This window comes from Meleagris gallopavo, chromosome 7, assembly GCF_905368555.1.
Source record: "Meleagris gallopavo chromosome 7, MGAL_WU_HG_1.1, whole genome shotgun sequence".
Lineage (NCBI taxonomy): Eukaryota > Metazoa > Chordata > Aves > Galliformes > Phasianidae > Meleagris > Meleagris gallopavo.
The window spans coordinates 34,128,870-34,705,585 of record NC_139410.1 but is presented as its reverse complement, the minus strand read 5'-3'; the positions used below and the strand labels follow the sequence as shown (position 1 = coordinate 34,705,585).

Sequence of the window (576,716 nt, the reverse complement as noted above, 5' to 3'; positions counted from 1 at the left end):
CAGCTGAAATGTCTGATTTCTTGACCAATGGAACAACAAATTCTCCCCAAAGCAGATCTTGTGCACCTTCCAGAGACTGGGATGTCACCATCTCTGGGGGTGTCCCAGAGCCGTGGATGTGGCACTGAAGGACGTGGGCAGTGGGCATGGTGGGGTGAGTGGGGTTGGGCATGGGGATCTTAGAGGGCTGTTCTAACCTCAGTGATTCCATGATTCTGTTATATCCTGGCCAAACTGCAGCCCATACAAGGTTTGCCAAAATCCCCTGGAACTCACTGGGAACATCACTTGAGGGGTTCAAATTTGGTTGTAAGCATGAGGGAGGGAACAGGGATGCACCAAGGTGACCCCCAGTGCGTGCACCCAAACCTCTCCATCACGCCACGGGACAGACAGTAATGCAGATAGAACAGCAATACACACTGCTTGGACAGGTGCAATAAATTAATCTCACATATGGTGAGGCTCAGGACCGGGCTTTTTCAGGAAAGGCCATCAATCAGCACAGCATCGTTACTGCGGGGTCGGCAGAGCCACGGGGCTGCCTGCACAGGGGTTTGCTGAGCACAGGTTTGCACGTTAACACCAGAGCTGCTTCAGAGGGGAACCATCTGAAAACCACACTGCTTCTGAGTGGGTGCTGCTGTATTTTCTGCTAACAAATAAAAACGCTGCTCCCGAAGATGAGCACAGCTATGCAGAGATACCACCACCACCACTGGGTTTAGTCTTTGGCGCAGCACTCCCTTGTTCCATTTTTTTTGATGTTAACTGCAGGGTGGGACTGCCTGGTTCCTGCTTCTGTGCCACCAGGGGAAAAACAGGAAAAAACACGGCAAGAGGAGGAAGGAGTCCTTGGGGTGCTCCCAGGAGGTTATTTAAAGCCCAGAGGAGTTCCTCCTTCCCCCACACGGCTCATCCGCTTCCTCCCATTTGTTCTCCCCATTCTGCGTGGTCCACTGTACCACATTATATATGTATGTGGTGGTTGGAAATAGATAGTTTCATGATCTTTCAGGTCCCTTCCAACCCAAAGCCATTCTGTGATTCCCCAATTTATGGTCCCGTAGGATAAGCTCCCTCTTATCCTTGTGAGAGAGGCTGCTGCATGAGCACAAGGAGACAGATCGTTTGAAAGGATTTTTTCCTTCCTTAAGTAGCAAATAAATATTCTACAGGCCCAGAGGAGGAAGCTTGATGCCTGAATAGTTCCCATCAAGGGGACCTAGTGTGAAATTTCTCTTCTGAGAGCACTATTTTTACATTTTTGTTTCATACTGCATAAATGGTGATGGATTTCATGGTTCGAGATTAATTTAGACATGGGATAATGGCAAGCCAAGATTGCTCATCAAAGGTTCACAGCAGATGAAAGACGGGTGTTGGCCTCGTTTCCTGGGAGCACCAAGGAAGTCCAGCTGCTCCCTAGGAATAGGAAACCAGAAACATGAGGATTTTAGTACCAACTTTTTTGTTTTTTTAACCAAGATGCAGAGGATATGCAGATAACTCGGGTGCTCTCCAGCACTGTTATGATGTTCCAGAGCTGTGGGAACGTGGCACAGAGGGATATGGTCCCTGAGCATGGTGAGGTGTGTTGGGGTTGGGCTTGGAGATCCTAGAGGGCTTTTCCAGCCTTAATGATTCTATGATTCCACGATTCTACAATACGTAGAATAATTCCCATGATGTTCAGCCTGCTGACTAATGACTGTGCTATTGGCACTGCATGAGCTAACTGCAGTTGTACAGATGACCCCTCCTTAGGATCCGAGCCCTTCTGATAGCAGCACTGCATTCATAAGAGCAGGGCTGGATATTCCTGGTATGAATGTGATGCAAGATTCAGGAATGGGACAGCTGCTTGCTGCCTGCACCCTGTGCCCTTGCATATTTATCCACACACTGCTGTGAAAGGCCAAAAAGAGGCAGCTGCTGTGTTTTTCTGCCTGGATTGCATTCCCATTTTGCCACAGGTTGGCTGCTTCCCTGTTTGCTGCAGAAAAGCAGCACTGATGTTATCACAGGCAGCTGGAGCATGTGAGGGCAACAGATAACTGAAGTGAAGGGTGTGTGGGATCCCTTGGATTTGAACTGGGGCAAAACAGCACTCTGAGTGTCCTACTGCACCTCGGAGCTCTTTTTCAGGAAGTAAAACCTGCTAAAACCCCATTGGGCTTGCTGGTTTTCATGCAGCTGAGCAAGAAGGTTCTGGCTACTTGCTGATGCAAACACTCAGGCTGGGAGGTTATGTAAACGTTATTTTTAGATGTGATAAAAGCAAAACAAAACAAAACAAAACAACCACCAACTGCAGCAGTTCTTTAAAGCTAAGACATTCTCCCCACTAGCTGCCTTGTGCCAAAGGGCCATTATGTTTTGAGGAGGGACTGTGCTCTCTCTCAGTACTGCCAACCTAATTGCGTGCATGCTGATGGGTTGGATTTAGAAGAAGCTTGGCACCATGCAGCCCTCACCTGCAGACCTTGCTCTCCCCAGGCAGAAGTGCATGCTGATGGGAGAAGCAGGGTAATTCCTACAAGGCAGATCCAGCTACTGCAGGTGCTTTTTCCCAGCACCCTGCAGCTGTCTCACCTGCTGCCAGCTTCCTTGCTGCATCTCCGAATCATAGAATCACAGAATGGCCCGGGTTGGAAGGGACCTCAAGGATCACGAAGCTCCAACCCCCCTGTGCCATGCAGGGCCACCAACCTCCACATTTAATATTAGACCAGGCTGCCCAGGGCCCCATCCAACCTGGCCTTGAACACCTCCAGGGATGGACAGAGCATCCACAGCCTCTCTGGCCAGCCTGTGCCACAACTGTGATTTTTGTTTTTATTTTTTTCCTCTTTTATTGCATATGGGACGGAAGCATGCAGCAGCCACACGTGGCGATATCTTGCACAATCTGCACTTTACCTCAAATATGAGGCTGGGATGCCTCTGTCTTCAGTGGAACAGAATTTGTATGGATGCACACGTCTGTAAGATCCTGTTCTGCTGAAGAGTGGTGCCATATTCACTAGAAATTAGAAGCTCAAGAGAATAAGCTGTTGTTGTTGTTGTTTTAATGGAACAAGAAGTATTCAGTGTAGGCTTAGAATCACCAGTCATAGAATCACTGAGTTTGGAAAAGACCTCCAAGATCATCTAGTCCAACCGTAGTATTACAAAGAATATGAAAGAGAGCTAACACTTGTCACCAAATAAAATATTTTGGTAAAGTATATTATACAAAAAAAAAGTGTTTTATTGAAAAAGCAAAGGGTGGAGAAGTCAGACTGCAGCCTCAATGCGTGCAATGCCCATCGTGGGTGGATGGATGTGCAGGGACTGGATGGTGTCGTTTCCAAGGGGGTTTGGTAAAAACCAATGCTCCACGGTGGGGCATTTCCTATTTCGTGTCTCCACGTTGCATGTTTTCTGCCGGTGTTAAATACCTCATGTTGTTTTTCCTCCTTTTGAGTTGATTTGAAGAATTTCTCTGCACACCAGGCAGGCAAATGGATCTGGTGTTGTTAAATGAGCTTAATGAGGTGTCAGGAGCCAAAAAGTATTCTCACGGCAGAGAGGCCTTCTGGTAATGAAATGATTTTTTTCCCCACTGGAGACCGTTTCTCCCACTCTACAATTAGTTAAAGAAAAAGAGTTGATTGCCTTCTGGGAGCATAATCCATCCTCAGCAGCTTAATTTAGTATTTAAAAATCTATATGGGATTAACACATCCACTTGTATGCTATGGAATGGGCTTTGTTGGATGTACCCTAACAGAATGGGAGGACATACAAGGAGTGGCTTAGACCCCTTGGTTTCATGGAATCATAGCCTCATTTAGGTTGGCAAAGACCTCTAAGATTGTCAACTGGTTGTTTGGCCGAGAGAAGGTGAGCTGTGGGGAGGCCTCATGGCAGCCCAACACCTCATGGCGGCCCTACAGCTCCTCATGGCAGCCTGCAGCTCATCATGGAGGTCCAGCACCTCCTCATGGCGGCCCTACAGCTCCTCATGGCAGCCCTACAGCCCGACATGACCGCCTACAGCCAACCCATGAGCTCTGCTCTCTGGTGACAGTGGCAGAGCTTGAAGGAATGGCACGGAGCTGTGTGAGGGGAGGCTCAGGTGGGGGTAGGGACAGGCTGTGCCCCAGAAGGCACAGCTCCCAGGGCAGCCAGAGCTCAGGGAGTGTTGGAACACCAACCTCAGCCATAGGGTTTCGGTGGGGCTGTGTGTGGGGCCAGGGTTGGACTCGATGGTCCTTTGGATGCCCTTCCAACTTTCCATTGATCAAATCACAGAACTGCCTCCCAGACTTCTGACGATGAGGGTCGTCTTGAAGTGAACAAAAGCACGAGTCTGGGGTTCCTTGCATCTCATCTGCTGTGTACAAGGAATGCCTGCAAACAGGAATCCTGCAGCTCCTCCCGTCCGGAGTGCTGGGACTCTGAGATGGAGAACTGCAGAGCAAACCTGTGAGCACCAAAATAGCGGCTTGTTTCGTACAATAACGGGATGCAGTAAGTCATTCCCGAGACACTTGGGCATGCATTTAATTTCATAACGCGGAGATAAGGGGAAATGATTCAATGATCTATTATTTTCTCATCGCAGCGGAGACAAAGAATATGGAATAACCATTTGACCCAATGATATAAAAAGGAGCGGGGGAAATGCACGGTGTGGCCTGAAATTCATCATTTCCTCCAGTGTGAATCATCACTCCTATACGTAGGGATTGGACTGAGAGCAGCTCTGCTGTGCTGATAGAGGCAGAGAGAAATCCCACTTACTCATTCCCCCCATTTAAATACCTCCAAGTGTTTCCTAAAGTGAGACCACAGAGAATCATCCTTACATCAACAACAGCAGTTCCCCCCGCTGACTCTGCATTGCTTGGGAACAGCATCATTAAAGCTTCTGGAGTGATTTGCCTGAGCGTAACAGATAACACCGAGCAAATAAAATAATTGGGATTTAGTTGCTGTGAGAAGGAGCCCTCATTACACCCCGTGCTCCACAGGCAGGCAGGCTTTCCTGCATGTGCATGTAGAGTACCCATAGGCTTAGAGGCTGGGTGTTGGGGAGGTGACACAGAGCAGTTTCTGGGATGCTCTGTCCCCAGCACTGGGACCATCCTTCACCAGGACCGTGGCCACAGTGCAGCAGTGCTTTCAGGACAGATCTCTGGGGATGTTAAAATGAACCAGGATGGAGCAGGTGCCTGTGGGGCTGCTGGAGCGTGTCCCCTCGGTAGAAATGTAGGTCTCATCAGCAGAGAGGACTCTATTCTGACACTCACTGCTGGCCTTTGTAAATATAGCTCGCTTTGCTCTCTTTTCATACTCGATGAAAAGGCTTCAGCAGAGCCAACGTGGGAATGACGCGTGAGCGAGGGCCGCCAGGAGCTCAGCAGAACTAAATGGGGCTTCTCCCGGGAGCGAGCGCTCTGAATCCCAGCCTGCCCTTCAATGTGTGTCCCATATACTGATCTTCTTTGCTTTTCCTATCCAGGTCACCTCCGCTGTCTAAGCACCCTATTAAAAATGACAGACATTGCCTTTAAGTTAATTCTGCCAAGTTTCTCCCTGAGCAGTCATTGCATTGCTGACCCTTGCAGCATCCTTGCATATGAACTTCAGGAAGGATTTTTTGTCTAAGCCAATATATAGCTGCTTCCTTGCACCACATGCAGAGGGCGACCTGTGAAGCAATGCTCCTCAGCTTTGGAGGCAGCCTTGTGCTGCTGGGGATGCACAGGTGGGTGAGGTGGGACCTTGCATTGTGCCATGGGAACATCAAGGGCCCTTCATGAGGGTAGCACACCAGTGACAGTGTCTCTGCAGAGGTGATATCCCCCAGTTTGATATGGCTGCAGGGTGCAAAGAAGCACAGGAAAAGCAGGGTGCTGGGCACCACAGCAAGCAGGAGGCAGGCAGCTGCAACCTGCTATAAATAGTGCAGAGCTGAGTGGTGCTGCATGCAGCCGTGTGAACAACCTACAGAGTGAGCTGGAGGAGCAAAGGAAGAGCTGTGCTATATTTATATCGTGTGTAATAAAACCAACCACGTGAAAACAATGACGGAAGGGATGGAAAATGCTCATAAAGGCAAAACTCAGGCTGTCCTCTGCAGCCAGAGGATGGGGATGGCTTCCTCTTGATGCTGACCCAAAGCAGTGGCTCCTTGCGGCTCTTCCCTAGGGAGCAGGGACTGGGAGCACTCAGGGTGCATCTCATCCTGCCCAGGGGCTCGAGAGCAGGGAGTGCCAGCACCCAGGGAATGGCTGTAAATCAAAAGAGGGGAGATTTAGATTAGGTTTTAGGAGGAAATTCTTTACCCAAAGGCAGTGAGGGCCTGGTTGTGCTGTCTAAAGCTGTGCGTGCCCCATTCCTGGAGGTGTCTGAAGCCTTGGATGGGCCCTGGACAGCCTGAACTGGGGGGCAGACAACCGATGGCAGGGGTGGGACTGGAATATGTGAGATTCCTTCCAATTCAACCATTCCATGGTTCTGTGAGATATAAGTTCCCTTCCAACCCAACCATTCCATGGTTCCATGATCTTTACAGTCTTTTCCAACCCAACCATTGTGTGGTTCTATGACTCTGCAAAATAAAAGGGTGCACCCACATCAGGATGGTCTTTGGTGGGGGGCTGGGCACCAGCAGCACCATCCAGCTTTTGCTCTAGGACCAAAAAGTAATCACAACAGGAAAACACACACACTCACTCATAGGCGATCACCATTTTTTTCCCCTCCTCATTTCTAACTGTGGGTTATGCAAACAGAGCAGACAAAACGGATGGTTGCTTTGTGCTGCTCTGCTATCGGTATAAATAGTTGCTTAATGACTTTCTGAAAGCAGGGGAACATCTGGATCATCTCCACGCTGCCTCTCAGCCAGCGAAAGTACGGACCGTGCGAGCCCGGTGCTGCAGGGAACTTCTCCCCCTCGTTGTGGGATGCCTCTGCCTGCATCGCAGCCCCCGTGTCCTGGATGAGGCCAGCCCAACCCCGTGATTTATCCTCCTCGCCGCCTGCTCTGACACTGCTAATCTCTGAGAAATGTTTGAGCAACCCAAACGTCTGGGGCTCATGTGCTGCTGTCTCAAAACCTTTTTGGTTCCCAGCTGCTGCCAGTGGTCTCCGGGCCAATTGGAGGGAAGGTAAAGGGAAAAAATTCCCAACCCATGTCTGCATGTAAGTCATTCACTGTTTGTTTAGCTTACGGTGGAGCCAGCAGAGCAGGGGTCAGCCTGGAGCTTGCTGTTGGCTCTGCCTCCTGCTGCACCCATGCGGCCGTGGCGCTGCCAGGTGGAGGTGTGGGATCGGGATGCTGGAGGGACAGCACACCTGTGAGCCAGGGGGAAAAGCCCACTATGATGCAGCTTAACAATGGGTTTGCATTCCTTTGAGCTGTGTTCCATCCTCCTGCAAGATTTCTCACCGCTTCCTTATCAGTTTTTCACCACAAGTACCTCCATGTCTATTTCATCCCAGCCAGGTTGTTGCCACCACCTCACCCCCCCGCCTCCAACAGCTGCAGGGGTGCAGAAGGGGCCCCATGCAGCCCCAAGCCCTTCTCCCCCTCCCCAGGCTCCTACCATGGGCTTGCAGTGACACTGACCTATGCAAGGCTCCTGGCATTGCTTGGTCAAAACAAAAACAAAATTCTGGCATAATACCATTTTGGGTATAGTGAAGAGATTTCGGAAGGAGAAACCCAGATTCTCCCACCACAAAACAGTTTCTAGCTGTGCACATCAACCTTTGCAATGCTTGGTGCCCTTGTTGACTTCACGAGTTTGGTGGGAGCAAGAATCAACATTCAGCAATGTGTACAGGAGGTGTTTTGACCAGGACAACTTTTCTTTGCTGCCTCAGATGAAAACAATCGCCATAACAAGCAGAAGAGCATTAGCTTGGGGCATTTTGAGTCAACTAAGGGCTCTTGGTATCTTCTTCCTCTAGTTGTTGGTTTGGGGCTGTCTCCCAGCTCACTGTCCCTGCAGCCTCGTTGCATGTCCCATGGGCTGGGAGCCTCAGCTGGCCGTGTCCCATGGTGCTCCATCACCCAGACCTGGCTGGCCATGTCCCCATGGTGCTCCATCACCCAGACCTGGCTGGCCATGTCTCCATGGTGCTCCATCACCCAGACCTGGCTGGCCATGTCCTCATGGTGCTCCATCACCCAGACCTGGCTGGCCATGTCCTCATGGTGCTCCATCACCCAGACCTGGCTGGCCATGTCCCCATGGTGCTCCATCACCCAGACCTGGCTGGCCATGTCCCCATGGTGCTCCATCACCCAGACCTGGCTGGCCATGTCCCCATGGTGCTCCATCACCCAGACCTGGCTGGCCATGTCCCCATGGTGCTCCATTCCCTGGACCCAGTGCCCCCCTCACCTGATGTTCTCAGCATCACCCTTGGGAAAGGGTTTTTTCTCACTCATCTTTTCCCACATGGTTTTCCAAGAGATATCTTGAAAAAACATTAGAAAGCCTTTGCAAGGTCCTGAGAAGCTTTCTGTGTTATTCATTTCCATGCCTTAGAGCTACCTAGCTCAGGGAGGCTTCACTTACAACAGCTGGCAAAACAAAGCTGAGGGAGCTGATTCCAATAACCCCAGCAAAGCAGAACTTGCTCTAAAACAATTATCAGCATCACTTGCTGCGTTCTCTGCACAAAGTCTTAAAGCGTGAAGACTTCATTATTCCCCCTCCCTCCCTTGGGTAACGAGGTTTTTGCACTCTAAGGAATCCCAGGAGCAGGGAGGAGTCCTGGGGTCTGGGGGGCAGGGGCAGCGTGCCCTGACCCATAGACCTGCCTGGCTGCTGCGTGAGGTCTCTGGGTAATAAGAGCACAGGAAATGGCTGCTTTTGGCATTCTCTTGAAAAATGTAAACTTCTTGTCTGCTGCTGGCTGTTGGGCAATAGGGAAAGCGGCTGGTGGTGCTGCTTGGGGTGGGGGGAATGGAGCACAAGGCAACACCAGTGCTGTTAAAATGGACAAGCTCTGTCCCAGTCAATGGATACTTGTGTTTTACAAGTGACATCAGGTGAACTAGTGAAGGGCTGTCACAGAAACACACAACAGAAGGGAAGATACCCACTGGAGGATATTCATGGGTGCACCCGAATGATTCCTGAACAACAGGATAAGAAGAACTTATCTCCAGAATCACAGAACCATTAAGGCTGGAATCCATCAGTGACATCTGCAATCCATAACCTGTCACACCATGAGCAGGCTCTGTTTCTACTGAGCGATGGGTGGTGACCAGATTGCAACACGGAGGGCTGCTGGTGCAATGTTTTCCTTGCAGACTTTGGAAATGCTGTTATCAACGGTGTGCTCATGAAGATGCTTATTCTGCTCTTCTTAAAGCTTTTATCCCAAGTTTCTTTAAAGCTTTTATTCTTGGATAGTGCTTTACACTGAGATGTGTTGCAAGGTGCCTTCTCCCCACACACCATCCTATAGGATATTTTCGTTTTGGACATAAGCTCCACTTCATGTCTATCCAAAATGTGTATATGAATGAGTGTTAAGAAAAAACAGCTGAGAAAAAGACACATGGTAACACATGGGAGATGCTGCAACGGGCGGAATTCAAAAGCACTCCGCTGTTACACGATGGCAATTAGCACACACGAGTTGGTCGTTAGTTTTTCAGCACCAGTTGTGATGGGAGCAGTTAGGGGGCAGAGCTGAAAGCAAACACAGCCACAAGGAATTCTGGATCCCAAAACAAGAGGGGAAAATGATAGAAATATGGATTTCCTCGAGGTGGACTTGGGGCATCTCCCAGCTCCTTAGTTGAAGGGACGCTGCTGAGCTTTGCTGGCTGTAGAAATAGATTTTGCACTCAGTTTTCATGGGAGCTTTAGTGTAATTTGAATTACTCTAAGTATATATTAATGTGATTAATGCTTTGCCAAGGCACCCAAGTGAAGGTATGGGCCCAGCACAATCAGATGCCCATTCTGCTGCTAAGAGGTCACAGACACCCAGCAGGCACAAGCAAGAGGCCAGGCACCAGCCTCCCCCGATTCACTGAGTCCTGCTTTCATTGGACCTTTATCAGAAAGGCCTGATGCCAGTTAGATATCAATTAGCTATGCAGATTGGGGCAGGTTGGACGGAGATAAAGCATTAGCCTCAGGTTGTTTCCTGCTGTGTTTTGGTAGAAACCCAAGACATTGTGTGCATGTGGTCCTTTGACTTTTGCTTTTGAGCAGCTTTTGCTATGGGGAGAAGAGAACTTTGCTACCTGAGCAGGACCATAAGTCTTGGTGAGCAACTTTTCATTGATATGTGTGGGTGGGAGTGCTGGTACCCAACTGCTGCCCTGAGCTGGAGAGGTTTCCTAAGAGTTCTGGTTTAGAGGGAATTTGGTTGTGGGTTGAGGATGGGACTTGGTGAACTTAGTGGTCTTTTCCAGCCTTAATGATTCTCTATATCCTGAGTTCTCCCACAGTGCTGAGCTATCTCTGCCCCTTTACCAGTACCTATGTTGGCTGGGCAGTTTGCAGATAGAATTCTCCTACTGAGGTTGGGTCCTCTGTGTTTTGGGGAGAAATGTTTATTTAAAAAAAAAAAAAAGTTTCCCTTGGATTGGGTTGTGCAGCATTCTTCTAAGAGCTGGAGGGCATCTTTTACAAAGAAGAAAACACAAGAGGCCATTAAAAAAAAAAAATAAAATAAACCCCTGAAGCCCAAGGCAAAACATGAGTTTCTCATACTGACTGCAGGGAGACATTCAGCTGAGAATAATGTGTGTTTCTGACAGCACTATTCACTTGTCCCTGAGTAAATAACTCCTTAATCCCTACCCTAGCAGAAATTTAAAGGAAAGATTAGTTGAGTAGCTCGCTCTGAAGCATAACAAAGCTTCATCTCCATGTCTAGATGTTCCCCAAACCCTGGTGCTGGCAAAAGTGATACTGGGATTGAATACCTTCCCTATTATTTTCTGTTATTGTATCTTTTTGAGGCCACTCATCACATCATCATTTTTTCAGAGAACTGGCATGGAAACTTGTAGTTTTCAGCTCTGTGAAAAGAGGACATTTTTTAATTAAATGCAGCAAAGAAAGCCTTCTGATTAACCTAAATCCAACTATTTTTCAGCACTTCCCAAGGCTGGGTATTGCCAGGAACAGGAGACAGCTGAAGCCTCCTGGCAGGGGGAGATGAGGCTGAATCACAGAATCATTTTGATGGCCCATCTCCTCCCAGCACTGGTGTGCAGAGCCCAGGCAGTGGGCAGCTGTGTGCAGAAATGCCATGCAACCCTTTCCCGAGGTACAGCTCTGCCCATCTGAGGGCTTAGCCAACCCCCATTTAAATCAATGAAAGCTTTCCTATCTAACCCTGCAGGCTGGCCGCTTGGAAAGTGAGGCTGAGCCATCTGCTTTAAAAGGTTGGTGTCCATATCAGAGTTCTGCTGATGAATAGCAGGAAATAAGGCATCACACAGGGCACGTTGTCTTTTGGATGGGCTTGGGTTTTCCTTCATCTGCTGCACAAAAGAGCAGCTCTGGGGCTGGGGGCCCACATTAATGCTTGTCTCCCAAAGGGAGTGCAAAGAAAAGAAAAGAAGGGAGAAAGAAGGAATGTAAAGGTGTATTGATGGATATTCCTGCTGTTTGAGCTGGTAATTAAGTACAGAGTACAGAATGCAAACGCAAGCATTGGTGTGCTGGGTTGTCTGGCTTGCTGCATTCAGGACCTGTCGCTTCCCCTCCTGCCGCAGCAGTCAGGGATGCCCACCCAGACCTCAGGCTTACAGCAAAACACTTAATTGCTTGGGTCTCTCTGTTCCACCATACCTGAAGCTGTGATGAGAAGCTTGCATTAATTGGCAATTAATTAAATCGGTGCTCACAAAAAGTTGGCTTTTGCCCTGCTCCTGTTCCCTTTTAATGAAAGGCAAATATTTAATGCTGTGGCCAAGGGCAGTGCTTCTGTATCTGTGCTGAAAAAATGTCACAGCCCAGCCAGTTATACTCAACCTTGCCAGTACTTAGAGATAACACAACCAAACACATGAGCTGATTGTTACCTCCTTTTCTTGTTGGTGTTCTTTGTTTTTTTTGGAACTTTTATTGGAACTCTTGGAAAATGTGGGCAAACCCATCTCAAAGCTCATTTCTTAGCTTGGAGGCTGCTGCCTGCTCACTGCCCCAGGCACACCGGGACTGTCCCTGCACTCTGCAGGCAGAGCAGGGTTCTTCTTGGCGCTGTGCTCTAGCTGAAGGACCACAACTGTGATGCTGTTGCCACATTCCCAGTGATGCACATTTCCTCTCTTCTTGTTCTTGTTATTTGGATAAAGGATTTCTGATGGGTAAACCAACACTCATAATCCCCTGCCTTTTTCTCAGAAACAGGGAGCCTGTGTGATGGCAGGTGACCATTTCCTCCTTGCTGGCACCATCCTTTGTTTGCACACAGCACCTCTCTATCCCACCTAGCACCATGTCTGGTTAGGAAGGGAAGGGCAGAGGCCTTCCTTCTGTTTGCCTTTTGTAGTTCATCTTCTCCAGCTCCCTGGGTGGGATGTTCTGAGCAACGCCTGGTCCTAATGAGCATCCTGATGACCCACCTGGAACCCCAGTATGTGTTCAATGGCAGCAAGCAGAAGCACTGCTGGGGGATGCTGAGTTGAGGTGGTTATAGAATGGGAGTTAATGAGGATTTACCCTGCCCGTGGGTAAGGCTTCCCATCTTCTTGACCCCTCGCCCTGCTCCATATGTGGCTTCACTGCAGAGAAGCTCTCCAGGCTGGGCTTTGCTTGATGCTTCCCTATTACCTTACCATATAAGGTTTCTCAATGTTTAATTTGCTCTCCAGGCAAATGCCGAGGGAGAAATCTTTGCTTATTGAAAGTCACTGGGAAGTTCTAGGGAAAATGGCTAGGAAGATTCTTGTTGGTTTCCTGGGCTCTGACCAAGGAAATATTTTCAATGGATTTGAAAGGAGGTTGTGATGAGATGGGGTCGGCGTCTGCTGCCAGGTAAGAGCAATAGGATGAGAGCTATTGGCCTCAAGTTGTTCCTCATATCCAACCTGAACATCCCTTGGCACAATCTCTTCTCTGAAGGAGCAGTCAGGCAGTGGCACAGCTGCCCAGGGAGTGGGGGGTCACCATCCCTGGGGGTGTCCCAGAGCTGTGGGGATGTGGCACTGAGGGACGTGGGCATGGTGGGCTGGGTTGGGGTTAGACTTGGTGACCCTAGAGATCTCCTCCAACCTTAATGATTCTATGATTCATTTTTTTCCCCTCCCCACATTTTCCCCTGGAGGAGTGGCAGGGGGTTCCCATGCTGCAGTGAAGGGCTGTCTCTGTCCTGCTGCAGCTGCCATCAGGCCTGGGCTCTTGATCCATCCCAATCCATTCCGAAATGTGGATGGTTTGGTTTTGTCAAAATATTCTTTCTGGACAGGAAGCATCTGTGATGGAATTGGTAGAGGTTTGTCTTAATGGCTGCAGCTTTGGGCAGAGTCAGGGCTGTCTCCGGCCAGCTTGATGCCTTCATTATAGCTTTCACTTCCTATGCCAATAATGGAATAATATTTCAATAATAATCTAATATAATACCCTCTAATCGAATAGTCTGTCTCTCAAAATCTCATTTAGAGCCATTTGCCTCGATTACATCAGCCAGAGTAGAGGAAAACAAACACCTAATCCATAAATCAGGAATTCTTTGAGTTGCAGATTTAGTTCTCCTTTCAGAAATGGCCAATTTGCAGCGAGGAACACCTTTGTAGTGAATCCAGAAGGATCACTTGGAGCCCCGTGGCAAGAAGTGGTCCGAATGCAAGCAAAAATCAGGCATTTTAGAAAGTGCCTGTGCCTCAGCAGTACAAGCAGCTGAACAAAAACAACCCCAGACAGGAGCCAATGCATAGCTGCTTCTGGGTTATTCATGACTGGGAGGGCAGGAGGCATCTTGGAGGGCCCCCCATCAGCAGGGAAATGCAAAGCACTCTACCTGATCCCTGTAATAGGCAGTGCGTGCCTGCAGGCAGGAGTGTGATTTCCTGGGCATATTCCTCCTAATTACACAAGATCTCTTGGGTTAGAACACAGCTAAATCTGTCAATTGTATCTGATGGCAGACGAGAATGCGAGCATTAATATTAATATCTTTCTGTTTTGTTTTAAGTATTGTCAGGCTGGGTGGGATTCAGCTGGGGGCTGCTCCGCTGCCTTCAGTGCTGTTGTATTTGCCTGTTAAATAGGATTTTTGCAGCAATGACTCGGATACATCTGTAAAACAGGAGATACTGGGGCAAGCATGCTGAAAATGCCTGGAAATCTCCCAAACACTGCAGAACGGCCGAGCTCATCCCCAGCGTGACCCCGGCTGGACCTGGGTGCTGGTATCACTCCTGTGATGTCAGCGTGCAAGTAGCACGTTCAGCAGTGCCCACGTGGCAGGAGATGCACTTGCAGATGCACTGAAGTTTTTCAGTCACTTCCATCTTTTGCATCGCTTGTATCTTTTGCCAGAGGCAGGCACCCAATGAACAGGCTGTGCAATGAAAAGAAAAGCCACAAACCTGGCTGGGTGCTGTTTGTAAATGCAACCCATAGACAATACTCCAGGCAGTTGTTAAGGCAGCCATAATCCTCCAGCTTGCTTAAGCACAAAGGCAATACCTGAATTTCCCCATCACTCTGTGCAGGTAGCAGCTTTGGGACTGCTGTAATGCAGAGCACCTGGCAGCATCCCGCTCCCAGCTCAGCCTTGTGACCCACAGCTAATGCAGAGATGGGAAACACAGCCCCAGCACTGCAGTGTAGATCCCAGAGCATCCTGGCTTTCCCTCCATCTGTGACAATTTCTGGGTGTGAACCAACACATGCACATACAGATGCGATCCCCTCGTGGCACAGGTCTTGGTGCATGAGCTAAATGTGCAGCTCAGCCTCAGGAAATATCTTGCAGTTTGATGGTGATCTTTGTGTTTTTCACCAGGCAGAAAGAGCAGGGATGAGAGCTATTGGCCTCAAGTTGTTCCTCATACCCAACCTGAACATCCTTTGGCACAATCTCTTCTCTGAAGGAGCAGTCAGGCAGTGGCACAGCAAGACACCAGGCAAAAGGGAAGTGCTGATGGAAATGATGGGTGTGAATGGCAGGAGGACGAGGGCTCTGATTTTAATGAGGTTGTGCTCCACTGAGTCATAGAGGTTGGTGAAGTCCTCTAAGACCACCAAGTCCAATCCCACCCCACCATGCCCACTGCCCCATCACCGTGGTCCTTGAACATCCTACAGGGATGGTGACACCCACCTCCCCCCCCAAATCCCTGGGCGGTCTGTGCCATTGCCCAACTCTCTTTTTGAGGAGAAATTATTCCTAATATCCAATCTGGTTCATCACGAGGCCATCACTTCTCCTACTGCTGTTACCTGAGACCAGAAGCTGACCACCCCTTGCCACAGCCCCCTTTCAGGAGCTGGAGAGAGCCGTAAGATCTCCCTTGAGCTTCCTTTGCTCCAAACTCAGCCACCCCAGCTCCCTCAGTTGCTCCCCACAGGATCTCAGCAGCAGGGATGTCCCTGCCAGTGCTGCAGCAGTCAGCTGGGACACTTCCAGAACAACAGCCTCAGCACCTTTGGCTTTCTGTACATTAGACAGAACTGCATTCCCGCAGTAGGAAGTATTTCTGCAGCAAGGTTAGATAATCTTCTTGTTCCAAATTAAGGTGTGCTCTGAGCACTCTGCTAATCAAGTGTGACAGTGCATGTATCAATTGGAAATCATTGTTATGGTGATTATTCCAGGCTGGACCGTATAAAGATGATGAATAAGGCTTTGGGGAACAGCAAGTAGATTTCTGCTGCAGAGAATTGTTGCATCCAGGTGTTTTTCTTCAAAGGCATTCATCTTAGTCTGAGGATACATGCAGGAATCCACTCTTTTGGTGTAATATATATAACTCTGACTGTATGGGATCAGGGAGTTTGGTTCTAACAGTGCTCATGGCATGGGATGGCTGCAGACCTGGGCAGGTCCCCATGATCCTGCTGTGCAGGAGCAGAGGAGGACACCCCGGACTGAGGGACCCCGGGAGAGATTTTCCCCACAGCAAAACCTTGTTTTCCTTTCTGCCTTTGGGAATCTGCTTTCCGCAGGAGGCAAAGGCTCGCCTCATGCTTTGCCCACCATTGTTATGGGCTGAATCAAAGGGTTTTCAGCTTTGGGATTATTGTGGTATGAAAGCCACAGACTTAAAAACTGAAAGATGCAATTCAGCTGCTCGTATATAAATATGCAGAAATTATAGCTCATTCCTAATCTTAATTGAGCACCATATGATCTGCATTCACTGCAGTCAATTTGGAAACATTTAAAAGCTATTTTGATGGCTGTTTTTACAGTTACTGATTTGTTAATGTGTGTTTTGCAAATGCAGTTTTGATTGGCTCATCTTAATTTGCCAAATGGAAGGCACTTCTAATAAAGCTAAAAGGAGCGGAGAATTTCATTTGACTTTGCATTTTAATACGTTGGCTGGTGTTTATTTTTTCCACTCCAGCCTGCGTGGGGAGAGAAGGGGTTTGCGGTGAAGAACACACCCAGCTATTAAGTACTTTGATGTATTTGAGGGAAAATATTGTTTTTCTGGTGTGGCTGTCTGTCGGTGAGCGTGGCACTGGCTGGGTGGGAGCCGGGTTACCATCGAGGGTTGTTCTTCCAAAGGGAAGAGGCCAGTGGTGCTGAGGGGGAATGGCTGGGCAGCACCAGAGCATTGCCACCATGCAACCTTCCTTTGGCACAAGCGTGGGGCTTTGCCCTGGGCTTTCTCCCAGCTTTGATGTGTTTTGTCCACCTGGTAGCATGTAGACATGGTTTGTGAGTGCAATTGGCAGCATCTCCCATGTGCTGGTGGGGAATGGAGGCTCCCAGGGGAGTTCAGGCTCTGCGTCTCCATCCTCCGGCTTGTGTAGCTCCATGTCTGCACTGGGGAGTGGGATCTTGGCATTTATTCCACACTACAGATTCAAGTTACGATGGAGCCTTTGATTCCCAAGGTTCTGCATGCTTCCAAATCCCATTCCTCTGTTCTGATTTACAGCTCTGGAGAAATACGAAAGAGCAAGTGATTACTATTCTCTTTATCACCAGTAAATTTTTCAGCTCCTTCCTAATCTGAAAAACCAGGCAATTATTGAGACCCAAGCATCACACTGCCACGGCAGCAGGGGGAAATTGCCCTGCTGCAGGAGGCTGAGCAACGCAAAGGTCCTCCTGTTCTCCTCTTTGTGGTGACCCCACCTCCACCTAGCTGACTGTGGGAACAAAGAAGTCCTCAACAACATCAAGGCCGTCTCTGCTCCCTCTCCTCCAACACGTCATTTGTTCAGGCAGCGATCAGATCAGCTGTGAGGGTGGGTGGCAGGAGCTCAGGTTTTTCAGGTCTGACTCGAAGGACCCATGGTTTATCAGAGTGCTCCACTCCTGCAGGCACCACATCAAATGGTCTTCTCCTCCACCTAAGATAGGAGTCACCCACTGTCTTAACTTTCACAAGCAGCCAACAAGACAGTGTTTTGGTCTTTCAAGCCTCACTGCTTTCTTCCAGACCTTACAGGGTTCCTCCAGTTCCCATACTGTTCTTGCATTGCCTGTGGATCGCAAAACTTCTTGCCTCAGCCTAATACTCAGCCCTAAAAGGTCTTTCTGGACGGCGGCTGGATTTTCTCATGCTTTGCTTTGCTGAGATTTTAGTAATTTAAATGCACTGAGCTCCTGCGCTCCGCTTTGCTCCTGTAGGGTTCAGTTGTTCTTGGCTGTGGCTGAGCAGAGCTGTGTCCCACGTCACGTGTGAGGTCTGGTGGGGAGGTCTAATCCTGTGGTCAGGCAGAACTCTCCTCCTCATTCATTTCCAACCAATGCCCTCTTATCATGCACGTCGCAGCTTTCTTGTGGGATCCCAAGTGCATTTCACACTATTGAATTTTGTCTCTTCTCTGCAATTCCTGTCCTCGAGGTCCTCTTGTTATTGATGCCTCCCCTTAGTTTTTGTGCCGTCAGCAGATTTCACCACCATGCTCCCGCTTTTATTACTTTTTATGACCATTAGTGGAAATATTAAACAATGCTGCTTGCGATGCGGATCTGTCAAGAAATGACTCCTCCACTCCTCTGCCTTTCACTTGCCTTGCTCAGCTTCCTCCATCCCTTCCAAACCCGCTCCTCGTCCCACCTCTTCCCTGCAGTACCACATGAGATGCTTCACTGAAGCCCAGGTAGATGCAATCTCCTACATTCCCTTTGTCTCAGAAATCCATTATCTTAGCTAAGTCAGGCACAATTAACCTTTGTTTCACCTTTGCTCCAATTTTATATCATTTTCCATTTACCTCTGCTACTGGAATGGCTCCTTCCTTCATACATTTTTTTTAAATAAAGTCAGATTAGTCGGCCTTTAATTATCCAATCACCATTTTTCTTAAGTGTCAGGATTACATATGCTAGGCTCCAATAAAATGCAGGAGCAGTCCCTGGGGCAGCGATCCAACCCTGCTGCTCCTCTCTGTTGAGGGGGGGGGTCCAAATCACTAAGATAAACCACAAAGGAGCATGCACTGGTGTTTCCTTTGCCCTTCACAATAATGTTTCTTGTGCTTTCTTAAAGCTTTATTGCTGTTAATAGGTCATGAATTAGAGGTAATAACTTCAGGAGCTTCATTAATTTCCTTACTGGGTGAGAATGAAAAAGGTGACCTGGATAAGCCCATAACATTCTGGATATGCTCATCAATCTTTTGAGATTGAACCTCTTTGTTCCTTTTTACAATGCTATATTTCTTCCCCGTGGCTTAGGTAAAAATGCTTCATAAACCTCTTCAACAGAGCCTTAAAATACACAGAAGTGAGTATTTTCACCTCCAGAAATCCGAGTTCAAATTTTACCTCTAGCAGTAAGTAAAAATAAGAGGTGTTCTTCGTGACTTTACGTCTTCATAGGAGAAGTACTCCAGCCCTGTGAGCACTCCAGGCCCTCCTCTGGTCCTGCTCCAATAGACATTCTATATCTTTTCTCTACTGGACACCTCAGGCCTAGATGCAGTACTGCAGATGGTGCCTCACGAGGGCAGAGCAGAGGGGACAATCACCTCCCTCATCCTTCCTGTCACCCTCATTCCTCATTTCCAGGAGGAGCTAGCACTACTGAAAGGTGTAACGTGTGATAGTTAAAGCCTGTGTGTTGCCTGAGCATCCCATCTGCATCCAGGGAAGCTCAACCATAAGGGAAACTGCTAAATCTAAAACATAATTTGAATAAAATGCCAAGTTTCGCTTAGCAGTGGGGAGCACAGAGGCGCCTCTCAGTGCAACTGAGCAGCATCCTCTTTTTTTGAGGCTGAGATATGCAATAATAGGGCTGCTTCCACCCCTGCTGACAAAGGGAACCTACAGCCCCAGCTGGCCATTGCCTCAGGCTGATTGCTCCAGGGACACTTGTCCCATTCGTCCTGAGTGCGCTGAAACCATGCAATGTGTTCATGCAATGAGCACAGAATCTGTATGTTCTATGAATCCATCATAAAGCTGACGTGGTGAAGATACCTGATGCATGAGTATTCTGGCGATGAATGCAAAATGCACATTGGGCTGCAAGGAGAGGCACTGGGGAGAATTAGAAATGCGCTTCCTTCTCTCTTCTTTCAGAAGCCAGTTCTTCAAAGAAGGAACATAGGGTGGACCATTTGTTTATGCATTTTATTCACACTGACAGGCGTTTTGCTGCCAAAATGAGCCTGCATTTGAAGTTCACTAGTAGAACCAGCCCTGCAGCATGCTGCCTCGGGGCAGAGAGCACACGGACATACATGCAGGGATTGCTCTGGGCTGGGTGCATGCAAAACAACATGCACGTGGCTGGGTACGTGCACAGCCCTGCCTGGTTTTCTCTTCCTTGGACACACACACACACACCAGACAAGAACTCCTAAAGCTAACAGGATGCATGCTTTTACATGGCAGCATGCCAGAATGACCAGTAAAAAGCACTGACTGCTGCGTTAGTCACTGCTGAACTCAAACATGAAGATATGAGTGCTTTGCACGGAAGGTTGTGTTGTTCCCATCCCACCATCACTCACCTTGGCATTTCCTACAATAAAGTGCAAAGCGCTGCAACTCTGACGCAGGATCGAACTCTGACAGCTAATGCATTTCTTTTCCCCTTTTTTCTCCCTAACGTGCTCAATTTTTTCCTTCTGCCCCCTTTCAGCAGACAGAAGTGCTTCTGGGAAGCATGCTCCATAGGGGATGGCTGGAGCACAACAAGCATCGCCTGCCCCAGAGATGTCTCGGCCCCAGCGCAGCGATCCCAGCAGATATTTAGCTGGAGAGGTCACCTGGAGCCCAGCCATGCTCCTGTGGTTTCTTCGTGCTATTTTTGTTGTGCACAGAGCAGAGGAGAGGCAATATTTGTACAACCGGCAGCTCAAAGGTTATTGGTTTTGCTCAACATTTGTTTTTCAAATGTAATACTGCTGTCCCTGCATTACTGCCAGAGGAGTTTCAAAACCTGGCTCGGAGCCTGTGGATTTCCGTTCTGTGCTAACGGCCCGCTCCAAGGAAAAGTGCACAGGATGAGTTTCCTGGAAAAGCATGGGAAAATTTCACACCAAGCGTGCTGGGAACAGGGGATGAGCACAGGGATGCATCACTCGCGAGGGAACAGCATCCAGTGCATCACTCGGAGCCGCATCTTACTGTCACAGCTGATAGAACCTCAGGTGGAATGGTCCCAAATTCCCCCTTTCCTCGGAGGTGCTGCCTGTGCCCATTGAGAAGGGTTGGGGATTGCACATGGCTCCCACACGCAGCTGTCGCAGCACGAGCTGACTATAAAAGCACCATATGCTGCTCCGCGCCGTGAGAGCTGCACATCACCACAAGAAGCCCTTTAAATATTCTGGAATTTAATTACGAGACTGTCGATGCTTTAAATACAGGAATGCATAATATCTAATGCAAGGGAAGCTCATCTGGAAAGTGCTGGGAGGGAAAAGCCCTGGAGGCTGCCACGTGCCAGTGTCGTGGGATGCACACAGTGTCACACATGGGTAGGAGATGTGCCCTGGTGCTGGGATGCTGAGCCACCCCAGTTATCTTAGGCACATGAGCACCCATGAGGTTGTTTGGGTTGGATCCTTATAAAAACATCTTCTTTCCCAAAATATGATAAGAGTTCTCGTGCACAGCTCACCCCTTCTCCATGTCACCTGCCCTGTGGTGGTAGGAAAATGGTTATTATCTTCCTCCGTGTTAAATGCCGTAGGTGTCGTGTCTACAAAAATGAAGCTGTGTTTAACATAGCAGTGTGATTATTGGCCTAATGGCAGGAAGAGAAGAAGCCTTTGGGATGAGAACCACAGCACAGACCTTGCAGAATGTCCTCAAGGAAGTGTCCCTGTGCCCAGGACAGCCACCCAGCAGGTCTGGATGGCCTGGGGCACCAGCAGCTGAGTGCATAGCAAACCGATTCATAATAGATTGTTCCTATCTTCCTATTTCAGTTAACAAGAGAACTCAAGAAAAGGCAGAATGTGTATTTTCCAAGCAAGTAAAGAAGAAAGTGCTTGGTAAAGACTACAATCAGGCTGAAAGTTAGGAAAAATTTCTTCTCCAAAGTGCAGTCAGGCAGTAGCACAGCTGCTCAAAGAGTCGGGGGGTCGTCATCCCTGGGGCTGTCCCAGAGCCGTGGGGATGTGGCACTGAGGGACGTGGGCGGTGGGCACGGTGGGGTGGGTTGGGGTTGGACTTGGTGATCCTAGAGGCCTTCTCCAGCCTTAATGATTCTGTGAATCTACAATGCACAAAAAGAAATGGACTAGAAACTTGACCCCAGGAGCCCAAGCCCCCTCTTGGCTTGTAAAAGCTGGCAATGAAACAACATTCTTCTCCGTTCAGCATGTAGGGACAGTGCCCATATCTGCACGAGGCACTGCTGGGGCATGGCTCTGCTGCTGAGGATGCTGAATGCTAGATGCCTGCTCAGCACTGTAAAATGGAGCTGCTCAGGGCATGCTAGGGCAAGCTTTGGGGATACTGCGACGATTCTGGCTTCAGCAGCCCTGCTAAAGTGGTGGATGCATGTCCTGAAAAAGGGGATGGGTGGTGAGGTGCCATACAGATGCAGAAAAGAGTCTGTGTTTGTGGGGCACACGGAGCTCAGCGAGGCTGGTGGCTGATTTAATGGAGTGTGGCATGTCCTGTATCATTAACCCGTTGCACCTCATCAAATTAGCGTGGCAAATGAAAACCACATTGGCCTCATTTTTTAAGACAGTTTCAAGAGGGAAAATGGCTTTTGCTGGTGGAGGTGGTATTTGCTTTTCTGAAAAAAAGCAAAACCTCTTCTTATCCCTCTGGAACTTTGGCTCCGTTCAATTCTGTTCCAGAATGATGCTTTGGCCCTTCTGTGTTTTTGGGGATGCACGCAGAGAAGGTGCTGGATGTGACATGCGTTGCTGCAGGGAAACTGTGAGAAAGAGGGAACAGCCACAACGTCACCATGTGCTACCTGCTCCAAAAACGCCCCTGAAACCAAGCCTGGGGCATTTTCTCATTTCAAAAAGTACTTTTGAAAAGAAGGAGGTGCTGCGATCCCTCATGGAATGCAGAACTTGCTTGTATGGTTCAAAATAAACCAGCATCTGTGCTATTTGGACCGCTGCCACTTTCTTCCTTATCGGGCTCGCCTTCTGAAGGGTGACTCAGTGCAAAGCCAGCAGCGCCCCAGGACTGTGCTGATGTCATTGATTGCATCACGGGACTGTGGGGCTGGGAGGGGGATTCCTAGTGCCTGCAGGAATGACAGAGCATGGAGAGCCCTCCGCTGTCCTCACCTCTGCTGAGCTTAGGGACAATGCTCCCTGAAATCAATAGGAGCGCTGCATTTTGCTGCTGGCATTGCACTGCTGTGGGCAGCATTTCTTTCGGAGGCTTCCCCCGCAGAATGGGGGCTGGGCACTGTACTGCTGCTGCCAGTGGGATGTGGAGGTGTGGGGGCAGAGGAGGATCCTGACCTGAGCCCCAGGATAGGATGGAGCAACCTGCACCTTTGCAAATACTTCAAGTGGAGTTTCGCAATAAATGAAGCCGGTTTCTCCACCCTTCTGAGCATGGATGCAGCTGTGGGAAAAATCCCCCCCTGTGTTCCTGTAATGACCACGTTCCTGGGTGTCAAGGGGCTTCCCCACCAGGAGCCACGCAATGGTACTTGAAACCCTTTGCACTTGATGGAGCAGCCCAGTGGTGCCTACTGCTTCCTGCTCCGAGCCGTGCCTCTGTGATCAGGCATCAATCATAGCATCATGGAATCATTACGGTTTGATAAGAAATCTAAGATCCCTGAGTCCAACCCCAACCCACCTCACCACGCCCACTGACCATGCCCTTCAGTGCTACATCTCCATGGTTCTTGGACACCCCCAGGGACAGTGACTTCACCGCTGGCTGGGCAGCTGTGCCACTGCATTGCAACTCCTCCAGAGAAGAAATTGTTCCTAATACCAACCGGCCCTCCCCTGGTGCAACCTGAGGCCATCACCTCTCGTCCTATCACTGTTACCTGGGAGCAGAGGCCAATCCCCACCTCACTACAATATCCTTTTAGGGTGTTGGAGTGACGTCCTTGCTCAGCATCCTTTCCACTCCCCTAACTCAACTCCAGCAGTTAATGCCCATCAGGGAAATGGGGAACTGTCCCGTGCTGGGTGGCACCAGGATGAACTCCAAACCTTTGCAGCACCTGCAGTTAATCCTTGCTCTATTGCTGGGTATTGGGTAGGGGACAGTGGAGATTTCCATGCCAGGTGCCCCCCCGGACCAATATGAACCACGAGTCAGACCAATTGATGTGGTAAATATAGCGGGAGAAAAGCTATGCAAACATCGAGGGAACCAGGCCTGGCTCCTGCAATTATCTTTCCTTACAAGAGGCTATTATATCCTCATAATTAATTATGGGCTCATGCCAGAAAAAGTACAACTTGCATGGGCAAGCCTTGGAGGGAAGAAGACCTGGGCCGGGAAGCAGATCTGTAGGAGGAAGCATTCTTTTCCCACGTTGAGGAGCAGCAAGACAAGTAAATTCAGTGCTGGAATTTTGCTCCATACCTTTTATGGCAAAAAAATGAGGCTTAACTTTGATTTGCAAATACATGTTCCAGCTTAAATCCAACCTGAGCTTTAATGCACAGGGAAGCACGAGAGCACTCGCTTGCTGAGATGTGCTGAGCACAGGCTTGTGGGAAGGGAAAGCACAGCTCAAGGCTCCCACAGCAGCACGCTGATGTTGTGGCTTTATCTGAGGACAGGGTTCAGTTCTCATTGCTCAGTCTTGCTTTCAGTATGAATTAACACAGCTAAGTAATTAATGCTGAATGCATCCAGCATAGGCTGCAAGAGATTTGCAGTGAGCTCCCTTCCACAGCTGGGCAAAGGGGAATCTTGCAGTTCCTTCCTCTGAGACTTGCTGTGTTTGCTTGTGGCTCGGCGTGGCGTGCATGGGTGGGGAGCACACATGGAGGTGAGAAGAAGCAGTTTTACCTTCCTCGGGACAACCAGAGTGAGCTGGTGGTGCTGCAGCCAAAAAGACTTAGCAGAGTAGTTTTACAAAGCGTTCTGCTTCCAGCATATCGATATTTCTGATGGAAAGCCATTCTGTCAGAAAATCTCCCTCCAGCTCCAGGCTAGAGTTTCATACCAAACAGTTTTACTGTCTCCCCAGCAACTGGGACTGCTGATCCACTACAATGAATTTCCATAATTAACCTCCAGGAACCAAAAATGAAAACTATTTGTCTGCAGGGTGTTCTCAAACAACAGCTAGAAACCACTTCATTCTGAGCCAAATTCAATAGGATATTTCAAAGGATCTTCAGATCAGTTTGGTTCAGATTAGAGTTCGGATCCACAGCAGTATAATCCAACTTTGGATGTTGGTTTTGTGGTGGTTTTTTTGTTTTTGTTTTTGTTTTTGTTTGTTTTTTTTTTGTTGTTTTTTTTTTCAGTTTGGATGGGGCTTTGAAAAAAAGAATCTCTCTTTTTGTTGAAATTGAATCCTATATTGTCATCATCGCACTCCGATGGCCGCGGATGCTCGCTGCTTTGTAAGATGCTGCGCTGATCTCGTACGAAGCAGGAATGCAGAACAGCACGAGGGATTTAGGCAAAACACACACGTTAAAGCTGTGGGTTCTGAATCTGGATTTTTGGCTTTCCTCCTCGAGGAGGGCTGTTTCGTGCACCACCCTACCACGGGAAATGTCCTTGAGATGCGTTGTGCTTTCATGGATGGTAGAGCAGCCGGCCGTGCGATTTGTTCCTACAGATCATACATAATGGAACAGCAAAGCGGCCGCCGCTGGATTTACATGAGATTGTGTTTATCCAGGAGTTTTCCTACCTTGGCTGCATTTACCCAGGAGGAATAGGCCCTGATCCGGTGGAGTGTTGATTTGAGGCCAAGGGGCCGTGAGCCACAGCAGGAGGGCACTGAGCCCTGAGCCCCTGCTCTACTGCTTGTCTTGGTCCTGCCACTGCACTGGGCTATCTCAAAACTGTCCAAAACTGGGATAAGACGCATCCTTTTTGGTACAAGCTGCAAAATGTTCAGGCGTCACAAAATGCAGGTGTATCTCTGATGGTGGGATGGCACTTATGGCTCTCTCCAGCTCCCTGAAAGGAGGTTACGGCAAGGTGGGGGTAGGACCCTGCTCCCAGGTAACACTGACAGGGCAAGAGGTGATGGCTTCAGGTTGCACCAGGGGAGGGTCAAGTTGATATTAGGAATAATTTCTTCTCTGGAGGAGTGGCAATGCAGTGGCACAACTGCCCAGGGAGGTGGTGAAGTCACCGTCCCTGAGGTGTTCAAGAACTACGGAGATGTAGCACTGAAGGGCATGGTCAGTGGGCATGGTGGGGTGGGTTGGGGTTGGACCTGGAGGTCCTAGAGGTCTTTTCCAACCCCAATGATTCCATGATTCTACAGGAAGGGAGCAAACGTGGGAGAAGGGCATCAGCCTCCCACATGTAATCTGCAAATGGAGGCGAGAAGCACAGCCAGAATCATGGCAGTGCTCTGCCAACGAGTGCCAGAATACAGCCCCAAGGTGTGCCAGGTCAGCCCAGATCACACAAGACATGGAATTCCCACTCACATCGTAATAACAGCAGTATGATTAGTATTGTGAAATTTCTTGTTGTCTGTCCTAATGCCCTACCTTGAGTCATTAAGGGATTTTGGAATAATGTTAGAGTGCATGTAACATTGTGAAAGCATGGCCCTCAGCTCCTGAAAGCTGGAGTAGCTGAGTTTTGTTTCTTTCCCACTTGGTCCTGAGTGCTCAGTGAGCTGTTGGTCAAGTGAGAGAGAGGTACAGATGTCTCGAGTTAATTTTACCTATTTACATCATTCTTTATCAGTAGCACTTATTTCCACAGTTGCCATCGTTCCCACGTGGCTGTTAAACCAACCTCACGACACAGGACTGTGATGCTCATTCTCCCCATATCACCATCAATTTTAAACCCTCGGAACAGAAGAAAACGAGACCCAGGTTTAGGAGGCCAAAATCTCAGTCCCTCCATGGTGACCTGACTCTTGCACATTCTGCCCCTTTGATAAATGTGGATTCAAGGGATCCCAGCCAGCAAATACTCCCACATGTGCTGTGGGCTCCACTGTGATGTCAGTCAGACTGCTTGGACCACATTTTGCCCAGACAATCACTAAGTGAGATTTTTTTATTTCCTACACATTCAGCGTGGCTCGGGGCTTTCTGATTTTAAGCCCTTACCACTAGACACAGAAACAACAGGAGCTCTGTTCGAAACCTCTGAAGTGCTGCATAATGTTAAGTGTTCCGAATGAATCAAGTCTGGTGTGTTCAACCGAAATTAGCGGGTACTTGTGACCTTATTGCTTCTCATTTGTCAAATAGGCACACTCTGATCACGTTGTCTCACAAGGTACCCGTGAAAAATAATTTATTTTCAGCTGTTAAGAACTCAAACATGACAGAGATAAGTACCAGAGAAGAGGAAAGAGATAATAAATTGGTATGTGTTGAGAAGAAGGTTTTGAATAGCGGCCCTAAATGAAGCATGGATTACACAGGGAGCTGTGAGACGTACAGATGTTTCTGAATAGCTGCTCGTTAAGGTGACAATATCGCTCTGTGGGCTGAATAAGTTCTCTGGAAAACATAATTTGGGATCGTGAAATTAATGACTATCACTGCGTGCTCACACGGGAGCCCACGCTTCCGACACACAGGAAACGCGCATTTCCTAACACACAAGTGTTTGACCTTAAGCCTTAATAACGTTCTTTTAATGTATGTCGCGTTTAGTTACACACACACACAGACAGAAAGGAGGAGGGAATGGGAGCTGGAAGGTTCATGTTTTATGTATGGCGTTCAGTACTTGCCTCGGAAGCTTTGGTAGCTGGCATTACGTGGATAGGTATTCTGATGGCAATTTTAGATTTAAATCGTCAAGCAATCATTGCGGTGCTAAAAGCACTCTTCTTAACTGTTTTATTCTAGCCATAGAAAGTGTTCAAATTGATGACTTGTGAGAGGAGAAAAACGTATCTTGATATTCCCATAAAATCTTACACAAGATCAGTAGTCATTACCAGAGATAATACTGGATTATATAGATGGTATTAATATACATATAATACTTCCCTGGATGGAATGCAGAGAAGCTGTGAAAGTCTAGAAAGGAATCGGAGCTGAAGCTAAATGGGGAATTTGAACCAAGCAGAGCAAGAAACTCTGCTGTATAAATCAAAATCGGACTGCGTGTGAAAAATACCAATGGAAACATTAACCCAGCCGTGTTATCCCCCTAGTTATCAAGATATGTGAAGAGGCATTAAACTTAATAGTATGACATGAATAATAGTTTTACAGGGATTAACATATCTGGGACAGTTTCTCCAAGGAATGACAACAAACAAGCTGTTCCGGAGCAGGCAGGCATATCTCGTAGCTCCCTCTCTTATTGATTGTCACAAGTGCACAGAGCTGCGAGGTCCCACGCTTCCCCTGGTAGGAATCCCGAGTGCACACAGGCGGTCCCTGCACAGCCATACGTTATCCCCTTCCTCTTCTGCAGAGCCTCTGTGCCAGTGAGCACACAGCAACGCACAGTGACCTCTTCTAATATTAGCTCGGGCTGTCGGTTTGAAGCTCCTTGTCTCAGCCCCGGCGGGGATTCCTTCGCTTCCTCGCTTTCAGAGCACTGCAGGACAGCCTGAGAGCCGTGGGTTTGGAGATGGGTGACGCTGGCAGTGGCTGAACTGTGAGAGCAAACAAAGCATGTAAACAGCCATCTCTGCTCATATTAGCACAAGGCGTGCTGTGGGAAGTCATGATGAGTAAGTGCTTGGTGTGCATTAAAGTTTCCACATTCTGAACATAGCTGGATGCAAGCAAATTTTCCGTATGAGCTGTGCAAAGCAGCAGTCCCCCATGGCCCATGAGCATGGCTCCCTCCTCCCTTGGATCCAGAGAGGGAAGCCATGCCACTGCCAAGGAATGGGTGGCATGCAATCAATAGCCATAGAATGGTTTGAGTTGGAAGATACCCTTAAAGGTAATCTAGTTCAACTACTGGACAATGAAAAGGGACATTTACGGTATGTTGGGGTGCTCAGACCCCGTATCCATCACATCTCTGGGCAAGCTACGCCAGGTGTAGGCACTGCCATTGTTGCATCTTGCCTCCATCTGCACAGAGGTGAGTGATGAGTTGACAGTGAGATCCTTCCATCCACCTCCCATGCAAGATCAGCAAAAAGCTCCTTCAACCCCATCTTCTTCTCCCCATATATTCAACAGATAGACTTCAGATGGTGCAATGGACTCAAGGAAAACAAGGGGCTGCTCCGCCTCCACTCCTGAAGCTGCTATGTGTCTCAGGTACAATAAAAGAATGGAGGGGAACAAAGAAGCAGGACTTTATGTACTCTGAAGACATTTATGCAACTGAGTTTCATAGGATCACAGAATGGTTGGGTCAGAAGGGACCTTAAGAATCATTTGGTTCCAACCCTCTGCCGTGAGCTGGCTGATCCCCAGCTCAGGCTGCCCAGCACCCATCCATGGCCTCAGGCACCTCCAGGGATGGGGCACCACAGCTCTGGGCAGCACCACCTCACAGCCTTTGGGTAAAGAATTTCCCCTTAACATCTAGTTTATATCTCCTGTCTTTTAGTTTAAAGCCTTTCCTCCTCATCCTGTCGCTATCTGACTGTGTAAAAGTCTCTCCCTGCTGTTTATAAGCTCCCCTCAAGGGACTGTAAGGCTGCAGTGAAGTCTCCCCAGAGCTGTTCTGTCTCGAGGCTGAACCAGCCCGGCTCGCTCGAGCTATCCTCATAGATAGGGATAGATTGAGATTGCAGATGTGCAGAGGTGAGCTCTTCATCTAAAAAAGCCAGGGCGCAAACCTGCATATCCCTGAGGCCTCCTAATAACACATACCCTACGAACTTCAATGTTTTGCTCCTAATTTCCACCAGAAACCACACCTCAGGCTCTTTGGAAAGCTTATCAGAAGTGAGTAACGTGGCCACTGACAATGTGACACACAGGGACACCGCTGCGGACGCCATGTTCGGGATTCTGCCCCGCCTGTGTCACTGAGGTAAACTCCTGCAGTTAAACACCTGCAAGATATTAGGGCTTTTCTATGTCAGACGTTATGAGTTTCTCGTGTTTCAGCCCAGACGTGGCACGGGGTCGGTTTGTGGCACGGATGATGGATTATTCACCCCACGGTTACGACGACCTCCGGGGCTACGCGAAACCCCCGCTCCCTCACACCGCTCCTCCCGCCCGCTCCCCGACACCGCCGCCTCGCGCACGCTCCCCAAGGGGGCGCTCTGCCCCGGCAGCGCGAGCGCGGTGAGGGGGCGTGGCCACACTGCCGGCGGGCGGTGATTGGCGGGGGCGAGGCTATAAATACGGGCGGGCGGCGGGGGGACAAAGCAGTCTGCGCGGGACCGGCGGGCGGGAGGAGTGGGTTGCGTCCCGTCCCGTGGCTCTGCCACTTCCAGTGGGGTTTCCTCGTTCTATGTATTGATTTTATTTCTTTTCCATCGGGTCTGGTTTTTTTTTTTTTTTTCAATTTTGCTCTGGCCGGTCGAAGGATACTAAGCGGAGATCAATGAAGGAAAGAAGAGCGAGCCAGAAGTTATCAAGCAAGGCGGTGATGGATCCTAACCAGAACGTGAAGTGCAAAATCGTGGTGGTCGGGGACAGCCAGTGCGGCAAAACCGCGCTGCTCCACGTCTTCGCCAAGGACTGCTTCCCCGAGGTGCGCCGGGGCTCGGGCAGGGCTAGGGGGCCGGGCCGGGGGCTGCGGGGCCGGGGCTGACCGCTCTGCGCTCTGTCTCTCTCCCGCAGAGTTACGTCCCTACCGTTTTCGAGAACTACACGGCCAGCTTCGAGATCGACACGCAGCGCATCGAGCTCAGCCTGTGGGACACCTCCGGTGAGCGCTGAGAACGGCGGGGCAGGGATCGGGAAACGGGGCGGTGTGCTGCGGGGCTGAGCACGCGTCGGTACGGCGGGAAGGAACCGGGAGGCCACCCAGGGCGGGCGGGGAGGAGCCGGGCCGAGCCCGCCCCGCAACCCCGCGCTGTGCCGGGGAGCCCCGCGATTGAGCCCGGGGAGCCCCGCCGGGCTGGGCTCCGTTCTGCTGAGTGAGGCACAGATTCCGGAAGGTTCGTTTTTTTATCCGCCCAGGTAGTCTGTGATGGTGTTAATAGACTTCGGAGAGGATGAAGGAAGGGTGTGGACAAATCTCTGTTAGCAGAGATGTGTCAGTGTTCAGTGGAAGGCAGATAGGACTGTGGTTAGCTTGACTCTGCCCTGAGCCCTCGCCACAGCAAAGGAGTGCTTAGCAATGCTCGTACTGAATGAAGTCTGCTGATATTTGAGTTCCTTGGACGCTTCTTAACGTCTATTTTGACAAAACACAGCAAATTTTCCAGCCCTTGCGAAAGGCTTTGGGTAGGGAGGCATCCTTGGCCCTCTGAAGGTGCAGGGAATCATATCATAGAATCACAGAATGGCCTGGGTTGCAAAGGCCCACAATGCTCATCCAGTCCCAACCCCCTGCTGTGTGCAGGTCGCCAACCAGCAGCCCAGGCTGCCCAGAGCCACAGCCAGCCTGGCCTCGAATGCCTGCAGGGATGGGGCATCCACAGCCTCCTTGGGCAACCTGTTCCAGTGCCTCACCACCCTCTGGCTGAAAAACTTCCTCCTAAAATCCAACCTAAACCTCCCCTGTCTCACTTTAAAACCATTCCCCTTGTCCTATCACTATCCACCCTCACAAACAGCCGTTTCCCCTCCCGTTTATACGCTCCGTTCAAGGGGACCCATCTTTACTATCCTTACTTACTTGCTAGCATCAGCACACATTCACTCAGGGGTGAATGACACAAGCCATTAACAGGTATGGAGCTGCATTCCCTCTGCGGAATAGAGTGAAAAGAAAAAGCTGGAAAAAACTTAGGTGTATGCAAAAGCCCTTTCTTCTCCAGGCAGGATTTGTATATGTTGAAATTGGACACTGGTTTCATCTAAATAAGAAATCACTCCTCTTACAGGAAACTGGGATTTTAATCCCGTTGCAGAAAAGGAAAGTAGACTGTGAGTTGCCTTTCCCCTTGCTGTTCAGGAAATGATTTTGAAGGCTTGCAACATGATTACTGGGAAAAGGTACTCTCCGTGCCCACGTTCACTATCAGCATAGTTCCAAACAGATTTTTTTATCTTCTGCCAAGATAGACTTTCATGCTTCTTGAGTGTGTCTGGCTTGAGCTTTCATCCTGATGACTAAGCCGATGGTAGCAAACTCTGGAGTAAGGCCTTATTAATTTTTTAATAGTTGGTGAAGTTTTTCTGGCAATTTCTATCTTTAGCTATTAAAGTACAACGCGTGGGTTGTTTGACTTGCAAAGGTCTGGAATCTGTATGTCAGAGGCTGGTGACACCGGTGTGATGAAGCATCCTGTAGCACTTCAAAGGATGGCAGCGCTGGAGAGAAGCACCTGCAACCCAGTGCATGTGCACGTCATGCTCTCAGGCCCATCCTGGAACAAACAGACAATTTGGCAGTCGGGAGATAGAGGACAAATGGCTATCTCTGCAGTCTGAAACCAAAGAGGAAATGTGAGGGATGTGATGCTCGGGCTAATAGGTGCTCTGGTTGTGGGATTCTGCGGCTGAAGTCTCTAAGCAGCTCTTCCTGTTGACTGTGGGAAGACAGAACCCATCACCCCAACGCGAAATCACATCACCATCATCACCAGATAAGAGACATAAGGAGATAAGATACCGTTTCAGCATTATCTTAAGTTCTTGGTAATTTAATTCTTTACAAGCTTTTGTGCTAGCCTACTGAATTACAATAAACGTCTTAATGACTTTAGAGCAGCCCCAGATGTAGTTAACTTGAAAAAGTGACTTGTAGCTGCCTTACGCTAATGGTGGACAATGTCCATTGCGACATGGGGTGGGGAAGGAGTTAATGGCCCACCTCATGACTTTTGTTCCTTTATTTTGAGGCTGCAAAGGGTGAAAATTGGGTGCAGTTTAGTTGGGCTTGATCACATTATGCTGCAGATATTTCAGGATGACTTTGTCAGTGTTTAAAAGCCTTGTGTTAGAGTAAAAGCAAGCATCACTGCCATGGTTTTGGTTTACCTATTAAAGAAATGCCTTATATAATGTGCTTATTACAGGAGGAACCTTAAGGGCAAAATGTGGAGCAGCACACAGTTGAACTTTCAAAGGTAGCTGTACATTTATTAGGAAGTTTTTGTTGTATCTTGAATATCCACACAGAGATTTGGGACAAAACACTCGTAAATAAGAGTGGAATGGGAAGATTCATTATTCAAATATTTTCTAGTACAGTCCAGTTCTGCAAGTCATAAGGATTTAAATTAGCCGCAGCATTAAGAGAAATACTTGCCAACTTGAATTTCAATTGGTTTTTGGACTACCAACCCCCTTTTTTTTTTCCTTTTTTTTTTTTTTTTCAAAGCAGGAATGTCTGGTTGCAGTAGAACTCCATCATAAATTATTCCATTCGGTGGTAATGCAGTATGGCAGTCTTGAGCTGCTTGGCAGCTCTGCTCCTTTTGCTGTGTGCAGTGCTTGAGAGAAGTTTCTTCAGGCTTATGGGCACCTTGAGGAATCTTTATGCGTCAGATGCATTTTGTCTGACACACTGATGGTTCAGTTTTTCTTGCCTTCTTCCATTAAAAAGGGATATGGCTTTTTGATATGCAGAGCTTTAAATCCAGGTAGCTTCCCTGCAGTTTGGATGAGCACGATGTACTCCGTCTACATAAAAATCTAATGTTCATTTTAAAGGTGTTTTTGTTGAAGCATCTGTCAGAAGGAATCTGAAAAATGTGGATTTACTGTTCCCTGACTCTGGCAGTAAAGCAGCATGTAGGGAAATGCCAAAATAATGTCCTTGCCTCCCAGTTAACCTGCAGGTTGGCTGTGCTGAGCCTTGTGGTTTGCTTCTTTTATGGTAGCATGGGGGTAACTGGCATTGGTAGTTTGCTCTGCTTTGGAGCACGGTAGGATTGCTAACTGGTCTGACAGTGCAGTTTTCTGTTAGAACACAAAAAAAGCTATGAATATTGTGATATTTGTATGCTTGGAGAGCTTCTCTTTTCTCCAGAATGGCCAAGGTGAATTGAGAAGGAGGAAAGACATCAGCAGTGAATCAGCCACTTGGAGCTGCTGCTGCGGTATTTGGTGCTTTCTGTGTAGCTGATAATTAGTAAGCCTGAGGAGCTGGGAGTGGGAGCACGGCTGTTCATCTGTTGTTCTTTCAGTTGACTGGAGTCCAAAAGGCAACAAAGACGAGTGCCCGATGGCTGCTTGGGGTGTGCAGATAGTGGAATATTGCCTGGTCCTGGGTGCTGGTGGTGTGCAGATAGCTGAATGCTGCCTGTTCCCAAGGTTTCCCTCCAGCCTAGGGCAGGCTGAGGTCCGTTTCTGCAGGAGGGGTGTGGGCTGAGCCACCTCCAGACAGAGCTCCAGCTCCCGTCCAGCATCTCCCAGTGGCTCTAAGGTGTCAGAAAACCAAAGCATCCACCCATTTTGAACCACGTGAGTTTGTCGTGCATTAAGATAGCAGTGTTTCAACCTAAACTTTGCTAACTTCTGTAGCCTAAAGCACACCGTACTGCTTGATGGGGGGTTAATTCTCACTAAAAGCTTAACAGTGCTGTGCTTTGCATGCAGCCTGAGATTTGAGAAGTAGAGCCTTCTTACTGTGTTAATTACTTCGGCTTAGATTATTTAAGCTGCCAAAGAGATAAAATCAGGGATTGCAGCTGGAATATACTTCCCCAGAACAAGATGAACTACAGCACTATCAGCAGTTCCTTGATAGAACTGATAAATCATTCATGTTGTCCTTGACAAAAAAGATTTATTTTGTAAGGAGTGAATCACAAACACAAGTATGCTTGGTTTTTTTCACAAATACCATGGCTGTAGCCTTGCATTCTCCTTCTGTTTTCTAGGGTTGGCATGGTTTCAGATCTGCAGACTAACTTGAAAAGGACTGAGCAGCCTCATTGGGCTGCGTTCAAGTTGTCTGTTCAGACTTGAGTCTCATTCCTGAGATTCCTGCGTTCGGAGGGTTTCTGGGTGAAGTGATGAAATGCTGGATTGAATAGCCTTGCACAGTGAGGGCTGGAGCCGCTCTTTCTTTGGGCGATAATAGACGTTCAGTTGTTGCTCTCCAATGAGACTGGGAAACTTCTTTTGTTGGTGCTGCAGTCTGAGTGCTTTAAACGTTCCCAGTTTGTTCTGCAGCACACCACCCCGAGGAAAAGAACGTGTCAAATGCTCCTAGTTTGCATCTGAGCGAGGCTGCTGCCTATCAAAGTACACACGCTCGGTTCAGCATCTTTAATGTGAGAGGCTCAGAAGGAAAACGTGAAAAGAAAAACCCTCAAAACAAAAGCAGCTCCAGCTGACACAGTAAAAGGAATCTCTGGTCTGAAGGTGGTGGCTGTATGTATACATAAATACATGCTGATGGACATATATGGTGCGTTGTGTCCTTGAAGACTGGTGAGTGAGAAGTTAGGTATGTGTGTAAGGAATTAGTTTCTGGGCGAGGCTTTTTTGAGACTCCTTTCTAGCCAGCAACCATTTGGCCAGGCGTTCGTGATCCTGAAGATGGGGAGCAGCTCCTGCCCCTACTTGCCTGCTCTGGGAGAGGAGAGCAGGGCAGGCAGGTGCTGTGCCCAGCCCGCAGGCGAGGGGCTGTAGGGCAGCTGGCATTTGGGCTGGGTTCACACTGTAGGGCTGTCCTGCTGCCTGCTAACAGCTCTGCAGCTTGCCTGGAGCTGGGAACCTGGCCCTGGGGCTCTTGGATAGAGGCACAGTAATGGCAGTGCTGGAGATAGCCATGGGACAGTTTGCAGTGGGAGATGCTTGCTGATAGATGCTGTGAGCACAGCTTAGCTCAGGATGAACACTTCTGTGGTCGGCTCAGCTCGCTCGATCTCATTCTGCCATGCCAGTTGCTGCTGAAGACTGCTAGCTGCCTTTTGAAGAGCAGTTTTTGACAGCTGCCTCTTTGTTAGATTGACATCGTTTATGAAGATGAGCATTTGAATAAAATAAGTCTTGTTCAACAAATTACCTTCTGCTACCTAGTTTGGTAATGCTTCATTCCCCATGTGTTACCATTCATTTCAAAAACAACATTCCTGAGATTCTTGACTCCTTCCTTCTGCGAAAGCTGTCCCGCTGAAGTCATTTGTGATACGTTCACACCATTCCCTGCTCTCAGCAACAGTGGGAGCTGTCTGTCAGTGGCAACGTTGAAGAATTCCTCTAATCCAGCGAATAGTCTCTGTTCAGCCTCTGAGACCTTGCTGACAATTAGTTGTAGCTAGTTTGAGAGCTGCTGATACAATTGGGTGATAACCCCCAAGTTCATGTCTGCTGACTCTTAAAGCTGCATGCTTGTGACCTGCGGCCTGTGCTGTATGTTTGGTATGTGGAAGAAGAAAAATCTGTATAAGAATGTGACCAGAAAGCGCACATGATGTCACAGGCATGTGTTTTACAGTCCAATACACGATCCTGTTTGACCATGCAAATGTTGATGTACCCTTCTGTGTCAGAAACTCGTTCTGCTCCACTGATAAAACTTCAGCAGAGTTGAGGCTGAGCAGGGATGGCTGAGTGAATGGAACTTTCCAGAGAAAGGAAGATTTCCATCCAGATATGATGTGGCAAAGAGCTCTGGCTCTGCAGGTACTGTTATAACTCTGCACACCATGAAAAGAAAACCAGCAAACCCCTTAATGGCACTCAAAGTAAAACATACATGACATGTAACACAGAGATTATTTATGCTCCTCCAGATGACTAGCTTAGCTTTTGTTCTTATTGATCAGAATGCATTTTACAGGCTGTACATAAATGTTTACTGTGAGCATATATTGGTTTACAAATCAGTGTGACATTATGACCGAATGTACTCATGGGTCTGCCTGCAGGGCTTGGGCTCTCTCCTGTTGGAGTTCTGGAGCAAATGCTTTAATTCTAGGCAAGAATTTTTCAAGAAATCGCCAATTTCTCTGACAAGTAAACATGTTTTTTGCACTTGGAACTTTATTATAAATTATTTATTTTGAAATTACTGAGTTCTTAACTGAAAACAGCTGTGAAAAATCTGCTTTGAAGAGTGTGGGTAGTGATAGGACAAGGGGAATGGTTTTAAACTGAGACAGGGGAGGTTTAGGTTGGATATTAGGAGGAAGTTTTTCACTCAGAAGGACTGGAACAGGTTGCCCAAGGAGGCTGTGGATGCCCCCATCCCTGCAGGCATTCAAGGCCAGGCTGGATGTGGCTCTGGGCAGCCTGGGCTGCTGGTTGGCGACCTGCACACAGCAGGAGTTGGAACTGGATGAGCACTGTGGGCCTTTGCAACCCAGGCCATTCTGTGATTCTGTGATTGACTTTTCTCAAGTTGCTGCAGATTAAGACTGGAATTTCAACTTGGGCTGACCTGACTTTCTTTCCCTGGTTATAGGGGGCATCACAAGCCTTGGGCAGGAGGCAGACCAGTAAGGTGCCATCCTTCATAGCTGTGTGCCATGGCTGGATTTTGAAGGTGAAAAGCAAAAGGCAAGAGGGGAATTGAGCAGCTCAGTCTCATGTGTCAGGAATACAGCAATGAGGAGAAGGTGCTGGTGAAGACCTTCACTGGAACTCTTTCCAAACGTTCTGAATGAGTAACTGCAGAAAATGAAACACACAAACTGATCGTGTTTTCTTGTTTCCCTGCAGGGTCTCCTTATTATGACAACGTCCGTCCACTCTCTTACCCAGACTCTGATGCAGTCTTGATCTGCTTTGACATCAGTCGTCCAGAGACTCTTGACAGTGTGCTAAAAAAGGCAAGTGTTAAGAAATGTTTGAGGAGAGAGCTGTTAATAAGTAGCTGGTCTCTGACTCTCTGAAGAGTGGTGATGTTTCCTATGTTAGGAACTTCAGTTTGTTTTTGTTTTATAATGGAATGAAGACCAGACTGTGCTCTGCACTGCTGGAATTTGAAGTCATTGATTTGAAAGGGATAAATGTTAACTGAAAACAAGAACTGTCTAATGGAAGCTGAAGGGTGCAGTAAATTCGCATTCCTCAGCCCTTAGACATCAGTGACTTTTTTAGGGTGGTGTTGGGTGCAGTGAGAAATTACCTAACATCACATTCATTTAACAGGTAGGTCTGAGAAACTGCCATGTTGCAGAGATGGTTTAAAACACATCTGTAGAGAGTTTAGGCTTAGGCCATGGCTTTACATAATTCCTCAGCCTTAAGCTAGAAGGAGCCAGTGACAAATGCTTCTGGAAGATGCCATAAAACCTAGCAATAGCATAGAAATGTAATTCTGCATCAGACTTCAGAATATTTTAGCTCAGTGATCCAAGATACAAAGCTGGCTTCCCTTGTGTCAATGTGCTGCAGTTGGAGAGTCAAGCTCTGTGTTCACGAGGTGGTCCTGTTCCTCCCCTTGGTCACTGGGCATGGCTCAAACTTTGTGCTGTTCTTTTTAAGGCTTAATGATCTGAAGTTCCTTTTATTCTGTAGCTGGGGCTGGTGTTTCTTGTTTCACTGGGAATAAAGCAGTGTGCAGTGCTGTAAATAATCTGCAGAAAACACTTCAGATTACTCTTCTCTTTATGCCAGCAAGCATCAAGAACTTATCTCTCTCACTGTTATTGTTGGTTACTGTATTGTTGCTTAATTCTGGAAAAGATTTTTGTTAATATGCCTTCAAAGCCAAATTCTTAGTCTTCAGGGATTATACAGTCTAGTCAGATTGGGCTGCAGAGTTGTTGGCTTTCCTGCATCTGCATAGTAACCATGCAGGGGGTGGGGATGTGCAAAAAAACCCAAAATGCTTTACAAGCTCTGTCTGAATGACTTCCTTAATTGACTTGTGACAGATTTGTATAGTTCTGGATGTTAGGACTTAGCCATGAGCCAGTGTGTGTAGCAGTGTGTGCTTTGTGGTCATACAAGTGGTGCCTCTAGCTCAGCCTTGGGGGACCACTGAAGGCAGTGACAGCAGCTTTCCACGGCTCCTGTGTCAGTCACTGTGGTTGGTTTGTTACTGCTCTGCAAACCTTTACTCACGTAGGTAAACAATCTCGATTACTAAGTCAGTGGAATGAATGAGTGTGGGAGATTGTAAGATTTTATCCTTGACCAGATAATGCTGGCACTGACGCCTTCAGAAATGTGCTCGAAGGTGGATGTGGTTGTTGTGTAAGAGTATTTCCATGGAGAATGTCATGACTTATTAAACTTGGACTTGGACCCATTGCTTCGTTGGATTTAAACATTCAATTACTCCATTATAACACCCACCTACAATTTCACAGTGGAAAGGAGAAATCCAGGAGTTCTGCCCGAATACCAAAATGCTTTTGGTTGGTTGCAAGTCAGACCTGCGCACGGATGTAAGCACACTTGTAGAACTCTCCAATCACAGGCAGACACCCGTGTCCTATGACCAGGTAGGTGCCATTCGTTGTGCTTAGGGGTGGAGGGTAAGAGCATTCTTAAAGCATTGTAAGACTGTGGCTTTATTGGCTGCCAAGAGCCTTTTAAGTGAATTGAAAATGCAACCTCTTTCCAGTGCTTGCAGAAGCCAGAATGGTAACTGAGAGGTGTGGCATGTGTCCCATTCATTTAATGCTGATAAAGTCATTGTCTTTGCATTTGAGTTGAAGGTTACACACATGACTTGAGTGTTACGAAAAGTATTTCGTGTAATCTGACTCCATTAAAATGGCATTGCTTGAATACTTGTTTGTAAAAACACCTCGTAGCTCTGTGTGGAGGTGGCAGCAAATCCAGAAAGCATCTTAATCCTTGGTGGCAGTTCTCTTCTGCTGGGAAGTGAGAAGGCTGGAGCCAGTCATTGTGGGGCAGAGACACTGAGATGAAAAGGGAAGGAATCAGGCCACAGGAGAGCAGGAGGCAGAATGGGGGGGAGGGGGTGGAACTAGGATCTAAGATAAACTTCCCCTATTACTTACATGTGTATTGTGTCTATTCTACCAGCAGAAACATGGTTATGGATTTCAGATGCACTCAGCGGGATGTAGGTGTGAAAATGTTACCTGCATAGGTAGTTCTAGCTGATGTGTGTATCCTTTATTAGGAGCACTTTCTGATGTCTTCTCCAAAGCCTCAGGTTTTCCAAACCAACAGCTCGTAATATGCAATTACTAATAATGCAGCCTCCTACAGCATGTTAAATTTGAAAGTGTGGAGATGCCATGAGCTGAGTATCTTAATTAAAATATGACATGGGGTGTTGTGTTGTGATAGCTTATGCTGATTTTGGCATTTTTTTCTCTGCCTGACTCAGTAAGCATCCCTCCATTTCAGACAATTTTCCAGGAAACTAAATGCCAGTTTTTATTACCCTAGCATAAAAGGATTCAGGAGTGCCCTTAAATCTTGATTGTCCTTCTCCTGATTGGAGAAAATATGGTTTAAAAACACCACTTCTGTGCATTCATATATATTCATATCGTTCAGCCTTGGAGCTGCAGTTTTCCGTACTGTTTTTCTTCAACTATTGGAAACTGTAAAGGAAATACTGTCTGCCACTTAAGGTATACACAAGTTCATATATGTATTTTTTTGTGGTAGATAAAACCATCAAGCCTGATGTTTTTCAGAAGTAGTGATTGAAAATCTACTGGCAGTTGGATTTGTCACCTGGAGTTGAAGGCTTAACATCTCTTCTGAAGTCACAACTCCTTAGGAAAGGTTAAGCCATAAGCTGTTACTGAACAAAGAGGAAATGGTATGTGATAGTGAAGCCCCTACTTAATAAATGGGCACAACTTCACCTGCACTTTACACAGAGGGGAAGTTAGCCTGAGCCTGGTTGGATGTCTCCTGGTTTCCAGGGCACAGAGGTGACCTGAAGTCATTCAGTGCTCCCCAGTGTTAGTTCTAGGGAAGGATCAAGCCATCCAGGCTAAGGAAGTGCAAGAGGTTTCTAGATTCCCTTGCCTTGCTGAATCAATATGGCATCAGAGTTTAGTAGGGTTCCCCCCCTGCTCCTCTTACCTTCGTAAGAAAGTGTTTGAAGGTTGAATTTGGTTGATGGTGACACCCTGTCTCCAACATGCCAACCAATTTCCAGCCAGCTAAGCCTGGCAGGTGTTTTTTTGAGGAAGTAAGATAGGTTTGGGTGGGTAGGAATTGGTGTTAAACAGTGTGTAGGGCTCGGTCCTACAACTAACAGTCCTTTATCAGCCAATCCCACTTAAAACTGATAAGGAAACAGCTGCATCACTTGAAGGCAAATAATGCATAATGAAGATGTGGGTCCAGTTAGATTAGTGCCATCAGCCTGGTTGGTGCAGCTGGGAGCACAGAGGAGGGACTGGCCTGATGTGTGTCCTGCTGTGCCTGTATCTCAGGTGTGTGAGTACTTGAGGAGTGGCACATCAGGAATGTGGCTGGATGTTGTAACTTAACTGGGAAGATTGGAGTTCCTTGTAGTACTTCCTCAGAAGTGAAATCCTATTAAAACAATTCCATATTTTCCACACAGTGCAAAGTTATCCTCCTGTAACAACGGGGTACATGGGGGTGCTGGTATGTGCTGGAGTTGCTTGTTGTGCTGCTAGAGCAGATACCCTGCTTTGTCTTCTCATACACCTACAATTGCAAAAGAAAGGTTGCAGAGCCACTGAGAGCCTTTTTATTTTTGCCCACTCCCAAGATACAAGTTGATCTAACTCTTCCCCAGCCCAGGAACCCACAGGTTTGGGTTTTTTTTTTTGATTTTTTTGTTTTGTTTTGTTTTTTTTTTACCATAAACTTCATCTCTTTAGCAGAGTTGTGAGCAGGGCTTCCCTTGCGTGCTCTGCTCCAGGGCTGGGGGGTTAAGTGAAGGATTCTGAGCACATCATCTGCCTGGAGGTAGGAGCCTTAACCCCTGAAGCTGCCTGGTCTGCACTTTTCTCAGTGAGCACGTGATCCACACGTGTAGGGATGAAGGTGCTGAATGGGTCCTGCTGATGCTGTTCTGGATTTCTGCAGTTATCATTTCTCTTTCAAATTGTATTTTATCTGTGAGAGAACGCCTGACTGCATCTTGGAAGCCAAGCTGTGTTTATTTTGCAAAATTAGCTGCTGGCTGTCGTATTTGAGCTTTAGCTTTTGGTTTTCACAAAACATTGTGTATGGAAAACAGTGCTGAAAAGTAATTGTATGGTTTGCTTTGGCTCCCTGGAAACTTGATAGTGATTGAGCGTTCTTTCTTCCCTTAGGGTGCAAATATGGCCAAACAGATTGGAGCAGCTACGTACATTGAATGCTCAGCCTTACAGTCAGAAAACAGTGTCAGAGACATTTTCCATGTTGCCACCTTGGCGTGTGTGAATAAAACAAACAAAAACGTGAAACGAAACAAATCACAGAGGGCAACAAAGCGAATTTCACACATGCCTGGCAGGCCAGAACTTTCTACAGTGGCTACAGACTTGCGAAAGGACAAAGCAAAGAGTTGCACGGTGATGTGAAGGACCTGGATTTCCTTGAGCAGGAGGAAGAGAGCATTCGGGAGAGGTGGAGGCTCAATGAAGTGTGCAGCCACGTGGTTTTTAGTGAGTGCTTCTGCCAGTGCTTTAAAGGAGACTCTTCACCTCTTGTGTGAGACTGTACTTAGGAACTGAGCATGTAGACCGAGCAGGGAGAAGAAATGGCTCTGAATGAGGTGGCATCAGGAGATGGTACGTGGAAGAAAATGCCAAAAATGAGAACACTTGAATGTGCTGGGGGAAAAAAACAAAAAAAAAAGAGGGTGAATAGGAAAAAAAAAAACACCACGAAGAAGAGAGACGTCATTGACGGTGCTTGTTTCTTTTCTTGATGCTCTATTCCCGGATGCTACTGCTTTGATTTCTTTAAAATGATAGTTTAATGGTTTTTTGTTTTTTTTTTTTAAAGAAGACATTATTAATACACCCTCGTTAAGGAACTATCCCTGTGACCTTGTAGTTGGTTTTCCAAAGGAGATGATCTAATTTTGTAGTAGCTCCTCGTTGAAATGCAGAGTACACCAAGGCCTATACATCACCTAGAGGAAAACACTGTACGTGAGAAGTTTGGAGCTTTGCCTTTCTGAGATGGCAGCACGAGCTGAATAATAGTGACATGTTGGTCATGGAGAAGGCCGTGTGAGGTTTCCCAGTGTAATAGGTGACCTCACAGCAGGAATTAAATGGATCCAGGTGGGATGTGCGGGCAAACTGCCTGCCTTTTGGAGCCTGACTTTCAATTCCTCTTCGTGATTGTAATTTAAGGTGGAAATGATCTCAAGTTCTGGTGTACTGTATGGGTATTTCACTGTAGGTTCAGCTCTAAAATCAAATGAAAGGTGCTAAGAGCTATGATTACAAATGATTCTTAGTTTAAAAACAAAAAACACAATTCGTTAAGCCTTACTGCCCATCTGGAGAAGCCCTGAGCCTCCTCTGCTCCTGCTCAGAGCTGGGGAGCCCGGTGGTTCCCACCTCCAGCCCTCTGTAAACGCTATGAAGTGCTATTCTGTGATACGGTTCTCTGCAACAGTGTTGGGAAAAACCCAGAAATCTGCAGGTGAGCCAGCAGAGCCAGGTTACCCATGGTTAGCCACTGGTGTGCAGTTGTTTGGGGCAGCCATCTCTCATTTGCTCATGGTGAGCGCTGTGAGGAAATGGAGTCTGAAGAACTGTGACGCCTTAAGGGGACCCCAGTGGAAACTGGATACAGCATTTAGTCTTTAAGACTAATATCTACTTATCCAGACAGCAGTCCTTAACCATTACGTGGGTGAACTGATCAAGTTCTTTTTTTTTTCCTTACTGATTGCTGTTACATTAACTCTGTCAGCTCTTAAATTTGTTCACAACTGTTTACTGACCGACTTCATGGCTCCTCTGGAGGGGGATGCTGTAATCTCTAACCGGTGTGGCTATAGCTTGTTGAGAACAAGCAGTTTGTTTCCAAGGATGATGCTTCATTTTTGAAGTGTTGAAGCTGTGTTCATGTTGACTTCTGCAAAGGTAAAGGATTACCACGATTAAAACTCAGTGTGTTCCCAGCACTTTTTTTTTTTTCTTCATCCAATGATTAAAAAAAGAGAAAGAAATCCATTCCAATTATTTCCCACACAAAAAGACATTTCTTTACCACCATAATAAGCTTATGACTGATGCAGCAGTGCGCTTAGGGCAGTATTACAAAATAGCTGGTAAGTGCTTTCTGTATTTAAATATTGTGGAAGAAAATAAGTTATAACTGTTATAAAACAGGACACTCATTACATTTTTTTTTTTTAAATTGTTGAAGTCACTTTGTATGTTCGGTTAATGTTTCTGCAGTATTTATTAAAATACCATTCTTTTCTTTGAATTAAAAAGAAAGTAATTGACTTGTAGTAGAAATGGCCTTTGTGTGTTAGTTCATTTCTATTGGTGGACTTGGGATGCAAATAGAGATCCATCTCACACTTGAAACTGCCTTTTGGGTTTTCTGGAGTTAAAAGTATGTCATGTGGATTATTTGACTGTATTTCTCAAAAGGTTGGAGGCAGACAGAGGAAACTAGAGCAAGTGAACAAGTGTGGTTTGCTTTGGCCTCCAAAGCATTGCCTGCTTATCTTCATGAGGTCTCACACATCCAGGCTGTTCCAGGAGCTTTTCTTTCCTTCTCCTTGTGAGTTAAGCAGACAGGCTTTGCTGCCTGGTTGCCTTCTCATTAGGACATCACGGTTGCTGTAATTCCTGGAATTGGAGTCCCAGCACTGCAGCTGTTGGGTGTTTCAGGCTTCATTTTGGATACAGAGGATGTGATGCTGAGTGCAGCCTGTGCCTTCTCCGTGCGTTTTCTCCCTGAAACCTGTAAAACCGAGGCAAGGGAGCTCTTACATTTCTTAGTTTTGGTTCTGCTGAAGCAAGTGTTCCTTCTATGATTCTAAAGGCCTGCATCCACACTGGAACAGGTTGCACAAGGAGGTGTGGATGCTCCATCCCTGGAGGCATTCAAGGCCAGGCTGGATGTGGCTCTGGGCAGCCTGGGCTGCTGGTTGGTGACCTGCACACAGCAGGGGGTTGGGACTGGATGAGCACTGTGGGCCTTTGCAACCCAGGCCATTCTGTGATTCTATGATTCTAATCTTTGTAGTTGTCCTGCACTGCCCTTTTCTCACCACTGAGGCTAGGATGCTGCCCTCACCCCAAAAATACCTCTTTCTCACCTGCTGTGTTCATCTTGCTTATCCTCTCACCTTTGTCTGCTGACACATGTCAGATTGATGTAGGGTTCTGAAATTTGGGAAACTTTGTAGGTAATTGCAGTGTGGCATTAAGTCCACCCTTTGTAAAACTAAGTGAATCCACTCCTTCGTCAATGGATTTGATTCTCTTGCTATGAAGGATGTTTTCCAATTAATATGTAATCAACTGCCTGCCTTGGCACTCTTTCCAGCTTTTGATCACTTTTAAGGAGGTATAAACCCAAGCAAAATAGTCAGTCCTTGCTGCTTGTCAATGCTGAAGCACCACTAGGAGAGAAGTTCCACCATGGCCCTGTGGGCCCCCATGGTGGCCAGAGCTTCAGCCCTGCAGCCAGCAAGAACCAGCTCCCCTGCTGCTCATTACTTGCCTTCCAACCCATCTGTGACACGGTGGGTTTTGCATGAGCAGGTTGTGTCCATCCCAGCTGTTGTAGATCCTGCTATTTCTTTTCCAGCTGTTTTCTTTCAGCTCTCTGGAAGGAAGGACCTCTCTGAAGCCTCCCCAGACACGTGCCTTCTTGGTGAGGCTGCCGGTGCCACATTACACTTTGGAGAGCCACCAAAGTTTGCCGTGGCTTCTTCTGATCAGTGTGTGCAGTGTTGGTGTTGCATTGCTCCTGCTGTACGTACCTAGGTGCTGTGTGTTGGGAGGGTGCTATTACTGCTAAGCCACACGTAGACTCGCAGAAAAGAGACAAAATCCATTTTCAATTAAATCACTTTGTTGACAAATTGACCACTGGTTGATAATTGTGCTTTCTAATTCTATGCTGAGTCCTTTATCTTCTCGAGGTGGATGGGAAATGGAGGTGTCATGATTTATCTGCGATTTCCTTTCTATGTTTACAAAAGCAAGCAGCAGTGTTGGCAGCTCTCTCTGCAGCCGCTAACCTTGCTGTGTTCCAGCACATCTGGGAAGTGAGCACTCACGAATCCCAGAGCTCCTCAGCCAGTTCTTGGGCATAAAACTGTGTGTCTTTGGAACAGAAAGTGTTTCATCATCACGTGGTGAGAAATAATCTTTTTTTTTTTTTTCCCCCCCCCAGATGCAGAGCAGTTCTCACCGACGAGTCCAACTTTCTTTTGCTATAGCTGCTGGCTGGCTTCACCATTTCCTTTAAATGATAACTGCTATTCTGTCCCTCATAGGAGATGTTTGTTATGCTTTGGCTGCTGGCACGTGAAGCTTCTGAGCCAGAGGAAAGATGGCAGGTTTGCTTACCTAAATGCAGGGGCTGTGGGTAATACCTGGCCTGGGATGTCATCCTTCCTGGGGTGACATGATGGCTATTTGGTTTCTCTGAGGGCCCATGTCTGCAGGATTGCCTCCCCCTCAGCACTGCGGTTGTGTGGACAAGAAGTGTTCTTTTGTGCAGGCTGTGGTTTGGTCAGATGTTTCCCTTAAGCACTGTTTGATCCCTGGAAACTAAATTTGACAGATTGCCATGACTCAGTCTGTTTCCAAAAAAACATTTGACTTGAGCTTTCCTTTGATTGCACAACTAGGTTGTGCAATCACTTACAGTAAGTGAGGCACCTTACTGGGACATCTGAGACCCCTAAGACCACCAAATTTAATTGCCCACCCCACCCATCCCCACGTGTGGGTGGTCCATCCACCACCCAGGTACCTGCAGGGGCAGTCGCTTTGGTCTCTGGTGATGGGCTCTGTGTGTGTCTGGCTCTGCAGTTTGGGTCCCCCAGCAGGCATGGAGGAGAGCCTGAGGAAGAGGCCAAGCTCCTTTGTCACCCCTCAGCATGTTGCCTGGAGCTGATCTGCAGTGAGGAAGGGGAAAAGCTCGGCTAATTAACAGTTTGATGCTGTCATTTTGTTGTCTAATCCTCACATGCCAGTGCTGGCTCTCCAAAGGGAGAGATTGTTGGCTGAAAAGCAGATAATTACTAATTCTCAGCTCATTGGGCTTCTTCCTACCAAACTCCTTTCTTATAAAAGCAGAAAGAAATCTTTTTTTTTTTTCCCCATAGACTTTCTCATTCAAATCCCTGTGACCTGTGAGTGTTTCTGCAGAAGCCACTGAGATGCTGATGGTGATGAAGAGCTGTGCTGCATCCCCAGAGCCACAGCCTCCGAGTGCCAAGGCACATCTGCAACATGTTAGCAGCTGAAACAACCTCTGCGCCTTCCGGGAGCCCCTTCCATCCCTCAGCCCTGGGGCTGCTGAGCCTGGTGAGGGGCAGCTCCAGACCTGCAGGTTGTCCAAGAGCCAGCGAGGGCTGGGGGGGCTGCGCAGCTCCAGGAGAGAGATGTTCTGCCAACCGTCTCGTTCTTATCCTCCCTAAAGGAGTTTGGAGGATTAGGGATGAGAAGCAGTCGGAGAAGGAAAGATGTCATCCAGTTTTCAAAAGGATCTGCAGGAAGGGAAGCACTCCCACAGCTGTCAAATGGGAAATCAGCTTTTAGCCCACCGATTCACACGCTGCAAAGCGCTCATCCTGGCAGCTCCTGCTCTTCACATCCCACTGCACAAGTTCTGCAAAGCCGTGCTATAGCTGAGAAACCTTTCTTGCAAACTGCTGCTGGAATTGGTGAATTTGCTTCAGAAACCCATAACTTGCATCCAACGTGCTGGGGGTGAGCTGGGATCCTTCCTGGGCCCGGACCACAATGTTCTGTGTGCATTGCCTTGTGCTGGGTGGCTGCTTCATTTCACTTGACCTCTCCCAGAGGTAGGAAAGGACTCAAAACTGTAAGGCACTCTGCTGCTTTCAAGCCATTAACTGTGTCCTGACTGTAATGGCTCTGAATTAGATTCATGGCATTCCCTAAAGACATAAATTCTGTAGTCTGCCTGGTACTGTGGAAACATCCTCCATGGGATGTTTGGGCTGCAGCTGCCAAGGCTCACTCTCCTCTAGAAATGCCCATTTTCTCCACTGGAGCTCATCCTGCAGGCACCCAGGGCTACGTGAGCACTTGGGGATGTGCTTCTCCATTTGGGGGTAACGCATCCATGTCCTCTGCTCACACACAACTGAGACAACCTTTGTCTCTTCTTCAGGCACCTACATCTCTAATGCCAGGGGCTTTGACACGCGGGGAGACAAAAATCTGATCTGCTCTGTTCCCCTGCTGCAGGGAAGGGGATTTGGTGCAGGTTGAGGGGTTGCACGGACAGCATTTGGTGCAGTTTGGGAGCTGCAGGGATAAGGATTTGGTGCGAGTTGAGGCTTTGGTGCTTGCTTAGCACAGGAGGGCTTTGTGCTGGGGGAGGTGGGGAGCAATGCAAGTGTGTGTGTGTGTGTGTGTGTGTGTGTGTGTGTGTGTGTGTGTGCAGGGCTGGGGCCGGGGGAGCCAGGAGGCTCATCTGGTGTCAGCTGCATTCATGTGCAAAGCAGGGACCCAGGGCAGCGCATTATCTCCGGGCTGGAATGGCTCTTTCAGGCGCTCCCCGACTTTTCAGGGATGCTGTACACTCGAAGGCTGGTTATTAGTTCCAAATGCTGTAGGAGCATCTGCTCTCAACTAGCTCGAAACCATGTTTAATAACAAGAAAATCTACTTCAGCCAAATCCCTATAGGGAGGGCTTTAGCCCGAACAAAGGCCCCCCCACCTCTGATTTCCATAACAGATGTACCATGCGATGCATGACAGCCCGGCGCGGGGGAGCTCCTTTATTCCCCACATATCCATCTGCAAGAAAAGGGGCTTTCATTTGATTAATTGCACTGGTGTGCTCTGCGCCGCTTTGTGTGTGCGGGGAGGAAGGGTTTGTGTTTCATGCTACAATGGCCGTGGTAATGGGTTGGGTTGGTTGGTTTCTTTTTGCAGCCGTGGTGCTGTAGGCTTTCCCCTAGGGGAGCATTGAGGTGTCCCCCCTCAGCCCCCAGGGGCCATGAGAATCTGTGTGCAATGCTCTGCCCAACCTTGCTCCCATCTCCCACCTCTCTGTGCCACTCCAGCTTTGCTTATTGCACATTTGCAGGGCTGTACCCATTGGCAGTCACCACTCTGGTTTTATAGCTTGTACATCTTATGGAATCGTAGGATCGTTGAGGTTGGAAAGGACCTCTGGGACCCCCAAGTCCAACCACAACACGTCCCACCGTGCCCACTGCCCATGGTCTGCAGTAACCCTATGCTATGGCAACCAGGGCTGACTCAATGCAGAGCACTGCCCTGTGATGCTGTGCGTTTGAAGAACAGCTTTTCCAATGGAGGAAGCAAGAAAACAGGGATTCTGTGGAGAGAAAGCTGTCCTAGAGCAGGGAGAGAGTTCGCAGCACCCACGCCTCCTCGAGTTTAGGGCAAATTCGTGTTTTATCTCCATCTGTACGAAGCTCTATCCATCATGGTTTCCCTTCATTCACGTTTTTATTTTCCCAGCTCTCCGGGGAGCTGGAATTATTCATGTCCACAAGTTCGGCAGAGACAGAAGGCTGGGGCAGAGCAGGGGTTGGGTAGCAGAGATAAAGCCGTCCCTCACTGCTCCAGCACAGATGGGAGATGTTGTGTGATGGGTTTTATGGTCTTCCCCATTTCATTTTGCATATAATGGCAGTGCATAACCACGGGGAAGGAAACAACACAGGGCTCAGTGTTCTGGAGGTATTTTGGCCACAGAAGTTTCTGGTTCAGAGCAAAAATATATATATATATATATTATTTAAAATTAAAAAGTGAAACCCCCCAGAAAAGAACAGCTTTACAAATTGAAATCAGGATTTTTTTTTATTTTTTTTTTCCCTAATCCTCTTTCCTAGGGACAGAGGCTCAGCATTTCCATGACAATGGTCAGCGGGTGCTGGTGCAGCTGCATCCATCCTCTGTGGTGCCAAGTGGGGAACTCAGCAAATGCAGGGACGGGCAGGGAAAAGGCAAAGCAGCGTCTGGGAAAGGGGGATGCTATCAGCTTTGGGTTGGAAAGATTTCCCCCAAAAAACACCACTTGTTGCCTGAACAAGCAAGAGCATCCAGGTTCCCTCACTGTGATGTGGGCCTGGGGAGAGCGGCACAGAACCATTCTATTTTTCTCATATTGTGAGGGATAAGGAATTGCCCACAAAGCTGAGCTGCTGTGGCTCTGTTCTGGAACTGCCTGTTGTTCCAGGAAGAGTGCCTGCAACAGTGAGAGCCACTGTAGGCTGACGCTGCTTGTGTTATCCAGGCTTGTGTTGAACCATAGGATGCTTTTATTTTGTCTTTGCCTATAAAACACGCTTGCAAAAATCGTGTCTGTTTTCTATTTCATGATAACCTTCTCCGTCGCGTTTCACCATGTTGCCCAAACGCAATGTGCTGTCTGCTGTGAGCAAGTCTTCTGTTGGACTTCCACTCTCTGGTGTTGTTAACCCACCCCAGGTTGGAGCTGGGGTCCAAAACCAGATGGAACCATTTAGCCACAGTCTTCCCTAAGAGGGATATCATCTCCATTTGCCAGCAGTGTCCCCTGGCTGCAGAGCGCCCGTCTTTGGGGATCTACCTTCTAAAATCCTGAAAGCACGTGAGAAAAGGGATTTTGAGGACAAAAATGAAAACCAGAGCAGGTTGCACGCAAGCTCCACACTGCAGCATCCCACCCACGGTGTCTCCCTTTATCAGCTTTCCATGAATAGATAAATCTTTCTGAAAAGACACAGAATTAAGCTGGTTGTGAGTTCAAGGAGCTGCCTGGATGCGCTCAGAGGAGAGGTTTGAAAAGAACATTTCTTGGATGGTTTCCTCGAAGCTCTCTGAATGGCAGCTGTTGTGCTGGGGGAAGAGTGTCCGTGGAGTCACACGAGTGCTGCAGAGCACAGGGAGCCAACACAGCCAGCACAGCACACAGCTCTCCGTTCAGCCCAGCAGAGGCAGGCACCCCCATTGCCCTTCACTTACAACCAGAGATGGATTCCCTCTCAAGGGCTTTGTCTCTGCTGAGAGGTGAGCAGATCAAAATCCATGTGCGTGGGGTTCACCCAAAACGGATGGATGGAGGAAGGAAAGATGGAAAGATAAATGGGGGGATGGGTGGATGGGATGGATGGGCTGATGAGTAGGTGGGTGGATGAGTGGATGGGTGGGTGTGTGGGTGGGTGGACAGATGCATGGATGGATGGATGGACTGCTGGGTGGATGGACTGATGGATGGACGGACGGACGGACAGACACTTGGGTTTGGATCTTGATGATCCTTAAGGTCCCTTTCAACCTCAGCTGTTCCATACTCATATCAAGGAACTATTTGCACCTTTCAAAAAATTCATACTGAGACAATATAACATGAGAACAGCTCAGAGGTCATCTCGCTTTCTGTGAAAGCAGTTGGGCTCCAATCCTCACAGCTAACACTGAGTTTGTTGCACAGACCCTTTCTCATTCATGCTACGATATATCTCAGATGGTTTATCAAAGAAAAAGTACAGAATATTTTGATTTTTTTTTGCTTAGACCAACGACTGCCCTTTCATTCCCATTCACCAGAAGCAAACAACAAGTTCTAACAAGCTAGGGTTCTTTGGGGGTGAACGTGTGTATAGAGAAACAAACCAAAAGGTGCAATGGAAGCTCGGCAGCACAGGAAGGCTTATCAGCCATCCCCAGCTGAGCGTGGTGTAGATTAAAAATGATCCAGGAGAAAAGGGGCAGACCACAGGCCTCCCTCTCTCACTAATTACACAGCACACATTAAGCACAAGGCCAGCTACGGAGCAGCTGCAAAGGTCTTTATCTGTATTAAGAGACTGTCCACCTACATAATAGGAATAATTATTAAGAAAGGAAACCTAGAAAGGAAATTGCACATAATGGCACACTGTACTTCATGCAGCCTCGGTGCACACGTGCTGCTTTGTGCCCTGGCAATGCTGCAAGCACAGGGTTGCACCCCATTTTTCCCTCCTGCACATGCTGAGGTTTTCCAGCTTTGCCTTTTTTTTTTTTTTTTTAAATGAAAATCAGAAATAGGGGCTCAAAGGCTTTCTTGGCTCAGTTTTCTGGTTGTCAGAGAGATCCTCCAGCATGCAGCTCCAAAGGGCAACGCTGCCCGGCTCCTGCTGGTCCCCAGACCCTGCAATTCACAGCTGCAAATCCCTCCAAAGATGCCAAAAACTGAAGGCTCTAATTAATGACAAATTGATATATTACCCTTACAGCCCTAGAAGATTTTTCCAGCCTAGGGGAGAGCAAGAAGGAGAAACACAGCCTGCAAGGGAAGAGGGAGCTGCATCCCTACCTATTCCAGACATTTTGGGAGCTGGCTTAATTGCTGAAGCATTTTGTTTTTTATTTGGCATATGACCTCCGTCCCTTTGTATTTGCCCACAGTGTGTGTGGGGACTTTCATTTCTCTGGGGCAAAGCAGCTCTGGCAGACAGACGGATGGACAGATGGATGGATGGATGGATGGATGGATGGATGGATGGATGGATGGATGGAAGAATTGGGTAGTTGGATGGACATATGGATTGGTGTATAGGTGGATGGATTGAGGGATTGACAGAGAGATGGTTGGATGGATGGACATATGGATTAAAAGATGGGTTGACAGATGGTTGGATGGATGGATGGAAGGATGGACGACGGATGGGTGAATGTATGGACATATGCATGGAAGGATGAGTGGATGCATGGATGGATGAATGGACAGCATCTGCTCTTACCATTTGTCCCATGCACATCGGACTTATTGAAGTAACCACAAAGTCTACAGGCAGTGATCCTTCAGCCCTGAGAATCACTGGCACGAGGACAAAAATACAGCAAACCTGGGCTCCTGATGGGAAGGCACAGTGATGAGAACGTGACATCACCAATTCTGTTCTGTTTAAGAGCAAAACTGCAGAACAACTGAGATGAGAGTGACTTACTCCTGCTCCTGTACATGGCATAGATACACCTTTGTTTGCAGCAGGCGATCTGCCTGTATGTGTATGTATAAATGTCAACCTGTGGAAGTCACCTCCAGCAGCCTAAATTTAGCTTTTATTTACATAATTCTGAGTTATCTCTAGACCACTGTGATCCCCACACTGAGATAAATCCTGCTACTAGGGGGAAAGACAGAATTTTCCCAGCTTCCCCCCAAAAGCAAATCTCTTGCGAGCAGTCATATCTTCATGTAAGATACATAAACAGTCCTAAGCAGAGGGAAAAAAGCCTGTGCAAATGAGAAAAATGCTCTAGAATCCCTTTCATTTCATTGCATCAACAAAAATAACCCACCAGCCTGGCTTGTGTGGCACAGCTCATAGGTTTTGACTCACATCTGGTGTTTGCAGGGCTGTGGTTTTGCTGGAGAAGCTTTACTGTGAGGGGAAGGAGCTTTTGCTGGACCTTTCCTGCAGCATTGGTGTGCTGCTTCTACGGCAGCACAACCTGAGATTTATACATAGCCATGACAAAGCAGCATTAATGTGCTGTGCTGAGGGACTCAGCCACCACTGGTGTGTTTCCAATGGAGATAGGATCTAAAAGGGCTGTGATGGAGCTGCAATGTGTCATCTTCCCCTCTGGTGCCTGAAAAGTGATGGATTACTGAAAAAAAACACCTGAAACCTGGGCAGACAGAGGGCAACCGCTGCTCAAATCTGGTGTAAGTATGGCTGGGAGGAAGTTTGCTTGGGTTTGCAAAAGCTGCAGGAGAAGGAACGGGGCTAATGCTGCAGAATTTATGCAGTCTCTTCCATATATCTTCTGCTGAAACCAGACCAAGCCGACGGGGATTTTCTTGGCAAACCCTGCTCTGCAAATGGCAGATTTATTGGCACGGCGTGAAGCAATCCCGGCTATCAGTGCCTGCACAGCATCTCCAGCATGAACTGAAAACAAAGATTTGATTGTCTCTGTTTATCTAAAAAGATTTGTGAAACAGTTCTTCGCGCGGAGCTGGGGGAAGAAAAACATTTGTGTTCTTATCTGCGATCTTTCCCTCTTTGTTTTGAAGTTTGGGAGCAAAACTTCGTATGGCTGAATCCTGCAATTAACAGGCAGTTTGCTAACGAGCTCGTTGCATGCTTCGAGCAGAACATGCACCAAGCAGGCTGGAAGAAGGGGTTGTGCATGGATGCTTTCTACAAGATGGAAACCTCCTCCTCTTTTGCTAGAATGGGTCATCCTGGAGCAGTTCTGTAATTCCCAGGCCCAGCAGCTGCTCTGCAGTGCCTTTGTGGGGTTTCAGCACACCTGGGGGCTTTGGCAAACAATAGGCTACGGGCAAAACCAGCACAGTGCTAGAGGAAATTACAGCATGTACGTATTCCAGAGAGGGTGAAAATAACCTGTGAGCAGCAAACATCCTGCGGTCCCTGTGAGTGGAAGAAAATGCAATTGTCTTTAGGAGGAATTGTTCTTGGGTTTGTGCAGAATGGAGGTGACATCAGGAAGGGACCTTGGGTTGGAAGGGGCCTGAAAGGTCATAAAACAACAGAATGGCGGAGTTGGAAGTGACTTAAAGATCACAGAGCCATAGAATGTTGGGTTGGAAGGGATCTGAAAGATCACAGAGCCATAGAATGTTGGGCTGGAAGGGGTCTTAAAGATCACAGAACCGTAGAAATGCAATAGCTTCCAGGAGGATCTGTTGTTCCATGATCTTCCCAGGCATCAGAAGAATGATGATTACAAAGAGTCACGAAGAATGCCAGGAATGATTCCAACAGCAGCAGCAGCACTGAGAGCAGGGGGTACTTAGACACTCAGTTCTCTTTTAGCTGTACCACTGCTGAGTGCTCACTGTGACCACGTCTTTCTGGGCTGAATGTCCCCACATCTGCCCAGGATGACCACAGCACTATTCCCTGCCATCCCTGCTGTGCTCCCACCTGTGGTTTCTGCAGTTTGCTTCTTCAAGATGTACTCAGCCACCTGGGGAGCATCCCCTGTGCAAGCCCTGGGACATCTGACCTGCGGAATCACCTGAATGCCCCTGAATGCTGCACCTCCTGGTATTGATGTCCCCACATTTCTTGCTCTGCTTTCCTACTGGCCCAGTGAGGGTCTCGTGGGCTCAGGGTTTCCTTTTCTACTGGTTGCACCTGGGGCAAATAGGTTGGAGGAAATGCTTTGCAAGGATCCCGTATGGGAGGTAAGCTTGTATGGAACGGCTCAGGATCTGTGCAGCTCTGGGCTGGGCCCACTGCCTTAAACCTGAACACACCAGCACATGGAAGCATCCCTACATTGTGGCACAGCATCAGCTCTTGTCCTGTGCCTTTCCCCCACACGCTCATGACGGGATACATCTCAGCACGCGGGATGAATTGCTTAATGCCAGGTGACAGATGCTGCAATAAAACCCCTCCTAATGAGCTGGTATCAGAAAGCTGCTCATTCATAAAATGTTGATATTACCAGCAGGACAAATGGGCTTCCTTTAATCACAACGTGTTACGGTGCTGGCAGGGAGCCAGCCTCTAACAGCCGCAGCCAAGAGCGGTGCACCTCAGCCAGGAGGGATGCTCGGGATGAGGTATGGGATAATGCTGGGGCTGGCGCTTGGGATGATGCTGGAGATGGTGTGGTGGACGATGCTGGAGCTGATCCTCAGGATGATGTTCAGGATGGTACTGGGGCTGATGCTTGGGATGATGTTCATGGTGATACTGGGGCTGATGCATGGGATGGTGCTTGGGATGATGGTCAGTTTGATGCTCAAGATGATGCTCAGGATGGTGCTGGAGATGGCGCTTGGGATGATGCTCTTGGTGCTTGGGATTTCAACTCTTTGAAAGGATAGATAACAGCAGGACAAGGGGAAATGGTTTTAAGTTGAGGGAGGGAAGATTTAGGTTGGATGTCAGGGGGAAGTTCTTTCCTATGAGAGCGGTGAGATGCTGGAACAGCTGCCCAGAGAGGCTGTGGATGCCCCGTCCATCCCTGGAGATGTTCAAGGCCAGGTTGGATGGGGCCCTGGGCAGCCTGGGCTGGTATTAAATGGGAAGGTTGGTGGCCCTGCCTGGGGCAGGAGGGTTGGAGATTCATGATCCTTGATGTCCCTTCCAACCCAGGCCGTTCTGATTCTCTGTGATGCTGATGCTGAGACTGATGCTCAGATGATGCTTGGGATGATGCTCAGGATGGTGCTGGGGCTGATGATCAGGATGATGCTTGGGATGATGTTTACAGTGGTGCTGGGGCTGATGCTTGGGATGATGTTTACAGCGGTGCTGGGGCTGATGCTTGGGATGGTGCTTGGGCTGATGCTGGGACTGACGCTCAGGATGATGCTTGGGATGATGCTCAGGATGCTGGCAGTGGTGGCATTGGCACTGCAGGGATGGCAGCTTGTGCCAACTCTGTGGACAGAGCAGAGTGACAGACCCCAAAATCAGGGATCCCATCTGCCTTGTTCCTCCCAGTTATCTTACCCCTAATGTTACAACCCATTGCAGTCCATCGGGCGTCATTTCCAGCCCCATGCTGGGCGATGGGGATCTGCACAGCATGGAAACACTTTCCAGGTGCTGGCGGAAGGGGGTCTGAAGAGAGGAGGGAGTAGGGTTCTCCATGCCACCGCCCAACACCATCCTGCTCAAATAGAAAAGAACAGCCCTCCTTAAAGCCTCATTCCATTGTCATTTTAATGAGCATTTCAGGTCGGTTCTCTCCCCGCCTTTGAGCCGTGGCTCTCGCTAAGCAGTTGTTAGGTGAGAAATATTCAAGTCAGCTAATTAAGTCTGGATTTCTACATATTTCTATAAAGAAGACTTTCATGATCAGAATCCGGCGGCTGCTTCAAACAGATGTGACTTCTGTCACTTTCGGATGATTTTCTCCTTTGCACAAAACCCCCAGATTTCACCCCGTTATGTTAAAAGCACACAAAGCACGAAAGGCACCCGTTAGGGCTGTAGGAGTACTACATTTCAATGACTTTAACAACATTTAACTCTGAGGTACCCCGTGCTCGAGCGTGTCCACTTGTGGCAATGGGAAAAAATTAAATATATGTACGATCCAAGGCCTATGCATGGGCAGAAGAGGAGGTACAATAGTTTGGAGATGGGTTCTGCCCCGTAATTCCCCGCTAAGCGATGAGCCCAGGCACTGTGCTGGGGATGCCCTGCCTGCATTTTGGGTACCCAGCTTTGTCTGCTCCCAGCCCCAGGAATTAACACTTCCCCATTTGTCCCATTAGCATGCAGACAGAGCAGGGAATGGTCACCGTTTCCCCCGGCCCCAGCAGGCAGCACGGTGAGCAGATGGCCCCGCAGCATCACCACGGCTCTCTGCGCTCATGCATTTGCATGTCAGTGATACGACTTTAAGCATCTTACACCGGGGATAAATCATTTGGCACATTAAAGAGGCACGGTGAGCTACTGGCGTGTTGTACAAGAGAAAAGCTCCAGATCTCTGCGGCCAATTTCACCTGACTTCTTCATCCGGGTTCTTAAGAGCCTGAACATGGATAATACCCACAGAAACACTATTACACCTCTGTATTGGTTTTGTGGTTTAGCAAGACTTCAGGAGAAAAAAAACCCTAATCCATTGGTTGGCTGCAGGCGTTTGCTGCACTCAGTCCCATCCAGCTTCATGCTGGAAAAGCAGTAGTACAAAATCTTTTCTCCCAAACAGGAAAGGATTTGGTGTGATTTTGGGGCCATCATATTATCATGCGGGAATTCCAGTCTGCAGGATGACAGGCATTAATAAAACCCAGATTTGGCAGTGCACAAACACTGTGCATGAGATAGAGATGGGGATGGGGACAGGACTGGGATGGGGATGTGATGGGGATGGAATAGGGGATGGGATCAGGAATGAGATGGGGATTGGGATGGGATGGAGATGGGGATGGAGATGGGATGGGAGTGGGGGTGAGGATAGAATGAGGATGTGGATGGGGATGGGGGTGGGGGTGGGAATAGAGGTGGGATGGGATGGCAATGAGGATGGGATGGATGAGGGATGGGGTGGGAATGGGGATAGGTTTAGGAATGAGATGGAGATTGGAGCAGGATGGGAAATGAATGAGGATGGAGATGGGGATAGGATAGGGATGGGATAAGGTTGGAAATAGGATAGAAATGAGTGTGGGATGGGGATGAGGACAGGTTTAAGAATGGGAATGAGGTTAGGAACAATGGGGATAGGGATGGGGATGGGGATGGGAATGGGGATGAGGATGGGGATGAGGTTAAGAATGAGGATGGGGATAGGAATGGGAATGGGGATGGGGATGGGGATGGGGATGGGGATGGGGTTGGGGATGGGGATGGGGATGGGTTTGGGGATGGGGATAGGGATGGGGTTGGGAATGGGGATGGGGATAGGAATGGAGATGGGGATGGGAATGGGGATGGGGATGGGGATGGGGATGGTTCCTCATCAGCTCCTACTGAGGCCCTCGCTGCAAGGTGGGTTTGTACCGCACGCATCCACAAAGGCAGCTCAGCGGTAAAGCCTGGGGAATGCCGATAAAAAAACAATTATTTTCCTTCTTGACATTTCCTTGATGGCTGCGGAGTGAGACGCGGAGGAGCAGCCGGCAGCGCTTTGCTTTGTCCTCTGCTGCAACAGCATCTGGGTTCCCCTTCACCAGGGACGTCTGCGACTCGCAGAGCATTTAAATCACTCATTTGCCACCCGCAGAGGGATCTCCATTACCATTAACAACAGCCCCACGTCTTCATCAGAGCCCCGAGGCTGTGGACGCCCGGTGCAGGCGCTGGGCAGTGCTCACCTGGCCCCACTGCACAGCCTTGGAACAAATCTGAGAGCTATCTGCTTTCCAAAGAGAAAACCTGCTTCTAATTAGAGGTAAATGTGTATCCTGGTAACACCGCATTTCCAGCGTTGTTTTCAAATGTTTATTGATTAATCATTATTATGGGAAAACACGGGCTTCTAGATATAAATCTTTTGACAGAAGCTGTCCATCAAAAATAATGATCCTTTTAAAGCTCATGAATAAATAATAATGCAAATCTATTTTACATAAAATACATACTGCTTTCCATTCCAGCCACTGAGCCGAAATACGGTTATTTAAAATAATGATTTTACAATGCTTAGATAATGAGCTATTATGCATTTAATACACGACATTTTTCCCTGGCCTCTGGATTATTACTTTTTCAAATTAAATCATTCCATTACTTTGTATTCCTCTTTGCTACGTGCCTCGCACATGGCATTATCCCATATGTCACAGAGGAGACTGTCTTTGCCACAGGGGGCACGGTGATACCAGGCTCCCTCATGACTCTGTTGGTCTTCCCATGTGCTGGGCTGGAGAGGGGGACTCTGGTGGGCATCTCATCTGCAGAAGTAATTATCAGGCCCCAGATGAGCTGGATGCTATTAGTGTGCGAGGAAGCTGTCTACGGATGGCGGATGGCTCTTGGGGGAGTAACTTAGGGGTTTGCGGGGGAATCTGGCCAGCAGCTCAGGAGGGCAATAAATACACTTTAAGGATGCTCTTTCAGCTCTTATTTAATTATACAATAAAAATACCTCTAATGGGAAGCAGTGGCAGTTCTTGCAGCAGTTGGAGCTCTGTTTTGAAGGCCACATTTTGCACTCTCTGCTCTGTGCCACCAAAGCAGCCGGAGAGATAATAGAATCATAGGATCATAGAATCATAGAATCATAGAGCCATAGAATGGCCTGGGTTGCAAAGGCCCACAGTGCTCATCCAGTTCCAACCCCCTGCTGTGTGCAGCTCACCAACCAGCAGCCCAGGCTGCCCAGAGCCACATCCAGCCTGGCCTTGAATGCCTGCAGGGATGGGGCATCCACAGCCTCCTTGGGCAACCTGTTCCAGTGCCTCACCACCCTCTGGCTGAAAAAATTCCTCGTAAAATCCAACCCAAACCTCCCCTGTCTCACTTTAAAACCATTCCCCTTGTCCTGTCACCATCCACCCTCACAAACAGCCGTTCCCCTTCCTGTTTATTTGCTCCCTTCAAGTACTGGAAGGCCACAGTGAGGTTTCCCCAGAGCCTTCTCTTCTCTAAGCTAAATAAGCCCAGTTCCCTCAACTTTTCTTCATAGAGATGAGTGGGGCTGAGAGCTGCCTAGCCCAGGACACCTCCCCATGCCCCCATGGCCCCACTCCCATGGCCATTTGCTGCTTCAGGGATGAAATATGGATCATTTTCCCTCAGTCAGGGAAGGGTTTTAATAAATCTGGGATCAATATATATTCCCCTTATATTTTCAATTGGGGGTAGGAAATGGAAATGAGCCTCTCTGATGCGTCTCTGATATTAGAGGTAATGATCTCAGATTCTCTTCTACCAGAGTAATTTGAAATAATTTGAAATATATTTTCTGAGATGACTATTAACATCTGCAATTTTTCTCCTCATTTTCAAGTGAGCTGTAAGTGTACCTAATGTCAGGAGAAGAAATCACATCTGAAATAGCAGCAGTAAGGCCATTTGGAAAATAGCTCAGAAGAACCATTTGTTTAGATGATTTCTTTCTTCTTCTTCTTCTTTTTTTTTTTCTCTCCCTGAATTTTCATGAAGAGGAGCCCATTGTAAAAATGGTCAGTAAGTGGAATTTAAACAGTGGCTTCAACCATATATTCTCCTAGCAAGTAATATGGGAACAAATCAAGAGATTCCCTGCAGGTTGGGGAGAGGGCTGCTGGCAGTCAGCAGTGGGCATAGGCACCTCGTGCTATGCTGAAGCTCATGGCCCCACTTCTGTCCCCAAACACCTCCAAGACTACCTCAGTTCGAGGGTGTGAGAAAATGATGAGGATGATACAGAACTATTGGGACTGCCTCAATTTGGGGACACAAGAAGATGGAGGAGTTATTGGAAGGCTCGGGACTGAATTGATTTGCAATTAATAAAGCAGGAGGTTAGAGACAAGAAAAAGCCAACAAAGATGTCCTGTGTCCTGACTATGGCTTATTGTTCAGATATCTGCTCATTAAGGAGTGGTTACATACAGGCAGAAGTGGGCCACTGGAGCCACTGGGAACATGGGGAACCTTTTCCTTTTCCCTTTCCCTTCTCCTTTTCCTTCTCCTTTTCCTTTTCCTTTTCCTTTTCCTTTTCCTTTTCCTTTTCCTTTTCCTTTTCCTTTTCCTTTTTCCTTTTCCTTTTCCTTTTCCTTTTCCTTTTCCTTTTCCTTTTCCTTTTCCTTTTCCTTTTCCTTTTCCTTTTCCTTTTCCTTTTCCTTTTCCTTTTCCTTTTCCTTTTCCTTTTCCTTTTTCCTTTTCCTTTTCCCTTCTTCCTCTTTTCCTTCCTTTTCCTCTTCCTCTTTCCTTCTTCCTTTTTCCTTTTTTCCTTTCCCTTATCCCTTATTCCCTTCCCTCTCCCTCTCCCTCTCCCTCTCCCTCTCCCTCTCCATCTTCATCTCCTATCCCTATCCCTTCCCCTATCCCTATCCCTATATCCATTCTCTTCTATTTCCATTTCCTTTTCCTTATTTCTCTTTCCATTTTTCTCTTTCTCCTTCCCTTTTCCTCATACTTCCTTCCTCCTCTCCTTCCACCTCGTCCTTTTTTTTTCTTCTTCTTCTTGTCCTTCTTCTGCTTTGCAGTCCTTTTCAACTCCGGCCATTCTATGATTCTACGATTCTTCCTCTTTCTTGTCCTTCTTTCTTCTTCTTCTTTTCTACTTCCTCTCCTCCCTCATCTCCCTCCCCATTTGCCCCCTCTCCCTGACAGCTGTTATCACAGCCCGCGCTGGGTTTTCATCTCTCTTCCAAGTCAGCACTGCTCACAAATATATGCTGAGCTCCAGGCCCCTGCATTTGGACTCCCAATACATTTATGCACTGAGACATCTTTGCAGGGCTGTGCTATAATCATTCCAGAAAAAGCAAATGGGATCAGACACTGCAGCTCCTCGTCTGCTGGGCAGGAATGTTTCCCCAAGCACGTTGCACATGGGCAGACTCACACTCACCAGTATGGGCTGGTGCTCACAGTACTGCCAGCTCTAAGTGCAGCCCAATTATTTCCTTAATACTTGGACCTGGGGTATTTGGACCCATCTGTTTGAGTATATCCAGCAGCTCTTAGCCTCCTTATTACACTTGGAGGGGATTTTGGTGATGCTCTGCTGGCAGATCTCACAGTATTCTGCTCAGTAGGTTAGGGTAGGGTAGAGTGGAGTAGAGTAGAGTAGAGTTGCTCCTCTTTCAGGAAGGAGGCACACATTCACCTCCCTTTTCAGATGTCCCTGTACATTGAGATGGTCATGGTTTTTTTGCACTGAAAAAGGCAAGAATGTTCAAAATTGAACCTTTTCTTTTATGTTTAAAGAAATGTCCATTGAGAAGGTAAACGTTAACGAAAGGGAAGGGAAGTGAAGGGAGGAAAGGACCAGGGAAGTAATTGGAAAATGGATCACTATTGGTAAAGTAAGGTTTTGCTTTTGAAAATGCCCTCTAATAAATTCAAGCAAACAGATGAAATTTTTACTTGAAGTATGAATGGGAATTCCTTCAAGATCCATAAAATTGTATCGTTACCTTCCAATTTTTGTGATCTATGCTCATAAATCTGAATATTTACTGTCGGCTCGGGTTTCTCTGCAAATCCCCCAGCAGAGGAGGAGGAGGAGGAGGGGGGATGTACTATGGCACACTTGTAACAAAAAATGGGGATCTTTAAGGCATGTGTTTTCTGGTTCAGACACCATATTCCATTGCTTGATGATGTCTCAGGGGATTCAAAATGGGGATGGAGATGTTACATTCTCTCTAGACAGGGGCTCCTCACACCCCTTATCAGTTTATTTCCGACGCATTGGAAGGAGAGGAGGCAGAGGTTAAGGTGCACAGTGTGGCGATCAGATGCAGATTTTCTTTATTTGTCTGCAAATCCAGGGCTGCTATATCACTTATCACTCTTGTGTCAGCTTCACATGTGCCCTTGTAATAAGCTTGAGCTACAGCTGACTGAAAATCTGCTTTCTGCAGGACAGACATGCCTAGCAGGACCTGGCCACCAGGAGCAGGGATGCAGCAGAGCAGTGCAGTAAATCCCCACCCACCAGCATCCTGTTGATACACATCCTCATTCATTCATGTTCCCGGCCAGAAGCTCTTCTTATGTCATTTCTCAAGGCTATCTTTCCACTTTTAGTCCCTGAAATGGCTCGTACAGACAACCCATTTATAAGGCAGGGTGGCATTCACGTCACAACGTCTAAAAGGAACCTGTCAATGGATTGGCTTTTTCCCCCTTTTCCTGGCTGGGCGCTTTGTTCTGCTCCTTTGCTGTTAGACATCAGTCAGGGGTTAATTGCTCTTCCTCACGCTCCTGCCATTAGTGAACACTCACTGGCACCTGCTCCTGACAGAGAAAGAAAGATTTTGCATCTGATTGCAGTGAGAGCATTGGATAAGTTCTCCAAACAGCTCCTGAGAAAGGCTCTGCTGGCTGGTGGCTTTTTCCTAACAGGTCTGGTGCTTGATGTCTGTGACTAAAATAATGGCTTTGATGCAATGTTACACTGTGGGCAATGATGATGGTCCTGGAGACAGTGAACAGTGCAGGAACTTTGCACCACAGCAATGCTGAACTTCACCTTTGGAAGAGCCACCCAAGATGTCCCTTCTACAAAATCATGGCCTGTCAAAGCTCAGCTCCTCCAGCAAGTCAGCCAAGTGTCAGTCACTCTTAGTAAAGACATTCTGTAAACAGAAAGAAATAGAATCGTGGAACCAGTAAGGCTGGAAAAGACCTCTGAGATTCCCACGCCCAACCTCAACCCACCCCTCATGCCCACTGCCCACATCCCTCAGTGCCACAACCCCACAGTTCTGGAACACCCCCAGCAGCAGTGATCCCCTACTCCTTGGGCTGCTGTGCCAGTGCCCAACTTCTCTTTCTGAGAATAAATGTTTCCTAATACCCAACCTGGGCCTCCTCTGGTGCAACTTGAGGCCATCACCTCTCTGGGCTCCCCAGATTGGTGGCCTTGGCTTTGGTTTCCCAGCCCAGTAGGAGAGCTGAAGTCCCAGCACCACCTGGAGACTTCCCTTGCTTTCCAGTCAACCAAAAGTGATGCCAAAGCAAATACTTCCAGCTGCAGTGTTCCAAAAGCATTCCTCTCCTTATTGGTTACATATTGATGCCATTGGAGTGTTTCCTCCCATGCTTGACGATTACTCTTGGGAAAGAGTCTGTTACAGCAAATACCGAAACTTATGTGCTTGAACCACAATATAAAGTCCTCTGTCAACATTAGGAATCATTTAATGAGTCTGGCAGGGATCACCCACTTCAACTGCTCTGCACCCAGCCAACGAAAATAAATCAGTTATTATGACAAAGGAATTTCTCTAAAAGCAGTATGTCAGGCTGGGACAATGCTGTATTTTTGCAATAGTAAACTTTTAATTCCCCCCCAGAAGAATGAAGCATTGCAAAGGGCTGGCCAAGCTCCTCTGATCCAAACCAACACATAAATACGACCTGATGTTAATCTCCTCCTGCCCTGCAGCACCACAGTGGGACACTTCACAAGCAGTGAAAAATTTGGGCTAGGAAGAATTTTCTGGAGAGAAAAAGGAGGGGAAAATCTCAAATCGCACAAATCCAGTTACAGAGGGGAGTGTTTGCATCAAAGGAAACTCATGAAACAAGACTGCCAAGATTTCTGTCCCCTTGCTTGGCAGCCAAGGGCCATCTATGGCTGTGGTGCAATGATGGAGCACTCGAGGAGTTCCTCCTTCAGAGCAGGCAGCTCCTGGCATGCTCAGTGGGAAATTGGGGCAGTGATACAGCTGTTGGCATTTATCAGTTTGCCTAGATCAGAGTAACCATTGTGCTGGCTCTGCTCAAGGGCTGTGTGGGGGTGATGCTCACGGAGCCATGTCTAGAACAAAGTCCACCAGGAGTGATAATACGGCTAAAAGCACGGTGATGGTTTACAGATGGAGGAATGGGAGTGGGATTTAAAGCTCAGATCCTTCTCTCGGATAATCCCCACCAGTTCTGGTGTTTGTTGTAGGCTGCCTCTGGTGGACATTTATTGGCGTGCAGGGACAGCTCTTCTGCTGAGGTCATGGGCACCGATGGGACCACCTCAGCATCTCTTCATCTGCCAGGGGATGTGACTGATGGATGCCACGTAGCATCTGAGTCTGATCTCAGCAAACATGCCTGCTATCCACACAGTGTTAATCACAGTGACTCACTGACTCCTTTGGTGACCTGCTCTCTTGGTCACCTCGACCAACGCACCTGGAAAAAAATTAGAGAATGATTTGGCTACATTGGAGGAAGCTTTCTCCTCTTCCGTGAGACTTTTATGGCTTTTTTTGACTTCTCTTTTGCTCAGCCTTTTCTTACCAGGCAAGCACAGATTTGCTGCACTGGCAGTCATATGCTTGGTGTACACATTAAGACTGTTCTGACATGCTGGGACATCTTTGGTTATACCAGAGGAGGGTCAGGGTGGGTGTGAGGAACAATTCCTTCTCCAAAGAGCAGTCAGGCAGTGGCACAGCTGCCAGGGAGTGGGGGGCCACCATCCCTGGGGGTGTCCCAGAGCTGTGGGGACGTGGCACTGAGGGATACAGTCTAGAGTGATGACAGGCAAGGACTGATGGCTGGACTATACGACCTTAATGGTCTTTTCAACCTTAATGATTCTATGATTCTATGACATCTGTGGCCACTCTTCCAGTAGTTCATTCTGCACTCCCAGACAGTCAGCCCTGCAGCACCATTCACCAAAATCACCCAGCTCCTTCAATTCCATCGTGATGAATATACAAGGGAAATAAACAGGGGAAAAAACAAAACAAAACCAAACCAAACCATAATCATTTCAGGCTCCATTAGGAATAACTAATAAAACTCAGTGCTTGCCAAGTGGAAAATAACTATCTTGAAAAGAAAAAAAAAAAAAAAATAGAAGAGTTTTCAACATCAGAAAGAGAATTTGGCAGAAAAGAAAAGCCGTGTGGAGTTTAAAGGAATACCAGAGGAAGGACCTCCGTTCATAAACAACTTGGTATGGATTTGTCTGGCTGATTTTCACCCAGGCTGTGTGTTGCTACATCTAACACCACGCGTTGGAGGATCTCCTCACAGGGCGCAGGGATGGAGCCCACGGGGCTCCCCAACCCAACCCATTTCTCCTCCCTTCTCTGCTCAGGGCTGCCATGGTCAGGGGTCCTCTGTTATAATTAGACTCCGCTTGCAGCACTGGGCTCCAGTGCTCGGGCAGAATGTTCCTAATAAGGCAGGAACAAATGTGCCCAGTGTGTGGTAACGCAGCACATCTGCTCCGAGGGCTGCTCGGCTGGAGTCTGTGGATGTGCGGGCAGTTGTCGTTTAATTCCACATCTCAGCTATTTTTCAATTACCTTTGACTAACCTCTAATAGAGATCTGAAATTAAAATCAAACAGTATGGAGAAGCCTTATTTCTCAAGGCTCAGTCGTGCTGTTTACCTCTTTGTTTAATCCAAAACCCTTTTCAGGTCCTTATGCTGCATTTTCCCTTATTTGCTCCTCCAAAGTGAGTTATCTATTAGCAAAAAGTATTTTCTGTGCTTTAATCCCACATTTAGGACCACGCTTTCCATTTGTCTGAGGAATAAATATAAATTGATCTGGCTTCCACTCGGGAGAAAAGATGCCTTCAGCACATTTATATGCTGCACGGCAGATTTGTTTCTGGAAATTGCTCTTCTTTTGGTCCTCACCATTGCTGCATAATGAGACATTTTGCATTTCCACTGGGAAATCTGTACGGGTTACAAATCAGCCCAGGCTGGGCAACTTTGTGGTGCTAATGAAAAGCATTTGACACAGTCTCTTCTTTCAATTTCATTTTCAATTTTTCTTTTGTGATTTAAAAAAAAAATAATGTTTATTTCATCGAGTTCACAACTGGTCATACACTGAGATGTCAAGGACTGGCCCTGCCTCCGCTGACCCCAGGAACCCTCTGGCTGTGTGAATGCATCAGGCTATGCTATGTGGGAAGAACCGTGGCCAGAGCCTGGCAGCCCACTGAGTGCCACCTTCTGCTGGTAGCTCCAGGTGACGTGGGGCATCGAGAGGGAAAACTGAGTTTCTCAAGCCTAGAATGCATATAGTCCTTGGAAAAAAAGATACAGAAGAACTAAACTGTTTTCCATCCCTGGTAGTGGATTTGATATTGCCAGCTTTAGGTCAACATTTGGTGGTGTTGCATCACAGGAGACCAGGGATTGGGGCTCTGAGCCACGTCCAGCCTGACCTTGAGTGTCTGCAGGGCACCCACTAGGCAACCCAACCTTCCCAAGGGAAGGTTTTCCTGAAGAACATCCCTAGATACAGGGTAGATGTGACCATGGCATTGTCAAAGCTCTGTGGAGGGGCTCCCAGCTCTCAGTACCCCTTGTGCTGGAGCACAGGGATCTGTTATTTGGAAGGAGACCTGAAGAGGGGTCACTGAAACTGTTGGAAAAGCAATCCGGAGAGCATTAGAAAAGCTTTACCTCACAGAGTCCCGTTCCACACATATCCTTCAGCTACAAGAAGCATCATTCACTCATTATCAATAACATCTCTACTTGGGTGTTGAAAAACAAGAGAGCACTTTCACAACATGTCCTGTCCACCAGCAATGAGAGCTCTGCTGGGATGCTCCTTCCTCTGCAGGCTGGCATGCAAACCATGCACTTTCAAACCCTTTTGCTTGGTGTCTAATTCATTATTTCTGTTAATTATTTTTGTTTGAAGGCCCAGGGGGAAGTCTCACCTATTGAAACCTTTGGCTTTCACCTGTGAAGGTGCACAATGTACCCCCATGCCTGCTTCACAGGAGGGCTCATGGCTGTTGACTTTCCTGCCTGAGTTCCTATTTAATCAGCATCTACCTAAGACATCTAATAGCTCTGAGCACCTCTGTGACACATCAGAAATGCCATTCCACAAGTCTCCATTTGGATGTGATTCCTGGGCAGCTCCTCCAGCTCCAGACAAATTGCACAATGCTTTGAAGACCAAGACCAGCTCCATGCCAAGCGAGTGCTGCTGGAGCTCATTAGCCCAAGCATGGCTTGGCATGGCATGGCCGTGCTGCATGCACCAGCCATGAATAAATTCAGGCACTTTTGGGTGGCAGATAGCCCACATTAACAAACCCCACTGGATGAGCACAGGTGGCTGCAATGCCAGCACTGTTTGCCCACATTCCCAGTGTAACAGAGACTAAAACTTCAGCCTGCATAGGTCATTTGTGCATTTGCAGAAGTGCTACAGGATTTGGTTAAGAGGAAGGGGACTGGTGTACAGAGAGGATGAATGCTAACTACAGAGCCCTGGGATGGTTGGACTAGTATCACAGAATCACAGAACGGCCCGGATTGGAAAGGATCTCAAGGATCATGAATCTCCAGCCCCCGGCCACAGGCAGGGCCACTAACCTCCACATTTAATACCAGCCCAGGCTGCCCAGGGCCCTATCCAACCTGGCCTTGAACACCTCCAGGGATGGGGCATCCACAGCCTCTCTCAGTCTTCTTCAACCTTAGTGATTCCATGATTCTATGCTTCTATGACCCCAAGTGATGCCCCGCAAGGCTCAGCCAGTGACATCCAAAGATGGTCCCCACACTGTCACCATCCCCCAGGCAGAGGGCATGACTTCACTGGGATCCTGAAATCAAAAGAAATAAATGAGATGTTAAGATAATAATTGCATCATAAAAATCCCACATCTCTTGATTTTATAATAGCAGCTGCCCTGCTAAAAATAATCTGTAGCACCACACAGTGCCTTGTCAGTGTTTATGTCACAGCAGCAGGAACGAGATCTGAAGGCAAATGCTCATGCTGGTGTAAAAGGGAGACGTGCGTGTGGCAGTTACGATGTTAGTTTTTTATTTTCCTTCTCTTAGATGACCCTGTGGACCAAAGATCTCTGGCCATGGGTTTCGGCTCCCAGCAGAGCAGCTGTGGGCCTGGCAGCTCCCTGATGCTGCGGGTGGGATCACAAAGCAGTGGTACCATGGGCGCAAGGGAGCATCGCTGCCTGCCCACAAAGCCTGCCTGGCCCTGCCGCAGGATGCTGGCCCATTCCATGGGGACATGCCCAGGGAGCGAAATGGCTCATCTCCTTACCCAGGGAACCAGAAGCTCATTACGAGGAGCTGTTTTGCTATTCCTGCTGGAAATCCTCGCCCAGCGGCACGTCTGATGATGGTACACGGTCTCATCGCTAGCTCTGCTCCTGCCCATCTGCTGGGATGGCAGCCTGCCCGCTCACAGATGGCACGCCTGATTCACGGGGGCAGAGGTGCCAAAAAAAAAGATGGATTTAGATGACACCGTTAGTGCCACCTCTTCTGCACCCCTCCGCAGTGACAGCTCAGGCAAATTAGTGCCACGGCAACAAAGAATTCCTCTTAATAAAACGCAGGAATTAGTGATGGAAATGACCTATTAGGTCATCTCCTCCATCTCCTTGCCAGTGCCTGATCGTCACATTAATCTTCCCGAATGCAGATATCGCCACGGAAGAAAAAAAAAAGAAGACAGACTGCTTCCAGATACCAGCAGTTGCCAAAAACACAAGCAGGATTGCAGCTCGTGCCTGAGAGAACCGTGGGGACCATATGGGGTGTCAAAATGGATTACACAAAAGTTCAGCCTGAAGGCAATCTACGTGAGGGGAGGCCTGTGACAGACATGGAAAACGTTTGTGTTTATGGGAGGATCTACTCGGCACGATGTGGCGTGCAGGATGTCAGCCCAGGGACTCGGGCTGAGACCAAGCAGTGAACACCCCGTGTGCTTCAGGATGTGAGGAACAAAGCTGACCCAGAGGAGCAGTCCCACGTAACAGCTCTGAAAGCACAGCCCATCTCCACTGTTCAATACTCCTCTACCATCAGCCCAATGCTCAATCGCTACGCTATAAAAAACTACATGCCAGTGCTTCAAAGTGGGATGTACCAAGCCACGTTACACCATGCTTTACGAACCACATGTGCTTGCTTTCCATCTGGGTTGGAATAGCTGTAAGAGCCATGGAGATAGTGCAACACCCCTGCTGAAAACACTGATTTTTCAAAGCCTTGCAAACCCAATCCAAACTCAAGTCTCGTGGCCTATACTGGGGGCAAAATCAGGGTTAATAATCAAAGTGCTGCCAAACATTTAGCTAAAAAAGGAAGAAAATACAGTATAAAATGAGCTCTTAACATTAGCCCTGAACGTGAGATACAGTTAAGTTCTCTTTGTATGACCAAACACGAAGGTGGGTCCTCTGTCAGCTCTCTTCTTCACTTTGCCATGCATTGGCTGCTTTGTCAATTTTGTTCTGACTTCTCTCTCTCTCTTTGAGTCCACTGTTAACTCCTGAGGTCATGTAAATATCCAGAAGAAAAGAAAGCCATTCGGTCACTCTATTCTGGTGAGTGCCTCATCCCTGCAGACACCCAAAGTCAGGCTGGATGGTGCTCTGAGCACCTGGTGGAGCTGAGAGTGTCCCTGTTCACTGCAGGGGAATGGGACCAGATGGCCTGCAAGGGTCCCTTCCAACTCAAATGATTCCCTGATTCTCTGATTCCTGTGGTTTTCAGGTCCTATCTTTCCTTCACTGTTTGCAGAAACCATAATTGCCTGATTAACCTAATGAGGTGAATCTTACAAATTTCCAAGTGCTCAGCAGCTCAGCTCTTGAAATCCCTCAAATACCTCCATCATTTATTTCCATATTGTGCCTATGATGGGTGCAATGCTAAGCAAGCAAATACATGGGACGGAAGAGGAGGGAGCATCCTGGATTGCAAGGGGAAGGCAGAGCTGGTTCCCATGTGCTGCATAAAGCAATGACATTGTGTCACCCCTCTGCAAGGACCAGCAGGGCCATCGACACCCAGGCCAATGATCGAGGGTCAGTGATTTAGGAGCTGAAAATAAACAGGAATGCAGAGCTATTTTCCTTGCTCGAAAAATGTGATATTTTGCTGTGGTGACCCCGCTCGCAAGGCTTCCTGCTGACCCCATTTCTCCCTCTCTTGCATTAACCAGCCCAAAGCAAGTGAGAGGACTTTGCTCCCCATAAAAGAAGCCTAAATGTCTGCAAACAGCTGCCTCGTATCACATCCTCTGTGTTGGTGGACAGTTATAAACAAATCTTGTTGAATCTCATTATTTTCCATGTGGCTTTGCAGTAACATTACCCAGTGATAATGAAAAGACGAGGTGCTCCTTTTCTTCTACAGTACGTGCAGAATTTATTCCAGGCGTGGGGGTAGAAGCTTTGATTTTTTTTAGAGAACATCTTCGGGAAAGGCTTCAGGAAGGCTGCAGAGAGGAGCAGTCGGTCACTCGTAACATAATTAACCAACAGTACTGACAGCTGCAGGAAACATTCGTGGAGGACAAGGCCGGTTAAGAAGCAGCGCTCTTTAGCTGGTGTGTGAGTGGGGTGATGTTGTTTTCTCTTTGCTTAAGGGAAGAGGAGAAATCCCTTGGCTTGCTCAGCTTACAAATGGATCCCCATTGAAAGGAAAGCTTAGCAGGACCCCGCTATGCCCTACGCATCCCAACATCACCAGTCCCCTCCTGCATCGCGTGGCTGTGGGCTGGGTACCATTTAGTGGGGTGGAAGGGCAGCATCTGGCCTGTAAGGAATTGGCTATTCCTGGCCAAGCTGAGAGGGTCTCAGCAGTGACCCCCCAGTGAGAAACACACCCCCCAGCCCAGCAAGAGATTAGGACACTCTGTTGCCTACGAGCAAAACTCAAATCCATTAAGGACAGAGAGATATTGCCCTGCAGTTGTGTTTCTTGGCCCGTATCTGGTACAACCACCATCACTGGGACTGCAGGGAATACACTCAATTATTGTTCTGCAACTGCTGAAATGAGCAGCAGATTGAACGTGGTGAGCTCCTTTCTCTCTCTTTGTTCTTGGTGTGCTTTCCCCCGTGAGGAACGCTGCCTCTCAGGCGGCGACGCGTGGGTGCTGAGTGCTGCAGCCCTGCTGAATGGGATGCTCTTCTCGTGGTCCTTTCTGATTTTTTACGCTATGTCACTCCTGGAAGCACATTGATAGGAACTGTCAGTCAGTGATCATTTACAAAAGCGGGGAAGAAGGATGCTCATTTTATGTCTTGGGAAGAGAATAAGGAAGAGGAGCAGTCTCCTTTTTTGCTTTCATGAGCAATAAGCTGGAATATCAAAACTGAAGCCACTGGAAAGAATGGTAGGTTTCCAAAATAATAGCGAAGAAAGAGACTTAAATCACAGTAAAACACTGCAGCCATCGAGTTTGAAAGTGGAAAGAGTCCATCAGTGTAGCAGCATGCCCTGTGGCAATCAGGGTTTACAGGAACAATTAGCGTCTTGCCAAGATAAATAAGGATGAGAAAAGGGAAAATGCATCTACATTCCAGTGTGCAAAGTGAGGTTTACCCGGAAAACAAGAGCCAGACTCTGATCTATTTTCAAGCAAAACCAGAAGCTTTTTATCAAAAGAACTGAGATGCTTACTCAGGCAGTGAGCTGCGCTCAACCCTGAGCCCAGACACTACACCCAGCCCCGGACATGGGGTTTCATTCCCAGCCCAGAGAGGTTGCCTAAAGGACACCAGAGCAGCAGGGTCACCTCCGCGTAATTATTTCTATGTGCTGTGGTTTTTCTGCACAAATGTTGCCCCTCATCCCTAGCATGGATTGCCTTTCCAGTCGCTGGATCCCATGCCTTTTTCCTCTGGATTAAAAAGCTTCCAGAAATCTCTTCCATGTGTTACCATGCTGAACCCAGCTCATCTCCAAGTACGTGCTTTGCTGAAGCAGATAGATCAATCTTATCAATCAGATATGACAAGATATGCTTTTGAAGCTTATTTTTATAATTCTTCCTCAGATCTTTCCTCTCTCCAGAATCAGACTTATCAGTGGTGAATAAACTCCAAGATATTTGCTGTAGAAAGCAGCCTGTAACACTTGATGCAGGTAGGCACAGGGAGTTTTCATTGGCCAGTGAAACAGTAACCCTGAATGCTGTCCCTTGGTCCCCCCGTGTCTTCTAGGCTCTTTCAGGAGCTACCCACTGCTGCTGCCACCCCCAAAGCCCCAAAGCAGAATGAGCCTCCAGCTGTGCTCCAGCACATGTGGCCACATATGGGTTGGAAGATGCTCCTCATGTGCACTGGAAGATGCTCTTCACATGGATTGGAAGATGCTCTCCATATGGGTTGGAAGATGTTCCACATATGGTTGGAAGATGCTCTCATATGGGTCAGAAGATGCTCTCTGTGTAGGTTGAAAGATACTCTCCACATGGGATGGAAGATACTCTCCATGCAGGTTGAAAGACGCTTCCCACTTAGACTGGAAGATACTCTCCATGAGGGTTGGAAGATACTCTCTGTGTTGGTTGGAAGATGGTGTCCATGAGTTAGAAGATGTTCTGCAGCCTCTGCTGAGATCCACCTACAGGTTCTCCAGCCTCTTGGTGAGAAATTCAAATCCCTGAGTTCCAACCAGCCCCTAGAGTTACCAAAATATGTGACTGGGACTGAGTGGGGAGTTTCCAGACAATGACAAAAACCTTGGGTGACTTCATCTTCTGCAGGTGTCTCTGCTGTCCCCGTGGGACACCTGCAGTGGCATTCCAGTGGGTGCCTGCACTGGGCAGTATCAGTCCCCTGCACAGGGTGCTCTCCATTTCTTCTCTGTCTTGCCCAGTTCTCACAAACAAGGCAGGACAAAGCAAGGCATTCGCTTCAGACCTTGAATTTCTGCAGTGTTTTTCTGCAAAAGCTATTTTTGCAAAACAGGCTTCATTTTATTTCTGTGCTTTGCTCTCGCTGCTGAACACAGGGTACTGAAATCAAGGAGAAGAGCGTGAAATGAGCTTGCATCGCTTAAAAGAGCTTGATTGATATGAAGCAAAGCATTTCCCCTTGAATTCACAAAGTGGAGCTAGCATTTTTAAATCAACACTCGTCTTTATGAAAACAAGTAATTATTCTTTCATCGAAGCCGGAGCCAAAGTCTGGCAAATTACTAAAGTTAGAAAAATGCAAATGTTGCATGAGTCCAGAAGACCGCAGCTATGTTTCCTTAACTCAGACTCTTCCCGTAGATGCATAATGCCTTTTCGCTGTTTATTTTTGTGGTTAGATGGAAGCCAAGGCCCCCTCCAGCCCGTTGGTTCGACAGAAGGACGATCTGCAGTGAGCAGCTGAGCCTGGGACTGCAGCCAGCATCAGAGCCTGCACAAGGCTTGACCTTGTGCTCCCATTTCCACGTGAGAGCGTGCAGACTGGGTGCTCAGGAGCTGGCCCCAAGCCCTCAGCTCCCCAGAGCCAGCAGCTCTCATCTCACAGGTATTAAAGGATGCTTGTGTGCGTCGTGGTCCTTATACAGGCAAGCAGCCCACCATCACTGCAGCAAGGCGACAATTGCAGTTGGACTTGATGATCTTAGAGGTCTTTTCCAAACATAAGGACTCTGTGAATTTTCTATGCCAATGTATGTGTCAACGCAAAGCTTTATAGGTGAGGACATGTTGAGTTGCATGGGGATGTGCAGCTGTAGCCCTGAGCTACTGCAGCCATGTGGAAGCAGTCTTTGAAGTCTTCATTTAATCTGTAAGTTGCTCATCATTTTGGATTTATCCGGCACATTCTACAGATAATTAATAAAGCCTGTGCAAAGAACATTGCATCACCTTCTGTGGATGCTGGCACTATGTAAAATATAGCTCTGTGCTGACATTCAGTGTATTAGAAATCATGACCCCCAGAATGAACATCGACAGACTATTAAATCAGCTAAGCCTGGTCCTGACCACTTCGCCCATAACAGAGAGAAGCCTGATGGGGAAGGAGGATGTGGCACCTGAAATTGTCCACAGAAGACAATATATTATATCCTATACTCACAAATCTCCATGCTAGGGATGTGAAAGCTGCATTTCTGTGTCTCTAAGGAATCCACAGCAAGAGGAAGAGGCAGAGGTGCTGGAAAGGCTGGAAAATCAAAGGTTCCTTGCTGTTATTTTATTTGAAAAAGCCTTTTCAAATGAAATCCCCAAACTGCAGAAGGATTCCCACAAGGACCCCCATGCTGTTTGCATGCCATCTGCATGGATCTTTGCTGTTTTGGGTGGCACACCCGGTACTGCAAGCTGAAAATGAGCCTTTCCTCTGGAGCCACGCTTCTGCTTTTAATGGCAGTGGTAATGGGCAAACAGAAGCACAGAATCACAGAATCATTAAGGTTGGGAAAGACCTCTAAGGTCATCTACTTCAACAGTCAACCCATTGCCACCATGCCTACGAACCATAAGGATAAGAAGCTTGGCTGCTCCCAGGACATGCTCCACCGCACACATTTTGCCCGTTATCAGATGAGTGATAGGACACTGTTCTCCTTTCAGGAAGGTTCAGGGGAAACAACGCATTATGCACATTTTGGAGGCTCCAAGTGTTCGTTTGGTTTCTCCACGCAGCTCAAGATGCGCCACAAAACTCACCATGGTTTTCCATGAGCAAGACCCTTTCAGCATGGAGGGAAGGCAGGGTTTTGCAGAAATAACTTGGGGGATACAAAGAGCTAAGAACAGGAAAAAAGATCTCAGATAAAATTTTAATCATGTTTGAGATAAATTAAGAGCAGGTGAGGGTTGCGATGAACTTTGTCCGTCTGACGTTGATCCAGAATGAAGCCATCGCATGGGAATCCCTTTAATGACTGCGTGTTTTGCTGATTTTATGTGAAGAGTACAAAATCAGGAAAAGTGGAAATGAATTGCTTACAAAATGAAATGCATATGGGAAACATAAAAGAACGAGCCGGAATAACAAACTGTGTACTTTAGGATTAGCCCTAATTGCAAAGACACCAGCCATATGTGGCCAGAAATGAAGACCATATTTGATCAGAGCTCTTTGCTCTGTTCTGACTTTATGGGCTATGCCAATCGTCACGAGCCACATAATTAACTGAGAAAGCACAGCCTACATTTTCAAGCGTCTTGTTTCATTGTCAGTTCATTTATGGGGTGAAATGGTGACTTTGCTAGAATTCACAAAAGGCACTACCAATATTTACAAAGAGAAGACTAAGCACAGAAGCCAACATTTTTTCAAGATGACCTAATGGCAAACACTTTCCTTCTGGGGTCCACTTCAGGAGACACCTTAAAGGGGATTTGTTTCCTGAATGCGTTGAGTGTTTAATTTCTAGAATAATGTTTCTCACCCTTGGCACTCTCAATGATGAGTTACTTGTCAGACCCTGGCCCGCACTGCAGGACGCCGCAGGACAAATAACCTTGTGAGAGCTTTTGTGATAGAAAAAAAAAAGGGGGGAAATAAGCCGAGGAAGCCAAGATTTAAAAGAAGACCCTCCCTCCTTTCTTGTGCAGTGCAAGACATGGAGCCCCAACTCCCAGAGCGCATTTCTGACAGCAAACAACCAAAACTTAACCCTTAAGCTTCAGTAACATGTAATGCTGTGAGCACTCCAGCAGCACTGCAGCAGGCACAGTGAGAGTGCACGGGGAGACCTAAAAAATGAGCAAGTGAACATGCATCACATTGAGGATTCCAATTAAAGACAAGTGTCCATTGGCCGGCACTCTTCCTGTAGCATCACTGCTTCTAACTCAGGTACTGGTCACCCTACCCATGCCACTACCACCCAATGCTGCCATTGTTGAAGCTGCAGTTACAGACGTGTCAGAAGATGTCCTCATGAGGATCCTCCCACCAAAAGAAGTGTAAGGAATCCTTTTGACCACATCAGGAGAACTTCTCCTTAATTTGCTGCGATGGTTTTAATGAATAACACATGAGCCTACCTTCAAAAGTCTTGAAGCACTCACTGTAGCTGATCGGTGCATTTTGAGTCTTTTCATGCTTTTTTCTTCATCATACCTTATCCAAAATTGAAAATGGGCATAACTAAATAAGTGGGTTTTCTTTAAAATATATAAGATTGCTCAAGGAATTTGGAGGCTCTGTGAAGTTGAGTCATTGCTGCAAACGCCACAATGGGTGGTGTATTATATTACAATTAAATAATAGCCTTGTGTATATAGAGTGCAAAGCATAAAGGAGAACATATTTTGGGCTGGAGAATCAGCAGGATGGAGGTCAGCCCCAAAGTGACCAGCAAGCCAAGCACTAGATGCACAAACTGCTCTTCTGGAAGCAGGGTGAGCTCACTGTTCTGCTTCCATCACCACTGCCTAGTGTTATGTCCACATGGAAGGAGAAAAATATCACAGAGAAGGCCAAGACTGGTTGGGGTGTCCAGGAGACCGAGTCGATGAGAGCCTGAATCCAGCAGAGGGCTGCACAGGTGGCCATTGGGTCTGGGGGCTCCAACTTTGCAATATGAGCCACTGGAGGAGAACTCAGGCTGGCACCAAACCTGCTAATGTCTGTTCACAAAAAAATGCTATTTATGGTAAAGTATTTATCCTTTTTTCTTTTCTTCTAATGTCAGTGGTGATTTTAAAGATACGATCGCTGTATCGTGTGGGAAATTTTGAAAGCAATGTTTGCCTCGATTTAAAACAGTCTCCCAACCTTCCATTCGAGCAACTTCAAGTGGAAGTATCAGTCAGAAAGATGACTTCCTGACATATTTCAGGCTTATTTTTAAACTAAAAGAAATATTAAGTCAAAGCAAACTGGCAGTTCCAAAACCATTTTGAAACATTGCTTCAAAACACAGTGAAGCGGTGCCGTAAAAACTCACGATGCTATTTTTAATACATTTTAATGCATTTTTTAAATGTTTGAAACTTATCACATAAAACTGGGATTTTGCTAAGAAGAGAAAATGAAATGAATGGAGTTTTGTTTCTCTCCATTTTTTTGAGGTTCTTGGCTGGGTTTTGCTCAGGAAGAGTGGGCTTATATCCAGGTGCCAACAGCACGTCCTGGGCTGACCACCTGTCCAAAGAGATGTCATGAAACTCATTTAGAGACTGATGTATGAGAAAGAAGAAAGGAGAAAAAGGGTAGTCAGTCTTCTGATTCCCACTGAGCACCTGATTCCCATTGCCTGTTGGTGCCCAGAAGAGGCAATAGCTCTGCAAGGTTCGGGTTTGTGCCCACAAAGCCCTCTCAAAAGCCAGTGCTGGTCCTGGGATACCAACCAGGGCAGCGCTGCTCCAGGAGAGCTTTTGTTGTCCTTCTGTATGTATATCAGGTAATTCTGAATAAGAAGAACTTCACAACTGGCCAACGTTTCCTGGGGGACATTTTATAAAAAGTGCTTTCCAAAAGCATCTTGTGGTGAGAGTGGATTTTTGCTCCACATCTCGGACTTCATGAGTTCTGCTTACAGCAAAAAAAGGTGCTGAAAATGGTTGTTCATGCAGAAATCCAAGCAGATAATCCCCATCAGGAGTCAATCATTAAACCCTGTTTAGCATCATTGGTTCTATGGAGAATTAATAATGCAGTCAGCTAAAAGAACCTATACAAGGTATGGATGGCATCATATAAAAACACTTCCACATGACCGGTTGAGTTAGATATTCACTGAAAGCCATAAATGCCATAAATTCCTCTTGTTTATGCAGAAACCAGAGAGGTTGACAGCAATAAATGAAAAACCCAAGTGGCTCAGCAGGGGCAGCCAGGAGAAGCCCTCCAAAAGGCACCGATGTCTTTGGCACCGTGGCACATCTCCCATGCCGTGCGTGCACATGGCCACACATGGCCACACATGGAGGTGGCTGTATCCAGCAACCAGTCACTCATTACCTCAGACCCAGGAAGGATAATTAAACGAGCTGAGATATGGGACTAAAGGCCAAGGTTCAGTTTCTGTGGAAACCAAAGCATTGTGTTTGCTAACTTTTGATGGTTGAGAGCGTTGCCCATCGTGTTGCAGCAATGCTGGTCTGCCAAGGGACATTAGGTGGCCCAGGAGCTGACCAGTGTCAACATCTTCAGGTCAGAATTGCCACACCTTCACCCCTCTTGCAATTTCTGGCTAAAAACATAATGAAGAGGGTTCTGTTTTGTTTTTTTTTCTCCCAGAGTTTTCCTTTTATCTCAATGAAGACTCAATTATAAATCTTCATAAAGACCTTAGCCTGCACAGTATCTCCTTGGCTCTTCTTGAACACCGGAAGAAAATAAGTGAGCTCATGGGGCTGTGCTGCTAACATTGATATTTGTCAGGAAGAACTCCTCTGAGCCTTATTTTCATTTTTGCTGGGCCCAGCTGGGGCATCAATCAGTGGATGTCACCCTCTGTGATGGGTGGCTGTGCTAATAGGAGGAGGGGACAGCAGCGCAGGCAGTTTTGTGTCCATCTTGTGTTGCATCACCCCAGTGGAAATGATAGTGCTCAGCAGGGAGATCTGGAAAAAAGTTTGTGCTGGAGGTAATGAATGGCTTGGCCAGACCATTCATAGTGTCTAGTCGTAATTTTCAGTCTTTTATCTCCGTGTCTGAAATGGCTGGGGATTTTCAGGGCTTTTTACAGCTATTCTTTAAACAAGACAAACTATTTTTAGCTTTATGAGAGGGAGCAGGGTGGAAACGAGCCAGGCTTCCCAGTGCTGTAATGGGCTCCTGCACTCCCTGCACAGCCGGGGATGCCATCCAACCCCCACACTGCTGCTCATCTCTCCCAGGCAGGAAATAAAGGTGATTGTCACTGTATTGTGCGGAGAAAGAACCGCCCAGGGCCTGGAGCTGCTCATGGATGTGAATGGGACACACGTGCCTTCAGCCCGACAACGAGCAATGAAGACAAAATTACGTGACAGATTAAAATATTGCCACGTATTTAATCAGCGTTTTAAGAGAACACAGGTAAATATCTCCCAGAGCTGCTCCCGAGCTGTTTGATTTTGTGTTTCGTGCTTTGTCCGATCACAAAGGCAGGCAGCTGGCCCCAGCTGTAGCACAGCCACAAGCACATGCTGCAAGGGCCAGCATTGCTATGTAGGGGATATTTAGCATTCAGCAGCATTCTGCTCGCTCTTGGTGTGAATTCCTTGCTCCCTCCTACGCTGCGTGCTGCAGTAAGGGCATCACTCCAGTATAAAATCCCTTTGACAGCCCACTGCAGTATGCAAAAGTTTAGGAAATTAAAGAAAATATACCCAAATGGTACAATTTGCACTGAAATGGGCCTACATATCTGTAATTGCTACCAATATTAATGGCACGGAGCTACGAATGAACCCCGTGGTTGCTCTCAGCATCCTCAGGCACCAAAGAGGAGGGGGCCCTGTATCTGTTGCTAATTGGCTTGTTCCCTTTCTGGTCCCTGCCTATTGTTGCTTTCATGCTTCCCACGCCTCTCATTGTGCCATCCACCTTTCTCCCGTGTCCCTCACATCTCCCCAGGCTCCAATCCCCTCTTCCTTTCATTGCCATTTCAAATGCCCCAAATTGTTCTATTTCCCAGAGCCTCTTGCTTCCCTGAACGTCCTCCCCTAGGAACAATGCTGGGGTCTCCTCTTTCATTCCCATTGTCTATGTGCTTAATTAAAAGCAATCGGATGTCCGATGTACACAAAGCCATCAATGCGTGCATCTCATTTTGATCCCGATGTTCGCAGAACCAGAATCAAAACAGTCAAGAAATTTGGCACAGCGAGGGCTTGGAAGGAGCAGTTCAAAGGGAGATTTGCAAGATTTTTTATTTTTTCAATCCAGGTTTAGAGAACTGGTGTACAAATCCCTTCCACCCTGCCAAATGATTTCTATTTTCTCATAACAAGAAAGCATTGCACAGTGAAAAAAAGCCAAAGGAAATGCAGAGATTTTAAAGGAACCACCCAGCCCATTTCTCTCCTTGACTTTGTTCAGAGGGGTGGAATGAAGCATGGAGGAAGATCGTTGTCCTGTCACCATCCTGTCACTCTCAGTGGCTGAGAGCCTTCCAGAAGCTGGGAATTCCACTCTAGCATTAATTTTGTCACAGAGTTAATTTCATCTCCATGTTAATTTCATCACGGTCTTAATTTCACCCTGGTGTTAATTTCATCTTGGTGCTGATACATTTAATAAGGTCACTCTGGATAACTTGTCCCCTATAAATATGCACTGTCCCCAGTCAACCTGATCTAGTACCTGATTTAGTGTTTGGCAACCCTGCTCATGGCAAGGGGGTTGGAACTTTGAGGTCCCTTCCAACCTGAACATTCTATGATTCTGTGGTTCTATCATTTTTGAGGTCCCTTCCAACCCAACCATTCCACTGTTCTATGATCTTTAATGCCTCTTTCAGCCCAACCATTCTACAGATTCTATGATCTTTCAGGTCCCTTCCAACCCAACCATTCTACCACAGAGCAATTTCCTGATGCCCCTGGCAGCTCCCCAGATGTTGCTCTCAGTCCTGCACATCTGTCAAGAGAGCAGAGGAACTGGGGAGTGGCGTTTGCCCTGAAGCACCAGGCCCTTCACTGCTATCAGATGCCCTTCCAGCTCTGCTTTTCCACTTATCTGCAGCACAAATCCTTTGAAGAAAAGGCTGCCCTCGCATCCTTCTGAATAATGTGCTGCTTTGGCTTAAAACAGTAATTACTGGGTGTTTCCTCAGTGCAATGAAGTATTTATTGGCAGTTGGTACTGAAAATTAGATATTAAAGGGCATTCGGTTACACAAATCAGCACACATTAAATAACTTTTACTCCGAGACTGAAAATATGCAGCAACCCTTCCTCCAGGGCATGTATATTTAAGTGTGCGCACACCGCTTTAATTAGATCACTGTGCTATCAGTGGAGGGAACAAGGCGATGTGGTCGGGTCCTGGCAACCATTAACTTTTCATTTGCATTTACAGCTCGGTAATGAGGAGATCAGATAATGACCGAGAGCTCTTTCCTGTGCAGAGCTCAGAAAGAGGCGGTGTCCCCACACCTTCTGCCCCTTGCTCCTCTCGCTCTGTGATTTAATCCAGGCATGCAGCAGGAAGGGGAAAATTCCCAGAATTAAACATGCTGGGATCTACTGAAGATTTTATTTGTGTTGCCCCTGGGCTGGTGTTGGGCTGGGCACTGCACTCCCACAAAGCATGGCTTAGAGGAGCCAACACGTTGGGGGCTGGCCAAGGGATTTGGGGGAAGGACATGCTGCACAGCGACAGCTGCAGATGCTCCTTGCAGTGTACACTGCCTGGTGGATGGCTGCCTCTGAGGACCAATAAATTGCCTCCTCGTTTCAAGTACATTTTTTATTTGCTCCCACACCTTGCTGGGGTGCAGGTAAGTGGCAGCTGAGGGGAACAGGGCAAATCACAGCCAAGACCAAAACAGTGACTGCAGGGAAAGTCTCTGTGCTGGGAGCACCATGGGCAGTAAACATCTGTATTTGTACTTTTATATAGAAACAGATGCTTCAGCTGCATCTGTTGGACACGCATCAGACTGCAGCACTAATTTGTGTACAAGCAGCTCCATCACTCCTCTCCTACCCTTTGCCCCTGTGCTAACACTTATTTGGGTGTGAGCAGCAGCATGCTCCCACTGCCATTTACAGATGAGTGACTTCTTGCTCTCCATTCAGAGAGGAGCAGTGCAATGCACAGCCTGCATGCCTCCATCCATGAGCCCTGCATCAGTGCTGCAGGCAGAGCCGCCCACACTAATTGCCTTTTCCTTGCTTGAAAATCTCTCTGCTTTCATCAGCTTCAAGCCTGTTCCCTATTCACCTCTTTTAGCTAAGTTGCAAATCTGCTTTTCATTGCTCAAGATGTCTTTAATGCAGGAATGGGATGGGAAAGGCACTGGGAAAGGTGATGGGAGGAGTTTCATCTCATACTCCCTGCACTGCCAGGAGGGGATCTGGCACAGCTTTGGTGCTTGTGGACACCCACAGTAGGGATTAAAGGTGGGAGAATAGCGATCCCACTGCTGCCCTGACCATTCATTTCTATGTGAGCAATAAACAAAGCACTGACCCACTGCCCGATGGCACCACCTCTTCCTGAGCATTCATTTCAATATGAGTATTAAATACAGGATAGACCCATTCATTCTAGAAGAGTAATAATGGCTTAATTTCAACCTCGTGCTACAGCAGTGAGGGAGGATCACCTTCTTCCTTTCTTGCAGCCCTAGTTGTGTCCCCCTAGTGATGTATGGCTGGCAGAGCAGAGCCATGGTCCTAGGGAAGCTGCAGCCCAATGTCCCCACCTGGGACCCCTGTCCCCAGCAGCCAGGACAAGGTTCAGCAGCCAATGGCAGTGCAAAACATCAGCCATCAACTCACCCATCTGAACGCCCAACACTTCATAGGAAAGCAATAGCCTCGACCTTAGACACCGTCTAGCACCCTATTTGCCGTGTTTGCATTGACAAAAGACTAAAGTGGGCAAAAATCAACAGCCCCACGCATAACCCAGGGAGCGGTGATTAACTTCTGGCTGCGTCGCTCTGCTCCCCCGCCGTGGCGATGCTGGCTGATTGCAAATGGCCTCTGCCAGGACCCGCTCTGCCAATTCTTGTTATTGATCACGTGTCGCGTGCCGGTTTATCTTTCAAAGTGTCTCTTTGTGTTTTCCCCCTCGCTTGGCTGGCAGGCACACATGGAATTAACTACGTGTCCGATCACATTACGCTCTCGTTAGTGTAGCTGTGCTCACAAATCCTATCTGCAGTGCATGGGCTTGGAAGCTCCATCTCACAAAATGTGAGTTTACGAGCCCAGACCTCATCCCAATTTATTCCCCCCACCACTGCTAGACACTGCTTCAGGAGTTAGGTAATTCATAAGGGCTGTTCCACTCCAAGCTTCCTCAGAGCATCTTTTTGGTTTTCTCAACATCCCATTGAGGGTTTCCTGGGCTCCATAGCTTCCTCCCACTGTGAAGTCTAACCATAGGGGGCATAACCAGATGGGCTCTCCATGGTGCAGTAAATATGGGAACTTGCCCCGGGAGCTGATCTCTAAGCTCTGTTAGGAAAGCTCTCCTGGAATCATCCATACATTGGTCCGTTGGGTAGAAAGAGAAACCATTGCCATTGGGAATCGAGGTCTGTTGGGTAGCAAGAGAAAGGGTTGCCACTGGGAATCAAGGCTGTCATGAATTAGACATAAGTGGTGATGATTATTTGTGCTGCTGATAGTTACATAAGACAAAACCTTAACAAAAACAAAACCAGAAGAGACAATAAGCAATAGCAGTGTCTTATGGCATGAAATTTTGTTAGAGGTCTCATGATCAAGTTTGGTAGCAAAACAACTGAGTGGTGGTGGGACCACATCCACGAGATTCTGCACATTTTATGAACACTGGCATGCAATCATAAGCCCAGTGCTCCTGCAGTCCCCCTCACCTACCAGCTACAGACCTGTCCAAGCACAACTAGTTCACAGCTTGTCAAAGATACGATCTTTACTAGGCACCAGAGGAAATATGGAGCATTTCTAGAATCCTGGCTCAGATCCCCTGTGCTTTTACAAAAACCACACGTCAGTTTTGCAGTGAAAGGATGCGGTCATTGTACGTGGGAAGGCGGTGGGGCCCCTTGCTCTCGATTAGACCCAGATGGCCTGCAGAGATGGGGAATAGCCTTTGCCTTCTTCATGATGAATGCACAAATGCGTTCTGCAGCTATCTGAACTGTCGTGTCGGGAAATGTATGGTGATTGATTAGGAGAGTATTAACCTTGTCATTTGTAATAGGTCATCTGGTGATTTTATCACGTTTTAATCCATATTTTTTTTCATACCAAGCTACTTTCTAAGGAAAACGCGTAGATGGGAGAGCTGGGGACAGATGGGGGTCATTGTTCAGAGATTCTGATAATAATTTTTTTAATGCTTGCCTTTTCTGAGTCAATCTTTTTGTGTCTCTCTTACAAGGGGGAGAGAGGACCATTTTCCAAGATTCGTGTGATCAAATCAGTAACGTTTATTTATTGGTGACCGTCTCTTCTCTATGTCCTTGAGCTGCTGTTAGACAGACTGGATGGGTTTAAGAGAACAGACCACAAGCAATAAGTTTTTAGGACCTTGCTCTGCCCAAGACACAAATGCCTCCCTGAAGTCACGGGGAGGTTGCTGTGCCTATCAAAGGGTAAAACCTGGTGTAAATCGATTTTTTGTTTTCTGAGTATTCCTGTTTTATTCACTTTCTTATTTTAAGTGAGCTCAGGTGGAAGGATGGATGTTCTTTCAGTTATTTATATGCTTTTTTCTTGCCTAATGGAGAAACAGAAACAACAACAACCGAAAACTCACCATAGGGGAAAGTGTGCAAACGTATTCCTGAGACGTGCCTGGACCTGCTGCGTGTCTTAATATGATTCAGAGATCAATACACTGAGGCAATATGCTCTGGCCTTGCACGGAACCAATATTCAGAGAGGAATGCAGGAATGGGGTGGCTGTGGTCTCTTCCTGCCTCCGCATCACCACTACCCTTTGTCAAGCACTCACACATGGAAAATGCTTTTTTTTTTCTTTTAGATGCATTTCATTTAAATCAGTTTAGATACAACAAAGCAGGTAACATATGAAACTAGAGTAAGAAACCACCACTTTTAGAGTATGGCAGTGGACAGGACTGTAGGAAGGGTTTTTTGCTGTTGCATATAATTGTTGCTACTTATGGGACAGACTGCAAAAATCAGCTTTTTAGCCCCCCAAAAATAGAGCTCACCCAGTGCAGCCCCAGCACTGCAGTGCCTCTTCTTCTCACAGATGCTCTGCTCCCAGGCCCCTCGTTCAGGGCTTTGGACACAGCCAAAATAATTGCACTTGCAAGAGAATACAGCTGCTCACAAAGCGTGCTGGAAAGTTCAGGGCAGTTTAGGCTGGGGAAAAATAGCCACATCATTTACTCTAATGCTGCTGGCTTTATTGCAGCGATGCGATAATTTGACCAATCACAGTCATTCTGACAATGAATGCGTTTTGTCAAGCTAAAAGAAACAGTCATAAAAATACACCTGTCATTCTGCCGTCAGCCAAATATAGCCTGAATGGCAGAGGCTGAAACAACAGAACGCAGCAGAGCGAGGTCCGGGCAGCACCAATTCCCTGCCAGCAGCAGGAGCGAGGCCGTGGATGCCTCGTTCAGTGAAAGGATGCAGTAATTGTACAACTGCTTGGAAGATGAGCAGCATGTGGGCGATGGGAGCTGCCCATTCTGCTGCTGGCATCCTGGGCCAAGTGGAGCCCTCTTGTTTTAACAAAAGTGTCATGCTTGTGGGATTTTCCTGTCAAAGCCTGGAAGAAAATAGAATGAAAAGCCACCAATCTGTTATGATAAACTATTTAAATGGGGCTTTAGATATCATATTTTTGCAGTTCGGGACACCATCTGTGTGCGGATCAGCTGTAAGAATGGGCCATTTGTCTTACAGAAACCCTCTTTTCCTACAGCATATTCCCGTGCATTCCCAACACATTTCTCCTCCCTGGCAACACTCAGGATTGATCTCTCAGAAGCTCCACTCCCAATGGGGACATTTTTTAAGGGACTGCCCAGAGAGACATGCATGAAGTGACCAGGGCAGCACTGAGGCTCCCTGAAGGCCAAGAATAGGCAAGGCAGCCTTGCAAAGTCCTTCCTGGACTCGAGCTTCTAGTTTGTGGAGGAATAGATGAATGGAGTTGGTTGGAACACACACTGCACTTGTGTAGCAGAAATGCCGAGTCACTGATTGAAGCAGTGATGGAGCACCTGGTGGGAAGGCAGGGCCAACCCAGGGGGCACAGCTGCATGCAATGTACCTGAGTGACTGGAAGGGCTGGGGCCAGATCCACCCCTTCTTAGTTCTCATTTAAGGGTTGCTAGCAGAGGTAAGGGGTTCTTGCTGGGGGTCCCTGTCTACCTGAGGCCTTCTAAAGGTAAGTAGATTTTTTTTTTCTTTTGTTTCTGTACTCACAGCTGCTGCATTTGGGCTTATCCTTGCTTAATGCAGTCTAGGTCTTTGTTACTCCACTATTATTGCTGTGATTTCCATTGCATTATAACTTGTTATGGTGCTATTGATGTAAAACTGTGTCTGTGTCCCATCCACCCCTCTGGCAGAAAAGCAGTGAGCCGCCCCTCCCTTTTTTTTTTTCTTTTCTTTAAGCCAGAGCCTTCACCTGGAGGTGATTGAAAGAGAAAATCCAACCCAGGCATCTTGCCTAAAACAAAGATCTGAATCTCAATGTAACTGAAGGCTGTGGCTTCAGCCCTTCCTCATTTGCTATAACAAGTAACCTTCTGAAAAAAGAACAAATAAACTTGTTAAGAGAGATATTTGGGGTCATTGCACAAGGCTGTCCCACTGAGTTAGCTCAGGCATGTTCTGCAAGGATCAGTTGAGAGGCTGGGACTTTACACAGAGTGATGGATCATTCTTGTACGAAAATTCAGACCAAGTTCAACTAAATTATATATATAAAAAATGACAAATAACAAAGGAAGTAAATGGTACAGAGAACATAAACAGTTGTACATGGTTCTTTCTTATTAAGATGAATAGGTATGTTGCCCACCCAGTATTTGTCCCAGCTGGCAACCTATGACCACACAATGGCATCTGCTTACAGAGGTACTAAGGCTTTTATTCCACCAGCCCCTTTCCTGTTCATCCTTCCTTGCTCATATCCTGCCTTTTTCAGAGTAAGATAAGGAAAAATAGTCCCATGGCTCCCTATGGGACTCACCAGTGCTGGGGACAGCAGGAGCAGAAGGCAGCCTCATGGCACAATTCTACCTAATCTTACCAAGAACAACCTCCAGGGAGTTGGTGCAAGAAATCAGAGCAGAAACACATGGTTTCTCTCTAACTTTCACATCAATTACCTTTTACTCAACTTTATGACGCTATTACATTTTTTCCTTTATTTTCTCATCCTGATGGATCTACGTCCCACCACTGCTCCCGTCTCCAGTTGCCATCTGTGAGCAATCTACATTCTCAGCCTCATCATTAATTTGTGTCATTTCTTGAAAACAGCACTACCATATACCCAGGGTAAGCTCTTCATTCTGGTTCAGGACTGTCTAAAATGCCTCTGTATGTGTGTCTGAGCTCATCTGAGTGTCACCAAAGCACAGCCCTGCCTTATAGAAGAGCCTTTGCCACGCTCCCGTTGTCACCACGTTGTGGTAGCTTCACCCCATGAGTCACGGGTCCTTGTGTCCAAATTTTTGCTGCTCTTTTCCCTGACCTTCACATATGGTAATTGTTTTTTTATGGGGGGGAAAAAAAGTCAATGGCTTTTTTTATACAGGAAAAAAAAAATATATTTTCTTTGGGACATTCCCTTTCTGGAAACAAAACAATGATTTTGAAACTTTTTAACTTTCATTTCTCGTGTAAGTTTAAAAATATTTGGCTTCATTTCAAATGCAATGAAAACAGCTTTCGAAACATCCAGATTTGTTGTAAGACAGACATCCAGCTTTTCAAAGAGCTCTGTTTCCAGAAGGCGCCAAGAAATGCACAGACAACCCATCCCACTGTTTTGTTGTTTGGGTGGCAAAATGAAGGCATTTATTGGATGTTGAGTTTGCTGTGCTTGTGCAAACAACAAATTGATGGGACACAAAGCCCTCTTCGCGATGGGTTCTTGGAAAGAGGGAACACAACCAGATCCACATGGGATCATGGGAAAGCCCTCCTGAGCAAATCCTCCTGTTCATCCATCTGACATGGGTACTGCTGGCTTCGGAGCCTCCTGCTAAAGAAAATCATGTAAGGCAGAGACAAAGGGGTGTGTGCCTCTGCTGTTGACATGCATCCATATGTGCCACATGCCGCTTGTGCTGGCATAATTAAGTTAATTTGACAAACTGCATCGAGCAACAGGCGCAGTTGTCTGGGAGCCCGTTTGCTCTGCAGAGTGAATGCTCCCCAAACCATCAACATGACAGAAGCACTGTGTCTAATTAACACTTTCTAATACCTCAACAAATAACAAACCTGCTGTTGGGAAAAATAGTTTCACACTTCCTTATCAAATTAGGGCAAAATCACTCCTAATGAGCTAAAATCAATTAGAGCGACACCGAAATGAATGTATTTATGCTGTCAGTGAGAGCTATTTGCATAACAGTTTGCAAGGGCAGGGAAGGTGTGATAGCTTTTTAGTGCTGCTAATGAGGAGCTGCTGTGGAAAGGTGCTACTAGAGAGAAAATTGTGTCTGCTGGGGTTGTACGCTGGTGGCAGCTCATGCAGCATCGAGAGCTGGAGCTGCCTCCTGGGTTATGTGGGATTCTCCCATAAGAGAAAGCAAGTTGGAGACCCTGCACATAGCAGGGGGGTTGAAACTAGATGATCATTGTGTCCCTTTTCAACCCAGGCCATTCTATGATTCAATGAAAGGCTCAGACAGGCAGGATGAGAAGAGCACGCAGAAAGGAAAAAAAAAAAAAGCTTTGATGAAAATAAGCTGTAGTATTCTGTTGCTGTTAAAGCCTTTAATTGAATTATAGGACTGGTTGATGAGCAAAGAGATTGCAGATAGTCCTCTATTGATTTTAATCATATTTACATTTTGTAGTGCCTTTCAACATCTTGTTGCAATTCAGGCATATATAGATGTGTTCTTGACCTTGGAGCTCATCTCTTCAAAGCCATGCTAGCAACCCAAAGTGCCTGTGCCCATGTGGCTGAGCCTCTCTGCATCCCTGTGCCATTATTTCCATGCACGTAGAAATGAGAATGTAAGAGGAAGAATGACACAACACGGATGGAAACAACAGGCTGGTGCAGCTGGGATATTTACAGATAAAGGAAGGACCACAAGGCACTTGTAGCAAATCTTGTCATCTCATTCTTCATTCAGCATACCGTAATGCAGTTGTAGAATGAATCAAAAAGCTTAGATTTTTTTTTTCTTTTCCCAAACAAAGCAGAAAAAGGGACAAAAAATGAATGTGAAGAGAGGCAAATAAAGAGCTGAATCCCTGCAAGTCCTTCTGGCCTCCTGCTTCAGGGCTGTGGGGAATGGCACAATGTGAGGGAGATGTAGGTATTTTCAACATATTTTCTTCATTATATAAACATAGAAAAGGTCAGCTCTATAGCTTGGGAAAATTTAATCCATGGAGACATTTTCCTTGTAAAACAAAAGCAGATTTTCAAGCACGTTGTGATGCTTTGTGTCGATCCTGAGCTTTTCATATTAGCTGTATGTTATTCCAGGACAAAATTATCATTATTTGTACAAACCATTTGGTACTGCACTTCCTACACTTCTCTGGAATCGCTCTGCATTGTTGGTTTCATTTCATTAATCCATTAGAAAGGTGCGTATGCCAGGGTATATTTTAACCTCAAAAACCACCAGTGGTGTCAAGAGGTTTCCCACAGGCCTGAATCCAAGTTCCCCTTGAACTGGAAGGCTGATGGGATGTTAGACCCGTGGGAAATGGTATTTCCAGGTTGAGCTGCCCCTGAGGGGTTTGGTGGGGATAGATTGGCGGTTGAGTGGATGTTCTTAATGGTCTTTTCCAACTTGAATGATTCTGTGAGTGTATGCAGTCATTCCTGACCTTACAGCATTGTGCAAAGCCATGCCCACAGCACAACTGCATCATTCAACTGATGGACTGCTGGATAATTGACATGGGGCTGTGTAGTATTAGTAGCATCTGCAGCATCCCTAAGAACAAATTGAGGGTCATAACTAAGAAATTTCTCCAAGAACTACTTCTGGAATCACAGAATTGCAGGGGTAGAAGGGACCATTGAATCCAACCCCATTGATAAAGCAGTTCCCTACAACAGGCAGCATAGTTAAGCATCCAGATGGATCTTGAACATCTCCATAGTGGAATACATTTTCTACTTGTTTTTTCTGCAGTTTTCCCAACAAGCACAGCAAAGATGCTACATCACCCTCTGCAAAGTGTCTGTGGGTGTATTAGGGTCTACATAGGGCCACATAAGCCCCATGTGTTGGAACCACAGAGCGTCTCCTTGCCATATCTTCATGCATTGATATGCATCAGACATCCCCGCTGCCAGCACCACCAGCAGCTCCAGCTGCTTTCTGGGGCTACACCACCAGAGATGGCACAGAATCCATCAGAAGTGCTTGTTGGAACTGGGGAATGCAGGGTGGGTCTGGGGCTCTCATCCAACAAACTACAAAATAAGAGCTGTCCTATTTCAACTTTCCACTCCAGGTACCTTGTGTGGGTTTCTTAGGCACTAAGCACTGGATCTGTTTCTTATCTTCGCTTTTTATCTGGAAATCATGAGGGAAGTATTTTCTAATGTAACTAATGCACTCAGAAGAAAATTTAAACAGACTTTCTGTCTTTATGGAAAAAAATGCAGCCGTCATGTGTTTCATCATAGTCTGCAAATAGGCACAGGGTTATGGATGAGTGGTGGGTGGGTAGATCAGGAAACTATGGACTCAGGTAGAATCACAGAATCACCAAGGTTGGAAAAGGCCTCTAAAATAATCCAATCCAACCACCCACTTATCACCTGTATTTCCCCACTAAACTATGTCTCTTAGAACAGCATCTAAACGTTTCTTGAATGCTTCCAGGACGGTGACTCCACCACCTCCCTGGGCAACTCATTCCAGCATCTGACCACTCTTTTGGAAAAAAAAATTCCTAATACCCAACCTGAATCTTTAAAAAAAAAAAATAGGTTGGTATCATTAGAAATTTGAAGACACAGAGAACTGTACCCTTGGCTGGGATTTCTTGGTCAGCCATATGCAAAGGTACCAGATAGCCCAGGCAGGGGAAGGCAGGCACGTGGCACAACTGTAGGAAATCCCTCAAATCTTTCCAGGCATTTCCATATGGAAAAGAAAACATTATTTCCCTAAGGAAGGAAAAATCTCTGATAGCTTATCTTTAAAAAAAATTGAGAGAATTTGATGGAAAAAATCTTTTCTCTTGTGATTTGTTGAAAGCTAGTTTCTATCAGAAGAAAAAAAAAAAAAACATCACATTCTTGTGTTGTATCTGGCTCTAATGTATAATTTTTACATTATGTCTGTGATCTTTGAGAGATCTTCTGAAAAAAGGTTGCAATGTAATCTCCTGGAAACGATGGGGGCCTGCAAGGTCGGTAAGTAAATGAGATGAGAGCACATGAGCAGCTAATGAAGCAATCAGAGAGTAGTGAGAAATGGAAGAAAATAAATAGGCAAATTCTGGAGTGAATGAAACCAGAGTAACAGTGTGTGCAAGAGGGGTCCCTGCACCCTTGGGATGTGCCCATCTCTTGGGGCACCCCAGCAAATCCCATCAGCTGCACCTCAGCTGGGTTTTAGAAGTGATTTCACTTTATAGACTGAAAAAAATCAGCAGGAGGCAGCTCTTTAGATCACACAGATTGGGGTGGACCTACACAGGGCAGCAGGCAGTGGCAGAATTAATAGCTGAGAAACAGTGTGGTCCGAGCTGATGCAGCACTGGTGGCACCGAGCAGCTTCTGTTACAGAGGCATTGCAGGGATTAACACAGGGCAGGCACGTTGTGTGCCAGAGATTTATAGGGGTAAGATGAAGTACATTGCATGTAATTTCTCACCTATAACCACCTGAATGGAGCACGTGAGTCAGCTTGGCAAAGAAGTGCTATGTGTATTCTACATGGTCAGCTGTTGTTAATTTCATTTTTCTTTGAATTTCAGTATTTAAACAGTACTACAAGACAGTGAAAATACCCTGCAGAACACTTCCATGGGTAGCAGCCTCACAGTACAACTTCCACATCCAAAAGTGGGAGGACGTGGGGGGCCCAAGTCAGAAATCAAGTCATACTAGCATGTATGTGTGCTTAGTACCATCTGGTAATATTTATTTGCTGTCTCTGTATCCTCAGAGAGGTGTTTCCTCCTTTATATTCAGCCTGAGCACAACAGAACAAAGAAAAACATTTATTTTGATTTGTTTTCTGCTTTCCTGAGCTCTCGGGAAACACAGCAACCAAGCTCCTTTAAGAAGCTGCAATCTTGCACCACGTCGAAACGTCGTGGACTACCGCAAGACAAATATATCTTTTGTGCAATTTAAATGGCAATCAGGGAGCTATTTTTTCTGATTAATATACAGAAAGTTGGCGGTCACAGCAGGGGACTGATGAGGCTAATCCGTCAATGTCCCTGATAGTGGCACGACAATCAGTGGCAGTGCATAATCACCAGAGGCAGTGAGCAGAGAGGCAGGGCACGCAGCCCCTTCCCCAAGTCGTCTGGGTGTTTGCACTTCATCCACCACCACATGAGATGTTTGGATGGGCTCTCAGGAGGGCACTGCTAATGAAATGAGAGGTAGCAAAGAATATCTATGTTTGTGGAAGATCAGATGCTGTCCACAAACACGACAGATCATAGAATCACAGAATGGTTGGGTTGGAAGGGACCCAAAGGATCATGAATCTCCAACCCTCTGCCACATGCAGGGCCATCAACCTCCCCATTTCATACCAGCCCAGGGCCCCATCCAACCTGGCCTTGAACTCCTCCAGGGATGGACGGGGCATCCACAGCCTCTCTGGGCAGCTGTTCCAGCACCTCACCACTCTCATAGGAAAGAATTTCCCCCTGACATCCAGCCTAAATCTCCCCTCCCTCAATTTAAAACCACTTCCCCTTGTCCTGCTGTTATCTATCCTTTCAAAGAATTCATTCCCCTCCTGTTTGTAGGCTCCCTTTAGGTACTGAAGGGCTGCAATGAGGTCACCCAGCAACCTTCTCTTCTCCAGGCTGAACAAGTCCAGATCCCTCAGCCTGTCCTCGTAGAGGAGGTGCTCCAGCCTCCTGATCACCTTTGTGGTCTTCCTCTGGACCCTCTCTAACAGCTCCTATTGGGAAAATGGATTACATTTAGAAAATAGTATGTAGCAACTGATAACAATAGCACAGCTAACAGATGTGGTTCAATCTCCTTTTTTTACCAGAAAACACAACGCTCTGGTGAGTGAACGGAGAGGTGTGAAGGTGTACCAATGACCCTGATGCATGTCATAAGCCTGGATCTCATTTTGGGCTCAATTTCCAGTATGGCAGTGAAATTTCCCAATTTGATTCAAACTTTTTAGCTACTCCACTGCAAGAACATCATCGTGCCATGGCTGAGCAGCACACCAAGCTAACCCAGGCTGCACAAGACCACACGCCACCTATTCACTTGCTGCCTAAGAGTTATTCAAAGGGAGCCACCAATTTGTAATGCTCTGAATATTTCAGCACCAGCACATATCTAGTTAGCATGGATAATTTGCTCTCAGATATTTTTTCTGTCCTGTACATTCCTCCTGCTTTGCAAGACAAATGATTTTTTTTTTTTCTGAAATATATTTCTTCCCTTTGGATTGCGAGTCAACCAGCCTGCAACTCTGCCACCTTAAGATAGCTTCAGAAAACTGCAGGCTTCTGCTGGCCAGATTAGCCCTGAAGCCTCTCCCATCCTCTATCCTCTATCTCCAACTTCCATCCCCATCTTTCAGCCTACATCCTCTGTCCTCCATCCTCCTGACTGTCCCAGAACACAGAGCAGGAGCAACCCTGCAGATGGCAACCAATTTTCCTGCAGAACTCTCAGTGGTGGTTTGGCTGATGAGTTTCCTCCTGAAAGGACTTGGTCCTTTTGGTGCCAGGACCAGGTGGACCGATGGATCTGCAGGTAAATGCATGCCTCTTCCCATCCCTTCAAGATCTAAATCCTTCCCAAACCACTCAGCCTCCTTTTTTTCAGATTTCTCCACCATTTTCCTCCCTGTAGATCCCAGCTGGCTCTATGGAGGAGGTATGCATCAGCCAGAGAGCACAAACTGCCATGAAGCTGAGCCTCTATGGACGGCAGTGTCCTCAGAGCTTAAAACTGTAATTTAAGAACCAGTTGCAAGAGCTCTGTAGACCTTAAATATGATCCTACAGAGCCATAATTAAGCATCTGACTGATCAGAAAATATTTAATGCTTGCAACAGGTTTTCCTTCTCAGCCCCATTAGATAAAGTAATACTGGTGGGAAAGTCCAGGGAGGCCGTTACCAGAGTTCAGCAGAAGGGCTAACGAGTCAGCAAACAATGTTCCTTTTAGGCCCCGGGCTTCGAGAGTCCCAAATTCCCAACATTAGAGCTAACACATTTTAAATTACTTCCCAAGTCCCAGCACTGGACTATGGTTACATTTTGGAGAGCAGCCAAGAGAGCTGGTAACGAATGCGGGCTGTGCCGCTGTGCTGTCCCCGCAGTGCTGCCCTATGGGCCAGCCATGGCCTAGGGTGCTCCAGGGCCAGCAGTGCCAGTGCGAGAGGGAAGGGATTGTTGGGATTGTCCCAGTCTGCTCTGCCTGGTGCAGCCTCATCTTGAGCACTGGATGAAGGACGTAAAGCTATTAGAGAGGGCAAGAGATGTGAGGAGCAGCTGAGACCCCTTCATTTGTTTGGCCCAGAGAAGAGGAGGCTGAGAGGTGGCCTTGTGGTGCCCTCCTTCATGGCAGCCCAACAGCTCCTTCAAGGCAGCCCAACAGTTCCTTCATGGCAGCCCTACAGCTCCTTCATGGCAGCCCAACAGCTTCTTCAAAGCAGCCCAACAGCTCCTCATGGCAGCCCTACAGCTCCTTCATGGCAGCCCAACAGCTCCTTCATGGCAGCCCAACAGCTCCTTCAAGGCAGCCCAACAGCTCCTTCAAGGCACCCCTCCAGCTCCTTGTGGAGGAAAGCAAGAGCTGTGTGGCCACAGCCCTACCACGAATAGCTCTGCCAGCCTTCCCATGAAGTGCTTTTCTTACCCCCCTAGCCTGCCTAATGAAGGGGAAGTCCCATCCTGCCTCATTAGAGGACTGGGAGCAGCAGCATTGTTTCCTTCAGAATGGCTCCAGTGCTCCCCTGGCTTGTGCTGGGGATGCTGGAGCAGCGTGTGCTAAATCAGGTATTTATTTGCTTTTGTCAGATGCTCTTGCCTGGCTCGTTTTTCATCCATGTACATCAGCAGTAAATCCACTGAGCTGAGGCTTCTCTGAGTGTTTTAAGCTGTTTATAAATGAGAGCACTAAAAGGCTTATACATTTGTTGCTCAAGGTGTTCATCGGAGATGTCAATATACCTTCTCAGATGTATTTAGCATAGACTCTGGATATAGGAAGCACATAGGTACATTTCCGAAGTCTGACAATGGTCTTGGGTGGAAAAATCTACATGCTGGCAGCCAAATTGTGTACTGGTGCTGGGCAGCTTTGGGAGTAATGGGTTGGGTGAGGTGGTACAAAATAACTGCACTAGGGCACAGGGCTGATGCAGCAGGCTGATATCTTGTACTTTGCTTTAGAGAATCAGGTTTTCCAATTCACCCACGCTATAAGTGCAGAACGGATCCTTGTATCTTGGAGTGTGTCCTCCTGTGCGCCTTCAAATCATTCAATTAATTGGGGCTCTAGATAGAGATATCACAAAGCCTGTTAGAGGACATTGAGAAGCAAGAGTAATTTCTAATTTCCCTCAGTTTTGCTGATAGGAAACAAATTTCTGACCAGCAGAACAAGAGGTGCCCCTGTCCAACCTGATCACCACCCCAATGGTCATGGACACCTTCCAGTTTACAGTTTGCAAATGAATTTGTTCCCCAGCTCCCTTCACATTAAGGCTTCTTTGGGGACCAGATCCTGCAGGCAAGAGAAAGATCCCTGTTGTGAGCCTTTCTGCCTGCATCACTTTGTACCCATCTTCCATGTCTGAGGTGACCTTCAGTCTCTCTGAACTTTTCCCTGGGGAGCAAGATGAAAAGGCATTTGCATGCCCGTCCCTTTTGTCCTGACATTTGCTGGCATGTATGTAGAGCTTCGTTAGTTTGACTGCGTTCATTTGATCTTGTGATTTTTATCCTTGGCTTTGATTACCCAATAACACAGGAAATTATTTTGAAGGATACAAGGGGGCTGTTCATAAGTGAAAAGTCTGCTGCCCGACTCTCATTATCCACCAGCTCTGTCTGCAGCACTTCACTTTACATATGCAGAACATGATCAAGAATACAAAGGGGAAAAAAAACATGAGAAACGGCATCGTGCAGACAGACACACACACCTGCTTGGGCTTTCATGTACGGCAGCTCCTGTAGCCCTCAGATGTGTGCAGCAGCTCTGCATGCAGAGATGGAACTATGCGCTGGTAGAGCTGATAGCTGTGAACTTCCACCAGTCAGTCCCATACCCATTTGACATTAAAAATGTGAAGCATGCAGAAAAACATCCACACGCAGCCAAAAAGATTTGGGAATGGCATTAATGCATCAAGGGTGGCCACCATTGGGTGCTCTGGGTGTTACGGTGTCATTCTGAGCACCACAAGCTGAGGGGAGGTGTGCTAACAAGAGATGATTTCCTTTAATAAACCTGAGCTCCAGTGAAAAGGTGGGTCCTGGGGAAGGAAAAAAGGAAAAGGCACAGTCATGAGGCTGAAGGAGAAAAGCCTGCAAGGAGATGAAGTGGGGATCTTCTAGGAGCAGCAAAGCAGAGTGAATTCGGGATATTTCAATGGTTTCTGACAGTGCTGAGAGCTGAAAAAAATGGGAACTTTATCCAAACAAAATAAAGTTCTTGCCCAGTTCTTATGTGAGTACAAAGATGATGTCTGACAGCTTCCAAATCAAAAAGGAATTAGAAAATAAAACAATCCTTCACATCCTCAGGCTGAGAGGGTCCTGCGTTGCAGTCTGCAGTGCTGGGTGAGCAGGAGGCACCGGCCAACATGGGGCAAGATGACAGATTGGCTTCAAAACAATGAAATGATCTTTGGCTTAAAACCAGATTGAAAACACTCCTCTGGAACACAGGAAGCTCCTCCTTCCACAACACCATCACCTGAGGACCCACCCACAGCCTCCTTGTTTACTGCAATGTCTGTGAATGGCAAAAGCTGCAGTGAAGCATGTGCCATAGCTATAGCAACATTTTTGCGGAACGTGATACTGAAGGATTAGTCATTAGGATTTCTGGGAAATATTTATTGATTAATTTTTAACAGGGCATACACACACAAAAAAATGTGAACACAAGATGATGCTATGAACCATAATGGGCTGTGGGTGCCGTAGCACCAATTGGAACTAACAGAGCCAGGCTGATTGCAGGCAGCAGGGCTGGCTTACAAACATACTAAAGCCAAGATGGATTTGCACCAGGTGGTGGCTTTGCTGGTGCACTGAGTTTGGGAAAAGGCTTGCAGCATCCAGTGGCACATTTCCAGCTCTGGGCTTCTGCTCAACCTCTTGGATAGGCATTCCCAGAGTGTTCCCTGGGCTCTAGTGGAGAAGAGGAGGCTCAGGGGAGACCTTATCACTCTCTACAATGCCCTGAAAGGAAGTTGGACTGAGGTGGAGGTCAATCTCTGCTCCCGGGTGACAGGACCAGGATGAGAGGTGACGGCCTCATGTTGCACCAGGGGAGGGTCAGGTTGGTATTAGGAATGATTCTTTCTCTCACAGACTGCCCAGAGAGTGGGGGATCATCATCCCCGGGGGTGTTCAGAGCATCACTGAGAGATGTGGTCACTGGGCATGGTTGGGTGGGTTGGGCTTGGGGACGCTAGAGGTCTTCTCCAGCCTTAACAATTCTATGATTTCTTAATGATCCTATGATTCTATGATATATTTAGTTATGAAAAGAGTGCAATGGCTGTAATCCATCATCGTGGCGCTCTCCCAGACCTCCAGCAGCTCTTGCTGCAGAAATAAAGCAGAGCAGCAGTTTTGTGGGGTGCCACGGGGGACCTTCGCTGCAGCCCGTGCTCTGAGCACAGAGTGCAGCAGGGTGAAAGGGCAGCTCGTCCTGCGAATGTCAGTAGGGAAATCAAAGCAGGACATGCGCTATCAGCATGGGCACAAAGAAGAGATTATCGCAATCCTGCGGCAGTAACCTGAAGATAAAGGGAGAAATTCAAAGGCAGCTCGTATTTTATGTTGCTGAAGGAGAAGCAATGCTGAATGAATTCATTTCCTGCAATGACATGCGGAGCGAGGCGCGACCTCCAGCCATCCGAGTGCTTACAACAACGCAAGGACACTGATGAATTTGAAGCAGACGTCACTTTGACATATGAGAAAATCCAACGGATTCTGATTACAATATCCACAAAGCCATAATTAAGGCCTTTATGGCAACAAAGAAAATTGGATTACATTATTTCCCTGCTAAACAGCCAGAAGATTGCAGGAAAGCCAGGAGTACAGAGCATAACAAGCCATAGATATCTCAGGCAGCAAACAAAGATGTTGGCAGTTGTGGGATAGTTTTAAGTGATATATTTTGAAATAATGCAGGATTTTGCAGCAGGGGAAAGCGTGCTTAATTTTCACACGGTCTTTTGCAAGCAGTGTGCATTGTGTAAACCAGGTGAATTCCAAAGGCAAGCTATGTGGTGTTCTAATTACCTTCAATGACTTCACACAGGCAGCAAAGTTTTCTACTGCTCCTTCATTCAAAGATATCACCTGATTTCCTGTGCAGATGGGGAATGCTGAAAATCCCCCATATGCACTGCAACGGTATGAACTCTCTGTCCTTTCAATCACCAAAATTGCCTGAATTGAAGCAGAGGGAGGCTGTCAGAGCTGCCCACCTCTCTCCTTTACCACCTTCTCCAGGACAAGGAGGAATGGTTTTAAACCGAGACAGAGGAGGTTTAGGTTGATATTAGGAGGAAGTTTTTCACCCAGAGGGTGGTGAGGCACTGGAACAGGTTGCCCAAGGAGGCTGTGGATGCCCCATCCCTGCAGGCATTCAAGGCCAGGCTGGATGTGGCTCTGGGCAGCCTGGGCTGCTGGTTGGTGACCTGCACACAGCAGGGGGTTGGGACTGGATGAGCACTGTGGGTCTTTGCAACCCAGAATCCAAATCCAAAGCTCAGAGCAAGGCTCCGCCAAAACCTCTGCTTTTGGGGTTATTTCTGTCACAGCCTTGTCAAACCTTACCAATATTTTGTCAAAAATCCTCCCAACCTTGTCAAAATATTGGCTGATTTTAGCACGAAACACTAAATTACAAAACGACCTCAAAGTATGCAAAGCGTGTAAAGCTGTTCCGAGTCGCACATTTTTACAGCAAGCCCACAGAGAAAGAGCTTACACAGAACAGCCTTTGCAGAGTGTATTTTTAAGCCTTGCCAAATTTGGGTCTTTACGAACAGAGAAATGAATGTTTTCCAACTTGAAGCTGTTTGACACAACCTCTGGGAACAGGAGGAGCCCCCCTGGCACTGCAGTCAATGCAGCCACCTCTGCACCCAACCTGGGCTCCCCACAGCAAATACAGCCACGTGTTCCTGAGACAGGGAATGAAACTCATCCAACTGCATGGCAATATGATAGATTCGCCGTGCACTTCATCAAACATGAATGCCATTTGTTTTAATAAAAGACAAGCCTCCAGAGAGCCAGCCTGCGTCATGGCTCTCCATTCATTGTTGCGGTCCACATTTTTCTGTGTTTCTCTGATGGTGCATCACTCACATCCCATCAGATCACCTACAAATGTGATCGTGTTCTCCGAAATAATTCTTCCAGTGTTTGCCATCTCTTGCTCTCCCTCAGAAGAAATATGAAGGTGTCAAAGGCTTCCCAGATTTATATCGATTGGTGACGGATCATAAGCATTGCCCATTCTTCACTTTACCAAGCAGGAAAAGCTGTGCAAAATTTCATTCCCACTGTGTTTTCCTTCAGCAGTACGAGTGAACATTTGGGAAACCAGGAAACAAGGTGGGAAATGGCGATTGAAACACCTTATCAAAACCACTGGAATTCCATCATAGAATCATCGAATGGGGTCATGGAATCCTAGAATGGCCTGGGTTACAAGGGAGCACAATGCTCATCCAGCTCCAACCCCCTGCTGTGTGCAGGTCACCAACCAGCAGCCCAGGCTGCCCAGAGCCACATCCAGCCTGGCCTTGAATGCCTGCAGGGATGGGGCATCCACAGCCTCCTTGGGCAACCTGTTCCAGGTTTTTCTGAGTGAAAAAATTTCTCCTATATCTAACCTAAATCAGATTGTTTCATCATGCAGCTTGGTAGCGCTTCATGCAAAGCCTGGGATGTGCTCATTGCCTTCTGCGGAACGTAAATGCAGAGATTAATTAAACTAGCAGAGGAAGACTGTTTTGGGAGGAGTGAGATGATGCATGAATTCCAGCTGAATTTAGCAAGCATCAAAATCTTTCAGAAATGCCAGAATATTTCCTTCTGAGTCTTTATTTTAAATTAGCAGAATTCCCTCACTTTAGAAAGAAAAGAGATTAAGCAGCAAGATCAATCAATCCCAATGTTCTGCCACGTGTCCATTTCATCTGAGATACAATGAGATGGTTTGGGTTGATCGTAATGAAAAATATACATATATTTGAGTCTACTTACTTCCAGTTTGGCTATTAAAATAAAATCCATTATCTATTCAGTTTTAATTACACCCTCTGCATCCTGAGTTACCTGGAAATCCAATCTCTTTAAGCATTCACAAGTCATGAATTTTCATGGGGTAGCAAAATTTTGGGGGCATAAACTTCCCCCAAAACCACCAACGATAGAGAAACAAAGCATAGCCAGAGGTGCTGATTTGGAAGTCAAATAGCTTTTAGAAAATTGCATAGGAAATTAAATCTGAAGTAATGTTGGGATATCAAATGTGTACCCCAAGCTATATTTGAGTCAATTAAAAAAGATCTGCTCTGGGTTTATTGGATTCTTGAAAATTGTCACAGCTGAAGTTGCTGGGGATCCGTGCGTGGTGCATGATAGAGCACATTGAACAAAATAGCCTTGTGTGCCAACAGGCTGTAAAAGTATCTTCCTTGATACCTAATAAAACAAAGCGTTTTTTCCCTTACTCTCTCTGCATGGAGCCAGTGAAGCCCTTCTGCTGCAGAATGCAGCCCGACACCGTGTGCACCTCCATCACCTTGGGATGCTCTATTGAAGTGGCGCTGCACACCAGGACCAACCTGGGATGCTCCATTGCATGATGCTGCACACCAGGACCACTCCAGGCTCTTGGTTCCCTACACTTCAGCCAGCCCAGGTGTTTGCCATCCTAGATAAGCTGTTCCCAAAGAGCAGCAAGGTAATTGCTGTCGCTTTATGAGTCATTTAATTACCGTGTGTTATGAGGATGATTATATTTGATTTATACAAAAGTGACTCAGATTACACACAAAATTATTAAGTGATAAAATTTGCTGTAATTAAATTTGTACAGCAAGATTTTTAATTTATATTTTTGATGCTTGACTGATATTCTGCTCTCAAGAAGAATCGAAACAAGCTGAATTGTAACAATATCCATTCTTTGGCAGCTAAGCCCGTCTCAGAAGCACTGAAGGAGCCAGGGAGGAAGGAGCCATTGGTTTAGGGGAGGATGGAGCAGTGTGGGAGTAGCAGGAGGTGACATTTCCTACTCCTGCCCATGGGATATTGCCTTCATTCCTGCAGGGTTAGGGCTGCAGGGTGCGTTACGTGGGGTGGCTGCTGGAGCAGTGAGTGCTGGCTGTGTGCGGGCAGCAGCTGCTGCTGGGTTTCCTGGTGTGTGTGCATTTATCAGAGGCGTTTGCACACGTTTCAAGAAGTAAAAATGATCAAGTGCTGCTCTGCCGGAGATGATAAATGCCTGATGATAAATGTGCGCCGAGGCCTGCAGCATTTGAATCACCCTGAATAATGAGGAAATACAACTTCATTGCATTCCCTTCCAAAATTGAGAATAACCCATTCCCTTACATGTCAACCTGAAACAAAGACATCCAAGATCTTGTTTTATTAAGTACAAAGGAAGGTGGAAACAACAACAACAAGCAATTTTTCATGTAGCAATGTAAGCCAGGCCTTTACCCCAGAATACACCATTGTCAATACAGCAGAACTGGGTGCACCAAAGCTATGTGAAATTGGGAGGAAGGTTTTCTTTCCTGTGGGCTGTGAGTGATGCTCCTTGTGGGATGGCAGGGAACTGAGCTTATGTATGAGCACAAAGAAACAACGCTGCCGGGTTTGGCAGCAGCTGTGCAAGGCGCCGGGTTTAATTTCATCAGGGCTGAACAATAGGCGGGATTTTCTCATCTGCAGTTGAGCTCAGATTACTGCTATCTACCCTAGGAGTTATTTCACATGGCTGCTCCATGCAGCATTCAGGCAGCACCAGGCAGGAGCTGGGGTTTTATGTGTTGCAGTGAGCAGCTCGGCCAGCTCTGCAGTAACATTCTCAGCCCTGCTCCTCGTGATGCATGATACACAAGGGAATAAAAAGGAGGATAAATTATATGCCAAGAAGACAGACGATGATGTAAGCCAAGACTTTTAAGCCTTTTCATAGTACAGGGCACATCTTAGGGGAGACTGTTTTACATTCCATCCATCCCCAGTCCCCATGGCAGCAGGAGCAATTCTATGAATGAGCAATATTAAGAAACCACCGATGTACTCCAGCAAATGGCACAAGTTTGGTCATGGTGAGAGACACTGACAAGAGGAGATCAGGCACAATGCACTGGCACTGCTGCATGGCCCAGGCCCCAGAAATCCCATCCCCATTAGAGCTGAAGATGTAAAACCCTTACACCCTATGTCAGCACCAGCACATGCACAGTGATGGGCCCAGCACTTGCGCTGCGCATTGCAAGGCAATACATGAACACAGGGAATCCTTTGGTGGGATTTAAAATAAGATTGTATATCTGCAGAAATGGAGGAAAACGAAGCAAGGATTTATCCTGTAGATTTATTAGACTTCCCAGTGACTTTGAACCAAAGGAGGGTTTGCATTGAACTGAAGGAGGAAGCGCTCATCAGCCAAATGCCAAAGGGATGCTCTGCATGGGCACTCAGAAACGGGCAGATTGCAGCTGCATAGGTTGGATCCCACCTACCATTGGTGTGCTGACAAAAACACCACTGATGCTGGTGTCCGGAATCTCCAGGCAGGACATCAGATCAGAGGGCTGTGATGTTTTCTCCAGCATGTGTCTACCAAGCAAAGCGTGCTGTCTGCAGGGCTTAAGGTGAGGTACAAATTGAAGATCACTAATGGAATACTGCGCCGTTTGTTCATATTAGAAGCAGTCAAAAATCATACATAATGTAACAATGTACATGCAACAGCAGGCTCAAACGAGATAATTTAACCATGAGGAAATGGTCTTTGAAGTGGTCCCTGATGAGACTGTGCTTGTTCCTAAGAGAATCCAGATGTATTCCAGAACAGCATTTTAAAACCACTTTCTAAAATTACACCCCCTCCCCGTCATTACGGTGCATTATAGTGACACTCTGCAGTTGGAATTTTACAGGAAAATTACTTCCGAGTCGTGTTTCTGTGCTACATCTCCCCCACCACCCCAGCTCTGCTCCATCCCCTGCCCCACGCCGTGCCTGGCCACGTGCTGCCTCCTGTGAAACCCAATAGAGATTGTTAATCCTGGCTTCATCGGGGTTATGCTATGGTAACTGAGGGCAGAAGTTGGCCCAACCAGTTGTAATTCCAGCCTGAAATGTTCACTTGTGGTTTTCACAGCCGCAGAGTGCAGCGAAGGGGAACGGGGCATCCTTCTCTTGGCTGCTGGAAGAGAAAGGAAATGAAGGGATCATTAAAGGGCTCCTTGGTTTTGCACATTGCTGGGTATTTCCCTGCGAAGCCGCAGAGCAGACAGATCGGGAGGCTTACAAGTAAGGAATATATAATTTGAATATCTGCTCTGTGCATTGCTTTGTCTCAGCAGCAATAGAAACCGCGTGCTGGATGGGATGGCTATGTCAGGAATATCAGAGCAGAAACAGGGATGCAGCCAACAGCCACTGTCTGAACATTGCCCAGTGCTCTCCAGCCTGGGCTGTAGTTAGAGTCCATTATTTTTCTGTTTTTGAAGGACAACATAACGGGCTCCTCCCATTTAATGAAGAGCTGCAATTCCTCCAGCACCTGCGGGGTACCCCCACAGTGCACCCTACACCCTGCCAGGAAGGGGCTGCAGCCCTGAGTGTTTGGAGTCCTTATGAGACTTGACCTGCAGGAGGAAATTCATGGGCAATGCTACCAATAACTTGCACATCTCTAAGTGCTGCGGGAAGCTATTGAACTGAGAACATTGATTTCCCCTCAGAAGCTCAAACAGACCCGGAGAGGGATTTTATTTCCTTGTAAGATTCTTATATTCAATGTCAACATTATTTAAATCCCTTTGAAGAGAGCTGCACTCTGCAACGTCTCATTACAAAGCAAAATCACCTGCCTGGCCAAGCTCTGCCCAATCCCATTGCTTTGCAGCGTGCTCTCCTTGCAGTCCAGGGTTGGCTGGGAGGATTGCACATCTACCACAGCAGCTCTGCAAGCAGGGGGAAGAACATCATGGTGCAACGAATGTGAGTGCTTCTGCCTGCAAAATCCCCAAAGCTGTAAGGGTTCAGCTCAAACACATGGGATTTTGTATTTTCATGCACTGCTTTAGGAGCCTTCAGAGAGTTTCATACATTAAACATGGATTCCATGCTTAATCTATTTGCATTGGCTGTTTCCTATCCTTCTGGTACCTGTCAGGATTTTAGAATCATCTGAAACGTGGTCATTTATTTCCACAGCACATTACTCAGCACGTGAACAGCACTTATCACCTGCTAACACACCTGCAGGACTGGCACCGCTGCATTTGTGGAACTAAGCACATTTTGCACAAGTGAGTAAGTAAGACAGACTCCTGCAGCTTTTCTCATGCCTAGCCAAGAAAGCAGCTCCACTGTTGTGTATCTTTTTACTTTTTTTCCCCTGCAAAGTCTTCTGCTTCATGGCAGAATATTCTGTTGAGCCCCCCCTTCTCACTGAGCACAGTGCTTGGTGGGCTGGAGGAAAGATTTGTGCCTCCCCTGGTGTGACCCATGGATGAGCACTGAGGATTTTATGGCTCCAAGCCGTGCTGCCTCCTTCACATCTCTGTTTGCAGTCCTCCAGCTCAGATGGCAGCAATTAGACGAGTTTTATTTCGTTTTGAGTGTGGGGATCAGGGAAGAAAATATATGATTCTATGTTACAAAGATCATCATGCCAATGGGAAACAAAGCTTTCACAGGATAACCAAGAAAACATGTTCTTCAGGAGTTACCGCAGCCATGTAATTTGTTCCTTGTCAGGCTTGCAGACAACAAGAGGAATGGGAAGACTGATAAATAACGGGGCAAACTGCCCAGCTGGGAGCACCTCTATCACTCAGCACACCCACACATTAAGAGCACAGACAGCACAGACACCAGGAGCCAGGGCACATGAGACCGGATCAAGTGCTACAGAGCCCAGTGCACTGAGGCCAACAGTTCTTAGATGCACAAGGGAGGTTAACAGGAGAGTGGTGAACTTTGTAAAACTGTTACAGGAAAATCTCCATCCCCTTCTGCAGGCAGGAACACAAGATGCTGGTACGGTGTTCCCTTCAAAATACACTTTTATAGCAAAAGACTGAAGCTCAGTAAATAAGTCTTCTCATCACAGAAAATGTTAGCGAGTGCCTTGGATATAATCTCCAAGTACTTACCTGCTGCTCTGAAATCTTATAGGAGACCACTCTTCAATCGAGCAGGCAAACTTATCAAGACTTCCCAGAGCTGGAAGTCAAAATTTAGCCTGGTGTGACTTAAACTGATTCATTTCCCATCTCAAGAGCTCTTAATAAAGGCAGCAATTTACCCGAGATGGCGGTGCCTTCTCCATCACTGAAAAAATAAACTTCAGGATTTTCTCACCCAACTGTGAACATCTCCCAGACCTGCAGCTCTCCCCAGCTCATGGCACCCATGCTCTGCCTCAAGTCCTGGCTGTAGACGGGGAAAAGAAAGCAGCTCCACTTCTGACACTGCCCTGTGGGCAGATAGAGATTTCCAAACTCCTTTTTGCCCCGTCAGCTATTTGTGTGATTAATGGCAGGAGGGAGAAGCTGCATGGGGAGAGCAGAGGAGTCCTGCTTCCTGAAATGCAGCTGCCCTGCTGGCAGATGGATGAGGTTGCAGCATGCCTGCACACGGAGCCAACAGGCCATGCTGAAATCCCATCCCAAACCAACGTTTAATATTTATAGCTGGGCTACAGCACCAGGAAGCAAAATCATGCACAGGTTTTGTATTATTCGTGTGTTTTCCCCACTCTGTCCTCTTCCCCTCGATCAGCAGCAGCAGTGCCTCTATATGGAAACATCCCAGCTCGTCATCCAGCCAGAGCTGCAGACAGAAAGCAATTTGCCAGTCAACATATGCATTAACGAGAAAATCCCTCCGGGCAAAATTCCTACATAAGACTCAATGAGCTGCAGATACCGTAACGGAGTCCCCCAGCTCTCCAACGACTACATTTTAATAACTTTAATAACCCCAATGCTGCAAGCTAAGGTTAAAGATTACTTCTGCAGTTTTTATTGTACTTATTTGGGTGCAGGAGTGTTATGAATATCCTGCAAATGGCTTTAGTGATTTTCCTTGTCGGGATGCTCGCCTTGGGCTCACAGGTCAACGCTTGTTGCAGTCACTTCACCTTAACCATTTTTTCATTTTCCTAACTGCTTTAGTTTTCAAAATAGCCCTAAATTGCAAACTGGAAAATAGAGAAATATCTTTCTTAACAGGCATTTAAAGTTCACCAGGAGGGAACACTCCCAGCCAACGCCAGCCCCTTAGGAGAAAGAAGAGGCAAAGCAGAAGTGAAATGGTAAATTATCTCTATTCGAACATGAACGTGTTGAGTCACACGTTAATTAACAGTATACTGCATGAGAAAACTCCATAATGAGACTTCAGACTCTCTGAGTCAGTCGCCCACAGGCTGGAGGAGGGATGCGCAAGGGGGGAAAGCAGCTTGCAGAGGGGTGTTGTGAGCAGCAGGTCCTGGAGGAAGCAGCTATCCACTCACCATACAGCTCCCAAGATGAGCATGATCAGAGATGTCAGTGATCATAAATAAATACATAAGAAAATAATTAAAAATAAACAAAACAAACAACATAACTTCACAAACAACAATTTGCCAGACTGGGTGAAACAGCCGAGAGGGAGTAGTCTGATTCACATTTTTTCTCACTTTCTTCATTAATTTTAAATGCCAAAACTTACATGGAGAAAAGACATTAGAAGGAAAAAAAAAAAAAAAGATTAACTCTTTATTTTCCATAGGAATGAAGACACAGATTTTTCTAATGCTGTCTCCATCTCATTTAAGAGGACCTGGCTGGAGGCAGCAGCCTGCTGGAGGAGCAGACACCAATGACATAGATGGCTGCAGCTGAGAGCTGGTCCAGCCTAGGTCAGACAAGGTGCCCAACACAAGCAATGCCACTGAGTAGGGAGATTTGAGGGAACCTTCAGAATCATCAGATAGCACTGCTTTCCTTCACAGGGTGGCTCAGAGGCCAGTGATAAGCTTTTCTTCCTATCACAGTTAACGGTACCATGTGGTCCTCCTGAGAGCACAGCTGTGCCCCCGAATGCCATTGAAATGAGTAATCTTTGGTTTATTCACAAGTGAATCTAAGACACACTCTGAGGTGTGATCTGCCTCTAGTTTGGTTTTGGGAATAATTGCAGAGCCAGCTCTTCATTCACTCACCACACTCCTTTCCTTCCTCCTGTCTCTCCTGTATGTGAAGCCCATGGCAGCTGTTTGATTAATGACGTTGTACATAACTGTGGTTTATTCCATTCTGCATTTCCCACAGATGCTGGAAGAGTCGGTCCTGAAGGATTTGCCACCTTCTGCAGGAATATAGCTCGTGTCACCCATCAGTGGAAACACCAGCAACAGCTACAAGGATGCTCAGACCAGTGTCATCCTGCTGCAACACCGAGTGACAGCAGTCAAGGGTATGAGAAATGCCTTAAGCAGAGCCAAGCTGATAGAGATCACCGATGTGAAAATTGCATTCCCTTCACTCAGTCTGTGCTGCGAGATGCACTGGCACCTTATAAGGGCATTTCTCTTTCCACTCTGACCCCAGCACACTCTGCCTTGTCCCATGCCACTCGTAAAGGAGGATTATCATGAAGACAAGACCCAAACACCTCCGGCCCATAGAAAGCAGCTGGCTTTCATCTCCCCAACAAGCACTGATCCGTAAGTCCCCAAGTTGTTTTCACGCAAAATTCTCTTTGAGCAACTATAAAGGTACAGTGCTCAGAGCCTATCCAAAGTCCAGCTGAAATCCATACCAGAGGTGCTTCAGGTCATTTTGTTATGAGACATTTAGGCCAGCTGGAGCCTTCATCCTGCAGCATCCTTCAGTTCAGCCGGTGGCAATGCTCTGATGGAGGCCACGGTCACAGAAGACACTTTTTGCTTCAAAGCCAGAAATAATTTCCCAAGGATGAACTGAAGGTTTTTGAGTCCCTATTTATACATCCCTACATTTGAAAATGAAGCTGGGAGTGAGCAGTGAGGACACACACTCCTGGCTGCTCTGGCTTTCGTCTGGACTTTCACATTTTTTTCCACCAATGAAAGCATGATGAGAAAGAGAAAAAGGCAGGAAAGAACAATTCCTGTTCAGTATCTGTTTCCATAGAAACACCGAAATTAAGAGAAAGAAAAGGCTCCTAACATCATCCTGTCCATACACCTGCCAGCACAGCAGTGAGCAACAGCCCTGGAGTTTCCTTCAGCACCTCTTTTCCATTAAGGTTTATATTTAGTCGGCTCTCCAAAGCCCACAAGGCCACTGCTCTGCTTTCTCTCATATGCAAAGAAGTTATTTATTTCTGCCTGTTAAATCACTGTGGAGTTTGGGTCTGTGTGTAAGGAGTGCCAAATCAAAAGCTTCCCATGGCTTATATACCTCCTTTCCTTGCACTTTGCTTATTTCTTGGCATTTTATCAGCAGGACTTCTTGTATAGAAGACTTTAAACTTATGAAAAGAAGGCCCTTCTGGAAATTAAGCAGATTTATGCACATCTCATATTGTTTTTTCCTTCCTGATCCCATTGTGTGGGGCAACCAAGGAGAGCACAGATTGCTCCTCTGGCCTTAGCAGAGCCATGCACAGCTCCAGATGTGCCATAAAAGGGCTGGGCGATGATTTAGGGGGATGCTCTGCCTGACCCCAGCATCTGAGGTCCAGTCACACCACAGCTGGCAGCTCCAAGGCCTGCTCAACATTGCCCAAAGCCCCAAAGCATGCTCACTATGGCGGACAGCCCCAGAACCTGCTCACTATGATGGACAGCCCCAAAGGCTGCTCACCATGACGGACAACCCAAAGATTTGCTCACACCACAGCTGGCAGGCCGCACTTTGGGGTCATGCCACCCACTGTGCACACTATTGCCCCCAGGGTGGACCTTCTGTGGGATCTTATCTCAGTCATTGGCTTCCATCCTTTCTGAGTGAGAGATGAGGATTTAAAAAGATTAAGGAGTACGCGCACAAATTGCTGCGGATTAATCCCATGGTAATTTTACAGATGTAATCACGAGGCTGACTTGAGACCTATCTGGAAGACCGCTGTGATTTAATCGGGGAGGACATGCTTCATGTGACCATTCCTCAAGGACACTTCTTGGGCTCCCAGAGAGCAGTGACAGCACCAGACACCCTCACACGCAGCCCTTGCCTCGGGAGCCCACATATATACTTAACTGACAAGACACATAAAAATCACTCACTGAGCAACGTGAGCATGGGAGTTGTTTGGACAGGGTTAGCAGGTTTTGCAGTCCCCAGATGGAGCACAAAGCTCCTCCAAGAATGTGAATATCATCGGGTTTTTTGAGCAAATTAATACAGGCCACGAGCCAAACCGTGTCAACAAGAACACTCACATACGGGAAGCAATCATGTTGCTGCCCTTTGTCCTAATGCACCATCAGAACATTTCCCTTTGCTGCTGATTTCAGAGCCTTAAAACCTTAAAAGGCAGATTACCAGCCTCCTCCTGACACCGAGGCCCAGGGATCTCTGTGGCCATAATACACGTACCCCACGGGTGGCTAGGAAGGAGGAATTTCATATTCTCCTTTGCCTCTCATGTGAACGCTTGGAAATGAAAACACATGCACCAAGAAATCCCCAAAGCATTAATGAAAACTGGATGCTACTTCTTGTTACTTTCTAAATTTGATATATAACAGGAACACTGAAAAATGTGCAAAGGAATGTTCTTCCCCCTCCGCTCAAAGCCAACAAGTTTTCTTCTAGTAGTTTGCAATTCTGTCTCTGTTCCATAAAAACACAATAAAAATCACAGTGAGAAATACTAGAAGAGATTGACAGAATAAAACAGGAACAAAGTACAAAACTGAAAGCATCAAGGGTAAGCTCTTAAGTCTCTTCTTCCTAATCTGCCCAATGATCTTCTCCACTGCTCCGTTTTATTGCCTCTCAGAAGGGTTTTAGCTTTAATATATATTGGAATTGCTAGGGAAAGGAAACATTTTAAATATACAAGCACCCTAACTCTTTCAAGAGAGGTTTCTTAACCTTTAATCCCCATTCCTCCACCCGCAGGCCATGCAGCATACACAGCAGAAGGTCAGCAATGTGGACAAAGCAGAGCAGTCTGAGTTCTACCCACATTAATTTTATCCACGCAATCTATGCATAAAACACATCCCTGACTTTTATTGCTGGTAGGGGCTGGTGTGCTCAAATTCAAACCCTTGTAATTATTTAAATGACCTAAGACCTGCATGCAGACAGGCTGAGGAGCATGCAGGCAGCCCTGGCTCAGCTGTAGGGAGAGTAGCACTGCCGGCAGACTGTGGGGCTGGATCTCCTCCCCAGCACCTCACAGCTCACAAATCTCAGGTCTTCAGCTGATGAGACTTTCTGGGGTCTTTGTCTGAGTGTTTGGTTGTCCATCATCACTCTGCCCTGAGGTCGCCAGCCCCGGAGCTGCTGGCCAGGCTCATTAGGGGCAAGAGCTGTCATGAATGTGATGATAGCTATGGGGTCTGTGTAAGGATGCATGCCGTGGCACCCTGTCACCGCTGTGCACTGAAACATTTCATCTGTGTTTTTGGATGTTTCCTGTCATGCATTTCAAAAGTAAACATCAGCAGAAAAATCAGTTCCAGACCCTTAAGGCTGGGCAGCTCGATAGCAATGCTTAGCACTTCCACAATAAATATTCAAGAAGTGCTCCAGGGTACAGAGCTTTCATTTCCTTTGCCCTCTCACTCAAGGGATGACAGCCATGGCCACGCAGCACTGCCCTGCACAAACTATGGACACCTTCTGCACATCATCAAGAAGACCAGAGGGACAGCCAAGCTTAAAGCGAGACTGTCAGGCCATAATGTGGCACAACGAGACAAGCATACACTACAGCCTCCCCGTCTCAGTGACCTTTCAAACTAAATTTGTGTTTTCTGTTCCATAACGTCATCCACTTGTGCCCACCCTTACAAGAAATGTTGCTTTCTCCACAAGTCACTTCACTCCTGACAGATCGCCCAGGGAACGGCATGGATGAGTGAACCAGGTGCACCTGGTGGCAGACAAGAGATGGAGTGGCAGAGCCAATTGGCTCCATGCAGCCTGCCACAAAGCTTCTTCCTGATGAAAAACTGAACGTAACCGAAAGGAATAAAGCTTAAAAGCCCTTCCCAAAAGAGAGATTCAGCCCATCTCTTGGTTATCCAGTATGCCATCAGCAAGCTCATTTACTCAGCTGAATATTTTGCCCCAAAGAATTCTTCCGCCGAGTCTCTCTGCTTTCCCTCAGCTATACGTTGTTGTACAGATTGATCAGAACAGGCTGTGAGTAGCTGCACTGTGTCTGTTCCCAGAGGACACTGGAGATTACTCTCAGCATAATGGAGTGATGATCTTACTGTGACCTAATGGGAGTTCTTTGTCTGTCTTTGGAGAAGCCTTTAATGAGCTCACAGCTCATTGAGTAAATCACCATAGTTGGTGATGAGCAACTTTTGCCCACTGTAGGGACACGAAAAAAGGTACAAGCTTGAACGTTCAAATACTCGAAGATATGCTTGATGATGCCTCTTGTTAGAGACCCAGTCACTGATTTGTACTCAGTGTCAGAAGGAGGCTAGAGTTCAGAAGACAGAATAAAACGTTGAGTCTGCAGAGTGGATCTTAAACAAAACTACAAGAAAATCACCTGTGCTGCTGTTTCTCTGGGTCTTGCTCAGTTCATCTCCAGATCTTGAACAAATCATCATTCAGCACCAGCTGATAGTTCAGCTGCTGTTGCTACATCTACTCCAGCTAAAGAGGTGAATGTCAATGCTCTACATCAGCTGTGGCCTTGGCCTCCTTGTGAAGTCATGGCAGCTGCAACTGAAGATTCAGCAGGGAATCAGTAAATATGCATCATGAAGGATGACTTCCAAAGTGACACAGCAGCTTTGTCCTCACTAGCCACATTTCTTCTGACCAATATTTATCCAACAGGAAAACAGAATCAACTGACAACCTACACCGAGTTGTTGGTTTTTTTTCATATACTGATGAATAAAACTGCAAAGGGATCCATGCTGAGTAAGAGTTAAGCTCTTCTTTGCAAGTTTAACTTTGAAATGCAGCGTGTGAACCCGTAGCATTTCATCACATGAGCATTTTCAGCTAACTTTCATTTTCCTTTGATCATCTTACGTGTCTCGTCTGTTCATATCTTAACTTTTGAAGAAGACGTCTGATGTTTTCTTCTGAAGTTCATGTAGGAGAGTGAAGAGTCTTTATTTTAGGTTACCTTTAAAAAGGAAGAGAGTTGACACATGCAAAATGTAGCTTTCAGGCATTTGTTTTAGTCATTTCAACAAGAGAAAAGGAATCTGTCAGTGGCAAATTGGTAAGTTATTTGTTATTCCTAAGATGGTAAAAGGGAATATTAAATCTACCAGCAACGTGATATGAAAATTAAACAATTTCTTATTTTTTCTAAAGCATAAATAGATGTTGTGTCATGGAGCTAGGCCAAAAATACATTAGCAAAATAGCAAAGTAGGAACAAGGGTTTGGTGACAGAAATATGTAATAGTACCAAAGCAGATTTGTCAGCAGAAGCATTTTGCTCTAAACAATAAATATGCTCTCAAAGTTAATAGATTTAGCTCTGGATACATTACAAGGCAAAATGTAATAGCTTGAACGATTATTCATACCACTGTCTCTACCTAAGGCTACTGCACAGAAACAATTTTACCCCCTCAGTACCAGACAGCTTTTGGGGGAGCCCAGACAGGGACATCACATGTGGATTCTGTCTCACTTGATGACTCACGTTAAGAAATATCTGTGGAAATGTTGATATATGACACATCTTAACGTCTATTTTTTATTCTCATTGTCACTGAAGTCATTGGAAGGTCTTCCGTCGACTTTAATAGGCCTTGAATGTGGGTTAAAAAAAAAACAACTTTAGAAGACTTTAGAAGAAGTTTTCATGGACTGATCCCTGAAGTTCTGGGCACTACCCTTTTCCGTCTATGCAGAACCAAGTTGTGGTTTGCTCATAAAGCACAGGACAAAAGAGGCCATGCTTTTAAGCATTCTTGCTATTGTGTGGCAGCAGCATGCTCCATCGTGACTGATTTCCTCGAGCTTCCAGCCAGGAGATTTTGGTTAAGCTCAGTACATTTTTAATAGAAAGGGCCTCCAACCGTCTTGACTTACTTGTCAAAAGAGATACTTTATCACAACATCCATCACACACCCCATCTCCTCAAAGTGGGAAGTTTTGCGATATCTGGTTTTACATACCAGATGTTGGGCTCTTTCATTCACTGCCAGACAGGAACAGGGTCTAATAATTCATAGGCAACACACGATGCCATAAACCTTTTTGCGAGAGATTCTTCATAACCATGGGGGTTAAAAAGCATGACCCCATGTATTTAAAAAACAATAAATGAGGAATCTCATGGAGTAAGTAGTCCATTAGGGATGGCACTATGTTTAAGCATTAATTTTAACTTCTCAGATTTTCTGAGAGAATACTTTCCAGATGGAAAAATATTTACCAAAATAGAAATGCCCTATAAAATCATGGAATTTGATACACTTCTGATGGCAACCTGTCTCCTTCCCTGCCACTTAGCACATCTGGCATGCAGGCCCCAAGGCAAGCGCCCAGAGGACCACATGTCGGAGCAGATGAGGGCTGAGGACCATTGTGGCCAAGAGCCAGGGCTTGGAGCCCACTGAGCCCTCTGTATTCCCACCAGGAGACCTGTAGGGAGAGCCCTACCTCTTCCTCATAGATCTCTCCATCCAAGACCTGGAATCTGGACTTCGGTTAAGCAGAACAGCAGCACTCCATGTAGTCCTGATGCAAAACTGTCCTTTTCCACATTCAAGCCCAGCATGGAACAAATCCAGGTTACACAAAGGGTGCTCCAGGCAAATTAATGGTTTTTCAAAGCTCAGTGTGCCCCTCCTCAATAGAATATTAAAAGCAACATTAAGAACTGAGATGCATTAACACCCACCTGGCAGCCTCAGGTGGGTTTGGATAACCACACATCCCAGCTTAATAGCATCGATAAATTTCTCTCTTTGAAGAGAATATAAGCTGGTAGTTTGCAGAGAGGGGGGAAAGAATGCTGGGCCATATAGATTTGCAGCAAAGCTCCCTAAGCTGCAGCTGAGTTGGACCCAAGTTGGTTATCGGGGAAATGCTCACTTCCTCCATCTGTTCCCTTCAGAGATGCATTCGGAGCAGGAGAACTGCAGGAGCCACAGAGCAATGCCCAGAGATAAAGGAGGAAATCCCTTTCAGGTTCATGGAAACAAATCCTGGGGGTGTCTTTCCAAAAAGAAAACAATCCATGCGAAGATTAATCTCGTGCATTTGCACCACTTACTAAAAAGTCATTTTCCCAGAGGGAGTGAACAAATCTCCCAGCCTAGTATCTGGAAATGCCAGAAGAAAAGAGATTGTTCATATAAACACACACATTTCCAGGGGAAGTTTACTCTTCCTATAGCCAGAGGATGTTTACTTTTCTAGAAAAAAAGTATGTTAAAACCTTTCTTCCCTTCTACTTCATCACTATTTCATTAGCACTCAGGAACAGACACTCCTCATTTCAAACACAGGGCTTAGAAGGGCAAGTGAAGGGTGAGCCACGCTTGTATATTCAAGAAAAAATAAAGGCAGGGAATTAAGCGAATAAATGAAGAGGCTGAATTAGAGCTTAAAGATTAGAAGTTTTCTGCAGTGCAGTGACACACACAGGTGATGCAGAGGGATGCTGAAGTGCATGAATGCAAAAAGCAGAAGTGCAGGGCTGAGCCTTGCAAGCAAACCCACAGCTCTCCTAACGTCAGAGGCTGCAATTGGGGACCATCCACCTCCCCTGCCCTCATTTATGAAGCACATTTGAGGCATGGGGAATGGGACTGAGACCTAGAGCAAGCTGGCTCTTGGTATGCTCAGTTACAGATTTGCTGCCATTGAATTTTAGAGATCAAAAATCAATGTCAATGATCTGAACTGCAGTTTAACAAAGTCCTAATGAAGTTTAATGGATGCCATTAGGTAAATTGCAAGCACCAGCCCCGTTCATCACTGCACAGAAGTGGAGATACTTTACAGTACTTTTTAAAGTTTCTTATATAAGTACAATAGGAATAAAGAATATCTCATTATTTTTATGACCACTTAGCAAGCTTCTGCAGTATTAAGATAAGCACCTACAACAAAAACATCACTGCTCTCACAGTCAGGTACATTCTGCTGCCTCCAGATGAATTACACCCCGTTAAGCACAAGGTGCACTGGGCCATATAAGCAGCAAGGACCCACATAAATGATGAAGCCCTGGCTGTGGGAAAGCAGGCAAAAGAATCATAGAATCACAGAATGGCCTGGGTTGAAAAGCCCCACAGTGCTCATCCAGTTCCAACCCCCTGCTATCTGCAGGGTCACCAACCAGCAGCCCAGGCTGCCCAGAGCCACATCCAGCCTGGCCTTGAATGCCTGCAGGGATGGGGCATCCACAGCCTCCTTGGGCAACCTGTTCCAGTGCCTCACCATTCTCTGCAAAAAACAAAAGCTGCAACTCTAATGCTCATGGAAAAATTCCAGCAGGCTCTGTTTGAACAGGATTAAAAATATTTAACCTTCCAGCTAATGAATAAAGATGAGCATGGAGACGTATTGATTGCAGTCCTGTTGCTCCAAAAAGTGAGAACAGAAGGTCTCACAGCTGGGCTTTATGTATCAACATACTCACTTCAGATACAGGACAGAAATGGAAGTCCATCACTTGTAACTCAAGGCAGCACGCAGTGGCAGCAGTATCATGGAGCCAAGCAGACTCTGAAGCCACCACATCCAGCCATAGCCATGCAGGTGTTGGCTGGCTCATAGATGCTAAAGTGGCTGGGAACATTTGATATTTGTGTGAGAAGTCTGTTGATTTTCACGGGAACAGATGCACCTGATGACAGGAAATGCAGTATTTCCATTCTGGATGTCTGGAAGACTCCAGCCCAACCCAGCAATGCAGACCTTCAAAGATGGTGTTTCCTCATGTGCCCTGGACCCAGGAAAGGGTAAGAAGAGCTGAAGATTCATCCTTGGCTTGCCTTAGCTGCCAAAACTTCTTTTTGGAGGCATTTCTGACTCCTCTGCTTGCAGATCAGGAAATCCAGCAGGTTTGGAGATGGTGAACATCAGCCAGGGCTCAGAGTTTGAGTTTTGGGCAGAGCAGAGCACTGACTGGGAAGTTTCCCCCAGTATGCCTCCTGCTACAACTCCTTCCCAGGCCACATCCTGTCCAAACCACCAAGAAGCCACTGTCACCAACCAGGAGGCTGAGAAGGAACAAGACCATCTCAGGAGCACAGCATGGAAAGCCAGGCTGTGCATTGCACGTTTCACCATTAAACCTGCTCCAGGTTCCTGGGTAGGCTGAGATTTTCCTGTCTTCATAGAAAGAATAAGTGATCAGTTAATCGAATGTATATGTATTTTTTCACAAAAAATAAAAATAAAATAAATAAATAAAATAAAATAATTAAAAAAATTAAAATGAGGATTTAGGTATCATCATGTATGCATTCCTTTCTCTCTCTCAAACTGAGAAAAGTAATCTCCGAGGGAAGAATTTAATCAAAGCCAGCTGCTAATTACTTTCCTGACACCAGGGAAGAAGAATGTTGGCCTCCAAAAGATCTGGGAGATTTTCATGATTAATATTTGATAAATCTGTAATTGGATCGTTTGATTTTGTAGTCTCCTTTGAATAGAGGTAGCAACTTTATTGAAATTAATGTTTATGAATTCAGGCCACAAACTTCAGGAGATGATAACTCATTGATTGACTGGAGTACCTTGAAGCGCCAACCCTGGAGAGAGGAAAAATGGGGATTGCTTGAGGACAAGTCAATACAGACTGAACGTAATCCAGAATGCTCTCCTATTAGACAAAATAAATGGCATTCTGCAAATAGTTAAAATTATGTTTCTCTAGGATTTCTTTCCCTGAAGTTCAGATTCAGCATGAATATTTAATTCAGACACAAATGAGAACTAAGTGTGCTAGCTTTGAATTCATAGCTGGGAAGCATGCGAGAGCGAGCAAATGTTCCCATGAAAAAAATCCAAAACATGAAAACTGCAACGCTGTACATCTCTAGTGCAAAATATAGTCTATAATTGAATTCTGTCATGCTCTTAAAAAAGAAAGCAGAAATTTATTAAAGTAAGGACAATGTACGGTTGAATATTATTTATTATCACTATTAACAAGGAAAATACTTTCTTGCTCTTATTTTTATCTATTATGTATTCAAACCTTTAGAACTGGTTTATGCTAACTACCCAGCGGCAAAGCAAAAACAAATATTGTCCAGAAAGATGTTTTATAACATATGAAATTACAACAGAGCAAATTAAGCTGCGATTTGAACGCTCAATCTTCTATTTTGAAGGCGAGAGATTAAATTTCCCTTTCCTTAACCAACATCGCTGCTTTGAACAGACAGCAAAGAAATAGCAAAAAATAAGAAAGAAGGGTCTTAATCTTCATATTCCAGTGTGGCTTGCGTGTTTTCCCACTCCTGCAGAAGCAAACAGCGATACAGCTCTTTTATATCAGCTTTAAAGGAGGTCGGGTTTGGGGCACCTCTCCCCTGACATTTTTAATTCAGCATTTAAATTGTTCCATTAGCATGCACAGCAGTTTCCACGTATGCAAGTAGGGAGGCTTGTGCCTCAAAGAACTCATGATCTAAATTAAATCGCAGTACTGGAAAAAGGATGAAAAAGGCACCTGAAAACAAAATACCGAGTCTTCAGCTGGCTACAAAGCTCTCCTCCTTTCCAGGGGAGATTTATGGGAAGGTGAGATACTGGGTGAAGCAAAAAGGCTGAACTTGGAGATAAAGGCAGGGGGGCTGCACATAGACTCATAGAATGGCCTGGGTTGCAAAGGAGCACAATGCTCATCCAGTTCCAACCTCCTGCTGTGTGCAGGTCACCAACCAGCAGCCCAGGCTGCCCAGAGCCACATCCAGCCTGGCCTTGAATGCCTGCAGGGATGGGGCATCCACAGCCTCCTTGGGCAACCTGTTCCACTGCCTCACCACCCTCTGGGTGAAAACACGAAGCGAGGAGGGAAAAACAAACAACAGAACACCCCTGGCTCGCTTCAGAAGGGCTTTATTCCTATTTCATACAACAGATCTTTGCAGAGGCCATCCCTCTGCCCCCAGTTTTTCCAGCAAACTGCCCATTTTTGCTCAGCATCAGCCCCTCATCTCCCCGCGCCGCACTGCTGCCCCCTACCGCACCGACGTGGCATTGCGTACCCCCGTATAACCCTACCTACCCCATTCGGGCCAGGCCCTCTCTTAGGGGAGCCCAGCACCGACCAATAGATTGCCGGCTCGCTCGCCCCGCCGCCCTATCCCCGCTTCAAACACCCCCCCACCGCTGATCGATGGCTCAGCGAGCGGCCGCTCAGGTCTGGCGGCCGAGGGGGTGCGGGCGGGGCGGGAGCGGCCGCCGCCATTTTGTAGGAAGCGCGGTGCGGGACTCCTGTCAGCTCCCGCTGCGCCGAGCCGTGTGAGGAGGGGGGGAGACGGGGGGCGGACCAGGGGGAGGGAGCGGCCCGGTGCCGGTCGGTGCGGGGCCTCAGAGGACGCTGCGTTCGCTTCTCTTGCAGGGAGAGCCGGAGCAGTGGGCGAGGGGCTGCCGAGCATCTGCCATGGCCAACGTGAGTAAGCCAGGCCCGGTGCGGGGCTGCGGCTCGGGTTGTGAGCCTCAGTCGTACCCCGCTGCGTCTTATGCAGGGCGATCGGGATCGTCCTCCTCTTTCCAGCTGAGTTTCCGATCTGCTGCGGTTCAGTTGGAGTGAGGGTGGAGGCGCACTCGATTCTGGTTTTAAAGCCGTGAGTTAAAGCGAAGAGCTCGAGTTCAGCGGGGCGTTCAGGCTGAGGGACAGCAGCCGAAGTTGGCCTCGTTCTGTCACGCAGGCCGCTATAAAACCTTGATCTCGGGGTGTTTTTTCAGTGGTGTAATGTCAGGCGTGTAAATATTTGCAGAGGTGGGCAGAATCCACACGGCTGTGTCCATTTGGGTCCCTTCCAGCTTGGGATGTCCCATCACGCTCCATGTGTGCGATGCCAGCATCTCCCTGTGGAGTGAATCAGTGTTAACAAAAGCGTTGCTTTTGTTGCAGATGTGCATCAGTCACATATGGAAAGTCATCCATATTTTTTTGAAGTATAAAAAAAATGGGTTAGATTTGACAGTTTTATCATGGCACTTGCATATTTCTTATTTAAAAAACAAACACAAGTAACAGTTGCTGCTTGCACTGCTTAAGATACTATCATAGAGTGAATCATAGAATTCTAGAATAGCCTGGGTTGCAAAGGAGCACAGTGCTCATCCAGTTCCAACCCCCTGCTGTGTGCAGGTCACCAACCAGCATCCCAGGCTGCCCAGAGCCACATCCAGCCTGGCCTTGAATGCCTGCAGGGATGGGGCATCCACAGCCTCCTTGGGCAACCTGTTCCTGTCATTGAGTTCCAGAGCTGCTCCTCACCTCGAATCACTGATGGCCCTTCAGAGCTCCTTTGTTGAGGCTATTTGCATGTAGAGGGAGATAGCGTTGCATGGTTTTCTGTTTGCCACCTGACTGAATCAGCTTCTGATAGCAATTAATAGTTATGTTGATGGCATAAGGCCGTGGCGTGAAGCAGATTTGCTGGTGCATCCCAAGACAGCAGAATTCATAAAGGTTTTATGGCTCATTGGCAGCTTGCCCAGGGTGCTGAACTCATCTGTTTGCAGTAATGCTTGTTTATAAATATGTGAATGTGCTGAGTTTGCAAATCGAACATGGATTGCACCAGCTTAAGTTTTGCACATGTTAAATATTTATGGATTTCAAGTGCAAAATACAGAAGTAGAAATTACCATACCCACCTGTTTTGGTATGCATGTCTCCTTGCATCCTTTAGAGCTGTTGATATGTGTGCTTTGCTGCCAAAGAAGCGTGTGTATGCACATATGTGTGCTTCTAGAGGAAAGATACAAGATGTATCTGTAGCGTTGTTATCTGGTGTCCCCTCAAGTCTTTTAAGAAGTGTGAGTATGGGCCAGCTAATGTTTGTGCTAGTTTTCAGGGCAGAGGTCTTCTTGGATATCGGCACTCACTTAATTAACAGTATTTCTGATCATGATTGAATTGTGGTGATCTTGGAAACAGGGCTGGATGCATTCTTTTTCTACATCTATAACTTAATTTAAGCTTTAGCATTTGAGTGGTGCTACTTAAACTTTTTTTCCCCCTCAAGTAAGAAGGTCTTTCACTAAGTGCTTTCAAGGCTTTTCCTTTGCGTAGAAAACTAGAAAAAGATAAAAGAAACAATAATAATAATGTATTTTTAAATTTCTATGTTACAAAAATAATTGCTGATAGTTAGCTTACAGTTTTAATTATGGAGTGAGGTTTTATGATATACAGAATTGTACGTGAACTAGTAATTTTGTTAGCAGTATATAATACTTGCTTTTGTTTTTGTCTTCTCAGGTGCTCTGTAACAGAGCAAGATTGGTCACCTACCTACCAGGGTTTTATTCCTTAGTCAAAAGAGTTGTAAATCCCAAGGCTTTTTCTACAGCAGGTTCCTCTGGCTCAGACGAGCCTCATGTTGCTGCTACACCTCCTGATTTATGTAAGAACAAGCAAATTCATTTTCTTTGAATTGATGTGCTATCAGAACTGTACACTCCATATAAAACTAGGAATTCTGAAGTGTGTTTTTATTATGGCAGGACACTTACCTGTGTTCTGGTTGCCTTGGTTTTGTGATTGTGATCGAGTAAAGATATTTGAGCTTTTCTTTTTAATTCCTTTTTAAATAAAACAACGACTAAAGCAAAGCCTTGACTTTTACAGGTCCAAGAACTGTATGGCCTGATGAAGTAATGGGTCCATTTGGTCCCCAGGACCAGAGATTCCAGTTGCCTGGTAATATTGGTTTTGACTGCCACCTAAATGGTACTGCTGCTCAGAGGAAAAGCCAAGCCTCAAAAAGTCTGCCTGATATATTAGCAGAGCCTTCACCAAATGAAAGGCATGAATTTGTAATGGCACAATACATAAATGAATTTCAGGTAAGAACAGATTCTGTGATTCTGTGATACAAGCTTCTGTGCAAAGCTGATATTTCTTGTCCAAGAGAAACATAATCATTGTGTCTTCCTTCTGTAAAAAGATACGCCTGATGTTCCAGGTGGCTTTAAAAGATGTGCTTCAAGTGAGGTAAGGAAGCCTGTGTAGAATCTAGTGACTTCTGTGGTTGTGTGAAAACTTCAGTATCAAAATGTACTGCTTGCAAAGTCTCACCACCTTTTATCAAATAAGAATGGTAGTTTCTTACTTAAGTATTTCATCTAATGTATTTGGCCTTGCGTAGTTTAGACAGTGTACTCAAACCTGCCTGTTTAGTTCTGACTCCTGTGGAATTCAGACATGAGAAGCAGACCAGTGTAGCTCAACCTCAGGTCTCAATGTGAGAGTACATTTTGGCAGTGGCAAGACTTGCAGCCAGTCAGATGCCATTTTAATGACAGGAAGGCTGTTAATTGCTAGTTTGACTTGCATGGTCAGACAGTTTCAACAGATGTTTATTGCTACTAGCTGCTGACTCAGCTTTCCAATCTGAGTTCTTGACATGTTCAGACTTCAGAAGTCAGGTAGTAAATCTGTGTTGTAAAAATGCTGTGTAGTGTTTTCTTTTTAAACGTAACGTATTCCAAAGTGTTGAGAAAACGTAAGCTTCTGGTGAGTTCCCAAAAGTCTGTTTTCAGTGTGTATGAATCATAACTTCAGTTGAAAGACCAACAACAACAAAAAAAAACTAGCCTTTGGTTTACTTAAACCAGGTGCACTGATGGCACGTCTGCATTCTAGAAAGATTACTTGTAAATAAAGTCATCAGTGCACCTGCTGCTGACCAGATGGAATGGAGAAACTGGAAAGGTTTCACAACTGTTATTCAGAAGGCAGTTAACAAGAATCAGCATGTTTAATACCAGTGTTGCTCAGGAATCCATGAGCAGTGCTTAGCTAGTGGAAATGCTGAACTGCTTCTAGAGGAAACCCAGATCTGGACTGAATACAGAATCCTCCCATGGCTTGCTGCAGCAGGCAGGAGAAAAGCTTGGTGCTGCTGAAGCTCAAGTTCCTCTGCTTGAACAGTCAGAGGAGTTTTGTTTGCATAAAACTAATGTAAATGAACCTAGCAGCCCATTAATATGAAAATATAGTATAGTTCTCTGGAAAATGGCTGTAGCCCCTTAATTGTAGTGTAGGTGGTATGTGTGTGTACTATGAGTTGTCTTTAGCTGGATAGAATGGGAGCAGAAGACAAGAAATCAAAATCATTCTCAGTAAGAGAAGCAGCCAGTGATTAGGAAGAAAAGAAATGGCTTAGCAGCACAAATGCATGACTTATCAGGCATGAAGTACCAGCTGATCTGTCCCAGTGACTTTACAATCATAATGCAAAATACATGTGGAAATATATGTACTGAAGTGCATCTAAGATCTGTTGTTGGTCTACATGTTTGTTTTCTATTTCTTTTGCCTCCCACTGTTGATTTATAGAATAAATCAACAGTGAAGTCATTTCCTCTAGGGTGAACCTGCAGTTACAAACTGGTGTTAGGTGGGACTTGATATACTACTCAACATTCAAGACTCAAGTTGTTGAAATTTCTTGGATATTAAGGCAAAGTTACAGCTACTAAATCTGTGTATAAGGATTCTGCACCTGTGCTACATAGCTGCCAGCTTTGAGATAGTAACTGTTTTAAGTACTTTCTTAAGGACATTAGAAGCTTAGATTCTGTGTATCTGACTTACAGTGCTGCATGTTTAATGTACCCACAAGAATAAGGTTTTTTCAGAAACTACAGAAAACAAAATTGGTATTATTGGAAAACAGCTTGGTATTTCAAGATACCACAGTTCTGTTTTGCAGGCTGCAGTTTTAGCTACAACTGAAGTAACTGGAAGTTCAGAGCTGTTGAGCTGTTGTGTAGCTTCCAGGTTTTACTCTGGCATATGTCTGAAATCTGTCAGTTGCTTTTGTATCAAATGCTTGCAGGCCATTGCTTCAAATGGATATTTTTCAGAAGTTTCCCTCTTGGTTAAGGTTTTGGATAGTGCTGTTAGAATAAAATGCAGAATTTCTGTTCAGATAATAGGCTATGGTATACTTGTTTTTACATATTAAAGTTAGAACAAATTGTAACTGATAGCAAATCATCATCTTTCTGTGAGACTTCTTGGGTTTATCAGTAGGCATACAGTCACAAAAATATAGTCTGCTATGCTACTATGTGATGTTATTCCTGTTGTATATTAAAGAGTAGAAAAGTTAATCTTTTTTTTTTCCACTCAGGGTTCTGATGTTCCACAGAAACAGCAAATAAATAATGCTGAAATGTATTTTGAAAATGCAAAAGTGGAATGTGCAGTACAAGCTTGTCCTGAACTGCTACGGAAAGGTATAAAAAAGGTTAACTTTTTTTTTTGGGGGGGAGGTGATTTCAAAACAAACCACAAACTTCTTTAAAAGTAGGAATATGTAAGTAAGGGCTTTGGTGAAATTGACCTTGCAGAATGTGTCACGGAATAAGGAAGTCCAAAGTTTGTATTTCACAAAAGAAAAGGGCATGTAAAATGAATGCTGAAATTTTGCTGTTGATGTTGCTTTGAGTTTCATACAGAACCTAGTGCTCTGCTCTGATAAATGGTGTAGAAGGAGAATCTTCGTGGTTTGGGCCCTTTCTGTGAGTGCTGCTGTGTCCTAGGAGCAATCAGAAGCAGATCTGGGACGTTTCTACTAAAAGGTTTAAAGTAAAAAAAATGAATGTGTGTGAAATCTTCTGGCTTAACCAGAAAATACAGATCTATGCACCTCATGCAGAGAACTGGAGTTCATTCATTTCAAAGTTTTGATAATTACTGATTTGCTAATAATTTGAATTAGGCTTGGTAACTTAATCTAAAGCTGAAAAATGTTTAAGAGCAAGCCATAAAATACTGGTTTCACTTTTAGACTTCGAATCAATGTTTCCGGAAGTGAATGCAAACCACTTAACAGTACTGACTGTTACCCAGAAGACTAAAAATGATATGACTGTATGGAGTCAAGAAGTGGAAGATGAGAGAGAAATGCTGTTAGAAAATGTAAGTAGTTGACACAGGTATTATTTTACCTTTGTAGATTAATCTTCTGTGTAATATATGTATATTCTGCTTTATTTCTAGCTCTGGTAGGAATGTACCATATTGCACGTTTGAGCTAATCCTGTCTTCTGTCTGATAAAAGTAGGTGGAGTCAACTGTGTATGTTGTAAAATGGTAAAGCAATACATTAAACATCTTTTGTCTTCTTGTAGCTAAAGGGCAGCAAGTATTTTCTCACTTTACTCCCACTTCAGTACGCTGTGTTTTGTAGGATTTTTGTGTTTTTTTTCTTCTTTTTTTGGTGGTGTAATTAAAATTCAAGCATGGACTTCGTGCATCCTCACTTACAGAGGTGTTTGCTCAATTTCCTCCTTCTAGTAACAGATGCATCTTTTAGTCTGGATATCAGTTAACAGTGAATAAATGCTAACCAGCCTCCTGTATGCTGTCCTGATGCCCTCTTGCCACTAGATGCCTCTCTGAAAATAGCTTTGTTTCTCATTCAAAAGATTGTTTTGTACCTGCTCCAGCAGGCGTCACTGTTTGCCACTGCTGGCATTTCTTTTTCTTGGTACCTTAAAATACATTTTCATGTATTACTTGTAGTTAAAAAAAAAAAAAAACTATTTAAAAAAAAAAAAACAATGTGATTTTCATCTATGTGCTGAGGGTCAGATTCAGGTTTTAATGCCCTTTGCAGCTTCATAAATTGCAGGTGTGTTCTGTAGAAAGCAGTGTTTGGGTCACCACTAAAAGAAACAAGCAGTCTGCAGTATCAACATAAAAATTACACACAAAATTAAAATTCCCTTCATTTCAGTATGGTGTTCTCTTTGAATTATGTATGGTCTGTTGATCTTTGGCATTGCAATCTGGTCTAATTATGTGTTAATTGGCATCTTTCTTCCTTGTGCACCTCCCTGTCAAGTCTAATATAGTCAGTGCAGGAGTGCTGGGATGTTAACTGTAACCTCCTGGCCTAAAGGTTACTAACAGCAAGGTCACAGACAAATGGTCTGTTTGTTTGCTTCATAGATGGTTAGAAGTTACATTAAAGATACTAATTTAATGTGAGAGACTTGTGCTGAAGTAATGAGGATTATTTACAGCCAGGACTTAAGTGTTTACAGTGGTGAATCTCAAGTGGTTACTAACACTGCTCTAAGAGTTTGCAGTGGGTTTGTTACACTACATCTTTTGATCTAGCGTTGTGTCAGGAATGTAATGCTTTAAATGCTGTCTTCAGATGGTTTGCTTATGTTTATGGCTAATCTTCAGAGCTATCAGACCTCAAGGTGTAAATCTGGTTACTCTAAAGGATAAACTTCCTTATTTTGGACCTCTAAGAGGATGAGGCTGACTAAAAATAATCTTTGTACCTCAAGCTTGTCAGGCAACGAAATGAGAGTAAATAAAGTGTTAATTTATTCTGAAGTTAGAGGTATGTCTTTTTATGAGATTAGGGAAATTCCTTTGTGTTTCAATGGAGCTACCTGAATTCTATGTCTGCTTTTCTCCTGATCAGTGCACTTAGCTATTCAGATTCTTGTACCTGGACATGCTTTCCTCAGTGCATGGACAGTTCTAGAGTCATCATGTATCTTGAGGCTTTGGGGGGAGGGTTCTCATTTGCCTTTGCAGACTTCTTGAGAAGTTATTCTGTGAATTCCTGTTGACTGTCCTCAACTGGATTGGAAACTGCTGATCTAGGTGATCAAAAGCACATAGCTGAGGTCTTGTTCTTGTTCATTTATCTGTGCAAAAATGTGCTATGTAATCTGTAGCTGATGTAACTTTCTTGTGCCTTGTGTTGTAATGTCAGCTTTAAATTTAGGTGCTTGTTTGCTATAAAAATGTAGTGATTTCCCTAAGATATTTCTCCAAAGGGAGGTTTGTGGTGAGGCATTAGAGAATAGGGAACTTCTTGATAGGTAAAAATGGTATTTTCATAAACATCAGCTGGTATCCTCTGTTGTAAATAAACCAACTTTGATTGTCTAATAGTGAAAGTGTTGTTTATCCTGACCAAGAATCAAGTATGACAAGAGAATTGGTGTAGGCTGGTGTAAAAAGAAAAAATCAAGTACTTAAACTGTTTGCTGTCATGATGCTGAACTAAAACATTCTGCAAAGATAATTTGCAGTTGTATGTTTGTGCTGCCAGCACTGTGTTGGTATTTTCCTGCTAGCTAAGAGCAGATCTAATAGCAAAACTGTATTGTTATATAAATATATAGTGCCATGTTTGGACTATGTGGAGTCCAGGTGAGATTTGTTATTCTGTTGAAGTAATACTTGACTTCTTTGAGAGGGTAACAGGTATGACTGCAATCTGCATGAGTAATCAGAGTAATTACACAAGCTGTTAGTACATTCCTGACTGGCCCAAGGAACACTTAAAACCTTGTATGATTGGACTAGTTTAATATATGCCATTAATTTTAATTGCCTTAATAATCTTAATATTTTTGTTGAAAATGTACCAAATTTCTCATTTACAGAGAACAAGATTCATTTTCAGTGTATTTTGTGTGTTCTGATCCATGTATATCTATCTACATATCTGCCTGGATATAAAACATTTCTGATCTTCTTCCTTCCTTGCTTATTTTTTCTTTTAAGTTCATTAATGGTGCCAAGGAAATCTGCTATGCAATCTGTTCTGAAGGCTATTGGGCTGACTTCATTGATCCTTCCTCAGGACTGGCAGTAAGTTATGTGCTGTGTGGAACCCTACTGTCTGAACTAACAGTGGTACTGTTCTGTACCACTGGAATTCTTCTGTATGGGTTAAATCCACCTTTTTCATATTGCCACAAAGCTGTTACCATAGGATAATTCTTTTTATAAATTAGGCAGATAGATTATGACCCTTCATATACTGTGTCACTTATTGCAGTTGGCACTTCAGAGAACGTTGTTCAGCAATGAAGTTTTTAGATAATTGTAGGAATTTGATGCCTAAAAATCTGTCACTGTGCAGTAAGCTGCTTCTGCCTTCCAGAAGGTCTTTTGGTTATCCATAAATAAGCCTGTTTATGCAGATTGGTACTTTAAAAAAAAAAAAAAAACACCAATAGTTTGCATAAGTTAATGATGTGTGTTATATAGGAAAAATGAATAGCATGAATAGCTTGTTCCAATTAAATGGCACAGAATTCATTATCAGATTACAGATGTCAGCCAGAGGGTGGTGATGCACTGGAACAGGTTGCCCAAGGAGGCTGTGGATGCCCCATCCCTGCAGGCAGTCTGGGCTGCTGGTTGGCGACCTGCACACAGCAGGGGGTTGGAACTGGATGAGCACTGTGGGCCTTTGCAACCCAGGTCATTCTATGATTACATGAGGAGCTGGCAGTTTCTTAGCAAGACATCAGTGAAATGTGACAGCATCTTAAAAGTTACAAGAGAATTGAGTTTCTGTCAAAGCACGTGTGTACATGCATTTTTGTTAGAGAACTTATTCTTGAAACAGTCAAATACCTGAACATAACCATAGATGAGCTCATCTAAGTGAATTTATATCTAAAAACACTGTGAAAGGCAGTGACATGCTGTGTCAGCAGAGCCAAATAGGTTTAATAGGAATTGTTTGTAAGCTAAGAAGGCAGCTGAGAGTGTTTATGGTACTTAGAAGCGTCAGTGAGAATTCAACACATTTGAAGGATAGTCATAGATTAATAAAACAAGGATATTGTGTTTGGTTCCAGTTCAGTAGTACCAGCCTTACCCACCATCTGCCCATCAGCAGTGGGCTTCGGTCAGAAACTTCCTCTTCTGAGATAAAGCAACTGTAGTGCCCTTTTCAAATTGACACGGATTTTACTGCTAAGAGTCTTTATAGTGGCTCACTCAAAAGGTGCATGTCGTGATTTTGCTGTTTTAGGGGAGATTTCTTAATGTCTGAAAAGCAGAATTTTTTGAAAACACTTAAGGTGTTTTGTGTGTCTGACTTATTAGACAGTCAGCCCTCTGTCTGTCTCCAAGGTATAATAAAGCCTTAAGTATGGGTTACAAGTACAGTCAGGGGTGCTCTGTCTGTAGATGTCTCAAACAAAACTGCACATACAATTTCTTCCAACAGATGTAGATGGCATTTCTGTCTTTAGTTTTGTTGCTGTCTTTGCCTTTTGTTTTTTAGAAAGGGGTAATTTTGACACTTAATAAAACTCGACTGTGTTGTTACTGATCTGTTAACCCTCACGGTACAAAAAGTTCAAAATGGTGATATGAAAAACTCTCTTCTTTTCCACCTAGTTTTTTGGACCTTACACAAACAACACTCTGTTTGAAACAGACGAACGTTACCGCCACTTTGGATTCTCTGTTGATGATCTTGGCTGCTGCAAAGTTATTCGGCACAACATCTGGGGTACTCACGTCGTCGTAGGAAGTATTTTCACTAACGCTGAACCTGACAGCCCTATCATGAGAAAACTAAGTGGGAACTAACAGTTGACAGGGTTTCACAGATCCACGTGACTTTGGCGTCCTTTGACTCGGTGATTCTTTGTAAGCATTGTCAGAAAGTAGCACACTTGAAGTAATTTTAGATAATAAAGTATCTGCTATTTATTTTAGTCTCGTGACTATGCTCATCCTATAATTTGGAATGTTATTTGACACTATTTTAACAGGTACTTGTGTGTGCCACAGGAATTTTAAGCTGTGAGTTTCCCTCATCTTTGAGTTCAAACTCAGTTGACTGAGTGCACAGCTCTGCATAGCCTCTTACTGTTATCAGCTGTCCTGTCTTTTGGTGTCTGACAAATCTGGGTTCCTTGTGTTTAAAAATCTTGATGCAACTGAATTTTCTAGGAATTTTGACCACTTACTGCAGTAAGTTAGTGGGGGGGAGGAGCAATAGTGCTATTCTCCCATAAAACTTAATGAAGACTGCAGCAGTGAATACTGGGCTAATTAATTGCTCATGCAGTGCTCTAAAAAGAGTAAGTTAAGCCTTCAGGAATCTTTAACTGTAAGTTGTACTACTTTAGACAGGTGCTGATGTCACTGCTTCATCCAGAGACTGAGTAAAAAGTCTTAACTCTAGAATCAGTCATCTCCATGTTTTTTGTCTTCATGTTGCTTTTGATTTTATTTTCTCAGTGTTAGCTAAGTATATTTAACTGTTTTATATATGTACATGTAATTTAAACTTGCTTTTGGAATTTTTTAAGGTCATTAAATACATTGATGTGGGCTAAGGAAAAAGATAACAGGGCAATGCTTGGATACCCTCACTGCTTTTTCTTTTACTTTAATGCAACTGAGATTTATCTCTGGAATTTCAAAATGCCTCAGCAAAGGGCAATTATGATCAATTGCTGTAATTACAATCAATTATAGCAAACATTTCAGCAGGAAGGTTTCAGTAAATAAGTCGGTCTCTTCAGGCAACATAAAAACCTTCAAATCAATTGAAGATACTGGAGAGAACAGTGAGGAAAATTCAAGACATCTGAAATTTCAAAGCTGTCAGCTGCCTCTCTACAGAAGCTAGGTAATTAATGTTGCTATGTTCACTTTTTAGGACTGTTTGGTAATATACCACAGCTGTAGCTGTTTATGCAACAATAGAAATCTTTCAGTCTTGACTCAGTGAAAATTAAATGGATCTTTTGTCTGGATAATGGCTGCCAAGATGATGTGTTCAGAGGTTTAGCTTCCTTTCAAATAGCTAGGGATTTTAATAATTATTTTTTTCCCAGTATTAATAATTAGACTTAGCACATGTTCTAGGTTTGTGTACTGTTTCTGTTCCTTATTCAGGTTCTAAGCCAGTTTGCCACCCAAGTCTTTCTGCTGGCTTTATTGAGTAGGCTTAGAAGCAGAGCCTTACCAAGTGCCTGTGTCTGTCCTTGTTAATGACTGCCTGATCATAGAGGTGCAGTTGAGGAAGGCTCTCTCTGCTGAAGTAGTGACTGCTGCCTTCTCTATTCTCACCCTGGCAAGCCAGCCATTCAGAGTTTGTGTTGCCATCATCATCTCTGTTGGCTCCAGCCTATATGCATTCCAAGTACTGCTGTTGAGGCAGGATTTGCCTACTGCTGTGTCGTGGAATCTGCCATATTTCTAGAACATGAGCTCTTCACCTCCTGTCTGCTGGCTAAGAAAGCTGTAATATCCAGAGGCTGGTTTATTTTTTTGGCCTTGTTGTTTAAAGGATTTAAAAAATACTGAAGGAGTTGCAGAGTGTCTTTGTACAAAACCAACTGAAGCATAATTCTTCTGCAGAGTACATGTTACCTCGTTTGGTGACGGAGGGTGGTGGTTGTCCTGGTGCACAGAATGGCACCATTGTAGAGACCTTAGCTGGATAAATACTAGAAAACTTCTGTGAAATGCTTCACATAGTTTAACTATGTTGAAGGTTCTTGGTGCTGTCTTTTTGTTTTCTTCCAGTGACTTTGTTGTACTTGCCTTTTTATTTTTTTTAATTGAGGTGTATTTTCAGGCAGCTGTCCAAATTAAACTTGAGACAGTTTCTGAGCTCATACCCTGTAAAGTTTCATGCTGGAAAATGTGGGGTTTTTTGGTTGCTTTTTTTTTTAAACAGTAACTTTTCAAATGGCTTTGACTCAAGGCAAAAAAACTCACTGAAAATAGTGGGAATTCTGCCTTGACATCACTAATAGATAGTATTTCATGCTAGAAGTTGAGGGGAGATATTTTGTGGTATTTTTCTAACTAACATTTCCTTGTACATAACAACTTACTAAAACTCTCAAAAGAGGCTAGAACTATTCAGTTCTGTTTCCCTTTCATCAGAAGGGATTTATTGTACATTAATTTGCTACTGTGAAATAAAGGTTTTGGAATACAGTGTGATGAGCTGTACTTCTGATAATAAAAAAAGCAACAAATGAAACACTTCTCAGTGTCACAAATTGAGATCCTTTCTATGGTCAACAAACGAAAAGAGATTTCATGCAATGTTCAATGTTATGTCTGTTCTTAGCAAGGGTTGATCTTCTATAGGAAGTTCTTAGCAGCTTGGAGAGAGTTTCTTAAAGTTTGGTCCTGTTAGTGAAGAGTGAATGAGTTTTCCTGTCAGTGAACTCCAGCTATTTGAAGTGATGCTGAGCATCACAAAAGCAGTGCTGTGACTGTTAATTAATTATTAATTACTTAATTTGCAGATTAATATACACAGTGAATGTGTCTAAAATACACAAGGCTAAAAATTGTACTGGTCAGAAAGCTAAAACAAAATGTTATAGGTGAAGTACTTGCCACTTAGTTGCCTTAGGATATGAAAACAGTGCTAAACCTCTCTCCAAAGAATTCATACTGAAGTTGAGAAATCACATGGAGTATTTTGTCTTAAATAGCAGAATCTTATGTGAGCAGTTATCCTGGTGAAGTTCTACACTGCTGTGAGTTAAAGAACCCTATTCTCCTTCCACCAGCAGCCACCTGGCTGGAATTGAAGTACTCAAAGTAATCCACAAGGTCAAAGGTATCTTGGGGGAGAAGGCCCCTTTTCTTTGACTTGCCATCTTGACTGCAGGCTTGTTGCCCTTTCTTGCTAATTGCAGTGTCACTCAACAAGAGATTCTCTGGTTCATAAACATGCAGGGAAGCATGCCTGTAACATTAGACAGCTCCAGGTAGCTGATCCAGAAAGGTAAGGCTGCAAGACGTAAGCTGCTTTGTCACAGTAACAGATGTAAAACTTGGTCTGTGAGCTTGTTTGGCTCTTAAAGTTTCTGCCCAGTCAGGCTAAACTAATTACAGAAATCTTGTAGATGCATAAACATGGAAGATCTCTGTGGTGTGTGTTGACACTTGTTCAAACAACCTGAATGAAGTATGATACAATTTTTATACTTGAGAGATTTATATAATCCAAGCCTTCAGAGAACACTCACCGTGCTCTTTTAGTCAGCTCTCCCCTCAGGCAGCAGTAGGGCAGCTCTCTGTGAGACCTGCCTGCTGGACTGAAGGCAACATGAAGGCTGCTGGTTGATTAAAAAGCATGGAATTGGTTTTCAAGGTATCACATCCCAGCTGAAGCTTCTGAAATATCTGATGGATTCAGGTAAGGAGGAAATTTTCTAATACAGTGTAACTCAGATATTCATCCTATTTATTTTTGAACTGTTTGAGGAATTAGGTAGTTGATTAAACCATAGTGTTCACACTTAAAAGGTGATCATGTGTATTAAATGAATTCCTGCTTTGCTCCCAAGCTCACACTTGGTGGGCACTGATAACAGCTCTTGCATTTGGAGATGGCTTGTTAGCATTGCAGCAGGGATGTTAAAAGCTGACTCATGGAGGAGATATGTGAATTAACTGGTGAGAGGAAACTGAGGACTGAAGTACCTCACTTGATCCAAAAGGAAATATCTCATGTATGCTTATTTTTAGATGTCCTGTTTGGATGTTTCCACACAGTTCTCATGTGTTTTTGGAATTTTTCCCAGATTTTCTTATGGAAAGTCAAAAAGCATAACTTCTTATGTTCTGTACGAACAGCTGTTTTTACTACATATGCCTTAACTTATTTTTTGTCACTGCAGTGTTTCTAGCACAGCATTTAACATTACGTCATGGGCTGCGTCCTGCACATGGATGGGCTGCTGGGAGTGCACATGAGCTTGTCTGAGAAAATGTATTACTACGTAACTGATGTGTCAGGAAGGAGTGTTAAGATTGTTCAGTATTTTCCAGTGATTAATTATATATTAATTCCAGGAAATGAATTAAAGGTTTAAAAAAAAAAAAAAACACTGATATAGAGTGACATTCCAGCAGTTTATTTTAATTGATCACCTTTCCTCTCAAAGTGTAACTTTAGCTGGGCCAACTACATTTTGCAGTTAGTGGTGAACTACTGAAGTTCTGACCCTGTTACTGAAACTGCTGCCCAAAGACCTTCCCCCATCAATCAGAGACATCTGCAGCACCTGAGCTTAATTGCTGCACTGATAGCACCTGGGTGTTGTTGCTAACCACAGGGGACAGGAGGCTGGCTGTTCTGCATCATTTTGTTGAAGCTTCCAGAGTTAATTTCCACCAAGTAAAGGTATGGCTCCTCGCACTGGAATGCACCAGGGAAGGTTGCACGTTGCCATGCACATGTGCTTTGTGTCTCAGTTTTTGTGCAGGCTGTCACTTGCACAGAGGAGCCTTTCTGTGCAGCTGGAAGGTGCCTAGGAGCTACATGCACATATGCACATACATCCCTGTGCCTGAGGGTTGCAGCAGCTGCTCAGTGACAACAGCAACAAGTTGTATCAGCTGCAGGAATGGCAGTGTGTTGGCTTTTTCATAGGATCCTGCCCTATTATAGTCCTCTTTGTTTCTAAGAGAACAACAGCATCTGGCAGTGCTTTGTCAGGAGCAAATCCTTGCTGTGGGATGCGTGCAGCACTGCTTACATCTCCCACTAAGATATCTTTCAGAGACACAGTTTGCTTTTGGCACGTGTGGGTTCTCTCACACAGGGTCTAACCTTGGAGTATGTATGCTCTGTACGTGCCTTCACCAGGTAGCTGCCATGTAGAATAGTTTGTTCTTGATCACATCCCAAAACATCTCAAAAGTTTTTATGTTGCAGTAATGAGTAGAAAAAAAGTCTCCTTTACCCACTGGTTATCAGGGAACACAGGTGGGTAATAGGCTCAATGTGCTGCAGCTGTGCTCGCTGTGCCCAGCCCAGTGCAGTCTGTCTCAGAGCACAGAGCTCCTCTGAGCTGCTGCTCTCCTCCTGGCTCTGCTGAGATGGTTGGTTGGTGCACCTCTAAACTTGGTAAGTTGTTCTCTCTAAGATATGCTTAGCTCTGAAAATAAATTAAAATTGCTGTAGAAGTTCATTGCAGGGGAGGCCAGGACCACTAGAGTGGTGTCTGCTTAGGAGACCTGAAGCTAGAATGCCTTAAACCAAATTATTTTCTAATTTCAGTAGAATCTAAACCTTGGAGTGGGACTGCTAAGTTGGACTTGATTTTCAAGGCTGCTGTGTTTACCTCTAGGAGTTACATATCCTTGGTGTGTGAGGGCAGAGTGTGGTGATGGGGTGGGCAGCTGGTGCAGCCTGTGTGCCAGGAGCAGCAGGGAACAGCAGTTCTGTGTGTGCTGCAGATACCATCATTCACATCGTGGTCTAATGAGATTTCATGCATTTTTTTGGATGATTCATCTCATTAAATTCTTTCTGTCTGTTCAGCTTACTGCTTAATGCTAAAGAAGTTATTAAAAAAAATCCCTAGCTATGTAGCTAGCTGTTCTGCTTACATATTTAAGTGCTGTTTGAGCCATAACTTTTCACTACTGCCTGTACTTATTCAGTAGTAATGTGGTCACCTCTGTGCACCCCACGTGCATGCTCTGCTCTTTGAAAAGCTCTGTGTTTACATGCATAGCAGGTGCTGTAAGGGGCATTTGCAGATGGAGGGGTGGGAGTGTGCACACCCCACCTTTGCACAGCATGAGGTTCTGCAAGCACCAAGTCAGATGCTGGAAAATAGGTGCTTGCATGTAGTAATTGTTGAGAAAGAAGGATTTTCAGAAGTATTTCCCCGACGAAGCTGATGGAGCTAGCATGCTGTGTTGGCAGCATGTCTCCCTTCACCCTGTGGTGTTGATGCTCACCCATCCACAGTGGGGCCTGTTGGCCTGTGGGGAGCCCCCTGCCCCTGTGCACGCCTGACACCCATACAAAGCCCCCAGTAATTAGAGTTGCAAACTGCTGTTGTCTGCCACAGGCTGCTGCAGGGCCTCTGAAATAGCAGCATTTCCCCTTAGCAATGCCATTTTGCTCTGAGTGTGTTCCAGCAAGTTTCAGGCTGCTATTTCAGGAGCTGCACAAACACAAAGCTCTGATCAGTGCAGGCTCTGGTGAGGGAGAGCTAAAAGGATTATGAGACTGAAATTTCATGCAGCTGGGTGTTATGCTTCAGCTGGAAAGTAATCGCCTCCAAGAGAAGTGCTGTGCCTGCCAGGCTGGGGAGCTTTTGGAAACACAAACTTCTTCTGGGGCTGGGGATTTTGGGGAGCTGTGCCTTCTAATCAATGTGGGATTGTTTCAGTAAAGCTCTTCAGGCTGTGATCAATGCTGCATTGCTCTATAATGAGGATATCCATGTTAAGCTGCATGGGGAGGATTTGTTATTTTAAGATCAGGTGCAACGTGACCATTTAAAGAGCAGACCTGGCCTGGGGGGGCTGCAGGGGTCAGTCAGGCCCCAGCTGCATGCAGAGGGTGTCCTCAGCTGCAAGCATGCTGCTGGGACCCAGATATTGATAAAATTCAGGTTTGAACCAGAGTGGTAGAGCCAGAAGTTGGACTCTGTGATCTTTATGGATCTCTTACAACTAAGGATGTACAGTGGTTGGGGCTGAGTGGCTGGAAAGCTGCACAAACTGAAAAAGGGATCTGAGAGTGTAGGTCCACAGCTGCTGTGAGCCATCAGTGTGGCCAGGACAACAGCATCCTGGCTTTTGTCAGCAATGGTGCACAGGCTGCCTGGGAAGTGGTGAGGTCATCATCCCTGGGGGTGTTCCAGAATCACAGGAAGGTGGAACTGAGGGATGTGGGCACTGGGCATGGAGGGGATGGGGCTGGGGTTGGGCTCGAGGATCCTGGAGGTCTTCTCCAGCCTTAATTGCTCTGTGGTCGTGTGGCAGAGACCCAGAGATCAGCCTTTAGAAGAACAGGAAACAGCACCACTGGGAAGTGTTTATCTGAAGGAGTAATGGCAGCCCTCATAGTCAGCTTGTCAGTGCCACTGCTTTGTCAGGCAGGGAGATTGTTAAGGAGGGCCTTCAGCAATTGAGGTTTACAACCCATCGAAGCCATGGAAACCCTTCTGAGTGCAGTCAGGCCTTGGGTTCAGGTCTGAAAGTGACATGCAGGCATCCCACAGAGGCGAAGCAGAGGCTGGTAAAAAGTGTTTGGAAACAAAATTGTTGAAAAGTCAATGCCTAAATGAGTGAAGTTTTTGGATCAGTCTGGGAAATCAGTGTCTGATTGTGGTTGACTAAGGAGGAGTTGTGTGGACTGACTGACTTAGGGATTAATGTCAAGGGGAATCACACCCTGAAATGGCAATAAGTGGTACAAGAGCCTGTCGAGTGACCTAATGATGTTCGTATTAGTAAGAAGAAATGATAATTGCTTGGAAGCCCATTTTGATGTGCAGCTGGAAATAAGTGTAACCCTGTGAGGTGTGCTTGGAGTTGATTCAGAGTTGGTTCTTAAAAAATAAAAAGGGGAAGAAAAAAAAAAAAACACACTGATTCTGAACCGATGTTGCTTTCAGCATTGCTGTTCCCATGATTTTCTATTTCAGGTCATATGAGTTACCAGCTTTTTAAACTGCCACTAATATCTCCAACTGGTTTGCGTGTGCCTGTGCTGGTTGTGAGTGGAGGTGGAGAAGGGGCCTGGGATGGGAAGGGCAGCAGGGGAGCATGTGTTGGCAGCACTGGGCTGTCTTCCATGGCACTGGGCATGTTGTAGCCCACCAGGGCTGTATTTGGGCAAGGAAGCACAAGCCTGTAGCCAGTGCCAGCAGGATGCTTGTATGGATGAGCACATCCTGCCTGAATGGGTTCCAAGTTCCATCCAACGTGGGCCAGAGAGCTGCTGTGTCAAACCGAACCCAGCGTGAGGAAAACATGTTTTTGTTCGTGGGTAGAGAGGTGAGAACAACAAGTAGTGTTTGCTGTCATAGGAGGAGAGCTAAACCCCAGGGCCATTGAAAACCAAACTGTAAAAAGCATATTCAGAAGGGCTGGGGAGGGCCTAGAAGGAGGGGGGATGCAGGAAGGATGAGCCCATGTGCTGCCATTAAAAGCACTACTTTAAATTGTGTTTATTCAGCTGAGTAAGAGCTACTGGGCTATCTTTTTAATAACTTGAAGCTTTGAGCTCCACAATACCACATTCAGTCTTTGTGTCTGAAGCTGTTTGCATCCCACTAAGCGTTGACTGCAGGAGCGCAAATAACTGCATGAGAACCAGCAGAACGCACTGGGGCTACATGAGCTGAGAGCAGAGTCCCAGAACACTCAGCTCTTAGAGAGAAAAAGAGGAGCCAGGGTCACAAATAGGGGCCCAGCAGTGGCAGGGCAGCTGCTCCAACCCCACTGTGGGAAGGAAGCAGGGACACAGGGCAGCAGGCAGCAGTTCTCTGATAGTAAACTTATCTGACACATCACCTGTATGATTAAAACATTTATTTGTGTAACTGTACATCATTTACAACAGTTAAAAAATTAGGCATTTAAAAGGCATCTCCCAGCCTCAAAATAAATACGGTGCAGCTCAGCATTATATGCCCAAAGAGACCCATGAGGAGAGAGCAGAGGCTGATTCACGTGCAGCGTCTCAGCTTCTTCTCCATGGCCCATAGCCTGTCCCCACTCTGTCACGGGTCTGAGCTGATGCAGTTCACCTTGTCTCAGCAAAGGAGCAAGGCCACTTTTTCCTCCTCTGACTGCAGGAGGAATTAGTGTAGCACACAGGGCTAGGTGAGTGAATTGGGTTAAAGTGTTTTTCTGTTAAAAGCAGGATCACACAGAATCACAGAAGGGACCTTAAGGGGTAGTGAATTTCCAGCCCCCTGCCACAGGCAGGGCCACCAACCTCCGCACTTAATCTCAGACCAGGCTGCCTAGGGTCCCATCCAACCTGCCATTGAACACCTCCAGGGATGGGGGGACAACAGCAAGCTGCATAGAATGACAGAATCACAAATTCATTAAGGTAGGAAAAGTCCTCTAAGATCACCAAACCCAACCACTCCTACCCTGCCCACTGCCTGTGTCCCTCAGTGCCACATCGCTGTGGTTCTGGAACACTCCCAGGCACAACGGTATCCCCCTCCCCTCCTCTTTCTTCCTCTTTGCAGCTGGCTCTGTGGGAGGAATGGCATTGAGAACACAGCTGGTTGGGTCCTGGGGTGGCCAGGTAGGTTGAGCTTGCATAAAGCAGCAGATTGCATCTACCCCTTAATTGTAGAAACTGTGAGCAAGTCACAGGAGAACCAAAAGGGCCTCCAAATGCGAGGCTTTGAGTGTCAGCTGCTAACCTGTCCTCAATAGTGCTGTATGAAAAGGTAGAAAGGGAAAGACAAGGTGCTCAATGCACAATTTTGACCAGGAAACACATAGGTAAATTAATTAAAAATAAAAACACCACCAAAACCCTCACATCAAGAGGTACCAAGGCATCCAGTGTGCTTTCAGACCCAAAGTGTGAGTGCTGCTCTCCATTCTCCTCCAGGAACAGCACTTCAGCAGGTAGCACAGCTCCAAAGGGCTGCACACAGCACTGGAGTGCAGCATTTTCTCCCTCTGTCCACGCTGTATGCTGTACCTCACCCCAAAAAAACATGACAGATAGTAAGCTGTAAGTTGGTAAAGCGCCTTGGAGTATGGCTGGCCACCATTAGTTCAGAAAAGAACAATTCAGGATGTTTGTAAAAACTTTTCAAAATTAAAAAACAAAATAAATAGAAAAAAGTTCTGCTAAGCTTTAAAACAAGACCACGGACTCCCTGTTTATATAGCTGAGCTTAAAAAAAAAAAAAAGAATTAGATTGGCTTTCAACAGTGACACAAAATATTATTTTATATATATATATATAAAGTGTGTGTGTGTATATATATATACGTGTATGTATATATATATATACATATATATACACACACACACATATATATATATACACACAAAAATATACATACTCTTATAATTTATATACTACAGGCTTACCCACTTGCAAAACCACTTTTTTCTTTTTTCCCCAGCAATATTAGCATTAAGAACCTTTTAAATGCTTTAGAGCCTACTCAATATACAAAAATAAATATTGCATACATGGTGCCCAACCAAACCACAGAAAGCTCTTGAGGATCCCAACCCCCCCATGCCCACTGCCCACATCCCTCAGTGCCACATCCCACAGCTCTAGGACACCCCCAAGAATGGTGACCCCTCACTCCCTGGGCAGCTGTGCCACTGCCTCGCTGCTCTTTGGGAAAGAAATGTTTCCTAATATCCAACTTATCTTTGTTGCTTATCCTGTGTGTTATTCAATGTGTTTTCCCAGACCAGGCAAGCAGGACACTGGGGTGACTGCTGTGACAAATGATCTTAACAACAAACGATGCCAACGAGGACATTCAGAATGAGTGAGTGATGGTAAAAGGAGGTGGCAGTGATTTGGTACTTCTAAATAAGAAAAATCATGGAGACAAGATAGACATTAAGAAAAGTCTAAGCCCAAAATCTGGGTACATCTTGCATGAATTTCTTCCAAAACCAGCAAAAAAAAAAAAAAAAAAAAAATGGGTTTTAGTCCTCTTTGAATCCATCTCCAGTATCACCAGTTAACAAGAAGAGTCAGTTTTCAGATACAGTTCTGAAGTGTGGGTCCTGCCTGAGCACACGTGTGGGGCCAGATCGTGGTCTATGCCATGAGCCCCAGCAGGAGACACACTGCTGTCAGCACGGCGCGACCTGACAGCCCCGGGGTGCTGCTGAGAGGGGACAGGGTGGTGAACACAGCATCACTTGCATTCCTGGGCAGCGGCAGGTTGCAGATGGTGCCTTCGCAGCAGGATGTGCAGATCTGAAAGACAGCAGGACTGAACTCGGTTACCTGGCAAATATCACTGCCACCGAGCAAAGATGGAGGGCAAATAGTACAGCATTTGGAAATCAGCATCATGGCTAGTGGTTTTTTTTTTTTTTTAGTAGGGTTTGGACTCTATGATCTCTAGAGGTCCCTTCCAACCCCTACAGTTTTGTGATCTCAACCCCTTCCAGTTGTGCAGTAATAATGCATCGCCTAGTGCAAGGAGAACATCCATTCTGAAGGGCTGCTTTTCTCCTTCCCAAAAGAGTCAGTTTATGGATCAAGTAATGATGTTTGGCTGACGGAGGACCAAAACTCAAAGAAATCAGCATCTATTCCTATGGAATTGTTGCTGGACGGACTGCAAGTTGCATGTTGGTTTTGACCCATTGCAGCAAGGCTGACCACCAGCCTTCAGGAAACATATTTATGCATAGACCCATCCCATTTTTCAGACCCAAACACTCTGCTGCCGTGGCTCTGGGGCTCTCTGCACATCTCAGGAAGGAACCACGAAATGTTCGGTGTGTACCAGCTGCCATGCTGCGGGCACAGCCCTGCCTGGCTCCATACAAAGAAGCAACCGTGGTCCTCACCTTGTACTCCTCGTGCTTCACATATGTGCATCCAGTTGACAGACAGTCCTCCAGGGGCACGCAGCGCTTGGTGACGGACACACTCTCTCCGGTAACTCTCATCATGTGTTGGCTGAAGCAGTACCTCGTGCCTAGAAGGAAAGGAAAATGTGTTCACTCGACAAAGCCAAGGCTTGTGCTGGTGTACAAGCAAGAAGAAACAAGGGAGAAACCTTGCACTTCAAAAAAAGAGAATACATCAGAATCCATTACAGTACAATGGGATGAGCTGCCATGTCCAAGCATTAAGACCTCTCTCCAGGTCGGCAGTTATCAGCCAGGTTGGCTCTGATGGTTATTACTAATTGCAAACACCGGGGCCACAACTATCTCCTTCCACAGCCAGCTGCAGGCTCCACACGCTGGTAATGCTGTCATTAACTGCATAAAATACCACCTACTGCTGTCTAAACAGGGAGTGTCCAGGAACATTGGTCTCATCCCATGCCAACCAGCCTGATCTTTTTTATTATTGTTGATGTTGAACAGATTTGAGCTCTCAAAGCAAATAAATTCTCAAGCAGATAGTGCTCCCTGACAGGCTGCAAGCACAGCTGGTTAGTCTGGAATTCACATTAATGTCTTTTTCCTTCCAAGATAAATATTTTTGTGAGGACACTCGTAATATCCTACAGGAGACCAGGACAGTGCCAGATAGCTGCAGAGCAGCAGTGCTGAGCTTATGGAAAGCACTGGAACAAGCCAGCAGCATCCCCACATGGCTCCCACCTGTGACACTACTCACGTGCTCTGCTCATGAACAGGCTCCATCAGTGGATGGGACAACCTCAATGTCTCTTAACTGAGACAGGGGAGGTTTAGGTTGGATATTAGGAGGAAGTTTTTTACCCAGAGGGTGGTGAGACACTGGAACAGGTTGCCCAAGGAGGCTGTGGATGCCCCATCCCTGCAGGCATTCAAGGCCAGGCTGGATGTGGCTCTGGGCAGCCTGGGCTGCTGGTTGGTGACCTGCACACAGCAGGGAGTTGGGACTGGATGAGCACTGTGGGCCTTTGCAACCCAGGCCATTCTGTGATTGCTGATGGCTGGTACCCAACACCCTGAGTTGTCACCATCTACAGGCTGGTGAGCATTATGAACCCAAAATAATGCAAAGATTTTGATGCCATCCGAAAAACAGCAGTTTGGGCTCCCCTGAGGAGTGTCACCAAAGCCAGAAGGGAGGGGAAGTGAACAGAGCAAGGCCCAGGTACCATATAATAGAACTATAGATTCATTAAGGTTGGAAAAGACCTCTAGGATCTCCGAGCCCCACTCCAATCCATTCCACCATGCCCACTGCCCACATCCCTCAGTGCCACATCCCCACAGCTCCAGGACACAGCTAGGGACCAAGTGAGCTGGAGGATTATGGGGAATAGATGGAAGTCCTAAACTGCAAAGGGACAGAAAAGCTTAAGGGATTATTTGTATCACTTACACATCCTTCGTGTGGCAGAGGCTCACAACCGCTGGCATTTTGGGGCGCTGGAAGCAGAGCAGCTCAGTGCTGTCCCTGCAGTTTGACCACTGAGCAGGTGTAGCAAGGAAGGGTGAAGTGGGACACTGCTGTGTGGCTGCTTACCTCTAGGACAATAGACATCCGGAGCCCAGCGGTTGCATTCGTAATTATCTGCTGCCCTTTCGCAGGTGAAACATTTAAATCCGTGAGGAAATGGCGTGGCTGGAAGGAACAAACTGTATTCAGTTAAAATGACCCGATGGATCCTCTTCTGCTGTACTTTTCAAAGGCACATGGCAACGTATTCTTTTTTTTTTTTCTTTTTTTGACATATCTTATTACAACCATAGCTGCCAGCTCCATCAGGATTAGTCCTGCTTTGTAAGAACCCTGCTACCAGCACCAAGAGGGCTCATTCATCTGCAATAAGGGCTCTGTTCAGCTGTGTTTTCCCAGGAAAATTGCCTACTACCCACTTCAGAGGGCACTAATGCAAGCAAGGAGTGCTTGTTCTCTTGGAATCAGAGCTCACATCCACTACTGTTACTTTACCAGGGTTGATAACGAAATATCAGATGGATTAAGTACTTCTGGACGCTGTCCCACCAAAAAAATAAATGGCCACTGTTGAAGGCAGGCTGATGTCCCCAAAGGAAAGAAAAATCAATCTGCTGAACCTCCAGTCATTAACAGCAGCCTCCATCCTCGTTTATCTCGCCAAACGAAGAGCACAGCTTCCTAAGTGGTCTCCTGGCAGGACTTCTGTAGCACATTCAATACGTCTTCAAGGTGCTGCCATCGTCTCAGAAGCCAAATGGTGACCGGGTCACCTTTATCTCCATGGGGCCAAGCAAGCTGAATCTCTGCAGCTTCGTGAGATACATCTTGCTCCTCACCCAGCCCTGGAAGGTGAGAGCCAGGCCCCATTTGGGTACAGGAGGTGGCCTTTGCCATGCAGGAGGGACCTGCTGCTTGTCAGCTGTCCTCCATTGCCCAGCCACTCAGGGTAAGCACCATCAAGGCACTGCGAGCATCTCCGGTGGGGCTGACACAGCACTAAAGGAACAGCCTGGGGTGGGACAACAGCACACTACTGATGATACTCATGTCTTGCCCTGGGCAGCTAGCAGGTCCTGCTTACAGGTGTAATTGTATTGGAATTTCATCTTGCCTGCACAGAATTCAGCTGAATTCTGAAAAGACAAGTTTTCTTTGGGAGCAGATGGCAGGCACAGCTCTACAAGCAATCCTGTACAATTAAATTAAAACTTGTACATGATAAAACCAACCAGCTATTAAAAGCACAGTCCATGGAAGCTCTGAAGACACATAACCCCACTACATCATTATTTCAGGCACTTCCTGTAATAATCATGGAGTGGTTTGGGTTGGAAAGGAACTTACAGCCCATCCAGCTCCAACCCCCTGCCATGGGCAGGGATATGTCCCAGCAGATGAGGCAGCCTGGGGCCCCATCCCATGAGGTTCACATGGGGCATCCTCTTAAGCCTGTCCACGTCCCTCCAAATGGCATCCCTTCCTTAATAAGTAAGTCGGGAATGATTTATACCAGAGATACACGTGGTCCTATTTCACCCACACTCACAACTATTGACATGCTTGAGCAAACTGCTTGGTCACAGAGGCCAGAAGCCCTTGAAGGAAAAAGTAGAGCAACCCCCATGCCCCTGCCCATCAATCCCCCCTGGAAGCCACGGTCTGGTTTCACCCTGCAGGCAGTGCTTACTGGAGGGGTGGAGGTAGACGATGTCCTTCACCGTGAAGTCGCGGGGCTGTGCAGCCCTCAGCCAGCCTGCCACGAGGCCCAGCAGCAGGACGTGGGCCAGCCTGGGCTGCGAGGCCATCACCCACCACGGCCGTGCTCATGCGGTGGCCCTGGGAGCACAGCAGCAGATGGAAAGCTCACCTAAGGATGGCAAAAACAAAGAAGTGAGCAGAGTACACGTTGTGGATGCAGCTCACCTCGCCAAACCCCCTGGTCCCAACTAGGCAGCGGGGACATCTTCCATGGAGACACTCGGGAGCCTTACAGACATGGGCAGCCTGCAGTAGGTGGCCCTGCTTGAGCAGGGCTTGGACCAGATGGACCCCGAGGTGCCTCCAACTCCAGCCATTCAGGGGTCACTTTAGCTCTGCTTCCCAGTCTGGATAAAAGGAGCTGCCCAAACACCCCAGCCAATAAATAGTAGGTCTGGGGAGAGCCCAAGGGATGTTTTTTGTTCTATAATGATGTAATGTTATTTAATAAATCAGTTATTCTGGAGAGGTTGTCCAATGGATATGATGCAACCTTCTGCTGCTATCCCCAAACCTTTGTTTGGCAGGGGAACTTTTGCATTTTGTTCAGCACCCACCTGCGACCAGCACTGCAATGGCAACTCGGGGCCTTTCATGCTTTGCTCTTATCTGGAAACAGCTCTTCTATTAAAACACTGTGAAATCCATAAAAATACAGAGGGAAACAGATAACGCACAGCGTGGTGCCTGAACCACTGTTATTTTAACATCACAGAGGAGGAAATGCCAGTTTCCACTGGGTTCAGTCCACAGGTGTGCATCAGCCAGGGGAAAATGAAATAATCATTAGAAACAACAGAAATAAAACAAGCCTCTCCCAGCCACATGAAAGCAAAAAGGATGAGGATGAGTTTATACTCACAGACAAATAACAAGTAATTGCTTTTTTTTCTTTTTTTCTTTTAAGGGAGACATATATGGGTCACCGTGGACGTGACTTAAAACCTGCAGCACCAATTCACCGTTACCCTCTTCCTCCCCTCCAAATTACACTATCCTGAATTGCAGTTTGGGGGATTAGTCGCATGGTATTTAGATCATACAGTCTGTTTACCAAAGGTCCGAGGCACTGACACAGAAGCCCCAGTTAACTCAATCTTTCCAGCTTCACCGGCACCTTTCCGATTACTTCTTCCTGCCCTCTGCCCTGACACGTCGCAGTGGAAATTAACCACTGAGTTCCTCAAGCAGCAGCCCAAAGGCTCCTTGTCAGGTCCCATTAGGGCAGTGACATATCGGCCTCGCCAACACCACTGCTGCAGACAACGGGAGGCTCCCACCCCACTGCCTCCCCCGGCTATGGGAGAGAGATGCTGGGGAAGGAGGCAGCTGGTGTGAGGATGGGTTTGTCTGCTTGGAATTATAGAATGTAGAAAGATATTGAGGCTATGAAGTATGTCCTGAGATAGGCAACGACGCTGTGTGGGTTCTGGAGCACCAGTCTTATGGGAAGAGGCTGAAGGAATGGGGTGGTTCAGTATGGAATGGAGGAGGCTCAGGAGAGACCTCATCCCTCCCTACAACTCCTAAAGGGGGTTGGGGGGGCAGCCTCTGCTCCCAGGTGACAATGATAGGACAAGAGGTGACGGCCTCACGTTGTGCCAGGGGAGGGTCAGGGTGGGAATGAGGAAGCATTCCTTCTCCAAAGAGCAGTCAGGCAGTGGCACAGCTGCCCAGGGAGTGGGGACTCACCATTCCTGGGGGTGTCCCAGAGCTGTGGGGATGTGGCACTGAGGGATGTGGGCAGTGGGCATGGGGGGGGAAGTGGGAGTCCTATAGATTTTCTCCAGCCTTAATGGTTCTGTGATCATCTAGTCCAACCACAGCCCATCACCACAATACCCACTAAACCACGTCTTCCTGCAACCATCCCCTCCTTGCTCTCCAGGCCCCATCTTCAAATTTCTCTTATCTTACATTTCTCTTATGTTACAGCTGTCTTATCTTTCACTTGTAAGATCCTGCTTCGCAGTGCCCTAAGGCAATATTTCTGCTGCCAGAAAAATAAAAAAGCAGAACAAGTGAAAGCTCCCTCTCCTCAGCAGGATGCATCAGCTCTGGAGTACAAAGCACAGCGTGTCAAGGCAGCAACATCTGTGAGAGACTGCAGAAAGCACACTGCATGTGGTACATGTGCATGGCCAGTGGTACCAACGTGCGCCATGCTGAGGTGATGGGCACCAGGGGTAAGCAAAGTCAAAGGAACTACAAGCAGTGCAGTGCAGCAAGATCTGATCCTGGATGCAACACAAGCAATTGCTCCTTGTGCACATTAACAATGGAAGAGTTTCCACTACCGAAACTACAACACAATGCATTAATTTGTATCTCTCTACAGCTTCACAAACTGACCCCCAATCTTCTTATCTGTGCAATGTTATCACTGTCTGAAGACAAACGTGGATGAAAATTACTGCTGCTGTCTGCCCACCAGCACAAGTCAGCGCCAGCACCTTAGGCTAAGACTGAGGGAATGGCCAAATGTGCCATGCTCCATTCGGGATGCGCACAGCTTCCATCTACAGAACCCGCAGGAGCTCTTGTCAAGGGTTCACTGGCTCTCCCCAATCCCAGCAAGCAAGAGTAATTAAACAATCAAACACAATTAGTGCTCAAATTACTCCCAGAAACGTGGTCATTCTAATCTCCTTGCTGCTAATTACAAAGCCTGGAGTTCATTGAGCTAAAAGCCCGCATCCTGGGGCAGTGCAGAGGGTACAATATGTTCCCTCCTACCCTCTTCCCTCCCATCCAACCCAATCTTTAACTAAAGATGCAAAACCGAGATATTTTCATCAGGTGACCCTCATTGCCTGTACCTTAATTGTGACCAACGGGAGGCTGAAGTTTCTGGACCTCTACAAACAGTTGTTTTAATGAGACGTTATGAAACTTCACTTATATTTGTGCATCCCCTGATGCTAGTTCAGATTCAAGGAAGAAAGCTGACTTAGCTGTGTTTTAAATGTATGTTTCAGATAATCAGTATTTGACTGAAAAAAAGCTTAAAATTCAGGCAGGTCATAATATTCATCAGAGAAATTACAATATATGGAAATTAAAATCTGTCAGACTGAGCTGAGAAGTTCCTGGTGAGACGCAATTCATTCCCATTTCCCTCCACCACTCACAACTAATTTATATTTTATCCAACGCAACATCCAAGCCTGCGACTTCGGACAATTGTGAACTGGCAGAAAGATGGACAGGAATGGTAAATCAATGTGAGATTTAACCTGCAGGTTTTTGCATGGCAGAGGGGCACCCCAAACCCAACGGATCTGTCCTAATTTGGGAATTCCGGTGGGCGACCTCACTGCTCCTGGGGCCGGTGCATGGGGCTGACCTCAATGCGTGGCACCCAGACAGCCCGGCTCCACGCGGACGGAGGGAAGGAAACCATGCATGAGCACAGAGATCCTGGGATTTTCCAGCTAATAAAGAAGCAAAAAGGAAAAAAAAAAAAACCAACCAGCGAGACCCAGCAGCCGGGCCCCTCTGGAAAGTGGGGGGCAGGGTTAGACTGGTAAATTCTCTCCTAAATAAATGCTATATTCGTTGGGGTGGCTGCGAGGGCTCCTGTCTGGGCTGCTGCCTGGCTGGACCATGCACTGGGTTCAGAAAGGCCCCAGCCCCCTAATCTGCTCCAGACGGGCAAACGGGGCGAATTTCTGTATGGCAGCGGCCATTGGGATCACACCAGCCATGTCCTTCCTGTTTACATTTCAGGTAAAAACAAAAAAAAAAAAAAGAGCGAGTGGGAGCACTGGGATAGGGGAATGGAAATTTCAGCATCTTGGCAACAAAAAAACACCCAAATAAATGAAGAGAGAAGTGAAATAGCAGCAACCAGGAGAATTTAAAATATTAAGGCATTTTCTGAAGGTTACGCCTAATGAAGCACAATAGAAACAAGAGAAGCCCAAAGACTCTTATACACCTGCAAAATGCAAGTCATGAAATTGTAAGGGGGAAACCCAAAGCCCCATGAGATAACTGTAAGGACTGATCTGCAGCCTGGACACAGAACTCCTCCCAACTCAGGTTCCCAGTTCAGGCACTGGGTGAACACATCTACAGAAGAGTATTTGGAGGAGCAGCTCACCCCTCTGGGCTCTTAGCTTACGTTTGTATTAAACGTGGAGAAGTGGGACAGTGCAGGGACCGAGCAGGATGTCGGCACAAAATCTGTGTTTTTACCAGATCAAAGGAACCATTGCTTTGCCCAAGGCCAGTCCCGGATCGACTCACAGAGCAGTTTGTTTGTGCTCCAGCAATGGAAAATTCAGGTTGCAGAAACCTGCGTGAGAGCAGCTGGGAGGGTTTGGTGGAAAACAGGTCTGAGACAAACCCATCCGTTTGGGATGGGCGGATTTCAGGTCTGGCGGCGAGAGGAGACGGTTACACGGAGTAATTGGGGAGAGAGCAAAGCAGCAAGCACCAGGACCTGCTGATCAACGGAGTGAGTTCTGCCCAATTAACAGAGCGTGCTCGGGCAGAATTAAAAAAACAGCTTAGTGACATCCCGAAATCTAATCGGGAAAAAAGAGCATCTTCAAAGGAAAGATGCTTATTTTTAACTCTCTCCTGCAGGGTTGGGTGCACCGGTCTTGCACCAACAATAAGAAACCTCTCTTGCTCTCCGAGGACACACAGATTGGCGCAGTATTAACAGCACAGGAGACGTTACCGTTAAAGAGCGAGCCGCAATGTCTGCCTTCGTGCAGCAAACTGTGCCTTAATAAAACCATACATCAATCTGCACCATTGTGTCCTCTCTCTGCTCCTGCCTCCGCCCTCAGATCTTCAGAGCCAGTTGTGACAGTTCTTCTCGTACATCACCTCGCACATTTGACATGCTAGATTAGGCACCAAACCGCGGGCTGCCCAGCATCCACCCAGCGCCGGGATGGAGGGCTGAGAGATCCACCCTGAAAACCCGCTGTTGGGGGATGAAGGCATTTTTTCTTTTCGTTACGAACTCACTCAGAGCTCAAGCTTTCCCCCCACGGAAAGGCTTTTTCACCAAAACCAGCGCAAGAAACGCCAGCCCGTTTCTACTTTTCACAATGGGCGAGGTATGAATGAAGGCGCTGGCTTTGCCCATCCGTGCGGCTGTGCCGTATCCTTCTGCAAAACAACCCAGCGTAGTTCTGCAGCAGCTAACGACCAGCACGCAGCAGAGCTCTGGGCCACACAGTTCACCCAGAGTTCACGCCACTCTTTGGCTCCTGACCCACAAGTGGGTTTTGGCACAGCACAAACACAGACCGGGCACCCAACGCTTTTGCTCGTTCCCAAAGCGTGTCCAAAACTGGGCTGCAGAGGAGGAGGTGCTGACAAGTGCAGTCAGCCCTCAAGGCAACTGGAAATAATTGGAAGCGGGCTATTTCCAGCCCTATGCTGCAAGCATCCACATAAAGTTTAGTACACAACAAGCTGGGCCTCATTCAATTGTCCTTTAGAATAAACTTCCCATGCTCATTTTTCTCTCGAGAGAAAAAGCTCATCCCCACTGAGCCAAGCTAGAGGTGGCATCCAAAGCCCAATTGGTGCACCCAAATAAATACAACCTTCCTCTCACCCTGTTTTGTTATTAGCACTGTTACCCCATTGCTCTACAGAGACCATAACAGACGTTGTAGGAAATCTTCCCTTGCACAAATTTCCTTAATTAGTCGCATTAAAAAAAAAAAAAAATCAAATTTAAACAAATTTCCTAATTCCTATCAACATGGAACTGGAATTGAAATGCTTTTCTTATAAAGGTTTTCAAAAAGTTATTCCATTGTAATCCCTAGATATTCATGCATGGTTTTTTTGCATAAATACTAGAAACATTAGTTATCATTAAAATCATGATAAAGAAACTCAAATTAGAGGTGACCAATTAGCGTTCTTTAAACTGTCTGTCCCGTGCACGGAGTAAACAAACTCTACCATTTAGCATCATTAATTCATTATGGTTTTCAATAGCTTACTCAGCAGAACCCAAAACAAACAACCTTCCTTTGCTCCGTAAAAGTTTGCAATTATTTGAATTCAATTAATTATTTAGTGCCTGTCCCTCTGGAAAAAAAAAATAATAATTTAATTCCTTTACTTTTCTGACTTGTGGGCCAAAAACCCATCAACCTGAAAGTCGTGGGTTATGTATTACATCAAATCTTGGTTAGCTTCAAGTCCAAACAGTGGATAGGAAAGGTGAATGCTCTGAAACTACAATGCCTTGCTGGCTGATGCTTTACCAAAATAACAAAGTTACATTCATGTTGGTCTTTGTGCCTCATGACAAAAGTAATGCATACATAATAAAGCAACCTTAAAGCAAAAGAAGGGCAGGATGACCACTGGAGGTCGTAGATGAAGGCTGTGCCAGTGCCCATGTCATTTAGTTGACATACTTCAGTGTCATCGGACCACCAGATGCCAATTATTACCTAGGATGCTAAATAACATGCCTGGTATCAATAACTGGTAGCTAAGATAGACCTCCTCCATTAATCCTCCCACAGAGCCCACTGCTCTGAAGGCTCCCCTGCTCCTTTGTCTGTCTCTTCATCAGCTTTGCCTTTCGCCAGATCCAAATGCCTCATCATCCTGGCATTAGAAAGCTGGGTTTCCCAAGGTACTCATGGCGTACCATCGGTAATTCCAGTGTCTGCCAACACAGAGATGTTATCTGCAGCAGAGCTGAAGAACGCCTCAAAATCGTGCTCCAACTCATCTGCCTTCAACGCTCACCTACAGGAGGCACGAAAGCAGAGGTGTTCTCAAAGCGTGCCTCCCTGATTCAACCAGCCGCTCAGTTTTCACACATGAATCATCTGGGCCACGATATACAGCTTTCATTATGTCACAGCTGACATTTTCACTGCTGGAACACCGTGATTTACTGGTTCTCATTAGTCCCAATCCTCACTCTCAGTCTTATCCTCAACTTGCTGGGGGAATACTTGTCTGATCAGTGAAATGTTGGTCTGACGTGAAGATGCACTGCTCTTCATCTCCAATTTTAGAGAAATTAGACTTTTCCTGACAACCACTACCAACGCTGACAGTAAGCACGTACCTCCCTAAATACCAAGCCTGCAAGGACATCTCCTCCAGCCTTGAGAAGAAACAGGCTTCTCACAAACCCAATCCCACCACTATTGCCACAACACAGCTGCATTTTTACCAAACAAATACAGAGGAATATCTAACACCAAAAAAAAAAAAACCCATTAATATATATATGCGTATATATATATTATATATATATATATATATATATATATATATATATATGTATATGTATATATATCTGAACTAAGACTTCATACAAGACCCAGAACAAAGCCAATATCAGCATTAGGCAATGGGACCGATACTACCAGAGGGACTGATTTTTCCAAAAAGGCACTATTTGTTGAAATGGGCTTTTAAAAGTCATCTAAAAGGCTCCCAAGTCCAGAGCACATGACCTCACATTTTAACCTCTCTCCACTTTCTACATTAAACACATTTACAGTTGCAGGGCTCCACGACGTTTCCCAACAGCCTGCCAAAAAGCAGCTGACCATACCCACAGGGCTGCTGCCTGGCTCCAGCTATTGCACCTTCTCTCATCATTCTGTTGGCATCCAGGCAACTCCTCCAAATTCCTTATCTGCAGATCATACTGAGATAAAACTCAGAACAGAAAACAAACGTCTCGGAGCAGCGAGGAAAGCTCAGTGGCTAACAGAGGTCTTGTGCTGCTCCTTCTTGGAGATACCATGGCCTAAACCAGCCATCAGGCATCACTCAATGGATAAAAGTTTACTCCCTAAAATCAGTGGAGAAGCTAACAAGATGGACTGAAAATTCAGAAATCTTACAGGAGCTAAGGATGCATTGGAACGTTGCATTTGATAAGGGGAATTCCACATTGCGTTCTGTAGCACTGATTAATTTCTCTTTTACATGGTATTGGAACAGCTTGAAAAAAAATCAAATCAGGTCAAAGTGCTTGTAGAGAATTAAGGCCTCTCCAAGAATATTATATATCAAATGCAAATTGCAACATCTAAGACCATCACCACCATGCTCACCAACAGCCATACATTCCAGCACTGAAACACTGACTTAATTTCTGTGATGTCTGGGTTTGTCAGGAGTCACTGGCTGTAAAACCACCTACAAGTCTGTGGTGGGTTCTAATGGGAAACAGAGCAGAAGGAACTTCTGTTTTCCTTTAGGTAAAACATACATTTGCTGTTAACATCTCAAACTACCAATGCAAGAAAGACGACCAGAATAATTGAGAATGTGTTACAAAACAAGTCAATATTATAAATAGATAATAAGTTTATCTGATGAGACACAGAAGCCTGATGGCATCTTCTGTTTTCTCATCCAGTTTTCAAAGAGTCATCCCTCCACCCCTGTCCCCATTCCTGTTTTTTCCTTCCTTCTCTCCCATTAAAACCAATTTGTTACCCATGACTCGCTCACAGATAGTTCCCCTTTGCAATAATTATTCTCCCTACAGTACCAGCAGTAGACTCACAGCCCTCTATGTGCTTACCTACCTTCATACAGCCATAGAATATTTTAAGTTGGAAAGGACCCATAAAGATCATTCTGCTAAGTAAGGCTGAGAGTCATGGGCTACATTATAGTAAATAATAATAATAATAGTAAATAATGCTTATCCTGAGATAGAAATACAGCAAACAGCATCCCCCACATATTTCTGTACTTTCAATAAATGTTCAGCACTATTCAGTGGAAGTCTGGCAGGTTTGATTCTATATTTGTTTGAGTTGGAAGGGACCCTTAAAGGCCATCTGGTCCCACTGCCTGCAGTGCACAGGGACACCCACAGCTCCACCATGTGCTCAGAGCCCATCCAACCTGGGTGAGATGGGTGTCTGCAGGGATGGGGCATCTTCACCCTTCCAGGCACCCTTTGCCTCACTGCCCTTGTGATAAAAACCTTCTTCCTTATATCCAGTCTGAATCTCCCCCTCTTTTAGTTTGTAACCATTTTCCCTTGCACTCTCATAATGGATCCTGATGAAGATTCTGTCCCCTTCCTTCTCACAGTCCCCTTTGTAGGTACTTGAAGGATAAAGCCTCCGTAACTCCAAAAACACGTGGAGCTTGAAGTTTCCACAAGCAGACTCTTCCCTGGCCCCATTCTCTGTTGTTCTTGGGTTCACTGGATGGCATTCAGTTCAGCCCCACGACCAGCCCTGCTCTGCAAAACGCCCCACTCAGGGCTGCCTCCCTCCAGCAACCCCCACCACAACACAGTGCTGCTGAAAATGTACCTTTCTGCAGAAGGGCAGGTAATTGAAGAGATCTGGGTCTGCTGAGATGCACAGGATAAGGCGTGCAGTAACCAAGGCTCCCAGAGCAGGGCAACAGGATCCCTCCCAGAGCCTCATAAAGTTATACAGCAGAGTGAGAGGCACAGGAATTAATTAGAAAGCGGGTTTCCGTGTCTGATCGTGTGTCTGCTCTTTGTTTACAAGGAGGACGGGCACTGGACTGACTCCTCTGAAACAGGATGGCCCCCCCACTGCCCCGCTTACACTCTGATGGAAAAAGAATTGCACTGATGAAGATAAGGATGTCATAGAAATGACAGAAAAAAAATTGCTAGATAGCAGGTTGTGGAGCCTGCTCTGCAATTTGTGCCCTGTGGGTCTCTGAAGCCTTCCATACTTTTCTCCCTGGGCAATATAACCAAGAGAAAAGCAAAAAATGTGTTACTCTTCCACAGAGGATCTGTTTCTCCCAGACTCACCCACTACGTGAATTCTAAAAAACCCTAAGAATTAAATAATAATTTAAAAAATCAGCTTCGTACCAGAAACTAAGCAGCTACAGCTCTAAGCTCAGTTTCCATAGGGTTGGGGTTAGGCCTGGTGATCCTCCAGGTCTTCTCCAGCCCTAACGGTTCTATGAAACTCTACTGTAAGTGGGTTCCTCCTTGGGGCTGAGGCTGTGAGCCCTCCTTCAGGCAGAGCGTGGGACCCAGCTCGTCCCCAAGTGTCAGGAAATTGCCTTTTTTTTCTTCAAACAGAAGAGATTAAAAACATGACAAGCAGCCACCCTCTGTTATGATGGAACTGCGTGGATATTCCAGCATTTGATTTATTATCAGAGGTTTTGGCCGCTGCGAAGCTCCGAGCCATGCTGCTGTGCCAGATATATGATGTCACATCACTCCATTCCTGACTCCCTGCCAGTTTGAGCAGTGATGTTAAATGAAGCCAAAATGAGCTTCCTGTGCTGCACTCGAAACAAAAGAGCATTTTTACAACATCGCCCTCAGGGCTGATAGAAATATATACATCCAGCTCAAGACAGAGTCACCATCTTATCGTATTATCGGCTTCAGAACAGAAATACAATGTGGGATATGACATAATGTGACTATATTTAAGCCAGCACAGACAGACAAAGAGAGGTTTTCCAAACAGGGCAGGCAACAACCACGTTTCCACGCTGGGAGCACATGACGTGGGCAAGGAGATGTAACCTCAGCCCCATTTGGAGACTGAAGAGCTATTATGGGCCTTGAATTACAAGAAGTCATCCAGACCTCGATGTAACACCACTGCCATCCAGACTTCAGCACTATGGGCACCCAGGGAGTTTAACCACATTAAAGAGTACAATTGTTAGCCAGATCTGGAGGCAATCTGCAAAGTAGGTGTTGCAGTTCTGCCCAACCCAGGCCATGGCTTCTTAACTCTAAAAGTATTTGCTGTGCCCAAATGCACTCTGTTGGCACCTCTCTGAGCAGCAGCCATGGAGGATGTGAACCCTGAAGGAACAGGCTTGGTAGGTTTATTTTTTGCAGTCTGGGCTGGGCTCAGCAGCAGAGCATTTTTGCTTCAAAACGTGGCCAAAGATAGAGTGATGGTGATGCTTTCTTTAAGGAATCCCACTATTTAATTTGAAGTGTCAGAGGATAAAGAAACATCAGTGCTGTACCATATATCCAAGTCTCACATCTTGCATGGCTTGCTTATGGGACATGATTTTTCTGGTATTGCAGAAGCAGCACAAGGCAGTGCTGCATGCACAACCACGCACGATGTCAACACACTCAGTAAGGCAGACTCAAACCCCAGGGGATGGAGCAACCAAGGACTGACTGAAAAGACACCTGGACCTCACTGAAGGCCCATGGAGGTACCACAGCCTACTGGAGACTGTGGCTACATCAGTCCTGAATGATGAGCACATTTTAATTGACACATTGTGAGATACTGTGCCTCAAAAAAAAAAAAAACAAAAAAACAGAGTGAACAGACACAAACCATGCTTCGGATCTGAAAAGAGCAAGCAGATACTAAACATCTTGAAATGCTGGAGAATAATGGAAGAAATCCAACACATGGATGGTGATCAGACAGATCTGGTGGCTCAGACCTCTAACTGGTGGCCCTGCCCCGCCAGATGCTGCTGACAGCTGCTGAAAGCACATGCAATCATTTCAAGACAAATCACCTTGAAAGTAATCCTCCCTCAAGAGAGCTTATGATATCCAACAAATGTAAACCGTTTTCAGACATCCATGGAAAGAAGAGGATTGTAAAGGTCTCAGGAAAGCAATTACGTGGTGAGAACACTGATCAGAGAGAAAAGCTCTGTCTTTAGACAAAGGCTGGCACCAACGAATGCAATTATCAAGCACTGTATACCAAACAGGACAAGAAGTGGCTTCCATTCTGATGGAATTCTCTGTTCCTGAAGATTCTGTGTGCCACCTGGCTGGCAGGTATGGCCCAAGTGTCAGAAATGTGAGCTTCTGTAGCCAAACCCATCAAAATAACATCAAACCAGAAACACCAGACTGTATCTAGAGACATAATGTACATCCTTTTCCTAGCAACTGAAGCTGTCTGAGAATTTGTGAAATGCATTTCCTGCTTTCAAACAAACTACACTGAGCTGAAATGGAAAAACATGCTACAGACACCAACTCTGCTGAACAAATCTGAATTTGTTGGGTAACAGCAAGAGCTCAGCTCCTCACTTGGCTCCCTGACTAGGTCAGTGTGTTGTGTTGGTGTCCCCAGACCTGGGCAGCTTCCCACAGCTCTGTACAAGAGATGGAGAAATGTTTTTGCATAAAGACATTTATCCATTCGCAATAGCAATGCAGAAAGGTTGCTGCAAGACTTCAGAACTTCTTCTCATAACACATTCTCTTGGTGGACATCTGAGATGAGCCCACTAAACACACAACAGTCCCAAGTCAGAAGTGCTAGTTATTACCTTGGTCCTAGTTTCTGGAACCTCAATATAATTTTCATTCGCTGGCATCACCAGCAGAGCTTTTCATAGCCATTCTGACCACCAAGCCAAGCAAGCATCCTCACAGCACAAGAATTGAAAGAAAAAACCTGACAGAGCACACACCTTGCATGGCAAGCAATTTGGTGCATGGTCCAAAGCACCAAGACCTGTCCTAATCACCTCGAGCTCATTAATTTACAAAGCTTTGGCCCAACTCTAGCAGCTGGCAGATGATCAAGCTTTTAGTTGATGCGATCCAAAGTAATCCACTAAAAGGCATTTAAAAGCTAGCTAGAAAATAAGTATTTTTGTATATCATTAGAAGTACTAAAAACTTTTAATGGCACCAGACTGTCAAGGTGAGGGAAACAAGTTTGTTACTTGATTTTTTTGTTCATGTGAAATCTTCATCCGTGTGGATTTCCACCCCAAGCACCACCAGCAGTCAATGCACTGAGTCTTCCAAGGCTCACCCAGCATCTCTGAGCCCTTGTGCTGGAGAAAGGCAAACACAACCTGATGCCAATTGCCTTGCTGCTTCTCTTCCTTCTTTTCGTCATGTCCTCAAGCAAAGCTTCCTGAGGAAAGGAGGCTTTTGCCCTTTCACCAGGGTTTCCTCTCCCTTTCCCACCAAAAGCAGCCCTCTTCAGCTCCAAAGAGCCACAGGTTGGCTGTCCTTGCTGCCTAACACCAAGCGAAGCACAGCATTGCTCCCAGCTGAAGTGTTTCAGAGTGTATGAACTTCCCTCTTTTTAAAATGGGTAAAGATCTGTTGGTTCAATGACCTGAAGGTCAGCCAATTAAGTAGTACCACCAAAAATCAATTAGGGGTGTACACAGAGATAGCTTTATAAAACCTCATTCGACCTGGGGAAAAGTAAGATTAATAAAATGACAGCAAGAATTTTTAGAACATTTTAAAGACACACACCTCTGTACCACATCAGCTGGCTAAGAGCTACGTTGTTTGGAACAAACAAGCTATAACTGTTGTTGAAAACTTCTAGGTTTGCATAGCAAGCTTGCCCAAGGCTATTAAACAACTTCCAAGGCTTTTCAGTCCTTGAAAGCCAAATGAAAAGCCGGGACCAGGCTCTGAGCAACCTGATCTAGCTGTGCATGTCCCTGTTCATTGCAGGGCAGTCAGACTAGATGACCTGTAAAAGTCCCTTCCAACTCCAAGGATTCTATGTAACTCACATATGTGCGCTCGCCATCCAGCTGAGGAAGTAAGAGGAGGAGGACGAGGGCACTCGGTCATCTCCCAGGTATGGGGATCAGAGGGGTTCTCACCTCCCAGAAAATGCTTCCTGCAGGTGACTCCCTCGGATGCTCCTTCTCTGAAATTCCTGCTCCCACTCGGACCAGCAGCCCTGCAGGGTGAGCCCGGATCCCCGTGTTCTGGCACCACGCTCACCTCACTGCAGGAACGGCCCAGCGACCTGGGAGCACGAGGGCACCTGGAGAGATTCTCTGCTTCTATCTGCAGGCTGCCAGCTGCCTCCTCCACGGCTGAGCCCCAGATGTTTGTCTGGGAAGAGCACTCTAAGACCAGTGGGGATTTCCACCAAATCCAGCCCCCTGCGCCGTGGGCTTTAGGCTCTATTAACATAAGAATCTATTAACACAGGAATCCCAGGGAAAGAACATTCTTTGGGTGAATATTAAGGCCAGAGAAGTTCGAGAATGCTTCTCACATTTTTTTCTCATCAGTCTCCACAAAAACAAAGCACTGGATAGGTGTGGTATAAATAAAGTATGTAAAATAACTTAAATTCCTTTAAATATGCTCTAGCATTAGATAGAATGTTGGAGGCCCCGCCTGCAGCAGAGAGGTTGGAGCTTGATATTCCTGAGGTCCCTTCCAACCCAAGCCGTTCTATGATTCTATGAAATATTTCGGTGCATAAAACACCACAATAACAGTATTGCTCGAACTGGACATGAAAACCCAGCAGTGCTCACACCGCAACCGTGCACAGCTCCAGCCTAAATCAAAGCTGCCCAGCCAATATCCTGCCTAAAGGCAGCAAAGCAGATCAGTTCAGAGCGAGCACTGCTGCGACGCAGGGAAGTCTTCCAGCACAAACCCAAAGATGGTGTGTTTCACCCTGAGCACTCACCAGCACAGCTCAGCCATCGCAGGAGCAGGCAGTTTCCACTTGTTGCATCCAGAACAAAGCCCACGCAATGCCGGTCAGAAAGGCTCCAGATAGTCAGGGTCACCCAAACTGAGCTGCTGCTCCTTGCAACCCAACTGTTGGGAGCCAAGGAAGCTGTGCGACTGCAGCAGCAGATGTGCACACCCACATCTTAAGATGCTGAATTTCTACAAAGAACTTCCATTATTTTAGAGACAATGGATATTGTTTCCAGTCGCATCGGGGCTATTTACAGGCTCTCCACACAGTTGCCCAAATTAGCTCAAAAAGAACACAAATGCCATTGTTCAAAAGCAGTATCTGATGAGTAACCCAGCTGAATCTACATTGTTTGCTTCAAAAATCACGATGCTGATATGAAGCCATAAGGAGATGAAGACATGCACGGGAAAGCTTGGATCTGGCAAGCACTAAGATATGCAGCAATTCTCATTTTGGGTTGATTTCCCTCCTCCTTCCACCAAGTGTATTTCCAGACGGCCGCACGGAACACCCTCACAGCTCCCGGAGCATCGCTGCACACACGTTTTGCACACAGAACACACACCCTGCAGCCCTACAGCCCACGTAGCTCTGAGATGAGCTCTGCAGGCATCTTCCTGCAGCAGCCCAACAGAAAGGCATTGGCTCCAGCAGCCACGCAAGCACCGTTTCCTACTGACTAATGAGGAGGAAAGAAAATCAAACACTGGCACAGCGGCACTTAGGGTAAGTTCCTTCAGTAAATCAGAGGCTAATGATCAAACTCAGGCATGCAAGTTTAGTTTATAGGAATTTTTATAATGTCCTTGGGCACTCGGTGGCCATACCTAATAAGCTCCCACTTAGGCAAGCTCACATGCGTGCAGCCTTCAGCATTCCTAGATGTAAAACACCAGCAAAACAGCAGGGTCAGATCCCCTCCAGTCTTCCAAAATCAAGTTCCTCGCTGCACTATAAACCCATTTCTAAGTCCCAATAATTTGGTTCATTAAACTGTTGCACAGCAAATCCCTTACAACGGAAACGTCTGTCAATGCAAACCCAAGTAATTCTGTAAACTGCTTGACTCCAAAACATTTACTCTCTGGTTTTGCCAGCCAAATACCTTCGCTGTATGCAGAGCCAGCCGACAGGCAGGCAGCCACCCATGTGCCATCGTTTGTCTGCGCAACAGCTAACGAGTTGGAAGTTGGGACACACAGAGGCGGTGGGTTGGCTGATATAAAGGAACCGCTGACAGAGTTTGATGACAGAAATTTATGTAGTTCTGCTAAAGAAGGGCTGTTGTACAGGAAAGAAACAACGGGCCAAATAAACTCCCCAGAATCTAAATACAATCGATTATATTCAGGTACACATTGGCACATAAAGAAGGAAGAGAAGACAGTGACATTTTTACTTATCTTTAAATCTATTCCTCCCATCTCTTCCTTTTACATCCAGCACAAACCCTCTGCAGGATATAAAGAGCAGACACTGAGGTGAGCCCCCACCCCAAAATGCACAACACGTACTGCCTGCATCCCAGGTACACCCTAGTATTTAACTTCCAGGAGGAGCTCTCCATGGAAAACACAGCTTACTGCTGGAGCATATGGCGGCCGAGGGATCAGAGCCACACTGTCCCGTGAGTAGGTCACCCCACACAACAAAGAGCATGGAGAATTCAATGGAAGAGAAATAGGCATATACAGAAAAATGGGTTCAATGTGGCTCTTCTAACATTCAGCAAAAAGGTGAAGAATATTCAGCTTTTTTTTTTTTAAGGCTTTTCAACAAGTGGGCACTCTTGTTGTTCAAACTAACTTGTCCTCCCAAAGAAACCGTGGTATCCAGAATAAAGAAAATCATGAAATAAACATGGAATAGATCTGTGCTCACGCATTCTTCTCTAATTATATCCCAAGAAGGGATTGTCTAATGAAGAAATCTATCTGTAGTGCCAAGAGAAGTAGCAGCAATTCTACCATACCACCTACTTTGCACTCTTCTCACTCAGTAAATGACTTCTTACAAAAGGAAGATGCCTATCAGCAATCAAGATACGCAGCATTTTACCCAGCCACCCTAGAATTAAAATAAGCATTTGGTTTCAAGGAAAATGAGCTCATTTTAACTAACGAGGTCTCGCTGAGTTTTAGCGGGCTCGGCATCGCCGCACCACGAGCTGTCTGCCTCCTCCAACACATCGACCCATCCTCTGCCGTGGGGCCAGGAAAGGGCTGGGGGTGGCATTACAGCTTACTGCCATCGGGTCTGCACAACAAACATCTTCAGGAAAATACAGCAACTGAATCAGTGCTGTAAGCACTGACCAACCTGGGGTCAAACAGTGGGAATCCTGGGCCAACTTGGGTTTGCACTGGATAACCCCAATCCTACTCATGTAAAACAGAAAACAAACAAAAGAATCTATTTCTGAACTACGCTGTAACTTCTGCTTTTTACACCAGAGAGTCCAGGGAAATTGGGCTCCAGATCAAACACCTGAATGCCAGATAATTAAACGAGCGGATCACTGACGCATAAATAAAGTTTTAGATTCGCAGCAAACAAGTATCCTTCTGTAATCCAACCAGGTCAACTTTTCAGACTTTTTATTATGTCAGCACTGGCCTAAAAACCCAATGGAAACTGGAGGGGTTGGGTTCCCTGCCTGCCAGTGGGGTCAGACCTGGGGAGCATCGCAGTGCGATCTGCATGGCTATGTTTGTGCTAAGGGGGATTTCTGCAGCAGTAACGCAGAAACCCCACGAGTCCCACTCACACCAAGACCTCCATTGTTTGGACCTCTGTTCCAGCCATGGAAATTCAGTCTGTGACAGCCATCCAACCCATGGACAGAAATGAGTAACCACAGCCCCCAGCACTGCCAGGGCAGCAAGTGCTGCCCTGTCAGCAGACATGCACCCAATCACGCCTCGCATTAAACACAGCAGATACCTGTTTAGGTAGTGCCATGATTTGTGCCAGTTTTCATGCCTACCCACATCCATCAAGATATAAAAGAAGTCAGGTGGCTGTAAGACAGAGCTACATAGTGAGCCTCTTATGTTGGTAAGCGATGTGGTTTAGTGCTTCCCACTCCACTCGCCACAAAACATAACCATCACTAATAAACAGTCAACACAGCCTCCAACTGAAGCATTTTTTGGCAGAAAAGAGGGCATAGGCTGGCTACAACTGTAAACTTCTTTTTCATAAGAAATGTATTTTTTTCCATAGTGATAGGTGTCTGTTTGTAGGTTTTTTCGATAATACTGCTGAGCGGAAGCTCTTTTACAACGCATTTCTCCTTTGCAGAGTTCTGTACAATTACTGCATTTGCTTTTACTTTGAAATCAGTTTGTGAAGAACCACATTTTCATGGACACTCGGGAATCACACTCACCCTTTGTCACCCAGCCAAATCCAAATGAGCCGTGCAGAGCAGCACGAGCCGGGCACGGAATGCACACTACTGTAACTACCTGCTCATCCAACCGGCACAAAACATTCACTGTTCCACTATAATGCAAAATAAGGAAAAGCAGATATCACACACAACACAGGAGCAGTACCTCTGCGCCATGCCTTGTGCTTCAGGGGGCTCCTGTTGTGCTCTCAGCATAGTGGGGACCTGGCAGCATCCTCATCCTCCTCCTGCTTGCTCTGCTGCTGATCCTGGGTTTGGAGTTCAGCCTCCTCCGTCCCGTGCTGCCGCCGGCTCTGCCCTGGCTGGGGAGGGAAGCAGGGATCTCAGTAGGGCTCAGCCCGTGCTGAGCTCGGGGTTTCTTTTATGCTTTGTTATGAATGAGATGCTAAGTTAGTTCGGGCGCATTTATATACATATGCATGGTATGTATATATATGCACATCTATTGCCTGATTTAGTGGGTGGCAACCCTGCCCGTGGCAGGGGGCTGGAAACGGGTGATCTTTAAGGTCCCTTCCAACTCAAAAATTCTATGCCTCCATGATCTTTAAAGTCCCTTCCAGTCCAACCATTCTATGACTCTGTGACATATAACCCGACTGATTATTATTTTAACATTCTACTCTCTCACACAAGTCTTCCCCGTCCTAGGAAGGAAACCTACGTATGGCAAAGTGTAAATTCAAAGCAAGTTCCACTGGAAGCAGAAACCCAGCGTAGACAGGCGATACCCTGAGCACGCACAGGTTGCTATATGGGGTGAGGGGGGGTCCCAGTAGGCAAAGGGGAGCAGGGCCCATCGTACTCACCTCAGCAGCTCCAGTGCTGGTGCCGCCGCTCCGGAGGGACGACAGCAAATGCTTTGCTCTGGAGGGAGTGTCCTCCCCAGGGTGAATCAGGCTGCCTTATCCCGGCATAATGTTACAGAACGCTCTGCTCCTGCAGAATTCCGAACGCCAGGCTGCGGGGTTTCATCTCTTGCCAGTTTCAAGTGGGTTTTGTTATCATGCAAAGAATGTAATTACGTACGGCTTGCTGTATTCAGGACTGTTTCCCAACAGACTGGGCATAAATATCGACACACATGTAGAGGAGCATGACATCACGCTGTAGTGCAGCTAAGTGGCTTTTAGATGACAAGCAGTGCCCCGTCCTCAACAAAGCAAAGATTAGATAAAGTATTGGACAGGAGCCACGGCTGCCGACTGCCTGTACCAGCATAGAGTTTAACAGCACCATTTATTTCAGAACGTTAATTAGTCATGCAGAAAGCATTCAAAACAGACAGCAGACTCTTCCCCCCCGAAGCGCCGGCGCTAAGTTAGGCACGGAGGAGCAGCACAGCCCGTCCCCATCCCCAGCCCTGCACACACCGGTATTTCCTGCTCCCATTTCCTCCCTGCATGTCATGGGAACACAACCTGCTGAGTGCACGCTCCCGAGCAGCCCATGGACCAGGCCAAGGGTGTTTCTGTCCTCTGTGTTTCCAGCACCACCACGCGTACGCTCCTTTCTGGGATTCCATTTCCCCACGCGTTGCTTTGTTGGCACGATTTTTGTTCGCTCACCAGTGAGGCTGCCAAGTCAGACCCACGGATTTAGAGGAGATTGCTTACCTACGCGGCACCTTGGAAATGGAGGACAAGTCTTTTAGGGTTACTGCGGTACAAACATCGGTTTTATAAATTCCGTGGTTTTGCAGGAAGAAAAGTGTACATAGGGCAGTGCAGTGCCTGGGGAGGAGCACCTGGGGGTTACCCACATTTTCATTAAGTGGCTGTAGAACCGGCTGGGGCACCTCGGGCATTGGGTGCTAACCACGGCCCTATCTGTGATGGCAGCCTCTCCCCAGCACACAGAGATAAACCTCTCAGCTAATGAGAACAGAAGGTTGGGAAAGCGGAAGATGCTGGATCAGAGAGCCAACCACCCTAGGACCAAATTCTTGATTCAGGTCTTTTAGAATGAAAAAGCCTAATCTGATCAGTAGGATTTAATAATTATTTTTGTATCTGTTTTCACAAATGTTGTTAATAAGAACAGACTCACCTGGCCAGAGCATCCAGTGTTAGTGACCACCTCAATGGGGTCAGTGCACAGAGGACAGAAGGAGCAGCAATGCTATGGCACAGCAGTGAAAGGGAAAAGCTGGAAAGAGTCACAGCAGAGCGGGGCTACAAAGCTGTAATTGGCACAGAGGGGAATCAGAGCTTCATGCTTCTCCAGGGAGAGGGCAAAGTACCTGAGTTTTAAATCTATTTACTGCAATTCACTCCTCCATCAGCAGAAGGTGCCCCTACTCAACAGGGCATCCAGGTATAAAACGGGAATTTCAAGCAGCCCAGAAATTTTGTTTATAAAGTCACATCTAAAATAAAATCATGCAAGTTACAAAATAAATTCTAAAGCATTTTAAGAGTCCCAGATAGCTTTGAGGATTAAAGAAGTGATCGGTGTTGACCCGAAAAGGCTGGGAATTCATTTTGAGGGTCATGGATTCCTCCATGGAGGCAAAGCACCCAATGCATCCCGCAGCACTGATGTGGGCATGGAAGGGCTACCAGCAGCCACTAACCACAGCCTCCAAGCGGATGCTGCACTTTGTCACACCGAGTTCTGGTTAATCCAGAAGAATCAAAGGCCACCTATTAATAGTTCTTATTAATTCCTTAATTTGGAAGCCTGTATGAATGAGTTAACAATCACAGACAGAAGTGGTCAGTAACGTTGGTTCTGTTGGTCACAGATCCTGTGTTTGTCTGTAGGGTGTATGAATCGTGAACATCTGTTCCTTCAGAAATGGTTTGGGTGGTTTTTTTTTCAGGGCCGTAGATGCTGTGACTCCGTCTTTGTGCACTGTGTAAAAATAGATCTCCATTTTCACAGATCTTCAGACACTTTCTCATTTCCAGGCATGAGAACACAGTGCTGCTTAACAGGGCCATCAGTACAGCCTTTCAATGCAGTTTATTCATCGCTTGCTTGTGATGGTTTCTGAGTGTCCCGCTCACAGCTGGTGAACACGAAAGCTGTTTTTCAGGCTGCAAAGAACTCACACGTACAGCAGCACGCGCATCAGATCCCTCACTTTCCTTTAAATGCTGGAAAGGAGCTAAGCCAGGACTATTCTCCTACTCCATGGGAGGGTCAGGTTGGTTTTAGGAAGCGTTCCTTCTCCAAAGAGCAGTCAGGCAGTGGCACAGCTGCCCATGGAATGGGGGGGGTCACCATCCCTGGGGGTGTCCCAGAGCCGTGGGGATGTGGCACTGAGGGATGTGGGCAGTGGACATGGCTTGTGTTGGCATTCTAAGAGGTCTGCCCCAACCCTATGGACTCTGTGATTCTACTGCCTTCATATTTCACGTCCATCATCATCTATTCTAGAAGCAAGGCTAAACTATTTTGCATCTGTGTCTCAGAGCAGTAAATCCCCTAAAACATGCACCTAGTTATTACCGTTCATGGCAGACACTCATGAGTTTGTCTTTCCCCCCAAGGAAAAGGATGTTCTGAAAAAGGGGAGGCCACAGCGAGAAAAAATTCAAGATCAGCAATGAGGACACTAAGCTTTGCACCACAGGAACAAGACTGACAGTGCTCTATTTCCAAACACTATGCAAGTTTAATTGTGCTCATCTTGTTTAGTAAAAGATTCCAGGACAACAGCTTGGAGACATATTCTGAGCTATTGGTATTTTGTAGCTGTATTAAAACCTAAGGCTTAGGTTCCTGCATGCCCGAACAGTCTTTGATTTCACATGCAATTAGTGACATAATTAACAACATTTAATAATGTTAACCAGCTATTCAGAGCCAGAAGACTGAATGAGCAACCTAAATGGTTGGGGTGCTCTGTGATATCAGAAAGATCTTATTTTCCAGACCTACAGAAGAAGTTAAGGTGCACTGGTCTCTACCGCTTAGAAACGACTTTCCCAGCAGTGAAAGCAGGAACACACCACTAGATCACAGCATTTCATAAAGAACAGGGCATACTGGGCATACTGGGCAGCCCCGTGTCCTCTATCTGAGTTGGTTTACATATGGCTTGAGGAGAGAGAAAAATCTGGTCAGTTATTTGATCCAAGTGCACTCAGTCTGACACCCCAAACCACAAAGGAATCTCAAAAAGAGGAGGATTTCACACCAACTCAGCATCCATTCATTTTTAATGGCAGCTCTCAAATAGGATTCCTATCGGACATTTCTTGGAGAAATCATGACTTAATAGAACCAAATATGACACCTCTCTGGTATGAGAAAAAAAACAATACTTCAAACAAACATGAGAACGTTGTGGGAAAGGAGGAGGTCAGGTCTGAAAAGAAAGGTGGGCACGATGGTGGGTTGGATGGAAGAAGCAGTACTGCTTCAAAGACAAGGACCATGAGGAGAAATAAGGGTTGAAAGGGGAAACAGGAGATTAAGGAAAAAACAGGGGGAAGTAACAGAGGAAATCCCAATATCTGCAAGAATCCGCTAATAGGAGACTAGAGTATTCAGCCAACGTAGGCTTCTGTGCCACAGCAAAACAGAGGCATACCCAGAAAGCTTGTTTCCAGGCGTTAGGTCACAAAAAACATGAATTAGATATAAAATAAAGAGGAAACAAATGTTCAATTTGCTCAAAAAACACAGCAGAGAAGCTCTGACCAAAGAGCAACAACCAAAGCTCTCACACATGGCAACACAACCTCATACTTCCCGCAGGGGACACGGGTGTGTTTTCCCAATGTGCTCCTCCTTTCCCCAGCCTCCAGCCCACCACAGACCTTCCAGCATAGCGTGCTGTGGTTCCTCGCTGTCAGGGTTGGCACCAGGAGGAGATTCCTGGTGGCACCCATTGGAGCCCTACCAACAGAGCACGCCTCTGGGCCTGTCAGCCATAAAAACTCAGCACCACAAAATAAAGGACTAAAGAAAAAGAGTTAGTGGGGTAAAAAGGGGGTAGTTTTTTTTTTTTTTTTCCCCTCCATGCACTGTCTTTTTTTGCAAAGAGAAAAGTGACAGCCATGAAAGAGACCCTCATTGCCCATTGTTGACTGCCAGTAGCACCAGCCATTTATTTACTGGAGTGAAAACTAATAGGGAGACTAATGAGAAGTTTGCTTGGATGCATTGTGGCATTTCATTACAGTCTGGTGGAAAACTGGAAACGAACCCAATCGCTCTGTGCTGTCAGCTCTCTCTCTTGGATCTGTGTGAAAATGCAAACACACACGTCTGCGTTCAGCCCCACGTACCAGGAGAGCTCCTAATGACTTCTGACAAATTTAATCCCCCCAGCAGAAGCTTTGTTATTTTTTCCCCCCCCCTCGATGTTTCACTTTGCAGTATTACAACATCACAATTTGTTTAATGTCAAAGATAAACTCGGTCTTGTTGAACTTTGTCCCATTGGCCTCAGCCCAGCGATCAGCCTATCCAGACCCCTCTGTTTGCCTTCCTATTGGACTGGGGGGCGGATTGACACTGCCCCCCAACTCGGTGCCATCTGCACACTTACAGAGGGTGCACTCAATCCCCTCATCCAGATACAACACAGATATTAAACAGGATGAGCCCCAGTGTTGACCCCTGGGGAACAGCACTCATGCCTGGCTGCTGGCTGGATGTAACTCCACTCACAGCCACGATACAAGATATCTGAGCTCTCTGGAGATGATCGTTTTGGTTTTTTTTTTTTAGGAGGAGAAAAAATACTTTGGAAGGTGATTCCCAACAATTTCTGATATTTGTAGCTCCTTAAAAATGGCAGTTGCATCCTCAGCTATCTGCAGGGGGAACACTTATATGCAAGTCCTCAACTCTCCACCATAACTACATGGAGAACACAACCAAGGCAGAATAAAAAAAAAAAAGATGGATTACAAAAGAAAATAATAACTGCCAAAGGAGGAGCTAACACGACAAGTTTCATATTCTTACAGATCTTGCAGGGTCCTCGGAATGGAAGAATTATCCTGAAAGCTGCATGCACATCACATCCAGTGGTTTGGAGGCAGCCCCAGCCTTCATTAGGACAATTTGGTCTGCTCGGTGCCCCAGAGCAAGGAGCCCATGTTTGGCTTGAAGCTCGACACCAGAGGGCATGGGGCACCTGATCCAAAGCCCACTGATGCTGAACTAATGCAAGGTTGCCAACTCCTTCACTCTTTATTGGGTTGTTAAACAAATACCAATTTATTCTGTAGCTAAATTTCATCAGTGGATATTATTAATTATTATTTTTTGACAGGAGGAAATAATGAAGAACATGCTGGCTTTTGCCTTTCTCTCTTTGGTCATACTTACTGTGATGGGTTGGTTATCTCATGCCAGCAACCCGACCTGCCACCCTTGTTTGGCAGATGGAGCTCCTCTTCAGCTAGATATCTTTCTTCCATTTATACATTAAGGAGATAAAACATGAGATAACAAGCTGATTCATAAATAAAATGATTCTGCAGAGGGAAACAACAATTGTTTGTGCTAACACACAGGCAGTTGGGCAGAACTGTGGTGTTTTGGGGCTGTATATCTAATACACAAGGTAAAAAAGCTTTCATCTTAATAAAATAATAAACAAAAGGAGGGAAAAGCCATTGGGAAATACTTTGCGTGTCTTTATAGCTGAGATGCTAATGGTCCAAAGCAACATCTGTGCTCTTCCTACATTCTCAAGAAAAGAAAAAAAGAGAAGCTCGCTGATTATGAGCTTGCTTTGAAAGCCCATAGCAGATTTATTATTTCCTTTGGAAAAACTGTACTTTGTTCTTCCTTCAATATCATTCCCATCAACTGCAGCACGCCAAAAGCTGCTTTGGGAACAAGCCAAAAAGATGGAGACAATGTGGTATGTTCTAAGCACAGACTATTTATGGGCTGCGAGAGAAGATCCTTTTGTAATTCTGAAGTCTGCATTCGGTGCAAGTTAATGGGAAAGTTTGGAGAGACTGAAAGGTCTCATTATGATATGTCACTCCACGATTGCATCTTTGTTGTCTTAATTTTCTTTTAAGCTGCTCCCAAGCTGGCCAAAGGAATCTTTATGAGGGAGGATGAGATAAACTTAAGAGGATGTGAATGCGGAGATGGCCAGTCCAGATCCCATCCAGTTATTTTCCTCTTGTGGTGAGCCACGAGAGTGAAATAACTGAGCTGAACTACAAAATAAGGAGCTGAAGGGAAGGATACATGGCACAAGGGACATGAAGCCTCACGTCCTTTGGTGTGATCTTCTGTTTTGCGACCATAGCTGGCCCCACTGGAGTCCTAAATTTTGGTTCCATGTGACATTTGCACAATTCAGATGGAGAACCCAATGACAGTGGGTGGCCTCCACGTGCTCACACCTTCTGGTGAGCACGGGTGCATGAAGGATGGGTAGAAGAGATCCAGGTGATTTGTTTTTCTGTTCAACTGGAGAAAGTCATTACATGCACGATGAATATATGTGCGGCTTCCCAGAATATTGAAAAGCTGCTTTTTCTTTCAAATTTTTTTTTTAAATTATAAAATATTGAATAAAATATATTGCTTCAGTTGGAGAGAAATTGGTGGGAGCTATGCCCTTTTCATTAATTATTTCCAGCATATGATTCAATAACAACCACCTGAATGATTCTGTTCTTAAGACAGCACAACAACAAATGATCCTCTTCAGCCTACTTTCACCACAGACATTTCCATCACGCTTAAATATACACAAACACTTTAAATAGCATTTGATTGGGATCCAGTCCAGCTGGCAACGGGAGCAGACTCATTAGTGGGTCATCCGGACTTGCTGCTATGAGGGGAAAAGGGCTCTTATTGTGGTCTCAGGAGACGGAGGAGCCTGGAAGTTCAGGAGGTGAAGTGGCCATGGATCTGAGCACTTTAAATAGTGACTGGTTGGGTTCTAAGGTCTCTTCCAACCCAATCATTCTATGGCCCTATGACCTAGGAGGTCCCTTCCAATGCAACCATTCTATGGTTCAATGAGAAGACGGACCTGGTCTGAACATGGCTTTTGCCCCTTGCTCCCACCCCAGAGACACGTGTCCTCCCACATCACTGCTTTGGGACCAGCAGCACAGGAAAGGGAGCGAAAGAGGAGATTTGAGAATCAGAGAAGTGTCAAAGGGAACAACAAGAAGGGGCAGAGGTCTAACAGCTGTGACCTGCAGAGGAAGATGAAAGGAATGGGAGCAATTCAACCCAAGGACATTTTCTGACAGAAAGAAGGGGCAAGTCCATCAGAATCACCCAGGGATGATCTGCTCAGCTGCTGACAGCTGGGGAGAAATACAGCACTTCCATGGCAGCAAAAGCTGCTCAAGTTGAAGAGGAGCAAAAACCTGAGTGAGGGCAGCAAGGCAGCCCTCTGCAAAGGGCACATCTTCTGTGCTCATACTCAGGTAGCACCAAACTGCCCCAGTCAGCCTCTCCCAGCCCCTCCCATAAGTGCGGGCTGCTCCAAAAGCACATGGGAGCTCCAGCTTGCTTTTCCAATTCATGAAGGAATACTTTATCTTGTTAACCTGGAGAAAAAGATAATTGCCTTTAAGGCTTATAGCAGAAATTTGGGGGAGAGAGAAATGCAAGACGGAATTCCTCCAAGCCAAAAGCTCCTTTTGCTAATGCAACCTAATTAACAAGGGTGCAATCATATTAATGGAGAAATTTATGAAAAGGATACGTGGATAATTTTGCAATATATTCCCTTCTCATGCACTACAAGTTAATGGATGTTATCCCAGAGTTCAATGAGAGCAAAGCACAAATCCTTGAGACAAGGACGGGCTGCCCCACCATGTGCACTGATGGCTATGGGCTGCCCTTCTGCATGTGGTTGTGTCTTCAAAGTGCCTTTCATGCACAGCATCCTTCACCCAGCTGGGTAAGGGGGTATTTATAAACCCCAGATTCTCAGGAGGAGATCAGAAGGGGAATCTTCTCTCCCATACAAACGAGGGAAACAGAGATGGGTCATTTCCTAAATTCAGGAGTTGATCTGAATTTCAAAGCCATGCTTGAGGAAAGTCAACAACGATATCCCTGCAGGAAAGTTTGGAAGAACAAAAGATTGATGCCAATAGGCATCTTAGATGAGTTCAGCAGAAACAGCACTTCGGTTCAGCTCATCACAGATACACTGCTTACAGTTTCTGTGTCTGATTTTCAGCATTCATTGATCAGCTTATCAGCCAGTGATGGACCCAGCTTCTTCGTCTGAGGGTGGGGGAAAAATAAAAAAAAATAAAAAGAAATAAAAATCACAGCCTTATTTTTGTTCCCCCCATTATTTTTCCCTATTTCATTGAGGAAAGGAGCACAGCACTGAATTTCTCAGCCCAGGAAGGCAGGGTAGCGGAACTGCTCGTTCCCAACCTCTGCAGAGCAGCATGAATGCCGTCATTGTCATGCATAGGTCCGTTCCAATGCTAAAATTGCAGCCTTGGATTGCCCCTCCTGGCATGTATCAGGTTTATTTTTTAAAAGCATAACCACATCCCAAAACCACAACAGAAAACTAATGGAGTGTTATCTGGAATAAATATGAATTTTGACTTGATAGCAATGAAGGTAAAAGGCCGCCTTTCCCCCAGAGAAAGGAAACATCCCGGCCTTCCTTGTGCCTTATCTCCTCATATTTATCAGCTTTAACCTCACGATGGGAATGCTGAGGGAACACAGAGCCATTGAGGGCCGCAGCCTATCGGGGCTCCATCGATCCGCGCATCCAATGCCGCATTCTCCATCTCTTAGATGTCAGCGGATACAAGAAAGAGTTGAGCAAATTTTGTGTAATTGCTGTGCACTTAAGAGCTCCAGAGGAGACTGCGTTTCACATGGAGTTGCTTTACGAGGCACGAAACAAAAGCACACTGTGCTGACAGCCACCTTATCTGGCCATCGGGACATCTCAGCGCTCCGTATCAGCCACACAGCACCATCCCACCTTCAGTTATAATAGCCAGAAAAAGACAGACAGCCTCAGAGATGCTCACCAGCACATGGTGGAGATGGGCTGGGGATCCTAGAGGTCTTCTCCAGCCTTAATGGTTCCAAGGTTCAATGACAGAGGGAGGAGCACAAGCGCTGGCCGAGCTGCATTTCACATGAGACAAATGACTCAGTCTGTATTTGCACCAAGAAATGCATGTTCATGCTGGTTCAGCCAGGATTAGTCATATGATTCGAACACTCAAAAATCCGTTCCTTAATGCATTTCTGGCAGCCAGAGCAATGAAACCACAGGGGTTTATTAGCCATAGAAATGATTGTTCGTGGATAATATTTTAAAAGCGCACTTACTGACTTAACAACATATTGCCCAGCCTGAAAATTTGGCTTTGATATTTTTGGCAAGGTTTGTAGGTACGTTTTAGAACTCCTAAGGAATAGAGATGTTTTCAAAAGCTCTGCTAAGTTCTCTGCTTCAATAACCTGGCTCCCGGGAGCTTGTTTTTAGCACAAGAGCTGCAGCACCAGCTTGGAAAGCAAGCAGTGGGATGCAGAGTCCCATCTTGGAAGGTCTTCCAGCAGTGCACATGGGTGTGCAAGGAATGGAGCATCCTGCTGCAGCCACGGCCACATGCACAGCTCCACCTCGCAGCACGGACACGAGATTACTGCTGCTTTCACGAGACCACACACACAGGGGAGCTTCCTGGCTAACACAAGAGAGAGCCACGAGCATAAGCTGAATATAGGATTTTTTTTTTTTTTTCTGCAGAGGGTTTTTCCTGCGTGACAGTTTGTTTTCTGGAGGAAGTTTGGTTGTATCAGATCTCTTTGCTTTGCTCTGTGAGTGGCAGAGAAATCTGAGCACCTCTCGCCTGAGGCCCCAGGTAAATTCTTCCCTCTGTGACAGATGGCCTTCCAGCTTTTGGACAGCACAAAAAGCACAGAATAAAATCCATGTGTCCATCACAGCTCACTACCTTCACTACCCGTGGTGTAGATGCCATGGAAATAGCGCCTGCAGAGCCCGATGGTGACACCCCATAGAGATTTATAGAATCAGTGAGGTTGGAAAGGACCTCCAAGAGCACCAACTATAACCACCACTTGTTGGATCGTTCCAGTTAAAATTTCAGCACAGAGGCCACCAGATCCCTGAGCATTTACAGCAAGGGAAAGATGACACATCCTCCATTAAAGCCGAGCAGGTTCTGAGCCCAGGCCCAGGCAACGTGAAGCAGGGCAGTGATGAGGAGCTCCTATCCCCACTTTGCAGGACAGAAACTGGCACAGTTTGCTGAAGTTGCATAAGGAATGAATGCATCAGCCTCTGCATTGGCACTGGATGACCCTTAAGGCCCCTTCCAACTCAAATCATTCTGTGACTCAGATGAATCTACAGGGAGCACGTAAACATTCCGCACCTTTATTTGCTGGGTCTGATCAGTGACAGATTTAGGAAAAGATTCTGATCTTTAGCTTAGCTCTCAACTATAGTAATGCCCCCAAATAATTATTTTCTCCACCATTTTGTTTAGTATGTCAGCTTCTGAATCCATCAAGCACATCAACCCATCAAGCACATTAATCCATCGCATTATTCTTTCAGCCATATCACTAATGATTATCTTTTTCCAAAGGTACAAATCCTCTTTTTTCCACCCCCCTTCAAAAAAACAAAGTGGAATTCAGGCAACTCTGCTTATCCCAGCCATCTCCCCATGCTGGATTCCTACCAGGCAGATTTACAGGACTTAATGGCGCAGGGGCTGGAGGTCAGCTAGGTTTGCTCTGAAATTACTTGCCTTAGGACAGCAAATTCCAAAGCAGCTGCAGCAGAGCATGGCCATAATGATTGCTGACAGATGGGAGATGTTCTGCAAGAGCACGGTGCCAACATCCTAAAGCGTGGTGTCATTTCCCTCTTGACAACCACCCTTCTCAAGTGAACCCATCCCAAGGAGCCTCTCTGCCCCCACTGTGTCAGCACCTTAACCAAGTGTTATCACAGCCAAAATGGGTTTAGGTTTCAGACCAAATTGACATACTTGCAACTTGCTGTAGGGAACCTGATGTAGCAGGGGGGTGGACTGGGGGATCTCAAGGGATCTCTTCCAACCCCTACAGTTCTGCAAATCTCAACAAGAAGGGCAAAACAATAAATAGGACATGAGGTGATGGCCTCACGTTGTGCCAGGGGGTGGGTCAGGGTAGATATGAGGAACAATTCCTTCTCCAAAGAGCAGTCAGGCAGTGGCACAGCTGCCCAGGGAGTGGGGGTCACCATCCCTGGGGGTGTCCAGAGCTGTGGATGTGGCACTGATGGATGTGAGCAGTGGACATGGGGGGGAGGGATTGGGTTTGAGGATCCTAGAAGTCTTCTCCAACCTTAATGATTCTATTTACAAACTGTTGCATTCTCTCTAATTTGTCTTCTATGAGCAGAAAGCTCAATCCTTACACCAGCACGGTGTGTTCAGCAGCTCTATTTGCCCACAGCCACCCATAAATCCCCAACGGCTTCAAATGCTATGGGAGAAACGAAAAGGGCATGTCGTGCTCTTAAGGAAGTGCAGGGGAAAGGAGAAAGGGAGATTTCCCCTCTGCTGGAATTAATCAGGAGCTCCCTAGTATGGGGCCAGCCTCCCTCCTCTTCAGTCCTCCCCACTAAATAGGGTTTATTTCTATGGAGTCTTTAGAGAACACATGGACCTCCAACGGTCCAGTCTGCAGACAAGTGGGAAACAACTGAGCAACCACTGTTCCAGTGATGCCAATCAGCATCTTCCTGGAGATCCATGGCCTATTCCCCAGGACTAAGAACAGCATGAGGTCTTGGCCAGCCCTCAGCTGCCTTAATGCTTGTTTAAACATAATTTCTACAGTTTAACTTCTTAGAGGGGCAACACTTCAGCTGCTGAACACCCTGAGAATCAGAGCTGTCCCAATGTGATTTAGAGCCTTTACTCATTAATAGGCCATTAATAGTGTATGTGAAGAAAAATGGAAGGGCTGCATGCCAGGACAAAGCCTGAGCTTCCTTGACATGTCTTACATGTGTCAGTGGAATCTTTATTTATAGCTGCAACAACAGAAAGGAATAAATTGTGAGCTGAACGTCACTCAGCTAAAGCCCCCAGCACTGCTGGCATCTGACAGCTTCCACAGGAGCTGCATTAGATTTATACTACTCTGGAAGAGGAGCCTGCACACTTGTACTTGTCAACACAGACGCTCCAAAGGCTGAAAACCCACCACATCCAGGCTACCAGTGCATGAAAACCACAGCTCCAAAGTGATGTAACACCCACAAAGAGCTTACCCTGCCATTAGTAAGCCGGGGCTGGAATGATTTAAAGCAATAGGCTCACATGTCAGCCACAGAATCATAGAATCATCAAGGTTAGAAAAGACCTACAAGATCATCCAGTCCAAACATCCACCTATCACCAATAGTTCTCACTAAAACTACATCGATTACGAACCACATCAATAAGGAACTTCTCAACCCTTTGCAATCACCCTAAGAAGGTCAGCATTTACCCACCCTACAAGTGGAAGATGACCAGAGGTTTGCCAAGACAACAACTCATGGTTGGCTGAGATGCCCATGGGTGGAAGGGAGCTCTGGAGTACACAGAAGGCTCCACTCCCCAGAAATAAATAACTTTTTGCAAAGACAAGTTTGTTAATTGGCTCAAACTCAGTGTCAGAGCAGTGGATTCCATGAGTCCTTGTGCCAAGTGGAACTGAGCATCTCCAGCATCACAACCTGCAGCCCTACCACACCTCACAGACCAGACCTGTTCAATGGGTGGATGCTGATTCACCAAAAGCAAAGATAAATATATCACACAACATCTGAATCAAGAGAAGAAGGGAAAAAGGGAGTGGCATTTCATTTACACAAGCTGCAGTGAGGTTTTGCAGTGTGAACACATTCCCCATGAACAGCTTCAGAGGAGGAAGGCTGAAGAAAACAAGTACTCAGCAGAAGGAAAGTAAAAATCTGAGGTAAACCCTCTAAAACTGCCTTGAAATGGACAAATCCGTTTAGCTATAGGATTATAATTAAATATAATTTAAAAAGAAGAAGAAAAGCAGCTTTCTTTTGAACAACTATTACTTACAGTTCTATACAACTATTCTATGCAATTCAGCAGACAATTCTTGTAAGGAGCTGTAGTATGGTGAGTAAGGAAGGATACCTCACTTTTAAACAAGCAACAGTCACTGTCAGCTCGATATCCTGATAGTACATTCCCTCACAGGCAACAAGAGATACTGTCTGAAGACCACAGAAAATCTCATAAACAGCGATGAATAATGGCACGATAGAAAAGCTCAGTAATAAAACATGTTTTCCATAAGAAGGGCTGCTTTATTTTATTTCTAAAAGACAAATTTGTGTTCTTGAGTGCCAACAGGCACACACCAGCTTGCACAGCAACCATCCCTTGGACCAAACGACAATCCTCAAATGACTGAGCGTTCTGTATTTGCACATGTATACTACCTGACTTGCTGGGATAGTAAGTCCTAAGGCACCAATTAAGCCACCCCCAGATCCTTACCTGACAACTTCAAAAGAGATAAAGTGATTCACCAGTCTAGAGCTGGCTTGCTTTATGGAAAGAGTGACATTCCTTGTGGCGGAGACGGCAAAACTCTCAATTTCTACCTTAGCACTTTATCTAGAAATACCTTAGAAAGTTTTGCACACCTGTGTTTCTTTTGGACAAGAAAGCAGATTTATTCTCTCCACCATTTCTAGTCTCGGTCAAATCCCAACTCCATTCAACAGCACACAATGAACCACCAACAGAACCACATTTACAAGGATTTCTCTAATTCCTCCCCCGGCCCAAATCAGATCCCACATTTTTCATTAAGGTAAAATAGTTTTCTTTCTAACATTAAAAAAAAAAAATAAATCCCTTTTGTAATGGATCTACTCTGCTTTGAGCCGAGAACAAAGAGAAAACCATTAATTCCAGGAATTCCTTCTTACTGACAACTTTCATGGGCGCCTTTCCAGACTGGAGGAACCATGTCCCACTTTGGGGCTTCTGCAGGGAAAACTCATTAATGAGATGTTCACTGTGAGGCATTCCTACATTTTGATTCGCTGCCAACACGAGCCAACAAGTTGCTCAAAAGCTGGCCTCTCAAACACAGCCCTTAACCGGCCAGAGGAACAAGTTTTCTGCTCTCAGACATTCAAGATTGGACTCCAGTGCAGCTCAGTGGACATCTTTGTTGCTCCTGTTTACTTTAATGGTGTTTGGGAAGGGAAAATAAATGAAAAGCATAGTTGCAGAGCATGGTACGTTGTGATCTTGCTTGGTTTACAAGTGACGTAACAGCAGTAGTTTAGAAGTGCCAGGCTAGCCTGTAAAGATGTTATGTGTGTATCTTCATGGAATCAGAGTTATTTCTCAGCCTCTCTACATGGCTTTCCCACCATATCTTGCATCTCACTACAAGAGAGGTCCCTGAATTCCCAACTCAGGAGCTCGTGGGTTTCCAGCAGAAACATTTACCCACTCCACAAAGCAACCTGGCCGTGCCATGATGCCACTCCAGCTATCAACTCACAGGCCAACATTCATACAAAGCTTTTTGGCTGCGAAGAACAATCGATGGAGCACATATCTTGTCTACAGCCAACCTTTTTGAAAGACCCAGTGACTTGAGATGAGCCCTGATTTCCCACTGATCACACCACCGGTGATCTCCAACAGAGCTTACTGCAAACCAGTGTACGTATTTCTATTATTTACTCAAAATTATAACATGATACCTAATTGCACAGCAGCTCTCCACGTGAGCAATGAGTGGGTGAACACTGCTTAAACTCCCAGTGCTACTGGGCACTGTGGTACAACTCCCATCAACTTCAATGGGCATTTGTTCAATGGACAGCTCATCCATTCACACTAAATACACATGCAGGAGTATTTAAATTCCTCATAGGCCATGAAAAAAAAAAAATCAAGTATTTACCAATTACATCTCCTGAATTTATCTATGATACGACTCTTTGGCAATATTTTCTTTTTATCCACAGTCAAACAGAAAGGAAAAAGCTGCATATCGAACTGGAAATATCAGTCCCTCAAAGAAGAATGTATTTGGTGATTGATTTCCTCGTGGTTCCATCTGCACTCAAAGGAGAAAAGAAAGTAAAATATAAAGTATCTCTAAACATAAGCATCTGTTTTGCCCCTTAAGGAAAGAAGATAGCTGTCAGTGTGAGATAACTGCTCAGATGTATGCAATGACATTACGTGCATCAGACTTAGCCAGGCAGAAGGAAGAGCTGAGTGCTTGGAAAAACATCCCAACTGCACTGCAAGGTGGTTTGTGGCACAATTTACACAAGAAACATCCAGGGCTGTCCCTGCTCTTGCTGAAGATCACTTTCCCAATGCCTGCCCATAGTTCACTCACTCCAGCAAATCCATGCACAGTGTCCTCCCCACACAGCACAGGTGTCAGTCCCCAGTCCTGATTGCTCCCACAAAAGCAAAATAAATCCACCTGAAGAACTGCATATGTTTGAAAAAGATACCAAGAAGTATTTTGCTGTAAAGAATGTACTGAAACATGTTCACCAGCTGTCTGCAGGCAAGTCAGACCAACAAATCTGATTCATCTGAAAACACCTGGCTGTGCCCACGAGTTGGACTTCGCTCTTATCCTCCTCCAGTGCTGCAGCTTTTGCAGACTTCTCACCAACTGCACCAAAGCACTTCAGGGTCAGTGGTTTTCATCCTTAATGTGCAATGTGGGGACCACATTTTTAAGGAATCCCTTATATTGCAACCAAAACCCAACAAGCAGCTGCTTAACAGAGGAGCTACAGCTTGCAGCAAGTCTGGGGCTACACCCCACATGAGATTAGTCACCTTCCAGAGCAGCACCCTGGAAACAGCACGGATAAAATAACCTCAAAAGTGCTACAACTTGGCCAAATTAACATAGACAAGCTGTGATCTTTCAAGCCCTCACCTTTTTGCACAAACCCATTCCATCATTCAAACACCGCCTCCAGTTTTCCTGCTTTTAATAACCACAGCTTCTTACTATAGTGCCGTCAACAGCATTAGAAGCAACCTTGCCGAATCAAGACAAAATTTAAGCAAAAATAATGAATCATGATACCCACACCAAGCAGCACCTTCCTACCTTCTGCTCCGAGCAGCACAGCAGGCTGACGTCTCTCACTTCACTGAAAATGGAGGAGACACAAAGACCTCAAGCACACTGCTGTGCCCCAACACAGGAGAGGGTCACCAGGTGCACAGAAATGGAAACAGGCTCATTTCCTTAATTGGAGGCACCTGCAAGCAGCACAGCCTGCAACGCCTTGCACTGCAAAGGTCTGCAGAACCTCTTTCTGTGTCCTGAGCCTGCAACAGGGCTCCTTCCAGGCTCAGGACACAGAAAGAGGTTCTGCAGACCTTTGCCTTCTGAAATAAGTAGAGTTTTTTTTGTTGTTTTCTTGCTCTACACACCTGAAATCAGCAATTGGTCCTGTTTAAGTTACTGGACTGTATGCTTACAACTTGCAGCAAGACTTCAGTTTTTCTGTTAAAGCCACTCGAGAAGGATGTTTCACCTTTGGTACTTTTCTGATTAAGTCGTGGCAAAATATTATTCAGTACTTTTCAGAAGTAGGAATGAAATGCTGCTTCCTCCCTGCTACGTGCCTGGGGGGGTCTTCCATAGATCATCCCATGCAACGTAAAACAAATAAAATGATACACACACGTCACCAAAGCACCTCATCTTTCCTCCTTAACTGCATCAGATGGTTTCTATGACATATTCATGGACAGAAATGGGATTCTTACTACATTCTGTGGGTGAGAATGCAGCAGGCTGGATGTACACACCTGGATGAGCACACAGAAGCATCAGCAAACATCTCTGTTCTGCATGTAGTTACAGATAAGCACTTACCCAAATGGCACTTCCAAGGCTGCATGGCTGAGGCATTGCCACATCACGTGCATATGAACCAAAACTGAGAATTAATTCTGATACTGGAACTCTGCTACATTAAAAAATACACCTTCAGCAACACAAAATCCCTTCATTAGCCCAGGCTGCTGTCTCTGTAGAGTTAAAAAGAAGGCAGTTAAAATCAAGCATAGTACTTTGGCACTTCAGTGGAACTTTTTATTTTACAGACAATTCTTCAGCAAATGTATACATTATGTGCAGAATTCTTATCTTTTCAGTGTGACAAAGAAAATAAAAAAATCAGTTCAACCAAAAAAAAGATGAGCAGAGATGCACACACATCCCCTTTTGGCAGCTGCAGAGAACCTGAAAGTCATTTCTCTGTGCCAGAGCCCCCCTCTGGGCTGCTTTCCAGGGGCTTCCTGGCACTCCTGAATGCTCCAAATGGCATTTGCAGAGCAAGTATTTACAGTAAACTCATATAAGGCTACCGAACACTTTAATGCCTCATTATGATTGCCATCGTTGTTCACAGAAACAACGTTATGGAAGTACCTGGTGCTCAAAGAAAACACCAGGGAAAGATCCGTGGTCCCAAATATCATGATCGACTGAGGAACTCCCTGAGGAGCACAGAGCAAATCCGGGATGATTTTTCCATGGGAGAAAAGTTCATGAACCCTGTGGGTCACAAAAAGCATGTTGGTTTTCATCACTAAACATCAGTTCTAACTATGACTGTAGTTATGACTGAGCCCAAGGCTAGTGCTGTAGGTGTGTTATTACCCAGGGATGAGCTTTGAACAAAGGAAACGTGTCCAAAATCATCCTTGGCAGCTTGGCGTGTTGGATGGCCCAGTGACTTGAGACAACGTCAGTGTTTAAAATCCCCAATTTCTGGGGTTACTTTAACATTTTAGAGATCACTTCTGAATCTCTTGGCAAAGCAAAACTTTTCAGAAACCTCATCTCCAAAAGACACTGCAACAATTTATTGTAATTTTCAACCCCTCTCATTTTGGCCGAGCCACTAGAAAAGATCAGAACAATCACAGAGACACACTCATAAATGAATCACTATTTTATTTACAAAAAGAAAAGGAACGAAATGCAATTCTCCAACCTTGTTGGGTCAAATTATGAATCACAGAATGGCCTGGGTTGAAGAGGGCTATAATGATTGTCTAGTTCCAGCCCCCTGCTATGTGCAGGTCGCCAACCAGCGGACCAGGCTGCCCAGAGCCACATCCAGCCTGGCCTTGAATGCCTGCAGGGATGGGGCATCCACAGCCTCCTTGGGCAACCTGTTCCAGTGAAATCCTTAGCTGTGCTGAAATATTGGGCAGCTGGAGAAGGGAGAGTCCGAAGAAATAGAATTTGGCAAAGAGGAGCAGCTGAAATGTTAGATTCATGATCATATAAAACCATCCTGATAACAATCTGAAATCAGTACCTGCTGGCCTGTACCATCAGTGAGTTCGCAGTGCAAAGAACATAAATAAGCTAGAGCATTAATGAAGTAACTGTACATCTGACATTGTGGACCGTACTCAGGACAATCTGTGCAGCTCCAGCTGCAGAGCTGGAAGGGGTGGGAGCTCACTGGAGCAGCCTGAGAGTGCTGGTCTGCATCACAGGCTTCACAGAAGGAAACAAAGGTTCCAGTACATCTCACTGCTGTATTTGCAGCTGTTCGTCTAATTGATGAACTGTCATCTGTACGACAAGGATTCAAATAGTCAAAGCTGGGCAAATAAACGACATTAATCATTGCAATACTGTAAAAAAAGGAACAGAATATGGCTCAAACTTTTCAAGTCCTAGATAAAGCTATGTCCAGAGGCCTGACTTCTGATCCATCAAGGAGAATAACATTTCTGGGACAATCTTCTGCAGATCAAGAGAGAACACACAGTAGAGTTCTCTCCTTATTTATACAAGGGCTCACCTGCCATTTTTATGGTAAAGTAACAGCTCAACTGTAGCTCAATTTGAAATCTGTGGCATTACTGCCATGTCAGTATAACAAAGAGAAGGACTCAGAAGCTGAGGTGTGCACTTGAGGTGGGACCTTACTGCAAGAAAATATTGCCACTGAGGACAGTAATGAACTCTGAGTTGGGTGCTCAACCAGCTCACCCTTTTCAGATAGAAACTCTACCTAATTTCATATTGTTTTATAATTCCAGTGCAAGATGTTTTATAGGAAAGAGAGGCATAAAGTATTATTTTATTTCTCATAGAAATGATAGCTCTGAGCAGAACAGAAAAACTTCTTTCATATGCGTTCTCTATGAAAACCATAACTAAGATACGCTTACATACAGCTTACAGCCCGTGTTATTCATGCATAGTGATAAACAGCTTAGAAGCAGTTTCCATTAAAATACAAATTGGCACGTGGTCCACTGAGAGCTCCCCTTTATCTCACCTGATTGTCTAGAGAATCCTCTTTTCTGTGTTCAACAACACACAAACCACACGTGCATTTTCATTTAAGAGAGGGAATCATAACAACTTGATTCTGCCTCACTGCCCAGTCACCACTGGGTTTCCTGTTGTGCTTTTTCTGTGTGTATGTTTTGTTTTTCTTCTTTAAATACTGCGGACCATTTGAAATATCTTCATTAGAACACCCCGGGACTGCATGATGTATACACATCTTCCCACTGTCCTCTCACATTTTACGTAATCAAGAAGTCTTGGTGGTTTCCCCTTGAGCGTGCTGAGCTCCTTACAATTTCCAAGGGCCCAATGGTGCCCTTGGAAGGGCAAGTGGTGCAATGGGAGGATGCTGCATCACGACAGTGCAATTGCCACGACTGACACAAGCACTGCAATGCTGACTGTCTGCCGGCTGCCATCCGAGGTTCTCCGCGCGTGCAGCACAGCAAACACTGCGTTCGTGTGATTGGTTGGGATCTCCACGTTGCAAATCATGCCTTCGCAACAAGAAACACATTCCTGGGGAGAAAAAGGAGATCACTGGACACAGGGTAATTCAGCAGCGGCTTCTAGAGATGCACGATCTGCAAGGTGACTGCAAAGGACAGTAAACTAAACGCTTTACCCAGCAGGCAGACCCAAGGCAGCAGATGCAGCACTCATGTTACAGCTTCTCCTCCAAACCATGCACCACAGCTTCCCCAGAGTAACTCACCACCCAATCCAATAACTGTGCTACGATAAACAGTTCTTTTGCAAAAACATGGGAGGTTAGGCTGACTTCAATCCCCAAAATAGTTTAGCAGCTCATATTAATTAAAAAAATAGTCTTAAATGACAGAGAGTAGAATAATGAGCTTACATCTATTCCCAGAGTTGTGAAGAATTTTAAGAGGAAGATCATCAAAATATATCAAGTTATCAAGCAGAATGTTTTGCAGAACATGCCAGTGTCACTGAAAGTCTCTCAAGGCAAGAAGGGAACCAGACAAACTGCAGGAGTTTAACAAAGTGAAATATGGAATGCAATAGTAACTGCAAGAGTAGAGACTGGAACTGCCCTTGTATAACATAAGGCTCCCAGGTTACAGCTCTTAATCAGTGACAGTACTGGGATGGTGGCAGCTAGGAGCAGTGCCCTGCTTTTCAAGGTTGGCTTCACGAGTCTGTAAATAGGAACTTTCGAACTTTCAGCAGGTTTTATGCTAATCACTTTTTACCCCTTCTAGATTCCTGCCGTCAATCTAACATAACAAATCAGTTTTCTTTACAGAACTTCACAAGCTGCCATTTGGGAATTATTCCTTTCTGATAAATGGTGTGTGGCTTCTGTCTTTCACAGTTTATTTGGCACAGCTCTTTGCACCTTTTATTCTCCTTTTAGTGCACGAGTTCTTTTTTTGGCACACAAGGTGTGTTACTCAGACACATGTCTGGAGCACCTGAGTCCCACAGTGGTTTGCCCAAGTGCTGGTGGCATCACAGCTGCAGCACCACAAGCACTGATGAGGCTGCCTTACTCAGAACTCAGAAACCAAGCTCCATGTATAGGATGCATGCCAGCAATGCCCCAGAAATGCTTATTACACCCCCGTGTCACACAGATAGGCAAGCAGGAGGAAAGGGGCAGTCATGCTTCTATTGGTGAAACTGGATTTCTACTGTGAAGTACTGGAGAATATATGCTGGCATGCGCTTTGCAGGAAAAACAGCTGCTGAAATGGAACCCTGAAAGCCAAGGTGCTGCTCCTATCCAAGCAGTGCTTACTGTGTGACCGCTTTCCCTGTGATGATGGCAGCCTACAAAACGGCATTCATCCCCAGTAGCACACTTTTTGGTGACCGATGTACTCTTCCCATGGTCTGTGAAGAGATGAACTGTCAGACAGTACTGTGTACCTACAAAACAGATTTTTAAATGTTGATTTTGAGATGGAATGCACTCCTCTACAGGGTTCAAAAACTTCACACAATTTAGCAAAATGCATAAAGCCTTTTTTCAACTCACTCAAAATACCACTTAACAAGAAATTCATTAGCAATGAAATCTAAAGCTTCACTGATCCTTCAAACCTCCAGAAAAGCTGCTATCATTTAAACTACATATTTGTACTACAGACTACACATTTATCTTCCATTTTCTACTCTTTTTTTTTTTCTTTCTTTTTTTTTCAGCACATTGTTTTCTTTTTGTTTCAGACATTTCCCTCATTCCTCCGGTTCATTTCTTTCCCTTTCCCACCGTGACCACCACTGTGAAGAAAAATGAGGAAACATAATTCCATTCTTTTCTACCTATCTATCACCCTCATACAAGTATGTTGCCCAGTCATTCAGGTCTTGATTGTCACAAGTGAGCCCATCATGACCACCATACCTTGGGATTTATCCAAAGGGAAGGAGATAAGGCCAAGAAAACATTTCTTAATTTTTTTTATAACATCCTTAAAATAATTCCTAGGTATACACACACATATCTATTCCTATATATACATATTAATCTTTGCATTGTTGCTTTGCACTCTGAAATGGTCAGAATATTAAACTCAGCAAAAATCACATGACTCAGACTCACTAATAACATAATTGAGGGCATCACTGTGTTGGTATGTTAATCCTATTCAGTTAGACTTCAACAAGATGGCTGAGTCAGGGAGAAACAAGTTGAACTGTGTAGGAAAAAAGCCCTTAGTGCAGAAACACTTACTTTCAGGACACCACCGATCTTCAGCCCATCTGTTACAGTTGTAATTGTCCACTGCATTATCACAGGTAAAGCACTTAAAACTGTTTGGAAATGGAGTGGCTTTGAAAGCATTAAAATACGGTAAGTTTACAAAAAAAAAAACAACAAAAGAAAACCATAAATCAAATGCTCAAAGTCATATTGTAAGTGCTTGCACACACACATACACAAACATGTTACATACATGTGCATCTTCTCAGTGATACCTCACTGTTAGATAAATGCATCTTGTGACACAAGTTTCATTGAAAGCTTTTAACTGCTTTTGCTATGCCTGATCTTTAAAACACTTCCTCCTCTTTTCACTCTCTCACAAGCCAGAATACCTTTTAAGCATCAGTGGGAAAAGCAGTAAAGAGAGAACATCTTATATATATTTACATGTATATAGGTATACATTATAATACACCCAACTGTACGTTGGTGCAGATACACAAGCAATCTACATTCCTTTGATGCAAAAAACTGCACCTTCAAAACCTGCTTCTGGTCTTGATCTCCAACTTTGGAGAATCTGTTCCCTTCAACAAAGGGATCAGGAGAATTATTTGAAAAGCTTATTTACATTACATACATATATATATAAACGAAATTAAGAAGCACAGTTCCCTAGATGCACCTATAATGTATCAGGTTTTAATATCAGGAAAATCTGCTCTTAAGTGAAGGGACAGAATACTTCTGATGTTAGATAAGAGGCGAAAGTATGATGCTATTAGTAACAACTGGATTCACAGGTCTCACAACGTTTTTAATTACCTTCAGCTTGAATTAATTGCATGCTGCACACCTATTCTTCCGCTCCAACAAGATTAAAGACAAAAGACACCTGTTCTGTGTTTACAAGAAATCTACTGCATAATGTTGTCAGAAGGGAGATGCTTCAGAGGCAGAAAAATACCATAAAAACACTTAAAATGTGAAAACTGTTGCTGTGGTGAGCCTTTAGTTAGTGCTGCATTCAACAGTTTGTTTACTTTCAGGCAAGATAAACCTTAGAAATAAACTGCTCTGCGTTGAAAAGCAAAAGTTTTACTTTAAAAACCTAATTCTTCATGTTTAAAGAGGAATAAACCGTGAAATCCAAAATAAAGAGCTAAGAAACAAATTACTGAAAGCATACTGGAAATTAACTAAAACGTTGTTACTGCTGCATGTGCAAGAAAAGCATAACTGTCTACTTACGGTCTAGTGGAGGTCTCACATTGTAAAAGTTGATGTTCTTTGCTGAAACCCAATTCCCCGAAAGAAGGAAGAGCGGAAGAAAGGCTCCAACCACCGTGTGGTAGAACAGCAGCATGCTGAACATGGTACGTGAGAAGTAGAAGTCTGAGGCCTAGGAAAGAATGGGAAAACATTGTTTATGGGGAATCATAAACAACAGCATGTTAACGATACGTTAATTCTGAAACCTTGGAAGTTCAGGCCCTAGATCTATACTGTGAAGATGGCTAATGCAAGCAAGTATATTTCATTAACAATGAGCAACTCAAAGCTGAGCAGTTACTGCCTTCTGCTGGCCAAGATCCTGCACAAAGTACTTAATTTTCCACAAATTCAAGAACACTGCTTGTTTAATCTATTTGTCCTGAATCATTCCTGAAAATCAACACCAAAACAGAGATCCTGTACATTCTACTTGAATGAGAGAGGATTACAGTGCCATTAAAGACAGCACGATGCAGACAAATGTTGGCTTTAACACCAACAGCCTAGAATCCAAGATTTAACCCATCCAGTTCTTCAGTGACACAGATCAGCATATCTCTATTGACTTCAGGTAAGGGACACCACCGGAATCATAAATGCATTTATCGGTTGCTTGGCATTATCCATCATGAGTGTAAGTTATATTTATTTTAAGTGCACTCCAAGGAAACGTCGAGGAAGATGTTTGGAGGTGATACATGTTTTGGAGAACTGCAAAGTAGAACGTTCAGAGAGATGAGACAGACGTTTTGGGTGTGGACTGTGCATTTCTGTGGGACTCTCTCTGTCTTTTGGCAAAGTAGAGAAGAACTAATCCATTAATTTTTGGGTCAGTTTGATTTAGATGTACACATGCACACGTGTGGCAAAAAGTAGTGACACAGGACCTAGTTTCAGTAGTAAGAAGTAGAAGCATATGAAATGGCACTCAGCCCATGCAAACTCCCAACAGGAGAAACAAGATTGAGTGGAGGCTCCTGCTAAGCCAGATACATTGCTCTGAGATGCCAGCTGAATTCATTCAGAAATTCCTGCAGCCCTGACCTAAAGATTGCCACCCATTTGTACTGCATCCGAATCAGAACAGTCGAAAGAGTGCCTCTCTAAAAAGGGTGAGAAAGGTGGCTTATTGTGGAGATAGCAATCATGTGCAATTTTTATCTTCCCAAATCAAACACCACCACAAAGGAAAATCACTGAACTGAGAGCAATGTGGGCCCAGGCTGGTGCCCAAATTGGGCTTGGACTTGGTGATCCTAGAGGTCTTCTTAATGATTCTATGCACTACATCGCATTGCTCTGCCCTTTAAGTGCTGTCCTAACACAGATGTACAGACTGCTTCCCTCTCGTGTTAGTACAATGTTATAAAAGAGAAATAAGAGACTAACTGGAGAAGCAGTAGGACTACATGGCTCTTCCATGAGGACTAGTGTACTTTTTTTGTAAGGGAACAATACTTTGCAGGTAATTACCTGGGTGGGCCCAGCCTATTCCAGCTGAACATACATTTCACACTCCGGAGATACCTATCAAATCTGTTAACACATGCTATGACCAAAATAGAAGCATTAAGTAACAACAAGGCAATCTAAAATAGCAAAGGCAGTGATCAGAGTCTAGATTAGAGACTATTAGCAAACTATGAAGTAAGCAGGTCCCCCACAGCTCATTTCTTTCTGAATCAGGAACGTGAAAATGTTGGTCCAGTCCCTAAACACACTGTAAAATCCAAAATAAACCTAAAACATAGCTACAGTTCTCTCCAGTTTGCACAGTGATAATACGTAGCACTGAAGACAGTTCGTTATACTCTTATCTCACTATCATATATTTTAGATGTACACCTGGCCTTTACTGCCCTTTTGTATTTGCTGAGACACAAACCTGTGCATCCTGACTTGATGCTTTTCTCCCATGAAACAACTTTTTGCCCCAGAGAATTCCAAGCTCCCCAAACAACTTCTCTTCTTGATGACACTACTTGTCCACGTTACCCAATCCTACACTTGTGCTTTGAGATGTTTTTTATCAAGTTCCAGCACTCTAACCAAGAGAGTCACCGTAATGCACCAAACCCTTCCATTAATACCACGACTATTATTTTAGATGAGTTGAAGCATTCAAAGTCACAATATGTCACAGGTGACAAAAGCAAGCTACGTCACATACAGCAGCTGTGTTCAAGAAACGTTTGGATGCTGTACTGAGGGATGTGGTGTAGAGGAGAAATACTGGTGGTAGGTGGAATGTTGGGCTGGAGGAGGATTTTTCCAACCTTGGTGATTCTGTGATAAGCATATTTTCTATACAGTCATTCTTCCCATGATAACAGCCACCCTTAGAAACCTTGTCTCCATGTTCTTACCCCACAGGGATGGTACTCAGTTACTCATAGGGCAGCTTAAGGCCTTTAATGCCTAGAGGCTGCCATGAGCATGAGATAAATTTCTTCTGGCTCTCTAACACCATCGCCCAAACTTCCCTTGCAATACAAGCTGTGCTGGTGTTTTTTGAATGTTTCAAGCAAGTCACTCAGAAATCAGGAAGCCACTTTCAATCGAGTTGGACATTTCAGCGTATTCCACGCAGTTCCATAGCATTTAATTCTCTCAGACTCACTCTGCAGAAAGACAGGGTGCTGAATCATTTCAGCACATAACAGTTGTAACATTTCTCTCTTCTACTGTATTTTCTGCAGTTTCTACTGGAGTGGGGAGGAAGTGCCTTTATGGGCAGCCTGGTCTGCAATCTGATCTGATGCACCTGGGGAGCAAATCAAAGGCACGATTCCACTTGTGCCAGCTTTCCACAAACTCAAGCTCGCTCCTGCTCCCCTCCCCAAGTTCCTACTGCTTTCCCCAGAGCTGCTCGTGCCAAATGGAAAATTTTAGAGAAGACGACCAGCAAAAAAAGCTCGTCTTCAGCTGGTGTGAAGCGCTGCAAATTGACCTCACATACTCAAAGGTGTCCTTGTTTGCTAACCAGGCCAATAAATAATGGATGTTGTTTGAAATAGTCCTGGTTACACAGCTGCACCAGAAGCCATTTTCAAATGAAATAGGAAAATATTGGTAAAAAAAAAAAAAAAAAAAAACAGCTTTATTATCTCATCCAGAATCTTTAAAATGCTTATTTTCTTCAGAGTCTCTTATCTCGACTGTGCTCTCATATAATATTATTCTAGCAGTATGAGCAAACACTTCATTAGGCACAATTAGGAATTCTCCATTAATGGAAGGAAAAAAAAAAACAACAACCTGTCACTCTGTGGAAGATTAACTTATATAAACAGGAGAAAAGCTGGAGAATAGCATTCACAGGGCAAGGGAAGGTGACCCAAGAGGGAAGGGCTGTGAATGTGTGCTCTGTAAGGGACTGATAACTAAGGCACGTTTCAAGAAAATCATGAGGATTATGGCTGAATCGACAGATATATTTCAGGAGATTTATTTTACAGTGTGTAAAGGGAGAGTAGGAAGAACTGCGCTCAATTTCTGATTTTAATAAAACTCAGGTCTGTCTACATTGTTTTTCCTGGCAGAGTCTATGGAGGATTAGCAGATTTAACATCAGATATGGAATGCAAATGAAACTTCCTCCTGTCATTTAGTAAGCAATTTTCAGGTGCTATTAGATAATTGCAAATGCTTACATAAAGCTTATTACATACCACTTCAGGACATGAGAGCTGGAAATACATAGGCAGAAAAGTATGTATGGTAAGGGCTGAAAGAGTTATAGCCAACATTTGACATCGTCAGGTGTTCCCTGCATCGAGTCAGGAAGGGTAAAACTGACGTTTTCACTTATGTAAAGGGAGGAAAATAGCTCCTCAGCTTCCTTGCTTCCTACAGGAGTGCTGCCATTCTCATGTTCTTTCCTCTAGAGATCGCTTAATTTGATTTGTAAAGCAGTACTTACTGCGCTTCAAAACTCAGAGTGAATAAATAAATGGGGAGAATAAGAGAAAAGCTTCATTTTCTGTGGGAAATAAGCAGGTATACTTAAAATACATTTTAAAAGGGGGGGAAAAGGAAGTATTTTGAAAGAAGCCCCAAAATACTACTACAGATGTGCAAAATAAAGCTATTCATTATACAAGTTCTATCCTTATTTAATACACGGATGTTTCTATTTCCTTGCAGCATGTTACAATTAGTACAGAGTAACAAAGGAAAAGTGTTTGTATTGCACTGACACATCACTGCAGCTAATAACACTGAGAGAACAGGATTTATGCCATCATTTTTAAACTCATTTATTTATCTTCACCCACAGTACATTTAACCGTGCCTGGAATTAAAATTGGTCTTAATTACAAAAAATTATAGAGTTCTTTATCTAAGGTCTTACAAAAGCAAAACAGAGACCTGCTAATGACAACACCATTTTGCTGGGGGTATAATGCTGGCATGGTGGGTAGTGATGCAAACAGACCTTGAGACATGTAGGTGTCTGAGAACTGACACAGTATGGGCAACAACAGTGGCTTTGGAAATGATGAATGCGATAAACCTCAGCCACACCACAGAAGTGAAGCATTCCCAAGGATAACACATGTATTTGTTCCAAGCTCCCACAAAAGAGAAGAACCATGGGATGAAAACTGCTTTGTAATTCGTCTGACACCCCGTTCCTTTTATAGCCAAAACTGCTCAGCAAAGAGTAGTTCTGAGCACTGACGTTCATTTGAAAGTTCAGAATCCCTGATCATCTTTGGGAAGCAATTTGGTCTACCTAAAAAGCCATTAAGGAGACACACATTTCCTATTCCCTTCTGTGAGTATAGAATTTCTTCCAACAACTGCACTTTGTCAAAGCTGTGGGTAACTGTAAGTTTTACACTTAAGCTTGTAACAACTTCTTTATATCACACATGAAATGGTTTTAAATCTCTCTCCCACCTGTGCAAGACTGGAAATGGTAACTTAATCCTACTCTGGAGAGAAGGGGAATAGGCAGTGCTTTTACTTGCCTTGCAGAAAAATCAGATGAAAGGATTAATCTGCATTGGTTTTAAAACTACTTCCATCTTATGTACACACAAACTTCCTACACGTGACAATATAATTCTGCATTTTTCCTACTCGTAATTCTATCACAAACTATGTGCCATGTACACAGTAACACACACCCAAAAGTTACACCTGCCATCCTAGGCAATAAAGCAGAAGCCATTCTATGCAACAGAAATGAGAACCCGCTTGACTTCTATTTGGGAAACAAATACCACGCTCCCTTTCAAACTAAAATTTCAGATTGAGATTTGCAAAGAAAGAATTTGCTTGGAGAAAAGATGGTTTGGATGTAGTCCTATTTCAAATCCGAGATTCATCATCATCTGCCTGACCCTAAAAAGGCACTGTGGGAGCAGGGAAATTAGAAGGCATGGCAGCTTCTGCATCACAAAGACGTTTTTCACAAGCTCCATGCTCAGCGTATTTTAGAGCTAAGATCTAAGCTACGCACCAGCTGAGCTCATAAACCTGGAAAGAATGCTTAAACCTCTTTTAACCAACCTAACATACGGTAAGTTCACTGCTGCCACCCTTGACTTCCTTCTTTTAGGGCACAAGGCTAGTTTAAAAGTCAGTTGTGAAGAACAAGCAGTCTGTCTTTGCATTGAACTCACTGCAAAGAAACTTCTGTTTATACAGCAGCTGAGAAAACCAACTGGCACCATTTCTCCCCAGGTGACATTTGTGCTCCCCTTGCAGCACGCTGCTGTCAGCCAGCACTGCATCCCATTTAAGCAACGTGTCAAAAGCACCTGGATTCAGTTCAAGAGCTAAGATGTTCCATTTTTGAGAAACTCTTTATTGAAAAAACGTAACTTGAAAAGCAGAAATCTTTTGCAAGTTGTATTGTCATGGCCTATATCATCTTCTGATATGGCCTATATGATCTTCTATGATCTTTCCGTCTCCTAAAAGGACCAATTTTCATTGCAAACGTGCTGGAGGCAGGGAAAGAGGGAAATTCCAATTCCAACACAGAATACAATAGGAGCAGTTATCCAATTAAGGCCTGAAATTGTATTGCCCACAAACCTGCACTGCAGCTCAGTGTCATACATCACGCATAACATCGCTGGCATTGTAACATAACTAGTTTTGAACAGAAAATTTATCACAGTGTCACTGATCACACTTCAGAAAAATGCTTTGTGCACAGAATCCCCTCTCTTCCACGTCACTGAGGCTGATCCTTGCAGGCGCCGAAAACCAGTGAAGTGGTTGAGACATTGCCATTATTCTGCCTTGCCCTACGCAAGCCAACGTGACAGCTCGAGCAGTCTTGCAGATGTCATTTTCAGAGACAAGCTCAAACTGTGCATATTCTCCCAGCTTTTTCTCTTAAGTCTCATACTACTTCACTCTGAAGCAGTGGAAATAAGGCTTGATAGGAAGTAAGGATTTTCCTTTAGGATAGGTTTATTTCTTTCTACTAGAGATACAGCCACTGATGGATCAGAGGAGAATCCCATTTCTGAGACAAGGTTTTCTGTGCAGAGCTCCTACAGTTTGCCACCAAAGAGTGAGCTGAGAGGTTGGCACAGGTACCTTTTGGGAAAACATTAATACACATGACAGAATATATCTACACACGTTTTACAGCACTGTCCTAAAGGATAACTTGGATGACGTGCCCAGGGTATGTGAACTCTGCAAAAGCAAGAGATGAAGCAGGGTGAAGAGAACAAGGCTGCATTTTTCTAAGGCTACTAATAAAGCATGTTTAAATTCCTTACGCAGGTTCAATCATAAAAAGAATTAAAAGTCATTTGTTTGTTTTGAAAGGCTTTCAACGAACTGCGCTTAATAAACTGCTGACCCCTCCTGTCTGACCTAGCATAAAAATGGCATTTGCTTCCAATCATCACCTCTAATCCAGCTGAAAGCAGCAAGAAGCAGATTCCAGTTTTTACTAGATGAGAACTATTACCCACGAGCAGCATTTGGTACAATTTGTTACCTGAACAGCCCCAGCCAGCTTTCTGCTGCAGTGAGAGAGGAGTGATTTGCTCTCATTTCAAAGGGAGGGACAACACAAACAGAAAGAGCTCCTTTTCACAGCTTCACAAAAGCCATGTTGACATATATGCCATACCTTCAACTGCAAAATCCAAATGCTATGCTGTTCTCTTCCTCTAAGGCTCAGATTTCTCGAGTAAGAGCACAGAGCTACCACGTCTCCCAGCACAACTGGTACTAAGCATTAATAATTAAATACTTTGGGGTTTGACTGCATGATCTCCAGAGCTCCCTTCCAACCCCTACCATTCTGCGATTCTGTGAAATGTGGTCATATATAATTAATTGAAAGTCGTTAATTTTTGTCCAGTTTTGCTGTAAACATCCATGCTCTAGAACTGGAAGCCCATTGCTCTGTAAACAGCTGAAAGGACACCTCACTTCCACCACCTCACATTAGCTGTTCATTTGAGATGGCCTCAGAGTGTCATCTAGATAAGAAAACATTCCCAGGATCCAGAAGGAATCGAACATCCCTCACCTCAGGTCCTCATCGTTGCCAAGGATGCCGTATAGCATTTCACAGCCTTTTTCATAACATACTTCCCTAAAGGGTCACTTGTTTTTTCCATTGCACACTGTGCAGGGAGCCATCCATTTCCAGTACCAGCCCTTTGTGTCAGGACAGCACCAAGCTGCCTCTGCTCCTCTTGCAGCTTATTTCCCATCAGATATCCTTCCCACCTGTGCAGTCCTGCTCTCTGAGAGGAAATCAGCTTTAGCTTCTGGGTGCAGAGCTTGCATTCCTCAAAGCCCCCCGCCACTCCTCTCCATCAACTCAGGAATCAAACAGAACACGGAGAGTGATTTCCAATCTGACCTAATGGATAGCTTTCATCCGATTAGAAGAACAATGTGCACTCTCTGCCTCTGCATTTATCTGCCCCAAAAGACATTCTTAAATACACTGAAAGTGCAGTCACAAGTAGCAGTATGAATGCCTGTGGGTGGGGAGATTTATTTACTCTATGTATCGCCTGCAGTGTAGTGCACAAGATTTAATTTGACAAATTAAAGTTGACAATTCTTCTGTTTCCTTCTTCTCCTGCTCACAAATCAACAGCAGTGCTAAACAGAAAAGCACTACAAGAAGAAAAAATTCTCGCTTTCCTGACAGCAATAAATCCCTGGCAGCCGAGGCAGCCCTGGGTAAAAACCATACAAGAAAGTATTGTTTTCTAGGAGCAAGTGCCAGTTTCTGTATCTGAAATCTCAGTGGTTTCTTCAGAGATTTACGAGCTGGTATGGGTGGGCTAAACACCAGCTGAAGAGCCAAGCTAGCTGCTTTGTTTTTTTGGCTGGTAACTCTCCCTTTCAAAACAGAGCAGACAGACAGCCCTACATCCATCGCAGCAAACTCATCTATGTGCTTACTGATAAAGCCTACAGCTAGAAAATATCAAATACTACAAGCAAACCATGCGGTGTTTGCACACTGTCCTTCAAAACAGATTAACAATTCAACATAAGGGCTAAATAAGTAGTTTACTGCAGCTGTTTCTCCTTATTGTGCTTCTCCTACTGTACAGGGCAGTTCCAAGAACTCCTGGATGCCATTTCAGTAAGTTATCCATATAAATGAATGCAGATGAAAACTTGCCTTGCTACTATTTCCCTCTAAACAGAAAGCAATTCACCAGGGAAAGCAGAAATCGTATTCCTTTTGTGTGCGGGAGCTCACATGCTAGCTCCTCACCATCAAAGGCCCCATGTGCTTTTTCATAAGGTTACTCAGAAAATCCTTTGTGTAACCTTAAGCGTATTTTAGGCAGGCAGGTCATTACTGAAACAGCGCTCGGTAAGTTGGAAACGAGGGCACAAGAAGTAAGGAAAAAAAACACTACTAAGGAAAACTAAACCACTAGCGAACACTAGTAAGAAAATAAACAACAATCTGAAAAACACTCTCATAGCAAAAACTATCCCATACATTTCAGTAGTAGTAGCAGTAGATGGCTCTTCCATTTACATCTAGGCTCTACAGATTTCCCTCAGCACTTGCAAACAATCTATGAAAAGTACAGAGAGAAATACAAGGAAACACAGATGTTAGCCCACTGCAATGCACAGGGTTAGTAGGATTTTAGTTGCGTTATTTATTGTCCCTTTGGACTGACAGAAGTACCCGAACGTATAGACGTTGTGTTGAGGGACACAGAATCACAGAATCACATTGGCCTGGGTTGCAAAGGACCTCAATGCTCATCCAGTTCCAACCCCCTGCTGTGTGCAGGTCGCCAACCAGCAGCCCAGGCTGCCCAGAGCCACATCCAGCCTGGCCTTGAATGCCTGCAGGGATGGGGCATCCACAGCCTCCTTGGGCAACCTGTTCCAGTGCCTCACCACCCTCTGGCTGAAAAACTTCCTCCTAATATCCAACCTAAACCTCCCCTTGTCTCAGTTTAAACCATTCCACGTGGTTTTGTGAGAACTGCTGGTCCAACAGATGGTTGGACTGGATGACCTTGTAGGTCTTTTCCAACCTCGGCGATTCTATGATCCTGTATGAACATGTCTTTCAATACTCTCCCTTATTCCATGTTTTTTGTCCTGTCATGCTTCTCTCTCAGCAACAAAACATCCTTTGGCCGGGAGATGGTTCTGAGCTGGCTTATGAAGCAGGAGTTAGGAAGCTCTCTTTTCTCCGAAAGAGCCCAGAAATGAGGTGTTTTGAGAATACAAGAACACCCAAGCTCACAGGGTTAGCTCTCCCAATATTTATTTATTTCCCCCTCCTGCACTTCAGTGACTTTCTGTCAGTGGCAGTGTGTGGCTCTTGGTGTTTCACAGCCTGACCATGGGTTGGCTAACTGAACCACCCACGGGCTGTCACTTTTTGAACTGGAGTTCTGGCAATCACAGCATCCCATGGCAATAAATTCCAAAGTAAAACTCCATGTCTTTTGGAAGTACTTCCCTCCCTTTGTTTTAAACAAGCTGCCTGTTTCATTATGTCCCTGTGCTATGACAAGCCAGGAATAACTATTCTCTACTGACCTTCCCCATATTTTCCACAATTTAAAGACTGTCTGCCACATCCTTGATTCGGCTGTCACTTTTCCTAAGCTGAAAAACACAGATCTTTCATAGATGCTGAAGATCTCAGTTTATTATCCTCTGCACGTATAAATTCTGCAACCTAAGGAAAAGCCCCACTGATCAAAGCCTGGCTGCACTGCAAATGGAGGCAGACAGACTTAAGTCCCACCCTGCAGCTGAGTCAGACTTCACACCTAAACTGAAAAAAAAAAATTAAATGTTAATTATTGCTCACAGTATGCTAAATTCCCTTTTGTTAACTATATTCCTTTTCACATTGTGGGTCATGAAATACATCAATTATCCACAGATTAGAAATATCTCTTTTTAGAGGTTAGATGTCTGCCAGAAATTGTGGATTGAGTCCTACTTGCACATCCTCAGCATGTTCTGTGAACATCAGTGGGAACCTGGTAACTTATTACTTCCACTCCATCACTTCTAACACCATCCATGCATGGATTATTTGACACAAGAAATTGACACAAACAGAAATTAAATCCCCACTTTGAGGATTTACAGCCGCGTGTAAACAGAAGAACAGAAATGAAACATTGTCAAACTCAGATCTTCTGTTCCAAGTGTCAGCCTGGAGCAACGTTGTGTGCCTGTGCTACACATGAACAGTATTAAACCCTTCAAACATAGAAAGGCTCAAAAAGAACATCCTTTCAGACTCTTAATTATCACTGCACTGATAAATATGGGTTAGGTGTGGAGAATGAAGGAAAGCATAGAAAAGAAAAGCATCAATAAACCCAGTGGGGACAGAAGGGCCAGGACAGGTCCACTGGCCGAGAAGGTAGAAAGTGAAATGAAATCAGCAATTTTAGAGCCTAAAGGATAAACTGAAGAATTTTACAGAATTAAGTTACGCACCAGGTGGCAAGCAACCCTTCCATAATAGCAGGCAAACAGACAGGAAGCAATAAACTTTACCACAGGAAAAAAGAAATTCAACAGTCTTTTGAAGTAAGAGAGCTCTCTTGCTGCAGTTCTGAATGGGCTTCAGGCATTCCAAGGCAGCAGTGGGAAAAACAGACAGAACTCCTGAATCCCTCTGAGCCAACACTTTAACCATTTGTATCATCAGCATTAATGGATGCCGCACCATCGAGAGTCTCAAACTTGGTGTTTCCAAGCAATATCTGTATACTTTGCCAGAGATACATAACAGTGTCCATGAAGAAGCAGATGCAGAAGGCAACACAGCTTAGAACAAGAGGGAAATGTCTCAAACTCCCAGCATTGTCCAGTAAACAGAAGCTTCATAATGTGCAGCTGCTGCATCTGATGGAATAGTAAGAACAGCTGTAATTATACATGTATAATTACAATTGTATGTGATACTTAAGGATCCAAAAGTAACTGAATATTCAGTAGTGCTGATAATAAGTACTGCCTGTATTACTGGTATAAATCCTGACCTTAGGAAATGTGGTCTTAATCAAAATTAAATAGGCCATTTGACCACACCAACTCATTAGTCTATAAAAGCTGGTTGTGTTTGTTAAACACAATAAATCAAAAGTGTTGAGTGGATAGGGGTGCTGGGAAACAAAAAAAAAAGTCTAGAAAAGACAACAGAGGTTACCAAAAGAGTGAAAGACAGAAAAATAAATTCTTTGAATGCAGACCAAGACAGAGCAGACTCGAAACAGACGCTACTTTCCTCCACTCTGCCTTCATTTTCTCTTCAAATCCCTTCGTTACTTCAGTACTCATCACCTAATTAAAGAAACAAGCACAGTCTTCATTTGGATAATTATTGCTATCTACTGATAATACTCCCAACACTCCTCCAGTCAATAAATGTATATTGCAAGCATGCTTCAGACTTCTGTTGATGTTCTGTGGGCTTAACTCCTCAAGAATTTGTAGGGTGACACATCAGCACCAACAAGCAGTAACAAAGTACCATTACCAGCTTGCTGGTAATCCAGCAGAAATCAAATAATTCTTAATCCTGCAGCAGAAAAATACAGAACAGAAAAAGAGAGAGCGCTTCTTTCCTTCCAAGACACGCATAAGAGATTTTGCAATAAGCTCTGCTGATACCTGTTGCCAGATTTCTCCAGTGCCCCCTGATTTTGCTTGTTTGGTTTGTTTGTTTTCCAAAACCTCCTTCCATCAAACACATCAGGAAGATATAGCATGAGAGGCTTTTAATAGAAAACAAGATTACAGGTTAAATACAACAACAAGCATTCAGAAGATGCTGAACTGATGAATGACTCTCAAATCCTCCTGGTCCTAGGGAGAAACTGATCTGGTCAGGTCTGGTGATGTACAACTGAGTGCAAGAGGTTCCAACTCAAATGCCCAAAAGCATGATGCTGATTTGCAATTATCATCTATATGTCACTTCCTCACTTGCCACACCGGCGTGAATTACCTCTTTGATGTTCTGCAGTTGTAAGTCTAGCAGTGCATCACCCCACTCACTTCATCCTGTAATTCCACTGTAAGAAATGTTTGTGTCTGTGCCTGACCTTTAATTTGTACCGTTTCCTTGAAGAGTGGATTGCAGGTTAGAAATACAGTCGGATGCCTTCAAGGATGTGGTTGGGAAAACACTGACAACAGACCTAACGAGGCACACACGTGTGGATGGCAGCCCTGGCCTGGGGACAGACCTCAGTGAGTGTCCTTCTACCAGGCAGGTCCCTGTCTGCTTCTAAAAAAGACCTGCCAGCTGCTGGGCTCACCTCGTGCACAGCAAGTAGCAATACCTTCACACTGCCCATGCAAATCGTGTGCCAGTGCCACGTCTTACACAGAAACACAGCAGCAATTCACAACATTCAAAAACGAGGTTACAGCAACAACTTCCCCCTAAACTTCAATATTCATCCTCCATGAATGCGTCAGTGCTGGAGATGAAGCCTCTTCACGGTGAAGTCTGTTCAGCTGCAGATCTAGAGCAAAGTCCTTAACAAATAAAATCCCCAGTTTAACACTCATTGGCCCATTCCAAAGAACCAAAAAAAAAAGCACAGTCAGCCAGCTGCATCGCAACAACAAATCACCAAAAGGACAGTGAGAGTATTTTAGGCAAAAAAAGAAAAAAAAGAAAAAAAAAAGAAAAAAAAAAAGAAACCCTTTAGGTCAAGAAGAGACTATAAAAGATTCTATGCTTTCTATTCAGGATACAGAATGAACTTCAGAGCAAAGCTACCGCTCTGTAACCTTTGCCATGAGCGGTAATCTGGGTGGTTTTTTTATCCCTGCAAAACAATTTCACACTGAAAACAGTGAAACGATGCTGCAGCAGGGGCCAAATTCCTCCAGCTCTTATCAGGCAGTACGTAGGCACTATGAAGTGTTGTGGAAAGATAAAGTTCTCCAGCTGCTGATGGTTGCTACTGTCAGCCAGAATGAGGTCAAAAGTTAACATGCCCGGCTTATGCACAAAGTTTTAGGGGTTGGTTAAGCTGAACCAGGAACAGCTCACTGAAAGCAACCTGAGGAAGTGATAACCAAAAGCAAGAAAGCTGATTGTTGCACTAATTGTTGCGCTATCCAACAAAAGATTGGGGGAACTGTCTTTTTTAAGTTATTCATTAAGTTATTCATAAGACCTAAGGACACACAAGAACTAGGATTAGGTACTATATCAAAGCAAAAAGTACATAATGCCAGCTTAAGAGTTGGAAAAGAGAGACCCAATTTTGCAGGAGGAATTTGTTGACAGCCATCAATACTGTATTCTTACAGATAAGAATTTTACACTTAGCCACAAAGGAAACAAGTTTGTTGAAACACAAACCTTAAACATCAGCACATCTGAAAAATCTAACATATCACTCAGAACAGGAGAAGAGGGACCCCTATCCACCAATACTTGTACATGTTTCCAGTTAGGGCTGAGTGTTTTGCCTTTGTAGCTGCCCACAGCTTAGCACTGGTGTAAAACTGCGCCAAAGCCAGTATCAGTTTCTTCCTCTATTCACATGGCTGCTCTTTACAAACAACTTATTTTTAAAAGTGGGATCTTTCTTGGCTTGTCTCAGCTATAACACACTGAGAGCGTCTGACAGCTTCAGTACAGCATCAAGAGAAAGCTGAAACACCTCCTGCACGCTTCCATGCACATTCCAACAGGATATTCACACATACTTGGCTGAGGGACACAGTTCATCCCAGCAATTTTGGTTCCATCTTTCAGCTCGGACACTGGGTGAGTCTCTGCTTTATTCTGGTGACACGGAGAAGAGCAGATTCTGCCAACAGGATCACCTCATGGGCCACATCTGATACAATCCTATAACTTGTCAGGAATCTCCAACACTGGAAGCGCTCCAGAAACAGGAGAACTATGACAGACACGCCATAAGGCTGGCCTCTCTTCAAAGGCTCAGAAGAGTGGGGGAAAAGAGGGGTGGAGTGATGAAAAAAATAATCCCATCTTAATTATACGCACAGCTTAAGTATCCCATCTATGTGAAAGCTCTCCTTGTATCACGAATACCTCCAGGGCTCAGAAAGCTGCCTGGAACAGAAAACGCTTGGAATGATTCTCTCCTGCGTGGCTCCTAAGTGGCTGCACAAGTGAAAAGGACAAGGGAACAGAGGGCACAACTGCAAAGGAGCAGCTGAGGTGAGTCGGTTGGTGGAGCTTTGAGGGGAGGCCACTCGGCAGCCTGCAGCCTTCCAAGAGAGGAGTGGAGCTGCAGGCGCTGATCACTGCCTTTGTCTGAGCTGCAAAGAAATCTACTTTTGTTGATTCCCCGTTTCATCTGCTTTAAAACACAGCCCTCTGGTTTTATGTTTTTTGGTATCCGCTGATATCTCACCAGAAAAAAAAAAAGTCCTAACAAATCTGAAGTTTAACGTATAGCAAGCAAAGATCACTGCAGCACTCTGTACCAAGCAAGAAGAGAACTCAAGGTGCTCTACAAAGCTTTTACTTAGAATCATAGAATGGCCTGGGCTGAAAAGGACCATGATGATCATCCAGTTATAATCCTCTGCTGTGTGCAGGGTCGCCAACCAGCAGCCCAGGCTGCCCAGAGCCACATCCAGCCTGGCCTTGAATGCCTGCAGGGATGGGGCATCCACAGCCTCCTTGGGCAACCTGTTCCACTGCCTCACCACCCTCTGGCTGAAAAACTTCCTCCTAATATCCAACCTAAACCTCCCCTGTCTCAGTTTGAAACCATTTCCCCTTGTCCTATCACTACCCAATGCACATTTTCCTCCATGTGCATTTGGATTTGCTTTTGTGTTTCATTACTGTGACGGCACTGCAAGCTAAGCAAGGCTAAAACTAGTTAGAGTTTGATCTGAGAAAAGCCAAGGCTTTGTGACACAAAATTATACAGGTGATAAATTAAGCAGAAGTTTTGATTTACCATCCATCTAATAAATATCAGAGATTAGTTAAAGCTGCTTATTCTTCAGGTAAACACTGGTTCCAGCCACTAGACACATTCATTATGCAGGAATAACTACGCAGGCCAGACTTTATGCTTTGAGTCATCTGCATAAATTTCACACTGATACTGGATGTACATGATTATTCTTTTTCTTGAAGAATCACTAAGGCTGATATTGAGACACTGCTATACCAGCATAATAAAGAGAATAAAAAATAATTGTCTTTAGCATTCCACCGTTGACAACTGTTATAAATAAGAAGGAGGATGGTTTTGGCAGTACCAAGCTGGACTACTGCGATGGAAGTGTGGATGAACACAAAGGAAAGCTTCATTAGGCATTTTTTCTTGACTAGAAAGCAACTGCTACTTGAGCCAAGAGGTTACCTGCACCCACACCCTTGTGAGTCACAAATACAAGGTGCGACAACGGGAGATCTGCATAACCTGCAAATTGGATAAGAAGAAGATCACAAGCTTTGGAAACCATTTATTCTGCTTCTTCATCTTCCTTTCAGCACTTGTCACTATAGAGGCATGCTACCAACATCAACCAACACATCTACGGGGGTGATAAGGACACTAAGAACGCCTGACATAGCTCTGTGCCAGCCTTAAGGGTGGGGGAAGCTCTCAAGGTTCCTAACAGCTCACTGCTGGCAGAGCATTCGCGTGTACAAACCAAGAAACTGCATTCATTTTCACATCACCTTTTAGTGTCATCTCTTTAATTTCTGTAGAGACAGCAAGCAGGACACGTAGCACTGTGAATCAGAACAGGTTCTCTGGGTAATGGTGGGTGGCAGCATTCGCATTTTTCCCATTGCCCCATCCCAACTTCCAGGGATGAGGTGGGAACCCCGCTGGTTTGGGCTGGCAGAACACGTAAAAGACATCTCTTAAGGTCAAAGGCTTTTTTTTCTTTTTTCATTATACCATCAAAATAGTATTCAAGACACAGAAATAGTAATTTACTGCCTCGCTACATTGAGACAGTGCAGATCTAATTCCTCCCACAACTCACCAGTTTCAAAAGCCAGAAACTTCTACTTAGCAGCTACTGTTGAAAACCAGATGCTCTGTCTTGTTACAAATTTCTCTTTAGAAACATACCCTGCAAAAGTATTGACCTTTTTCTGCATTTTTTTTTATCCCCTTTCCCTCCTCTCCTTTATTTTCTTTACCCTTTGTGTCCTAACACCAAGTGCATCTTGCTTTGTGCCGCCCAACAAAGCAAAATCAAACAAAGCACACCTCAGCACAAGCAACGCAGGCAGACTGAGCCTTAAGGAGCCCCTGCAGCATCCCCAGTCACAGCACACCCAGGAAAGGTGTGTGCCTTACGTTTTGGGACTGTTTGCTTTGCAGCTGTGTAAATGCCTGTGCAAACAAAGCGCAGGAGCAGACAACGTGGTTAGTCTTCTATGTGGTCAGAATGCTACCTCTGAACCTCACCCCCCAAGCAGTCTGTCTGAAAATAAACTCAGTGCTCTGCCTGCTGTTTGGAGCTGGTTCCTGGCTAGCTGGTTCGCATTCCTCACGTGCTTTGGTAATAGATCAATAAATACTCAGCAGGTCTGCCTGCCTTGAGACACCTCGGTGATCTAAATGCTAGACACAGATGGATGCAAACTGTGCTGTACTAAAGCCTGCGGGGTTATGGCTGCAGATTTATGGCAGGTTGTGTCACTGGGCTCAAACAAACAGCTCTGTGAGGCCCAGACTGCTGATTCTCACCTGATTATACTGGAGACGTAGTTGCTGAGCATGGTTATTGTCATTAGTCCATGCGTAAGAAGGTGCACAACCTATTCAGGCAGGTAAGACAAGAAAGCAGGAGCAAGGAAAGGACAAGGGGAGATGTAGGTTGTGGAAGTACTGCCCACAGCTGTGGGTGCCTCATCCCTGGAGGTGCCCAAGGCCACAGATGGGCGCTGGGCAGTCTGAGCAGGTGAGGGCTGTGAGGTGCCTTTTGGCACCGTGCTCCTTTAGCCCACTTCTTGATGAAAGGAGTCAAAAACAAAGCAGCTGTATGCTCAGAAGCTGTGTGCGTGGCCATGCCTTCTAGTCTTCACCCATAATAAAACATAACCAAACAAAAAGCAACCCAGAGACTCCATTCCCCTTCCTTAGCCACCATTTTCAGCAGAAGAGCAGACCTAAAGCAAAAGAAGATGGAAGGAAAAAGCATAAAGTGGAGGGAAAGGGAACAGCACCACAAATGCCATTAGTTAGATTGGGCTCTGGCTGCCATGGAATTGCAGCAGATCAGATGAACGAGGTGCTGGATTTGTGATATATCTGTATAAAGAAGCAAAATGCATTTCTTGGTCTGAATGTCCAACTCAAGGACTACATGAGGATCTCCAGTGAGGTCTGCATCTGTTGTTCTGCTGTATTAATACCTGTTAAAGTCTAAACATCCCACCCTGCTGCTCCTGCTGTGCAACCAGCTGCTGACCCCAGGCACAGCCTTCTCACTCATTTCATACCCAAGACATCTACAGTAATTAAAGCAGGACTTGCCTACAAAGTCCATTCAAAAAAAGAAACGAGGCACTGGCAGGAAGGTACAATGACTCCAAAGCAATAGGTAACATTTGATTTTAGCTCTGTGGGATGCATGCATCAAAGACAGCATGGACAAAAGCAGGTATGCATGTGCAATGAGTCTGCTTCTCTCCCTAAGGGGAAATAATACTCAGAATGTGTCCTCTTGCACATGGTCTTAATTTAACAAGAGGCACTTGCCAGCTCGTCCTCCAGTGCACGTTACTGACTGCTTCACTTCTTTCCTTCTGTATCTAGCTTGGTGGGAAAAGAAGATGTAGAACACAAAAATGTAGCATTAGAGGGTCTTCACCTCATTGAATTCCTCATCTCTGAAACCAGCAGCAAGATTCCCCATCAACCTCTACAGGGCCACAATTTCACTTCCAAAAAAGAAATTCTATGGAATTAAATGTTTACCCGTTTGCATATACAGAAGATAAACCTGAGTAAATCATTGCAACCACTCCTTTTCCTATTTTTACATTAAAAATGGCATTTAAACTTCATGTGATCATATGCTTATCAAGAGGGAAAGAGGTATTCTACAACAGAGGATGGAAGGCTGTGAAGTCACCATCTAAAAGTGATTTAAAGTACAAATGTGCTTAAAATAAGCAGAGAGAAAGCTCTGAATACGACCTTTCCAATGAATGAAATTAATATGCAAGAACTCAAGATTGTAGCAATTCTAATAATTGTAATAATAATAATAATAATAACGATGAAGTGGGATACAAGCAAACAACAAAATTGAAACCATTTCCCATGGAGCAGATTGGCAGAGAACAACAGCTGAGATTCCTTTCTGAGGATGTCAGTTCTTTTCCATAAATCTGGAGTGCAAAGAAAGTGGAAGAAACAATAGGGATATTCTTAGCCATTTAAACCAAATGAAGATGAATCTCCCTTGATATAAGGGAGATGATATAAGGGAGATGATATAAATCATCAACAACTTGTAAGAATCAGAAGGAGACAAGTGATGAGGAAACCAAGGCAGTGGGTGACTGTGAACCCACAGCTGGAGAGAACAAGTCAGAACAAAAGCAAAAGACAAGACAGCCTGCACAGAAACATGATGCATTTACATGGGGGTGAACCATACCACAATCTCTTACATGTGATTATCTACCAGAGCCTGGCTCTGTCCCACGAACCTTCCCTCCCAGCTGCTGTCCAATGGCAGTACTGTCATTAGTGACAGTACTCATCGTTAAGGATGAACCACTGGGCAATGACTGCCTTGGTTTTAGAATGTCTGGGAAAAGCCTTCTTCCCAAAGCAGCACTGCTGTCAGTCACCAGCAATAGGAATAAATGTTTGCTTGGGTTTTCTTTACAGTGATAAAAGCACCAACTGTGTAAAACACAGCCTGACTAACAGAACATCACCAACTGCAAGAAGGATGCAATGACCCACGTAACTTGAAAACACCTACATCTGCAACATCCATTTCTAAAGACAAATATCTTTTCATTTTCTCACATCTGCACATTTAAGCCAAAATACACACTTCATAAAGTGAAAAACATTATTTGCAACACAAGGAGTGTGACCACGAATGCAGAGTGCCCTGCAGCATTGGTGGATCAGGAATAGCTACGTTATTTGTCATTTCCCACAAGACAGAAGAAGCTGCTTACGCCCCAAACACACCCACTGTGAGGAGCTATGGGTGCCCAGCAGCTCAGCCCTGCAGGGTATATTTGATCAATTGCTTCCTTACTTTTTTTTAATGAGAAAACATAAAAAGTACACAATTTACCCTTCCTAAACTGTTTCTTCTATTACCTCTCCTCTGTCTCTGTTGTACTGAGGTCTATCATTGCTGTCCTTCAATCAGAACACTCTCTTGTACATCAAGCAGTTTGATCCTCAAGAACGCATTTCAATTCCATTACTCCATACATTCCAGTCCTGTGCACTTTCTGACAAGAAGCTGTGAGTCACGACAGAATTGTTGCTACAGCCTAGAAGAATAGAAACTGATTTTCAAAAATGCGACAAGGATATAAAGTGATTTTCAAAAATTAAGATGAAAACATTATCTATTTTATAAATCTTCTGCAGCTATACTGAGTGTTGCACCCCAAAGGGAGGAGAAATGCAGAAGAAAAGCAATGCTTTCCAACGCTAGTTTTTGCTGTAAAAAAAATCAACTTCAGTAAATGCTATACAACTGCACCTGATGACGTACCCAAATCTACACCTGATTTCATAGCTACCAGCCTTTTCAAGCCTGTTTCAATGTCAGGAACCTAACGAGCAGAAAAACAAACAAGAACTCCAAAGAAGACCAATGTCATTCAACAAAACCCTCTTCCTTATCCTTTTCTCTCCTTTTTTATATTTAAAACATTGCACGCATTCTTGAGAAGACAAACGATGACAGATTGATTCTCAAAACCATCTTAAATTTTTTTTTCTAACCTGTTAATTTAAAAGAAAAGAAAACCTCTTAAACATGCTCATTGGTGCTTTTAGCTTGAGCGATGCGAAAGCTGACACTGTGCAACAGGAGGAGCAGTTTGCCTTTGTCTGAAGTTAATTTAGAGACTGTTATTTCCTCTGCAGGTCTAGTCATATTTTATTGTAAGAAATGCATTCCTTTATTATGTTAAGATAAACGTTAAGGTGTTTTATTGTGGTAATTTCTTTAAGACAGAGAATACAGTGCTGGAATGATCCAAGTCAGGTGCAGGAAGCCAGAAGCTCAGAGTTCCCTTTGCAGCATCCCTCCTGGCTGTTAGCTGCTGCTGGAAAGCCACTGCAGAACCTGAGGCTCAGGCTCCACACATCCATGCAGTGTCTCCTTACCCTCAGGCCTGGTGGCCGTCTATGGCACACAAGCAAATGTCAATTAATAAAAATCATAATTTCATCTGAAGTGTAAAACCCACATACTTTCTTTAATCACCCTCGCTCCAATCCCAGATCAGCAGAGCTCTCTGCCACAGGCTTTCCCACTGGCATTAACAGGTTCATACATACAAGTAGATGCTTGGTTTAATCAGTCCAGTACGAAGATAAGCCAGATGAGCCTAGAGGTCTCTTCTGACCCTAATGATTGCACAAGTCTGTGATTCTATGATTAAAGAAAAGAAGAAAGCTCCATGGTCAACAACTACCACTTACCACTATGGAGAAACAGCTGAGAAACCATACACCATCCATTTGAACACAGAGGCTGTAACGTTCATTAGATTATTAATGCTCTTGTTGCATGAGAGGGACTGCAACATTCATTATGTTTTATTAATGTGTTTGCCAAACAAGAGGCAGAGTTTGTGACCAGCAGCCTTATGGAGTTGCCTACCCCAAGGGTGCTCACTCCTTGCCACCCAGGAACCTGAGCAAACACAGGTGATGCTTGTATGCTATTGAAAATCTAATATAAACCAAACAATAATTGGCTGCTTTTAAATAAAACAATTTTCTCAAGACTCGAGTCACAGTAGGATACAGGATTTTAAGTTTTGAGTTGTTACAAGGCTGATTAATTAAAGACATTAATACACGGGGCACAAGATTTGGAGGTGAGGAAAGATCACTAACCCAGGTTTTTAACATACTGTTATAGCTACAGGCACAATGATCTTCACCCATGTATTGGGTACTGCATCACAGGACGCACATTTACAGCCTCAGGCCTTCCTATCAAAATAGGACATAAACATTTCAGCTTCCTGAACCACTGGGCACTCCAGTGACAGGTCAACCCATTCAAGCACAGTCTGCCAGTCCTTCCACGTGAAGTCTTTCTTCATCACCAAAAGAAGTTGGGAAAAAGACAAATCAAACTCTGGCAGGACCATTCCCTTGATAGAACTGGTATCAGATACAAATGGTGTGGCTTCCATACCTGTACATTCACCAGTAGTTCTGTCTGAGAGAGAGCTGAGCTTATTTTGATGAGATGGGCTGACGCAGAGCTCGAGGAGCAGCTTTTTCAAGCCCCAAGTTTAAGCTGCAAAAAGCCACCAATGCTTCTAAAAACCACGACGACGACCTCATGACACACGCAGCTGAAACACGTAACCCCCACTTCCTCACATTCGGCCTCCCTGCTGCTCCCAGGATCCCACAGGCACCTCTGTTTCCCATTCCTGGACCACGTGAGGCTTGGCTTGCAGGCACAGCCCGTTCTGGCAGGCTGAGCACCTCTCCACCCATCTCTCAGCTCAGGCTCACATGGATGCACACGTATTCATCTGAGGGTTTCGGTCCAGGCGATGCTCAGACCAGGTCCCTTCTTTCTGCAGGGATGTTGATGGGGGGTGAGGTGTTTGAAGCTGGTACTTTGTCTCACCTGGAGAGCTGGGGCAATGCCCTGCATGGTTTCCAGCACTCAGCCCAGCACTTCTCCCAGTGTGTGCTCAGACCAACAGCCAGCTGACTCTCCCCATCTCTCCTGATCTCTCCTGCTGAAACTGATACAGCTTGTAGGGAACTTCAAAGTTCTGTCCTGCAGACAGAAAGTCTGCACACACACACACACACGTGCACACCAAGCAGACACTCATTCGAGAGGAGGAAGATCTGCATTCCACTCTCTGTCTCGGTTATCAGCTCTTTTATCCAATAGCTTTGGCATATAAAACGTCTGAATTTTTAGTGAAGGTAAATACCACCAGTAAACCAGAATAAAGTGCCATATTTCCAAGAGAGCCACGGTTGGAAAACCTGTATTTCCCCAGCCTGCCTCTCCTGCATGCCTCCAGGCATCTTCCCACAGGTGGAGCACAGTCCTCAGCAGCTGCTGTGAATTCCCAGCTATGAGGACACTCGCTAGGCATGCAGCACATCACTGCTCCAACACCGGTGTCACGGTTCCAAGCAGCATCTTCATGATTTAAAACATCACAGGGGCTATTTTTAAAAACCACTTCTGAGTTTTCGTGGATTTAGCCACAGGTCAAAGCTTTACAGTCAATATCTGTTATAGCAGGCTGTTAAAAACACGCAGTGCTTGCTGCTGCTGGAAAAATGCATTGCACCTAATCAGTTCATGCACTCCTGGGTATTGTTGGAAGTGATTAACAATTAAACCCTCTTCCAAGCAGACTCAGAAGTTAATTAACTGCTGCATCCTTCACACGGAAAGGAAACAACTCAGTTAAAGCACCCTGAATAAGCAGGGTCATAGCATTCTCCCAGCAGAAAACAGCCAGTGTAGGGGAGCACAGTTATTGTAAGAGCACAGAAGGGACTTCCCCATGTCTACTCCTTCAAAGAATATGTGCCACATTCAGCATATCAGCCAACGTGTTTTATGTGCATATACATCACCAGCATTTTCCTGTGGTAGTAAAATGAGTAAATCTGAAGCTTTCAAAGTAATTTCACTGCTCATTTTATGGATGTTCCTGGCCCTTTGATGAGCTGCCACCAACAGAAGGCAGCCTCAGCTCCGTGCCTTTGTTGCTACTGCTCGTGGCAACCACACCTCTTTCCAGGTTGGCTGTGGGAACACGGCACTGGGAATCACACAGTTATCTCCCATCCGCAGCCCTCCCAGCACAAATAGATATACAGTATGTATAAGGTGGAAATTCTTTATCTAGAGGCAGCGAGGCCGTGGCACTGCCCAGAGCTGTGGTGCCACATCCTTGGAGGAAGCCAAGGCCATGGATGGGCCCTGGGCAGCCTGAGCTGGGGGGGCAGCCAGCCAACAGGAGGGCTGGGGGTCCCTTCCAACCCAACCATCCCATGGTTCTATGGTCTTTGAGGTCCCTTCCAACCCAATCATTTTGTGGTTCTGTGAAGAAGTGCTCAAACAAGCTATAGCCAAACAAACAGATGGAAATGAAAGATGTTCGTCACCGTTCACGCAACTCCTGTTCCGGCTGTGGTTTTAGGGGAATAATTTAATGTTCAGTGTGCTCCTAACAACATCCTAAAATTGGACCTAAATGTCCAATTTCAAATGGATATACACAAAAACTGTGCTCCACAGAAGACTGGAAACTCACCTGCAAAGAGCATTCTTAAAACTTGGTTCTGCAGAGCCATCCCGCAGCGAGCTCCTGTCTGGGGGAGGACAACCTACTCATCTGCATGCCCAATTGGACTCAATACCATCGATGCACTTCTTAACAATTCTTTATGGATATAAACATGCATCTACATACATACAAACACTGGTTTCTCTGGTAGCATAATCAGTATGAAAGCACAACAATCTAGATGACATACCCCAAATGCTGAAGCGTTTAGCTGATAAACATGAGTGAAAATTGAAGACGTATGCTGACAGCTGGGACTAAGGCTCAGATTAAGGCAGAACTTTGCACTTCTGTAATAACTAAGAAACAGGAACAACGATTACATTGATGCACCGTGCCTGCTTTTAAGCTGTGTTGACTTAGAAGCGTACATACTGCCAAGTTTCAAGTCCCATCTTGCATATGTCCAGGCACGTGATTTAGCACACTATCAGAATTAGTCTGAACCACGAAGGCCTCTTACATGGAAGCACTGCAGGAAAACAGCACCGTGTAAAATTACTGAGTGCCAATCATTGCCCTCCCAGCTACAATAGATTATTGTAAGAAGCAGCCACTTAATAAACTGATAACATTCCTCACTGCACAGACGGCTCCTCTCCAAAGCCAAAGACAATAGAAAAAAATAAAGCACAAGGAAAAGAAATTTCAATGTGAATTGTATCATCGCTCCATTACATGTTAGCACTCACGTGAGGCAGCCCACGATCTTATCTAGTGACGGTTAACCACAGGCAGGATTGTAAACATGGATTTAACTAGTTGAGAGATCTCAGTTCCCTTCACTTTGGTATCTGATGGTACAAGCAAACATTCCTCCTGCACTGACATACGCTTCTTAAAGCCACACTGTTAATTCACCATGGTCAAACTGCACTGACTGCCCAAAAAGTCAACCAGGCAAGCATGGCTTTAATAAATGTATCCCTTCCACCTGGCCATGTGGTTCATATCCATAGAGAATAAGCAAAACCCACTGCAAGAAGCCTGATGCAACTGGGACTCTTTATCTTGCTTGCAGCGTGGTATTTTTAGCAATATTAAAGAAGATGGAAATACATTTCAAAGAGAAAACAACCGTACCAATAAGTAGAGGGTTAGCTGCTCGTGCTTTACAAGATCAGAGGTCTTTGGGCATACCCAGAATTCCACTGTGAAACACATTCAGGCAGGATATTAACACAGTGGATAACACAAAAATAAACAAATAAATTAGGAAATACTACCGTGCCAGTATAAGAAGTCTATCAGCACTATAATCCTGAGCAAGGTCTTTGCAATGTCCAAACGTCACCTGGTTTGGAACTCCCAACTGATGGCCAACAACAGGAGCACTAGGTGCCCACCTCCATGGGTTCTAACAGCTGCCTTTCTATTTCCCTGGTAAGCAGCTGAAATGGACCCAGAGGACATTCCTCCTTCAGTCACAGCTGTCCTCAGAAATAACGCAGTGCAGCCAGAGCAAAGAAAGGAAAGGAAATACTTCTTTCTCCTCTTGCGCTGCCTAAAATTAATGCATCTCTGCAACTACCAAAACTGCACACGGTGTGAGCACTCAGCCTTGCAAGTCCCAGAACCAACCTGTAATTGCACTTACTCTGGCATGACAGTTGGATACAAAGAAGGTTCATAAACATATCCATGTGCCTAATGATATTTTCAGGTGTTTGGACACCACGAGGCATTTTTTCAAGACCAAATAACCCTTAAAAACAATTAGAAGTGATCCAGCTACCTGTTGACTCTCTGTATCTGCTGCTGTTTTATTTCCGTAATGATTTCTCAGAAGATCTGACATCAACATCTGATCTCTGTTGAAAACACATCGCTCTTCAAGTGTTTGCTACAGCATGAAGGCTGGATGTGGCTCTGGGCAGCCTGGTCTGCTGGTTGGAGACCCTGCACATAGCAGTGGGCTGAAACTGGATGAGCATTGTGGTCCTTTGCAACCCAGGCCATTCTATGATTCTATGATTCGATGAAGGCCCCAGGAGGGCTGCTGCTTGCCCTGTGCATTATTTAAAAGTGAAAATAAGGTGAGGGTTGGGTCCTGTCGTCTCTCTTCATTCCATCCTCCCTCAGCTCTGCGGCCAACTGAGCCCAGCCTGCAACACAAAGCTCATCAGAACAGGGGAAAAACTGGAAGAGCATAAGGCAGACAAATCTCACACTGAAGGCAACTTATGGGCACGACCCACGCAGCAAGGAGCAGCCTGTGAGCAGCTCAGGGCTGGGCCATGGTGGCAAGCCAGAAGGCCTCGATGCTGCACAAGCAAAGACTGCTCTTCCCCTCCATTAATTCTTACTGAAATATCCTTCTGCACCCCTGTGTTGCAAACACAGCTCTTCAGAAAAGGCAAGTACCAGTTCTGCACACCGAATATCTCATTTCCTACAACTAATGAGGCAGAAATCCTACCTCACTTGACACATCTTTCTTCTTGCCCAATTACACTGTAATTATTAACTTCATGCTGCTACTTCACAGACAAAGAGAAATTTTCAAGTCCATGCAGATTAGCTGTAAATCCGCAGCTAACATCTCAGTAGTGTTTTAAACACCTATTTTAAGTTTTTCCACACGAGACAATTTGTGTAAGTTCTTTTTAGCTGCAGTCTTGTAAATCTGCTCACCTCTACAAACATTCACTCATTTACAGCAAGGGTTGGGAAAGAATGCACTTTGGTTTCTGAATTGGATTGTTTTGAATTCAGATCGTGTCAACAATCCATCTCGCAAAAGAATGATACTGAATCAACAGAGGCAGGTGGGAATCACACAACAGGAACACAGAACCATTCCAGCTGGAGAAGTCCTAAGATCCCTAAGTCCAACCCCACCTACCCCCCCATGCCCACTGCCCACGTCGCTCAGTGCCACATCCCCACGGCTCTGGGGCACCCCCAGGGTTGCTGCCCCCCAACTCCCTGGGCAGCTGTGCCATGGGCAATCCATGGGGTGCAATTCTGCTTGCACTCCACAAGCACAACGCTAAATGGACACGTACTGAAAAGAACTGCAGGAAGGGGTCACGTTTCCAGGTACCTGGAGTAAAATAAAACTCCTCGTGTATTCTGTAATCCCAGCACACCAGCGTCTGGGAAGAACTGAGGCGACCTGCATTTTGTTTAATGTTTGACTTAATTTTACAGCTTTAAAGGCCTGGACATAGGACCCACCTCTGAGCAGACAGATCTTGGAGCAGAGCTGCAGAGCTAAGATCAAGCATTTGATAATGTCCTCCATCCTGCCATTCTCAGATGGAACGTCCATCAGAGGATAACCCCAAGCAGTCCTGCAGCCTCCAGGAGCCAGACGCTACAGAAAGCACTGAAATGATGAGTCTGGGGAAGGTGTTGTGTTACTTGAGCCAGACACAACAGATGGAGACAGCGGACTTTTGGGCAAAAAGATGGCCCCAGCGAGAGAACAGCAGTGAGACGGAGCACCCACCAAAGCTATAGGCTAAGGGAAACCCACCCACAGAAAATTGCAGCCCAAACACACTTTCTTAGCTTTTTACCACATGAGAAAAGGAATTCTGACACTGCAGCTCACATTTAACATCTCACATCTATGCGGACAACAAAACTTCTTGTACCTGGTCTCAAGTAAATTGAGGCGTAAGGCAAAAACAAGACCAGCAAACAAGATTTTAAGCAGCGAGGGGATACGCAGAATGCTGCCAGGTGAGCGAGTCCAGCCATACAACAGCCACGTCTGCACATCCCCATCTATTTCATAAGCTTTTAGCTCAATTTCTGCAAATTAAGTTGAGCTCTGAATGAGGACAATTTGCCGCAACAGGTTTATTCGCATCGAGACAAAGCCGGGGCAGCACTTTTCCCAAAAAGGATTAGATGACTGTAACTTCCACCACCTGCACTTATGCATGTTTAGACTGCGGGAAGGGTAATCACTACACTGCAGGGCATGATCTGCAGGGGTCAGGAGATAATCTGCCTCCCATCTCTCCGTTTCTGACATCGCCCAATTGGCGAGGTGCATAATAGGGGATATTAGTCCTCCCCGAAGCGCTGTTATTCGTCACTGCCAGAGGCAGCTCTACAGATCTGAGATTAGGAACCACGTAGAACGGCAGCCCGTTCCTCCCAGCTCCAAAATACTCAAAGCTGGAAGGCCACACTGTTTTTCAGATACAAATTCTGTCCTCCTCCTTTAAAGCCTTTGCAGATGAGAGCCTGAAGGTGCACCCTTCTGCTGCATTTCACGGGGCAATACTGACAGAGATTCCTGTCACACCAACGGCCTGCAGACCACTGAGGACAGCGTGTTTTTAAGTTCGTTTTGCTTTCGCTGCTCAATTTCCTTTTAAACGCAGAAATATCCGTGCGGGGAACACTTAGAGCGAATACAGAGAGAGAAATCAAGCACCGCTCCTACCTCCAGCGTCAGTTCTCAGCGTAGGTTCGGGGATTTCAGGCTTAACTCCTCCATCACCGCGGTGCCCGCGTGATGCGGCTCCCCTCCGCAGAGCTCCCAGAAGGCTGCGGAAGGCTCGCGCCCGCACCCAGCCCCGCGTACACCTCCAGCGAACGGACGGCAGCAAACGGAGCACCCGGCGGTTGCCGCCCGAGCGCACGCGAGGCACGGGGAGAGCAAGGCGCCGCCGTCCTTACGACACCGAGCGCAGCGGCGCAGCTTGGCAGCGCCCTTCCCGCATCGGGGCGGCCACCGTCGCCTCAGCGGCCGCCGCTCCCGCCCTTCGCTCCCGCCCCGCTCCCGCTCACCCGCCGCGGCCCCGGCTCGGCGCTGCCCCGCGGGGTGGGGCCGGGGAGGGACGCCCATCGCACAGCCCCACACGGTGCTCCCACACGGTACCCGGCGGTGCTCCCGAGTATGGATTTGAGGGAACGGCCATCGCCGTGAGCCGCAAACGGTGTCACACAACGCTGCAAAGTTTAGCTCGGTTTTATTTTCCACTGTAACGGTTTTCAAATGATACATCATGCAGTCTGCCAGCGTACCCACCCGAATCCAAGAGAACTGTGGAACGAAGATAAAATACTTATCTCCACGGGATGGGGAAGAAGGGTTCAGATCTGCTATCAAGAGATTAATACAATTTAGCATTGCTTGATGCAATGGCAAAAAAAAAAAATTTCCCCTTGTTACCAGCAAAAGGTGTCCACACTTTATTATTATTTTTTTTTTTCCTAAAATGAACACTACTGTAAAGATACATAGAGCCCAGAGAATACACGTCTGCAGTACACGGCACACACTTTACAAACTAGACATGGATAATTCTACAGAACCCCTGCGGTTCTCCCACCACAAAACCTGTTCCAATGGACGAGATGGTGAGCAGAGCCCTGCAGCCGTGTCCCATCCCGTGCAGCAGATGTCGGCCGGTGCGCTTCGGTTCACGCAGGCACAGCAAAGAGGAAAGTCAAAGCAAGAGGAGGTTCAAATCATCCTGCCAACTCACTGACTGCAGTTGGGGCACACCTTCATGCTGACCCAAGGTCTTTCTCCTCTGATACTGGAAATTGGATCAGGCCTTTTTTTGTTCTTTTGGGCCTCCGTGAGCAATTGGTTCGAATGCCGTTTATTGCAATTCAGCTGAAATTCTTTATTACAACTCCAAGCCTTATTTATTGAAACGTCGGGCAAACGTGTGCCTTACTGCATAAGGCATTGTGAAATGCAGTTTAAAAGCTACTCCTTAGGTTCTCTTGGCAGAAACCATCATTGTAAAGGTGTTTTGGGTGGTTTTTTTTTGTTCGTTTGTTTTTACTTTTTTGATTTTCAATATTTTCAGGATAATCCGATCTCACCCTTGTTGAGTAAAACACAACCTTCAGATGTGTCAGCCGAGATCTTCCCAGGTTTAACTTTCCTTGCTTTTGAGAAAACAAGTCAATGAAACATGAATTCAAGGAGAAACTCAAGAGGATGGTGACGCAGTAGAACAGGTTGCCCAAGGAGGTTGTGGATGCCCCATCCCTGCAGGCATTCTAGGCCAGGCTGGATGTGGCTCTGGGCAGCCTGGGCTGCTGGTTGGCGACCTGCACACAGCAGGGGGTTGGAACTGGATGAGCACTGTGGTCCTTTGCAACCCAGGTCATTCTATGGTTCTGTGATATCATTGAGAGAAGCTCAGCTGAGCAGGAAACAGTATTTTATTCCTTGAAAAAGAACAGTACGCACTTTAGTTCCATCTGAAGTATGGTTTCCATTTGTGAAAAGTGTTTCCACCAAAACCATGCAAGACATCTTAGATGTGAAGTTTCATTTGCGCTATACAAATCACAACTTGAAAATCAGCCTAGAATAAATATGACACAACATTCAAAGAGCAAAGTAAGACAGCGTCAGATACTGGAAATGACAAAAGACAGGGTTTGATCCCTGCAGAGCAGATGTGTCTTTCATTTTCTATCTATAAAATACATAAGACTTGAAAATGGTACAAAAGCTGGATATACAATAAGCAATACAAACTTAAATTGCCTCATTAAAATAGGCTACAAAACAAGAATCTATAAGCAGAATAAGTTCAACTGACAGACTGGATAGTTTCCAGTTAAGAATCCATTTATTTCTTTTGGAGAAGCTCAGCCTGGTGTATCTTGTCAGTGTTTCAGTTATAGAAAGTCCTCTTACAGTCTTGAAGCAGAAGTTAACTTGGAGAAACTCACGCTACTTTAGCTAGGTGAACTGACTGGCTGATCAGCACTAGCACAATTAAGAGATGTCAAAGCTAACTTAGTACTCAAGCTGAAGAAAGCTGTCTAAACTGTCATACATAACTGATGATAACAGCACGAGCAACCTGGGAAATTGCATTTAAAATGCAGTTCCCTACCAAATTTTGAATTCAAAATACAGAACAGCAGCTGTACTACAATACAAAAATCGGGCAGCAACTAAGAGTTTGGTATTCTTTTTTTTTAAGACAACTGCATTAGAACAAAAACAAGAGAATAGTTAGTTCACAGCAGAGAGTTCAGCTCTGAGCAGCACAGAGTAGTTCTGAGTTAGTAATTCTATTAAAGGTTGCATATGGCAAGTTCACAGTTCATTTTCCTGGCAGTGCACATGCACATAAAGAAAAATATAAAACTCTGAAAAATACAAAATAAATTAAATACATGCAGATTTTGCAACTTCATTAAATATTTTTGCAAAATGCTCCCAAATATAGTGCAACATCCAAAAAAAAAAAAAAAAAAAATCAAGTCCAACTCACTTTGGAAGAAACTGAGTAATTTCAGTAGGAAAAAAAAAAAAAAACTAAAGTAAATTTGCAGTATTTGCAAAGGCTCTCCATTACCTAACTAGTTTAATGTCAATGTGAACACATTCAGAAACCAAAAGAAAAAAATCTCTATCTCAACCTAAGAGCAAACACCTGCAGAAGAAGATGGAAAGGCCACGCTCAGCTGTACCCTCCCTGGGAGCCACACTGCTTGGTGACACAGATATGTGACACAGAAGCAGGAGCAGCTTCTACCTGCAGCTGTGCTCTCCCAGAAGGATTCCAGTGCCCCCTTGCTGAGAAGCTGGACACGTTCTGCCTGGCACCAGGGAGGTGAGAAAGGCTCTGAGCACAGCAGGATGGCTTGCATATCGTTACACAAGCAGTAAGCACGTTCTTTTCCCCTTGCAGCATGCTCTTCATCTCCTAACAGGTGTATTTCCCAGTTTGGTCTGCAAGGGACAGCTTGTGACCTGCACCTCCTCTTGGACCCTCTATACCTTACTGGGGGCTATAGCTGGGGCTTTTTGTTTTTGGAATGGAGTGCCTGTTCCTGCTGGGGACTGTTCCCTCTCGTGTGTGAATTCTGGTGAGCAGATCAGGGCTTGCCAGAGGCTTTCCCAAGACAGGACTTCTTTCAAAGTGTCATGGAGAACAATGCTTAGCAACACACGGCCAGCCAACACACTCCAGGAAAACCCACCACCGTAGGGAGAACTACAAGCAGACCAGATCGTAACTTGAAGATAAGTCACACATACAGTCATGTAACTACCAAATTCCAAAAACCTAGATTTATACTAACAGATTTCTCTGTTCATCCCATTTGATCTTTACCAGGTACTGCAAGAAAGGTCATTTTATACAGTCCAAAGATTTTATCAGGATTTTACAAATGGTTCTTTGGGGAAAATTTCCTTCCAAAAATGTAAGCAGTAAAATTAAACCATGTAGCAGCACATTTTCATCCCTTAAAAATATAAAATAATATGTATATTATACAGTAAATCAGTCATGACAGAGCACAATCACCTGCCTTTGATGGCACTTGGTCACCGAATAATTAATTCTTGGATGCCGGAAGGTGGGATTTACTGATGTGACAGAGGTCTTCCAACAGCATCAGGCTGAGCAGAGAAGCCCCAGCCTAAGCAGTGCCAGGGGGTCACACGCCGCCGGTGCCATTCTGGGTGGCAGACTTCCTGTGGGTACTGAGATGGTTACGTTAAATACATTGTACAAGTATCTGAAGAGGAGTTGAGCTGAAGACTTCTGTACACGTGGAGATCCTACGAAGCTCAAAATACCTATGGCCAGTGCGTCGCAGATGGCGTAGGAAGCGCAGGATGAATAGAATGTGGACCAGGTTGAAGAGGGGGATAAAAGAAAGTAGTGACTTAATGATGGTCTGTAACATGCTAAGTGGGACTGACCTGTCAAAAGAGAGTGAGAAAGGTAACGATAATCAGTGGGTGTTTTAGATCAGAAAGCAGATATGCAACATGGCAAATAACAGATACCGACACTTGGCAGAAAGTCGATATGCAGCAACCACATTGCCACGAGAACATCCATGTAAAGCACCATTTCAGGAATTCGTGGAACAAGTCTCAGTTACTAAGTCTCGGAGAGGAATTCTGACAGTCTCCAGCCCACAGATTGGCACAGTCATAACAAAACAATGGTCTTGATGAAATTCATTCTTTGCCACCTCTAACACGGCATTACGTCTTGTCTAAAGACATCCTTAAGCACAACAGAAAGGTCTTTTTTCCCCCCTTTTTATCTTTCTTTTCCCTTCATGGGATTTTTCTCTCTACTGATAGGAGCTGAAGAACAGGTGCACACGTGTATCTTAATTAACAAGTGTGGAACACAACCAAGTTTGCAAAGATATTATAAAATGAAAGGAACAAAAGACTACAAATCCAGGCAAGTCATTCTTTTGCAAATGTCTCCTGGAAAAAAAGTTCCTTCCTGATGTGTATACACATACAAACACACACATACAAAAATAATATAAACAACGTGAATATAATATAAATATAAACTTATAAAACATTTTATATAATATCCTGATGAGGTATTATGAAAATTGACAGTATCGTTTTACACAAAAATACTGATATTTTACAGGCTTCTTTCTCACTAATTTCATGATGGTTCCTTTCAAAAGTTCAAAGTAGGTTGTTATGTACAAAGCTGATCTGCAGTTCGTTATAAATAATTGGAAGTACTGATCTTTGATTGGGTTTGAAATTGTTACGTTTTTCTCATTAGCCATATGGAAGGCAACATATAAGCAACTGAATGTGCCTGGCACTTTTTAGGTAACTAGTACAGGACTTGTAAAGAGCAACATTTTGCTTAATTACATGTTTTCCTGTTTGATTGTTTAACACAAAACTTTTCAGTATTAAAGATCAAGTTATTAGAAAGAATCAACCCATCTGTGTTTTTTGAATTTACCCTGGTTTAGCAGTGGGTACTGTAGCTCCCTCCTAGTTAACATCCTCATTAACATCTTCAAGGCAAGTGGGACAGTTGGTTATTAATTCATGCATTTTATTGCCTAAGTTAATCTAAACGGCCTGCCTAGATTAACTATAGTTATTCATCTTGCTTAAGGATGGGGAGGTGCTGGGAACATACCAGAGACTTTAGGATAAGGGAAGTCACATTGTCAAGAGCTTGTTTGCACAGTGTGTTTCACAAATACAGATCCCATACAAGCTGGTTTAATAATTTCAGTAAGCCACTATGGAGCATTACTGCAATTGTTAGCATATCTTCATTTCACTTCTTCTCTTTTCAAATGAGGTACCAGACAAGTTTAAACAAACATGAGGAGGGCAGGTTAGTCAGATAACCAGCTTACTCAAGATTTGAAATACGAAGGCACATGCTTTGTCAACATATTTAGCTCCGTGCATCTGCTATTGGTATGCCTGCCTGTGCAAGGTTCCCATGCACACCCAGTTGTGCCACTTTGCTCACAGGTGTATCAACTTTAGGAGAGAGTCCTTTGGGCTGCCACCCAGCCCTTGAGAAAAGTGCTACAAATACAGTGATAGCCAACCCAGAAGTTTATATACAGCATCTGAACTGCTCTCCAACACAGCAACTTGAGTATTTATTTCATGTCATCAACCAAACTTGTCCTGTACCTCAGCCCTACCTGTCCCAGAGCTCTGTTAGTGCCCCCCTGTCCTTTTGGTTAGGTGTGTGATGTAACTAAAGCAGATGTAAAGATGATCTCTGGTCCATCTGAAGACACTTATTAAATGATGAGCTGCAGAAGTGCAGCACCACCACGGCTCAGCTCTCCCCCAGTAAGGTGAAGAACAGGAGCATGGCCTCCAGATGGGGCCTCCAGATTCTGAGCAGGTCCACGTTAGGCATTTAAAGACAGAATTTCAAAATGAACTGATCTGTACTAACACAAATCTGCATTCATATTTCAAGTATGAAAAACAATTCAGCATTGATTTCTACCCAATCAAGACTCACACTGCTACAGTTATCCTTTTAGCCACACCAACATGAACTCCCTTTCTCTTAACTTCATCAGATCCGTGTTTGAGATATGCCCCAGGTAACAAACTCACTGCAGTTAGATTTCTGAAGATTCCTGAAACTGACACAGATAGAGGAATTCTCTCTTAGAGATTCATTCCTTGCTCTATCGAGTCTTCTGTTTAAGTTGGCTACTGGCAATTTGCAATTTATAACAATGTTTTATTAACACTCACTGGCTGTTATTGATAGGATGTTCTGCTCAGGTTAATGACTTGCAATTCCTGACCACTCTAGCAGCAAAAAATGGCTACTGTCTTCACTGTGAATGATGAGTGAAATAAGACAAATTTCCCCTCATTCTGGTATAAAATTGTCATTCTAAATAACTTAACAGCAAACATTTATCTAGAAAAAACATTCTTACTTCACTGCTGTTAAATGACTGTCTGGTCTATTCTGGATGTGTAGAGCGTCGTCACTTAATTACACAGAGAGTAGGGTCAGACTGCTCAGCAATGTTATGAAAATAATCCATACAAAGTGTCACCTGCAGAAGCAGTACCTTTCTTAATACTCTTAACTAATGCCTTCACCCACTAAGCTCAGAATTCAGATTACTAGGATAGTCCCCAAACCATTTGGCAGCCACATACCTGCAATTTGCCAACAACACTTTAACCAAAGGACCAAAGCTGATGAGGACTGACCTTCCTTAAGCATCGCCCAGTCAGCAGAAAGCAACATTGCTATCACATGAGAAACACACAGAGACACACTTTTTTAATGGCTTCATTCTAACCTGTAGGGCTTCCATTTGGTTTTCAGATGTTTTCTGCCCCTAATTTTTTCAGAAACGCTAAACCTCTAAGTTAAACCAGCTGTAAGATCTTCCCAATTCCTTTTTTTCTCTCCCATTCCCTATGACCTTCTCAGCAACGCGCTCCAGAGGTGTGGCCTCAATCAGCTCATCCCCTCAGATGGAAAACTCAGCATCTAAAGCATGAGATTGTTCTTTATTGACTTCCAAAGTCCTGTCTTGTTACATGCTCAACTCATGTTATGCCTATTTATTTTACTGATGACTTCTGTTAAGCTACAGTCGTTTGCTTGACGTGTGCTTATAGCTGGTGTGTGGCCTGCTCACGTTTGACAGTTTTAATTTCACAGCAGATGGTCTATTAAAGGCCTGCCCAGTTTAGGCAGGTAGCAGTTTTTTTTCCCCACAGAGCAGCTTTCATTATATATGTTTAGAAATAATTTATAGGCTTCTTTATCACACTCTTTTTCCCTTTGCTCTTTCATGGGAATGCAATGAAGTAGATAGAGGCTATATTTCCCATGAGATGGAAAAGCAAATTTCAGTTCAGAATCAACTAACTCAGAAAAACACTCAGCAAAGACTTGCCCTAATTCATCCACAGCAAAAATATGCTGCTTGCAGCTACAGGGCTCACAGAAAACACAATGAACAGAAACAATCCCTACTACACAATAAAAGGTTGAATGATGTGATGGATGGTTTGCATGCATGCATGACATGAAGCATTCTCAAAAAAAAAAAAAAAAAAAAAAAGAGAAGAAAAAGAAAAACACACCCAAGAATGCCAAATGCCTAAAGGAAACCAGATACTATCAGAAAAGAGTCATAAAACAGAATTAGTCCTCCAGAGGAGAAAGAAGCCAGGCTTGGGAAGGCAATCCAGCAGTCCACCAGCTGCTTTTCACTATCACTCACTTCCATCCAACTCCTAATATGCTCTTAACAAAATTATCATCTAAGCTACCCCAGAAATAATGGGCATTTAAGGAAATAAATAGAGAGATGCATGAAGCAGTCTCATGGGACTGTGTTGCTCTTCTTTCCAAGACAAGATTTTTACTTATGAGTAGACACAGAAACCTTAAGCGCTCGCAATAAAGGAAAATATTTTCATTTTCAACTGAAGAGAGCCGACTAAGAATGCAAAGCAAAAGAAGCAAAAGCAAAGTTTGCCAAATGCTGACACTCAAATTCAGAGAGCTCTGTGCTGCTGCCAACTTAAAGCTGCTTTAGCCCTGCCCTGGGCTGCAGGTCTCCAGGTACAGCTGCTCAGGAGCAGGTCCCGCATGTGAGGGGCAGAGGGAAAAGTTAAATGCTTGTGAAGAAGCATGTTTAACATATGGCTCCATCTCTCAAGTATTATCTCACCCTAAAGCATAAAGTTTTCAGCTTCTAACATTTTCCATTTTGAACTTTGCCCAGGTGTGGTGTGTCCACAGGCAGCTCCTGCATGGACACAGGAGTGCTTAGTTGCTTTTCAATCACACTGAGCTAGTTCCTAGTACAGGGTTATTTACTAGAAGTCTTTATCCTTAACGAATATCACAAGGAAACATATTCGTGTTAGGGAAAGTGGAAAATGGAGCAGTCTCTGGAACTCTATTTTTAATACACAAGTTTCACACTTCTATGTGCTAATTTCAGTACAGACTTGCGGCAGCATTTCAGTTTATTAAAAAGAGTTTCAAGTGATAAGTCATTAAAATAAAAACTCCGAGCAGGAGCTTGCAAAGTACAAGGCAACCCTCGCTTAAATTACTAACTTTCTCAGTTAAAACATAGGCAAAAGACTCCCACTGAACCTAGGAAAAAAAAAATACCGCTGGTCTGCTAAAAGCAAAATAGAAGAGAAGTGGTGATCAGTGCAAGAACAGTTGGGTCTTTGGTCTTACTTCTCATCTATTTGGTGCTGTGATAGTAGCTGGAGTTGGACATCCCTCCCCCTCGGATGGCATGGACAGCTGTTGGAGACGACGCTGGGTAATGACCTGGGCGGATGGGCTTGGCTGCAGAGAAAGCAGGAAACCAAACAACACAATTAGCTTTTTCCAACAGGATTTTACCTCACCTTATCCTTTAGTACAGAACCCATTGACTGCTTGTCAGTTTAATCTGTAATCAGGAACACAGTGTTCCCTTACCTTGGCCAACAACAAATGCATTGCTTTTCTGTTTGTGATAGAGTCCTCTGACCATCTCATGCATGCCTGTCATCTCTACAAAGATTGCGGGCTGTCTGTACAGCACAGAGAAGTCAAGACTCATTTGGTGGTCACTGATGTACTTTCTGTGTCCAATTACCTACCATAGCTACTAGAGTAATTCCAGAAGGAGAGAACTGATAATGGCTTTTTAGGAGAGGCAGCATAAGGCAGGAAACACTGCGTGCTAATTTTTTCCTCTGCTTTTAAGGCACCAATGTTCCCACCACCATGCAATAAATTATCCTTCTATCTTATCAATTCCAAGAAATCATTTCAAAAATTGCCACCTGAAAAGTCCTATATTGAACACTACTTGATTGCATGCATGGATTCAGACTGTACCACAGAATATACCAAGCATTATACAGGAAGATTTGACTCTACACAGCCCAAATGAAAGCACAAGGAGTAGTAATCGGAAAAGGAGAGGAAGGAGCTGAAAGGCAGAACAGAAGCACGTGGGGGAGCAGGAAGAAAGTGAGAGACTAATTTAAAGAGACACTTTTTCAGGTCATTAGAATGGCACACAAGACCCATTATGCCATTTATTTACTGAGCTAAATAGCAAAGGCACTTTAAACTTGAGGTGGGGCATATTCTATTAAAAAGTGAAGTCTTTGAAGCTGCCTGTGCAACAGAGGAGAAGCAGACCCAGAGGTCTGTCCCAGACTCCTGCTTTCAGAGCTCTTTTCTTTCAAACATGAGCAAACAAATCAACCACGAAGTATGTGAGCAGTCGCTCACCCCTGAGCAATACCTCCTTACCGATTTGAGCAGAGTGTGCTCTCCGTGCCATGTTTTTGGCTCTTACAGCCTCCTTAATACGATCCACCTCCTGCTGGTACCTCTTGCGGTCTCGCATGGCGTTCTCCTTGGCCTCCTTCAGTGCACTCTCCAGGGCCTTAACTCTCTCTGCCGTAGCTCTAAGTCGTTTTTCCAGCTTAGGAAGCTCACAACGAAGATCTGCATTATCACGTACCAACTGCAAGAAGAGAAGGTTCAAAAATACCCTGTGAGAAACCATAGCAAAGGTCATCTTACAAGGAGACAGAAATCACCACTATTCCTCTTCACAACTTGTACGCCGTGAAGGAAAGAAACAGGTTTCCTCCAGAAACACCTGTGAAAAGCTTATGCCAAAGAAATATTTTCTCTTCCTATTAATCACGCTGGTTATTTGTCCAGCTGAGCTATCAATCATTCAACAGGGAGATCAAAGAACACGATTTCACAGATGACTCTGAAGGTAGAAGGCTCTGGACGAACCCTGCAGGGCACTACAGCAACAACCAAATTTCCAGACCCTCAGAGCAACTCAGCCAGAAACTCTGCATTTCTCAGCATGCAGACATGTCTGGCATTTCACAGGTACTTGATCACTGCATTGCTTAAAAACCACAGTGCTTAAACACAGCTTACAGACAATACTTGGTATGGCCAAGAATTCACCAGCGCCAGTGGTCAGGGCCTGTTTACCTTCTTGTTCACTATACAAGGGAGAAGTAGAAACTTTCAGTTCTTCACCATTGCTAAGAATTCACCTTAAGGTCTATAATCATAAACATGGTGATGACAATACTTTAAATTCATGGACTTCCTTGATTGTGAATCTGAACAAGCTCTACTGCTCATCAGAATAATATCTAACCTTATATTCAACTGTAGTCAAGGAGGCAGATTGATTTTTAGAGAAATAAAAACTGATACAAACAGATTCTTGGTTAAAAAAAAAAACACAATACATTTCTACAGAAGAATTATACCGTTACTAAAAGTCAACAGATAACTGTTCCAAAAAATGATATTCCCCTTTCTGAAGGAAAGGGAAGAAAATGGTTTCGCTACCATATAAATAATACAGTAAAGCAAGAGCATGCAGTAACATTCACACATTGTTTCACAATCAAAACGTTTTACACCTGCTAGTTGAGGTTGAGTGCCAAAAGAAAAACACAAGCAAAGCTAAAAAAAATAAAAATAAAAATTGCCACAATGTGCTTTTGCTGAAAGTGTTGAGCACACGTTCTACCAAACAGCTCTAATTTGGAATAAGTGCAGGATGATCTCCTATTCAGGTCAAGCCCAACGTCATTTTTTATTTAATTTTCTTATGAGACATGAACTCCTCAGTTGTTTTTGAGTAAATATACATTAATGAGAGCTATAAAAATCTGAAAAACTAGCAGAAATATGAACAGAATGCAAAAAAAGGCAATAGAGTGAAACAAAAGAACATTATTACAACATGTCCTGATTTCCACATTTAGAAACTAGGTCTTTAAACCATCTGTTAAGCAGGAATCTTAAAATACTGAACCTTAATGGACACTTGTCACGTTCCAGCACTGCTTGCATTTTGGGCATTTCTACAGGAATAAATACAGCAAATCTTGGAGAGCACTGTGTCTCTCTAACAGTTTCAGAAAACTGCAATTGAGAATGCTATGTTAGTATTCATAAATGAAACCAGAAGCCTCTTCTACTACTTTGTACTCTGCATCTGAGATGTGGGAGACAGTTCAATAAAACTGACATCTTAGAAGAGGGTGGAACCTTACTGGCAGAAATGATCCAGTTTTACCTGCTGAAATAGATATACCCATATACACTCTATTAGTATTTAGACTTCCAAGTAAGCAGAGGGTTCTTTCCTTGATCCATACCCAAACGCTTGCCTACAGCACACCCCTACACCTCCCACTTGTTGGGCTAGCACCCACAGTGAAGGGCTCTCGTTGCTCTGAAAAGCAGACATCCAAAGGAAACAGAAGCTCTTAAAAAATAGGAAAGAGATGGAAATCGTCATGCCCAGAAACGGCCAGCCTCAGCATCCCTGGGGAGGCACCAGCCCTTAAGCTGCACAGAAAACCTCTATTTCCAGCAATAAAATCTGGGGTGAAGAAGGAGGAAGGGGGAATAGATGTTCAGTGTGATGCCTACGTCTTCCCAAGGTACATGTGATAAGCCCCGCTGTCCTGGAAGTGGCTGAACATCTGCCTGCTGATGGCAAGAGCTGAATGCACTCCTTGCTTAGATTTGCTTGCGCAAGCAACTTATGCTTTACCTATGAAACTGTCCTTATCTCAACCCACAATTCTCACACTTTTACCTTTCTGCTTCTCTCCTCCATTCCACTGATTGAGCGAGCGGCTGTGAGGTTCTGAGCTGCCTGCCAGGGCTAGACCACAACAACATTCCAGTAAGTAGGTGTAGTCCTAATGCCAACAACTTCAGTTGAGAACTGTAGGTACCATTTCCTTAAACAGTACCTACATATTAGCTTCAAAAATTATTCTCTTAAATACATAAAAATATAATTTTGAGGGAAAAAAATGTCATTTGTAATACTAGAGAACAGAGTTACATGTGCAGTTTTTCCTATGGGTGAAATTATTGTAAGTCAATGAAAAAGGCACAGTGGCTTTTGATTTAATAGCAAAACAGGCACTGGAAGGAAGTGAAGCTCCTACCTGTTTGTGAACCTTAGTAAGCTGTTCCAGGTTGTTCTCAAGAAAGGAAATTTTCTGCTTCTGCGCAGCACTTCCGCCTCCATCGTCACTGTCAAGCTCAACGCTCTGCACAGAGAGTTCCAGAGTTCAGCAAAACCAGGCAGAAACTCAAGAGGAAGCTCAGGTATTTTGGAATGTAAGTTTGCCAAAGAAAGAAAAGCCTTCCAGAGCCCCAAATTAAAGAGAAGTTATTTCACCTGTTCATTTGATATTCAGGGGCCGAATTGCCCTCTGCACAGAAAATGAAATATTCTTACTGAACAATCTATGGATCCTGAACAGAATCACAGACTTTAGGGGTTGAGGAAAGAATATCCCTTTCTCCAGATTTAGGTAACATTTTTACCATACATGGCTTTTCAATTTTAACAAATAAACAGTAGTAATACCACTTCCCCAAAGCCACTCTAAAGAGCTAAGAATTACTGTGAAGCCTTCGAATATTTATGCAACTTTTTACTCTGATTTAACAGTTAAAAACACCTGAATTTCTGCTAAGAAACTCGTCTCTGGCCACACGATAATTTTGCTAGGAAAAGGCCAAGTAGCCCCAGGATGATAAAGTCACAGTGCTCAGCGAGCACACATTAGTGCAACTTACATCGAGCAGTTTCTGCTATCCATTGTACCATCTTTCAGAATGCAGTAACTTCCCTTAACTGCCAAGACCTGTCCTTCAGACCCAACAAGAGCCAAAGCCTGGACAACCATCAGGACAGTCTTAATGCTATTGCTTATTGATATTGAAAAAAATATCCCATTCTGTAATAACATGCACATGTGGGATGCAGTCTATTGGATGACAGGAGTGCATTCTTACTTTTTTAACACGAGTGGTGAGATCTTGAACAAACAGTTTGCGTAGATTATGAAGAGTCTGAAGTTCTCTTGCCTGGAATCAATTTACATGAAAAAAAAAACAAACCACAAATCACTAAGATAGACAATAGACATTCTGGGGTTTTAAATAAAACAAAGACACCTCTGCAAATTTATGTAGACAATATGACTTTAATGTGATGTCCTTATAGGGATGTTCCTGCCTGGCACACGCATTGGCTGTTCAAGCAGCCTACAAACAAGCTGCTCACAGAATAACAGGGCATGCACTTTTCCTCTTGCCAGTGCATTGCCATATGCTGTCTGCAACATCAAAGCCACAAGTCTCACAAACTGGCCATGGTTACACATATCTAGCTATGTGACTTTGGATTCACTGCGTTACAAATTCACTGACTGGGTCTGAGTGCTTAATCACAGGTACTTAAGATCTCAAAGTGCCTTTTAAGCTCTGGCAAAAATCCAGGTCTTCCCAGCTTCTTCTATATATCTTGGGCTCAGCAAAATAATGACCTTACTCCAGACCGAATACAAGACATGAGATGGGGCAACCCTGCACCCATTCCAAAAAGAACAAAAATGCTACATCATTTTCAGGAAAGGAAGCTTTCTAGAAAATCAAGTTCACCTCGATGCCATTTTCACCAAAACCATGTTGAAGGGAACTATCTCTCCAAAGTTGTTAAGTGCAACCTCAACTTTTCCATTTCACGCCTATCTGCTCATATCCTGGAATTTAAATTAATCACACTGCGAGCACCACCATGACTACAAGCTGTTAAAAACTCAAATTTCTTGTCTTCATTCTCTGAAAAGAGAAAGTTACAACTGATTACACGTCAAAAATGAGATGCTTCTTCTATGGACTACAGAATGAGTAGAAACTGTACAGCATACGCACGGCTCATTTAGGAATTATTCTGTAATCAGAAGATGCACAGCGTGCCATTCTAAACCTCCCAGAAGCCTCCCAGAGAGCTGGCATTCAGGTTTGCTGCACAAACAGACCTCCAACCCATAACTCTTTCCAACGAGCCCTCTCATCTTGCTTCTGTCTCAGCCCAGCAGTGGGAAGGAGCACGAGTCACAGCCAGGGCAGCAGATGTGACCTCACAGAAACTGTTCTCCTTCCCTTCCCCAAAAAATCACCACCCAAATGCCAGCCAGTGCCTACAGAGCCTGATGCCTGGGTCACCATACTGCCTGACTTCCAGCTGCCTTGACCATTTGGTGTACAGGGTTAATTAAGTCTTCCCAATGTGCAAGCAGCGTAGGAGTCTGATGAACACAAGTCATGTAAGAAAGGCTGATTAACTCTCTTCCTTACAGGATTTTAAATAAATAAGGCTTATGGCTTGGGGAGCCAACAGGAGCCCAAGTTGTACGAACCCAAATAGTTCGGCTTCCGATTTTTACATGTAATGAACTCCAGCTGATCCTGAGGTCACCACAAGCTTAATTTTGAAGCATTACACAGAGCAGAAAAGGCACTGCATTTGGGTTTACAACCAAACTACCACTAGCAAAAATAAATGCGATGCTACTAAAACTGCTACTACTGAGATATTTGAGAAAGCTGGCATATTTTACAGACAGGTAAAAAGGTAGCTTCCAACCAAACTGCGCAGCAGCAGCTTCAGGACTGAAATTGTCCATCTTAGATTGCAATTTTAACATTGCATGCACAATATCAGATTCCTTTACAAGCCATTGCACGGGCCAAGTGAGAGGCAGGTATGCATCATTTGGGTGTAGTTACCCTGCATTCAGCATACTGGTCACTTCAGGTGCTTTCAAGGAAGAAGGGCAGCAAAACTCAGTATTAGTAGCTTCAGTAGTGATAGCTTACTCACAGGAGACTACAACAGTAGCATTTTACCTAGAATTTGAAATTCAGTTTCATGATTTGGGAAGTGCACAGACTTAGCTTCATAGAATCATCACAAAATGACAGACCTGGGTTGGAAGGGACCTCAAGGATCACGAAGCTCCAACCCTCCTGACACAGGCAGAGCCACCAACCTCCTCATTTCAGAGCAGCCCAGGCTGCCCAGGGCCCCATCCAACCTGGCTTTGAACACCTCCAGGGATGGATGGGGCATCCACAGCCTCTCTGGGCAGTCTGTGCCATCACCTCACCACTCTCATGGTAAAGAACTTAGAGAACTTATCTGATACGAATTCATCATTTTCGTGAGCACCAATGCAAGTGTTTTGGTTACACATCAGTGATGAAAACACAGGGAAAAAAACCCAATAACTTGTAAACAGGACATACCACTGTTTCCTCCAGTCCCTTAAGATCTTCTCTTGCTTGTTCCCTTTTGTCATTAAGCAGTCTAAAAAGATCACAACATTAAACATTAAATCAAGAATGTTTTAAAAATATTCTTTTTCCTATGTGTTAAGAAATGGAGGATTTAAGATTTGCCATGGCATTTCATAAAACTGGAGCTCTAAAACACCTTTTCAGCTAGCATCAAATCTACTCTTAAAAAGCCTACAACTTAAAAAAAGGAGTAATTAGTAATCATTCTACTGCATGTTGGCTTTGCTACTGAAATACTATTTTCAGCATGAGTGTTTCAACACAAATGCTTCCCACCAGGATGTTTCCTGCGCACACATTAAAAGACACCAGATTCAAGGACACCAGGTGAGAAACCGTGTTGACTTACATGAGCTTTTCCAGTTTCATTTCTCTCTCCTGGTCCTCAATTTTTAATTTATCATAATCAGCACTCAGCTTCTCTTGTTCCAGTTGGAGCTTCTGATTCATACTAGAACAAAAAGAAAAAACAACAAAAGGTCTGAACAGCTCAGTCCTGAAAGCCATAAATATGCAGTTCAGTTTCCATAAACAAAACTAAGTAATTCTACTGTAAAATTCTGGAAGAAATTAAGGCTAACGAATCTGAAAACCAATAGCTTTTATTTTAAAATATTGGAATATTAAAGTCAGCCATATACTCTCCTGCCTTGTTTGTCTTATCTGAAAGGACACATTGTTCTTGCATCCTTTTTGTTCTGCTTTCTCATTTCCCTACTGTTATTTACCCACACTATAAATATGGACAGGAGTGCTAAATCAGGATTGCTCAGATTTTGTGAACACTTCAAAAATAAGAGCACAACAGTAAAAAGAAACCTTAAAACCTTTCCAAGCAGGAGGGTATCTAACAGTTATATTCCTGTGTCACAAAGAAATACCACAAAGTGAAAACGAAATATAGTGAGTGGAGACTGTGACACAGCTGTTGCATGTAAGGATACTACTTTCCCTAAGGCTCTGAAGTACAGAGATATCAATTAAAACAAATAGAACCAACCAAAAAAACAGATCTGTAGTGTCACAGAGCAGTACAGGAGCACAAAAAGTGACAGTGAGTAAACATACTCTCTAATTTCATCGATTGTTTTCTGCTTCTCTTCAATTTCATCTCTCAGCCTGGACAGCTGCTTCTGATGGGCTTCCCTGTGACTCTCCATCTGCTGCTCCAGTGCCTTCTGCAGAGCACAAAATGCAAAGCCATACATGAAACAGAAATCAAATAACACACCCAAGATTGCTTCTTATCTATCATTTAAATTAACCCATCTTTCTGGATTGTTTAGCCACAGCCCTGTTATTTAAATTGTATGGTAGATATATTTCAAGTTGTAAGAAAAAAACTGAATGCATCTCACTTTAAATTGCTGATGAGTGACTAATGTTCTTCTTACAAATGTAAGGAAAACTTCACAGCTGTTTTAACCACCTTAACTTTTTATAATGGAGGTAAAAATTCTCCAGCTGACAAACCTCTACCCCCATCTTTGTAAAACTGTATTTTTCTTCTGCACAACTTGTAATCTCATCAAAAGCACTACAAGCTCATCAATTCCTAATATTTCTTCTTTGCATTCTACATAAAGGAGAAAGTATCAGAAAACAGGTTTGTAATTTGTTATTATTTCTATGAGATAGTCTTGCCAAACAATTTGGAAAAATGGTCTGGCTTCATTTTCATTAAATTTTAGTTCCTAAATGATATTAAACCCAGTAACCTGGTGCACTGCTTAGCAAATTGGCTTCAGCTGAGTTCCTGGAAATGGCAAATATCTGAGTGACACAGAGGTGAATCCTTTTTCAGGCATATCTAACAAAATCAATCTCAACCATGGATGTTTTTTTCACTTTCAGTTCTCTGTTCATGTGATTTGAGGAACCAAAGCAGCTCCACTCAAGCAAACACAGTGCACCAAACCCCTGTACTCTCTGAAGCTGGTTCAGCAGACAAACTGGTCTCAGAAGACACTCACCTCAAATACTCAGGCTGTAACTTTTTCTTCCATCTTGCCACCAGCCTCAGTACCAGCAAGTTCTCTAATTTCAAACTGCAAAGGTCACTCAATTCTAAGAGATAAGGCTTTCTAACAGAAGCCAGCAATTCTGATAGAGGCAGAAGGGTTCTTTTAAAAGCACACAACACGTACAGGGAGACAAAATTACACTCTAATTATCAGCTAATGAATGATCTCACCAAGAAATCAACTTTAATATTGCAGCACACGACATTACCTTCATTTCTTCTGCATCCTGAAGCCGGGTCAGGTGCTCCTTCTCCTTATCTTTGAAACTGACTTCATGCATTTTTTCTGTTTGAAGTTGGAGACAGTTGAGAGTTAACCAACCAATCGTACAACATCTCTATGTCAAGCCATTTAAAAAGAGCAAGCATTGCTTGCAAGGCAGGCAGCAAGATCATGGTGAGACTGCTCTGGAAGGGCAGACACAGCCATTGTTTTCCAGTACCCTACGTGTGACCACTGTCCAAACCCTGCTGCTGTTACTAACAGCCCACACAGCACTTTCCCAACCTCCCCTCATCTCCTATGACTCTGCCTGTAGGGATCCTCCCTCTCCCCTTTCTGCTGGGCAGTGCTGGCCTCCAGAGACAGATCATTTCTTGTGAGTGGGGTGAGAAGATGAGATGTGTGAATAAAAAACCACGCAGATGTTAAAAATCCTGTCACCATCTGCTGCTCCCAGAGTCAGAGAATAGCCCCTGTACAGAAATCCAGAGTAATTCTAAAGCTACATTGTAATTACACATAAAACAGGAGCTTGGCAAAGCAAGAAAAGCTCCTTTTGATAGAAATTTTCCCCATTGAATTAGAATGGAAAAAAAAACAACTCTTAAAAATGAAGTCAGTTGGATCCTATAGAGCAGCCAGGAGAGAAACTTCTACTCAATCCTAATGGAAGCATCTTCCTAATGAATGGGGCAGGGCACTTTCCAGAGAGACAACTGAAATTAGATGGACAGCCGAGAATTTTCAAAACAAACATTCAAAATTGCTTTTGATGTATTTTTTTTTTCCTCACATCATGAAAGTAAAAGGTGGAGCTTCCTACCAAGCTTTTAATTCTTTTGAAAAATTAACTTTCTCTGCATTCTGTGAATGGGTTAGGCTAAAGGGTTACCTCGAGGGTAATGTACAGGTGCAACACATGAAATGATCTGAATCCCAATTTTATGCCTTCACTGCAAAATACAAGCAGACAAAAAGTGCTGTGGGACTACCAAGGCAACAGCTCAACATCAGAGCTTGACCCTGTGACATCAGGTCTTCTGTCACTGCACACTGCAGAGCTTAGGGCTAGGTAAATGAGCTAAAATCCCATCTGTTTAGTTGTATTTCTGTGACAGTGGGAATACAAGTATGACAAAAGTAGAGTAGGATTGAAAAATCAAATGCTGCAGCAATGCCAGGTGAGCTGTATGTACAATACTTGGTTCAAAACTGCATTTTCTAAGATACAGCTGTTAAAAGAAATGATGACCACAGGAACCAACATTGTACCTTGAGCACGTAACTTGGCAAGCTCTTCGTTGAGGGAATCCTGGGACTCTTCCAGCTGCCTTCTCTTCTGCTCCATGTTTTGCATGTAGTCTGTCAGGGACTTGATCTTTGCTTCATGCTTTAAAGGCAGAGGGAACAGCAAGGAGATGTGAGCACAGACGTGAGATGTGCACACACAAGTCATCCACCACCTCAAGGATCAAATTAACCCAGCAATTATGTAGCCAGACATCTTTTCTTTTTACGTGGAACCTCTCTGGTTGTGTGACTACCATAATAAAGAAGCATACTGAGACACCTAACAATGTAAAAGGCCCCATACACAGTAAGTTCAGTTGTAATGTGGAGCTGCAGATCAGTCAAGGAATAGCAAGGTGTAAAAGAATGCTAGCAAACATACAAAATTACTCCAGCTGAATCCTAGAAGGAAGCAAGGAAGAAGAATCAGCAACATAAACATCTCTCTCTCAGCAAAGTGCTGCAGATACTGGCAGTGCTTGCTGTCACATCCACACCAGCAAAGTCAGTATGAAACCACCACACTTAAGAGCAGCAGAAGGTTGGGTATAATAAGGAAAAAGGGTAGAAACTGAAGAAATGTGTGTGACAACTTTAATGGCATCACTGTTGTCACTGAAAGTCTTTCTGCATCAAATTATTTCTTTTCTCTCTGCAATAATTAGGCCTAGAGTAATAAATGGGCTGTTAAGATTTAAATTAAGCCAACAGTAAATTTTCACTTTATAGATAAGGTGTATGCCCTCTAACAACACTTTGAGCATAACACCTAGCTTCTTCCTGGGCTTAAAAACAGATGGGCCTCGACACCTGCTTAGTGGCAATGCTTCCAATATGGCAAGGCAAGATAATCACCTGCTTGAGAGTATCTCTGCTTGGCTTCATCACCATGCTAAAATGCAATACAAATATAGGGAGGGGAAAAAAGAAAGGATGTAGCCTTGCAGTCTCACTTCCTTCACTGCATCTTTTCACAGCCTTGGACAAGTCACTCAAATACTAAGCCTCCTAAGAAGGAGGTCTAAGAAAAAGAACGCCAACCCCACATAGACAGACAAGCTGGCTTCCACTTAACGCACTCCTTCACTGGGTCAGCATAAGCCAACACCACAGCTGAAGGAAAATGTCCCAGCAGCCCACTGCTGATACTCATTCCCAGCTCTGTGCTGCCAATCCTCTTTCAGCCAGCAGAAGTATGCGTATAGCAGCTTTCGAGGCAAACCTTCATCTGCTTTACTAATGCAAGTTCCCAAGGAAAGGGAGCAACGCAGATTGGCAGGGTGACTTCTGGTGGCTGTATCCACTTTAAGACAGCATGAAAAGTGTAATTTTACTTAACGTTTTTGGACAGCCAGTACTTTCAGGATTCAAGCCTTACTTGAATACTAAGAAGCATGCTTACAGCTACAGCTATTACTGCAGATCTGAATAGAGAAATTCTGCTGCAGGACAAGAGGCTATCCTTGCTCCAGGTTTTCTCTGAGTAGCTGCTAGCAAGAGAAATGGAGTAAACTCCAACTGTCTCCACCACTTCATGTGTGCAGTAATCAAAGAAGCACGGTGAAGCAGTTAGCCCCCTCTCTGCAGAATGCAGCAGCATGCATCACTGCCTGTAACATGCCATCCACTGAAAAGCCCTCCTACCATCTGGATCTCTATCTCACATGGTCATGTTTTCTATAATGTATTATCACATGCGTATTGCTGCCCAGCTACCTGTTAGCATGCTGACAGTCCAGATGTTGGGGCTCTCCAAATGCTTTGTTAGAGACTCATACAATCACTGCTTCCTTTGTCAGTTTGCTTTCTAAGCGGAGGCACAAGATGCAAAAGCATGCTGAGGAAATCTCTCTGAGAGATTTTCACTATTATGCCGTTGAAAACATTTTGGAATCTACAAGAGGAGGACAGAATCTTACCACAGAATGTGCTGTAAAACGCTGAGGGGAGGAATGCAAAACGAGAGGAACAAACAAGAGAACAGACAAGAGAAACATCTCTCTTCTCCCTGAATTTCTCACTCCTAGCACACACATCTCATGAGGAAGGAGGCTGAGAAAATCATCAAACCTTGCTTTGAGGGAACAAGGAAGGAGCAAACATACCTGTGAAATGAGGAGCTGGCAAGCTGCAAGCTCCCTCTCGCTGGCATTCATTTTCCTGTTGGAATCTATCTGGGCACTCTCCAGCTGCTTGCTGCGGTTCACCAGAGATTTCACCTCAGACTTCATCTTGCTGATGTAAAGCCGTGCCATGGTGAACTCCTCTTCAATCACCCCGTTCACATCTGCTAACTAAACACACGGAAGATTGCAATCTAAAAGGTGTGATCCTTATGGAAATCAATGTAAGGCAGTTTTCCTGATGAGCAACAGTTGTCTGGAGCTAGATAACCTTTGTGAGAGCACAGCCACATTCAAGGAACACCCACAGACCTTCCTGTTACCTTTAAGCATGCTTCATCACTCTGTTTGACTGAATTTTCATCAATAAGCCTCAAAAGTAAGAAATTAAGACTTGGTGTGCTTCATCACCATCTGAAGTAACCAACTCCACCAGAATGCCAAAAGCATATTTTGGGGAAACTTTCTCATGTCACCAGAAGAGGACATTTTCCTTCTTTCAAGCAACTGGAAGCTGGAGAGCATTTTCAAAATGCTTCTTAAAGAAGTCTGCTCTTGAATAGCTGTGCTGCTTCAGTAGCAGTCTACAACACAGGCATTGGTCTGAAAATGTTACCTGGGCAAGAGCAAATTAATCCCCTTCATCTCTAATCATTAATATCATCCTATTTAACATCACTTCCTTCCTTGGTTAATAGAGTGCCTTTGATTTTTATGTCTTTCTCTTCATGATTTTCCTTCAGCTTCTTAATTCACGTAACACACTGATGAGCTGTAAAGATTCTTCTCGCGTGTATGGACAGTAATTTCATCTGGTTTTGCCTTTTTTCTAGCAGCAAAGAGAAGACAACGTGTGCTCTGTCTTCTTCGAATAGCCCAAAAAATGTTACTGCTTTCAAAACCCTCAGTGTGGTCTGAAATTAGACATACTTCGAGAAGCTGCTAACTGCCAACAAATTTCAAATTATTCATCTAAAACCTTTTCAATCTTGCCTTATTTACAGACAGCTGCCCTGTAAAATGCTGACATCTTAGTTGCTATAAAAATGTGTATCAAACAGCCTCCATTTGCAGAGATTTCCTCTTACAGTTCTTATTAAAACGGCCACCAGAGGTTGCTGTAACATCTAGCAAAATTTGGTCCCGTGGTCCAGGATCTGCATGAACACAGGGCAGCAGCATTTAGCAATGACCATGTAATAAACTCTGAGGTTTGGAATTTTGTTCATCTATGATATTGTAAGCACATCAATGTGAACATCTACTTTCTCTATCAGATTTGGAAAGCCAAGAGCCTGACGGAAGACAAATTTCAAAGCAAAGCTGGCCAAAATTTGCACCATCTCCAGATATGCTCAGATACCAAGGATTCTACGATCTACACCTCTCATCCTTACCTTCCCATTTCAGAGGAAAAGAGTCCTCTAGGAAGGCTATTTGCCAATACACAAAAGTTAATCTTGTCCTAGTGTCATGTAGTATTTAAATGGTACATAGCACAAATTTACTAATGCTGAAATCGATGCTTTTAAAGTATCTTGTGTTCAGAAGCATACACAAAAGCGTGGGCTCTTTGGTGAAGGCAGCCACTGTTCATAGGTAAGAAACAAAGAGCAAAAAGTTTCCATGCAGATCTCTTCCTTCACTCAGGTATCCTGGACAGCTGTCACTACAGAAGTATGGATTTAAGAGCTGCTCAAGTTCACCTACACACAGTTTAAGGATAAATTTCAAACAAAAAGGAAGCTACCCAGAAGCCAAATCTCTCCCGTAATGATTATTTAGATTCTGTGAATACTTGCTCCTGCCAGCTAATATGGAGTAGGTCTATGTGTGCATTGTTTGGACACAGAACCCAGCCCAGGCCTCAGACAGCAGTTTAACAGATGCATCAGCACACAGATGGGCTGCATTAGTTTGGCCCCAAACACTGAGCTGGGAGTCAGTGTGGTAATTATGTGCACAGACACTGACCATCTCTGACCCAGACAAAGATCTCTTCACTGTTTTACACTGTGCTCTAACCAGGATTTAAACAGCAGTGTCCTGGGAGAAGGGCTGCTGTGTCACACACACTCTGTGCTCCTTATTTTCATATGGCAGGAGGTGCAGGTTGGGGGGAAGCAATGAAGACAGCCAACTTACTGTTTTAACATCATTAGTGCCAATGATCCCTCCGATCTCTCCCAGGTCTTTAAGCAGCAAGTTTAAGATTTCTGTGGCTCTCTTCTTCTGATGGTTACTGAGCTCCTGCAGCTGGCCCAGCTCCCTCTGGGTTGCTGACAGAACCGTCTGGAAAGATTGAAAAGCAAAAGTTACCCTTCTTTCCTCAGATTCTCTCTATCCATACAGAAACGGAACAAAATAAAACAGAATTTCTCCTTTGCACATGATAAATCCACCAAACAATGCACCATCCCAAATCTCTTTGCTTGAATAAAGCAGCAGAGATGAAGCTGGGAGTTAACTGTGCTTCTATAGATTTCTCCCTGCTTCAGTGCATTTCAATAGTGCCACTTTAGGGCATTGGTTCTTCTGTGATATCTAGGTTACACAGTACTGCCTTACATTTTCCTGGGACGTGTCTGCTGGCTCCACACACTGACACCTACTCCAGCAGACACAATTCCACCTTGCCATAATCCACTTTCACAACTCACTTGCTAACAAGGCTACTTTAGATCTATTAAACGTAGCAAATCCCGTAAGAATCTTATTTGCATAGGACATGTCAAAGAAGGTTAATCACGGAGAAACAGGTATAGAAGATATAAAATTCAATTTTTTTCAAATGGATTTCATAGTAATCTGTTTTATTAAAGTGGATAACGAAGTCTTATAATGCTAGCTATGCATGAAATCAGACATCTTAACAACATCCTCCTTGGTACGTGTGAGGGATGGACTAACCTAGTTAAGCCAATTTGGATTTTTCTCAGATTGGATTTTTTGCCTTAAAATCAATAAACCATCTGAAGAAAGCTATTTTTTTTTTCTGAGATTCCCTTACTCTGTATGAGATCTCTGTTCCACAGCACACATCCCAGAGAATCACAAACTGATGCAATTTGCACACAGCAGGTTTTCACATCTTTCTTGGTACAATATCGCTTTCAAATGATCAAAACACAAAACGGCCAGTTCTCACATTCAGCTCAGGAGCTGACATGGTGTGCAAAATACAGAGCTTGCAACAGAGCCACAATCTGCAATCAGCTTTCATATAGCAGCTTCTGAGTTAGCTTTATCATATCCTTTAATTAATACACAAGATAGAAGGTAGCACCAGCAAGCACAGATCTTTTAACTCCGTTGCTCCAATCTTTATACTAGTTATTAAACATACTTGCCAGCAGCATTTGAAAGCTCCCCAAAATGGCACAAGCTAGTAATTATCAGGGAAATCTATGGAAATCTTTAGGAGAGATGCAGAGTCAGGAGGGAGGAGGGAAGCAGCACTATAAACTGCCTGCTCTTACACTCTTCTGTGCCAGTTCATCAGCCAGCTGCTCGTTGGCTCTTGTTTTGTCCTCCACTTCTTGGGATTTCTGGTCATAATTGACAGCTAGTTCTTCCAGGGCTTGAAGGACCTCTTTCACTTCGTCCTTTGCAGCTTCATTCTCGATCTGAAGACGGGTGAGTTCCTCCTGAATCTTCTCATAATCTCTCCTAGTGGAGGCCAAAAGCTGCAAAGCAGATAGGACAGGAGCGTAAATCACCCGAGAAGTCATTTAAAAGATAACACTGAAAAGGGCAAAAACAGACAAAGAGAAAAGCAAAACGTGAGCAGGCAGCGTGTGTGCAAAAGACAGAATGCAAGAGAAGAAATCCTGCTCCTCTACCAGGAACATCAGTTTCCACATAACTGTACACGAAGGAAGCTCCAAACTTCAATGAAAAGAAAAATCTCAATCAAATCCTATTACAACACAAGACTGAGGCAGAGAAGCTTATTTTAAGCCGTATGAGAGTTCCTAAACAACTTTTCTGCCCTCAATCCAATCCTGCAGCAGGGACAAAAAAAACCCAACCCAGTAAAATACATAAAGACAGAATCACAGCTTTGAAAGGCGGCACGAAAAGCGCTCTCTGAGGCGGCCTCAGGGATCTTATGGCGTTAGAGGAATATTTTGATAAGCAAACTTCTGATGGTTATTTTTAGCAAACATTTGAAGCACGATGCTGATGACAGATTAGTCACTCGTATTTGCTGAAGCAGAGTATTAACTGAAGAAAATGCAGACTTCAGAAACGCTAGTGGACGTTTCCAACCTGTATTCAATTGAAATGCACTCCTTCCACACTCATAAGAGATTCAGTTGCAGGAGGTGAGCTGCAACATCTCTCTCTCAAACTGACCACCCAAAAGGAGAATGGCAGAGAAGACACTGCTCTTTTTGGCTCGGAGTGCTAATGGAAAATAGGAAACCAACAAGCTGGCTTCAGACTCTGGCAGAGGCCCAAAGTGGCGAAGAGAGGATTCAGATGTAAGGGAAATTTATCTCTTGGTAATGCTGCAGCCTCAGAAGTGCACTCAAGTTATGAAAAAACCCAGTGAATTGCCAAAGCCAGATGGCATGTAAATATTTAAACAACAAAATAGCTTAAAATAATCTTTCTACTAAACACAGATGGAACTATTATTTACATTTACTTAAGAAAATTTCTGTGTGAATATTGCTGCGACTTCAAGCAAAGGGAAGTGTTATATATCACCTAGAGCATAAACATCTCCCCAGGAGATTCCTGGTGATACAACATGGCAAAATACACCAAGATTTAGAAAGGGTCCTCATAACACTGAAGCAATCAGCCCTAGCAAAGGAATCCTGCCTAATGCAGAGGCTGCACCGGAGTGAGGAGCATCCCATCCTGAGTGCTGCAGATCTACTTCTGAGCTTCATTTCTCACATCACAGACTCCCTGCTCCTGGAGATGTGTTATCAACATGTCCTTGTGAGAACAGAACAGAACCTGACTTACTTGAAACCAACACTTTGCAGTCCCAGCCCCAAAGCAGAGGCACTGGCAGCCAAATGCTTGGAGCAGTGATGCATGAGCCAGTAGCAAAAAGGTATCAACAGACACCAATATCAGCACAATGCCAGCTGGGCAGGCCTTGTATTTATAATTGACCTGCTAGCTTAATCAAGCATAAAAAAGTACTCCAGTTCATTAGGGAGAAGCAGAGCGAGGCAGCTGCTCTGCAGCACATATTTCAAGGAGCCGACCATGAGATGTAAGAGAACAGGTACATCCCTCCTGCAGCACAGGTGAACCTTATACATGGAAGACAGGACCTTGAAAAATGTTATTCAATTCCTGGGAAGGGGAAAACAAAAATGACTGCCTTATTAGCTTTCAAAGGTACGAGACAAACAAGCTAATCAGAGAGCCAATTTAGCCTTCCAAATAAGTGGCACAACCTCACCTGCAGAGATTTCAGTAGGACAGAAAAGCCAGACAGGAACACGTGCAAAAATGGGGGTAAAGTGGTAAGAAAAGGATTGGGCCATTGAAAACATGTGTGCGTACTCATAAGTAACATTAAGTATGGAATGGGCTGAGGAATGAGCCAGCTTACAGTATGCTCCCAGATATTGGAACAGGTTGCCCAAGGAGGCTGTGGATGCCCCATCCCTGCAGGCATTCAAGGCCAGGCTGGATGTGGCTCTGGGCAGCCTGGGCTGCTGGTTGGCCACCCTGCACATAGCAGAGGGTTGGAACTGGATGAGCACTGTGCTCCTTTGCAACCCAGGCCATTCTATGGTTTTATGATATGTGAAACAAAGGAATGCAGATCACCCAGAAAATAATACGCAAAAAAAGCCATGAGGGGAAAAATAAGGTTTAGATGAAAGCAGTAATGTAAAAAAGATGGGAGAAGAGAGATGGTCTAAATAACACACATCAGAAAAAATTGTTGCTGAGAACACATTGAATTGTGTTACATCTGAATAGCCACAGGTATGCTAGCATGCAACACAGAATAATCAAAAGAAGGTTGTGGGAAGTGAACAGAGCTTCATTACGGAGTAAAATGAAACTGGTAAATCCTTCAGTGGGGATAAAAGCCCAAAGGTAGCACATCGGTCACGAACAACAAGTAACCAGCATTTTCATATGTTCTCTCTCTGTTAAGATACCTAACCTTGCAAGTCCTTTCTGCTAGCCTGGAGAAAGACTAAGACAGGGAGAGAATCATTTTTCACTTATAGGAGTGGTCTTAACATCTGAAAAAACAGTTGAAATGGCTCAGACATTTGGGACTGGTATTATTCCAAAGAATCACACCAGCACTGATGAGTATTTTGGAATACAAGCGACAAGTGAACTCCCACACCAGGGTTAATACTCTTGGTCTGAATCTTCTTCCTCCAGTTTCTCCCAATTTGATAAACAGCATACAATTGTTTCTGGCTGAATATCACAGCACATTTGGAGAACTCAGTAATTTGGCGTCAGTACCACTTTATGTCTTCAAATCTCCATAAACAAATGACAGATAAGAAAATGACTTTGAATGTAAGTTGTGATCATTTCCCTCATCTAGAAAAGCATTAACATTCCTTTACAGATAGAAACAATGAACAAAATAATGTCTGAAGCAAGCAACGCAAGATTTCAGACCAAATCTGTGCCAGTAGATGATTTTTCAGTCTCACAGATTTCTCTTGGTCCTTTCTCTAATTGCTCATGCCAAAATAATGAACATCAGTCATTTATTATCAGCAGCAATTTGTATCCTGTCAAACTAGGAAATCTGTTCGCTACTTACTGCCCTGAAAGGATACAGGAGTACTGAAAAAACATTTCTGAAATGAAATATATTGGCCACACTTCTCTCTTGGTATCTCCAGTGACACTTCCCACAAAGATGGTAGGCTTTCCAAGGAGTAAGGCTTGAAGAGCTTGAAAAGCTCTTGTGAGGATATTGGGAAATTTTGAAGTTTAAACCTTGCTTTAACATGGGTTTCTTCTACCTTACTAGCACACCTATCCAACAACTGTGACAGAATCACTACACAAGGGTCACATAAGCAAAAGGTATTTTGCTTTTGGTTGGTTGGTTGGTTTTGTTGTTTTCCTCCTTACCTCCTCTTGATCCAACATTTGCTGTTTTAGCTTTTCAGCCAACTGGCTCTGCTGATTGATTTCATCATCCTGCAATGAAATAGGGTTGGAGACTTTTAGTTTCTTTTCACAGGTCTCATTTGATTGCTCTTATTTCCCCCTTTCTAGTAAGAGTAATGCCACAGCAAACCTTGAACAGGTTTAAAACAAAGAAGATTCTCTCAGGTAATGCAAATCAGGCATCCACTCTGACACAGTCCTGATCTGCTTCCTTCAAGAATAATTCAGGCCTTGCTACATTTGACCAACATTTTTTTTCTAATCAGTAAGTGAAACCTCTAAGAGCTTAGGGTAGGTCTTCTAAGAGGTTAGACAGGGTAGGTCTTCTCCATCCCAGAAAAGCTGTAGTTTCTTAAAGACCTTAACTGTTATTTGAATGCCAGCAGCATCCTGCCTTGCCATTTGCACACAGACTGTGCTGAGACCTCATGCTACGGCACAGCAGAACTAATGCTCAAAATTTCTCCTTGGTATTCAAAAAAAAGAAACAGTGGGCTTCTTTTTTGTAGTTTTCTGCTAATTACACTTGAAAATTAAAATATGTTTTGATTCAACATTAAAGCTGTCCTGAAAACTTTTTCTAGTTTGCCTTTTAGGCGGCTCTCATTCATCATGGTCGATGTTTATAGGATGCCTTTTTCTCCACTTCTTATCTTCACACAAGCCAAAGCCATTAATGGCAAGTGCTCAGTAAATGTATTGCTGATAGCTTTAAGTGCCAATAATGTGCTTCAAGCTGTGCAAATCAAAAAAAGCCACCTGCACTCCAGAGAGTGCTCACAGCTAGAACAAGATGAACAAAAAAGGCCCAAGGGATGCTTTTGTTTTTCTTTTTCTTCAAAATTCTAATATATAGTAAACATGAAGATATAGTTTCCCTTTATATTATATATATATATATAAATTTTCTTTCTCCCACGACTGAAACAATGTTAGTTTGCTGAACATGCATTCTGCCAGGAGGAGAAAGAGCAGTTCAAACTACACACCTAGGACACAAAATTAGCACCAAAAATAAAGCCCACCCATCTTGGCTTTGGCTTCCATTTACACACAGAGAATGGAGCCAAAACTAATGTTCACACCTTATCATCCAGCTGCCTGTAGAGACTGGCAATCTCCTCATCATACTTCTGCTTTTCCTCTGTTGAGATGCTGGCAACCACAGGTGTGATGTTGTCAATGATTGGTGTGTTATCACACGGCTCCAGGTTCTTCTGGTCTTTGGCACTGATCTGTTCGTCTTCAGGCACAGCTTCTCCTGCAGGTACACAAACCATGGTCACTACAACCCAGGGCACAGGAGAGGCCAAAAACACAGGCATCTCAGGACAGTCCTGGCTGAGGAACAGCCAGAAGGGTGATCTGGGCATAGGCCTGCCACTAGGATTGCCATAAGTAAAGCTAATGGGCAAAGGTAGGTGCAGAGAGATGGCCATGCAACCTCCAGGGTTAGAAAAACAATCAAACCAAACGTTGCAGCAGTTTGAATGGCTGCCTCTGAAAGCACTGAACTCCTGACTTCCCTTTCACTTGGGCCCTTTGCACATGGGATTAGCTCTGTGGATTAGCAGAAGGGGAAATAAGGAGGAAAAAATCAGACTTTCAGCCTAAAGCTAAAGACAATCAAGTGTCCCTTCCTCTCCAGATTTCCAACTGCCTTATTAGCTTTCCCTCCCCCATAATGAACTGCCTGAGCACCAGGACAACAAGCAAGACAGCTGCATTTAAACCAATCTTTACGTTCTGCCTTGTCACATCTAAAATGAAATACCACAGACCAATTTTCAGATGTTGCCTATGCATACCAGATAGGATGTTATCCCTATGCATTTTCTTTCAAAATTATTTTCTCTGAGGAGTATTCTCTTCGATAACCTAAGAGCGTTCCAATTACAAGGCTGCTGCAGTTCAGTGAAGAGGGACAGGCAAGCTGCTCATGCCAGAAATTGAATCTACATTCATTAATCTGGTGAGAGACTTAACTGCTGAATGCTGTGTGCATTGTTCAAGATGTGGGAAGGCTACATTCAAACCCTTCTGCAGAGATTTCTTTCATTTCTATGAAAAGCTAAGATATTTTAGTCCATATGGCTTTATGGGGCATTCTTCCTGCCCTCTGGGCACTGGCAGAAGCAAAAAGATGCAACCAGGACAAATGTATCAAGAACCAAAAAGGCAGGCTGCTTCAGACCAGAAAGCAAATCGAAACAGGGGAGGAAAAACGATGACCAACAAACAGTGAAGATTGTTTTTACAAGTTTAAAGCCAGGAAGAAGAAACTCAGAATCAAGCCTGAATGAACTTGCTAAATGCACTGCTGTAGAAGTACTTTTTGCCCTGCTGCTAATGACTCAGTGATAACATAGAGCAAAATATACAATGATTTTTTTCTCTGTAGCATTTCAGTAGAACAGAGCAAGAAAGGAGGGCTCATCCAGAGCAGAGGAGCTGGCACGCTGGGCAGCAACGTGGTTGGACTGCAGAGCATCAGTCGGGTGCCTCCCAGCAGGACCTTGAGATTTTCCTTTTGTTGAACACAGTAGCTTTATATTTCAGACCACAAGTGAAAGGAGGAGGGGAGCATAAATTTGATACAAATGCTGAGAGGACATCATCCTTCTAACTGTAAGGCACAAACCTAATTGTGCACAGAAGTCATCCTTCAGGGAGAACAGGGCACAGCCACCTTCTGCTGTAATGTTATTTTTATTTTCTGAATGTACAGAACAAGCTATAGCAGTGGAGTATTTATGCATTCATCTTGTATTTTATACTCAAGATACAGCTTTGGCTACAATTCCATTTGGAAAGAGCCTCCTTTGACACAGTACCCTTCCAAATGATGCTATTCCAGAAGGTCAGACAAAAAATCAATAATATTTTGAATGCATTTGATGTATGGCTTGGTAACACCAATGAGAAAAGATGCAGGGAAGAGGCAGTGTGTGTATTTAGACAAAACAACAAAGGCAGCATTTTGTGTTTAAACAGCATGGATGTGCACAGGTTTTTCTTAAAGATTCTTCCTAGGATGGGAAGGAAATTCTTATTATCACACTGAGCAAACACAGAATGAAATGCAGAACATGAAAGTGCCAACAATTCCCAGTGCTCCACAACACACACAACAGACCGACCGTCTCCATAGCGATTTTACCATGTGGAAAAGAGAAATATCCCCTGTGCTAAAGGGGCCCAACCCCCCAGGGAAAGATGCAGAAAGCAACCATTAGGTCACCACCTGATGTGAAAGGCAAGGAAACAGCACAGTGAGGTGGAAGAAAGTAACACTGCTTTGCACCCATAAGGGACAGGCGTTATCTTTTAAGTATGGACAGTAGAGATTTTATCTATGATTTGACAAGTGCAAGGCAATTTGTGACTAATAATTAAATCACGTATTTGTTCTCGATGCTGGCAAGCAAGAGGCATGCAACTGAAAGCATCAGCACATAGAACTGAGATGACAAGCAGTATGGAAAGTAAAAATTACTCCAGGGAAGCAGCCGTTTATTGCTGTGGGGTTGTTGGGATTTCAGGGTGTGAGAGAAATGCAGGTCTGGTATGTCTTGGTTTTAGAGACACACATTTCTTTGTTGTTTATTAGGGGATTGGGTTTTGTTTTGTTTTCTTTGTAAAAGTGGAAGAGGAAGAAAAATTAAAAGTATGGTTTACTAAAATGATCTGTCAAAGCTTTTGTATTTTATATAAATATATGCAATTAGTGTGTATGCATTAAAAAATCCTTCCACCTTATCAAATGGAACTTAATCTTGTATCTTAACCTGAACAGCAATTTCATGTTTCTATGAAGAACACTGGCTGTTCTTACATAGATTTCACTTAGAAGTCAGAGAAGCAGACAAGAGGTGATTCTCCTCATCAATAACATTCCTAGTCACTGTACTAGAGCACTACTTGTTCCAATGCTAAATTAAATTATTTAAAATAAAAATCTTACCTTGAAGCAAAATGGAACTGATTCTCATGCCTGAGAAGCACAGTTCTTTGTAGAAAATGAAATTGTATCTTTTCTTATTAATTTAATATTACTAACAGTATTGAGAATTATTGATGCACCTCCAGTGCAGGGCACTGGATGCTCAGCAGAAAGGATTCCCAAGTCTGTGGCCAGCAACAGGCAGCAGCGTGGCCAAAAGTGCTAAGCAAGCTGTGTGCTTTGGAGTTTAACACATAACTTAAACCTGCAGAAACACACCCAATCCCATTCTCCCACACATACCATTTCTCCACCTGTTCAGTTCCAGTTCCAGATGCTGGATAACATTCTTTAGACTCTTGTTTTTGTCTTTTTCCTTCTCGTACTTTTTCTTCCACTCCTCTGCAGTCAGCTCCAGATTCACAGAGACTGTGTTCTTAATGGTCTTAGCTCTGCGTAACAAACATAGGTGTCAGCTCCTCTGCAACTTCTATCTCAATGCAACAATAGGGATTTGGAAATTTTTCTATTACATCAAGGGAAACTACGAAACATTTGCAGTTTATTTCCTGAAAAGCAATGTCACAGTTCCATTTTCTCTCAGAACCTCAGTAGTGTTACCACCTAGAATCACAGAATGGTGCTGGAAGGGACCTCAAGGATCACGAAGCTCCAACCCCCTGCCACATGCAGGGCCACCAACCTGCACATTTCACACCAGCCCAGGCTGCCCAGGGCCCCATCCAACCTGGCCTTGAACACCTCCAGGGATGGACGGGGCATCCACAGCCTCTCTGGGCAGCTGTTCCAGCACCTCACCGCTTTCATATTATTTCTACTGAAGCCTCAATAGAATTTTTCTGCCTTCAGTCATGTGTGGATCTGTCTCTGCAGATTTCTTCTGAAAGGAAAAGCTCCAGAAACTGTCTTTAGATAATTGACAAAAACAAGCCCAGTTAGTACTTCTCTGCTAAGGAAGCCACCAACTCATTATTTACAGTTTTTTCTGGCCTAGGGTGAAAAGCTCAGTGGGAGAAGGGAAGCAGAGGAGAGGCACAGGTCACTGATTGCTACCAGGGCTGCTGCTTGGCTGAGGAAGCACCTCTGCTCTGAAAGCAGCAAAACTAGCTGCTGCACCATTAGGCAAAAATCACCAAACTCAAATCTGTTTAACAATCACCACCACTTCATTGCTGTGAAACTGCTCAGTTCCAGACGAACCTAAACAATTGCAAGAGAAAATGCAAAATGAGCAGAAAAAAACCACTCAGCATCTCTCCTAGCAAAACCACTTTTAAAAGGGAAAAGTAAACAAGTCAGAAAGAATAAAGAAAGCTGCAGGTCTTTGTTCCTCACTGCTTAGACCTGAGCCTCTCCAGACAAACCCAGTGTTAGCAAACACAGCAGAAATTTGCTCTCTGTTAAATGTAATGGAAGAACAGAGCACTGGTTTGTGGTGGGCTGAAATGCCAATGCAAGGAACTGCCCTCAGCTATCGGCTATAGATAAACTGGCTAACTCTCCCCTGGGGAGGGCACGTGATCTTTTATCATCTTCTTCATGGCTTCACTTAATGATTCTGAATCACCTTCTCAATATCATAGGATCATAGAATGGCCTGGGTTGAAAAGGACCATAATGATCATCTAGTTTCAACCCCCCTGCCACGAGCAGGGTTGCCAAAAAGTGTGACTAGCACTAGTGTGACTTGCACTATGTGGCATGCAGAAGTTTCATTACCTTAGAAGAATTTAAAAATAACCTTGTACTTCTGAAAGATGCAGACACCTAATGGTTGGCTTTTACATATTGTCTTATATTCTGCTAAAAGCCCACATTTCTACTCACTGAAAAAATGCCACACCATAAAACATACTGACTGCATTGCACTGCTGACAGATGAAGCACACAGCAGTAACTACGATTAAAAAACAACATAAAAACACCAAAAAAAAAAAAAGAAGAAGAAAGAAGAAAGAAGAAACTGACTCACTGCTAACAGAGAAGCCCATGAATTTGCAGCTGGGTCTGTGAAGGTGAATTTTACCCCTAACACTTACTTTAATGGTGATATTTCTTTATTGCTTGGCAAAATGGAGGATCTGGTAATCAACCATGAGTCACACACCTTTCCTTTAACGTTACTCAGCCCTTAATGCTGTCACATGAGAAAAATGGAATATCACAGCCAAAGGGCCTGGAAATGAAACCATTCCCCACAGACAGCAGTATTGCTGTTGGAAGTGCTGACAAACCACACTCTGCTTGTACAGCAAGTGTGCTCCTCTGCAGGGCTGGCACATCAGCAGCCCTCCTCTTTGCGTGTCCTTCCTCACCATTAAATGCTCCCCAGGACCTCCTGTTTCAGCACAGCTCTACAGCTTCTAAGCAGAAAACTAAAAACAACCAACACATTACTAATCAAACTGCCTTGCAAAGAATGCAGCTCTCTTCCCACTTCCTTCAGCTGACATCCTAGTCCTCAACAAAGAGCACTTTTATGGATTAGAAAGAGAAAACCTTCCTCCTCCTAGCAGTGTTAAGCATTTCTAGCACACGTTTTGCATTCGAGGTTTATGGTTGGTTGTGGTGGGATGGCCAGCACGTGTAGCAGGTTAACTCCCTCTGCTGCTCTCAGCTGTCCTGTCACTGCAGTCCAAGCTCTGCTAGCCAGCATGTGCAAAGGAAGTCTGAAAATTGTTTTGCTTTCCAAACAGAAGGGCAGGTTTTACTGATTGCTGGAAAGAGAAATGGAACCAAGAGAAATGTGAGTTGGAATAATACAGAAACTGGGCTTCCTCTACATACACTTCCCATGCAAACAAGTACCCAGATCCTGCTGGAGCACTGCAGACCAAAATTAAGTCCCTTCATGAATCTAGAGGTTTAAAAAGCAGTCACACACACAAATCCATGCTCCATGGCCCTGTAATTCCTTTACTCTGAACTGTTAGATCTTACTGTTCACCTTTCTTTTTACTTCAGACTCTGCCTGCAGATACAGAGCCCACAGAATGAAACCCATCACAGTGCCTACCTGCAATTTAAAACGAAATGCAGTTTTACTTCTTAACCACAGCAAACACCATGACACCAGAGCCTTACACAGGAGGAGCCAGCAGCAATTCTGGGACTGCTCTTTAGTTTTACAGAGATACAAGATCCACACTTGTCTGAAACCATCTGAAGTCAGAAAACTCTGCATGGGGAGGTTTTAACTACGATCCATCCAAACATTTAAACTTCTGCCACCTACAAAATCAGCAAAGCTCTGTATTTGAGAGTCGTTAACAATTTATATTGACTTCCATGCCATAGGAAGCAGAGCTCAGAGGAATCCAGGCTATGTACAGCTACCTGACTGCACACAGATCCTTCCTCACCTGCACAAATCCCAGCAGCAGACAATTTAATCCTGTTTCTGGCATCGCCAGATGGTGAAAGCGTTGTGGAACTGTCTGCCAGCCTTAACCTACAGCATCACCCTTAATCCCCACAGCTGTCCATTAAGAGGGGCTACACCAACTGCATCTCTATGCCCTTCAGGGCCCAGCCTGTATTTTTATATGCTCTTATGTGAATGCACTACAGAGCTCATCCTCCTTCAACAAAATCTAAGGAAGAGCTCAGCTTAAACACTAACAGCGGGGAGATGAACCAATATAAGATTTCCAGATTTATTTTTTATACAAGATTTTAATTTCCTATATAAAATGCTCCATAACAGTGTCAATTTTAATGCGAAACTTATGCCAAGTGGAAAACATGACCTATTTCCTGACCAAGATAAATTAAATCATAGTACAAAGTGTTAAATAATCTCTCAAACAATCTTAAGCTGCTAGAATTTTCTTCATTTTGCTATCATGCAAATAAATATATACGACACAAAGCAACACACAGCATATCAGAGATCTCTTTAGTTATAATAAAAGTAATCATGTAATGAGCCTGACCTGTTTTGGCAACCTTTCCAAATTTCATTGGAAATTCGTATTTCATATGACTACAGCCAATGATATACACACAAGTAAAATCTTCCTTCCAACCACGTCCACATTTTGTTAATCCTTGCTTGCTCCTAAATTATTAACGATGCTCTCAACATGCAAAGCCATCATGGTAATCTGTCAAAACTGTCAGCATTACACTGCATCCACATTCTTCAGTTTTCTAAATTAACAATTTAAAAAAATATTTTTTTGCAACCATAACAATAATCATTGAGATGCCATTCAAGGAGAAGATACATCTTAAAAGCGACAACAGCAGTAGGAGGCAGAGCAATACCCAATGTTTTCCACTGAATTAGCCAGCAGAAAACTGCCCAACACCATTATCTTCTCCACAAAACTTCAAAGAACTATGAGAACACTTCATACTTTCCAAAGTAGAGCAGCTGTTGGCCAACACTAACATTTCTTTTACTGGTACCATGCAGAATAAAGAAACAGTTTGCTCAACTTCTTCAGTTCTATTTTTTGAACAGCTTCAGAAATCGTGACCTCCACATTTAAAAACGCCTCTTCGTGTCACTGCCACCAGCACAGCTGGCTCAGAACACATGGAAGAGCTCCAATGAGAGTTATTTATCTTCGTGCCAAGTAGGACTCACCGCTGTCCAAACATCAGGGTCGACTTTGTTTCTGCTTCATTGAAAATAGAAGGAGAACAGCATATAACAATGGTGGTTCTGCAGTTTCCACCGAGGGAATCCTGAAGTATCCGGGTCATTTTGCTGTCACGGTATGGAACATGAGTTTTCTAATCAAAATACAAATAAGATGCATGAACAATTTTTTTAAATAGCAGTAGAGAATATGAGTCAACAATGACAGGATTAATGAACTTTGAAGCATACAGTCCTCGAGTGCTGTGGTTTTGATTGTGCTATGATGAATTGCACTGGATAACCACTCAAGTGAAATCACTAACAATTTGCTTTTTTATCTTTAGTAGAATACTAAAACCATTATTGGATTGTGGTTGAAAAGCCAATATTTCCTTCTTTCTGAACTGAAACCGTAGCTTATTTCTTATATGCATGATTTCTTTTATGCACGATAAAGAAAGATAAATAAAGTTATTCTAAACCAGCACAAAACAAGATTACTTACAGTTCCTTCTGCCAAGGCAGATATCACGTTGCCTAAAGCAGACAAAGACTTATTGATATTTTTAGCTTCATCAAGAACAGCACCCTCCGCTCCAGTTTTGCTGACCTACCAAGAGAGCAGGCAACAGTCAGGCTCAGCTACTGGCAAGTCAGTGCAGATGGGGCAGTGCAACAATTAAAGATGCTCTTGGAAGAACAACAAAGCAAGCTTATTCTCAGCCAAGGGAAATTTTTACATGCACATGGTTAGTTGAGTAATCTCACCAGTATCTCCAAACATTTTATGAAGAAAGGTTACCTTCTCACTTCCAGCCAAGTCTACCAGGTACAGTTTTCCACTAAGTTTCTTCTCAGTTTCCACATTTTCTTGTTTAATATTAATAAGGAAGATACTGTGACTTCTAGAGCTGTGTTCATTCATATCTGCAGAGGAATCACATTTTAAAAGTGTTGTGTAAGTGACAAGAAGTTACATTTCAGTGCTATCCAATGGCTAACAAATTCAAGAGTCCATTCATTGGAGTCCTGGACAGCAACATCTCACATCCACAAACCATGGAACAAGCTCTTAGTTCCTCCCCCCAAGACCTAAGTTAACCAGAATCATAATACATGACAGGCTTGGAAAAAGTTTTTTTTACCCCCCCTCCCTTTTTTTCTAAAAGAAAAGTTTATTTTTTCCCCAAACCAATGAAATTGAACCAGAAATAGTATGAAAAGGATTAACATTGACATATAATAAGATAGCACTTCAGGGATACAGAAAGGAAGGAAGGTTCTCTCCATTTGTGCTTCTTCATGAGTATACAGCACACACACAAAAATCTCATGTGATACAGTAACATTATTTAGACGTGTTGATGTATTGATGGTGTTGATGTAGAACTGCAATAAGAATGTGTGTTCAACATCATGGATAGAGAGAGAATTCTAAGCCCACAGAACACCTACTTGTAACAGCCACGTGGCGGTTAGCTTTCCCTTCATCAATGACATCCAACACCTCCTCAGGACTAGATACAAATCTTTCTGTACAACCCTGGAAATGAAACACAAGAAAAGTTTAGAAGAACACGAGTCCTCCAAATGCCATCAAGAATCTATAGCAAGGATGATCAAATAAGGAAAAGAATCATCAACATCAGACCCAACCACCAGCAAGGCAGTGACCCACAGCTGCCTTGGTACAACTTTCAGCAGCTGCTGATGGGAAAGGTTGAGATAATTTTTTTTCCAGAATTAAATACTCAGGCAAATCCTAATGTACAGGAGAGAGTTTCTACACTCAGCACATAAAGAATGCCACAGCATATATGCCTACTGCTAATTTGGGTGAGATTATGCATCCAAATTAGTTTTTCTCTCTCGATCCATGCAAGACAGAACACTCTTCCTCTACAATATTAGTAAGGGAACTATCTTATTTTATTATTCTTACCCTCTCCAGGGTCAGAATAAACAAAATGATATTTATGTACATTATTAGGGTTCACATATGTTCACAAGAAATATATGGTATCTAATTAAGGGCACAGGAAGTCATAAAGCAATTTACATGAAATCCCAGCCCAACAAATCTGCTCTAAAATACTGCAAGACTACAATGACAAAGTATTAAAAAATTCTTCAAGATGTTCTCTTTCATATTCAACACGAAACAGACACAGAAATACTGAGAATTTAACATCACTAGTACACATTGTAAATGTTTGAAGTCAGTAAAGCAAAGCAAACAAATGATTCAAGCCCATTAATATTTCAAGAAACTGTTTGGATTCAGGAACTAATACTGCTTGAGCATTCAAGACAGAATATCAGTTGAATCATCTCAGTAAACACACAGGTATACAAGCATAAATGAATGTTTATGTCTATTATCTAAGAAAAATGAAAGGCTCAGCTTCATCTTTGCCACGTACCTTCACGTATGGAACTCTGTTCTTATCTTCATGTACAGCGAGGTTTGTCTTTGACACTAGAAAGAAAGATGGAAACTATGAGGAACATTCCATCCATAAGACTGTGTCAAATATAGACATGACACAAAAATGCAAATATTCTGAATATATTACATATATTCTGAATATATTACATCTGTCAACACAGAGCGTAGTAATTGCCTACTCCTTATTAACTAATGCTATTTCTGTACATATATTTTGTTCCTTTTTCTGTAGATCTTGTACCTGTTTCTTTATAGTTACCTTTATGGAAAAGACCTTTTCTTTACTGCTTGTCTTGGTATGACCAAGGCTAAACGATCTGAATTTGTTCAAAGCAGCAAAAATTCAAAAAGAATCAGAAGATCTCATGGGAATTCCAAAAAAAGCTTGAATAGATGTTCCTGAGTGTTACCATGATTTACATTTCTCTGTCTTCAGGCTGATTCCAAAAAACATAAGTTACTTTTCTTAACATACAGACACACAAATGGTTATCTCCCATAAAATTCCACCTAAGAGAAGCAAAGCAAAGGAAAAAACAATAATAACAAAAAAAAATAACCCCATCTCCAAAATAAGCCTTTGTATTCTTTTTTACAGTAAATCCAGTGGTAGTTTGCAAGACTCAGAAACAGCCTCTGTACCCACTGGTAGATGACCAAGCTGGGTAGCACTGCCAAAGCACTGCACCACTACTGATGATTTAAACTACAGAATTCTCTTTCAGAAACCCAGTCAGTCACACAACTTCAACTTAAATCACTCAAAGACAGAACTGAACCAACACTGAAGGGAGAAGAAAGCCCCAAACAAAACCAACCACCACGTAGTTCACAAAATGTGAAACTTACCATCAAGGAGGTCCCTTATTTTGTCCAAATAGATCTCAAAGTAGGAAACCTAATTAAAGAATTATAAGCAGTATGGATTTAAACTCCAGCAGTTTAAAAATGCTTCTATATTTATCTGTCCAAATGAAAAGTACCAAACTAAAAGTAAAACCCATCTCCTGCATGCTTTGAATTACATCTTTCTCTTTGGAACGATTTCCATGCCAACAAGCTCTCTCTATTTATCGCTGGTCCATCAGTAATGTGTGTCAAAAAGCTTCAGACAAACCTCAGCTTCCTCGTACTTTTGGACACAGAAATATTGAAAAGAATCAGTGTAACCCAGTTAGTATCATTTCACCACTGCACCACTGTGACACCACTTGCAGGGCTTCTCTGACAAGAGGCAGAGCAATATTCACCAGCACAAAGGCAGGCAGCACAGCCCGTGGTTTAACACACCACTGACACAAGCCTGACTTACACACATTAAATGAAACTCTACAATGAAGCATATTGTAAAAGCTCTTTCCTGAATCAAGTCTCAAATAGCAAATGGAAAACGAGCTTCTCTGTCACAAAAAGAGACAACTGTGCTCGGGATAAAAAACAGAAAATAAGTTTAAGAAGTCGAATGAATGAGTGACTATCTGAATAAAAGGGCATTCAACTCCAACAGGGGCAAACAGAAACATGTTGTCAGAGTGGTGCCTAACTGCACCAGAACTAAGATTTACCTAGGGATTATTTAGCAAATCCAATACCAGATGGCTAAATCCATAAATTCTAACCACCTAGTAAAGTATCATTTTATCTCAAGTGAGAAAGAATTTTATATATTTGTTTGTTTGTTTCTTTTTGACAACTGCTATTAAATACAGAAGTGTTTCAATTTGGGGCATTTTCTTCATCTGTGCCACATTTAAAGCCGTCTTTTGGGCCACACATTTCAATAGTCTGGCTCACCCAGACTCAGCTCACGTGCTCTGGACCCACACATGCAGGAGACATCAAGTTCCCCACCCAGTTCTAAATGGGTTTCAATTAGAGAGGGAGAAAAAATTGATATTAGTTTTCTCAGCTGGCTTAGTTATTAAAAGAGTGTGACAGTTTGGTTATAATCCTGCTCCAAATGACAGAACGTGCATTTCTCTAAATGACAGCTCCTTGATAATCACTCACTCATTCACTGCTACTTAGGCAGCTTTTCTGTTACAATATTCATAGATGTCAGCTAGGGTAGGAAACCACAAAAACTGCTCAGTGCTGGCAGAATGTGATTTATAGAGTGATAAAATTCTGCTGGGACAGGAATTTAATATGTCTGGTGTCTTGTACAAGGGGGTCCCCATCTGTTAGCATCAAAACGTTATCATGTAGAATAGCAGTAGACAGGAGAGTTTTACAGCTGATGAAAAGAAATCAGTGTCACTGCTACAAAAACCATTTCTATGAAAATTCAAAGGTGTCTCTTCTGAAGAGCTCAACATTTTACATTCTACAGTCTATTCAAATATTTAGATGGTTTATTGTGAGGTTGCTTCTGTCTGCACTTCATGTAGCAGTGACTTCATGTGTAAGCTCAAATGCTCCCCGTTCAAAATGACCTACTCCTTCCAGCATATCAGTAACTGGTTCAGAGGTATTCAGATGCATTATTGAAATGCACGTGCCCAGAGCACCATCTTCTAATACATGTCCTCAGTAAAGCAGTTTGAATCACAGGTAGGAGAAAGGAAAAATTCAGCAGCCACGTGCTCTAACCAGAATCCAGTTTCAGCTCCAGCTCTGCCTTCTTTCAGCTGACCCATTACATAACATGCCACTCTGCATTTACCTTTATATGAAACTCCAGGTTCTCATCCATGGAATAGATGTGATCAAAGATGTCGTGTGCAATTCTCGGAATGATTCCCATTAGCTGAGGGTCATGCAGCTTCCCCTATGGACACAAAAGCAAACCATAGCTTGGAAATTGTTGCTTAAGCAAGGGAGAAGGGAAAGCCTTGTTCAAACACACCTTCGTCCAGTGGGGCTCTGCACACAAGCCTGCTGCTCCGTGGGGATTTGCTTGATGCAAACACACATAAAAGATGGCAGGGTGACTCAACATGTTAGCACTCTTCACCCCACGGAGCACCTATCTGTTTTGTCAGCTCCTACCACTTGTGATGCATGCTGTCCTGCTGCTATGCACGCTGCCACTCTCTGATTTAAGACAGATAAACAAACACAAACAAAACAAACTTTCCAATTACCGCCTGCTATTCCCAGTTAAAAATCAGCTATTTGGAAACACGTCAGAAACAAGAAGCCTTAAAGCATCCCAATTCTCTTTTTGCCAATAGCAGCTAAAAGGAAGGCTGTGTTGTGGGGACTTGGGGATTAGAGTAATATATTCTGATTTGAGCTTGCTCGGCCTGCTGCCAGAGAGCAGTGCTTTACAAACACCACTGTTCTCTGTGTTAATTTGCACAGCTACCTTCCTCTATTCTAGGAAGAACTGAATGTGAGATCAAACCAACTGCCCTGGCTGCTTGGCTTTTAATTGCTTTGCTCATTTTGAAAAAATCAGACACAGATTGGAAAGATGGCACTGATTGAAACCTGAATAAAAACGTAAACTGGAAATAAAAACCTTTTCTGACTGCAGCACGCTCAATTGTTATTTCCACGTTTCAGTGAACCTGCATAAATATGCAATAACAAGCACTCAAGTCAACAGGCATAAGACACCGTCGGAGCCCTGAGATTGGACTGTACCTCTTGATCTTCAGAACGTCAATATCTGCACAACAAAGTATTGTACTCCAAATTTTGGTTGGGATTTTTTAAAAAACAAAATGGGTAGCCATGCAGTTCTCAATGATGGGAGCTCAGATTTGAGCTGGAGCTGCTACCAGTCATCAAGCAACAAGAAATTTTTAGTAACACAGGCAGAAAGTCACGAACACACACATTTCTCAGTTATGTATGCTTGTGACCGACTGGCGAGTCCCAAGTTACTTAACCTTTATTAGTGCACTTAAATAGAGTCTTCCTTGACATCATTTCATGCTAAAGCTGGTGAAATGGCTGTCGAGTCATTAACCTAGGATAAAAGGAAATCTGACATGAAGAACCAATGCTGTCTCTCTCTTTCTCTCTCTTACATCTAAAGCAGCTACCAGGTTTCTCCCTTTCAACTATGTATATCGGGGGAAAAACAGAAGAAAGAGGCTGAAAGAGAGAAATCAGTTGCTTTCCTGACTGCCTTCCCTGTAAAGCAGCACTCAGCTGTATCTGAACAGCATTTTATTCATGTTCTATAAGCAATATTAACTTCTGCAATGGAAGAAGTTAAATGCTATACCATACACAGCACCCTATGAAGCTCTGCAAAAGCTAAGAAGTCCTGGTTGTACAATATGCTGTTTTAATTCAGAGAAAGAGGGGAAAGAAATCTGTATGCATGCACACTCGAAACAAAACCCAGCACTGTGTTTTGCCTTGCCAGCAAAGGCTTCACTGCACAATGCTTAGCTCCATTACACAGCACTGGTTTGGGGCAGACGCTGCAATGCAATTTTCACACTATTCATTCATTCCTTCTCAGTGAAGAAGTCCTTAGGTTCCACCGAAGCCAACTGACTACCCGTCCTGCATTACTGCACACAGACAGTCTTCCCAAAGAGGATAAAGGAGCTTTTAATAAACCAGGATAAACAGAAATTTGTTGGTATTTCTTCACCTCTCCCATATGCAACCAAAGGTGCATCCAAACTGTAAAACAATGTAAGATGCATGATCCAGCTAGCTGTGGCAGCTACAGATCCAGAAACAAAGGAGCTAAGCAGTGCCTCCTTTTCCATAGGAGTGCCTTAGATTGTTGCATGGATTGCTAGCTCAGCCAAAGAACACTGTGAATTCAGAGTTCTGTCCCAGGGACTTCTGCCTGCACAGAGATGTGTCAGCTCTGGCATCTCTGCACTGTGCTGCACTGCACAAGGTAAGTGGTGCTTGGTCTCTGCATAAATGACAACTCAGGGAAGTATTTGTTTACATGTTCTCCTAACCTCTAGGAGCTGTGTAGGTCTGCTTTCCTTTCCATAGCTTTCACTATAGTGAGAAAGTAAGTTAATTTGTAAAACAAAATGATTAAGGGTACGTGTAATTCAATCACTGCACCTACAACTTTGTGAGCTTTGGCCTTCTCATTATTTAAGTCAGTGCTGTCAGAATAGTAATGAAGCAATGAAGCAAGATGACATTCACTGCTTTAAAAACGGTAATACCAGCACTCCATTGAAAAATAATTGGTTTAACTTCATTTGAATGGATTTTTATTAAAACAGGAATTCCACAGAGAGCATACATTGGAAGGGAAAACAAAGGAAACGATGGCTATTCACAGAAATCTGCAGGGAAAACACTGCCATGGGTTTGTCTGTGATCTCAGAATGAGTTTGGAGAGAAGTGCTGCTGCTGCTGTCACTTTGACACTGCAGTTAGTGAGCTCCCCCAGAGCACCAGGACAGAGTTCTCTGCTCATTAAGGCCTCATTTTAATAACAACATTGATTTTTAGGGGTTGGACTAGATGATCCCCAGAGGGATCCCTTCTGAGCCCTACAATTCTGTGATCCTACACAGCAAGCAGACAGGGGATAGTGAAGAGCAACATTTGAGACACTGCTGCTTGACTTTAAGATGTTGACATGGAGGGACTTGCTATTGAAAACTGTAATGTAACAGCAGAGCTCATCAGTTTCTCCTGTTGAAAAAAAAACTACGTGTTTTTAAAGAAGATATCCATCCTGCTATGTTTTGTTAAATGTTTTATTCACCCAGGAGAAAGGTGGATGTCAGAAAGCCCTTCTTGGCTGTATTACACTGCCGTTACGTTAGGTTAAGCCTAACACTGATAGCAGGCAGCATTCTGCATTTCACAGAAAATCCTTTCCCTGCAGGATTTCACATTTCTTCAACTTCAGACTATTTTTTCCTCCACAACATGCTATGGCAACATTACAAGTGGATGTTAGAGTCAAAGAGGGATTAAACTGCATTTAGACTTGATTCCACTTTAGAAATGACAGCTTCTTTTTTTATTAAAAAAGCAAAATGGACGTTTTTTACAGTCGTTTTCTTCATCACAGCTTGTAATTCCGAATATAAATTGGCTTTAAGAGATCTTTCCCCATGCCATGTGGAAGGACCCCGCTCAAGCCCTGCAGACATTTTGATGTAATTACATTCAGAGCGGGTGGATTACTCAGTCACTGTGCCATCTGTGAGGCCCAAGCTAGTGATTTTCCCCATCCCTAGTCTCCAAAGGAGGCAAGGACAGACTTAATAAGACATGAGGCATCAGTTATTGCATCCTCCAGGAAAGAAGCAACTGTGGCAATTAAACAGCAATTTCATCAGGGCCTGATGAGGCTCTGGGAATATTGCTTTCCTTCTCCTTTACCCTTCAGGTCAGGTAGGTCAGCTGTGTTAATCACGTAGCAAAACCATCTGACGCTGTTAAACAAAGGACAGCTTTTTGTTTCCCTTCATTTCATTTAGCAATGCTTTGCTCTGGATCTCCTGTTGAAAGTTCATAGTTGAACCCAAATGCTTTAAGACAAATACATGTGGCTTGTGCAGTGCTGTGACAGAACAATCCTATGCTAGCATTAAATGTTTGAATAATCCTTCTACTATAGGAAGAGACTAGAATATGTGCATGTCCCTGTCAGAGCAGCAGGGGAAAAGCAAACCAAAGCAAAACAAAAACTCATACAGAAGAAGAAAAAAGACACTGTGGCAATTCCTGTAGCAGAAATAGGAGCAGACTTAGGACCTCAGCCACAGGAGCTGATATTCTCCTCCTCTAAAGCAACAATTTCCAAACGCATCAATTCATCCATCTGTGCCACAGCATGTGAGGGTGGTATTCCCAGAAGATGAGTACAAATGAGAAGACCAATAACCAAGGCATGAATTTGAACAATCCTGCATGTAAGAGAACTGTATCCATATTACTGTATTCTCTGTGGATTAAGGAATCTCACTCAGCTTCTTCACAACTGATACAGACGGCTAAGCTGTCATGACAAACATGGAAAGGCTATAGTGGTCTGTATTTATAAGCCCCTCACAGCTCAGTGTTCCAACTAGTAGCTTTGTTCAAGCATGCAGTACATAAAATTCTACTGTTGCTGCCCAACTGCTTTAACTTTGCCACTGTACCTCCATAGTGTGTGTCTTTCCTGACGACGTCTGCCCATAAGCGAAGATTGTGCCATTGTAGCCTTCAAGAACATCTGCAAAGGAGGAGGAAAACAATTAAACCTCATAATGGCATCTTAAAGCTGCACTACCAGTGTTTCATTCATCTAGAATGTGGAAGGTCGGTCAGAAACATACAATGCAAGTCGCTATCTTCAAGCCTCCAAAGAGGAAGTTAAACAAGCTCACACTTTTTCTACTACTGTATCACTCAACAGTTCAGAGCCTTATTAATTTTCAAGCTTGTGAGCAAAGCAGGAGAGCAAAGGAAGAAGAGAGACAAACAGGAACTAGCTCTGTTGAAAACAGACTTCCATCAATGCAGAACAGTTCTTTATATTGTATACTTGCTTCCAAAATGACTCTGCACATAGCAGGGGGGTTGAAGCTACACGATCATTGTGGTCCTTTTCAACCCAGGCCATTCTATGACTCTATTCTATGATTCTACTTACTGTAGGAGCTAATGAAGGAGAAGAAACCTTTAGTCTAAAAATCAGTAGTAGTCACACATGCTGCTCCCATCAGACCACCCCACTGCCTGTATATATATGCACATGTCCAGATTAAGTATTATTACACAGACAAATGTAATCTCGTTTGCATCTCCCCATGCACGTATACAGATGGTCCAGGCTTGCAATGGGACAGACTGTGATCTCCCAGCATACAAACCAGAGAGCCACCAACCCATTTAGAGTCATTTAAAACAATATGTGCAATTTTTTTTTACATTGGGCATGCCATGAAAGTTAAAGGAACGTTGAAAACAGCTATTAATCCTGTGAGAACTTGGAAATCCTGAATGGAAACACTGCATGCATCCCAAGGCCCAAGCAGTAACGTGTGTAGGTTCAGCACAGGCCCTTCTTGAGGGACTATGCTGCCTGCATGCAGACACGTGATAGTTGGCCTGCCAAAAGGATGTTTGGTGAAAGGCTTTCCTCTGAAGATGGTTAATTCACCATCTGTCAGCTGACTAAAAAGAGAAGACGGGCCCTGAGACAAACAGCCTGCCCAAAACTTCAAGTGGAAAAAAACAACAGATGAACAGGAGTGATCCCACGAAGATCAGCTGTGGGTTTTATGTAAGTCATAACAAACACGAGAGCCCGAGCACTTCTCCATTCCTTGCTGAGCCCTCCCTGCAGTGATTTTCAGCTTCACTCATTGCCCCGGATGGCCGCCCGGCTCAGTCCCAGCACTGCTGCCAGATGGTGCATTGCTGCAAATGTGGCAACACAGACACACTGGCACTGGGCATCCACAAAATCTGACAGCACCAGCAGCACTATGCTGCCCGGTAAAGCTCCACAACACACTGCCCAGCACACACAGCAGCTTGGAGCTCTGGAGACCTGGAAATGGAGCGATGGTGAGAACTGGAGGCATTCAAGGCCAGGCTGGATGTGGCTCTGGGCAGCCTGGGCTGCTGGTTGGTGACCTGCACACAGCAGGGGGTTGGGACTGGATGAGCACTGTGCTCCTTTGCAACCCAGGCCGTTCTGTGATTCTATGAACCGGAATCATAAAGGCCAAATGCAGCCTTTGGGAGCACACCCAGCGCCTGCCCAGCAGCACACTTAGTGGGTTGCTTCTCAAAATCTCCTTCCTTACGTTTCTCATGTACAGAATGTGACATACTTTGGCTGAATTACCGAGCTACTTACTTAAACCTGATCCCATTTCTTTTTCAGCTAAAAAAAAACCTCATTTGGATCACTCTTATTGTCAACATCGTTATGACAGCCATTGTTTTAGAGCCTGTCAGTCCAGCTGGTGGTTTTGGTGATAACATTAATCACAAGGAAACCATCAGCCACTTCACGGGAGTGCAATGAAGTCTGATAACAAATGGTAACCTTGAAAAGCGATCTGTAAAGCCTCCAGGGTTTAAATATTGCTTCACATTGTGACACCTTCAGCTGATATTTCCATGAAGTAAATCACATTGTACCCAACTATCAGAAACAGAACAGCCTGCATCACATTCTTCACTTTATTAGGCTACAAAGTGAACATCCAGTGTTTTATTTCTCTCGCTATATCTAACTTTCACAGAAACAGAAACTCAGGACTGCTGCCTCTAAGAGCCACGTGAGACACCATACACAAAAAAAAGGCAAACCAATTATTGGACATCAACTATCCAACATTAGCACACACTGGAATACTGGAACTCTTTGGAACACATCTAGAAGTGGAGCTGTGTGTCAGCAATCTGAATGATCTCTAAGCTCTACAAACTCCAATCCCACCAGTTTTTATTAAAGGCTTACCCACGTGAAGAAGTCAGAATTGCTGTAATTATCCTCCCCTCAGAGAGCAGGCAACTTGAGCCTTTATGACTCATTTCCTCTCTACAACATCAAATAATTAGCTTCTGGTCCTGATCCCCAATCACCCAGACTATACGTGTGCTGGCAGCACACTTCCTCCTGAAGAAAACCCAGGGGTGGCATCAACAGAGCTCAGCCCAGGGCCCTCTCCCTGCAGGCAGCATCCAGCTCACCAAGCTGCTTACTCCTCTAAAGGCTGCAGAGCTCTCCAGTACCGCTCCTGCACCTCTGAGCAACCCCAGATCTCCCATACCCACAGCGTTCACCATACAGCTTTGTGCTGTAGCCAGCTGCGACAACATCCCCACTATCTGAACACTGTGATTTAAAAACAAAAAACTGAGGACTGAACCCTGGGAACAAGCAGGCCAGCCACTGCATGGAACCACTGAGGTACAGACAAAAAAAAACATCAAAAACCCATGCCTGCAATAATTACTAAGTTCTGGTATAGACAGCTTTAGTATCCTGTCTTTAAATAGCTTGAGTGGACAGGGAGACATCATTTTCCTTCCCCTGAAATGGCACTAAGGAAGAACAACACCTACCTTTAACAATCTGCTTGGCACAGGCATTATAAACTTGCTCCTGGGTTGTGTTGGGAGGTAACACTCTGTCAAAGACATAGGGCTTCCCTTGCTGCAAAGCAAACAGAGACTTTTGTAAGAGAAGGGACATCACACACAGTTATACAGACCCCCTTAAGCAGGCAACCTGAAACACAGCAACTACTTTGGCACAAAGAAAGCATTTGGTGCAATGGGAGCTACAGTATTTTGTTGACTACAGAGATGTGACATCTCGTGTTCTCTGCAAACATCTCTTGAATAGCTGGCAAACAAAAAGCAGCATAGGCTTTCTGGGTGCTCCCATTTGGGCCAGCAGCTACTGTTGCAGGAAACAACAAGCTGAAGTACCATCAATCGAGAGCTGATTCTTTTCCCCCTCTACTTAAAAGGGAAAATATTTATATTAATATTTACCAAAGATTTGCTGTTCATCACTGTAAAATGGTGAAAGCTGTGTTGTGAAAAACACAGACCAGAGCAACTTGCAGGTCCTGAGAGCTCCTTTCCAGTGACACTGAGGTGGCACAGCACAGACCCAGTACCCAGAACTTGGGCAGAAACTGCCCAACCTCATTTGTATGCTTAACCTGCAGATAAGTATTGGTAAAACCATAGGACTGACATGACAGAAGCAGCCCAGTCAGGCTGTGTGCTCAGAAATTATCATGGTTTCTATCCTTATTACCACCAGGTGACAAAATGCCTTGTGCAAAGAGCCAGCCTTTTAGATTCTATCAGGGCCATCTCCAAGCTGTGATCCACCAGAGCCCCAGCACAGACACACAGCCACCCTGACTCCTTGCTGTACTTATTCTGCATATATACCTGGTAAAACAACTGGCACAATCAGTCTGAGAAGATGTTGATGCTCTTTGTAGCAAGTGCAGATGGTTACAGGAGAACACATACTAGCAACCCTGTGAACAGGTCTGTTTGATGCTTAAAAGACAAATCATTTTTAAGACAGCAGTTCAGCTCTTACAACTCAGTAAAAGCAAGCAAGGCATTTGCATTTAAAATAAGATTCCTTTATTACACTAAGCGGATCTGTTGTATCTTCATCTCCCATCAAAGCCTGTAATGTTTCCCGTCGAAGATGTGACATTTTGCTCTGAGATGAGTGCAGCGAGGGCTGCAAAGCTGCTGACAGGTGGGTGTGTGCCTGTCGTACTACCTTGCTCTGTGCCTCCGGTGTGCTGCTCCTGCAGCCAGCACTGTGCTCTGTTAGCCAGCTCCGCCATGCTCCGGTTTGACTTCAGGCAGATCACAGGCGTGTGTGCTCCTTAAATTTGGGAATGGTGGATTAGAAGAGACCTTCAGTTCCTGCCCTCTGTTGTGGGCTGGCTGGCCCCCAGCTCAGGCTGCCCAGGGCCCAACCATGGCACCTCCAGGAATGGGGTGAAGCAGTGCCAGGGCCTCTCCACCTCTGGGTAAAGAATTTCTCCCTAATACCTGACGTAAATCTTCCCTCTTTTAGTTTAAATCCATTCTCCTTTGTCTTATCGTTATCTGACCGTGTCCACAGTTGCTTTTCCCCCTGTTTCCTTTAAGTACTGAAAGGCTGCAATGAGGTCACCCCGCAGCCCTCTCTTCTCCAGGCTGAACCAGCCCAGCTCCCTCAGCCTGTCTTTGTATGAGAGGTGCTCCAGCCCTCTGAGCATCTTCATGGCCTCCTCTGGACCCCATCCTATCTCAAGGTTAGGAAAGTAATTTATAAATGATTTTAAAGAAAAAATCAGGGCAACAGCTATTCAATCTTGTGCTGCAACGGGCAATCCAGACATTCCACTTGATCAAACAAAATCCAAAAGAGGAGACCATGAATCTCAGCACAGCCCTGGGAGCAGCAGGACCACAGGACAGTGCCCAACCAGCCCCAGTCCCAGCACTCCATCTCATCACGGCTTTCTGTAATGTGCCATTTTCCCCTTGCAGTGCCCAGGGCTGTGGGGCTGCCCAGCCTATTGTGGGATCATTTCTCATCTGGACTTTTTACCTATTTATCCCCTGGAGAGAGACTGTCCCAGTCTGCTCACCACAAGCACTGGGTGCAGACTGGGTGCCAAAATATCAGAAGGACATAAAAGTACGAGGGTGGAGGGTAATAGGACAAGGGGGAATGGTTTTAAGCTGAGCCAGGGGAGGTTTAGGTTGGATATTAGGAGGAAGTTTTTCACTCAGAAGGACTGGAACAGGTTGCCCAAGGAGGCTGTGGATGCCCCATCCCTGCAGGCATTCAAGGCCAGGCTGGATGTGGCTCTGGGCAGCCTGGGCTGCTGGTTGGTGACCTGCACACAGCAGGGGTTGGGACTGGCTGAGCACTGTGGGCCTTTTCAACCCAGGCTATTCTGTGATTCTATGATTCTATTAGAGAGCTCCCAAAGGAGGAGTACAGAGATGGGGAAGGGTCTGAGGGCAAGGGGTGTGAGGAGCTGCAGCCATAAACAATAGGCACTAATCAAAGAGGCCAAAGCACAAGTGCACACATAAGTGCAGCTATCCACTTACCAATTTATTCCCTTCACGCCTGAGCTGAGGCACATTAGCTACGCAATGTGAGAGAGCAGCAGGGAGATGCCAGTACATCACTGCACCACAGCAAACATCGCACTTCAGGCAAACGCTGCTCCCGTGCCATCAATCCACTGAGCTCTCAGCAGCCCCAGTGCCAGAGCCCTCCGGAACAGCCCCGCTGTAATTGTGCTGCATGCAGCTGGAAGAGGCACCGCCTGTCATTTATCTGTCAGGCTGAAAAGCTTCAAATGTAAAGCAGCAATTCACAAATGTGCTACGCAGGTCAAATTCCTTCCTCAGAATTTTTGTTCTGGAAAGCTGAAAGGCTGGCACACCCAGGGCTGGTGTCTGAAGGAAATAAATGCACGTTAAAGGGGTTGTGGATGCCCCATCCCTGCAGGCATTCAAGGCCAGGCTGGATGTGGCTCTGGGCAGCCTGGGCTGCTGGTTGGTGACCTGCACACAGCAGGGGGTTGAAATGAGATGAGCACTGTGCTCCTTTGCAACCCAGGCCTTTCTATGAGTCTGTGATTCTAAAGATCCCAAAGTAGTTGTCATCAGGAAGACAAAATGAGAGTTCCACTATCCAAGCAGCACTTACATTTTTGGGAAGGGTTTTTATGGCTCATCTCCCTGTTGATTTTGGACAAAGACAACTCAGGGCTCAGGCTCAGCAACTTTCTGAACTACTGAGGGTACACACTAAGATCTGGAGCTTTTTCATTGTAATTTATTGTATTTTTGGGGTGCTATGCTTCTAAGCTCTGAGTTTATGGCAGACTTTTCCTCGAAGGTAACAAAAGCCACATCCATCCTACAAGGGCAACGTGATGGCAGAGCCAAAGCTTTTGCTCCAGAGCATAGACAAGGTGAGCAAGCACAAACATCACTGCATTCCTAGCATCTCCTTAAGCAGGACTTTTTTTCCTATTGCCACCTTCAGAAAGAACACTTTTTTCCTACCATAATTCAACCTGAACTAAGTACCGAAGTCAGGAGGATTTCAACCTTATTACAGCTTATTCAAGAGAATAATAAGCAGCCAAAACCAACACGTTACTTCACGAAGCGACGCTACCAATTTTATCTCCATCCGTTATTTTTCCAGCTTTCTCATTACAGGCCAGGTATTACCTCTCACACATAAATCACATCTTCCTTCCCATGCCATTCTAACTTCTGCACCACGGCTGGGCTGAGTGCTCAGCAACACCCACAGCTCTGCAGCTGGAGCTGTGCTGACAGCCCTCTGACTGCAGGCAGAATGCCACCCAGACGTGCTGCCAACTCCTTCACCAGCTTCATGCTCTTACTGAATTTGCAGACTTGCTGTTTAAAAAAAAAAAACAACCTGAAGATGTCACAGGCACAAACAGAATTCTAATGATGCACCACCAGAACTGTGGTTTCATAGGCAACGTCACAGGGCAGTGATGTCACTAGAAGATAATGCACTCTCAATACAACATAACTGAATGCATGTCCCGGTTTAAAAGAAAAGAAAAAAAGCTCAGCTCTTCTAAATTCCAGGTAGAGATGAAATGGGAAATGGTTCAGAGCTTAGAGCAGCATGCTAACAATTAGAGCCTGAATGCAGCTCATGGTTAATTCCCTGTGATCTTCAGGCTGGCTTGGATCCAGGTGTACCTGCAGGAGGCACTGAGCTGTGTGGCAGGATCCACAGCCCCACATGGAGCCCCAGAGGCCTTATGAGATGCGTGAGCAGGGTGAGGTGGCTTAGAACTGAGCACCCAACAGCCAGCACATAGCTCAGGTATGGAATCAATAAAGTAAAAGGGAAGAAAGGAATACAAAACCCTGAATTTATTTGCTTTTTTGGGCTGTTTGCAGCTATCTGAATCAGATGAGCAGCTACAGCCTGAAAACATGCCCAAGAATCAGAGATACCATCTCACATTTATTCATTTATTAAGACAGACACAGGTTTGCTCTGCCTGCACAAGAAACCTGAAGACAAGCATGAGGTCATTAAGGACATTCCTTTAGAAAACTGCATTGGCCATGGGCTGCATTCCACTGGCCTGACCTCAAGGCTCCTTGTATCACATCAGCACACACACACTTCATAGTTGGTTGCATGCCGTGCAGCCCATCTGCACGCACCCCAGGGAGCACAGAGGGGCCCTGCAGAGCTGGGAGGCCAGGGGCAGCTGTGTGCAGCACACACACACACACACACACACACACACACACACACACACAAACTTACCAGCTGAACTGCTTGGCATACAACAGCCATGCTGCAGCACTGCGCACAGCTCAACCCAATTCCAACTGATGCAGTGGAAATGAATGATCTGTAAGTGGGTTTAATATACCATACAAAACTCCACTGTGGATGGGTATACAGGTAACAGCATCGTGTGATATGCAGGAGCTTAATTAAAGGGAAATTATTTCCCAGTTCTCACCAGCGCCATCCGTGCTTGTGTAGGAGAGGTTTTATAAATAAAAGATTCTTAATTGCAGGCCCGGAAGACAGAATTTTTCAAAGATCAGAAAGCAAACTCTTACCAGAAGCAATTCACATTTTCCATCAAGGCCCGGAGTAACCTCAGTGCACTACGGAGCTAACAAAATTCTCCTAGAGAAACTCTTACATTTTGGTAATACTCCTAAAAATCTGTTGGAAAACAACTGAACACAAATGCTCTGGTCTGAGCAGGCGCTGCAGAGCCATCTGAGTTGAGCAACATTACTTTTGCATAGCAGCTTTAATTATTGATCTGCCTTCTGAGCATCCCCGTGGTTCTGATAGGATCAGGCATGTGGCCAAAGACCCATTTTTAGCTCTCACTTGCAGCACAGAGAACCTTTAACTCTTTGTAACAACAGCACTGCTCTAGTTTGGTATGGATCTGTGATTTAGGAAAAGAGGCTTCAGAAATTATTTAACAGCTTCTCTTTCCCCTTAGATGCACGACCTGGAAAATGCATTCTGTAAAGAAAAAAAAAAAACAACAAACAAATGCATTCTAAACATGAGGATATCCCAGCACAAAGCCAACTGTTCAAGAACACCCTTCAGCAACACTTTGGGCAAAGAGGTACACACAGGCAGAGCTCTCCACCACTCCTGCTAGGATGGGATGCTACCAGCTAACACAGAGAAGCAGCGTGAGCACCTCCCAGGCCCATCAGCACCCCAGATTCTCCTGGTTGTTAGTGGACCAGGGCTAAGCTGAGCAGCAGCTCTGCTCTGGGTTGTTTCCAGAGCACTGCAGGCATGCAGGGCCGTGCAGGATGCATCAGGAGCACCTACCCCATTCCCATGCAACACAGAAAGAGGGATCTCTTACTTGAGGGCCACCAGTTTGCTTGCAGCATCATCAGCATAGCAGCATGGCCTGGGATGAAGGAAGGCCCCAGGAGCCAGCATCCAGCCGTTCCACCTGCCCCAGTGGCTCCAGCAATGCAGCACACAGATGTTGAGCTCTGCATGGCCTGGCTGTGTTGCACAGTGGAGCCAAACGCTCTCGGAATCTCAGTGCACTGCTCAGCAGCCCACGTGGCAGCTGGTGGATTTGGGCTGCATTTACTGAACTGCTTACGTAATGGCACACAAATGATTTGGGAATAGAGGTGTTACGCTCTGCAGCTTGGTTAGAAGCACCTTTGTCTTTACAGATGTGAATTTTCGTGGGAAAAGGAGCTCACTGGCTGCATAGCACCGGCTCAAGATGAGCATCATGCCCAAAAAATCAAGATAACACTTCCACTTCTCCATTTCTGAAAGCTAAGCTTTAAGTAGAATAATTCCCTGCTCTTCAGGCAAGGCATTTTAGCTACTGCCTCAGCAGGCCTCTGAGCTCTACCATACAATGTGAGATGTATGCTCCTGTATCATGCTGGGAAGAGCAGGACTCCCTCTCCAGTATGATCCCTCTCAATCTCCAGGTAGCCTGCATTGCTGCACCGTAACAGAAAGCTACTACTTCAAATTAACGTGCTCTAACTAATTTAATAGACCTCTACATGCCTATTCAAAGCTACCGTCACAACCTACTCATTTCACTTCTGCAAAGCACAGACAAGCTTAATTAAATTAACGTTGAAATGCTGTCATTTGCATTTTAGCTGCAGCTCCTCTCTGCGTCAGAGGTTCTTAACTAAATAGGAATCTCACAAGGGCAATTGGCACACACTATTCCAAGTCCTGTGAGGTTCTGACCTTCCAAAACTTTCCAGAAAAAAAGCACCCCAGTTTGAAGCTCGTAACTTAAAAATAAGGTGATCAAAGATACCCTGAGGCAGCTCCCTACAGCAGCAATGGGAGAGCATCCAGGCAGTGACATCCCATGGGTGAGGAGCTACAGGAATAAATCAGGAGAGCACAGCATCTCTGCATCCCAGGAGCATTTGTACCATGCCACCAAAGCCCCCAAAAGGCAGGCAGACAATTCAGAACATGAAACAAAGCAAAGGGAAGATGCTGCTCCACAGCTCCAGGACCAGACATGGCTGCATCTTCACTCCGCTGTGCCAGCGTTGTGTTAATCTTCACTCTGTTAAACATATCACTTACAGATTTATGGGGAGCTGGATGGCTCAGGAGATTAGTAATGGGATACTGAGCGCTGTCAGTTGTAGATTCAAATCCAACTCAGGTCAGGAGAGGTCAAAATTAAATGAGAGGGCATCACTGATCCGTATAACAGCTTTGTTTTCAGCATGCTCTGCAAAAGCAAGGATTGAAGGGAATCAGCGAACAAACCACACCATTGGTGCTGGAGTGTCCCACCAGGCTGGATATATATAGTGGCAAAGAGAAACAAACAAGATGCTTGCACTCCCTGCATTGTACAGGGTTTGTTCTGCAGAGAAAGCATTTCACAAGAGTAGAAGTGTCACAGTTACAGCTGGGCTGTGCATCCACAGAGCTTCTCTGCAACTTCCAGAGTCGCACCAAGGCACAGCACTGAAGGTGGGGGCTCAGCACGTTCCATTAAGAGGATGAGAACAGTTCTGCCCTGTTGTGTGAACCACAAACTGCAGAAAAAGCAACAGAAATTGTTCTTGTAGATTATTTTCCTCTGTTCTTACAAACTGAAAAAAATCTCAGCTTGTCCAAAAGCCACAATGAGCTGTGCCCAGGACAGAGAACAGACACCAATGTCCATCCCCAAATGCGCTCACTGAGATCAGGAAACAAACCTTATCCCTCGGTACCTTGCTGGCTGTGCTCCTGATTCACACAGAAACTACTACAACAACTTAGACATTGCTTCCTTATCTCAGAGAAACCAAATTTGGGTCCCCAGCACCCAGTAGTGCTGGGAGCTTGGAAGTTTACTAGAAAGGTGCAACAGAAACATCATCCCTGCTCTGCGTCAGCTTCCTTTCCTGTAATGCAATTAAAAAGGAAGTTTTTCACTCAGAAGGTGGTGAGGCACTGGAACAGGTTGCCCAAGAAGGTCATGGATGCCCCATCCCTGGAGGCATTCAAGGCCAGGCTGGATGTGGCTCTGGGCAGCCTGGGCTGCTGGTTGGTGACCTGCACATAGCAGGGGGTTGGAACTGGATGAGCACTGTGGGCCTTTGCAACCCAGGCCATTCTGTGATTCTATGAATTAACATAGGAGAAGTACAGCAACCATTCTGCACGTTCTTCTGCCTTCTCCATTGAAAAGTGACACTAGCAGAAGAACTGCAAGGGCAGCAAACAGCACAGTGCTTTATGGAGTCACAGCTGTAGAGGTATGTGATGCACAGCTGTGCTAGCACCACCTCCTATCCTGCAGCTTGCCTGGCTGTAGCCCAGATTTGTATCGTGTGCACCTTGACATCCCCTTATAAGCTACAGTGTGAGCATGGAAGAGCTCCACAGAAGCTCCAATTGCAGGCAGAGCAATTTCCCTGTCACCAAGTAATGCAGACAAGTTGCTCCTGGCAACAAACCTCTTATAACGTGGACGGAGAGCAGCCCTCACCAAGGCGATGCCATGCACTCGTGCAGCCATTTTGAGGAGCTGTTGCCCAGCACCATTTCTCTCCGTGCTGGTGTTACCGACTGCAGCACCTGGGCAGATAATTGCTTCCTCTTGCAAGCTCCTCGCTCCACAAGCAAAATGCACATCTAAAAGCTGATTACACAGGAACATGGAGTGAGATTAGCATCTGCCAGGAAGGAACGCGCAGGAGCTGCAGCGATTCATCAGGTGCTTTGATTCCCATTGCTGTATCTCCGACCTCTCTTTGCTCTGCTAACACTTCTATTGATTTCTTTCATCCTTTCCTATCTGGAACTTCCTCTCCTCTGCCATTTCACCCAGTTCAAGGTGGGCCTTCTCACAAAGCTGAGGTGGAGGATGGAGGAGGCAGCGGTCCCCAGGGAGGCACAAAGCCCACCCAACAAAGCCAGCTCACCCAGGGCTTCCATTCCTGCTCCCTTTGTATAAAGAGGAACCAGCTCAATCCCACCCGTGGGCTTAAAACCAACAAGCTTCTGCTTTTTGGCTTATCACACTGATTTCCTTATACGACTCATCTCAGTATTTGGAGGAAAAACTAGAACCCACAGTGTTAAGTGGTGTGTCCAAATCTCATAATTTGGATCGCTGATCATCTGAGTCTGTGGTGAAGAAGTTCAGTGTTGTTCAAATTTTGTTCAAAATTCAAATGGAACTGATTATAAACAGCTTTGCGTTTGGTAATGAGAATGTCTACGCCTATGTCCCACAGTAAACAAGCTGCAGGGATGAGTTGTTGGGTTCTGTTTGTGTTACTGCTCACAATATAGCTCAGTTACACAGAAAGCATGAATAAAAATCATGTAATTTTTGCTTTTTTAAGTGCAGTAGCACATATTTTGGCTCATAACCCCATCCTGTGACTTTAATGTAGCTAAAAATGTATTACGCTATTCATATACAGCACATCCCTCGTAAAGCACACCAAGGAGATCAGCAGAGCAGCCCCACTTTCTGCAAATTATCCAAGAAACAGGCAATGCTGGCTTCCGTTATCTGACAGTAATTCTATTACCAGATTTAGTAACACTGAAATGTTCCCTCTGCAATTCCCAAATCTTCAAAGCAGGGGACAATCTGGTCTGTCACACAGCATTCCCTCACAACGTTCACGAGGCACAAAAGGGACCACAGCAATGCCCACACATGTGAGCAAAAGCACGTGTGCTCCTTCTTGACCCAGTGCAGCAAGCGAGACAAAAAATGGGCCACGGCCTGTGGGTCAACTCATACAAACCCAGCACCTATGCTTCTCACGGAAATAAAGATTTCTATTTCTCTCTATCAGAAATGAACAAAACCCACCAGACACAGGATTGTCAGCCGGCAGAAAAGGGGTGGGAAAATAATCACGAAGGCCTTTGTTGGCATCCAGCTCCTGTGCAGTAGACACAAGCCATTCCGCCAGCAGACCTCAACCTCCAGCAGCTCTGCTTACCCTTAAGCTCATCACTTGGCACCATTTCCAATCAAAACTCACATCCTTAGTACTGAAGCCAAAAAGGTCTCTACTTCCCCAACATTACTGTTTATCCAACTTACAGTTCCTAGCTCCCCAAATCTCTTAAACCCTCACAACTCCAAATGACACCACGTTGCTGGAGTAGCTTGGGCTCAAGGAACTTCATTGACCTCACTGCAGCATTTCAATACCTAAAGGGAGCCTACGAACAGGAGGGGAATCAACTCTTTGAAAGGGTGGATAACAGCAGGACAAGGGGAAATGGTTTGAAGTTGAGGGAGGGAAGATTTAGGCTGGATGTGAAGGGGAAGTTCTTTCCTATGAGAGTGGTGAAGTGATGGCACAGCTGCCCAGAGAGGCTGTGGATGCCCCATCCATCCCTGGAGGTGTTCAAGGCCAGGTTGGATGGGGCCCTGGGCAGCCTGGGCTGGTGTGAAACGTGGAGGTTGGTGGCTCTGCCTGTGGCAGGGGCTTGGAGCTTCGTGATCCTTGAGGTCCCTTCCAACCCTGGCCATTCTGTGATTCTGTAACTTCATGGGAAAGGAGAGCAGGCAAAACCAGAGTATACGTGGCCTGGGAATAAGACTCAGAGCCATGAGCTGAGTTTTGCTCATCAGCTGAGAATCTGTCCCTGCCCATCAGGTGACCCTAGCCATGCTGATCCACCCTTCAGCACCGGGCAACCATGAAATATAAACCTCCAAACCCAACTAAGAGGAGAGATGGAAGGAGTATTCCAGTTTTTTAATGGGTGACTATTTGATAATACTTAGAAAATCTGGGCTGCACACAAAGGCAGGAATGAACAGAATAAATCCCTTATCACCAACAGAAACAAACATTTTCTTCAAGTATATACACATGCGCTCCAGAATAGCAAGATGAACCTTGCTTTAAGGCTTGTTTGCATCACTGAACTACTTTCCTTTGAAGTTAAATCGTAAACGATACCATAAAGTGAAAAGTAATCAAGCAAATATGTTTTCTACTAGGTATTTGTGGTTGACCTGGAAAGCAGTGAGAAAATACGAACGCATACAGAGAAGTTCTGCCCCAGCTGAATGACACAGGCTGCTCTGGTGGGAACAGGACTGTGTGCTATGAGCTGCTCCAATAGAGAGACAAAGAGGCAGAGAAATACATCTCCCAGCTGCATCCCGCGCCTCCCTCAGCATGCTCTTGTGCCAGCAAGCACAGCTGGCTCAGCTATTTGTACCACAGAGCAACGTGTTCAAAAACAGCCCCAAACCTTCCTGAGTGCTGATGATCTGTTCCAAAAAATCCGAGTGGACAACAGAAAATGGCAGCGCTCTGTGAGAAGTCGCAGTGCTGCCCACATCCCACTGCTGGCCTCTAAACAGACGCTCAAGCAATTCAGAGCTGCACAGCTGAGAAAAGAGATTCCAACTACTGAGTTCTGCTGACAGCTTTGCTAAAAATGGTCTCTAACCCAATTACCCCAATGCAGGTAATGGTCTCCTACACGTTCTGCACTCGGAGAAAGGCTCTGGCAGTCAGCATGTGATGCCTGTGTATCAGAAGTCTGACCTCTGCATAGATTCCCAACCCAAAAGTTGGCTTTCCATCTCCAAAACGAGAGGTCTTCGCTACTTTATAGGCTGCTACAAGGACAATTAAATGGGAAAGACTGTGTCGTAACGACAGCTGTGAGTGCAAGTATAAGACGGATTTAAAAACACTGTATCCTGGAGTTCAGCAAAAGTCATCACATGTCTTTGGGCCAATTAATATACATAATATGTTTTTCAGTACGGCATCCTTCTCATGCAGCAGAAATGTCACAGCCCAGCACCACGATGAGGCAGCAGGTGAAGTTCCTCAGCAGACAGTGAGGCACTGAAAGGATGATTCACTTCTTGCAAACGCATCTAAGAGGACTACTATTAAATATTTAAGTTCTTATCTCGGAGTACTCATTTCTCAGGGGGGAAAGAAAATCCAACGCTCCTGTTTTCAATTAGGGTCTGTCTCATAATTTGATAATATACGTGTTCTGAAGCTGCCATGGGACCAATTATCAATATCACAATGTGAATTCGATAGCAATCACACGCATTTCCAGAACCTCCCATAAAAAGCCAGGATCCAAAGAGGCCATGAATGCCTAGAAATGGCTTGGCTCTTTCCCACAGATGACTAAGGATAGGAATCCATCAGCAATACCATGCTCCACACCTTCAAGATTCTGAAGCACCCCATTTAGGATGATATTGGGTTTTTTAAATGTGGTTTTAAGTATGCAGCATTTTCATTCTCCAAATCAACAACTAAAGCTACCTGACCAAGGTGCTTTGTTCACAAAGCCACCACCTGGGCAAGCAATGCTAAGCAGCTGGAACTTTCCCGTGGAGATAGAAATGCAAACTTCAGCAGTGCTGCAGTGAAGCCAAAAGCATCAAGCAGACATTGAGCAGCTCTGGATCCCTTTGCTGCTCCTATATACACAAGGTGAGCCCAAGCAGTCACCCCTCCTTGCAAGTGATTCCCAGTAACACAACTTTTTAAGTGCTATTTAATCTCATCCTCAGCAGAAAGAAGAGCCCACCCCGAGGAAAGCACAGCTGTGGGAGCTGCAGGTGTGGAATTTTGGACACACTTGCTGCTCTGGCAGCCCACACACCTCTGGCAGAGCTAGGAATGTGTCAGTGATGGGAGATGAATGAGGTATTTCAGAACCAGATTGGAATTAAACACAGCCCAATGGAGGCTGCTTCAGTGATGATGGAAAGGACACCAAAGGTAACACTGAGGGTGTCAGCAGTCCTGTTAACAACTGTCAAGAAAAACTAAACTGAATTATTCTCTCTTCCAAAAACTCGTCTCTGCTTTTATGGAAGCATCCCTTCCTCCTAAAAATTCCTCAACACTGACACAAGAAAAGCATATTAGTAGCAGAGACATTAAGTTGGCCTTTCACCCCCTGCTCTACCTTCTGCAATGGATTGCATTCTCCTGGCACAGCCTGAAGAGCTGGAGCAATAGGTGGAGATGGAAGCGCACATCACTCCTTCACTGCACCCTCAGCCCTCCTCTGGGTAGGAAGCCTCACAGAAATCACCTCCAGCGATGCAGAAAAAGAAGCACTCCCAGTCTTCCCAACCGCCAGGCAATCCGATGGTATCAGATGGAACAGGCACTTCCAGGACTGAGCCCAAACAGCAGTGACTAAGCACTGCATCTCGGGAGGAAAACAAAGCCTGCAACCCAGCTGGAGCAAGAGATGCACGTTGCTGAATGCACCAAAGTGGCCTTGGTCTAACATGAGCAGGTCTGCAGGAGCTACCGGAGCAAACAAGATGGCATCAATACAGTGATACAAGTCCATGTTTGAAAACCTACCTTCATGAATATTCCCCAGTACAGGAAGGATGTGGAGCTCTTGGAGCAGGACCAGAGCAGGGCCACTAAGATGATCAGAGGGCTGGTGCACCTCTCTTATGGGGAAAGGTTGAGGGAACTGAGCTTGTTAAGCTTGGAAAAAAGAAGGCTGCAGAGAGACCTCATTGTGGCCTTCCAGTACTTGAAGGGAGCAGATAAACAGGAGGGGGAATGGCTTTTTGTGAGGGTGGATGGTGATAGGACAAGGGGGAATGGTTTTAAACTGAGACAGGGGAGGTTTAGGTTGGATATTAGGAGGAAGTTTTTCAGCCAGAGGGTGGTGAGGCACTGGAACAGGTTGCCCAAGGAGGCTGTGGATGCCCCATCCCTGCAGGCATTCAAGGCCAGGCTGGATGTGGCTCTGGGCAGCCTGGGCTGCTGGTTGGCGACCTGCACACAGCAGGGGGTTGGATGAGCATTGTGCTCCTTTGCAACCCAGGCCATTCTATGATTCTATGAATATAGCATCTATATTTTTAAGTTCCAAAGCTGTCATTTGCAATCTGTGTTTCTGACAGAACAGGTAGGCAGAAGGAAGACAGATATTTTGAGAGAAGGATATCCAGATAGGATAAGAAGAACACATTAAAAAGCCTTCAGTGCTCTGAGAAAACACCAGTGGGAAACTGCTCTGGTGAAAACAATAAACTTTGTATGTTGATTAAACGACCTTCTTCCTAGCACCATCACCTATACGTAGATGCTACTTTTCACACCATGTTTCTCTTGCTGTCAAACACATACAAATGGAACCCCCCAAACCCAGTCCATCAACACAGAAGTAAGCAGCTGTGCTATAAGCCAGCAAAAAACGAGGCGTGCATACTCTCTCAGTGCCCCATGACCACCACCTTCTGCACAAGCTTTTGGAAGGAGATATGAAGCACAGCTGTATGCCTTAGGAAAACAATTCCTCTTTTTAAAGCAACCTCAGCATACAAGCTCTGGCTGGCTGCTAGGGCAGTTCTGCAGCAAATAAAACCCTTTATTGTGCAAGGTACAGAAGGGACATCCTAGCCCCGTGGAAGGAGCTGGGTTGCATTGATGCTTCCGAAGCAAACTAAACATACTATCATCTATCTTCTTCCTGAGATAATGAGCAGCTTAAGCTACCAAGAAAAATCACCCCCCAAAACACACACGCACGCACAAAGTTCTAGATCTGTCAGTCTTGTGCTGCTGCTTCTACAGCCTGACCTGAAAGCAGCACAGTCTGTGGTCACGGGGACCGAGCGCAGCACACCATGGTGCATCTGTCCGTATAACAGCAAAAGGCAGCAGGCTAGAGATTGCTGCAACTCATGTCTGGGTGTGGGAAAAGCTTGTGGTGCGGAGGGAAAGGAAAGATTCCTGGAAAAGAATCCATCAGCTCTCGGTGCCTTTGGATCCCATCAGTTCCGTACAACACCACACTTAGCTATGCCAGCTACCAGCATCCCATAGCTGCGCCCTGCAGTAGCTTTCCTACAAAATGTGCTCAGCCCTCAGTGCAGCAGCAGTGCTCAGCAGAGCTGGAAAGCTGACCGAAGACAGTGGGGGACAGGGCCAGCATCAAGCACCCAGATAGATAAAGGTTCTCCTAGGGGAATGATGTGCTACATATCCCCTGCAACATCCTGCAGCGAGGCAGAAGCCCCATCTCAGTCTGCATTCGACATCAGACTGGCAGGAGTGCTTTGTAGGAGGTATTTATAGACATGCCACGAACAAACCCCTGCAAACAGACTGCCTGTGCACCACGAGGCAGGGATGGATGCTTGCCTTTGTCAGGAGCACCACGTACCACAGCCCATGGAACAGGCACGCAGCACAGGGTAGGTTCTCACCATATTCTCTGGGTTTTGATAAAGCTGTAATTCGTTTGCTACCATGGCTTTGGGTCATGGTTTGTTTGAAGGTCTCTTAACTACAGCTGCTCTCAGCCTACAGGGATCTCCATACAGGAGGGGCTTAAAAATGTGACTTTTTTACATTACTATCAACTCTGATGCACAAGAAATAAAAGGTAAACATCTCCAAATATCCCATAACCTGTCTGCAAAACAACACCGTAAACAGCAACGCCATTTACATCCAAAATACCGCTCAGATTCCATCCCAAGTCAGCCAGTTTTGGTTTGTTTTACCTCACAGAACACAGCACTCCTAAACCACAAGGACCACGGAGCTGCGGGTCAGGTGATGATTTATTTCCTTAAGCACAATGGTGAGCCATGTGAAACACTTCATGGGTGAGCAGCAGCATTATCCACTCTGCAGCAGGCAGCCCTGCCTTGCCCCACACCGTGCTACCCCAGGGGCATCAGTCCAGCCTGGTCAGCTCAGCACTGGGGCAGAGGGGGCTCCCCATGAATCCGAAAATGAGATGCACCCGCTGGGCACAGAGCCCTCCAGCTCCCCTGTGTGTGGGTGCTCATGAAGGACAGCAGCCAGGGATGGGGAGGCGTTGAAGGAGACACCATTAGAAGCCTGCTGAAGCTGCTTGCTGGGACAAATGGCTGCACGCGCTCCAGTAAGATTTGGAGAAGGTAAGCCAGCAAGGAAAGCACATTTCTAGGAACGTCAGCCAACACAATCAATCAGAAAGTCACCTTGAGGTTGCAGAGGAGCAGAAACATAAAATGAAGCTGCAGTCTGTTGGGACTATGGTGGAGCTAACCGCAAAAGAGAGCCATGCATTTACCACCATCACCTTTTGCTGCCACGGTTAAAGATGAGATGCGTATTAAAGGCTTTTATTCTACTTCAAAATTTTAAGTAGAAAAATACACTTATTTTGTGTTTTTCTCCTGCCTGTTTCCTTTATCACAGAAAATACTCAGCGAGGCACTTTAGCCCTCCTACCCTGCCCACACCTCCCTGCAACCCACGATCAAAGCACCTATGGAAGAGGCAAGGATGTACAACCATGGATCACAGCCCAGCTGCAAGGCCTTCCTGATGAGGAACTCCTAAATAAATGAACTCAGGCATTGCAGAAAGCTTCGCTCCTGATGTGGAAGAGAAACTCAAACCCGCTGTTACACTTCCTCCATTGCAGCTTGTTGTCAATAAACGCTGAGTTCTGATCTTCTGTTGTTGTTGGAAAACTTGCTTGAGGCATCAAGAAAATGGGAGATGGTGGTGAGAGGTTCATAAGCAAAGCATCTCCCACGGTCATGCTTTAGGGAAGGAGAAGTAACTTCATTTGCACTTTCGTGCAAGAAAAAAGATAGATATTTCCTTTAAGCGTTCAGATTTTAGTTTTTCTGATAGGATGAGAGAATTCCTACGAGCTTCCTTCGTTCTTTATTATAACAGAATCCTTCTTTTCAACATTTTCTGCAACAAAAAGTAAAATCTGCAATGCAGTGTTTTCCAAATGCTATGGGAAAACAGCTCTGGGTTTTGGTTTGTTCCCATCCTGTGCAATGGTTCTGAGGGCTTTCAGACCGCAACGCTGCCGTTCAGACGGAAGCCCGCAGACTGAGGCCTCCTCCCTTGCCCTGCCCTGAGCAGGACTCCTGAGCAGGAGAAAAGCAATCACCTCCCACCTCCACGACAAATACTTTTTTCAAAGCAGTGCAGTCGCTGTCACCCACACAACAAACTCCTGACTCACAGACGTGCATTACGTACCTGCACGCAAAGGAAGCAACCCAAATTCCACCACCAGCGACACCGTTAAGGGGATGTTAAATTTCAGTATTTTTATCGGCTTTTAATACGCGCGAGGGTTTATTTAAGGCGGAAAGAGGGAAGATGTGAAGCAAATGGCAGCTGAAGGCCCTGGCGGTGCCGCAGCCGCTCCTCCCAGGGATTGATACCCGATGAGATCAGCCCATTGTGAGCGCTGCCTTGCCTAGCTGGAAAGGGCTGAGGTAAAAGGGAAGGGAGAGGAGGTGGTTAGCTGTTCCTGCCCACAAACGACTTGCTTACGGCAGAACAACGACGAAAAAACAATTATTTTAGGGCTTTTTCTGTGTGAAAGTTGCAATAGATGTGAAGTTTTAATAAGAATCCTCACAAACCATATGACCGACGCATCGCTTTCTGCACCGTTACCTCGCTTCGAGCGCCCTGTGCCAGCAGCCCTGTGTCGGTCCGCCACTGCTTTACCTCAGCAGAGAAACCCCTCAAATAGCCCCACAAAGGCACGGGCCGAGAAACCAACGCATCGCCCACAGCGCAGGCACACAGGGAGCACCCGGACAGCGTTCAGAGGATGTTGGGAACAACGGAGCGGTCCAGCTAGGAACCGTTCGTTCTCCAAAGAGCGGTACGGCCCGATGGGGGAGAGGGGGGACACCGCCCCTGGGGGCGTCCCAGAGCCGCGGGGCTGCGGCACTGAGGGCGACGTCGGTGGGCTACGGAAGCCAAGGCTGGAAGCGCGGCGGGATGCGATGCCGACGACGCCCCGTCCCCGATCGCCCCCCGCCGCCTTTGTCCGCCCCCCCGCCGCCCGCGCAAACTTTCCCCGCGGCGCCGCCGCAGCACAGCGCGGTGCGAGCACGCCCAGAGCCCGCAACATCGCTGACATCACCCCCCCAACCTCCGCCGCCAGGACCCCCCGGCCACAACGCGCGCCCGCGAAGGGACGACTCACCCCGATGACCACCGTCTCCTCGCCTTTGAATTTGGGGATGAATTTATCGCCGCGGAGGATCTCCGCCTCGTTGAGGGGCCGGAAGCGGCACATCACTTTGATGCTGCACTCGGCGGGATCCGCCATCTCGGCGGCTCCGCGCTGCGCGGCGCTCCTCCGCCGGGCAGGTGCCGGTGCCGCAGACGCCCCGCTGCCGGCGGGAGAGGAGGGGCGGGGCGGGGCCGGGCGAGGCGGGGAGCCGCTCGGTGCCGCTCAGAGCCGGCAGCGGCCGCACATCCCCGCTCGCCTCCCGCCCCGGCGCGGCTGCCGGGCTGCAGGAGCGGCGCCTCGCCCCGCCGCGCCCCCGGGGCTTTGTGGCCGCTCCGCAGTACGCCGGCCCCGCCCGCCGCGCGGCATGCCGGGCAATGGAGTCCGCGCCCCCCGCCCTCATCGCGACTCTCGGCCCGCAGCGCCGCGCCCGGCCTTCGTGACCGATGGACGCGGCTGCTTTCTGCCCCAGACGGAACAAAGAGGGATGGCTGTGAAGCTGTTCTTCTTCAATCTGTTAATTGAGCTGGCAAAGGGCAGTTTATTCCCCGCCGTTCTAGTACCCTGATACTGTGTGAGGAAAAGCAGAGCAGCGCAGAGCGAAGCTCTGACAGGGATGCAGTGCTGAGGAGGCCGTCAGGGTGCAACCCGTGAATCGGCATCTGGAAAAAACAAAGCTTGGGGCCATATTTCCTCATTTGCCAGAGATACCTGCCTCATGTGCTACCCTAAAGCTTCAGCCAGCTCCCTACATTAAAGGCACCTGGAACAGTCTGATCTGCCATACTGGGGTCTCCTCCCTCATTACCTCCCCCCTAGGAGAGCAATAGGAGGAGAGGTGATGGCCTCAAGTTGGACAAGAGGAAGCACTCCTTCTCCAAAGAGCAGTGAGGCAGTGGCACAGCTGCCCAGGGAAGTGTCCCAGAGCCAGGGATGTGGCACTGATGGATGTGGGCCATGGGCATGGCAAATTGACGGTGGTCACATCTGTGATATTTCTGCAGAGATTTCTCTTTCTTGAAGCCACAGTGGCTGTTCTCATTACCTGATGCAGTTACGAGAAGAGCAAGCGAGTTGTTACAAAGGCTCTCGTGCGCTTCTTAAAAGTAATTACATCAAGGAGAGTTAGCAATGTGCAGCATGTGATAAGGCATTATTATATAATGTGATTTATTTCTATGGATTACCAATTATTTAGCCCTTTCATTTCTCTTATGTTTCAAGCTCTTGCCGTGAATAGCAAACTCGTAAGTCATGACAAGTAGAGGCTTAACCATAAAAGAATTAATCTGTATTTTTCTCCATTATTGAGAGTTCATTGTGGAGCAAGATAGGCAAATCCGTATCTCCCTGTTAGAGTAGGTATAATCTGCCATCAGTGAGAATGCTCTGAAGAGCCATCTTTTCTCAGCAGTGTTGTCAGAAACAATATTGCATTGTCTGTACTGCAGACAATACTGCATGGTCACTAACCTGCTATTTTTACTACTTAATTCCAGATTACTATGAGTTCAGCAGCCAAGTCAGAACGTTAGTTTTCAGTCAGATCCAGGAGCAATCAGAACTTCCTTAAGCTTGAGAGCTTCTTCCAGTTTGCTCAGGATATTCTGGCACCTCACTTACAGAGCCTCAAGTGATGAAAGGTGTGACCCAGTCTGATTTTTGGGTGGTCCTCTGTGCAGCTGGGAGGTGGACTCTGTGATCCTTATAACTCGAGATGCTCTGATTCCATTCTATCTACAGTTCACCAGCAAATAACATGACAAGAAACACGCTGCAACAGTACAGAAAAACATTCATACTCCAACTCCTGTAAAGCATTATCACTGGTACCTTCCTTCATTGCTGAAGGCATGACTCTTTTCACATTGCCTACTTACAAGACATCACTGCAGCAGTGCTCTGTTTGGCCTCACTGAGCTACAGTCCACTAGGACACAAATTTTCTTGCTATACGCATCACACACATGAAATTTTCCTTTCCTACAACTGTTGGGCACATTCTTCAGCTAGATACCAAGTCCATGGTTAAAACCACCTTGCCTGAATTAGATATGGTTTGACAGCAAGTTCTGGCTGTACCTGAAGAAATTCTCAGGCTGACCCAACCTCAGCTGGGTGGGTTCACTGAACAGGCTGGGATGACACATCTCCAAAGGGAGCAAACAAATCCCTCCTCTAAGATGGGGGCAAAGGGGAACAACCACAGTAAGATTCCTTTTCTCTGCAGAAGAGCCACCAGTGTGACCAAACTGCAGCAAAACAAAAAAGAAGGGAGCTGTGAGCAGAGGTACTGAACAACAGTAAATGTGGATTCTGATAGAGATGGCCCTGCAGGAATAAAGGGCATTTCAGGAGTGAAAAAGTTATTTTCTATCCCCACAGCCAAAAGAACATTGCTTCCTTTCACTGCTGCTGGGCTCCAGGAACGAGCAGTGGAGTTAGGAGATGAAAGAGCTTCAGGAGAAAATGAATAACAAGGTTGAATTTCTGCTGTCTTTAACAATTCAGTACAAAGAACTGACATCAGTACTGGCCAGGGGAGCAACTTATCAGCAAGGAGAGCAGCTTTAATGTAGATTCCATTGATCCTGGTGCATCAGCAACAGCCATCAAGATGAAATTTGATGTTTTACCTGTGTCATCAGTGCTGAGACGCATCTATAAGCAAAGAGGTGGTAGAGGATTTATTGTGGGAGGTACCAAAAGGGCTGGGATCCAAAAGACAAAAGGAAGTTTAATTAGCAAGGATGGTTACTATCCCACAGGCATCAGAAGAGACTGTAAGGAAGGCATCAGAGAAGATGTTACAAACCCAAAGCATGCTTAAAAAGGAATGAGTAAGTAAAGAAGCCAGGAAGCAAAGAGCAAGCAACAAAATGAAGAGTGATGAGAAAGCAATTAGGAGGAACAGAAACAATCTCATGCCCAAGCATCACAAAGGCAAAGGAGGCAATGAATAGTTCTGGAGGGACTTCCAGACCGTTTGTGCAGGCAGAGTACCAGGCTAAAACCAAGATCTGCATAACTAACACTAAGTCACTCAAGATGATCTTCCCCTTAAGCCATGTTTCCTTTGATCTGACATGTAATAATTTCTTTGTTGATCAGAGGCCAAAGAGATTTCTTTTAGTTCTCCTACAAGCTGCCATTCTTTCACATAAATAAAATTTATGCTTCCATATCTCACATTCCAACACCACCAGGAGCAGTCAGACAGAACCCTTACAGCAGGATGGTTCTGTTATTAAGAATAAAACAAGTAAACAGTTGAAGCCATCACACTTCCAGAGAAAGGAACCGTTTTGAAACAGAGTGCTGTCAGTCAAAAAGATACCCCACGTGAAAACTAAGAGCAGCCATGGCCTCCCAACTGCCAAACACTTCAAGGTACACGTACTTTAAAGCATTTATGCGTCTCCTTAACACACAGAGATAAATCTCAGTCTTCAAATAAATTATTCACATTATGCATTTGTATCTTTTGTGCTTACCCACCTGTAAAAATGGTTCTGCTTCAGAAAAGAATTGATTTTTATCACTTCGCATAAAACAGCAAAGCATTTTGTTACTCAAGTATCTTCCCAAGTTATCATCTTTCTGTGTCACTGAAATACCCAAAATAAAAGGATTGTAACTTGGAGAAACAAAATTTATCTTCCTTTATCAAACCAATGCTTTGATCCTTGAAAGTCTAGAAAGAGTTAAACAGCACTACAGGCAGATGATGCCATCTTCTGGTGTCATTTACAAAGCTGTTGATTTAAAACCACAGTGACTAGTCTAGTCAGATCATCATCAGGAGGATGGGGGTAAGGGGGAAGGGTGCTGTTAGCTTTAGCATCACTTTATCCCCAGGGCAAGGTTCAATGAAATAACATTAATTCAGGAACAGTCAGTGAAGCATTCACAGCCATGGTGGGAAAGCCAGCACTAGGCTACCATCAGCTCACAGCTCACTGCCACCAGCCTGTCCTCAGGGGAAAGGCAGAGCATATGGGGCTGCTGAAGCAGGGCCTTGTTGCCAGACTTACCATCAGCATCTCCATCAAAAGTCTGAATTGCTACTGAGGTTTTGAATGTGTGACTATTAGCCTTGCCCAGCCTTGGTCAGTTGACTGTTGCCCCACTGACTTTTTTTTTTTTTTGCTATTGTTACTAGACTTCCACTAGCTGGAACAGTATTAGTTTATTACTTTTTCCACATGCATTCCTGAATAGATAAGACCTTGTCAAAACAAGAGTTACAATGCTGCAATCAATCTTTTATTTGTCAGAACTGTAAGGGAGTGGCAGCAGGTGGCTGTGTACTCCAGTCAGACAAAGTATTTAGGCTGATCTATCTGTTCTGCTCCCATTTTCCTCTTATCTGCTGTAGTCTTAATTGCCTCCTCCCTTCATTTACTCCTTGCTCTCTAATTGATCTTTCTACTTTATCCTCCCTGTGTAATTACATTTGTATTAGAGTTAAATCAGTGTGTAATGGATTGAAACAAGATTGGACTAAACAGATTTTCCTGTTCTTAGTCACAGAAACAATCCTATCTTCAGAAACCAAGCAGCCTACCGGGTGCAGGGGAAAAGCTATTCTGCCACAGATAAGGCTCAAGACAGCTCTCTGTTTTCTGACAGGATATTTTGGGCAGTTATGTCTCTTCATCCATGTTTCACATCCATTCCTCTAAGAAGGCTCTGTATTCCCTGGCAGGAGGATAAGGCAGAAGCTAAGTAATTCAAGCCACATGCTTAGAACGACAGAGTAACTTCAGTACTGCACCCTTTCTTGGACTTATCCCATTCTCAGCCAAAGGACTTTACCAAATAGAATACAACATTGATTTCATTTCTCTCAGAATTATATCTTTACATTCACCTTCTGGCCATTTAAGTAAAGCCTTGCAGAATATTTACCCAAATACATTCCCATTTCATACATACGCTATTCTCACGTTACACTGACTTTCGAGAGAAATGCTGCCATTAAGTGCGCTTACAGCGTTTCACAAATAGCTGTTAGGTTGGCAAAGTTCACTGGCAGCAGTATAACTGGGTGTCTGTAACATAAGCTCTGTTAAGAAGCAACAGAGTTGAAAGCCCTGGTAGTGCAGTAACACCATGATGCGGTGGGATGCACAGCAGCCACCAGGGATGTGCTCCCCACACTGCAGCCTACCTGTCCTTTGCCCCTACATCTCCTACAGCCCTGTGGGCTGTGGCTTCAGGTAATGCTGCCCTACCCCGAAGCACCCTGTCCTTTGCCCAAGAACCCCTTCAATCAGCTGTCTGCTTTAGCGAGCTTCCCAGGTACAAGTGGTTCCATGGTGGAGCTCCACTGCTAGGCTGATGCAGGGTTGCTCTGGCTCACAGACTGAAAATGTCCAGACTGAATGTTTCTAATGGTTGCACCAGAAGAAAAACAATTCCCCTCTATGTGCCTTTGTTCAAGTGTAAACATTTGGATCTTAAGAGCTAACCCAACTCTTACTACCTGGTCTGCTGCTACACAGGAAACTTTTCCTCTAACTGGTCAGAGATCTCTTTCAGTTTCTCCCCACCTTCTCTTCTGAGTAACAGTTTACTATGAAGACAAAGATGTCGTTTAATTCATGAAGGTAATTCTCCATCTCTTTAAGTCTGAATATAGTGAAACCTAAAAACAGAAAAAAAAGAAAAAATAGAGAACTGAGATTTGAGACTCTTCATCTGAAGTCAAATGGAGGAAGTCTGTTGACATGAGTAGCCTGTACAAAGTTTGTTTGCTGCAGCCTTGAGAGCCTTCTTGTTTGAAGGTGTGAATTTCTACCAGGACACTTTATCCCAAGTATATCCTGAGCAGTTCTTCCTGAAAGGTACTGGAAACAGAGTCTGAGAGGCTGTGAACACAGTACTGAGTCCACTGCAGGATGGATCAATCAACCCCACAAGGCTGCACCATCTGAGGACTCTGATTTTAAAATAATAATAATAATAATCATCATCATCATCATAAAAAAGAAATAGGAAACCTTCCTATTATTCCCTACAATGGAGTCAGAAGTACAGGAAAATGGACTAGCAGGGAAAGAGATCTCAAAACCAAAGCCTCAGCACAACAGCAAAGCATTGCAATAAGCATCTTGTTTATTAGGGGGGAAAAAAACCCAACCTGCACATATAATCTTGTCCAGGATTAAAGGAATGAGATAGTTCTGTAAATAGAACAGCATATTGGTTCGGTGATGTTTGGAGAGAGGAGGCAAAGTACTACAGCAAAATTAGAAACAAAGTTGGGGAATAATTTCGCAGATTTCTAACACTCTCACACTGTGAGATCTTCTATGGTACAGCAGGAAGGAATGGAAAAAACAGCAGAAAACCCCTAGATTGCCCTGGAGTTGGCTTGGAAGTTTTCTTGCTTCATGAGGTTTGCCAGCAACTGCAAGGCTCTCACAAACACAGCCCAGGAGACAAAACAGGACCTCTGGAGGCTCTCAGCTTTAAACATTCAGCACTGAAGCCAAATACTAACAGACTGAAATCTAGTTTGACTCCACATGAGCACATTTCCCTGCCCCCCTATTAGAGCAATCATTGTTTGGTTTCAAATGGTGAATATTCAAAATCACGATGATCACAGTTAGGCACATATCAGAATTCAATAGTTCATCTACAGATTAAAAGCATTAAACAAATCTAAATAAAGAATCACTGTTTTCTATAATATCTGACTTCCATAGAAAGATTTAGCATGTCACACTTGAAGCCCAATCAAATTGTTATTGATAAAAAAATAATCTTACCTCAACAACATTTCTACAGAATATAGCACTGCCCATCATTCTTCTTTTTTGGACTTCAGGCCCACAGTTAAGGACTAGAAATTCTTACAAGGACTGTTAGAGTTCTATTTTCTTGTAAAGCCACATCAATGCTAATACTTTAAATGGAAGTCATTCAACACATGGCACACTCACCTTTAGAGCTTATGAAATCCTTTTCTCCATCTCATATTCTTCCAGTATCTATTAAAAGTTACAAGTGCCAGCAAAAGGCTTTTTGCAGTAATTAGATGAGGGTTAGGCTACGTGAAGTCACAGATACATGGCAACTATAAGGATATTTTTAGTCTAATGTACCATGACAATGATCCACATTTGCAGTGGGATGAGTATATACTACAGAGCTCAGGAGTGCTCACTTGCTAAGAATGCAGCTTTCAATCTGCAGAAGACATTACTTCCCATTTTTATTTAACCACAAAAAAGCTTTGGGGCTAAATTAGAGAATGCAGTTCTTTTTAGGCATCACTCCCATTTGCAACACTTCTGCCTTCCAAAAAACTTCCTACTTCAGACTATATAACCAGGCAGCCATTCCCAGAAGTGAATGGAGTTCCACAGAAAGCCTTCGGCAGAGATGAAAGGCTCACATACACGTAATGAACTGTGTATCAGAAAGTGGGAGTTCCAATAAAGGCACAATGCAGGAAGAGCAATGAATAAGCATGTGCCTCCCCAAACCTGCCACCATACTTTGCCTGATCAAGGCAGGAACACTGAAGCATCAGGAGATCCTCCATGGATCCATTCTGATGTTCTCTCTCTCTGTGGACTTGATAGTAAAAAGAAAATAAAGCATCAGTTAAGCAAAAGAGTAATAATAGACATCCAAATTTCTGACAAACTCCCCATATTTACAGCTCTGCAAGTGTTTAGCTGACAACTGTTAACTGTCAGAAGCTAAGATAAAACACGTTTAAGCACAACATAGATTAAAAGCAGCTCTTCATACAAACATTTAACAGGAAGAATATACTGACTGTATGACAGCAAAAATCATATTTCTACTTATATTTTTTTTAAAATAGAGATGCACAATTTTTTTTCTTTTAGATGTTCTCAAGAAAGCAAAATACTAAACTGCAGTCCAACCAACAACAGCCCTTGGGAAAGAGCACATGTCTAAGCCTATGTCAGCCTTGAGAAGGGTGACAGTTCACAGAATCACGAAAAGGCCTGGGTTGAAAAGGCCCACAGTGCTCATCCAGTCCCAACCCCCTGCTGTGTGCAGGTCGCCAACCAGCAGCCCAGGCTGCCCAGAGCCACATCCAGCCTGGCCTTGAATGCCTGCAGGGATGGGGCATCCACAGCCTCCTTGGGCAACCTGTTCCAGTGCCTCACCACCCTGAGGTTACTCTGGCAGAACAAGCAGCTGTTCCTTACCCTGATTATTTCCAACTCTCAGGTTCCAACTGCAGGATGATCCTTCCCTACCACACACTTTAAGAAACAAGAAATAATCTCATACACCAAAACCTTCCGCAGAATTAAATACAAGCACTGCAAACAAAGTCATCATCAAAAGACCATTCTGTCTGAAATTTACACCTGCATTGCTTGCACGATGTGAAATAAACACATATGCAACGTGTCCATGTTTTGATATGTATTTTTATTTCCCTGCAGTTTTCACTTATCAAGAACAAGTAACAGGGAAAGTTGTCTGAACTAGTGCATAAACAAACATTCTGAAACACCACTACACGTATCTAATTTACAAGAACCGTATAAAAAAAGTCACTAAAACACTACACTACGAAGGTGTCCAACGCTTACAGTCAGACTTTTTCCAACCCGTTACTTGCCTTGTAGCCACAGGAAAACTCTCCAAAATTGAAAAGACGATCTTGCCACAACCCTCCCTCCCCCCCACCACCTGGGATGGCTCGATATCTAGACATCCAATAATTATTGCAATGATATATAATGCAATACATACCTGGTAAAATATCCTTTACGTGGTGTGTTACAGTTTTAAAGCCGGTTAAAATATGCAGTCTTCGGATAAAATGTAATCGGTTGAAAATTTTCTCTTATCTGCACAATTTTATATGTGCTAGATGCATAATTTTCCTAGTCAGTTTTTTTTTCCTGTGTAATTATTTTTTATAAACTGGTATTATAAATAGAAATATACATTCAAAATATATGGAAAAGTGAGTTACTACATTAAATTTGCATGTATCGATCCATCCCTTTCCCCTGCACAGTAATAGAAAATACTATTTTGCCTTGAACTTCATATTTGACAGTGAAATGCCACTAAAGTATTTACCAAAAAGTCCATCTAGTCAAATTGTGAAACAAAATGAACCAAGTGAAAACTTTACATTTCCTTTAGAAAAAAATTACAAGAATTTTGTCTCCTAGCTATGAATCTTTAACTTTTTTTTTTTTAGACACAAAGTTGGATTTATTTGTACAAGATACAAAATGTAAACATGGCAAAATAAATAGTTAAAACAAGTGATGCAGGATCCCATTTCATGCTCATGATCCCATTAAAGAATTATTTTTTAATCCATTCAGTTGCAAATTCAAGTGCAAAAGCATGATGATGAATATCTACTATTCAAGTAACAGAAATAATATTGATGATACAAATAAACTATTTTACAAGGTAGTGATTTTCCCAATTTTACAAAATTTACATTATATATCGACTTAATACACGATATAAGGACAGTCCATTTAGGTCCATTTTAGTTCTCTGTGATCCACAGAGTGCTGTATTTTGCATTCAGTTGGAATATAAATGACTACACCGTTAGCACAGGTTGAGACACTGATTTGAGGTTATGTCACTTCCATTGCTACTGTTGTCTCTGCTATGCCATTTAAACCCAGCCGTTCTGGTTCATGGTTCTCTCTGCAACAAAAGAAGCATTCCATCATTACAGATAGAACACAAATATTTCCTTATGCAATTTCAGTGATCTCTTATAGGCTCTGTGCTATTACACAGCTATGACTTGGATCAAGGACAAACCTTAACACATGCACCAGATAGAAACAGACCATTTAAAACTAAATACTGGCATTTAAGAATTGCTTTGACTCCATTAACACTGCAGTTCCTTCTACAAGATTATTAACAGAGATGATCCAACTTCAATGCATTTAACTATAAATTACCAGCCTAAATAATGGATAATAATAAGAAGTCTCCCGAAGGAGCAGAGTCAAGGTATGCCATTAGGATTTGCATCAACTACCAATTATTCCATTAGTGAATTATTTTTTTTCCCCCCGTTCAGTTTCAGCACCAGCACAAGAAATTCTAATTTCTTTCTGAATTTATTACCATTCCCTGCAGAGGAGCCTTAGGTCTATTCAGCTAAGATGATTCTTTTTCAGGCATATGCTGACTTGACTTGAAACACCTCTCTGACTCGACGGAAACAAGAGCTAAAGGCACTAATGATACAGGAGTACACTTTAAAGCACTTGCTAATTTAAAAACAGCTTTTTCACTCTCTGCACAGTGACTACATTATACATGTGGTTCTCCACCTCAAAAGCTCTTTTTAACGTCTCTAGAAATATCATGAAATAATCCATACTGGATCAAGCTAATGCTCTTTTTCTGCTTTTTAACCTTTGGACAAGTATTTCTTTTTCACTTTTAAAGCATCTTACAATCTAGCAGAGAGCTTTAAAACAGAGCCCGAATATTGTCATTTTCAAAAATATAAGCAACTACAGGCCACTGTCAGTCCTGTGGTATACTTAAGTATTGACTAAGTACTGGTAAATGAAAATAATTATATTATAAATGCATATATAGTAAGATACAGGCTAGCTTATATCTGTTTTCTGTTTTGAATTCAAGATGTGTGTACACGCATGTATGGATAAAATAGATGTGCCAGCCTGCATCTTACATTACAGGTACACAGATCTGCAGAGAGAACATGTGGAGAGTTTGGAACAATCTACTGGCAAATACTGCATAAGAAGGGACAAATAAAAATGGTTAGAATGAAGCCAATTAAACACAATGGAAGATCACCGAAAGTGGTGTGCTCCAAACTGGCAGAAGTTATCTGGGTGTTCATCTGCAGAGAGATAGTATTGCATCAGCTCCTCTCATTTGTCACAGTCGTGCTGGCGATGCCAGCAGCTGGATGTTTTTGTGAGGCTGACACCACACCAACGAATCTCTTAGAGGGGGGGAAATGATTCTATTTTGTGCTCTTACGCAGAGTTGGGCACATCTACAGAGACATTCAGGCAGCCCAAATTTAACTGGAATCTGTGCTCTAACTTGCTCTGCACTTACCTTGCTATACTGCTGATGGCACTGCTAGGAGTTACCTTTGGCACTCTGTCCATACTGGCAGCAACTGTGGCAAGTTTTAAGGCTGTTGGCGATGGTGCTGAAGTCCTTGTGTTAATATGCACATTGACTGGAGAAACAACGCTGACATTATTGAGGTGCACTGCATTAGTCAGGCAAGAATTGTTCATGGGAAGTGTTTGAGGGCTGCTCGTGCACAACGCTGGAATTAAGTGGTTTGTAGTGGTGTGGCCAACTGTCCTTACAAGCTGTACAGCTGAAATCCCTGGGCTGGATGATAAAGCCATGTTGGTGGAGTACAACGTTCTAGAGGTTCCTGTTGCAAAGCAAGTGTTATTAATTAAAAACATGTCCTTTAGATTTAAAGACAAAAGATTAAATCAATAGTAATGCTTTAAGTGTATGAGTCACTGGAATCATCCCTGCGTTACCTGCTTTGAAGATTCAAACAAGTGAAAAGTTTTAGAATTGTTTCCAGTCAAACTTAGGAATATTTTAAGTGGTTTTCTTTGTTTGCTTCATTCACAAAGACATCAGAAGGTGGAACAGATTGTAGTAGCAAAGAGTTTTTATATTTCCCAACTTCATGCATCTCAATTTAGGTGTCTTAAATTAAAGTGCAACATTTCTTATAAAAGTACATCAAATGGGGCACAGCTTAGGCAGGCAACTGCAGAGACTGAGCGAGAATGTTCTGAATTGCCTCCTCCCTTATCTGACTGGCAACACCACGAGGTGCTGGGGACCAGTCTCCCTCAAGGCAAGAGAATGAGGGGTACAGGACCCCTTTCCAGCTTTACAGAGCAGTGCTGTCTGTACTGAAATGGTGGGAAAACTTTAGGTTCAAGTCCTAGCTAAAATCAAGCACAGCGACTCTCAAACCAGTGGTTCTCAGGATTCCTCTTCCTATTCACTGATCTAGTTTTAGGAAAACTGGAACTAAGAACGTTTTTCCCTATTCCTGCAAAAAGCTGTTTTTACTTAATATGTTCTAATTTAAATCTTCCTATCTGAAGCTGGAATGGCTATTTTACATCACTGACATTTTCAGCTTTGGAACAGTAACACAAATCTAATTTTATATGCATATTTGCAATATTTTTCATCAACTGTAAAGCTACTGCTGATACATGGTACATACATACACCTGATCCTGTATCCCTCAAAACATTACACTCTCAGATCTGATATTTCAGCAAGTTACACACAGCTGCCTTTTTCTTTACTGGATCAGTTCCAGTATATTGATTTTATTCAGCTGTGTTGCACTGTTTCTTTTCGTCCCCCCCCTTGCACTTATTTCATCATTAACCCAGCCTAGCAAAAGGTCTATAAAACTAATCACATCATTAGCTGTTAAAACAACAAATTACTATAAAAGCCTTCTACTAGTTATGACAGCCAAATTTCAAAGACCACTTCTCTCAGTAACATAGCAACTGCACCAACATGACTGGCATTGCTGCCTCCTGCCAGGGAGGTTCAGAAACAGAGGTTGGGAGCAAGGCAGTGAATGCCAACTTATGTTGTGCTTGAAAACTGGGAGGAATCTTAAGAGCTATGAAATCTGGAACTTATAGTAACGTCAAAGGAGTTTCTAGAAGTAGTTGATAAGCAGAGTTTTGTTTGAATAAGCAAGTGAGATAACGATTGAAAAACATTGCAAATTTTCTACATTCTTCTTCAAGTACTTGATTTTTTAAGCAACTGGTGCCCTTCTTAAATCTCACATTCACTATCTTTGTAAAATGCTATCAATTATCCCTTTGATTATAAAAGATTAATAGAGGATAAAGCCTACAAAAGAAAATGAAGAATGTTCTTCCAAGGGTGAAAGAGCACTGACAGTTTTTATTACCAAACTGATGCGCATGACATGGCACAAAAATATCTAACAGTAAGACTTAAAACCTTCAGTAGTAGTAAAATATATGATTTTGGAGAAATGAAATAGGATTATTTGGCACTCTCTCTGCACAAGACCATGAGTTTTAAGAAATCATCACCTGAAGGCTGGACAACACCATTAATGTTGTTGTGGCTGGGGGTTTGTTCCTTCGTTGCCTCACTGCGACCAGGAGCAGGTGCACTGACCACTGCGGATGCAGCAAAGTGGGCACTGGCTGAATCAAGTGTTTTTGACATGCAGTCAGAGGTGCTGGAGCCCTGGGGGAATAAAAAAAGTATTTATTTCTTTACAATTATCCAAGTACAAAGTGAAGAACTACATTTGTTAATGCGTTTAAGAAGTTTCCTCCAGGATGATTACTATGGTTGTAAGCTGTCTCCTCTGTCTCTGCACAGAAAATACACACTAACCTCAATCTACAGAACTCTCAGCATTCACAGCACATTCATTCTCATGGAGTAAATTCATACCACAGCATAATCACCTACTGAATTCTGGATGTACAAATGCTCTCATACTTCAGCCTGGAGAAAAGAAGGCTGCAGGGTGACCTCAGCCTTTCAGTACCTAAAGGGAGCCTACAAACAGGAGGGGAATCAACTCTTTGAAAGGGTAGATGATAGAAGGAGAAGTGGTTTGAAGTTGAAGGAGGGAAGATTGAGGTTGGACATGAGGGGAAGTTCTTTCCTATGAGAGCGGTGAGGTGCTGGAACAGCTGCCCAGAGAGGCTGTGGATGCCCCGTCCATCCCTGGAGGTGTTCAAGAATTGGATGGGGCCCTGGGCAGCCTGGGCTGGTATGAAATGGGGAGGTTGGTGGCCCTGCATGTGGCAGGGGGTTGAAGATTCGTGATCCTTGAGGTCCCTTCCAACCCTGGCCATTCTGTGATTCTGTATCACTCTATCATTCTGTGTTTTTTTTTATTAAGGCTTTTCCAAAGATGTTCAGAGCCTCCTAAAAATCCCAAGTTCAGCCATTTTAAGTATGCTAACTTAGAGCTTTACAAAAAAGCACCATCAATAGCCACTACTACAGAATCCCTGATAAGTCAAATTAGAAAACACCTATGGGGAGAGGTAAACAGCACTGGAAACTAGATATAAAATGCTTTAAAAATACCTAGACATCAGCTTTCAGATTTTCTTTATCAGACAACTAAGCTCAACAGAAAACAAATGTTCATCCCTTGCAAGGAATTACAGATGAAAAATGTTTAGAATTCAGAAGTGTGGAGAACTTGGGGAAAGTGGAGGGGCTGGAAAAATCAAGTTAGATACATGAAACTAACATTTTCCTCTTAGAAGTGATGAGTTTTTAGTACTCTCTTGACTTCTGCTCATAACAATGCATTATTACATGAAGTGGTTCTACTAAGAAGTCTCTCTGGAGCACTTCTACACACACACAGCAAGATAAATCCCATGACAATTTGTGTCACTTGACAGAGAACTGGCTGTTTTTACATGGACACAATTAACACATTAACACACGAAGTCTCTTGCTCAACTTCTAAAACAAAGCCATGATATGCTACTAAAACAAGAAAATAAAACCACACACCAAACAAACACACTAGAGGTTTGGGTGTTGAAACTTAAAACATTAGCTGATTCAAAGACAGAAGAAATATGAGAGGTATTTGCACTAGCTACAGCATAAATTATCTTCTAAAGCAAACTGGAAAAGCATTTTGACCAAAACCCATTTTACATTCATTCTAAAACTTTATGTATTTATCAGAGTGTGCAGGCATTCAAGGCCAGGCTGGATGTGGCTCTGGGCAGCCTGGGCTGCTGGTTGGTAACCCTGCACACCGCAAGGGGGTTGGAACTAGATGGTCACTGTGGTCCTTTTCAACCCAGGCCATTCTAGGACTCTGTGATATTTAGCTTATAACAGAGATAAAAGTCACAGTAAGCAAAAAGGAAGACAGGAACACGTGACATTGTCAGGTACAGTACCTGTGCTTTTGGATGTGTCTGTTGCGAGGAATGCTGAGATTGCTGTTTCTGTTGAAGCTGGGCAAGTTGTTGCCTCTGCATTTGAACTAACTGCTGTTGATGTGTCTGAAATTGTTCTTCTGTGATACCCCCTGTTACTACAGAAGAAAAAAGGGAAGCCAGCGTTAAATAGGCCTGCACAGAGCAACCACACCTCAGATGCAAGAATGGGCCAGTGCTGGATAACAAGTGGGTGAAAACACACACTGTGCCAGATGCTTGCAAACATCTTCATACACTGCTACACAACAGAGAGGCCAAGCTAAATTTGTTCATTGTGTTCTTTTAACATTGATTCATAGCTTCCAGTTTTTAAGCAACTTCTATCCTTGGGAGTTTTCTCTCCAATACCTTTAAGCAAAAGCTTATAGAGTTTTTTTTTTTTTTTCTTTTTTTTTTTTTTCTCCTGGAAATCAGGAAAAGTACACCCTAAAAATCACAGCTGAGGAAGAAGTGCACTGGGCTTGACTGGATGTCTGCTCTCACAGTGAACACCTCCAAGTCATTACTTTAAAACTTCCCCTCCTTCAGGACATAAATGCTGCCTTCTTTTCTGACACCAGAACATACTGTGTAAAGGAAGCTTATGTCTAACACTTGAGCACACTTATGTCAGCAGTGAAAAAGAGGTGTTCTGCAGGTGCCGGTGTAAGTGGGTCATATGTATACGTAGTTGGAATACACCAACCTTTACTTGAAAGATTAACAAACTAACACACAATAACAAAGCTGATCTCCATGTCACAAATGTTATGATGTATCACAAATCACTGTTTATATTCATTTAGTGAATGACCTTCTAATTTCACACTTTTCTCCTCCTAAAGGAAATGCTTAAGACTGACCTGAACAGACTTTCTCTATCAATCTGTCTTTCCTTTTAAAACAGATACTGAGTAACATAATGGCTTTGATCACTCGTGAGAACTTGCTTAACACAAGTAGTTACTCCAGCAGTATCACACTTCCAACAAGTATGGAAATGGCAGAGTCAAGAAAAGCAGTTTTCAGTATTCCTTCCCCAACTCAAGTACTGCAAATATGATCAAGTCAAAATACCAGCAGGTGCTCAGTGCTAAACCCGAGCTTTGTGGAGTCAAAGCAACTCTGGAACTAAGTTCTCCCAGGAGCAAGTAAAAAGAGAATTCTCTTTTCAAAGATTCCCATTCACTACATTTCAGCATTCTGAACCACATACTTCGAAGACCAAAGTTGTCATCCATCTCCAACACCTGGAGGAATATCATTCATCTCACTGAGAGACAGTGAGACAACAACATAGAATTGAGCTGTCTTTCAGAGCCTGACTCTTCTATTTCCTAGCTGTAGTACTCACCCTCGTGCTGAAATTCTGAATAAGAGACAAAATGCAGACTGACTTGAGGAATTACATGGGAAATTACTTCTCTACTGCTTCACCATTAACACAAGAGTCAGACTGGCTGAAAGATCACTTAAAAGGTCCAGTGACTTACGTTATTCACCCTATTAGATTCTTGGGATTTTATCATTATTTTCAACATATTCTAAAATAAAAATAAAATAATCAAGCTTTCCTCCCCAGTTAGCCGTACTTAGATCTCCTCAAAGACTCTTCCCTCTTACTACAAGCTCTGAACTCAAAGTTCAGTCAGCTAAACCTGTTAAGCTTCCTCAAAACAGCCTCCCAAAATGTGTTTCGTTACTAAAGGCAACAGAGCCAAGAACAGCATTATGGAACATTACGTATGTATGTAATTCTATTTTTAAGTTCTGAGGCACCAAATTCCATAATGCCTTCTGTTCTGTGCAAGAACGAGTCAATTTCATGCAGATAAGCACCTCAAATGCATTTACCCCCAATTAGCTATTATCTGTCTGTAGTACAGGGGCATTTGTCTCGACTCCAAGTTGCTGACTCAAACTGACCACCACCCAGTTTAGGGCTGGCCTACACGTTACATGCTCTGTCTCTCCTCTCCCAGTTTGACACAGACCAGGAAGCCACAGAACACAGCTGCGGGGTACAGGGCTGATGAGTGCAGCAGCATCTTAATTGCTTCTGCATTCGTACATCTCAGCTCCAGCCAGGCCAGTCAGTACCTATCAGCAGGGATTTACTCAGCCACAATGAACTCTGCTGTTAACCTTATGAAGAAAGCAGATGCTCATTAGCACATCTACCATCATTTCATTTTGCCAAATTAAACAACTGAAGGCTCATAAAGACAAATCCAACTTCTACACAACTCCAAGGCAGCCTTTAAGGTCATGGCCAAGTGCAAGTGTTCTATACTTTTCATTAAAGCTTCTATTGACCAGTATTTCAGTTTGCATTGCTAAATATTAGGATTTCTATTTAAGCATAGTCTGCCTACATCGAAACACTACAAAATACTACAAAAAGTCTACACGAGAGCCTTTTGGTTTCCTCCCCTAGACACCTTTGGCCTAGATTATGATGTCACTGCTCTTAAGAGCTTTAATCAAAGATCATCATTCAGGCTGCCCCACCAGAACAGTACCTCATTAATCTAATTACTTCTCCGTGATATTTAATTCTCAACAGAATACCTCTAAAAAGTAAACGCCTGCTCCACATGGAGAATTCTGTACCTCAGAATGCCATCATCTCCAGTTGTCTTCTGTATCTATGGACACAGTAACTTAGCAGCCAGCTGTCTGAGTGGCTCCCAGGCACTGGCAGCTGACGCAGAGCGTTCTGGCAAATTGCTGAAGATTTTGCCTACAGCCTAATTCTCACTTCAGTTCCACAAGCAAGACAAGTTGCAGTCTAGGAATCCAGCCAGCCAAGCACTACTTTGCCAAAGTAAGTTGTATCATCGACAAGTTCCTCGCAACCTCCTTCATACACTGCTTATCCTCATTTATCATCAGCTTATCTCATTTATTAAACAGAATCCTTCCAGAGCTGGCTTTGGCAAAGAGACCACATGCTTCCCAGGTGCAGCATGTAAGCCTGCTGAAAGTTTACACAACTGATCAAAGTGATACGATTGTTTTAGGGACCTTGTCTCCCTTGTTACAGCACAAGCAAGAGAAAAATTTAGCTTGGAACAGAGGTTCTTTATTCACACACTGATTAGGCACCTTTATGACAAAACCAGTCATGCACTTAAGTCTTTTTTCTGTTTGCACAATGCTTAGCATTGGGGAAATAGTGTAATAATAGTAATAATTGTTTCAGCAAGACAGAAGTGAAAATATAATGTGGAGGTAACTTTAAATACAAATAAGCAAAGTGAGCATCTCCAACTCTTCTCTAAACTAAACAGAAGAACCCAAACAACAAGACTGATCATTCAGTTTAACTACTGTCATTTTTTCCTCCAGAGATTCTTTTATGCTCAAAGGTAAATCTAATAAAATTAATTTCTACAGCCACCTCCCGAAAAGATCTGCCTTAATGAATATGGCACCTATGTCCAGTTAATACACAACCACTTTTTGACCCATCCTTCAAAATTTCTCTCATTACTTACTATGTAGCAAATGTAAAACAGCAGTGCCTCTTTGGCTCAGTTACACAGTAAACAATTTTGTTGCTTTATTGCACCTGACCCTTTAATAGAACTAGTTTTGTAGTCTGAATATGGAAACAAAAAGGTCTTCCTACCCCAAACATTTCCCTGTACAGTGTACTCCAACTGCTGAGTAATCTCTGCTCACATCTAAACAGTCTTCTCACAGATCATCAGGATTACACAAAATAAATTACTGTTCCTCCACAAAGTAGCCTACAGCCACCACATTTTATATATGTATTTCTCTACAGTCTCTACCATCACTAAAATGTCTTTTTTTTTAAACTCCAGAAGCTCAAATCCTAAAGCACGTGGATGCCAGTCTGCAAGCACAAGCTCTCATTGGTTCACCATGTAACATCAACATCTTAGTGCTTTAGTCTTACTGAATTGGCTAACATTCAACAAGAGCCAACCCTTTTTCCCCCACCATACACAGCTTCCTATCGAAACAGAAAGATCCTCCCTACCAAGCCCTTCACTGCTCCATTTTTTATTCATATCTACAGTATGGATATTTCACAAATCTCTCCAACCTTTCTTTCACTCAGACATATCAGCTTCTACCTCAAAATACTCTCCTAGTGTAAGTGGATTCCATCCTCAGGAAAAAAAGTCTCCCCAGAGCAGCATTTAAAGCCCCAAAGTTTTGCACCTAATCCTCAGATAATCTATTGATACTTACATTATCATGAGAAATTCTACAGAAATATCATCTCTGCATGTATCTTTTTAAGCAACTTGCCTTACCTTGCTGTCACCATACCTTTTCATTCAAATAGAAATCCTGCAGTACTATTCGATCATTATACAAAGAGCTATCAGCAAATTCTTTGCTGGTCCATCCTGGCTTACTGTCCACGTTTCACATGCTTAACTCTGACAAACAGCATTCATGTCTGTTGTCTGTATTTGCTCTCACACTGCCTTTCTCAATTCTTATCAATAATCCCACCACACAGAACTGCCCCCTTTCTGTTACAGGTGCAACTCTCCAGTCTTTCAAGCTCTTTACAAAAAAATTATACAAGACATGATCGTGACACGCTGTCTATTCTCTTCACACAGCAGAAAAAAAATATCCTTGTGCAAATCTCTTCATAGGAGAGCACAACAGAAAGGTTGCAATGACTACGCAGCAGCTGACTTTAAAAGAGATGGGCCCCTTCCATATCCACGTGATGTTAATTATGAGATTTAGAATCAGCCTGTAGTGTCACCCAATTACCTTCTTTTACAATACCAAGTTCTATATGCACACAATAGAGTGGGAAAACACTCAAATGCTTGTTGTGCTTGGTAAGAGATCTCCTCTGGCACATCTCCAACCATCCTGCATTTTAAAGAATCATATTCTATATTCTTTCAGTAGTATCAATTTTAACATTGTCACTTGTTTTAAATAAATCACTTGCTTCATATATTAGTCGTATTTGAGACAGCTAATATAAATTTAAAACAATTTTTTGCTGCTGGTTGTTTTTATTCCAAGTTAAGTGATTCTGTATCCAGATCAGCGACAAAGGGTGGACAAAGATCAGAACAGTGTTGCATATATTTGATAGTCTTGTGAAGATTCTACTGTTTTTTTGTTTGTTTGTTTGTTTTGCACTTAAAGCATACATGAATTGCCATCTTGCTCATCTGGAGGTCACAAAACTGAATGGTAAGAGACAGCTGCATTAAGTGTGAGAGTTAGGCATCAATCTTAAAAGAGAAGGAAATCCCCCCCCATCACTCTTCATCTATGCCTGCTGGTTTTCTGATAATCAGCAGAGCAAAGTGTATCACTGTTACAGTAAAAATTTCAACACTGGAAGCCTCCAGATGTCAACTCAAAACAGTTTTGTGCCTCCTTCGTTTCTGCTCAGTGGCCTTACTAATTCACTACTGGTTTCTGGAGATGGTTTAGCAAGATTTAAAGAACTCCAAAAACATCTCTCTGTCTCCACTGTGTTCCACCCACTCGACACCCTCAATAAAACAATGGCTTCTCTTTTACATTCACAAAGAGCATTATTCACTCCTTAAACAAGGTGTGATAAATTACACGTAAGTAATGCTGACATACAAACAGAAGCCCTCCTTCACATCTGGCATGTTTAAGTCCAACACTTTATCATAATTCTATCTAAACTGCAATTAAAGCAGGAGGAAGAGAACTTAAGAAAATCCCTAAGAAATATAGAACAGTTACCCTGTATCATTATAGGGTTTAGTTACACATCATTAGTTAAGGTGGTATCAGTCCAGTTCCAAGAAAAAAATAAAGCACCAGAACTTTGTATTTTAAGTTCTGTAAGAATTCAAATCCTTCTGCCTACCTGATATGCCGTTCTTGCTGGTGTTCAATAAAGCTACAGATGCTGCAGAAACTCTTTTATTATTCACAGTCTGCCCTGGTTTCCTTGAGGTACATTCTTCACTATCGCTGTCCTGTAGATTTAGTAGCCTTGGCTGAAAACACTGCAGTCGACATGATCTGATATTGCTTAGTATTTCAGAAAGGGACAGTCTGTTTTCACAACGTTTATTGGAAGCATTGGTCCGTGAGAAATTAGAAGAAAAGTCTAAAGTCTGGGAAGAGCTTGAAAAACTGTTCAGCATTTCTGGGTCAATCTGTCTCAAGACAGGATCATGTTCTGTGGATATTCGGTCCATTATAACCCTGATGTAAAAAGATGGAAAAAAAATGTTAATTATGTTTCTTATATACATGCTTTTATAATTTGAAAGGAAACAAAAAGTAAAAATAATGCAGTCTTACCTTCCACCCCTGCCAACTCGTCTTCTTGCAAATCCTATACACCTTCTTGGAATTGTAAGGGTTGTAAGGCAATGCCTGAACCTCAGTTTATCCAATTCTGAATTTTCATATGAAGAATTAGTTTGGTCCAAACGAGGCTGCAAAGAATAAAGGAAAGCCCATTTTGCACATTCCTGAAAATATGAAGTAGTCTGTGGTGTTCTCTAAGTGATCACAGTAGCATGGCAGGAACAGAAGCAGATGCCAGAACGCATCTGAGCTGTGCAAAAAACTTACAGCACAGCTTGTGGGAGATGCCTGTGCTCTAAGCTGAGTACTCAGGGAGACTGTTTGGGCTTCTGGAGAAGACAACCTAGCAACTAAGTTCCTTCTCCAGTGAGTTACAGGCAGCCTTAAAGACTACACAGTTAGAAAACTTATTTTATCATGTAACTTCACTTCTCTGGTGGGAAGTGAGCTAAGTAAAACCAGATCAAGCACATTATATTGTTTCTGTTGGTCCTCCATAGACAACAGCTTCCCATCCACAAACCCCTACTCATAAGAAGTTTCACTATCAGTGGTTCTGAAAAGACGATGGAATGTTTAATCAGACTTTCTTCTCTGCTCACTGCTACAATTGCAGTGTAACATTCTTCCAACATATTCACAGCTTACAATAATTCAAAAGAAAGATTTAACTACACAGAAAAATCCTTAACAGGTTAAATCTCTTTGCTTTTACAACCAGCTCCAAACAATGCCCACGTCTGAGAACTAGAACAAGTAGCAACCCAGGAGCTTTATAAGCTGGGAACAAAGGATGCGTTAGGAAAACCAAGGAGAATGCATGGAGCGGGTGGGAGTCCTCCCATTCAAACAGTGGCTGAATTAGGCTGCTGTGCTTTGTGTTACCTTCAGGAAGTCAGAGGAACAGGACAAGGAGAAATATTCTTGTGGAAAAACTCAAAGATTTTCTTTGTAGTCACCAAATCATCAAGGTTTTCATAAAGTGGGACTAAAAGAACTATTCCATTAACAACATGCCAATGAAACCAAGAACAGAACCAAAAGCACCCGACACACTAAATGCAACAGCAGATAGCCTTACAGCATAATACTGGCATCCTGCTCTTCTCCTGAAAGCACAAGGTCCATCAGGATCATTTTCCTCTTCTGCTTCTGATACCGGTGAGGGTACCTAAGCGAAAAAGCAAAGTTATTCTTTCAACTGCCATAGGTATATAATACAGATATTAAAACATACGATTAATTATAGTAATCAATTGACTAATAGGGTAAAAATGTATTTTTATACTAGTTTGCATTTCATATATTTTATAAATATTGGTTTATATAATACAAAGTTCTCCAAAACATGGTTTGGAAGATGAAACAAACTGAAATAGCTTCTGAAAATGTCTTGCACACAGACCAACTGTCCAACACAGTAATTCTCCATTTCAAGCTATACTGTCCACATTCCAGACAGCTGAGTTCTCCATTTTCAGTAGGCTAAAAGAAATCATAACAGACTGTTACCTGTGGGAACTCATCTTCATCTGAGCTGTGGAAGTCATACTGCTTGATATCACTCTTGTTGATAACAGGCAAGGGCTCAGCAGAGGGCTGTTGAGCAGTTACCACACACTCCATTTTCGGTTTCTTCAGATATTTCTTCTTCTGACGTACAACATCTGATATCTCTTCCTTTAGAGATGAATGATGAGGATGCTGGTTGTGAAAAACAGAAAGAGTTCCAATAAATAAAAGCACGTAATTAATGTTGTTTCTTCACTTCATGCCTTAGAAAAACATGACTGCTCATCTTCCAGGGCCTCTGTCCACTGGTGCAGCATGTTGAGAATTTCAGATACAATGTAAAATTTACTCAAAACATCTGAAAACCTCAAAACTTTACTTCCAATTATCTTTATGGAAGTTTATTAGCATGAAAGCTTTCAGTTTACTATGTGACTACATTAAGGGGTTCCTTTCTTTTCATCACCCTCAGGATACTGTCATTGGAAAGTCTACTCAATTACTTTCTGAGGTCTCAGTTTTCTATGCCAAGAAACTACAGCTTAATTGCTCAAATCTGTTCACAAGAAACATTCTATGTTTTTCAGTTCTCACATGGCTTATGTTTCTTGTAAGATTTCATGCTACTAGCTTTTGCAATGTTTTTATTTAATTTCTAAGATTTTGCTAACAAATCCTCTCCAGCAAGCAAGCAAGCAACTGCAGCAATATTAAACTGTTATTTGAACACAAATGTTTTACAACTTCAAAGCTCTCCAGTTAAAGATTGCTTCCCCTTCCAAAATTTTCAATTAATGAGTAAAAGTCAGAAGTTCTTTGAAAAGCTCTTTAATTTTTCCCCAAATTACCACTTGTCATTAGCTGTCTGACTGAAACTAACTCCAGTTCAGCTTCATAAAGCAGAGATGAGAAACAGCAGGCGCAATTCCCAGCAGAGAAGTGAGGGCAGGGATCTGTACCACAGTCAGTGACCACTGGGTGTCGCAGCTGCTAAATACAAGCTTCAAAAGGGCTTCAACTCCCCAGCTTTACAGATGAGCATTTTTTAGCACTTAAACAATTAGCTCCTAGAATCCTCTAGCATTCTTGCTGTAAATCAGCAATCAGACTGTCTTTGCACAGAGGGCTAACCAATACTCATGGACAACACTACAGGAAAAATGCAGCGTTCTAATCTCTTGTCAATGGGGAAAAAAAAAAGTAATTCACTGTTTGCCATCTCAGTGTTGTCCTTTTACACACTTACAGCATTGGCGTTCGCATCACCTTAGCAATGGAAGGGACAAAACTGTGAGAAGAAAAATGAAAGCTACCACAAAGCTTAAAACTTAGCTGAGAAAAAAGCTAAATGTTAAACACAGCAAGCATATCAATCTGCTAAGCAGTTTTCTAATGCAAACACCTGCAGGGTACAGGTAACAGGAGACTTGAAGCAGAAGGAAGATTACCTTAATTTTACATTCTTGAACTTTGTGATGATTTCCATTATGAAGAGTGGATGCAGTTGTGCTCATTTCCTTTTCAGGTCTGTTAAGCTTCACTTCATTGAGAATTTCACCTCCATAATCACCCAAATGGTATCTTTAAAAAAAAATAATTAAAATATAATAGTGCATTTCCACTGGCAAACATCAGAGCAACAAAGAAAAGGCAAAGAGGCTGCATAAAAGCCCTTCTGTTTTAGCTTCTCAAGTCTACATATGCAGTATATGCCTTCAGCCATGCATGTGTGCAGAGACAAGCACCTATACAGGAATAAGTCACAGGAGCTGTTTTCAAATCTATTTAATGAAAAGTAAAACCTTAGAGTTCTAAGTGACATCATTTGCAAGCTTACCTTTTCTCTACAACTTCCAATGTTAAATGCAATAACTCGCGTTTTGTCTTCTCTCTCCTCTTAATCATCTCCAAAATTGTTATGGCTCTGCTGAACTCTCTTCTTAATTTCAACATCTTCTCATAAGATGCCTCATCATTCTTTCGATTCTGTTGAAAGATTAGGCAAATTTTATGCCAAAAGCAAAACCCAATGGGCATAACTAGCACCAGTCCAGCAAAAAAAAAAAAAAGTTACATAATGCTGCTCAGAGTGAGAGTCAATGAGATCAGGATGAACTTGTCATAATGCCCAATCTAGTTGGGTTAGACAGCACAAAAAGCAAAAGAAAATCTTTTAAGTTGAAAAGGAACTCTTCAGTCATTGTCCCCATGTTCTCTCATACTCAGATTGCATCCCAGCCCAGGGGCAGCTCGTCAGAAGGAGGAATTCAGGACTTTGTGTCTAAAGGTTTTCTTTAACCTTGTTTCTGCACACGATAAGGTTGTGTGCATCTACATACACGTCTGTAATTATTCAGCATTCTATATCAGGCCTCCTAGATAATGCTACAGAACCTGAATTATTTACTAGATGGTAAATGCATGAGAGATTTCCCCTCTTCCACCGAAGCAACATGCAAGCCTATAAATTACCCTTGGACTTCCAGCCTCCCAGGAAATTGTCACATTGTAGATAGACACAGAAAATGGACACATTACAAACTGACTACATCATTTAACAGATTTGAAACTGAGGTGGGTCCTCCAATATTGCAACTATTGATACAGACAAACAATTGTATCAATAACTGCAGATAGCATCGCACTGATTCTGCTGGAAAGAAATCAAAATGGCTCCTAGCCATGTAGGATTGAAAATGGCAAGTTACCTTTCTTGTCTGCATCTTCTCAGTCCTCCTCCGAAAGGCAACATAAGGGTCGTTGTTGGTGGAGCCATCCCTCTTTTCCTGTTTGATCTGGGGGATGAGGGACGGCCCTCTGCAATTCTTACGCTTTCTTACCCAGTAGTCATATACAGCCTTAATAAGGTAGTCATCCTCATTTAGCAGCAATTTAGCTTCCTGAAGTGTAACGAGCTGAAAGAGAAAACGTGAAGGGCTCAGTTGAGATGGGGTAAAGCAAGGAGAAAGTCTCTGCATGTTCAAATGCCTTGCACACTTTCTAAATAAACTTGATCCTTTTCTAGCACAAGGCAGAAAAGAGTACTCATCTAAATCCAAATATTTAAGCCACCAATTGACTGTCCTAACTTAAACAAACAGTCCCTGATTTTTCTGGATCAGCACGATCAGCTCTCAGAACCCTTTCACAAATCTACAACTTCATCTACTCTTCATGAAAATACTCAATCACTTCTGATATCATTACAAGCACAGGGCTTAAATTACTTACTATCAAATCATAATCTGAAGACTAATCACTGACTTTTCTTTCTTTTTCCTAAATAAAGGGGAAAATTCTTACTGGTGAGACATTATTAACATCTGATTGCTTGCAGTTTGATACTGTATACAATAAAGACCCCTTCAGTGAAATCAAAATATGTTCTAAAGCAAATTGCTACCATATCTTTCCCCAAAATAATGTTTACTCTGTGACAGAAAAGGACAATGACCTTCCATATTTATCACAACCCAGGGATACACAGACATTCATTTCTTACACAAGTTATTTCAGTGGGAGGCAGTTAAAACACAGGTTAATTAAATAATTACATTCTTGTCATGTTATATTTCTATATTGAAATCATATCTAGTAAATGTAAAAGTAACCACTGAGTAACCAACACACGAGTTTAACACATTCAGATCTTAAACTAATTAATTAAATAATAGAAAATAATAGAGATTACTTAAAAGAAGCCTGACAGAACTTCACCTTCACCATAGTATGAAGAATACAAAAAATAAATTTGAATTTCAACTTGCAGTTTTGCAAACAGTATTTCAAACTATGTTAAACCCTATCTCTATATTAAGATCATCAGAAAAAGAAACAATACATTTAAGAAAAATAAGGACATCCTAAGTCTAACCACTGCTTCTATGGAAGTAGTAGTTGTAGCCAGATTAAAACAAAACCCAATCTATAGCAGAAATAGAACTAAAAAAAAAGGACCTGCTTATGGAGGTGGGTGAGAGAAAAGGAGGCACCTAATCCCCTGTACTTATGACAACATGCAGTGTTACAGCAATCCTGCATCTGTCCTAATGAGAACAGACATCAGTCTGGTTAATCAAACCAGTCTTCCGGTTCTTGAATTTAACTTCATTACTCAAGCAGTCAATAACGAAAGCAACATAAGGAGAAAACATGAAAAGTGTAAGCAGTTGCTTTAACTGAAAGCCAGGACAGAGGTATCAACAGCAAACTCTAAACGATCCAAGTGCCACATACTCAACATGCATCATTCAGTGTATTTGACAATTTTTTCTTCACATCCCATCTTCTTCACACAGTAACATCTCTTTACCCAGCCCTCACTGAGCTCTCCAAAAGAGGCAGAGAACACCAGATCTTGCCTCTTACAATGTAACTCCAAACTACATCAGGTTAAGCAACTGTGGCAGAGCTACAAATCCTGCAGTAGATGTTTCACTCCTTCATAATGCCCATCTTGCTGAGAAATAACTTACTATTTCAAGCTTACCTGTCAGAACCTGGTCCTTCTCATGTAGTTTTTGAGCCATGTTTTGGCTTTAAAGACCCTTCTCCACACAGTGGTCTCCTGGAACACCTCAAGAACTTAACTACTAAAATATTAGCCTCCTTGTGATAAAATAATTGGCAATTCATGCTTGCTCCTAGAGCATAGCTTCCTTTCTTACATCACTGCATTTTATACCACAAGGGTCCAGTCTCAACAAAGGTTTTGCTTCACTGTCTGTGCTTCTAACCTTCAAACTGAAGACAATGCCCACTGTGCCAAGCAAAAAAAAAAAAAAAAAAAAAGGATTTGGATTCTGATATGCTCATATGTGTACACCTACCAACCACTGTCAGCTTCTTTCATGCCAATATAGGTGAAAGCAGATACTTTCAGTTGTCCCCTTCTAATATATCATGGATGGGAATTAGAATTTAAAACCATCTCCTCCTATTGCCACCACACACACACACACACCCCCCCACAACTCCTTCCCTCCCCCTATTTTCCTGCTACCAACAGTGACAATAAGTGACAGCAGTGCAGTTTCTGTATGCTTGCAGTCACACAAGCATACTTCTCCAGTTAGCAGCAAATAAATAAAATTGAAAAATGAATGAGAACCACTCAGCCAGAAAACTCACAGGTGAGAATACTTTAGCCATTTCTTAACATAGCAAAATACCTGACTAGAACTGGCTTTTTCAAGTCTGTCAATCATTATTTCAAACTGCAGTGGCTTGATTTCCATCTTCCGATTTAGTCTGTTCAATAAGGTTTCATCCTCAGAGTCCATATCATAATCTGGCTGTTCATTGTCCAGATTAAAGGCTGAAACAAAAACACACAGGCACAAAACAAGTGAATACAGAAGCATGCATCCAATAGTCAGAAATAAAAAACATCATCAATCAAATTAGCAGATCTCCACCATGACACTTCTCTCTTTTTGCTAGAAGTGCGCCCCCATAAAAGCATTAGAATAGTATTTAGAAGTTTCTTGTCTTTGTCTTCCTATGTAAGGGCAAGTCTTGTTCTCTTTTTATGTGGTTTGAAAGGCAGAAAGAAAATAAAGGTTGTTTTCTTACAAAAACTATCATAGGAGCATACAAATTTTAATATCTCTTTGCAAAATAAAAGCAAAAATGCTTTTTAGTGATATTATAATGCAACTCCTCTACAGTAAGCTCCTTAACAATTAAGATCATTTTTAGTCAAATCTCATACTTACAGAAAAGTATTTAAGTTCCAATACAATTCATTGCCCACTTTAAAGCAACTCAACTAAATAACGTTACTAAAATATTTAATAAAGTAAACTTGTTTCAAATACAACACTGTGTAAAATCATAGAATGGCTGGGGTTTAAAAGGAATCTCAGATATCATCTAGTTCCAAGTCCCTGCTGTGTCAGGACTGCCAACCACTAAATTAGACTGCCCAGGAGCCCATCCAGCCTGGCCCTGAGTGCCTCCATGGATGGGGCACCCACAGCCTCTCTGGGCAGCCTGTGCCAGCACCCCACCACCCTCTGAGTGAAGAATTTTTCCCTAACATCTAACCTAAACCTCCCCTCTTTCAGTTTCAATCCATTCCCCCTCATTCTATTGCTATCTACCTGTATAGAAAGTCGGTGCTCCTCCTGCCTGTAAGCTCCTTTCTGGTACTGGAAGGTCACAATGAGGTCTTCCCACAGCCTTCTGTTCTGCAACTTAAACAAGCCCAGCTCCCTCAACTTTGCATCACTGGAGAGGTGCTCCAGCTCTCTGATCATCTTCATGGCCCTCCTCTGGACCTACTGCAAGAGCTCTGCATCCTTCTTGTGCTAGGGACCCCACACTCTAGATAGGGCCTCATAAGGGCAGAGTAGAGGGGGACAATCTCCTCCCTCACCCCACTGCAACCCCTCTGTTGACGCAGCCCAGGTTACTGTTGGCCTTCCAGGCTGCAAGTGCACACCGCTGGCTCGTGCCACTTTTCATCCATCAGGACCCCTAAGTCTTTCTCTGTAGAGCTGTTCTCTAGGAGCTCATCTCCCAGTCTGTATTCATACGTAGAATTGCCCCAACCCAAGTGCAACACCCCACACTTGGCCTTATTGAACCCCATTAGGTTCTCATGGGCCCACATTTCAAGCCTGTCCAGGTCTCTCTGAATGGCATCCCTTCTTTCTATTGTATTGACTGCGCCACTCAACTTGGTGTCATCAGCAAACTGCTGAGGGTACACTCAAATCTTATAGTCCAAGTCACTTACAGACATTGAAGAGCACAGGGCCCAAGATGGACCCCTGGGGGACATCACTTGTTACCAGCCTGCACCTGGACATAGAGCCACTGACAACAACCCTCCAGCTACAGCCATCCAGCTCATTCTTTATCCACTGAACAATCCACCCTTCAAATTCATCTCTCTTCAATTTAGGGATAAGAGTATGGTACAGGATCATATCCACAATGTTGCACAAGTCCAGTTAGATGATATTATTTGCCCTTCCTTGGTCCACTGATGCCATCACTGCAGCACAGAAGGCCACCAGATTGGTTGGGCACGAGCTGCCCTTGTGAATGCTAGACAAATACTGATGGGAAGTCAGGTATTGCTTTTTCTCCAAAACCAACTCAATTCTAGATACACAGAATCATAGAATTGCTCAGGTTGGAAGAGACCCTGAAGATTATCAAGTCCAACCTAACCATACTCCCTAACTCTAACAACCCTCTGCTAAATAAGAACACGAATCTTTCTGTATTCTACAAACAGTGTGCTCCTGACCTTACAGCAAGACTCCTCTTTTTATTACAGATCACCCTATTCATTCTCCACAGTTAGGCAACGTTTCTGGTCCTAAGAAAAGCAGAAGTATCATTCAGCTATCATAGCAGACATTTCACAAAGAACATGAGAAAATCCTGAACAACAATAGATCTTATTAGGTGCAATTAAAGTTTCATATCCAAATTCTGACAGGTGAAATACTAACTACAACACTCCAAATAATTCAACCAACAAATTACTGTATTAACAGCATTGAAGCTTTATGGACATATATTCTGTGTGTATTAGACAACAAACCAAAGCCCCATCTTATCTCCTTCTTCTTAAGTCACGGCTGTATCTCAGCAACAGCTTTGAGGAACTCTGCACCCAAGCTTCCGGGTGCAATTTGAGGCGATGCAGGTAACAGCAGAACCATGAGAATAATGCTAAAAAATAGCTTCAAAGCAAGTCAGAGCATTCATGGTTCCATGTTCATATGGTACAGACAGTAACTACTACACAGTAACATATTCCTTCTACACAGACCAGCCCAAGAGTGCTCCTTCTCTACTTCCATGCAATGACTTAGCTTTAACCACTGCCAGCATGTAAAACAATTTATTAGTCTTGCACAAAAGCTGAAGATGGACTCACGCTCAGATACAACATGTCAGAAGTGCCAGGCAGCAATCCCTTACTGCTTTCAGCTGTCAACTGCTACCTCCCTTCACTGTACTAATTCTGAGTAGCACTTCATCAGAAGACTTCTCTGGCTCAACACATACTGTAAACACACTCTAAAAATATATTCCAAGAAAATAATATTACTACTACTGCAGTACAACTATGTTTTAATTGGACTATTAATAGCGTTAATTCAGTGAAGTGGCCATCACATGGTACAAAGGCACATTCCACTGTCACTGTGTCACTATTCTGTCCTGGTCTAGTATTAAATAAGGAGGTTGGTGGCCCTGCCTGTGGCAGAGGGTTGGAGATTCATGATCCTTGATGTCCCTTCCAACTCAGGCCATTCTGTGATTCTATAGGGCATACGACCCACCCCCCCCTGCTCTTCACTGAGTTCCAGGAGTCCTGCCCTGGCAGCTGATGCTCCCCCTGCCATCGATGCCCCATACCGCACTCCCCCTGCACTCCACTCTGGACTTTGATGGCCTCAACTTGCTGCTTTCTCCAAAAAGAAAACTGCAAAAGTTCCCCTGAGCCTACAAAACAAACTCAATCCTAATGTGCAGCATAAAAACCACACTCAAGCAATCCCACTTAAGAGAGATGGCCCAAGTTTTCCAGAGAGGATATCTGTGCTTTGTGAGGGCTCTCCAAGCACTACAGCAGGTCTATGCTTTACAAGCTGTGTTGACCCATGTTTCCACAGATTATCTCAGAAGGCCCAGAAACCCATGAGAGCCCAGAAGAGGCACTGCTTGTTTACCCTAAGGCACAAAAACGCCCAGCCCATTACCTGTCAGTAGACAAGCCAGTAATTCCTTGTAAACAAAATGGTAAGTCAACTTTTTTCTTAAACCAGAGCATCAGTGAGCATGGGGAGAATTGTGACAGAGAGATGCTGTTCACCTGTAAGTTGGGAACACTGCTTGTAAACCTGCCCTCATTTCCTCACTGAGGAAAGAAAGAGTTGCTGGAAATTCCTGAGCCATGCATGTCCCAATCACTTGGCAGACGTGTTCAGCTCTGGGAGATGTGAATGGCTTTCTGCTAAGGGAGTGAGCTGAACCCATTTGTAGATGTATCCAGCAATAAGCAGGACCAGCTGGAGGCACGTGAAGCAACCAGAAGTGCAGAAGGAGGAAAATCAGACCCTCCTCCTTTGGCTGTTACACTGGCTCATCAGCTGTGCAACCACTGGTGAAATAACATGTCAAATCCACCTAACTTCACAAATAATTTGCTGATAAAATCTCAGCACTCATTTCTGAGACCTGATGGATTAAAAAAAAAAAAAAAAACTAAGTGCTGGAAAACAAGAAATAATCATTAAAAATCCCACAAAAGCAAAGCTCTACACCATAATCTCCACAAAAATATTCTGACATAATCAAAATGACAAGATACAGAAGATAAAAGGTATCCAATATGCACTTGTCAGGAGCAGTGAATAAATCTAGTCTCATTTTGCTCCACAAAAGCATATGGGTAATGTCAGAGCAGCAGTAGCCCGTGCCACACACACTGCCTTTCATACGTTCTACCAATACTCTTCTTCATCAGGCACTGCTTCTCACACTGTTTATCATGACCTGTGCTTACCAACACAGCTTAGTTGAAACGAAAGGGAGGTTACATGGAGGCCACAGGTTAATGATGCTGAGGCAATGGAAATAACAACTGCATTCCAACAGAATGTATGATTATCACTCTTCAGCTGCTGCATGCAATCACAAGGAGTTAATTAACCCCCAGCTAGCTTGCCACAGCTCTGGGATGCTCACAGAAGCACCCTCTCTCCCTCAAGTCTGCCCACTGCTGCTCTTTCAAACACACTTAGTGACATCCTTACTCCTTATTTTTGCTTTTTCCAAGCACAGAGCACACTGCATTGGTTCCAGGAAAAGCCTGTTTCAACCTGGAGCTACCCTCAATACACAGGTGTTGAGTTGCCCAATGTGGTCACTCATCACTCTGCATTTCTGCACCTGCCATAGCAACAGATGCAGCTGCTCATTAATGCCTACAGAAGTTTGTGGAGAACTAGCCTCAGTCCCAGCAAGCACAGTATTTCAGACACCCTGCTAGTGGCTGGCATTTTAGAACCAACCAATGTGACAGTTCACAGTTACGAGCCAACTTTCTACAACCCTTTTTTCCTGGTAGTTCTTGAGAGATTCTTGTGGCTGAGAAATGAATGTTATTTTCCTACTCCAAAGCATCTGTCCCTCCCCGCACTGCATGTTTATACACTGCACTGAAGGGCCTTCATGATCCTATCACTAAGCCTTACCTCAAATAAACATTCAGAACTTGTTGGCTTGCTAATTGCTGTTGCAAAACTACCATCCTAGTTTACACCCTTTGCCACTGCAACCACTCCTGATGACAGTAACTTTCACAGAGGGATTGGCTTTTATTTACTTGAGCTCCTCTACATACTAAGCTCATTTTAAACTATGGAAATGCAATTTGTTTAGAAGTTAAATTACATAAAATAGGGGTTAGTGTAGCTAAATTATCTAATTCAGTTTACTTAAGAAAATTAAGGCTGTGGTTCAGCAGTCATTAAGCTGACCTAGGTGTGAGTTGCAACTAAACCAAGCGCTTCCACCAGCTTTCCTCCCCAGCAGCCATGAGTTCCTTCACATTCCTTGCACCAACCTCACCAACCACATGCTGAGCCAAGCCAGAGACATGAGAAACCCACAAGTCCACCTAACCAAAGCAAACCAAAGATAAGCCTACTGCCAGATCTGCTCCTGGGTTAGCTCCCCCAGAGCACAGCTGCTACAAGGAGGGTGCTGGCATTAAGAACAGAAGAGCAGCACTGATCCTGTTGGCAGCAAACACATCTGTGCTGACCAAATGCAAATAAAGAACCACATCATGGTAATTATATCCAAAGTAGTTAACAAAGCAGCAAACCACCACCTCAACAGCAGGCCTGTCTGTAACACTGGAATGAACTAGAGCTTCCAGTGCTCCCCACCTGCAACACACAGCTCTGCAGGCAGGTACCACGCAAATACCCACTTTACATGTTGGGCTGCAGTCCCTAAAATGTGGAATGTGTAATTAATTTTTTTTTTTAAAAAGCAACTCTAAACTATGAGAAATACACACTTTTTTTTTTTAATTTTTATTTTTTATTTTAACAGAGTAACTAGGCTGCACCTCATACAACGTAACAAAGAGTATTCGAAATTGCATTTGAAAATATCTGGCTACATTACCTACAGTAAAGCATTAGATGGTTTTTATTACTCTATTTACAAAAAGATTTTAAAACATAACTTACATGCGATAGTATCAGCTGTAGGACCCCCTCTGGGTTGTTTTTTTATTGTTGGTAGTGGATATTTTTTGTGTATGTCTGTGTGTCTCGGTAAGAAAGAAACTTTCCTCTAGTTTGAACTAGGGGTACACATAAAAAAATTATTCTAGTGAAGATTAACGTCCTCATCTATAAGATGAGCTGCAAAATTATTTAAGGTTATTCATAATTTTTTAGTAATAACTACAAATATGGGATGAAGTACATAGCCTCTTGTCATCTGATGATTTGTGTAGCTTCCATGGCCAAAGGATGTACCATTCCTCTTCCTGCTTTCAGCATTAGAACAACTGCTAAACAGTGACCACAAGCCAAGCATAAAGCAGCTTTGTATCACACCTACTGCAACCAGGCTACATTGGAAAACTATCCTAAAGCATTATCTGATGTTTATTTTCAGCTTTAATACCTTCTACTACGTCCCCAGAAAGATTAAGTCTTAACAAGACAAAGCACACTCTGACATGATATATATTTAACACTTCTAATCCTGTTTGTTAGCAGTATTATCAGCATTTCTGGCAATGTCCAAAGAAACGCAGCTTTGTTTCAGTTTAGACAACCTGCCTTGCTTGCAGGTTTGTTTCTTCAACTAAAAAAAGAGAAACACTCCATCTCCTTTAACTCACGTCTTACATTACCACCATTATATCATAGGGGATCTTGAGCATATTGTTTCCAAAAATCTTCTACTTTGTAAACACTTGGGAAAAACAGGGGACTTCACCATGCTAGTGAGAAATTATCTAAGGATCTTCAGTAGATATCAATGTTTGGGCTTAAGTATCTTTGCCTGACTTCAAGCTCCGTTGCATCTGTAAGAACAGCAGAAGGCAGACAAGCATAAAATGCTTTCTCTGCTCCAATCTCCTTACAGATAACAGCCTCTTCTTGGAGACAGCTAAAAAACATGATGAACAGCTCATGAACACTTCCAGCACTGTGTCTGCACAAAACCCAGAACAACAAGATGAGTGTACTTCCTTTTCTAGATACTCCAGCACACCTCTGTCAATAGTCTCTCCAATGTAACAATGAAACAAAAACATGAACTGGTGATAAGAGAAGTTCTCTCTGCAGAAACTCAGCGCTGAACTTGTGCTCCACCATACAGAGCGATAAATCACTGCAATAACTGCATCTGAGGGTGTGCTACAGAGATTAACTCCGAGGGAAGTCCAAGCCACAAAACTACCCCCTGGAATGACTAGCTGCAAAGGACAAACATGACTGCCTGCCAAGGAACAACTAAGCTACTGAAACATAAATGCTTGTCAACTGAACATCCAGAGACAACTATGATTAATTAATTAGGTCTTTAGATCTTTTGAGACCCAATTCCCTACAGAAAGGAAAAAGCTTTAGCAAAAAAAGAGGAAAACACAAAAACTCCTGCTACACCCAGCAGTGGAAAAGTCACATCTACTACAGCAAACAGCCTGAACATCACCGCTAGCCTAACCGAAAACAAACCTTCCAGAACTTTGTTGCAACCAGTAGAATCAAGGCTGACTTCCTTACAAAACCTCCTCTATTTATTTCATCTCCATTTATACTGAGCTTCTGAATTCAAGAGTTTTGAATCAATTTTTGGATTGACAGAAAACAAGGCTTGCCAGTTACCATACATCAACATACAGATCAGTACAGAGCCCATAAAGAAATACAGTAGGAAAAACCTCACCTTTATCCTCAAATTCTCCCAGAAATTTACAAGATAAACTGGAATTTACATACACAGATCCCCCCTGGATTTCTGAGTTCTCTCAGTTACTGAATATTGCGGTAACACTGTCCCTGAGCTTGTATGAAGATTACTTAATTTGAATTAAAGGAAAAAACCACAAAACCAACATTCAAAAACTTACGTTGAATGTGAATGAACTGCTTTGGTTGCTTAAATTCTCCTTTATACAAACGATTGTAATAGTTCACATTACTCTCTGCTTCAGGAACTGGGATAACCATGCTCTCTTTCTTTTCTCTGAAAACTTGTTGTGCAGAGATAGCCCGTTGCAAGTGATGTTCCTGCAAGACAGAAAGTGAAGAGTTTATTCACAGAAGTATTCACAAAGACAGTCATCCTACTCTCCTACTGTTTTCCCAGATTTGTACGCAAATCCCAGATAAGAGAGTCAGGCTTCCCTGTATTTTAGAGGACAGCAGGACGTTTGCTTTCAGGTTAGTGACAAGAGATGGGTTCTCCATCACTTGGGAGCCATGAGGTTCCTAACAGATCTTAGAGCTCTGAACAGATAACTGCTCAGACAAAGCACAGACCTCCTAGCAGACTGTGAAAAAGTCACTCCAACGACACAAAGCACCTGTTTGGTTTATACCAATTCCGATTCCCTAACTCATTAAAAGTTACCACGTAGAAAATGTATGTAAGACCAGTTAGCATATACATTAAGTCCTTTAAAGCATTATTACAAACAGTTTCACATCAAAAGAACAGCTAATTTCCTCATTCCAATTTCCCCAGCAGTTCCTAGCAGCTTGTTTCTTTAGAAGTTCAGACAGTTAAGTGACAAAGCATCCTCAAAGTGTACCACTTAAAAGCATGGACTCCCTTAACATGAATCACTTCATTCTCACAGGACAGAAGACAGAACTGCCATGGAATCATTTCAGGTGAAAACCTTGCAGCTTAGTGACTGTTCTCTCAAGGAGCCAGGAGCCTGCAAGTTTCCTTCTCCACTTCCTCAGTCTTCCTGGACAGCAGTGCTCTCACTTTCAGCTCCAAAATTTGAGAGAAAAGATGGCATAGCAGAAAATCAACTCAGAAAACCACTCTAAAGCTCAGCTCTCCCCTACCTACACAACCTTGCTGTGTCTGCTGCAGGAGCTTCAGGTTATCTTCTAGTCATTCCCATGCAGCTTGTTGCTAGGAGCAGAATAAGCACAGAGTCACAGAATGGCCTGGATTGCAAAGGCACACAGTGCTCATCCAGTTCCAACCCCCTGCTGTGTGCAGGTCGCCAACCAGCAGCCCAGGCTGCCCAGAGCCACATCCAGCCTGGCCTTGGATGCCTGCAGGGATGGGGCATCCACAGCCTCCTTGGGCAACCTGTTCCAGTGCCTCACCACCCTCTGGGTGAAAAACTTCCCCCTAATATCCAACCTAAACCTCCCCTGTCTCAGTTTAAAACCATTCCTCCTTGTCCTATTACTATCCACCCTCATAAACAGCAATAAAGCCTTTGGTGCTCTCTTTTTGGTTCCCTGAGGGTACCCTCCTCACCCGCAGCTGCAGGGACCACCCTGCCTCACAGATGGGGCACATCCCCAGCTGAGCAGCCCAAGCTTCAGCACCTCAAGTGCAGATTCTGCACCACGTCTGGGAAACCCTCTTGAGAACAGGATTTCTTCCTCTTTAATTCAGCAGAGCATTATTTACAAGAAGAGCACTGAACAAAAACCGATCCTTAAAAATATGCTGATGACTTTTTAAATGAATTACACCTTCTTCAATATTAAGACGTTGCAGAAATGAAAATAATGCAATTTCTGCAAAGTTAAAGTATAACAAATCAGTGACTGGAAGAGCAACTTTGGGAATCTCCCGTAGCAGACGAAGTAACATTAAACCAAACCATCGGGCTCCCAAGTGAACGCTATCAGAATTAAGACCGGAGTGTGATCACATATCTGGCGTGATGTGCTGGAGTTAAAACACGCTGAATAAATCTGTCATTCCACCACGAAGCTGTCTGGGAAGGCTTCACAGTGCTGAGCAGGTAATTCAGCTGAAATAAAATTTGTTTCATTACTGAGCTGTTTTCTGTGGGCATCCCTGGAGTCGCCTGCTAACCGCACAGCTCAGTGCTGGCAGGAAGGGCACATGGAGGCTGTCTGTGCAACTGCTGCCTCCGGTAATGAACGAGCAGATGAGTAAATAAGGATTCACTTCCATGGAAAGCAGGGCACACAGCAACCAAAACTCAAAGCGTGCTGAGGCTCCGCGAGCTGCTCCATGGCCCACTGAACAGCACAGATGAGTAATTCCAGTCTCAGTTTCCATAACACTGCTGGTAGGTGTGCAGGGAGTTCCCAAGGAAAGGCTGAAAATAGGTGTCAGCGTTCACTTCACTATACAGTGCCTTCAAGCATGACACAGCCTTCAAACAAAGAGCTCTGGAAGCACTACTGTCACTCAATCAGTAGAGCTTCCAAAAAAACAGGTAGAGTGTATCATTTTTGCAATTAGAAATGAAATAACTTACTACTGAACGTGAAGTTAAGGAAAATACAAATTCCAGCCCCAGAAACTGTTCTGTTCGATATATAAATAAATTAGTCTAATTAAATGGCTTGACTCAACCCAAAGACAGTCTTCAAGGACTAACAATGCATTTAGCAACCAGCACACGGTGCACTCTTTTGCCTACTTTTCTTTTTCTCTTGAAAGAAAATCACCACCTGTACCTGGCTCTGCAGCAGGGGAGATGCAAGGCTCTCGCACACAGAGTGAGCATGAGAGGAAATGCAGAACCTGCTGCCGTGGGGATTAAAAGGAACATCTGTCAAAAAGTCCTTTACCCTTTAAGTTCACATGACTGTTTCCCACAGCACTCCCCCTGAAATAGCTTCATCATACTTTAAATAAATGCTCTAATTTTCTGGGTAAGCGTGTATGAATATCCCTGTGGTTAAACACCATCCTCACATTGAAAAGCTGATCTTTGCCTTCATTATGAAACTGCAAAAAGCAGCTCCTTATTGGACACAGTTCCCTGGGAGAAACAATACACCTCGTCCCTTCTTCATCCCTTCAACTACACCTCACAGGCAACAACCAAGCACTTCCAAGCAAAAGCTATGTCATCACCTTTAAACTACTTGTCCCATTTTTTACTGTTCTTTTTGAGCTTGTATATACATATTTAATCCGACAATCACACCTGCTTACATCTGTACCTACCCCACAAGGCAGAAAGGCAAACCTGGCATAGCATGCTGCAGTACTACAGAGCTTCAGGTCACACCACTCACATGAGGTATTTTGAAGACAGTTGATTTTAAGGAAAGAAATGTTACCAAGACATAAGAGGAATAAAACACACCCCAGCCTAGCTGTTAGCATCAATTCTTTTAAAGCAAATGGCTCTGACTCTATTGCAGCCCATTGTAACTGTAAGCACAATGGCAAAGGAAAGTGAATGTGGTAACAGGTTCAGCTCTGAATGGGTTCCTCCTCTGCTAACCTAGAGCCACCTTCCCTTCTACCTCCAACCAAAAAAGGAATTAAAACAAACAAAAGCAGCATGAGTAAACCTTACCAAAGTCTAGCTAGTTGATTTGCCCAACACCAGATGCAAATAAGGAATTGCTATCAGTTAGCATTTTTATATTTAACGTATGCATTCAGAAACAGAAGTTTTGGTATGAGATGAGCAGGCTCACCTTGCAAAGTCTCAACCACAGTTCCAACAAAAAGTTTCAGAAACATCTGTAAGCAGCACCTAAAGAGCAGTGATCTGAAGCTCAAAGGCTATGCTAACCAAAGTGCAGCCCTGCTGTAAGTGACAGCCCTACCTCAGCAACCACAGGCACTGACTCCTTTACTCCTCAGCACTGAGGAGCAGGTGGACACCCAAAAAAGCCAGGGTGCCTACAGACCTTTTTTTCCTTCCCCTTCTTCTGCCCTGGGAAGGAAAGCAGTTACCTGAAACAGTCACATACCCAGCATGAAAACACCACAGCAATTTTCACCCTTGAGACAGCAATGAGTATCTTAGAGAAACTCATAGCTTCATTTCTAATTTATTTTGAAAAGCAAATACTTCAGTGAATTAGCATATAAAGTTGTTGCTTGGGTTTTTTTTGGTCCTGATCCAACAGAATCTGTTCAGTCATCTGTGCTGTTTCCTCGGGTCATGGTTCCCTCAAAAGGTTCTCTCTGTTACAAAGCAATGCGGAGAGCCAGGCAGACAGAGCTTACATGGTGCATCCAAACCCTGTACACAAAGCAGGATGCTTCATAGGATCAAAACTCCTTCCCCAGTTTCCATGCAGGGTTTCTGGCTGTCTGTGGAAAGCAGCTCCAAAAAGCCAGCAGAAGACAGCGTGGTGCTCCCTGCTTGCAGGTGGAAAGGGCTCACAAAACCATTTAAGTTCTCTGCTGGCCAGGTCGTGTTTTCCCAATGCAAACTGCCCCCCTTTTTCTTTCACAACAATCATTCTCCACTCCCCATGCCATTTTGCCTTCCTCACTGCCAAATTATGTCTACAGGAAAAAACAACAACAACAACAAAAACATACTACTAGCAGGCTGCTGCTACACACAGCCCAGTGAAGGAGGGCAGTAATGTGAACCACACTGCATGGCTTCACCCCACAGATCCACAGAAATCCTCACAATGGGTAAGATCTGGTAAGATTTTTATTATTTACCTACTTAGAAGGCATTCTATTTTTTGTCCCATGTTAATAAAGGACCAATAAAAAGAAAAAAAGAATTAACAACACTTGTCTGTCATTTTCTTCCCTTCTCCAGCTCAAAAGCTCCTTCTCCAGCTTCATGACCCACAGTGTCATGAAGCAACAGCAGTGACATCTGGAAGCCAAAGATGAGCTGCTCTCTTTCCATGTGCACCTTAGGGACAAAGCACCTGAAAACCACCTCAAAAATGCTGATGGAGGCTGAAATGATACAACACAAGGGCCATGAAAAATACCTGAGTGAGCTCAACTTCCTTGGACAATGCTTGGAATCTAGATATATGGGTCTACAAAGGCGCTGGAAGGAAGGGGAAAAAAAAAGAACAGGAAGGGGAAAAAAAAAGAACAGGAAGGGGAAAAAAAAAGAACAGGAAGGGGAAAAAAAAAGAACAGGAAAGAAGGAAGGAAAAAGGAGCAATTTGTTTCCAGGTGCCATTGCATCCCTTTTAGAGAGAACTGTTATAAACAGCTTAACATTCAGTAAGTGTATTCACTTAGCAGCTCGTGACACGTTTGTATCGCTCAGCACATAGCAGGTATAACATGAACAGAAAAAAAATTGCAAACAAATTGCATCCAAGGAATTACTGTTATTTTCTTGAAAGAGTGCTTCCACAGTGTAACTTAATTGCCCAAGTCAGACAATCAGAGATGCAGAGGTGAACACCTACGTGTTATCCTTAATTTTTTAATGAGATTGTCCTGCAATAGTATTTTATAAGATTGAGATTTCACAATGAACTCTCCTTGTTCTCAAGCAGGAGATCAAGAGGTAGGAATGCTTACTGCTGCTTACATGACAGACATGCATTAAAAAAATAAAACCGTTCTTCATGTCAAGAGAGCTCACTGTCCTAGCAAATGAGCTACCAGGAGCTTGGGTACAAAAGCAATTTTATCTTCTTCAGAGATGCAATTACCTGGAATGTTTCAGATCCCATTTCCGCATTCAAGAAGTAGATGCTTACTTGCTCTCTCTCTCTCTCTCTCACCAAGCTCCGTGTTTAGTTCTCTAACTTGCATCGTTTTTTCCCAGAAATAAATTCCTTCTATATACGAACCATCAACAGGAGCCTTTCAGGCATAAATTGCCTCTGTTATGCAATTCAAGGTGGTTTGGCAGACAAGAAGTGTGAGCCTCAACAACAGAAATGGTAGAATGTTGAGATAACCAAATGACAAATTAAAATGTAACAGCAGAAACCAACCAGGGAAAAGGGGCAGAAGACACTTATAAATACGCCGACTTTGTGTCACAGGGGGATGTGATGAGATAAAAGGAAGGGAACAATCCTTCAGAGATAAGAAGTGTCAGGGAACTGACATGTAACAAAGGGGAGGACGGCCTCCCAAGGCAACCATGCAAGCCCTGACTCCTTGGGATTTCAGATGACACAGATGTGAGAACACACAAAGAAAACCACTGCTGAAGTAGGTGGATTGGGGAGGTGTGGAGCACACCAGAGAAGGAAGAAATGAGGTCTTTCCCCCCCCTTTTCTCACTTCCTTTAAGAGCAATAATTGAGTTTTGATTTCCTCCACTTGTTACACAAATATCACTTCTGCAATTGGTCTTCATTAACAATAGCTTTCATCTCACCTAAACAAAATTACAGTTAAGTAACACAGTGCTTTCGTGAGGCTTATCTCTAGAAATGGTGAAGTCAGAATCTGATCAATACACCAAGGCACAGAACTGCTCAAAGTAAAACTGAGGCATGGTGTATTAGCTTTGCTGGCAAAATAAATTCCAAATAACCTCCTGAATGTTCAGCAGCAATCAAAATGATCTCTTGTGAAAAAAAAAAAAAATTAAAAACAAGATTAATACAAGCAGATTTAATGCTTGTTGATTTGAATTATTCAAACAGGACATCTCAACTAATGTCAATTGACACGGAAATTGCACGGACCTGACTACTGCTGAATTTTGCCAAACAGGAGCAACACAAAATCACACCTCCTCTGCAGCTGCCCCAATTATTTCTTTCCCTTAAGCTAAAAAAAAAAAAAAGGGGAAAAAATACCCCACCTACATTAAAGATATTACAGAGCACAGCCTCAACTGCAAAGCCTCCTCATGAGCCCTCCCATGCAGTGCCCTACCTGCAAGGCAGAGCCCTGTGCAAAGCTGCAGTGTGAACAGCCAGCTCCCCAGATCCCACCGGCTCCTAGCCTGACACCCAAATGAGTTCAGGCACATTTTGTGGACTGGCATTAAGGTCTGCACCCTGCAGCCAAAACACAACTTAATCTAAATTAGGAGTGCGGTGTTAAGATAGAGCTGAACCCATTTAACCTCAGGAAAACAGCCTCATGCTCCTCTGCTCCCAAGCCTGCTATCCCACCTGCTCCCACCACTTCCCCTAAGAGCACACAGCACTTGGTTTTGGCAGCTAGGCAGCAGGATGGGGCTCAGCTCTCAGAGAAGCCCGAGGAAGCAGGAAAACAAGCATCAGGCAGCAGGGAGATGCAGGATACCTACTGTCTGCAGGCTGCAGTTAGACAGGCTCAGCTGTATCTTGAAAGCACACGGAAAGATAAATCACTTGACATTTGTCACAGACTAAGCTTATACTTGAAGCAGTTGTCACAGGCTAGCTGATAGGTGTTAATGTGATAAGCCCTAATAAACTGATGATGAGTTTTAAGGGCAAATCTTTGCATTGTTTACTTTCAGCCACATAATTACACCCAGAGCAAACGAAAAGCTGAGTTCAACAGGTCACAGGGAACTGACTGCTCAGACGGGCTCCGAGCCCATCAGCAGGGATTTTCCTTCCCAACCACAGTTAACAAAAGCCAGCCTAGAGAGCACTAAGGCTGAAATGACCAAACAGGTCATTAAAAAGTAGAAGTCGCAGACTGAAAGGAAGATACTGTTGGCCACAGAAGTATTTTGCAGGTAAAAGCACTGGAGGCAGGGGCAGAAAGTGACAGCTGAAAACTGAAATAATGGCTGGGAAACTGAGCTGGAAAGTGCACCTGCAAGGAATGGCACTGTTTGACTCAATGGGCTTTAATGGGGGGAGAAACATGCAAGACCTGAAGACAGGAAAGCTTTACAAAGAGAACAGAACTTAAAACAAAACCTGCAAGGATTAGAACACGGTGTTATGCTACCTACCACCAAACACTCTGGTAATCCCATCAGCCCCCTAATAAACACAAAGACAAGTAAATAAGTAAACACATAAAGGTGCTGAACTCAAACTGAGAAGTTAACTTACACTGGGAATAATGCTGTCCCACCTGCACATCAGCCTTTGGTGTGAACCACACAAAGCCCATTTCTTCCTTCCCCAAGGAAGTCTGCTGTCTTTGCTTTGTGGGGAAACGCAATCTCCTGGGTTTGCTGTGCTTAGACTTTTGGAAAAACCTTCTCAGGATTTTCTGTTTGTTTTCCAGAATACCTGTGTGGTTTGGACTTCAGCTCTCCTTTGTTTACCCCCCACGTTAGCCAGAGGTTCCTGGTATCTTCCTTATTTTACACAGCCCTCACAAGCAATGTGAAGGGTTCGACTGCAGGTTATGAGCACACACCCCACACACAGACCTCAAGTTTGGAATAAGTTCTGTCCACACATGGAGTCACTTATGCACAGGTCCCACCTGTCCTAGCATACACAATGGGGGCATGGAATGATGGTATCTGCAAAGATCTCGTTATCTCATAACATTTGCTGTTTTAAATTCAGCATTAGGAAAGTGAAATTCATCTTCTAACCTACCTTAACTAATAAACTAGACAAAAGAGGTGCTGACTGCTCTTTATGAACAGTTAGAACTACCAAAAAGTTCACCAATTTCTCTGTTTAAAAATATAAATAAAATTATATATATGTGTGTGTGTGTATAAGATTTGTCATTAACTTTATTATTATTATTTTAAACTAAGAATGTTCTCATCCCTGAAACTGCATACCTGCTTGGGAAGGCCAAAGGTCCCTTTTTTTCCCTCATCCAGATCCTTCAGTGGGAGATGCACACTTCCTACCAGACCACTCTGATCATTAAGCAGCACAGTGCACGTCACAGGATATCTGCTCCACAACATACTGGCTAAGGAATGAATAAAAAAAAAACCTGCCTGTCACTTTATCTGGGAAAAGGTACAGCTGCAGCAGCTTGAAAACAGAACTGCTGGCATCTCCACTCAAATCTGAGTAAGAAGATTTATGATGAAAGACTGAGCACTTTGATGGAAGAGCAAACAGACTGCAAAGCTCTCCTCTAGATGCAACGGGAAGGCAGAGATGATATGCAGTTAGGATATCAGAGTTTCACAAGTTTAATTGTGAAATAACTAAGCATTCTTTTTCTCCAATCTAAGTTAACTACTTTTCTCATGTAATGTTCATTAATGTACTTATCCACCTAGTTTTCTAGTGCTCCTCAAGCCTGCATGTCTCAGATATCACCAGGTAACAATTTCTGATCAACACTTCATTACTTGACTGCTCTTCTTGAAGCATTTTCCTAGAAGCCAAACAGGTTGGTAGCACAGCAAACAACAGAAGCTGGCCTCCCTCTGACAAACTGAAGCTAACTGTTTAAGGTACTCACAGGTTAACACACATTGTTCAGTATAAATTTGCTAAGTGATAGCTAAAGCTATCTATTTACACTCTGAAAGCAATCACCTGCAGCACTTCCATACACAAACTCAGCTGTAAAAGCAGCATGCTTCCCAGTAACCGTGTCAAAGCACACCTGGAGCACCACCAGAAAACACAAGCAGTAGCAGAGGAACTGTTGCACACACCTCCAAACTCTCCGATTTCATTGCAGAAGGCAAGTGGAAGCACAACTTCAAGGAACAGGTACCAAACGAGGCCACTTACTTTTATGCTGATGGTTATTTGTAATAAATAACCTCATTCATCTCCTTATAAACGCGATGAACAAAAAAGGGCACGATCTGTAAAGCACGTAAGATTTCAACAATAGATAGGAAGGCCAAAAGCAGAGCATTCCTGAAGCCTGCAACTAACATCCCTGTGTTTATGTTCACATACACAGCACGAAGCCCCTCTACAGAAATATTACAAAGCAACTATAAATTCATCTACTAAACAGAAATCAGGAGAACTCCATGGGCACAAGGATGCACAAACTGAAATGCAAATGCAGGATGGGTGCACAGCTTCCTTTTTTCTTGCTTTAAAAAGCAAGCACAGCCATAAAATTAATGATCCCTTCTGGTCTATATGCACGTATTTTCAAGTGCTTCTGATTGAACTCTATTCATTGTATCAGCAAAAATGTTCACTGTGTTACTCTATATCAGCAGAAGTATCCATACAAGAAAGTGTGACTTGAGTAAAATGAATGCTTCTGTCTTCAGAGGAGGAGTGAGCTGCTTCAGCAGCACTGCAAGCCAGGTGACGAACCCAAGTTTCCAGTGCTACAATAGGAACTGAGTTACCAAAGGGATGGAGAGAATACGAACGAAGGGAAAGGAAGAAAAAAGAAATGTATTCAAATTTACTTTAAAAATACACAAAATTGAGCATTAAGTGTATGATCAGTAAAAGAGCATCCTGAGGCGATCACACAGAAACTGAGTGTGAAATTCACTTCTCATCCACACTGTCAGCGTTATAATAACCTGAAGCCATGTCCTTACTTTGCCTTTCAGCACTTCCTCCCCCCAGACACCCTCAGCTCTGCCGTGCAGTATCAAACTCAGCTGTAGTGAGCAATGCTCAAACCAGAATTTTGAGGTGAGTGCTAAGTACCAGGCAATCTAGTTACTATAAATTACCTCCATTACTACTCCTATCAACTGCCACCACTTCCAAACAACTCCAGCAAAGTTAAATTCACTTCTGAAAGACTTCAGGCTGAATGTGTGTCTCATTAAGAAGAATTCTTCTGCAAGAAGATGTCAGAATGCTCTTTGTTACCATGCATTCAATCACAAAACAGATAGCTAGGCAGTAAGAAATAACACAAGGACTTCTCTACTCTGCAACTTTCCCCCCTTCTAGTTGGAAGGATTCGTGAGATTCATTTCTTACTCATCAGCAGAAAAGCAATACAAAATGCTCACACAGTATCTGAAACTCACAAAAGGACAGCTTCCTACTTTTGCTTAATTACGAGCTCCCTCTTGCATGAGCTTAGAGAACCCCCACGCTTTCCTACTCAGGTTTAATTCAGGATAAATGATAAACACTCACTAACACAAACATACTACATACCAGAAGCCTAATGCCTTCACAGCTGGAACCTCCATGTGAGCAAGAAGAGCTGCTGATTTGTAAAACGCTTCGAGCGCACATAAATCTTTAAGATACTTACATGGAAATCATTCTGGGATTTTCATCAAGATCAGATCAAAACAAAAGTCCAATAACGATGCTCACACCCACACTCCAGATGTGAGAACCAGCAGTGTGATCCAACACCTTGCCTGCAACCACAGCGACTCTGCACCGCTTTAATTCGTTATCCAAATAACTTCAGAAAGAGTTTTAGAAATGAGTGATAACAATGAATCACCGCCAGCTTTAAGCTGGCACACCAAATAATAGTACAACTTTAAAGATACTAAGAATGAAATCACACACAAAAAAAATTAAAAGATGTGAACCAGAGTGCTTCTTTTGATGCAAAAATCTCAATCATGAACAGAGCAAATCATACACCTCTACTAGAGAGACAAGGCTGTAAGAGACAAGGCAGATACATCAAGCAGCTTTAGGTCTAGAAAATCTGTAAATACAGTTATAGTCAGTTGAAGCAGCCCTCAGCTCTGAGATCACTGAGCTGTGTGTGTGATTGAACACCAGCTGCCCCAACAGCTCTCACAGAAGCAGCCCCAGCAGAGGGCTGAGCATACAAAAAGAATCACAGAATGGCCTGGGTTGAAAAGGACCACAATGCTCATCCAGTTCCAACCCCCTGCTAAGTGCAGGGTCACCAAACAGCAGACCAGGCTGCCCAGAGCCACATCCACCCTGGCCTCCAGGGACGGGGCATCCATGACCTCCTTGGGCAACCTGTTCCAGTGCTTCAGTACCCCTGGGTGAAAAACTTCCCCTTAATATCTAACCTAACCCTCCCCTGTTTCAGTTTAAAACCATTCCCTGAGACCCTGAGCAATAGAAATGTCAGAAGAGAATAAGTGAGCAGCTCTCTTCCCCAAAACTCCCTATGAATAACAGCAATATTTACTATTAAAAAAAAACAACAAACAAACAACTGTCTGGAGTGAACTTCTCATACATTTAACTATAGCCACCTATACCTGGAAAAGCCTTACATTCCACTAACACAGAACTCTACACGGAGAACTGTTTGTGTAGCACTGGGCTGAGACCCACCCCACAAACAGAGCAGTCAGCACACAGCACTACCCCAAACTCTCCATGAATGGCACAGCTGAACGCCGTGCCCAGAGAACGCATCTCACACTGCACCTCTCTGCTGCTTCTCTGACTGCTTCACATCGAGTCCTGCAGAACAGAACGCCACACAGCCACACTTCAGGGCAGAAACAGAACCACAGAACGGCCCGGGTTGGAAGGGACCTCAAGGATTATGAAGCTCCAACCCCTGACCACAGACAGGACCACCAACCTCCCCATTTCACACCAGCCCAGGCTGCCCAGGGCCCCATCCAACCTGGCCTTGAACACCTCCAGGGATGGATGGGGCATCCACAGCCTCTCTGGGCAGCTGTTCCAGCACCTCACCACTCTCATAGGAAAGAACTTCTCCCTGACATCCAACCTCAATCTTCCACAACCCCCATTCCTACAGCCTGGCGGAATTTAGCACACCTCTCCTTACAGAAGAGAGGATGCTTTAGGATCAACCTAAACTAAAATCCATACAGCAGCAACCAACCCAAACCTCACCATCACTTCGGCAGCCCACGGGCAGCCTGGCAGCCGAAGGGCGAACAAGCTTACTCCAAACACCGTTTAATCAAAAACAACGCGGTCATTTCAAACGAGCCACGTCTGACACCGGAGGCACCAGCCGGGCTGCGAGGAGCTCCGCGCCGCCAGCACCGCTCCTCTGCTCCCCGTCCCGCGCCTCCACACAGCGCCGCACAGATGCCGGCGGCGAGGCGCGGAGCACAGCTGCGGGACAGACAGCTGCCGCTCGTCACCGAAAACCCCCAGCAGAGTGAACTGAAGCTTCTCTTTACCCGACTTAACGGGACGCTCGGCTTGAAAAGCCCCGGCGCTGACGAGCCCGAAGCCGACCGCGCGGCAGCGGCACGCCGCCGCCTGTCACACGCGCCGCCTGACCCGCAACCCGCGCCCAAGGGAAGCGGCTGAAGCGCGCTACGCCGGCTGCGCCCGCTCGCTCATTCAGAGACGCGCCTTGCGCCTTCCTCCTTCTTACGCTAGCGTAAAGGCCTCCCCCCGCTAATCAAAACACTCGCGAGTCGGGACGCAAAGAAGATGGCGGAGCAGGGCCCGCTTACGGCGTCGGACAGCAGTTTACGCTGCGCTCTTTGCGCAGCGCCCCGTCAAACCCGTGCAGCGCCGCGGTGGGGAGCGTGCGTAGTGCGCTTGGTGAATGCCGATGGCCTATTTCCCGTGAGGGGAGGGGGGTGTCTGATAAACAATGGTGCCCCCCCTGCGCGGCTCCCTTACCGATTCCTCCTCTTTCTCCATCCCCGTGGGCATCTGCGGCACAGCCCGGTTGATGGAGACGCAGTCGTTGAGGTCGGGCATGTCCTTGCCGCGGTAGATGGGCAGCGGTTTGGCGGCGTCTAGCGCCCGGGCTCGGAAGGAGAGTTTGCTCATTGTCTCCCCCTCACAATAACACCCCGGGGCCGGGCGGGCGGGGGGGCCCTCAGTGCGGCCGCGCCGCCGCCTCCCAGCCGCTCCCGCACCCGGCCCGCACCACCATGGAGGGTCCCGCCGCCCCGGAACAGCTCTCCGCGGGGCCGCCCGTAGCTCACAGCGCACGCCCCGCAGCCCTAGATCCGCGCCGGGCTCGCTCGATCCGCTCCCTGCGCCATGGCAAACATGGCGGACATTAACCAAAGCGGCCAGCGATCCCGGCAGCCACCGCGAGAGTCCGGGGGGGGGGGGGAGGACGGGACGGAGGGAGGGAGGAGGGAGGAGGCGGTGGCCGCGCTGCGCGCGCAGCCAGAGGCGGTGCTGAGGGGAGCCGAAGAGGAATAGAGGGCGGGTGGGTTCTTCGTTTCTCTGTGCTTCAGCCTGTCCGGGGGCTCCGCTCTTATGCAGGTGGGCTCTCGGCTCGCTGCTCGGCCCGCAGGAGCGGGTAGCGCTGAGGCGGCGGGAAGGCGGCCCGCCCAGTCAGTCAGTGTCAGTCAGTCACCCACCGTGCCGGTCAGCTGCTCTGCTTCACAGTGAAGGACTGCAGGGAGTTTTGCAGGTGCCGGATCTTTACTTTTAAAGGTGTTTTGTTTCGGTTTTAACTTAACAAATGGGAAAACTGTGACGATCAGATGCTGCCCAGGCTGTGGTTTCTCGGGGTTAGCCCAGTGAGTGACACTCGTCAGGATTTGCCTTAGCAAAAGCTGCTGGCAGTGAGCCTGAGCGTGCTCCTTCCTTGTACTTTGGGATTAATACACATGTCTAAACAATACAGTGAGGTTAATGAAAGTTAGCAGTGGAGGTTCAGGATGGATATCAGGGACAGGCTGTGGGCATGGCACAGCTCCCTAGGGCAGCCAGAGTTCAGGGAGTGCTGGGACACCAACCTCAGCCATAGGGTTTGACTGATGCTCTGTGGAGCCGGGATTGGACTCGCTGGTCCTCAGGGGTCCCCTCCAACTCGGGATGTTCTATGATTAAATTAACCTGCCTGCAGATCCCTGCCCTCAGAGCTCCCACATGCTGTGCGGAAGGAGAAGGGGTAAAAGCCATACACTCCAATTAATATTACAAACAAACACTTCAGAAACAAACTCATACCCATTCAAAAATATTCCTTCATGTGGTACTCTCTACGTGGATTTAATCTTGAAGACGTGCAGAAGTTTCACGTGCTACAAAGTACTGAGTTTCTTGTTTTGTGTTGTCTGTAGGTCTGGAGTAGTGTGTTTGCTCGTGCTCTTCTGCTGTAAAAATGCCTTGCTCTTGTTTGTTTTCTCCCTCTTTCAAAGTACACAAAGCTAAACAAGAGCAAGGCATCCAAATTTTAGAAGAGTGTCCTCAGCATGGAGCGAATAAGCCCAAGTCCCCGTACAGACAAAGCCACAGTCCTCCAGTGTCCCAGACCTTCTCACACCTAGCCAATATATGGCTTTATCATAGAGTCATACAATCATAGAATGGCCTGGGTTGCAAAGGCCCACAGTGCTCATCCAGTTCCAACCCCCTGCTGTGTGCAGGTCGCCAACCAGCAGCCCAGGCTGCCCAGAGCCACATTTAGCCTGGCCTTTAATGCCTGCTGGGATGGGGCATCCACAGCCTCCTTGGGCAACCTGTTCTACTGTGTCACCACCCTCTGTGTGAAAAAATCTGCAAAGCCCATCACATTTCCAGTACATCATACTTCCATATTATACTGACATCATAAATATTGACATCTTGAGATCAGGTAGGCTGCTTTTTCTTGTTTCCACCTTAGAATTCTTACAGGGGTTGTCACTGCAATATGCTGCCCCCGGAATGACCTGGAACTGTTAGGCTGATAAGCTTTGACCATGTCACACTTTGGAGTACAATGTTGACTGTATCTAACATTCTATTCCATTTTTCTTTTTTAGAAAAAAAATCACCAACAACAACAACACAAAAGATTGTCCAAACAAGTTTAGTCTCTGAATTGCAGTTGATTTTTGGTTACCTTATGCATTTGTTGTCTATGTAGTTTTATATAGTAAATGTACACTGTTCTTGATAAACACATGATTTACAAAATGAAGAATAATGAATTCTGTCAGCTAGAGAGAGATAAGGAAGATGAAACAAATGCACTAACTCACAAGAAGAGGGAAAAAAAAAGCAGTAATAACTTTTGGCTCATGTCACATAGATCAGAATTATCTTGGGAAAGAAATCTGAAAATTATGTTAGATACTCCTATGAAAGCATCAGGTTAATGTTCAATTATGTAGTATAAATATGAACAAATGAAATTTTAAATTGATGAGGAAAAGAACGGAGAAGAGAACTGTGATAGTGCATCCCAGTCTACTAAGTCTTACTTATAATTCCCTTAAATATTTTTGTGTTCATAGACAATTCTTGACTTGCACTGGAATTAACACCCTTTTACACAGAAGCACATCATAAAGCAGTTCAGAACTCAACACCAGTCTTGCTTGTAGTAGCCCAGACTGTGTGTGAGACACATTCAGCAATGTTCCCTTTTACAGGAATGTTTAACATTTGTATAGTTTTTAGCTCAGTAGTTATAGGAAGCAGCCAGACTTCCAACACTCAAAGTTGGTTTGCTATCACCAAAGTGATTCACAAGTGGTTGGTAGAAGCAGATGGTTGCCATTTTCCAAAGAGTAATTGCAATGCACTTGTGCAACAGCTTTAGTTTCTCAGTCTTACTGTGCAGCAACAATCAGGAGATTGTAAGTGAAATTAATCCTGAGCTGGAAACAGCACTTTTGTGCATCTTCCTTAGGACAATCAGAGCCCAACAGCTGCGTCTGAGAAACTGAAAGCTGTCGTAAGGATGGTGATATTAACTGTTTCATCTAAATGAAGGTGGTAGCAAAGAAAGCTCTGTAGCTCTCGGAAGCTCAGAAGCTAGGTTAGCATTTTGATGATGATCTAATTAAAGGATGAAAATACTGTGACTTTTCCCACACCAGGCAACTGTCTGATGTTGTCTTAATTATCAGCTGCTAAACTGGGTGTTTAAAGCAAAGGATGAACTGAATTCGACCTCACCTGCCAGGACCCAGCTTCACAAGTTAAAACAGGTAGTTAAAATTGCACTCAAATGTGAACTTCCCCTACATAGCTGACAAACTGTAAAAGGGGGATGAATTCTGCTTTAAGAAAATGAAGTGCATTTTCAGCTCATGGTTCATGAGTTTTCTGTATTATGTGGGTCCTCTTACAGCCCCGCTGTAGAGATAAGATGTTTTATAAGGCTAGGTTAGCTTTGTGGAACAGGCAGTTCCTCCTGAAATACTTCTTCAAGAAGTTAAAAGACAAGGACTTCACTTTTTCTGCGCATTTTGTTCTTTTCCACTGCTTAAACAACAACAACAACAAAAGAACAGAAATGCAATGCATTTACCCTTAAGGTGGCTCTTAGTTCTGAACTCATCCCAATATTTTATTTCCACAAACAATGCAATTCTTTTAGAATTTTGCCCTGCAGTGTGCTGGAGTTTTTTCATGTAGCTCAAAAAGCCATTGCATAAAGTTTCAACTTACATTAATACTTTATGTAGCTTAGCTTTAAGCCAGAACCATACATCTTTTCTGTGCGTCCTTAGATCTCCTCATCCTGTAAAATATTACAGGTTTTCTGAATAATTTAAGCAATAAAAAGTATTGTGAGCAGTACCTGACCTCTAGATAACTTGCTTTTGATGGCGAAAAAGAACCCCAAAGAACAACTTTTCAAAATTCAGTAGTTGAATTGTGACAATTAATTATAGACACCTGCATAACGTTTAGCACCAGGAATGCTTGCTCACAGCATAGCTGCCTGAAGAATCATAATATCTGGCAGTTTATTTGCAAGTGTTTTCTGCTGCTTTTCATTGCTGGAATGTACATATCGGATCATTAGTCTCACATCAAGCAAAAGCCTAAATTTTGATGTCAAAATTATGGTGACATGAAGAATTGCCTGCCAGTGTATGTTATTGAAATGTGATGTCATGAGTGTGTAATGGTTATTTGTTTTATACGTTGTTTCTTTATGAGTACCAGACTAATAAAGAAATGTGTGGACTGTATGGAAACACAGATAACCAGCAGTTGTTAATGGCCTCTGCAAAGGCATGGAGTAGTTCCTGTAGAAATGTCTGAAGTCTTGAAAGATAATGAGAGTATTAGGATGCTCAAGGCTTGACTGTAAATGCACAAAAATAATCCCCAAGATTCGAAGTGTACAGAAAATTATCTTTGTGTTCTGCAGCATTCCAGATATTCACTGCGTGAGGATGTGAAGGAATGACTGTGAAAGTGATGCCGACGATCCCGTTAACAAATATTTCCAAAGTCACTCATACAGCTATTGTACATTCGGGATTCCTGTCTTGGTAGCAGCAGCAGCAGCCTCATTAAGGAGTATTTGGATCTCATGTTTAAGTAAAGCTTCACTGGAAGGGAACCTAAAAGCAGCCAGGAGGCTGGCTTAGTAACTTCAGCACAAGGAAAAGTGCTGAGCTTTCCAGGAGATATATGAATGGACTAGGGGAGTCTTTTTAAAGGTTATGAAGTCCTTCTTTCTCCCTAGGTCTGAGAACTCCTATTGAAGTGAAAGAAACCTCTGTCCTATTCATTTCAAAGGGAGTTTTGTCAGGAAAAAGAGCTTGATCAAAGTAGCTACTAAGCATTCTTAGTGGCTAATGTTTGGAGTTCAATGTATCAGCTGTTCCAAACCATTTCTATTTCAAATTATTCAAAGGCTTTAAGGAACTGGCTCCCTGCACGTTTTCCTCTTTAGGATCACCAAAACCTATCAGCCAAAATATGAAATCTGGTATGGAATAGCTTTTTGGGACATTGAAAAAGCTGAACAAAAATTAGAAAATTAAGTTAAAATCTTGATCCCAACAGCAGGCACCATAAAAAACTGAGTAAAAGGGAAGCTACGGAAACAGCTGATTTCCAAAATTACAGCAGGAAGGTAAAATGATGAAAGATTCTCGAGCTAGAAAGCAGCAGGAAGCTCCTCATTTGCTTTTATACAAAAATATCTTTGTCGAGAAATAGATGTAAAAGAAAAGTATACTTTCTGTCTGAAGATTAGCAAAGGTATTCAGAGAGGTCACTGATTCACTAAAGAATCCTGGGGAGTTGTTTCTTATTGTAATCCTATTGTGAATTCTTAGTCAAAAGAGAAGTATACTCTACTGAGACTGTTGTCCTTTATGACCCAATTCAGCAAGCATGTTAACAGCAGTACAATTATGAAATCAAATGTATTTGTCTTAGAATTATCCTCCATAGAAGTATACAACCAAATGACACGCTGCTTTCTTAGATGACATTCATAGAAAAACAAGTTTGCCCAACAGCTATCAACCTCTAGGGTTGCGGAAACTTTCATTTTAAGAGAGGTCATTCTTAGGTGCTTGTAAAGACATTCACGTTTACTGCATCAGCTGAAATTTGTTCTTCATGCTTACATGCCTGTATCCATCTCTGTCACACAGCAATTGCACAGAGGATATGCAGAGCATCAAGTCAGATCATGAGCCAAAATCATTTAACGCAGCTCAGAAACACAGGAGTCTAAGAGCGAATATACAGCAAAGTTACTGCATTGAAATATAAAGAACTATTCTAAAATATTATCACCAAAGTGTATGGGATAAGGATCTTCATAGCTCAAATTGGATACATGTACTGAAAGTACAGAAATCACCACTGATTTGAACATATTTGAATCATAGAATGGCCTGGTTGAAAAGGACCACAGTGCTCATCCAGTTCCAACCCCCTGCTATGTGCAGGGTCACCAACCAGCAGCCCAGGCTGCCCAGAGCCACATCCAGCCTGGATTTGACATTGTTGAACATTGAAAAATGAGTGAAGCGGTGTCTGCTTTGGTGTTGGACACACCAGAGTGGAGAGGAGATTCCAGAGCAGCAGCACCGACACGGCACGGTGGATATTGCAGTGAAGATGTGACGTGTGTTCCCTTCAGTCTCCTGCCTTAGATGCTCACACCCAGATGAGCAGGCTGCCTCGTGGCTTGAAGAGAACAGCTTTGTGTCATTAAGCACAAAATATGAAAGTGAGCAGGAGGAGATGTATAGCATAACATACCAACCCTCTGCTGGTATATGAGGAAATCTCAGCATAGATGCTTATTTCTCTTAGGACACACAACTGCTCTCTCCTGTTGTTCCTCCCTTCCCCTCAACACAACAAAAGCAAACAAAACAAAAAGCCTTCGGCACTAAGCAGAACCAGATGAGGTGCGGGAGCTGCTCTCTTCCTGGTCACTGAGCAGCGCAGCTTTCACTGCTGCAAGGCACGTGCTGTGTGACTCAGTGCAACTTGTTTTACCACCAGGAACACGGCAGCCTTGCAGTGCAGCGACTGGTAAAGAGGAAACCAGTGGTTATGCCTGGAACGAGGAAATCACTGTTGTAATTGGTACATAATGAGTATTGTATTCCTGCTGCTAAGGTTGTGAAAGTAACAGTAGGCCTTACAAAGAGACATTTATTGTGTCACCCAGAAAAATCTAGCAGAGAAAAACTTGAAAAATCGAGTTTACAGATGTTCACAAACTTATCCCACCGTCTCACAGCTTGCTAAGCAAATGCAACATCTTATTGGTATCTTTTCAAAATCATTGTGTTTCGAGGAGCTCCTCAGCATGTGTTAATAAAGTCATAAAATCCCACGTGTTCTGCCACGTCCCAGGTACATCCGTGGCATTGTTAGGCTCGCCAAAAAAACCAAGACTCACAGAACATTAAAACTGTGGGATTTTAATTCAGAACCCAGAACAGTGAAGGAATTTTCCTAAAGTGGAATCTGTGAAAAACTGCCCCAGCAGCGTGGGGTGCTGCCTTTCCTTTTAAAACCTTCGTCGTTCTGCTGAATTTTACCTTGAGGGTAGAAGCGGATCTGCTTTCTAAAAACGCATTTGCATGCACCAGTAAAAGTAAGAAACCAGGAAATACGTGGAACAGAAATGCTCTAAAATCTGCATGCTCCCCTAAAACATCACAGTAAGCACTGTTTTCTGGAACAGTGGTCCAGATAAAGTCATTTGTCACGCTGATAAAAACAGCAGCATTTTTCCTGCCCACCCAGTTCTGGGGCTGATAGGATTTGGTTCAGCCTGATCTGAGGCAGCAGTGTGAGAAAGGCATCTTTCATGTGTAGTGCTCATTAGAGGCAAGTTGCATGTCACTTTTCTGGAAGATGGGACCGAAAACAAGCAGAGAAAAACAAGTGTCTCTCAACACCATTGCTGTGATACTAGAGACAGAAATATTAGCTTGGTTCCAAGAAAAGTAAAAAGGAAAATGAAAGTGTCACATTGACAATGGATAGTGCAGAGGCAGTGCTGTTTGTACTGTATTCTCTGTGCTTAACAACAGAAGTTTTTAGTCTTCTCTTGTCATTTATGCAGTGAACATACAGATGTAGAAGTGTATCCAAGCTTCAAGTTTCTGTAGTTCCTTGCAAGGGGCTGTTTTAAACATGCAGAAGGCTTTTACTATGCAAACATGGATCTGATACAGTATTTCCTTCTCCTGCTCACTGTTCCCTGCTGGATGAGTGATTCAGAAACACCCCAATACATGTACAGCATGCATATGATAAACACACAACTGCATGCAAAGCCTCACTTCCAGGAAAGCCACACATCTATACCAGCTATCACTTCCTCGGGAGCAATGCTGTGAGCTGCACTCAGCTCAGGGATTTGCTTGGAATTAAGTGCCATTATTTCCTGGAAAGATGGGAGAAGTTTGCTTTCTTACACATTCAGCTTCTTTACACTTGTTTTTGTTTTTGTTTTTTTTTTTTTTGGATTACAGTCAAACCCTTTCTGAAAGAGTGAGGAGCATGTTTCCCATCGAGGTGGGTGGTGTGGTGCACTGCAAGGCCTGCCTTGGGAGAGAGACACCATTGTCAGGATGTGAACTCAAATGATGGAGAGCCAGGAGCAGTTAAAGAGAGGAATTAGTTCCAATATAAAAGGTATTTCTGGATGTTCAGGACCTATGTCTCACTGTGTGAGTAATGCCAGTCACACCCCTGGAAGCTTTTGTTTCACGTTGACTTGAGCTTTAAAGGCATTTTCATACAGCTGAGTCTGATTACATATTCCTGATGTGGATGTGGAGAGTCTTCTTGTGTCGTGGGTTTTGTGTATGGACATAACAGCACTGTCTGCAAAACTAAGCTTCATTAAGATAAAAAGGTTTTAAAGGGTTAAAAGAGGAACTGAATTGTTGGCATGGCATAAACATAGGGTAGGAGGACATGAAAATCAGTAGGGTAAGGTGATGCCTTTGTGTTTGAGTTTCATATGAAAGCTGTGGAAAATTGCAAATGCAATTTATAGATAACTCAAGGCAATGTATGTGCAACTACCATAAAAATATGTAGTCAAATAGGAATGGAAAACCCTGAAGAAAAATTGTTTAGTCATAAATATTTTCAATAAAATATTGATATATTTATCTCTCTGCTGGAGTGGTGCAGAAAAGCCGTCTCACTCAGGGTGAATGGAATCATTGGAGGGGTTCAGGGTTCAGGCAGTCCTTGGGGTCTGCTAAGGCAGCTCATGGGCAGAGCACTTCTCCGTGCCTGCATTCGCTCTGATGAGTCTCAGCAGTGGTTACACAGCAGCCACAGCAAGCGTGGACATGTGAAAGGATGTGTGTGCTGTTGTACCTTCATTCCTGTTAGATAACTGCAAGCTGAGATGGTGAAACTTTTGATAGCTCAGTGCTACCTGATTTCAGGTGGGTGAGGAAAGTGCTTGCACCTAAGGGTTGAGGGCACTGCAAGGATCTTGGTTCCACCGCAGGTCATTGGTGAAGAGGGAGGATTGCTGACTATTCTACTTAGGCTTTTAAGTAAGCTTTCCCATTGTCAGTTCTTCAATGTACATAGAAAAATGATTGGTAGGAAGAGGTGGTGTTTATTTTCATAAGTAATTTCGTTTGTTTTAAAGGAAATGCTAGTGATGTGTACATGGCAACCAGCAGGTCAGGAGAGCTGCTATACAGAGGAATGGGAGCAGCTGAAAATAGCTGAAAACAAGAAAAGCACAGAAAAGGTAAGTCATGTCACGTGGAACAATATCTGAAGAGACAGGCATTGTTCAACAGTACTAGAAAACGAGTTGCAGGCCTTTCACTTTCTGTATTACCCAACCATGAGGCATGGTGATGTAATGCAGGAAAGCTTTTGGCAAGGTTTGCTCTGTGCTACTGAGCCTTACTATGAAGGCTCTAGTAATAGTGCAATATGCAACACTTGATTACAGGGATTATAGGGAATTTCTAACCTTGCATCCTGAATAACGTCTATGAGATTAAATATCAGGACACCAAGAGTTTCTGGTTACACCAAGTGTAGGAAAAATCTTGTAAGACAAAACAGTGTCTGGTTCAGTACTTATGTGAATGTGTCACTAACCATTCATAGAAACAAAGGAGAAATTCAGAAATGGAAATTACTGCCATTGTATGAAATAAGCAATACTGGAGTTTTAGTATAGATCTTTAAGAAGCCCGAAGTAACCTTTCCAGTTTCCCCAAGCATTCAGCATTTGCTCATGAATTGTGAGCTTTTCTTGAAGTCACAGGTTTAGATTTGGTATCAAACTTTCTGATACTCCTGGTGCACAAAATCTTAGTTTTCCTCCCCAAAGTGCTGTTTTCCTCCCCAAAGTGCTGATAATATAAAACTTACCTAAGCCTGAAAAGAATCTTATAAGCTGGAAAAGAATCTTATAATCTATTTTTAACAAAATGCTCCCCTAGGCCTCATTAGATTTTTAACAGACAGTAGTTTTAGAAAGGATATGCATGAGAGCAATTTGTGAGACAGAAAATACACACAAGAAACCAGCAAGTAATGTTAAAAAATAGTAATTTTTCTTATATGACAAATCTGAAGCAAAAAGACAGAAAGATTAATTATTGTTTTGGTTCTGAAGGATTCCAAGCCTTCCTCTAATTTTTATCTAATTCCCTTTCTTACGAACATTCAGCAATTTCACATTGTCAGGTGTGGCTCAAATATTTGTGGTTACTAAGGTAGGTGACATTGCCACTCAGTATCCAAGACGCAGATGGACTTGCTGAGCCATTAGAAAATGTTATATTTAACTCAAAATTATCTGTTGCCTATTAATGGAATCCTACCTATGCGTTGAATCTGAACGTAGAGCTCAGATCTGCCCATCAGTGAGCAATGTGTACAGTGATGAGGAAACCCTCCACAGTCTGTGAATGCAGGGCTGCTTTGCCTATCCAAAAAGCTCTTCTTATAGATTAGTTGCATTATTATATTATTATTATACTTATAACTTACTGTGATAAGAGCTGGAACAAAAATAACAACATACCTTCTCCTCAAAGAGTGAGCCATGAAGGGAGCTCTTACCACTGTTTTAAGATTTTCCTATTTATTTTCTGGCTTACTTTGCTTCAGTGATATCTGTGGTTAACGTGTTGTACAAACTCAAGCTGAAGCAGTGCTGAAATAACCAGCATTACATGCTCAGCTCTCCCAGCTCCCGACCACCAGGATTTTCTATGAGCACAATTTTCCCTGCAGAGAATGGGGCTTTCGGTGTCCTGCAGCAATATTTGTATTCCTTAACTTGTTTAACCTTGATTTGTTTGTGTGGTGATGAGTTTCAGATTCATGAGTTTCACTCTAACTGCAGGTATCAAGATGACCAACTCAAAGGATTATTAATAAAGCAGTGCCCTTGTGTCACCCAGTGCATATTAAAATATTCTGAATTGGCAAGTTATGGTTCTATGCAGGCAGCTTTCTTTTCCTACTGGCACCTGTTTAATAAAATGGTTTGTTCTTCTCTGATTGCCAGTTTGAAAGGGAACAGATCCAATGTATGACAAGACAACCACAAAAAAGAAACCGTAGGTCTTTGCTCATTTTTAGGATTATTAATTTTCTGATGAACAACACAGGTATTCTTTCCACTGCAGGGAAAGTCTGCTCCATGGCTGCTCTGTGTTCCTCCACTCAAGTAAGAGCTGTTGCCTTCTTCAGCATCAGATGCGATGCCACTTTTCCCTAAGGGTCATGCTGTGTTTTGAGGCATTGTAGTCCATTTGGATTATAAGACACCACTCTAAACATCATCTGCCCATCACAGAATCTATTCTTTGTAGCTTCATAATGCTCAGTGAAAACATCAGACCCATGGTTGTTGTAGCACCTAGCAGTTCCTGAACCATGGTTCCTGCACTTCCTTTCAATGAAATTTCACAAGCATTCTCTTTCAAGATACATGAGGTTGTTGTTGGTTTTTTTTTTACATATATATTTTTGTTTACATTTCCTAGTTTATGTGCCCATTTTTTAAAATTGCAATTTCAGATAAATCCCTGTTATCCTGCCCTCTTGGTTAAAGAGCCATTTGGTGACAGGTTAAAAGATTCAGTGCAAGTTTGCAATTTTCATAGGAAAAGCAGCAAGCAAAATACTGAAATCTTCGAGAAAGGTCAATTTGATGTCAGTAGCACCAGGGCACAGGATGTGGGGATACTGAGCGCCCTGCTCCTGTAGGTGTGGTTAGTGGCAGGCAGCCAGGCTGGCATCACCACACCCAGTGCAGCTGTTTGTTACCAGACACTTCCAAAAAACAATACTTAAGATTAATTTAGGAACAGACTTGATGAAACATGTTTAATTTCAGGTATGTCCAGAAGTCTGCTTAGGTATGTTGTTAAAATCTGTTCATAGTTTAATCCACTAAATTACCTCTCTGTTTTGGTCCTGAAGTTTGCTTTTGTTGGGGATGCAAGAAGCTGCCTGAGATTCTCAGCCTCCTCTGCAGTCTCGTGGTTACTCTGACGACTTCACTCTTCTGCTGTGGCTCAGCATGACAACCTGTACCTGGTAAATAAAGTGTCTGTGTGTAGAATAACAGAAGCAGCACAGATGGTAAGGAGAAGGTTTTGAGAATGCTTTAACAATACAGAACAGGTCATTTCACTAGCAACTCAGTTTTACAGCAGTTAATTGTATTCTAGAAGGATAGATTAATATTCATATGCTCAATAGTTGTAACTCCTTTGATTCCTCTCTGATTAACACAAGTTAAAGTGTATTTTGGGGATAACAACTGAGCCTGTATTTTGGGTAGAATTTTCAGTTCTCAAGTTTTGCTTTGAGAAGTATCCAGTATAATCTTAAATACATAAACTGGCTTAAATCTTCCTACATGCAAATTTTCTAAAATATATTTCAGAAGTAATGATTTTAAGCAAGTGCTTCATTGAAGCATGACACGTGATTTGCCAAACAGACTTATGACTAAGCCAACACAGAGTTTTGTTCAGTGGGACCAAAATTTGTTCCAGTGTGATTCATCAATGAGTAAGAACGATGCTATCTGGCATTTTAATCTAAGCACAGATTTGAATAATGACCTGAATTTTTTGAGGAGCTAAGCAAGAAAAGGAAAAGAAAAAAAAAAACAACTATAAAGAATTCTGTAGTTGATATCATTACCTATTTTCAGCTATGTGAGTCAGTGAGCTATCACATGGATTTGCACAGAAATATCAAAGCAAATCCCACTTCAAACCCACACCACTTCCCAATATATACCCTCACTCGTCAATTCCAACAAACTGAGTTAACATATGTTTGTCTGAAACACAGATCAGAACTATAGCAACAATTAACTGTCTTAAAACAAAGACTGATAGCTGAACTGAGAAGAAATATGCAATCAACAAATGACATTTGCTGACATCAGTAGGTAGGGTCTGTAACATATGCAGAGATTGAAGGTGGCAAATTTTTTTGCAAAATTGGAATGAAGATTCTAAAAAGACAGAGATGGTAACTTGTGTGGATATTCTTCAGTAACAACGATTGAATCAGCTGCAGCTGTCATGTAAAGACTGAAATCCAACATATTTCTTCAATATTATAAACTTCCTTTGGTATAAATACAAGGTACCTCTGGATTCGTGAGAGAATCATGATTCGTAGTGGCTTATATTTTGAAACACAAAGCCAATTACTGTAGCAGGGGAAAACACAACTCAAGCTGTTAAAGGATTTTTCCACTAAATTGTGTCCTAGCAGAAGATGAAACTTTGACAAAATTTCATTTTTTTTTTCTCCAGAATGTTGTATTATTGCATAGTGATGCAGAAAAGCAACTACTTGTCCAATACTGGACAGCAGAGCAAGAAGAGTTTGTAATGTGGTAAAGCAAACACTCCCAGCAACGTAAGCAATACTGAAAATCAGATCTTCTCGTTCCTTGTCTGTGCTCTTATTTGAGCAAGATCACACAACAAAACAAATGAGCTAGAAAATAAGTGATGTTTACTGTGGCTTTTGTTGGGAAATACCCTTACCAACTGCCTTTGGTCTGTAGCTGATCGAGCTGTGGATCAGGACTGCTCAAAAGAGAGGATAGCTGAAGACCTCCAAAGATGTAAATCCCAATGAAGGAGGCACACATACCACGTTATTCAGGGACAAGATGGGCTGCACAATGGGGCTTGTTAAGAACCAGCTGGAGCTGTTCTGAAAGTCCATGCTACAAGTAAACTTATCTCAATACTGCAGGCAATAGGTGCTTTAGAAATAGTACTGCCAGGCATGTTCCTCAGCTAAGAGATCAGGTTTCTGCTTCTGTCCTGGGACTGCAAATACAGAAGTCAGTCACCAGTCCAGTGATCACCTCAATCACCTGCATGCTTTATAACACTATATTTTGTATCAGTTTTTATGTATTCAGACTTCACAGCCTGGAACCTAGTGTTAGATACGAATTCTAGCTCCTAAGAAGTATGTATATATGAGTGTATAGGAAGGACGAGCAGTTGATGCAAGGGGCTTGGCTAGGTTGGTTGGGAGCAGGGAGCAGCTCAGCTCAGTTTGCTATGCAGAGCAGACTGTACCTCTTTAGAAGATGCTCTGAGAGAATATACTAAGAAAAGCTTCCCTAAAGTCACTGAAATACTGAACAGATGCAATTGTCTACAGGGTTTAAATAAGAGCTGATTCAAATTTCAAACAAAAAAGATAATGTGGAACTTCAGTTAAAAGGAGCTATTTCCCAGAATAGCAGAGAACAACTCAGGCTGTTATTTATTTACTTGAAAATAATGGGCTCTGATGCCTTTTTGTAGCAGTAATATCAGAGCTTTAAAAGAAACTTTGTTCTCTAACTTGCGTTTTTCTGAGAAATACAAACTTCTAGAGATTTAACCTATTTGCATGATCCAGAAACAAGCAGAAGAGAATGCTAACTTTGGTCAGGAGGTGCGCTTTGCACGGTTTTTGCTTTGCTGAAGAACAAAGCTGACGTAAACCCTTTTGACTTAGAAAACCAATAGCTCATGGAAATTCTGAAGGAGAAATCTCTTTCTGGTAAGAGATCATAAAAAAAAAAAAAAATCAACAAGCAACTATGTCAGCATCACAGCAAAAGGCCACAGAATCCTAGAATCATTATGGTTGGAAACAGGAGCTCTGTAACACATTTATTGGTCATGTTTCAGGAAGAACCTGGGTATTGTCTGTTCAGATTACTGAAATGATGACCTAAAAGTTGCACTCATACTGATGGCTAAAGTGTAATGAAAAAATCTTATTTAGCTGTAATTGGGACAGTGCAGGGCTGAAGGAAGGGAGCATGCAAAGCATCTTCCATTTTTCAGCAAGTGAGAATGGTGAAGTAGTCAGACTGCTGGACCAGTGCCACAGAGAGAATGAGAGTGGCTTGGAGGTATTGCCTGGATGATGCCATGTACTGTATGATGTGCTGCCCACACTGCCTGCTCCCCTGCAGTCTGCTTGTTAGGGAGCTAATGGGAACGAATGCCATCGTTTTCTGTTCTACTGTTCCAGGCCCAGGAGAGCTTCACTCCAAACCCACAAAACCAGAGGCTCACATTTACATGGCTACAACATTATTGTTTATGTTTGCCTGTGACTGCTCCCACCAAACAAGTCTCACTAATGTCAGCGTTTTAATCATGTGGTTCTCTTTACAGCTCTTTTAATTAATATTCACCAACTCTTTTCAAAAAATCAGATCTAAGTACAGGCACAGAAGGCACCTGCTGGCTCCACTCCTCCCTGTCCCCTTGTCTTGGGATGGGGACAGCCTGGCATGTTGCTGATCCAGAGGAAGGGGTGCATTTGCTCTTCTAAAAATATTTCTTATATTGAAGATGTTCATCTCCTAAAACTTTTAGGGTCAAAAACCAGTAGGCTGATTACACTTCCAATTTGGTAAATAAAATTCATTTTGCTGCAGGCTCAATTATCTTTGTGATGCACTTCATTCGCTCTTGCTGCTTAATCCATTATTTTATTAGATACTTAAGACACCCATATAAAACAGCGAGGAAGAAGATCACTGTAAATAATTGGTGGCAACATCTTCATATTAAAGCTAATTAATAGAAATATGACATTCACGTCCTTTGGAATTTGGCTTGCTTTCAACTTCTCGCTTACACAGTACGAGCAATCACTAAAATATACACAGAGATGCTGTGAGGTTTGTTAGAAACTCACTTTGCCTATTTTATATTTATGTGTTGCTTAGCAGGAAATGATCTCCTCTGAAGTAGAAGCACAGAGAACTCTGCTCCTGAGGACTGGTGCATATCCCAGCCCCACACAGCTGAGAGCTCAGACCGGGGACCGGCGCGATAGCATCTTGCTGTACAGATTCCGTAATTAATTTTAATTTCTTTAATTAAGTATTTAGTCTTTGGGGAAGCAGTATGAAAAAGTTGCTTCATAAACTGACAATGGGCAATTGTTCTAAGTTTCTTATCCTGCAGGCACACAGGATAATGAGAGCTATAGAAATACTTGGGCAGATTGATTGCACGGAGCAGATAGGAATCCCTTGGCACAATCCTCTCATCTGTTTTCAAAGTAACAGGCACCTCCCAGCTCTTCCAGTGAACATCACTGTTCCCCCGTGTTGCAAGAAGTTAAACCAGCTTTGTCTGAGCGCAGCTATTGGGGGACGTCCCAAATATGACAACACTGAAATGAAAGAAATACAGAAGAAAATGGACAGATGGGACTGAATTACCACTCTCTTGTGAGCAGGACCAAAAAGCAGTTCACAATAAAAATCTGGAGACGTTGGTGATTTCAGATTCAAGGGGAGAACTTAAGAGATTTGTATCCAAATGTATTTTCCCTGCACATGTGAAAGAAATCTTTACAGACTGACTCAAAAACTGTCCTGCATGATATCACATGCATATGTTGCATCAGGAGGTGACACTGGGAAAATGGCCACTAGTCAATTTTATTGGACTCCTTGCATTCAGTGCATGGAATGCAGGGGCTTCACTTCAACACTACAATTTCTCCACCAAAACAAATTCTCATTTGAAGCCTTACAGCTTGGGTAGTTAAAGTGGCTGCTGACTTCACCTCATCCCTTCATCAAACATCAACAGACAGCAGAAGTTGGGGAAATAATGTTATCAAGAGTCTAATATCAAAACTCCAATACTTTTCCCAAACACACATAAAATGATATAAAAGAAAGCCAACAGATGCAGTGTCATATGGATTTGCTTAATGGCAATGCTTAGCCTTTCCAAGAAAGGTTTACATCTACATTTACTACTAAAACCTGACATTTGTATTGAATAATTCATAATTTGTTGTTTTCTGTGCTTTGCTGCTTTCCTTATATGCATGAACCGAAGTGATGTTATCTCTGCTCTAAGGGAAGGAGATCAATCTGTACATATGCAGATACTTTTGTTGTCGTTCTGTGGGGTATAAATACATATTTAACTAAACCAATGCTAAAATTCCCTCTTTGCTTATGACAGAAATGCTCTGTACAGATTTAATTTGCAACATGACTGTGCTTCCAACTAATTCTCCCAGGACTCTCCCAGGTATTTTGGCAACAATCACATGTAGTTTGGACACGTGTTTCCATGCCTACCTGTGCCTCACTGTAAGACAAACTCATCCCTCTTCACTCTCAGCACAGCTGCAAATGAGATCGCTGCCAGGGCTCTTCTACTCTTCCACCTTTTACAGCTTCTCACCTCCCACTCTGCTCTGACCTCAGCACAGGAAGGATTTGAAGCATTTGAAGATACCCTTTGGATCTATACAGAACCTCAGCAAAGTGTGTAAGTAGGAGCCAAGGTGCTGTTTTTGTTACTTTACTATCCTGTTGTTTCTAGCATCAGCTTTACAGATATTACAGTTGGAAATACCATACTTGTACTTTTATCTCCTGAAGTTTGTACTTTTTAAAAACTAATTTTAAGACACTATTGTCTATTTCAACTATTCTATCATAGACGACTTATCAACCGTAAAGGTTGAGGGAACACTGCCTTTTTTCCTTGATGCTTCATCTGCAACTGAGAGAAGCAAAAGAGGAGCTTTGGCTGATCCGCTGCTGCTCTCCCAGGCCAGTTGTCTTCTTTCCTATTTCTCAAGGAAAAATTTCTTATTTAACTCACACCAACGGATAAAGTGGTGCAGCATCATTTTTTCTGCTACTGTAGCACATGCTGTAGCATATAAAACTTTCCTGCTTCTCTCTAGATGGGAGTCCCTAGGAGTAAGTTCCTTCCTAAAGCTTGCAGAGCAGCCTGGGGCAGTTCCTGACTAATTTGGACACCTGGACACGGATCCCTGTTCTGCATCCTGCCCTGAAGGCTTCACCTGATGAACCAATAGCCACAAACTCAAGGCACAGGTATCTAATAGCAAATCTTTCACCATGGTCTCTTTTATATTTATTTATTTTTTAATTTAAGTATTTTTTCTATTCTAGTTTATACTGCTTTTAGCTCAATTTCTACTTAAAATATCGCATACATGATCAGACTTTAATTATGCAAAAGGAGTCCTTGCAGTACGTGCCAGCACAGCTTCAGCCCTTTGGAGCAGCACAGAGCAATCCCTCTGTTTCTGGAGTTCAGGGGGGATGTCTGTTAATCTCCCCACTGGTTTATGGGGTTCCTGGTAACCCATATGGGTGCGTGAGCCCACACCTGGTTCTTAAGAGCCAATAACATTCCTAACTTAAAAAGCAAATTAACAGAAGGATCTCATGATGTTAGCTGAAATCCCAAGTGCTCCATTTGCTTAATTTCACAGAACCATGGAATCACTAAGCCTGGAAAAGCCCTCTGAGATCCCCAAGCCCAACTCCCCTATGCCCACTGCCCACATCCCTCAGTACCACATCACCATGGCTCTGGGACACCCCTAAGTACAGTGATTTTCCCCCCTCACCCTCTGGGCAGATGTGCCAGTATCTGATCTGAATTTGTATTAATGTCATTCATTATAGCATAAACTACTGAATATCTGTAAAAGGAACAGCAAGTGTGAGACAAGGGGGTGTTGTCAGCAACTGAAACTAAGAACAGCTGTCCCAGGGTGGGATCGACACTAACAGTGTAAGTAAGATACTGAAAAAGATTTGTTTCTAGATATTTTTAACTATAGTTCATTATGTTGTTTTCTTTTCACACCAGGTTTCCTGCTTGAATCTCCCTCACACACCTAATGCTTGTCACCTGTACTGTAGTTCTGCTCTGTTCTGCAGTAACTGCCTTCCTCTGGGCTGGAACACAAAAGAAGACCTTGTGAAAACAGTCATCATTTCTGGGTACTTGCAGTGCCTTTTTTTTTTTTTTTTTCCACGTGGGTTAATATAGCTTCATGGTTATTTCTGGGAAGCAGCTACTGACAGCCGGATGGTCTTTGTCATATGCTGAGAATTATCTGCCTGCTTGGGCAGGATTTGTTCTGTCACTTTGGAGCCATCGTGCCTCCCTCTGATGAGGGTTTCATTCCAGCCTCTCTTAGGCCTTCCCTGTTTCTCCCCACGTTCCTTCCCTCCCAGCCCCAAGACAACAACCACATATCAATAATTAAGTGGGCAGCTGAGTGCTGGGGTACTTATTTCTGAACACAGTGAGGACACTCCTTTACCCAAGTGATTAATTTCACATTATGAGGATTTTTTTTTTCAGATGTCTTTTTGTAGCAACAAAAATTGCACTGGCCCAAAGAACTACAACTTCTGTTTGCCTGAAACTTCATGGATGTGATAAGCATGGAAACACAAATTCTCCTTTTAGCCACAATTAAACAAAGTAATAATAGGAAAATGTTTTTATTTATTTTTCAGGGGTAAATGTTCACTTCTTTTCCCTCAGAATCAGAGAGGAACTCCCAGAACTGATCACAGGTAATGGCAGACTCCAATACTTCTTGTTATTTTTATGATGTTTTCTCATGCCAGGAAAAAGTCAGAGAGAAGCAACAAATTCTTTTCCTGGAATTGAAATATATGTATATATATATATATATAAAATATATTCATATTTATATGTATATTTTTTAAAACCAGAAAATTGCCTTTCTTTCCAAACAAACAAACAAACAAAAAAAGTCTTAAAGATCTGTCATTGGAGGAGCTGAGAACTCCTGAAGTAAGATTACAGGAGATGCCCCTCCTCTAGACCTCTTCCCTGGGCTGCAACATCTGAGAAGGTTTCAGTTGCTCGGGTGGCTCTCAGTTGTGCCAGGTTCTGCTGTTTCTTTCTGTACCTGATTACACACCTGCATGAGAGTTCACTTACTGTTAAGTAAACGTGAAGTGGAATCACATGTGTACAAGTTATGTTTTTAGTTTTCTTTTTAATGAGGAGCATTTATTCTTCCATGTTCCTAGGATGCATGGCTGCTTGCTTTGGCTCCTGCCAACCTGCACTACTGCTTCCCTAGGGTTTGTCTGCAGGAAGGAGATTCATAGAATGGTTGGGTTGGAAGGGACCTCAGGGATCACGAAGCTCCAACCCCCCACCACATGCAGGGCCGCCAACCTCCACATTGCATAGCAGCCCAGGCTGCCCAGGGCCCCATCCAGCCTGGCCTTGAACACCTCCAGGGATGGACGGGGCATCCACAGCCTCTCTGGGCAGCTGTTCCAGCACCTCACCACTCTCATAAGAAAGAACTTCCCCCTGACATCCAACCTAAATCTCCCCTCCCTCAATTTAAAACCATTTCCCCTTGTCCTGCTGTTATCTACCCTTGTAAAGAGCTGACTCCCCTCCTGTTTATAGGCTCCCTTTAGCTATTTAAAGGAGTGGGGGGTCCCACTCTGCAGTGTCACTGTGCTGGCTGTGTCCACAGTATGGAAAGGGAAACCCTTCCTGTTCTCCATGGGGATAGAACTGGATGATCTTTAAGGTCTCTTCCAACCAATGCCATTCTCTGATTCTCTATCTTTTCTAGAATAGAAATTTCCAGAAAGATCTGTTCTATTTTTTTTTTTTTTAAGTTTTGTATTTTATTTTTTCTCTTCTAAATCCTTGGCCCTTATCTCCTGTTGCAATAGCATTCAATTACAGCCAAATTCTTATCTCACAGCAGGTAAAAATGTGAGAGAAGAAATCTCTCCAGCCTGTGTTTTGTGGGGGCTGCTTGCAGTCAAATGGAATCTCTGATTTTTTTAAAGCAACAACAAAAACTTCTTTCATAAAGAAATAAATATTAATAATAAATAATTAAAGAGCAAAACCCAGGAAGGAGAGAAGGGAACTGAAGGCCTGACTTACCCCTGCTCAGCTCTCAATTGCACATTGAATAGCAAGTGCTGCCATTTCAGTTCACTGTGGTTTATTCATTTGCAGATCACCTTCAAGCCTACAGCAGAGGTTGGTGGGACTTTCCAGGTACCAGCACATGGGCAGCACGTGGCAGCAGCACTGACAGCACTGCACCGTGTGGCAGCAAACAGCTCCAAGTTTGATCTCTGCTTCTGAGCCTACAGCAGGTACACAATGGCTCTGCTTTCCCCACCAGCCCCAGCCCCCAGAGCACACTGCTGCCAGCTGCCACACCGCAGCTGCTGCTCCATTGGCTTTTTGGAAGCCTTGAGTGTCCTTCCAGAGCTTTCTGGACATCGGTTTAAACTGAGCTTGCAGTGAATTTGGAGCTAAGTTACCTGTTTACGTGTTTTGGGGTTTTGTAAATCAGCACTGAATTGAAGGCACTCCATTACTGGGTTCTCAGGGCAGCCTGTGACGTGAGGGCTTGCTGCTGCTGCTGCTGCTGCTGTTGGTGCTGCCACAAACCACAGTGAGGGGCCTGGACGCCGTATCCTGGTGTGGCTCCGTGCCTGGGTTTCACCAGCTAAAGCCTCAGCAGCTGGCAGCTCCCAACTTACCTGCAGATGCTACCCGCGTTCATGGGGACCAACTAAGGGCAGGACCCAGGCTTGTGGGCTGAGCTGCAAACTCACTTGGCTTTGGTGCCTTTAATTCAACGTTATCACTGTTGGTTGCTATTAAATTTGAGAGCGGTGCCCACGGCCCGATTTAAGCCTGGGCATCCCAGCATGCTTGGCGTTTTGCAATGAGAGGAGACAGTCCCTGCCCCGAAGAGAACATCACAGGAACTTTTTTTTCTGGTGATTTAATCATAATATTGACAGCTTTATCAAAAATTACAAAACTGATATTAAAAAAATTTCTAATTCTTAGTAAGACTAGAATGGGTTTCTTTTTTAAAAATAGAAAAGCACTTTTATGCTACTGCTCTTCTGGAATTCTCACATTACAACCCTACATAGCAAAATACAAATGTAGCTAAGAAAGGTAGCAGGCCTAAGGTACTTCAGTCCACCACGAGCCCTCTAACAACTTCTATACCATCAAACTCAGGGACTCCAAAAGGGTATCACAGTACTTAGAAACCTTCTGCAAAACTCAGTTAGGAAATACCTGGTAATGTTACGTTCCTTCTAACCTCGAAATCCTTAGACTGTGAGTATGAGACCTGGGACAGCAGAGGTGGGAATTGGTATTATTTTTTTCCCCTCAGTGAATATTACTTTTGCAGCTGATTCCAGCAAAACATTCTCTGCAAGAAGTGAAAATACGAAGAAAATCCATCAAAACAAATGAATTTTTTTTTTTTTTTTTTTTTTATGGTGTTCACAAAATGCACCATAACAGAAAGAGGAATATTTCCTTTCATCGGAACGCCCCAACCGCGCCGGCACCGCGGAGCGGAGGAGCAATAAATAAATAAATAGTGGGAGCCACGGCTCCGCGGGGCGGTTCTGTGTCACTGTGCCACGGACGGACAAAAGCCTCCTTCCACTTTCCACAATGGAGGTTAGGTTGTTTTTTTTTCTTTTTTTTTTTCTTTTTTTTTCTTTTTTTCTTTTTCACCTTTTAAATATAGGAATTCTCTCTTAAATTAGAAAGTAGGCAAAAAGTATTATTCTTAATTTTTTTAAAGTTTCATTTTAAGTCTTCTGTTAGAAAAAATAGAGATTTATTAAACAAAAAATAATAAGGTAGAAAGAAGGGTTGGGCCTCCATCAAAAAAGTATATTATGCTTTAATGCAAAGAGAAAGAAATGGCTCTATGGGCAAAATTCAAGTATGAGTGACCAGTTTTTTAATCGCAAAGTAGGTGCAACATTTTTTAAAATGTTACAACACCGCATGACCTGTAATGCTCACAATATTTACATTAACTGCTTACATGAAACCATAAAAACTCTAAAAGAGAAAAAAAAAAATGGTATGGACTGAAACAAACTACTCCTAGCACCCACATCAATGCCATTATTAACCAATGAAATCAAGTGCACAAAAATACTTTACATAGTCTACTGATGTAAAGTATACACTGGTGAGGAAGTACAAACCTAAGGAGTTAGATGCCAAAAGAAGGTTGCTCGATACAAACTCCGCTCTAGGACAGAAAGCAAAGGCAGAACCCAACCGAAGGGAACCAGGCACGCACGCAGGCACGCGCACACCGCGGCGTGGCCGTCCGACACAGGCGGGACACACGGCAGCAAAGCGGGCTGCGATGGGAATGGACAACGTCAACTCTTGGAACATGACGAACACATCAACTCGGAACATAAAAATGCCAACTAAGCTACACCAAAAAAAAAAATAAAAAATAAAAATAAAAAAAAAATTTTAAAAAAAAAATAATAAAATCACTCCACATGAGTTTGCATGTAGGACCGTGGCGTTACACACATGACAAATGAACCTACCCCGCGGAAGGAAGGGCTCCTGCTCCAGGCCCCTGTAGCCAGTGTAGCTATTGCGATCCCTTGGGCTGGGGAAGGAGGAGAAAGAGCTGTTTGGTGAGACACGAGGAAGCGGTGAGCCCGGAGGGACTGCTCTGTGCTGGAGCCCTGGGGGCCGGGTCCTCAGGGTCAGCTGGCCTCTGCCACGGGCTGCGTGCAGGGCTGCTGCTCCCAGAGCCAACGGGATGCTGACTGCTGCCAGTGCTGGGCCAAGGGAAGACAGAGGGGAGCTCTGGCTGTGCCCGGGGGCCAGCGGTGACCTGGGAGCTATTTCAGGAAGCCCTGAGGATAGAGGGTGTCACTGCTTCCATCGCCATCACCACCATCCACGTGAAAAATGTATGAGCTAGAATGGAAATAACGTTGTGCTACACTTCTGTTCGTTAATTTATAATGGCTCATAGCTTTAGACTTTTAAATCTGTAGTGTATTAATTTTTTCTACATTTGTTTCACATTTCTCACTTAATATAACATAAATAATTTGGTTAATAGATTTAACCTGCACATTTCAGCCACATTAATATATATAAGAAATCTGTTAATGGTATAAATAATTCTTTTTAAATAAAATAAATCTGATATGTTACATAATACTGATAAAAATTACTGCTGCTAATAGTTCTGTAAGCCACCCCTGATTTTCTGTTTCAGGACTGTGAGATGGGTCTGGGATTACCTCTCTGAGCGCTGGGAGCACGCCGTGCGTTCTGCAAAACCAATCTGCAGCCAGCACCAATCACGGGTTGGAGCCCCATTAACAGCCAACGCGATGCTTCACAATGTCAGGTAATTTCAGCTAATCAACCTAGGTGCTTGGGGGTCGGGGTTACTGGGGATAGAAACTCTTTACTTTAGCAGGTGGCTATGAAACCTTAACTACAGAAATAGCTGACTAAAATAGCCCATCTACTTTTTTTTTCTTTTTTCCTTTAATAAAATCTACACCATTCTACTTTAAAAGTAAATAAAAATGCAACCAACAGTTGCAGCCTTTGAATCATTACTTAGAGCTGTGATCCCACGTCCCGTTAGGAATCTGCAAGGTTGCACTCTCCTACAGAGACCTGAAATGGAGTACAGTACTTCCAGGCAAGGTTCATTCCAAACAGACAGGATAAATGGACACTCAGTGGCGTGAAGTGTATGTCATAATTAAGGTATTACATAATCATGCCTTCTCTCTGCTGTTAAATACAAAAACAGCATCTTTTACATTATCATATAAAAGCATTTAGGCTGTATTTTTATTTATCACTTTACACTGGTAGTCTCTTGTATGTGTACTCAATAGAAACCAAAGAATTTTGTACACTATTTTTTTGTACAATAAAAGATAAAGTGTGCATTAGGTACGCTTGTACATGACAATATTGTACAATATTTACATTTCAGATATCACCATGAAATTCTGTATTATCTATATACACAATGAAAATTTCTCAGAAACATTTGGACTATTCCTTATAATCACAATTTTAGTATTATAGAAAAAAAAAAACAAAACAAAACAAAAAAACCCCTCAGTAATCATCTGACATGGTTACTGTAACCTTCCCAGATTTCTGATTGGCTTTTCCAGCAACCTCTCTCCCTCCTGCTCATCCACACACTGTACCACACTCCACGTAGCACCCCGCGGCGGCGGCCGTCTTCATATAAATATTGATATAACCACGTCTATATCAATACCTACATACAGACTTATGTGCACGTTCGTTTTGATAAGAACTGGACCAGTAACAAAGACATTCAATGTTATCTAGAGATCTTCCTCCTCTTGGGTTTTGGAGGCTTCACTTGTCTGTCTCCCTGCGGGATTTGGTGGACCTAGAAATAAGTACAGTCACAGGTTAGTGAAGAAGATTGGTCAGAGTAACCAGCCAAAAGCAACGAGACATGGACTGCTGAGATGTTGCTCAGCTGCCCTCATGGAATCATTAAGGCTGGAAAAACCCTCTCAGATCCCCATGTCCACCCCCACCCACCCCTCTGTGCCCACTGCCCACATCCATCAGTGCCACATCCCCACAGCTCTGGGACACCCCCAGGGATGATGACCACCACTCCCTGGGCAGCTGTGCCACTGCCTGACTGCTCTTTGGAGAAGGAATTGTTCCTCACACCCAACCTGACTCTCCTTGGTACAACTTGAGGCCATCACAGTGGTTCCACACCCTCACAGCCCTGGGGAGAAGAAGGCAGCTCCTGGCTGCCACAGTCTGTGTGCCCCAAAGCTCTGGGACCTCAGGGAAAGTGCCAACTGAACTGAGATTGCAGTTACACCACATTCTGTGACACAAATCTTTATCAGTCATTCTGACAGTAGCAATTAATTAAAAATCATATGTTGAGAAAATACTGCCAACGTGAAAAAAATCTACCAAACTCAGGATGGCAGTAGCAATACTAAGGAAGGAGCTCTGATCAGCAAGCTGTTTCCTACTCATCACTACGTGCAATACTCCAATTTGGTGCTGGATGAAGCACTGCTGAGTGCTCAGCACAAGCGCAGCGCTGCCAGAAGGGCCATGGAGTGCCACCACCATCTGCTGGCGGCTGCAGCTCCTGGCCACAGCTGGGCAGAGGCTGCACAGCCCCAAGCAGTGCTGTCAGTCGTCTCCTGGCTCCTTCCTGAACGCCTTCAGACCATGACCGTTTGCTGCTCGTTTACTGGCTCTTCCCAGCAGAAATGATGATTTAAGCTCATTATCTTGTTTGCACACTTAAAGTGTAACTGATGACTGAACTGCAGGAGCTGACAAAAAATGCAAGTCACCAGAAAGGGAATCATTGATTCCCTATGATTGTTTCTAAGGATCGTCATTTTCGTGGAAATAAACCCTAATTACAAATTTTGGGACCAGATAATTAAAATATAAATCAAGCAGTGACACGCAGGCTGGTGGAGCAGCTTGTCGGCATGACAGAAGCATCCATCAGCATGTCCTGCTGCAGTGCCTCCACCTGAGCCAGTCTGTATCACAAATGTGTATTACTTGTAATTTTATAGCACTGCTGCATTTAGATATGAAGGAAAGGTAACTGTCACCAGCAGGATGGTGCTGCCATAACTGACAGTAGGGATGCACGTGCTGTATGCAGCCCCATCTATTTGCACCAGACCTGCAGGAAGATCCAGCTTTCACATCAAAACTCAAGCTCGCTTCATAAAATCCCCAAGTTTCACCAAAAGCTTTGGATTTGTTATTACTTATGGCAACCACTAAGAGCCGCTGAATAATTTATTTAATATTTCGTGGTGGTTCTGAAGTCAGCTCCACGTCTGCAGTTCAGAACAGATTTCCTTTTATGTCCTCCAGCAGCTCCCGTGAAGCCTTACTCATTCTCCCAAGTATGCATGTGTACACGCATCCCAGCAGTGAGCGCCGGCAATCAGGAGAAAGAAATTATTCTGCATTCAAACAATGTATAAATTAATAATTATAAGAATTGCTGATGCTAAGATCGGGGAGGCTGTACTGTGATACACTTCTTTGCATTTCTGTGTGTGTCTTAAAGACACTGCAGGTATGTTTCAAACACGAAGATGAGCACAGTGTGCTGGATGTGGCTCTGGGCAGCCTGGTCTGGTGGCTGGCGACCCTGCACATAGCAGGGGCTTGAAACTAGATGAGCATTGTGGTAATTACGACCCAGGCCATTCTGTGATTCTATGATTGTGATTAGATACACAATTCTATGATTACGTGAGCCAAATTTTATCCTATTTATTGATCTTACACAATGACAGCGTGAAAGTTTTTATAAGAGTTCTGCTGGTCGTGATGTCAGAAGACTCTACCTTACCTTTTAGGACAGCTTCCATGTCAACATAAGGAAAATGTTATTCAAAGAGTTTGATATGCAAAAGAACAATGCTTTTAAGTGTGGTTTCAATGAATGAGGCTTATTTGTCAGCAACCAGAGACAGCCCCACAGCATGCGTGGCACCCAGAAGCTGTCAGCTGGAGGTGGAACTACATGCAGGCATCCAGCTCTTAAAAAGCAATGCAACTGCAACACCACTGAAATGATGCACCTTTTCCTCATTTTTCAGAAGGGCCAGACATTTGCAAACAGTTTGAAAGGCAAGAAAAATATTGACAACTCCACATTGTTTTACGAAATGAAAAGAACATTTCTCTTAGAAAGGAACCCCAACCAGCAATCCCAGCCCTCAGCAGACACACACACACACACGCACAAACAGAGAAAAGGGACAAGATTATTGCCAATGTGAAAAGAAACTTACATTCCCAGACATTTTATCTAGTTCACTCATGGCCTCATGTATAGCAGCTTCTAAATGGTTATTTAGCTTTCCACTTCTAGGAAGAAAAGATTAATGGCATCAGTAATTCTTAGTAGCAGAAAAACACTTAAAATTAATAATAAAGACATTAACTCATCAGACACAGTCTGGCATCCGCAGAGCCTCCCAGGTTGGTGCAGCACAAACAGCACAATCGGATCTATAAATAACATGATGCTGGCTAAAGGCTTGTGTTAGAATTACAGAGGAAAAAGAAAAGACAGCACTTCGGCGACATGTACTGTTAGTTACAGCATCCACAAGACAAATGGCATCGTGGAGAACAAGAGCACTTGGCAGTAACCCAGCATTCTGTGCGATCTGGTGTTGGGTGCTTCTTATAGAACATCAACATCCCTCAGACCACAGAAATTGTAAGGTGAACTGAAATGGACTCATACAAAGCCAGACGTATCCACGTGGGTTCCTGACTCCCTGCAGCTGGACTGCATAAACAAGTGTAGGTTTGGCAGTGTGGACAAGTGATGAAACCTTAGGATGAGATAAATGACAGCACAATATTGTTTGGTAACTTCCTGGACAATTCCATCTATAATACAGCCTCATTAATAACTGACAGCAATGCTGAGTTTAATGTCATTTAGCAGCAGCTTTCAGATCTGATTCCTTATGTAACGGGAAGTTATTTAATCACCACTAAGCTCTGTCAGCAACCCTATATACATCTTTTGCACATTTTTTCCCTTACTGTTTCAGAATCTCCTTTTTTTTTTTTTTTTTTTTTGTGTGTGTGTGTGTGTGTCAGATAACTAAAAACCAAACATACTTTTCCATAGTATTTCCCCAAAATTGAGTTAATAGAAGTCAATTCCAAATAGCACTGATGAGCTCCGTTCTACAAAATGTCCCCAGTGAATGGCATTAGGTAAGGACAGATGTGCCTGCACAAACAACCTGCATCGCTCAGAGCTTCCAGTGAAAACTAGAAGGAACTGCAACACTTCATTCCACAGGTATGCATACTGCTACAGCTTTCGCAGCAGCAAAAATCCTGTACTGACATTGTGCAGGTTTGAATTTGTGCTTCAACACAACTGCACTGGAGGTGATTCTGCAAGAAACCGCTGGGATATTCAGTGTCCAGCAGCATTTCGGTAGTAACCAGTTCTAACAAGATGCTGGCAGACATTGAAATGGCACAGAACAGTGCCACTGTTTCCCTATTAAAAGGATCAGCGTGTAGTTTTTCACTAGGGATATGGCTTTTTCTTTTTTTTTCCCCCATAAACACAATAGGAAGTATGGCAAAGCCAAAAATGACTGATGTGACTTCATCTAGCTGGTGTTCACTGTCACTAGCACTAGCAATTAAAATAACCAAAGCAATATTACACAGGAGGTCGATTTCTTCTTGTTGCCTTTGGGCAGAAGCTTGGCTAGACGACCGCTTGAGGTCTTTTCCACGCCCACTAGAAGCTCACGTAATTACTGCCAGTAGTGCAAACAGCCGTTTGAAAGTATTTGATATACAAACGATGATATGCAGTCTTAAGAGACTGCTGCTATGTGTTTTTAATAGCAACACTTCGCTATGAAGATGATGAACTGCCCTCAAACAAACCAATGTTTCAGAAGGGCCCATCACTGAGATATCATTTACAGCAGGCAACACCCTGACAACCAGAGAACGTGACATCAGTTGAGCACATGCAACAGGTTGTTGGTGATCTGAAACAACCTGCAAGCACCACAGCGTTTGAGGCGAAGAGCTTAAAGTCTTCACAGAATCCTTAAGGATGGAAATGACCTCTAGGATCCCCAAGCCCAGCCCAGCGCCCTCTTCTCACGTCCCTCAGTGCTGCATCCCCACAGCTCTGGGACAGCCCCAGGGATGATGATCCCCCACTCCCTGGGCAGCTGTGCCACTGCCTGAATGCTCTTTCATAGAAGAAAGTGTTCCTACTAGGTAGGATTTTTTCCTAATGGTAGGAACACAAAGAATGAAACATCATTTTGAGGATCTGGATGTTAACCTTGCTCTGCTAAAGACACTGAACTGATGTGCTGCTAGTCCATATTCTCTTCGACTTCTTTGCCTGTCTTTATTACAGAAGTGTCCAACTTGATGTCAGTACCTGGTATATGCAAGCGCTGGGTACTTATCCATGCAGCAACAAAAAGTGTGACACATCTAACAATTAAATCTAATGGTTGATGTTCCAAAATTGTGATCTTGTGTGGAACAAGAGGCACACGCACCACAGCAGACCATAAAGATGTCAAAAGCTGTTTCAGATACATTCAGCACAGAGCACAGGTCAAAGAGAAGGAGCTACCCTCTGGTCCACAAAGAGCGAGCAAAACATTTGAAACACAAAATATGCAGAAGTAGAAATATGGAGAAAAACCTGTCTGGGCTGTGAAGTGAAAAGGTGCCCCTATGAAAAGGGGCACCTGGGCCCCAAGCTGCTGGGGTACCTGTCAGCTGCTGTTTCCTAAAGTGCAAGCAATGATGCAGAACCAGTAATGCCACAAAAAGGCGACTGGGTTCAGTGCAATTCTGGACAACCCTTGCAATCTGCTAAATAAGCAACTGCAAACCAGAAGACGGGAGCTCTTCTTAAATTGCACTGCTTGTTCCAGCTTCAGCTCCTCTTTCCATGTGCTGCTGCTGCCACCTTCCTCAAGCTGTGTATTTTGCTTCAGGGAGCAGCAATAGCTGGGGGTGCCAGCAGCCCTCCTGGCTGCTCAGTGCTCGCCCTCAGACTGCACTCAGATGTTCTGAGGATGGTGTCGAAAGAAACCCAACGTTGTCTCGCTGGCATTAAAAATATTTCTCCTAAGCACCGCATGACATATAAATAGAGGAAAAGCTTACACCTTAAAAGGAGCTGAGGGAAAATAATTATTTAATTTCTGAAAGTCTGTGTTTATGGTTCTGAAGGCAGCACTGCAAACTGACTGAATTCTCACAAAGTGATGCGTTTTCACCACAACAGTAAATAAACACCACCATCCCAGAATAACCCCCATCTCTACCCTTGTCCTTTGACAGCTGTCAAGATTTTTTTCTCCGAAAGCCCATTTCATTGTCCTCTTTCTGCGTACACTTATGCTTCACCTCTTCATGTTTCCCAGTCTTTCTGTCCTTGCACGTTTGTAAACGAAGGCCAAAAGATGAGAGAAACCAACCAGCTCACAGGTGTGTGACTGCATGGGAGCTGCTGCCCGGCTAACTGCAGCCAGCCCTCACCCACTGCCAGAAGCTCCTCTGCAATGGGAAACAACAGAACTCATGCAAATACAGGCGGGCTCTGCCTGCTGCAGCAGCCAACAGAGGGAGAGGGAAGAGATAAGAAGGGCAGATCTTGTGAAAAATTGGATTCGGTCAGAGCAGTTTGGATGTAATAACTTTTTTTTTTTTTTTTGCTGTAAATTAAAATCCCACACATGAAAGCTCAAACAAGCAGGCTGACATTTTACAAAGGCTACAGTAAATATCAGAAGATGCAATAAAAATGCAGATATCAAAGATCTCGGGTGATTATCGCAACCAGCACAAGGAATTCAGAAAATTAACTTTTCATTTTGGCAGATCTGCAAGGGTCCCCAAAAGGAGTCCCTGGAAGCAAAAGAATGTGATTATTCATCCCACTGGTAAACAAATGAGCACACACTTACTTTCTGTTCCTTTTCCTGGCTCGGTTGTAAGCTTCTAGACCTTCTGTTAGTGTCTTCAACTTCTCTGGCTCCACCTGAGTGAAGGTATGAACACCAAACCACATTACCCAGACCTGCAATTATCAAACACTGCTTTTACTTTACTGCTAGACATGCAATACTGCGGAGCCTAAAGTTCATCGCATCCGTAAGACACAACGTCCCAGCAAAGAAGAAATCAATGTATACAACTATGTGTACCCCCTCAGACATGTACGTATGCATCAGAATTTCTCTCCGTATCCACGCTACCAATACAAAGAACTAAAAACACAGCATGTAGGAAAACAAAACTAAGAGGGAAAGTAATACTTCAGAACGTAATTTGTCTTTACAGCATTAATACAAACATTGCTGTTGAAGCCTCACGTTCTGTACTCACTCCACAGACACATCTGGTATCTCTGGAGCTCCTCGGATGCGTTACAATAGCACTGTGCCTAATGCACATGGCACAGATCTTACAGACACCACGACACAAAGGTTTGACATGCCCTCACATTTCAGGTCCCAGCCCAGCAGCGCTGCTGGCACAGCCGTGCTCCAGCTAAAGGCTTCTGGCCTTGAGGAGTCTGGTGTGGGATGAGGAGGGGCAGCGAGAGCTGGTTGTGCATGCTGAGTGATGACTTCCAACTAATTCAACCAGCTTGGGGAAGATCTTTCCAATTTTTTGGCCTTAAGCACATGCCTTAGTGCTCTGCTGAGTCAGTGACAAAGCTGGCTGTGATGCACAGGGCTGCTGAGCTGGTGTCGAAGGCACTGTAACTGCAAACTTCATTTCTCCCCAGATCAACCAGAATTGTTATCTTTTGAGCAATAAACCACAGCATCTGACCAATGGTACCAAGCAGTGCTGCTGGAAACAACACAGACATGAAAGAAAACCAATGGCATCGTCTGCAGGACCTTATCATCAAAACATTATTCCACTCAACTCCTGGTATTGCTTAAATTTGCTTCACAGCCACTTCTGCTTTTAAGAACAACAAAACAAAAGATGTTTAAAACACATCACTTAAAAGAAAATGAACTGATAAATTCCTTCTTTGTCACAGCATTATATTTTGCTGACTTATTTGCATAACATCACAAGAACCTTACGGAGCATTTGTTTCATTAAAAAGCACACCCTGTCTTTTGACACAAAGCAAATTAAATCCGTAAATACAAATTTATTAAGCATGTCTATATACAACCCTGAACAGTAATCTAAACACAACTTGATTTGAAACTCAACCTTTCCATTTCTAAATAATTTATCTATTCACAATGGCACTTGTTTTAGATGTGACAATCTGATGTTAATGAGTGAGCAAGTTGTCAAAACGTCTGGAAATAATGGCAAGTGAAATACACATTTAGAGCAGATCTCACGTTTGGAACTCACACATCTGATAACCAAGTTGGGAAACAGAGCAGCCTTAAAGACAGCAACCTTAAAGACCAGCAGTTCCTGGTGAGGTTGGCACACAGGAAGGCAAGGCTTCTGCTCCCATGAGACAGGGCTCACTAAGCACAGACTGTGGCACTTCTCCCTTAGAACTATGGTTACTTTTAATGTGAGGCTGAGAATACTTGATGTCATTCCTTTCCTAACGTGACTTTGTAAAAGCACAAATGCATACACAGTCTGCTGCAAAGCTGTTGAGTTCTTATGGATAAACAGGAGAGCAGAAAGCACACGTGATGAGAGCAGGCTGGGTGCAGCTGTGATCTGCTTTGGGCCCAGCACTGCCATGCAGCTGGCAGAGGCAGTGCTTCTATCTGAGATCAGGTTCAGTCCTTCATCTCACAGCACATTAGCAAAAAAAAGCTATAGAAAAACACATTTTTCAAACTGAGCAGAATTAAATGGTGGTAATGTGATCATCCTGATGCTTTACACCTGGAACTGTACCATGAGACAGTGCTGTCATGGTTACTCAAGCTGTACAGCATTCTCAGCCCCAAAATGTAGATATCTATATGGGTATGTAGAGACAGGTATATGAGGGACAAACTTTGCAGAGTGCTGGACATGTCTGCCATTAGGTACAGAAGAAAGTTCAAAGGTAGACATTTGCATGAAGAATTAGCACTGTGTTTGATTAAAAAAGGACTCGTGTTACATTACAAAAAAAAGAATATTTTCCTCATTGGAATTTCATGATAGCACAACAGTAAAACAGAAACAAACCCACCCCCACCTGCCAGCACTTTTCCGTAGCAGTAGCACATGGCTAATGGAACACAGTATTACCAGCAACTGTAACAGATACATAGGGATTAATCACATCACATGCCTTCATTTACAATAACCCATTACAACAGTAAATAACACATACAGATTGGATTTCCAGGACACTGATAAATCACACCTATCTCTAGCACTAGAAAAGCTCAGCTTCCTTGGGGAAATACCTATATGGGCTGATAAAAGCCCAACGTTGTATGCCAGTCCATAAAGAACGTTCAGAAGCCAAGCTCTCACGAAGCACCAAAACTTGCTTTTCCTATTGTGGACTCTTTAGCATCAGGTACTAATTAGCTGTAAAATCTGAGAGAAATTAAGTTGTGCTTTCATAGAGAGGAGGCTGACTGTCAGCGTAGCTCCTGGGCACAAAATAGTGGATCAATACTGCAACTATAAACCCCTCTGTTGAAATGCTGCTTTTAGGCCATTTTACATACATCCACTGCAGCAAAAAGCAAAAAAATCCCCAGAAGGAAAGCAGCAGCACCTTCCCAAACAGCTCTGCTCAGGAACACAGAGCAGAACTGATGGGAGGCCCCAGGGGGGTCACACCTGTGACATGCATTAATGCACCACTCCAGCTGCTCTGCACATAGAAGTACCATTACATTTACTGCCCACATTTTTCTAAATGAAAATAAAAATCAAATTAAAGTATGATTTCAAGAACAGAGAATGTAACAACTTACAGTGATACCCTGCAACACAGCTATAGCAATGGTACAGTAGAATAGGTTCCCAGGTTGGAAGGGACCATCGAGTCCAACTCCTGCTTCCACGCAGGACAGTAAGAGAAGTTAACATTTGATTACACAAATATTTAAAAGATTATTTAACACAGCTCCTCTGAAAATATAGTTTCCAGAACTGTTGCTACCAGCAATTCCCACCATGAATGACAATGTTTCAGGATTTTCTGGAGTGCAGACTTTTGGAGGACTATTTTTTTCAGAGCAGGCTGCCCAAACACTCAGAGGATGGGTCTGAACACATTGCTACAGGAGCGTGTGGACACTTGCATAGATAGCCACTGTGCATGAGAGTTCAGCTGGAAACACAACTATTGCACAGCAATGCATGTTTTCATACTTTTCTCTTTCATAGCTCCCTGTATCCCACAATTCAACTGAAATCCTGACCTCTGAGTGGTCATTCACTCTGTACTTCTTGTTGGAGAGAAGGAGACATAGACACGTTTAGTTATTACTAAATGAAAGGCCTTCTGATGTGAGAGGTGATCTGTGGGCTTTCCTGGTGAAGAACTGAGTCAGTCCCTCTGCTGCATCCCCACGTGTTTGATGGCAAAGTGCATTTCCATGGCATAGAAGGGATCCATAAGTTGCTTTCCTGTTGTTTGTGCTTCCGTATACAATTACATCTATGCCACTAAATGTTGTGTTACACAGTATGTTCACATAATGCAAGTAAGAGACAAAATTAAAGGAAGAGTGTTTGCACAAAGAGCAATCATACATTCTGGTAACCACAAACTGAGAGAAAAGTTAAAAAAGGCTAAGGAATGCAAATGAAAAAAAAAGAAAAACAGTTCTTTATAAAAGTTATAAAAAATAAGCTTTTAAAATGTATCAAAACAATCTTATATATACGGATATGTGAAACTAACAGAAATGCATACTTTGAACACACATGCAATGTAAGGATCATAGAATCAAAGAATGGCCTTGCAAAGGCCCACAGTGCTCATCCAGTTCCAACCCCCTGCTGTGTGCAGGTCACCAACCAGCAGCCCAGGCTGCCCAGAGCCACATCCAGCCTGGCCTTGAATGCCTGCAGGGATGGGGCATCCACAGCCTCCTTGGGCAACCTGTTCCAGTGCCTCACCACCCTCTGGGTGAAAAACTTCCTCCTAATATCCAACTAAACCTCCCCTGTATCAGTTTAAAACCACTCCCCCTTGTCCTATCACTATCCACCCTTGTAAACAGCCATTTCCCTTCCTTTTTATTTGCTCCCTTCAAGTACTGGAAGGCTGTATTCATCATTCCCATGGGACAGTGACACTGCTCACCTCCTCCTTTTTCCAGTTTCAGTCTTTCACACTTTGTGACCTATCTCATTTGCCAATACTTTTAATAAGAGTGCTCTATAACTTGGTGATCCAACCTTTATAAGGAACGAGCTGTTCAGCATGCCAGTCCTGTTAATAAGCATGCTGACTGCTCTGAAGTGAATATTTTTGTTCCATGTACTCAAACGGGAGCTCTGAAACCGCTTTGCCTAAGGAGAACAAGGAAGAAGCCAAGTTCTGTTGAACTAAGCTTGAAGCCATCCTGGCCAGGCAACGCTCCAGTTACTTATACTACCAATTCCTCTAGAACACGTGGGATTGTTGGAGTAAATTATGTTTGTGCATCAGCCTCAGATAACTCTATGGGCCGTGCAGGGAGAACAGCTATGGTTACAATAGAGAGAGAGCAGATCGGGCGCAGAAGTTCCTGAGCTGCACTCTGGTGGGATGCAGAGGCTGATGGCGGAGAGCTCCTCACCCTGTCCAGTTCTCTCTGCTGGACAGCTCCTGCTGGACACTTTCAGGGTAAGGGAGGACTTTGGTCCAACCTACTACAGCCTTTCTTACGTTTTTATGACTGTTGTCATGCAATCCACCAGGCACGAGTATGTGAAAATATTAAATTTTCAACTGGTTTGCTTTCTTTGCGCCAGAGGCAAAATGTTTTGTATGGTCTTTCTTTTCAACTTACTTATTTCTGAAATTTGCATTTTTTTTTTCAAATTGGCACTTAGAAAACATTTACATATGGAAGATATGAAACAGATTAGGAAAACCACAAAAACATAATTTTATACAGCTAGCATAGACTAGAATTTGAAATATTATCATACCTTCTCTGACAAGCACACAATTAGTGTTCAAAACTCTGGATTTTATGACAAAAGAGCAAATTAAAATGCTTTCCCTCCTGTAATATATTGCAGACCTCCTTTCAGGACGAAGGTACCCATGCATTTCATCACAGAGTGTGTGTGTCACTCAGCAAGGCTTTCCTTATAACAGACTCCTCACTCCCATCAGATCACACTTTTCCTTTTTGCAGTTTCAACCACTTTTAGATGTCATATTCCTTACACATTCATTCTGTTCTTTTGGACACAGCTATAGTTCAGCTATAGATACACGTGTTAGGCTAACAATTTTTTCTTGAATATATCTTTTGTGTAGCAAGCCTTTGGTGTATAAACCAGTTAGGGAAGCATCATCAGGCTAGAATACAGCCTGTTTCACAGCACTGCCAGAAATTTCTCAATACATAACTAGGTACAAATTCAGTTCTGCAAGATATAGCATGAAGAAAAAATTTATACTATTAAAATAAGACAAAGAAAAAAATAAAGAACTGAGATAAAGGTTGGATACACATTTGTATAAGCATTAGGACACACGTGCATGTAAACAGATAGATAGATAGATATGTGCATATATATATAAATATACCTTCCCCTCCTCAGCGTTTTGTTGACATGAATTGTGAACGTCTTCTTCTCTTACTAGTTTTCCAGGCCATGAAGTCAGTCCTTTGATTTGGCCCCAGACCAAGTCGCCAACATTAAACGTCCTCGGCCTGTAATGTATCAGCTCATTGGAAGAAGGGGAATCTGGATTCCTTAGGTCATCTTCACTACTGATGCTTTTAGCATCTGAAGGGCTAGGCACACACCCATTAATGCTTTTGGCATTAAAATCTCCATTGTAATGGATGTAGTCTTTAACTAACGAACTTTCCAAACTATTTGAGGAACTTGGAGATTGCTCTTCCAGAATCAGGTCTTGTTTAGAAGTGTTCAGCAACTCCCCGTATCCTCTGTTCTGCTGAGGCCTATTTCCATTTATGTGTGCACATCGTTCCACAGTGTTCTCCAGTCTTTCCTTAAAACTCATCATAGTTCTTTTGTAATTGTTATACCTGAAATTCTCCTCCAACATTTTATCACTTTGACAGTTTCGCTGTGATAACAGTATCTGATGCTGCTCGCCTTGCAATAATGGCAGTGTGGAGATGTTATTGGGCCTTTCATGACAAGGACTACTATGGATATGGGTGGAGTGGTCTAGAAACTCCTCACATTTCCACCTATTTATCTCACCGACAGGACTTTGCTCCCCTTCCCACTGTTTTTTGGGTGTGTTACAACTTGTTGATTTGTAATATTCATACCCATCCCCTTCACTTGAATTTTTACCATGCTCTGAATTCTTCAGCACTCGCGTTCCTCTAGTGTTTCTTATCCTACCTTCATGATCAGAAACAGCAATGTTTCTTCCATGGATTACTGCACTGACAGCACTAGAGAGATTTAGCGGGTCACCAATTGAGGCTGTGAAGGCACTCATGGCACTCAAAGCTGGAATGGGACTCATTTGTGTGGTACTGCTAACAGCAGTGGTGATCACTACTTGCATTCCCTTGCTTGCAGCATCTACGACTGCTTTGTAGATCGCATCCACTGATGTATCACCCTGAGCAGCGACATTGAGGTTATCCTTTGCCTGTTGACCAAGAGATGGTTCAGTTCTTTGCTGCAAATCACAAGATGTTTCTTGGAAAGGAGGAAGCATAGCGTTGGAGCTCTCAGGAACTGGTGCCATTCCCATCTGAGTAATCATTCTTTTGTTTAGGGCAGCAGCATCTTCCTGCATTCTCACCTGAAAAAAGTAGAGAGAAAGATGGAAATCGCTACTGTGCTTAAAATTCCACTTCAATAGAAAACTGTCTCATTTTAATTAGAAAAAAACGGAAATGACACAACCTACCAGTGAGCCTACATTTTCAACTCCTTTTTCAGAGTCTCTTCAGAGGCTCTCACCTTTTCTCTCCCAAATCTTTAACAACACCACAAAGCACTTCAATATTTCTGTTCTCAACTGTTCTCTTTTGCTCCTTTTCAGACCCCCGAATTTTCTTTGGCCCTCCCTACCAGCTGTTCCTCTGGGCTCCCTCTATATCCCTCTTTCAGTTTCTGGAATGTAGGCCATCACTGTTCTTTTTTGACTGGCTAGCATTTCTGTTCTCTGCCTTTCAGTCATGTGCTTCTCTCATGGGATGTCTTTACTTCAGACCTGTGTAAACCATGCCCGTACCCCTCAGTACTGCATCTGTAATGTCAGGCATGGCCACAGCAAACTGTAGCCTTCAGATGAAAGTAACTGTGCGTTTTATATTTCTTATCACATGTAGTGAAGACGGTGTCACTAATACTTCTGCAACAAAAAAAACTGCTTCAAACACGGGCAAAATATTTCCAAAAGCTCCCTTAAGTACTTACCACTACTATTTATACAACTGAGAATCTGAAGCAACAAAAATTCTGAGATGAAGCTATGAGAATTCATTCACAAAGGGAGGTAACAGGCGGTTAGAGGACTGATTTTGCACTAGCAGTGAACTGTCTACACTGAGAGAATGGCACGTCTTGTTTTTCCCTCTTAAGGGAAAAAAACACTTTTTGGCAGTATGTATGCATCCATCTTCATGTCTCGAGTTCTGCAGCGACCACAGCCATACTGAGTACTAACAAACACATACCATAACTCTGTTTTTATTAACTATTTCGGCTTCTGTGCTTCCTGTTAGTTTGTTAGTTTAACAGTTCACGTTGGATGATGAAGAACTATTCAGTCGGACGGCAGGGAGGTATCATTGTTTTTGCACAATTTGCCATTGCATGTTCATTCTCATCCCTGGTTTTGTCAGTCTATAAAACCTACATCCAAGCCAGCTCTTCCATTCAATTTTAGTGGGAATGTATGAGAGGGCTGGTACATAGTCACCTATAATCATTTAAGTTTCTAATTACTGTAGAGTGCTATCAACATTTCCTTCTCATCCTTGAATTGCAGAGTGGTCTAAAAGGGAATTTATGATCCTTTTTTTTCAGAATGGAAAACAATTTTGCTGAAAATGCACAGTAATTGTCAGAACATGCACAGCCTATTATTTTTCCAATACATTGAGCACAACCATTTCCAAAGATACTATATCCAGTTTCTAAGACAGAAAATATGAAGTTTCAGAACAAATGTTACTGACTTGCAAAACTCAAAAATTACTGAAAGAGGCAAGCAGCTGTATTCGTCACGTTGTCTTAAACATTCAGCAAAAAAAAAGAAACAAAAGAAAAAAATCCAACTACAGAGGATACGATTTTACCTACTGAGACTTGCACGTAAGTTCGAATATCGATTTCATTTTGCTTTCTACCTGGAAATTTTGGAACAGACATGCCATGGGGTTGGGGTTGTTAGCTGGGCCAGGAATTGGAGGCTGGCCTTGAAAGCCCTGCATGTTCTGATACCCCTGGAGAAGGTGCTGTTGCTGCTGATTTGAAGGAAACATCTGATTGTTGTTTAATAGTGACTGGAGATGACTCAGTTGATGGTTATTCAAAGTAGTGTTTATAGATGACATGTCACCTGTAATTCAAACACAGGGAAACATAGGTCAGTACACTTTTCAACAATCAGGAGGAATTTCCTCAACTCAAATTTCAACTGAGTGCTAAGCAAATGCCTCTGCAAAACCACACTTTTCCCCTTCAATCTTCTATGGAACGGTCCTCAAGGCATGCGTCTCCTACTCTTTATTCCTTTATTTCTTCAGTTTTGCTTCTTTTGCATGTCACATCTATCTGGACTCTCTCTAACCATTTCTGACATGACTATCTTTGCCTTTGGAACGGTACAGAGCCAAGTATGGCGCAATGAGCTTCTATGATATTCGGTGTCTTGGGATCTTACTCCTAGTTTCCAAAGAGTGACTGCTTCAAACAGTACTGAGGTGGTGAGGGGGGGAGAGGAGGAGGAGAGAGAGAGAAAAAAAGAGAAAATAATTTAAAAGACCCAACAAAACTATTTGTTTCATTAACTACGACAAAATAACGCAATCTAACTGCAAATGAGCAAAGGCTTTTTGGATCACAGACATGTCAGACCATACTCTAAGCAATTTTTTTAAACATTCTAGAGAAATCACTGCATTAACATTTCGTGTAACATGAAAATCTCACTGTACACAACAATTCTGGTTTTACTAAAGTATACATGGCTATGAACTAATAAAGCTTTAGAATGTATCAATTTACAAGGTTTTTTTTCATATAAATTTAATGCTTTTCTTAAGATTTGCATTTGCAAAATCTCTGGTTAGCTGTATTTTACATGACATAGGTCAAGGAGGGTTTGACTTCCTGGTAGCCGTTTAGCAAGTAGGCATGAGGGTTCCACACTTATCAGCTCTGCCAGTATTTTTCCTCCTCCTACTGTAGTCCAAACAACAGAGGAGTACTGTCTACACTACACATTCTAGGAAAAATTCATCAAAAGTCATGGGTGAAAACCTTATATTTAAGGACTTTAGCACTTGGTTTGGGCTGTTGGTTCTTGTCAGTGAAATACCCTGGCTACCTAAGCTCCAAGATAAAGTTAAAAAAAAAAAAGACACCAGAGAAATGAGAAAACATAAATGCACAACAAAGGGCTCAAAAAAGGGCAACCTTTCTCTTTGAACTTGCAAAGCGTTCGCTTTGAGTGCTTGATGTATTTGCTTTACAGGCAGTGTGCTTTCGGATGGTTTTGGCACTTCTGATTCGTTTGGAAAGCGGCGCTGGGCCATTTCTCACCTACTGCACAGCTACTCGTACTAACCCTGTGATGCCACACGCACTTGAAATGAAGCACTGCATCCCAGAGATGCACCTATGCTTGAAGACTTGAAAAATGAACCAAGTCCAATTGATTAGAGAACTGTAAGGTGTATACAGTCGGTCTAGGTGGCATCGGAATTAAGAATAGAATATAAAATAATTTCCAAAACCAGTGTTAAATATTATTGAATAAAATTAGAATATAGTTCAAATGCCGTACAGGAGCAGTTATAAACAAGCTGTAACATACAAAAGCCTTATAAAAAAGTATGATAAAGTGTCATCTTTAGAAACTAGAATCAGAAATTCCCCCACCCCACCCCTCCTTACTTTTCCTTTTATATCTGTGAAGAAATTGAACTTACCAAGCAGACCTGTCCCCAGTAGAGGGTTAAGTAGCTGTGGCACCACAGAGTTACTGTTGAGTTTAGCTGGACCAGATGTATTCCCAGCATTATTAGATATGTTCAGCAATGTTTCTGCCATTGACACCACTGCTGTCCCACCACCCAGGGTAGAGACAGACAGTGCTGCCACTGCTGATGATGTAGTGGTTGTGGTAGTGGTTGCTTGGGAGGAGGTGGCTATGGAAACCTCTGGATGATTAGCAGTGTTGCCCGATGCAGAGTTCAGGACACCTCCCACCAGCTGGGGATTCAAGGCCATTAATGCTGAGGCCCCAGAGACAGCTGGGAGGAGCAGGGGGTTAGAAGTAGTGTCAGTGCCTGAAAAGCTTGGTAAAGGGTTCCCCAAGGGGTTGCTTAAAAGGGTCTCAACCCTGTTGCTTTCTGACTGATTGCTTGGCAAATGGTCAGGTGGGGCTGTCATCTGTGTTACTGAGGGCAAAGGGTTATTTTGCTGTTGCAACAAATCTGAGATGGTCAGATTGAAAGATGGTAGGGGAAGCATGGCAGCTGCTTGGGCTTGGTTCTGGAGGAGGGTTGCTAGAAGCTGAAAATGAACAGGCTGTAATACCTGCCCATCCACGTCACTGGAGAGAAAAGCTAAAGCAGCATTTACATTCGGGTTGAGAAAACCTAAAGGGTTGAGGTTGACCTCAGACTTGCCTTCTCCTGCTGAAGGCTGCAGTATATTTAATAGATTCTGGCTTAGGAGATGTTGCTGATTCACTGGCAAAGAGATAGGTAGAGAACTGAGGAGGTTTTGATTCAAAGAAGGTGGAAGATTGTTGTTTGAAGAGCTGTTCTGCGGGAAATGAAGCGAGTGTTCATGGCCAGCGAAAGGGAAATCACCCCCAATGGGCAGCTGGCTCTGAAGTGGGTTTCCAGCTGCAGTAGTGACTATAACACCATCTTGAAGAACAGATGTTGTCTTTGTGATGGCAGGTTGGCTGGTGCCAGCTATGGCTATTGATGATGATGGTCCCGAACCCCCTGCAATGCAGAAGAACAAAAATATTAAGAGTATGCTGCCTGCTGGGAGACAGTCATCCAACTCATAAAGTAACTGGGCCAATCCAAAACAGCAATGTTTGATACCCATGCACAGGAATGAAAACGTTTTGAGCATCAAAACTTAAAATACAAAGGAATCTGCATCAACTACTTCAATTACTACTGGCTGTGCACATCTCATCAGCAATTCTTTGACTTTAACATGCTTGTACTTCTCTTACATGTCTCTGAATGAGGATTTAAGAGGATTTCAGTCATACAAATGTTGACCAGCGTAAAACTAAAAGCAATCATAACTCCATTTACATCATAATGGACCAATAATAAATTAACTACTGGGATGAAATATCAAGGTGAGACATGAATGATGTTCGGTGAAAAATAAATGACCCAAGTGCAGCTATGAAACTTATGCTCTTTTCAGAGAATTAAAGCAAGTGAAATTACTTTGAACCACACCCTTCTTCTTTATTCACATTGCAGTTCATTGGAGAACAAGCATTAAGAACACGTATGGAAAGTACATTAGAAAAATGTAAAACTAAAGAAGTATTAAACTGGAGTTTTGACGCAATAAAACTATTTTCCATTCTTAGTTGCCCTGAAAACATAGCTGATGCAAAAACACACTGATTATCTGAAAGTATCATTTATCATTTTTCTAAACAAATACTATTTGAAAAGGGACATGCAACCATGCCTTCATTTGGCGTGAACAGAATCCAATCTTTATGTCACTCCTAGCTAAAAATACCATTTTTTTCAAGTACTGTAACATACTGACTACTCAAAAAAGTGCAAAATTAACATAGTTCATGAGGCATTGCACTGAACGCATGAGAAGAAAGTCCATATCAGGTATCACTATGACACTTCTATAAAGAAATTAGATAATAAATTAACAAAAGACGAAGTAAGCATGGATTGTAATCATAAAGCACAAGGTATCCTATTCTGCTGTGAGGAGAAACATGTTAACAAAGCAATGAAACCAGTTTTGTGACAAGCAATTTTGGGCAGCTGCTTGGAACTCGGAAAGGAGAAGCACCTGAGGATAACAAAACAAACCATGCACTGAAAACATACATCCCATTGGAATCCCACTTATGGCTTTGCATTTAAAACTGCAGATGATGCAGGAATGGAGATGCTGCATTGAGCCAGATTTGGTAAAGGACAGATCTCAGCATGCACTTGCATTTATTCCTAACGCAGCCACAAACTCTGGTTACTCCAATTCAATGAGGCAAATCCAAAAGAATCCAAACTGTCTGTTTTCTTTTGCACTGATCTCCAAAACTCTGTAAAATACTCTCGTGAGTATCAAACCTAATTTTGGTATTTTCAAATGGACCTAATCCTTATTTCTAATTATTTTTGCTTTATTTTTCATACCACTGAGGTAAATGATTGCACAATCACCTACAAGAAAGCAAAGCCCAGACTCAGAAAAATGTTGCTTTAGGATTATGTCGTGCACTGGTCTACTTTCTATCCCACATAAAGCTTCTGGAGACCTAATCTGAGAGATGCAGAGCAACACTTATCCTCTCTCCAGATTAATTAGGCAATTGATTGCTACTGAAAAAAAGTCTTGATGGATTCTGAGCAGAAGAGAGGGATGTGCACGTACTGCAGCCAGGACCTGAGAAGTTGGGGAGCCACAGAGGGGACGAGCAGAAGAAAACAGGAGAGCATCACTGCCTGCTGCAGTTGCTGTGAACCTGCCCTGGGCGCACAGATACCCCAACAGGCAGGAAGGCTTCCAGTTGGTACTGAGGAGTTCTGCACTGGGCAGCAGCTAAAGCAATATTTAGAACTGCTTTCTGGGGCAGGTCTATCCACATGCATGGACTGAAGCACCAGAAAAGAGTTTCTGGATCTCTTCCAAAACACCGTCTCCTCCGAGCCAACACTTCCAATGAAGGATACGTGCATACCCATCCTCACTGAAGCCCAGCGTGGCTGGAAAGCTCCTCCATGTTTGGCCCCAAACCAACAGAGAACATCTGAGTTATTTTTTTCCCTTCCAAAAGACGGATAGCTTCCATAATTGCCATTCACAACACTGCAGCAAGAAGGAGCACCTTCCTTGGAAGGACTAAGGTCAGGGATAGTCCAGGCCTGTCCCTCCCCAGTCACACACCAGACTCTCCAAGGCCCAGGACGAACACGAGCAGCCCTCTTTGGCTCACAAAGAGAAAAAAGCGATGGCCCACACCGCAAGTGAAGGTGTGAACGGGTCAGCAAAGCAGCAAGGAAAAAAGCCACGTACCTCATCAAAGTGCCTGCGGAAAGTACTGCCAGCACGACAGAAGCAAAGTCCTAATAAGTCTGCCCTTTCGACTGGGCAGCAGCAACTGCAATACAGAACTGACTCAGCTGTCCTTTGAGGTCTGACTCTCATCCACAGTGATACGTAGGCTATACAGATGCAGTATTTGCTGGGAGTTTCAAAGAGGGAAAGCTGACAGTGAAGACCAGACATAGATGTCAGCTAAAAAAAGCCCCTTTGCATACGAGCTGCCTCGCTCAGCAATGCTGCTGGGAAACCAAGGCTGTAATAATCCTGACTGCTTCCATTCACAGAGGGAACAGAACCCAGAGCTCCAACATGAAATGCTGCCTTAGTGCTGTCCTCACATTCCAGTGACAGTTAAGATGCTCTGATGAGATATGAGAGTCCAGAGCTAAAGGGAAGTCACAGGTTTCCTAAAAACATGGTATTCTGAATCCTGGATGTCCAGGGCATCATAAATGTTAGCTCAGAAACAGGAGTCCTTGCTATTCAGAAGCTCTTAAGAGTAAATATAGAGTGAAACAAAGAATGAAGAGTTGCACTAAAAGTTGTAAAAGCCCAGGATGACTGCAGGCTTTCAACTCTTGCAGATACAGATGTCTGCAGCACTTCTGCCTGTGGTTGAGAGGAAGGGACTGTCTTTGTAATGCACCGAGAAGAAATATCCAGAGAGCGAGAACAGATATATATCCATTCTTCTAGAAGTTCAAATAAATGCTTTGGGAATAAATTAATTTTAAATTGAATAAGGCATACATTTTTAAAATTATTCCTTTGTGGCTACACTGGTTTATTCACGTACATTTTTGTTTTGTTTGCTTTTGAAAGCAAGTTGATTTTCCTATGTGGATTTCATCTTTGCTCCTTAATTTTTTTTTTCCCAAGTATTGTTTGAGAGGTATTCTCAAGCAGATGCAGCACGTGATGAAATCAATTAGCACTGAGAAGACTCACTCCCCGCCCAGTTAAAAACATTAGAAGATATTTATCATTTACTTGCTTCGCCATGAAAACACGGGCACACACCTGTGCATGTGCTGCTGTAGGGATGGAACAATGTAGTCAGAGGTCTTGTTGTGAATCCTGTTTTTTAAACAGTGCTAAGATCTAAGATTTGAATAATACTAAGCATGGCAAGTTTCAAGGGCGTCCTTAGGGCCACCCAGCCACGTGCCAGGCCTCCAGAAACTACATCAATAGAGAGTGAGGACTACTGTCAGTCTAGAGACACAAGCACACAGTTGGCATAAGTGGCAATATTTTTAAATAGGCAGTTTTAGGAGGTTTAACTTTCACAGAACGATCATCGCTAATGGAAGCAATGTGATCTCATACCCCTTTAAAACTGGAGACATCTTCCTGCTTTAGCTCCATATTCCATCACTTACCTATACACTCAGAACCAACAGCTATACATTCTTGTGATTATATTCTCTGTATTCCTTTAGAATGGAAAACATTTAAGATATTTATCTGCTATCACATCCATCCTCGTGCTTTCAATTCCAAAGAAGCCACAGTTCAGCAGTTAACCACAAACCACTGATGGCTGGGTTCCTTATCAAGATCCTCTGCTCCCTTGAGACAACAGAAACAACGAACCTCGGGCCAATAAATGGAGTGCTCCTCCCAGGCCAGCAGGATCAGGCAGAGCCCGGCCTCCTCTCGTGTACAAGGACAAGACTGTGCTCTTCTGTTCATTTAAGGATGAAAATCACTTAGGACTACAGAATGAGGTCTCTGTATCCTCTGAACACAGACTAAACCGAGACCAAGACCATGAAAATTTTGTACAAGGGCAGAACGCCCAAAGCGGTTTCTAGGACAACATAAATGCTTGAAAATTAGGTACCTTAAGTGCCTGAATCAATTTCAATCTTGGTTCTTTTTACTGCCCTTGTGTGTTCTGACTTCTCCTCCTCTGCATTTTATCATCAGTGCTGCTTTTAAAATAACAGAATCATAGAATCACTCAGGTTTGAAAAGACCTTAAAGATCATCGAGTCCAACCACTATCCTACCCTAACTAACGCTAAATTGTGTCTCTGAGCACCACATCCAAATGGTTTTTAAACACATCCAGGGATGGTGACTCAACCACCTCCCTGGGGAGCCCATTCCAGTGCTTAACAACCCTTTCTGTAAAGAAGCTTTTCCTGATATCCAAGCTAAACCTACCCTGGTGCAACTTAAGGCCATTTCCTCTCATCCTGTCACCTGTCACCAGTGAGAAGAGATCAACCTGACTTGGGGAAAACTGTTCTTGTGCAAAGAGGAAGATGAGGGAGGTAGTGGTAATGTGAAGGTGCTCATCTTAGGTATAGGAAGAGGCTAAGTGATTCTTCTGAAAGCCTGGAGAAGCCAGCACTTCTGGTCTTCAAAACAACACCAGCCCAACACAACTGGTACACATACAAACATAACACTGAATTTCCTTTTTCCATGACTACTAGAATTGGAGGTTTACTCAATTGCAGCTCCCTTTACTAAACAAATGAGTTAATTAAACAGAGCTTGAACTGAGTTTTTCCTAAGTTTTTTCCCATTTGCTCGTAGCTGCTAATGATAAACATCCAAAAATTTGAAAGGCAATATCTATTCCACTTCCACATTCTTTCTCCACTGTGAATCTCCTGGTAAAATGTATGCTCATGTCAATGCTATAAAAATCCCTTGTTAACAATTACAGTTTACCTAATACAATCACAATGCCTACTAAGCCAGCAACTCTCCTAGGTTCAGAGAATGAGAGTGGTTTTGAGTGTGAGACCTCTCCCCAGAGTTAAAAAAGCAAATAAATTTCAATGGCAGGGTAGGAAGCAGACTTGATGTACCGTACATTTTCATACATGGAAACCTTATTCCTCATATAGCAGATTTTCTTTACAGTTCTTATTTGAAGGGGAAAATAATCACTTTTTTTGCCCCCAAGATAACAACGCGAGAACATTGGGCAGAATGTTGAAAAGTCATGCCAGATTTCAAACAACAGCAATTCCTTGTAATGATGCTTTCCTGCCTCACCCCTGCCCCCAAGGAAAGTCTCTCTACATGCTTATATAAACACCGAAACCCAAAATCAATAGAACAATTCAATTGGCTTTATAATTAGAAGAGTAGCTGTCTGGCATCCTGTCTAGGGGTTATTTCAGCTTAAAAAGAAACTTTTCTCAGACATAACAAGTCCCATAAAGGATGCCAGCCAGCCACTCTTCTAAATCTTAAGTTGAAAAGTTCTGTTTTTATATTTCAGCGATCCATAAAAGTAAGGGGAGCAAATCCAGAGGCTCTCATATTCGGTTACTTTAGAATGTAACACCTTAAAGATATACAAAATAGCATATTCTATGTGTATACCCTATAGTGTTTTACAACAACTGGTATTTTTCACGTAGATTATGGACAAATCCTGTAGTTAGATTAATGCAATTCATTCCTCAGGAGGTTTAGCTTTGCAGTACAGGCAAAAAGCAAATGGGCACAATACAAATGGTACAGAAGTGGGATGTGTCCTGAAGATCATAACCCATTGCCAATGAAGAAGAAAAAAATGAACACTGGTTTGATTTGAAGGCAGTTTTTCTTTGAATGGTGATCTGATGATCAACAAGATAATTTCTGATTCTGCCAAGGGAATCTGATCTGTGATGGCTTCACTCTAATCAGCTCTGCCAACTGTTAGCATGGCTGAAAAGAGTCCTTCACAAGTTCTGCTTCTGTCAGGATGAAATCCCAACGGATGAGGGTAGATGAGAACTACTCTAACAGTTAACACAGGCAAATATTCTGGGCAAACAGTATGAAAGCAGTGCGCTTCTCTGAGATTTCCTACGTTCAGAAGGGAGGGCAGTAAGAGGGGAGATCTGGGCTGAACAAAAGTCTGACATAACTGCCATTACTGTTGAGAAAGAACCTGGATTGTGAAATTTCACTTAGGTCAAGTTGAACTCTGCAAGCTCGTTTCAGTGTTTAGTAGCCTCAAAAAATGAAGCCATTTATTTCTTCCATGCTGAATTTACCAGCATTCTGCCAGTGGATGTTGGCATTGAAAATCTGTCAACAAAGTAAAAACCAGAGAGCCACAGAATCATCCAGCCTGGAAAAGCCCATCAACATCATTGAGTCCAACCATCAACCTGACCCAAACAACTCAGCTCTCCACCTTTTCAGGTGCTACTGAAGCATGAATACCTACAGCAAGTGATACAATTCCTTGGCTATGCCCATATTTTTTGAAAGAGCAGATGGCAGGGCATTCCCAACAGCTGGAAAACCACCCAGCTTGATTCCCTGACCTGCTGACCAGCTCAGCCTGGCTCCATGACCTTCTGTCAGGTACAGCAGAAATGGCACCACCAGGCTCACAGCCAGAGGTCTGACCCACCACCACCACCACAGTTTTGTGGTTCTTTGAAATCCAGTACTTCTGAGCCTTTCATGAGAAGTGACAGCTAACCAGAATGCCACAGCCAAGCTCTGGTTTTCTCAAGCCATGCACATACCCAGGAGCACCCCACGTTCCATGGGCATTTCTCTTTTATGCATCCACGGACCTACCCAGCTTCTCTTTTCTTCTTTCTGTTTTGCAACATCACTGATCTGACAGTTTGCATTAAGTCTATTAAAGCTTTGAGTCATTGTTTTCCAAGGCAATGTTCCATTCCCAATTATATTACACCAGACTTGACTGCATTAAAATAAGTTCTGTTTGAGTGGGATAGAAGCTCCTAACTGATTGGCATCGGTCTTGTGTGCTCCTTTTCAATTAATTATATCTGCCTATTCTCTGTTCTGCAAATTTCACCAATAAAATTTTACTATTCTGCATCTAAGGAAGGGATATAGTCTCAGTATTTTTTTTGCCAAACCTGTCCTTTAATTGCCATGGGTAAACTTTTAGAAGTTTCTCATGTTTCTGATATTTCAGATACTTTATTATCTTTCTTCCCATTAGCTACGGTTCGCTCCCTTTTCAGCCATATGTAGCTTTTACTCCCAAATATTTTTTCACTTAGTTTCCTGCATCCCTTTATACAAGTGGCATTCTTAGCAGGATTTGCATTGCTAAACATTCAACACTTTGCACAGAGATTTCCTACCCACTGAACTCCTGGACTAACAGCAAGAAAATAATAAATGAAGCAGACTCTACAATAACATCTATGACACAGTGATGCAGCATTTTTTACCAAAAAAAAAAAAAAACCCAAGAACAGACAAATAGACAAATACAAAGACTGCTTCTGGGAGGCAAAGTGGCTTAACGAATAAATCCGTAAAGCTGCAGAATTAGCAAATTGGATACTACCTTCAATTTGCATCTGAAGACTGAGGGCTTGATTCATAATGAGAAATTCAGTGTCAAAGGTTAACAGAAGTACTAACAGCACTCATCAGAGAAAGTGAGTCCAGAACCACGGCTCTTGGCAAAAAAAGGAGACTTCTTCCAGAATGAATAGCTGTAAACAGTCCATATGGATTTGATGCTAGCTCCTCACGTAAGACCACTGTTTTCAAATAAAATGTTTGCAACCTAAGTACTATAGAAACAATCCTGAAGTTGTCAATAAAAACAAGTATAGTAGGTTTCTAAGGGTTCAAAATCAGAAAAGTAAAAAAAATCTTTCCACTTTGTAAATAAAAACGTTAATTTTTATACCTGTTCATTTTTAATTCAATCACACTCATACTGAAGCCTGGAAACTACGGGTATTACCTCTGGAAGAAGCTGACAAAAGGCAGAATAATAAAATTTGGTCCATGTGATTAAAGCATAACTAAAAGCTTGGGCAATAATCAGCGATTTAATTGTGGTGATTCTCGGTATTTTCTCTCAGGAACCATTAACTGATTAGTAGCTACTCCGAATACTGGCACAGAAACAGAAAACAGACTCAGCAATTAAAATATGTAGAAACAAGGGAACAAAAAAGCCACAAACTCAAAAGATGAATGTATGAATTTCCTGAAGACATCGTACACAGCTAAACTCAGCTTGTACACACGGCTCCTTCTGCATGCTTGACACTGTTCAACTCCATACACCACAATTATCAGCTTGCTATAGCTTCATACAGAATAATTCATAGTATACCTCTTGCCATTTTAGTCACATTCTATGTAACTGAATGCAGCCTGGAAATAAACTTTTATTCTTAAAGGTTACCATTAACGCAAAATTCTCAACGTTTCATGCTCATTTCGAGGCAAGAGCACTTCCATTCTACTGCAAATACAGCAAAATGCCCTTCTCTGGATTTTCACTGGCTATGGATTGGATTCAGATCTAACGTCTGAGCCACGTGCTTCTGTGATGACTCAGGCAGGAGGCTGGATGAAGGACTGTGCAGTTTTCAGGGCGCTGCCTCTGGGAATAATGCAAAGGCACCAGATTCTGAAATTTCATCTTTAAAAAGGCTCTCAAGGTTTCTAGCCACCACAGATACCAATAACAATACATAAACAGTTGCAGGTTGCATGTATTTCCCCAGCATCAAAAATAAGGAAACAAAACCAGTCAGCAGTGAGGAGCAGAAGTGCAGTCTTTGCCTAAGCAGGGTTGCCATTTACCATTTGGATAAGAAAAAAAACATCAATTCAAGCCCTTATAACTAGAAATCTAACAGTTATCCCTACAGTATCAGAAATATCATCCTTTTCCGATTGAAGTTTGGTTGTTTGAAAGGTTTCAGGTAAATCTGAAGTTCACACATGGAGTTATCTATTTATTACTGATCATCATCCCTGGAGGTGCTCAAGAAACGTGTAGACGTTACTAAGGAACGTGGGTTAGTAGGCAATATAGGTGGTAGGTAGACAGTTGGACTAGATAATCCTAGAGGTCTTCTCCAACCTTAATGATTCTACAATTCTATATATTATAGATGAGAACTGTATTAGCTGCTTAAGTTGAAGCCTTTTTTCTCCATGGGGGTTTGCCCCCAGCTCTCTAAAAGCAGTGTGCAGCTCAGTGCACTTATACAGATTTGTTCTGTTGCTGCTGTCCCACAGAAGTTTGAGAGCAAACATTACTGCTGTTTTTGCCTGATACAATAGCATGAGTCTTCTTGGGAGGAATTCAGCTTGCCTGAGGACCAAGACTGGCAAGACAAAGAAAGGCTCTGGTTAGCTGCTGCTGCTGTGTCACCAGCCCACAGACAACTATCATGAGTGGTGCCTGCACTACCATACCTAGTGGGGCAAGGCTGTGGCACAGGGCTGGGGTCACAGCGATGGAGCAGGAACAAGATCCTACATAGGGATGAATTTAGATGCTTGGAAGCCCACCTTAATAGCTTTGTGCAATGTTTTATTGGTAACTTTTATACAGTGCAAAACTTCTCTTGATCAGTTCCAGTCTAAGTTTCCTTCAGGAACCCTGAATTATTTCAATCCTTTCCCAGAAGACAAATTACTACTGCTCAGTTTCTTGATGGTAAGTGCTGGCACACAGGCTCTTATCTCACATAACAGTGTCTTCAGCTCTTTGTAAGGCAATGCAGTCCAATGTTGCAACAACTTCATAGCTTTCTCAGCTGCATGGATGGTAACAACGCAGGAAAACCCATACTGCTGATTCCCACTGACCCTCAAAGAGATGGAAACCCAAAGGGTTCTTGGAAAAGGGAGTTTCTGGTATGCTGAGTGGGACACAGAACAAAACTCCTAGGGCAAAATGAGACCTCTGTTCTGTTGGCAAGAGTACAAGGACTTGGAACAGAAAACATACAAGGAAAGATTCTTTGTCAGCGTGACAAGGCAAAACAGCCATGCAAGGATTAATGGCTACTTGCTTGCAACACAAACCATTGATACAGCTATGGAAAAAAATGCCTTATTTCCCCAGCAATGGAAAGGAACCCTCCAAAGTCATTAGAAACTGTAATTAGCATAGCTTTTAAAGGTAACGTTTATACATTTAATTCCATTCTGTGCTTTAAAGAATAAGTGGCTCTCTTAGAGGAAGACCAGGAATACGCATCAGGCTTGCACGCTTACCATCACTTTCATTTGACCTGATGTAGTTTAGCTGTGATTACATCAAACCCACGCTCTGACAGATAACCACGATGAAATACTGAAGGATCAAATAGTTTGTCTTTCCTGCCTAAGAAATTAACATACAACCATCCTTCAAAAATTCATGCTTTGCTCAGTCAATAATAGTTAAACAAAAATCAACATTTCTGAGCTGTCTCCCTTTCACCATTAAAGAGGATGAAGTTAGTAACAGTGGCAGACTTGCTTCCTCTCAAAGTCTTCACTGATGAATAAATCAGGAAATCTCGCTACGCTCTTCCAACTGCACGTACAATTTATTCAACCATTTAATTACCAGCACAGCAAAATTACCATGACAAAGGCAAACACAGACTTGGCAGCCTCCTTTCTGCCCCCAAAAAAGGTTATTTTGAAAACTCTTATATTTCTAGTATCTGCTCCAATCTCTGACAACACTGAACTATTTAATTCAAGCAGTGAGGAACACATGTACAGCCTAGACATCAACTACCAGGTTAGCTATAGCCTTCTAGGGTTGAAGTAGCTCAGCATGATGCAGAAAAATTTATTTGGGCAAGAGATGAAAACTGAGGTCTAGGTGTGTACAAATGTGCATGGATTTTATCTGTGAAGTGTGTGGAATTTGGGAAGAGTTGTAACAGGAAGGAGGTCAAGATGATTTTGTTTAGAAAAAGGGAGATACTTTTCTTATTTATTTTTGAGTATCTGGATATTAGCATGAAATAGGCATACTGTTCAGACTGGTAAACTCAAATTTAGAAAGTAGATAAGTAAAAGGAACCCATTTAAAAACAGTCACCATATATTTCCAAACAGTCAAACAAAGGGGTATCCTTTTAGAAGGAAACATACCTGCTTCAGGACTTGTCTGATTACAGCTGCTAGCAATGCTGTTTGGTATCACTGGAGTGGAGGATGCCTGGATTCTTGGCTGAGGTGGGTTCGGATGTAATGAATTTCCTAAAGCCATTCCTGACTGACTGAGCATCCCACAGTTCCCGCTAGCCTGCATCTGATTTATTAAACCTGCGAGATGGTTGGTGCTGGCAGGGCTAGTACCATGGACAAAGTTAGTGTTTGTGTTCTGGCAGTGCATACCTTCCCCTCGTAATGGTAAACTCTGTGCCAGTGAGTTCTGAAGAGTGCCAGAGTTCATACTGGTGTCTGCAAAATGCATCTGGTTACCAGAGCAAGGTAAAACAGTATTTGAGCTCCCACAACTGGTAGTACTATTGCTGCTCATGTGAGAGCTTTGACAACTCATGGACTGAAGTAACTGGGACATAGAGCTGATGGGAAAAGAGCTTTGACTTTGCTTTCTTACTAAATCAGATCCAGCTTTGGATACTCCAGAACTCTCCAACTGAGACTGTCTCAGCAAACTCAACACCGTGGTGGTTGGCTGCTTTCTTTTTCTCAGAGGATCTTTTTGCTGAGACATCAATTTATCTCTCAGTGCTGCTCGACCACTTTGCCCTTCAGTCGTTGGTAGAAGCACATTGGCAGCAGGAGGGAACATGGTATTTAAAGTGCTATGTCCTTCGTTGTTGCCACCGCTGGCAACAGGTCCAGAATTGCTACTGCTGTTATTGTTGTTACCAGCAAGTTTATTTTGATTTGCTAGCTGTGCTTTGGCTGCTGCTGAGAGTAAACTACTTGCTGGAAAAGAGGCAGCATTGTGCTGGTTCAAGATCTGATTTAAAGGCATTCCCAGCAAACCAGGCTGACTCTTCAAAGAACCACTTCCAGCCGATGCAGTAGAAAAAACTGCATTGTTTGGAGGATTTAATACATTACTCATTCCAGCAATTAATGGGTTAGGGATGTCCTTGTATTGATTAAGTCCATCATGCTTGGTGGAGGGGCTAGATGGCATAGATGGTCTTGGCGACCCTATTGTTGACCGTGGGGACCTGGGAGGAACTTTAATACCAGTACAAGATGGCTGCGGTCCTACTGGAGGCAGCAGGAAATTTCCATGATCTGATGATGTGGAAGAAGAACGTGATCTTTGGGGAGAAGCCTCTATCCTTCCAATCCCGGATCCCATCATATGAACTGGGGATGTCACTGGTGAAGGAGATAGGGAAGTAGAAGCTGAATGCTGAACTCTTTGAACATGACTTCCATGGTTCATGTGACCAGGTTTTACAGTTGGCAAAGGAAGATTACTTGGCAAAGGGACGACAGCAGGAGGCATGCTTACATTCATCACGGGTACCTGAGAGTGGACATTTGAATGGAAAGTAGTTGGGTTAATGATAACAGGATTCTGATTGACTGGTTTGCTAGGAATAGGGTCAAGTATGCCAAGTGGATCCTTTTCTGATGTTAATGGCTTTTTCTGAAGAGCACAAGAAGGCGGTGGAGGAGGTGGAGGTGGACCTTGGGGTGGTTTATGGTGAAACATTGCTCGTGGTATTTCCATACCAGTTGAAAAATTACACATGGGTTTTTTCATTACAGGGCTTTTTGTGGTCAAGGTTGGGGAAAGAGGTATATTAGTCCTTCCAGCCATTGCACAGGATGACTGTATGGGAGAACCATGTAGCATTACTGATGGCGGAGACAGAGGTGTCCTGTTCATATGAATAGGACTTGAGTTGGGTGCTCCATGAAAACTGGGATTGTTCCTTGTGAAAACATCAGGGCTTCCAAGTGGGTCAGTCCTAGGAGAGATTGAGCCGTCTCCATATATCTGTGATCCTGATGAAGCTGGACTGGGCATCCCACCATGACTGCCACGATATGGAGACTTCTGTCCAAGTTCATTACTACCCAATCTCTGCCTAGGATAGACAGAATGAAGTTCTTGTTGCTGGCTTCCAGCCATTTCTTGCACATAAAGCCTACCCATGGCATTAGATGCCCCTATCATCAACTTGAAAGGAGTCTTACATTCTGGCATCACAGAATTTGTAATTCCTTCATGTGATTTATTCCTCATTGATCTTGGAGTTGCTGCTCGAGTAGGAACTACCGGAGTTGCACCTGATATTAAAAACACAACAGTTACTATTTTGAAATCTGGAATCACACATTACAGTACACAAATAATGTGTGTGAAATCATTCATTACAGCCTTTTGGCTAAACTTTTGCTTAAACAGCAGTAATACCTAAATCACCAAACTGTTGCTGGAATGGTGCAGACTACCCTACTACAGAGCACAGTTGAACAGATCACAACTCCATTTCCCATATAAAACTTGCATATATGTAGACAACTTTAGATCTTGTGTTTCTCAGGTTTTAAGCACATTTGCTACCCACTTAAAATGTATTTCAGCGCTGTTCTTTCAAAACTTCAATATGTATACTTTTATTTTTTCCCCCTTCTCTAAAAATCATCTCCAGTTTTCTACTCCAGATCATCACTTCAGCTACAGCACGAGCTGGAAGAGCTGGCAGGAGGAGCAGTCTATCACTATCACAGGGAAAAGGAACCTCTGGCACCATCTATTGAGTACAGGAGGAACAAGGCCCTAGAAGGGTTTAGGTTAATCTCTCCTTGCTCTACAGGGAAAAAAAAAACCCTGCCCCACAAGTTGTGCCTGATAAAGATGATTGGGGAAATGCACTGTACTACTTTGACATTGACTTCTATTCAGCAAAAACTTAATTGCATAGATCTGAGAGGATGTGGCTGACCAAGGCAGGGTGCAGCACACTTGCTGCTCTGTGTCACTCCCTGGCACTGGAGGCACCAAATTTCAGTCCTCTGAGTAAATCTGTTCTTTGCTAAAAAGGTTATATCATACAGTGTCTTGCAGTATTTTACTGAATTAAGGCTTTTCTAGTAGCTTTTGCAAAAAGATTACCGTGGTATCAAGATACTAAACTTAACAATGGGCTCTACCTCTTATATTTGTTTTCAGGATAAAGAGTTAGGGGATATGCACACATTTGAACTCCTACAATAAGGAAAAAATTACTGTAAACTTCAGTGTTGAGACTTGATCTTTCAACACACAAAAGACCACTTCCCTTTTCTCCCCATCAACATCACTTTTGTTTAATAAATAAATACTTCTTCAGCGTCTTACTTTAAGAATACCCTCACAGGCAGCTCCAAGCCTGGTGGACTCTCTGCCAGTTTTACTGCTCTGGGGATTTGTAATTCAGTTTGCAGCGGGAACTCAGTGAAGGAAAATGATTGCATTCTTGGCATGCAGCCCCTAAATATGCAAACTTAAGCTTGAGCAGTGAGCTAAAGATTTCATGTTCAAACAAATTCAGAGGTACCTTTAAATTCTCCTACACACAAGAACTCAATTCCCTTCTTTCCTTCTCTCTGGCCATAGGAGACAGATGGCACTGAAAATCCTGCCTTCATCCTATTTGCTGAACCAGCCACATCACGACAGAAACAAACACGTTACCTTTCTCAAAATACAAACAAAGTCCCATTCTGGGGACAAATCTCAAGACTGAACTGCAACATGAAATACGTACAAGAACCCTCGTGTGTAGTGCTGAACCCAAACAAATGGGCAAACGCACGTGTAAATGAAACAGTATTTTGTTTACCAAGGCAAGTTAGTGGGAAATTTTCTTCTTCCTTTAGAGACAAAATTCTGATCAACAGAGAAAGTAAAAATAAGATTCATGTCTTAAATATTTATCTGTTTTCCTCTCCTTCATTTTGCTTTTTTTACTTTTTAGCTGTAAATGTATTTTAAGTAACACTAATAGACAGTAATAATAAATAGTAAGGAAAATGCATAGCAACTTGGGAAATTGTACTGTTAGGTCTAAAAACAAGCATCTGCTACAAAAAACATAATTTAAACAAAGATTTAAAACCATAAATAATCTGAAAGTGCAACAGCACTTGAGTATTATGAATCTCACTGATGTCTTCATATTGTCTACATGCTTGCAATTTATTATTATATATCCATGACATTTCTCACTTTTATTCAGGCTGCAAAGGGTAATTACCAAGGGTTGTTTCCCTAAAGTTGCAAGCATCACAGCATGTAAGCATAATCTTTCAGAGCTCTGTATTAAAAGTAAGTTTAGTCCTTTGTTCTAACTACTTGGATTTGTAAGACTGCTTCAGACCTTTTCTTGTACTTGCAATCCCTAGAAAATACCAAATTTTCAATTTAAGTTTCCACGCACTCTGTTTTTGTAGTTATTTCTATCAGTTCTAACTTTGTATCTTAGCTGAAGTAGCTTTGTTTTCTGGTAGTCATCCTCCTGATGCCTTTATTGACAGCAATTCTATCCCCTTTCAGTCACAATTCTGGGAGGCTAAGCAAGCTAAACACTTCCAGATGACTTTTGTAGAACAGATTCTGCACTTCCCTAACAGAAGAGCCTCTGCTCTATTTAAACTTGAGTGCCTCTAGCAAGAACAGTAGCACAGGAAGGCAGCAAGCACAAAAAGACATTTAGAACCTCTCTGTCTTAGAATCACATTCATCTGCACCATACTGCCATCTGGTACTGCTCACAGGCATCTTTGATCAGCTAGTATATCTAGGTATTCTTTCTCAATAATTTAGGGCTAATAGCTTTTTTCCTCTAGTCCCCAGGTGAATAACCTTACAATTAACAGGATTTGTTACTGTAACTTTTCTTTCACTCCAGGTGTCAACGATCCTCCAATTTTCCAAAATGTTTTGATCTTCTTTTGTTTCAAACAATACTCATCAGCTTCATCCATCAACAAAATGACTTGACTTTTGTTGATCTGGATAATTAAAATGCTAATCCAAGTTGGTTTCCCAAAATAATCCTTGAGAAATTACAGTAGAGATTTTTAGTTGTATATTCTGCCTTGCAATACAATTTCCCATTTAGCCAAGTCCTTAGCCACATTCTAATCCCTTTATAATCACTTTATTCAGCTTCCCTAATTTCCCATGTGACAGAATATCAGACATATTACTATGGTTCCAAGAGATGAGAGCTAATGTATTTTCTTTGTGTAGAACAATCTGATATCTTTTCCAAGAAAATCATGCTCTTAGTCTGGGATGACCTGCTTTTTAGATTCATTTTCTATCTACCTACATCTCTCTAATTACTACTTCCATTTTTAACTTGGATCTGTTTACTACTGCAATCACAGATATATAAGGCTTTTGGGGTTGTACATTAATTATATATAAGAAATTAGTTAGCTAAATGATTTTGCATGCTATTACTCACTTGTTCCACCACCAGGACTAGTTAGAACTAGTGAAGGATGTGGTGCTTCCATGCTTTTATGAAGTGTAGCCACAGCAATAATTTTTCTTTTATGTATGCATAGTTTGGTGACATCCTCATCTGCTTTAACATCTTCAGCAGTTCTCTGCTTCACAGCAGCTCCAGGATCAAAATTAAAGACCTGAGTGTAGAAATTCCAACATTTAAAATCATTACTGTATTACTATTACAATATTAAGGGCTTTTCATTTTCTGGAATTACCAAGGAAAGTACATTTCATAATACCCATCATACCTACACATGTTTGCTCTAAAATACACCCTACGAACCAAACCCCAGCAATGGTTGGGGAAACCAACTCCTGCTGAAGCTACCATGTATGAATATCACACATTCACAACAGCACGTTGCTGTTGATGGTAAGCTGCCAGTTTAATAGGAAAACATTCAATCACCATGAGAATCGAGCCTCTGTGCAGGGAGAGTGCAGAGAGGAGATCCACTTAATGGTGTGCATTCTATATACGATCAGAACAGAATTTAAGTCATGGCATAGCACATCAGCTGACATAGTTAGCTGATAAGGATTACAATGCAGAAATCAAAAATTATTATTTCTTTACCTTGGGAAGAACAAGAGGACATTCTAGGCCACATTTGCAGGTTCCATCAGTCAGCAAGTAAGTCTTCACCTGCTCCAAGCAGGATAATAAAGACCCACTGGGACTGTAAAGAAACAGAAATGATAAATTCAAGCTATTTGACAGGTCATGACTTCTATCCACCATTCTAACAGCTCACATAGGCAGAATTCGATACAAAGCTAAGATTTCATATTTAGTTTCATAGGACTCCTTGCTTTTAGTCAAGAACTGAGAAGAAACCAAAAACAGTGAAAAAAAGCAGCAACATTTTAAAGAAAGGTTTTACCACAGAAAAACGAACACGTGCAAAGAAAGCAACTGAGATGATTGATATTTACTATTCCAAATACAATTGTACTTGAAAGCTTTAACTATTGCCTAACAACACTAAGATGAATTTCTCAATCTTCTCTCCTATAAAGTGCAACACACAAGCAGAGGGCAATCCCCACAAACCTCCCTCCCCACTCCCATCCCTGCAGTTCCAGTGAGGCATGACAGTCACTTCTACTTTCTAGGACTGGAATCTAATTTATAGAGAAAACATCACAAATGTCTTTCAAGTATGAGAAAACTCAGAAAGAAAAGGGACAACAGTAGCACAAGTATTGGGGCTGGGTCTGTTAGCTGCACACAGTGTAGTTTATTCAGCTGTAATTTCAACCTTCCCACTGAAAGTGTGAAATATTGCACCATGAAGCCAGCCCAGGAAGTTTCTGATAAACTGCACTTGGATTTCTCTTGCTCCCACCAGAAAATCATTATCTCCACCTCCAAAAATAGGACACTGGAAATTCTGTTGTGGTAAAATCACTAATTCATAAGACGAAAAAGGTTCTCATGTCAGAAACCTCTAACTTTCACACTGCTTTCTATTACTTAGCCATCTAACTGTTCATTGGGAAAAGAATACAACAGTTTGAGAAGACTGGCTGAAAAACTGGTCCTTAAAAGTCCTTATTTTAACAAAAACAATCTAAGTGGAAGAGTCTGGATGATGAAAACAGCCAAGAGTCAAAATTCCAAACTATGATGAACTTTCATACTTAAAACCTGATATATAAACAACTAATGCACAACAAGAACTTGCTCATCTATAAAGCAACATCTGCAAATGTCATTTAAAGTTACATTAACAGTTTCAGTAATTTATTTGCCAGATCTGCCCTAAAATGGTTATTTTAGAGAGAATCACTTAGGTCGGATATGTGTAACACTGACATTTGAGGATAAACAAAGTAAAAGCAATCTAAAAATAATGGTAGAAGCATGAAGAAAAATGACTTGCAGGCCAGAGAGCCAAATCTTCACCAGCCTAATCTGAGCAAGCACACCGGAGCAGCCCATCTACACACCAGTAGTTTTTAGTAAGCTTTACTAGTGCACAGCTTGCCTGCAAAATGCAGCTACAGGTGCAAGGAGACAGTGGAGACTGGAAACAACTGACCCACAGGGTATATGCACAGATCACAGGAGGGTGTAAAGCAAGCTCTGGGTAAGCCACGCTTACCAGGAGCAGACAGAGCAGCCCACTGAACCTGTGGCATTACAGGATTCACCATACCTGCTGCATGTATATGCAGAGTTATCTGTCCACTGGAATACCAAAATTAAGAAAAGGCCCATTTTTTTTCTGTTTCTGCTGGGTTCTTGGGCAGAACAAACGGGCATGTGCAATGAAACCTGGACACAGAGAACAGCCCAACTGATTCATGCCAGAAGTCATGTCTGCTGCACACCAGTTATGGAGTGCATGGACCTACTTGGCAAGGCATCTTCTGTGTGAACAAATTTCCTCATGCTTTTGTACTGCACAGGACAATGTACAGCTTCCTTTATAAGAAACTATGAAGGTTTTTTGTCACTGTGGACATCCAGGGGTTTTAAGACTCCCAAGAAATACGAGAGAACAAATTACATATTTGCATCAGTTACTGACAGTTATGGAATGTCAAATTGCTATTAAAGACCTTTTCTCAGTTTATTCCACTATGACCATTAGCTTGCAGTAACCTGAAAAAGAGATTATCTCCAAGCAGCACTGTTAGTTACTAAGAAAGCAGTGCTTCAACCTGATAATAAAAACTAATTAATAGATTTAACTCAAAGCAACTGTTGACAGCTGATAAAAAAGCATGTAAGCTTTATAAAGAAGTACAAATACACCGAGTCCTTATTCAGCTGAGATCATCTACTCTTAATACATACACTTATTTTCCTCTGGATAGTTTTTGAGTCAGTACTATTTGGGCTTCCTTTCCTTCGATAAATGCAGTGAATATTTTCAGGGTGGCTGTTCCTTTAGAAGGGTTCAAGAGCAGTTTCTCTAGAGAGTTCATCCTTGAAGATGCAGTAACAACACCAGCAAGTGACCTGATGGAGCGCTGCTCACATGCCACGTTGGATTAGATGACATTCACCCCTTCCAACCATTCCTTTCTACCCCATGCCTTTCACCAAATAAGAATGTGGATGAGCATCTAGGCAACATCTAGACTTCCCTGAAGCAGAATGGCTTACAGAGGAACACCAGCAAACTAACTATTGGATTAAAGAAAGTACACGGACAAAACTTGGAAAGAGGGCAGAAATAATACCAGCTTCCCTAAAATGAAAAAGACAACTGGTAAATTTGATTAACAGGGTCAACTGGAATAAAAACAGTATTTCTCATAAGGCAATTGAGAATAGAAATATTAAGAAACAACAACAACAAAAAAACATATTAAAAGAAGAAGACAGAAGAGCAAATAACTGTCAGAATGATAAACAAATTGACTTGTTTCTAACCACGTAAGACTTCTTTAAGAGCTTTATGATCTGTTTCTTACAGCTGTAGAAAATAAAATTTAAGAACAGGTGGACTCATTAGGCATATAAAAATAGCAAAGAATTTTAAGTCCTGATGTCTGGATACAACGATGAAAGGAAAAAAAAAAAACCCAACAAAAAGCACCACAAACCAAACAACTCTTTCTTTTTCATTGATTTTTAACTGAGGCTGAGGCCCAGTAAATTATAGCAATAATGAGAACTACGAGGGGAAGGCTATTTATCTTTGACATGCATATCACTGACATGGATTTTGTTTGATTCTGCCAACTGAGAATATAAACAAGAAATCCTGGAATGTATTTGATCTTTTATGGTGATTTAGTGTAAAATTGGAGTATGCTGAGACTCATTAAAGAATTTGATACTGTTAATATATAAAATGTTGTGTACAAGAGGTTATTTTAATCAGAAAAGAGTGGAATAAGATACTAATAAATTGATAATCATTTAGATTAATGTGATGTAAACCTGATGTACCTACATTTTGTTGAAGCTAACTTTGATCTTTCTCCGATAAGATTTAGTTTGCAGTACGTTTGTCTGAACACACTCATTTAATAGTAATTTCAATACATTTCTTTGAGACTGCTCCAAGACGAAGGAAAAAAAATTCTATAAGCTAGGAAAATAAATAAATAAAATAAATAAAATATCTAAAACTTTGGTTTTAGGCTTGCATTCCTGTATTTTTTTTTTTCTACATTAGAAATGGGAGCAATCTGTAGAAGTCAGTCCCGCTGAGGCATGACAGTGATTTTGTACAAAGAACCTTCATGGGTTTTAAAATGGACTGATGTTTTCTATGGCTACTGAGTATAGTTACACCATCTAATTTCCTTTCAAAAGAGAATAAGTAAACCACAAAAGTACAGTGGAGATCTGGAACATAAACCCAGAAGAGACAGCAAAGAAGAGTTACTGAATGTCAGGATAAAGTTGCATGGCACCACACAAACTGAGTTGAAGTCAGAAAAAAGTCCCATTCTACCTTATCTGTCACGAATTGTTTGAATGCCTGATTGTTCCTTTGAACATGACCAGCAAATGGTCTTATAAAAAGCTGGTGCTGAGCAAGGAAAAGAGAGAAATTTCTCATCAATCTTAGATGTGACCTAAGAAATCCTCTGGCTAGTTTCATTGTAAAAGGCTTCAATAATGGAGGCATTAAGTCAGGTTAAATCTGCTACTGCTCAGCTTTGAAATCCACATGACGATAATAAGTAATAAAGAACTATTCGTGCCTAAAGCAAAATGTATAGTAAGGATATCAAATTTTCAAGACCAAGTAATATTAGATTTGTAATGACAGAGTATGTGCTACAGGCATGCAAATGGCATAACTCAAGTGGACTCCATTAATATCAGCAGGATGAATGATCTAGCACTTCCAAAAGAATACGCCCTCAAACTCTTTGAGTGTAAGAAATAGCCAGGTCACTAATCTACCACATGTTCTGGCAAAACTACAATGCAAACAAAAACAGTAACCACTTTAGATAACCATACCTGATATAGAGCACTCCACTTTGGTCCACCCGCCGCTGCCAACCAACGGGAACTTGCACTGCTGGTGGCCCTCCATCCGTGTCCCCTCCGTCACACTCCTTTCCACCATTCATTTTTCTGTTTCTGTTTATGAGTCTTCAAAGATATCAACAGTAAGATGATATCCTTTTACTACATGTCATCATGGCCTCCCAAAGAAGGCCATTCAGTACATCTTTCCCCAAATTGTACAAAGTGCATTGGGAGGCTCCAGCTCAGTTTGAAACCAAGTCCTTAAAAGTGGCCATTTTTGTTAATGAGTCAGTTTCCCATTATAATCCACATTAAATATGCAATGTTTAACTCCTTATATATTCATAAGGACGAACTATATAGATAAAAATTAGTGCTTCCAACTTGGGAAAATCATAATTCACCAATCCTTTGTTACCTGTCAGAAAGGAGAATGGGGAAAAGGAGAATTTCTAGTTCAACAGCATGGTTCCAAGCTTGATGACTAAGATAACTTGTATTTTGTGAAAGCTCGTCTCATTTTTATAAATATGAGTCAGATCTAATACCTCCAGGTATTATACCCTTTATATGCCACATTCTTTTTGTTTTCTTTTTATCTTCTGTTCATTATCCAAGTTCTCTTCTTGAGTTTCTTTCATGACTTCCTGGCTCCAACAAAACAGCCTGAAAAATACAGACACAGAAAATACATCAGTCCTTTTCTGAAGTCTATCAGTCCAGTCCAGTAATTCATGAAGATGAATACAGCTGCATCCATTTAAAGAGCTTAGAATCAAAATTTCAAACATCAATGAAACCATCATAATATGGGTTATGATAAAAATACAATCTGGCTAATATATTTTATGATTATATGTGGATGCAACTGAACTACATCTTAAAAGCCAAGATAATGCAACTTCTATTAAATAGTTAAAGCATAGTTTGGGTGAACTAAGAGATGTATCATTTAACCGAGGAGTTTCACATATGCTGCTATTCAAAATTATCAACAGATGACTAGCTCTATTAATGCCCTTTAAAAATTGTTTATAAAATGGAACAAATTTAATGTGCAGGAATCTGCTTCTGGGGTTGATAATATCAATAAAATGTTACATTTAGATTAGATTGAAATAATAACTTCATGAAAAAAACAACAAACACTCATACAACAAACAGGAAAAAGTCAGCAATTATGATTTTCCTAATCAAATCTATTTTTGGAATCTTCATGGTTTTCTGGACTGATCTCAGTATTCCCATGAAAACATCTGATATCACAAATAGTAACTTCCCCCCATGCTATTATACTATATGAATAGATTTTTTTACTGTATTTCAGGATTAAACAAAGTGTGCTGATCTTCAAAGAAGTTTTCCAAGTAGACGTGGCTTCACTTTTAAGACCAGAAGTTTTATTAAGGTGAGACAAACACAGAACATTTCATGTAAGCAGTACATATCAGAAATCTACAGAACATAAAAGAAAATGGCACTGATGACTATTGTAGTAATGACATTAATGGGCTTTATTTGGAATTGTATGTCAGTTCTGCCCTGCGCCTAACACAAGTTCTATGCTAACATTAAAAAACATCGTATACGTTACTATAGATCTGAAAGATTTTAGTAAGGAGAGGTTTTCTGAGATAGAAGTGGAACATTAAGTCCAAGGATCCTACGTTTCTCCAACAGCGGTATAAACAACACATCACATCTACATTTACCAGCAAGAGCAGCCTTCCCTCCAGACCACTAGAAGGCTACAGAGACAGACAGTCCTCAAAAATATTCTAAGTACACTTACTCAGTACATTCTCTTCCCATGTGCTACTTACAAATGTAAATTTCAAAATGCTAAATAAAAAAGAATGTTTTCAAAACCAATATGGACTGGGAAGGAGCCAGCTGCACAAACCCCTTTGGCTAAGGGCTGAAACCTAAAGATTAAAGATTAAGAAGGTAACAGATGACATTTCAGCAAAAGCAAGGCAGAATTTATCTTTAACTTTCAGCATTACTGTTGAATGGTGTATTGGCGGATCTATTACAGGTCTCATGTAAGGCTAAAATAGGTAAATAATGTTTTTTACTGAGAATTAACTTTCTATAATACAGTAAACTCTGACTCAGAAAATACATATATAAAATACTGGAAGCACATGTCGCAGAGAGCGTTGCTAATCTCTTTGCACAGTCTTACTGTGGCTCATGTTGCTATTTAGGGCAATTACAGTGGATCCATTACAAGAAAAAAGCCATCACTTTCTTTTTTGCTCAAGCAGCAAGAGACAGTTTGAAGTAACACTATATTTCTACTAGTTCTGCAGTACCCCGCGTTAGCTAACATCCCATTCCGTCACCACTGCAATACTTATCAGATAAACCACTTTTCTGTACTGCACATAGCTTGAAACAGTACCAAAAGAAGCAAAAGAATTCATGTAGCTGTCTCTTCTGTGAAGAATATTCAAACATTTTTACTCAGTCCAGTAGGCTGGAATAGAATGGCTGCTTCTATCATATACCTTCCATCCAAATTCATTATTTGCATGACTTTTTCCTGAGAAATACTAGAGGCTAAAAAATGTAAACTAACACAAACGCTCGAGTGATGTGGAATATAAAACTGAATCAGAACATATGTGCATCATCCATTCTTCCCTAGGTACAAAAATACTTCAAACAACACACTTAAGAGAAAACAGAACACTGCTATTCACACTACAGGGTTTGACCTAACTTGCAATTCACCACGTGCATACGGAAGTGGGGCTCTGTGAGGATCCACTGATGTTTCTGTGTGCAATGAATTGTACAACAGAAGTCTAAGGCTCTCTGGAAGCTCTGTGCAAGTACACAGCTAATCAGTGACTGACTAGAATGGTTTTATGCTTTTATATGAAAATATAAATATATTTATAAATAAATATGTATAAAGTGAGATTGCTTCCAGTTCTGAATGAATTGCCACGAACTGCAGGCAATAAAGTAGTAAACATGCTTTGAAAGTAATGCCTCCTAATTATTTCCACGGAAATGACGATGGATAAAAGGAGCACAATAACACCATTTGATAGAGAAAATTCTCAGCTGCAAAACGCTATTCCTCAACATAGCCACCACCATTAGCTCTGCGTTTTTACCAGCAATGAACAGGAGCGTGCAAGTTGTGCTTGTAAAAATCTGCAGCAGTAGAGGTGACCCATAGCTTCACAGCTGCTAGGATGGCATTACTGCTAGGACAATGTTGCTCATGCTGTCCATCTTTCATTGTCCCAAACAGGTGGAAGTCAGAAGGTGCCAAATTTGGACTACGCAATGGGTGATGTAGGGCAGTTCAGCCAAGACTGGCAATGTCCTCCATGGTCCTCAAACTGGTGTAGGGCCTGGTGTTCCTGTGTTGCAAGAGAAAGATTCTTTTCTATTCTGGTTTGACTTCTGGAGGTTTGAGCCTTCAACTTAGTGTCATGATGCAGTGAACAGAATTGATGGTTTGTCCAGGTTCCAGGAAATCCAGAAGGATCACCCATTTCCTATCACAAAAGGCAGTGCGTATCAATTTACCCATTGAATTTACCCATCTTCAACTTTTTCTCTGATAGGGAATTCACATGTTGCCACTCCAAGGACTGCCATTTTGGACTCCGGCTCCTAGTGGTGACACCACATCTTGTCACTGGTAATGATGCAATCCAGGAAACTTCAGCCCTGTTTAATAGGTCCTGACAAACTTGCATACAGTATTCTTTCTGTGCCTGCATGAGCATGTGTGGGACTCACCTGGCAAAAACTCTGCAATATTCCAACACTGCCACCATCATTTCCAATACATTGAGGCCAACATTCACCTCCATATACAGTCCCCTGCTTGTAATCCACTGACCCACACTGATCAATCGTCCCTGGAGATGTTCAAGAAACATTTAGATGTTGTACTGAGGTTTAGTGAGAAATACTGGTGACAGATGGATGGTCGGACTGCATGATCTTAGAGCTCATTTCCAACTTTGGTGATTCTTTGATTCCATGATTCATTCTGTGGAGTGACAACTATACACAGACATCTGAAACACAGTTTGTCTTTCATCTTGCTGTTGCCATTGTTGAAATGCACCAACCACTGCCTCACTGCACCAACATCCACTCTTTGGTCTCCATATGCATTCAGCAAGCATCAATGAATGTCTATGGGAACGACTTTTTCTGCATGTAAGAATTCAGTGACACACCTTTGCTTCATATGCACTTCCATGGCAGGTGCCATTTTGTCTGACTGCCCTGCCCCTCTGCTGCCATTTGTCACACAGCAATAAAATCTAACAAAATACTGGAGGGAAGGTTTAACCTCTACTGCCATACCACCAACACCTTATTCTGATGTGGGCCAACATAATAACACAGGAGGCATTACTTCCGGAGCAGTCTCATATATAACGTAAGCATTGCCTATTTCTATTACGCATGAATTGCAAAAATAATAGATTGCCATCAATGTTCTGGTAGAGAAATTCTTCACTAACCCTCATAGGCTGAGTTGCTTTATTTAACAGCATAACACCATTGAATAGTTAAGCACACTGCAGACTTCTCCCAAATGAGTTCATCCTCTCCACATCTGATTTAACAAAAGGCACCCTCTGCATTTTCCCCATACCTGGTTATCAGTCAAACAAAGAAAACGGAGATAAGGAAGACAGCAGTGAAAAAGAGGTTAAGACTCACTTAATACAGTCTGAGTCTGGCTCTTTTTCCCCCTAACACTGACACGGGCTGGATTTATAAAACATTTTATATGCTAAGACAGCCTAGACAGGAAGCTGAAGCATAAGAGGACAACCAGAGGGAAGTGGAACTGCTCTATGGGATTTGCAAAGTCCTGTCATTGAAAACAGACATGATAATCCCAGCAGGGATCAGCGTGGCCAGCAATGCTCTGCCAAACAGAGCATCCCTTTGACAATTCAACCCTTTACGCTTCTGACCAGACCAGAGTCTTCCAACTGCTGAAAAACAGTCTCCTTTGATGCACCATTTTGCTTTTCAGTATCTGAGTATTCTAACCAAAGTACTTCAGATCGGTTTAGAAAGCATTTGGATTCTGGAGCAGATTCAAAACGCTTTGGACACTGGATTCTACCCAAAGGGCTGATTTTCATCAACCCATGTAATAAATACCTCTTCTCTGTAATCTCATAATAACTCCAGACAACTCATGTTATCTTACCACGAGGAACACAACTTTCCACATCTAAATCAATTAATCCTTTTTTCTCTGCGCCAAGACATGCCTTTCAGATTTGTTTTGCAGTCCACTTTCATTATAGTATGCTTAAAAAATATTCCACTGAAGAACTATGTAAAATGACACCAAATTGTTTCCTCAATCCAATCCCTCAAATATCTCCCCCCCATGAAAAATTTCCCCTTAACTTTCACATACTGAAATTATGTTTTCCATTTTTAATGCATCTGTCTCACTTTTTTGAATGCTGCATTTTGGAAGCCTCATTGCACACTCAGCTGAAAATGTTTAACAGTTTTTGAGGCAATACAGAAAACTTGGTACAAGGTTAAAGAAAATTAAATTAGATACTAATAGTCTGGATTCAGATCCATCACATATGATATGAATACCAATACAGCCTTTCCTTTATTAATAAGTGGATATAAAACCAGTAAATCAAATTTTGACAGTCTAATACTGCAAAGATGCTCTGTAAGTTTTTTCTTAAATGACCCTTTAAATATGCTAAACAATTCCAGGTATTACAGGGAAAGGCTACTTACAGATCCCTGAGAAATGACTGCCTCTGGATGCTTGCTTATGGGGTGGAGACAGATTTTGGGCATAACGTTTTGCAAACCCTTAAATATCCACAAAATAAAATCAGTATAAATACAAATACCGACCTCACTTCCCAGGCTTCCCTTCTATCAGAGAAAAACCTACAGGACATTTGGAAATGGAAATGCACTCAGATCCCTGGACTGATTTTAAAAACTAAAAGGAATGTTTAGCTTCTTTCAAAGCATTGTTTTCAAACTATAGAGAGTTAAAATAAGGTTTTATTTAGTTATTATTTGCTAATTATTAGTTTGTCTATCAAAAGAGTTGGCTAGGATTCTCTCGTGTCACCTAATTAAAAATGTTTCATTGCTTTTTGGGAATGTTTTTACATTTTGAAAAGAAGCTTTCTCTTACTAATTAGAATTGAATGCTTTATGAAGTTTGACTTTTTATGCGAGTGACTCAACAATCTACTACAACCTACCTAATGTACAAAGGAAATCTTTTTTCCTTCAAACTTATCTTTCTGTATTGGTATCTTGCAGTACAACACTACTGTATATATGATATATTCTGTCTTCTGGCTTGAGAAAGATATCTTCATCCTTGTAAATAAAGAGTTCCATTTCAACAACCTGAAAAAATGTTCTGAACAGAATGATCTTACTAAAATTACATACTTTAAATTGTCCTAGTACAGAATCAGTTTATACCATGCAACTACCTTTGGTGCGACAGTATTTTGAACTTTATGAAAGATAGTTTTATTATATACAAGGTTTATGTAATCCTAATTTATACTGGCTTTGATGCAGCAATTCTTCTAAGATTGGAAGACCCCAACAATTTAACCACCCTAGAAGAGGACAGCTATTTGGGAGAATTTGCTATTAATTAGCAAATAACTTCCAGAGCCCAGGCCATGCACTCGTCTCTGCATCCTCAGCTAATGATCTGGCCATGCCCCAGCTAGGGCACTTGCATTCTGCATGCAGGACACAACCCTATTGCATGTGGCTGCTTTTACTGCCAGGCTGGATGATCAAAGCAGTCCTTTCAGGCCTGCTATCTAGGAATCTACAGTAATAAAACAATCTTTAGCTGTATCATGGCTAGATAGGGAAAAGAGCCTGACTTACATTCATGGATTCTAGTTATCACCAAGAGCATATGATACAAACCTCTTACTTTTGCACTAGCATGCTGTTAACTAATCACAGGCTGTAATCCCTGCATCAGATACTCTTCCTGCCTGTGCTTATAGGACAGGTAAAATGCAGCTGATTGAGCTGTGACACATCCTCCATTGCTGAGGTTTAACTGTGTTATCATAGCAATTGAGGTTTTCACTTCCAGTGAAAGCAGTTAGAAAGCACATCCTTTTCAAGAGCAGATGACTACTTTGAAAGCACACATGTGCATGGACACAACATACACACAGCATCTCTGAAAGCATTTTGGTAAAAACCAAAACTGAGCTACATGACAATCAAAAAAGATGCTGGGAATAATTATTTTTCTTTTTAAATCTCAACTCTGTCTGCTCAGTAACAGCGATCGCTTGGTAGAGACCAAAGATACAGCACTCAGCATGCTTTCAGCCCTTCCACCACATTAATTTCTTTCTTTGCAAGCAAAATAGGTCAAAACTGTGTGCATGTGATAGGCCTTCTTATAAGCTGAAATAGTGTAAATATTCAAATTTTTCTATTTTTAAATTTGAAACTAATATTGGGTATGAACGTAGGCTACAGAAGAACCAAGTTATTCTGTAGAGAAGAATATTATGCCACCACTGTCAACAAAATCTTTCTTAGGGTATATAATGAAGCAGAATATTATATCTTATATGCTAATAATGGAAAGTAAAGAAATATTATTCCAGCAATCCATTTTGTCATCTAAAGAGCAACTAATGATAAGCATGTCCATCTTCAGCAAGTACAAATCCAGACTCAATGTTTGTTTGTTTTTTTAATTATGTTTTGGTTTTTAATGACCAAAAGTCATCGATGCATTCATTTCTCACTGGTGGTGTTTCAACACGCAAAGTTCTATCAACCCTACACAAACTGGTTACTTTTTATATTCCGAAACAAGGCAGCAAATAAAGTATAGCAAAAAAGAGGAGGGATGTTCCTAATGAGAATTTTAAAGGACTCAGCCTTCCTGAATGTAAAGAGAAATTATACCATCCCACACACACTCAATGTTTTGCAGCTGTGATGGTCATTTTGGCCTTTAGGCCTTGCTGGATCAGAAAATCTGCCTCCAAAATCTATTTTGCTGCAGAAAAGTCACAATTTTGATTTTGTCAGTGAAATTCTTTACCACTTTTCTGTATCATTTTGGAACAAAGATGCATCGTTAGCTCTAAGATAAGGTATTAATTCTCTGTGGCTTCAGGTATTGTTCATGGTTGTAACTCATTTTTCTACAGTGGCTGACGTCCTGCTGGCTCCCTATGAAACCATCAAGCTCTAGAAGAATCTAAAATGGACATTTAACATAATAGACCCAAAGTAAATTAAAAAAGATGATCGCAAAATGTGCCTACAAGAGAGAAGTCAGACCTCCCAAGACCTATAGAGCTACAGGTATTGTTGAGTTGGCCAGAAGGCCAAAGTTAACATCACTTTAAAAGGAGATCGGAGAACATCAAGAAAGAAAAATTTGGTTCTTTTAATACCCATGTTTTGGGATTAAATACAATCTGGAGCTATTAAATGTAATTCTGTCATCACAGTTTTCATAATGGAGATTATACGAACTTCAGGACCATTTGATGCAGAACATTCTTAGGTTATCTGATAAAGAAATTAAGAAAATGAATAGGTAGTAACTACTGTAAATGTTCAGTGCTTGTTAGCAGCCTTGCTATATGTTATTGACTGGTTGCTAGAGAAACAGTTATCTATGGAAAAAAAAAAGTTAATTTTCTAAAGAGAGAATATTTAAAAGTAACCATTTGAAAACCTGAACATGAGAATTCAATTTGATTTATATACGTGGTCAAAAAAATGGAAAAATCAGTTTGCTGGAAATACAGTGAAAGGCTTTGATCTCCTGTCATAACAATTACTCAGATTAGCTCTAATCTCCATTAGCTGTGCATTGTGATGTGGGAAAAGAAAGAAAGAAAGAAATGGCAAAAATGAAAATCTCACTCCCATATTGTAAATGCAGACGGCGAATAAACCAGATAAACTTCCTTTGTGTTAGGCACCTGAAGTTCAGGACACAGCAATATTTAAATCATCTGAATAATTCAGACTGAATTTCTGTGCAAGAGAATGTCAGAAACGTAGCAGGATTGCAAATTAAACCTGTAAATTATGCCTTCTGTGCCAAAGTCATAGGACTGCACTATTTTTAGACACATGGAACTTTTTATCCAAATACCATTTTCTGAATTGTTTACTGAATTCTGCATTTCTACTCAGTGATTTCCCACATGAAAAAAACTCTGAATTAAAAAACAACAACAACAACAACAAAAAACACATAAAAATTAGCTATTCCTGCATCTTAATGCAAACTCCAGAAGTATCGAGCATAAATGCAATTGTTTGAAAGCTTAGGATGCCTCTCTGAAATTTGCTGTGCTACAAACCCGTGCCACATGATGCATGAATCTCCTTCTAGCATTAATGTATTATTACTCATTGCCTTTCAATGACACACTAACTGAAAGGGTATTTTGAGAATTTGCCCCCACTGTTTTATTTATGAGACACACAGTGTTAAAAGACTTCCTCTGATTTCTGAAAGAGCACTCAGAAGTTTAAGAATATTTACCAAAAAACAAGTGGGTGATTCTACTCCTTTCCAGTGCTTTTACTCCACAAAAATTGTGACAAATATTTCTTTATTGATATACAAGAGGTCCGTTAATTGTAGTTTTAATCATTCTAAAGTTAAATCTCTATGAAGATTTGTATACATGATCTTTCCTTACACAGCTCCCTTCTCTCACAGACACTGATCTGAGTCAACTGTTTCGTGCATATACCACTGAACTGAAAAATACTCTTCCTTATCCTCAGATTAAAACTTTCTATCTGGCTTGTTCTATAAAAAAAATTCAGTAAGTAACACAATTTGTAAGTATGTTTTTAGTATATTAATAAGCTGTAGGACACCAAATAAAAAAAAAAGAAAAAAAGAAAAAAAAGAGCCTGACCTTTTTCCTCGTTAAGCATTAGATTTAAGGTGGATATTATCATCACGTTCATTCCAAGCTGAAAAACAAAGATCCAGTTGAAAGAGAATATAAGCAACAGTAAGCAAAATGGTCCTCCTGAATGCTACAATTTCAACATTAAGTGATTCTTAATTATTCCTTCATATTTATGAACATCTAAATGGAGATGTTGCTTTGAATGCTGTTTTTCCACTGAAACAAATACCTGCTTCCACTTCATGTTTTGCACACACAGTTCCAAAAAACATAGCATAGAAAAGATAATCTAGTATTTAAAAAAATGTTAACGCACAACTTTTAAAAAATATATTCTATTAAAGTTTATTCTGTAAACAATGCAATACAGTTCTCAGCTGTACAAGTGCTGTTAGTTTTGGGTAAGACTTTGTGTTTCTTAAGCCAAAAACTTCTTCCCCTTCTCCCTGCCCCAGAGAGACGTGAGAACAACATCAATCCTCCCTGCCCTCGCCAAGCTGCTTCATTAGGGATTCTGACTCACCAACTCACCATCCCTGTGCTTGGAGATTTGCAGTTAAGAATGGCAAGGTATATTTAGCCCAATAAGATGAGCAAAGTACATAAGTGTTAATGTCTGTATATTTTTTGGTTGAAATTTTACCTAGCAATTTTCAGACGTATTCACATTGACACCTTAGTAAGCATAAATTACACTCTCCCATTAACTGTGAAGATTACAGTCTGGCTCTTAGAAAATGAAACGTTTGCTTCCTGTGATAATAAAAAGCATTCTGTTCTCCACCACAGTACACAGGTTGTGAAACTCTCTCCTTGGAAGTATTTTTGTCATTCACACCATCCAAAATTTAAAATTTTGAAACTTCATATTTAGGATTAAAGATTTTAAATACTTATAAATAGATTCTCTGCGTATGTTTGCAGAAGTACAATTTTAGGAAAAGAAGCATGAGTAACTTCAGACTCAGAGATGGGGAATGTGGAGTTTTGATGTTAGCAACCCGCAATCTAAGCCAAAAGTCTGGGCACTGTCACTAAGTGCCTAAAGCACTGCTCTGCACAACAGACTTCAAGACTTCCAGAACCCAATTCTTTTGCCACTGCTTCTTTCCTTTCAACTCTTCCCTCCGTGGAAACCTGACAAGGGTAAAATGTTGCTGACATGGACTTCTACCAACAAAAGCCAATATAGTGTGCCTATAGAAAAGGATAGTTAGGCTATCAAATGAACTTCACCTAAAAGGATTTTTGTATCTTTAAGCGCCTTCTTCCTCCCTCCTCAAAAACGTAGGGTATGTTTTAGGACCTGAAAAGGACCTCAAAGACTTCCTGGGGAGCATGATTACTCACACCAGGTCCCAACTACTCTGAAAGCCTGCTATTGCATACTGTCACGACAGCACTGGGTTTTACACAGAGCTCTGCCAGCAATCCATAGCTTTGCTTGCTTGGTGCACTACAAAACATGACTTTACTACACATGCAATAAACTGCACAAACCCTAAGCCAGACATAAAAAGGTTTGGGTCTCCTCAGAAAGAACTGAACAAAAGGGTGAATCACATTCAAGCCCTACAAGAGTATTGCACCAGCTCATCAAAGCAGAGCAAACAAAAACGAGGGTAAAGGACCACAGGCAGCCAGAATTTAAAACCGTGTGTCCCTATAAGGAGGCATTACACCCAAGAGTTTAAGAGCTAACCATAAAAGAGAAGAATCTAGAAAATGCACAATTTCATCCCAAACAGAGGAGAATATACTGTGCTAGATCCTAACTCAAAACTCAGACAGACCTTTATTCTTGTTACGAGTCCCAGGAAATGCAGAAGGTAAGCACCTAACAGGTATCAAACATACTCTGGTACCATTCTCCAAAAAGTGAGCTACTGCAAAGCATACCAGCAAAGAATCATTCAGTCAGCTCTAATTTAAAACTTCATTAAAAGAAATTCCTTCAGCAACACAAACATATTCCGTCAAAAAACCCTACAAACAAAGCCATCAGTGTCATCAACTCTGGATTCTTGGCAGAAAAATCTAAAAAATGTGATTTTCAACCAACAGGTATCTCCCTGCATTTAAAAAAAGAAGTGTTTAGTTCTTACGTTACACTTTGGCATGCTATCTCAATGGAAGTGTGAATTTAAGGCAATGAAAGGCAAACTTCCCAATGTTGCTGAACCTGAATTTCTCACTTCATTTTAAATGTGGACTTTCCAAAGCACTCAAAGCATTTTATTTACAAAAAAAGGTTATTTATTCTTCTTAAAAGTGCTGTAAGGAAATTGTGTAAATACCATATACCTTAAACTACCTTGAAGAAGATTATTAGTAACAAAAAAAAGTTCTCAAGTTGGACTGTTTTCTCTTAATCCTTGGTGCAATTTAAATTTGCCTTTTTTCCTCGCTCTCTTCTCTTTCAAATCTGTAGAGCAACCACTACCATTGCTTTTGATAAAATTCTTATCTTTTTAAAGTTTTATGCCCATCCTACAGCGTTCTCTTTTTTCCCCCACCACAAACAAACCTCATTCTTCCTGCTGCTCTTTAAAAGTACTGCTTTTTCAATCTGCCACTAGTTCGTTGCTCTGCTTTCTCATCTTCCTACTAATAAGCACTTTCCATAAAAGACCACGTTCAGTACAGCAAAATATATTCTAAGGTCTCACTGACAGTGAATACTTTTACAGACAAAAGACACTGATGTTTGTAAAAACTCTCAGCACCTGAGAAATGAGTATTTCTGATCTTTGTTATTTTTCAAGCACTTCAATCATCTTCCTCTTATACAGGGGACGTGCAACAAACTCAGATGTAGCACGGAAAATTCTGAATAAACGTATGGAAAAAAAAAAACTTTCATATTGAGGACGGCTCAATAAACTGCTGGCAATGGTCCAGAGAAGCTGTGGGTTTCAAACCTTGGAGATGCATAAATCTGAAGTTAACAAAGCTCTGGACAATCTTTTCAGAGCTGCATCAGATGACCTCAGTGGCAGAAAGTCGAAGTGGGGCTCAGTACCTAGTGATGTATCCTAGGAAATATCCCCGGAAATCTGAACATCTGCTTTCAGGAATTTACAGTATTAAGCACATAAGCCAGAAAAATAAGTATTTCTGAATATAGCTTGAATGTTATATTCCATAGGTACAATTAACAAATACATGGGAAAAAGACACGAAGAGGTCCTCCAGATTTTCACAAAATCTGATCAAAGAAGATTGGTCTTCTGTTACATCTCTCAACTGAAAGGGATAGCTCTCTAAAAAACAGAGATTCAAAATGAGTTCTGGTCATCAAGTATTCTGTGGGAATGCAGCATGTATCGGTTCAGAGGTGATCAGACAGAATTCTATATTTTCTCTGAAGAAGAAATCACTGATAAGAATGAAAATGTACTGGTGTGTTTAAGAATCTTACTTTGAAGCAATGGATATAGTACAGATACTGCACTGACTCATTAGGATGACCAAACAATCTGTTGTAGATTAACATAATTTTATTTAAAAAGAAAAATGTACATATTTCTTCAAGTGGGGCACTTCAGATTAGGGATCTCTTCAGTCTTTTCTGGAGGGATTTAAAAAAGCTTTGGAGAAATCTTAAAGCTATGGAATTAGCCTGGTATTTATAGCTCAGTTTCCTACTGTGTTCTTTGAGCTTCTAGGACATTTTTTTTCTCCATCTGCTGGTTGTTGACATGGTATAACCTTATATTTTGATTATGAAAATGTATAAGAGCAAATGCTTTGCACTTTACTGTAAAGTTCTGCCTTTATTTCAGGGCAAGGCAGCTATGCTCTGCCACTACTGTATCATGTAGGTCAAGAACTGCTGTATATTTTCTGATACAGACAAATGGAGTTCTATTGTTTAATTACATCAAAATATATTACTACCAATCATGACTAATACTCCATATGAATCATGCTGCCACAAAATGATACTTTTCATACCATTAGAACACTGTACATTGTACGCTGTTTCAAGAAAATCTGTTAAATCTAGGTCAAGAATGCTTTCTTCTTTGTTCTGTTATCAAGGAGGTCCACGTATCACTGCATGTTTATCTCATATAAAGATATGAATTGCCAAATTGCTTACTTTTCTACTTTACCACCATTAAACGTCGGAGACATCCATTGTTCTGGTTGCTTTTTTTTTTTTAACATTGGCTGAAATCTTTTGTATTATATTACTTGAAATACATTTTATAACAATCCTCACTATCACAGAATGAAACTATCAAAATAAAATAAAAGTTTTCCAGCTTAAGAAATGCACTGATTTACTTTTGAATACTCACCTACATTACTCCTCATGGTCTTGCTTCTAGTTTCCTTGGGGATATTTAGTCTTCTTAGAATTCTTGATGCACTTGGAGATTTGCTTTAGATATTCTCCTGTTGTGATCTCGATAATGGGCTATGTCCATTGAGGCTGGCTCCTTGTCTTACTGCACCCCTCATGTGAGGAACTCTTGCACGCCAGGTTACATCTATTGAGACAGTAGAATTATTTAAACTAAAACACGAATGTTTTTATTTCATTTCTCTTGATTGCCTCCTAAGCCTTACCCAATGACTTTGTAGCAAAAATTGAGATAATATTTGCTGTTAAGGAAAGCAAGGATGGCTCTGACTGGAGCTGATAAGAAATAGATAGCTTTTAACAAATTATGATGGTTCACTGTCCACAGGAATGGACAGATTTCTAGAAAAATCAGCTTAAGATTTTTATAACGCTAGAACTAGTACGAAACTGTATGATACAAAGTTCATGGCTTCAGACAACCATAGCTGTCCTGACACATGCTAATAGCCTTTAACTAGTAAGGCTAGAAGTTAGGCTTTAGAGAGCTAAATACCACAGCTACGTGATAAAAACACACACAAACACAGCAGCAGTCTCTCTCTTCTAAAACCTTAGTTATGTCAAAGGCCCTGTCAGTACTGTATATGAGCTACTGCAGAGGTACACAGACACAGGTGAAGCTCCAGCTGTAAGAGCTCGTGTTATCACAGCAAAACTTGCCTATCGAAAACAAAAGCACTGGGCTTCTCTTGAGTCATTTCCTTTGGAAACAACAGCACCACGTATCTGTAACCCTCCACTTGAGCACGACAGTTTCAATTTCTCTGACGCTGAAAGGAGTTAAAAACCTTTGCAAGACTTTAAGTCAATTAATTAGTTCTTTTAGAAGTGAAATGGATTGGAGCTCATTAGGTTAAAGACATAGCTAAAAGACTTGATGTTGGCCTTTAAAGCATTGTACCTGAAAGCCTGAGGTCTCAGTAAGAGAGCACAGCTAGAAACCAGAAATACGCTTTTAACAAATTCAGATTTATAGGCAATTTCCCATGTTATGAACAAATCTTTCATTGAAATGGATGCAACACAACCAATCAACAATTTCTGCATCCTACAGAAAGCCTGAAGAATTTGCTCTGATTTACAGATCACTTATTTGGGACTCCTCTTAAAGACATCTGTCATTGCAGTAAAGGTCTTTGTTGTTGTTACAAACCTTTTCCTCTTACGTTACAACATTATACACATTATACAAACATAAAACAAAAATTTCAGATAAGTGATGTGAACTGAGTATAAGGAGTTAAGTGACAGGAAGTACATTGATAGCACATATCACAGTATTTACTATGATTCTTAAAATATTTAAGTTAGTAAGGAAATCCTTTTTGCTTTCTTGGTGATGAGCTGGTCTTTAGCTTCTGTTGACTTTATTAGTAGTTGTAATTTAACTATCAGTTGATTGGCACCTAATTTCAGGGCAAAGTTGGGGCATGACATCCCCTAACAATCAATCTGCCTTTTTGCACTGAATTCAGCAGCCCAGTAGAGCCTTCCAGGCTCTGTTTAGAAAGAAAACTATCTAGAGAGAAAGTGATTGACAGCAGTTATTTGTTCCCAGATTATCCAATCCATATATATTATTAAAATGATTAAAATGAAAATTAAATAATAATAAAAAAATAATACTATTATTGGTAAAAAAAAATCTCTTTCATTGAAATGGCTTACAACAATCCAAACAGAACCATGTGACTTTATAAAGGCAGGAGGTCTAAATACTGATTACATACCACTGAAATACGCTGCATTTGATTAAGTGAAAAATTGGAACATAATGCTAAGGAGAAGGATGTCGAGGTACAGACATCCAGGTACATCCAGTGGAGATGGGAAGGCACGGAACTTTCTCCCCAGACTTGTTTTATCAGGCTCCAAGCAATGGGCCTGAGCTGCTGGTTTTAGCTTATCGAGAACCCGAATGTCAGTGTTTTATAAATCACTCAGAAATTCTGAATCCTAAAATCTGACATGTAAATGGCACACTTTAAACATAAGAATTTCTTCTCCTATTGCCGAAATGACAAACGTTTAATGTTCCCTCTGTATGTAATCTACTCTTTATATCAGCTGCGTGATTATTTTTTAAAGGAACGTTTTTACTTGTTATTCATAAAACTACAGATTAATGCTTTAAGAATCTGTGACTTCAGAGCAGCTAATTTTTACAGTGACAAAGAAAATAGAAATACGACATCACTTTTTATTATGTTTGCAGACAAATATATTTTAGACTACGTTTTTACTGTGCATTTAATATTCTTCAGATAAAATTACTTATTAACGTTTAATCACATTGAAAGGTATTGATAAGAGAGATTTTTGTAAAGGCTTTCCTAAAGCAAAAGCACAGCAAACAATATGAAACTGATTTACTGGAAACAATTTCAATAGATGGATGAAACAGCCCAACAATGAAAGCTATGTCATACCAGGGCTTAAAATAACTGGGTCACGTGGACAATACTGAAGATTTAAGTAGCATCAGTAAAAGAAGCCTCCACTAAAGGCCTCAAGAATTTGACAAAAAAGCATTACTAAAATGAATTCAAATAAAGAACCTAGTTTTTAACTTATAGCATCTAAATAAAATAGTAACAATACATTAATTATAACAATTGTCTGTGTTGAACATACAGAAATGGAAACGTGTAAGCAAAGATGTAATTAAACTTTCTGCTGGGAAAAAAATTACCTTTACTGTATGTATTCCATTTACAAGCCTACAAGCATCAAAGTAATAGCATCACACTCAGCACATGCTGCCAGTGTCTTACACAACCCTCAAAAGAGTTTTACATGGTGACTCAAGAGAATTTCTGTGGCAAATTCAATAGGCTCCATATTGCTCTTCCCCTCCTGAAAGTCTTGTTCTCTCTCTCCTTTTATCCTGCCTCTCAATCCTTCTTTGCCTACTAGGAACTACCAGGTCTCAAGACTGACTGGACCTGATGATTCCAAGATCTTTTCCCACCTTGGTGATTCTATGATGAAGTATTAAAATAATTATTTGAAAAAAGTTGTGAAGGTTTTTGTTTGTTTCTTTGTTTTTAATTAAAAAAATGGTTACTTGACATAAAAATCACACTTCTGAAAATCTGCTTTTTAATCTAAGAGTGATTGCACAGACTATCCTAGTCCTTATTAAATAATCAGCACTGAACCACGCACAAAAAGACCAGTTTATTTTTATCATTCAGAGATAAGTATAGGGCATTCATAGTGATTTCACTATGTTTATTTTCCTGTTGCATGCATATCCATAACAATAAATTTTCCAGCAAGTTCTCACCAAGTTGCTGGAATCTGACGGTGGATGTATTTCTGGGGAAAAGCCATCTGGTTTTTTTCAGTGAATGTGCTTTCTCATTTGCTTGTGAGCTTTCTATTTACATAACAAGTCTGTGATAACAGAGTAAAAGAAATCCTGTCCCCATCTAATCTCCCAAGATACATACAGTATTCTTACAACTATGGCATTTGATGCATCTAAAATTAGAGACTCTACTTTTTATAAAACTAAATAAAAATGCCAAAAAGTGATCTTCCAGTAAAAGAAACAAATTCAGGAACTTTTCAGCTGTGTGCTGTCACAAATACGTACAGAAAAAAGAGGCACTCTGCCAGTTCTCTTTCATTTTTTAAGGTCTGTTTTATCTACGTATCTTTTACAGCAATCTGCTTGTTCATTGGCTGTTTCTCATACTCTCATACATTCTCTCCATTTACCCTGTGGCAGAACTGAAAAATGCTCCTCCAAAAGTGTGTCTTTGAAATCACAGTCATGGGCTGCACGCTGGAAAAATTTGGCAGAAATTCAGAGGCTTGATTACAAGCATCCAGCCTGATATCGTTTTATTTTCAAAAATTTTTCCATAGATATGTGGCATGAAGAGAAATGGTGGGAATGAGGGAATCTACTCACCTCAAATCCAGAAGATCGGTGGAGGTAATCCACCAGATTTTGGTGGTTCTCTGAATTTTGGAAAGAAAAAGTGAAGTGCTGTTTCTTCTAGTCTTTATATTTTTCTGTCTGTTATGTTTTGATTTGCCTCTTCTTCCTAGAATAAAAAAACATGTTTTAATAAAACACGATTTGCAGAAAGACAAAGTATCAATACCTGTACTTAAAGCAGACTGCATGGCTTCTCCGAAAGACTGCTTCACTACACAAAAACCATGGGAACAGTCTCAAAAGCAAACACTGAAAAGAACTGGTTGGTTTATCAAGGCTGTCTTAGTAGTCAGTGAGGAGAGATAGAGTTCAAAGTGTGATGTAAAATAAATGAGTGTAATCTGGTCCCAAATACACCTGCATTCTTAACTGCCCTCTAGAAGGGCCTCTATCTTTGATGACCATAAACAGAAAAGCCTGTGTCCAAGGGTAGAATGGACTCTGGCTATATCCTCTTGCTACACATTTGCACAGAATTTAAAGTGATAGAAACACAGCCTCCAGAATGGATAAGTGGACTTTTATATTAAGTGTTCTGGAGAAGACCTCCATAACCCTCGTGGGCCTCCAAACTTGGGATATTCTGTAAATACCATAAACCTTCAAAGGACTGAAAATGTAAAAAAAGACGAGCAGTTGTTATTTACAACGTGCTTATATACATACATAATCACATTGAAAGTATTGCTTCCTATTTATTTCCATGGAAATGACAATCGATGCAAAGAGCACAATAATGGTATTAGATAGAGCAAATTCTCAGAGTCACCACCTTCAGCTATGCATTCTTGCCAGCAATGAACAAAAGCCTGCGTGTGGTTCTTGCAAAAATCTGCACCAGTGGAGGTGACCCACTGCTGCTGTCACCACTGCTGAAATGCAGCAGCCCCCCTCACAGTGCTCACACCCACAGCTTGGTCTCCATAAATGTTCACAAGCATCAGTGAATGTCAACGGGTGCCATGTTTCCACACAGAGGAATTCAATGGCACTCCTTTGCTCCATGCATACTTCCATGTCAGACGCCAATTGGTCCAAGTGCCCTTCTGTGCCATCACATAATGGGATATTGGTGGGAAGATTCAACCACAAGCTGAGTCATACCAGGGCCTTGTACTTCATTATGCAACATCAACAGCCAAGAAAATCTCCCTGCATGTGATTACATCTGGACAAACACCAAGGGCCACAGGACCTTCAGATTTCCCCAGGGTAGACCTGGAACCTGCAGAAAGCCTGCGAGCCGGGAGGAGGCAGTGTGCTTCCTCACCTCCGTTTTATGGAAGGCTGTGGAGCACACACTGCAGCCCCAAGCTGCTTCCTCTCCTCCACTAACGTGGCTCCAGAGAATCAGATAAGGGAGCCGATTTGTGTATTTCTGTCGGATTAGTCTTAACCTACATTGGTGCCCTAATCTCTGTGGCTGGAGGCACGCGGGTGCTGGAGCGGTGCAGCAGGGAAGGGCAGGGCCTGCTTCTGCTTGGAGCTCTTCAGGATTCCTTCCCCACCTACTTACTTCATAATGCCACGCTATTGGACATGTCTTCTTCCCTGGTTTTCAAAGGAGGACTTTAGTATTTTATTTAATTGTTTAAATAAAAGCAATATTTAGCTGTCTACGCATTCAAAACATTTTAGAATTAAATTTAGAATATAACTGCTGTGATACTGATGAGTAGGTATGCCTAAAAACCCGTTCTGAGTACCTGATAAAAGTCATCATAAAAGTATTGGAAATGTGGAACCCTGTTTTTCTTTTACCGACTAGAACTCCTATATTTTACCTAATATTTCCCAGGTATTTGGTTAAAGCCAAGTTAAAACATAACAGATGTCCTAACAAAACGAGAAATAAATATCTGAACTTCTGAGAGAACCTCTGCTCGAACACTGGCCTTTTACCAGTCTGCTACTTTTCTGTACTGGCTGAAGCTGCCTATCCTAATGTAACATCAGAAATGCATGTTAAGTGCCCCCCACCACGCTGTGAATTACGTTAGAGCTCAAAGGAACACAGCAAAAAAAGGTAGATCCCTTAGAGAAGCTCATTTAAAAATTAGCCACAGCACTAAGGCTAACATACTAACACATTTGTTTTACTTCTGTGATGCATAGCTATAAGGCTAACATACTAACATATTTGTTTTACGTACGTGATACATAGCTGCAAGGCTAACATACTAACATTTTTCACAGGTTTGGCAATGGTGTCACTGGAGTGGATGTAGCTTTGAACAGAAAAGATGTAAGAAGGGATACTGTCTTTTTTTTTTTTTTTGTCACCAATTACAGGAAAAAAAGAAGGAATGGATTTTTAATTTGAAAGCAGAGAAAATCAGAGACATCAATCTATCAAATCTCCATCCTATAAATCCTACAACTCTCATACGTTCATAAAGAAAGTGACAACTACTAATAATATATCTTACAAAAACGAAAATGCTTTTATTTATAAACAGCCTTGGTTTTGACAGGAAAGGTGCATGCTACTATTCAGAAACAGCATACATACAGCCTTCACCCAGCAATTTCAAAACAGAACGAAAACAATCAAATTGACAAATAGATCAGTTTCCCACCATAAAGAAAATCACTCCTATGTACAACCTTGGGTAATAAAGAGGTAAGCAGAGCGCAGGCCCATGTGCCACAGCACTCATCTCACCTAACTGCTGGTTGCTATGGCAAGCATTTGCCCGTGTTTTGTACATTAAACTGTAATATGTTTTCTGCTTCCTTCCTCTTGGTATTTTGATGAAGTTAACACTCGAGCTTTGGGCTTGAAAGATACGAAAACTGTAAGTTCTCTCAAATAATCATGCATTCCAATTTATTTTGGTTTTCCGAAAAACATCTGAGAATCAAGTGATATATTTAAAAAATATTTTCATTCATCTGCTAGTGATTTATTTCCATTAGCTACTTTACGTACCTTTTGTAATCACATTTCTACTTCCTAACTCACAATGGAAATGTAATCTACTTTTCTCCTTCACTGATCTTTAATTTAATACAGAGATAGCCGTGAAACTGATGAGAACTGAGATGAGATCCAAATTCTAGTTCTGTGTAGTACCAATTTGCCTTTCCTCCACTTTTTGTCTTTCAGTGGATGTTAAGGATAAAAAAGAAAGAAAATACGAAGAACTTTACACAGCCATTACTATGGCAAACTAACAAATAATGGGGTGCTTTTCTGAGATGGTCTCTCCTGAAATACTACAGTGACATTTCAAAAGATGTGTAGCAGCCAGCTCTTGCCACAATGACAGTCATCCTAATGAGGAATGTTCATCCATTTTTTTCTTGATCTGCATGACTAACGTGAAGCCTTACTATAAAAGTAGAACTATCTCAAAGGGAAGGCTTAATTAATTATCCACAATAGGAGAAACACAACCCTCTTCTCACCACAGATCTCCACACCAGACCAACTGCAAACTCAAATGTCATCTGCTGACAGAAAGATTCATGAGAGTACTTGCAAAGTTATACACATATTTTTTTAAGGGAAGTTAAAAAAAGTAATAAAATGTTGCTTTTGATGGTAATGGTATTTTCCACTGTCAGTGTGTATGTGCTTTCCTTCTTTCCCCACACGTGAGAAGAAGGAAGTTGTACATGTCTCGATTTGTCTATTGCATCATTTTTTGACATTAGAAACTAATAAAGAGAATTTCATAGCACGGTCACTAGAACTGGATTATGACTTTTTAACCTCTTTTGTGCTTCGTAAGGTGTAAGAACTACAGAGAGAGTCTTAAAGCATATTTGCAAACTGCAAAAGGGCAATTACAAATGCATTAAATGCCTCATATTTACCTTAATATCCCTCGTAATGCTTAACATAGATGAGGCACAGGACACAGAACTTACCCTGAAGACAGCTAGAGTAGCCCTTCCTCCTGCCTAGCTTTCCTGCTGACCTTTTCAGTGAACAAACAGGTGAATAAGCATGCCAACAGAGTAAGCAACAGATGAGAAGTATATCTGGACTTTAAGATGCACCTCATACCCAAAGCCTTGAACTTATTAGGAAAAAAGAAATTTATCATCACATAACAAACTGCCTTCTTTTAGGTATGATATGCTATCATCCAAAATGAAATACTCTTTCCTAAACTGCGTTAGCTCTTATTTAAAAAGTCGTGGCACAGTTTCCTGCAGCTGACAATCTCTGATGGCTGTCAGCTCTCGCTCTGCAATGAGCAGCTCTCTGCACCACTGCAGCCTGCAGTGGGGGAACCAGTGCCTGCTTTCCAGTACTGAGCCTTCTCAGTGTTGCTTCACTGTTCTTTTTCATGAAGCCTTTTACAGAAGAAGTACTTGAAGGAAGTTTAGGGACTCTGAGTTCATTTGATGGGTGGACCATTCAGTGGATAAGAAATTGGTTGAAAGGCTGCAGACAGAGGGTGGTCATCAATGGCTCTGTGTCCAGGTGGAGGCCAGTAATGAGCAGCGTCCCTCAGGGCTCTGTCTTGGAACGGTACTCTTTAACATCTTTATCAATGACATCCATGATGGAATTGAGTGCACCCTCATCAAGTTTGCTGACGACACCAAGCTGAGTGGTGCGGTTGACACGGTGGAAGGAAGGTAGGGCCATTCAGAGGGACCTCGACAGGCTGCAAAGGTGGGCCAGGGTGAATCTAATGAGGTTCAACACAGCAAAGTGCAGAGTTTGGCACTTGGGCCAGAGGAATCCCAGGCATCCATACAGACTGGAAGGAGCGGTCCTTGAGAGCAGCCCTGTGGAGAAGGACCTGGGAGTCTTGATAGATGAAAAACTTAACATGAGCCAGCAGAGTGCCCTTGCAGCAAGGAAAGCAAATGGTATCCTGGGCTCCATCAGAAGAAGGGTGGCCAGCAGGGACAGGGAGGTGTTGTCCCCCTCTACTCTGCTCTTGTGAGGCTCCATCTGCAGTACTGTGTCCAGATCTGGAATCTGGAGCAGTACAAGAAATACAGAGAGCTGTTGGAGAGGGTCCAGAAGAGAGCCACAAAAATGATCAGGGGACTGAAGCACCTCCCCTACGAAGACAGGCTGAGGGAGCTGGGCTTGTTCAGCCTGGAGAAAAGAAGGCTGCGGGGTGAACTCATTGCAGCCTTCAGTACCTAAAGGGAGCCTGCAAACAGGAGGGGAGTCAGCTCTTTACAAGGGTAGATAACAGCAGGACAAGGGGAAATAGTTTTAAATTGAGGGAGGGGAGATTTAGGTTGGATGTCAGGGGGAAGTTCTTTATTACAAGAGTGGTGAGGTGCTGGAACAGCTGCCCAGAGAGGCTGTGGATGCCCTGTCCATCCCTGGAGGTGTTCAAGGCCAGGCTGGATGGTGCCCTGGGCAGCCTGGGCTGCTATGCAATGTGGAGGTTGGTGGCCCTGCATGTGGTAAGGGTGTTGGAATTTCATGATCCTTGAGGTCCCTTCCAACCCTGGCCATGGATGCTCTGAAAGAATTTACACAGGGAAGCCACTGCACCACCTGGCATGTAACATGCTGCCTCCTGAAGGCCTCCTCCTTCGCCATCAAGCAACAGTCATCCTTTTGCTTCCTCCATGGAACTCTTTCAAACTGACATTGCTACTAATTAGTGCTACTAATTGTCCAATTCATTCATAAAGTGCCAGGATGGTATTTTAATAATCCCCTGGCACTAGACTCCTAAATCAGAACTCAGTTTCTGTTTCTGGAATTTTAATACTATTTCTGTTAAGGTTAATAGACAATTTCCCACTGAGTTTAATATAACTCACATTGGATCACTACTGAGTCTGTATTTATAATAAAACGCCATACTATTTGAATCTGTTTGAACACTTAAAAGATATCCACTTTATTTATTCACAGATGTCAAAATTCTCTAAAAAGTTAGCCTAGAATGATTTCACAGAAAGCTCTGACATGATTCACAGAGTTTGTTTTTCAGCTATGTCCAAAATCCATGGTACTAAGTCATCAAATAGCCCTCTGGCTACGAGAATCATCACTTGCTGCAAGGAACATTAGGACCAAACATATGTACATACTATGAAGCTTTTTAAATGACAAATGTACCAAATGGCATTGGGGAAAAAAACAGCCATCCTGTGAAAAGGTTAATTAACTACTTCTTTATTGCAAGAGTTTTCTGAAGCCCTTTAACTACTTCTTTATTGCAAGAGTTTTCTGAAGCCATAGCCAAAGGGCCAGAGATGAGAAAATGGCCCCAGGAATCTAGCTAACATGGACTTCCTTAATTTTATATAAACAACTTGTATGTGTAAATATATATATTTCACTGATAGGATGTTTTAATGAATTTGCTGATCTGCAAGCTTTATGGTGACCTTTGGCTACTGCTGTATATATGGTGGATATTGCTATATATCAAGTACTGTTCTGTCCACTGCTGCGATCTTAAAACTAATTACCTCTGCTACAGGATTTGACTACATTGAATTTTTCTGAAACTACGTTTTCAACAGCAACTGAAATACAAAAGCATTAATACGGCTGTATATCTATTTATATAAAATTCAAATCCAAGAAAAACTACAAGATGAAACCTTAATTCCAATTGGAGAGCCACAGCAACAATTTAAAATGTATTATCCACAGTAATGTGATTTCATGATAACCTACAAGTACAGTGCACAGAACCAGCCTGAGGTCAGCGAGAAAGCCATTCCTGGAAGAGTTGATCATAAACATCAGATCATGGCTCTGAGTTAATGAGTTTTTCATACTTAGTTTGATATCCCAAAAAAGATACCCAGGGCACATACTTAACATCCACAATCCTTAACAAAACTTGGTATAAAGTTACTGGGGACTCAGTAAGAACCTTTGCAATACAGTGCTAATCACAAAAAAAAACAAACAAACAAACAGTAATTGCAAGATCACCGATCACTTTGCACTCAAAGCTTTGACAACAGAAAGGTTTTACTTCTTTTCAATTTGCAGATAACTACAAATAAAAAGCTTTGCATTGTCCAATTCCTATTTAATGCAAAGCTTTGTATTACAGATTTATGTAGGCTCAAGAAAAATGAGTAGCAAAGGCACGTAAGCTGCTTTATTGGTTCATTTTTCAATTTTTATTACGTAAAACAGTAGCAATCATCTTTATTTCATAAAATCTGGTGTTGTTTTTGCTCTGAGCAATTCACCAACGAGAAAGAACGAGGTGGGATCCCAAGCTAGAAGTTAAAGGCACTAGTATATAGTGTGTAGTATATAGCAAAGTGCCAGCTATTCATGCAGTAAATTAAAAAAGAGGGGAAAAAACATTTTAATAAAAAAATAAAATTTCAGAAAACTGTATCACAGGGAATAACAACTTTGCTATCCCCTTGGTTGGCTGAGACAACTGAGTAGCTTCTGGGGGTAAGGAGATGAAAAGAACAGTAGAAATGATCGCCTTAGCAATGCCTCCATGAAAACAACCCCTCCAACACTTCTGCAAACCTAGATGCACTTTTTTTTTTTTTTAATCCCAAGTCTGCTCCATAAGTATTATCAGACAAGAAAAAGAGGGGACAGTAAAAGTAAGCACTTAAAATTGTCAAGACTGGTAAATCAGCAATAGGAGCAGGTAAAAACCCACACTTCTAAAATGAAACACACAAACACACTGAAGGATTGAAGAATAGAAAACTACTGCAATGAGAAATAAAATCCATAAAAAGAAAATCAGAGATATAACTGTACAATATAAATTCAAAACATACGGTGCATTAGGTTTCTTGCCTCAAAGAAGTTTTTCATCCAGCAGTCAATCAATGACTGGCTATATTAATGCTGTCATACGCAGACCAAAAGAAGTGTTCCATGCATTACAGCAGCTAACAAATGAATTGTACTGGCTTCAACGTTAGCCAACTTTTCACATCAACAGAGCACACAGAAAGAAAGGAATCAAGAATACAAATTATAGCAGCAGTCAATAGAAAAATTTGCTTTGTTATTACAAGATTATATGTAAAATTTTCTCTAACTTTGAAACCCCAAACTCTTTCAATGTAAAGAAACTTCTAACCTATGATGGGAAAGACTTGAATTGTTTAAGGCCTCCGGTCATTAGCAAGAAGTTAAACACTCCTAATTGCTTTCTAAGTTATCTTAATTTAGTAATTAAATAATCTAAGTGTAATAGCAGTATAGCATTACAATTTTGCATGGATCTAAGAACAGCGAATTACACAATGTCAAATGGTTTCATTTAATGAAAAATTTTTTTTCTTTCTTCACAGAAACCACCACATACACCTCCCAGGTTCCTTTTTCATAGCATATTTTGACACTATCTGGATTTAGGCTTAATGCAAGCTAGTTTCTAACCCCTGAAGCTTTGTTTGCTCTTCTGAACTTGCAGAATTCCCTAATTCAGAAGTATGGCCACTGGTAGGAAGGAGCTAAAGGGAGCTTGCACATGACAGACATCATTCCCAAAGAGAGCCCTGAGACAGCCTTTCAAGTAGAACAACTTTTAATTCCTACTGAATTAGGCTATGTTGAAATCGATGGGACAATCAGATCTCTTAGCAGATAAAAAGATTTCTGCTCAAACCAAGCGCTGAGATACTAACAGTGAGCCCAAGCCTAACGACCAAAGCCCATCTTCACCTTCACATAAACTTGTTTTAAAGTTGTCAACTGTAAGAGCATATTTTCCAGATTTTGGGAAATGGTTCTCAGTGTCCTGACACCAGACAGTGGTAGAACAGCACGGTCCTGCAAGCAGTCCAAGGCACCTGGTGGCAACACACCCTGGGACTGCGTGGATCATGGTGGCATCAGGTTATGGAAGTGGGTTACAGAATTAATCTGAGTGATAAGCAGTTCAGGGAAAAAGCAAGGAAACACACACAACCTTCCCCCTGTAACAGCCATGTCTTCAAACCGGATTCCATTGGTGCAGCTTTTCTCTTGTGGCTGTGTGCTGTCAGCCCACCACTGCTGTACAAACGGCAGCGGGACGGAAGGAAGCAGTGCAAATGTGGGAACAGTGGGCAGGAACGAAAGCAGCTTTATCCAGAAGAACTGCTGGCTTGAATACCAACAAAATTACAACCCAACTTCCCGTATAACTGAAAAGTTTCCTGCTGCACAGCATCCAAACTTCCTAGTAGCCTCATAACAACTTGCATGAAGAATATGTCAATGTGTTCTTCGACACCCTGAATTAGCAGGTATAAGTAACAGCATACAGCTCTCTCCTTGATTCCAGTAGCTACATCTCTTTGAGAATTCTGTTCTTGTATATTTGTGGTGATGTGCCTTAACAAGAAGTTTCAATGCTAGGAAAATGATGGACCTCACACGTGAGTTTAAGCAGAGATGCAGAAAGCAAGCCTGACGTGCTTTCAGAGTACCAACACAAGCACTATCAGCATCCAGAAGTGTCATCATTACATGACCTGCATAACCAAGCCACAGTACCAAGTACAAACATTACCAAAAAGGTCAGAATGCTGTGATTAGGTAATAGTTAGCAGCTCCTGAGTGAAACAACCAAATTGGTCTCTTTTAAGAAGGGATCCAAATAGCATAAACCAGAGTTTTCTGAATGATTTGGCTACAAACATGTCCTCGTGTCCCTACCAAAACCAAAAACCTACTCATGCAGCTAGATCCCCACTGAGTGTAGGAGAGCATAGCTACAAAGCAATATCAGTGCCCTCAGGGTGAGAATTTATTGTAACCATACACAAACCTGTAGGAAATGGGAACATTTAAATGAGGTGTCTGCGACTGCTGCAGCTCAGACCAACTAAGTGTGCTACGGTAAATACAGCCTGTACTTTGGCACGTCCAAGTATTTCAGGCAGCAGATCAAAACAAGCACTTTTAAACAAGCTTTTTCTTTAAATAGACTTCTGGTTTATTCCTTCAGCCTTGCATGAAGAAAACATGAATTCACTGCATAACAGCCATAAAGTATCCTAATACCCAGGAACTATTATTGTTCTACCCACGTACCACAACATTTTCATCAGCATTTTTTCCTCCATGACATAAGTAAGCCGTTTTGTGGCTGAGCTCACCTGACACTACAGAGCAAACTACCATTTCTGCTCTGTCATTTTTATTTGTTGGCTTAGCCCGAATACAAAATCCCACAGTAAACTCTAAATTTGCTGCAAATGAATGGCAGCCTGGGCAGCTGAAACAGGTCTCAAAGGTGGAAACACGGTTTTTATGTGCAAGCATTAAAGAGCAAGTCCTCAAAGCTGTCAGGTTTCACACCGGTTTTCCAAACAATGCTCTACTGAACCTCTGAGTCTTCAAATTTCCTATCTACAGGGCATAAAGCATCTCTGCACAAATTCTGTCAGTGCCTTTGGTATAGAAAGTTTCTGTAGTGTGCTTTCCAGATGTCATTTATGAGTAGAAAACACATAAAGCCAATGAAAAGGATCCCATGCTTATTTTACTGTCTTCTTTCAAATTTTTGTGCCATCAGCAATAGACAGACCACATGGAGTCTGCCACGTATGCAACTGGGTGTGAAGAATCACAGTGACAAGTAGTCTCAGCACACCTTCATAGCAAAGATTTTTTCTGCTCCAAATGCCTATAGACACAGGCAGGGAGTGTCACACTGGAAGGACAGTTCAAGACACATGAGGTTTGGTATGCGAAGGTGCAATGAACAACATTCTCATTGTCAGTCAAGGCTATAGAGTAGCCTCCTTTCAAAACTCAGTTTTTGGAACTATAGGAAAATAGTTCACATTATTCTACGATGGAGTTGAGGTCACACACACTGACATCAAGTTTTGCATGAATTTTGAATATCTTTTAGCATTAACTTCTTTGACATTCATGGAATCATCTCAGGTTAAGCTGAATGGCAGCACGTTACATCAGATTGTATTTCAGTAATGGCAACCCTACAAGCTTTGCAAGCAATTCAGGATTTCAGATGTTTTGTGTTATTGCAAAGGCACGATATGTACTTTTATATACAGTAGCAACTGTATCAAAGACAAAGTTATTCAGTGATTTACAGGCATAGTACTTCAGCACAACTGTCAACTTTGAAACCTATCAATTTGATGTTTTCTTTCTTTTCAGCTGGCATTAGCACAAGAAATTCTGGAAGAGATAGTTTCCAATTTGTACACATTTAAAACCAGTACTGATTGCCTAGGACAGCTGATTTAAAATTGGTATGTTCTCTGTAACTGAGCAAGATCTACAAGAGGACCATAAAGATTCCCTGTACTATTAATTGTTTGATTTGCAGCAGAAAAGGCTCGTCTTCTTTCCAACATAAACAATTTTTTCTTTCTGACTCTCAAATCACCAAAAATACGTAACTGGACTTTGTAGAGAAGCATCTCCTCTCTTTTACAGCTCCTGTATGGCCATAAGCACAGATACGTAAGGGCTGCAACATGGCAAAGCGTAACAATCCTTTGTGGGGGGAGACAGGGACAGCAGGGTCTGCTGTCTGCTGCTTCTGAGGGACATGAGCATGATGGTGATGAGTTGGTGGTTGGACTTGATGGTGTTAGAAGTTTATTTCAACCTCAATGCTTATACTTAATTCTTTTCGGAGGTACAAAAGACTTCCAAATCTTTCACTTCTCTCTGCTCTCCCATGCTCTCAGACCACTGCTCAGGCCTGAACCTTTACATGCAGCTCAATCTTTGGAAAGCAGAAGCTGCTTCCAACCACCAGAAGCTTTGGAGTGAAGTTGAAGCACCAGGACAGAACAAAATGAGGCGCTGCTCAAAATTACAGCTGAAATCAAATGCTCCAGAGTCCCCCACATCACCCCCAAACAAAATCCTAACCACAGAATGCTGGTTTGAAATACTGACCACAGAAAATTATGACAAAAAGACAGAAAAGGACGTGAGCAAATGACAGAAAGCGGTGACAGTGCTGTACAGAGACATGGACAGACTTCAGATGTGGCAGGGAACAACTTTTTGTCAAAGCATAAAGAAAGCTGTGGGACTGCATCGAGGGCAGAGCAGCTACTTTTCACACATGTGCAACCTCATATGCTCTGTGCAGTTTGGCAGAGGATTGTGTTTTCTAATGTTCTACTCATACATTATCTGAAACTCCTTTTTGTTTCATTTTGTAGTTATTGTATTTTTCGAGTTCATAAGAAAGTGCCAGGGATACTACAGAACTCTGAGCGTAGTTTCTGTTGTTCGGGAGATAGAAAAAAAAAAAAAAAAAGGAATAGGCATCTGATTTACTATTGCTGTCTTTTGGTTTAAACAGCGATGCTAAGTGTTCTACTGTTTTGCACAAGAAGTGATAGAGCTATAAAGGTGTATCCTAACAGTTACCAGATAGCTTTCGAGAATATTGATTTTATTTCAAAAGAAACACGTTAAGCTTAAGTAGTTGGCAAAATGAAAAAGCATAGCTGAAGTTACGCTAGGAACAAGAACTCACAGCACATAATGTTAAGGTAAGAGATTTCAGAAGTGCCTATGTAATAGTCAGGTTTCTTAGTTAGGGCTCCTTCTTTTTCCTCAATCTGTTCTGCCAGCCACACCTCCCCTGGCACAGGAACAATTCCTCAGACTGCACAGACTGTCAGCTCAAGTCCATTGCTTCTAACTTAGTAAGTCCATTACTTCTAACACTAGTAATTACCTTGCTTTAGTACTACCTATATTGTGGAAAACTTACAAAGTGCAGCTCGCTCTGGGGATGGATTGCTCAGAGGCCTGCAGCCCAGGTGTGACCTTCCTTCCGCCTCCCTGTCCAGAGCAAATGGAAACACTAATAAGCATGCAGCTTGTCAGCAGCCCTGGCACAAGCTGGGATGTTGTGCATTTAGAACCCATGCCATGCAAGTGTCTATCTATGAAGCAATAGCTGTCGGTGTCCCACCATCACATGCTAAACCCATCATCACGCTAGGGAAACATCCGAATGGGACAGCATTAAGAATGGATCTCCTGGGGAGTCAGAGGGTTTTTGGCACCAGTATGGACTGGTGTACATTAACAGAGTAAATTAACAGACATGCAGGAGGTTTGCTTTCAAAACCTCTAACGCCATTTTTGGAGCTGTATTCACAAACTGCTGAAACGCAGATGAAGAAGCAGTTTGATTCCTGAAAAGGACTGGCCAAAGGGCTCAGATTTCCTATTCTCATCAAAACGTATCCAATGACATAATAACTGAAACCGATCAAAAGATGCGTGTTAAAAAAAATTAAACCTATCTGATCAGGTAGACAGCTAACCACAACATTCTTTAATAAAGAGTGATGAAATGTCAAAGGTAAAAAGCATAGGGCTTTAGAGTTCAACATCTCTATCTGAAACTACTGCAGTCTTGTGTTTGAGGTGGGTCAAGGTTAGATAAAATGCTGGCTCTTCTAATGTTCAAGGATTGCCTACGTATTTCTCTAAAAAAGCTTCTCAAAAAGAATCCTATTACAAACATCTTTAATATTCCACTAAGATATTCTTTTTTTTTTTTTTTCCCCTCTTTTTAAAATCCTTTTATTACAGAAAAATAATAATGGAAATGAACAGACATGGCTTCAACATTCAGACGCTGTTCTTTCAGGTTGCCATTGGTACATCATAGTAGATGAATTCAGGGACAGATAAGAAAAAATTAGCTGATATGGAATCTGTAGCCTACAGCTGGTATTACAAAACATGCTGCAAACATATCTAAAGATGTGTCAAATCTAAAAGCAGGTGCAGATATCTCAAATGACATACAGATCCAGAACGTGGCAATGAAGCACACCGTAATCAACACAGCACTGCACTTTATGAAAGTAACAAGAAAGCTTTTCCAGTTGTGCCACCAATTTCCACAAAGCCAGGACCTAACTCAGACTTAATTGCTTATGATCCCTGACTGTACCCTCAAATGCCTCCTTTAAAATTGCCTTTTCATCATTTCTAAATGATCATTTAGTTCAATGCTAAAACATATAGTTCAACTCAAGATTCATCTTTTATGAATTTTTATTTCTACATGAATTGATGATTATATCAGTCCACGGAGTATACTACACTTTTCTCTTTTTCTTTTGGTGACTATATACCGTTATCCTAAATATTCCATGACCCTCAATCTAAGCTAAGGCTTACTGTAAGGAATACAGTCCTCTAGCACAACCCTACTCCAAGAACTGCTCCCTGCGTGTAAGGCAGAGCCTGCAGCCTCCAGTCACCTCTCCTTGTCTTCCTTCATTCAGTCCAGTGCCACCGAGTTCAGATCCTAGGCTGAGCAGTTGAACTGGTTTTAGCTTCTTACACACTTAGTTCAGGATTTAGGAGTGGATCATGGAGGAAGAAGTCAGGCCCTTCTTTTCCTTAAGTCCAAAGTGTAATCCTCCTGACTCACCCCTGACCAGAACCAAACATCACTTACGGCTTCAGCTGCTCCTCCAGGATTGCTCTCAGGGCCCCAGCCAGTCACACCACCTCCCAGAGAAGCTGTGCAAGACCCTGCCTGGAGCACAGTCCCTAAATATGCAGCAGTGCAACCATTTCCCAATGCAGAAGTTTAACTATATATTTGGGGCATCCTTAATAAATGTTTTAGCCTTCAAAAAACTCACAGAATCACAGAATGGCCCGAATTGGAAGGGACCTCAAGGATCATGAATCTCCAACCCCTCTGCCACATGCAGGGCCACCAACCTCCACATTTAATACCAGCCCAGGCTGCCCAGGGTCCCATCCAATCTGGCCTTGAACTCCTCCAGGGATGGATGGGGCATCCACAGCCTCTCTGGGCAGCTGTTCCAGCACCTCACCACTCTCTCTGACTCCCTAAATTCTATTTAATATCTAGCATATTGTTTCCATCAGCAAAACTGGGGATAAAGTAATAAGGCATGTCAGTAGCACAGCTGGAAACTTGGTACACTACACATCAATTTTATACTAGACAGCCATAGCGAAGGTATGCCACACTGTGCTTCTTAGCACTCCATTTAGTGGATCATTTAAAAATAAATGGTTTTCATAAAATTTTTCCAAATTGGCACTACTTCTTGCCAAATACTGAAGGAAGATGCTAAAACGTGCAGTGGAAGGAGATGGAAAAGGCATACCTTGATGTAACAACGGGCAGCAATACAACATTCAATAAAGACATTCAGTAACTACTAATACAGAGAAGCCCATCTCAGTGAAGGGTAGAACTCTATTTATGTTAGATTAAAAGCAATTTCTTACTATAACAGATAATTAAATGTGGAAATGGTTTCCTACGTAAAGCTGTGCGCATGCTAGCATTTCCAGGCAATAAAATGAGATCAGGTAAGTTCTGAGTAGGCAACCTTTAATCTAGGGTCTGCAAGAAGTGCCAAAGGAAGTCAGAAACCTGCCCCCTTCTGGCCTTTGAAATTTTAGATTTCCCTTATTCTCTCTCAGGTAACCAGAGGATCACATACCTGTCTTGGGTAGGAAAGTAAAATAAGCCACGTGGATATACAGATAGAAGAGAAACTACATCCCACTGGAAGGCACTACTCTCATCTTCACACAAAAAGATGCTTTTACAACAAGTAATTCCAGTCTGAAAGCATCTTATCGATTAGCAGCACTTTACTCTTTTGCAGAACTACTTGAATCTGACTTTGTACATTAAGGATGTGCTGGTAGAGCCTGCTTCACTAGGGAAAAGAGAAGCAAAGGGAAAGGCAGCTTTCCCTTCTTCTCCCTGCTTCCCAATGGTGCACTACCCAACGTGATGCACATTTTACATCTCTGGACCTTGCTGCTGGAGCTCCATCAGCTCAGTCACAACACCCATGTTGGCTCACGTGTAATTGTCAGGCAGCTTTTATGCTTTCAAGTGGAATTTTAGCCTGGCATTCCTGCAGTCCAGATCAGAGCTACTCATAGAATGCACAACTTTGTATGTGTAGAAGGGACAATTGTAAAAATCTAATCTGATCTCTGACATAATACAGAGCATCGAACCTCACTGGGAAAAAACAGCTGTGTCAGGACCAGTTATTCTCTCACATGAGAGGATTTCAGGACATTGCATGCTATATGCAAACAGCAGTCTCACACAGGAGTTACAGTGGATGTTTAACTTTGTTATTTCCAGTTGAGCCAAAAAACATCATTTTTTTGTAAAACTTATCAGCGTATCAATGTAAAGGAGTGATCCATTTTGATAGTAGGAGTCTAGAAAGATCCTTCTTATGTCCTAGGCGTGGCAAAATAAACCCAAGCATGTTACTAGGCCTTATGTGTTGCCAAGATGAAATATCAATATCCTGCTCACATTGTGAATACAAAGTTATTTGTTATTTTTAACATCAAACCGACTAAATAAAAACACGTGTGTTTAGTGTTGTATCCCCATCACTCTAAACGCACAGGCAGAGATTGAATTAGTTTTGTCATGTGAAACAGCACACATTTGTAGAGATTTGGAAAGATTATTTTAAATCTTTGACCATCGTGGAATCTTAAGGAAAAAAAAGACAAGAAAATGGTCATTTTCATGCATGCACCAGTATTTTATAATAATTACCACTCAAAAGATATTGGAAAGAAGTATGAAGTAAGCAACTCAAACAGAGAAAGACATTTTAGTAACCACTGAATTCTGTATCATCATCTTAAGTAAGGAAGTAAGGTGCCTGGCTCTGTTTTCTCTCAAATCTTTCTAAAAGAAAAAAAAAAAAACAAAAACCACAGAGGATTTCAAGTATGAGGGCTATCCACAGTCTCACTATCACTCATCACAGACCACCAAATCAGCTAAATACTGGCAATGTTGCATTTTTAAAGTAACATCTCCTATATTACACTCCTTACACTACTAATTTTTGCTTATAAGTTCTACACATTTACTTAGAGTACTAACTTGCTACCGTGGAAGATGCACAGTTTGCAATTGCACAATACAAATGAATTAGTAACATGGTTTGAAGTGCCTCTCCGCAGAAAAACAGAGCTTCTCCCTGGCATCACTTGTTCTCAATGATTGCTCTTCAAGGATCACAACCATTTTAATAAATACTAACTTTACCAAGGCATGTGCATAAATTTCTGCTGATGTAATGGCTAAAGTCAGTTTATTAAGACTTCTATGCTGTCGGTGGTGTTATAACTATTAGAATGTTATCTGAGCAGAATGATCTCCTGATTAATCTTTCACACTGGTAAATTAATATGTCAGTATCACCTCAGGTAATGCTGAATTCATCACGTTTCCCAGCTAGCAGCAGATAGCTAAACTCCTGCAAGTTAACAGAAATACTGGCATTACGTTTTCATCAGGCAAAGTTTTCTTCCTTTCTCCAGCAGTGAAATTTCATACCACATACAAGGAACTCAAAAACTTCAGCACGATCTCCTGAATACCTGGGCTTTAAAAGTCCATAAAGAGGCCAAACATTGACATGCAATTAATGACCAAGTGCTTTCTCTCCATCCTAAAAAATTATGACTGTCATTTGGAGTTGTTTCTACATTACAGTGCTTTCATTTGGGCAGTACATACCAGAAGGTGTTCTGTTCTGGAAGACACAAACTTTCACATCTATAGAATGAAGAAACCAACTTTGACTAATGCCAGCATCTCCTTGCTGGATTTCCTTTCAGACTATGAAACATTTCTTCTTCAAGAGATACATATACAACAACATCTGAAGCATATGTGTCTTGGGTATTTATTTAATTCCCTACTGTCAGAATACAATATAAACTGAAAGTTACTACATGAGACTTTCATTCAGCACAATGAGCATCTTCCAGCCAGAACACCTACAACTCAGATTATTCCAGGCTGCCATTATGCTTGCTGTCAGCTGTTCATCTGCTACACAATCTATGCTATAAAAAGTCACTTTCTGCCACTCAAACTGGTTGAAATAAAATTAAAGCATAAAGAAAAAAAAAGATACATACCTGAATCAGTGTCTACATTATGAACTGTATAAAACTTCTAAGCAAGAATTTGTAGTGTAAGCAAAAAAACAAATTAACTGAGGACAAATTCCATACATTATAATATACAGTATTAGTTTTTTCTCTTTGCCTTTTATTGAAGGCACACCTGTAGTCAGGTTTCCTTCTCAATTTCCTGTTCCTTTTTTCAAAACAGCAATTAAATGAGAACCATTATGTGTCTGCCTTCTCATAAACTATTTTCAAATCATACTTAAGATTCAACAATGAATATTTATGTGTCAATTGTATAAAAATAATAGCATTTGGTTCCCTAAACAACGTGCATCTGAAACACATTACAGCTGCTTTGGTAAATTCATGCTGGGATTCATGTCCTGGATAGTTTTATTTCTTGCATAAAGAACCAACATGGAGAAGTTGGTCAAAAAGTTTGTTTTTTTTTAAATGCTACCCTTCAAATTGAAAGTTTAGTTTACCTGTTCTTTCCAGCTCAAGCATGGTTTTTTCCTCTGAATGGCACCTGCTGACTTTCAAACGCTGATGATAAAAATCCAGTGAAAAATTAATGAATCCTCTGAAGTGATGCAATCTTAGTTTGGGAGACTAAAAAGTTAAAATGAACTGTGACCACTACTGAACCAGCTTGGTGAAAATCTTATCTCATTGATAACTCTTTAACTCTATCCTGAAAACTAAGTTAAAAAATCCTGTTTTAAATGACAATTTTGAACCACAGGTTTTCAGAAGAGTATCTCTCTTCTTTAGAGATCCTGCATAAGTTTAAATTTAAAAGCATCGCTAGTTTGAATTTAAAAGCCCTTCACTGAACTGGATTGTTAAGGAGAAGGGACAGAAGATGCTTGTGAGATTCACTCAAATCAGGAGAAATCAATCTATGTAGATGCCCCCCTTTAGCAGAAATATGCTGAAAGAAGTCAGCTCCGAGTCTGAAAAATGAAAACACCTTGTTTCAAGACAAACTAGCAAAAAGCAAGAATTAATTTCAAAGCTCTTATTTCTCACAGGAAATAACCAGCTGAAACTCCAGCTATACTACCTAAATTGCAGAAGCTGGTGGTACGAAGCCAGGTGAGACCTAGGAAAACATTAGTGACACAAAAATTTGAAGTGCAAACCCCAAAACAAGGCTGTACACAAAATGCACTTGGGAGTGCCAGGAGTTCATCACTTTCCAGGCAAGCTGCTGAGTGTTCTCCTGCACTGAAAGGGGCGCAGGAGGTAGGAACCATTCTGCCAGGCCTCTGCTGCAGGGACACTTGTGCCTGGAACATGCAGCCACTGATCAAGATCCAGCTGGCTGATGAAGAACCAGAGCAGAGAAATGCCTCTTTGCTTTTACACTTTTCTTAATCGTTTCTATAGATTTGCACTATGAAAGCAAGCCCTCAAGCCTAAAAGGGATGTGAGTTTATAGTATGGGAAAAATGAAACAAAACAGAATAGCAAAATGGAGATGGAAAAAAAAAACGAAAAACAGAACCAAGACTAAAATCAAACCTCCACAACCTTTCAGGCCAAATTCCTATCAAGAAAAACAGTGGTTTCCTAGGTTTCCACTAACAGCTGAATTTAAGATTTGTTACCCTTGAGTTTCTTTTTCAGCACATCGTTGTTTCAGACTGAATCATGAAAGCAAAATCAAAATTCTGAATATGGTTTGTTGTTACAGTGGAAATGAATAATTCTGTTTATCTTAGATACTATGCTCCAAATGCATTGCTCCTTTAAAGATTTTGTAAAATTCACCAAAAAAATGGCAGCATATCTATCAGCTGTTATTTTAAACACACAGCTCTCGCAGGACAAAGGAAGATGAAGTGACTTAAATTTTCCAAACACTACAGGAAAATAGAAGGATTATCATTTTTAAAACTATCTAATATCATGGACAGAAAAAATAAAAGAAACCAAAACCTTCTGATGATGTGCAGGTCAGTGGGACTGAATGAAGCTAGCTCTCAGGCAACTAATTCAAAATCCATGGGAATGTACATCTAGTGTTGATAAGAAAAGGTATATAACAAGATGAGTAATAGAACAGCTGTTCTATTAAACTACTGAGAGAGAATAACCTCAGTATCATAAATTTTTGCATTACCTACAGATTTTACATTGAGATTACAATTAAACCATTGAGTTTGGTTCATTTACTAACAAAAACAATGTCTGAAGATATTTACACGTGTTGGGGTGTTCTCTAGTGCAGTGTTACAAAATGGAAAGCCTTTGCAGTGGGGAGTGTTTGTTTACAGTGCGTTCCAATGAAACACCAGCCTGTATTTGATCTGGAGAGAAGAAAAGGGGATCACTGAAAGCAAACTCACTGCTCTGGTGAAATGTGAAACACTTGGCAAAAATATTCTGCTAAAGCAGAGAATGCCTTATTAAATCAATTATATTTAAAACATACACTACAGTTTGGCTCTAAAATGTACCTAAAAGTAGTGATATTATAGAGTAATAACACATAAATATATTTTTTCAAAAATTTTGTAGAATTAACTTTCAAATTTAGTATGTTTTTTTTTTTCTCCTTCCTTAAATTGATGATAGCTTAATTGCTTTGCATCTTGCATTACAGAAAATAACTTCTACTTTCACAAAAAAACACCATTTCATAATAAAAGATGGAGAGACATGGAGAACCGAATGCTCCCAGAGAAACATCAGGGCTGTGAGAATGACAAATGGGTTCAGTTTTAAGGAAAACTCTGGAAAAGCTGTCCCTCAAATCTGGACCACAGGCTGCTCCAGAGAGAAAAATGATGCAGCATAACACCGCTCCTTTTCTGTCTTAGAATAATCGCAGACAAAACATTAGTAATGACACAGTTCTAAGAAAAACTATTTAGGGAAGGACTGTGTATGCAACGCATATGTCATATGTTACATGTCATATGTAACGCATATGTCATATGTCATATATTACATACTTCAGCATAATAAAACAGTCTCATAAATTCTGAAGGTTGGATGGTGAGGCCTGGTCTCAGAGTTAAGCAGCTCAGAAAGTTCTCAAAGCCTACATTACATGGCATGCAGCTGGAGATGGCACATGGGACTAAACACACCTATCATTTTATTGCCCAATATGAAATTCTATCAGGCTACGAGAATTTTCCACGTACTGTTTAAAAAGATAAAACCAAGCAACAGATGTAAGCCTCACTCATACTTCTGAAGCTTGCATAACCAGTCTATTTTATTAATGCTGTATTTCTCTGATAAATTTTTGCTCTCTTCTATGTGATTAAAAAGAAAAAAAAATGAGGACTTGTAACATGTAATTCTGTTTTCTTTCACATGTTGAAATAAATAGCACAAATCAATAAGTGCCATCTCAGTTTATGGATGAGAAAATCCAGTGTTCATGCTAACACCACTATATGTGCACTAAAAACGCTCATAAATTCCAGACTGTCTTCTACTACACAATCTAAGCTGTTTGAAACATACGGTTCTTGAAATGTACAATTTCAATGCATAATTGCACTCCAGAAAGGACATAATTTGGCAGAAAGTTGCCTGCTGTTCCAGGGTTGTATGAAACTTTCCAGAACAGCACCAGGGGCAGAAGATACACAGAATCACAGAATGGCCCGAATTGGAAGGGACCTCAATGACCATGAATCTCCAACCCCCTGCCACATGCAGGGCCACCAACCTCCACATTTAATGCTAGACCAGGCTGCCCAGGGCCCCATCCAACCTGGCCTTGAACACCTCCAGGGATGGACGGGGCATCCACAGCCTCTCTGGGCAGCTGTTCCAGCACTGCCAGTGCCCACCTGCATGAACGTGCCATGGGGAAACAGGTGCAAATCTGGAGCCAGAATGGTATTGTAATCTGGGAAAGTATGTGAAATTAGGGAAGAATGGTACTGTGCAAGAATGGATAATGAACTTGGAAAAGAAACTAGCTGACATCAGAAATTACTTGAATGAGAAGAAAATAGAGACAAGGCAGACCTACATGACAGAGAGATGGGACGAGAGGTGTGCGGGAAGCTGGGGTATGATAAAAATGGCTCAGTGGGAAGCTAGATACCAAGAAAAATGGAAAAGGAAAGAGGAAAAGAAAAAGCAAGATGCCTAGACCCACAAACCTTCCACTTCCTACACTTCTCATGAAGAGCCATTGCTCTCGCTCTCTTCTTGATGAAAGAATCTTCTTGCAGCAAGTACCCTGGGGATCTGCAGCTCCTGAAACAAACTCAGCAAAGGGCTGGCAAGGAGCTCTTAGAAAATATTTCTGCAGAAGGTTTGGGAGTCACAGACAGGGTCCCTTTTGTCAGAAAACCTGATGCTAAAAAATACATTAAGGAACAAAAGCAAATTCCTAATTCTATCTTCATAGCAAGGTTTGAAAATTATACAGTACAGAAGTTCTGGAACCACACACAGAACAATTAAAAATAACAGATAGCTCCATACTGATTAAATGACACCTATGTAATGCAAGGATTTCCTTCTAAGGGGAAAAATAGCATGTTATCATATAATTAAAGACTGCATGATAATGTGCAAGGTACAGGAGGGTGAACCAAGGTCACTAAGGTTTTGAAGCATTAAGACTGCAAGCACAGTAATGCGTATTAAATACAGAGAGCCCCTACATTTAAAAATAGATCAAATGAAATAGAAACAATGCGTGCATGCACCTACACAGCTGTGATCAGTCTAGTAATGGTAGGCAAAACAAGAACAAAATAAAATCTAAGGTATTTAAAGAAAGGGCTAAATGTTTTTCTTTTCTAGTTTTCTGAGCACTATCCACAGGTACGCATTAAAGCTTCAGGGAAATAAGCAGTAAAACATTAACCTTGCAGACACAGTTTCCCCATCCCAGTTTTTCACACACAAAAAACATTTCTTCTTAACCCAAATGCTAACTTTGCCATTTACTCCCCAGTCTTCCTTTACCAAGTGTGATAGTTCCCCAGTTTAGAACAACTGAAACATATTCAGAGGCTACCCTTAAAGGAAACAGCAGCAACACCACTACAAAATTTAACCTCAGCATCACATAGGTATAAGTAATCTCCCTCAGCTCAGTACTTTCATATGAAAAGGGTCTTCCATTCTGGGGGAAAAAAAAAAAAAAAAAGAAAAAAAAAAGGAAAGAAAAAAGAACTGCCTTCATTTCTTTCTTAATTTGAGCCTTCCTCGAACAAACAGCTACTGTTTGTATCGTTTGTTTCCTTGTTTTAGGTCATGTAATTCAGTTATGCATGCCACTCTTTTTAACTCTTTCCCATCTGCTGTTCTCTTACTGCTTCATCTAGAAGCTGGGAAACCTAAAATGATTCCAAATCCAATGGAACCAGGGCTGCCTGAGCCCAGACACATCTGCCAGCGTCCACTGCATATGGAGCTGAGTCACATGCTGTTTCAGTGCCCTTGCAGTTAAATGCGGGCTGAAAATCCCACAGTAGATAAAGGAAAAAAGAAGGGGGAGGTTACATACAAATCCTCTGACTTATGTAAAATGATACTCATCAGGAAGTTAAACAGCAATACATTACAAACGCTACAGAAATGAGGTACTTAATATGGAAGCAACATGTACCCTGACCCTGCGTGTCCCAGCCCTGATCCTCTGTCAGGCCAAACTGACACTAACAACACAGTTCCAAGAATTTTCTATTCATGCTGCTTGAAAAATCAGTAATAGAGATCTGCAGAACAAGCTCTTTCCCAGCTGATCCCAGCTGCTCAGACATGCATAAAGGGAGAAAATTAGTTCTGAATGCTGAGCAAACTTTGTAGCAAGTGGCTCAGTTTTCACTCTACTGCATCAGGTGGTGGTGTGCTGCAGGTGAAAAGAGTATCAGTAACATCATGGCATCCTAACAACACAAGATTTATTCTTCAAATAAATAGCCAGTGAGAGCTATTCAAAGTTCAGATTTTGTGAACTAAGTAGCTTATTAATCTCCATCCTCCTATTCAAGAGCATTTCACACATTTCATTTTGAAAAGCCTAAGATGAAGTTGCTCTATTCGTAAGTTCAAAAATGAAGCTGTACCCTCATTTTGGACTTGCCTATTAAAACAAAAAAAAGGCGAATATGTAAATTTCAAGTGAATTAAAGTGCCCCATTAGGAGTTCAATTATATTCTGAAATTACATCTTAATTGGTTTGCTCATAGATGAGCTGTACAGCTAACCAAAAATCTACTACCATATAATCATCCCTAAATTTCAGATATTGCCACACATTAAATTAACAGCAGATAATGACTGGGAAAATTAGCTCTATTGCCACATCAGAAATATTCTCTCTGTGTTACCTCAAGTGTTTATATAGTTAGTTTCATAACAAATAGAATAAAAATCATACAGATAGAACTCTTGCGCGTCTGACATTATATTGGTCACCAGAAGTCCACACACTCAAAATGAATAGTTCAATTAGAGCTCATCTCTCTAACTAATTAAAAAGATGTTACATCTCTAATATCCTACAGAAAACTTTCACAGACTGGCCACTGTTTTATTGTGTGCATTGCCTTTTTTTTTTTTTTAAAGTTCTGCTTAACTTTCATTTTTTGAGAAATAGTCTCCATGCTGAAATACTCTTCAGATTTCAATACATAAGGTCACTGGCTGTGACCAGTATCACACACAGATACTGCCAATGATCTATGGTGCAAAAAAAGCTTCTTGATGAAGAAAGAACAATGAATAACATTACATTGATAACGTATTAAAGGGAGAAATAAATGAGCTAAGGATTCATATTCTTGTAAGTGAACAGTGGAAAAAAACCACACCTTTCATATAGCTTATTTTTAATATGTGAATAAATAAGCTAAAAAGAAAAAAACTTAAAACTTTCGGAAGCAGAGCCAGAATCCTGTACTCCTGCTGCTGTTTAATTATGGTTAATATGTTATTTTTGAGGACTAAAGCACTACTTATGTACAAATTCACAATACAGACGTTTTACTTACCACTGCTGCCTGAAGGAAATAAACTTCAAAGATCTTGTCTGTAAATGACGTATCCTTCAGTATTTATACCTCCAATGATCACCATCGTCAGTAAGGATCTGAAGAAAAACACCACAAAAAAGTACACCCAGGTTAGCTGCAGCAAGGCTTGGGGTTTTTATATCTTGTGTTTACTTTTTGAGAAGACACAAGGTAAAATTGTGAACTGCATGCAATGCATGAGTTTATTAGGTGCTGTTAAAACCACATAGCCCCACAGCCAGTACATGGGAAGGCATTTATCTAGCTGGGGAGTACAGCAATTCATCCACATCAATATAGTTAAGATGCAATACATCAAATTTAGGAAATCCATTGTTATCATATGAAAACAACAACAGTAATCATCCCATGGGTTAAAGATTACAAAAAAATACCAGAATAAATTGCAAATTAACATTGAAGCATGCTATTTTACATGCAACAACAAAGCAAGCAGGCAAAGTTAAGCCACCTCCCTAAACTCTGGTAAGCCAAAACACAAATAGCTTAAAGAAACCCCCCTAAAGATGCAGGACCTGCTCACTGCTACATGCAGCATTAGGCCCCACCGGTATCCCCACAGCCTAACATATGCTGCATTACTTCTTTCAGTCCACATTTAGCAACAGATGTCATTAACTAGGAGGCTAATCAAGTCAGAAAGCTTTCATCTTGTAAATAATGTTACCCTCCCCTCAGCTGGTTCCATTTGGGTTAGCCTTTCTCAGGTTACGGAGGAATCCAACTTGGAGCAGAGGCAAAATTGCTCCAGCTCCAGCCAGGGCTGACCAGAGCAGCAGTGAAACTCAGGCCAGCACATGCCACTCATTCATACTGATGTTTTCAGCATTATTTATCTATTTAGTCTTTCATCTGTTAGCAAGCTGGGAAGATTTATGTGTCAGCAGCCAGGACACGTGGAAGGTTGATAAGAGCACCAGGTCCCTCAGCACACCAGAAGTCTTCCATAGCTGCTTAAAGCCACCTCCGAGAGCAAAAACATGAAGTTACTGCAGTTCATCTCTATGAATGGATATATGCTTTATAGTGCTTTCTCTGAATTCTTCATGTTTGTTTTTTTTGTGAAATAAATCCTACCCCTCAGCTTCCATTGGCTCAGAACACAAAACTCTCAAATCGACCTCTTCCTCCAAACAAGTTATTGAATACTTACACTTCCTTTCTAATGCCTCCAAAATTCTAACATCTTCATAGAAAAATAAGTTTCAGAGCAGTCTCTGAAATAAAATTGCGCAAGTTACCGGGGTTCCACTAGCTCTTTTTTTCTAATGAAAAATTTGAAGAAGAAATTGGATGTACGCTGCGCCCTGACACTTGCCAAGTTTGGAGTTGATGGGTTGATATGGAGGAAAAATTCCAGCTAGAAAATGACCCTCAGAGTATTAAAAGACTGCTGTGCAGGAACTGAAAGTGCACTGCCACAGCTTTCCTACTGTGGCTCAGGAAAGGGCTGAGGGGCAGGAGAGGGACAGAACAGTGTTTCCAACAGCCCAAGGCTGCTGGGGCACCCTAAGGCCAGCAGCAGCTGATGAAGGAGGTAGGCAGGCACCACAGCCAGGTCATTGACTGCTCTGCCCTGATACAACACCTTTCTACCTTACTGTAGGCAAAGAGAACACTAAACCTCACTGAATTCCACGGACTACTTCTACCTCAATTGGCCCACGAGTCATGCAGACATGATGCACGCTTTCTCTGTTAGTTCTGCCTGTCCTTTACTCCTTGGATATGCCAAAGCAATCCAGCTAGAGGACTACAGGGGTATGGAAGCCAAAACAGCATCCATCAACAGATTTGTTTAATAAGTTCTGCATGGCTGATGCTTATCGATGGTTGCAAAGCAAAAAGCAAACCTTCCAACAGGCAGGTCTTGAAATGCAAGCTGCACTCAGACCTGAAGCAAAACACTGTTTCTTACAGGGAGAAAATGAAACATGGAGCTACTGCAGGGAAATAAAAGCAACATTTCTTTGCGCCATTTTAAGCTGTTATTTTCAAAGTGGTTCCCTAAATAAAAGGGACTTTGCACGTGTAATATGGTGTGAGGCTTACTATCAATTGCCCACTAAACTCAGCCTTCCATTTTCTTACACTGAATCACACCCAAATCCCCCCAAATTTTTTAATGCCACTTTCTTTTGCCTGTTGAGTAACTCATTCTCATTTGGTCTTTGTATTAGTAGGTTATACTTTTTTTTCCTAAATGTTGGCACAACCAAAATCCATATATTTCCACTTCACTCCCATTACAGATGTTATTTCTGAACCAATTTCATCATATTTCTCCCACACACAACTGTGATTGTAAGGATATCGTTAGTTTTGTTCTCAGAACCCCACAGACTTCTGGAAGGAGCTGGAGAATCGCATTAAAGGGAAAAAGTTTCTTCTGTGTTGAATGGCATTTCAGAGGAATCTCGTACATTTCTTGGAACCTGTTGGTTTAACTGCACAGTACCCAAGCATGTGGTTTTTTCCTTCACATGACTTTATCATCATCTTAGCAGCCAGGATTCAATGTAACCCTGCCTTCCACGATGTGAATTTACCAGTGAAATTAAAACATTGTTTCTCTTTAGAAGACATTATTTGTAGTAACTGATTCACGTACGTTGTCTGACACTGACACAAAGGACTCAATGCTACATGGCATTAGAAATAAATGGACAGCCACCAAGAAATCTTCATGCAGACATTTTCCATCTGAAGGAACCCTATATTATCTTCTCCTTAAATCCTCTAGCACCGTGCTTTGAATGTTGTTCCTCTAAATATCTTAGAGTATGAAGAGTTGGTTCTACAAGATTCTGCACACTAGTCTGGTGCCAACCCACAAAGCATATGTCTCTGCTCAAATGTAAGAATCTGTTTTGATTTTCTTTTTTTCTTTTTTCTTTTTTTTTTTTAATTTCTTCCTGGGCTGAAGACAAAGCATCTTACATAGATCCAATTCAACATTTAGTTATTCTTCTGAGAAACAAAACTTTCCAAACCTCCAAATACACTTTGCTAATTTATTCCCAAGCAACAACTTCAAAGAAGCTAAACCATCTGAACACATCACAATAAAAAAAAGTCAATGCCCATAAATCATTGGGGAAAAATAATACACTGGTTTTAGACATTATTTTTTATGTTTGTGGGTGCTATTAAGTCAGCTTTATTTTTAACCTAAGCATTTTATTGCACAGCTATGTAAAAACATCAATATGTTTTCCTAATGTTGTTAGCTTTCCGTTTGTTCCAACTGGAAATAGTTCCTGCGCTCTATTTCTGTATTATTTGGGGTATTTTCCGCTATAAATGCTATTGACACAGCATTAAGTATTGTCCAGACATTTAACAAAGTAACAAACTGAAAATTACGGAGTAGACCCCCCCAACCCCTCTATGGGATTTCATAGGAAAGTCTCTGGTCCCAACCAGGTGAAATCGCACTCATCTTTCAGTCCCAGTAGCTGCCTGCATCCATTGCACATCAGGAGTTTGCTTTTAATTACAGTGTCACAAATGCAAACAAAAGACACAAAAACGTCAGGAATTAAATATTTGCATTTGCTTCAGCAATCGAGCTCCTTGAAAGAGCCAAATTTTGCACAGGCATAAATCAAAAGTAACTTTGATGGAGTTACATGTCTTGCTTTGAGTTACAAGGGTGAAAACCATGCTCAAGCTTCATACAGATGCTTGGGTATTAAAAGAAACCCATTAGTTAGAACAGGTGCAAAATTTCAGCCCATTTGCTTTTAGATAAGGAAACACACATAAGAGGCACTGCCACAGAAACACTACAAAGGCTTGCAGTCTCCATCAGTCATCTGCCTCTGGGAGGTATGTTTTTGCAGTCTTACAAAGATTATTCTACCGTAAGCTAAATGTACACAGAAAACATTAGAAAACAGTACTCACAGTAACATTCCTGTGTACAGCTACACAAAGGTAAAGCCTTTTCTAAATGTCTTTTTTTAAGTGCCAAATTTAAAGAACTGGTAGATTTGAAAGGCGCTGAGCAGATCTTTGTTTTCCAGCTTCTTGCCCACAAACAGCCACCCCACACACCCCGCATCAATGGGATGAGAGGAAAGCAACAGCAACAAGCACTGCACAGAACGAGCACAGATCCCTCCTCTTCCTCCTGGTTTGGGATCTACGAGATGACTGACTTCAGTTGCAAAGGCACACAGCTGGAAATGAATTCAGAGGAAAACCATCAGATTTCCTTTTTGCTTTATGATGCAGAGGAAGGCAGCTTCAAAATTTAGCAGTTTGAAGGAAAAAAATAAATAAACCAGCAATCAAACCAGAGACCAGCAAGCAAGAACTAATGTGATAATTTAATGGACAACTCCGCTCTAGTACCACTCTAAGAACAAATTCTATCCTGTTTTTAACTGTTATTTACCGTTTTATAGACACCAATATAACAGATCCTTCTCATTAGCATTAGAGAAAAAAGATGTTATTGTAAGTGTAAGTTTAAAAGCTTCCTTAATTCTCTCATCAGCATGTGGCAGAAGGTCAGCCCTTGAGAAGCCTCCAGCAATACCTAGAGCTTTGTATCTTCTGTACTGAGTTACACTGGGACTTCACTCTCAATACAGTAAAAATTCCAGTGCTATTCAGAGTTCTGAGAAGCAAAACAGTATTTCTAGAAGACTCGTCTAACTACATTATAAATAAGTCCCATTTCTCTTCCAAACACAGCATCTGTAGTTCTTTCCTTTAGAGGTTCCTTACAAATATTTCTATAGCAGCTGATCTCTCCTTGAATCTCAACAGTAAACCTCTACAATTAGTAAAATTCTCCATGGAGAGTAACTGTCTAAAGTGCAGCCATCCCTGGAGAATCATAAGGCTTTCAGCTGCACATCGCAGAAAACTATAACCATACTTGAGCCTACACGTGGCATAGGACAAACTAAAGAAAAAAAGCCAAAAAACACCCAAACCCAAAAGATCTTATTAACCCAAACCCAAGGAAGAGTGCTTCCCTCACCTCTGTCCTGACAAGCATTATATTCTGCTGCAACACCACTCAGTAACATGAGAGCATATCTAGACTTCCCTTGCTTAGTCACCTACAGCCAGAGAACTTTATGTTCTGATCTTATACCTCATTCAAGAGAGCAGGAGAAAGCTCCAGGATCAATTTATACCTCCAGATCCCCAAATTAGGCTGCCCACCAATGTCTGTACCAGCCCTGTGAGAGGCAGACCAAGTAGAGAAGGCATAAGGGAAGTGGAGAGGTTGAAAGACCAAAGCATAGAAAACCAGGCAAAAAGGCCTTGATAAATTATGGACATTAACTCTTACTCAATTCAAAAATCTATGGACTCATGTCCATATAGTGTTGCACTTCATTACTTTACAGTATTTGAACATATTGCAACATGCATCCTAATAATCAGGGCTACGTTCTTTCAGGTAACCTCTGAAGGAGTCAGCAGTTTTCGCAATGCTTGTGCAATTGTATCAAATATTTCCTTCAAGAAACTTTGCAGCAAAAATTAAAAATAAATAAATAAATAAATAAATAAATAAAAACAGTGAGGCTTCAGTGTAATATTATGTATTTAAAAGGGATTCTGAAGGGATGACAAATGCTGAGTAACATGACTTAGTGAAGACAGCACTGAGAGATTAAAGAGTCTGAGACCATTTGGTGATGGTGTGAAGGAAGGCTGGACCTGCAGGACTTTTAAAGAAAACACAAAGCTTAAGAAAGCTTAAATCTGCTGCAATATGCGGAAAGTGTATCAGAGCTTAAGTATACGTATTTGAAAATGAAAATATTTTAAAAAGCAGAAATTGAATGCATTGACATAAATCCAGCATTTACGTGTTTTCAAAGCAAAGCTTCAAGTCAAAGTAATGAGATCTATCCACAGCTCACCCAGGTACATTTCTGCAGACCAACATATTAAATTAAGAACCAAGTGATCGGCCATACGACCTCACCGAAGGTGAAGCATCAGCAAATTTGAATGATCTCTCAAAACACCATTTTTGATCATTTTAAGATTTCCGTACATCCAAACGAAAATAGTTCGCATCTCTACCACCACTCATCCAAACATCCAGCATACCTCAAAGTGGGATTTATTTCCCAGGTCACGTGAGGATGGCAATGCTGTTAACTTACTAACAAAAAACTGCAGCAGAGTGATTTAGTGCCCTCCTCAAATGCTTGGTACAGGTGGAAACAAAATATAGGATTGTAGATTTTGTCAACTGTAATCTTGTTGGTCTCACACTGGAAAGATGGTTCAAGTTCTGTTGACAATGTGAAAAGACATAAATCAAGAAAAACGAATGAAGGGATTATGAATATTTCCTAGTTGTTATTTCTGGATTGAAGATAGAAAAATACTTTTTGTAACTGTGCAAATATTACTGGGCTTTACAGTGCAACAATTCTCTTCTGTTTATATGGATCCACAAATATTCACCTCCAATTTGTGGCAGCTGATATCTCCCTAACAGCATTTTATAGCCCCAGGGCAGTCTCTGTCTATAGGAAATCTGTAGAGAACTGATGTTACAGTAATAACTCTTCTAAACATAGAAGTCAAGTCTGAAGGAACTGCATTATAGTAGATAGAAAAGCTTTAGGTTTTGCGTGAATATTTCCTATCAGTATTCATAACTTACAAAGGTGTTATAGGTTGGACTGAAGTTCTACTTGTGGTCTGTGTTGAGAAAACCATGTACTGACACACACAATTATAAAATAATTAGTGTTCTTGAGCTTTCAGACACGGAATGCCACTAATCATGCCACGGAATTCAAAGTGCAAAGAGGACTCTACACAGCACGTAGAACACTGACATCTTTGCAGACTTTCTTTGAAAACAGAAAACATGGCACAGTGCTGAGCCTCAACTGTTTGAGGAAAAACCCACCTCCAAAATTTAATTGCAAACATTTAGGGGAGGCAGAAAATGCTAGAAAAGTAAGAATGTATGAATCTCTGATGATTACACAGCAAAAGAAAAATAAATCCATCTCTCTTCAGATATGCCACTTGTTTATTTTGTCTTTAAAGAACTGAAAAGGCAATCAAGTGCAACAGAAAAATTGTATTAATTGGCTGATATTACAAGGGTTGAACAGAAGTTCAACAGTATCTTTCCATTCATTTAGCTGTGGCAAAATTAGTGCAAACTGCAAAGTTTTGTACCACGTTTTGGATACCAACAGGCAAAGTCACAGAATCACAGAATCACAGAATGGCCTGGGTTGCAAAGACCCACGATGCTCATCCAGTTCCAACCCCCTGCTGTGTGCAGGTCGCCAACCAGCAGCCCAGGCTGCCCAGAGCCACATCCAGCCTGGCCTTGAATGCCTGCAGGGATGGGGCATCCACAGCCTCCTTGGGCAACCTGTTCCAGTGCCTCACCACCCTCTGGCTGAAAAACTTCCCCCTAATATCCAACCTAAACCTCCCCTGTCTCAGTTTAAGACCATTCCTCCTTGTCCTATCACTCTCCACCCTTGCAAACAGCCATTCCCCCTTGTGTTACCAGTGCTACTCTTCTGTGCTCCTCCTGGTCACTGTAACTGACTTAACATACATTATACGTAAGTATAAAACACTAAGTTTATATACACTGCAGTAAGCCTTGGTGAAATTGAAAAACTCCTGTCTCAGGAACTTACGTACTAAGAAAACTAAACTAGTTGGACTGACACTACATGGGAGCTTCAATGGATCTGTAAATGTCTTATTTATTCAAAGGAACCAGAAGGAAGGGCCAGGAAATCTGTTTCTGTGAAATCTTAGAATTATAGTTAGCAGGTTATTAAGATTTTTTTTTCTCCCTGCATTTCAACTTCAATATTCAACTGCTGTAAGTGCATATAATTTCTCAGAACAGAAAGTATTTTTGTCTAATTTTAACACCTGCAGCTTTACAAAGGATTTCCCAGAAACAAATTAAACCACAACTGCCCCCAAATCCCATCAGATTTAACAGACGTGTATCTCTATCTATTAGCAATGTATGTTCACCAAACTGAATGCCAGTAAGACTACCTATAAGAATTAAAATGTTTTTTAATGCATGTATACAAATATATAAGCTTGATCCTACTTTGCCAGGCCTATACCTCCCCAGTGTCTGGAAAGCAAGATGGACAGAAGGGCCGCCCACCTCCGAAGTGAATGCACTCCCAGCTGCTGCCAGGGATACCGGAGCACTGCAGGTTCTGACAATGGGAAAAAACAAACATGAAAGGTAAGGAAGAGCAGATGAAAGCTGGGGACATGCCCTAAATACCAAAATGTCTCAATTGTCTGTGTGCTGCTTTGAAGGAGAACCCTAGAACACAGGAAAGATTTCTATGAAGACAAAGAATAGCCATCAAAAGCATGAATTAAACAGGAAATGACAGAAGAAAGCAGTTCAGTAATTGGTCAGGTAAGCCACTGTATGCTTTGCTTTTGCTTCTAGTGATGATAGAGAAAACTGGAGACAGCAATCTTTTTATCCTGCTGTATGCCTTAAAGATCCATATAATTAATATATATTTATACATATAAAAATACACATATATAAAATTTATACAGATACACACACATACGTATAAACCTAAACATCCATAGCATGTTTAAGCTCAAAGTATGGACTATACCTTTTTCTTTTCCCTCTGCTAACACAAAAAAGATCTGCAGCCCTCCCATTATTATGGTGCTTTTAAAAAAAGACTGTATGCAAGTAACCCATTCTGATTGATTGCTATCAGGAACAAGAAGATCATTTTCCAAAACTTCATTTCTTCCTTTTGCCAAACTTAGATCAGCTGCTATTTAGTTGATGATTTAGGAGCATTCACAAAAGGCATCAGTAGCAATTTAGTCACATGGGTCTAATTTAATAAAAAATACCTTGTAAGATGATTGCATTACGAACAGAAAGGAATTTAGCTTCCTTTTCAGCTATGTATGCAGCATGTGCAGATCTTTCCCATGGAACCTACAGATCATTCTAAGAAACTTCACAGATGTAATAACACAGGTTGTTCTTTTTTTAAATACCAAATTTATGTTGTGCTTGCATTCTTCCTTTGCTTAAATAAAAAAAAAATCTTATATCCTCCACTCCAGTGCCGTTTGGTTTTTTTGAAAGAAAGACTTTCTAGACATGTTTTGTTGTGTTTTTTTTTTTTTTTTTTTTTTTTTTAATAAGGAAAAAATATTTCTGGATAGAATTTATGGTTTTCTCTTACCTCATTTTCCCTCCAATATATTTGGCTGCCAGATTAACGATATTGTTTCTGTGTGTCAAATCTACAGCACCATTTAATCAGCTTAGTTCGATTGCAATTTTGCAATATTAACGAAGTGGACTTGGGCAAGAGGTATGGAGTATCTGCTTCTGGAAGGCTCTTTCTTCTGTAGAGAAAAGTCCATCAACTGCTAAAGGACTTGGCTACAGAAGGTAACTACTGAACAGACTGAAAAGAGATGCCTCTAATGCAGCTTTAAATATTCTAGCTTCAGCATGCTGTTCCTTGTACTATTGCTGCCTTTATCAGTTTGGTCTCTGCCATGATCCTTTCCATCTTATCACTGCTATAAAGACAGTCTCTCCCAGGGACAGCCTGATTGCTTCAAGGGTCTGAGGAGCCCCCAGCATCACACGGCACGCACACATGATGAAGTCAAAAACAGATCAGAGCAGTGCTCCCCTCCTGCTTGGCTGAAATGAGGTTTGGAAAGTTTCATAAACAAAATGACCTTGATAATTTTTTTAAGACATCTGGGAAAACCATCATCATCACAGGAGGAATGACCAGGATTACATGGCTTAGCTTCCTTAGTGCCCAGATGTAGACTCATAGAATGGCCTGGGTTGCAAAGACCCACAGTGCTCATCCAGTTCCAACCCCCTGCTGTGTGCAGGTCACCAACCAGCAGCCCAGGCTGCCCAGAGCCACATCCAGCCTGGCCTTGCATGTCTGCAGGGATGGGGCATCCACAACCTCCTTGGGCAACCTGTTCCAGTGCATCACTACCCCCTGTGTGAATGTATCTGGTGTACAGTTTGTCCCTTCTCACCCACCAGCAGAAACAGCACTCGCAGCAGACACTTGGTCGTGGAAGGAATTGCTAAGACAGGTTACTCTCCAGGAAAGGGCAAGATGAAGTGTCTGCATCTCACAAAGACTCCCAAGGGGCAGCAGAGGCTTTTGAGCCCAAGGAAAAGTTGTGTTTTAACTCTTAGCAAGATTTAGTGATTTTTGTTATGCAGGAGAAAGTATCACGTAACATCTCCGAATACAGAGAAAATTCCAAAGAGGTTTGGAGCTCAGGCTGTCTCCGGCTGCAGCCAGACTGGTAGCAAAGAGCTGTCAGATTAGCAAGGTTCAGATGGAATACTGCACTGAGAAGTGAAAGAAGCAAAGGAAAAGCAGCAAGTATTCAGTTATCTTACTGATAATAAGGTGATAGTGATGGCGCTAATGATTGCACACAAATTTACAAGGCTTTCATCTTAGCTAGAACACACAGGAGTTTCTTCACAGACACATTTTAAAAAAAAAAGCTTTATCTGCACCATTTCACTAGCCCACAGATGCAACATCACCAATGCCAGCAACTTCATTCTGCAAGAATTCCATGGCATTGGAGATAATGTTAAAGGAAAGATGTTTTAGACATCAAAAGCCACTGTCAGCTAAGAATATCTGTGTCAAAATATGACATTGTCAAGAATTACCACTTATTTAACCCATTTCAAAGCTTAACTTCAGGATTTTGGTTTATTTCTTTACCTCCTGTTAGCAGCTATCAACCACAAATATCCTCCTTGCTTTCTTACAATGATTCTAATCTCCAATAAGATAGGACAATTTACTGCTGGAATTGCCATCTGGATCCTATTGGTGATAAATAAAGGGGCAGCATCAACACCCAGCCAAAAAAGAAAGCAAAACTCCAAGACAAGCTTTATTTCTTCCAGTTTTCCTCCTTTCTTCTCATCCCAATGCACCCAAACACGGTTTTTCACTCTCTCTTTTTTGCAACTTATGTAGAAGTAAATCCTGAACTACCCAGCTCCTTGCACTGCAGCACTGCAACTTTGTGCCCTGAGATCTGGGTGAGAAAGGTTGTGTCTTTGGCTTGGTGAAGCTGCACAAGATTCAGGCATCATCACGACAGCTCCAAGGATTCACATTCGTGCCTCAAAAAATTTAATACATTCTTTTATATACGCATATGAGATTATTTTACATAGAGTGGTTAAGCTGAAGGAAAGAAACAGGGAAAAAAGAAAAAGGAATAAAGGGCCTTTGTCCTAAAACAGTTTTTTCTTTGCTTTCTTTGGAAGAGTCATCTAAAAAACCACTACTGTTGCAGAATGCTCTTTCATGACATTTAGCCTTAATCTTCTCTTTCTTCATTTCACTGCTTTATTTCTAGCTATAAGCCCCTACGCTCCCCCGAATATTTCCTTTTTATCTTTAGTTATTTACAATTTCAGATACACGTAGGCTGTTAAGTCTTGCCTTGCCCGTTCTCTTTCCTTAGCCTTTCTGTAACACCATTTCCTTCTGAGAACAGATGTAGGAGTACAGCAGGCCTGGCCCTGCTGTAAGCCATGCAGCCAGAGATGCCCCTTTTAGGACCTCAGTGCAACCCACTGAAAACCTTCCTATCTGTTTCCTCATTCCAGACTAGGATGTCTGAGGCTTTGGTACTAAAAGGCTGCAGGAAATACCTGGATTCTTCATCTGATTATAGCAACCTCTGCACAGAAAATAAATGCAAACATCAAAATCTTTTATTTCAAAAATAATGCCAAACAGAAATCTCAGCCCAACAACAGTGAAACAAAATCCTATTCACAAAAATTCAAACCATTTTTTCTGTAGAAAATAAATACGTGAAAATATAGTTTTATAAGAAACCAGCTGAGATACAGATCTGTAAGTTCATGGATAATCCTGGCCATCTGATAACACTTATTATGACTATAAAACCCAACATTTCTGATCAAGAAAAGTCAATTTGAACAGAGTAGATGTTGGGAAGGACCTGTGAAGGCTGCAGTCCAGCTTTTTCCAGACAGGGTCCAACAGGGCAGGATGCTCAGCACTGGTCAGCCAAGTCTCACACACCTCCTGGACACATTTATAGCCCCTCCAGTGACCCATCAGCACCACGGTAATTTTGTTTTCCTTGCACCCAACTAGAACGTTTCTTTTCCACCCAGTGCCTTGCCTTTCCCTGTGTAGCACCAGCACAAGTTTGCCTGTCTTCTCCATATCCTCCAACCAGGTGGAAATGTACATTTAGAATTCCCTATCCCTGAACGACGACCAACTCTGCACTTCAACTGAATATACCAGCAAACCCACACATCTCTCCCCCATTCATCTTACAGGTAGAAAATGGGCCTCACTTACTGCTGAAACGAAGCTGAAACACACAGAAAAACTGTACATGAGGTGAACAGAGAAAGTTTAATAAATCTCCTGAAATCCAACCAACAGCTCCATTTAGGTATTTCAGATGCTCCTTTCACTGCTCAGTACAACTACACCTTAGCATGCAAATAATTTTCAGCTGCTACTGCCAGCTCAGCAGGGGAAGATTTAAATCTGGATTTTCTTACTTCATAACTTCTCATTTCTTGGTTGTCAAGGCCTGAGATATTCTGAATTCCATATACTGCAAAAGCAAAAATTACTGCCAACCAATTTCTCTCTCTCTCCCCTCCCCCTCAAAAAAAAAAAAAAAGAAAAAAGAAAAAAAGCCATACTTTTTCAAATGATGTCCTTTTAAGCAGTTGAGGTTACAGTGTCCTTAACAACACTTTGAATTCCTCCATAGTCATAAGGATGCTGCACCAAGCCCAGCTGGCCTCCAGCCTTCCCAGGGCATCTGGGCACCAGCTGGGATCTGGGCACCAGCTGGGGTTTGGGCACCAGGGTGCTCTTCAGAGCTCTCTCTATCCAAAGGACTTTGCATACACACACATGCAAACACCTCTGGCTGAACCATCACTCAAGATTCAGCCCATTTTCTGTTGAAGTTTAGGCAGTGTTTCCACAGTCTCTTGGTCCTCTTGCATATTTGGTCTTTCTCTGATGATGCTTCCCAATTGTGTTTGGTAGGTCTGCCTTTTTGCTAGTGTCAAAATCATTAGTAAAAATACTTACAAGAAGAGTTAAGGCTGCTCTTGAGAAACCTTTGTTAATGTCACGGTATCCTGACTATTCCCCTTCCAGCCACACTAATAGTGATTCTTAAAGAGCCTTATTGAGATGGGTAACTCCTGTATCTTCTATATATTTTGTAGTTTAACTAGAGATTCTAATACAGAGTTGTATCACAGTGTTACCCTGAACTATTTTATAAGAATGGTACTGTTCTTAGCTGAATGGGAATTCCCCATGGAGAATAACACAGTCTAAAATAACTCCAAGATGTAAATCTGTCATTTTTTCCCCCTGGCTGCTTCCTTTCTATGTTACCAGCACACACCAAACCTACTTGAGCTTCCCGAAATGCCTCCTCCTAGCTTCTTTCCCAACACTTCCCTTCCACTCTATTCTGGATTACTCAAGAATATCAGCTCACTTTCCCAGAGACTCTCACCAGAGAAGTGCATGGTGGGGGTAGATAATTTTTAAGGTCCCTTCCAACGTAAGGTCCTACACTGGAGGAGGCAAGAAGAACTGGAGGGCTGGTGCACACGGCCATTCCAAGAACCTGCCTCCCTTGGGAAGGTATTTCTGACATGCTTCTTTGTATGCCAGAAATATCCATCTTTACATTCCTTAAATCATGCAGATGTCCCCATGCTCTTAAAGACAACATGCTGAGTGATCAGAGCCCAGAATACAGCCAAAGGATGTTGTGGAGGACAGAAGTATAACTGCCTTCCAAGAGAAAATAGAGGCTAAGGACTACAGATCCATTAGTAACTACGGAAGACAAATGATCTCAGTCCCAGCCTCATTTATAGATGCCCTTTACTCTCATGGCATTATAACTGGGGTTCTGATGATTGATGAAGAATATCTCCCTCTGATTTCTGCTTCTCATCTTTTTATTTCTGCATTTTACATCAATATCAACCTTATAAACTAAAAATATTATGACTACCTCCTATTAGTCTGGTAACAGTTCCTCACATTAGGAGCCTCTTGGCCTCATGCACTTTCAGTTCCTCTGCTCAATGTGTTTTCATCTTCTTTCATCTTCTCCACACTTAATCAGTTGTGCTACAGGTGGGAGCATTGAAGCATGCTCAGTCGCTACTCTTGGGTGTCAATGGAGTACACACATCATTTATTTTCCTCCACAAAATTGTTAGTGATCTTGCATCAAACAGATACCAGGTTCTCACACACACCAAAAAAGTATAAATAAGTAATTGCAAAAGAATAAAGAAACAGGACAAAGCCTGTTGGAAAAGCAAGAGACCTGCAGGATGCTCTCAGCCTGCTGCAAGGGATGAAGCCTCAATGGATGGGACCAGCAGCCCGAGCTAGTATGACTGTCTGCCTGCAAAATCCTAGCCAAATTTGCTTCACGCCTGTATTTTAATCTCCCAGTCAGAGTGTTTGGCAAATATGCTTAGAAGAATAAAGCTCTTTCATTGGTAATTTCAATATTGCTTGGTTATAGGTCTACACATTTGCTGGCAGAAATTCTGCAAAGCTAAAATGACTTGATAGATGAGAAGAAGCAAGACTTGACCCCAGCTACATGAAGAGAAAAGAAAAATCCATTACAATATTAAAATGAAAAAATGGTGAATGTTTGAGGAAGAGTGGGCTGATTTTTTCATTTTATTTTAATAGCCAGAAATTTCATTCATGGATTCTCCCCTATTCTCTGAACAAACAGGTCAAATTTTGAGACAGTGAGCTCAGAAACATCGTAGCAGATTGAAGGTCCTGCTGGATCCCAAAGTCTACAGCTACAACCCATTATCAGCCTTCCCATAGGACTGGCTAAATCCCAGAGAAGTAATGTGATTTAGAATATATAGCTGTAAAATAGTACAATTATATGCATAAAGCATACAACAACTCAAAGCAAGTAAAATATTCACATGTCAAAATAATTCCTGGATCTCCACGAATCTTCACTGGTTGAAATAAGTTTTGTTCATCTTGAGATGGTGTCCAACTCAGTCTAGGTGGTTAGATTACTACCAGGTAAATTCCTACTGAGATAAAACAATAACCAACAAAACACACAAACCAAAACCACAGAGAAAATGTGATCACATGGTTTAGTTTTCAAAGGTACTATTTCTAAGTTCATTAATGCTTCCAGGATCCTTCATTTAGGGTTACCTGACAATTAGGTAAAAAAACCTCACAAAATACTATATTTGGGAAGGTAAGCACCATTTAAATAACTGTTTAAAATTACCTTAGTATTTACTATTTACATCAAATGCTGGTACAAGCAAAAACTGGAGCCCACAAAAGAAAAAAAAAAAAAAAGGGCAAAGAAAGGATTTATTACAACGTTTAGGATAATTATGTGACTAACAATTGCAAAGCATCAACATGTTGAGTAACACAACATAGACTTGTTCAAATATGTAAATACGTACCTTGTAAATGTGTGCTTGAACTTGTAAATAAGCAGATTAAATAATGGAAATGAAAGGCAAAGTACTATTAATTATTAAGAAAATTAGTATTATCAGGTATAGCAAGGAATAGTTATAAAGGTATCAGTTGAAAAAACTGGAAAGTGAATGTGTTCAAAGGTTTTGAACACAGAGTGAGCACAGGATGTTGGTACACGGGGAAAGAAGTAGTTAGAACAGGTAACAATGCAGATTATCTAGGAGTGACATTGAATTGTGAGTGTAGAAGCACAAATGACTTACAAGTTTAGATACACTGAATACTTTTTATATTTATAAAAGCTTCAGATATCTTCAGAATGGTGTTTTCAACGAAAGGAGTTATAATTCCAAAACTAACAAAGAAGTTTCATAAAAGGCTGTAAAAACACGTGTGGCAGGAAAGAAGATATCAGGAAAAAAACAAACATTCCCTGAACCAAAACCACATGGCAGACACTCACCAAGTGCTAACAGGCTGCTGAAACACCAGGAATAGAATTGCTCGTTGGAAGAGACTCTGAAGAACTTCCCAAAACACAGGATCTAGGGATGAGCCCCTAGGAGAAGTCACACGAAGAACTATAAAAGCAACCTCCTCCCAGCTGGCAAGGTAAGACATGACCATGTGCAACTTATGCTGTGTTTCCACTTCGGTCATTTTTCAAAGTAAGTTAAATCCTTGTCGTATTGCTGATGATGTGCAGCAGCAGAACGTAGAACTGTCCACCAACAGCACCTTTCCTTTAGGGATGCTCCACCGACTTCAAGCATACGCTGCTGGCTGTCACTGCATTTCAAACTACTTCTCCTAAGAAGCCAAGCCTATCAGTGCACATCAGTGATCTGCAACTACTCCTTATTTCCAGAAGATTTCATAGCAAGGGGTTTCCTACCATCAGCCCCATCCTGCACTACTTGCATGGAGATGGAGGTCCAAGGAGAGCCATGTTACCATTTGCCTGAGCACGTAACTGAGAGCAAACCAGCATTAAGTAGCTGTCATCTTCAACACAGCTGACTTGAAAATCAAGCAGACTGAACTGCACCACACCTAGGAAGGACTCAAAACTAGACAGGCTGCTGGGAGGCCTTTCTTCAGCACGAGTTTGAGCACAAAGCCCACCTTTGCAATATGCAACCTGGCACAACTGCTATGGGCTCCCTGCTGTTAGCTGATGGAATGCAGATGATGTGAGTTCTTTAAATACAACCACTCGCACTTTGCAGAAGTCAAAATAGACTAATTTGTATCAGTATGCTCACATCCAAGTCCAGAAGTTTCATAATAGAGAGAAGTACCTTATTTCTATGTTCATCATTGGAATTTAAAAAGTAAAGTTAATCCAAAAATGCTTTGGCTGTACAAGAAATTCTGCCTTTAGTCAATGAGAAACTCAATGAATTAATGAGCAGCTTTCTTTTAAGCAGACACTCAAAATTTGGTAATCAATTTGTGACTTTCTGGATGTATTTCCAGCCTGCAGGAAATGATGTTGCTTTCAAAAGCTACTTTAAAAAAAATTTCTGGATAATACCCCAAATATACTCTCATCTGCATCAACACAACTCTGAGAACACTCAACTTTCAAATGTTGACAAACGTGAATTTTTATTACAACTTTTCAGTTTTTTTCCCCTCCACGCTACAAAATTAATGACTGAGAACTTACTGAAGGTATTGGAAAGTTTAAAATATTGGTTTTGATGAAAGTCTTTACAGGTCAAATTTGCATACAACTACTTTCAGTTGTTCACTACGGAATGGGGGAGAAGGGCAAGGAGAACTCATCCTATGACCAAATTTATGTTCCTCAAATGCGTTTCGTTAAATTGCTCTGATATTCTTTGAAATTGCCACTTCTCAAATGTTATCATATGTGAGAAATTAAGTGCATAGTTTTGAGAAACATGAAAGAAACTGATTCATCTTTTTAAAAATGGAAATGACGTTTACACAGATGCATCATACACCATTTATTCTGACATTAAAACCGCAATTAAAATCATTCAATTCTGTGAAGCAGAACAACCTTCCGATAAAATCTGAAGTCCCAAATTGGAATTCATTCAGAAAAGATCCCACCTTTCTGGGACTATAATGACCGCAGCACAATACTGTGGGTCAGATCCTTCCCAGTGCCCCCTCCCCTCAAACTGACACGCTCCTGTGCAAGGCAATGGAAGGGCAGCAGCAGTTTTGCCTCGTACATGGCCTTCTGATTTAATTACAGATTTTTCTTTTATCACTGAAAGTTTTAATTACTTTTACCAGACAGTTAAGTGAGAGAAGCGAGGTGTATCTGCAGGCTAAATCTCTCCCAGCCTGCTGAGTGCTGACTGGGCTTACTGCCCCGAGCTGGGATGGACGCTCGTCGTACAAAGGTATATTTTAACAGGTCTGATGAAACCATCAGTGAGCTCTGGAAAATGCCCTGCTTTTGTTTGTTCAAGCACAAGAAGAGAAACTGGAAGGAAATGCGCTGCCTTCGGATGGCACAGGATAAGATGAAAGCACTGATGATGGACTTTTCTGCTATCTCTGCATTGACTGTGGGCATCATGGCTGCTGGAGCTATGTAAAGTCACCTTTCCTACAGAGATCCTGCTTAACAAATGGAGGAAGAACTGCAGCAACACCCACAACTAAGGCTTCTATAGGTAGTGGCTGTGTCACTGCATGTACTGCTGCTAGTTAAACTTTTACTGGGGTAGACATGACTTTGACAAGGATAATTCATCTGTAAACTGCTGTATTCTATTTTGATTTCATATGCATATATTTCTACATATACATATATATTTATTACATTATATCCTATTAGTTGGTACTTAGCTAAAAGAAGAAACTCAGTGTTTTCTGTTTTGACCACTGCAGATGATGGTTTCAGGTTGAGTAGGTCCATTCCAAACAAAGAAAACAGACTGGATACCACAATAATCCATGGGACTCCTTCCATACCCACTACCTACCAAGACACCGACTGTTTCTAAAGTTGGTTTACACATGTATCATCCATTTACGAGACAATACACTCTCAGTACCAAGAATTGCTCAGTTCTGAGGCTATCCAATGGAAATAGGATCCTATTTCAGATTCCTGTAAGTTCCCATATCACTTTTATACCTGTTCAAGTAAAACTGCATGAAAACTCAGTGTTATCAAAGCAGAATGTTTAATGATGCCTTATTGTTAGTGATAAATGAAGCCACAATAAAAACTGTTTAGACTGTATACTCTAGCTAGTAAAATTATTATATATTTGTACCCTTGCTTTCATAAACCTAAAAAAGGTTCGTTTTCTGTATTCAGCCTCACTGAATATAAGCTCATGAAAGTTTGTTATTCTTCTTAACCCAGCAGTATTCCCCAAAATTACAGTACAGTGAGATAACAAAGACATTTGATACAAAGCCCGCAGTGCTGTGCTCAGGAAACAAGTCTTGAAACTGGAAGAGCACAACTTGTGCACAGTGACTGACAAATCCTCCTCATCGTCAAGCCCCTCAGAGCACACAGCCAGCTCCAATGTCACCCACACTAGCAATAGGAGATGGGGAATGGCCTTGGGTTGTGCTACGGGAGGTTCAGGTTAGGTTTAAGAGCAATTGCTTCTCTGAAAGAGCAGTCAGGACTGGCACAGGCTGCCATGTCTCAGAGCTGTGGGGATGTGGCACTGAGGGACATGGGCAGTGGGCATGGTGGGGTGGGCCAGGGTTGGACTCGAGGATCCTAGATGTCTTGCCCAGCCTTAATGACTCTACGATTCTGATACAGAGACAGCAGAGAGGCAACATGAAGGCACAGGACGCAGATGCATGTGGCCAGGCACTTGCACCCTTTCAGCACCTTTCAGTGCTCTTCTTTGTTGTGTTTGACAACGGTTTTTTGGAAAAAAAAAAAAGTCTACTGTTTCATATGTGCGCAGCAGATATCCAAAGTGATGTGCAAGAGCTAAATCTTCTTAAATACATTATTAAAATATGCTTCCATGGACGTTTACTGCTATATCCTCAAACAGCAAAACATGCAGGCAGCTCTGTCACTTTTAGAGGTCGCTCATGTTTTCAATAATGTCACTTTACACGGGTTTTAGTGGAAGCCCGACTCAGCGCTTAATCCTTAACTTCTAATCATCTGCTCGATAAGATGTATACAAAACATCTATATAAACCATATGGTCCTGTGAAAACGTGGAGCTGAACCGCATGAAATGCAAGCCCTCGCCTTTTCTGCACACATCTGTTGCTGTGGCTTCTGACGGGAGCGCACCAAACGGGCTCCCACTCAAGCAGGACATACGGCAGGAAGTGTTTTGCACATGCTGTGCTAGGCTGCAATTAGCAGCCCCAGCAGCCACCTGTCACAGGCTGCAGGCACACAGCTCCGGGGGACGGGGGGTACACAACAAGGCTCTATAGATGGGAAGCAAACTCTGTTTCCTTTGCTATCAGCAGTGAAATATCTCCTTCCTTCTCCTGCTCTTCTAGCACGTTGCCTTTGCCACATGAAATACGTGGCAGGAGCTGCTGCGTGTTAAAATTTGTGCAGTTGAGTATTTGCAGAATTACCCACAGCGTCGTGTCTGAAGGATAAACCCGGGCTTCTTTCCTCCGTTACATATAACTGAACCTTGGCTTTCCATCATTAAAAATACACAAACAAGTTGGGCCTTCTCTAATTACATAATCAAATGGGGAATTTTTACCGTGACATTTCGGTATGTGCTATGACAAACCTCTGCTATACATTCAGAACCTGACAGAAAATCATTCGCCGAGTTCAGAAGTGACAAGCCTCTCCCCTTTTTGGCACATTTCCTCTTTGATAGCAGTCAATTTTCCCCTCATTATAAATGGGAAAAGTAAAGATAACACGAAAAGGCCACTTAGAATCAAAACAAAATGAAGGAATGCAAATGTATAGGGGAGTTACACAACTACCAAGAACACCCAGAGCCTGCTAATCTGTTTATTACTTTGTACGTTCTCCTCAGCAGAGCGTATGAAGCACTGAGAACTTGGAGAAGTGCATTTAAAAGCTGACTTTGAACACTGTCAGCGTGAGTCAGACATCATTTACATGGCTGAAATTTCATGAAAGATCTTTGAAATCATACCGCCATGAGCCTCGCCACCACTACTTATTTTCAGCTTCCTCCCGCATCCCAGTGGCCGTAACCCTGAGACCTCCACCAACGCAAATAAATCCTGCATCCCATTCCGAGTGCTGCAGGGCTGCCCCTTCTTCCAGCACGGGCACAGAAGGGCCGATCAATACAGCAGCACTGGGAACACTGCTCAGCCATTTGAGCCCCGGACCTTTCACCACCAACCATATGCTCCCCTGGCATCCCCACACGGCTGGAAGAACCAGACAGCCTTTTCCCACACTAATTTGGTTTAGCCAGCCTGCTCCAAACACAACTCCTTTTTGCAATTAGCCACAAGGGCACGAGAAAGTGGTCACAGATCCCTGATGTCTGCTAATGACACGTTGAAAGCTCAAAGAAAAGAGGAAGGGGAAAAAAAAAAGAAAAAAAAAAAAGAGAGAGAAAAGCTCTTCCATCCCTTCTGGAAGACCTAGTCCAGTCTGTGGGCTACAGCAGCATGGAGAAAAACGTTCAGAAGGTTGTTGGACCAGCATCTGGGACGTTATCTCCCCAAACTACATTAAAAAGCACAATCAGAAAATGCTTTTTGTGACCCGCCAGACCCTTGTGTTGCTGCACATCACACAGCACACAGGCCTTCAGAAAGAGCCAAGGAGAAAATGAACTTGTGTGCCTCTCCAAAGAGCAGCTGCAGGACTCAGTATCAATGGGAAAGTCATGGGAATGAGAAGGGATCCTTTGAGTGAGGATCTCGGTTTGCTCCAAACTTAATGTTTCTATCACAATGCGTGTTCACAACATAATACAGTATTATTCTCATGCATAATATACATCCATACAAAGGAGGAAACCCCAATAGTGTAAAGAAAAACAAAATGTTTGTAAAACACGACTCCAAAAACTCAAGGAAAGGCCAGAAAGATCTCTATTTCCTTCTAAAGAAGGGACACGGTTTATTGCTTACCAGAAGACAGCGATCAGTACTACTCACAAAGCAGGCCAACAAACACGGAGGTTAACACGCTTCAGCTGATGGCCATTCACCCTTATGACAAACTACAGGCCCATTCAGAATGTTACCAATTCCTACCTACTGATGGTGAGAAGCAGCACGCATTTTATTCTGGACAATCTAGATTGACCAATCTATATTTTGATACTGTTGACTTTAGATTTATCTTGTTTTTAAACCAAGGTAAGCTTGCAGTAAAACTATTTTTCAATGAAGAGCAATCTTTAAATATATTTAAGTGAAAAAAAAAAAAAAAAATCAGCCTCAGTCTTTGTCTTAACCTCCAAGAAATACTTATAAACACAGTATCTTCCAGAGATGCTAAATAATCTTACCCTGAAACTTTCTTCAAACTATACTTATACTCGATATTATTCAGACAGCACAGTGATAATCATGCAAAATTCAATCTACTTCCTAGGTCTTCCTTAGACCTAGTCCTAATTAGAAACCAACAGCAACAAAATACCCAACAGAAACATTCCACTCATAAATTGCCTTTCCCCATTCATAGTACTAACGGGAGAAAGAGCAGCAAAAAAAAGTTAGCCTTCTGTTAAGAAGAATGAAAAATTATTTTTTTGCTATTCCTCTCCTATAAATACAAGGATGTGCACAAATGCAGTCTATATACTTGCCTAATGTCTTCCTTAAAAACAGTGCTGGGTCCAGTTTCGTGGTTCTACTCAAGGAATAGCAGCAAAGATTAACCTTCACCTTTATCACACCAATCTCGTGTCTGTCCATTCAGCTCTGACAAAGCAGTTTCACATGCTAAGCTCCCCATTTCTTTCCTGACTGAACATACGATAAACCCACAGGACAACACAGCCATAGTCCTGCTACTTCTAAACCCATTTCAGAAGCCCTACTAAATTAATCCCTGATTCTCCCTCCTGACTACTACTTCTTTCTGGTGAGCATCCTACTGCCAAATGAGATCTCCTGGTGACTGCTAATGGAGTTGGTAATACCTCCCCAAGCCACGTGCCCAAATTCTTGCAAACAGATCCTCTCACCTTGTAAAATCTCTCATGAGACTGTAGTTCAGTGCAGAATTCAGAGACTACACCAGGAACAGAGTTCTAATTCTGACAGTGACTCCAGCAAGCTACTTAATCTGGCTCAGCTTCCATTTGTCAACTTCCATAGTTTTTCATAAATTACTATGAGGATCCACCAACAGATTCAGTTTTAAAATCACTAAAAAAAAATCCACAGAAGATTGAAAAAACAACAAATTAGGAACTCTGAGCATATAATAAAGTAAAATAATTTTATCAAAGGACAACAACTAGAGCATCAGGATGGAACCGGAAGAAAATCCATAAAGCCAACTTTAATCACTGTTGTTAACTTGTACATGTTTTAACACAGAACCAGAAAGCAATGTGAGCATGCCCAGCTATCAGCTAACACCAGGAGGAGCAGACCTTCATCTGTATTCTTCCAGGTAGCAAACAGAAACTCATCAGAAATGACAAAAAACATGATAGTTTTTTCTCCTTTCAGCCTTTCTCCTTTCAGAACACAAGAGATCTAATGAGTTAAGTATCAGAAATAATTATAAGCAAGATTTTATGGCCAACAATAAAAACCAATACTGTATTCATCTCAAAAACACCAGCAGTGTGGAAAACTATACGCATTAGCTGCTGAGGAACTGTATTCCTATTCAAACATTCTCCCAACAGGATGGATGAGAGACATTTGTCTTAATTTCCTTTATCTCCTATTGTCAATAGGGTCCTGGAGAAGGAAAAAACAACTAAATAAACGCAACAAGAACTGCTATGATTTTTTTTTCTGCTGCTGCTTTTCCATTCAGTGAACTCTGAAGCACAAGGAATAAGGCTGTACCTTTACTATCCCTGCTAATACTACAGTGCATTTGCTCACATTTTAAAGGTTATCTTTGCAACCAGAAGAGTTCAGAATTGATCTTTTAAAACTAATATTTTCTCCTTCTTGGTTGGGGCTTAAGCTCATGAGAAATTCCACTGTTTGAAAACAGAGAGTAAGCAAATACTTTTCTTGAGCTTCTCCTCAAACAGCTTCTGCTCACTTGCCCTCACTTCCCATCCCCATTTTGGCCTTTTTGTAAGTCAAAGACAGCCCCAGCAACCCAATATGATTCGGCCAATGTGAACTTTAACACCAGCACTGTTTGCTATGGATTTTGTCATATAAAGCATCAGTCACGTAACGTTAATTAAACACAGGTCTATAGAAAAGAATTCAGATGGCCTCATTCCAATACTCCACAAAGTTATTTCTCTAGTGGCACAGCCAGACAATTTATGGAAACTTACAGTCATTTTATTCCATGTGACACTGGTAAACAAATTAATGTGGAGTTTAATTGCCTTTGTCTCTTCGGCTTAGAATTGCCTTTTAGTAATATTTATCTGAAATTATGATCCTCGAAGAAAATAAATTGCAATTGGGCTTATAAAATTGATCCCATTTAAAGGCTGACAACTGTCACAGTTCTTAATCTGAATTTTCCTTGTCAGGGAGGAAGCGCACTCGATCAAACGATTCTGCAAGGAAGGCTGTTTTTCTGCTGTCTCATGTTTCCTGCAGTATTGTACTCGCATACATTTTTCTACAGTTATTTATTTATTTATTGCATTTCTATCAACCACTCTCCTTGCTTCCCGCAGAGCGCACCAGAAACCCCTCTCCAAGCAACGTTTTTCCTACAGAAATATAAAATAACCCCATCTTTCTAACACCTATAAGCTGATGTTGAGAAACAAATGAAACAATCGAAGGAAAAAAACAAACAAACAAAGCCCCACACAACAACAAAACCAACAAAACAACACGATCATTGTTATATAATGCACACAGCCTCAGCCATATTATTGCAAATCATTAAAACAACCCCTGAACGTACAGACAGCACACAAATATCAACAACAACACATCTGAAGCGCGTTTTCTAAAACCAGGTTTGGATTGTGATGCACTGAGTGATTACGAACAACACGAACCGTGCATTCCTGCAAGACCCATACATTTTCAGAATTCCTATCTGCTGAAAACACAACTTACAGTTCTGTGAATGTGACACAAAGCAGCTCCACAGGTACAAAGCACCTTCTCTGCTCACACTTTTCCTCTGTGAGTAGCTTTAGCACAAATATATATGTATATATTTGTATCTTTTAAGCAGAAGAGACAAATGAGAAATGAATGCCCCAAGCAGGACAGAGTTAGGTCCCAGGTTATGATTTTTACCTGAAGGTCTTCCCTTCCTATTTGACTACTCTGAGGTTTGTAGCAATAGAGATGCATTTGAATCTGGAAGTGAAAGTTTGTTTTCTTCTCCTTAAAGAAACATGCAGGCTGGAGGATGGGAAAGGAAGTCAGCAGAAAGAAGGATGTCTGGACATTTGCCATTTGTGAATATGAATCAACATCAGTAAAATATGGTTATTTTTGCCTAGAAATATATGTGTATGTGTTTTTAGGACATCATCACCATACCCTAAAACTACATGGACCTTACATGTAGACTTGCCTAACGCATCCTTGGGCTTGTGACTCGCACCCAATGCCTGCAGAGGAGTTTGTGCAGAGACAGAATGACCCTGACCATACACAACAGGACTGCTCAACCTCTCCTATGAATTTATCTGTGCTGCAAGAATGGCACAACTGAACTCCCATAACTAAATATTTTATGAATACAGGCATTCACTCTGATTTTTCAGTTTCCTAAAACCAGGAGATTGCTGCTCCTGCCACTTGCTAAAACCAGGAAGAATCCCAGCAGTAGATTCCTAGCGCTATCAGACCAAGCAGCAAAAAGCATTATCCTCTGACCTAAGCCTGGATTCACATTCACTCTTCCATCTTTGGGGTGCGGAGAGAGAAGAGGGAGAGGAATTCAAGCCCAAGGTATGCCTCACTCCTAGCACAGGGTGTAACTGCAGACAGACAGACATGACCTAGTTTTAATCTCACTAGCTTGGGTACAAGCAGCAGAAGTGCCTGTGAGTGGCTGGAGCATGTCAAAGCCTGTTCTGCTGCAGGTCTGCAGCTTTTCCTACCCAATCTGGCTGGAGCACGCCTCAATACGCTGCAGTCACACCTTGGAGGCCCACGGCTGAATACCTATTGCTCAGAATTCTCTCAATAACCAGATGAACGTTAACAAACTAAAGGCCTCACAGAGTCAAGGTGGGCTTCTGGCTACGCTTCCTAGAAAGCCGTGGCGATGCTCAGCTGAACACAGGAGCTCCTCTGCCTGGGACAAACTCGTGTCAGAGCTCTGCTCCTCTGAGCTGACTGCTCTCCCCATGAGCCAGGCAAGCACACACAACAGCAGCAAGTAACCAGCAGATTTTTTTATTTTCTTTTTTTTTCCTCCCATCCTCAACAGTGATCCCATGCAAGAAACATGTAATTGCTATCTCCTACTAATCATTTTCTACTTATAAACATTAAAGAATGCCAAGATGCTAAAATCCTTTTCTTAAAGTATTAGGACAGTGTTAAAGCTCCTGGGCCAGAAAATTCAAGCCACTAAGAGAAACAACAGAGAAGGAAGAATACCCAAAAGTTTATGTAAGGAGAATTAAAAGCACCTCACTGCAAGACTAAAGCCTATAGCCAAGAAGCTGTCAACGTGACGTGTTCCTGGTGTTCTGCTCAGCTCAGAAGCCTCAAACAGATCCAGGTTAGGAGCCTGAGCTGGCAGAAGGTTGAGCTTCACTGTTCCCAAGAAATACATTGGTTAAGACAAAGCTCCTCCAATTTACTTTTCCAAACAAACAAACAAAAGGTTTATGTGCTGCTACACCAAGATATTTCATGAAACACAAAAGGTGAATGAGTGTTATGTCTGAAAAAAGAAAACAAACTACTTAACAGTGAAGTATGTGAATCCTTATTCCTTACAGTGACAAGAGAAACCGACTTAGGCTTGTTTCACACAAAGCATTAAAAAAGTTAAAAAGCAGCAGCCACACTGTTTCAGAATGGATACAGCCTAAAAATTCCTTGGGTTTACAGACACCTCTTCCAAATACACTTGTAATATCTCCTCCCTTTCCCAAGTTTTTGGGTCTTTCTGACAGTTTCCTAATTCTGTGTTATGCAATACTGAGCACACCAACGGCAACTAAAAACTCTTGCCAGGATGTAAATGTACCTAAATGTACCTCAGGCAACCCTGAGAAAGCAAATTAAGCCTTCCACTGCCCATTCACATCCTCCATGGGTCAGAAAAACCACCCAATCCTCCACTAGGAACGCCAAAGCCTTCCCACAGGCAGGTGGAACACAAGTCTACAAAGACTCTTAGGAGGAGCAACACCAATACAAATCCTGAACAAAACTACTGTGGGTTGCAGAATTTCCAGCCTGCTTCCTCAGTAGTTTACAATTCAAGTTCTAACCTCAAATAGGGCACTTGCTCTCCTCTTGCCTTTACTAGGCCAGGCAAGAGCAACTTTCTATCACCTTTGATTTCTACATGACTTCTTTGTTCCTTGTCAGCTTGAAGGAACAATAGTAATTTTTAATCTGTGAAGGGATAGCCAGCCATCTTTTCCTTCAATCAGAACACATTTACAAAATTTTATCATTCCTTTTGCAGTGAAACGGTTTCCTTTTAGATGGAAAAATTCTAAATTCCAACCTATTTTAATGCCAGAAAACCTCCCTGCACTGTACAAGAATAGGCAGAGCTGTGTTACCAATGGTCTGTAAATATACGCCCATAAAACAGAAAATGTGATACTATCAATCTTCTCCTTCACAGCTGAGCCATCAGACTCTCCAAATTGGTCTCCAGAGCCCAGGAGGTATTTGGGGGCCCAATAAGTTCTCTTGCCATGGATACATGCTAACATCACACTTTATCCCAGGTTCAGAGGGCAGCTCAGGGCATCTTCCTTGGGCTCTGCTGAGCAGGGAGGCAGGGTAAGAGTCTGGGCTTCTTTCTGAATAGAAGGCTATGGACATCTAGAGGCACAGGGCAGCTCCTAGGTGGCATAATGAGGAGATGTCTGGGTTGAGAGGCCCCAACAACAGTTTGGAGGCCGCTTCCCTTACAAGCTGTGAACAGTCTAAGGCTGCTTCACAGAGGACACGGCTCCTAACACAGCTGCTTGTCAGCATCTTCTGAACCCAAGTTTATCAAGTAGGTTCCCATTCAGAACTTACTGCTGGGTTATGAAGGACAGTTCAGAAAAAGCACCCATTATTTATCAGTGCAGATACTATGACTTTTGTAGGACAACGCAGCTATACAATGAAATGGTCCTAAACAATACGAGGAAATGCTAAAGAGAGACAATTCAGCCATATCATTTCCCTTTCTTCACAGTATCTAGAAAGATTTGCAAAAATTCAAGAGTTTTGAAAGGAGATTTTTTTAGGGGATAGAGAGAGACAGCGTTATTTCCCCCAAATACTGTTCACAAATTATCCTGAATTTACAAAGCAGTATGCTGGTCTCTGCTATTGTACAGTAAGGGTTAATGCAATGCTTTACACCAACTTTTGAAGAACTTGAGGAATAAAAAACACAAAAGGTGACATTTATCATTCACTGACACAATTGTCAGTGCATTTTTACACTTCCATATTTACTATACTGTATGTTACAGTATGAGAGAGCAAACCAGCCCCAGAAGAAGGAGGAACATACAATTTGAAGGAACAGCTTCCAAGCATCGGGAGCTTCCCTGCAAGCACTCCCTCACCTTCCCAGCAGCTCAAGTTACTGCAGCAGTTGGCAGCTCACAGCTACCACACTCACATTTGCCCAGTAAGCACTAACTTGCATCCAAAGCTGGAGCTTAGAGTAGTTTGACTGGCAGCTGATGAATTTTGCTAATTAAGGTGAATTGTGATAACTTAATATATTGCATTTAGTTGAATTTCTATGTAGGATATACCAGCAATGTTACTCAGACATGCTTTGCCCAACAGTTATCAGTAAGTAAAATAAAACCATGTACACAAAGATGTGGTTTGGATTAATGCTTTTTCACAAACAGTGCTCAGCGTGTTTCAACTTTGTTTTTTACCTGCTTGTTACTCCCCAGGATTGCTAATGCTGAAAACACACACACTCCTTTATACTTCACTTTTTTACCATCTGAATAATTTGCATAGAATCATTAAGGTTGGAGAAGGCCTCTAGGATCACCAGGTCCAACCCTACCCACCCCACCATGCCCATTCACACATCCCTTGGTGCCACATCCCCTGGTGCCACATCCCCATGGCTCTGGGACAGCCCCAAGGATGGTGACCCCACACTCCATGGGCAGCTGTGCCACTGCCTGACTGCTCTTTTGGAGGAAACATTTTTCCTAACACCTAGCCCGAACCTCCTTTGATGCAACTTGAAGCCATGACATCAATTAGCAAAACTCAATAGTCTACTATAACGGTGGGACCTACCATTCAGAAATATCATGTCCAAGAGCTGTTAAATGGATGGAAAGGTCTATGACTCTGGGGGAGACATCAGTAATGTACATCTTTTTATTTAAAATAAGTACAGGCTGATCATATGGCTGTGCAAGCAGGAATGTGGCTAGAAACTGAAGAGTTTCTTCTGTGAGGAAATGACAAGCATGGATATTCTTCCAGTTCCCATCTCTATTACAGGAAGGAACCTTGTAAGTTTCCTCCTTGATGTCTAAATCTAGAATTCACGATCAGATTCTGCACAACAGCTTTAAGAACAGGAGCAATTGGATTGTGAGGAGGAAGAGCAAAACAAAACAGAACAAGCAACCCCACTCCTGCAAGTCCTCTTTAAGGTCACCACCCTTAGGGACACAACCCAGGATCCTGCGTCGGTAAGCATGAATAAAAACCAAGAGAGAAGCAGCTAGAGCTGCAACCCAGTAAGAGGTAACTGAAACCTTCATTACGATGGGCTAAAATAGGAGAAGTGACTTCCAGTTTTTAACTAATAACACTGCATTTATGAGGGTAGCTTCAGCTGCATGTTAGTAACGCTGTTATACCGATTACTAACAACTAAGGTAGACTCAAAGCAAAGGGAAATAACGTGTAACTATCAGATGATTTGAAGAAGTTTGTATTTATTAAAAACAAAAACAGAACTCTTCGAAAACTAAAAACAAACCAAAAATCTCCAACCCCCAAACTAGACGTACAGGTCTAGCAAGTATTACTGCATATTTCTGTAAAGTTCCACGCTCCTTGTAACTCTATCACACCTGTAACATAATAGTTCCATATAGTTATTAGCATCAGAGGAGTGTCTGAATCCAAATCATCCTGTCACTGAATTAAGCTCAAAGAGCCCCAAAGCAGCTGTCCTCAGGCCCTCCTGCTAGCCTGGCTGCACTCATGCTGTCAGCCAGTGACATTCCTGAGCAGAGCAGTTTGCTAACCCTTTGTAATCCCCAATAAACAGTTCAATCATTAACAGCATTAACAACCTAGGTATCACGCAACAAATCATTTATGACCCTCCTTTTCCGCTCTCTTCACTGGTTTTGGCTTTTTACCTTTTCTGCTTCTGTTGTTGTCTCAGTTCAGTTGAACTCTTTGTTCATTTATTCCTTCTGTTGGGGGTGGGGAAGAATCAAGAGTATTTTTCAGGCAGGAGATAGAAAGAATCCTTTTGTTCTGCTTGGATTGATATTTTACAAATTCGGTATGCTCTCCCATCAGTATTTATTCTGGCTTTGTAGCCACCTGTGGTCAGAGGCCACAACGCTCCTTCACAAGATGCCGCCCAACTCCTAAGCAAAAATTTAAGATTTTACTTGCTTAAAATAGACATTAAGGTCTAAATTGGTAAATTACACCATTGATCTGGGCTCTCTATTTGTGCTAGAAACGCTGTGGAATACAGAAATGAAAGTGTCAGTGCAGAACTATTGCAGACTCCTTGGAGAACTTCTCCAAGGACACAACTTTGCATGTGGTTTTGTTTCACTATTGTGTTCTAACTGTGAACTTACCAGTGGACAAGAAACTGTATTTTCTACATGTACTTTCAGTTCATTTAAAGATTTAGTTTTTAATCTTTTTTTAAAACGCGTTTTAAAGATTTGAAAGAAGAATCAGAAAACTGTATCCAAACTTTTAGCATTGTTACTGAAGGGTCTGCAATACCAGACCCTATAATACTTATAAAAATAAACCGACAACAGAAAACCACATTCTCCTTTTCATCATGGCAATGGATTTTCTGTATCTAGAGCTTCATGCAAAGCAAAGACAACAACACACTGGCTCACCTAGATCTGCCCCATGCTTGGACTGAATGAAATGTGCCTGCACACAGCTGCACCCACTGCAGACTACAATTGCATGTCTGCTGTGCAGAGCACACCACCACCACTGGTCACACTGTCTTAACGCTGCCATTCAAATGGCTGTGGTTTTGTCTTGAGGCACAGAACACTCCTCATCCTAGAGCTGCTAATTCTGTGATTTAAACATGGCCATATAAGGGACTCTAAGGTCATCATTTAAGTGCCAAGTGGGTAATGACAACGGAATATCTTTCTGAAAAATTATGCTGTTCACAAAGTATAAGCCCTTCACTGCCTAAATAAATGAACAGCAGAGCCCCCCACTTGTGTGAAATTGTACACTTTACCAATACAAAACTTGTTACATTTATTACTGGAAGAGAGTCAATATGGCTAGCAAAGACCTGCACTACCAGTCAGCAATCTTCACAACTGAGCCTCCATGAATGCACGCAACTAAATCAGTGAAGGCTATCCTCTCCAAAGCCAGTTATCACTTCAGATGCACGTGTTGTGGTCTTCATTTGCCAGTAGCTGCACAGTATATGTGAGGTACTGAAAGCATCTCCATGACTGCAGAAACAAGATACTAATAAAGAGAGCCCAATCTCCAAACTCTTGCAGTTGGGTCACGTCCACCTGGTTTTGGGCTGCTGTAGTACTTGTCATTCATCTAGCAAGTGAAATGAGACCTGGTTCACCATCAGAGAAGTTCCACGTATGATAAACTAGCCTTACAGAAGCTCTCAAGTATCTCACGTATTCGTATTTACGTATTTCACCTCCTTGTATTTACCTTGCATCAGAAGGTAGCTGCAGATACTACAGCAGCTGCTGCATGCAACCCACTTCTTGGGCCTGATGTAACAACTCCCCTTCGAGGGCAGCGAGCACCTTCAACGAGTCAGAAGGTGGGAAGAAGTCCCGAACCCTCAGTGACTCTCAGGCTGCAGCCTGCTGAAAGAGGAACTCAGCACCAAGCAGGCACTGCTCATCCAACAGAGGCAGAACCAGAGTTTGGCCCTGCCAAGAAAGAGGCATAAGCAAAGAAGCTCACTGGATCTGCTGTAGCGGAGCTTACAAAGGGTGATGGCAAACAATCATGCAACTGGACTGAAGGAGGAGAAACATACTCCTTAACAAGAGTGCATATTAATGTGCAGACCGGCTATGGCAGTCGTGAGTTTGGAAACTCAGCAACAACAAAGCACAACTGCAAGATGCAGCTACACACACATCTGGGTCACGGCACTGTTAAGGTGTTGGTCTCCTTACGTGTTCACAGTTCTGTCAATCTTTAGGCGTGTTCAGTAACACAATAATATGCTGTACTGATCCTTGTTATCACAGAGGGCCAGTACAAGTGAAGTACCTAGCCAAGTCAAACCTCTGAACCTAAAAAAACAAGTCATTTCTGTGAGAATGGCATCTGAGTAAAGGATAATGCTCACGATACAAGCAAGCCCAACACAAGTCTCAACTGGCACTGGCATGACTGATCTCAGACTCGATGGCTTCAGCACAGCGTATCTGGCTCCACCTGCTCCACACTTCAATATGAACACACCCCACTGTCTCCAGCACACGTTCCAGAAGCATTACCAGTCCACGAGGCTGGGAGGATGACTATATATGTATTTATATTTTTTTTTTTAAATGCTGATGACAAATGGACAGCTTTGCTGTTGGACAGGCAGAGAAAAGTCTTGGAGGGCACAGAGCTGAGACCAGCAGGGAGCGATGCGCGTGCCCAGAGAGCAGCTCACCTGCTGGGGAGAAGCAAGCAGGCATCACTGCAGAAACCCTCTTGGCCAGCTGACCCCTAACTAATTCTATGAGTACTGCCCATGCATTTCAGAGAGCTGCAAATTCTCTCCATAAAATATACACGGATGTGGAAAACAACACAGGGTAGAAAACCAGCCCCACAAGACAAACGAGTGTTTAATTGTTCCTATTTATCTGTTAAGTTGCTATCATTTCTCCATAACAACAAATTCACTCTGAAAAAGAAAGAAAATAGCTAAAAGCCTATTAGAATGGCTACTTCAAGACACGAGCGCTCAGTTTTTAATCAGAGCGCTCAGCTCAAGAATAGAAGATCAAGAGGACATCTAAAGCAAACCCAGCTCTGAAACAGGCGAATGTCTGCCTTCCCTTTGTGTTGGTAGTTCAGCCTCCCTCCACATCCTGTCCTCAGTTACCTACTGTTGGCTGAAGATAATCTCTTCCAGGCTTCTCAAATGCTGACACAGGAAACTCCGCGAGCACACCAAACTACTGCCCTTCCTCCCTGAAAATATTTCATAACCTACAACTTTCTTCTGTGCCCTACTTGTAGTCTATCCTTTTCTTCCTTCTCTTATCAAATCCTCTAAAATAAAATTTTATAGTGTCAATTCAACAAAGGAAAAATTATAAAGTTAGTTCCGAAAGAAATAAAAAGAAAGAAAGAAATCCTCTGCCCTTGAAGCCTTGAAGAGATGAGCTGAATAGCCTTAAGTATTCTGTAGCTATATTTATGAAAAAGACTTTTAGGACTAAACACACAAATCTCTAAAGAAATTACAGAAATGAGGAAAGTGTTTTGCCCAAGTCACAAACTTTTCTTTCTGTTTCACAGAGGAAAACGTGCCACACTCCTGTGCTGGACATCAACTCACCTCACAGAGATGGGCAGGTCTCAGTCAGTTCTGGATGGGAAAGAGCTCCCATCGGATAATACTGTCAAGTGAAGTAGTCTCCAAAACAAATAAACAAACAAAAAACCCCACAGATGTATCTGTGCAAACATATTCAAATTTAGGAAGGCAATCATCTCCAGTACAGCAACACAGCTTCGCGTCCAGACATCATTCTAAAGTTTTATTATGGAAAACATTATTAAAGCTTAAGCAACAAACCAGTATTAAAATGGTAGCACTGCATGACAGCAATATGAAAAAAAAGCAAAACACAAAAATACATCGGAAAAAGAATAGATCAAAGAATATATGAGTGCTACTTTCCTCTGTAGAAACAACATTCTCCTTTAAAATAAAGAAAAAAGTGGTGGTACAAGTGAAAGCAATGTAGCACTCTCCTGTTGATAAACAAAAATGAGATCACTACTCTTGAATATTCAAAATCTCCACGTCGCAGAAGTTTATTTGCCTTGCTTTAATCCAGAACAATTAAGCTTGATTCTAAAATTTTGCATTTCACAGTGGTGAGAAAAACATCTAACGAGAGGCTCTGTGCAGGCTAATCCAGCTGCTGAGCGTGCATTTACTTCTCCTGCAGAACAGGCATTATCACTTTGGTGGATCCACCCACCCCTGCATCCATCTCAAGTCAAACAGTCAATCGACCAGCATATTGCTATATCAAATCTAAATTAAAAATTCTCTTCAGTCTGGTTTTCTAACTTAGAACACATCTATTAACATATTATTCATCAGATGCTGAACTACGGGGAAAGTACATAACTCACTGCCACTCTGCAGATCGTTTCATTTCAGCTGATTGAACAAATCCCTTTTTCATGTTTTTTGGCAGAATTCTATCAAAATAGTTATTTATAAGGAAGTTGTGCAGCTGTTGTAGTTTAGAGAAAAACAAATTTAAGTATTTTAGGAAAGTTGTTTTTGTTTTTTTTCTTGTTAAGTCTTGAACAGGAAAATAAAGGATGAAAAAATTAAGTTCTCGTAAGTTCAAAGACATTCCCTTCCAGCCAACACAAACACTAAGAAGTGAACACAGAACAGCATCAGCAATTGGAATTTAAGCTGTCCAATGGAAATTAGATTTAGAAATCAAGTTTCTCTCATTAGAAATCTCTTCTTCTGTTCACCCTAAATTACCACTGCTCTTTTCTTATTCTTTGCCAAACTATTTTAAACCATTCCACTGTATTAAGTCCAAAATCATTTTCACAGAAGGAAAAAAATCCCTCATTATTACTATTATTCTATATTGCAGTAACACCAAGGCTCCAGCAGGATTGACAAGTGCACAGAAAGACACCGTCCAGAAGAGGCACACAAAGCACTCAGCCGCTGAATTCAAAGGGATCAGAAAATAACTCTTTAAACGCAGAGTGTTTAAAGCTTACAGAATCAACACATCTGGTTCCTTCTTCTGCTCAGGCTCCTCAAAAATGTTTAGTCCCATTTCTGTGAAATACTAAAGCCCCCATAACACACAGAAACTAATGTTATCTAGGAGATGCTTATTACCTCCCTAAGAAACATCAAACTTGTTTCCTATGGCATAAGCCACACTTCAGACTATTATCTCAACCAGGAGATGCTGTACATCTTCTTAAAGCTCCTATTCAATAAAAAACCTTTGCTTGTAACTGACAGAAAACTGTCCCTGAGTACATCTAGAAACATTTACCTGAAAAGTCAGATGAAAACAATTTTAAAAGCAGCTTTCATCTTTCTGTTAATTGTAAGACACTCCTGTTTCTGTGAAATAAATTCAGTCTGTAAACTCTGAAGACAAGAGTTAAAAAATAAGAAGTTAAATTCTCTACCAGAATGCATTTGCTCAAGTGCAAAGCTAACAAATGCTAAAATTGTTGGCAACACTTCTGCATTTCTGAATCATTAGGTAGTCAAACTATTTTTTGATTTTGCTTGCGTGATGTTGGATTATAATAATCCATATAAATCAGCGGCTTCCCCTTGCTAGGAATACTGTGCTTACTTTTGGTCATCTGATGTTGAAAAAAAAAACATGGGGAGGTTCAGAGAGAACTAACAAAAGATACTTGCATGTACAGTAGTGGATTAGAACTGTCTGTATAGGAGACAAATGAGAACGAATGCAGTCAAAGTAAACAAACTAACGGAGAGCCAGGGAAGGTATGCTGAGCATTTCACCCTGCCCAGAAAACAATGAAGGGATGCTTTTCCTCATGAAAACTTAAACATGTAGGGCTTTGTGAGGGCGAGCTGCTCTGGGAAGCACACAGTTCTCCAATGCTTCCCCACCAGCCAGATGCAGAATGCTCAGCTGTACAGTGGGACTGAAGCAGGACGACGAGAACAAAGCCGACCTCAAGTCATGCCTTCAGTTGTTTAGAGACTTCCTTCCCTGGTGGAAGCCTAAACATCTGGGCCAAAAATCACTATATTGGAGCACTTCTACTGAGAGTAGTTACTATCTGAAAGCAATGGGGCTTGCTGCCCACATCCGTCTGATGAGCTGGATGTACCAACCATCAGCTCTTCCAAGTCTAATACAAATATTATGCATTTATTTATTTATAAGCCTGAATGCCTGTTCTATTTTCCTTTTGCGACCAAACCGTCCTGTGACTCTTTGTTAAGTAAAGACTGGGTCTCAGCAGCACCTTCTGCTTGACACCATGTGAAAATACAAGCCAGGGCTTCATACTTGGACAGCAGGGACTCATCCACGTGCAGCATCTCACCGCTCAAAGAAGCCAGCTCCTCTGCTGAAGGCAGCTTTGCTGCTGGTTGTCTGCATAAAACATATTTCTACTTGGCAGTGCTTACTCGCGGCATTCCAAACTTGGTGCTGCCATGTTGAGTGTCAACTCCCATGTCTTACAGCAACAAACAGCCAGTGAGTGCTTGCGGACTCCAATATGGGAGGAACACAGCATGCAAGTAAAGCAAACAGCAGGAAGGTCTGTGCAGTTTGGGGACAGCATAATTGTGGATTGTACTCGACAGGATTAGCACAGAGATTTAAAAAGTAGTAATTATTTGCAAATTTTTGATGGAAGTAAGCGTTTGTATAACCTAATCCTAAAATACCACCTGCCTATGGAGACCTCTAGCACACACACCAACAGGCCTTTTTTCAGACCTTACATTAGAACATTAAACAGAAGCCTGAGAAACATTAAAGAACTCTTTTTCCAAGACACTGATAACTGGAGATGCTTTAAGATACCTCCAGTTTAAGGTTCACCAGCAGTTAGCAATGAAACGTTTTACAATCACCACCATTACATCAAAAAGTTTGTTTTCTACAGATGAATTTTGATTACTTCTACCAAAGCAGTAACTAAAAAATATTGTTTCATTTTTCCATTATAGAAGCTCAGAAGTGTTCTAGATATATGGTTACTTGTACTATAATTATTTGCAATAATTAGCAGAAGCTGTATATTAATACCTTTCATACTGCGTTGTTAAAATTTGTTAAATTTCCAACTTCTTTTCATACACTGTAGATCAATATTCGGAGAAATCAGATTAATTGCTTTCAAGTAAGAAAAAAAAGTGGTAGAGAAAATTTATGCGTTCATTTTCTGATGGAAGTTATTGTGCTGATAACTATCAAGGAAGAAAAGTTACGTAGGTCCTATGCACCAAAATACATTCATCAGCAAAGTAATTTCAAGGTTTTTTTTTTTACTTTTTTAAAAAAACCTTAAAGGTAATTTTTAATGTGCTGTTTGTTTTCCAGTCCAGAAATACGTTCCTCAAGTCCAACTTCACCGTGTGGCTGTAGATTCTTAGCAGAACTCTTACACCAGATAATGAGTTCTGCGTTGCGTAAAAGATGGTCAAGACTGATTCAGTTATGAATAATAACTGTGAAGTTGACTTTAAAAATAAATACGTAAATAAAAGGAGCATGGGAAAAAGACCAGCAAAAACCACCAGCATGGGAAGAAAGCTAAATACGTAAGGTGATCCACTTGGAATTTGCATCTCTGCTGATTGAGAAGTCACCAAACAACCAGCACAGGTGGCCATTATCTGGTTAGAGACAGTCATTCCCCCAGTTCCTTCAATGAAGTCAGAATTCATGAAACCTCATGTTTAGGGCTTGATGCTGCACCCACTGAAGTTGCTGTCACGTCATTCTGAGCACTGACACGAGCGCAAACAAAACGTTTATGTTTTTCTCTGATTAAATTATCTAACGTATAGGATTTTAATCACAAAATATCAATTAATGAAGAATTATACTGGTAAAATAGACTTGGGGGAGTATTATATATAAATTTGGGGTATTATTGAAGAATAGCATCGTGCTCTGGCCAGTTACAAGAGCCCCAGCAAAGATGTTACGAGCAATAACCCAGCTTTCAGGAAAAAACATCCACACCAGCACAGTGAGCACTGCAACTTTATAGATAGTACGCTCGGCACAGATGGACAAGTAATTTTTAGAAATGAATCACGCTGCAAATGATTTTACTAATTTTAAAACAGAGGTGAGGAACCAATAGCCTGCAGGCCAGATATGGCAGGCTGCTGTGGTTCAGATGGCTCACAGACACACAGATACACACACACACACACACACACACGCTGCTAACATCACTGAGGCAGGCTGCAAGGAAAGCCATCCGGGTTTTAAAAGGCTCCAACAATTCACGTATTTTTAAACACATAATCCCTAAACACAAACACCAGCCCGAAGTTCCAAGGATTAAGTGAAATCTACGCTATTAGTTCACAAATCAAAAAGGCAGAAATCAAACGCCTGAGTTGCTTTCCATTAAATACAGCCCATCGCTGCTATCCTGAGAAGGTGAGACTTCACAGCCTGAAACGTTTACATTATCTTAGCAGAGAAAAGACAGTGGGGCTTTGGATTCAGACAGCAGCCAATGCTGCCCTTATGGCAGAAGCATTTCGATACCTGCTTCAACAGAGAGGAACACATCCCACTGAGCTCATTTAGGACAAACTTCCACTGAAATCAATTACTGTTTTGCCTTGGAAAGGTCCAGTCCTACCTATAGACTTGAGTCTTTCATAGGCATTGTTTTTTTTTCAAAGCGCAAAGCATTTCTGAACCTGAAAATGTACGCAAGGCTCCAAATGTGAAAAGAACAACAAAGTTCAGAAGAATATACCAAGAAAAAAAGTAATCTTAAGCTACCGGACTATTTCTACTGTTCCTGGCAATTATTTGCAGCTGCCATGACCATACTGCTATTGAGCAAAGCGAAGGCTGCAGCTTTAATTGAAGTTGGGATGTTGTAAACAGTGAGCTGCCTGGCTCCGGCCCGCGCTCCAATACCAGCAGCAGCGCAGCGATGGGAAGCATAAACAAACCTTTTAACTAGATTACAGCTTCTAAACTGGCCAAGAAATCCTTCGGCAACGACTCCTGGGTGACAAAATGGCAAAGGAGGAATTTTGAAACAGCATCTTTAAAAAACCAAATCTTACCTGAGATAGCATGAATGGATGTCTGCTAGGGAAAATGACTTAAGCCTTCAAATGGGGCTACCCTTAAGAATCACTGCTGGAGAAAAAAATGAAAAGGCAGAATATTCCAAAACACGTGGCTGCAAAATGGAACAGTATTTTTCAAAAGCCCTAATGCCTCAAAATGGATTTATAAAGGTGTTACTGACCATTCAACTACCAGAAGACATTACCATTTCCCATTCCAAGTAGCCATGCTGGAGAACAACCTAGCTAAAATGCATTGCGTCACATTTGTCCCAACACGTCCACCTCTTGCACCTGAGCCTTCTAACAACCTGCCTTAGCCAAGCTTCTTCCTCATGGAGCTTACAAGGCCCATAACCCAGCAAAAAGAAAACTCTGCTGTAAAAATCCAGATTTTTAACAAAATCTTTCCTCTCATCTAAAGATTGCATACTGATCCAGAAAAAAACCACACGTACGTGGTTCTCTTGTATAAAATAAAATTTACCTCAAGCCAACAGCATGTACATACAAGAAAAGTAAATAAACACATCAGTGTTCGTTGCATCAAAATCTTAAAAGTCATGAAAGAAAACAACAGCCCTCCTCCCCCACAGCTTACAAGTAGTTTGGGTGCACAATTAAAATATAAACCAGTGCCAGCTGAGTCCCACCACAAGACAGCAAATTTTAGTGGGCTAATCATTTATAGAAATGTACAGGTGAATTTATGTGTAGTATAAATATATATTTGCATGCATATGCTTGTGTGTGTGTATATATATATATATCTGTGTGCGTGTACAAAAATATAGGTATATATACGTAAAAGCTTGAAGATTCAATACCAAAAAAACGTTCTACACAATTAAATGAAAATCTTAGTAGGCTTCAAGAGACAACCTTAAATAACGCATCAGCAAAGATCTACCAGAGCTTAAAAATAAAATTTCAAAAATTGGTAAACTGAAATTTAATGTAAAGTTTTTGAACAACAGGCAGACCGAATGGAAAAATCAAACTATCTGTATTACGTAGGTCTATCTTTTCCTTGGCTGATTTTTACTTTTCTCCTACGTTAGGCTGCATTTGCTCCCTTTGGTAGCAGGGTAGGAGGCAATGTTATGGCAAGCCTCTCGTTATCTGAACGTTGAGAATTTCACCATTTGATCCAACAGGATTTGTTGGGCAAACAATTGACAACTGTTCTGGTTCCCTGACTCAGGGATATTCCTTAGTGTGGCCATGCTACTGACTGGGCAAACCAAGGGCCTCAGATTTAAGATGCTGTTTACATTTGAGACCACTCTTCCTTCCGTAAGGAACAAAATAAATTTGGATTTAACGTCACTGAAATGTAGACTAATCTCAAGTGAAGAGAATACACACATTTAAATCCTGGACTTCACCTTCACCATAGATGGGAATTATGCAATTAACATATTGCTTCTATGGGTTCCAGCTACCAGCCATTGTGAGGACATAATTGATAAAATGCTGCTTGCTTTATTATGAAATATCTCTTGTTACAGAAAAATAAGAGACATGAAAAAAACACATTGAAAAATTTAACGGATGAACAAAACTCTTTATTCTTTCTTTAATAAAGGCAGTTATTAGAAACCCCAACAAATTTCCAGTACTTGTAACACTTTCACATTTTTAAAGTGAACTTCAATCCCTCGAAACAGAGGGCTTCAGAAAAAACATGCAGTGATAACAGCAAAATGACAAACCATCACCCCTACTACGTTCCTCAGCTCCAACATCTGGAGAAGAACAAGGCACTCAAAGCCATGGTTTGTTCCACGGCCATTCCCATGGGAAGGGCAGGAGGGAAGGGACAGTTCTGCAATGGGAACATCTGTCAAGCTGCAGACAAACTGAGCTGATCAAGTCGTCTCACAAAGGTCTATGAATAGCCATCTCATGGTAATGACTGATTCCTGCTGCCGCGTGCCTGATCAGAACAACAACTCAGAGGTACAACTCCAAAGACAAATCTCTAGAGCCACACAATTGCTTCATTTTAAGCACTGCTTTAAAGCACCTACTTTTGGCACCACTTTTATATATCCCTGCATGTACACACAGACATTTGTGTATGTAGCTAAACATATATGCATATGTACCCATGTATGTAGTAGGACATATATGCACATATAAATCACAAGCTATAATTTTGTATTTGATATGGTTTTGACAAATTTTAAATTGATTTTATAATTCTGTTAAGTGTGAATCCCTTTCTAGACAATTCATCAAGAACAGCAACCACAGTGATAAAGAACTCAGTTTGGAGAGCAGAAAGGAGTCAGCACTGCTTAATTTCTGAACTGCTGCTCTTTGAAAGTGTCCAATTTGATTTAACTGTAGTTCCACAGCTTTCAGGAGGCTTTAACAGTTGACATGTTTCCAATGATTTTCCAAAATTTTCTTTCAAATTCAGGCTTCGGTTCTTGTGCAGGCCTACCTGAAATTGACTGAGCAGCATCGTGCCACCAGAAATAATTACAATGAAAAGTCAGTGAAAGTCTGTGGTTTCAAACACTCTCAAAAACAAAGTCCTTAACGACAAAAGTTCATTCAAAAATGCATCCCGTATCTTTTTCTTACTGAGATCAATGGTAACTTTGATATTCACTTCCACCAGGATAAAAGAGAAAGCAATATAAGGTCCTTAAACCAAACCAACCAACCAAGCCCCAAACCAACATAACAAACCCAAACACAAGCAGCAGAACCACTCCTTGCTTTCCAAAAGTTTTAACAGCACTTCTGAAAAGGAAGCTTAGCCACTTCCAAAACTTGTGTCCTGAACCACCTAGATAGAGCTGAGATCCTCCTCTTGCTGTGGCCATGGGACCTCTTAAGGCCTGGGAAGAGGCAGGCAGCAGCAGGGCTACAGACAGGCATGGGGGGCCACCCACACGGCATGCTCCCTTCCGGAAGGAGCATCCATCCATGTTGGATCCATTTCTGAGGCTCACTGCTGCCTCAGAAATGGATGCTGTAGTTGTGGACTGCAGTCAAGGTGCAGATCTTCCACATGCAAACAATCGCCATGAGTAACAGCAGGGGAAAAAATAACCTACTGACAAACTGAGTCAAATAAACCCTGACGTAAAACAAGGCATTCTGTTTTTGAGAGGAGTGTTGCTTATACCAACATCTTCAGTGCTATTTAAAAAGAACAGAAAAACTGATCCCTCCAGATCCAAAGAATAAAGGGATTATAAGCAGAGAAAAATTAAATTACTGAAAGTCCTCCATCGTAAAGAAGGTTCTCTTTAAACATCTGCTTAACTAGACTAAATACTAATGAACGTATTCAACTACAATGGGCAGCAAGACAGCAAACTTCAAGGGAAGACTTACTGCTAAAGGACAGGTACAAGCCTGGCCCAAGCAGAACCTTTACAGCTAGCACAGCCTACATCTTGGTGCCATAGGTTTCCTGCTAATTCAAAGCAACCTCTCAGACTGCGAGCCTGGGCAGTCACTAACCTGGAATACGTAAAATAAAGACATCACTATGTTTTTGCTCAGGAGATTAATAATTGAAATATATGCACACAGTTCTCCTGGAAACAATAAATATTTGTAAATACCTTTTCATAACAGCAGCATAAAGAGATTAAAAAAGCCAAAAGCTACACTGCTTCTCTGTTATAGCTGTTGATAACTAGCAGCCTGCAGTAAAATGAACCAATAGATTCAGTTCTTTCAGTTCCTAAGAGGTCGCTGTGACAGTGGCCAGACAACCCAAGTCAGCCTTAGACCCCTCAGTATGAGGCAATGCTGTGGAAACACAGCAATTACCTCTGACACAACACAAGCACACTAGTTCAGAGCCTCAGCCCCACAAATGCTTCCTCAGGGCTGTTCTATCCAATCCCCCAAGCAGCGGCTGTCCATTCAGCACAGACATGGCTGCAGGAACCAGAAGCCTATGGAAATGAAGTTCTGCCAGCAATTCCATCTCTAAGGTTTACAATCAGAGAACGCTATGGGTTGTTCTACCCAGTTTTAGAATTCCGTTAGGGCATTTTACTGAGCAACCACATTAAATCAAATCCTGTCCATCTTCATCGTTAAAACACACAGAAATAAAAGTGTTAATCTTTATAATAAATAATACATCTCATCAGCTGTAGGCCATGGATGTTGCAGGCAGGATCTGTAGCTCCACAAACACAGGGAGCATAATCCTTAGGTTTCCACACAGAAACGAGAGTACATCAGGTTGAAAAACAGAGCACTGTCATGAAGAAAAGGAAACAGAGTCATAATATCGTAGAATGGCTTGGGTTGAAAAGGACCACAATGATCATCTAGTTTCAACCCCCCTGCTATGTGCAGGGTCCTAGAGTCCTCTATTCCTGGACAGTCTTCTGCTGTCCAATCCTTGCACGCAGTAAGCTAGCTAAAAGAAGAATGATATATTTAAAGAATGAGCTTTTATACGTGTATCAGCTGGGTCTGAAGATGATTCTCACAAGCTTTGAAGACGATGATCACTTTGTCAAAGCTTTTTGTGTGTTTACAACCAAAAGTATCGCATTTTCACAAGCTAACGGAAAACTGAAGGCAAACTATTAGGAAGAACTAGAGTTATGGCTGTTACCTTCAAGTCTTCTTCGTGACATCTTTAAGCTATCGGATCAAACGTACATTTCCCCCATTCTTTTCACCCAATCTAATTACTCCTATCTCAAACTCTTTCCAGCTCGGTCACAAAAAACCGCCGCTCCAAATTAGAAACTGGAGATCCCAAAGCACCCACGGGCGAGCCCTTTCTTGTGGGTACCCTTCCAGCACGAGGCAGAGGCACACGCCCGACGCTGACCTCCATTTAGCTGCCATGCCCCAATGAAACACATCCTCACGGCCTACTTCGTGGCTCAGCACACGCTCCGGCTGCCTTTTTAAGATTACAAAGAGCGTAATTAAGCTCCAGAAAGAAGCAGACGACAGCAAACATCCCACTTATAGAGCGGGCTCTTACATCAGCTACGTATCAATATCTCAGCTCTGACTTCTGGATTCTTTTTAACCTCTGGAAAGCTTGCGCCAACGTTTACTTCGACTCAGCTCAGCAAGCAGCTTATCCCCTTACACCGTATGTATTCTAGGCGTTTTGACACGTAGCTTTCCTTTAATTAGCAGGAAGCTGTCGGTTGAGCCTGACCACCACGGCTGTGGCTGCTGACGGAGCCCTGGCCTTACACGGGCAGGCAGATCCCAACCTCAGCCAACTCCAAACCGAACGCAGCCGCTGACCACCCGAACCCCGGAGCTCCGAGGCACCTCCTGACCTGGGGAGGTGAGCCCGGCTCTCCAACTTCAGCGGGCAAACAAGTCTTTGTATGACCGGGGCCTACGGCTGGACCGAGCCAAAACCCGGCACCAAACCTCACACAGCTCCAACCCCCCCACCCCGCTCCCCGCCAGGACTCTCCACAACCCGCTCCGCCCGCCGAACCCCCCGCTCCGCACCACGAAAACCCAACACTTCCCCCCCCCCCCCACAAAACCCCCCGAACTTTCGCACCCCCGGGGTCCTCAGCCAAACCCCTCGCTTCTCTCCCCGCTCTCCGGGCCCGGCGACGCCGCGAGGTGACAGGCGGCCGGCCCTGAGGTAAACAACCGCTCCCCGCTCGCCCCGCTCGCGGCCCCGCCACTCACCTCAGCGGCCCCCCGGCTCCCGGCCGGCCCCGGAGCGGCGCAGGCGGCGAACGCACACAAAGGGCAATAAAGGGGGAGGAGGGGAGCGCGGGGGGTGGGGGCCGCCCGGCTGCTCCGTGCTCCCGGCGGGGCCCTTTCTCCCTCCGCTGACGGCCGCGGGGAGGAGGAGGAGGAGAAGGAGGAGGGAGGAGAGAAGAAACTCTCCGCTGTCGTCTCGGCGCTTCACTCAGCCCCGGGTTCCTCCGGTCCGGGGGGTTGGGGAAAGGGGGGGGGGAAAGGAGGGGAGGGGGGGGAAAGAAAGTCGGTGGCCGTGCGACGGCCCCCCCCAGCCCCCGCGACGGAGAAACGGGTGGCCTGTCCCTTTAACGATATAAATAACGGCCCCCCCCCGCCCCCCCCGCGCTCCTCATCGTCAGCTGCCGCCGCTCCGGCTGCTGGGGGCTCCGGCGCTGCCGGGGAGGAAGATGGGAGGCAGCCACTGCGCATGCGCCGCGGGGGAGCTCGGGAGGCCGCGGGGGGGGTAGTGGTGAGGGGGGGGGAGAGAGAGAAGGAGGGAGGGCCGGGCCTTCCCACAGGGCTGTGCGCGCGCACCCGGAAGGAGATGGAGCTGAGGGGGGAAGGAAGTAGGGGGTGGGCCGGGCCGGAAAGGCGGGGCGATGGAGGTCACGTGATACGGGCGGGCGGGCAGCGCGGGCGCTGCTGGGAATAGAGCGGGAGGGGCGCGCGCGCGAGGGGGCGGCGGTTGACGGCGTCACCTCAGGTGAGGGGCTGAGGAGCGGGACGGGCTGCGAGGCTGCTGTCTTCTTTGAAGGGCTTTTCAGGGACCCCTCAGCGCCGGGCAGCTCTCTGGAGGCGGATTTCCATAGGATGGCTGCGGGATAGCGGGGGTCGCCGTGAAACTGCGGCGCGGATTTCGGCCCTCCTAGATGCTGGGTGTGCGTTAGCACAGCTCACCTGCGGGTGAGCGTCCTGCTGCTCGGGTTAAACAGAGCCTGCCAGCGTCTCGAATAGCAGTTTTCGAGTAACATATCCTAAATTAATTCCTTTTGCAAATAGTTAACGATTATATTGTCTTTCTTATTTAAGGATATAATCTTCTGCAATGAATAAACGGAAGTTAAAGGACAGCAGTGGTTCAGATGGGGAGTGCATCTCGCAGGTCGGTAACACCTTGATTAGCCAGCTTTGAGTCGTGAAAGCGACTGTCCTCTGTCCTTTCTGTCCTCTGCCATCCGTGTAATTCTATAATTTCTGACTAGCCCTTCCTAGCAGAAAAATCTTTTCACTCTTATGAATGGATGGCTGTTCACAGGGGGTCATTCATTGGAACAGAATAAATCTGGAAATGAAGTCAGTAGGACTTCAGCAGAGGAAAAAGTAGCTGAAAAATCAGGCAGGCAAGCACAGCTTGGCTGCTGCCTAGAATGGGAGAAGCATGAAGTGTTTGGCATGCAGTGCTTGCTCAGTATTGATTTATGTGGGAGATGACTGCAGGCTTTGTTGTCTTTCTTAGATTTTGTAGAAATGAGAAAGGATTCAGCTAAGAGGTGCAAGTGAAGAATGTAGTAGAAAAAAAAGATGGGTTGGGTAAGATCAACCCAACTCAGTTTGAGAGAGTGGGACAGCAATGACACATGTGATAATGATACAGGTAACTGTTGGGTCAGATTTGGGACATTCACTTAAAATGCCCGATGCTGAAGTGTGATTTTTTTGTTGTTGTTGTTGTTTTTAAGGAGTAACACTTCACTGACAGTTTGCAACTTAATCTCTAAAAATCTTTGCCGTGACACAAATAGAACACCAAGCATTACAGAATCACAAAGCTGTAGGGGCTGGAAAGGACCTCTAGAGATCATCAAATCCAACCCCCCTGCAAAGCAGGCCCTCCATAGCATTCAGGATACTTTTTAGGCAATACAAACTGATGCAGCATGCAGGTATTTCTCAACTGCTTATATCAGAGACGGAGAAGTAGTGGCATAGAGTCCTGTCAGCTTTTAGAAACTGGGATGCACCAATTTGTGTGCTGCTGGCCAGGTGGTAGAAAAAAAAACATGCTGTGATGCTGAGATTTGGACATTTGAAAGTGGAAGAGTTCCAAACAACAGGTTTTTGAAGTGGAAAACAGGGCAATGCAGATAGATATCTGAAGTTATCCCATTAAATACATCCCAACAAATGGTCAAAATACAGATATTTACTAAGTTGAAAAACTTTGGATCTTTATTCAATTGTCATTCTGGTGCTTACAACTTTATTCTGTTCTTTGTTTGCAACATATAGCTTCTAGCTTCAGTTTTTCTCCCCCCTCAATTTTTAGGAGCTGTGAATCTGAATTGAATTTTGAAAGATGATACATTTGTTATTTTATAACCACCAGTAACTGTAGGCAGCAGTGTTGTTACCAGTTGTGCAAAAAGTCTATTTAGTGTAAGTCTGACCAGAGATAGATTACTGGGTTACTTTTTTTTTTAAAGTCTGCTGGCAAATGTTTTCTGACCTATGTTATGTAATTTAGAATTATGAATTAGTGAGCTAGTTTTGGTAGTGTGTAACAGCCCTTTGGGAGTGAAGAAATTGGAATAAAAGAGACTAAAGATTGACATGGCTGTTACCAGATATATGTATTTTTTCCTGTTGAATATTCTGTTTATGGCAACTTATTTCTTACTCTACCATGGAGGACAACTAAAGCTTACATGTAGAATAACTGCATGCATATTTTGCTATAATTTACTGCATTAATTACATTATTGGTACAATCAGGTGTTTGAAGTACCAAGTGTCATTTCTCAGTCTTGTGTTATATCCGTAGGTGCAAAAAATGCTACGTGAAAGACTGTGTCACCATCATGCTATGGGAAAATTGTTTGGGATGGGTCAGCAGTACAAGTGAGTAACCAGACTGAAATCATAAATAATTCCTACTTCAGCCAGAGTAGAAACATAATCTGGTAAAATCTTCACTATAGTTAGGTCTCAAATAGCAGAGAAAAGTGAATATATTTGCAACAGCCAGTCCGTGACAACTGCTTTGAAAGTATGCATGCAGTGTGAACATTCTAATTGAAGTATAAGCTTAAGTTTATACATCTGTAAATGTTTGTGAATTGGAAATGTGTGGTTTTTTTTTTTTTTTGAGTACTTTGAATGTGATACTAGGTCACTAATTTCTCTGAAGAAAATTTACAAATTTACTTTGTTTCTTTGGGTGGTCATGGAATACAAACATGATGATCAGTGTTGCTGTTATCATTCGTAAGCTTTGAACAAAGATTCAGCACAAAATCAGTTTTATCAAGATTATCAAAAATCAGTAATACTCCAGTAGATTATTAATTGTTTTATTGGTATCAAGATTTTCCTTGAATATATTGGCCAGTCTTCTTTCTTCATATGCTACACTGGAGTCACAGAAAGTGATCTTAATTTTTTAGTTTGTGCTTTGATGGTAGAGAATTGTAGAACTTTGTAAGTTAGTGATACTCTTCCACATTATTTAATATCTCAAAATATTTTAAGAGATCAAATCACTCAGCTTTTGTACTCTTACTACATTTTGCATGATGTTTGTGCTGAAAGGAAATTGAAATGCATAGTTTTTTTTCTTCTGTTTGAAAGATTCTTTGAATTTTCCCTAATTTCAGTGAATGTTGCCTGATCTGAAGCTCAATGTATTGCTGTTTACATCACAGGCATCTGCTGGAACTGCTGAAGCAAACTGCAGTTCATGGAGAAAGTAATTCTGCCCTCATTATTGGACCCCGTGGATCAGGAAAGACTGCGGTATGGGCACAAATTACAAGTTGCACAAGGTTTAATAAAGCATAGAGGAGGTGACTTCACTGAAGTCATGAGAGCTTTTGGAGCTAGTTTTTATCCCTGTGCCTGCTTTTAAAAGTTGTTTATGCAGAACAAAAAAGCATTCTTAGATTTATTGTGGCTAATTCTGTTGAGTGGAGAATGGAGAAATAGTTGTGCTAAAAAACACCCAAATATTTGAAGTGTTCCAAATGCTGAGTTTATAGTGATTTCATAAAAATAACTATAAGAAGAACAAAAAAAACCCAGCTGCTTCATCTGCACCTAACAAAACCACATGCCTGTCCATCCTTATAATGTGCTTGCAGAAGTATACATGGTTTTGGAACCTTTCTGTCTCTACCCTGTCTCTACCAGGTTTCATGGAGTCTTTCACATTTTTCTTGTTACTTACTCTTCTGCTATAGTACTTGCCATAGAAGTACTTTGCAATTAAAGCCAGGTTTTATTTGAGAAATCCTTGAAAAGTTCACCTGCTGTTACTATCAGGTATCTGTAAAAATTACTGAAAAGGTATCCAAAAACTGAAGGAAAACACTGAAGAGTTACAGCAGTGGGACAGATCAGTACAAGGGAAAAAGTGTGATGATAGAAAGACCAACACTATAGAAAAGTGCTATAAAGAAAGGGAAGAAGATTGCTCACCTTTATCAGAGGATTCTAGGTTCCTAGAGGAAAGCTTCATCAAGGAAGAATCTCCAGCAGAAGATCCTTCCTAGGGGCAGTCAGCCCTTAAATGAGATCTAAGAGAGGTGGAGCCAGGCTGCACCCCCTCCTGTCTCACAGGTGAATTGCCTTCACCTGTGCTTCCAGCTGCCTGGTCCTTTCCCCAGGTGCTCCATCAGTGGTTCAGGCTGTGACTCAGCAGTTCCCATACAAGGGTAGATTTGTACACTTCTACATATTTATATTTAAAGAATGGCAGTGCATCTTAATCTGATTTTGTCAGATAATGTTGTTATCTAAGTTACAAGGATATGGAACATTATTTATGTTAGAACATTATGTATTTCGCTTGTAGTAAGCATGGATTTTGTATATTTAAGGAATTCTTTAGTTGAGGCACGTGAAGCAATCACATCTACCCAAAGCATCCTATTATGTAAGCATTTCTTTTATGTTTGCATGAGTGTGTAATTTAATAAATAGGTTAGTTTTTACTGAAAGATATGTCTGAGATTAACTTTGGAGCTCTTCCCAAGAGCTAAAGCTAAGCCTTCCATGTTTTAAGTGCAGTTGAATATAAATACTTGAATAGGTGGTAAAACACACCCATGATACAGCTGATACTTGAAATCGTTCCACCAATTTGTTGATAGATTTCTTGGTTTGTATTTTGAAAACAATCTGCTGTTGCCTTCTTTCTTTACCCAGAGTGCTTTGAAAGAAGGATGATTGCCAAAATACTATGAAGGGGAGGAAAAAAAGAGCCAATACACCCATAATAAATAAGGATTCTTCCACCTGTGTACTTCTTGCTACTTTTTAAGTAGAATTGATGTTTACTTTCTTAGATTTGTGAATTTGTTAGTTAAGCAACAAGTGTTCTTGCTGTGCAGAAAATAGATATTTTTAATTTTCTTGTATTTGGTAAGCTTTGAAGTTGTTGGATAAGAGGTTATCCAGAATAAATGGCATCTGCTTATGGAGCATTAATATGTCATGAAGTGAATGTGAAGTTTTCCCTTTAATACTTCTGAAAATACTCAAAGTTTTGTCACCTAATGAAACTGCACATACTGTTTGCTGTGTAGGAATACCAATTTGTAGATATTTGTTATAGTTAATGTGCTAATCTTGCTATAAAGAAGCTTTGTGTCTTTTTTCCTAGTTATTGAATCACGTCTTAAAAGACCTCAGAGAAATGAAACAAGTTAAAGAGAACCTCTTGGAAGTTCATCTGAATGGCAAGTAATGCAGCACTCCTCAAATACGTTGCATTCAGCTGCTGTGTATTATGTGTACTTCAGGAGAGTTTTAGTTTTGACACTTGCAGGCTATCCTCGAATGTGGATTTGCTTGTCTGCTAGCTCCAGAACGTCTTCCTTTACACGCACATAACTTGACTTTCTCTCAGAATGCTAGAAATCAGCTCAGCTGTGAGCAAGTTACTTGAAGTAACTTTGTATTATATATGGAATATTACCATCTCGTCTGTATTTTCACAAAGGCCTGCCTTTGTAAGGCTTGAAAGTGAGAGAAGCTTCTGGGTACGTTTCTAGTGGCTGTAGGCATGGCTGCTTGGAATGAGGGAGAGCCACCAGTTCTTCACAAGCAGTCGTTTTCTTTCAGGGCTTTTGCAGACAAATGATAAAGTGGCCTTGAAGGAAATCACCAGGCAGCTGCATCTGGAAAATGTGGTTGGGGATAAAGTTTTTGTAAGTATCAGCTTTATTATATTCTTTGCTTATCTCCCTCTAAAATCCTTGCCTAGAAAACTAGCTTTGTAGAATGCAGCTTGTTGAGAACAAATGGGCTTTGAATTCATTAGCAAGGTTACAGTGGGCTGGCTGTGTTTAAGGGATGTAGCAGCCTTTACCTGTAATGACCGTGGTTTACAAACACTTCATGCATGCCTAAAAACCCGTTCTATAGAAGTGCTGAACATGGCTAATTTTGGAAAGCTCTTCAGAAAACGTTCACTTCAGCTTAAAATAAATAAATGGAGGAAAGGAAAGACTCTCTTAAGACTTACCTGAATCTTCTGTACGAAGTGAATATTCTTCATTCCAAAGAGGCTGTGTTCAGAGGATAAGAGAATTTTGGAAACAGCAGTTTTATAACATCTCAAGACAAACAGTAAGCAAATTAACTGGCCCAAAAGCACCATCTTTAGTATATTTGAAACCTTCTCTAATGTATGTGGATATCTATCCAGTTTGCTGCCTTCTTGGAACTCTCATTTTGCATAGACTTTTAATATTTGCTTTTATTGACGTTTTTCCCAAAGATGGGAAACCTCCTTACATGAGTACTGAAGTCAGTAACACAGAGATTAATTAACTAAGGTGGACTCCAGAGGACTAGGCAGGGTGGAATACAAGATGGACTGTGTGCTGTAGTCAGACTTTATTATCTTTTGCAAATGCTTGCTTCCTAGGCTTGCCTTTGCTTTTCTGCTTATCCTTTCATAGAATGGATGAGCTAAAATTTTCTTAAATGTGGCTGCAGACATAAAAGGAAATAGCAAGTGTTCAGTTTCAGCATTAAGTGTTCACTTTTCATCAGAGAACTAGAAGAACCTTTCAATGTCTACAGCTCTACTACCAAAAGTAAAAGCTATGGATAAAACTATTTATGTTTAATTACCCTAACTCTATTTCCCTTTAGCTTATTGTGGAATACTTCTTCAAACTCATAGCTTTCTAATTCCAAACAGACTAATTTGCAGGAATGTCCTTATTCTGTCCATAGAGACCTTTTCTGAGGTTCTGCAGCTCGCCTTCCCAGAGTAAACTTTCAACACAGAAACTGGCTTTTCTGTGTTCTTCAATAGGGCTTGTGGTCTTCATTTAGAATTCATTTCCATCTGACATACTTCTTGGCACAGAAGTAGCAACTGAAGAAGAATTGTTATAGCAGTTTACTGTTTTCTGCTGGGAATGTTTGATCTCATAAGGTTGCAAGTGAAAAAGTGGGAGTCTGCTGGTTTTCAGTGGTACCTGTTAGGGGATGGATGTTGTGCATGTGTAAGTAGAAAATGGGTGTGCAGTGGCTATTTAAGAAAAGAAAATGCTATTTGTAAGTTGAATTGAATACACACATCCTTCTGATCACTGATTTAAGGCTGAGGGAATTTGTTTGGGATTGCCAGAGATCTGGTGTCCATGTGGAACAATCAGTTTCCTCTGCTGGAAGAGTTCTGATTATACACCATGAAGTAACACTGTAGCTTTCCAAATGTGGACTGGTTTTGTTATCACAGTTTTAGGAGGAAGTGAGCTTGTCTAAATGTCTCAGCTTGTAGAGTTCTGACAAGGATGCTGCAAAATGACTGTGAAACTTTTCTCCTCTGTATAGGGCAGTTTTGCAGAAAATCTTGTGTTCCTTCTTGAAGCTTTAAGGAAAGGTAAGCAGCACCAGCCCTGTTCTGGAACTGTGTGTTTATTTGTCACTTGACCGGAAAGCATGCAGCTGTTTCTTCATTGTCTTGTAGAAGCTTTGTAAGGAGGCCCAAGAATGTTGTGGTTACAAAATAATGTAAAAAATGCATAATTCTAAACAAACATAGACTTAAGTGGTGCCATAAAGATTTATATGCGAGGGTCAGCTATGAAGGGTAGATTCTTTTGTTCTGACTGAACTTATTAAAAATAGTGTTTCTAAAAAATAGCCATAGAAATTTGTCCCTTGCACCCAGAAATGATGTTTGGCAAAATAGCATAAAACTTAGCAGTCTGTGTATCTTTTCAGTGATGTAGGAACATATATAAGAGGAGGGCTCAGGGAAATAGCTGAAAGTAAGTCTGCACGTCATTAAGAGCAGGAGATGTGAAGCAAAGGTGTAGAAATGGAAGTGACAGTGATGCAACCACGCTCATTTTGTAACTTGTTATCACAGGAGACAGAACCAGCAGCTGCCCAGTCCTGTTTGTGCTGGATGAATTTGACTTGTTTGTGCATCACAAGAACCAGACGCTGCTGTACAACCTGTTTGATGTATCCCAGTCAGCACAGACTCCAGTAACCGTTATTGGACTCACATGCAGGCAGGTAAGAACTTGCACTTCAAAAATATTCAGCTCTTTCTTAGTTGCAGTGTTCTCTGTTCTCCACTTCTGACACATTTCTTAATTCACTGAGACTTTCTCAGTTAACCATCGCTGTGACTTTTGGATTGAAACTGACACTGACAGCAAACACAGCCAACCAAAAAGGTTGGAAACCCTCATTTTTCCTGTTCAGGGAGCAGGTTTGTGTCTCTAAGGAGAGAATGGGCTGTTTGTCCTATGTTACCACAGAAGAGCTGTGTTTATCCGTGTGGCTGTTTTGCATTCTGATTTCATTCACTCTTGGTGACTTTTTGATAAGGATAGGCTCGTATTTAAATCGTTATTCTGAGCAAAAGGGATTTTATTTTATTTTTAGATTTTTTTTAAAAGGAAACAGTTCAGTAGGGTGCTTCTGCTGTAACACTGGCATGTTGAACATGGATTTTAAACCCTTATTAAACTTGTTGTGATTTTTACAACCACATTGTGGAGAAATGAGGACAGCTATGTGTGTGTACTGTGAAGTAATTACTGCTAACACTGGAAGATGATACTTAAAATCATACTGTTTTTCTTAGTAAGCTCTATTGGTTGCAAAGGGATTAATGAGCAATAATCATTAAATCTTCAACTGAAGCCTGGATCTGAGGTTGATTGGGCTTGGGTGGTATTTAACTGAGCAGATTGCTACAACTTAATAGAATGGTTAATAATTGATATATTAAATTACAGTCCTTTCTTTTGCTCCATTGTCCAAGGCAGGCTTCTCCATCACTCATAGTTTAGAACCCAATATTGCTCTGCTTTGGAATCTGCATCTGGAAGATGTGTTGTGGTTGTGATAGCCATTGCTGCTTAGTTTTTCAACTGCTTGTTGTGTGTGTGTGTCTTCTAAGCCAAATTTTTTTCACTGTTGGTGCTCTGTTGACTCTTACCATGCTTTCTGGTGAGGGATTCTGCTATTCTGAAAGCTGGTTTTGTTGCAAGTAAAAGGGAGAAGGGAAAAATTGCAAGAAATAGTGTAATCGTTCTGTCACAGCAGAAGGTGGGGGGAACAGGACTGCGTTGCTCCAAGTGGAGGAAACACAGCTTGCTTCTGATGCTAATCTATTGCTATCAGCTCTGAGAAAAATAAGATTTTCTGCATTATCTTCTGCCACCAACTTGATGGCAGACGTGCTGAGCTCTGTGTGACAGCCTAGGAAGATACGAATTGGCTCTTAGCATTTTTTGTAGCTGGATTTTTTCAGGCTGACAGAAGGCACGTGAGCTGCCAGCTGCCATACCTGCCAGCACACAGCTTCTCTCCAGCCATGAGGGGCCGCAACGTCTCGAGCTCAGGCTTAAGGAACTGAAATATTTGCATCATCTGTGGAGAAATTTGCCACGTATCCTAGCAACTAATTATTGTGTGTGATGTAGTGCACCACGTGGTTTGGGTGAATGGCAAATTCTCAGGCACTTCAAGGCATGTCAGTTACAGTAATTAGCAAAGGAACGCCTGAAGTCTGAGAATTCACTTGGGTGGGTTTTTAATTGTCATTTCCACTGTAACAAAGAATGCACTAAGTAATAATAATGATTATTTTTACAAGGATATTCTGGAGCTCTTGGAGAAGAGAGTGAAATCGAGGTTCTCTCACCGACGGATCTATTTGATGAATTCCTTTGCTTTTAAGCAGTACATTAGGATATTCAAGGAGCAGCTTTCTCTTCCTGCTGAATTTCCTGACAAGGCTTTTGCACAGAAATGGAATAGCAATATTCAGGTATCTAAAGCTCTCGATATTTGGCTTTAGTAAAACTTGTACAGTAAGATCTTTTTGTCTTAGATTAGTATTTCCTTTCAGTATATGATATCTTCTGAGTTAAATCAAATTGCAGTAGCCAATCTTTGATTACCGAAGTGTGGATGCAGAAGTGTTGCACACAAGACCAAAAAGTTCAGGTTACACATGAAGAACTGTATTGGCAGTGCAGGCTGAGCTCTGTGTGATGGTTAGCTAACAAGTGACGTGCTGAGATGATGAAAATAGCACTTTTTTTGTAGCTTCTATCAGAAGACAAAGCTGTTCAAGACGTACTGCAGAACCTCTTTCACTACAGCAAAGACCTGCGTTCGCTCCACTTCCTGCTGGTATGTATTTGGGTACAGTATCTCCCTGAATTACCATCACCTGTGGAGATCACAGCTGTTTTCGAGGCAGCTGTCAGAACTTTACGTGAAACATCTTACAGAAGATAGGTAACATTAATTTAAGCACCATAAAATATCTACGTGCTTCTGCCTCTGTGGGAAACCTACTAAGCAGAAGTGCTTATGTGTCACCGTGTGCAAGTATTCAGATATATATACCTTCAGCTTTGTGGTGGGCTGTCCTGCACAGTGTTTGCAGCTTTTCCCAACTCTGAGTTTTTGTCCTCTGTGATACATGGATCGCTGGCTTCTGGCTCTGATGCTGAAAGCAGAGGGTGGTCAGTGTTTCTTCTCTGGTAGTCCTCTGTTTCATTGAGTTAGTTACAAGTTTGCCAGTTATTCAGAGTTTAGCAGCACCTGTTTCTTTCTGTGTGGTATGGATGAATGCCAGAAAGAGTCCATGGCCATGATGGGAGTAACTTTTCTTTGAGCTCCAGGGTGTGTCAGAGCTGATCCCTATTAGCCTTTGTAGTCCAAAACCTCGTTCTGTTCCTTTGGAAGCTGGGTGATCACGCTCCTTTTTGAGGCTGTTACACTGACACCTGCAAGGAGAGGAAGAGGACAAAAAAAAAGTATGAGGTGGCAGAAAGCATTGGATGATCTCAGTGGAAGATCTGCATTCAGTAGATAAAATAGACATTTTTTCATCACACAGTCATGCAAAAGTAGGAGGCAGTCACTGAAAGCCAGCTTTTCTGTCTCAATGAATACTGGACTACTAAAGAAAGCAAGTGAAGGTCAGTGCTTGTACCTGCTGCTGTATGAAGGTCCTGGATAATCCATAGCTTTGAAGGAGTGGTGGTGAAAGAGGTCAGACAACTGTGTGTTTATTAACTCCAGTTCGTTCAAAACTGGCATTCTGTGACAGCCAAATGAAGAATATTTATTAGATGCCCTTAGTTGGTACCCTGTATCCTGCAAACCATGAGCTGCCATCAGATGCTTTCCTAGCAGTGACACGAGTAGCTCTGCATACAGAAGTCTGTTTAGAATAGCTGTAAGTAATTTCTTGCAGCAATCACTGAAGTATGCTAATCCATTGAAATTAATATAAACAAGCTAATGAGTGTTTATGTCCTCTGGTGAGGAGGCTTTAAAATTTTGAGCCTGGAAAACCTTCCTGGCAAAACATAGATGTAGCTACCAGCTATTTACAAGGTTTTTGTATGAGCATACTGGGTGTGCAGGGTTTATTCATGAGTGTTTCCAGTAGGTGACTCCAGGGGAAATGTGTTCTTCTGCATTCCATCTCTGAGTAGAAAGTGTGTCTGGTAATTAGTGATTAAATGAAAAATGCCTTCTGTTTTATTTTTAGATGCTTGCTCTAAGTAATGTTACTGTTCGTCACCCTCTTATCACCGCATCAGATCTTCAGGAGGCAAGCAAGCAGTACAGGATGGACTCAAAAGCAAATATTGTCCACGGTAAAGCTCAGGCCTTTTTCATCTGTGTGTTTAATAGTACAGAAAGCATCGAGTCCATCCTTGAGGTTCTTCTGACGTTAGGGCTGCTGTGTAACACACTGATCCCTGAGGGCATGGGTGGGTCGGGGAATACATCTACCCATAGGGGCTGCTCCCCACTTATCTGCATTCTTACATCTGTGCGTGGATGAAACAGTGCTGAATAAACCAGAAATTCAGTTATACAGTGAAGGATTTGTATAATTACTGCATGGGGAGCTTGGCCAGTGCCCCACTACAGTGTGTCTGAGGCACTGAGTGCCAAAGAAAGTGCTGGTAGTGTGGGCAGGGGTTGCACTGCTGTCCCATGGCAATGACAGAAGAAGGGAAAACACCTTCTGTGCTGGTGATGGTGGGGAGTGTGAATGAAAAAAAACCCTGCAAGTAGTGCTGCTTGGACCTAAACATCCAGGAGTTCCCTTCCTGAACCTCAGCAAATGTGTTGAGCAACATGCTGAAGTTTTCTTTGGTGAATGTTTGAGAATTTGTACAAACAGTGAAAAAAAGAAATAGCTGCTGAGGGTACAGAGCCCAAATGCATTTACAGGAGGAACTGCTTTTGTCCCACTGCTGCTTCTTGGCTCCTGGAAGTTGCAGGCTTTGGTTTGCTTGGCCCTGTGATTCTCAGTGTCCTGTTAGCATTTCACTGCATCACTTCTTTAGCTTTGCATGGCAAGTTACCCCTTCAAACTCTCATTTCGTGACATCCTGTACAGCAGCATGTAGATTGATTTGATGCTGCCTAAAATTCTCCGTCATGCTATATCAAAGAATCACAGAATGGCCTGGGTTGAAAAGGACCACAACGATCATCTTGTTTCAATCCCCTGCTATGTGCAGGGTCATCAACCAGCAGCCCAGGCTGCCCAGAACCACATCCAGCCTGGATATCAGGCATCATCTGCAATAATGATTTTTTGTTAAATTTCTGGTGTTTTGACAAACAGCTTCTTAGCATTCTCGTTTCAAGTATGTGGAGAACTAATGCTCTACTTTATCTAGCCTCTCCATTCTGGAATTTCATTACAATTATGAAGATAAAAACCAGAAATACGTGAAGCCTACAGCTTACAAAAAGTATTAAAAATTGCATATGAGCTGCTTGCATTTCGGGTAAGCTTAAGAAAAACACTTAGAGGTCTTGTCTTTCCCTCTAGGTTTGTCTGTCCTGGAAATCTGCCTAATTATAGCTATGAAACACTTAAATGAGGTTTATGAAGGAGAGCCATTTAACTTCCAGATGGTTTACAATGGTAAGAGCAATGCATCAGTTTTACATAAAAATAAATTACTCGCTTCACCCCAAGTAACTTTTCCTGCCTCTCACCTCTGCAGAATTTCAGAAGTTCATACAAAGGAAGGCACACTGCATGTACAACTTCGAAAAGCCCGTCGTTATGAAGGTAAACCTGAGACGTACCTTTTTCTGAAGTATTTAGATGTGTTTTTTGCAGGTGCACGCGTCGGGCGGGCAGTCACGCACCGCGCTGAGACGGAGCTGGAAGCCGTGCCGGCAGAGCCGTGCTGGGGGCAGCCGCAGCCCTGCCTTGTGCTCCCGGTGCTGCACTGCCCTCTGCTGGTCTCTGCCCGCTCCTTCCCGGCAGGCGCTCAAGTGTGAGTGCAGCGTGCTGCGGGTTCTTGGTTTTCAAATGAGCACCACCGATTTAAGTGTGGTGGCCGGCAGAAATGACTGTTAGCACAAGTGGCTCGTGCTCCCACGAGGAGGGATTTGTGTTTGGTCTAATTGTGTAGCTGTCCTCAGCTTGCTTGTTTGCTTCTGCTGTTTCCAAAACTGAATAATGTTACCACATCAAAAATCTGTTTTTCTTGATCCGTGTCTGAGTGGTGTTCTGAGTCAGTGTGTGGTCTGGTAGGACAGTATTTGCCTCCAACCAACTGCACTCAGAAGTGCAAACTGACAAATATCACTTTGGTTACCTGGTGCTCGTTGGGGCTGCTGGGCTGTTGCTCTGTTCCTCTGTTCCTGGCATTTAGCTGGGCTCAGGCTGGGCTCTGGGCTGGCATTTCATCCCCGTACTGCAGTAGCCCAACATGTGGCTGTGCAGATGTGTTCAGTTAATGAACTTAACTCTGCGACCAGCAGTTCAGTAGTCCAAAGCTACTCTGATCTTGTCACTTTTAAGCTGAGTTTGATTGTATATACAAAAGATTTTAAGTATTGTTTTCTTAGAAAATACTATTCTACTCATGTCTCGTGGCTTGCCATCTACCAAAACGGGCAGAGGGCAGAACAGAGCTGGTGTTTAATGTCTGTCTGTTGCTGTAGCACATCACAGGCTTCTATTAAAACAGCATCTCGTGTGTCATTCAAACTGACCAGTGCAGCTCAGAACGATGTTCTCTTCCTTCTCCTCATGTTTTTTTTGTTTGCTTTCAGGCATTTGAACACTTACTGCAGCTGGAATTAGTGAAGCCCATAGAAAGGCCGTCAGTGCGTTCTCAGCGAGAGTACCTCTTAATGGAGCTGCTTTTGGACAACAATCAAATCATGGATGCTTTGCAGGTGTATCCCAACTGCCCCACGGACGTCAAGCAGTGGGCAGCGTCATCGCTGAGTTGGTTGTGAACGTCTGGAACCTCACAGCACCACTGCATCGGGACATTTGGAGGTAACTGCAGTCTCTGCAGGATGTAACACCCACAGTCCGGGGGCCAAATGAATAAATTTTTGCAAGAAGGTTTCCTTGCTGTGCTTGGCCAGTTGTTTTTGCATTTGTTTTAATTTTGAAGAACTGTGGTCCTACTAACTTGTAATTTGAAGGCCTTAAAAGCACTGAGCTGAGCTAAAAAGAGCAAGCTCCCCCTTTTCCTCACTATTTTTACTTTGTAGAGATCAAAGCAGTTGCTCTTCTGAGTTTCTTCATCTCAGATTAAGACTGCTTCAGCTCAGTGGCAAACTGCAGGCTTTCAGGCTGTAGGTTCTGATATATCTGCAGTACAACTCTAAGTTTTGTATGTCAGGCCAAACCTTCACTCACAGCCAGCTTCATCTGCTAAGTGATGTTTTTATGTGAAGCTGCCTCTCTTACCCACCCACTTTCTCTCTTGGTGGTTCAGCTGCTTTCCTCCTCTGCTTCCTTACTTTTGAAGATGTTGTCAGTGCATCTTGCAGAACACAGCGGTGCTTTGAAAGGCAGCAAAATATTTAGCAGGAGAGTCGTGGCAGTGATGTGGTTCCTCCAAGTGGTGGCTCAGGCAACGTACGTGAGACTATCAGAATGCAACGTGTTAGAAACCAAGTAAAATAGGTTGCAAGGTTTTCTGTGCAGAAAAACTCTTACAGAAAGAGAAGTATTTAATCAGCAACAACAGTTGGTTCATTCTTCAGTCCAGTGAGCATAATTCAAAGCTGCCATTTATGAGCTAATTTGTCAAGCCTGGTGTTAGCTATGTGCCCCTCCTCTATGTCCTTAGGAAGGAAAGAGTGGGGACAGGAGCAGAAGGCTGGGGACTGCAGGACTGTGCATGGGGTTGGAGAAGGGCTGCTTGGAGCAGCTTCCCTCTTCTACCTTTGCTCAGACCCCTGTTGCTGAGGGTCAGAGTGGGAAATCTGAGAACCTTGGTCCAGAATAGGACAGCAGTGCCAGGAGGAAAGCTATCCCAGTGCTGGGGGAGATCAGCACCTCTGCTGCAGACTGAAATGCTGTACTTGTGGACAAGGTTACCACTTCCACAACACTGCCCATTAAAGCTGTTTTGAAGCTCCTCCTGTGCAGGTGGAAGTGGCTTTATTTAATAGTCTTGAACCCACGTATCTGATCTATGCTGAAAAAGTGATTTACAGTTTCACAGAAAACCAACAAGTCTGGCTTCAGTCTAGTGCCACTTGTAGGACAAAATGTACAGTTGCAATCCTGCAGGCTGGGAAAAGAAAATAGAACAAGATGTTAGGTATCTCCAGCCCACAGGCTGGGCTGATGAAGCTGAATGTTTTCAGAGTTTGAGCTCAATTATCTCCAAACCCTTCCACCCCCCCCCTTCTGTGCTGCGCAGTGCTGCTGGGGGCACCTGAGTGCTGGTGAGCAACAGCAGCTCCTGCAGAACTGCTTGGGAAATGACTGCAGAAATAGAGAAATAGCTGTTACTCCTCTTTCAGTGTTACAAACTCAAAAAAAATGCATCTGCAAGTTGTAGTAGTCACATTTTTTATTTTAACTTTTGGGGGAATAGGGGAAAAAGAGCATACATTTGTATTTGTACAATATTTAACAATCACTTTACTGGGAGGGGAGGGAGTTGGTTTGTTTTTTGTACTTGCAGAAAAACAGCAAGCACATCTGACAGTAGTACAACAACCTGTGCCCAAAACACTGACAAATACAAAGAGTAAAGTTAAAATAATTGCTTACCAAAGTCTTGAGAGGTAACGAATAGTTTATGGACTGAAACTGCACTTAAAATAATAATTAAAAAAAAAAAAAGTACTGCTGGTTGAGTATCTGAGGTAAAAGATGTTCCATCAAGGATGCTACTTGAATCGTTTTGCCCATGAACCCACATTACAGCTTTCTGTATTTTGTACCAAGTGTTCCTAATAAACGGCATCGTCTTAAAAAAGGCTACAAACGAGAAGCTGGAAAAAGAGCAAAGTGATGGCCCTGTTCTTTCTGGCCAATGCTAACATGACCAGGAGCTGTCGTCTTCCTGTCTGGTTGTGTTGTAGTTAATGCACCAGTGTTGGTCTTTGGACTGACTTCTCCTCAGGAGCTGAGGTACCGGGGAGCTTTGCAGCGCTCAGCCACGCATTTGTTCCTAAAGAACACGGGGACAGCAGGCACTGACTGCACGTGGGTAATGCTGAAATGCTTCCACCTGCATCAACCTCGCTGCATCCTGCTTGCATTTATGCTCCAAAAATGCTGGCTCTGACATTTCTCAGCTTGCACGTTTAATGCTCCAGCAGTGAACCAGAAGTAAACCAGAGTGCCCTGCGAGAGCAGCTGTACCTGACCTAATTGGAAAGCATTTGTACTGTGAATATCTTTTTCACAGCTGCACTGAATTATGCTGTTGCAAATCAGGAAATTCAGAGTAGTGCAGTATTTAAAAGCTCAGATATACCCCAATGCAGTTTTAAAACACAAAGAAAAGCAATCTTGGTTTCCTGGGGCAAAGCTCAGCACGTGCAGGGGTGCAGCTCACTGCTACCAGACCCTGCAGTGGCTGAAGTCTGGAGGACAACACAAAAGTGCTGCATGTTTTGGACAGGACCAGTCTTTGCTTGAGAACTTGGCCTGTATTTATTCTACTTCTGCTGGGAAAGGGGTTAAAACTCAATGGGAGCACAAAGGTTTTTAGCAAAATACAAATGGATCCTTATTTGTTCAGAACTCAGCAGCTCTGTTTATGCCCCGCTGAGCGCAGAAGATGGCATCCCTGGAGTAAAAATGGAAGCAAAATGAAAACATCAATTCAAGTGGCCACAAGCAGCTTTTTCTTTTTATGACCGAGCTGAACACCACCGAGCTGCGCCCTGCAGTAGCAGCAACCCTTCTGAGCCACATGGAACCTCAGCAGAAGGCAGAGCAGCAGTGTGACACAGCACAGGGAGTGCAGCACACAGCTGCACTGCAGCCCTGCCTTCCCTTCCCTCCCTGCTGAGAGCACACTGACCTACATCTTGTTTGCTGTAACCTCCATTATTCTTGCCAGAGATGAAGTCCCTGTAAAACAGCACCTTGGGGCTGTACAGACCAATCTTCCAAGGTAACGTTCACAGCGAGCCCCTAACTGTAACATTACAGGCTTCTTTCAGAAGCCCTCCAATGCTCAGTGTGATAATGAACACGCGATGATAAAAACACACAGCACTGGCTGACATCAGTTCTGTAATCCAGAGATTTACGACATTTATTGTACTCTGTGTAAAGGACCAAATAAACCTGGTGGAGCAGTACTTCTGAGAAGCACTTTGGCACCTATCTACCAGTTCATTTATAGTTTACATGTAAGGCATGACTTCGAAACTCAAAAATAACACTGGAGTTATGAAAGCAATTTCAGTGTTCTTCCCTACGTTTCTGCAAGTCTGCGGTACGGACAGCGGTATTCGTTACCTCTGATTTGTCATTGCATATTTAAGTTACGCTGTGACTAAATTATCCCTGACATTTTTAAGTGTTTATCATCTGAAAAGTGTGGCGGTGGTTTCAGTTGGGGTTGGATAAGCCCGTGTATCACAGACAGCAAGCAGTACGCTGATAAGATGGCACCAACTTGAAGTAAAGTGAAGATGCGAATCTCAAAGCAGAGAGGAAGGAATTTGGGGTAACTGAGCTTCCTGAGGTGATCCTGAAACAGAGACACAGAAGCCACTGCATCCTGTTTAGTGAAACAGAGAACACGCTAGGCAGACCTCGTCACAAACATAAATAGGAAAAAGACTTCTCTTTAAAATAAAATAAAAAAAAAGTCTAAGATCTCAGAGCTTTCCAGTGTCACAGCTCACAGAAAATTAAAAAAGTCATGCTTAAGCTTTCAACTATTCCTCAGACACAGCAAACCTAAATAGTATTCCATTAAATAAATGTATGAGATACTCTGGGAAATGGAGGTAAGAGAAAAGCTTCAAACTAAAACAGGAGGAAAAGGTTGTTTCAATAAACAGCACTTTTTTTTTTTTTTATACACAACAAGCTAGTACAAGAAAAAGGCTAAAAACACTGCTTTAGGAATGGCCATTTACTGTTGGCATGAAGCATAGCTTACCCTTTTTAAATAACACAGTGAATTTGAAATACATCATTTACAAAACATGGATCAATTTATTATTCCAATTTTGTTAGTGTTGTCAATCTCATAATTTAGCAGAGGTGAAACTGAGGTATACCTTGTTGAGGGAGGTTAAGTAATACTTGGAAGCCTCTTTGCTATATCCCACTTGATTACTTTTGTTTATGTACACCGAACAGCAGCACACTAAACATTCACAAGCTGTGTCATATTGGCATTACAATAGTCATCTTTATAAACAACAGCAAATGCAATAAAAACAAGTTACCCTTTTTTTTTTTTCTTTTTTTTTTAAATCTGAAATGAAATGTTTGATTTAAAAAAAATAACAGTAGTTCATTTAAGGAATTAGTCTCTTCTGACAGGTATTAAGAAATCTGATGTCAGTTTTTAAAACGCTCCGTTAGCCCATCCAGGTCCGCCCTTCGTTTCAGGCCCTGAGCAGCCCACTGCCACCTCATCACGCGTCCTTCCGGCGTCAGCAGGGAATGCAGAAAGTCTCATGGATTCGTGTGTGGGAGGAGGAGGGGGAGCAGAAAGGGAAACACCTCCTGAAGATGCTCCCGGAGACCCCGCGGTCGCTTCACACAGAACACAATGACGACAGCAGTCCCGTTAGCTTTAGCAGCTCCAGTGAAGAGTCCCGTTGGTCAGTGACGTGACCAGTGCAACTATCATAGACTGGATTCTTTGGGAGGAAAGTCAACATTTGTCACCATTGTGACCACAGTCACAATGTCCTCTGTTGTTATAATGTTAGTTAATTTTTGCATCTGAATAATGCGTTCTTCTACGCACCCCGCCGACAGCCTGGCTTCTGCGTCGTGATCCCAGCACTCCTCGATGGTCTCACAGAGCATCGCCATTCCCTGTGGGCAAACAGAGGCAGGGTGAGGGAGCGTGCCATGAGCTCAGCAAGCTCCGTGCAGGGGGCTGCCTGGAACTCCCAGCAGCAGGCTGCGGTGTAAGATACACCTGCCTCATTTTATCCCTGTCGCCAAATTTGTTTTGAAACCCAGCACGTCGTGGGGCCTTACGCCTCGTTTACTTTGTGCCCAACACTGCCATCTGCTGGTAGTCGTTGCGGTACTTCGTAATGTCTCACACTCAAGAGGGGAAGCTATGCAGGGACAACATGAAATCGAAGGGTACAGAAGGGGATCTGCACCCGCAGCAGCTCATTTCCCTCCAACTAACACAGCAGTGTGCTGATTTCAGGGAGCAGATGGCAGCGCGCACATTTTCCTTGCAGACACTGTCATCTATTGTTTCCAATAACGCGTTTTTTGAAAACAAAGCAAAACAAAACCAAAGTAAAACAGTGCGAGGAATGCACAGCAACATCAGTGCAAGCCTCTAGCCCAAAGCCAACTCACAGAATTTACTCCTCCCTAACGGCTCCCAGAATTTCTCACGTGACACTGCTCACCCTGTGTTATTACATGCACTGCTTGTAGCTTTCCTGGAGGAAATCAAGACTATTATTTCTTACGTTTATTTTTATCATGCATGTTTTCATCTTAGACGTAAAACCAAAGAATCTTTTCTTTAACCAAAAAAAGTACTTTCAATCCACTCAAGATGAGAGGGAACTTTTTATGATGTTCCTAAGTCCATTTAAGTTTGATTATGCTTAAATTCTTCCTAAAAGACCCCCGTGTGAACACCACCCAGGATTAACACTACCTGAAATTCAAATCACAACAGAACCTGGTGCAGTACTTATGCTGGACACCATAAAAACTTGTCTGCTTATAAAATTTAAGAGAACTCTTCATACTTGAAATACAGTACCAGTAGGAACTACTTACAGAATGCTTTTGCCAACATTCTCTTAGAACAGGTCTCTTCTTTTTATGAACCACAACTTCCTGCATGTCTTCAAGGGAAGGATGCTGGCCAATTTCTTCTTCAAATGGCAACATGTACTCATCTACAGGGCCTGGAGATGAACAAAACAAACAAAAAAAATAGCTAAACCATAAGTTCTGCTTAAAGGAAAGAAGATGTGTGTTAGAAACGTAGCCCATCATCAGAGGTTTCACTTCTGGTGCTGCTAAAGCTCACACTGTGCCAGGCGAGCAGCAGCTCAGCCCCTCACTGACAGCTCAGAGCCTTTGCTCTCCCACCCGTGGCAGCCACACGCAAGGTACACAGGGAAAGGAGGAAGGGGAAGACGAGCAGAGAAGCACAGCACAGAGCCCACCGAGGCTCAGTGAGCACTCCAGGTACCTGCAGAAAACAAAGCCATTCGGAGACAGAAAGAGCAGCTGTGAGTGCAGAGCTGCACACAGCTGTGACTCGGGGAGGCTGCTTCCCTTTCACATCTCCCTCACTTTCTGGAATAATAACCACACCTGCCAGAGAGATCTACAACACACTTCTAGTAAAATTTAGGTAAGTATGTTTTACAGTACAAAGAGGCAAGAGAAATCAATACAGAATGTGGGTCTGCCTCCGAGAGCGCATCGATCCCGTTAGTAAACAGCTTAACATCTTTAAACGGGTAAAGCCTCCCTCGTGGCTCCCACTCTGTGAGGAGTATTTGGAGCAGAAAAGCACTGAGTGGCCTCGTGCTCATCTCAGATCTCCGCTACACCCTGGGTTTCTCAGTGGATGTTTTCCAGCTGCACGGGTCCAGAAGAACTCTATGACAAATGGTAGCAGCAGCCAAGCAGAGCTTTCATAGTTACTTAGTTTCATTGAAGACTTCACTGCAAAGTGAGCTTTCCCCAGATATTTTGAGCCTCATCTTTTGTCTTGTCCTGCATTAAGCCTGACTTACGCTGGACACCGTGAAAACTTGTCTGCTTTAAAATCAAAGAGAACTGTTCATACTTGAAATACAGTACTGGAAATCTTGATAGCTTAAACTGGACTGAACAGTTTGCTTCATGGAAAAATACACAGCTGTGACAGATTCCCAGTTAACAGCCCAGTGCTGCACATTGCTGACACAGCCATGTTTTCAGTCTGAGCTATCAGCAATTCCTGACTCCCATTAAAACTCACGTCACAGCAGTGCCAACAAAGAGAAGGACTGGGCAGGGAGGCACTGAGTTTTCACAACAGTGTCTCACTCACACCTATAGTTAAATCAGCAGCAGAATCTTCTTTATTTCTCATTCCTCTGGTTCATTTCACAAGGATTCAGGAAGGGCCAAGATTTGCATGCATGCTGAGGAGCAGCTAGAACATCATTAGCTGCAGCAGTGCTCTTTGTAATAGAATACATGTTGACCAGTGAACATTCTTCATGCCAGGAAAGAAACAATACTGAGAGACAAACTGGTTGGCACTGACACTGTCAGGCTGACCTCAGGAAATCAAACAAGTTAGGAGTTCAGAAGCAATTCCTTCTCCTTGCCATCACCAGGAGAAAAAAATGCACGGTGAAGAAAACATTCACCTGGGACATGATACACAGATTCAATTATGAAGCAATGGCGTGGTGCTGGTGTTTAATTCCTTTGTTCACTACCATCCTTAATGCACATTATTGCATGCACATAACCTACCTTCCCATTCCTTGTTTAAAACAGTCACCCATTTAATAAAGCATTGCAATCAGGCATTTTGCTCACCATCTGAGGCAGTGCAGCGTGATGCCAGCTCCCAGAGGACCAAGCCCATGGCATACATGTCTATTCTCAAAAACGCATCCCTTTGGAAGTTTATAGCACCTTCTAGGACCTCAGGAGCCATATACCTTCGTGTGCCAACCTGGAGAGACACAAACAGAACAAAATTGCACACTCAGAACCAATGTGCCCACTATTATCATTCTATTGAGATGGTGCTTATTATAAAAACAGTGTAGAGTAGCACTAACTTTCGTCCAAGACTGAAACCAGCTATGGCTATCTTGGCTTACAACTAAATCCTATTCTTCTAGAATAAGAGGAAATGTTTTTGTGCTTCCTTTCTAAACTTGGCCCTATGAAGGATATTTATGAATCAGGAAAGTCTGAATATAATTTCAAAGAACAGATTTCTACAAATAATTCAATGTACTTGCTAAAACTGTTCCTTATTCCCTTTCAGGTCACAGGAAGGCCACTCATTTTTTGACTTTTTTGATACATTTTTTGAGAATTATTACAGTTGCACATCAAGATGTAGAACTTGCTTATGCCTCTCCCCCCAACAGGAGAAGTAACAATACCAAAAGAAAACCTATTTAAACCTAGAAAGTTATAAAGACATTTTTATAAAGACATTTATGCAAATCTGGATGTTAAATGGAAACTCTGGGGTTACCCCTTCATTCTGCCCACAACCAACGATGCAATTATGTCACATGAATAAATCAGAGCTTTCACCATGTCTGAACATTCAGCCTCCACAATAATAGATACGTTTCTCTTAAACAGTGCTACTGAGGTTTTATAATCCTAACATAAGGATTTTATTTTTATCTCTAAACTGAAATTCTGCCTCAAACTGAATAAATTTAGTTTTCCAGAAACCATAATGCTCCAGGCTCAAGCTTGTTATTTAAGAAGTACACAACACAAAGCCAGTTCCCTGCTGCATGGGAAGCTCTGAATTCATAGCAGAGGGACAGGCAATCAACTCATCTCCCTGTGCTGTGTCTGTTTTGGCCATGATGGGAGCTGGTGAGGGATCTCCCTGTGCTCATCTCAACCCATGGGCCTTTCTCTCTTGTATTTTCTCCTCCTGTACTTTCGAAGCAGGGAAGTGAGAGAGTGGTGAGGTGGAGCTGAGCTGCCCGTCAGTGTGAAATGGGAGGAAAGGGGCGAGCAGTGAGGGGACAAAAATCTGTCATCTTTAATTATCTACAGAATTGAGTAGTATTAATTGATTCTGTGAGAAGAAGGTCAGAATTGCTCTCTCTTAAAGGTCAAATAGAGTTGATGATACAGTATCCTTCGCATGAAGAATGCACAAACTATCAATTTCTGTCCACACTCAGTTACAGTTGCGTTGTTTCTGTAAACAATCCATCTTTACCTGTCCATGTGTATCTCCTGCAGATTTTCCAGCCTCAAACTTTAAAGCTAGACCGAAATCAGCAATGCAGGCTGTAAGGTTGTTTTTCAGCAGCACATTCTTGCTCTTGATGTCCCTTTCAAGTTAAAGAAAAGAATTAGAAATCCAGAACATGAAATATCACATGAAGTGATATGTATATATACATAGTATAAAGAAATACCACAAAAAAACACCACTTACAGCGTATGTTTCCATCTGAAGGCATTCAGTTTTACTTAAAGTTACATACGGAAGCGTTTAAGTTGTTTCAAAAGCTATATTGTCAATTATTTTATATACTGCATAGGATACTTAAGTAGCTCTGTAAAAACAGTTACATTAATTGCCATCACCTCGCTGCCCTCTATAAAACATCGCCTCGCTTTCTGCTTAGGCCAGGCAGATTTTCCTTATTAGGCTCTTGATATCTACAGAAGGAAGTTATCACAGTAATTTCTGAGTACTTTGTATCCATCCATATTTCATGTCCTTTGGCTCCAGGTTAAACATTAACCATCAGCTGCAGATCCCTCACAGCACCGTACCTATGTGAGATGGCGGGTTTATGTCCATCCTTTAGCCCTGGAATATCCTCGTGGAGATAAGCCAAGCCTCGAGCCATAGTCTGAGCAATGTGACACAGCTCGTTCCAGGAAACCACGTTAGCCTTGAGGAAGTCAGTTAATGAACCCTGTGTGGCAAAAAAAAAGAACAACTGTAAGATAAATTTCACTCCCATCAAGCCATAAAGAAAACCTCTACATAGCCTGCATCCTGAAATACCATGCTATGCTTATCTGCCTTCCTCTGTTTTCTGATAAATCATATCATTACACACACATATCTACTGCTGGCTTAAACTACAACAAAAAATTAACCTTCACATCATCTTTGTGATTAGAATGGAGATGTACCCATGTATAGATAACCGGGCAGCAGAAATCAACCCAAGTTCAGTGGCACACATGCCAACAATCTGCACATAGCAGAAACAGGAGCTAAGCTTACAGAATTAAGTTCTTTATGAAGAAGACAACCCTGCTTTTTTAGGGTGATTTATGGTCTTCCAGCCATAGGAAACTGCAGGTTAGATTCACCTTCAGGAATCTGCTCAACTGTGGCTGTGCCCTCTGAGCCCTTTAATTGATAGTGTCTCTTTTCTCCTGGACTAGTGACTGTGAATCCAACATCCAAGTACACACTCTGAATAGAGAGAGACTGTGAAGCAAAATCTAGTCAACAGAAAGCACTTCTCCTCAAACTCAAATTGACTTCCACATCCCCCCACGTGCTCCTGGTATTACTGAGGATTTACACTCCAGCTTCATATGTCACTGTGTCACATGGGAAAAGCCAACAGAGAAGGAAGAAGGGACTGAATGCTGTCAAAGTGTAGAAACTACATTTTAAAAATAATTTTTATTTTGTATTTTCCAGAGTCATCTCAGATAAACTCAGACGAAAACAAAATCAAAACTATGGCAATATCCTTTTGGAAAGGCAAATCAGTTTGGTATTACCCACATTCTGTGAAGGTCTGCCAAAAAATGCAAGCAGTTGATAGTTTTAATCTTCTCAGCGATTAAAGAAGAGGCATGAATGGGACAAAAGTGCCTGAAAACAGTACATCACAATCTCCACGAGATGGAGTTTACTTAATTCAGGCAAATTTAGATGAGGGACATGCAAAAATAAACATGCTGTAAGAAGCACAAAGGTGGAACAGTTTTTTCTATGCTTTGTAAAACAACTTCTTTATTAAGTACAGACTGATGACAACTGTACCAGCTAGCTGAGAAGAAACTGAAATAAATCCATATCCAGCAAGAGTTAACGGTAAGTGAAAGCTATTTACATTTTGTTTAACTACCTGAAGGTCATATTTGCAACAAACCTTTTCGTGAAATGCTGTAATTAACCAGAGATCCACATCAATGCTAGTGCCTCGTTTCTCTGCACCGATGAACTGTAAGATATTGTCATGCTTCATTCCAGGTAGGCTGTAAATTTCATATTCGTTCTGCCACGACTGTTTGTCCTTAAAACAACAAACAAAACCAACACCAAACACCAAGTTAATACCACTGTCATTAGAGGTCCTCTGTCAGACATTTCCTCCTGTAGTTCCCCATGCACTGCTAAATGGTCTGTCATTATGATGAAAACCTGCAGTTTCCTTTTTTTGTAATCAAATCAGGGTTTATTACCTATTGGAAAGAGTGGTAAAAGCACAGTGTTCACTATTAGCACTGTGAGATTAATTATTTTAAAATGACAAATATTTAGATACAATATTCAGTATTAAATACTTAGAAATGCTATTGGTTCTACAAACTACTTAACATTTACAAAAACAAAAATGGTCTGTCTTCACATATATTACATATTCAGCATAGTGGAAAAATGTCTGAAAAATTAAATATGTTGTATTGTCTGAAAACAACACCAGCTATCAGATATAGGAATCATGGAAACACAGAAAGCTGTAGATCTGGATTAGAGTCTTCACAAAGCTCCAGGTGGCAGCAGTGGCTGTTTGTAAGTGAGGTACCACCTACCCTGGTGCCACTGCACGTGACAGTCCAGGGCTCTGCGTAAATTTGCTCTTAATGTTGTGAACACAACTTATTTTAAACGTGGCTCTCAGAGGTACTTGCTGGGAGGTCAACAGCATTTCATTTAATTGGAGCAATCACCTTACAGGGTTGCATTTCAGAACATCTGTTTACTGGCTTACATTCACACCAAGTACAACTTAATTAGATCTCAAGCGATGGAAGGACATCAAGTGAGAACAACAGCAAACTATTTAAGTATTCATGTTCAGGTGTTTTTATTGTCTTTGCTTTATGGTTGCACAGAATTCAGGTTTCATTGATAAACGTTTTCTGCGTTTAATAAAACCCCACAAGGTTTGGCTGAAGGTATTTCCCATGCCTGAGAACATCTCTGCAATAACTACATTTACTGTATGTGATGGAAGTTCTCTAAAACAAAAGGTTCTCACTGTGACTAGAAAACACAGCTTGAAGTACAATTCAGCAGCACAGGACACAAAGAACTTCTGCCTACCTGGATAGGGAATATTTTGACTGCAACATATTCATTCAGCAGCTGAGCTTTCCACACACACCCAAATCGTCCCCTGGCTTTGATCTCTAGCAACTGCAGTGGCTTCAAACCCATCAATGGTGAAGGCGGTGGTGGTCCAGGATCCTGAAATTAGGTAAACACCATTAATTAACACTGCTATTACAATACTTGTGATCTAGAAAGAAAGGCTTGTAAACTGAGACTTGGCACCATATACCCAACCCTCCTGCAACAAATTCCCCCAAACAAATCAGAAACAAAACAGCAACTCTTCTCCACAGGAAGGAAAAAAAACCAGACTGTGAGACATGCTCAGAACTATGTGCAAGCAACAGCATGACAACAGTTACAGTACACATCTGTCTGACCAGGTATAAAAGCACAGCAAAAATTAAGGGATAAAGATCATTAAGTTTCACTTGGTACCTTTTTAAGCAATGGAACTAAACCAAACACCTTTGATTTCCCTCACCCTGCCTTTACCACGCTCTCCTGAGCTCTGCTCCCACAGCCCCCCAGTGCTGGGGCACAAGGCTACAAAGCAGCACAATCCTCCCACAGCAGTGATGTTTTAACCGCTGAACCACACACCCAGTGCAGGACATGACACCCAGCACCTCCACCCCCAGCCCCACACACTGGGGTGAGGAAGCACAGAACCAAGGTTCTTTGTATCTCACGTTTGCACCCTACTGATGGACTGAAACAGTAAAATCCATCTCCTACTTAAAGTATACAAGTCACCTGAATGGAGCAAGTAGATTTTCAACTTCACTGCCCCAGTGGTGCTCCCTCCTGGGCTGTCCTTTCCTTTCAACCCACCATTCAGAGCAGCTTGTACACAATTTGCTTTCTTCCCTACCACACCAGACCCACTTGTGATGGCCCTGCATCAAACAGCAGTGCTCTACCCAGAGTTAGGGCCCTCCTGCCTGATATCCCTGCTTGCTGCAGAGTGGCTCTGCAGGAGAGCTTGTCAGCACTGCCACCAAGAGCAGCAGCCCATCCTCCTGTTCTTCTCTCCCCTCCATCCTCAGTGGTGTTGCCATTGGTGATGGCACACGGGCAGACAGACAGGGGATGAACAGTGTTTGTAGCAGCACGGCTCAGCAGAGGCCATACGTTACAGAGGAAAGCAAGAACCTACAAATGGAAGGTAGGTATTGCTTCTCAGTGACTCCTGCACTGCAGAATACAAAGCGTGCTCTTCAGATGTCCAAAATGTACCATTCCCTTCTGTTTTTCCCCCCACCAACACCAAAATTCTCGTGCATGTTAAAGACATTTGCTGAACAACTGTGGGCTGAAGTACACTTCACTGCTGGGAGAATGGAGACAAGAGTTTCTCACCAATACAAGTTCTGAGTAATAAATAACCATACTCTCTTTCTTGTTAAGGAATAAATGTATCCTTTAAAAAAGGACTAGTTTCATCAATAGTTTTCTATCAATTCAAATAAATTATCAGAAATTAGCACCTGTAAAAATATGATATTGAAATACAAACTGGAGAAGTTACAACACTATCCTCTAAAATCTATGAAATGCTTTTGCCAACAATTGATAGATGCACTGATAAAGCTGTTATATCAGTGTAGCTGGGTTCAAGCTGGATAGACACAAGAGAAAATGAAGTTTAAGAATTAAAACCTGCTTCTAACACAAGATAAAGTCCTCGTTCCTGGAGCTGCCATGCAAGTTCCCACTCCTGTGCTGCCTTCCATTTGGTGCCAAAGCCCTGTATGAATATTTCAGGCAGCATTTTTGTAACTGAAGCAATTACAAAAATGGCAAAAACAGACGTGCAAAGCTAGAAAAGAGATGCCCAGATTTACTCACAAAGCCTATTTTGAGTACTACAAAGCTGTTATTTGTAAGGGTCCTGAGCAGCGTGGCACCCAGAGATTGAACACCATGCCATACACTCATACAACTTGTGTGACCAGGTTTCAACCTCGGGACTCACCTGAACTAAGAGAACCATCTGTGGGAAGTAAACCCAAACCTCCCTGGCCTCAGTGGCTTTCCTTTCTGCATCCCTCATCCGAAACTACCTGATGGTATTTTGAAGCACTCCGTGTGAATATTCTTCCTTGATCAGGAAACAAAAAGGCCACTTGTGCCCCTCGAAGATCTGATGAGCACACCTGAATCGCAGCACCCATCACAAGAGAAGGCAGTCATCCCATGTCAAAACCAGCCAGCAAAAAGCACTGCTCCCTGCTTTCACTTTAACCCATGCACCCATGCAAAATCCATACCCAAATTCTGCATTTCCTAGCAAGTCTGAGCATTTCAAAATATTTTCCCTCTGCGTTATACAGCAACCTTCTACGAGATCAAAACTTTCTGCTCCTTGTGAGGAACTCTCATAACCCTACACACAGAGCAAAGCAAATCCCAATTTAAAATGAAAAGGAGAGCTGCCTTAACACAGTTTTCAGGTTTCCTGAAGTGAGTGGGGAATGGTTCTGAAGATCAGCCAGAAGCACAACTGGGAAACTAGAAATCCATGCCAAACTCAATGAACTGGATGGATTGTTGAAAGGCTGCCCCAACACCATCCATCAGCACGTGAGTGCATCTCCAGTCATTCCCCTCACATGACAACTTAATCAGATGATTCCACACGTATAACTAAGGGGGGGAAAAAGGATCAATAACCCACATGTGGTTGTACAAAGACATTTCTCTCTTCTGACTCCAGAATAAAAACACGTTCTTAAACTTCAGAGCCCATGCACGTTCTCTGTGTTAACTTCTGCATTATTTCCCCTTGGTTACATTTACTCTACAGCTTGTTTCAGAACGTGGCCAGCAAGTTCTCATTTCTCTCTTTTGAGTTTAGGTTTATTTTCAATCAGATACCACACGAAAACCCAAACAGAGTAAAAGAGTAGAAGTCAGAACTCAGATTCTGTAATCTATAGTCTGACTGTGTGACTCGCATCAAAATGTTGTTAATATAAATAAGGTAGCAGCTTGTAGTAACAGCACTTATTTTTCTCCTCACTGGAATGAAGCAATTTGAGCAAAACAGTAGAAAGAACAGAATGATGATCCGTCACAGATGTGAATATTCAGAGTATTTAGAAAGCAACCTTCTATTCCCTTCTAAAGGATGTTCACGAGGCATTTCAGGTGTGAACATGAGACTAATGCAGAAAACATACAGACAACAAAAACTGAGCATTCAGACCACAGCTCAGATCTTGTTTGGTTTTGCAACCAAACAGTAATGAGAATGGCTCTAAACAAACAGTTCTCAGTTACTTGCAGTTTTTTTAAATGAAGAACCATTAATTAAATGCAAGTAAAAATCAATTCTGGCCAACGATAAAGTCAAAGTAGAGACTGAATGGTGACAGAGCACTTCTCTTCAGCTAACCTCTCTCCTCCCTCTGTTTCTCACACATGAGCCGTGCCAGCTGGTCACAGCAGGCAGCCCCAGCTGCAGGACTGCAGTGGGACACCCAATGCTGGGAGGCCGTGCTGCTGCCCTGCAGTGAGACAGAGGCTGTTCACACCTCCTGCCCTCCCAGCACAGCCCTGTGCCTCTCGCAGGGCCGCAGCAGGCTGGATGTGGCACTGGCTGCAGTGTTCCTGGTGTATTCCACACTGCTCCCTGCAGATGTGCATCTCCACAGCCTGAGAAATCACAGTAGGCTTCAAGAAAGCCACAAGTAGCAGACTGAATCTCTGTTTTTCAACCCCGCATGCTTACAAATTTCTGGTCTGAAATACTGAAAGAGTGGAATTCATACCAAAACAACTTCTTACAAGTCCACAGAAAGTTCCATAACCATGAACAAACATCAATGCATCTTACCTCAATCATTATATGAAAGGCGTGCTTGTTGAGGGGGAAAAAACACAGGCAAAAGAAATTACTATTTACATCAAGAATGGGATGAGAAAACAGTTAATAAGAAAAGAGACAAAATAAATTGCTTGCAAATTAACAACAAAAATATTCATGGGGATAGCAACTTTCCTGTACTGGTAACAGAGCATTTAAAATGGAAAATAAAGCCATCATTGATATGTCAGCAAAGAAAAATGAGCAAAACCAAAGATCTTAATACAGACCATCAGCTGAACTGATCTCATAGTGGACACTTCTGTTCTTAATTACTGGTGCCTACACGAATGTTACTACAGAACAGTAAATAAACACATGCAGAACATACTTACAAACACAAGTTATGCAACTCAGCTCGTTATGCTCCCAACAGCACAGTAGAGGGCACCGTTGTATTTCATTTTTAACTTAAGAGACTACACTGTAATTGGTATCTAGCTGTGGAAAATGGAAACTTTGAAACATCTGAGTTATAACCAAACCTGACTGACAAACAGGTCTTCATACACTGGATCTGTATCAGTCAGTTTATTCAGTAAATATGGCATGCTTGAACTGGAAATAGGGCAAGTGAACCTAAAGATGCCACATCCCACACACATAAGGTACAATTATGTTTAAGACTCATTACAAACAAATCACGAGTTCACAGATCACTGAATGAAATCTGTTACAAAAACAGAAGTTCAAGAGCTCTATTAGTGAAACTTAAAGCACATTTCAATGAGACAAGCTTGTTCATGCTGCTTCAAAGTAGGGAAGCTCAGAGCTACCTTCATTACTTCTCCTCAGCTTTTGCCTCAGTCATTTTCTGCATCCTTTATAGTTTGATCAGATAGTGCAACAGTATGACACCCAAAGGCTTGAAGCATTCAGCTGCCACGTAGCAGCAGTCATCCCCTCCTTTCCCTTTGCCTTTACATTCTTCAGATTCTACTGAGCTGGGGCCAACAACAGCCTTTCCTCAGCTCAAGAAGTGTCTAGCACGCAGTTAGCATTATCTAAATAATTAATAATAGAAGGGCAGAAGCACTTCTTGAAGTCTAGATTAGCTGGGGGCTGATTTATAACTTGCTGTCACTTGGGGGGCAGGAGCAGCCCTCTGGGTCAGCCAGCACAGCCACAGGTGAGGCTGAAGCCCCTGAGCCCAGCACAGACCCCACAGCCCTTGTACAGCCTGCAGACACGTGAGGCACTGCATCCGAGGGAGAAAACGCCATAAAAAGAACTAAAAAAACCTCTTCAACCAATTTTCTTTCGCTGGCTGGTGGCCCCAGCACGACAGCAGCTATTTGGTGTATGCAGCTCAGACACTGCAGCACAAACTCACAGCCCATGAGCACTGATGTTCCTGCTCCAAGCTGCCCATGTTCCTCTGCCTGAAACAACAGCCAAGCACAAGAAGAACACTGCTCCATCTTTGAATCTGATAGGGAACAGCTTCTGCCCAGGCTGATAGCCACATCTATGATATGCTCACATTTGTATTGAAGCAGCAGATGAATAAACAAGCACTGCTTGTATGAAACTCAACAAATTTCTTTCCTTGGGCTGCAAAAGAAAGTTGTTTAAGAGTAACTTTTCACATCTGTTTGCTGCTACAGTCCTCCAGTTCCAAAGAATTACGTAAATTCCTCAGAAATAAGTGAAAAGGCACAGGAATGCAAACTTTTTGCTCTTAGCACAGTGAGAAAATACAAATACGGAATTCTGAAGCCCTATTCCAATCCCCACGTCACTCTCTTAATGAGATCACCTCCCCTCCCCAGACCCTAACACATGACACAAAGGACAACTTTCAAAGAGATCTATGCACACCACAAACGTTCTAATATTAAGACCATTGCCTGTCCTTTCAGATACAGACCACCAATTTTCAGTAGATATCCAAGTATCAGTAGGTTAAGCACTATCTGGCTACTACCAAAATGCAGATATATTCATTTCAGCAACCAATGCAACTCTTAGAAATAAAAGCTGGAAGCAATTGAGAGCCCCGCAGAACAGCCACCATCCCCACAAACACGTAACTTAGTGTTTAGACTGGGAGTAGGGGAATGGCTGTGATATCTGTAACCACCTGGAAAAAAAACCCGAGCAGTTTGTCTGCACTCCAGACACGTCACAAAAATCTGATGCTCAAAATAAATGCACATCATCAACTCATTCCCTTGTTCCTAACTCTTGCCTTAACTATGACATCTGCACCTTCACTTACAGTCCCTCAACCTCTTCAGAGAATGCAAAGGAAGACGAATTGTTCTTGCATACCTGAGAGGTATCAGCCTAAGATACTCAGGAGAGCATATCTAAGTATACACTGCACTGGACTTCATGATGGAAAATGACTGCAAAGCTCCCAAAGGTCAGGTACCTGATTGTACTCTCACCAGAAATGGCTGTTTCAGCCCTCCTGTGATTGCTTGAGAGCACAATCAAAGACTATCATCTTTGACAAGCGTCCCTGAGCCAGGTATCCCAGCACCACAGCCAAAGGATCCTCTTGTGTCACTCCAGCTATTGATTGGAATTAATTCTAGAAGAAATCCTCATTGGACCTGAAGGTACAAATGCATCATGACAGAATATGAAGTCATGCACACTTCCGGCAGTCCCAACCTAGGGCTCATTTGGTTCTTCCTTTTTTAATACCAACATTGCCACTCACTTCATGTTAATGATTCATCAACGACTGGCAAGTACTCAAACCTTAACTCCTTCCTAGCTACCCAAAGGCTCCAAGCCAGTCTGTACCCATGATTCAAAAGAAGTTCTTCCCATGTCCAACCCCCAGTTTTATTCTGTTGAGCAATGTGCCTTCCCATCTCACACAGCTGTGTATCTTTCAAGTAGCCATAAACCTCCCTAAGTCTGGAACATGTTCTTGAGAGAACATCTCTCCCTTTCTTATCCCTCATTTTTCAAGTGTTTTAATGGTTCTATTAAAATGTAACAACAACAACAGAAGTGGCTGGAAGAGAAAAGTAGAAAAAGCCTCAACACTTTATTTCATTTTGTCATTCTCCTTCAGCAGCCACCTGCAATTTTCTGAGCGTGGTAAAGGGACAGATTGTCCCAGAGATTCTAAGAACACCAGGTAGATTATTTGGCGTGCTTAAACTTAACTTAAGGAATAAAAACTGTAAGTGAAAATCTTCTCCAATGCCAACCACAAAATATTTACTCACTAGTACCTACACTTCCATTATTTTTTCAATAAATCATTTTCTTTCATTATTATTCATCCTTTGTTAAGTGGAACTGCTTTCAATTCTGACTTCTTACAGCTGAAACTGAAATAGCAAAATCATGATGTAGCTACACAGGCTTATTTGTACTTCAGCATCTTCAGGAAAAGCTGCACTGAAGGCAGTATGATGGTGATAGGAGCAACCCATCCAACACAGAGTACTTTCTGAGACTCAAAGCATCGAGACCAGAGGGATGACCAGAGCAGTATCTCTTTATATCTGATTCATGTGCTCAGTTAAGAGTAAATCTTGGTTTATGTAGCACATTGGAAACAAGGCATGCCCTCCATATGAGGTGGAGCACTGAGGTTCATCCATATGGAGGAAGCAGTAAAAAAATGAATCATACAAGATTAATGTGCTCAGTATGGGGAATACTGGGTGAAAAGCTAAAGAAAGCAAGATGTACGAGGTAAAAAAGCACGACGAAGCCCTGTGTAACCCTCTGTGAGAAGAGAAAGAAATGGTAGTTCTTAGGAATCAAGCTCACTTTTAAGGATGCGTATGGAAGCAAGTGGCTTTTATGTCACTGTTTAACACAGAGTGGCAGAGATTAAACAGGATCTGTTCATTATGAGCTTTTGAATTTCCAGTCACACTAAACAGGTCCAGATCAGGTCTTTCTTCTGCTCAGTGCTCAAACATATGCAGCATCTTTGACCCAAGCAACTCCAAATGTTTCAGAAGAAAGCACAAAAATAGGCTAAGAAAAATGACATTATGTGAATCTACAAAGCTTTTTCCAACCCTCACAACAGATGACTCTTATTTTAAAAACAACACAAAACAAAAAAAGCAACTCTGTGATCCAGTAAGATATTCATAACTTGGGCACTTCACAAGAAGTACATGAGGTTAATTTTTCTTTGCACAGTATGGATGCAAAACGTTGGGAGCCGCAGCTCTGTGAACTGATAAAAAAACAGAAGTGTTACTTGTGTCAGTTATGCTATAAAATAGGTTGTGGTCCTATCTATCGGATGACAGAGTGGTAACACTGCAGTCACAATTAGCACTGAGTGACAACCCTGGCCCATGCTCAAGAGATGTAAAAAAATAAATGAGCATAGCAGATCAACTCCCCGCCATCCACATTCACGTTTCTACCAGGAAAATTAGCAGGGTGCTGCAGGGAAACCTGAAGTGCACCTAAACTGAGTGAGAGCTTTAGTGCACAAAAGCCACACTGCTTCATCTGCAACACACTCCGTGCTCATGAGTGAAAGTTAACTGAGCACGAGTAACTCTTTCTAAATAAAAACACACAATTTCAAATGTTTAAAACACTCAGCTATCTTTCTGGTAAGCTGATCAGACATATGGACTATATGTTTGCTGCAAGCTAAGTCCTAACATAAATAAGAAGATGAAATAGCTCTGTCAAACTGTTTTACATAAACATGCATATATTTTGCAAACCTACATTTGCTAATAACTCATTACAGAATTTAAGGAGTGATAGATTTTCACAAAATTTGACAGTCAGCTTTAGCTAGACTGCAGACAGCAATGCACACAGTGCAAGTGATGGTGGGGAGGCGAGATGAGATGCCTGCAGGGCAGGGGAGCAGTGGGGCAGCAGGAGTGATCCAGAGCAGCTGCAGCTATCCAACTTAAATACCAAGCCGACCACTGCCACGTTAAAATCAGAGTAATTACCTGGACATCCCAATGCAATCCACAGAGCTGTGAACTGAGGTCAGTTTGTGTCAGAACTGCCTGCCTGATGCATTGTGATACAGCTGTGTTTTCAAAAGAAATGAAGTTGTCTGCATTTTCTCGGATGTTTGTCCTTTCTTTCATTTCAAAAATGCCTTCTAGTATATTTCTCCATCTTCTCTCTTTTTTTTTTTTTTTTAAATCTACCAAACAGTCCCTTTTCCCTATAGCAGAATCACTGACTTTCTACTTACTCTTTCTTTTCCTAATCCTTCCAACTTTTCTTATTCTCCAGAGTTTCCTCCTCTTGATTCTCTCTCATTTCTCATCCTCCCCCTTACTTTCTACAGACAGAAAGGTTCCTGCCAGGGCACACTGCTGCTCAGCACTCCCACTGCCATGCAGAACCTTTTCTTTTATATCTCACACAGAAACTGATGTTTTCTATTGAATATCTGATATGCATCTAATTAAACCATCCCACCGATTGCTACAGTAAGACTCAGAGAAGAATGCATTTGCCTACAGACTCTACTCATGCCCTACTTATTAAGTATACTAATTAAATTATTTAAATATTTGTTTTATGGTTATAAAGCTACTAATACTGTTCCCTCTCTTCCTGTTTCCCCTGCTTCCCATTGAAATCAGCTGTAACCAAATTTTAAGTGGGAAACACTGCTCTGCTGTCTATGGGAGAATATTTCTCTCTCTTATTTCCATAATTTCGTTTAGATTTTCAGGCAGAAGTCACTTTTCCTGACTTTCCACTTTAAACCTTAATGCCCATTCACCACAAGATAAGAAAATGTTATTACACCATAACTAGCTCATGCACCAACATATACTTATCCCAACAGATACAATCTAGGCATTAACAAACAGGTTATTACCCTATTTATTAAAAATTTATGACGTGTCCACTCCTGTACTGAACATAAACCATGGAAGAAAAGAGCTGCAATAAAAAGGAAGAAGAAAATCAAAATTCAGGTTCTTGATATACTGCAAGTATTTAATGTTTGCCTGCTTTTCTGACACTGTCTGTAAGTCTAAAAAGGAAACTAATTATTCACACAACTGGGAAGTATGAAGTTAATCCTACAATGAAGACTGCTAAGATGACATAAAGACCCAAATACAGAAAAATGGAAATGGATGCAAGAGTTATGGTAACAGATCTGACCTTGCAACAAACCAGCTTCATGTAGGAAATGCACTCTTTTCCCTCTGAACTATGTTCTTACCCTTTGGCATACAGTTATACCCACTGCCTCTTCCTAAGCTTTTCTTATCTGTTACTGTGAAACTGAAACCAAAACAATTTGATTTCTCAACCACAGGTAATAATACTTTATGGAGCACCCTGGCATCAAGCATTAACACAGAAAAACCTCACAATAGCTGGCAGTACAGGCTAAATGCATGCAACCCTTTTAAAACACAATTCTACCAAAACCAGCAAATGTTTTACCTTCAGATAACCATAAGCTGAATTGTCACTGTATGAGAGGTGAGGGATTGTAGCTGAGCAGTCACTGCCCTTGCTTAGGGAGCTTCAGTTCAAATCTGTCTCCAAAATCTCAGGTGGGGGACCTCTCTTACTTCAGTTCTGAGGATTTTGTTGTCTCAACCTCATTCCTGAATGACTTCTAATCTCACTTGAATCTCTGGACACAACTGAATAGAAGGTATCCTACTACATACTATTAGTTACAACTACAGGATCAGCTGGAGCCTGACAACAGCAGAAACTATGCACACACAGCTGTAAAAGTTGGTTTTGATGACATGGACCCAGTTTACATTTCAAATTTTAGGACAACTGTCTCAAAGTATTTCCCAGGTAAAAGAGAAACAGTGATAAATTTGAGACATTATAAGACAAGATGTAACATTTGCATGAAGAAATAAGAGGAAAAAGATGACAGGAAGAACAGAGGCCACAAGATGAGCTCAGCCCGTGGACTATGTTTCAATTAGATATTTTCTTTATCTTCCCTTTAACTGATACCTGTAGTTCAGTTCCATGCTTTTTTTCTTTATTAGCTATGCTTTTCCTGCTTCTATTTTCCAGTCACTGCCAATTGCCATTATGAATTAGCCTCTCTCCTTCATTTTCGTTGTAAGCTAAGCATTACAAAAAGCTCAGGAGCACATGAGAGCACCTGCTCACAACATGCACACAAGCAGTGGGGTGTATGAACTTCCCTCACCTCTCAGCAATGTTAAGCTGGAACTTCCGTGCTGTTTAGTTCCACACAGCCCCAAAACATAGTTTTGTTTTTTTTTTAAATAGATCCTCATTCATGCATCAAATATCAACTAAAACACACAAAGCTATTAAAGTAGAAGCTGAATTATTTGCTTTTGCTGATACCAAGCACTGACACCTTTAAATCAGCAATGCAGCAGGAGACCTCAGCCATGCAACAGATGCCCATTTTGTTCTCCTCTTTGCTTCAGACATGTTTGTTTGTTTGTTTTTACCTTTCAAAAAAAAAAAAAATGAAGACATAACGCAGCAACTTACTTGGGTTGGAACAAGTACTGGAGGATATGCTAGCTTGTGATGTCTGTACATCCAAAATGAAAAGAGCACAATCACTGCAATTCCCATTATAGGCACCAATGAATAAAGCAAGGTGTTGAATAGAGGTGGCTTCGGTGTGACCGGGTTGGAAGTTGCTAAGGGAATAAAAAAACCAAAAAGTACATAACTCATTCATTGCTGGAAAAATCTACCATCCTGATCTAAACTTCATGCAATCAGTTCAACAGGCTAACAACACTTGATTAAGTAGCATACTCTAATAATCTAACAGCTGTATACTTGTATACTATGCTATATACAGCATTTTAAAGATGTGAAGATAACCCAGATCTCTAGACTTACATGTCAGCATGCCCACCTGCTCTGTGCTTCTATGCTTGCTCTATCTACATTGTGTAAGAGATGTTTTTACTTTAAAAGATTGCAAGAATGCCATCACTAAACAAAGGAAAAAAAGAATCAATACAGAGGTTGCATCTTCAGAATGTAAATAGTAAGATATCGTTAGTAAGTAGTGCTGGCCAGAAATAATCTGCCAACATACTGAGGCTCTGCTCGTTTGCTGAAAGTAAAAATCCTCTAGACACTTATCTAAGTATCTCAGGGAGGACTCCAGAGGAACTTCTGGGGCAAAAGAGAGCAAGGAAGAATGCCCATTACTGCATTACTGACAAAACTGACAGGAGCATCTCTTGGGTCACCAAAGTTTACTTCAATCTCACAGAAATGTTATTTAATATCACAACTTCCTCAGGCTATGTGGTGCAGAAGACATCTGCTGTTTTCAATTGACTTATTAACACTGATAGCCTTCTAACAAAGATTATGAGATTCTTGACCGGAAGCAGATACTCAAGAATAACCCAATAATCTTCTAGTTATTGTTTTCTTAAAACAGTTTATTAAGTGTGGCTACCTGAGGTGCTCTGTAACTTAGGAAGAAATCCTTCTGAGATTTTTAAAGGTTACTGTGTCAATCAGTTGAAAGAAATACTGCAAACATCTTTTCATGAAGAGCATTCCTAGGCTGGTATGTGCATGTGTAGATGATACTGATTATAGCCTAATAAATGCTTACAGAGGCTTACCTGTTCAATTAAGGTAAGATTTGACAGTAGAGCCAGTATATCAAAACGACCAATTATTTCACATTATTTTTTCTTCTCATCTTTAGAAAAGAGCTGAGTGCATTTTATGAATTTAAATTTAAATTTCTTTCTTTTAGTAGCTTTTAAAATTGAAGAAAAAAAAAACTGGTAACTTTCTAGGTTTGTTATATGAATGCACACAGCTCTCTATCATTTGGGAATCAGAAACCTTCTGGCAGAAAAAAAACTGACTGTAACATTTTGGAAAGCCTCATCTCCTAAACACACACAATATTCGACATTTCTGAACTCTGCTATGCAGTTTCTTCATCAGTGTGTCAAGACCAACTTACGCTGCGTGACCTCCATTTCTGGAAAATAGAAGAAGCGTTCATTGCACATGTTGCCTTCACAACAACAGAAGAACACTTCAGGGCTGTCTTTTTTCTCTATGCAATCATTCCTATAGAAGATAATAACAAAAAACCTTATTAATCTTATGCTGTCTATTTTGCTGAAAAGAAAACATTTGATAATATTTAAAATTTCAAGGGAGCTTCAGCGAGTTACCCAGAATAGCTCACTACTCAGATGACAGTGAAATGTGAGGAAGACTTGTTATTTTATATTGCAATAATTAAATATTGTTAATACTAAACCCGAAATAGAATGTTTTGCTATTTCTAACACAAAATTTGAGGAGAGCTGACAGAAGTACTGAAGACGAGTTCAAGATGTGTGTTTACATGTGCAAAACAAACGAGCAAATGGTGAGCATTTAAATCACAGTCTCACAGAACAGGGTTGCAAACACTGGAGATAAGAAGTAGAATTATTTTACTGCATTTTTAGAAAGCATTGAAATTCTATGAGTTCTCCTTCATGCATGCATTGCATGTAGGAAAAGGGTTTATTTCAGTCAGCGGCTTAAAAGCAGGCCAGGATTTCTTTTAACTAACAAACTCAAACTCCTCAAGCAAGGAGGCAGAAACAGGAGCAATGCAGAAGGCAACAACTTGACAGCAGACAGCGAGCATGAAGATCCTGCAGGAATAGCTGCAGACATTACATACTGCTAGACCTCCACAAAAGTTCCAGGTTCATCTTCAGAAAGAAGGTTATTTCATAGCTCTGGCTCTTACAATTAGACTGTGCTGAAATGTCCCCAACACATTCATTCTTTGATGTTCTTAATCTGCTGCTGCTTGGAATTCATCACCCTGTAACTCTCTGTTTAGTAAACTGCCAGAGATAAGATTTTGCTTAATGGATATTTTAGACAATCACAGCAGCATGCATTCTTTTGACAACTTACTGAGGGCGTAGACAAGCTTTTACTTCAACTGTTCCCCTCCTGCATTTTATCCCTTCTTCCAGTTTCTTTTCTTAGCTCAAAGGAGGACTTAGCGCTGAATTTTTTCACTGCTCAGTGATACAGTTTGCAGCAGTGGGATGCCAATGGTACAGAACCTAATTCTACTTCCAATTTGAGAAATTCTATTTCCATCCTAAAAATTCAAAACCTAGCAGAAATAAAATCAGTCCAAAATGTAAATATTTCCAATTCTTCTGCAAATCTACAACTAAGAAGATGTTAAAAAGAAATCAAAGTACTTTCCCATCCTGGCTTACTGATACTACATACTAGTAGCAATAAATAAGGTTTCTTCAGAAATTGTCCTCTGTCTTCCAGCACAGCAGGATTTCAACCATGCTGTGTAAGCAACCTTGCAGATGCTTTACTTCTTCTCTGAGAAACAGAAAGTCAGGAGTACTATTCAACTTAGCTTTAAGCTATCAGTTAAAGGAAAAAAACATCCCAGCATGGGGAAACTTTATTTGGTAGAAAGGACTACAATGATTCCTTCTACTCATTCAACAAACATAACAGGAAAGCTTTCTAAAATATTGCCAAAAATAATTGCCAAATTCATCTTAATACAGATATTTCACGCTTTTATTATTTTTAATTATTTCCCTTTCCAAATAGCAACTGTTTTGGATAAATAACAGTTTGTACAGTACTTCAAAGACCTACAGTACTATTTCCTAAAAGATGTAATACTATTTCTTAAAAGAGTCACGACCTTTATTCAGCCAGTAACTAACAAAGCACAAGTCCTGCTGTTAATGCTCATGGGTACTTGCTACGCCATCTGTTACACTAAAATGAGTGGAATTTAAAAATATTCAGTGTCTCTCAGAACTGCTAGTGAGGTGAGCCTTTTAGCCAACAGGCAAAATGCTTTCAGATTTAAGGAAAGCACGGACACCACGTATTGACAATCCTGCTCCAAAGACTTGGGAGAGGTGAACTATAAAATTGCAAGTTCTGTTTTCAGTAACTCTATTTGCACTGTTTGACAGTAAGATGCTAGGAAAAAAAAAAAAATCTATTGGCCTAAATTACAAGTTTTAGTACATAGTAACTGAATGAGAAAGAGTAGCTCACGCTATTCTGTAAATACCATAAATTTACTCAGGTGAAGTTGGGTCCATACAGTTAAGTAAGGAAAAAATCCCACATTGGACAAAAGCATAAATGCAATTATTTCCAGGCTACCGTAAGATCTTTTTTCTCAGTTACCAACTGCAGAAGAGAGGTTGTAATAATTACAGACAAGCAATATAGTATAAACTTACAAATAAAGCTTACAAGAAAACTTACCTGTCATAACAGTTGATGTCATCTAGCCAGCAACCTTGTTTCACAATTTCAATTGATCCAGAAATATTCTTCCATGTAGCAAAGCAGTGTCGTCTTTTATCTTTATCTCCATAACAGGGCTCAATGCCGCTGCGATTTGTTTTATCTTTCTCCCAATTAGCGTTGTAGTAGATGCACTCTTGTGTTTCTGATCTGCCAAGAATGGCACCTTCAAGGGAAGAAAAGCACACCACAGTTAGCAGCACTCTGAAGAACAAGTTGCACACCAACAGTCAAACCCAGGATGTAGTGACAGATCACACAATGCTTGCATCAGGACAGCTTCTACCTTTTCCCCTTCGCCCTCTTTGTTTTTTAACCAAAGAAAAGAAGCACTGAAAGTTTGCACGCATTCCAAGTCAGTTTTGAAACCTAAACCACAGCCCTTCCGTTAACTCAAATGCCAACTTGGACACCTTATCAAGATTTGAAGAAACAAAGGACAAGTCATGGCAATATTTTACCCTGAACAGCAAGAGAATACAAATCTTAAAATACTGAACATTAAAAGTTGAGTTTTTTTAGCCAAAGAATATCAGCAAGCAGAATTTACCAAAAAGCTTTTTCCCCCCCTTCTTATGTTGCCACAACTGCCCCAAAATCTGCTTGTACATCTTAGAAACCTAAACTCAACTGATCACTGAATGGTTCGGATGCATCAAAAACACAATGCCAAAGCAGCATCTCTTCAGCCACTCCAATTGACAAAGCAGACAATGGCAGTTCTGTCCAACAGGTGTCAGGCAATGGTCCCCCACCTCCAAGGGCAAAGTGGATGCCCTGCTGTGGTCCCACCTAGAGAACCAGCTGCAAGATGACAGCCACTGGAGCTTTGCCACATCTCCACAGCCCAGTGCCCAACTTCCCTTGTGCCCAGGGCCAGCCACAAAGGCTGCATGCAGGCTCCAGGCATGAGAGCCAAATGGTGCTTGGAGGCCAGGGCACTGAGCAGTCTGTACTGAACAAGCTGGTGCACTGTATCAGATTAGCAGTCCTGCTACACTGCTTACTTGTTGTGTGGTTGTTTCCTTCCTGCCATCCCGCCATTCTTAAAAACAAAATTTTCAGCAATGCTGATTTGTCTTTCAAATTGCTACCATAAACGATCCATCAATGCCTACCAATGGCCAACCACAAAAATCAACCAGCATTATCAGACTGAAGCACTCTGTTTGGAGCTAACTTGAGAGTTTTGATGTGATGGGAAGTATCAATCTGGATTCTGCAAATCTGAGCTGTTAGGACCGTTCCTCAAACCCCAGATAGCAGAGCTCACAGTTCTCAGTTTCAAAAACATTTCCAGTGGATACTGTGAGGAATGGTTTGCACGCATCCCAGAGCATGATGCACTTAGCAGAGGGAAAGAACAACCTGGCTTTTCCTTCTGTTTTTGTCTTGCAAACACTGCCAAGAAGGTGTCATCAATTTTCATCCAAGCTTCATCATTTAATATATTAAAAAGGCATGGAAAAACAGAAGGATATAGAATAAAACTAGGATTGGTCAGAAGTACGACAACACACGTTCAGTCTGCCTGTGCACAGAGCTGATAGATTTAAGACACAGTACTAAAGGTGAGATGTTAACCAAAAAACGTTTTCAGTAACAGTGCCAGTCAGGTTCCCCTATTTCTTTGTATCACTCAGTACCTAACATACATTTATAATCTGGATACGTGCTGTATCCATACCCATGCTCCTTTCTCCTGAACTAGCAGACACAGCCATCAGCAGGGCAGCTCTAGCCCTGACCTGTGGGACCAAACCGTTGGCATCCAGGCACTCAGCAGCACCCCAAGGGATGGGGGTGGCCGGCACACTGCTGGAGGCACCCATCGAGCCAGCAGGAGTGGAAGTGTGAGCGAGCACAGCCTGCTGTACGGGCACCAAAAGACCACATCTCCCATGGCAGCAGGGACTGCTTCCTGCTGAGTGCTGCAGCAGCACCCTCAGAACACAGCAGTGGGCATCAGAGCAGGCTGACAATGTTGGCCACTCTGCATTGCCACTTCCAGAAACTTTTGACTTTGACGCATTCCCAAAATAGGCAGAGGATGCTGCTTATGCTTCTTGGGAAAGAGCCTGGATGTTCAACGGGAGAGACGCGCTAGCCAGCTGGTAACACTGTGAGATGCAGCATGCTAACTATTACATTCTTTGTGTTGCAATGGCCTGACCTTTACAACTCCCAGCTATGGCAAGAAACAGATGAGGCAACAGATTGAACAATTTGGTTCTGTCAGTGCAATAAAGCAGAAGTCCTGGATGTATCTCATACGTGCCATTCCTTTTCTCCTATTGCCAAGCCTTGCTTTGAAGGACCACAGGACAAGCTGAATTTGTGAAATTCTGAAACTACAATAAAATTAACTTTGCACAAATAGTTTTCTTACACACATCTTCTCTACGCTCGGGTTTTCCTATTTGTCAATGCTGTGCATCAGCTCCATCTAACTGGGCTGTTGGCAAAGCACTGCTTTAGGGACCCTGGAGCTGACCGGAGCACCTAGCTGTGATAATACCTTCTCTGGTGGCTGCGAGGCCATTTGGGATAGCTCTGGCCAGGCTGAAGTGACGTGTGGATGTACCAGGACAGTCCTGACGCAGCTTTCACAGTAGAGAAGCGGGACCAAGGTGAAAGCAAGGAGAGAGGAAACAGGGACATTGCATAAGGAAGCAGCCCTGAGCCTACTGCACAAAGCTTGCAGCCAGACAGCCCCTTCCCAAAACTGTTGGAAGAATGTGGCAGCTGGAGCTTACAACAAATACAGATCTATTTGGGTTCCAATTTAGGCAGAATATGCCTCTAATGAAACTCCTATTACCATTCTGAGTGTTGAACAATTGTTTTCTCCAGAAACTGTCAGGTCCTTGGGAAACCTACTACTGAATCTCAAAATGCAAAATGCTGCTGCTGAATGGAGCCACGAGCAGAGCTCCAGGATAAGGACTAGATGATCTTATAGATCTTCTCCAACCTTGTGATTCTAGAATCTTAAGAACTCATGCTCTTATGAACTCAAGGTCTGAAAGCTTGTGAGAAGAAAACATGTTAAAAAAAAGAATACAGAGGTATATAACACAGTTTGGTTTCAGCATGTTAGCACAGATAACATTTAATCTATTCTGTGACACTGCAGGTTGCGTGCTGCTGTATCACTAGGCATTTGTGTTCAAATGACAGCTGCAGTAGAAAAAAGAACCAACATATGCTAGTGAACTTCTGAACTGCTGTTAATACAGGATGCGCTGTAATTGTCAGCTGAACAGAAAACAACTTTATCAGAGTTGTTAGGAGCAGTCTGGAAAACCTCACCTTTGTAGGGATTTGAAGGACTGGCTTCCATTTTTTTTTTTTTTTTTAAGTAGAACTACATGAATTCCTGAAAAAAAAAAAATCTTGCCTGTTTGTAGATGGAACTGTGCTCTTTTTCCATCCAGCATTCTTCTGAGATGCACTTACTTAAGCCCAAGATGCAAATGGCAAAAGTGAAACATGGAAGAGGATCCCACGTGTCTTTCCCTGCTGTACAACCTACCCCAACAAGTCCATCACACTTCAGTGGTGCTTGATGCTACTACAAACACAAGGACAGAAAAGGCAAGGCTTTACAGGCAGGAACGCTCATAGGATAGGCAAGGACTTTCTTGGGGCTGTTCACTAGAAAATCTGCTATGTGAAAAATGATAGGGTTAAGCTAGTTCTGGTACCATTCTACTTATTGCAGGAGGGTTATTTACACTGTGTGATATTTGGGGTGCATCTGAACTCAATGTGGGCAGGGAGGTCCACAAATTCATAAGGAACTAATGTATTAGTATGCTGGATCAGCAGAAGCACCACAGGGACTGGACACAGTGAGACAGAGCACAACAGACCACCCCCACTCATTACAATATGTGAATCATAATACTGCTCTAGGCAAGTAAGAAGGAGGTCAGAAAATGTAGTATAGCTACAGATAGCACCTGAAAAGCTTTACTTACAGCATAGATACCTTTTTCAAGTACTTATCCACATATATTATTCTAGTTGTTTCCACAGTGATCTCATATACGCCCTCTAGACCCACAAATATATCTGGGAACAGACTACAAAAATACACAACAAAGGCGCAGCTTTGATGTTTCCACAACCAGGAAGCAAGTTTTTATCTTTCTATATTTTTTTCTGATAACACCCAAGGGAATGTTTCTCAAAGGAAAAATAAAGAGTTTATTTTTAATCTAATAAAGCAAACTGAGTTACAACACAAAGGATCTGCTCCATCCTCTTTATGCATAAGATGCCTCAAAACATATTTTGTTGAGCTTTGGACAAGTGTTAGTCCTATTACCGTTGTTCTCAATGCTTTCAGGTCAGACAAGGACTGTAATTCCTCTAAACTGTGCCAAAGTACATTCATTAAATCCATACATGGCAGCAATTAACCTAAGCAGTGCAAGAATCAGGCAAAAGATAAACAAGTCAGTAAAGCAACAAATCACTCGACCTGCTGCCACACTGCCTTGCAGAGGAGATGTTCTGTCTCCTCAGATTAGAATTTCTCCTCAACCTTCTCCTTTTTAGCACGGTCTACCAAATCAGCATTGTAGTCAATCAGAAGGTTATTGGAGAAGAATGCAGAAATACCACTAAAGTGCTCCATCCAAAGAGCTTTCAGGAGCCTTACTAAAGGATCTGAGGGCTCAGTTCTTTTCCTAGGACAAAACTTACGAATGAAATAATGACTTTGCAACTGAGGATTTACAGATACTAACGCAGTAGACAATTTTTAATAAGTTAGCTGCCATAATCACTCTAGATTATTTTACATATTAGTTGATATTAAAGAAATAGAAGTTAGCAAAAAATGTATTAATAGTGAGTGTGAATGCAAGCTCCACTACAGCTCCTGGAGCAAAGCAGCTCAACACTTGAATCAATGGAGAGCTTCTACAAGAGCAGCACAAAATAGCAGTGCTTCTTACTTCAGGAACAAAGGGCTGGCACCACGCACGGTGCTCCATTTCTCTCCTCACTGGCACGGATGCAAAGGCAGCTCTGGTGCTGGAGGTGCAGCTGGACCACTCAGCAGCTTTGTTCTGCCACTAAGCAGTCGGTGCACGATGCCTCAGCATGAGGTGAGCTGCAGCAGAACCATGTGCTGGGGGAAGGCTGCATGGCTCCGGCATGTCACCAGCATGTCACCATTTCTCTTCAGGGTGCAAGCAATGTGCCAAAACACCCTTGCTTTCTTGGGCATCTTGCTTTCACTAACGCTTACATTTTGCAGTTAAGTTCCACTTAACATTTCAAGGCACAGCAATGACATAGTTCCAGTAAGAAAGATTTGGCAGACTTAAGTATCATGCAAAGCATACCAACTTTTGAATAGAAACACCACTTCAGGCTACCAAGCCAGTACTATCATGAGTACTACTGATGACATGTAACAAGGCAAAATTAGACACAGTCACATGAAAGAACTAAAAGTTTGGAATCCAAAGAAGAGATGACCTTAAAACACACTGAACATCTGAGTGAGAAGAAAGGCTTTACTTGTCAGTCATCAGTATTGCAAAAGTGGCCACTTGACCTTTCAAGTTCAAGCCTCAGTGACTAGCCACCTTGAAGAAGCTCTGCAGACACAGCTGTGCACTCACCATGCTGAACTTCTCCCAGAGAACCTTTTGGAGAGCCTATTAACCTTTCAGTTAATTTAAACAAAGAGCTATGGTTTTCAGAGACCCGAGATGTTAGAAAGGCAGCGGAACTAATGGAATATCTAAGGAGGGAAGCTACAGTTCAAGGAAAAAGACCCACATGAAGGCGAGGAACCTTGGAATTTGGTTGCTGGTTTGAGGAGCCCACATCTGAAGTAAAGGCTCCGTGGGAGTGGTTAAGAAAGATGGGATTAAAGAATGGGAATTGTGATAACACAAAGTACTCACATTGGCGACTGCCAGGGGTACAACAACAGTATCTGAAGCTCTCTGAACTTTTAATCACGAAACAAAAAAGCCGACAATACTTTTGCAAGATGCTTCCCTCCCAATGGCTCCTCCCTTCCACTTAAAGAAGAGGAAAGAAGAAAGCTTGTGGTGTCCTGCTCAGGCAGCATCAACACTGCTTAGGGAGAACTTGTGCCAGCAATGGCCATTGGAGAGAACCAACTGATATCTATGGCACCAACCAGCTTTGTCCAAAATAAAGGTTGCCAACCTCTGTGAATCTCCAGAAACTTCAAGCAAAGTGAAGTGCTATTTTTCACACTTCTTGACTTCAAGGGAGCACACTAAAACACAGGCTGATGTTTTCAAGTTCAAACACATCACTCCTGTCACTGCAAAGGTGCGAGCAGCACAAAACAGAAAAGTCCTCTCATCTACTGTCTAACAATTTTGTAAGGGAAAAAACGTTGACAGATTCTATAAGCAGCTCGGTTTTTTGAAGTACAGCTTTGGGACTACACTCACCTCATCCAGACATTAATGGTCAAACACTTCTTTCTCCCTCTGAACAACACAAAAGTTATTATAAGCTGATAAAAATTTACCCCCCAAAAATGACACTGTGCACAGCACTCACACGAGTTCAAATTCTACAAGATTCAGAGGCTGAAGACACCAAGGAGGGGCAGATCAGACACCAATGCAGAAACACACAGAGTTTTCTTCTGGGATTACCCTCCTCCCCCTGGCACAAACCCTGAAGCAGACACACACACGATAAGTCACTAGAAAATAATCACAGTAGCTGACCTCAAAGGAAAAGCTCTTTTGGCTCAGCCAAGATTTAAAAAGGAAGTGAGAAAAAGGAACAAACCACAGATAAAAGAGGCAAGGCTTGGCTTATGGGACTCCTTCCCGCTGCTCTTCCCAAAATACAGGCACTTGGTACTGCATGTAGGTTTGAATGTAGAAACATAATTCAAAGAAAAACTCAGGTTTGGTAGTATTGGGACTAAAAAAGCCCCAACCTGGGGCTCTGCTGTGCCCCGTTTGGTGGCACCATCTATAAGTCCTGGCTGAGCTAGACGAGGGAGCTATGGATGCTTTCCCATGGCTGACAAGTTGTACCCCCATTTCCACACAGAGCCTTACAGTGCTGCTGCTAGAATTAAAAAACAAAGCACTTTGCAGGCACCCTGCTCCTAGACTAAAGCCTAAATAGACCATCTAAGGATATCAGACTCAAACAGGAAGGTATGACTGGCTCTGAAGGATGATTATCACGCTGTTGCTGGTAACCAGCCGAATTTCCATCTGAAGGTCTGACTGGGAGTTTCCCAGACACGTCCTCAGGTACCTGTCCACATGACCTGGTACTTGGAGCCCCAGAGCAAGGGGAAGCTACAGCCTTGCTGCTGGTAAGGGCAGTCCCCAGGTGGGCCCTGCTGTGCTGTATGGGGCTGCCTCTCCTCTTGCATTCATCCAATGCACCAGGCTCACTTGGCTTTTCTTCTTACCCTTTTCTACCATGCTAGATTTTCCAGAGATAAACTAGGGCCACAGAAGATTCTGCTAACTATGAGGGGAAAAAAAAAAAAAATCATCTTCAATTACATGCTATCTTGGCAGCTGAGGGATATAAATGACTTTCCTCCTTCTCTACAGACTGCATAAAACAATCTGAATTTTCCATGCAGCAAGAGGGAACCAGCCTGCCTGATGGTTTTATTCTGCTTCCCACCCCAGTGACACCCAGCTGTGAATCACTACAGTGCTGCTCATCAGAATGGTCCTTTGTCCAGGCTGGGATCTGTGAAAGCTCTTCTCTTCCACATCCTTTCCTGCACTACTTCAGACACCCTCCAGAATCATGTTGAATATGACCAACATTTCACTGGTGTATCATGAGATGAGAAGACTCTCCTCTTCCACGCAAGGAGAATCCCTTCTACTTCTGCAAAAACGTCAACAGAAAAACAGAATTCAGTTACAAACAAAAATGACACCTTTTCCCTTCTGAATCAGTCAGTATCAATGCAAACTGTATCAACAGTTTTTGCAAAGAAAACAGAATTGCACAGTGAGTCAAACCAAAGCAGTATGATGTCCATGAGGCAAGCATCCACCTTTACATCTGATGTTTCACACAGCTGATGCTACAAGTTTTTCTTGCCTTTTCATTTTTTGCTCTCCTTTTCATTTCAGCACTCAGTGTAACAGCAGGCCTGTCCCAGTTCATCCTTCCTGAAGAGGTTGGCCAGAATTGCATCAGTACTTGAGATGAAACATTCCCGAAGACTTGCATCGTATCAATATTGTTTTTTCCTTTGTTACTCCTTCAGAAGCATTCTAAGACTGCACACATCACAGCCACATCACATTAGTAGCTCGCAGTAGCTGCTCTAACACAAGGCAGTACATTTCTAAGTTGTAGTGCAATCAACAAAGCAGATTCTGCAGCACAGCCTCACAAACAGCTGAACTGGCACAAACGAGTGGAAGTAATTCCCTCCTTCAGCCACTAAACTTCCATAAACGTCAAACTGCAACACTGCCCATCTGAGTAAATACCTATCATCATAAAAACGTTAAAATGCTTTTGACTGCTGAACTTTCAACCTAAAGCAAAAAAAAAAAAAAAACACCAACTGCCTGACCTCAAACCTTGCTGTATCCACTTCTACTATCTAGCCTTATACTACGTAAGTAAGGCAAGGTAGGTATGTATCTTCTTGCTTCCGAGCTCCTATGTGTGCTCTGTACCTAAGCCACAGGTACAGGCTCTGAGCACCACACACCCAGCAATTGCTGAGCCCAGCAATAACTTAATTACTTTGAACCCCCAACATTTCCTTCCCAAGCCCTAAAGAGATTAACAGTGAGAACAAGATTTTACTACAGATCACTATGTCCATTTTTATGTAGAATAAATGCTGATAAGAGTGATTGAAAAGCTGTCAAACATTCAGGTATTGGAGGTTCACAGCAAGATAAAAAAAAAGAGACAGAACAACAAAGCCATTTCCTAACATATCCCAGCTTCAGGCAAGTCCCTGCACTATTTTTGTTAAGCTGTGTATTCCCACGAGCAGATTTTTCTATCCACTGGATTTTTAATTGTTTTTTTGCATTATTACTAATTACGAATATGTTTGCAAGAATAAGCCTATAAATGAAGTACCCCAAAACCCAAAATCAGGTTATTAACATCAGGACATTAAGCACTAAAATGTAACCAACTCAGTGTTTTGTTTCTGCCTGAAAAAGCTTTAAGAATAACTGGCTGGGGTGGGAACAATTTCAGATCAGCTTCCTGAAGGCTGTGCTGCTGCTCCCCAGCACAGCCCTGCAGCAGTGACTTCAGGAATAGCTGCTCATGGGGCAAACTGCACACTTCTTGTCATAACCACAGTTAGATGCAGCAACTGCTGCAACAGCTGTCTTAAGTGTATCAGCACTGATCTGGCATGAGAGCCAAAACAATACAAACATAACCCAGGATAGAGGCTTCTAGTTACCTTACCTGCCTACAAACACAATCTGCATTTTCATGTCCATGCTTTTTCGTAAGGAAAAAGAAAAAAAACAAACAGCAGCTTCTCCTAATGATGTTTGATGTTCAGTAAGAAGCAAGGCAGAGACAGAGATGGAGTCAACGGTAGTTCAGGGCAAATATGTGCTGCAAAACGTACTGTATACTAAAAGGTACTGAAAACACGTTTGCAAGATTTTAACAACCTCAACGTTTCATCACTGAGCCATCAAATTACATTCTCATTTAGACCCATGCATGGATGCTCAGCAGAACTGAAGTCCCCAGGAGCACTGCAGACTGTATGTCTGCAATAAAACTGCTCAAAATCACACCAGAATAATAACTGCTGCTGGCTCTGTGCTTAGCAATCCATGTGTTTGCTAACATGTGATCAAGGTGAATTTTGGTGCTGTGTACCCTCGTGGCATAGAACGTACCTGACATGGTACAATAATCCTAAGATATTTAAATAGGTTTATAGCATGCAAATTAGTGAAAAAAAATGACATGAAGGAAGTGTTTGATTAAGCCAGTTTTGCTTCATTCAACTTTGCAAGAAAACCTTAAAAATGCATTTGTCACAAAACGTTGCATTACATTTGTAGCATTAATTTCTCAATATGTTAATTCACAGTATTAAAGTAAATTACCAGAATTTTATTAAGAAATGACTCTCAGGGAACACAGGTCTTCCTGTGAGAGCCCCACACAGCTCTCAGCTACAAAGCTCACACATTGAGAACGGCAACTCCGGTTCAGCCAGTACATCAATTAAGTACTGCATAACGCTTTTAAAAGAGGGGGAAATTCAGATTTGCTGTGTGAGACCTGTATTCAAATCTTTTAATTAATTTTCCCCAATCGTTGTGTCAACTGCAATCTTCATTTCAGCAACTTTCAGGGAGCTCCTGAGCTCTGGCTGCAGGCACCCTGTAGTACCCAGCACACCCAGTAGTGAGGAGTACATGATGTATGCAGTATTTAACTTATTATCCAGTTCTTATTACTCATTTGTTTGGTGCACTTGAGGAGCAAAACGTAATGCAGCCATATTCCCATACTTGGATTTAAGATGCTACTGTGGTCTGGATGCTACAACACGCACACATCTCACAAACAGCGCTTACTCAAATACAGAGAGCACCCTAAGGCAACAACAAATGTAATAAAAAAGAAACCCCATCTCCTTCAATACTTCATGGAAATACCCCAAATTTTCTACTGACCACCCATCAACTAATTTATTACTGTTAACAGGACTCACTTAAATCTTGCCCATAAAACATAACATGTCTTCAAACTGAACCCATGCAATCTTCACACGATAAGTCAGCAAAACAAAACAAACAAACAAACAAAAAACACCCAGGAAACTTAATTATCCAAATGCTGAAAAATCATTCCCAGCTATGCTTATGCACGAGTGAAAAACTCATCATCTCCCAAAGCAGTGGAAGCCATAAGCAGCGTTTGGAGAGCTCTGCTCTGCAGGTAGCACTGCTGGCAGTGCCACACGAGCACTGTGTGCAGCACTCAGGGGTGGCACGCAGAGAAAATCCTGGGGTAGCAGATAGATCATGTAGATATTAATAGAACACCAGACCTGACAGAAATACAGATGACTGCAGCAAGGTGACTGAAGAACTCAGAGAGCAGAAGCAGCCACCTATTCTTCTTTATCTATCCAACAGGAGGGGAAGAAGCATACTTAAAACGCTAGCCTGATTCACTCCTGATGAATTTCACTAACATTCTGAATAACATTTGCTGTGTCTGAAAGAAGCCAAGTGATAGAATTAAGGCTTTCAAGACAAAAACCATCTGTTTTTGCTATTTGCTGAAGACATCCAAATATGCAATTTTTACAGCATTCAAACAAAGGTACTCAGTATCTTTCTATATAAACACGCATACATACAAAAACCAGTTGAGATAGTTCCTGGCATTCAAAAAGGAAGATGATAAATGTAATACAACCAGTTTTAATCAAGATCAAAGCAGCAGGAGAATGCAGACAGACAGTCTAGACTGCTCTACTTCTGAGAGCCTAAGCATATAAAGCAACATCTGCAAAGAACATTAATCACATTTAGTCTACAATCTTATCACCTCCTAAGCAAGCAGAAACAACTTTTACTTAAACATCACATGCTTATATATGACAGGCATTTTTAATTATCTTTAAATTAGATATTTATCACTGATTACAAAGCTATTATACTGGCTCTGAAATATGCTAAGGCAATTTTCAATACAGTTGTATAGTTCCCTGGATAAAGGGGATGGGGGATACAGGACAGAAGTGTTGGTGAAGAAACTTACTGATGAGCAGAACAGTTTCTACACTGCTGGAAGAGAAGGGGAATTCATTCACTATATTGAATTCAGTTCTGATTTGGTCATCTGCATTTAAGACTAAAACTCAGCAGACAGCAATGAAATTAAGATATTTTCTATACAGTTTCTTAAAGCTAGCTTTGGGGAATGAAGTGGGAATGTAAGTCATCAGCTCAGCTTCTTTTTGGTTTCTGTCTATAAGAAAAGATTCACTTGCTGATGAGTTTCAACTGAAACTCAGAGCAGTGCTGCCTATACACCTATAGCATACTTGTGCTATTTGGTACATATGCCTTAATATAAAACTAATCCATTCCTTGCATCCCATAGTTTACTCTGCTTACATCCTGGTTCATTCTCACTTATGATTTTGTATGCTCACCAGCAACCATTTAATTTCCTTTATTAAGTGTCTCGCATCAAAGTTTTTCCTTCTGCCAACATTTTCCCATACTCCCTACTCAGATTATCCCTCTATTAAGTCTCACATTTGTCATCAAAAGTGCTAGAAATTCTTATTAGTGCTACCTGAACAACTCCCTTTAATCTTGTATGCTGGTCTACAACTTAATTATGCAGGTTCAAACTTCTGGGAGCTGAACACATTATCTTTAACAAGAGCTTGGGAGAGAACCGTCCACAGAAAGCTGTGCAAATCTACATTTTAAACCAGAGGAAAAAAGAACCATCACCACTAACTTTTGCATCAAGCTCAACTTCTTAAACGACCACACAACCCATGGGAAACCTAATATAACATAGGAATTAATTCAAAATTTCTGATTCTTACTCAAAATCCTGGCCTGATAAAAACACAGTCCCATCTCCACTTTTTCCACATTCTCTGATTTTTAATAGTTACTAACACTTTCCACTGGAGATCTCCCTTCCCACTGCAGATATCCCTTCCCGTTGCAGATAGCTGCTGGTCACCATGATGTTTCTTAAACTAAATGGACTGAGATTTCTCAGCCCCTCAGCAGCATTTGTAGATGAAAAAAAACCACTCTTGAAGGTTTTTCTGGATCCTCCCCAGCCTGTATGCTTCACTTGCAAAGTTAGAGCTTCACCACAGATATTTTTCATGAATAAACTCCCCAATACCGAGCATCCTAAAGCTCTGCAGTATTACTGTAGAGCTCCAGCTCATTTGCTCCTGATCTATTTAAAGAATTACCTATCTTTAGTCTTCCTGACAACAGATTTTTTAATGCTCATTTTAACCTCCTAAATCACGCAGTTTGACAAAAGAATTTTCTGCACACCTGTTGACACTCCCAGCCCTGTGCAAAACAACACTGCTCTGACAGATGGCCTGAAATGCTGTGCTTTAAGTTCATGGCTTCCCCCAAAGGAGAGATGTCCTGCTGGTCTGCCCAGGCAAAAAGCATCAAACAAAAGCAGAGGAGACTGGAAAATGCAGTGAGCATACAAGAATGTAAAGCAAGGCCTTGTTTTATTAAACTTGGCCATCATAGAACCACACCAAAGCAATCTTTTTCTGGTCAGTGGCACCATTTGCCTATCTGATGTATTCCAACACAATATTACAAGCTAATAAAAAACAAAAACAACAAGCCCAAAGTATTCAAGTAAAGCAGGAAATTTTAAGTACTGAAAGATTGCTGCAGAGACGTTCTCAGAGCTTGCCTATTTATCTTCAAAAACATGAAATGAGTTTTGGCTGTAGAAGTTCTTAACTTTAATTAGATAAACTTGATAGAATAATTAAAACTAGACAGACAGACTACTTTCAGGTGGCACTTAGCAAACAAAAATTAGTTTCTATCACACTGCAGCTGTATAAAGTTCAATTTCTGTTAGCAGGCCATTATTTCTCATGGCAGAATGAAAACACGGCTACGTCACTCATATTTTCCCCGCTTTGCAAAGCTATCTTTGGTCAATGCTAAGAACTATTTTTGGGGGACTGAATAAGGAATTAACTACAAGGCCTTAAAGAAATAACATCACGGCTATTCAAGGGAAATCCAGGTTTTGATACTTCTTACCAAGAGCTCGGCGCTCTTTGACTGGTTTATATTTGGCAATTGAAACTCCACATTCTATGCTAAGAGAAGTCTCAAGAAGGCTGCCCTGAACATGTTCTCCACAGATATTCTCCCTGCTCACAGGCAGCAGTGCCAAACTCTGCTACGTATCGAAGGTGAGACGACAATGATGACAGGAGGTTATTTCTGGGGGCATCTGGCCGACAGATCACCTGCACAGAGGTCTCCAACAACACTCATAAGAAATCAGCAGAATATCTGACACTTCTTGAAGGAGAGAAAAAAGACAGTTTTGAAGTTACTCTGAATAAAGGGTTAAAAACTAAGCTTAAATTCTAATTCTGCCTATGAATGCAGCCTTCTAGGAAGCACAAATTCATCAGCACATCCTCTATCTTTAAACCACGGGAGAAGTTACACAGTCGCTTGCAATAGTGCCAGTTTCTCACCAAATTCCTTAAAAATATCATTCCATCCACTGTTGATGGAGGTGGATAAATAGCTCTTTCTGGACTGAGCTAATATGAAGTAATTATCCTGAGTTTCTGATTCTGTGGCATTTTGGAAAATAAGCCTAGCTGAGCCTGCCCTGTGTCAGCTAAGGCTCTGACAAAGCAAGCAGCAGAGCTTCTTTTTAAATACCTACCTCAAGACTTACACCCAGGATGGAGGATTGTATTACTATACATAAGCTAGCTTTAATCTATTTTACTCAAAAATATTGGCAATATAGCAGCAGCAGAAGGCTCAACACATTAAAACAACTTAGAAAGAACCCAGGATACGTTTACTGTGGATTACCCTATATCATTTCCAAAGTCAGTAGAACAAGTGAGCACAGAGCAAGCAGCATGTGATATTGAATATGCTGACACTGCTCCAAATATGCAAGTCTGGAGAGAACTCAGACATTAACCCTGCCTGGGATCAATAATGCACTCTCACAGGGGCAAACTCACTGACCAGCACTTCCATGAGCCCACCAGCACAGCCCTAAGCATTCAGAGCTGGCCTTACTTCTACCCTCCGGTCCCCTTCACGTCTTACAGAAGGCACCTTCCCAACCACGCAGAAGAAACAACCGTAGCCACAGCTAATGCGTGAGCTACAGTTTAACTTTTGGAACACACATGGTAAATGGAAGCAGAGTGAACTTTGCACCAGCTCCTAACTGCTGACTCACGTCCCTTCCTGGGCAGGACACCTCTCCCTGCTGGCACAGGGCAGCAGCCACGCGTGGCCAGGTGGGAAGCGAGTGCAGATCTTCAGCACGAGGAGAATTTCTTCAGTGTGCCCATATGTATTCAGTGATTCCTCAGTGTAAACACTCACGCTAGAACCCTCCTCTGTTTGGAAGAGATGAGAAAGCTTTCTGTAACAGTTCATGAGAAATAACTCCTGTTTGTTATAAAGCATTTTAATACTGAAGCGGGCGCTCAGATTAAGAACACATAGCAGAAAAACAGCAAGTCTTCCAGATTTGCAGCATAAATATTCTTTGGAGGAGAATGTTTCAAAAATATCAAACAACATTAACCATAGGATCAACTAAAGGCTCTTGGCAGGAGGCTCCAGTGATTGGGAATTATTTGACTCAGAGGTTCCACCAGACCATACTTAAGCACCTTGGGCAAACTATTCTCCATGAATTTGTCCATTTCTGAGACCATTTTTTATTTGCACCGGTTCTGAAGTGAGTTCTACAGTTTAATTATGCATGGTTAACAAATACATCTTTTGAAAAAAGCATTGATTGCTTTGCTAGAGCTGCGATATGAAGCAGATGGCCAGCAGGCCAAGTAGGAACAAAGGACAAACTATCCAGGTACTTGGTCCCCAAAGCAGCCCTAAATGCATTTCTGTAGCTATCATGTTCCAAGTTGTTAACATTTCATTTAAAGCTCTATCTACGTATACACAAAATTCTACTCCTAGTTATTAAAAACACTGGAAGAGAACACATTTCTTCCATAGCAAAACATAGGCTCTATGGGTAATATGCGGCAGGATGATGATGTATTTCTAGTCTGTATTTTCTTTGAAAGAGCCAGCAACCCTTATTACACTGATGCTTACTTTAAGAGAACTACACTTCCAAAGCTGTATTTGAAGTACCTCAGAGAAAGGGGAGCCATAAACAGTAGTCTAAGGGCTTATACTGCCAGATGTTCTTTGATGGAGGAATTCTTCTGCTCAGGAAGAAACAGGTGTTTCTCTTGTCACAAGCAAGGAATTCATTCAGCAATAAATTCTCCTGGCAGGCCAGAGGAACATCAAAGCTTCACAATTGCCAAAAAGAAAAAGGTTATGGGAGAACTCTCATGTCGTGCCTGCTCAAGCTGTTTCTTCCACAGTAATGGAAGAGTCCTTGTAAGACAGCTTTCTATGCACTTAAGATCAACAGGAGAACAGCCTTTTTGAATGAGAAGAAAAACAGTTTCTTATTTATTTATTTATTTTTTTTTACAGGATGATTACCTACAGCTCATCAGCACAGCCAACAGACAGTAAAGCAGAAACTGAAGGAAAGCAGCACAATTCCTCAGTGCAGCACTGAACAGCCAGAGACTGACACCCACCTTCATCTTGGATGTAACATTGTCCAGTTCAGGTGGATGTAATAATGTAACAGCCTTGTTTCTTCTCTGACACTGTTTATTTGACCATCTATGCAGAGATACTGAGATTGCTGCTGGAGGTCAGAAAACTCCCAGCCTTGTCTGTTCCTATTTGTGCTCAGACTGCAGAGGCCTTAGGCTGAGAAGTGACATGAGGAAACAGAGTAGCTTATGACTGCAGTTTTGAAGCCCCCCCTCACATAAATAATGCAATGCAATTTAATGCCATGAACTTAGGTATCTCTGTACAGACAGCTGAGGAACATGGGACACTTAACCGCAGAGCGTAGCTGCCCTCAGCAGAGCATGAACTGAAGTACAGAGGTTTCTGGCCACAGAAGCTGAATTCCCAGACTTGATGCCTCCATCATCCCCATCCTTCCCAGGCTTAAGGCCATGCACGTCGATTATCAAGATTTTATTTTTTTGTTAAGTGTAAGCACATACCAGAGAAGAGTTCACCCACCCTCCAGCAGAAGACAGATGAAAGCTCTGGAAATTCTACATAAAAGCTTATTGTGTGAAAGCTCAGCAGTTCAGACCAGGGGGCCCAGGCTTCCACCACACGGACAGACTCTGAGCAGATTCATTATGTTAAGGGACTCTACTGTATTCTCTCTCTCTCTCTCTCTAGATCTTTAAGTGCTGTCTATTTACTGCTTGGATTTGATCCACATGATACATTTTGCATCAAGCTTGTATACCTATCTGTACAGGATACGTTTCTAGGACAACTTGCTGCTAATATTGAAATACTACAAACAAGACACTGCTAAGATTACATAGCAAATAGGCTTTCTGTACTCTTTTCCTAAACTTAGCATATAATTGGATGTCACAGACCCTTAGTCTGCACCTCTTACTCAGTTCCTACCTCACTGTTAGCAGCAATCTTAGGAGATAAAGTCAGTTTTATCACCCACATCTTTAGTACAGGTTCTGGGGACGGCAGCCTCCAGCTGTAGCTGTCGGTGACATCTCTCTGGAAACATGGGAACTTTCCCTCCTACTATCTGCAATATCCATCACAGCAATGGGAGAGAGCAGCCTGACTGCATGAAGACAGGGAGAATTGCACTGGTATGCTCCAGCTCCAGCATATACAAACCTCGTGTGTCCACACAAAGCAGAAGGAGGCCCTGTGACAACAGCTGCGTGCTGAGGTCCTTAGAACCACCACAAAAAAAGCAGCAGGTTCTTTTAAAGACGCATTATTAACAACATTTTCCCCTCTCTTAACATGTACATACACAGAACCATCCATTCAACTCTGCTTTCTCCCTGTGTAATTCATTTCCTAGGTCAAGTCACCCAGGCACTGCCAGCCCTCACGTCACCCATCTCCTCCCATGCTCCTTTCTTCTACCCCAGCTTTGTCCTCATCCAATCCTGCCTGCAGAAAGCCACTCACAGGTGCTCCAAGTCACTTCTGCTGGTGTAGCAAGTAGTATCAGCCCAGCAGAACATCAGACAGCCACAAGAGCTGGTGTGAGAGGGCAGAACCAACAGTGAAGTGTAATTCACCAAAAAGCAGCTATGTGGGTGAGGGAGAGGACACAGAAAAGGGAACTGTCACCTTCTCAGTCTTTCAGAGAATTTTTCTTCTGTGTTCTACATAAATCAAAGCTGACAGTACTACAAGACACCAACACTGAAAGTACTTATGATGTAACAGTTTTCATTATGTATAATTTGTAGTCTTGACGCCGTGTCAAATAGAGAAGTTAGCTTAAAGCTAGAAATGTAATTTTAAAGTGCCATACAATAGAAATTAAATAATGACACTTCAAAGATGCCTGAGTAAAGAAAAGACTTAAAACTACTCATCAAATGTAACTTTTTACCATACAGAGAACCAGGGATTTTGCAGAAGGAGGAAAAAAACCTGACTTTGATGAAAGAAGGCCAAATTACTCTGACTGGCTGCAGTAAGCGATACTGGCTGTCAGCAGCAGCAGCCAGAGCAACCAAAATAAGCCTTTTGGACAAGTAGAACTAATTAGCTGCTCTATGAAGCTGGCTGAACTACCGTAGGAGCAATTAAAAAGCATCCACTTCGTTGGCTTACTTTTGAAACTTTATCCCATTACTGAACTCCTGTTTCAAAAGGACTTTTTCTCCTCGAATGTCCCACCTCAAGGTGACACGGGCACGCAATGTCTGACATCAAGATGTTATCTGCAATAAAGATTCTGCAGTTTATGAGTGACATTTCGAGAGCTCTATCAAAGCCCACAGTTTGCTGCATGGTGAGTGTGCCAGGCCATGCCTGAATAACGGCTTTCTTAAACAAGCACTGAGGTTGCAAACAAGCTTCTCTCTTCGCCAAGTGTTAAACTCACTTTGGCTATGAGCAAAAAAGTGAGAAGAGCTTGCAGATCAGACAACCAACTGAGGCTCCTCTGGAGCACAGTGTCAGCACAGAAATATCCTGGAAGTCCACAAGAGAGAATTTCAAACAATTTTTTGCTCTTGTAAGAAGAAGTGGTAATTTGGCCTCTTCTCTGACATACTACAGACTGCTACCACTGTGCACATAGGATTTTAACAGCCTGACTTTTAACTGTATTCACTTTTTTTAACTGTACATCACTTGTGAACAGAAACCTCACATCTGACCAGGACAACGGTGGTGAAGTGAAAAACACAAATCAGTTTTCTGCACAGATACCATTGCTTGTCTTTGATGTGAATGAAAAAGCTTCCAACACCAACACAGTTATAATAACAGAAGGAAAACTTCTGGGATTACCATATTTCAAAAGAAATATTTTGGCAAAGCGAGGTTCTAGAAGACCTCCATCAATCATCAACTGAAGAAGCTCACACACTGCATCAGGGCTCATTCTCTTTTCCCAAGTCACTCAGATGTTTTACCAAATTCCAAAATTTCCTCAGCAGTGATTACAGAAAATCCAAGAATTATTCCATGTCTGTTCTCACCATCCCTAGAGTAACACCAATACCACTGTTTATCACTTCTGGTACATTCTCAGCACTTCTTAGGCTCAAGATGATTAAAAGAAAAAACACAATCTGAATCTGCTCTATAACTGAATCCTCATGACAGGCTGTTAGAAGATGGTTCTCCTTTGGAAATGCCATAGATGATTCTCCTGAACATAATTGTTCCTCATTTGAAGAACAGAATTATGGATTTAAGATTCTTTTAATTGCCTTGCAAATTATATAATTCACAGCCTCTGTGCAGACACCCTCAGAAGCCCAGTGGCTATGTGAAGGGATGCTGGGTTAGAACCGAAGTTTCTGCCTTCACACACTCTGCTGGGACACAAGGCCAAGGACAAATGCCTTCCTCAAGGGCTCCTGAGCATTTGTCAACATGGATCCAAACAGCATTCAAATGCGTTCTGAACCATCCCAACAATTCTATTTAAAAAGTTAAGTTGGGTTTAAAATTAAATATTTGCTGGGAATAATTATACATCTCATGAGCGTAACAAAAAGGGGATTTAAGTTCAACCTGTCAAAAGTACAATTTCCCCATTTTGATTAAACAAACAAACAAAAAAAAAACCCTGAAATAAATTTTAATTGTCATCCATTAGAATGTTTTTAAACCACAGAGAAGGTACATCAGAGTATTAAGGCATCGAGAGCTTTGGAGTTGGGACCCACTCCCACACTTCCCTTGGAAGAAGTGAGCCCTGAGCACTTGTGGCTCCTTGGAAAGTCTCTGACCTGATAGGATGCGATTCAAAATCATTTTCCAGGTGAATGTCAGCAAACCATTGAGGGTTCTTTCTGGTAGAAGGGGTTTCAGAGCACCAGGAAGCCACTGCTTGCTACAGAGTTTGGAGTGGTTGTTTCACTGGGGAAAGGGGCAGTGGAGGGAATGGTGGTGAGCAAACAGCTTGTGGTTTTAAATAGTCACCCTGCAAATTAATCACTGGTTCAAATCTTAGTGTGTGTCAACTAATTAAGATATCACTACTGATGTGTACATGGTAAGGTCAGGATGGGATCCTTTTCTCCTCCTCCGCCTTGTATAAGCCACAAATGAAGAAATCAAACCATAAGATTTTTTGAGGCCTTTTAAGGCAACCTCTGTGACAGGCGGAGTTGAACACAGTACAGCAGAATTATACCTGGGGATAATTCACCAAACAGACTCTCGCGTTAAAGTTAAAACAAAACAACATTAAAAACCCCCCACCAATATTTAAACAGGGGTTTTCTCCGCGCTACTTCTAAAATAGCCTAATGAGCAAATGAAAAATAGGTAATTAGTTTGTTTTTCATAAGAGCACACAATTGATTGCAATTTAAAACTACAGCAACTTTCATAGCCTTCATTTTTTTTTTTTTTCCCCAAGTCTGAAACATTAAAATATTTAAAGAAAACTTCTCCCTCCTGTAATTGCTATGAGCTGGAGAGAACTCTCTGTACCATCTACTGACAAACACTACCAAAGATTTCTAAAATTAACACTTACTGCAAAGTTTAATTTGGTCTCATACACTTAACAACATAATGGCACAACAAAATTAAACTACTTCCCTGTTTATGTGGATCTTTCCCAGAATTCCTAGAAAGAAAGTTTTTCATGTTAAAATGATAAAATGATTAGTTATATTTTAAAACAGCTTTTATGAGGGAGATGAAATTTCAACTTACATGCTGATATTGAAATCTAAGCACTAAATACAACTGGCTGAATAAAGAACACTAGGTCATTAGGCAGTATTTAAAGGCTTGAGATTGGTGTAACTAGATGAGTTAAGAACTCTGCACCTGAAAGACCTCAGGTCATGCTATTGCAGCTTCACCTACAAAGCAAACTCCTAATCACCAGTTTGTAAGCCTCCAAAAAGGAGGGAAACTGCTGAAATGAAGTTAAGAATCAGCTTCACGAGATAATAAAGGTCAAGATACAGCTGGCATGTGCTCAGAATAGCACCCAGATAGCATCCTGAGTGGGACTTGCAGTCCTGGAAGCACCCCCAGCACCCACCCTGCTTGAGGCCTTTATCAGTGGCTGCATGAGGAGGTGCAAAGCACATCACCATGGCTGCAGACACCACCAGAGCTGGGGTGCTCAGGATGTCACTCAGGATGGAGGCAGAGCACAGCAGCAGGAGTGTCATGAAATGCAAGGACAAAAGCCTGAGTCATGGGACAGGGCAGCCTCTGCAGCATCACAAGCAGGCACTGCTGGGCCTGACAAGAACCTGGAGGTGTGGTGGATACTGCAGTGCTCTGAGCGTGACAGGGCAGGTGATGATCTCCTGAGGAGAACAAAAATTAAGCCATGCTCCTATGAGTTTGCAAAGTCACTTCAAGCAGGAAGCTACCCCTTCCATTCACAGCCTTTATTATGAAATTGTATTGAAAAAACAACACTAACAAGTAGACTGCAAGACTATGGCAACTTGGGGAAAATACAGAGACAATACCCCTAGCTGTTTTGACCACCTTTCCCCTGCTCCATTTCTAAAAGGGAGAGCTGTACCCATCCAACTCAAAATCCCATCTGTCACAAGAAACTACTTCACTTGAGTTTAAAATAAAATAAAAAAATCAGCAATACAAATTCCTAGTAAAAAAATTTTACAGACATTCTCTGAAAATGAAGAGTTTAAATGGAACTGGATTCCTTACATAACTTTTCAGGTGTTTGCTTCAAGCTATATCTCAGTTAAGAATTAAAACAGTACAATGCAAGTCACTTTCTGTCATCCTTATAGAGACTGTGACATCTTCTCAGCAGTGAAACAGCCTCCTGTGGGCACACAACCAAACTAGATGAGAGAGCAATACCTCCCCTTTGTAATGCAAAATACAATGTCCATTTTCTTAATTTCAGCCCAGCTGATGACTATCTCAAAGGCAGGGAAACAGAACAACAAGAAATAGTCTCCTGAATAACTTCAGCTAACATCTAGTATTCATAAAACACTGATTCTTCCCATCTATACGGTGCCCTTCAGTCAGCTGAATTCACTCCCTATAGACAGTGCTCCCCTGTGCAATAAAACACCTGGCAGCCAAAATGCTGTATTTTGGATTTTTTTTTTTTACATGTCCATCACACTTAGGACCATATAGGAGTTTATTTTCACAACTGCATTACGGCTTCAGCTTTTTGAGTTGAATTACCACCTCAGTACAGCTTCATACAAATCCCTGAGATTAAAAATAGAAGTGACACCTTAAAACAAGGTGGTATTCAGCTACTTAAGTTACTTCAACAGCGTGTAGTCTTCTTTCCAACTAAAGGTACTCAGCATCATGTGAAGGCCAAGTTGGTGAAGTTTAGTAGTCGTGAGCATGTTTTTACAGTAAATAGCACTGAGATTGATTATTACAGATTTGGACTGACTCTGCATCCTGACTGAAACTGATTCCCTTGCACCAATTTAACCAGACATACCAGCAGAACGCACTATTTTTACAAGGAAGTTCTTAGAACTCAGCAATGCTCCACTTACCCTCAAAAAATCAACAAAACAGAGTTGTCAATATATGTAGCATTCCTGTTCTTCCTCTGCTACTTTGTGAAGTCACCAAGATTTCAGGTTACACAGCTGCCACTCAGACCTCTCCTGGCACCAACACAACTTTAATTACACCACTTGCTCCTTCTTTCCATGACAGTTCCTACCTGAAAGCAGTGACAGCACAGCTCACTAAACAACCACCCAAAGGCAGAGTCAAAGGCTACCGCTCTGCTCATCCTTCTTTGCCTGAGAGTCTGAAAATGAGGATTGATTTGGGAGAAGTGTGGATACAAGTTAATAAAGAAGAGAAAAAACCATAGAGCACGCATGCTTTCCCCAAGCTCTATAATGCAATTCAGCTTTCTGTGGCAGCAGCTACCCAGAGGAGTGTACCATGGAGTACATCAAGCCTCCAACACTCAGCCTCTGCAGATCCCACCCCATTAACAATTCCGGGTTACCTCAAACTGCTCCTGGCTGCAGCAATAGGAAGACTTCCCACAGGTGCTTCTCACATTTCCAAGTGCTTTTCAAGTACCTCTTAACCACATAACCAAAGATTTATGCCTCCAGTTAGTAAGTGAATTGTCTTTTTTTTTTTTTTTTTCCTGGCCAGACCACTTGCTTCCAGTTACAGCTCTAACCAGCAAGTGCAGAACGATCAACTTCCTTGATTTTCTCCTCACCAGGAGCTCTTTCACTGCAGAATTATTAAGGAACGGTGCCTTCACAGCAATTAGTACAGCAGATCAACTTCTCTGCTCTCTTCCCTCCAATAACTCAAGCATTTGGTGCATCTAGCATTTGTTTGGGAGCCTCAGCCACACAGACACGGCTGTAAACAACGTGGCAGTAAATATTCAGTCTCTGTGGCACCGCAGTTGCAAACTGTTTCTAAGAAAAACCCACCGCCGCCACGCAGACATCGCAGAGGAGAGAAGAGATGCCACATAAAGTCACTGGCATTCAGAAACACTTCAATTTCCATATGGAAATAACAGGAAATAAGATGTGCCGAATTTCAGGCACCAAGGCAACAAAAACACATTAAGATTTAATCACACAAGAACTTGGCTGTAAAATTTGTAATTTTCTTGATCTTTTTAAAGAGTTCTCATTTTTAGGAACATCAGACAGCTAACAGACCATGCATTCCACCAACCAGCTAAAGCAGACATTTGCATTAATCTGCTTTCTGTTAATTAAGCGGTGGAAACGCATCCCCTTCACCAAGAAATCTCTTCTGCAATCAAGTTCCTTGTCAGCCTCTATCTTTGCACAGCCTGTGTTATAGCAGCTATTCTCTAAACGATTTCCAAGGATAAATACTGTGGACTTGGCATGTCTCTGAATCACAGCTCTGCAAAAGCCTTGCTTCTGCATGCTGTATCCATCTCATTTCTTGGTGTACAAGGAACATGTTAGTACTATCTTTTAAGATACTGAAATCGTAAGTATAAAATTATAATGATAATCTGTGAGGGAGCTGAATTCCAACTTCAAGGAGAAATAAGCTAAGGGAATTGAAGCCCTGCCAAACCCAGGAATGTAAAACGCAAAGGCTGCAGAAGGTAGAACAGCTACGAATGAAAACCATTGGAGTTGCTGTTATTTTTCCCCTTTGTAAAACCAAACATCTCGAGTTAAAGGGTGTTTTTCTATATTCTCATTTGCAAACTGGCAGATCCCATCGCCGAAATGCTTTTGCTGCCAAATTCCAGCAAGGTGGAGAAAAAAAAGAAGAGTCATTCAAATACTGCCCATTCAAAGCAGGTGAAAACTATTATTCACGAGAGCAGCAATTACTTCCTTGTATTCCGTGCAACAGAACAGCTTTCCCCTCACACAGAACCCCCTGCTCTCCCCCCCATCCCCCCTTCATCTTCATTCACAGGTAGGTACGTGGATCTATGCTGGAAAAAAAAAAAAAAGCAAATTTTAAGTCCTGCTCTGAACTGCACTATCAGGACTGCTGGTATCTCCCAATGATAACACACTTATTACCCCCCCAAAATAACATATGTAAAGTAAAATCCTGCTTTTCATAAGAACAAGTAGTACTAAGTCTGAAGTGCCCTATTTCTCTACCTGTGCAATTAAGCAATTAGAGCTCAACCACACTCATGGACAGGCTGCAGAGAATTTCACAAACAACACTGACAGGCTTCTGGCAGGATTTTCAAGTGCAGTTAAATTAGCAATGAAAGGATGGTTAAAAAAAAAAAGTCACAACAGGAAAAAAATTACAGGAAGGACTTATCTCTCACTCCTCAATTCCTCCAGAATACCTAAATATTCAGCTTCTGAATCTGCAGCAGCATCTCTGGCTTCAGTATTGTTATCTAAGTGTTTGGGGAAAATAAATTCCCTAATAACACTTGGTGTGAGACAGAAAGAATAAATAAATACTAAAAAAATCAAAACATTCCCCAAGCAGTGAAAATACCTGCAGAGGTATCTTTGAATCATTTCTTCTGGCTAAATTATTCAAGACTCTCTGAATGGCTTAAGAATGATCCGGCAGTAGGGGGAAAAAAGACAGGATGCAGACCTTCCTGATGTGCTTTCTTTTGTTGAAGCGATTTGTAGCATGAACTGTGCAACAAATTCAGGACTGGTTCCCTGCAAGAAACTTAAAGCTGGAGAACCACTTTGCTGACAACCCCCCAGGTACAAAGAAAGAACGGATAATAACTCAGAAGAGAGGAAACGATCGTTTGGGAGATACCAGTAGGAATTAAAAGCTGCAGCTTCCGCAATAGAAGGCTTTGCTTGAAGAGAAGCCACTGCTTCAACATCTCCCAACGTTCCCAGCTGCCACAGGCTGTGTGCACGGAAACAGCACAGAGAGCTGTGAAGGCGTACACTCGATTCCTGAAAGTTCATAATGAGTAACTCGGTAATGACGAAGGGAAGGACACAGAAACACTTCCTTGGGGGTGGGGAGAACAGAGATAACATCTGAAGAGCAGTGTTCCTTGATGAACGGGTTGTTTTATTCACTTTTCTTTATTAAGCTTGCTTACAGCCTCACATGAGCAGAGGAGCAGGAAGTGTATTCCACTGTTCATAGGGATTTTATTATTATTTCAGGACCCTTGGCTCTTTATTCAGACAAAAATCGAGCACACATAGGATATCAGAGAGAGGGTTAGGCTGAGGGAACCTAAACGTGACACCAAGGGCACTTTTAAGTTTAGCTCCTACACATTCAACTCAATCTCTTGGATGACTATAAGCGGGTGCAAATCTATACCCACTTTTATCCAGCTATCTAAGCTGCTATGAAGTCCAGTATCTTAACACAGATACCCCTATTTAAGTATCACAGTCAAAAAGTGGTAATGTTTCCACGTTCTTAGCAAAGACTAGATTTAACTCTGGAAATTCCTATAGATCTGAAGTAAACTTCCAGCATTCTGTACAGCAGATCATTGAATAAAACGCCTTCAGACTGAAGCCCACTTCCACACTCATGCCACAGAACAAACCATTTTCACCTAGTTAAAGAACAATAGCATTAATGGGCCACGTAAGCAACTTTGGAAAATAGCTGCACAAAGGACACAGCAAATAAATAAACGTGAAACCCAATTCCCCCATATGCACATAGCAGAGCAGCTGGAGAGAGTGGAAGCAGACACCTTTACACCTGAACTCCTGGATTTCTTCAGCCACTGCCAATGTTCTTTAATAAACAATTGCACAGGAAGCTTTTCTTTTCTCATCCTCAGTCGGAAAACTGTAAAGGAAACTTATTCTTCTGACCATGATGTGAGAATAGATTGATCGATAGGAATCTGAAGCTGAGCGAGTGCCAGCGATCAGAAGAACACTGCTCATCCAAGTGCTGTACTTCGTGCAGAAAGCTTACATAATCTGATGATTCTGAGTGTAAAAACAAAAGCTTACTGAGAATCTATTCCTTTTTATGCCCATACCAGGTCCGCAGAAACTCCGCTATTCCTAGCATTAGAGCAGGAAATAGTTTAATGTGTGTTAAATACCGGAATACTTCACGTGGAATACTGGAACAAGCACCAAAACAATGCCCTTAATATGAGCACTGCCGTCCGAATCACAGCCAGTTTTCTGTTCGTTTAGCAAAGATTATCCCTACCTCTACAGGCAGGAGAAACATTCACTTCGCTTCACCAAGACCAACACGAGCAAGAAATGTAAAAGATGGGACAGGTTTTGCTACTTAACAGCCCTTTTTAATGAAGCGATAGGAAGCAAGACCACTGTTCTGTGCTCCGAGCAAAAGCAGCTCAATAGAAGGACGTGGAGGGGAGAGAGAGACACGAGGAACAGATGGCACCGCGTCTTCAGAAACTGACAGCGGGATGGAAAAGTTTCCCCGCAGAAGATATTCCTGAATTAAGAGGAATGTGGTTATGCGAGTTCCTCAAAAAGAAATTAGGGAAAGATGAAAGACACCTTCTAGGGTAAAACAAAAACCACTGGAAGAAATCGTGTGCTCTTTCGCAATAGAACAAATGGCGTACTCTAATCTGAAGGAAAAAAAAAAAAACAACCCCAAACCACTCCCATCTCCCCTTAACCTGCTCTGCTATTTCTCTGGTTAGAACAGAAAGGGTTTTTTTAGTTTGTCTCTGGCAGCGATCACCATTTCACAGCACATTTAGCCCACACGGAATTGATCAATAACACTACAGACATAAGACTAGACTATCCATTTACTAACCACAAGAAAATGTGCTGTTCAGCAAAATCCTGCACATCATAAAGCTGAAATTTTAAAAGGCATCGCTATGCAGATCTCATTACTGCCCTGGAGCAGTCCCACAGAGAGCCTGCCGGCCTTCAGGCTGATCAACAAGTGTGCCTCTGCACTGCACAGAAGAAAGCCAAAAAGTGGATCTAAGCATACACAGAGGACTGCACATACATTCAGCAGGTGAACAGAAAGGGTCAGGCTTGCCTCACGAACAACACACCGAGTGTTACACAGCTCTGCAGGTTTCAGGTGCAGCTGGTGGAGCTGTGAGCAGGGCTGTAGCAGCAGCTCTCCAGCCACTGGTTGCTACATAACCATTTCCCTCCCAACCCAAAGGATGGAGGCTCTCACACCACGCTTGTCTCTCAGGACCGAGAGCCGCAGCATGAAAGCTGGGTTTCAGGTGCTAAGAAAGCGAAACACTAAACAGCAAAACAAAAAGTGTTACAAATCACTGCTCAGAAATCGAAAGTCTGTCTTTTCAGGCTCTTTCGGTGCACGCATCCATATGTGCTCACTCGCTATCAGTGCGGGATGAGCTAATGCTTTCACAACAGCGATTATTCCGAACTAATGAAGCATTAACGAAGGTTGCCATCCACCACTGGATGCTCCAGAGCAAGAGCTCTAAATTAAGTTCAGAATATTTCAGCTTGGTAATTATGCTGGAGAAAACACGAGGCCGGGAACTGCCCCGCCAGGTGCCCAGAGGAGGGCACAGCCCCTGCTAGACCGACATCGGGGTCTGAGCACTGCAAGCACCTAAAGGATCATGCATTAGGGATCACAGTAAAAACAGCGATCCTTTAGTGCCGTCCCCAGACATTTGTCATTTCAGACTCATAGAATGGCCTGGGCTGAAAAGGACCACGATGATCATCCAGTTATAATCCTCTGCTGTGTGCAGGGTCACCAACTAGCAGCCCAGGCTGCCCAGAGCCACATCCAGCCTGGCCTTGAATGCCTGCAGGGATGGGGCATCCACAGCCTCCTTGGGCAACCTGTTCCAGTGCATCACCACCCTCTGGGTGAAAAACTTCCTCCTGATATCTAACCTGAACCTCATTTGGAGAAATGACTTCTACCGCCGATGCAATCACCTCGGCCTTCCAACAGCTGACCCAAAGCAACAAAAACACGCACTCACCTGAAGAACACGAGATGAGAAAAACAGCGAACGCTAACTTCGTAGCAGCTCCCATTTTCCAACGCTGTTAGAACATTTAAGTGACTTTTAGTATCCAGTTTCTTGGTCCTGCAAGCCGGAAAATCCCCCCCCCCCTCTTCTTGCAGAACCGTTATAAAGCAATCTATAGCAACTTCTCCGGAGATAGTGTTCACCAAACAGTAAAATCGGGCTCGTTTGGAGACCGAGCGAGAATCCGAGCAGCGTTTCAAAACACACGCGTCATTCGGCTTCCGTACAAACTCACGGGATTGAATTCACGAAAGTACGCTACGAATCCAAAGGGAAACGAAGGCAGACGAAGTCAACGGAGGAGCCGGCGGGCACGAGGCAACGTGTGAGCGCAGCTCCGGCTCTGCCACACGCAGCTCCCGCCTCCCGTTAAGCAGCGCTATGCTCCGGGCGGCTCGGCGGCTCCATGGCAGCGCTCCGTCAGTCCGTGCGGCGGCGGGCTGAGCGCTCCGCTCTGACAACGGCGTTTCACGATTCCCTTCTGCCACGCTTCCGTACCACCCCGCCCCGCTCCCTCGAGGCTCAATTGAAAGTAAAAAAAAAAAAAAAGAAAAGAAAAGAAAAAAGAAGAAGAGGCAAAAACAATCGCGAGGCCGGCTTCCCACGGCAGCTCTGGGGGGTGAGAAGCAGGAGCCTTCCTCCTCCTCCTCCTCCTCCTCCGCTTTCCTCGCCGCGCTGCCCGGCTCGCCGCCCTTAGCGCTCAGCCCGCCTCACGCCCGGCTCTCCCGTCTCCCCAGCGGCGGAGGCAGAGCGGCGGACACCAACTTTGTCCCTCCACGAGTGCAGTTTAAAGGTTGCCGAAGAGAAAAGGCCGAACCCGCTTTTTGCCCAGAGGCGGTGGTGGTGGTGGTTATTAGAGCCGTCTCTAAAGTCTCCCGAGTCCAACCGGCAGCTCGGAACAACCCTCCGTACCCTGCTGCTGCCGCTGCTCCCCTGTGGTAATTTCATATCTACCCATTCACTTGTGTGGCGTGGAGAACGGACCCAAGATGGCGGCGCCCGGGCGATTGTTTTTGTTTCCTCTCCTCCTCCCCCTCCCCCACCTCTCCCCTCCTTTCCCACCGCCACAATCACGGCAGCCCGTCGCGCGACGCCGTGCGAGCGCGCGCCGCCCCGGATTGACGGCCGCGCCGCCCACTCACAGCACGGCTGAGCGCCGTTCGACCCCGCCCCCTTACCGACCCACCCCGAGCGGGGCGGAGCGCGCTCCCCCCTCCCCTACCTGCCCGCGTGCGCGCGCGCATGGGTGAGGCGGCACGCGAGCGGGCTGCGTGCGCGCACCCCGCCTTCCCGCCTCAGGGCGCGGTCCTCGCGCCGCGCCTTCTCTCTCGGCGTTACTTCAGGGCCCCGCGGGGCCGTCGTATCCCCCATCTGCGCAGCGAGCCGCTCTTCAGCCCGGTTGTGTTGGCCGGCCGATAGGTGTGAGGGGCTGATTTTGTTTTGTTTTGTTTTTATGAGGAGCTCTGTAAGCGGGTGCGTGGTCCCGCAGCGTGCCTCGTGCTTGCAGCTGCTCTCATGCCTCAGTGAGAGTCCAAACAGGTAAACCCCTTCAGTGAGTTACAGCCTTCAGGAGAGCTGTTCTCTTACACGAGTTTGGTGGGAGTCCCTCCTTTTCTGTATTTCAGTAGCAAGAAGCACCGACTTCTCAAAAACTGCTTCGCCGACTGCGTTAACTGATTTGTTCTTAGGTGGTGCTAAACTGGAAGCTGCGTTTGAGGAGTTTGCAACCAAGTCAGGGCTGAGTAATGGCCTCAGGTTGTGCTAGAGGAGGTTCAGGGTGGATTCCTTCTCCAAAGAGCAGTCGGGCAGTGGCACAGCTGCCATGGGGTGAGGTCACCGTCCCTGGGGTGTCCCAGAGCCGTGGATGTGGCACTAAGGGATGTGGGCATGGTGGGATGTTGGACTTGAGGACCTTAGAAGCCTTTTTCACCTTCTATGAGTATCACTGCCAAGCTGTGTGAGCTACTCTAATCCACACACCAATGAAGCCTTGCAGTTTTAGACCCACTGTCCTACCACGAGCACTTGCACTATGCAAGTCCCTTATTAGATATGCAGATCCTACAGATTATTGCTAGAGTCCTTGATTAGAATTCATTTATCCCTGTTTCTTTGTCATATTCAAACACCAACGCAAAGTCCATCCTCAAATAATGTTTTTGATTTGAAACGCCCCAAAGTAAAACATCCTGTATGGGATTGTGCCCATCTAAAAGCATCAGGACATGTGGCAACACTTTTTAGGCTATTTTTTATCCAAGCGTTTCAGGATGATTTACAAGCATTAATTAACGTATTACAACACTCCTACTTAATCTGTAGTTTTTAATATTCTTCAATAGGAGAATATTTAAACGTGACCTGTTCTGCAGGTTGTGTTTTTACTTTGCTCAGCTTCTTCAGAATGCTTGTCGTGTTGCCACATGAGCAGGAAATTACAGCTAAAAATATTGCTATTGTATGTGTGTGTTTATATATATATATATATAAAATAGCACAAATATGTCACCTGCACAACATTTGCATGAATTTCATAGTAAGGAAGGAGGTGTCTCAAGATTTCTCAAGTTGCTCATTATTCTTAAGTATGGGTGGGTTTTTTTGCCTGCAGCATCAGTTCAGCAGAGTAAAGCCTTGTGGTCGTCCAGTAAATACTACAAAAGCAGTGATCCTCCTTAAAGGGCTGGTCTTGGGAATCATGTGTTTATCAGGATGAGAGGAATCACAAATGAAGTGTATATTCCTTTATTTTTCTCCAATTTTAAGCAACCATGGCAAGTGATATGTATGGATTAGGAAGACTGCTGATGTCTGGGATCAAGGAGCCCACTTGGTCTTCATACCAGTCCAGCAGTATCAGTATTATTATAGATATCAGTCTGTTTTCAACTATAAGCAAGCCTTACATCATTTGCAGAGCTACTTAATGTATAGGAAAAGAAACAATTAAGATATGCTTATTTTCAGTAGGTGAACAATAAAAACCAGTTTTATTACATGGATGCAACATCTTTACCTGGGCTCAGTTGTATCTTTAGAGATATAACACATTTATATCTCTAACTGCATTAGAGATTTGCTCCTGTTTAATTTTGCTTTAAAAAAGAAATTAAGTAGTTAGTGCAAATATTGTGCAGGCCTTAGCAGAAATTGCTTAGTGTTTTGGTGAGGTACTTGATGCAAAATGCTGTAAGGGCTTTGTGCTTTCTCTGGGTTCTTGCTTTTATTGTTAATAAAAGGATGAGTTTTATCCCAGGTAGACATATGAAATGTCAACACAGTTGCTGTCTCTTCTTATATGTCTTTTTGCTTGCCTTGCTTATGTGGATTTTGGGAGCGTTTCCCTTTTCTACCTTTTCACTTTTCACTTCTATTTTGCTTTTGCCTTAAACTCCAGATCTTTTTTCCCTCCTTTAAGATCAGTCGATGCATTTTTAATGTATCGTTTACTGTGACACATGAGCACTGAAGATACAGTATGAGGGACATAGGTATCTACAGAGAGCCTGTAAGCAGGAGCAGGATGAAATGGATGTGATCTTAGTTTTGTTCTTTTGTTCATGTGGAATGGCGCTTGGTTTAGAGGCAGCACAAATATAACTTTCCTTTTAGGGAGTAATGGGAATTAAAAAAACAGCATTGTCTCATTTTTTTTATTCAGAGCACTGCTATGATTAGAGGATTTCATCTGTGCCTTTGCTGTTTCCACACTGGATCAATACTGTTTACACAGAAGCAGCATTATAGGTAAGAATCTGCTGTGCAAGACTCATTCATAGTCTCTCTGCAAACATTTTTAAAATGTAGAGTAAGAAACATGGGCAGTAACAATAATAGATACAACCTTTGTCATTACTTCATTAATCTCTCCTCATGTTCTAAGTAAACTTGGAAGGAAAAGAGAAACATGTTTCGGATACTGACCTTAAATAACCAAAATGAGAAGTGACCAAAGCAGCGAGAAATCAGTATTGTTTGCAGGATCTCCTCCTTACTAGCCAGCTTAGTTTTCCATGCTGAAGGGAAAGATGCAGATATTGGAGGACTGCCTGGTTTAAATAAATAAATGGGTAAATAGCTACTTCAAAGTTATTCTTAATCTCACGTGAGTATATAGTATACATATCTTAAGAGTTTTAATGCAGATTTTCAGTTCTAGTAGACTGATCAATGAAATCACTATGAATTATTCATTATTTTTGCAGTTCCAAAACTACAGAGGTATTTTACAGTTACCTTGATAATGCAGCTTTGTAACACAAGAAAATGAGGAATTAATGAGTTAAGATGCATCAAATCTAAAGCTTTTCTCTGGTTTGCTTTTGGATACTGTCACTATGTATCTGTCCATCAAAATTTTCTCTTGCCTTACTTATAATCAGACTTAAAAATCTTACGTGTAACTGTTGAACCCAGCTGATATCCACAAGGACGACATAAAATACATGTTGAAATCATAGCCCCGTTTTGGATATTCAGGTATTTTGGTATTTGGCCAAAGTACACTCGTTTTGTTCATGTGAGCAGTACTAATAACTACAAATGAGTAGGATTTGGCCTGTTTCTTGTTACATAAAACTATTTATATGGTGAGTTTGTGTGTGTGACTAATTCCTTTTTGAATGTAATCAGATGCAGCCTGTGGACCTACACATAGATGAATGTTTCCCAGCGTTTAGTTTAAAAGCAAACACAGATAGAAAATTTTATGTAAATTAACACTTAAATGCAATCTCCAACGAATCATTTTCTTTAAAGGCTACATTTATACCTATGATCATTTGTCTTCTTAGGTCTGGTATCCAGGCTTTTGTTTTCTTAGAGTACTTCTGTAGAGGTTGAAAAATACCTCATGTATTTTCTTGGACGACCAGGTGATTCCTTTCTAGAATTTGCACTGTCTTATCAGAAAAGATCATCTGAACAGAGCTGCTTGTTGCTTTCACTGTATTGTCTGTTAGAGTCAGTTTGTTGTATCACTGGTTTTTATTACTATGGCGTTTGTCTTGTATGATTTCACACTCATTTCTTAGCAATTTATTCAAATTACCATCAAGAGTTCAAGATCAACTCTTAGAACCCTAATCTGTATTGTGAGAACAAGGTTCCTCAGGTCTGTGTTGAAACTTTCCTTCTCAGAATACGGTACCGTAATATGGATGCCTTTGGGTAAAAAAATAAATAAATAAAAATCTTTGTTTATTGTAGAAACCAGAAGTGTTACAATATTGTTATATTTTCACTATTTTTTTGGATGAATTCTTAAAGTGTGTTTCTTTTGCCGCTGTGTCCTAACAGTGGTATTTGATTTTTAAGAATATATTTCTCATACCTACCTATAAAGCTTTTATGTATAGATATAGATGTGTATTAATAATTACGTATATTAGACTGATAGTTTGTAATTAATTGGAAATATTAAGCAGAAGCCCATAAGGCCTAGAAGTGACCTTGTTATAGAGAAGGAAGGCTGCCAGCCTTCAGGTTAGGGTGGGAAGAACACAGTAGGGAGGTAAGAAGGGTGCTTCCTCAGAGACTCACACTGTGAGAGTCTGCTGAGTGTGTTTATTGTGTTCTCATTAGTCATAGTGGAGTTTGATGCAAACGGCTTGGGAGTCAGAGTTTGGTCTTTGCTGTTGGAATATACCTGAGAACATTATGTATTTTGCCATCTACTGCAGCACTTTGTAACTCTCCTTGGTTAGGCCCCTGTGTGAGGCTCTGGGAAGGCCAATTTATATGCTTTAACTATTCCTGTGTTCTGGAATGGCATTTGTGGATTATTAGCTGCGTTAAACTATAGCAGATCTTTAGTTACATTCATGCTGTACTTCCATAAACACTTTAAGCCAGCATAAGTCAAGAGATGCTTCCCTGCTCTGCACAAATGTTCTTGCAGCTGCACACTTAACTGATTGGGGAACTGATTTGGTTCAGAACTAGCCCAGCAAACAAACCAAACCAGAACATTAGCTTTAAGCTAGTTCTGAACTCAGTTCATTCCTAGCCTCACAAATATTTACGTTGGCTTGAAGGTCCTCACCTTCATGGTGCTGCGACCAGAACAAGCTTGTAAAGAAAACCAGGAGACACTTTTTTGATGCACGGACTGGTTAAATTGTGGCTCAAGTTGTGGCTCCTTGCTAAATGAGCCAGACATTCTAAAGGAGGCCCAACAGACATCTCTTTACTTCCAGACTCCCAGATCTGGCACTTCTTGGATAGAGCCCAGGGTGTGGCCTTGGTCTAATTCTGACTACCATTACCTGTCTTTCTGTAACCATTTTTCTCTCAAGAGAACCAGCTTTGAGTCTTACGTTCTGTGATCCAAACTGTCTAACCAAAACACATTTTCTCACCCCTTGAAATATTTTTCCACTCTCTTTTGAACTGTCACAGCTGATACTTTCTATATTGAATAATTACATTTCTTATTTGTGCAACAAAAAAATTGCAAAGAGGTACGTGACTTAGATGAATGATGCTGTTGGTATTACAAACTGATTGTTTAAGTAGCTCATCTCTTTTATTCCAAATGATCCCAGGCCTGCAGTATAATTTATGCGTTTCATAAGTGTTTTTATCTTTGAGTATGTAATTCTTTAGAATACAAAGTTTCATTCATCCCAAATTATGCAGTAGAAAACAGATCCATGTCTCACTCATCACAGTGCTGGACATGAGGCATGAGGACAAAATTATGGATTGTGGTTAGCTGCATCGACTGCTTTATTTAGTCTTACAAGTCTTACATAGTACTTATGAATACTTCTGTTATGCTTGGAATTTCTGAAACAATTATAGCTCAATAAAAGTTAAATTCAAATGCAAATACTAGCTATGTAATTTTTTTTTTACCATCTTGCCACTATAAGCTTGCCAAATTTAGTGCATTATGTGCAAGAGTTATTCATATAAGTCCCAATCTGTATTTGCCTGCTTGGCACTTTTATCTAATCATTGCAAGCCACAGCTGCTGCTTTTCTCTGACCCCAGATACTTGAAGCAAGGGCTGGAATGAGGCAGTGATGCTGCACGGCAGTTTGGTGTAGGTATAAAAGATGGTCCTTTGCTGGTGGAGCTCCTCTGGGATGCCATTTCTCCCTGGCTGCATTCTCTATGGTGGCTCTGTTAGGTGACCCAACAATCACTTATAGGCCTTTTTTTATTTGCACAGGCAGCAGCCCTGATAAAGGCAGTGTTTGGTCGTGGGTAGGGGAGGAGCTGCACTGCACAGCTGATTGGTGGGTTTGTTTCACAGCTATCCTATACATCTGGTCAAAAATCAATACATTATTCTGAGTTGCATTGAACACATCGTGTCTGGAACTGCAATAAGAACCTCCAAAATCATCAATTCCTTCAGCTGATGTTGAGGAATCAACTTCTGCAGTCTGTAAAGCAGAACTCAGGAATGTAGCTTGCCACTGGAACTTTAGAAGATGTGGAAAACATTGAGGACTAATTATAGAGGTCAATTGCAGATTATCTTAAAACTGTAACTTTCCTCCTCTTCTTAAAAGTAACTGGGACACTGCATTATAAAAATAGTCTTAAAAAATTCCATAGTGGAATGGGTGTTAGTAAGCTCTTAACATATGCTTTGGGTTATTGCTGTTTGTGTGTCAGCCCCTGATTTATTTCTAATTCCACTTGATCTTTGAACAACCAACCCAGCTTTGGTTTTTTCTTAAAAGTTATTTCATTGTAATGCAGTAGAAGATGAAAATTAATGGAAAGGTTTTAACTTGGGAATAATTGAAAGGGAATGATGTATTGTATGAATTGTATTAATTTCCAATTCATTCTGATTATTCTGGAGTTTTTCTAGAGCTCAACAGCTGCTTTCAGTTATAAAAACAATGAAAAAAATCTTTGTCTAAGTGTCAGGTGTATGTTCCATTAGAAAAAAACAAACTGACTAAAAAGGTTTTCTAAAATTATTTGGAGTGCAGCTGATGAAAGGAGAGCAGTGGGCATTGAAATGATATGGATTAGTATTAGAACTTCTTCTTTCTTTGCCCTTTTCTCTTTTTTTGTCTCTTTTCCATATTATTAGCATCAACATTATCCGATCCTCAAAGTATAACAGGGATCTTTAAGTAAGAAGATGGCAAAACCAATGACCAATCCAGCTAAACAGCTAAATCACAGCATTGAACTCTTTGATCTGAATCAACTAAAAAAACCAAACTCATTGCTCTCCTATTAAGATGCACAGTGAAGTACTTCACACTGACCTTGTTAAATTAGCACACCTGAAAGGTCAGTGATTTTCAGCAGGGAGGAGTGTGTACCACTGGGGAGCAGAACCTGTTAGGCTGGCCCTTCCTGCAGGGATACTGTGAGCCTCCCCTATGATAGTCCCCTTTAGGTAGAGAGGGGAAAAACAAATGCTTTTTGTTGAATTAACTCGTGCTGTTTCATTTGCAAGATGTAAAAAGGTATAGGAAGAGATTAGTTTTCCAAAGGATACTGAGTCGAGTAAACATTGTTAGAAGGGTGAATGACTTGCTGCTTTAAGATGATATGTGAAAATGCAAGTTGCAAACAGACACTTCTGCAATATAAACAAAGGGCATATGGGAGTTAAAAGGAATCAGAGAAACACTAATTACTTCAGGGAAGGCAGGAAAGTTTAATTGGAAAGTGATATTGAAATTCTGTTTTTTTCCTATTTCTATTTGTGTGGGAACAGCTGAATCACGACCTGAACCTCTGATTGACCACCTGAGGTGAGCAATGAGTCAGCCCTGGGAGCACAGGTGAAGGCAATTCAGCAATTCACCTGTGCTGCTGGAAGGGGCGGAGCCTGGCTGCACCTCTCCTAGACCCTTTTAAGAGCTGACTGCCGGGGGGGAGGATCTTTTCTGGAGATCCCTCCTTTGGGGTTTTACAGTGAGCCCAGGACAAGGGTAAGCACTCTATCTTTCTTTTTTGGTGTAATAATCGCCTTTGCCAAACTCTCTTAGATTTCATAATTATAGCATCTGTACATTCATTGATTATATACCATTCAAAGGAAATTTCTTTAAAGAAATAAAAAAAATAAAAATCAACCACCCAAGAAATCAGTCCAGCTAGTTTACATTCTTTTCTACTGTAAAAATTTTCAAAAGTGTGGAAATTCAACCAGCTCCAGTTGAGAGTGTCTTTAAAGCATAAGGAATGATTATTAAGTTAAAAGTAAAGGTGTTTTTTTTGATTTTTAACTCATATGAAGTAGTGTGAGACAGAACTGGAGGCTGAGGTTAGTTGATGTAGTTTTTAACTATCAGAAGCTGTGCTTTAGTAAGAAGTTGCTGCAGCCTTTATATTCTGCTGAATGAATGCTTTTAGGCAGCCTTCTTCATGGTTTCTTAGCCGCATTCAAGCAATACTTGGAAGCAATACATGAAATACTGACTCTGTTTTTTGTTACTTAGGGATATCGTTGAGATGTAACGAGTACTGTTAAGTACACAGAAGTTACTCTTTCTTTCTGTGCTGTGTTACCTATGGCTATGGGATACTGTAATTTTTTTTAGTGTTTTTTTTTTTTCCTGGTATGTTTCTCTATGTTATTTACTTGCCTGCCTCTTGTAGTGGTGTGGCACTGCTTACTGTCAATCTGCTTTGATTTAACATCTTTCATTATGGTTTTCTTCATCTTGGTTGGTGCTTAGGAATTAATATCTCATAATGATCTGAAGTTTGCTACTTTAAACACAGAATTTTTAAACAGGAGACTTGGCAATAGATGTTCAGTAGCTGTTCTTAACGTTTAATTAATGCTGTGTTATGAATGCATGTTTTTTCTTAGCTTATACTATTTTGAAACATTGCTTGATATATAGAATGAAAAAAGTGTGCACACTCACTAAGTGATGCATATTGTTGTGTCTGTGAACTCTGTACATTTGTAATGTTAAATTTGCCAAAGTTAATATGTTGAAAAGTAACAAGTTACTTAAGTTAGTTAAATGCCTCTTCCTTGAGGAAAATTACCATAATGGTTACTTTTACTAAAATGCAATTACTGTCACAGTAACAATCAATCACATTTTCTTGTAGAAAGAACTTTTCCCAGTTCTGAATGCATTAAAGTATAAGATTGCTCTGCTCAGTGCTAAAATGAGCTGCAGAGGCAATGTGCTTTTGGAGAGAATCGAGTGGAAATTCCAGTCATGTGATTGTCTTCAAGGTTTTTCAGAAATGGAATTTCAGCTTTCAAATGAAATGGAGCGCAGTGCCCTGTAAGACATTAGAAGTTCTGAAAAGATTGACAAATAATTGACAAATGTCTTGTTTCTGTTGAGCATGGCTGAGTTTTTTTCCCCTGACGTTTGTTTTCTCTCCCCTTTCCTTCCCCATTCTGTCCTTCCAGTGTCTTTGTGCTCCTGACTCCTGCACCTCTCCCATTAACTCCACTGTTACCAAACTAAAATAAGAATTCCAGGGGGAGGGGGATAAAATTTTCTGCAAAAAGTAGGGATGAGATTAAAAAAACTGAATTTTCCACCAGCTTGACTCCCAGGCTGGCCTGTGAGAGATGAATAAAGAAGTAACTCCTGCTTCTTAATCTCTCATGCCATGCATAGATGTAAGACAGGCCTTTGGCAAGAACAGGCTGAGATGTTAAAAGGTCCATTGAAAATGCTGGAGTTGCATTGATTTGCTTGTAGTTCTGCTGGTGGGTGCTGCTTCCTCAGACTTGTTAGCTTTCACTGGGGCACATGAGGAACAGTGATAGAGAGAATGGTGTCAGTACTGCTCGCTGCATATGTATAACATATACATATGTATATGTTCTGATGGCACTCATTGTGCCACTCGTCTCCAAAGACACCAAAATCACTCTTAATAGCATTGCATAGAAGTATGATGTAGAATGGAAGGTGACAATGCACACAGTGGTCCTTAAAAGATAGAGATGTGGTTCTGTGATGGTGTTTGGTAGCTGTGTCCTTCATGGCACCGGAGAAAGAAAGCTGGATTGCAGGCTTGCTTTGCTGTGTGTTCAGTTTGTTCTATGATATTAGCTAGAAAATAAAGATTTTGAAGATCCTAGATGGAAATCACTAAATATGGAGTAGTTGTATTGGTAAATCAAGTGCTGGTACTTTGAAACCAATTTTAATTTTTTAGCTATTTTTTCCTTGTATCTTTGTAGAAACCATTACGTATAACGTTTGCTGTTGCTGTGTAAATGAGTTGTATTATATAGTGTAGAATATGGCACAGAAATAGGCACTGTTGTCTGGTCGGTCTGCAAAGCAGGTATGTACTTAAATTCCCATTGAATCTAAATAGTTGTGATGGTTAGCTTGAGATGTCCTAGGGGGAACATCACTTTTTTTTTTCCCCCCAGACAATATTGATTACTGCCTTGTGTAAATTACACACAACTTGAGGAACAATTAATAATCTGTATTGTGATTAAATTTGACCTAAGCTAGAAATATAGGTGATTTGTTCTAAGGTGGTAGACCTAAAAGGATTTTAATCATGTTATTATCTTTTTAATGTCTTCATGTAGATGCAAAAATACCATAATTGAAAAAAAAAAAACCTGCTAAAATATGCACTGTGAATGTTTACACACTTTGAGATTCATGTTAATATGTGACCTACTGTGGTAAATGTGTGCATTATGCTAAACGTATCCATTTCATGCATCCCTTTATTTTCTTGATTTTGGGTTAAGTTTATTTTGCATAAAACGTGACATAGATTTCAGTAAGTGTATACTCCTGTTGCTAATATGCATATCTAGGTCATTTATTGCTTAAAGTATGAATGCTATTTTCATTTTACTGTTTGCAATTAGGTAAATAATTACTGCAAGACTATTTTCAATATTGATTTCAGCACGAGCTTTTCCAGCTCTGTTCAATACAAGAGATAGGTAATACCTGATTTAACTTGCAGCATTTTTTTGAAAGTTCAGTAGTGGTTTGAAACTTCTGTATAAAAATCTATATCTCAATTCTGGTTTTTATTTGTTTGATTTGAAAACAACGTTCTGCCTGATACTGTAGGGGCCTTAGGTGGGTTTCAGAGAGTTCGTTTGGCCAAATAACACCTTTTGCCAGACTTACCTGGTACTGGAACTCTTAATGACTTGGTATTATGGATGATAGGGTAATATGAGGTACTGTAAAATTTGATTCAAAGTCAAAACTTGACTGATCTGAGATAATTTGTTCTCAGATGTTCTCAATACTTTTTGTAAGATTAACCCAAAAGGTGCAGAAGTGAAAACTGAGGAGGAATTTGGAGAGATTCATGTAGAATGTGAGAGAATCACAGTTTGACACGGAATGGCTGAGGCTGGAAGAGGGGCTCAGAGGGTTCTCCTCATCACATAGAGATGGGGCTGGAGCAGGCATCTGCAGCTGCATTGCTCAGGAAGTAACAGAAAGAAGAGTTTGAATTTTATTTAAATGATTATGAGAAGAGATGTATGTATTTACTGTTTATACAGAATAGCTGTGATCATTCACTTCAGTAACATGCACATACATGGAACGTATGCAAACTGGGTGATCTGATTGCAGCCAATAATCAAATTAATAAAAAAGCAGCAATACATACCATTCCTAAATCAGAGACTGAAAGTGAAGAACTTCTCAAGGCTGACTGAGCAAGCTGTTCTCCCTTTGGTGTAAATTGTCATACAAATGGTAAAGAGAGTTACAAAAAATGAATAGCAGGCATTAGAAATTCTTTGCCTGCCCAGAAAGGTTTGTTCACTAGCTTACATGTACTCTTGTTACTCTTCTCTGTATGCTCTTGTTTATCAAATTATTCTCTGCTTTGAATATCTTTTTTTTTTTTGCAGTTCCATTAATCTTTTTCAGATTAGTATTTAGCATTCTGCAGTAATTACCTATTAATAACTTTTGACAACTTGTCCTATTAGTATCACCTTTTAATTGCTTCAATCTTGCAATATATTCCTAGAATAGGCCATTATTTCAGTGATATAATCATAGAAATAATTGTATTGTACTTAGGTTAGAAAAATGGAGATCTAATAGGAATGATGTTCTAATTAGAATTCAGAAGACTGGTTGGCACACAGTTGATTTTGTTGGCTCCCAGCCTAATCTCGTTACATTGTTTTTAACTATGAAGAGAGTGGGTTTAAAGATCTCCAGCCCTGCAAATGAGATGAGGGAGTTGTAAAGAGCTTAAAGAATCAGAAAAGTGTAACTCCTTCAAAAGGAATCACGCAATAAATGTGATATTTAAAATTTGTGCCCAAGTATCCTTTAACAAGATGTGAACGTTGAAAAAATGTAATTCAAATATTCAGTATGGTTAAATGGAAAGTGTCAGTGTCTCATTGTACTGGTTGTAGTACTACTCTAATTGTAAACTAACTTGAATTTAAGAAGTGTGTGGGTGGAAAACAATATGGTGCAGTTTTCATTTTAGAACTGTAATAGTATTTTAAGTACTAAAGAATCACTAAATATTGACAAATAGATGTCATACTCACGTTAAGTCTGTAGCTCTTCTGTGTGAGGCTGTTTATAGCATTAGCTTCCATGTGTTCCAAGACATTTATTTCAAACTCTTCTGGTGTGGTTAACTGCTGACACAGGTGGGTTTCTGTAATGGTAAGAAACAACTTACATAAAAGCTTTTCCTTCCATGACCGTCTGACCATACCTGCATTATTCAGATTTAATTGCATTATCTGGCTAAATGCAACTGCTGCATACATCTGATAAAACTAGACACAAGTATGTAAAATTCCATCAATTTTAACATACCTATTCTATTATAGGTTTTTGCAAAGTGAACCTATTGTGCCGCGTTCTCCCATTTTGCAGTCTTTCATGTAGACAAAGAAAATAATTTGTCTTTCGTTGAAGGAATCAGCAAATGCAATTGATTGCCTTGGTGGTGGCTACCTGTCTCACTGTGAGCTCTTTGGCCTTTTACTGTAGGGCTTCTGTTTTCCAAGTTATTAGGCACTCTCATATATTGGTGCAACATGGCATTCTCTCAGAATTTTTTCAGTTTCTTGAAGTTACTCCTCCTTTAAAAGCTCATTCATCTGAATTCCTTTAGGTCTTCTGATGCAGTTTTCATTTTATGCTGATTCTTTGAATCTGTATATTGCCAATTAATTGAAACTGTTTAAATCTCACTTGTAACCAAACAAAATAACCTTTCATAATTTCCACATTTGCATATTTCTCTATAGCATTTCCTTCTATCTGTCTTTGCTGGAATAATACACGTTTTTTTGCTATGTTTATCTACAGCAGAGTGCATAGATCTTTGCCCTTGAATGGGGATGCATCTTTCAAGAAATTCCCTGTGGAAATGGATCAAATACATCATAGTGAGATACCATGAGGAGTAAACATCTAGATGGAGAAAAACTAGGTCAATGAAATGATTCTTGAGACCGTTAATGAAGGCCTGTTAAAGAGCATTCTGATTTCATACCAAATCACTTCCAACCAGGTAACATTGGAAAGTAAGCCAGGCAGGGTAAAAATAGTTTAACTGGAGTGTTGCAGTGCTGTGACTACTACATGATCCTCTCAAACTAAGCTGAGTTGATTCAGCTCCTAAAATCTTGAACAAATTTTTAAACATTAGAAGAAACCCAAGTGCTCTTTACTGCTTAGTACAGCTTAGTGCAAGTTATTTTTCAAGTTCACTCTTGCAAATTTGACAACCAGGAACTGTTTTGTGTTGAACAAACTGCCTTTTACTTAGGCAGTGTCTCGCACTGTTGTTGTTCTTATCTGAGAAGACTGCATTCAGCATGATATGTTTGTTCGTGCTGTTATCACTGATGTGTACAGGACTTACATACCCTTTTCTCTATCAAAACACAGATCTTATTCTCTGCCTGCCTTTTTACCTTTTCCTTCTGTCACTCCTACAGTTTTTTTTAAACTTTAATTTATACCAAGCTTCTGCTTTCTCTATCAATATCACATCATTATTCTTATCTGATTCTCCTGATAATTTGTTTGCACTGGAATTCTTGGCAGTGAACTAAGAATTTCATTGTCTACCTACTCTCTTTTCTCTTGGAGAGTATAATAGAGTGGGTGGGTGAAGCCTCATGGTAATATTTTTATATTTGAAATGTAGCCACACTTTATGTGCTCCTACACATTGTGCTACTTATAGATAATGAAACAAGTCTCATCTTGTGGTCTACTGCTTTTCTATTTTCTACTATTTTGTGCTAATTCTACTCATTTAATCTCAAACATGGAAATTAATGTTGCTTCTCTTTTCTTCCCCTTGCTCTGTGATATTACTCAGGAAAGGACTATTAGGGACTATTATCAATAACTGGGAAAGCATAGCAATAAGCCTTACTTCCAAGAAATAGAGAAAGAGGGTCATGAAATTAATAGGACAGTGCCACAGATGTAATCATCTCACAATATTACACATCTCACAGTTGAATTAGTACGCATCCTTCAGAAACACCATGACTCCCTCTTCTGTGCCCAACTTGTTCTGATATCTGGTAGCATAACTCAGCTTTTTTTCTCCTTCCCTACCATTCTGGAGGGTTCTGGGGACCTCAGAGTTCCTGCACTGTTTCCTGTAATAAGGACAGGAGTATAATTGTAACTCGTTAAAAGTAGATGGTATTTTGAGGGGAAAAAAAATTCAGAGCATCTGCTGAACAAGTACCATTAAATATTATGTAATTTTTTATGTAGTGCATCTTCACAGGCAATCTGAAGTAAATAATGACTGCATATAAAGAAAGTAAATAGAATGTTGTTTATAAACGTTATCATTAGCAGAATGGATGATTTTTATTCTGTTTCTTTTAGATGAAAAAAAAAAACATATTTATTTGGAAGGTGCGTAGTGTAGCATAAAAAAGAACTTCTGTCATGACAGATCTTTTCTGTACACATCCATCATCTTCTGCATAAAAGATCACTTGCTCTGCAGTGAAATTCCTGTTTTGAAATAAGTTTACCTTATATTTTTCTTGCAGATATTCTTTTAGCTTCTTTTTTTGGTTGCTTAAATTTTAAAGTAAACTTGGAGTGCTCTGATAGTATTTAAGGATTCAACTTTACTTGAATTTAATGGAAACAGCAGCAAGAAACCCAAATATTTTGTTAATCCTTCTCAAGACCTGATGTAAGAGCTAACATTGCATGTTTCAAATAAATCCTGAAAAATTGAGTTTCACAACTTTAACTTACCTGATGCTTTATTATGAAGGTTCAGTTATGTATTCATAGACATTCATTACAATCCAAACAAAACACAGATAATCGTTTCTTATGTTTGGCTTAGTTATTTTCAATTTCTGCATAAACCTAATTAATAGAATTAATACTGAAGGAAAACTGCAGTTCTGAAGTATGCAGTTGTTAATTTTTATACAGAAGTAGTTTGATTTCTCTTTGCCAGATCTTAATATTGTAGTCTTTCAGATGCATTAAAACTTTTTTTTTTTTGAGGGCTGGGCTAGAGGAGATTTGATATTTCAGTTAATTTATTTGAATTCCTTTTCTTATCATAATTGCAAATGAATAAATTTTTTAAGCATTTCATGACTAATTTGAATGTTTGACTGACTACATATAATGTCTTTTAGACTTGGTAAGTCCTTAATATTGCTTTTTACGACTGTGGAAATAAGTTCCTTTATTTCTGTCTGAATGTAGTTGTGCTTCTGGAATGTGCTGGTGAGATCAGTTCAGTGTAGTTGGTTGAAATTTGATGGCTTCCACTAAAGAATGTTAAGTAGATGCAATAGTAGCTATTTTTTGCTTTAAATTTTAGGATATTGCTTAATAAAGAAAACAGTATGTTCTTCCTAGATGTGGAGTAATGACGTGGGTGCCAATTTGCAGGTAAAACAAAATACTTGCATTCTTAAACCACTTTACCATTAATTCCATCACCTTACCATGTTCCTGCTCTGTCCTAGTTCTGTGCTCACATTGCTGACCAAATCTTTTTCTACCACGTCCAAAGTCTTATCAGTTATAGGTGATGTGTTGAGTATCAGCTACTCTATGGAGCAGTTTGAGTAGTTTCCTGTTAGAAAGCATCTTCAAAATGGGAAAAAAAAAAAAAAAGTGATGAGTGTGTTTCTACCTTGAACTGTAGAGCTGGCATAATAACTCTATTCACCTCAGCTCAGTTTCTGCCTCCTCTCTGAGTGTGTTCCTAAGATAGATGTGTTAGCAGGTTTATTTTAGAACACCCGCCTCTTCTTTCACGGAGGCCCTCAAACATACAATCAGACAGTAATGGTTTCTGAAGACTATAGGTCTGATTTGGGTTGACTTGTCATGAGCCAGTGAGAGGATTTCTGTAGCATTAATAATCCAGCTAATGGAACAGAAAGCATATGAGGGTGGTCAGTATTTGAAGCTTTCTAAGAGTCTTATCCCATACCAATATCCAATATCAAGCTGGTTGTTTTTCAGAGGAATATTTTCAATGACTAGTTTCTCGAAGGAAGATGGCAATCCTTTCTGACTTCACTATGTTTATTTGTTCTTTGTAAACTATTCTGGCAATAAAATGTCATTAACAACCTAAAAAGTTGGAGTTAATTACAGGGTGTGAAAATATACCCTATTTTCTTGACTGTTTTTGTAGAAAGCAGCTTTGCACTATTATAGGTTTTGATACTTGTCTTGTTCTCATCCACCTTTTTGGGCTTGCTGGTATGTTTTTAAAAGCCAAAATCTGTTACTTTATTTTATCCTACAGAAATAAAATAACTTAAATATTCTTACTACATACCAACAAATCTCCATATTATTATTAGTCTGTAAGCAAGGCCAATGCCAAAAAGTCTGGAGGAATTAATTAAAACCAAATCCTTCAACTGGTGCCTTCAACAGGTTCTCAGGGTAACAAGGTGATGAACAAAAAGAAATACCTGTCCTTACAGTAGGGAATTCAGATGGATAAATTGTAAGTCAAGCTCTACTTCATTTTCTTTTATTTCTGTTGAAGCAGCAAAGATGTCCTGCTGTGTCCAGATGTATCATTCTAGTAGCAACTGGGTCTTCTTACGAGATACTTCCATACTTCATCCCTCCATTTATGCCAGAAGCTAAGAAAAGCTGCTGACAAAACTGCACATATAGTAATTTCTTAATCCAGGTCTCTTAAAATGACTGAGTTAAATTTAAGTGAACTATTAATATGCAGTGTACTATTTGGTAGGATGAGTCTGTTTGATGCAGGTGGATCAGGAACATTTGCCTGTGTGGTTATGTGGTACAAACTTTTGCTGCTGTACAAACCTTTGCTGGGGAAAGATGGTTATGAGGATTCCTCTAGCCAGAAACAGTGATCTTTTAACCCAGTCAGCTGCATCCAAAATATATCTTCTTATAGGCTAGGGATTTGTGCAACTGGTCTTAATTAAGATGCCAGTTCTTCTTGCATGGTTTCATGCTGAATTTGCAGTGCTGTGGGCTGTGTGCTGGCCACGTCCACTGGCACATTTTGGCAGAAAGTCATTCTGCCTTGACACCTCCCACCTGCAGATTCCATGGTAAAGCAGACAGCATAGTCCTTAATGGATAGAGAATCCATGATACTCTGCTATTCTACAGTGCCAAGTTGAGCTACTCAGATCAATGTTAAAGCCCTCTCCAGAAATGAAAGCAGCAAACAAAGATTAGGATTATTTTGTTCTTTGTGACTCAACTTGTGTTACACTGATGCAGCTGTACTACACTGAAGACCTGCCCTGATACCTGTGCATGGCAATGTCCTTTAGCACGTGACAGTGCAGCCTCCTTCAGTGCTCGTATACCTGAGCTGCACTGCATTGTGCAGTGCAGATGGAGCTATAGAAGACAGACACTTCTGTCTTTGCTGTCACTGGTCAGTACTGTGTGACAGGAGCCTGTGTGAAACACAGCACCCCGTACTCAGTGTCTGATACCAGAGTTATCCTCTTCACATTATTCTGCGCTTCCCATGTCAAACAGTATGGTAAGTACTGGAATGATGCAGAATTTTGGATATTTATAACTTGTTTATCAAATAAATTACTTGCAGTTTTCAGTTTCCCTTATTTCCCCGCTGTTCTCTACAGAGATGTTGGCATCACTGGAGTCAGGAGGCAGTAAATCCATTTGTTCTGCTGTTTCCTGGGGCACAGCTGTTTCAGCTTGCTGTGGTTTTTTGCCTGTCTGAGATCATCTTAGGCACAATGGCTGATTTACTGCCCCATATGCTCTCTCTGGTATTTCTCCACGGTGTATATCTACCCAGAGTGATAACCTTATACTGCTGAGGGTTTACCTGTGTTTTCTCTAATTACAGACACGGGCAGCATCATTTTATGCAGTCTCACTGTGATTGGTAGATAGAAGCTGTCTTCTAACTCCTAGTTGCTCTGCTCCTCTGTGGTAAGGGTTGTCATTCTGCTCTACTTGGGTGCTCTGAGAGAAGTAGAGATGAAAATTGTGGGGCAGCCAGAACAATATTTTTATTTTCATTGTCATATAATAGGAAATCTAGTTGGTAGCTATGAAGTAATCATCAGCTTCCAACCCCAATGTTCTAGTGCTGATTTGGGGCTAAAGGGAAAGTTGTATGGGAAGACTGACTCCTTTAAATTTAAGTTTAAATCTTCATGCAGGTCAGGAGAAAATAGGCTCTGTTCAAAATTGATGATGTTTTTTGTTTTATTTTAAGGCAGTGACCCATGGCCCAAAATGTTTAGGTGAGAAATCACTGGACCAATATATCTTGTGTAAGTGATAAAGTACTGTTATTCACTTCTGTTCTGAGTGCTCATTTCTCCCTGTATTTATGAATAAGAGAAAACATTTAACAGTGGCTGTGAGTTGTTTTTTTTTTTCCTATAGCTGTGATTTTTAACTGTAACAAACCAACCAATTGTCTGTGTAAAGCAGCACTGTGATCTTACAGAGGTCAGGCAGTAACTTTAGAACGTGCAGTCAGGAGGTGCAGTGGTCAAAATTAAGAAACAACTGCTCTGTGAAGAGAGATGGAATTTTTTGAAAACCTTTGAAAAGAGAGCACTAACTGAAGAGTTATGAAGGGGGCATATGAATTCATGAATAGCATGGGAAATGTGAAAAATGATGTGAAATCATGTCCTGTGCACAAGACAAGAAATAGTATATGAATATGAAGCGCTCTCAAATAACATAGAATTAAATTTGGGGATTTTCTGCTATAGAGACTGTAGAGGCCAAAAGCACAAATAGATGTTTAGCTCATCCTCAGCGGCTGTTGAGGAGAAACAGGAGAAAAAACACATACAAAGCAAGAGTTCAGGGTACAAAGTTCTGTTCAGGAAGATCCCGACTGCAGGACAGAGGGCTGATAGGGGCCTTGGTGGTGCTGAGATAACATGTCCAATGAAAGTTATTCAGAACCAGATTGTGTTCATATACAAACTGTGTTGTCCTTCAGGGACGTAATCATGTTCTGGTTAATCTTTGTTTGCATCACTGCCACAGCTGCACTGCAGAATTATCTCCTTGGCTGTTTCCTTTACGGCTTGGCATCACCCTGTGATGAGCCTCTTCACAGCAGCTCACACATCCCATGTTATGTTCTCTGTGGTACAGCACTTCCCTTGGCTTTCTGTGACAGCAGCCGTGGAGGGCCCTGCTTGATTGAATTGGCCAACAGGTTGAATACTTTGCTATAGCTGTAGTGAAATCTACACTTAAACTGTGCTGCTACAGCCCTGTTTCCAAAAATAACAAAGATAACAGGTGTAAGTAGATAGAGGACGTATAACCACTGGACAGTCATGCTTTGTTTTTTCAGTAAGTAGAAGTGTTTTCATGTATGTAATCAATGTCAGTACTGGAACACTGGTGATACTATGAATGATTTGTACAGCTCTTTTCATCCCAAGAGTTCTTCCTGTTGTGCAAACTATGCATCACGGTGTCACTGCTGAAATGCAGCCATCTTTGGTGCTGAAAACAACACAAAGTACACAAAAAAGTACATAAAAGTACACAAGAGTTGAGGACTGAGGTTTGGCAATACTGGGAATTATTGGGGTACTGTCTGGATAAGTGTATTAATGCTCAGGTCTGCTACTGCTTATTCAGTGAGGACTTAGTAATGCATAAACTCCTTACAACTCTGGATTACTAATTAAAGGATATTATGCCTAAAATCATATGCTGCTTACTGATTTTTTTATT

General features: G+C 42.9%; 9 protein-coding genes and 1 long non-coding RNA gene across 33 annotated transcripts; 4 read left to right on the top strand and 6 right to left on the bottom strand.

Moving 5' to 3' along the window:
- The first annotated feature begins 30,047 nt into the window (after positions 1–30,047).
- On the top strand, positions 30,048–44,095 carry RND3 (Rho family GTPase 3). Its single transcript, XM_085227998.1, has 5 exons — positions 30,048–30,384; positions 30,474–30,561; positions 37,422–37,531; positions 39,020–39,154; positions 41,939–44,095. The coding sequence occupies exons 1-5, from the start codon at positions 30,235–30,237 to the stop codon at positions 42,188–42,190; spliced, it is 735 nt and encodes a 244-aa protein (XP_085084124.1). The 5' UTR covers positions 30,048–30,234; the 3' UTR covers positions 42,191–44,095.
- A 75,543-nt stretch (positions 44,096–119,638) lies between these two features.
- On the top strand, positions 119,639–129,948 carry MMADHC (metabolism of cobalamin associated D). The gene is made up of 8 exons (XM_085227902.1): positions 119,639–119,726; positions 119,827–119,877; positions 121,702–121,846; positions 122,071–122,288; positions 124,583–124,688; positions 125,243–125,373; positions 127,996–128,082; positions 129,631–129,948. The coding sequence occupies exons 2-8, from the start codon at positions 119,869–119,871 to the stop codon at positions 129,823–129,825; spliced, it is 891 nt and encodes a 296-aa protein (XP_085084028.1). The 5' UTR covers positions 119,639–119,726; positions 119,827–119,868; the 3' UTR covers positions 129,826–129,948.
- Positions 129,949–138,549: 8,601 nt separating this feature from the next.
- LYPD6 (LY6/PLAUR domain containing 6) lies at positions 138,550–163,825 on the bottom strand. 2 transcript variants are annotated; one of them, XM_085227903.1, is made up of 6 exons: positions 163,538–163,825; positions 162,874–163,030; positions 144,814–144,993; positions 143,190–143,288; positions 141,566–141,696; positions 138,550–140,963 (listed from the first exon to the last, which is right to left on the bottom strand). In XM_085227903.1, exons 3-6 carry the CDS (start codon positions 144,929–144,931, stop codon positions 140,802–140,804), a joined length of 510 nt encoding a protein of 169 aa, XP_085084029.1. In that variant the 5' UTR covers positions 144,932–144,993; positions 162,874–163,030; positions 163,538–163,825; the 3' UTR covers positions 138,550–140,801. The 2 variants fall into 2 exon arrangements, with proteins under 2 accessions (XP_085084029.1, XP_003207811.1); XM_003207763.5 differs by lacking the exons at positions 162,874–163,030; positions 163,538–163,825 and adding an exon at positions 159,293–159,437.
- Positions 163,826–181,695: 17,870 nt separating this feature from the next.
- LYPD6B (LY6/PLAUR domain containing 6B) lies at positions 181,696–215,812 on the bottom strand. 3 transcript variants are annotated; one of them, XM_019617301.3, is made up of 5 exons: positions 215,445–215,812; positions 187,006–187,156; positions 185,782–185,880; positions 184,843–184,937; positions 181,696–183,593 (listed from the first exon to the last, which is right to left on the bottom strand). In XM_019617301.3, the coding sequence occupies exons 2-5, from the start codon at positions 187,127–187,129 to the stop codon at positions 183,429–183,431; spliced, it is 483 nt and encodes a 160-aa protein (XP_019472846.2). In that variant the 5' UTR covers positions 187,130–187,156; positions 215,445–215,812; the 3' UTR covers positions 181,696–183,428. The 3 variants fall into 3 exon arrangements, with proteins under 3 accessions (XP_019472846.2, XP_010712288.2, XP_085084408.1); XM_010713986.2 differs by having other exon boundaries at positions 184,843–184,973; positions 215,445–215,810; XM_085228282.1 differs by lacking the exon at positions 215,445–215,812 and adding an exon at positions 194,006–194,085 and having other exon boundaries at positions 184,843–184,973.
- A 142-nt stretch (positions 215,813–215,954) lies between these two features.
- On the bottom strand, positions 215,955–283,606 carry KIF5C (kinesin family member 5C). 2 transcript variants are annotated; one of them, XR_014884372.1, is made up of 27 exons: positions 283,224–283,606; positions 265,253–265,343; positions 262,327–262,400; positions 257,949–258,053; positions 256,133–256,181; positions 255,258–255,313; positions 254,290–254,377; positions 253,637–253,761; positions 253,340–253,444; positions 252,838–252,986; positions 248,526–248,674; positions 245,365–245,540; positions 244,241–244,309; positions 240,625–240,831; positions 239,291–239,437; positions 237,128–237,316; positions 235,005–235,122; positions 233,719–233,795; positions 232,555–232,664; positions 231,836–231,937; positions 231,436–231,496; positions 229,138–229,209; positions 228,279–228,383; positions 225,574–225,790; positions 224,497–224,610; positions 219,298–219,698; positions 215,955–217,332 (listed from the first exon to the last, which is right to left on the bottom strand). XR_014884372.1 is itself a non-coding variant. In XM_085228157.1 (26 exons), the coding sequence occupies exons 1-25, from the start codon at positions 283,347–283,349 to the stop codon at positions 224,504–224,506; spliced, it is 2,874 nt and encodes a 957-aa protein (XP_085084283.1). In that variant the 5' UTR covers positions 283,350–283,606; the 3' UTR covers positions 215,955–219,698; positions 224,497–224,503. The 2 variants fall into 2 exon arrangements, 1 of the variants encoding a protein (XP_085084283.1); XM_085228157.1 differs by having other exon boundaries at positions 215,955–219,698.
- Positions 283,607–291,659: 8,053 nt separating this feature from the next.
- EPC2 (enhancer of polycomb 2) lies at positions 291,660–332,857 on the bottom strand. The gene is made up of 14 exons (XM_010713988.3): positions 332,422–332,857; positions 319,227–319,386; positions 311,260–311,405; positions 308,797–309,003; positions 307,926–308,074; positions 307,537–307,669; positions 306,089–306,280; positions 305,658–305,747; positions 304,568–304,704; positions 304,125–304,468; positions 298,238–298,374; positions 296,375–296,534; positions 294,351–294,684; positions 291,660–292,937 (listed from the first exon to the last, which is right to left on the bottom strand). Exons 1-14 carry the CDS (start codon positions 332,572–332,574, stop codon positions 292,865–292,867), a joined length of 2,415 nt encoding a protein of 804 aa, XP_010712290.1. The 5' UTR covers positions 332,575–332,857; the 3' UTR covers positions 291,660–292,864.
- Positions 332,858–332,918: 61 nt separating this feature from the next.
- LOC104911823 (uncharacterized) lies at positions 332,919–356,731 on the top strand. Of its 4 annotated transcripts, XR_014884328.1 has the most exons (11): positions 332,919–333,172; positions 340,455–340,617; positions 341,600–341,704; positions 344,410–344,526; positions 348,212–349,784; positions 349,959–350,362; positions 350,963–351,071; positions 351,150–351,283; positions 351,809–351,868; positions 353,319–353,461; positions 356,401–356,731. It is a non-coding gene; the product is annotated as an uncharacterized LOC104911823 (long non-coding RNA). The 4 variants fall into 4 exon arrangements; XR_014884329.1 differs by having other exon boundaries at positions 348,215–350,362; XR_004160379.2 differs by having other exon boundaries at positions 348,212–350,362.
- Positions 354,813–485,061, bottom strand: MBD5 (methyl-CpG binding domain protein 5). Of its 12 annotated transcripts, none has more exons than XM_085227883.1 (16): positions 484,549–485,061; positions 439,681–439,778; positions 427,478–427,548; positions 414,801–414,936; positions 410,811–411,002; positions 406,507–406,564; positions 396,536–397,213; positions 392,174–392,276; positions 391,550–391,730; positions 386,241–388,379; positions 374,018–375,046; positions 372,212–372,423; positions 369,448–370,656; positions 363,704–363,816; positions 360,002–360,077; positions 354,813–357,576 (listed from the first exon to the last, which is right to left on the bottom strand). In XM_085227883.1, the coding sequence occupies exons 7-16, from the start codon at positions 396,646–396,648 to the stop codon at positions 357,505–357,507; spliced, it is 5,247 nt and encodes a 1,748-aa protein (XP_085084009.1). In that variant the 5' UTR covers positions 396,649–397,213; positions 406,507–406,564; positions 410,811–411,002; positions 414,801–414,936; positions 427,478–427,548; positions 439,681–439,778; positions 484,549–485,061; the 3' UTR covers positions 354,813–357,504. The 12 variants fall into 12 exon arrangements, with proteins under 12 accessions (XP_085084009.1, XP_085084008.1, XP_085084007.1 ...); XM_085227882.1 differs by lacking the exon at positions 427,478–427,548 and having other exon boundaries at positions 396,536–396,670; positions 396,966–397,213; XM_085227881.1 differs by lacking the exon at positions 427,478–427,548 and having other exon boundaries at positions 396,536–396,965; positions 397,096–397,213.
- Positions 485,062–485,180: 119 nt separating this feature from the next.
- ORC4 (origin recognition complex subunit 4) lies at positions 485,181–510,209 on the top strand. Of its 6 annotated transcripts, none has more exons than XM_085227896.1 (15): positions 485,181–485,308; positions 485,635–485,707; positions 487,367–487,443; positions 488,247–488,337; positions 490,205–490,280; positions 490,666–490,751; positions 492,394–492,442; positions 492,935–493,086; positions 494,681–494,854; positions 495,136–495,222; positions 496,598–496,706; positions 497,903–497,998; positions 498,081–498,148; positions 499,144–499,375; positions 509,931–510,209. In XM_085227896.1, exons 2-14 carry the CDS (start codon positions 485,651–485,653, stop codon positions 499,330–499,332), a joined length of 1,311 nt encoding a protein of 436 aa, XP_085084022.1. In that variant the 5' UTR covers positions 485,181–485,308; positions 485,635–485,650; the 3' UTR covers positions 499,333–499,375; positions 509,931–510,209. The 6 variants fall into 6 exon arrangements, with proteins under 6 accessions (XP_085084022.1, XP_085084021.1, XP_085084020.1 ...); XM_085227895.1 differs by lacking the exon at positions 509,931–510,209 and adding an exon at positions 507,543–507,951; XM_085227894.1 differs by lacking the exon at positions 509,931–510,209 and adding an exon at positions 502,095–502,662.
- On the bottom strand, positions 500,895–556,579 carry ACVR2A (activin A receptor type 2A). Its single transcript, XM_003207751.5, has 11 exons — positions 555,493–556,579; positions 526,669–526,876; positions 524,354–524,463; positions 522,892–523,046; positions 511,566–511,709; positions 510,388–510,531; positions 509,039–509,184; positions 508,473–508,587; positions 507,083–507,221; positions 505,310–505,440; positions 500,895–504,367 (listed from the first exon to the last, which is right to left on the bottom strand). Exons 1-11 carry the CDS (start codon positions 555,545–555,547, stop codon positions 504,173–504,175), a joined length of 1,542 nt encoding a protein of 513 aa, XP_003207799.1. The 5' UTR covers positions 555,548–556,579; the 3' UTR covers positions 500,895–504,172.
- Between the last annotated feature and the right edge of the window lie 20,137 nt (positions 556,580–576,716).

Coding starts and splice junctions, on each gene's coding strand:
- RND3 (XM_085227998.1), top strand. CDS start 30,235: ATGAAGGAAAGAAGAGCGAGCCAGAAGTTATCAAGCAAGGCGGTGATG. Junction 30,562..37,421: donor CAGCCTGTGGGACACCTCCG/GTGAGCGCTGAG, acceptor GTTTCCCTGCAG/GGTCTCCTTATTATGACAAC. Junction 39,155..41,938: donor CACCCGTGTCCTATGACCAG/GTAGGTGCCATT, acceptor TTCTTCCCTTAG/GGTGCAAATATGGCCAAACA.
- MMADHC (XM_085227902.1), top strand. Junction 121,847..122,070: donor TGCTACACCTCCTGATTTAT/GTAAGAACAAGC, acceptor TGACTTTTACAG/GTCCAAGAACTGTATGGCCT. Junction 125,374..127,995: donor GAGAAATGCTGTTAGAAAAT/GTAAGTAGTTGA, acceptor TTTTCTTTTAAG/TTCATTAATGGTGCCAAGGA.
- LYPD6 (XM_085227903.1), bottom strand. CDS start 144,931: ATGGCCTCGCAGCCCAGGCTGGCCCACGTCCTGCTGCTGGGCCTCGTG. Junction 143,289..144,813: donor CGTCTACCTCCACCCCTCCA/GTAAGCACTGCC, acceptor TGTTCCTTCCAG/CCACGCCATTTCCTCACGGA. Junction 141,697..143,189: donor GGATGTCTATTGTCCTAGAG/GTAAGCAGCCAC, acceptor CTTTCCTTCTAG/GCACGAGGTACTGCTTCAGC.
- LYPD6B (XM_010713986.2), bottom strand. CDS start 187,129: ATGTTCAGCATGCTGCTGTTCTACCACACGGTGGTTGGAGCCTTTCTT. Junction 185,881..187,005: donor TGTGAGACCTCCACTAGACC/GTAAGTAGACAG, acceptor ATGCTTTCAAAG/CCACTCCATTTCCAAACAGT. Junction 183,594..184,842: donor ACAGGGAAAGCGGTCACACA/GTAAGCACTGCT, acceptor TTTTCTCCCCAG/GAATGTGTTTCTTGTTGCGA.
- KIF5C (XM_085228157.1), bottom strand. CDS start 283,349: ATGGCGGATCCCGCCGAGTGCAGCATCAAAGTGATGTGCCGCTTCCGG. Junction 233,796..235,004: donor TGCCAAGTTACGTGCTCAAG/GTACAATGTTGG, acceptor AACTTCAAACAG/AAAAAATGCATGAAGTCAGT. Junction 224,611..225,573: donor AGCACACTCTGCTCAAATCG/GTAAGGAGGTAT, acceptor CTTTCTCTGCAG/CCAAGCCCATCCGCCCAGGT.
- EPC2 (XM_010713988.3), bottom strand. CDS start 332,574: ATGAGCAAACTCTCCTTCCGAGCCCGGGCGCTAGACGCCGCCAAACCG. Junction 308,075..308,796: donor AGAAGATGCAGACAAGAAAG/GTAACTTGCCAT, acceptor ATCTTTCAACAG/AATCGAAAGAATGATGAGGC. Junction 307,670..307,925: donor TTGGAAGTTGTAGAGAAAAG/GTAAGCTTGCAA, acceptor TTTTTTTTAAAG/ATACCATTTGGGTGATTATG.
- MBD5 (XM_085227883.1), bottom strand. CDS start 396,648: ATGAATGGTGGAAAGGAGTGTGACGGAGGGGACACGGATGGAGGGCCA. Junction 391,731..392,173: donor GTCCTCTTGTTCTTCCCAAG/GTAAAGAAATAA, acceptor TTCTACACTCAG/GTCTTTAATTTTGATCCTGG. Junction 370,657..372,211: donor GTCTGTTCCAAAATTTCCAG/GTAGAAAGCAAA, acceptor TACTTTTTTCAG/GTGAGAATGCAGGAAGATGC.
- ORC4 (XM_085227896.1), top strand. CDS start 485,651: ATGAATAAACGGAAGTTAAAGGACAGCAGTGGTTCAGATGGGGAGTGC. Junction 490,752..492,393: donor TGGTTGGGGATAAAGTTTTT/GTAAGTATCAGC, acceptor TCCTCTGTATAG/GGCAGTTTTGCAGAAAATCT. Junction 492,443..492,934: donor TCTTGAAGCTTTAAGGAAAG/GTAAGCAGCACC, acceptor TTGTTATCACAG/GAGACAGAACCAGCAGCTGC.
- ACVR2A (XM_003207751.5), bottom strand. CDS start 555,547: ATGGGAGCTGCTACGAAGTTAGCGTTCGCTGTTTTTCTCATCTCGTGT. Junction 523,047..524,353: donor AGAAATGGAGGTCACGCAGC/GTAAGTTGGTCT, acceptor TTATTCCCTTAG/CAACTTCCAACCCGGTCACA. Junction 505,441..507,082: donor ACGCTGCACTGCCTCAGATG/GTGAGCAAAATG, acceptor GTTCATCTCCAG/GCCCTGTAGATGAGTACATG.